The 537078-nt window shown below is 53.7% G+C and overlaps 184 protein-coding genes across 184 annotated transcripts in view; 94 read left to right on the forward strand and 90 right to left on the reverse strand.

The window, feature by feature from the left end:
• Window positions 1-1196: 1196 nt before the first annotated feature.
• PG997_009863 (uncharacterized protein) lies at window positions 1197-2925 on the forward strand (the record flags this gene model as incomplete). Its single annotated transcript, XM_066814178.1, has 2 exons — window positions 1197-1298; window positions 1369-2925. Coding segments are annotated over 2 exons (1659 nt in total), but the record flags the coding sequence as incomplete, so codon positions are not given.
• Window positions 2926-3493: 568 nt separating this feature from the next.
• PG997_009864 (GPR1/FUN34/yaaH family-domain-containing protein) lies at window positions 3494-4366 on the forward strand (the record flags this gene model as incomplete). Its single annotated transcript, XM_066814179.1, has 2 exons — window positions 3494-3832; window positions 3905-4366. 2 exons carry the CDS (start codon window positions 3494-3496, stop codon window positions 4364-4366), a joined length of 801 nt encoding a protein of 266 aa, XP_066666141.1.
• Window positions 4367-5266: 900 nt separating this feature from the next.
• Window positions 5267-7037, forward strand: PG997_009865 (major facilitator superfamily transporter; the record flags this gene model as incomplete). The annotated part of the gene is made up of 3 exons (XM_066814180.1): window positions 5267-5745; window positions 5814-6020; window positions 6089-7037. The coding sequence occupies 3 exons, from the start codon at window positions 5267-5269 to the stop codon at window positions 7035-7037; spliced, it is 1635 nt and encodes a 544-aa protein (XP_066666142.1).
• A 3991-nt stretch (window positions 7038-11028) lies between these two features.
• On the forward strand, window positions 11029-11733 carry PG997_009866 (uncharacterized protein; the record flags this gene model as incomplete). Its single annotated transcript, XM_066814181.1, has 1 exon — window positions 11029-11733. One exon carries the CDS (start codon window positions 11029-11031, stop codon window positions 11731-11733), a length of 705 nt encoding a protein of 234 aa, XP_066666143.1.
• An 8179-nt stretch (window positions 11734-19912) lies between these two features.
• Window positions 19913-21393, forward strand: PG997_009867 (uncharacterized protein; the record flags this gene model as incomplete). Its single annotated transcript, XM_066814182.1, has 5 exons — window positions 19913-19966; window positions 20018-20334; window positions 20391-20629; window positions 20677-21040; window positions 21099-21393. 5 exons carry the CDS (start codon window positions 19913-19915, stop codon window positions 21391-21393), a joined length of 1269 nt encoding a protein of 422 aa, XP_066666144.1.
• A 1487-nt stretch (window positions 21394-22880) lies between these two features.
• On the reverse strand, window positions 22881-23717 carry PG997_009868 (uncharacterized protein; the record flags this gene model as incomplete). The annotated part of the gene is made up of 1 exon (XM_066814183.1): window positions 22881-23717. The coding sequence occupies one exon, from the start codon at window positions 23715-23717 to the stop codon at window positions 22881-22883; it is 837 nt and encodes a 278-aa protein (XP_066666145.1).
• Window positions 23718-24862: 1145 nt separating this feature from the next.
• PG997_009869 (uncharacterized protein) lies at window positions 24863-26005 on the forward strand (the record flags this gene model as incomplete). Its single annotated transcript, XM_066814184.1, has 1 exon — window positions 24863-26005. One exon carries the CDS (start codon window positions 24863-24865, stop codon window positions 26003-26005), a length of 1143 nt encoding a protein of 380 aa, XP_066666146.1.
• Window positions 26006-27232: 1227 nt separating this feature from the next.
• PG997_009870 (Transcription initiation factor TFIID subunit 2) lies at window positions 27233-32576 on the reverse strand (the record flags this gene model as incomplete). The annotated part of the gene is made up of 3 exons (XM_066814185.1): window positions 27233-30975; window positions 31092-31798; window positions 31867-32576. The coding sequence occupies 3 exons, from the start codon at window positions 32574-32576 to the stop codon at window positions 27233-27235; spliced, it is 5160 nt and encodes a 1719-aa protein (XP_066666147.1).
• Window positions 32577-35065: 2489 nt separating this feature from the next.
• Window positions 35066-37066, reverse strand: PG997_009871 (uncharacterized protein; the record flags this gene model as incomplete). The annotated part of the gene is made up of 3 exons (XM_066814186.1): window positions 35066-36168; window positions 36299-36454; window positions 36586-37066. The coding sequence occupies 3 exons, from the start codon at window positions 37064-37066 to the stop codon at window positions 35066-35068; spliced, it is 1740 nt and encodes a 579-aa protein (XP_066666148.1).
• Window positions 37067-38212: 1146 nt separating this feature from the next.
• Window positions 38213-39812, forward strand: PG997_009872 (UDP-N-acetylglucosamine pyrophosphorylase; the record flags this gene model as incomplete). The annotated part of the gene is made up of 5 exons (XM_066814187.1): window positions 38213-38407; window positions 38436-38632; window positions 38671-39538; window positions 39597-39689; window positions 39756-39812. 5 exons carry the CDS (start codon window positions 38213-38215, stop codon window positions 39810-39812), a joined length of 1410 nt encoding a protein of 469 aa, XP_066666149.1.
• A 1980-nt stretch (window positions 39813-41792) lies between these two features.
• Window positions 41793-43426, reverse strand: PG997_009873 (phosphatase PSR2; the record flags this gene model as incomplete). The annotated part of the gene is made up of 3 exons (XM_066814188.1): window positions 41793-42104; window positions 42161-42310; window positions 42365-43426. 3 exons carry the CDS (start codon window positions 43424-43426, stop codon window positions 41793-41795), a joined length of 1524 nt encoding a protein of 507 aa, XP_066666150.1.
• A 3716-nt stretch (window positions 43427-47142) lies between these two features.
• Window positions 47143-49740, forward strand: PG997_009874 (uncharacterized protein; the record flags this gene model as incomplete). The annotated part of the gene is made up of 2 exons (XM_066814189.1): window positions 47143-47772; window positions 47833-49740. 2 exons carry the CDS (start codon window positions 47143-47145, stop codon window positions 49738-49740), a joined length of 2538 nt encoding a protein of 845 aa, XP_066666151.1.
• Window positions 49741-50945: 1205 nt separating this feature from the next.
• Window positions 50946-52060, forward strand: PG997_009875 (uncharacterized protein; the record flags this gene model as incomplete). The annotated part of the gene is made up of 2 exons (XM_066814190.1): window positions 50946-51424; window positions 51556-52060. 2 exons carry the CDS (start codon window positions 50946-50948, stop codon window positions 52058-52060), a joined length of 984 nt encoding a protein of 327 aa, XP_066666152.1.
• A 602-nt stretch (window positions 52061-52662) lies between these two features.
• On the reverse strand, window positions 52663-54926 carry PG997_009876 (Choline transport protein; the record flags this gene model as incomplete). Its single annotated transcript, XM_066814191.1, has 4 exons — window positions 52663-52877; window positions 53126-53547; window positions 53684-54326; window positions 54611-54926. The coding sequence occupies 4 exons, from the start codon at window positions 54924-54926 to the stop codon at window positions 52663-52665; spliced, it is 1596 nt and encodes a 531-aa protein (XP_066666153.1).
• A 1541-nt stretch (window positions 54927-56467) lies between these two features.
• Window positions 56468-58609, reverse strand: PG997_009877 (IQ calmodulin-binding domain-containing protein; the record flags this gene model as incomplete). The annotated part of the gene is made up of 1 exon (XM_066814192.1): window positions 56468-58609. The coding sequence occupies one exon, from the start codon at window positions 58607-58609 to the stop codon at window positions 56468-56470; it is 2142 nt and encodes a 713-aa protein (XP_066666154.1).
• An 896-nt stretch (window positions 58610-59505) lies between these two features.
• Window positions 59506-64069, reverse strand: PG997_009878 (CPSF A subunit region; the record flags this gene model as incomplete). The annotated part of the gene is made up of 9 exons (XM_066814193.1): window positions 59506-59779; window positions 59833-60040; window positions 60096-60483; window positions 60536-61155; window positions 61224-61344; window positions 61396-61569; window positions 61617-61933; window positions 61986-63159; window positions 63221-64069. The coding sequence occupies 9 exons, from the start codon at window positions 64067-64069 to the stop codon at window positions 59506-59508; spliced, it is 4125 nt and encodes a 1374-aa protein (XP_066666155.1).
• A 692-nt stretch (window positions 64070-64761) lies between these two features.
• Window positions 64762-65511, forward strand: PG997_009879 (uncharacterized protein; the record flags this gene model as incomplete). The annotated part of the gene is made up of 1 exon (XM_066814194.1): window positions 64762-65511. One exon carries the CDS (start codon window positions 64762-64764, stop codon window positions 65509-65511), a length of 750 nt encoding a protein of 249 aa, XP_066666156.1.
• Window positions 65512-69027: 3516 nt separating this feature from the next.
• On the reverse strand, window positions 69028-69556 carry PG997_009880 (uncharacterized protein; the record flags this gene model as incomplete). The annotated part of the gene is made up of 2 exons (XM_066814195.1): window positions 69028-69233; window positions 69550-69556. 2 exons carry the CDS (start codon window positions 69554-69556, stop codon window positions 69028-69030), a joined length of 213 nt encoding a protein of 70 aa, XP_066666157.1.
• A 16641-nt stretch (window positions 69557-86197) lies between these two features.
• On the reverse strand, window positions 86198-91587 carry PG997_009881 (DNA-directed RNA polymerase II subunit RPB1; the record flags this gene model as incomplete). The annotated part of the gene is made up of 3 exons (XM_066814196.1): window positions 86198-86229; window positions 86273-91157; window positions 91231-91587. The coding sequence occupies 3 exons, from the start codon at window positions 91585-91587 to the stop codon at window positions 86198-86200; spliced, it is 5274 nt and encodes a 1757-aa protein (XP_066666158.1).
• A 1340-nt stretch (window positions 91588-92927) lies between these two features.
• Window positions 92928-94457, reverse strand: PG997_009882 (uncharacterized protein; the record flags this gene model as incomplete). Its single annotated transcript, XM_066814197.1, has 2 exons — window positions 92928-93999; window positions 94099-94457. The coding sequence occupies 2 exons, from the start codon at window positions 94455-94457 to the stop codon at window positions 92928-92930; spliced, it is 1431 nt and encodes a 476-aa protein (XP_066666159.1).
• Window positions 94458-95047: 590 nt separating this feature from the next.
• Window positions 95048-96351, forward strand: PG997_009883 (tRNA(His) guanylyltransferase; the record flags this gene model as incomplete). Its single annotated transcript, XM_066814198.1, has 8 exons — window positions 95048-95061; window positions 95140-95229; window positions 95318-95449; window positions 95503-95547; window positions 95605-95777; window positions 95831-95919; window positions 95978-96082; window positions 96133-96351. 8 exons carry the CDS (start codon window positions 95048-95050, stop codon window positions 96349-96351), a joined length of 867 nt encoding a protein of 288 aa, XP_066666160.1.
• Window positions 96352-96501: 150 nt separating this feature from the next.
• On the reverse strand, window positions 96502-97212 carry PG997_009884 (uncharacterized protein; the record flags this gene model as incomplete). Its single annotated transcript, XM_066814199.1, has 1 exon — window positions 96502-97212. The coding sequence occupies one exon, from the start codon at window positions 97210-97212 to the stop codon at window positions 96502-96504; it is 711 nt and encodes a 236-aa protein (XP_066666161.1).
• A 2228-nt stretch (window positions 97213-99440) lies between these two features.
• Window positions 99441-100139, forward strand: PG997_009885 (uncharacterized protein; the record flags this gene model as incomplete). Its single annotated transcript, XM_066814200.1, has 1 exon — window positions 99441-100139. One exon carries the CDS (start codon window positions 99441-99443, stop codon window positions 100137-100139), a length of 699 nt encoding a protein of 232 aa, XP_066666162.1.
• Window positions 100140-100322: 183 nt separating this feature from the next.
• Window positions 100323-101860, reverse strand: PG997_009886 (uncharacterized protein; the record flags this gene model as incomplete). The annotated part of the gene is made up of 2 exons (XM_066814201.1): window positions 100323-101533; window positions 101596-101860. The coding sequence occupies 2 exons, from the start codon at window positions 101858-101860 to the stop codon at window positions 100323-100325; spliced, it is 1476 nt and encodes a 491-aa protein (XP_066666163.1).
• Window positions 101861-104955: 3095 nt separating this feature from the next.
• PG997_009887 (uncharacterized protein) lies at window positions 104956-105966 on the forward strand (the record flags this gene model as incomplete). The annotated part of the gene is made up of 1 exon (XM_066814202.1): window positions 104956-105966. One exon carries the CDS (start codon window positions 104956-104958, stop codon window positions 105964-105966), a length of 1011 nt encoding a protein of 336 aa, XP_066666164.1.
• A 1315-nt stretch (window positions 105967-107281) lies between these two features.
• On the reverse strand, window positions 107282-108605 carry PG997_009888 (uncharacterized protein; the record flags this gene model as incomplete). Its single annotated transcript, XM_066814203.1, has 3 exons — window positions 107282-108328; window positions 108385-108515; window positions 108590-108605. 3 exons carry the CDS (start codon window positions 108603-108605, stop codon window positions 107282-107284), a joined length of 1194 nt encoding a protein of 397 aa, XP_066666165.1.
• Window positions 108606-109227: 622 nt separating this feature from the next.
• On the forward strand, window positions 109228-110831 carry PG997_009889 (uncharacterized protein; the record flags this gene model as incomplete). The annotated part of the gene is made up of 5 exons (XM_066814204.1): window positions 109228-109366; window positions 109436-109490; window positions 109551-109578; window positions 109818-109999; window positions 110090-110831. The coding sequence occupies 5 exons, from the start codon at window positions 109228-109230 to the stop codon at window positions 110829-110831; spliced, it is 1146 nt and encodes a 381-aa protein (XP_066666166.1).
• A 988-nt stretch (window positions 110832-111819) lies between these two features.
• Window positions 111820-112211, reverse strand: PG997_009890 (uncharacterized protein; the record flags this gene model as incomplete). The annotated part of the gene is made up of 2 exons (XM_066814205.1): window positions 111820-112125; window positions 112203-112211. 2 exons carry the CDS (start codon window positions 112209-112211, stop codon window positions 111820-111822), a joined length of 315 nt encoding a protein of 104 aa, XP_066666167.1.
• Window positions 112212-112674: 463 nt separating this feature from the next.
• PG997_009891 (uncharacterized protein) lies at window positions 112675-112911 on the forward strand (the record flags this gene model as incomplete). Its single annotated transcript, XM_066814206.1, has 1 exon — window positions 112675-112911. One exon carries the CDS (start codon window positions 112675-112677, stop codon window positions 112909-112911), a length of 237 nt encoding a protein of 78 aa, XP_066666168.1.
• A 4948-nt stretch (window positions 112912-117859) lies between these two features.
• Window positions 117860-120055, forward strand: PG997_009892 (uncharacterized protein; the record flags this gene model as incomplete). The annotated part of the gene is made up of 1 exon (XM_066814207.1): window positions 117860-120055. One exon carries the CDS (start codon window positions 117860-117862, stop codon window positions 120053-120055), a length of 2196 nt encoding a protein of 731 aa, XP_066666169.1.
• A 1782-nt stretch (window positions 120056-121837) lies between these two features.
• On the forward strand, window positions 121838-122963 carry PG997_009893 (uncharacterized protein; the record flags this gene model as incomplete). Its single annotated transcript, XM_066814208.1, has 3 exons — window positions 121838-122515; window positions 122659-122831; window positions 122900-122963. The coding sequence occupies 3 exons, from the start codon at window positions 121838-121840 to the stop codon at window positions 122961-122963; spliced, it is 915 nt and encodes a 304-aa protein (XP_066666170.1).
• A 911-nt stretch (window positions 122964-123874) lies between these two features.
• Window positions 123875-124763, reverse strand: PG997_009894 (uncharacterized protein; the record flags this gene model as incomplete). Its single annotated transcript, XM_066814209.1, has 3 exons — window positions 123875-124223; window positions 124414-124578; window positions 124753-124763. 3 exons carry the CDS (start codon window positions 124761-124763, stop codon window positions 123875-123877), a joined length of 525 nt encoding a protein of 174 aa, XP_066666171.1.
• A 797-nt stretch (window positions 124764-125560) lies between these two features.
• On the reverse strand, window positions 125561-127097 carry PG997_009895 (uncharacterized protein; the record flags this gene model as incomplete). The annotated part of the gene is made up of 4 exons (XM_066814210.1): window positions 125561-126059; window positions 126161-126540; window positions 126641-126737; window positions 126943-127097. 4 exons carry the CDS (start codon window positions 127095-127097, stop codon window positions 125561-125563), a joined length of 1131 nt encoding a protein of 376 aa, XP_066666172.1.
• A 1118-nt stretch (window positions 127098-128215) lies between these two features.
• Window positions 128216-129463, reverse strand: PG997_009896 (uncharacterized protein; the record flags this gene model as incomplete). Its single annotated transcript, XM_066814211.1, has 2 exons — window positions 128216-129317; window positions 129375-129463. The coding sequence occupies 2 exons, from the start codon at window positions 129461-129463 to the stop codon at window positions 128216-128218; spliced, it is 1191 nt and encodes a 396-aa protein (XP_066666173.1).
• A 1707-nt stretch (window positions 129464-131170) lies between these two features.
• PG997_009897 (uncharacterized protein) lies at window positions 131171-132297 on the forward strand (the record flags this gene model as incomplete). Its single annotated transcript, XM_066814212.1, has 3 exons — window positions 131171-131346; window positions 131401-131676; window positions 131745-132297. The coding sequence occupies 3 exons, from the start codon at window positions 131171-131173 to the stop codon at window positions 132295-132297; spliced, it is 1005 nt and encodes a 334-aa protein (XP_066666174.1).
• Window positions 132298-132693: 396 nt separating this feature from the next.
• PG997_009898 (mismatch-specific thymine-DNA glycosylate) lies at window positions 132694-133781 on the reverse strand (the record flags this gene model as incomplete). The annotated part of the gene is given in 2 exon segments (XM_066814213.1): window positions 132694-132817; window positions 132835-133781. The coding sequence occupies 2 exon segments, from the start codon at window positions 133779-133781 to the stop codon at window positions 132694-132696; spliced, it is 1071 nt and encodes a 356-aa protein (XP_066666175.1).
• Window positions 133782-134454: 673 nt separating this feature from the next.
• On the reverse strand, window positions 134455-135520 carry PG997_009899 (uncharacterized protein; the record flags this gene model as incomplete). Its single annotated transcript, XM_066814214.1, has 5 exons — window positions 134455-134618; window positions 134697-134979; window positions 135060-135189; window positions 135234-135337; window positions 135404-135520. The coding sequence occupies 5 exons, from the start codon at window positions 135518-135520 to the stop codon at window positions 134455-134457; spliced, it is 798 nt and encodes a 265-aa protein (XP_066666176.1).
• A 494-nt stretch (window positions 135521-136014) lies between these two features.
• On the forward strand, window positions 136015-137220 carry PG997_009900 (FAD binding domain-containing protein; the record flags this gene model as incomplete). The annotated part of the gene is made up of 1 exon (XM_066814215.1): window positions 136015-137220. One exon carries the CDS (start codon window positions 136015-136017, stop codon window positions 137218-137220), a length of 1206 nt encoding a protein of 401 aa, XP_066666177.1.
• Window positions 137221-137338: 118 nt separating this feature from the next.
• PG997_009901 (FAD binding domain-containing protein) lies at window positions 137339-138105 on the forward strand (the record flags this gene model as incomplete). The annotated part of the gene is made up of 3 exons (XM_066814216.1): window positions 137339-137625; window positions 137661-137871; window positions 137932-138105. 3 exons carry the CDS (start codon window positions 137339-137341, stop codon window positions 138103-138105), a joined length of 672 nt encoding a protein of 223 aa, XP_066666178.1.
• A 430-nt stretch (window positions 138106-138535) lies between these two features.
• PG997_009902 (uncharacterized protein) lies at window positions 138536-140333 on the forward strand (the record flags this gene model as incomplete). Its single annotated transcript, XM_066814217.1, has 3 exons — window positions 138536-138883; window positions 138920-139627; window positions 139668-140333. The coding sequence occupies 3 exons, from the start codon at window positions 138536-138538 to the stop codon at window positions 140331-140333; spliced, it is 1722 nt and encodes a 573-aa protein (XP_066666179.1).
• A 381-nt stretch (window positions 140334-140714) lies between these two features.
• On the reverse strand, window positions 140715-144510 carry PG997_009903 (uncharacterized protein; the record flags this gene model as incomplete). Its single annotated transcript, XM_066814218.1, has 2 exons — window positions 140715-141448; window positions 141501-144510. 2 exons carry the CDS (start codon window positions 144508-144510, stop codon window positions 140715-140717), a joined length of 3744 nt encoding a protein of 1247 aa, XP_066666180.1.
• A 525-nt stretch (window positions 144511-145035) lies between these two features.
• Window positions 145036-145442, forward strand: PG997_009904 (uncharacterized protein; the record flags this gene model as incomplete). Its single annotated transcript, XM_066814219.1, has 2 exons — window positions 145036-145146; window positions 145212-145442. 2 exons carry the CDS (start codon window positions 145036-145038, stop codon window positions 145440-145442), a joined length of 342 nt encoding a protein of 113 aa, XP_066666181.1.
• A 1450-nt stretch (window positions 145443-146892) lies between these two features.
• On the forward strand, window positions 146893-148119 carry PG997_009905 (glycoside hydrolase family 43 protein; the record flags this gene model as incomplete). Its single annotated transcript, XM_066814220.1, has 3 exons — window positions 146893-146973; window positions 147028-147113; window positions 147174-148119. 3 exons carry the CDS (start codon window positions 146893-146895, stop codon window positions 148117-148119), a joined length of 1113 nt encoding a protein of 370 aa, XP_066666182.1.
• A 2914-nt stretch (window positions 148120-151033) lies between these two features.
• Window positions 151034-151747, forward strand: PG997_009906 (uncharacterized protein; the record flags this gene model as incomplete). Its single annotated transcript, XM_066814221.1, has 3 exons — window positions 151034-151139; window positions 151191-151279; window positions 151346-151747. The coding sequence occupies 3 exons, from the start codon at window positions 151034-151036 to the stop codon at window positions 151745-151747; spliced, it is 597 nt and encodes a 198-aa protein (XP_066666183.1).
• Window positions 151748-153443: 1696 nt separating this feature from the next.
• Window positions 153444-155003, forward strand: PG997_009907 (CDP-alcohol phosphatidyltransferase; the record flags this gene model as incomplete). Its single annotated transcript, XM_066814222.1, has 4 exons — window positions 153444-153465; window positions 153564-153673; window positions 153762-153887; window positions 153978-155003. The coding sequence occupies 4 exons, from the start codon at window positions 153444-153446 to the stop codon at window positions 155001-155003; spliced, it is 1284 nt and encodes a 427-aa protein (XP_066666184.1).
• Window positions 155004-155477: 474 nt separating this feature from the next.
• On the reverse strand, window positions 155478-156407 carry PG997_009908 (short chain dehydrogenase; the record flags this gene model as incomplete). The annotated part of the gene is made up of 1 exon (XM_066814223.1): window positions 155478-156407. One exon carries the CDS (start codon window positions 156405-156407, stop codon window positions 155478-155480), a length of 930 nt encoding a protein of 309 aa, XP_066666185.1.
• A 938-nt stretch (window positions 156408-157345) lies between these two features.
• PG997_009909 (peptidase family M28) lies at window positions 157346-158590 on the forward strand (the record flags this gene model as incomplete). Its single annotated transcript, XM_066814224.1, has 2 exons — window positions 157346-157992; window positions 158089-158590. The coding sequence occupies 2 exons, from the start codon at window positions 157346-157348 to the stop codon at window positions 158588-158590; spliced, it is 1149 nt and encodes a 382-aa protein (XP_066666186.1).
• A 453-nt stretch (window positions 158591-159043) lies between these two features.
• Window positions 159044-160134, forward strand: PG997_009910 (Oligosaccharyltransferase subunit Ribophorin II-domain-containing protein; the record flags this gene model as incomplete). Its single annotated transcript, XM_066814225.1, has 4 exons — window positions 159044-159177; window positions 159267-159465; window positions 159536-159823; window positions 159895-160134. The coding sequence occupies 4 exons, from the start codon at window positions 159044-159046 to the stop codon at window positions 160132-160134; spliced, it is 861 nt and encodes a 286-aa protein (XP_066666187.1).
• Window positions 160135-160836: 702 nt separating this feature from the next.
• On the forward strand, window positions 160837-161424 carry PG997_009911 (uncharacterized protein; the record flags this gene model as incomplete). Its single annotated transcript, XM_066814226.1, has 1 exon — window positions 160837-161424. The coding sequence occupies one exon, from the start codon at window positions 160837-160839 to the stop codon at window positions 161422-161424; it is 588 nt and encodes a 195-aa protein (XP_066666188.1).
• Window positions 161425-163131: 1707 nt separating this feature from the next.
• On the reverse strand, window positions 163132-163899 carry PG997_009912 (syntaxin 1B/2/3; the record flags this gene model as incomplete). The annotated part of the gene is made up of 1 exon (XM_066814227.1): window positions 163132-163899. One exon carries the CDS (start codon window positions 163897-163899, stop codon window positions 163132-163134), a length of 768 nt encoding a protein of 255 aa, XP_066666189.1.
• Window positions 163900-164669: 770 nt separating this feature from the next.
• Window positions 164670-164897, forward strand: PG997_009913 (uncharacterized protein; the record flags this gene model as incomplete). Its single annotated transcript, XM_066814228.1, has 1 exon — window positions 164670-164897. The coding sequence occupies one exon, from the start codon at window positions 164670-164672 to the stop codon at window positions 164895-164897; it is 228 nt and encodes a 75-aa protein (XP_066666190.1).
• Window positions 164898-166890: 1993 nt separating this feature from the next.
• Window positions 166891-167406, reverse strand: PG997_009914 (uncharacterized protein; the record flags this gene model as incomplete). The annotated part of the gene is made up of 1 exon (XM_066814229.1): window positions 166891-167406. The coding sequence occupies one exon, from the start codon at window positions 167404-167406 to the stop codon at window positions 166891-166893; it is 516 nt and encodes a 171-aa protein (XP_066666191.1).
• A 1051-nt stretch (window positions 167407-168457) lies between these two features.
• On the reverse strand, window positions 168458-170034 carry PG997_009915 (uncharacterized protein; the record flags this gene model as incomplete). The annotated part of the gene is made up of 3 exons (XM_066814230.1): window positions 168458-168993; window positions 169029-169570; window positions 169634-170034. The coding sequence occupies 3 exons, from the start codon at window positions 170032-170034 to the stop codon at window positions 168458-168460; spliced, it is 1479 nt and encodes a 492-aa protein (XP_066666192.1).
• Window positions 170035-170546: 512 nt separating this feature from the next.
• Window positions 170547-171660, reverse strand: PG997_009916 (uncharacterized protein; the record flags this gene model as incomplete). Its single annotated transcript, XM_066814231.1, has 4 exons — window positions 170547-170670; window positions 170722-171143; window positions 171188-171430; window positions 171484-171660. Coding segments are annotated over 4 exons (966 nt in total), but the record flags the coding sequence as incomplete, so codon positions are not given.
• A 1016-nt stretch (window positions 171661-172676) lies between these two features.
• Window positions 172677-173204, forward strand: PG997_009917 (NUDIX hydrolase domain-like protein; the record flags this gene model as incomplete). The annotated part of the gene is made up of 1 exon (XM_066814232.1): window positions 172677-173204. One exon carries the CDS (start codon window positions 172677-172679, stop codon window positions 173202-173204), a length of 528 nt encoding a protein of 175 aa, XP_066666194.1.
• A 315-nt stretch (window positions 173205-173519) lies between these two features.
• On the reverse strand, window positions 173520-174574 carry PG997_009918 (uncharacterized protein; the record flags this gene model as incomplete). Its single annotated transcript, XM_066814233.1, has 2 exons — window positions 173520-174339; window positions 174408-174574. 2 exons carry the CDS (start codon window positions 174572-174574, stop codon window positions 173520-173522), a joined length of 987 nt encoding a protein of 328 aa, XP_066666195.1.
• A 706-nt stretch (window positions 174575-175280) lies between these two features.
• On the reverse strand, window positions 175281-176574 carry PG997_009919 (uncharacterized protein; the record flags this gene model as incomplete). The annotated part of the gene is made up of 3 exons (XM_066814234.1): window positions 175281-175562; window positions 175848-176073; window positions 176276-176574. The coding sequence occupies 3 exons, from the start codon at window positions 176572-176574 to the stop codon at window positions 175281-175283; spliced, it is 807 nt and encodes a 268-aa protein (XP_066666196.1).
• A 785-nt stretch (window positions 176575-177359) lies between these two features.
• Window positions 177360-178208, reverse strand: PG997_009920 (uncharacterized protein; the record flags this gene model as incomplete). Its single annotated transcript, XM_066814235.1, has 1 exon — window positions 177360-178208. The coding sequence occupies one exon, from the start codon at window positions 178206-178208 to the stop codon at window positions 177360-177362; it is 849 nt and encodes a 282-aa protein (XP_066666197.1).
• Window positions 178209-178230: 22 nt separating this feature from the next.
• On the reverse strand, window positions 178231-178551 carry PG997_009921 (uncharacterized protein; the record flags this gene model as incomplete). The annotated part of the gene is made up of 1 exon (XM_066814236.1): window positions 178231-178551. One exon carries the CDS (start codon window positions 178549-178551, stop codon window positions 178231-178233), a length of 321 nt encoding a protein of 106 aa, XP_066666198.1.
• A 697-nt stretch (window positions 178552-179248) lies between these two features.
• Window positions 179249-183678, forward strand: PG997_009922 (glycoside hydrolase superfamily; the record flags this gene model as incomplete). Its single annotated transcript, XM_066814237.1, has 7 exons — window positions 179249-179526; window positions 179592-180549; window positions 180666-180753; window positions 180833-181792; window positions 181891-182259; window positions 182491-183299; window positions 183406-183678. Coding segments are annotated over 7 exons (3735 nt in total), but the record flags the coding sequence as incomplete, so codon positions are not given.
• A 402-nt stretch (window positions 183679-184080) lies between these two features.
• PG997_009923 (uncharacterized protein) lies at window positions 184081-187047 on the reverse strand (the record flags this gene model as incomplete). Its single annotated transcript, XM_066814238.1, has 8 exons — window positions 184081-184886; window positions 184937-184958; window positions 185018-185266; window positions 185319-185404; window positions 185467-186650; window positions 186706-186803; window positions 186855-186908; window positions 186976-187047. 8 exons carry the CDS (start codon window positions 187045-187047, stop codon window positions 184081-184083), a joined length of 2571 nt encoding a protein of 856 aa, XP_066666200.1.
• Window positions 187048-188700: 1653 nt separating this feature from the next.
• PG997_009924 (uncharacterized protein) lies at window positions 188701-189304 on the reverse strand (the record flags this gene model as incomplete). The annotated part of the gene is made up of 2 exons (XM_066814239.1): window positions 188701-188967; window positions 189047-189304. The coding sequence occupies 2 exons, from the start codon at window positions 189302-189304 to the stop codon at window positions 188701-188703; spliced, it is 525 nt and encodes a 174-aa protein (XP_066666201.1).
• A 3054-nt stretch (window positions 189305-192358) lies between these two features.
• On the reverse strand, window positions 192359-193283 carry PG997_009925 (uncharacterized protein; the record flags this gene model as incomplete). The annotated part of the gene is given in 3 exon segments (XM_066814240.1): window positions 192359-192854; window positions 192920-193110; window positions 193122-193283. The coding sequence occupies 3 exon segments, from the start codon at window positions 193281-193283 to the stop codon at window positions 192359-192361; spliced, it is 849 nt and encodes a 282-aa protein (XP_066666202.1).
• A 3549-nt stretch (window positions 193284-196832) lies between these two features.
• PG997_009926 (HET-domain-containing protein) lies at window positions 196833-200199 on the reverse strand (the record flags this gene model as incomplete). Its single annotated transcript, XM_066814241.1, has 6 exons — window positions 196833-196961; window positions 197250-197451; window positions 197920-198623; window positions 199061-199725; window positions 199792-199911; window positions 200124-200199. Coding segments are annotated over 5 exons (1566 nt in total). The 3' UTR covers window positions 196833-196961; window positions 197250-197450.
• A 1186-nt stretch (window positions 200200-201385) lies between these two features.
• On the reverse strand, window positions 201386-203227 carry PG997_009927 (uncharacterized protein; the record flags this gene model as incomplete). Its single annotated transcript, XM_066814242.1, has 1 exon — window positions 201386-203227. One exon carries the CDS (start codon window positions 203225-203227, stop codon window positions 201386-201388), a length of 1842 nt encoding a protein of 613 aa, XP_066666204.1.
• A 6151-nt stretch (window positions 203228-209378) lies between these two features.
• PG997_009928 (peptidase S8/S53 domain-containing protein) lies at window positions 209379-210789 on the forward strand (the record flags this gene model as incomplete). Its single annotated transcript, XM_066814243.1, has 3 exons — window positions 209379-209993; window positions 210059-210557; window positions 210620-210789. 3 exons carry the CDS (start codon window positions 209379-209381, stop codon window positions 210787-210789), a joined length of 1284 nt encoding a protein of 427 aa, XP_066666205.1.
• A 1820-nt stretch (window positions 210790-212609) lies between these two features.
• PG997_009929 (squalene synthase) lies at window positions 212610-214068 on the reverse strand (the record flags this gene model as incomplete). The annotated part of the gene is made up of 2 exons (XM_066814244.1): window positions 212610-212732; window positions 212785-214068. The coding sequence occupies 2 exons, from the start codon at window positions 214066-214068 to the stop codon at window positions 212610-212612; spliced, it is 1407 nt and encodes a 468-aa protein (XP_066666206.1).
• A 2213-nt stretch (window positions 214069-216281) lies between these two features.
• Window positions 216282-217225, forward strand: PG997_009930 (NAD(P)-binding protein; the record flags this gene model as incomplete). Its single annotated transcript, XM_066814245.1, has 2 exons — window positions 216282-216710; window positions 216776-217225. The coding sequence occupies 2 exons, from the start codon at window positions 216282-216284 to the stop codon at window positions 217223-217225; spliced, it is 879 nt and encodes a 292-aa protein (XP_066666207.1).
• Window positions 217226-218648: 1423 nt separating this feature from the next.
• On the forward strand, window positions 218649-220443 carry PG997_009931 (uncharacterized protein; the record flags this gene model as incomplete). The annotated part of the gene is made up of 3 exons (XM_066814246.1): window positions 218649-218754; window positions 218868-220186; window positions 220243-220443. The coding sequence occupies 3 exons, from the start codon at window positions 218649-218651 to the stop codon at window positions 220441-220443; spliced, it is 1626 nt and encodes a 541-aa protein (XP_066666208.1).
• A 595-nt stretch (window positions 220444-221038) lies between these two features.
• On the reverse strand, window positions 221039-222887 carry PG997_009932 (GPI mannosyltransferase 1; the record flags this gene model as incomplete). Its single annotated transcript, XM_066814247.1, has 3 exons — window positions 221039-221335; window positions 221433-222495; window positions 222877-222887. 3 exons carry the CDS (start codon window positions 222885-222887, stop codon window positions 221039-221041), a joined length of 1371 nt encoding a protein of 456 aa, XP_066666209.1.
• A 357-nt stretch (window positions 222888-223244) lies between these two features.
• PG997_009933 (Translin) lies at window positions 223245-224232 on the forward strand (the record flags this gene model as incomplete). Its single annotated transcript, XM_066814248.1, is given in 3 exon segments — window positions 223245-223477; window positions 223639-224048; window positions 224060-224232. 3 exon segments carry the CDS (start codon window positions 223245-223247, stop codon window positions 224230-224232), a joined length of 816 nt encoding a protein of 271 aa, XP_066666210.1.
• Window positions 224233-226643: 2411 nt separating this feature from the next.
• PG997_009934 (major facilitator superfamily transporter) lies at window positions 226644-229018 on the forward strand (the record flags this gene model as incomplete). Its single annotated transcript, XM_066814249.1, has 3 exons — window positions 226644-226698; window positions 227161-227469; window positions 227529-229018. 3 exons carry the CDS (start codon window positions 226644-226646, stop codon window positions 229016-229018), a joined length of 1854 nt encoding a protein of 617 aa, XP_066666211.1.
• Window positions 229019-230447: 1429 nt separating this feature from the next.
• Window positions 230448-235923, reverse strand: PG997_009935 (GTPase-activator protein for Ras-like GTPase; the record flags this gene model as incomplete). Its single annotated transcript, XM_066814250.1, has 4 exons — window positions 230448-230838; window positions 230893-232839; window positions 232881-233182; window positions 233317-235923. 4 exons carry the CDS (start codon window positions 235921-235923, stop codon window positions 230448-230450), a joined length of 5247 nt encoding a protein of 1748 aa, XP_066666212.1.
• Window positions 235924-237404: 1481 nt separating this feature from the next.
• PG997_009936 (Inosine-5'-monophosphate dehydrogenase) lies at window positions 237405-239269 on the forward strand (the record flags this gene model as incomplete). The annotated part of the gene is made up of 2 exons (XM_066814251.1): window positions 237405-237900; window positions 238131-239269. The coding sequence occupies 2 exons, from the start codon at window positions 237405-237407 to the stop codon at window positions 239267-239269; spliced, it is 1635 nt and encodes a 544-aa protein (XP_066666213.1).
• A 789-nt stretch (window positions 239270-240058) lies between these two features.
• Window positions 240059-240700, reverse strand: PG997_009937 (uncharacterized protein; the record flags this gene model as incomplete). The annotated part of the gene is made up of 2 exons (XM_066814252.1): window positions 240059-240283; window positions 240359-240700. The coding sequence occupies 2 exons, from the start codon at window positions 240698-240700 to the stop codon at window positions 240059-240061; spliced, it is 567 nt and encodes a 188-aa protein (XP_066666214.1).
• An 806-nt stretch (window positions 240701-241506) lies between these two features.
• Window positions 241507-242877, forward strand: PG997_009938 (uncharacterized protein; the record flags this gene model as incomplete). Its single annotated transcript, XM_066814253.1, has 3 exons — window positions 241507-242203; window positions 242232-242557; window positions 242629-242877. The coding sequence occupies 3 exons, from the start codon at window positions 241507-241509 to the stop codon at window positions 242875-242877; spliced, it is 1272 nt and encodes a 423-aa protein (XP_066666215.1).
• A 1008-nt stretch (window positions 242878-243885) lies between these two features.
• PG997_009939 (uncharacterized protein) lies at window positions 243886-245056 on the forward strand (the record flags this gene model as incomplete). The annotated part of the gene is made up of 3 exons (XM_066814254.1): window positions 243886-244087; window positions 244144-244717; window positions 244777-245056. 3 exons carry the CDS (start codon window positions 243886-243888, stop codon window positions 245054-245056), a joined length of 1056 nt encoding a protein of 351 aa, XP_066666216.1.
• Window positions 245057-245705: 649 nt separating this feature from the next.
• On the forward strand, window positions 245706-249186 carry PG997_009940 (uncharacterized protein; the record flags this gene model as incomplete). Its single annotated transcript, XM_066814255.1, has 4 exons — window positions 245706-246017; window positions 246116-246354; window positions 246426-246588; window positions 246661-249186. The coding sequence occupies 4 exons, from the start codon at window positions 245706-245708 to the stop codon at window positions 249184-249186; spliced, it is 3240 nt and encodes a 1079-aa protein (XP_066666217.1).
• Window positions 249187-249923: 737 nt separating this feature from the next.
• On the reverse strand, window positions 249924-251756 carry PG997_009941 (uncharacterized protein; the record flags this gene model as incomplete). The annotated part of the gene is made up of 1 exon (XM_066814256.1): window positions 249924-251756. One exon carries the CDS (start codon window positions 251754-251756, stop codon window positions 249924-249926), a length of 1833 nt encoding a protein of 610 aa, XP_066666218.1.
• Window positions 251757-252359: 603 nt separating this feature from the next.
• On the reverse strand, window positions 252360-253303 carry PG997_009942 (Cloroperoxidase; the record flags this gene model as incomplete). Its single annotated transcript, XM_066814257.1, has 3 exons — window positions 252360-252679; window positions 252829-253061; window positions 253134-253303. The coding sequence occupies 3 exons, from the start codon at window positions 253301-253303 to the stop codon at window positions 252360-252362; spliced, it is 723 nt and encodes a 240-aa protein (XP_066666219.1).
• A 745-nt stretch (window positions 253304-254048) lies between these two features.
• Window positions 254049-257158, forward strand: PG997_009943 (uncharacterized protein; the record flags this gene model as incomplete). The annotated part of the gene is made up of 5 exons (XM_066814258.1): window positions 254049-254570; window positions 254642-255036; window positions 255159-255445; window positions 255506-256185; window positions 257147-257158. The coding sequence occupies 5 exons, from the start codon at window positions 254049-254051 to the stop codon at window positions 257156-257158; spliced, it is 1896 nt and encodes a 631-aa protein (XP_066666220.1).
• Window positions 257159-267797: 10639 nt separating this feature from the next.
• Window positions 267798-270363, forward strand: PG997_009944 (uncharacterized protein; the record flags this gene model as incomplete). Its single annotated transcript, XM_066814259.1, has 4 exons — window positions 267798-268427; window positions 268629-268715; window positions 268887-268950; window positions 269162-270363. The coding sequence occupies 4 exons, from the start codon at window positions 267798-267800 to the stop codon at window positions 270361-270363; spliced, it is 1983 nt and encodes a 660-aa protein (XP_066666221.1).
• Window positions 270364-272981: 2618 nt separating this feature from the next.
• PG997_009945 (uncharacterized protein) lies at window positions 272982-274254 on the reverse strand (the record flags this gene model as incomplete). Its single annotated transcript, XM_066814260.1, has 2 exons — window positions 272982-274008; window positions 274079-274254. The coding sequence occupies 2 exons, from the start codon at window positions 274252-274254 to the stop codon at window positions 272982-272984; spliced, it is 1203 nt and encodes a 400-aa protein (XP_066666222.1).
• Window positions 274255-275139: 885 nt separating this feature from the next.
• On the forward strand, window positions 275140-276360 carry PG997_009946 (uncharacterized protein; the record flags this gene model as incomplete). The annotated part of the gene is made up of 1 exon (XM_066814261.1): window positions 275140-276360. The coding sequence occupies one exon, from the start codon at window positions 275140-275142 to the stop codon at window positions 276358-276360; it is 1221 nt and encodes a 406-aa protein (XP_066666223.1).
• Window positions 276361-276754: 394 nt separating this feature from the next.
• On the forward strand, window positions 276755-278323 carry PG997_009947 (caffeine resistance protein; the record flags this gene model as incomplete). The annotated part of the gene is made up of 3 exons (XM_066814262.1): window positions 276755-277147; window positions 277176-278035; window positions 278059-278323. 3 exons carry the CDS (start codon window positions 276755-276757, stop codon window positions 278321-278323), a joined length of 1518 nt encoding a protein of 505 aa, XP_066666224.1.
• A 256-nt stretch (window positions 278324-278579) lies between these two features.
• PG997_009948 (uncharacterized protein) lies at window positions 278580-279476 on the reverse strand (the record flags this gene model as incomplete). The annotated part of the gene is made up of 1 exon (XM_066814263.1): window positions 278580-279476. One exon carries the CDS (start codon window positions 279474-279476, stop codon window positions 278580-278582), a length of 897 nt encoding a protein of 298 aa, XP_066666225.1.
• A 1046-nt stretch (window positions 279477-280522) lies between these two features.
• On the reverse strand, window positions 280523-280912 carry PG997_009949 (uncharacterized protein; the record flags this gene model as incomplete). The annotated part of the gene is made up of 1 exon (XM_066814264.1): window positions 280523-280912. One exon carries the CDS (start codon window positions 280910-280912, stop codon window positions 280523-280525), a length of 390 nt encoding a protein of 129 aa, XP_066666226.1.
• A 785-nt stretch (window positions 280913-281697) lies between these two features.
• PG997_009950 (uncharacterized protein) lies at window positions 281698-283523 on the forward strand (the record flags this gene model as incomplete). The annotated part of the gene is made up of 4 exons (XM_066814265.1): window positions 281698-281801; window positions 281849-282234; window positions 282434-282942; window positions 283194-283523. The coding sequence occupies 4 exons, from the start codon at window positions 281698-281700 to the stop codon at window positions 283521-283523; spliced, it is 1329 nt and encodes a 442-aa protein (XP_066666227.1).
• A 595-nt stretch (window positions 283524-284118) lies between these two features.
• PG997_009951 (uncharacterized protein) lies at window positions 284119-284373 on the reverse strand (the record flags this gene model as incomplete). The annotated part of the gene is made up of 1 exon (XM_066814266.1): window positions 284119-284373. The coding sequence occupies one exon, from the start codon at window positions 284371-284373 to the stop codon at window positions 284119-284121; it is 255 nt and encodes an 84-aa protein (XP_066666228.1).
• Window positions 284374-285981: 1608 nt separating this feature from the next.
• Window positions 285982-288337, forward strand: PG997_009952 (uncharacterized protein; the record flags this gene model as incomplete). The annotated part of the gene is made up of 6 exons (XM_066814267.1): window positions 285982-286329; window positions 286397-286785; window positions 286860-286927; window positions 287001-287446; window positions 287518-288077; window positions 288142-288337. 6 exons carry the CDS (start codon window positions 285982-285984, stop codon window positions 288335-288337), a joined length of 2007 nt encoding a protein of 668 aa, XP_066666229.1.
• A 730-nt stretch (window positions 288338-289067) lies between these two features.
• On the forward strand, window positions 289068-290351 carry PG997_009953 (alcohol dehydrogenase; the record flags this gene model as incomplete). The annotated part of the gene is made up of 4 exons (XM_066814268.1): window positions 289068-289211; window positions 289306-289427; window positions 289509-289701; window positions 289722-290351. The coding sequence occupies 4 exons, from the start codon at window positions 289068-289070 to the stop codon at window positions 290349-290351; spliced, it is 1089 nt and encodes a 362-aa protein (XP_066666230.1).
• Window positions 290352-294965: 4614 nt separating this feature from the next.
• PG997_009954 (uncharacterized protein) lies at window positions 294966-296936 on the forward strand (the record flags this gene model as incomplete). The annotated part of the gene is made up of 3 exons (XM_066814269.1): window positions 294966-296427; window positions 296451-296479; window positions 296535-296936. The coding sequence occupies 3 exons, from the start codon at window positions 294966-294968 to the stop codon at window positions 296934-296936; spliced, it is 1893 nt and encodes a 630-aa protein (XP_066666231.1).
• Window positions 296937-298712: 1776 nt separating this feature from the next.
• On the reverse strand, window positions 298713-299483 carry PG997_009955 (SUR7 protein; the record flags this gene model as incomplete). Its single annotated transcript, XM_066814270.1, has 1 exon — window positions 298713-299483. The coding sequence occupies one exon, from the start codon at window positions 299481-299483 to the stop codon at window positions 298713-298715; it is 771 nt and encodes a 256-aa protein (XP_066666232.1).
• Window positions 299484-303325: 3842 nt separating this feature from the next.
• Window positions 303326-304558, forward strand: PG997_009956 (uncharacterized protein; the record flags this gene model as incomplete). Its single annotated transcript, XM_066814271.1, has 1 exon — window positions 303326-304558. The coding sequence occupies one exon, from the start codon at window positions 303326-303328 to the stop codon at window positions 304556-304558; it is 1233 nt and encodes a 410-aa protein (XP_066666233.1).
• A 3246-nt stretch (window positions 304559-307804) lies between these two features.
• Window positions 307805-309578, forward strand: PG997_009957 (transporter C5D6.04; the record flags this gene model as incomplete). Its single annotated transcript, XM_066814272.1, has 2 exons — window positions 307805-309453; window positions 309515-309578. The coding sequence occupies 2 exons, from the start codon at window positions 307805-307807 to the stop codon at window positions 309576-309578; spliced, it is 1713 nt and encodes a 570-aa protein (XP_066666234.1).
• Window positions 309579-311839: 2261 nt separating this feature from the next.
• Window positions 311840-313854, forward strand: PG997_009958 (Cytochrome P450 52A13; the record flags this gene model as incomplete). The annotated part of the gene is made up of 3 exons (XM_066814273.1): window positions 311840-312002; window positions 312107-313429; window positions 313598-313854. The coding sequence occupies 3 exons, from the start codon at window positions 311840-311842 to the stop codon at window positions 313852-313854; spliced, it is 1743 nt and encodes a 580-aa protein (XP_066666235.1).
• A 1235-nt stretch (window positions 313855-315089) lies between these two features.
• On the reverse strand, window positions 315090-316826 carry PG997_009959 (uncharacterized protein; the record flags this gene model as incomplete). Its single annotated transcript, XM_066814274.1, has 1 exon — window positions 315090-316826. One exon carries the CDS (start codon window positions 316824-316826, stop codon window positions 315090-315092), a length of 1737 nt encoding a protein of 578 aa, XP_066666236.1.
• Window positions 316827-317207: 381 nt separating this feature from the next.
• PG997_009960 (kinase-like protein) lies at window positions 317208-321325 on the forward strand (the record flags this gene model as incomplete). Its single annotated transcript, XM_066814275.1, has 5 exons — window positions 317208-317228; window positions 317474-317782; window positions 317854-318480; window positions 318525-320438; window positions 320540-321325. The coding sequence occupies 5 exons, from the start codon at window positions 317208-317210 to the stop codon at window positions 321323-321325; spliced, it is 3657 nt and encodes a 1218-aa protein (XP_066666237.1).
• Window positions 321326-328587: 7262 nt separating this feature from the next.
• Window positions 328588-330293, reverse strand: PG997_009961 (major facilitator superfamily transporter; the record flags this gene model as incomplete). The annotated part of the gene is made up of 3 exons (XM_066814276.1): window positions 328588-329017; window positions 329130-329841; window positions 329969-330293. 3 exons carry the CDS (start codon window positions 330291-330293, stop codon window positions 328588-328590), a joined length of 1467 nt encoding a protein of 488 aa, XP_066666238.1.
• A 1207-nt stretch (window positions 330294-331500) lies between these two features.
• On the reverse strand, window positions 331501-332065 carry PG997_009962 (uncharacterized protein; the record flags this gene model as incomplete). Its single annotated transcript, XM_066814277.1, has 2 exons — window positions 331501-331639; window positions 331857-332065. The coding sequence occupies 2 exons, from the start codon at window positions 332063-332065 to the stop codon at window positions 331501-331503; spliced, it is 348 nt and encodes a 115-aa protein (XP_066666239.1).
• Window positions 332066-332882: 817 nt separating this feature from the next.
• PG997_009963 (uncharacterized protein) lies at window positions 332883-333429 on the reverse strand (the record flags this gene model as incomplete). Its single annotated transcript, XM_066814278.1, has 2 exons — window positions 332883-333105; window positions 333344-333429. The coding sequence occupies 2 exons, from the start codon at window positions 333427-333429 to the stop codon at window positions 332883-332885; spliced, it is 309 nt and encodes a 102-aa protein (XP_066666240.1).
• A 679-nt stretch (window positions 333430-334108) lies between these two features.
• On the reverse strand, window positions 334109-334881 carry PG997_009964 (uncharacterized protein; the record flags this gene model as incomplete). The annotated part of the gene is made up of 2 exons (XM_066814279.1): window positions 334109-334613; window positions 334694-334881. The coding sequence occupies 2 exons, from the start codon at window positions 334879-334881 to the stop codon at window positions 334109-334111; spliced, it is 693 nt and encodes a 230-aa protein (XP_066666241.1).
• A 1676-nt stretch (window positions 334882-336557) lies between these two features.
• PG997_009965 (uncharacterized protein) lies at window positions 336558-337762 on the reverse strand (the record flags this gene model as incomplete). Its single annotated transcript, XM_066814280.1, has 3 exons — window positions 336558-337050; window positions 337095-337490; window positions 337557-337762. The coding sequence occupies 3 exons, from the start codon at window positions 337760-337762 to the stop codon at window positions 336558-336560; spliced, it is 1095 nt and encodes a 364-aa protein (XP_066666242.1).
• A 711-nt stretch (window positions 337763-338473) lies between these two features.
• PG997_009966 (uncharacterized protein) lies at window positions 338474-339737 on the reverse strand (the record flags this gene model as incomplete). Its single annotated transcript, XM_066814281.1, has 2 exons — window positions 338474-339335; window positions 339565-339737. 2 exons carry the CDS (start codon window positions 339735-339737, stop codon window positions 338474-338476), a joined length of 1035 nt encoding a protein of 344 aa, XP_066666243.1.
• A 692-nt stretch (window positions 339738-340429) lies between these two features.
• On the reverse strand, window positions 340430-341500 carry PG997_009967 (uncharacterized protein; the record flags this gene model as incomplete). The annotated part of the gene is made up of 2 exons (XM_066814282.1): window positions 340430-341201; window positions 341313-341500. 2 exons carry the CDS (start codon window positions 341498-341500, stop codon window positions 340430-340432), a joined length of 960 nt encoding a protein of 319 aa, XP_066666244.1.
• A 2900-nt stretch (window positions 341501-344400) lies between these two features.
• On the reverse strand, window positions 344401-345570 carry PG997_009968 (uncharacterized protein; the record flags this gene model as incomplete). The annotated part of the gene is made up of 3 exons (XM_066814283.1): window positions 344401-344613; window positions 344641-345285; window positions 345400-345570. The coding sequence occupies 3 exons, from the start codon at window positions 345568-345570 to the stop codon at window positions 344401-344403; spliced, it is 1029 nt and encodes a 342-aa protein (XP_066666245.1).
• A 2156-nt stretch (window positions 345571-347726) lies between these two features.
• PG997_009969 (uncharacterized protein) lies at window positions 347727-348416 on the reverse strand (the record flags this gene model as incomplete). The annotated part of the gene is made up of 1 exon (XM_066814284.1): window positions 347727-348416. One exon carries the CDS (start codon window positions 348414-348416, stop codon window positions 347727-347729), a length of 690 nt encoding a protein of 229 aa, XP_066666246.1.
• Window positions 348417-348900: 484 nt separating this feature from the next.
• On the forward strand, window positions 348901-350865 carry PG997_009970 (uncharacterized protein; the record flags this gene model as incomplete). The annotated part of the gene is made up of 3 exons (XM_066814285.1): window positions 348901-349296; window positions 349353-349714; window positions 349776-350865. The coding sequence occupies 3 exons, from the start codon at window positions 348901-348903 to the stop codon at window positions 350863-350865; spliced, it is 1848 nt and encodes a 615-aa protein (XP_066666247.1).
• Window positions 350866-351688: 823 nt separating this feature from the next.
• On the forward strand, window positions 351689-353141 carry PG997_009971 (NAD-dependent deacetylase sirtuin-2; the record flags this gene model as incomplete). The annotated part of the gene is given in 3 exon segments (XM_066814286.1): window positions 351689-351842; window positions 351950-352344; window positions 352359-353141. The coding sequence occupies 3 exon segments, from the start codon at window positions 351689-351691 to the stop codon at window positions 353139-353141; spliced, it is 1332 nt and encodes a 443-aa protein (XP_066666248.1).
• Window positions 353142-353512: 371 nt separating this feature from the next.
• On the forward strand, window positions 353513-354767 carry PG997_009972 (pfkB family kinase; the record flags this gene model as incomplete). The annotated part of the gene is made up of 5 exons (XM_066814287.1): window positions 353513-353562; window positions 353629-354007; window positions 354088-354278; window positions 354421-354531; window positions 354599-354767. The coding sequence occupies 5 exons, from the start codon at window positions 353513-353515 to the stop codon at window positions 354765-354767; spliced, it is 900 nt and encodes a 299-aa protein (XP_066666249.1).
• A 712-nt stretch (window positions 354768-355479) lies between these two features.
• Window positions 355480-356130, forward strand: PG997_009973 (uncharacterized protein; the record flags this gene model as incomplete). The annotated part of the gene is made up of 1 exon (XM_066814288.1): window positions 355480-356130. One exon carries the CDS (start codon window positions 355480-355482, stop codon window positions 356128-356130), a length of 651 nt encoding a protein of 216 aa, XP_066666250.1.
• A 592-nt stretch (window positions 356131-356722) lies between these two features.
• PG997_009974 (hexokinase) lies at window positions 356723-358304 on the reverse strand (the record flags this gene model as incomplete). Its single annotated transcript, XM_066814289.1, has 3 exons — window positions 356723-358006; window positions 358066-358145; window positions 358205-358304. 3 exons carry the CDS (start codon window positions 358302-358304, stop codon window positions 356723-356725), a joined length of 1464 nt encoding a protein of 487 aa, XP_066666251.1.
• A 609-nt stretch (window positions 358305-358913) lies between these two features.
• Window positions 358914-364201, forward strand: PG997_009975 (uncharacterized protein; the record flags this gene model as incomplete). The annotated part of the gene is made up of 9 exons (XM_066814290.1): window positions 358914-358922; window positions 358999-359619; window positions 359895-360059; window positions 360113-360290; window positions 360340-360749; window positions 360806-361114; window positions 361170-361322; window positions 361395-361850; window positions 361928-364201. The coding sequence occupies 9 exons, from the start codon at window positions 358914-358916 to the stop codon at window positions 364199-364201; spliced, it is 4575 nt and encodes a 1524-aa protein (XP_066666252.1).
• Window positions 364202-364498: 297 nt separating this feature from the next.
• On the reverse strand, window positions 364499-365632 carry PG997_009976 (glycoside hydrolase family 17 protein; the record flags this gene model as incomplete). Its single annotated transcript, XM_066814291.1, has 1 exon — window positions 364499-365632. One exon carries the CDS (start codon window positions 365630-365632, stop codon window positions 364499-364501), a length of 1134 nt encoding a protein of 377 aa, XP_066666253.1.
• A 2047-nt stretch (window positions 365633-367679) lies between these two features.
• PG997_009977 (uncharacterized protein) lies at window positions 367680-368802 on the reverse strand (the record flags this gene model as incomplete). The annotated part of the gene is made up of 3 exons (XM_066814292.1): window positions 367680-367776; window positions 367937-368153; window positions 368766-368802. The coding sequence occupies 3 exons, from the start codon at window positions 368800-368802 to the stop codon at window positions 367680-367682; spliced, it is 351 nt and encodes a 116-aa protein (XP_066666254.1).
• Window positions 368803-370849: 2047 nt separating this feature from the next.
• On the forward strand, window positions 370850-371233 carry PG997_009978 (uncharacterized protein; the record flags this gene model as incomplete). Its single annotated transcript, XM_066814293.1, has 2 exons — window positions 370850-371035; window positions 371144-371233. 2 exons carry the CDS (start codon window positions 370850-370852, stop codon window positions 371231-371233), a joined length of 276 nt encoding a protein of 91 aa, XP_066666255.1.
• A 643-nt stretch (window positions 371234-371876) lies between these two features.
• On the reverse strand, window positions 371877-372152 carry PG997_009979 (uncharacterized protein; the record flags this gene model as incomplete). Its single annotated transcript, XM_066814294.1, has 1 exon — window positions 371877-372152. The coding sequence occupies one exon, from the start codon at window positions 372150-372152 to the stop codon at window positions 371877-371879; it is 276 nt and encodes a 91-aa protein (XP_066666256.1).
• A 1722-nt stretch (window positions 372153-373874) lies between these two features.
• On the forward strand, window positions 373875-375254 carry PG997_009980 (uncharacterized protein; the record flags this gene model as incomplete). Its single annotated transcript, XM_066814295.1, has 1 exon — window positions 373875-375254. The coding sequence occupies one exon, from the start codon at window positions 373875-373877 to the stop codon at window positions 375252-375254; it is 1380 nt and encodes a 459-aa protein (XP_066666257.1).
• Window positions 375255-375685: 431 nt separating this feature from the next.
• Window positions 375686-377075, forward strand: PG997_009981 (uncharacterized protein; the record flags this gene model as incomplete). The annotated part of the gene is made up of 3 exons (XM_066814296.1): window positions 375686-375781; window positions 375901-376943; window positions 377015-377075. 3 exons carry the CDS (start codon window positions 375686-375688, stop codon window positions 377073-377075), a joined length of 1200 nt encoding a protein of 399 aa, XP_066666258.1.
• Window positions 377076-377290: 215 nt separating this feature from the next.
• On the reverse strand, window positions 377291-378429 carry PG997_009982 (uncharacterized protein; the record flags this gene model as incomplete). The annotated part of the gene is made up of 2 exons (XM_066814297.1): window positions 377291-378234; window positions 378354-378429. 2 exons carry the CDS (start codon window positions 378427-378429, stop codon window positions 377291-377293), a joined length of 1020 nt encoding a protein of 339 aa, XP_066666259.1.
• Window positions 378430-380280: 1851 nt separating this feature from the next.
• On the reverse strand, window positions 380281-381459 carry PG997_009983 (uncharacterized protein; the record flags this gene model as incomplete). Its single annotated transcript, XM_066814298.1, has 1 exon — window positions 380281-381459. One exon carries the CDS (start codon window positions 381457-381459, stop codon window positions 380281-380283), a length of 1179 nt encoding a protein of 392 aa, XP_066666260.1.
• A 609-nt stretch (window positions 381460-382068) lies between these two features.
• Window positions 382069-383780, reverse strand: PG997_009984 (uncharacterized protein; the record flags this gene model as incomplete). Its single annotated transcript, XM_066814299.1, has 2 exons — window positions 382069-383688; window positions 383772-383780. The coding sequence occupies 2 exons, from the start codon at window positions 383778-383780 to the stop codon at window positions 382069-382071; spliced, it is 1629 nt and encodes a 542-aa protein (XP_066666261.1).
• A 1478-nt stretch (window positions 383781-385258) lies between these two features.
• On the forward strand, window positions 385259-386527 carry PG997_009985 (uncharacterized protein; the record flags this gene model as incomplete). The annotated part of the gene is made up of 4 exons (XM_066814300.1): window positions 385259-385408; window positions 385525-385755; window positions 385824-385993; window positions 386056-386527. 4 exons carry the CDS (start codon window positions 385259-385261, stop codon window positions 386525-386527), a joined length of 1023 nt encoding a protein of 340 aa, XP_066666262.1.
• Window positions 386528-387368: 841 nt separating this feature from the next.
• PG997_009986 (uncharacterized protein) lies at window positions 387369-389117 on the reverse strand (the record flags this gene model as incomplete). Its single annotated transcript, XM_066814301.1, has 5 exons — window positions 387369-387826; window positions 387898-388041; window positions 388113-388320; window positions 388377-388678; window positions 388754-389117. 5 exons carry the CDS (start codon window positions 389115-389117, stop codon window positions 387369-387371), a joined length of 1476 nt encoding a protein of 491 aa, XP_066666263.1.
• A 1421-nt stretch (window positions 389118-390538) lies between these two features.
• On the forward strand, window positions 390539-391923 carry PG997_009987 (terpenoid synthase; the record flags this gene model as incomplete). The annotated part of the gene is made up of 4 exons (XM_066814302.1): window positions 390539-390731; window positions 390920-391092; window positions 391204-391443; window positions 391537-391923. The coding sequence occupies 4 exons, from the start codon at window positions 390539-390541 to the stop codon at window positions 391921-391923; spliced, it is 993 nt and encodes a 330-aa protein (XP_066666264.1).
• A 944-nt stretch (window positions 391924-392867) lies between these two features.
• On the forward strand, window positions 392868-393719 carry PG997_009988 (uncharacterized protein; the record flags this gene model as incomplete). The annotated part of the gene is made up of 3 exons (XM_066814303.1): window positions 392868-392972; window positions 393001-393356; window positions 393377-393719. The coding sequence occupies 3 exons, from the start codon at window positions 392868-392870 to the stop codon at window positions 393717-393719; spliced, it is 804 nt and encodes a 267-aa protein (XP_066666265.1).
• A 2500-nt stretch (window positions 393720-396219) lies between these two features.
• On the reverse strand, window positions 396220-397299 carry PG997_009989 (trichothecene 3-O-acetyltransferase; the record flags this gene model as incomplete). Its single annotated transcript, XM_066814304.1, has 1 exon — window positions 396220-397299. One exon carries the CDS (start codon window positions 397297-397299, stop codon window positions 396220-396222), a length of 1080 nt encoding a protein of 359 aa, XP_066666266.1.
• Window positions 397300-398882: 1583 nt separating this feature from the next.
• PG997_009990 (Dynamin GTPase) lies at window positions 398883-400737 on the forward strand (the record flags this gene model as incomplete). Its single annotated transcript, XM_066814305.1, has 5 exons — window positions 398883-399304; window positions 399499-399746; window positions 399803-399876; window positions 399922-400443; window positions 400666-400737. The coding sequence occupies 5 exons, from the start codon at window positions 398883-398885 to the stop codon at window positions 400735-400737; spliced, it is 1338 nt and encodes a 445-aa protein (XP_066666267.1).
• Window positions 400738-401593: 856 nt separating this feature from the next.
• On the forward strand, window positions 401594-403604 carry PG997_009991 (POT family-domain-containing protein; the record flags this gene model as incomplete). The annotated part of the gene is made up of 3 exons (XM_066814306.1): window positions 401594-401834; window positions 401909-403137; window positions 403233-403604. The coding sequence occupies 3 exons, from the start codon at window positions 401594-401596 to the stop codon at window positions 403602-403604; spliced, it is 1842 nt and encodes a 613-aa protein (XP_066666268.1).
• Window positions 403605-406027: 2423 nt separating this feature from the next.
• Window positions 406028-407602, forward strand: PG997_009992 (uncharacterized protein; the record flags this gene model as incomplete). The annotated part of the gene is made up of 5 exons (XM_066814307.1): window positions 406028-406248; window positions 406309-406393; window positions 406462-406607; window positions 406678-407326; window positions 407426-407602. 5 exons carry the CDS (start codon window positions 406028-406030, stop codon window positions 407600-407602), a joined length of 1278 nt encoding a protein of 425 aa, XP_066666269.1.
• Window positions 407603-407842: 240 nt separating this feature from the next.
• PG997_009993 (uncharacterized protein) lies at window positions 407843-409709 on the reverse strand (the record flags this gene model as incomplete). Its single annotated transcript, XM_066814308.1, has 4 exons — window positions 407843-407922; window positions 408021-408264; window positions 408324-408644; window positions 408753-409709. 4 exons carry the CDS (start codon window positions 409707-409709, stop codon window positions 407843-407845), a joined length of 1602 nt encoding a protein of 533 aa, XP_066666270.1.
• A 2389-nt stretch (window positions 409710-412098) lies between these two features.
• PG997_009994 (glycosyl hydrolase family 3 N terminal domain-containing protein) lies at window positions 412099-415052 on the forward strand (the record flags this gene model as incomplete). The annotated part of the gene is made up of 2 exons (XM_066814309.1): window positions 412099-414684; window positions 414720-415052. The coding sequence occupies 2 exons, from the start codon at window positions 412099-412101 to the stop codon at window positions 415050-415052; spliced, it is 2919 nt and encodes a 972-aa protein (XP_066666271.1).
• Window positions 415053-416696: 1644 nt separating this feature from the next.
• Window positions 416697-418582, forward strand: PG997_009995 (uncharacterized protein; the record flags this gene model as incomplete). The annotated part of the gene is made up of 2 exons (XM_066814310.1): window positions 416697-418199; window positions 418286-418582. 2 exons carry the CDS (start codon window positions 416697-416699, stop codon window positions 418580-418582), a joined length of 1800 nt encoding a protein of 599 aa, XP_066666272.1.
• Window positions 418583-422156: 3574 nt separating this feature from the next.
• On the forward strand, window positions 422157-422887 carry PG997_009996 (uncharacterized protein; the record flags this gene model as incomplete). The annotated part of the gene is made up of 2 exons (XM_066814311.1): window positions 422157-422600; window positions 422747-422887. 2 exons carry the CDS (start codon window positions 422157-422159, stop codon window positions 422885-422887), a joined length of 585 nt encoding a protein of 194 aa, XP_066666273.1.
• Window positions 422888-423186: 299 nt separating this feature from the next.
• PG997_009997 (uncharacterized protein) lies at window positions 423187-428169 on the reverse strand (the record flags this gene model as incomplete). Its single annotated transcript, XM_066814312.1, has 4 exons — window positions 423187-426405; window positions 426585-426930; window positions 426990-428066; window positions 428132-428169. The coding sequence occupies 4 exons, from the start codon at window positions 428167-428169 to the stop codon at window positions 423187-423189; spliced, it is 4680 nt and encodes a 1559-aa protein (XP_066666274.1).
• A 1865-nt stretch (window positions 428170-430034) lies between these two features.
• On the forward strand, window positions 430035-431558 carry PG997_009998 (uncharacterized protein; the record flags this gene model as incomplete). Its single annotated transcript, XM_066814313.1, has 1 exon — window positions 430035-431558. One exon carries the CDS (start codon window positions 430035-430037, stop codon window positions 431556-431558), a length of 1524 nt encoding a protein of 507 aa, XP_066666275.1.
• Window positions 431559-432227: 669 nt separating this feature from the next.
• Window positions 432228-433104, forward strand: PG997_009999 (uncharacterized protein; the record flags this gene model as incomplete). The annotated part of the gene is made up of 2 exons (XM_066814314.1): window positions 432228-432463; window positions 432819-433104. The coding sequence occupies 2 exons, from the start codon at window positions 432228-432230 to the stop codon at window positions 433102-433104; spliced, it is 522 nt and encodes a 173-aa protein (XP_066666276.1).
• Window positions 433105-433406: 302 nt separating this feature from the next.
• On the reverse strand, window positions 433407-434270 carry PG997_010000 (uncharacterized protein; the record flags this gene model as incomplete). Its single annotated transcript, XM_066814315.1, has 2 exons — window positions 433407-433757; window positions 433851-434270. The coding sequence occupies 2 exons, from the start codon at window positions 434268-434270 to the stop codon at window positions 433407-433409; spliced, it is 771 nt and encodes a 256-aa protein (XP_066666277.1).
• Window positions 434271-436924: 2654 nt separating this feature from the next.
• On the forward strand, window positions 436925-437569 carry PG997_010001 (uncharacterized protein; the record flags this gene model as incomplete). The annotated part of the gene is made up of 1 exon (XM_066814316.1): window positions 436925-437569. The coding sequence occupies one exon, from the start codon at window positions 436925-436927 to the stop codon at window positions 437567-437569; it is 645 nt and encodes a 214-aa protein (XP_066666278.1).
• Window positions 437570-438235: 666 nt separating this feature from the next.
• Window positions 438236-439498, forward strand: PG997_010002 (uncharacterized protein; the record flags this gene model as incomplete). Its single annotated transcript, XM_066814317.1, has 5 exons — window positions 438236-438518; window positions 438597-438802; window positions 438919-439021; window positions 439086-439149; window positions 439237-439498. 5 exons carry the CDS (start codon window positions 438236-438238, stop codon window positions 439496-439498), a joined length of 918 nt encoding a protein of 305 aa, XP_066666279.1.
• A 578-nt stretch (window positions 439499-440076) lies between these two features.
• On the reverse strand, window positions 440077-440328 carry PG997_010003 (uncharacterized protein; the record flags this gene model as incomplete). The annotated part of the gene is made up of 1 exon (XM_066814318.1): window positions 440077-440328. The coding sequence occupies one exon, from the start codon at window positions 440326-440328 to the stop codon at window positions 440077-440079; it is 252 nt and encodes an 83-aa protein (XP_066666280.1).
• A 1530-nt stretch (window positions 440329-441858) lies between these two features.
• PG997_010004 (uncharacterized protein) lies at window positions 441859-443130 on the reverse strand (the record flags this gene model as incomplete). The annotated part of the gene is made up of 3 exons (XM_066814319.1): window positions 441859-442619; window positions 442675-442738; window positions 442804-443130. 3 exons carry the CDS (start codon window positions 443128-443130, stop codon window positions 441859-441861), a joined length of 1152 nt encoding a protein of 383 aa, XP_066666281.1.
• A 995-nt stretch (window positions 443131-444125) lies between these two features.
• PG997_010005 (uncharacterized protein) lies at window positions 444126-445961 on the forward strand (the record flags this gene model as incomplete). The annotated part of the gene is made up of 3 exons (XM_066814320.1): window positions 444126-444260; window positions 445129-445255; window positions 445552-445961. The coding sequence occupies 3 exons, from the start codon at window positions 444126-444128 to the stop codon at window positions 445959-445961; spliced, it is 672 nt and encodes a 223-aa protein (XP_066666282.1).
• A 1154-nt stretch (window positions 445962-447115) lies between these two features.
• PG997_010006 (NADP-dependent oxidoreductase) lies at window positions 447116-448268 on the forward strand (the record flags this gene model as incomplete). The annotated part of the gene is made up of 2 exons (XM_066814321.1): window positions 447116-447881; window positions 447976-448268. 2 exons carry the CDS (start codon window positions 447116-447118, stop codon window positions 448266-448268), a joined length of 1059 nt encoding a protein of 352 aa, XP_066666283.1.
• A 657-nt stretch (window positions 448269-448925) lies between these two features.
• On the forward strand, window positions 448926-449750 carry PG997_010007 (eukaryotic aspartyl protease; the record flags this gene model as incomplete). Its single annotated transcript, XM_066814322.1, has 2 exons — window positions 448926-449206; window positions 449369-449750. 2 exons carry the CDS (start codon window positions 448926-448928, stop codon window positions 449748-449750), a joined length of 663 nt encoding a protein of 220 aa, XP_066666284.1.
• A 347-nt stretch (window positions 449751-450097) lies between these two features.
• Window positions 450098-450882, reverse strand: PG997_010008 (carbohydrate esterase family 5 protein; the record flags this gene model as incomplete). The annotated part of the gene is made up of 2 exons (XM_066814323.1): window positions 450098-450220; window positions 450316-450882. 2 exons carry the CDS (start codon window positions 450880-450882, stop codon window positions 450098-450100), a joined length of 690 nt encoding a protein of 229 aa, XP_066666285.1.
• Window positions 450883-451467: 585 nt separating this feature from the next.
• Window positions 451468-453558, reverse strand: PG997_010009 (uncharacterized protein; the record flags this gene model as incomplete). Its single annotated transcript, XM_066814324.1, has 3 exons — window positions 451468-451567; window positions 452391-452784; window positions 452811-453558. The coding sequence occupies 3 exons, from the start codon at window positions 453556-453558 to the stop codon at window positions 451468-451470; spliced, it is 1242 nt and encodes a 413-aa protein (XP_066666286.1).
• A 739-nt stretch (window positions 453559-454297) lies between these two features.
• PG997_010010 (uncharacterized protein) lies at window positions 454298-454654 on the forward strand (the record flags this gene model as incomplete). Its single annotated transcript, XM_066814325.1, has 1 exon — window positions 454298-454654. One exon carries the CDS (start codon window positions 454298-454300, stop codon window positions 454652-454654), a length of 357 nt encoding a protein of 118 aa, XP_066666287.1.
• Window positions 454655-456150: 1496 nt separating this feature from the next.
• PG997_010011 (uncharacterized protein) lies at window positions 456151-458153 on the forward strand (the record flags this gene model as incomplete). Its single annotated transcript, XM_066814326.1, has 9 exons — window positions 456151-456362; window positions 456475-456778; window positions 456852-456861; window positions 456918-457040; window positions 457102-457321; window positions 457396-457510; window positions 457573-457829; window positions 457904-458057; window positions 458118-458153. 9 exons carry the CDS (start codon window positions 456151-456153, stop codon window positions 458151-458153), a joined length of 1431 nt encoding a protein of 476 aa, XP_066666288.1.
• A 721-nt stretch (window positions 458154-458874) lies between these two features.
• PG997_010012 (uncharacterized protein) lies at window positions 458875-460206 on the reverse strand (the record flags this gene model as incomplete). Its single annotated transcript, XM_066814327.1, has 3 exons — window positions 458875-459475; window positions 459580-460059; window positions 460133-460206. 3 exons carry the CDS (start codon window positions 460204-460206, stop codon window positions 458875-458877), a joined length of 1155 nt encoding a protein of 384 aa, XP_066666289.1.
• Window positions 460207-461397: 1191 nt separating this feature from the next.
• On the reverse strand, window positions 461398-462585 carry PG997_010013 (uncharacterized protein; the record flags this gene model as incomplete). Its single annotated transcript, XM_066814328.1, has 1 exon — window positions 461398-462585. The coding sequence occupies one exon, from the start codon at window positions 462583-462585 to the stop codon at window positions 461398-461400; it is 1188 nt and encodes a 395-aa protein (XP_066666290.1).
• Window positions 462586-463029: 444 nt separating this feature from the next.
• Window positions 463030-463785, reverse strand: PG997_010014 (glutathione S-transferase; the record flags this gene model as incomplete). Its single annotated transcript, XM_066814329.1, has 1 exon — window positions 463030-463785. The coding sequence occupies one exon, from the start codon at window positions 463783-463785 to the stop codon at window positions 463030-463032; it is 756 nt and encodes a 251-aa protein (XP_066666291.1).
• A 789-nt stretch (window positions 463786-464574) lies between these two features.
• On the reverse strand, window positions 464575-465591 carry PG997_010015 (nad dependent epimerase dehydratase; the record flags this gene model as incomplete). Its single annotated transcript, XM_066814330.1, has 4 exons — window positions 464575-464808; window positions 464909-465172; window positions 465273-465373; window positions 465429-465591. 4 exons carry the CDS (start codon window positions 465589-465591, stop codon window positions 464575-464577), a joined length of 762 nt encoding a protein of 253 aa, XP_066666292.1.
• A 449-nt stretch (window positions 465592-466040) lies between these two features.
• On the forward strand, window positions 466041-467621 carry PG997_010016 (uncharacterized protein; the record flags this gene model as incomplete). Its single annotated transcript, XM_066814331.1, has 6 exons — window positions 466041-466218; window positions 466313-466335; window positions 466535-466619; window positions 466674-466709; window positions 466799-467420; window positions 467576-467621. 6 exons carry the CDS (start codon window positions 466041-466043, stop codon window positions 467619-467621), a joined length of 990 nt encoding a protein of 329 aa, XP_066666293.1.
• A 300-nt stretch (window positions 467622-467921) lies between these two features.
• On the reverse strand, window positions 467922-469038 carry PG997_010017 (short-chain dehydrogenase/reductase family protein; the record flags this gene model as incomplete). Its single annotated transcript, XM_066814332.1, has 2 exons — window positions 467922-468015; window positions 468113-469038. The coding sequence occupies 2 exons, from the start codon at window positions 469036-469038 to the stop codon at window positions 467922-467924; spliced, it is 1020 nt and encodes a 339-aa protein (XP_066666294.1).
• Window positions 469039-471902: 2864 nt separating this feature from the next.
• PG997_010018 (uncharacterized protein) lies at window positions 471903-473813 on the forward strand (the record flags this gene model as incomplete). The annotated part of the gene is made up of 3 exons (XM_066814333.1): window positions 471903-472741; window positions 472818-473337; window positions 473403-473813. The coding sequence occupies 3 exons, from the start codon at window positions 471903-471905 to the stop codon at window positions 473811-473813; spliced, it is 1770 nt and encodes a 589-aa protein (XP_066666295.1).
• A 344-nt stretch (window positions 473814-474157) lies between these two features.
• On the reverse strand, window positions 474158-475126 carry PG997_010019 (uncharacterized protein; the record flags this gene model as incomplete). Its single annotated transcript, XM_066814334.1, has 1 exon — window positions 474158-475126. The coding sequence occupies one exon, from the start codon at window positions 475124-475126 to the stop codon at window positions 474158-474160; it is 969 nt and encodes a 322-aa protein (XP_066666296.1).
• A 1472-nt stretch (window positions 475127-476598) lies between these two features.
• PG997_010020 (uncharacterized protein) lies at window positions 476599-479190 on the forward strand (the record flags this gene model as incomplete). The annotated part of the gene is made up of 4 exons (XM_066814335.1): window positions 476599-477369; window positions 477548-477690; window positions 477861-478563; window positions 478633-479190. 4 exons carry the CDS (start codon window positions 476599-476601, stop codon window positions 479188-479190), a joined length of 2175 nt encoding a protein of 724 aa, XP_066666297.1.
• A 749-nt stretch (window positions 479191-479939) lies between these two features.
• PG997_010021 (uncharacterized protein) lies at window positions 479940-480569 on the reverse strand (the record flags this gene model as incomplete). The annotated part of the gene is made up of 3 exons (XM_066814336.1): window positions 479940-480035; window positions 480076-480399; window positions 480489-480569. The coding sequence occupies 3 exons, from the start codon at window positions 480567-480569 to the stop codon at window positions 479940-479942; spliced, it is 501 nt and encodes a 166-aa protein (XP_066666298.1).
• A 959-nt stretch (window positions 480570-481528) lies between these two features.
• Window positions 481529-482579, forward strand: PG997_010022 (uncharacterized protein; the record flags this gene model as incomplete). The annotated part of the gene is made up of 2 exons (XM_066814337.1): window positions 481529-481907; window positions 481990-482579. 2 exons carry the CDS (start codon window positions 481529-481531, stop codon window positions 482577-482579), a joined length of 969 nt encoding a protein of 322 aa, XP_066666299.1.
• A 2152-nt stretch (window positions 482580-484731) lies between these two features.
• Window positions 484732-485226, reverse strand: PG997_010023 (uncharacterized protein; the record flags this gene model as incomplete). Its single annotated transcript, XM_066814338.1, has 2 exons — window positions 484732-484941; window positions 485146-485226. The coding sequence occupies 2 exons, from the start codon at window positions 485224-485226 to the stop codon at window positions 484732-484734; spliced, it is 291 nt and encodes a 96-aa protein (XP_066666300.1).
• Window positions 485227-485774: 548 nt separating this feature from the next.
• On the forward strand, window positions 485775-486230 carry PG997_010024 (uncharacterized protein; the record flags this gene model as incomplete). Its single annotated transcript, XM_066814339.1, has 1 exon — window positions 485775-486230. One exon carries the CDS (start codon window positions 485775-485777, stop codon window positions 486228-486230), a length of 456 nt encoding a protein of 151 aa, XP_066666301.1.
• Window positions 486231-489950: 3720 nt separating this feature from the next.
• On the reverse strand, window positions 489951-490321 carry PG997_010025 (uncharacterized protein; the record flags this gene model as incomplete). The annotated part of the gene is made up of 2 exons (XM_066814340.1): window positions 489951-490189; window positions 490264-490321. The coding sequence occupies 2 exons, from the start codon at window positions 490319-490321 to the stop codon at window positions 489951-489953; spliced, it is 297 nt and encodes a 98-aa protein (XP_066666302.1).
• A 4247-nt stretch (window positions 490322-494568) lies between these two features.
• On the reverse strand, window positions 494569-495825 carry PG997_010026 (lipoyl synthase; the record flags this gene model as incomplete). The annotated part of the gene is made up of 1 exon (XM_066814341.1): window positions 494569-495825. One exon carries the CDS (start codon window positions 495823-495825, stop codon window positions 494569-494571), a length of 1257 nt encoding a protein of 418 aa, XP_066666303.1.
• Window positions 495826-496318: 493 nt separating this feature from the next.
• Window positions 496319-497703, reverse strand: PG997_010027 (uncharacterized protein; the record flags this gene model as incomplete). Its single annotated transcript, XM_066814342.1, has 2 exons — window positions 496319-496775; window positions 496811-497703. 2 exons carry the CDS (start codon window positions 497701-497703, stop codon window positions 496319-496321), a joined length of 1350 nt encoding a protein of 449 aa, XP_066666304.1.
• An 845-nt stretch (window positions 497704-498548) lies between these two features.
• Window positions 498549-499854, forward strand: PG997_010028 (uncharacterized protein; the record flags this gene model as incomplete). The annotated part of the gene is made up of 2 exons (XM_066814343.1): window positions 498549-498656; window positions 498715-499854. 2 exons carry the CDS (start codon window positions 498549-498551, stop codon window positions 499852-499854), a joined length of 1248 nt encoding a protein of 415 aa, XP_066666305.1.
• Window positions 499855-500000: 146 nt separating this feature from the next.
• PG997_010029 (uncharacterized protein) lies at window positions 500001-501638 on the reverse strand (the record flags this gene model as incomplete). The annotated part of the gene is made up of 4 exons (XM_066814344.1): window positions 500001-500354; window positions 500426-500999; window positions 501071-501439; window positions 501505-501638. 4 exons carry the CDS (start codon window positions 501636-501638, stop codon window positions 500001-500003), a joined length of 1431 nt encoding a protein of 476 aa, XP_066666306.1.
• An 864-nt stretch (window positions 501639-502502) lies between these two features.
• Window positions 502503-504149, reverse strand: PG997_010030 (Choline transport protein; the record flags this gene model as incomplete). The annotated part of the gene is made up of 1 exon (XM_066814345.1): window positions 502503-504149. The coding sequence occupies one exon, from the start codon at window positions 504147-504149 to the stop codon at window positions 502503-502505; it is 1647 nt and encodes a 548-aa protein (XP_066666307.1).
• Window positions 504150-505560: 1411 nt separating this feature from the next.
• PG997_010031 (primary-amine oxidase) lies at window positions 505561-507761 on the forward strand (the record flags this gene model as incomplete). The annotated part of the gene is made up of 2 exons (XM_066814346.1): window positions 505561-505669; window positions 505732-507761. 2 exons carry the CDS (start codon window positions 505561-505563, stop codon window positions 507759-507761), a joined length of 2139 nt encoding a protein of 712 aa, XP_066666308.1.
• A 367-nt stretch (window positions 507762-508128) lies between these two features.
• On the reverse strand, window positions 508129-509456 carry PG997_010032 (uncharacterized protein; the record flags this gene model as incomplete). Its single annotated transcript, XM_066814347.1, has 2 exons — window positions 508129-508538; window positions 508703-509456. The coding sequence occupies 2 exons, from the start codon at window positions 509454-509456 to the stop codon at window positions 508129-508131; spliced, it is 1164 nt and encodes a 387-aa protein (XP_066666309.1).
• A 709-nt stretch (window positions 509457-510165) lies between these two features.
• PG997_010033 (uncharacterized protein) lies at window positions 510166-511862 on the reverse strand (the record flags this gene model as incomplete). The annotated part of the gene is made up of 2 exons (XM_066814348.1): window positions 510166-510576; window positions 510633-511862. 2 exons carry the CDS (start codon window positions 511860-511862, stop codon window positions 510166-510168), a joined length of 1641 nt encoding a protein of 546 aa, XP_066666310.1.
• A 1147-nt stretch (window positions 511863-513009) lies between these two features.
• PG997_010034 (cytochrome P450 oxidoreductase) lies at window positions 513010-514621 on the forward strand (the record flags this gene model as incomplete). The annotated part of the gene is made up of 3 exons (XM_066814349.1): window positions 513010-513524; window positions 513568-514351; window positions 514436-514621. 3 exons carry the CDS (start codon window positions 513010-513012, stop codon window positions 514619-514621), a joined length of 1485 nt encoding a protein of 494 aa, XP_066666311.1.
• A 98-nt stretch (window positions 514622-514719) lies between these two features.
• On the reverse strand, window positions 514720-516477 carry PG997_010035 (uncharacterized protein; the record flags this gene model as incomplete). The annotated part of the gene is made up of 5 exons (XM_066814350.1): window positions 514720-515078; window positions 515153-515426; window positions 515514-515807; window positions 515866-516426; window positions 516466-516477. 5 exons carry the CDS (start codon window positions 516475-516477, stop codon window positions 514720-514722), a joined length of 1500 nt encoding a protein of 499 aa, XP_066666312.1.
• A 1447-nt stretch (window positions 516478-517924) lies between these two features.
• PG997_010036 (uncharacterized protein) lies at window positions 517925-519796 on the forward strand (the record flags this gene model as incomplete). The annotated part of the gene is made up of 1 exon (XM_066814351.1): window positions 517925-519796. The coding sequence occupies one exon, from the start codon at window positions 517925-517927 to the stop codon at window positions 519794-519796; it is 1872 nt and encodes a 623-aa protein (XP_066666313.1).
• A 370-nt stretch (window positions 519797-520166) lies between these two features.
• On the forward strand, window positions 520167-522358 carry PG997_010037 (uncharacterized protein; the record flags this gene model as incomplete). The annotated part of the gene is made up of 3 exons (XM_066814352.1): window positions 520167-520594; window positions 520652-521112; window positions 521163-522358. Coding segments are annotated over 3 exons (2085 nt in total), but the record flags the coding sequence as incomplete, so codon positions are not given.
• Window positions 522359-524933: 2575 nt separating this feature from the next.
• On the forward strand, window positions 524934-525389 carry PG997_010038 (uncharacterized protein; the record flags this gene model as incomplete). The annotated part of the gene is made up of 2 exons (XM_066814353.1): window positions 524934-525090; window positions 525157-525389. The coding sequence occupies 2 exons, from the start codon at window positions 524934-524936 to the stop codon at window positions 525387-525389; spliced, it is 390 nt and encodes a 129-aa protein (XP_066666315.1).
• Window positions 525390-525965: 576 nt separating this feature from the next.
• PG997_010039 (s-adenosyl-l-methionine-dependent methyltransferase) lies at window positions 525966-527056 on the reverse strand (the record flags this gene model as incomplete). The annotated part of the gene is made up of 2 exons (XM_066814354.1): window positions 525966-526837; window positions 527032-527056. 2 exons carry the CDS (start codon window positions 527054-527056, stop codon window positions 525966-525968), a joined length of 897 nt encoding a protein of 298 aa, XP_066666316.1.
• Window positions 527057-527351: 295 nt separating this feature from the next.
• Window positions 527352-528362, forward strand: PG997_010040 (uncharacterized protein; the record flags this gene model as incomplete). Its single annotated transcript, XM_066814355.1, has 4 exons — window positions 527352-527523; window positions 527597-527769; window positions 527808-528150; window positions 528217-528362. 4 exons carry the CDS (start codon window positions 527352-527354, stop codon window positions 528360-528362), a joined length of 834 nt encoding a protein of 277 aa, XP_066666317.1.
• A 477-nt stretch (window positions 528363-528839) lies between these two features.
• PG997_010041 (uncharacterized protein) lies at window positions 528840-530207 on the forward strand (the record flags this gene model as incomplete). The annotated part of the gene is made up of 1 exon (XM_066814356.1): window positions 528840-530207. One exon carries the CDS (start codon window positions 528840-528842, stop codon window positions 530205-530207), a length of 1368 nt encoding a protein of 455 aa, XP_066666318.1.
• A 25-nt stretch (window positions 530208-530232) lies between these two features.
• On the forward strand, window positions 530233-530721 carry PG997_010042 (uncharacterized protein; the record flags this gene model as incomplete). Its single annotated transcript, XM_066814357.1, has 1 exon — window positions 530233-530721. The coding sequence occupies one exon, from the start codon at window positions 530233-530235 to the stop codon at window positions 530719-530721; it is 489 nt and encodes a 162-aa protein (XP_066666319.1).
• Window positions 530722-531873: 1152 nt separating this feature from the next.
• Window positions 531874-532317, reverse strand: PG997_010043 (uncharacterized protein; the record flags this gene model as incomplete). Its single annotated transcript, XM_066814358.1, has 1 exon — window positions 531874-532317. One exon carries the CDS (start codon window positions 532315-532317, stop codon window positions 531874-531876), a length of 444 nt encoding a protein of 147 aa, XP_066666320.1.
• A 1755-nt stretch (window positions 532318-534072) lies between these two features.
• PG997_010044 (alpha-ketoglutarate-dependent taurine dioxygenase) lies at window positions 534073-535591 on the reverse strand (the record flags this gene model as incomplete). The annotated part of the gene is made up of 7 exons (XM_066814359.1): window positions 534073-534223; window positions 534299-534483; window positions 534560-534764; window positions 534840-534950; window positions 535006-535166; window positions 535224-535298; window positions 535358-535591. The coding sequence occupies 7 exons, from the start codon at window positions 535589-535591 to the stop codon at window positions 534073-534075; spliced, it is 1122 nt and encodes a 373-aa protein (XP_066666321.1).
• A 47-nt stretch (window positions 535592-535638) lies between these two features.
• Window positions 535639-535947, forward strand: PG997_010045 (uncharacterized protein; the record flags this gene model as incomplete). The annotated part of the gene is made up of 2 exons (XM_066814360.1): window positions 535639-535830; window positions 535894-535947. 2 exons carry the CDS (start codon window positions 535639-535641, stop codon window positions 535945-535947), a joined length of 246 nt encoding a protein of 81 aa, XP_066666322.1.
• Window positions 535948-536128: 181 nt separating this feature from the next.
• PG997_010046 (O-methyltransferase) overlaps window positions 536129-537078 on the forward strand; it is a gene marked incomplete at both ends in the record, with an annotated part of 1287 nt that continues 337 nt past the window's right edge. The window contains one exon of the mRNA XM_066814361.1: window positions 536129-537078. This exon is cut by the window's right edge and continues 337 nt beyond it. Within this exon, the coding sequence (XP_066666323.1) occupies window positions 536129-537078 (950 nt within the window).

Consider the following 537078-nt stretch of genomic DNA (forward strand, 5'->3'; position numbering starts at 1 on the left):
ACTCGCTTGGTGTCAACTAAACTACGCAGACGCATAAGCTTCCGCCCCATCGGGTGACAGGCCACACGCTGTAACCGTCGTCGGCTTGGCTCTCCCCGGAAACAGGCGCCAGATAAAGCAGGGTATAAGCTATGACGATAACGATCGTCGAGGCGGAAGATGCTACCTGGCCAAAGATCACAGGTCTGCGAAACGCCAGCGTGGTGTCAAATCTGAGAGCCAGGGCAGCTGGGATTTGCGTCCGAGAAGAAAGAGAGGCGCGGACCTTTATGGCTTAGCCGCGCGTATGTGTATATAGTCCTTGGCGAGTTTCGAGAACTGCCCCAGAAACGACGTACCAGCCGAGGGAGGCCAAGTAGAAGACGCACATGCCAACCAGCACCACCCCGAGGGTAAGGGGACACCAGCATGGCGATCTGATCAGAATCGATGAGATACCCGAGTAATTTTCGACCGATACGATGCAGGTTACACTGAACCATGGCCAAAATACGAGGGCGTAGTCTATGCCCCGCGGCATTGATCCGTCCCAAGTCGAGTCAAGTCGGCCAGTGGTGCCAGAGCCAGGCAAACTGCAGTTGCAAGGTCCTCGCTGGGAGAAGCGTACTGTCCAGCCCCAGCATCTCTGGTAGCCATTAACAGACGGCCAGGAGTGAACCAGGCAGACTTGACGGGAGGAGTGACGCCCGCGCCACCACTTGCACGTACGCGAGCAGTTGCCTCCTGTGTGTGACCCAAGGATATAGTTGAACGAATTCCCGCCCAGCCAGCTCGACCCATGGGCCACGTATCTTTCTTTCAAGTCCTCTTCCCTTCCCGGCTTCCGTCTCGCCCCGCCTACTGCTAACAGTCTCACAATTAAATGCCCCCCGCAAATTAGTCCACGTACCCCTGACGCGCATCACTGTTCTTTTAACTCTACCAATCGGAACCTCCCACTTGCCATACCTTCAATATTGTGTGCGGCTAGACCCTTGTGGCTTCTTCTAGTACCGCCCGGCGCTTGTCACAAGTTGTTACAATCCCTATTCTGCATTATCTGTGCAAGCCGCGGCTCACGCGTGTGAAAGGCCGACGACATATAACCCACAAGTGCCCTGGGTCTGGACTGTTCCCGCTTGTCTAACTAACGTCTGCGATGTCAGAAGGATAAGCACACACCGCTCCAGTACACTGAAATAAATCGATGAGATAGTGGCCTCGCGTGGCAGCCCAATAAGAAGACGAATATGCCTCCGCGCAGATCACACAAGAAATCGCGGAACGGGTGTAAGCGATGTAAATCCCGAAAGATTAAGGTGAGAAGAAATCCACAACTATACCATCGCCCATAGCCTGTGTGAGTTGCTGACCGTGTCCCCTGAATAGTGTGACGAAGTCTATCCGTCCTGTGGCAACTGCGTCAAACACGGCGTGTCCTGCGACTTCGAGAACAGCAATTTCTTAGCCGTACCCGAAATCCCATCACCTCCAAGAAGTTACTACTACTCAAGTCCAGTGAGCAGCAATCACGACCGAAGGATTGGTGGTAGTGGTGCCTGGGCCACAACATCGCCATCGTCGACATCCTGCAGCAGCCCGCCCATGACCCTTTACCGTCAGCCGTCGGCGCTGTATCCGATGTTCAGCCCAACGTCGGGCACGAACCGGATGCTCGAGCTGCGGTTGATGCACCACTACACCACCTCGACCTATAAGCATATGTCCGTCATGGGGCCCGGGAGTGAGGCTGTCTGGCGCGAGCGTGTGCCACAGCTTGCCTTCTCGTCTGCGGACGGGGCATCATCAGAGAGCGGTGCAAATTTCCTCATGGATGTGATACTGGCCGTCTCAGCGTTGCACTTGCGGACTGCGTTGCCAAACGACCACACGCTTGTTCGGGCGAGCCATGCTTATACTGCTGCCGCGCTGTCTGCATACAACGCCAGTCTCAGCCGAGGTATCAAGAAATCCAACGCCGAAGCACTGTTGATAACGGCCCTCTTCATCACCTTCCAAGCTACCGCCTCCCGGGTGCTCGGAGATGGAGACCGAGACGGCATGGCCCTCATTAAACAGGAGCCCAGGTCGCCGTCGCCGGATGAGGACCAGACGTGGGCGTATCACAGTGCCAAACGTCCCAAGTATGAACTACCCCTATCTTGGTTCTATTCATTCCAGGGCGTGAAAGCAATTTTATCCGGCAGCTGGTCTTGGATCCAGAGCAGCACGGTCCTCATCCCCATCATCCAATCCCTCCCGGGGTTGGACGTCACACTGAGCTCAGAAGGATCGACCTTCTTCGGATCACTCCTGGACGGACTTGTAGAAGAGCTCGACCTCTTGGAAACGGATCCAGCCTCACGCATATTGACCGAACAAGCCTACCACCATGCTGTATCCATGCTGAACTGGGCTCACCGGATACCGCACACAGGTGCACCCATATTGTTCATGTTTGCCATATCGCGGCGATTCATCGAGCTGCTGCAGGCTCATCGGCCACGTGCCCTAGTGATACTTGCGTGCCATTTCGCTCAGGTGAAGAGCCTCGACGACGTCTGGTGGTTGCGTGGTCTTGCCAAGCGCGAAGTTGCGGGCATATTATCGCTGTTCGAAGAGGATGGCGACAGCTTGAACATCAAGGCTTGGTGGACATGGCTGCAGTGGGCAATGCGGGTGGCGCAATATGACGGCGGTGGCATGGTGCCAGCCGAGATATGGGGCATCGATCTGGCCCTTCATCCTGCACCGCCTAGCGGTCTCAGCGGCACTTCATTCGGCGGCGTGTCCCATGTTGAGTTGTTGACTTGCATGTTCAACAGCTTGACGACCCTGAACACCCAGCCTTCGTGCCAGTCCAGAGCCGATGCGACCGATGTTTTATTCACAACCGCTTCGTCCGTGTTGATGGCCAACAGCTTGGTCGCTCCACTGGTTGACTGAGGCAGCTTGCATGGAGTCAATATTCTAATCGAGTTCTCCATGACTCTCCTTTGCGGTCCCCAGGACGATTTCCAATCTTTTCAATGCGAGCACCAAGCTTGCAAACTCCATTGCAGAGGGTTGATTTGCAAATTGGAGGACTGGATATCCCCTTCACTTGAACGACAGTTATACCGAGGCGCATTGGGACTCCTTTCTGGCGCAACGTCACGGGGAAATATGCGCGTAGATTGCTTATGCGGATGAGCGTTGGGCGTACACAGAAGAATGTGATAAAACGAATCCTTTTAGGGACAAAGGAGTGACATGTCGTCTCCGCTTGGATGAATGCTTACTAGCGTCAATGTTATTTCCCACAGGAACCTCAGGACGTTGGGGTCTTGGTGGTCACTATTTCAGCATGGTGACGCAGCAAATGTGCCTGCCCGAAGTAATGATGTCGCTGTGATGGGTAGAGCCAGTGGGTTATAAGGCTCTGCAGACCAAGTACCTCGGCGCTGACAGATAAGAAGACTTACCTACTTTCAGGATATATTTATAGCAAGATATCTGATACACAGCCGCTACCATGTCCCTTGCTTCGACGATGGAAGATGAGAAGAGGCGCCGCGAGACGCTGGAGCAGCGTCCGGGGGTCCAAATATTCCTGCGGCCGATTGCGCCGCCAGCAGCCCTGGGCCTCGCGGGTTTCGCTGGCTCAACTTTCATCACCGCCAGCTATATTGCGAATTGGTGGGGAAACGCTCAATCGCCGACCATTTTCTTTCCCTTTGTCGGCATATTTGGTGGCCTCGCCCAGTTCATTGCAGGTCTGCACGGTTTCAAGGCACGGGACACCTTGGTTACCGTTATCAACACAATGTGGGGCTCCTTCTGGATCGCGATTGGCATCCTGTATGCCTTTGTAGTAAGTGACGCTTGCACCATACAGCAGGTTGCTGGCGTGTTGCGTCAAGGTGGCTGATGATGGTGTGAACAGGCGGCGAAGGCTCTGGAACCTCACGAGGTGCACACCCATTTCCCCGAGTTGGTATCTTGGTTCGTCGTGCTGTGCGTCTTGACCTGGTCCTGTACGCTGGCGGCAACAGCGCGAGACCTAGTGCTCACTGCCTGTCTGTTTTCGCTCGCCGTCGGAAGCACGATTGCGTGTTGCTTGTTCGCATACAACGGCGGCACAGGCTCGGCGTCCGGCGACGGCCTGCACGGCGGCGTCACCCGTGGCATAAAGGCTGCAGCATACTTCTGGATGTTTTCCGCGCTGATGGCCTGGTGGCGGGTCACCGTGTACCTCGTTGAAGAAGCCTATGGACCGGATCATGCAATCACCAAGTTCTTCCCGATCGGACGCACACCGCTGGAGAAGCGGGCTCCGTATGTCATTCCGGGGTTGGGCGAGCCGGGCGTCAAGCGAGGTGTGCCGAAACCGCTAGCGGTCTCGTGAGGTGCCGAGCCTGGGGTAACAACATGCCTGCATGTGTGGACGAAGAGACAAAAAACGACATCGAAGATCGACTGGTTTTGGGACGCGCTTCCTTCCAACATACGTCATCCCTAGACTGTTTTTGTGCACTAGGTAGGAGTAGCTTACGTTTGCTCGGAATTCAAGATGTACTTATTCCGATGCAGTCAGCAATTGGCAATGGTGCGCGTTTGTTGAGAAAGTGCGAGGCTCTCGAACTCATTCGTGGTTGCCGAAACGAGCATGATCTGGCAGACGAATCGATCAATTCGATGAGTCAGATTGCAATGAGACGCGTGAGCAGGCTTCGTCAATGCGAGCGCAGACGAAGACCAGCAGACAAGGAAACCACGTACGCAGCGATTCTGGTGTGCAGTGATGGTCGTTATCTGTCAACGGTTGGTTGCAAGCTCTGGGGGAACGCGCCGCAAATGAGCTTACAGCACAACACAGACTGGAGATTGGGCAGCTCCAATCGCCGCTCGCGATGGTAACACGCATGCTTTTCCGTCACTGTACGGAGTACGCTTCATACAATGATCATTCCCTGGAACCAAATCAAACAAACCATGCCTGCACAATTCGGGTTGTTCCGTCCGTCAGTTCGGTCGTCGGGGTCTACGCAACATGAGGAAAGCCAAAAGGAATAAACTACTGGTACTCCGAGACACGTCGCGGGAAATCCTTCGAATCGGCAAGGGTGTCGGTTCGCCTCGAATGGGGGCCCGACGCTGACTTAAGAAAACAAGGAAATAGATAAGGGTCTTACTACTCATTCATCCTCATGTAGCGGAAATTCCATCGAGCTCTTTTTGTTTTGTTCCATTGCATCAACTTCATTTCGGTGGTTGCACACAATCTTGTGTGTGTTTCAGATTAAGGATGAACGACAGATATGGACACGACTACGACGACACTGACATGGCGGTAGCAAGTCCTGCCGAGGAGCATAGGCTCCTCGGAGAGCCAGAGGACGATTCGGCGGCGGCGCTACTACCTCGGCACCGCCGGCGGCCAGCACACCGGACGGCCTTCTCGACCACCTCCATCAGGTCCATTGCCAGCATCCATGTTCCCAAAGTCCACAAGGGCGACACCATCGTCAACTTACTATGCGGCGTTCTCTTGGTCGCGTCGTCCGCCGGTGGCTTTCTCTCCATCCCCATGACCCGTCTCGTGGAGGATGCCGTCTGCCATAAGCATTACGAACAGATGCAGAGCGTCGACAGCCCCATCGACGAGAGCCTGTGCAAGCTGGACAGCATCCAGTCCAAAGTGGCCTTCATCTTTGCCATGTATGAGCTGGTCCAGTCGCTTGCTGGGTTCATTGCTGCATTCCCTTGGGGGATTGCGGCCGACCGGTAAGTCAAGCGCAGCTCTACGATTCTCCGGCCCATCGATGTTCGAATATTCACTGGGAAATTTCTAGGCTCGGGCGCAAGCCAGTTGTCGGTCTTGCCATCACTGGCATATGCCTAAGTAGTTTGTGGGTCATGATGGTCTTGGCTTGGTACACAGTGATCCCCCTTTGGGTCCTCACACTAGCCGGCGGATTTCACTTCATCGGCGGCGGAAATGCCATGATTACTGCCGCCCTACTCAGTATGGTGTCTGATGTGATTCCCGAAGAGAGACGGTGAGAATGCCCACCCAACATCCCCTTCCTCTTCCACCACCGGTTCCGGCAGCTAATTAGGTGCATAGAGCTGTATCATTCATGCGCTTCCATGTGGTTGCTGTCCTCGGCAATCTGGTCTCGCCAGCGCTTTGCTCCCTCATGATGGCGAAGACCGGCCCTTGGCCTTGCTTATGGGTCTCAATAGCTCTTATCGTTACCGGGACGGTAGCCTTCATGTTCATCCCCGAAACGAGTTCGCACAAACAGCACAATTTTCAAGAAGGTGAGCCAAGCCAGCTGGCTTCTGGCTTCAAGGGTCATGTCACGCACATATACGACCGCTTGCTGGAATCCGCGTCGATACTGAAGTCCTCCTCTGTGATCATCCTCCTGGCGACATGCATAGTCTCTGTCCCTGTTATCGTGGCGATTCTCCAATTCTTGGTTCAGTTTATTTCAAAGCGCTACAGTATGCCCATTAGCGACACAGGCTATGTACAGACGGCATATGGTATCGCCCAGGTCTTCCAGTCGCTTCTCGTCCTGCCCTACATCTCCAAGGCCCTCATATCGGAATCAACGCCTTGGCCGTTCAAGATGAAAGACGAGCGGACGAGAGACCTATGGCTGGCTCGCTGGTCCTACGGCGCGCTGGTATTCGGGTTTCTTCTGATGGGCGCGGCGCCGTCATTGGCCTTCTTCGTCTTCGGACTGTTCGTGCTGTCGCTCGGGTCCGGCTTCAATTCAATCACCAGGAGTCTCATGAGCCTCTACGTGGACCCCGAGCACCGCTCCCGCTTGTTCAGTCTGGTAGGCATGGCCGAGGTGGCCGGGGCCATGTACGGCCCGCCCATGTTGGCCGGTCTCTTCGCCTTGGGCATGCGCCTGAGAGGAGCCTGGATCGGACTGCCTTACTGGGGCATGGCGTGCCTGTGCCTGTTGGTCATTGGTGCCCTCTCGTTCGTCAGGGTGCCCCGCGATAGAGAAGGAGGCGCCGGCGCCACCGCGGAGCACACACAAGAGGAGGCGCGCTAGGGCTTACCACCTGCAACTCTTCGTCATGTTTGGTTTCCTGCGTTATAAAGTTTTCTTTTCAATTGGACAACATGTTCAGTACAGGGTATTGGAGGCTCTCGTTGGTGGCTCTTTATGTTTTCATTCTGGCAAAGGCATGTCGTATCGGCGTTGGTAGAAGACGGCATCAACAACCGGGACAATACTGGACACATAATGAGCGATAGAAAACAAGCCTCTTCGAGAGGACCTCGTATCTGAGGCTTGCATTGCCTGCAGGTTACTCTCATTAAATGCTGTGTTACAGTCTCCGGGGGTTGGTGACTACCACAAGCGAGGTAACAATCGAAATGACTGGAAACGCCACCAACACTCCTTACGACGGCTCGCAGCTGTATTCTTATCCCCCGCTCCCTTGTTTCCCCTTTATGGCTTTGGTTGGTGATTTGTTTGTTCATAGATACGGGGAAACGGCGGCCTAGTGGCAATGAAATGCCCGAGGAAGATGTGAACAATAAGGATATTAAAGTGTACCTAGGCAGGCGGGAAGACTGCAGTAGTGGGCAGCCAATACGCCACACAACGATATGCGTTCTCGTTCGTTTTCCTTTTATGGGTGCCAGCTCAAAGCCGCAACACGATTTGGCCCGGGCAAGGCAGGGGGTTACATGTCACACAAAGCTAGATACACCAGACAGGACGTGCAAACACATGCAGGCCATACGAGAGCGAGGACTCCCTGCAATGTAATTTCAGATTCCGATTGTATACGATGTAGATCAGTAAGTAGGGGATTAATTAGGAAACAGGCATTCGAGTACGGATTTCCGCCGTCATTGTGCAGTGAAGTCCAGACTGTTGTTTGATGGAAGTCATCAAAACTGCATACATGTATACATGTCGCGAGTATGTGTCATGATAAAAGTGAAATGAGAGCATCTCAAGCAACTCGAGAAGGCACGGGTCAGCAGGTCAGTCCATACCTAATTCAACCATGTGGACAATTTACCCAAACGGATCGAAACTGCCATCGCAAGTAGCCGGCGCCGAGAATAATAGCAGCGACACTGTCAGCAGATTGCGAGATAGTAGCGCGAATGCACCTGGCCGTTTTTGGGACCATGATGTTTTTTCTAGACTGGGCATCGTTGGGCTTTGCTGTTATATGCGAGGAAGTACATAGTGCAGAACTGACTGGTCGATCTGGGTGGACATCTTGCATCGTTTCCTCGATGCAACATTCCGCTTCACGTGAAGGGGATCTAGTGCGGACCCATGTTTGTGATCGCATTTCGGTTGTAGCATGTTGGCATAATCGCCATCACACAGGACGCCAAGATCACTGAGGAGATTAGCCCATCGTTCCCAGCGTTGCGTGTATCTCAAACATCGTCAGATACTCGCATAAGTCATCCCCAGAAGAGCCCTGGTCAGGTCCTTTGTTAGCGGTTAGACGCTGGAATCTTTCCCCTCCCTAGCCACGGCCTACTACCCGGGGCGGTTATGGTAGGTAGGTATCCATCGGGAAGAAACCAGTAGGGTACAGAACCGAGTTCCGAGTGTCAACACCTCCCACCTTCATCTGTTCACAGTGTTCTACCCCAGGCAAAGCCCGCCTCTCTTTGGATGGGTGTAACGCGGGCAAGCAAGCCACTCACTCCTGATGCTGATCTGAAATAGGTCCTGTCTTTTCGATGATTTTCCATGACGATGCACCGAAAAGGTCATGGCCAAAGGTGATAGTGGCGACCTGCTCCAGCCCAATAGTTTCTCGGCAGCCCACATCCTAGGAGATGCGGTGCTCAAGCCACGGGGCACGAAGCAGCCGGGTTACCTGGTTTGGCAGCGATGATCATTGGGCGGGTAAGCGCGACCCCGTATAGGATCCAGTGTCGTCCATCGTCATTCCAGCATAAAAGCGGCAGGAATGTGTGTTTGAGGTCACGATGATGTCCTTCGCACGCCATCATCGACCTTGGGTGAGCTACCACCTCGGTGCCGAATGTTGCATGTTATTTGGAGAGTGCGGTAGTGCTCGCTGCCTATTCTAGCCCGCTTCCATCCCTGCCTATAAGTGGTAATCAAAACACGTCTTCGATCCGTGCAGAAATCGTGCCAGACAGCCATCTACCTAGCCTGGGAAAGCCCGCCAAGAGCTGCATGATATAGGATCCAATGAGCCTCACGATACGAGGATCGCGGTGCTTCGTTATACCTAGAAACAGACGGGTTGGTTTATTAATTGATCTGGCAGCTGTCTGTATGTCTGATACCAAGCCAGCTAATCTCAAAGACATCCCAGCATCCATACCAACGAGGAGAATATCCCAGCCAGACATATTGGCCCGCTGCGGCCACAGGCCGTCATCCTTGCCGTGTAACAAACACATTCTGATGTACTCTCGTGCAGCAAGTCGAGTGTCCTTTGGGGGCTGTGATGACCAATTCTCTGAGGCATTCTGGAATGAAGCCACTGATGTCTATCAGGGTTCAACGTCGAGGTAACCACTGCCTCGGCCTCACTACGGCGGGGTAGTTGTTCGTTGGGCTCGAAACGGGAAGCACCGCGTCCGTTCTCGACGTTGGCTGCCCAACGTATGATTGGACGCCTTAGAAGAACCGCGGAGACGATATAATTGCCCTCTACAGTAGGTGGCATTGGCTAGAGTGGGATTTCTTCTTTTGGGGCTGGAAAGGTGATTCGAATAGATGGCCCTGGCAGTGCAGCATCGACCATCGTGGATGGGTCACTTCACGGCAAGCAGCAGGGATGGCAATGGCAAATATGCATGCACGTGTACGAAAAGGAGGTACATACGATATACATATAGGAAGTAGACCGATATGGCGGCCATGCTGAGGGATGGATGCATGTGTGACATAGACGTTGACCCGCTCAAGCAGCCTGTTCTGTTCGCAGCTTGGTTCGACCAGATGTCGTACACGGCTGAATCTTGCAGCGTTCATCTGGTTGATGTGTCAACTCTCGCGGTCCCCAGACCGTTCGGACAAGGTATTTGAACGCACTTGGGATTAAGGACCCCATTGGCGTTTGCTATAAACCTCGGCAGCTGTTTTTAGCAACATTAGAGAGAGGGTAAGTAGGTGCTGGTACTTCACCACTTCCGGCCACAAGACTGCACTGTTCTGTGTCATCTCTGCAAATTAATATATGTCTACATGCTTTCTCGGCAAGTCCCATACTTCCCCGGGGCTCGCGGCCACGTTCCGGATCTCGTACACCTAATGCAGAAGCGATGCAAGATGTATATGGCGAACTTGCTATTGCTCGGTATCCAGATCTCCTCGACCTTGAAGACAGGTCTGGTGAACCTTGAAGTCTGGCTTTCGGGCAGTACTTGGCGATCAACGATGGATCATCGACTTATGATGACCTGCGGCTGGCTTACTACAGCGGCAACGACATAAGGGCATCGCAGATTCCCCGCTACGAGCCGCCCTGCAAGAGGTCAGGGGGTCGTTATTGGGTTGGAGCTGGTCCAAAACGACTGCACTCTGCAGCAGACCATTGTGTCGACCCGAAGGAAGGGAACGGACCGGTGTGGCAGAACTCACGATTTCGCAACAAGGTTGCAATCGTAGTAGTAGCCCATTCTCGAGTGGCCACACTGAGACCAGGGTGCAGCCTTGAAAGACTTGATGGGGACGGGACGAAGTGTGAACCGGATGGGGAGCGTGCCACGTCAATGGCACCACGATACCTCGATTCGCTTGCCGTTTATTTTTATTGACCCTTCGCTCTCACATATATAGTCACGATGGCCACGCATCTTTCTTACCTATGACTTACATCACTTCAACCCTCAAGTATCGGACCATCCACAACCCAGGAGACACGCCGAGCAGTGGCTCATACTGGAATTTAGGGTGTCACTTCCATCTACTCTTCCACCTCCCACCTCCACGGAGCCCAAGCAAATCCACTTAATATACATATTGATATACTTAATATCTTCTTTCCTCCAACCCGACTCCACAAGACTCCCACGAGATGGCTAAAGGGGTTACATATGTACCTAAGCCACCTGCAAAGCAGCAGAAAGCTCGTAAAAGCGCCGGGCCAATCGATGAACCCGATCAGGCCCAGACGACGCAGCCCACCGCCAACACCCCCTATCCCGACTATGTCTGTCTTCTAAACGCCGAGCGAGACTGTCGAGACGACAAGTTCGCCTGCTATAACTGCATGACCCTGAAGGATCCCTTCGAGTTCGAGGTCAACCAGGCCGGCAAGGTCCAGCGGATGGACGTGGTCGGACACCCGGAGGACACGCTGCGGCGGGTCTGCATCGATTGCGGCATCAGAATTGGTCTCTACCAACCCGGGCGCGTCATACACCGCAAGCAGGGCCCCTGTTGCTGGGTCTGCCACTGTCGCCGAGCCAACGAGAAGGTCGAAAGCCTTACCGCCAACGAGAGCCTCCGATGCGACGGCTGCGGCATGACGCAGTCCTTCAGCGCATCGACCGACTCCCAGAACACCATCGCCCCGATTTATACTTCGCTTCCAAGTGGCAAACGTTCACAGCGCCTACTTATCTCGATGCACCCAGGCCCGCTAAAATGCCGAAGACATCTATTCCATACCTTCTCTGTTCAGCTCCCGTCCACTTGTCACCGCCTTATCAACACTCAGAGCTGGCAAGTTACCCAGAGGAACCGGAGGAGGGTGAGTGGTACTATTGACAAAGTTTAGCCTACCTTACAGTCATCAAGCCTACGGTGTAATGGTTTTCGGTGGATCGTTCCCAAAATTGAACGGATAGGGTAACAGGGGCTTTGGTAAAGGAACGTCTCAGTCGGCTTTTGTCAGCATTTTCTACTAGAACCAAAACTAGGTGGCGCGCGTCATTACCATACCAATAAGCAAACGGACGCAGGTATGTAACAGTATTCAGGAGGGCCATTTGTTTCTTTGTCGGGGGTATACTCAAGAAAATATTGCACCTTCATGTAACGTTAAGCAGCAAGCTATTAGCATAGAATACATCCGGGACGTTTCTCTTCCTCAAAGTACTTGGTACGTGTGATTCCAGGAGAATACCTTCGGCGGGTTGCACTCTCTCTTACCTCCACTGGAGGTAAATCAAAACAACTTGCCAGGAGACGACGAGTCATATAGTAACATTCCACTGAGCTCTTGAAGTAACAATCGCTTCGCCAGAGCTGCGTGACACGTCTCACAAGACAGGAGTCGTCCGGGCTGGGATATTCAGGGGAAAGCAAAAGAAATACTCCCAAAACCCCGCCGGCCCCTTTTAATGCTTGCTTTCCCCGGATATCGCCAACGCATTCATTCAATTTGGCCGGCTGGCTTCAGGCAGAGCCATATCAGTTCTCAGGTAACGGTCAGTGTGGCTTATGCCCGTCAGTCCTGTCAGTCTTCTTGTAATATGATGGTTTCCTCAACCTATATGTAACCCTGGGTCATCCTTACGTACCCGTGCTACCAACCGCTGCGATGGGTCCAGGGCCCCCAGAGATTTGCCATGTATTGCAGCCCAACTCCTGTAGAAGATCATGCTGCCACGGAACCTCTACCTGTTAGGCATCAAGAGACGGGCTCCCCTCGGCGCCAAGGTGAGCGGTCAGGTGAGGAGAAGAGGCAATGTAAATTTAGTTAAGTAGTTATGGGCGTCGTCGGAGCTTTCTCCCTGTCCAATGTGCGATGAGTGAGGTTAGTACCGCTGCTGCAACAAAGAAGCAATGCACTGTTATGCATGTTTGCAATCTGACATATGATCGCCGCTCAACCTACTACTGAAGCACGTCATTCCCAATTTATTGCCGAAGAAGGCCCCATCATGCATCGAGCTTCGAGAATAGTTCGCGAAGACCCAGGGGTTGAGTCACATCGGGTTGTTTGCTAGGATCTCACCATCGGGGAAGCGGTAGCGAATGAGAAACTGTCCCCAGAGAAGCAAACAAGACCGCATGCTGCAGCTGCAAGGATATCTCTTTTTGAAAACATGGATGACGCTTTCAATCCATGGAATCTATTGCGAGAGGTAGACGCGCGGTCCAAGACGCAACGAAGCTTGGCGGTATCGGGGAGATATGCTACCCACCCTATTCCGCGAATCCCGCGATCAGCTCACTTGGACATCTACCAGCCCGGAGTTAGGTGGAGTAAAGGGGATACTATAATCGGCCTTTGACTCACTCCGGTGTCCGGGGAGGACTGCCGGCTTTATCGCTCTTACTTGGTGGACTGATATCTTATTGCATATTACGCTAGAGCACGCCTTTCTAGACATTAGAAGTCATAAAGAGGGCAGGCTAACTTAGTGTCCGTCTACCCTCGCTTACTTACTCCCCGGAGATCTTATGGCAGTCTCCAACGAAGGGAGAACTTTTTGACAGAAGAGACAGGGGCGAGGAACAGCGGGAAGAACCTCTCACCAAAGCCCAGAGAACGCTTTCACCATGTTTAAGATAGACTAAAGGGTAATATAGCAGTGCAAACTTCTATTGGCGCCCGGAAGTCTCGAGACTTATGCTCTCACCCGTCTATGTGGGCTCGAGGGAGCAGTGAAACAAAATACAACAAAAAAGAGAAGTCGCGCCCACCCCAAATACACCAAAAACAAAACCCTGCCCGGATATAGTGTACACTACCCCTCCCGCACATTTGCCATATCAAAACCCTTTCCCAAATATTGACTGAATTGCGAAGCTGCTGATGGGTGTAGCTTGGGTCTAATGAATTCGATCAAGTTCGAGTAGAAGATGCCGTCCACTCAGTTGTAGCCACTGCGGCTACGTCCCCTTTGGGTCTCATCCTGGCTGCCGGTGCTATCGGCAGGGCTTGAGCCACCGCTTCCTGAAGTCTGGTCTTCTGAGTCGGAACCAGGCATGTTGGAAGAAGATGTGGGATGTTTGGTGTTGAAAGGTAGTTGTGTGAAGGCCCGAGGACTTGAAGATGGTATTCTCAGGCAGTTGATTGTGTCTCGCTGTCTGGCTCTGGATCAGAACGACCAGTATGTGATGAGACTGTATCAAGATGCTATCTTGCTCGTTGAAGACTCGGGTTTCGTCTTCAGTAGATCGTCTTTTTTGCTGCTTGGCCAAATAGCCACTTTGCACGACTTTCTCTTGTGTGTAAGGGAGAGAGGGTAGCTGAAGGGGGTTGTGGAAGTAGTGGTTGAGATACAAGGAGCTGTTTGATGAGGAGTGCATATAAAAAAACCATGCGATGATCCCGTCTATTTTATATACTCGCTCGTTGAAGACCCAACCAGCAACCTACTAGAATCTCGCCACTCCGGGTCAACACGTGGATAGCAGGCATTCATGGCAGTATCTGAAGGCATGGGCTCAGCCCTATGGCGTGTTCCTATAATAGGACATGCCCATTTTTCGTGATCGCATTTTGCCAAGAGAGGCCGATAGGACTCTGCGGCCCAGCCGGCTTCGCCTGGACGTTGACTAACACGGCGCAGAGAGCACTACGTATGATGCAAGCTTTGGTATATGATTGACCACCGGGAAGGAGTCACACACCATAGGAACAAGACCCAGCAGCCAGGTTGGTTGGCGTAGATGGTGTCATTCTCCACGGTCACCGACTGTGCCGTTCGTTCGCCAGTGGCCAGGGACATCCTCCAGCAGGGACCATCTGGGACATGGTCTTTACTATTCGTTGCATGCAAAGTGAGTGGTGATGGCTGAGAGTGATTTCATATAAGCATGTGCCGCTATCCCCTGAAGCTTCGATACCCATGCGTGGGGGCTGAGGTTGGTGGAAACTGCGCCCTGGGCCCGTTATAAGTGGTATTGATCCTCCGCGGCACAATCGGGGGCGGGTGCCTCTGGGACATGGGAGTTCTGAATGATGTAGGGCAATAGTAGCCCTGCAACATATGCCACATCAGCAAGTCCACGCCTTGGCCTTCTTTGGATGTCAACACTACCGGGCAATTCGGATATCGAAGTCAGGCAGCCGTTGAGGTATGTGGGTGTAAGTGCGCGGCTCAAACGCGCGCGTGCGGCCCAGCACCGCAGGCAGCATGATCAAGACTTACAATTGAGCTCAACACCTCGAGAAACCTTACGAGGGAGTCGGTGTCGAAGAGAGCACCAAAACTGAGAGATCCAAGTATATTCGGCTATTTTTGCCCATATTCGGAGGGTAGAAGTGTTCCTTCATGGAACAATCTTGGAAGAACGTCGGTTGGTGGTGGGTAGTAACCAAAAATATGGGCCGAAACGCATTGCATTTGCACCTGCACCTGCAAGCATTGATTGATTGCCGAATCGTGGGAAAGGGATCGGTTTCTGAAATTCAGGTAGGTCGTTTGCATTTGCTCACTAAGCCCTGCTGCAAGATCCAAACATGAAGCGTGTAGGTAGGAGGTAAGTAAGCAATGGCACGCGGTGCTACAGCATCTGGCTTGTCCAGTCAACTTCGTCCTTTATTTCTTATCTTGAGCCATCTGCCAGTGTTCCTGCGTTCCTTCCTGCAAGTGGTAGCTGTTCCAGAAGGGGCCCCCAGCTTACCAATGCATCTGCATAAGCAGAAAGCGCAACCAACATACCTCACTTCCATGGATGGAAGGTGAGACTTTTCTTCATGCAAATAAGCCACCATTGTTTGGTTGCAACCCTCCAATGCGCAAGATTCCACGTGGATCTCTCCCAACCGGACCAGAATACTTATCCTGGGCAAGTCTCAAAGTCGGACACGATCTGTTTCTGGTTCTAAACCCGATTACAATCCAATCCTTCTTCAATGTTGCGACATGCTTTCTCTTGGGTTCGGCTCGGTCTTGGCCTTCACCAAAGTGGGATGCCTTTCTTTTCTTTCTCTCTCTTTACGTACGCACTCTGCTCCTCTTTTATGGTGTAGCTGCCTAGGTGCTAGGTGCGTACACCGGCCCTGCGGCCCAGCAGTTGAGCGGGAAAGGATCAACAGCCTTCTTTCTTATGGAGCGTAGGTAGCAGGCAGGTAGGTAGGTATCCAACTGGAGCCAACCGCCAGGTACTGCCACGCTACCGTCTTATCATTCCATTTCTAGACCACGCATACCAATGTCCTCCTAAGTCCTTTGTTGTACGTCTCTACTGTGCAGCGAGCTTTGATCGAACTCAACGGAGCGTAGACACTCATACCCTGAATGTAGACCAGCTCTAATGATATATTGTTGTTGGGTAGTAAGCCATATCGAGACTTCTAGTCCTAGATGTCCGGTCTTGCCAAGGCCCCAAAGATCTGATGGAGAGACCGGTGGCCGGCTGGGATTGCGCGGGAAGCCCTCCGTCAGTATCCACGAACAGGGTCATCAGTCGTATGTCCAAAAAGGAAGGAAACCAACAGTGCTGCATCTTAGCTAAGCCATACCACCTCCACGATGATGACCATACCCCACAACGGAGTCGACGTCCAGAAGAACTAATTTGGTTGGTTTTGTTCAATAAAGGAAAGAATCCAGACGCATTCTATGTACGACTTCATTTCCCAGGATCGGAACACAGGGGTATATGATGTGACTTTGTCAATCTTACCTACAGATACTACTACAGCTTTCTATTTGACTGCGCGGTCATGCGACTGGTTAATTGCAAGAAGAGAGTGATTGGACAAGAGCATACCGCCGAGTTTTCACGGCCACGCAGTGGGTGAGCCTATTGAATCCTTCTACACCATAGGCTGGTTCGAAGTAGGCTGATACAATCTCCAGCCAGCATCGCTTTATCGTCAAGAACCACTCGCACAATACCCACATGGCATCCCGCAGCAGCCCCCAACTAACCCCCACCCAGGCTACCAGTGTGCCTTACCGTAGCATCCATGCTGCCAGGGTGGCCGGCCTGCTTTCCGACCTTCTATTTTTAGCCACACACACACACACACACACACACTTACACTGAGACGCGCATTCATAGTAGTTCTACTAAGTCGTGCACCAACTACTGGGATCATCTCTCGACAGGTGATTCGCAACACAGTCCTCATGATTCTTTTGGAAGTTGGAAGTTGGCAACGGTGAAACAATCTCTCATTTTTCTTCGGAACTGTCAGCAATATCTCAGTCGGTATTGGCGAAACAGATCTTGGTACCAGATCCTTCAGTTTTGGAGACTTAACGTGTCCATGTGAAAAATAGAACCGGCAGTACCTCCAAGCGACAACCCCTAGAATCTGCAACTGGCCGTGCCAATGAAAGAACTTGCGCAGTGGATTTTGAGAGTCTTTTCAACAGGAAGCTGTATCATTTCAAGACGGGGGAGGGCCTTGCACGTCGCTGCCATCTTCAAAGCCAGGCTGTTGTTACTACGATCTCAGTCCGACGACTGACCCACCACAGGTCGCTCATCGTGCCCATGGACCACGGAGCATTGGTGTTCTTTGACCATCTCGCATTGCAATGGGCTCACGACGAATACTGGATATGATCGTGTAGGGAATTGACAGTGGGCTGGAAGGATTCGCATTATCATCCCGGTCCTTGGATGATCCTCGTCGACTGGGCCCAATCAGATCTACCGGAGGACTCCAATTTAGGGAAAACGTTGCACGCGCCTTAGTCAGCCTATCGAGCAAGTACAAGGGATTATTCATCAGGGAGGCAGACTTAATGGCGATTCAGCCACAATCAGTCTTGGCCTTCTCTATAGTCGACGTTTATACCATAGTACCATGCCGTCGGAAAGAGTGATGGCTCGCTTCATTAAGCCGTATCCTATCCAAATGGTAGGCTAGGCTCTCCTGGGGACTTCCAGTAGCCTATGCTGTTCTTCCTCACACTCTCTTGCACCAAAGATAGCCCCTTTTGGGTGCTCTTCAGGGATTACACATCATTATCGAGGAGTGCCAAGCAGTTGATGTGAAGTTGGCGAGGGAGATCACTCAGGAGCATCTCCGGGTGTTATCGGCAAGTGCCAGCACAAGCACCAAATTGTGCATCTCCTGTTGATGTTGCATGGTGAGAAGTATATCTTTATTATGCTATCTTCACTTGGCGGTCAAGGGACAGCAGGCATATCGAGTGAGGTACCATCTCTTGATATACGAGTAGCTGTGACGTTAATCAGAGACTCGGATACCAATCCTAAGCCAAAGATATAGGATTGTCACACACTCCATGACCCAAGGAAACATCGATGCAGGAATCTACCTATAGCCTGGTCACGACTACCAGATCTGCCATCTTTAAAGTTGTTGCTATTACACTTCCGGGGTATATAATTTAATGTCTGGTATAGTAGTAACGTGTTCTTGTGAACCCAGTATACTACTCGGTTTATAATAAGATTAAGAAAACGACGATTACTTTAAAACATCGACAGAACGAAATTGATTGTTCGGGAAGGAAGGTGCAACGACATCAGCGGGGAGCTATCACGGTGGTCCTGGTTCTGGTTCTGGTCCTGGCCTTCCTGGTTGTCGGGAGAGGGGGAGAGGGGTTGGAGGCAATTGGGGCTGAGGCACGCAAGTCCCCCCTATTTTCAAACAGCTATAACTAGCCAACCACTGGCCCGATCCCGCTCGGTCAAAGACGAATCGACTCGCCTACCTCCCCTGAACACGAAGCACTATAGATTTTGGCGATATAGCCCTCGGGGGTGTCTACAGGGTACTCCGTTTTGGGCGTATACATCGCGTCCATTGTCGCCGAGGGGATGGGTGTTGCGTCACAGGAAGGGCCAGGACAGAAGGAAAGTGTCACTTGATCAAAGCAAGTCCAGATAAACACGCCTGGGGTCATACGTCGTCGATCAGAGACGAGATGTGCTCGCCGACGCCGAGCTTGGTCACATCGGTACGTGGATGGCAGTGTGAACCTACTTGACCATCATCCAACGACGCCAGGACAACTGGAAACATCACGTTCGGTCATCGTAAAACGAAACGCAGAGTCGTCTGCAGAACGTTAACGACGCGTTCATCATTCCTTCTACTATCCTTTCATCTGCGTTCACTTGGATGGCTGGTCCAGGGGCCAGACAGAGGGCAACTATTTAATCCAATCAACCTCGCCTTCAAACGCTTCCTTCTTCCTCTTCTTTGGCATTCCTTCTCTTTTCAGAGCTCTACCGAATATTGATCGACAACTTGGTCCGAAAGGCTTCGCCTTCAAGACTGCTGCGTGCATGAAGTGGGCCTCTTTCGTGGCTCATCCTTACAACACGATCATTCCCCAAACACCAAACAACAAAGCAAAGAAGCACAACTTCTCGCTGGAAGGCTCCAGAACCACAATCAGGTATGTGTTCATGTTATTTCCTAACCCTCACTGTCTTCTGAACGATCTCGGGTCGTGCTGGTAAGTTCCTACTCTTGCATCGAGCAATTGTCCATCACCCAGTTCTTCCCACAACACAATATTCCACCGTTCACTCGTCACGTACACTGGAAGTGATTCCAGAGATGATGATTCTTCTTCTTGCCATTTACTCATTCTGCTGCTGTTGTGCCGTCTCCTGCGTTGAAGGCGAAGGAGCTGCAAGTCTTCTTTCCTCCCATCGCCGACCCCTTTTTTCCATGCCCCAAAATTCTCTCTTTTCCATCACCTACCTATCCCAACGCTGCTGCAACTTTTCTTTCACGGGAAGGCAAGAAAGCGGCAGGTGCTATCTCCCCCCGCCGCCGACCCCTTTTCCATGCTTCTGCTGGCATTGTTACACCCACTCTTGCATTGAATACGAAAAAGCAGCCGCTCTTCTTTCTCCCCTCGACGACCCCTTTTTCCATATGCCACAGCTGATGCTGATTTGTGCCAGCAAACGTGGTGCTAAAGATAAATGCCACATAGGGTAAGTACTGATCAACAGCTAACGTTTGAGAAATCGCAAAGGGAGCTGCTATAGACCTATACACTCACCAACGCAACTTGGGGTTCTAGTTTGACAAACACGACCGCCCTACAGTCACCATGGACAAACACGGGTACCCCAGTCCCCCTTCTACACCTTCTACGACCAGTTCGGTAAGTGATTACTTCCAAAGCTTGCTTGGCCGCATAAAACTCACCATTTAGTCTTCTCGTCTGTCACTCTCCGAGTTCCAGCTTCCTTTCCCCGAATTGACTCCTTTCGATTCTATCTCTCAACGTGGTGGAGAGCAGGATGATACAACTCAGTCTCATGAGCTTCCTACCCCAGGCAATTCCGATCATGGTCATACCAATCTCATCCGCAAGACCACAAGCCTCTTCAGTAGCCAGAGTTCCCGATCCCGAAGCTCCGATTCCCTGATCCTGAACAGAATGACAGCAACGCTTTCCTTCGACGGCCTGCCTTTTATCAAGAGATGCGAGCGTATCGGCCATCTGCCTCATTTCAAGCTGACTCTGAAGTATAACAACCCCGTGGCGACTGAGTGAGAGCAAGCGTGAAGCTGACATTCTCTAGCGCGGATCGAAAGCTGGAGGAACAGCAGATGAAGGTCTCATTCGTCCCTCTTCCCGATGACCGGAACAAAGCTCAGGGATTGGCACGAGAAGTGCCTGGAGGCAAACGCGGTGCTACCAGCAGCGGCGCCAACGCCGACGGTGCATCGGACTCTGGAATTGGGGAAAGCACTGGTGGTCCTGATGGCCAGAGCCCTCCAGCCAGCGGTGATTCTGGAGTCTCCACCGGCGAGATCGAAGGTGATTTCCGTCCGTTGACTGATGAGTGCTTGTCGTAATACTAATAGTTGCCCTCCACGTTGTAGAGATCTTCCGCCCGCACGGAGCACCTCGCCCACATCCTGGACGTCCAGTCGAGCGCGACGACGACGAGTACCCGCCCGGCCCGCCGAGCTCGCCCGAGCACTACCGCAACAAGTTCTTCGAGATCCGCAAGTCACCCCTTGCGGGATACGGTGCGTTCGCCCGCAAGGACCTCAGATGGGGCCAGCAGATTTTGGTCGAGCCCGAGCTGTTCCACGCCGATCACGTCACCTTATACGATGAGTTCGATAAGTTGACTGTTGGCTCCCAGCAGGCTTTTAAGCGCATGGCTGCTCACTGCCCCTATGCCGGATTTGACGCGGTCACGTCCATCTTCCGTACGAACAGGTATGAAGAACGTTTTGAAACGTAGGAAATATGTGTTCTAGGCTAATTCGGCTTTCAGCTTCAATGTTGGCGGAGGCCAGGCAGGCATCTTTCTTGTGGCGGCCAGATTCAACCACTCCTGCAGTCCTCGCAACACCGTCTCGTACAAGTTCGATGAGGATGGCGACCATGGCAAGCGCCGGATCATCTTCACAATGACCCAGGATGTGGCTGCCGGAACCGAGCTGACTATTACGTATGCGTCATGCCGGGAGGAGCTCTACTCTCAATGGGGATTCGTTTGTGGCTGCGGATGTGTCCCTTTGTCGGACGAGGAAGTGGCTCGTCTTGCTCCAGGCACGAACTGGAACTAATAACCCTGTACAACAACATCGGTGACAAGTACGCGCCGATCGCAATGGCTAAGGGCCATATGGATCCATTCTCGGGAAGCGCAGGTTACTTTCGGTGGAAAGAGTTTCTGCGATAAAACGCGTTGAGTTCACTCAAAGTCGACAAGTGAAAGACGGACATCCATTATTATGGTCTCGGTCGACCACTGACCAGAGAAGCCGTCTCGTTGTCGCACTCTGAATTATGCATTGCGTTCCTATTTTACTGTACCCAGTACATCTTTCCTAGCCTCATACTTTAATTGACATTCAGTCTCAATCAGCAGCAATGGAGACTGACAAAGATTCCAGGAGCTCGAGTTTTCTACTTCTTACTTGATGTTGTATGAGGTGATCTGTTCAGTGGTCCTACCTCTCGATTTCATCAACCATCATGTGGGCCATCGCAGCAAGCCAGCCAGGCCTCTTATCACAATTGTTGGTGACTGCATGACATTAGACTCCAGTACAAGGACTTCAGCGTTGGATTTGATGAAACTGTAACTCGGTCGAAACAGAGAGAATGGCTCAACTCCTCAGATTCATCCCCTCGAGGGAATCTCGGGAGCGTCTGATTAAGCCTGGTTTTAGGTAGCTTCGTCGAATATCGTGTGGAATTTGATTCTAGCCATGGGTCTGGCTTGCATTGCGGTTGGCATCATCCAAGAGAGTCCAGAAGATTATCGTTTGTTGTTTGTAGCAATATTCACATGCATAATGGCGACAGGCGGTCAATGTTCATCATCGACGCTTTTACGTACGTAGTGGCTGAAGAGAGAGGGGACTGAGGTACTGAAAACCGTGCACCAACGAAGAGAAGTATGGTGGTGGATTACACGATAAATACGAGAATATTAGGTGCTGTTGAGTGGGCTATAGTAAGATGGTCACCTGGCCGGTTATGTTAGATTTTGGAGGATTCGCCCCGAGATTTTGTGAGCAACCCCTATCCGACCAGCAGCCCCTGAAAGGATATCAGCTACCGAACTCGAAGATTGCAACATTCACATTAGCGTGACATGGATATCAACTCATCGACTTTCTCCAGCTATGTCTATCCATATTGAATTACTTGATATTATGTGTCGTCTCGGTTTGTACAGTGTAAGGCCCCTGTATAATGCAATAAAACCATGCCATCTATGTTCAGATCTTAACCCACGGTAGCGAGTGAGCCCGGCGATCGCTCATGTCACTTCCATTATCGTTCCTAGAACCTACATACCTTATATCTCGAAGCGTTTTCCGACTCATGCTCTAACGCAGGTGCTGTGTACGCCTCCAGCTCGCCGGGGTTGACGATCTGCGCCTCCAGCTCCCCCGCCCTCGTAGACGACGCTGGGGCGATCTGCACCGGGGACGGGGCCTCCACCATTACGTTATTCCGCGACGAAGCCGTCGTCGATGATGACGCACTCGGCACTTTGAAGTTCGGTCTCGGTTGATCGGCCCGCACAACCCCTCGGCGCTTACGCCGCAAGTACAAAACCACAAGGCCGACCAGTACCAATGCCAAGATAGGGCCAAGGACCGCTCCTATCACCCAGGACGGCACATAGGAGCCCGAGGCCCCCTGGCCCGCTGCTGTGATTACTCGCTGAGCTCGTATCGGGCGAGTTCGGGATCGTTGAAGGCGTGGCTATCGAGCCGCTCGTACCTGAAGCGGTCGTGGGATTTGCTACCGCGAGCGCCATGTCGAATTTGTAGTTTGGATTGGGGGCCATTCTGTTTGTTTCTACACTCTGCTTCAGGTAGCAGTTGAGGTAGCCGTAGTTTTGTGTCGAATCGTACGCCACGGCCACGCATTTGGGAGAGGAGTGGTCCTTGTTGTACTGGGCGCACTTGTCTATGCAGTTGGCCATGCTCGAGGCTTGCATTTCGGCCAGGAATCCAGGGGCATAGTATTTGCCACAGTTGACCTGGAACTGCAGGTCCTGCCCTTCTACTCCAGGCACCTTGGCAGAGTAGACAGAGCCAAGCTTCGCGCAGTCATCCTCGGCAGTGGGCACATTCGTGGCGACGGCCGAGTCCAGGATGAACTTTTGGGTGACGGCAGGGGCCAAGAAGCTCTTGGGCCAGCAATTGTGCGGGTTGTTGGACTGCCCCAGAGCGTCGAAGACGAAGCCCAGGCACTTTGGGTGCGAGGAGATGCATATGTCCATGCAGTGGGTGAAGTTGTTGGCGTCGACAGTGGCAAGGTCCGACTTGGGCATGTCCACCCCGCAGGCCACCTTGAAGTCCACGATGTCACCGAAGAGGGTGCCATCTGCTGCTGGGCATGGGTCGCGCGAGAGCGAAGGGCTCATACCCCGTTGTGCAAACAGCCCTGGATTTGGGAACCATGGTCAGTATATATGACTGTCTCGACATCGTCGATTACACGTTTGCAACGCTGTCGATCTCGTTGATTTGAGTACACTTACTACTAGCCATTTTTTGCATGCCCATATTCGAAAGAAGGTAGACTCTCGGGCCGTTTGGTGATATGACGAGGAAGAGATCCAACGCCACTCAAATTGCCAGCATCATGGGGTTTCGGTCTATGTATACCACCCTCCCGTACGACGCTGGACAAGTGCTTACCTTAGCTCACCTTGAGGCATATCTGATCTGATATCAGGACCTCAGCCCCTTTGGCACCCCCGGTCACCGCGGTGGAAATAACGATTTTGGATTCTGGAAGTACTTTCGGGCAAGATGACAGTTTGGGGGCCATGATGACTTTTCTCGCAGATGGATCTTGTTTTATTGGTCAGAGCCATCGCAAGGAGCTGCCCACGTTTCATGCGAACCTCGTGTATTGACCCATGTCTGGGTAAGCAAGCCAAGGGGCTGGAACGTTGTGCTTCGAAAAGAACTGCAGCCCCTTCCGGAATGAGGGTTATGAGAGGGAGAGAGACAACATAAGATATTATGGTGTGATAGGCGATTCGTGGGGGAACGAGGCCCGTATTACCCTCTTGTTTGTAGGTCCAAGCAGGCATGGGACTGCTACAGCCTAGACAGCAAGCACCAAGCACTGGGTTCTCTGCTAGGTTCGTTCGCCTTAGGGAACGGTTCAAGGTACCCGTACCCGAAGAAGTCTCGCCCAGCCAGAGATGGCGCCAGGCCTAAACCCCACCAGCCTTTTTCAGCCCTACAGCCAGCCCCACCAACAATCAACAACAGTTGCAGCGCAGCGCATCTCCAGCTTCATCCCAACTCTCCAAAGTCGGCACTTTTCGCTGCTTACAAGTTTTGATTACATACATTATTCCCCACGAATGCGATACCGAGTTCTTGGATATCAATTCGGTCATACACGACCCTTACCCACACGTCATACCAACCCCATTGCGGCATAATTCTCACTAAGCTGCCCTTTTTTGCCTGGGCTACATCCCCAACCATCCATACCTAGCCAAGCAGACATACACACGCGCACGCGCACGCGCACGTCAGCACCACCGCCATGTTCCGCCGGCCCCCGACAACCCTCACCCTGACGAGCGAGGACATCGCCTCCTACGAAGACCGCCGAGCCGCCCAGCTCCAAGAAGCCCAGCTGCAAGCCCGGAAACAGGCCCAAGCCCAGGCCCAGGCCCAGGCCGCCCCGCGAATGCAAGCCCACTACTCGTCTCCGCGCGGCCGCCTGCACCGCGAAACCACCCCGCGCCTCGCCGCGCCGTCTTCGCCACTGCACCACCAACACCAGCAGCAGCAACAGCAGTACCACCAACAGCAGCAGCAGCAGTCGTCGCCGCTCCACGCGACGCCCGAGGTGCACCAGGGCGGTGCCGGTCTCTCGTCCCCGCCCGAGGCCGACGCCAACGATTGGGGGTACGGCAGTCCCGAGGACGACGAGGAAGAAGAAGAGGAGGACGACGATGATGACGACGACGAATCGGACATGGGCGAGCCCTCCGTGCTAGATCAACGCGGACAGCGCCTCGCCGCGCAACGGCTGGCGCAGCAGAAACAGCAACAGCAGCAGCAACAAGGCGCACGCGACCCGCATCACCAGCAGCTCGACACGTCGGACGTGGAAGAGCAATACAACGACAGCGATGACGACGAAGACGAGGACGAGGAGATGGCCGACTACGACCCCGACGTCGCCGGCGCCATCCAGTCCATGCCGCGGTCCATGCGCCCGACGCCAGCCGCCGCGATGAGGCAGGGCAGCGCCGAGCCGCCCTCGAGGCGATCACGAGAACCGTCCGCGCCAGCACCGAACCTGGCCGTGACGCCCGTACCGTCCAACCACCACATCACCGTCACCCCTGCCGGTCCCGGGGGCGGAGGAGGAGGAGGAGCAGCGGCCCCGGCCGCGGCGTCGCAGATCCCGCAGGCGCCTACTCGGCCCACGGCCGGTGGAGGCGGTGGAGGAGGAAATACGCGAGCCCGGGCGATGCGGGGTACTGCCGCCAGCGCGGCCGCGGCGTCGGCACCTACGACGAGGGGTACGAGGACGGCGGGGGCGGGGACGGGCTATGTGAGCACTCGGGGCCATGCGGCAGGCGAAGGGCGCATGACGCGCAGCCGCGAGGAGCGGATTGGCGTCTCTGGTGCCGCGGGAGCTGCTGGCACGAGGCGGACGGCAAGGGGTGGATGAGTAAGGAGGCAGAGGCTGAATAGCATGTCTCAAGGGGGAAACCCCCAGCTCGCCGAGCGATGGCGGTTGATGGAATGGCAGCTGCAGCATGCGCTAGTCACTATATATGGCTTGTGGCTCTCTGGAACACGGCTGCTTCCAGCAGCGCCAACTGCGACGGACCTTCTGGATTGGGAACAAATTGGGGTGTTCCTTTCTATCTGTCTCCGTCCCCTCACAGACCCTATGTGCAAGCGTATTTGGATAATGACGGCTCGCAGGCGGGAAGTTGTCTGATACTGGGTGCAGGCCAGTCCAAGGCGACCATCATGCGAGAATACACGCATCTACCAAGGGGGTTAGGGTTAGGTTCGGCATAGCCACATATAGAACTCTGGCAGCGCGTCACCTAATTTGGTCCTACACATTGGTTACCCGGACCAAGTAGCGAAAATATAATAGATATGGAGCGGCTCACTTCTTTTGGGCAAACATGACCAAAACAGGCCGTCAAAATAGTAAAACCACATCGTCAATTATGTGAAATCAGCGCTGGCATTCAGCATCACTACCATGTGACGGAGGCAGCTGTAGTAGTAATGTAATGCATTCTGACTGGGTGCCGAGAGCTGCAAATGCTGCTCGCCATCCAATCTGTGCGTGAATTATGTACGCATGCTATTTCATCGCATGAAGATTCACTCTTCCACCTTCTGGCTCAAGGGCGGATGGGCACCAATGCTATCTCTACCTTTTTGTACAAATTTCGTCGCCTCCATGACGAGAGACGAAGCCCAGTAATCGTCTCCTTGTCAAAACCCCATCTCCCATCTCAGCGCCTCGCCTTGCGTTTGCCCCCTTCCCACCGGCACCCGCACGCACACGCATAATTACGTGAAAGGGAGAATCTGGCGAAAGCAAGAACCTGGATAGCCGAGAACAAGAAGCGGAAGAAAAAGAAAAAAGACAACGAATGGAAAGGCAATGCTTAATTTTTATTGCACTTGTGCCTTTCCCCTGATCCCCAAAAACGCCATGCTATGCAGTTATGGTACGTGCGAGAACCGGAAACCGCCCTCCCAAATTTTTCATCAGAGTGAGGTTCATCATCCGTTTGATCAAAACGAGGAAGTGTTCGCTAAAACTGCCTGTATATGTGTATATGGTATTGGCTTCAGAGGTGGGAAGATCAAGCTATGACGCGTTCAAGAATCGTGCAGTCGTACGTAGCCTATCGCTTGCCGGGCCTTACTGCGGCTGGGAAGACGAAGTAGGCTTGACTTTGATCTTGATCTTGGATTTCGTCCCCGACAAGATGGTGGATGGCGTGCTGTTGGGTGGCGGTGGCTGTTGGGGATGCGAAGAGGAGGTGTGAGGGCTTCCCCCTGATGGGAGCGAGGTGCGGCCGGCAGAAGGTAGCGGCCTGCGGTCGTTGGAGCTGCCACTGGATCCCCCACTGGAGCCGCCGCCCCCGGGAGTGCTGCCTGGCAGTGGCTTTCGGATGGCCTTGACGCCATTGCCACCATTGTTTGTACCACTCAGGATCTTAGCGGACGATGTCTTAATTGTCTGAGTGGGACGCATCGGTGGCGACGGGAACGAATTATTGCCGGTTGACGTGGGCGTGGATACGTGAGGCGAGTGCGACTTGCTGTGCTTCGAGAACCCGACAGAGCCTGCACGGTGCTGATGTTTGGAGGATTGTAGGTGCTGGCTCTTGCTGCTAGCACGGATTGAGCCAGCATCAGGGGTGGCTGTTCTTGCAGGTGATGGTTTGCGCTTAAGCTTGTCCCAGGCCTTGAATTTGACCGTAACCACCTTGGATCGTTTCTTGAAGATGTGTGCTGGAAGACCCTTGGTGTTGAGCTTGACAATCTTCGTCGGCCTAGGCGACTCGCTGGGCTCGTTGCTTTGCCTCTTCAACGACTTTGGGATCTGGGGAGCAAGCGAAGCCGGGGAGTTGGCTCCACTGCTCTTGCCAGAGTTACCGCCATTGTTCTTGCCAGGGAGGCTGCTACTGCTCTTTCCGGGGAGACTGCCACTACTCTTGCCGGGGAGGCTGCCACTGCTCTTGCTGATGAAAGTCGGGAGCTTGGCCAAAACCCGGTCTTTTGGCGGCTTGGGGAGACCGTCCTTTGGTTTAGACGAGTTCTCCTTGAGCTTGACTGGAAGACTGTCCTTCGGACTATCTCTATCTCTGGGCGGCTTGGGCGTCTGCTCCCTAACTTTGATTTCCTTAATTTTGACAGGCCCATCTCTCGGCTTGCCAAAGTCATCCCTCGGCTTCGAGAAACCGGGTGCTTTGGGCTGTGATCCGACCGAGGGGAGAGCCCTGCGTTCAGACGAAGTTGCCGGCGACATTGCTTTTGCCGAGGTGGCCGGGGTGGCTGGTACCGCGCCAACTGCAGCAGAAGGCTTTTCCGCACTGGGACGGGGGGCTTGCACCGAGATGCTATCGCGACGAGCTTCCTTGAGAGCATCCTTGACTGGGCTAGCAGATTTAGGCTTGGGTTCTGGCCGCGAGGCTGATACAGTAACCGTTGGCGTGGATTTCACCACACTGGGGGCCGGCTTGGAAGCCGGTTTAAAAGCTGGTTTGGCAGCTGGTTTGGGAATCGGTTTCGCTTCGCTGACGCTCGGTTTCACAACCACTGGAGGCACAGCATTGGCAGAAGGGGAAGCGGCTTTGACTGGACCGAGACTCGGGTTCTTGTTGAGATTCAGAGTGTTGAGATTCAGGGTGATAGTGCGCTTGGGCTGCTCTGGCTTTGCGGATGACGCCGATGGGGGTTCCGCATAGGACTTGTACTTCTTTCGAGATTGTGTCCGATAATGTCGATGGAAGTTTACATGTATCTGTATCCAGTGGTTAGTCAGGGCTTCGGAATAAACGTAGTTCCTGGGAGGAGATGATGTTACCTTATTGCGCTGCTTTTCGCCCCGGGAAGCAGTCCAATAAACTGGGTAGTTGAACCGGAGCGTAAGTTGTTCATCCTCTTCGAAGAGGATAGAGCACATATCCAGCATATTCCTCCTTTCGGCAACCGTCAAGACAGGGGAGTCCAGGGTGTTCCAGACAACCTCCTGCATTACAAGATCGTCCTTCGTCTTCTCTTTGAGTGCACTCAAGGCCAGGTTGAGATTTTCGCGGCGGGCCTTCGCTTTCTGTTTAGCTTCGAGGGCTGTGTCGTCAACGATGAGACCGGACTCATTGCCAGCTGGTTTATCGTTTTCGGGGTCCTCGTGTTCGCCGATGGCGATGCTAGCCAGCCCACGGCAAAGAATCTTGAAAAGACGACTGCGCACAAAAGGTGAAGAATCTGTTCCAATGACGGAAAGAAGGAATCGTAGGAAGACTGGATGGGACATGTGTCCAAGCTCCACCATTGCCTCGAACCCCTTGATACGGACGACATCAATAGTCTTGTCCTGTAGGTATTGGACAAATACGAGAGGATCTGACGGTATAACCTTGGCCTTCATCATCTGGCACAAGGCGTCAAGTGCCGCAACCGTGAAGCAATTTTGGTATGAAGGAGAGTACTCGTCCATTCTACGATACCGATCGATCTCCTCCAACGCACGCTCCTTGAACTCCTGCGGTTCTTTGTCGACAGCAACATCTCCATCCTCGTCCTCGTCTCCGTCGCCGAAGGACATGGACATGGACATGGACGTCTTACTTTTCTTCTCATCAGGTATCTGGCATGTCGCCAGAGCCTTAATGAGCTTGCAGATGTAAAACTGATCCGAGTAACAGTTCTCCTCGTTGTTGTTGTTCTGAATTTGTTCCAGGATGAAGCGACGTGCCTCCTCGGGGCATTTCCCATCCCTATCTCGGACTTTTGCCACAGTCTCAATGATTGAACATTGTATTAGGTATTGTTGTTTGTTGTAGAAATCATTCGGGCGTGGCGTGTATGTCCCCTCATAGCAGAAGAAGGTCTGGAAAACTTTCAGGAGATGCTTCAGCCCGATACGTTCCGCAGGACCATCCACGGCGTGAAGCTGCAGTATCGTTGCTGCCATAGTGCGAATGCCATGGAAATAACGAAGATCACGTAGTGTCCTTGTCAGGATAGTCGAGGCCAGAGGGTGAGCTCCGTTCTTGTGCGATAGTAGCTCCATATACAGCATCGAGTCTTGCTGTGCCACAACATCCCTATCCTGCTGCAACTGGGAGACGTACATGTAAGGCTGCATGTTGGTTTTCATGGTGCAGACCCATTCGAAATCGGCGTCCATCCGGATCCACTCGTACGACTCCTGGTCCATCTGCGCTTCCTGGTCCTCGTTCCAATCATGGAGACCCCATTCTTCCACATCGTCTTGGCCTTGGAGAACATCGCCAAGAGAGTACAGAAGCGCGCCATCTTCTTGGTTTTCTTCTGTGTTCTTATTGGTATTGGCCGCGATCTGCCGATCTCTCTGGCGCCGACTCCTCTTGAGTCGTTTGTACTTGGTGTTGTAGGGTATCTCGAATTTGATGGACTTAGCTGTCTCCTCTTTGATCTCCACGATGTGCTCATAAGGTGTACCATCGGCCTCATGAATCCGGATAGTCATTGGCCCACTGAAACAATGCTGCAACTCGCCGGCCCAGACAGAGTGTGTTTCCTCCAAGACGTCGCCCCAGAAGGCGTTCTTGTCCAAAGCCCGAGCCTTGTGGGCGGCAATATCCTGGACTTGCCGGATCGTCATTTCCACGCAAAGCCGCTTCTTGTTGAATTTCTGGTAGACATCAAAGCGAGGACATCCGGACCCGAGTATCCACTGATTCCAGAAGCTCTCGAGTCGCGTTTGGCCCTGTTTTTCGCATGCCTTGCGAAATGGCTCTGAAGCCAAGATCTCATCGCCCTGATCGCCAGATGTGTTTGCCTTACTAACCATCTTGTTGATCAATCTCACAATCGGTGCTGAGCTAGAGGACTTGCTGAGCCGACGGTCGAGAATAAAAGCACCAGGGGTGCTTTCAGGTCCATAAATTCCACCTCAAAATCACCCAGATGCAAGTGTTCGCCCAGTGTATGTAACGATGGACGATTCATGTCCATCTCGATCAGCTGGTCCGCCCTCGACTTCATCGTGAATCTATAGTGGTTGTTACCACAGATGAACTTCATGAAGTAGTCGGTCATGAACCAAGCAATGCCCACTACAAGCCATATATCCGCGCTAGTGTTCGGAATGATGTTGATGCCAAACCACTGGCAGGCCAGAGAGTGGACAAGGATCCGAGTAGTCTCGATCTCGGTGTCGAAAATCTCACACGGGTAAAGTAGCCGCGTACTGGCTATGGAGAAGCCACAGAGGGGTACGTTGTTCGCAACCATGTCGTCTACGAAGCAGATTTTGTAGTTGTCGAAAGGATATCGGCCAAAGTTCATGGCAAATTGGTCGATGGCAGTGACAATGGCAGCGCAGGTATTTTGGACTTCTTCGGCTCGGCCAGGGAGGCAGTAGCCATGGACTTTGGTTGCATTAGAGCCGAGCTTGTTATCGTCTTCTTCGGTTCTGAACTCAGACCATAAGTCAACGTGTTCGAAGGGCCCTATGGCAAAGCCGATATGTCGAGCAGCCTTGTTGTGACACTCGAACGTCATGGTCTTTTTCGTCTCATCGGCCGAATCGAGGGTCTCATCTTCCAGTTTACCTGAGCAGACTGCTGTTAACTCAAGTAGTTTGTCCTCTTCGGTGAAAGCGTCGCCGCGACGCCGCCGCGGCTCCTCTTCGCCATGTTTCCGCTTGCGATTGCCGTTGAGCAGGCCGCTTGTTTGGGTAACAGGCGCTCGCTGGAATCCATCTCCCAGGGTTCTGGGGAAAGTGAGAGATATCTTCCAACTGGACCGACAGCCCGGATCGTCTATGCAGGGAAGATGCACGAAGCTATCCCCGGCTCGACCGAGTGCAGTGTGTATAAATGAGGATATCTCGAATCGGCCTCGTCGACACCAACAAATTGCAAGCCGTCCCGGATATTGCGCAGCGTGAAGGGAATGGTGATTTTGTGGAACAGTTTCCCGTTCATCTCTTGCAGATGTTTATCAGCTGGGTCTGGCTTCTGCTTCTGCTCAAGAGGCGCATCCCGCAACTTTATCAAACCGGCTTGTCGATCCTTGAGTGACGGGAGAGTGACGCGGAGAGAACCATCCAGTGGTGTGCACGAGTTATCCTTCTCGTGATCTGTTGCAGACAGCTCTCTCCGTCGGCGGTGCAGTAGCGAACGCATGCGATGTTTCCTGATCGGCCATTGCTGCGCGCCCCATTCGTAGCCAGCCGGCGTGTCGGCAGCTGCGTAAGGATCTTTGTAGACGGCCTTTGCGGGGCAGCCGCTGACGGTGATTTTTTCTAGATCGATGCTACACTGTCGCGCGTCAATGAAGATCTCATCGAGGGAGTCATCGGTTACGCTAATAAAGATGTCCGCCCGTCCCTTGACGGCTTTCTCGCGCAAGTCGAAGTCCAGCCATACCTGCTCCCGGAAGACGGAGTAGGGATGGACTGGTGTGTCCTCGATCGGGAGTTCACCAGAAGCACCGGCGTCGCCCTCCTGCGCGGGCACCTGATCCAGCTCGATGATGGCGCCAGGCATCGTCAAGGCAGTCGGCGCGTTACGAAGACCGCAATCGAGTATCGGAGGCGCCTTTCATGGAGTCGGATCGATGAATTGCGTGGTAGATCGAAGAGGCAGTTGTCTATCGAAGGCGCTTGTGAGGCCGGGATGTGGGATATGAGGTGACCGTGATCAAGAGAACACGCGATGGTTGGGAGCAGGCGCGAAGTGATTCGGTCGGTGGTGGTCGGTCCAGACGTCAACGAAATAAGTTTGTCCAGTCGTTAAGAAGGTAGTAAATTATTAATTTGATGCAGCGCAAGTGACGAAAAGTCGGAGATACAGGAAAGGCAGCGAAAGATTGAAGTGGGGGACGCTCTTGGAGCAGGCGTCGGTGCGATCCTCAGGTTGGGAGAGCTCGCTTGCTCATTGGCGACGTGCGAAGGCGGCGCAATTGATGGGCACACGTCGGTCGGTGATAAAAAGTAATTCCGCTATGGTACAGATAGATGGCGAAGTGTTGCGGTATTGTAGAAACGTCGTTGTCGCGGGATCGTTGCCACAAAGGCGAGGGTGCAAAAAAAGTGACCAAGCCGCCGTTCACGATGTCGCAGTGCGGTGCTGTGCAGTGCAGCCTTGCGAGTGTCGATACTTCAGTGTCTGACCACGTCCAGGCCTGCCTGATCGCAGAAGGGTGTCTGTCTGGCAGTGGTTGATACCTGAGCTTTCGGAAATTAGAGAGCTTGAGCCAATCAGATCGGTTCCAAGCTGCACCTGGTGGGGTCATCTCTCTTCTCCAGCCGCGCCAAGCAAAAGACGCGTTCAGGTCGCTGCAGTTTGGATGCCGAACCTTTGTAACGGAGGCTCTACGATGCTTATGACATAACCCTGCTCACGTCTCGTCTCAACTGCTCCAAAGGTTAGAGGTTTTTTTGGTACCCAAGTGGGGCATCCGACTTATGTAATCGATTATCCACGGTATGGCCAGCCTCAACTCAGTCAATCATCAGTTGACCTAGGTGACTGAACCGGTCACTTACGAATTCTACGGAAACTGAACATGGGGAGGGAATACGGAGTTAGGCGTTCAATGCTACGTGATGCAAGGTTATTGATAGGAAGTTGTATGGCTGTGGTGGCGGTAAGCTCAAGCTATAGAATGGACTGACAGCTAAAGATACGACTTCACACCAACGTACACCCTCCATGGGCGTCTGAGCTCATGATTTGAGGGCCAAAATGAATGGAAGGTGCCGTGATTGGACCTGGGCCTTCGAAATGCAGACTGCGCTCAAGCAACTGAAAGGAACATTGGGAACGGAGGGACCCAGAAAGAGTACATGATATCTTATAAGTTTCCTAGACGGGCCCTTCCTGCTGTGCATACTCAAGTCTACTACCGGCGCAGTCGATACTCGTATCTTAGACGACTCGTATGGGCCCATTCCAGATATTGTCCAACTCAAACTGCGAACCTCTTCGTTCCATCGTTTCGAATATACACGAAGGAAAGAAACAGCCTGGTCTTAGTCCTTGCTCCCGCCCAGCTGATCAGGGATGGGCCGTGAAAGGGAAGACGTACAATATTTTCTAGCGGAATTGGATAATAAATGCTGGTGTCTGAGAAGTCAAGCATAGATTCCTTCGGTGCGACCTTTTGGCAACCATGTGGTCATTCCTTTTTGACTGCTTCGGTCATATCCCGAACCGAACTCCAGAGCAGTCTTGCGTTTCCAACCAGCATTACAACACCTGCCAACCTTATCCTAGATCAGATTTAGTACAGTAGCCTTGTTACCCCCTAGCTTTCGTTGCGATGCTCACGATGCTTCTTTGGCTGTGGCTAAGGGTGTCCTCGTCTCTGCCGGCTCAAGTAAAGTTGACTATAGTCAACGTTGAAGTCGAGAACCGGTGAAGCCCCTCGAGTTCTGCGTTGGCCATGTTTGCAGCCAGAGACTGCCTCGGTCAGGAGAGCCACATCCTGGCCTAGCTATACATCTTCGGCACGAATCATCGAGGGAGCAAGAAGACGTTCGTAAGTTTCTTGGGGCGGATAAGTTGAATAAGTCTGGCCTGGGCCGTCAACACATAAATTCTCCCGGGAGTCACCGTAAGTCAGTTTATTATGTCGATATTATTCGTGTCCTGCTGTATGATATGCTTGCTCTGGAACCTGTACTCAGACGAAGTCCAGAGGCCTGCTTGACCATGTCAGTCAATCATTGCTATGGGATTACACAACTGGAGGTGGGCTTCGAAAGTTCCCGCATCAAATCACGATAGCAAACGAATTCCTAGGATGAAATGTCCCGACTTCAACAGGACTTGGTATTTTTGTACATGCATGCTATTCTTAAGTGACAGAAGTAGGGACACATTCAAGCCTAGTCACAGCGAATGATCCGCGGCAGGATACTATCATCCCGCACAATACAATACGCCTTGGTATGCCCAGTAAAATGCAGTCAAAACCGATACGAACTGTGTATAGCACACAGTGGTAATCCTGCCCCAACGGCGGTGCTGAATCATGACTTGCGTCCCCTCTTGTCACGCCGTTTCCGCCGCGCCCGGCTCTTCATGTAATCTTCGTCCCGGTACTCCTCGGAAAGGTCGAACTCGTCCTCTTCGAAGTCGGGAATCGGGTGGCCCCAAGCCATGACTATACGGCCTCTCCGACTTCTTCTCATGGCGGCATCGCGCTCGTGCCGCTTGCTGAAGAACGACGTGAACTCCCGCGGTGGCGCCCAGAAATCCGAATGATGTGGCGGCGGATCAGCCCGGGATCTCCTAGCGCCTGTCGGTGCCGTATACTTGGCTCGGGCGAGTGCCTCTTCGTGTAACTGCTTGGCGATAGAAGCGTCTACGTCGCTGTGATCCGGTGGATCGCCGTCGCTCACGCTGTCGGGGATCTCTCGATCAGAATCAGCGCTAATCATTTCATCATCCTGCTCGCTGGCCTCAGCCTCGTCTTCCTCTTCTCCCGACTCACTTGGCTCTTCTGAGCCTTCCGACCCGGCTTCTCGCTCGGCTAGTGCCCGTTCTCTTTCCAGCTTCAGTCGTTTCTCCTCCTGGGTCCAGTGACGGAACTTCTCCAGGATAGCCTGGCAGCCATGAATGAAGTGATCTCGTGCTGGCTCAAATGTCTTTTTCCGGCTCTCGGTGACTCCATTGACACCCATCGTCCTTAGCCAGTCATGGCCCTGTAGGTCGCTGAGCAGTCGCACTATTTGGTCACGCTCGTGCTGTGCCCGTCCTCTCTCTGTGTTGCGGATCGACTTTTCCAGCCGTTCGGCTCTTCTGTGTGCAGGTTCATAGTGTTCGTCTGCGAGAGGGTCCTCATCGTCATCGTTGTCGTTGTCTTGGACAAGTGCATTACTAACAATTTCCGAATCAAACAGGTTCGTGTACAGCTCGTCTCCGTATGATTTTACAGGGAAATCGTCATTCGGCGATGCAAACGTTGAACGAGAGTGCGCTAGCTGACTGTCAGACTTGGCTGTGTGAGATGCTGGCCCTGCATCATGATGGGCAGCATGTCGGCTTGGCAAAATGCGGCCGCCCTGAGCCTGCGCATCAGGGGTTGTATTAGAGTCAAAGACGACTATGGGAGTATCGACATTGAGGACATCTGTTAAAGGAGGTTCAAGTCAGCAAAATCCAATGCTTGCAGGCCACTAATGAATAATAAATAGAAACAAAGGGGCCTGCAGGGCTGCGAGGCTGCAGGGCTGGGCCAGACTGTCTTGGGTTTTACGTACGCTGCTCCTTTGGATCGTTGCCAATTACCTCATCGTAATCGGGGAAGTAGGCCGAAAGCTCGCTTTTGAATCTCGTTTGTTCCTGTGAACGTAGTTTTCGGCCTCCCTGCTCCTTGGGCTGCTGTGCGACATCGGTTGCGTTCGGCTGGAGCCTGTCTAGTTCGTGTTTAATGCCATTTTTAAGTTTTTCTTGGTGCCGTGTAAGTGACGGCAGCGGTGATTGTTGGTCGTTGTGGTTGCTGCTGTCGACCGAGGTGGTGGCCGTCTGGCTGTGTGATGCTGCTGACTGATCGGCAGCGGCGGCAAAAGGGGGCGGAGATTCCGAGGAGGAGGGAGGAGGGGGGTTTGCTGTTGTCGTTGCTGGTGCAGTTTTCGCTGCGTTGTCGCGACGGTCGCTGGTTTGGCGGCGGTCGGAGTGGTGCTCTGGGGTCTCACCGCAATTGATTTCGGTGGGCTAATGCCGGGAGGTATGGATCGCGAGAGGATTTCTACAGCGATTCGGGCCCTTTTGGACTTTGGATGGTCCAAGTTGGTGTCGATTATCTCCAGAGGGCGCTTCATTCGAGCGGGATGGGTTTGCTGAGGGAGGTTTGGGTGGCTGCTGCGCGTCGAGGTTGTGGTCGCGATACTGTTGCTGCTGCCAGCAGTAGGGGCAGTGGTGGTAATGTCGCTCCGACCCCGTTTCGCAGCGCTTCGCCCGCTACTGCGCTCCTGTCGCTGCTGGGCCTCTGAAGCGTGTCGGGTGGACCGCCGGTTGATTGTCGCCATTGGTAAGAATGGTGCAGATTGTTGGCAGAAACCGTCGGCATGGTTTTCTCAGGGTACACGCATCAAGAAGCTGGTTTCATCGCGATTCAACATGGTCTGCTGCAGGGTGAATTGAGATGCGCTTGCGATCTTTCCTCTTCTGAAGTTGGGTCGACTGCTGTGCTTTTGGGCAACAAGCATCAATCGGAGCGCTGGAGACAGTGGACTTATTAGGGACCAACTGAAGCTCCAGGTAGCTTATGTAGCTTGCCTTTAGGGGGTTCTAGCGCATCAAACACCTACAGAGCTTCTCCTTTAGCTGACCATTAGCTGGTACGCATGAATCCAACCCACTGTAATAAGCATGTGAGCACTGGCCTGGCCTGGCCTGGCGTCTCCCCAATCCAGCTTTCCGCGTTACAGAAGGGACAGCAATGGCTTCCGGATTGGCTAGCGAACAGCTGAACAATAAGAACTTTGGGGCGAGAGAGGGTGAGTTTAAATTATTGCAATGTTGTGGAAAGGCGTGCAAACATTTTAACATGCTCTTGAGATGGGAAAGGCCCACGTTGAGCAAATGTTAAACCTCCATTCTATTACAAACCGGCCTGCTCCTGTGTAGGTATGTATGTTAGTCCATTCACCTCCAGTAGTGTGGTATGAAGGCAAATACGTCAGAATCAGCTGTGAACCTTTGCATGGCATGCCTCTGCGCAGTAAATACCCGTTTCTTGTCGCGTGTCTGATTGGACTGGCAAAACTCGTTCAATCTACGCTCTTGGGTCGACTGTACCAAAACATCCGAACCCATGAACCAATTCGACCTTGCATATACGATCCCGTGGGGTTACCTTGACTCCTTGAGGTATCCAGCCATGCGGGCTGTGCTGGTGGTGCCAGCTTTTGAGGAATCGTAGCGCAGAATAGCACATCGTGTCCGCAGTTTCAGCTATATTCGCTCCTTTGTCCAACCAACCGGGTAGAACTAAGGCAGGGCACTAGTCGGAAGCCAAGCTATAAATAAAGTCAAGGACCCCTCCCCCTTTGCTTCCAGGGTCTATTCCTGCTTGTTGATCCCCAACTTAACCTGTCTCTCTCCGTGACGACTTTCCTCCCACTCTCCCAAGTACTATATACTACTATACCTACCCCACGCCCGACATCAACATGGCGCCGGCACCTTTCAACGAGCAGAACGTCCAGGCCCAGAAGGAGCGGTATGCCGCTGCCGGCCAGGGCCAGGTGCACACCTTCTACGACTCCCTTTCCGATGCCGAGAAGGAGGCCCTCTACCTCCAGCTCGAGGGCTTCGACCCCAAGGAGATCAACGAGATCACCCAGCGAGCCCTGAGCCCCGCCCAGGCCGAAGAGAAGCCCCCCCACCGTCGAGCCCCTCCCCGAGTCCGCCACCGCCAGCATCCTCGACTCCAAGCAGGAGGACATTGACCGGTGGTACGAGCTGGGCCTGAAGCTCATTTCCGAGAACAAGGTGGCCGTCGTGCTCATGGCCGGCGGCCAGGGCACCCGCCTGGGCAGCAAGGCCCCCAAGGGCTGCTTCAACATCAAGCTGCCCTCGGGCAAGTCCCTGTTCCAGATCCAGGCCGAGCGAATCCTGAAGGCGCAAGAGCTGGCACAGAAGAAGCACTCCCCAAGGAGAAGGTCACCATCCCCTGGTACGTCATGACCAGCGGCCCGACCCGCCAGAACACCGAGAAGTTCTTCAACGGGGAGTCGCTGGGCGACATCCTGCCCGACGAGACCGAGGAGGACCGCCAAAAGCGTGGTTCTTACTTCGGCATGGAGAAGGAAGATGTCATGATCTTCGAGCAGGGTGTCCTACCTTGCATCTCCAACGAGGGCAAGATCATGCTCGAGGGCAAGGGCAAGGTCGCCGTCGCCCCCGATGGCAACGGTGGACTGTACAAGGCCCTGTACCAGGCCCCCATCACGTCCAAGTTCGGCGCCGATTCCGCGACCGTGCTCAAGGACATGAAGGCACGAGGCGTTGAGCACATCCACGCCTACTGTGTCGACAACTGCCTGGTCAAGGTGGCCGACCCCGTCTTCATCGGCTTCTCGGCCGAGAAGAGTGTGTCGCTGGCCACCAAGGTGGTCCGCAAGCGCAACGCGACCGAGTCGGTGGGCCTGATCCTGTCCAAGAACGGCAAGCCCGACGTGGTCGAGTACTCCGAAATCGACAGCGCCACGGCCGAGGCCAAGGATGCCAAGCAGCCCGACGTGCTCAAGTTCCGCGCCGCCAACATCGTCAACCACTACTACTCCTTCGCCTACCTCAACGGCATGGACCAGTGGATGGCCAAGCTGCCCCACCACATCGCCCGCAAGAAGATCCCCTGCGTCGACACCGAGTCCGGCAACGCCGTCAAGCCCGAGAAGCCCAACGGCATCAAGCTCGAGCAGTTCGTGTTCGACAACTTCAACATGCTGGAGCTTAACGATTTCGCCTGCCTCGAGGTCAAGCGCGAGGGAGGAGTTCTCCCCCTTGAAGAACGGCACCGACGCCAAGGATGATAACATGATCACCAGCAAGAGCGACATCCTGTCCCAGGGTCAGCGATGGGCCACGGCTGCTGGGGCTGTCGTCAAGAACGAGGGTCTCGAAGTATCCCCGTTGACAAGCTACGTAAGTTCAACCGTCCCTCGTCAGGTGCGGAGTTTCCAGCGCAAATTACTAATGTTCGCTTTATAGGCTGGCGAGGGTCTGGAGAAATACAAGGGCCAGGAGATTTCTGCTGAAGCAATCTAAGTCTCCTACGAGGAGATGGACTGGTTATGGATTAGACAAAAAGCAACTGATTGAATGTTTTATGACACGGACAAGTAGAAATTCTGAGATACAGTCTCGCACTTCGGGGCTTGAAAATCCAGTCTGAATATAATACTGTAACACAGCAATGCGTGCATTAGAGGCTATTAGATCGTGCAGGTAATCCAGCTCTCGTGACAGGACACAATGTCACACCTATTATGGCAAACTCAACTCCTCTTGCAGCCATGTCGAACGGTGCCGTAGCAATCCCTTCACCAAAAAGTCATGTAGATAGTCAATCGAACTCCAAGTTCATTTCTATTGGTATGAAATACAGTCATAAACATCGGCTGGATGAATCTAGTACAATAGTCGGGAATCTTCGCTATAGAAGCATGTTACCCACTTCTTGATAGTAACCTCATCCTGGTTCCACGACGATATACGAAGGGTTCCATACTTACTCTTGAGCTCAATAGTTCTCACCTTTTGAATCTGATATACTACATGTACTTTCCGAAGCAGAGTAGGGGCCATGGCTCTTGAACCTCACTCCCTATCCTTATACACGATCTTCCCTATACAAAGGGTTGCTTCGTCGTCGCCGACCACAACAAAACATGCCTCCTGTCAAAACACCGACTAGTATCATAGGTCATCATAGAGTGCATTTCTTCCATCATCCGATGTGGTGTAGTGGCTAACATTACACGCTCTCATTAAAGATCCGTGTAGCCCGGGGTTCGATTCCCCGCATCGGAGGTATTTCTTCTTTTGCGCTTTTTGCCCTCCCGCTCAACACTCTATTGAGCGGTTCGTGAACTGATAGAAGCTCATCGAGCTTGACATTTCGACTATAGCATTTCTTTTTGTCAGCATAACGAATACCTATCACCAGAACTGCACACTGGGTTAGTCCTTTGATTCCCCCACCACCCCAGTAGTTCTCAAAACCGCATCAGCTGTAACATATACAGAGAACGGAAACTGGAGATGTGTCTCGCATCAGGCCTCCCTGCCGTCCCCTAACTTCCACCATCAGTTTCAAACAAACACAGACTATAGTTTTGTATCCATTATAAGTAGCACCTCAACTAGTTAGTGCACGCAAAATACTGGTACGATTACAAGGCCTCTTTGAATCTGTGGTATCCTAATCAACGCTTTACATAAAATCCCCGAGAAGCACATAGCGCCCAGGTCTGCCCTCCGCTTTTATGCTCGGTTGACGACCCCTTCTTCCTGCCTCCCCGCCTCGTCCTCTCTCCCTTGAAACTGCTTCCCGAAATGCTCACCCATCACCACCCCGAAGCTTGCTCTCATAGCTGTAGAAAGCAAGACAGGCCTTTTGAACCGCCTAAGAGAAGAAGGGGGTATCCGGTTTTGCCTGGGCAACATATGAAAAAAAGAAGCCCACTGCAAAGTTTGTATACATCAACCTGAGTCCCAAAAAAATTGGCCTGCAAGCAGACCCCCAGAGCTAAGAACACCCTGTAAATGTGTGCTGTGCTGTGCTACCGATGCACCGCAGTGCAGAGAAGAGACGTGACAAAGGAAAACCAAATATTTTTCTGTACTGCATTGTACCAACAACACCCTATTCCACCTCCGCCAACTGCTCCAGACTTGGGGTACGAACGCTCAGATGCGCGCACCTTGCAACGGAGACTTGCACTCATGGCGAAGTACATCACCGCACGGCGTGCAAAGCCTCGGGCGTTTCTCTGAGACACCGCCAGAGTTGCCACGTAAGCGGAGTTTCGTTCTATTTTGAACTAGGGACCTGGTTTCCGCTGTGTCAGGCAAGTAGACAACTGACCCAACAGATAACCGGCCCGGGAGAAAACTGCTCCCAATCGCTGATTATATATGATTAAACTGTACATCTACACAAATCATCACCCAACGCCTTCCGCTATGATGTGCTCGATGGGCCCGGGCTGCAATTGAGTTTGGGGATGTTGGAAGAAAGAACTTTTAAAGAGTAACGTCGAGGACGAGGCTGACGTCCTGGACGTTGGAGCCTGCCAAATCCTCAAGAACCGGGATGAGATCTAATAATTCATTATCGTGGGCATCGGAGAACCAACTGCTGATGGGTACGGCATGTTGCGGGTGGAAGATGTAGGATGTGGGCGAGTTGTCGATGATGATGGTGTCTTTCAGATCACGGCCAACCTGGGACAGGTCCTTGACGTAGTTTCCTTGGTGGTTGTAGCAGCTTTCCCGGAAAAGCCTGTGGTGGACGACCTTGTGGATGTCGAGCTGATCGAGAAGGGGGTCGCCGTACTATTCGAAACCAGTTAGGACCGTACGGCTCAGAGGGATGCGAGCGTGCAACTTACCTTAGAGACTGATGCAGTAAATACCACGACTTCATAAAGCTCACCCACCCGCTTCATGAACTGATCAACACCGGGCCGCTTGATGACGTAGACATTATGATAGTTCCCTTCGATTTCGACGGGTATCGTGAAGTCGGCTTGGTGTAGAATCTAGAACACGAGTCAGACATCTTGCGCAACAGGCTATTACAAGCGGATACATACCTTGAATGAAGAGTGGACCAAGGTTTCGTCAAGATCCAGAACAAGGCACTTTCTGCCCTTCATGTGAGGCTCAATAGGAGGCAATAAGAACTTTTGCTCCGGTGTTGACTCGGTCACCGCAACTGCTTTCTCCTCGGGAACGGCCGCAGGCGGAGTGGGTGCCTCTACAGGCGCCGGAGGCGGCGACTGTACCGCACTCTGCTCCTGCTCTTCGGGAACAACGACCGGTTGCTTTACCCGAGCCGAAGTATCGGCATCGGGCATAGCTACATCGCCGTCGCTATCCTTTGGGGCGGAAGCATCTGCACTCTGTTCGGCCTTCTCCGGGATCTCGGAGACTGGAGGGTTCACGGTGATGCCTGGTCCCGTCGCGCCCACTAGGGTGGTCTGTTTTGACTCGCTCTCATGGTCTCCCACGGTAGACTGGTCCTGCGCAGCGGATCCGGAGGCGCGCTTCGTCTTCGACTGCTCAGGTGTGGGGACGGCTTGAGTTTGCGGGTCCTTTTCCTTCTCCTTTTCCGGCAATTGACTCTTGCTGCCTGTAGTTTGTTCCGATGGTGTGCCAGTGCGCCGGCTTGATGTCAGCTGCCGGGGCGGGATTCTGTCCAGCTTGTGAGACGGGAGAGCCTCCTCTCCGCCTTCTAGCGCATTTCCGTGGTCTGGCACCACACAGCAGCCCAGCATCGACAGTAGACCGCCCTTCTTGCGTTTCTGGGGTGCTCCAGCCGGCGAATTAGGTTGCGTGGAGCCCGGTGTGTTGGCTGGGCCCGTCCCAGCCCCAGAGCGGTTGCTGGACGCGCTCCCGTTCCGCTGCCGGCCCAACATGCTGTTCTTGGATTCTTTGGAGTGACCACCGATGCTGTCTCTCGACTCGTTTGCCGTCACGCCGCTGAGTCCGGTTGCCGTCGGCGATGACTGGTTCTTTTGGGAAGATGATCGCGAAGGTACGTGGAGCAGACCTCTGCTCTTTTTCGAACTGGACCCGTCTTCTTGCGCAAGCGATGTCCTCTCTTTGGATCCGTCGTAGTCAGCTTGGGGTTTCTCCTCGATGCCCTTCGACATATCTACACGGAAATACGGCGGGTGTCGGCAGATTCTCGAGCGAGAAGGTCGATGCTGCGGCACTGGAATAAAGGGTAAGCGATGGTCTCGGGGCTCGTTGCTAGCGTTTAGGAACAGTGCGTTGCGAGGTGGTATGCAGGATGCGGCAGATTGAGAATGATTTGGGGTCGTCTTCTGATGGTGCGCTCAATGGCCCGAGGAAGCGGTGGGAGGACACAACGTGTCACAGGGTAACACAGTGGTAAGGGTTCCCCCTTAAACCAGCTTCGGGACGATGTGCCTTCGCTGGCAGGCAGTGATGGACGGATAGGAAGAGTCACGAGCGATGCCAGTGGTGGCTTGCCACTGCAGAGGCAAAGGCAGTTGATTGAACGTGATCGGTCACTCACCTCGGCGGAATGTGCTGTCGAGCCTCGAATGGCTGCCCAACCCCTAACGCAGCAATCAAATTAGTGGCCGTTGGGGCCGGTCGGAATTCGGCGCCGTAGTTCGCAGCCAGAATTCAGGACTGAGGTTTGGATGCGAAGCGCAAACCGAATTGAAAGAGTCCGATGAAAAGGGCGACGCTGGTGGTGCACGAACGGAAAAAGGTTGAGTGAGGCTGAAGATGGTTTCGCGCGTCGTGACCCGTGGTAAGGAGGTATCGTGGTAGCAGTAGCGTAGCGCAGGTAGCTGGCTGGGGGCTTCGGTGGAGATCGGCAGAGTACTTAACGCGGAAATGGCTTTACTGGGTGCTGGCTGCTGCAACTTGGGCTCTGTGGAGAGAACGAGGGAGGTACTAATCACGGCGAAGAGAAGAAAAGGGAAGAAGAAAAAAAAAGCACAGGACTCGCGCCGATCGACAAGAAGAGCTAGGCGGGAAGAGAAAGGGTGGGCAAGTAATAACACGAACAGAAGAACCCGAATTACTGAATCGAATCGAAAGACGGTGACTACGAGTGTCGGCGCAAGAGGCTTCGCATCGCAGCTGGGTGCAGAAGTAGGAGGTAGACAGAAGGGTACGAAGGGTAGGGTAGGGTGTGCGAGAAGGAGGATGAAGGTGTAAGATGATGGTCCCCGTAGACGTCGAGGCAGATAGGGAATCGGATGAATTGCACGCTATTCTGGGTTCTGGGTGGGAGGCTAGCCTAGCCTTGGACTTGTTGCTGGTAGACGCTGGCTTACTTGGGCCTTCGGGCCTCTAGCACCCACAAGCGAGATGATGTCCAAGATTGGGGGCAATCTACCGTCCAGCACCGAGCTTGGAAAGGACAAAAGGACAGCAGGAATACGGCCGGCTGCCTGCCCCCATGCCATGCCTGATGCCCCCCTGCTCAGGACCAGGACTGAGGACTGAGGACTGAGGACCTGCCCATGAAGCCGGGCAATGCTAGGCCGAGAGTCTTGAGGAGACACCCGCCAGCGCGCAAATTGTAGGGTACCTCTCAATGTCACTGGCTGATCAGCAATCCGTCAGTGAGCCGACTGGGAAATTCCCCAATCTGTCCCTCTCTCTCCAGTCCTGTCCGTCCTTTTCTTTTGTGGCCTTGCTCTCCCATCTTTATTACCGATTGTCTCCCAGCTCGCACCACTACCGGCAAGACGGCTTCCAACTGTTATTTGGTCAATTTCTGCTACAGGACTGGCAACATTGAACCCATGAGCCGTTGCTGCTTGGTAAAATAAGGGCACCCAACCCAGCGCAGCGCCTACTCCTAACTCTCCGCAGTGGTCGAGGACGAAATGGTTTAATCAATCGCAGTATGGGTCGCACGACCCTAGCAAGCATGGCGGCCCACCTATAGTGGAAATACCCCCGAGTTGTATTGAAGCTAAGCGTCGCGACTTTCATATCGAATAATCTGTTAGACCCGCCGCGCAGTCAACATACCAAATCTTAACTAATGCATGGTCCTTCAAGTATCACTTGTCAAATTGTCAGGCCGCTCTCGTCCACTTTATCTACGCTTGCTCCATAGCCATGCTCCTGGCCTCCACCACCATCTGCATCAACGAGTAATTGAAGATGGGACAGGCATATACATACTGTACTGTGACCCTTTGCGCCTTTGCGAGTTGACAACAAGCTCCTGGACGGGCCAGTGGCCGCGCGAACTTGGCGTGAACAAGACTAGATGCAAAATTAATGCGCCGGCCTCGTCTCCTCTCTGCTTCATGCTCGCGGCTCACTGCCTCCACCACGGTGGTCACTGGCTGACGATGACTGACCTCCGACGGCCAGAGCTTGGAGGTGCTTGAGGTTGGTGAGATCCGCACCCCTGAAGACCGAAGGCGCTTCATCAAGACAGCCTACATAATGCCTCCAGAAATGCCCCGCGTCCCAACGGTCGCCCATTGGCTCTCATCCCCGAGAGACCGTGGGCTCGAGTCTCTGCATAAGGTAATGGCTCTGTTGTTTGCAATGCTGCGTTTTGCGGTCGCCGCTCGTTCTGCCATAGGCGAGAGTTCCGGTGCTAATAATAATAATGGCGTTGCGGGCTCTCTCAGGTAGGACCTGGAGTTCTGTACAGCACCAATCTTGCCATCTTCCTGTTACCGAGTCAAAGTGAGGGAGTACATGTGCTTCTGCCATCTTATTGGCTCCCGTACCGCCGGCCTAGTGACTGCTCATGCAAACACTTCAGACACTGGAACCACTCAGCGATGGTTACTACGTCAATCCAGCGAACTATGATGGCGTTTGGAACACATTTCAGGGGAAACCTGCAAACCAAATGTGATGAATCTGGACGGCATTTCCTTGCTTTGCAGTTGACCATTGATCACACCCCGCGTGAGCGCTTCCTGTAGGTTTGCCTGTAGGTGCCCCCGCGCTCACAGGGGCTTGCTGATGAACACATGCCTCTATTTTTGACCTTAAAAGGATGCCCCAGCACGAGCTTCCCTCGCCTACTTGGTTTTGGGTAGCTGCGGTGGACGAAATACATATAGGTTCAACCTCTAGCTTTAGCTGCAAGTAAAACTGATGCTTGCTCCTTGCTTGGTTTTCAAGGGATTCCTTGACGTGGTAAACGACGGGAGGCGAGGCAAGGGTAAATTGTCAACAGTGGCGGCCTCGCAGTCGTGCGAACAAACTACATCGACAACCCCAATGGCTGTACTAGGATCACGCCACCTATTTTTATTCAAAAGTATTGCACCGAGAAACATGAGAGTAATCGGATCGATTTGTTTTGTTGTTATTTCATTTTCCCTGTTTTTATTTTCGGGCTAATCGGTAGAATAAACTATTAACACTCCGTCTATTCGGCCATATGGGAGGGTTGAGTCGGTTGACAATGTGGTTGATTCGTGCGACTGACTGTCTCTCTCAGCTGGCTGGGGCCGTAAATTGTAAATTGGGGTCGGAGAATCTGGGGTAAGCAGGCTCTGGTGGGGACCCGACCATCAGCGACCTCCAACCTCGGAATTGGGGCATGGGCCATCTCATCACATGCTCACATGTCGGAACCTCTGATGACGTCCGGGAGAAACAACACAACAAGTTCGGCCAACTGCAATCAATACCTAAACGTGCACTATCCCAATTGCGCATCATTTGGACCTTATATATCTCGCTTTCTACGAAATTATACGTCCAGGCATTCTGTCCCCGCTGTTCTTGTGCCATCCCCGTCGTCTTTGTTGGATTCCGCCTTTGTCCATTGCGCTCCACAGCATGGCGATGCGGTCACTTGGTAACTGAACGAAACGGCTCCTCGCTGTGCTTCGTAACCATGGCCGCGCAGTCCACATTGCGCCATTCGGCGTCCGAGGACGTCTTGATGGCCTTTATCGACAAGTATAAGAATCTGATCCAGGATCGGCTCCGGAGAACCACGAAGCGCACCAAGCTTCTGGCCACCATAGCGCTAGCGACAACTATTATCCTCAGTGCCGAAGGCAGTCGGCGATGGTGGAAGAAGCGCCATGCAGAGAAAGAGCAGGGAAGGAAGCTTCTGCGAAAGAACTCCTGGCTGTTCAACAAGGATGGATCGCGCACCATATATGTCCCTTACAAGGACAGCACCTCCAAGGTCGTAATCCATAGGACCAAGCCCCTGACTTTTGAGGCGCATCGTCGACTGTTCCTTAACCCGCCCAAGATTTCCGGCCTTGGCGATGGTACTGTGCCTTCAGCCCAGGCTAAGCCCGGGCTCAACTTGGCCTTTTTGCATCAGTTCTTAAGCTTGATGAGCATCATGATCCCTCGCTGGACGAGCAAAGAGGCGGGACTTCTACTTAGTCACGGTGTTTTCCTGATGCTCAGGACATACCTGTCGCTTGTCGTAGCACGATTAGATGGCGAGATCGTGCGAGATCTGGTTGCCGGCAATGGGAAGCTGTTCCTCTGGGGACTCGTTAAGGTGGGTTGCAATCATATATCCTGAAGCCTATAGACGTGCACTAACTGCTTGTCTCTTTAGTGGTGCGGGCTGGGGAGCTTTGCTTCATACGTGAACTCCATGATCAAGTTCTTGGAGTCAAAGGTGTCCATCGCCTTCCGAACCCGTCTCACCCGCTACATTCACGACTTGTATCTGAATGACAACCTGAACTACTATAAACTCTCCAACCTAGACGGTGGGGTCGGTCAAGGGGCGGACCAGTTCATTACCCAAGACCTAACACTGTTTTGTGCCTCGGCAGCCAACCTGTACTCATCACTCGGCAAACCCTTTGTCGATATTTGTGTATTCAACTATCAGCTGTATCAGTCTCTTGGTCCCCTGGCACTGACTGGCCTCTTGAGTAATTACTTCCTGACAGCGAGCATTTTACGAAAGCTCTCGCCGCCTTTTGGGAAACTCAAAGCCGTCGAGGGTCGCAAGGAGGGCGACTTCCGAGCGCTGCATGCCCGGCTGATAGCCAATGCCGAGGAAGTCGCCTTCTATGGTGGTGCTGAGATGGAGAAGACTTTTCTCAACAGAGAATTCAAGTCTTTAAAGAGCTGGATGGAGGGCATTTACATGCTCAAGATCCGATACAACATCCTCGAGGACTTCATCCTGAAATATAGCTGGAGCGCTTATGGCTATCTACTGTCCTCGTTGCCAACGTTCCTTCCAGCTTGGGGTGGTCTGGGTGGCGCACTAGAGATGGCTGACAGTGCAGAGAAAGGCGGCCGCGAACGTGGCCGTATGAAGGAATTCATCACGAACAAACGGCTCATGCTGTCGCTTGCCGATGCTGGAGGCAGAATGATGTATTCGATCAAGGATCTCTCAGAACTTGCTGGTTACACCAGTCGTGTATACACGCTCATCTCGACACTGCATCGGGTTCATGCCAACGCCTATGTCCCGCGCCCTACTGGAAACGAACTTTACTCGCTTTCAGACGTTCAAGGAACCACTCAAAAGGGGTTCGACGGAGTTCGGCTCGAGCATGTGCCTGTCGTTGCACCTGGCCTGTGGCCTCAGGGCGGTGATGAGCTCATTGAGTCGCTTGGCTTGATCGTACGTAACGGTGAGCATCTCCTGATATCTGGGCCAAACGGTGTTGGTAAATCCGCCATTACGCGTATCCTTGCCGGTCTGTGGCCAGTATATCGGGGCTTGATGAGTCGGCCAAAGTCCATAGGAGAGGACGGCATAATGTTCCTACCACAGCGCCCCTATCTCAGCATTGGTACGCTTCGCGACCAAGTCATTTACCCGGATGGCGAGGTGGACATGCGACTGAAACGAAAGTCCGAAGATGACCTGCAGCGAGCACTCGATGCGGCTCGTCTTGGCTATCTGCCTGATCGGGAAGGAGGCTGGGACACCCGCAAGGAATGGAAGGACGTCTTCAGTGGCGGCGAGAAGCAGCGTGTTGGCTTTGCACGCCTCCTGTACCACGAACCCAAATATGCCATTATTGACGAGGGCACCAGTGCGGTATCGAGTGACGTGGAGGGATTACTCTACGAAACTTGCAAGGAAAAGGGCATCAGTAAGTTAACCCGCGACTGTTCGTCTACACCTAAAAGCAAGGCTAACCAACAAATCACAGCTCTTATTACGATTTCTACGCGTGCTTCTTTGAAGAAATATCATACTTTCAACCTTGTTTTGGGCATGGGTGACGACGGTTCCGAATGGGAATTTGAGCGAATTGGTACGGAACGCGAAAAGATGCACGTCGAGCGTGAGCTGCAGGAGCTGCGTGAGAGGCTCGCCCAGGTGGAAGAGTGGAAACAGCGGCGCGAGGAGATCGAGAAAGAACTGGCCCAGGTGTGGACGGCGGATGGGAAGGACGAGCCCCTGAGCCCTCCGCCGTACGTGGCGGAAGAAGGGTCCCAGCCGGTCACGGATTCGGATGAGTTTGTAGAGGCCCCTGAGAACAGCTGAAAAGCCGTCGATTGCAAACAACCATGTATTCGTATGGAATTTACAAAGATCTTTTAACCCGATAACAGACAGGGTGGCATGCATCGTATGAATCGTTCAGCGGTATTCCCATCACTATGAGAGAGATGTTGAAGAAGGAACAGGGTAAACATGGGGTTAGCAGGCAGTATCCTTGTTAGGCCAACGCTACCATCTCGGCTACCGTTCTCTCCGCCATGGGACACATCCAATCAAACTTCTTGCACAGGGTGGAAGTTGATCGGCCATGTTTGGATAGATCTGCGTCGATATCCTAAGACTAGCTTTTGGGCCATACTGTACCAATATCGTCCTCCGTCCAATGTCAACACACTATAACATTAGCTTCGCAAACCGCCGAGGGCTGGTGCGGGAAAACGTCGTCATTCCAAGTAGCTCCTTCGTCCTGTCTCCTCATGAGATGGACGCAATGACTACTAGCACGTGTATCCGTTCCGGTTAGATGCGCAAGTTCTGGGGTTAGAAGCCATATGATTTTGATAGCAAACCAGTCAACGTTCATAGCGGTGCTAGTTGTGCACCTCTCGACCGGTCAATTATACTCCTTCTTGTCGCTATTTTCTCCCTATTCGGTAACTGCTCAAATATCTCTTGACCTCGTTTGTGAACCTGCCTCTGGGCCTGATCATCCTGCCTGCCTGCCTGCCTGTCGCCGCCGCCGCTCTCACTCTCATCTATACAGATGTTCAGAATCCTGTGAGGCCTTTTCTCTACCTTTGAGGAGGGGCTACTTTTGCTGATCAGACAGCGCCGCGCCTTGGAGTGTCTAGCTGCCCATATGGGATTTTACAGTTTTCGCTTCCAGGAGGTGCGTCTGTAGCTAGGCCGTCTCACAATACGCTCAGAGCCATTACCATGAGCCTCGACGGGTGGCGCCTACGTATTCGACATCGTGCGACGGGGACCCTTGTGGTTGCAATGATAGGCCGGCTTCACAGCTTGAGACTATTATTGTAAAGCCATAGGTACTCTCTATCTCTCTATCTCTCTATTTGTCGTCCACATGTGTGATTCATTGCACACATATCGCGACGAGATTCCTTGACCTTTCCTCCCTATTCAAAAACGAGAGACTACAGCAGCAGTCAGGGGCCGACTTCAGGCCAAAACCAAAAAAAAGGAGCAGTCGGAGAAGTGGTCGTGGCGTTCGCTATTGTTGGCCCATCATGCGCCGGGGGCCACCCCCGACCGGAAGCGCGAAGCCGCCGCTCAGTTTCAGTAATGTGATACACCCTCTACCCGTCATTGAAGAGGACGCCGCCAGCCATGACGACGACGAGACGCCGAAAGTGCCCGAGAAGTCGCCTAGGCGGGTGTCGCCGTTAGCGGCTACTACTGCTGCCGCCGCCACCAGGACTCGCGGGAGTGAGAGTGCGCCGCGCGTGACAACGCCTAGTCCTACTCCTCCGCCGCCACCAACCCGTAGTATATTGCCCCTACGGAGAGCAGCAGCAGCCCCGAGTGGCAGTGGCGGTGGTAGGCCGACGACAGCTGAACAAGAAGCGTCGGAAAAGGTTGAGCGCAGTTTGAAGAGCTGTCTAGCCAAGCGTGGAGGGTGGTATCGTATCGCCCTCATGGCGGTTCTGGCAGTTTGCGCCGTAGTGGCTCTGACCGTAGGTCTTACCATAGGACTGCGGCAAAAGAAGTAAGTCGCACCCACATCCCCCTCTTAGGTCGGCACATCTGGAGGCGCCCCCCGTAAGTAGGTTCACACTAAAACGCCATCTTCGCAACGCCAGCAACCGCTCCTCGTCGACGACGCCTCCCGATCAGGAGGGGAGCAGCCCCCGTGCTCTTCCCCGCCGGCTCCTACGCGTTCACAACGGCGCTGTACAACACCACAAGCGGCTGCACCACGAACAACAGCACGTTCCGGTGCTACCCGTTCCAGACGTACCGCCAGTCTAAATCGGAAGCCGCGGCGACGTACTTCTGGACCATCGCGCCCGTCAACAGCTGGGCGTTCCGGATCTCGGCCGCGCCCAACCCGTTCGTGCCGCAGTTCGCGAACCTGTCCCTCACGCAGCTGGACGCGAACCAGTTTTCCGAGCGGCTGACGTTCAACTTCTCGATGCACGGGGCCGCCGTCGTCCCCACCACGGCCCTGGGAGACGGCAAGAACGACGACGAAAACAGGGCCGCTACATGCTACTACCACGACACCCTGGTGACGGGCACGATCTGGACGCGGCGGCCGGCCGAGTTCCCCGCGAACCTCACGACGCCCGTCAGCAACGGGGAGGAACAGGAGGAGGAGGAGGCGGCGGCGGGAAGCCCATGACCTCGTCGGCCACGTTCGAGCCCTGGCCCTACGCGGTGCAGGTAGTGCAGAGCACGCGCGACGCCCCGGACTGCCGGGACGCGGACGGGAACCGGGTCGGGGGCGACTTTGGCCCACCGCCGGACCGGGCGGGAGAATGTTCCTGTTCGTACGCCAATTTCGATCTCTGAAGCCGAGAAACTACTCAGCGAGTCGAAAGACATACGACCCTGGATTGACGGCTTTGTGCATTCCTCCCCTCAAATACTCCCTTAATAGATAAAGGGGGAGGGGGAGTGAAGGATTAGTCTTGTCTAGGATACCTAGACAAGGGAAGGAATTGTACGGTCATATTACCATATATATTGAGACCACCGTTACTATGGAAGCAATTCGACCCCATAATCTATACTACAGATAGATTTAACCCCAATGGACCAATTGATACGGAAGCAAGACTGAATAACTACCTACGTTCGGGTATACCTATTTGCCGAAGAACAATAAATCTTGAGATGCACATCCATAGAACATCGAACCTTGCCAGGAAGGAAGCCTCTTGAGACTCAATGCCTCGTCGCTTGATAGGGGCTTGCCTCGGTCCCGACCAGCCGGCCGCGATCTCAGGCTTCCTTCTCTGCCGCAGCGCTACTCAGAGTTCCGTCCTGGCTTTGGCCCAGATACACGGCATCATTGTGGATATATAGCCGCATTACCTTGGGGCCCGGGTAGTGCCGCGTCGCGTGCACAACCCACCATATAGCCGAGAGAGCCACAACGCCGACCAGGATGACGCTGTTGTAGTTCATCGTTTCTGTCGTCGTGGGGATGGCAAAGGCTGGCGATGCATGACAGGATTTTGTTAGCACAATCCGTAGCAGGTCACATTACAGAAGACGTTCTGAAGCGAGAGGTGGGGGAAGGGGAGAAGACTAAGAACGAAAAAGGCATTTCCACGATAAAGGGGTAAGGGGCGGGTAAGACGGTCCACGAGAAGTAAGTAAAATGCACTCACGGAAGCAGAACAAGACATCAAACAGCACAATAAACAGCACCGCCAACCCGTTAACCACCCACCCAACCCACCCCTCCGCATATGAAACGGCCCCGCGGGGAAATAGCGCCTCCCCGTCGCCATATTCGCGACGAGCGGGATCGCGTACGAGGCCGTCGTCAGAATAATAAACGAGCCCGAGAGGTCGAGGAACGCGGCGCTGGACCCGAGCGCGATGGCGCCCAGCCCCGTCGCGACGACGCCGACGAACAGCGTCGCGGGGACGGGGCAGCTGCGCCCCTCGTCTACGCGCGCGAAGAGCCCCGAAAAGGGCACCGCGCCATCCCGCGCCAGCGCCCAGTAGGTGCGCGAGCAGGTCAGTAGCGTGCCCACGTTGCAGCATGCCGTGCTCAGGAGCAGGATCAGGAGCAGGCCCAGAGTCGCGTCCGCGCTGCCTGTGGCTTGCTCGTAGATGATGGCCAGGGGGTAGGTGTTGAGGTTCCCGGGCTCGATCCTGGTGAGCTCACATCAGTAGATATTTAACATCTGTTATATATGATTGGGAGCTTGCGGAAGTTACTTTCCCTGTGCTGGATAGGAGATGTGGTGGCATGGGCTCTACGTGATATAGGGGCATTCATTCCACTTACAGCACGGAGAGGTCCGTGATGGCATAACCGAGCGCGACGGCAAACACAAGAGCATATAAGCCACCCAATCCAATCTGCAGCCCAATCACCTTGGGCAGGTCACGGCGCGGATGCGGCAGCTCCTCCGCCAGATGGGTAATGGCATCAGGCGTGCCAATAGTGAAAGCACCATTAAGGACGCCGAGCAAGAACGCCACGCCGCCCGGCCAACCCGTGAGATTATTCTCCTCAAACGAAGCCCAGACGAACTTATTAGACGCATGCTGCCGCGGCATCGCCGCGACCACGACGATGGTGACGATGCCGCCCACGACCACCAGCAGCATGCCCGCGTGCTGCGTGCAGGGCACGACGCGGCGGTTCGCCAGGACGACGCACGCGGCGCCGAGCCACAGCAGCAGCACGTAGGCGACGTAGACGTGCCAGGCGGCGGGCGCGTACGTGTCGCGGCGGTGGGTCGCGTACATCTGCACGGCGACGTTGGCCGTCACCTGCAGCAGCGAGGCGAGGCCGAAGATCCAGCCGTAGAAGTTGATCCAGCCGGCGAAGAAGCCCGTCACGCGGCCCCAGCGGGGCCCGGCCGCGATGGTGGCCCAGTGGTAAACGCCGCCCGCTGTTGGGACCGAGGAGGCCAGCTGCTCGTCTCGCCAAAGGCAAAGGTCAGCTTCCTGGCCATTGTCGCAACTGGTGCTGTGTGGTTGCTATTGAGGGCCATGCTTTCCCCCTGATAAGTCCTTATATGAGATCCGCAGGTTGGTACTTACTTCTGCTAGCGATAGCCCGATGAAAGTCTGTCCATCCGCGTCAGTGATAAAACGCGCGCGAGACTCTCTGGGGTGTCTTATACTCACATAGTAGAACATAGCAACTATGAGCTCGTATATGATACCAGTCGGTCCACCATTTCTATCGACGAATTTCACAAACTCAGCCACCAGTGGTCTCGAACATCTTCACCACACAAAAACATGATGGTCAGAAAAGGGGGTTCGTACGCGATAGAGACCGTGATCGAAGACCCTAATGCGGCCCAGGCATTGTCAATGGTCAGGGCAGCGCCAGTGAGAGCCCACAGGTTATACTGCCGCTTCAGCTGGTCACGATGGCCCGCCGCGTTGATCTCCACTCCGCCCTCTACCGCGACGACGATCTCGTCTCGGAGCACCGCTCGCACCTCGGGGCTCTGCTTCTGCTTCTTGTCGTGCGACGCGGGGGTCGCGTCGTGGTTCCGCACAGTCGCCATCATCTGTCCCGCTTGAAGGAATATGGCGGCCGTGAGAAGTTGATTGATTCCAGGATGGTGCGCTACGAATATTGGCTAGACGAAGTAGGTAAAATAAGATAAACAATGCAAGAAGAGATCAGGCTCCGATAGCCGAACGATATGCACAACAATGACGGGTGCTCGCCGCAAACTCTGCTGGCAGGTCTTGTCTTACTTATATGCAGGTCGTGAACTCAATACATCAGCCATGGGAACTGGGTACGGCCTAGATTCAGAGCCAAGCGGGCCTTCGGAGTGTGACAGCAAGGCCATCCGGTGCGTCTGTAGGTTACCTAAGGCGTAGATGCATCATCTCAACGCATCCGATTAGCAGAATGATACCCATTGTCAGCGCCACGAGTAGTAGTTTTTCCTGCAATGGGGTAGGTAGTACTGCTTGCGTACAACATACAGATGTTACCCTGCGCAATCCGCATAGCGGTATGGCGAGACGACGGGAAGAAGCGAAGGGACCAGGCTATCGCTGCAGCTGCGGGGTGCTGTGTAACCATGGCGCAGGGAATATAACATATCAGAGATGGCGCATACACTAGGTCATATGTACTTACTTATTATGCAAATAAGCAGCACTCTATGGTTGCGATGGCCAGTCGGAAAAGAAAGGGGTGGCGTCATGCAGGGCAGCAGACGAAGAGGTGACCGCAGAGGGTGTTGAGCCCTCTCGCCTTTTAAGTATCTTATAATGATAAATACTACCGCGAGCACTGCCCTCCGCCCTCCATCTGTGTCAAAGTCTCTCTGTAATTATAGCCAGAAAGCATGCGATCCAACACTCTATTCAGTTCGGTTTTTCTGAGAAGACTATAGAAGATCACATGGCCACATGCATCTAGCATGGTGTTGAATTGGTTACCCCTTTCGTAAATCTGCATGATCTGATCCAAGCGAGCCTATACACAACAAACTGGCTTACTATTGAACTGGTAAACAGTTGCGAGACGATAGTGCGCCTTGGCTAATGAGCTACAAGCTTCGAAGGGCCGGGGAGGGGGGTGATATAGGGCATATACGAAAACTGCATAATAATGCATGCAGGAGAAATCTGACGATACAGCGACCCCCTCTTGGGGTGATTGCACGAGATAGCAGGCGCCAGACTCGAACCCCTTTGATATATTGCGCAGAGGGAAAATATTCGTGCCATGACGAAGACTTCTTATTGGATAATTAGAACTCTCATTTAGAGGTACTCTTCCTTTGAGAATCATTTAAATATAACGATAAATACGAGAATGGCCGAGCCAAACCTATAGGGATATCAAAAGCTAACGTCCAAGCAAGGACGCCTATTAATAGCAGTGGAAAACAAGACTTTGACTCCTTCAAGACGCCCCAAGAATGGCTCTCTATACCCAAAACCCAACAATGCCCGTGAAACAATGCAAACCCAATCCAGCAGTAGTGGTCATCGTCAATCATGCATGGAACGTACCAGGTGGCCCCCATGACAGCAGAAACTTGCCCTGACGCAAGCACAAGGGTCAACACAGATAGTAGCACTACTGCTTCTTCTTCCTGAAACCCAACCTCTGCAAAAGGCGCATGCCCCCGCCCCGGCTCGCGCCGCGCTTCTCTTCTTCCTCCTTTTGCAGGAACTGGCGCTCCTTGGCCGCGCTCTCGCTCTTGTCGCGCTCCGCCTCCTCGCGGCGCGCGACCTCCTCCGGGTCGAGGATGCGGTCGCGGTGCAGCGTGGCCTTGTGAACGGCGTCTTTCCCCTTCCGGCGCGTCTTGACGTAGGCCTCGAGCCCGACGAGAACCGCGTAGCTCTTGCTGATGCTGACGTGGCTCATGTCGACCCCTTCGTCGCGCAAACTGTGAACAAAGGCGCGGAAGTTGGCCGCCGGCGGCCGGTAGTGACCCGAGAGCGGGCTCAGGCTCGAGAGTCGCCCGTTCTTGATCTTGATCAGGCCCGCCGCCGAGATGCGCGACCCCTGCAGGAACGAGCTGTGCTGGAATGCACCGCTCGACTTGATGCCCACGTACAGGCGGAATGACGTGTCGGCCACGAAGATCCACGTGTTCTTCTTGACCGACTTGCGCAGCAGCCGTTGGAAGATGGTGGCCGCGGAAACGTGCTTGATTTTCTTGACCCCCTTCGCATCGTCCAAGGTCGGCGTGGCATACTTGGCAGCGCGAGCGGCTTCCAGCTCGGATTCAGAGGCGTCTGACTCTTCATCCGAGCCGGACGTGGAGTCGTGGTCTTCCGGATGCCTGGCCGGGTCGTGATGCTGTTGAGAGTGCGACTCGATGTCTGGTGCATATGCGGGCGTGGGGTCATCGACAGGTACAATACCGTCGACACTGTCTTTCCACTCTTCAGTCGTATCTAGGCGAAGGCCGTTCTTGGCCCAGCATAACCGTCCTTCGCTGTTGACTTTGACTAGGTAGTGCTGCCGTTCCTCGCGGCTCAGGTAGCGTACTTGTTCCCTCTCCAGCCGATCCCGGGGGCAGCCCTCGATCTCGAAGTTCTTGCCCTCGCCGTAATCGAGCCAATAGAAGAAGTTCTCATTCGTATCCGCCTTCTTCCACTCTGCGTGATACTGCCGCAGATTTGAACCGTAGCGGTGTTTGACGTCCACCATTTCGAGGAAATATTGCAAGCCCATCATCTTGGCCTTCTTCCTCCTCTTAGCCTGAGCCTTGGCCCTCCTTTTCCTCATCTTTTCCTTTTCCTTCTCTGTCATATTCTCGTTCATTTCCAAGTCGGAAGAGGATTCCGACTCCGATGCGGAGTGCGAAGAGTCCTCGTCGCCATTGGCGCGCATGGCGATTGCCGCTACTTTCTTCCAATTCTGCCGCGCCGCAGATGTGCTGGACCGCGGCCGGATGCCAGCGTCGCCGGCGGTGCCCTCTCCATCATTGTCATCGGGGCTCGTGGTACCGCTTCCTCGCGGGCGCGGCTTGGTCAAGTTCTGCCATTTCGCGTCCCGGATCGCATGTGTCCAGCGGGTGCTGGCGTCGAGACCTAGGCCCTTCATCTCCCGCCGGACGCGATAGCCGCGATAACTACGCTGGATGAGCGTCGCCGCCTTGTCCTGCAAGCTGTCAAGCGCATTGTTGTCGGCGGCGGCAGTCGCGGCGTCGACGCCTTCGACCGGAGGGGCAGCGACGGCGGCGGCGGAAGCAGCGCTGCGAGGACCACTGCTGCTGCTACTGCTCTCGTGGGACGATCGGGTTTGTGCTTGTTTCAGGGTGGATTGTATGCAGTGGTGCTGTCGGGACTCCATAAAGTCTCGCTGGGCGCTGGCCTCGGTTTTGGCGATGTCGGCCGACTTGTGACGCAGGTCGCGCGTATGCTGCTTGCGCTCGCGGGCGCGCTGGTCCTGGAGCTCGGCGAGGCGCTGGACCTCGTCGCCCGATGGCGGCTGCAGGGAGTCGAGGTACTCCTGGTGCGATCGCGCCGACCTGGGCGAGGCAGTCGTGCCCGGGGACAGAGACGGGGCCTTGGACTTGGGTTCTTGGTGTAGCCGTCCTCTGGACTCGAGTGGTGGGGTTAGCGGCCGTTGCGACCCCTCCAAAGCTGGCGCTGGTCGTGGTTCAGGTGGTGGGGTCTTGGTGTCGAATGGTTGAGAGGCAGCAGTCGCAGTCGGCTCACCAGCTTCATACTCGTATATTCTGGGTTGAGGAGAAATATCGGTCATGTTTGCATCGTGTATATATACTGGATCCGAGAAATGAAGCTAAATAAACAAATCAGAATACTGGCTTTAACCCACAATCCATGTTCGGGATCGAAAGTAGGTTGGCGCGAGAAGGGAGGAACGAGTGGGATCGGCGTAGCTTGGCAATCTGGAATTATTCACCCTCGAGTAATAATAGTAGTACAGTAGGTTCTTTCTTTTCGCCTTTTCTCTGGGGAGAAGATACTGGTCATGGCCTTATGATCACCACAAGTACAAAAGGCTTGGTGTGTTTATTGCAACAATACACAATGCCAGATGACTGACTGCGCTGAAGCTGGTGTGACGTAATAACAGGAAACTGGTTTCGCAGTCTGGCCAAATACCCGCTGGCTGGGAATGAAACTGGTGCGGCGGTGCCCATGGGGGTGGGTGGTGGGGAGATGCACCTAGACGATTACGAATGCCCGTGCCGGTAAGCCGAGAAAGCCAGACAGACCCTGCCCGTGTTTACTTGCCTGTCTAAGTAGGCAGCTAAACTCTGGCAACAATAATCAAGCAATTCCAAGTCACATGTAATGCAGTTAGGTGTTTGACCAGGTCACGGAGAAGAAAACAGCATCAAGTCAGAAGTAACCTTTTGGGCTTAGTAGATCTGCCCCGTCACCGATGCGCATCTGAGATCGAGTATAGTCAAGTAAATCACTAGGTGCGTTAGCTCACGCGCAAGTAACCAAAAGCCACTGTTTGAACCAACCAAGTAGTCTAGTGGCCTGTGACACCCAGTAGGTCGATCTACATGTATAGGGCTTTTTAAGGGTGGCTTGAAACCCATCTGATCCAACAACGCCTTGGGGGGTTTGTGATGATATATTGATAATACAGAACTTGCCACGCCATGCACGCCTCTATACTGTTTAAAGATAACCCAAGCCACCTGTGCCCATGACGCCCTCCAGCGTCGCTCTAACCTCATCCACGCCCACGAACCCAACACGGCCCGCCACCTCCGCCTTCCTGTCCGCCCCGAGTTCGTTCCAGCGCGTTAGCAGTGTGCCGTCCACGACGCTGCGTCCGACGCCGGCATCCACCGCGGGCGGGTGCCGACCCACTGCGCCTGTGCTGATGGGCGCGCGGTACGCCTTGGGGTTCAGGCCCGCGTGGTTGGTCAACGAGTTGACGAGCTGCGAGCTAAGCGACGAGAGCCGGCGGTACTCATGCTCCGACAGGGAACCAGCGCCGACAGAAGACCCGTAGACGAGGCGAGAAACAGCATCTGTGCCGGCTGGCTGGATGCACTGCTGTTGTTGCCATCATCGGGCTCACCTTCGTCGAGGAGCTCGTGGCCCGGAGGTAACGTACGCGGGAGAAGCTTGGTTTGCGTTGGGATATGAGCTCCGACAGAAAATGTGGTGCGGTGCAGCAGCAGGTGGCCACCCAGAGACTTGGGGTCTAGTTATCAAACGGTTAGTATCATCGGATGACTCAGATAGGAGAATCAACTTACGCTCAGGATCGAACTGCAACATGTGAATCCCACCATCAGGGTCGCAGGCCGCGATAGAGAGGTCGCTCCCATAAGGCAAGAAGTCAGCCGTCAGCACCTCCAGTACCGTCGTACTCTTCCCGAAAAGGATCATCTTGTAAGGTTCCTCGGTGTAACCCGTAAACCACACCCCTTTCACAGCGTCCGCCAGCAGGCAGAGACCGGTCCCCCGTAGCTCTCGAACTGCTGTGACATAGCAGCTCATGTCCATGAAGGCTACCGGTAGCAGACTTCCGTCCTCCTTAAGGCCACGAACCATGCATTTCTGTCCCTGAGCCACAAGCATCAGCCCCTGAGTGCCAATCTCGGAAAGCGCCGTGACAGCACCTCGGGGAATGTCTTCCCTTGGCTATCAGCTTCAGCCGCTTGTTCGTTTCTGGTTGCCCGGGTTTGGGAATGACCGTGACAACATCATAAACGAGGATGCGACCACGAATCGGTAAGTCTTCACCCTTCGAAATCGCTGTGCCGACCACCACGAGATGTTTACGTTCATTCGTAGACTCCGATACCTCCAGATTCAGAGCTTCGACGCACATGACTATCTCGCTGGGCTCAAGCTCGACTGTATCAATGACGGTCCAGTTAAGCGGATTGATGAGCTTGATGAGGCCGCGTTCCACCATAGGCTTGAATGTCAGATCCTTTTCCAGTTGCCATTCTTTATGGTAGTCATCTTCCTTAGGCAGCTCGAAAGGTTCCATGACGTCGCAGCCAACAGCGTATGTGCTTGATGGTGGATGGTAGGTTATCGAGTTGACATTGGTGTCAAGGGGTAACTTTCTCAAGGACATCCCGATTTCAGCGTATGTCGTGTCGACCGCTGGCACTTGACAGACTCTTGCGACTCCATTCGAGTCGGAATATATGAACCCGCGCTCGCATCCCTCTGTGTGGAACGAGCTCATGCTCCTGACGCCATCGCCTTGGAGTCCAATGACTTTAGGCATGGTCTTAGATGATTTGAGGATGAAGCTAGCGGATGCACCAGGGAGGAATACCGTCTTGTATCCGCCAATATCTGCGCATTTTCGTAGGGGGCATTACGGGGCTGTTGTTCAGCCTCATCCTCTGCAACCGCTGCAGGACTTTTCGCCACCCGGTCATTTGAAACCTTCTGGAAATGCAATGACTTCGACAGATCTGTCGAGTCCTGCGAAGTAATGCGAAAAGGCTCATATATCGTGAGATCATCATTCGAATGTCGTGCCTACAGATCATTAGCAATCACGTATTTGGTATGTTCAAAAGCATCACTCACAATAAGGTACGGGGACGAAGAGGTAGTGTCACCAAGGTCGGCGACTAGAATCTCTGTGAGTGTTTCCTTGGCATTCTTTCGTCGCGCAGAATAGCCAGCAGAAAGCACAGGAGGAACATAGCATAAACCCTCGATCACATACATGGGCTTTGAAAGGTCCGGGAGCGCATACACCTACAACGGGTCAGTCATGTCATCAAGTGTGGCTTGTTGGAACTCACATGGAGAGCTCCAGCACCGCTGAGCAGGAACATAACCACGTTCTCCCCAGGCTTGGAGCCCTTGTCCGTTGGTGCCAAGGTGAATGTGTGAGCTGTGTCCTCGTACAGACAGCCTGATAGCCACTTGGTGGCCATAATTGTGTCGTCTTCCTTCTCAAGTTCTTCAAGTTCGAGGTTGTTGTCAATTCCAGCCACAAAAATGCTCGAATCGTCCCGTACCAATAAGAGGTAACGATCAGATATACTGGCACTGACAACCCTAGGCTCTGCTCCGGTTTCCTCATCCAGCATAGGTAGAATTTGACTTAGTCCAAAATCTGGCACAGTTAGCTTCACCAACGGGTCCTAATGCAGAATGAGCATACATACCTCCATCATAGCACCTCACCTCAGCCTTTAATACTTGAATGATTCGTTTCGAATTTCCCATGGTGCCAGCTTCGACCGTAAAGCCCGCGGCAGGATCGAATTCCGTGCCCGTCAAGGCCTCAAACCCAGCCCCTGTCAGTGCATATACGTCTGATGTTTCGTAGCCATCCAAGTCGACCTTTGATACGATCATGAACATATCACACTGCGATGATTTGTCGAACTCGGCACCCATGGAAGCACCCTTTTCTGCTTGTAAGGATTTTGGCACCGGTTTCTGGCAGGCTATCGTCCAGAATCCTCGTGCTTCCGGGAACTCGAAATGGCCAATGATATTGGGCTGTATGTTGCGGTTGATGACTGCCACGGCCCCGTTGTTACCCCTGCCAACGGCACATACGAGGCTGAGATCACTCTTCACCATCTTCGAGTTTGCCTCTGACTCGTCCTCGGAGGGAATCAAAGCCTGACCAATTGCGAAGTCCTTTATCGGTGCAATACTGACGAGTCTGTCGTGGACCTTGAAGGCCAGTTCTCCTGATTTAGGAGCGCCAGATGCTGATAGATTGGATTGCTGAATTGCAGGTCCCTCCCCATACAAGTCGTCATCATCCATGTCATCCAGATCTTCCTCGTCTATATCAAGATCTAACGAGTCGTCGTGGACACGGCCCTTCTTCTTAGTCGATTGGACCTGCTTCCTTATCCAACCGATGACGAGTGAATCGCCATCCTCACTACCCAAAAACAGAGCGTTTTTATTGAGCTTGCTTAGTGTGGAGGCACCGCTTCTAGGGAGGAAACCGCCAGCTTCTTGCGCAACAAGTCTGATGTCAAGACCTGCGACAGTTCTGCCATCAATCCGGAAGTTGATCAATCCTATTTTTCCGTCGTTTGTTACGAGAAGAAGCTCTCCAGTATCGGCCGAGATGACTTCTATGTCGCATCCCTCCAGCCTCAGCTCAAGATCAGACCGATCCACGAGACCATACGATGTGGTTTGTCGGGCGAATGGATTGACGGCTACCCCATGCGACTTGCCCGACTGGTCGATGTGGATGAGCTCGTTTGTTCCCAGGAGCAAAGCTCCGCCCACTGGCGTCGGAAGTGCAACGACACGGAACAGATCTTGAGGGAGACCATTGACGGAGAGAATGGTGGTGGACGCCTTTTGCTTCAGGTCCAACGTAAAGACCATGTAAGAAAGATGATCCTTCCGACCAAGTACGGCGGACGGCGCCATGGTAGAGGACAGGATGCCAAAAAGTGGGCTCTCTGTACTCGTGTAGAAAGGCAAGATGCACAGGATAGATCAGGCTAGGATCAAGGTTGGAGAGGCGCAGTACAAATGAGGATGAATATGATGTCTCTTCACTGCTGCTAGTTCCATTTACAGGAGATGTCGACGGCTCTTTGGCTGGCCGGGGCCCATCCAAGTCCTCATCCCAGTCATCCATTTCTATGTCTTCATCGGCATGGCTGAACTGCAAGATTGCTAGGTTGCGCGCTCCAAACTTGAGGGCTGCGCAGCGGCTGCCGGGATCGGCTGCCAGATAGTTGACATAGTCACTCAGAGGAGCGGCCCATGGCACCTTTTGCAGGTCATCTTGTTCATAGTAATGAACGGATGTTGTGTATATGGAGCGCTTCTGTGGATCCCATTCGACCGTGCTCAGCTTCGCGTCTCTGAAGGCCAGCAATAGAGCTTCTCCCCCCGACTTGGAGTTCTGTACTTTGACGCGCGCGAGCCCCGTTATCGTGCCTGACAGAGGATATTCGGCTACAAGGACCAGTTTTGTGTGCTGAGATCGGTCAGATCGCACAGGAACGGAATCGCCTCCCAAGAAGGAGGACTCGAGACCGACATCGTCGGTGATGCGGCTGTCGTATTGGCTGGTGGCTTTGGCCGACTCTAGATTGGACTTCTGGGCATTCTCGAGCTCGGCGGATACGGACTTGGTGGTGAAGATCTGGAGAAGCGAGGCGCGCGCAACGATGAGGTTGCTGCTTTGCGCCGAAGTGAATGGGAGGACAATTGAGTGGGTAACAGCCGTGGGAGGCGTCAGCTCCGAGTAGCACTGCATTGTAAGCTATTTCGCATTATCTCAATTCATTGCTTCGCGGATCCAAGTTCGGCAGCAGGACCACCAGCTTATGTATTGTTGTCGTGTTTGCGGGATGTTCGTGGAGGTGTTTGGTGCAAATGCAGGTATGGTGGTCGGCATGCAAGCGAGCTGCCTCCAATTTGATGTCAAGTGCTGCTGTAGCTACCCAAGAATTATCGCTGTCGACCCACATCCAGCGCGAACTTGTAGCGCGCGGTACCTGGCAGGTGCTGCTGGGAGGACTCGCGACTTGGAATGCCAAAGCCCGGATGATTGTCGGAGGAAAGAGCTGCTTACCTCCTTAGGTACGCTTACTCTTACTCGTAGTAGCTCGCCTAGCTTAAAAGTGGACCACCAGGTCGGGTGAAGGAATGCTGTCATCAATCAATGAAGCTCAAGATGAGGGTACCTGGCAGTGCTTCATTCATGTCATCTCTTCCTGCTATCAGCATATCTACCATCTATCTGACTTGAAGCTCATTCTCGGGTTATCAAGCCCAACACCAGACATCGCCTCACATGCTTGAAACACCACCATGTGATCATCGCTCTTCTGGATTGTACTTGATAAGTGCAACATGTGGTGGCAATCTTAAAGGTACTACAAGACGAGAACCCCGGATCTTCTTTCCACATTTACCCGTCCTTCCGAGACCTATATGCCGAAAACAATGGCTTCGAGTAAATCCTTTCCTTTCTTCTCCCTACCTGGCGAACTCCGAGAAGTAATTCTCCGGTATGCGCTGCCTGTGGATTCGGGGTGCACCATCAGGCCTTACGGGCAGCACGCGATATTGGAAGAGGCGAGCTCCGCGCTTGGGGATCTCTTCGTCGTCAGCTACCAGATGTACCAAGAAGCATCCGCCATATTCTACCGTCAGAGGAGGTTCGTAGTCGATGTGAGCTCGCGAAGGGCATACGATGAGTTCACAGCAGAACACGAGCTCTTTAGCCTCCAGCTACAGACAGTCCGGCGCCGGATCCGGTCCTTGACCATCATACTGAAACGCATCGGCGGCGACTTTGAGCAGAAGCTCGCCCCGGTCATCAGCGACATGATCCTCAGCGGCGAGCTGCGCAATCTACGGTTCCAGTTGTTGTCGCCGGGGATGGACACGGTGTTCCAGTCCCGACCCTTGCTCGCCCGCCGGTCTGGGGTCGGTGCAGACCTGGAGCACACGCCTCCCTTCCAGAGACTCCTGAGTCTTGTTGCAGACCCAGACTTGGAGAAAGTCGAAATATGCATAGCTGGCGTTCATCTCAGATTCTGGTGTGCATTTCACGAAGAGAGTCGCCAAGACTGTCCGTGCAGTGAACGGGAGATGAGGGCGAACGCGCAACGATGGCTGAAAGTAGACTGGAAAAGGTTGGTGACAACATACGGAAACGTACAGAAAATTCTGCGGATTGGTGAGAGGTGAGCTCTTAGGGGGGCACACGGAGATGAAGAACGACACCCGGGCAGTCATCACCAACCTCGCTGTACCTGCTCATATGAGACGAGGCGTTTTTGATCAACGTGATGAACACATTGAAACTCCCTTGGGTGGTAACCCGTGTCCATTCGGGCACCGAGTCCATTCATTTGGACCCCAAGCCTTTCGTTCGGACACCGACCCCATTCGGTTAACTCCTTGCAGACCAAACATTCGAACCAACGGCTGTTTGCTGCCAGACCCAAAGGATTGGGGCAGACCATTGTTGACCCGGGCTGAGCTGTGATGGTCTGCACCTCGATCAGGTTGCATCTCATATTCCATAAATATCCCCTCTGCGATATAACAAACAGATACCGGCCTGGTCGAAGGCCTACCTCTTTGCTGCAACCAGAACAGTCTTGTGGCCATGATGAGATCCGCCCACTAGCAAAAGGATTGAGGAATTGGCCCCATGTTCTTCCGTCTCCCGGCAGGCAATCTCATTGATGTCGCATAGTCGTCACAACACAGGAGAAACGGTTTGGGCATCTTCAACAAAGCCACCTTCTATCCCCCCACTACCTCTATCATCCTTCGCATCCCTTGCGCAGAATATCCGGTGACCTCGCACCAACAACCGTTTGTCTCGCTGCGCCTCGATTTTCGTGTCATACACCCAAGCCGCCAAGCCTTCAGAGCGGGCGGCGAGATAGTCAAGCTACACAATAGCACCGCCAAACCGGTAATCCTAAACAAGAAGCGCAGATCTTGCATCGAATTAGTCCTGCCAAGCGTTTTCCAAGAAACTCAAGGCGTGCGCATAGGTGATGGGCAAGACATGCCAAGAGTGCAGCGGCAGAAAAAGAAATGCGCAGGCACAGATCCGACACGTAGTTGGGTAGTCTAGTAGTATAGCGTCCCGTCTTTTTGTGTTTCCTCCCTGAGTATTCCTAGCATTGCCGTGGTCATTGGTGTTGATCGTGCAGCCTGTCCGGTCGATCACCCGCTCCGCCCGCGAGTGTTTCTGGCCAATGCTATGTAATGCATGCGTTGGTCCAGGGGCAGAGTTAGAGAGCGGGCGATGCAAAACGCCAAGTCCCTGTGCTAGTTCATCTGAAAGAATGGGGTTATTTCTTTTTTGTCTGTCAAGTTGGAAGATGTGCTCTCGATCACTCAGAGGGCTGTTTCGTTTCGACCTCCCACCTTGTCTCTCAATATAGCAACGAAGCAGCCCCAACCTGGTTTCACAAACGTTCAGGGCGTCCAGGGCAGCCCCTGCTACCCGATGCAGAATATGCAGTGTACCGTAGCAGGACCCTCGGGAGTGCGGGGGCCAGCCGGGCGGCCATCAAGGTTGCCCCCTTCCCTATCTCGAAGGAAAAAAACAGTTGCACGTTTTGCCATTATCACATGAATCTATAGTCATAGTTCCTCTTTAGTCTCGCGGCGTCTCGGAGTTCTGTTAGGGAGGAGTAGCGGGATCTTGTGGGGCGGGCCGCCCTCTGTAGTATGGAGTTCGAACTAAAGGTTGAGGGGTTCTAGAGCTCTGGCCATTGTGACCCTAACCCAGGCAAGGTAGCCTTTGGGCCTGCAGCAAGCGTTCTACTACCCTCAACTTCGTATCCATACCAAGGGGAAAACGTAATGAGCAGTAGCGGTGAAAGAATGGAAATTAATGTTTATATGTCGTTGTGGTTACGCGTGTGCAGTTCACGTTGAATGTGTCTTTTTATCTACCGCAGCGATCGGCTACAGGTTCTGATTAAACATTGTGGGTGGACGCTCTCTCGCTGCTTCGCCTTTTCGGAGCAGTGGTATGTAGTTCGGAGAAGAGCTGGGAATGACGCAATCCAGGGACCTTTTAGAAAAGCTTCATCACACCTCCTCTGCTCTGCCAGACCCCCTCTCTCGGTGGCCCAAATAATCAGCTATGCCGATCCCTACCTTTACCATACTAACGTGAGATAAGCCCTGTCTGTATGCAAGCTTACTATGCATGCTCGGCATGCTTGGCCTTGACTCGAGCGAGGGTGCGTCGTGACAAGTGTTTCTCCTATGTATGCCGCGACACCTCGACATGTCGGACATTTGGGATCTATGTTTATCTCGCTCCCCGGGGAGGGGGAGTGGGGGCGGGGGATGTTGTGAGTTGTTTTAAGCTGAAGCCTAGCAGGCTAGAGACGTCGTAGCAGCGTAGCATTCCAGCGAATCTGGAAGGGTAGCGGTGACAGAGACAGCCAGCTAGACAAGCAGACGAGGGAAACAGAAACGTCTTGGCGCATTGCGGATCTCCACGTCGATCTTGCAGCCTCTCTCCCTTGCACTCTCTGCTCGCCAAGCTCACCTCTGAATTGTGTATGTATTGCCAGACCTTGTTGCAAACCAAACCAAAATGAAATGAAAAATGGAGGGGGCGCGAGCCCACCCTGAAGAAGAGGGGACAACTGGAGGGGGGAGGGTATTGCAAGCATTGGCTAGTAGGAGGAGTATGCAATAGTATTGGCAACAGTTGTACAGTATAGTCTTCTATTAATAATTACTAAACACACCCTTATCGCGACAGAATGCGGTTACCTCCGTGCATCCGGCCGCCTGGTGCACGCACATGCAGGTCTCCAGTGCCCAGGCGGCCTTTCTCAGTTTTGACTTTTTTTCTGGTCCATTGCTTTCTTCTATGTCGTATCGAGGCATCTTGGCACAATTGTCTCAAAAGGAGATAGGTAGATGGCTTGGCATTAAGGCCTGCAGCCCGTGGTCCCCTGTGCCAATCAGCTTTGCAGCGCAAGCATGCAACGATGACCCCCCCGTGGGATAGGGCTATCGCTCGAACAAGCAGCTACACGCGGATCTCGCATCAGACTTTGGGGAAAGAATCTTATACAGCGGCCTCGTAATTACCATTCGTTGTATCGATGCGGAAAGCTCACGCGCCTCTTAAGTTTGGATGGAAATCGTTATCATTACGCGCGGCCGGGCGAAGGGAAATCACATTTCTGAAAAGGAGGGAAGCACTATCGTTGTCCGAATGACCCGTATCATAATCGGGTTTTGTATTGTTTTCGTAAGGGTGTACCTTGAGAAAGGTGCTAGCTACTGAGACAGCGTAGCCGTAGCCCCATATCCATCCCCATGTATCATTGTGGGCAATTCTAGCTACATTCTTGGCTTGGTAAGCGCTCGCAAGGAATGCTCGTGAGGCTCCAGTTCCGTTTCCCGGCCAGTCTACCCATTCTCCCAAAACACCATACCCCTCTTCCCAAGGAACCCCTCAGAGTAGGAATGCGAAGCAAAGCGCATCGCAAGATCGCAGTTTTCCCGTTGCTTTGGGATGAGTTTGAACGCTGGCCAAATACGCAAGAGCAAGGAAAAAAGTACATTTGATGGGCGGTTTTGGTTTTCGTAACTTCGTAATAGTGGTGTCATCCACACACGCAGCCTGGGTCTGCCACCGTAAGGTGCATATCGTTGATTGTTGTCGATGAATTGTCGTGATTGGCTGTAGACGAGAGAAGACGTTTCTTACTCGACGTGGTGGAAGTCCTCCTTGTGCTCGTCCGTGTGCTCGCCCCAGTGGACGGGACCCAGCTTGAGGTAGCGGAAGCTCTTCTCGCTGCCCAGGCTGGAGGTGCGGCGGCTGCCGGGAGCGCGCTCAGGCACGATGTTCTGGGGGTAGGGTGGTTCTCCGAGGTAGTAGGAGAAAGAGAGAGGAAGGTCATGGAGGGGCGCTGGAGGGCGCGGATGTCCTTCATGGTGGTGGGAGAAGACATGGTGAGAAGGTGTGGTGGTTTGCTTCGTTGATATCTTATTCGTAGTAGGTTGGTTGCAAGTGGGCAAATTCGCCAGGAATTTCTTGGGGAAGACGAGTGGCAGGTCGTTTGTTGCGTGTGTGTTTGTTTGTGGTTATGTGAAGGACTGCGAGAGAGAGAGAGAGAATGGATGATGGTCACAAAGAGAAGGAGTCTGGAATCCAACGAAGGAAGGGCAACCTCTTTATATGCCGGTTGGGCAGACCGTACCTTCCTGCATTGGATGCAAACTTACCGTGCATACTCGCCTGGCTCCTTCCAGCCAGCCCCAGATTGATAGCAGGGAGTGTAAAGCATGTGTGATCGACCATTGACTGTACCCGCCCGTTTGTGTGTCAATGGGTGGGCGTGTGTCTGATAACGCAGCTGCCAAGAAAGATGGTGGGTGGGCAATGACTTCAATGGATTTGCATTCTTTTTTCGGACTGCCGCGGGTGGCCCGCAAGTTTTCGAAACTTTCCCTTGCCGTGCACTGCAGACCAGATTAGACCAGACTCGGGGTCGCAGGTCGCTGGTCGCTGCTGTGCTGCGACCCTGTCCTGCCTGGCTGTAGCCTGTAGGCTGGCTGGCCGGGGGCCCAGGCTGGGAAAGGGAAAGGAAGGGGAAGGAAGGGGAAACCGGTTGCTGCACGGGCACGACTCTATTGTGCCAGTCCGAGTCCAGTCTGCTGGAGCCAGCCGGGCCACGGGCGCTCGAGAAATTGCCCTTTCGCCCGCAGTAGGACGCGAAGAATGGATGCATCTAGAGTCCCACGTGCATGTCGTAATTGGCTACTGGCGGTCCTCCTGCTGGAATGGTTAGTCATGATTGGACGGGGCTTTAGTTCCTTCACTAACCGCAGCAGACAGGACGCGCGGGGGTGGCAGCAGTGCCCGTCCTGAGGTGAGGTGGCACGACCGCCAAACCCGTCGCAATGGCGAGATCAGGACGGCAAGATGAAGGAGGAAAGGAAAGAAGGACTGTCGCATGCCTTTAGACGGCTAGAAAAGGCGGAGAACCGGTGCCGTTCCGAGGTATCGGAAGCACTTCGACGTGGTTGACCATCGCCGTGTTCCTGTCCGAACCTTTCGGGCGCCATTGCCCGCCTGTCATTGGCTGCGTCGGCTCGACAACCCCATATCCAAGGGAAATCCCGGGTTCTGCCAAAAGGAATACCTACTTACTCACACAGCACTGATATGCCTAGTTCGACAGGCCCGCGAAATCCTCGGGATTAATCAATTGATCAGCAGCATGATAGGCATACCTACATTGTATTGAACCAAATGGCCCTCGGCTGTGAAAACAAGCCTCTTAGTAACAGCCAGAATTCTCCATTCCTTTCTGCTACGAGAATTACCGATTGGAGATCGAATGACCTCATCCCATCTGCCTTGGGCTGGGGTTCCGCCATTAGGACCAGTTCGTCATCTGGCCAGGCAGGGTTTGGTGTGCACCAGATCCGCAGCGATCCGATGTCAACCGAATGGTCTTAATATCGTACTGCATCTATCCATTTGGTCTATGAGGAAAGTTTGACTGGAAGCGACATCAGGCACTCGTTCATCTCTGTCTCGTGATCGTCAACTCAGGTATTTCCTTTAGGTTGACGGTCACCGAGGGGCGACGAGAAGATGTCTCTGGTCGTCTTTGGCTGCTCTGGACCACTGAACAAAGCGATGTTGTTTGATGCCAGCTGATCCATGATACGACACGTTGGAGACTTAGTTTAGTCAATCATGACGAGACCAGGCGTGCCAGATGCCCAATGAACTTGGGGGCAGTTGGAGAAAGCAGCAGCGTGGGAGTCGAGCAGGTAGCAAGTGCCAAACGAGACTTGCCGGTACATCGTCACCGTCCATCAGGCAGTGGTAGTTCGCTAGCCACGGATGAAAGAGTTCCTCCGATCTTCGATTGGCCCTCAATCCCATTGTCTTCCAGGGTAACATGCAACACTTGTCTGATCTGGAAGACAAACCACTGGTGGAGGGACGGTAAGGGTGTCTCTAGTTCCCACCCCTTTCCACGCCATGCGTAGCGGACAAACTGCTGCATAGTAGTCTGGGGTTTGCATCACTTGGAATATGCGCAAGGCAACGTCTCCTAGCATTTTGAAGGTCTGATGCACACAGAGCGGGCGGAGTCATCCCGGAAGGAGGTGTGCGGAAACATGAATGAGACCAGTGCTTCTTGCACTCACCGACATCATCCTACCCTCGCCTCCAAATCGAGCACACCCTTTTCTTCTGATATGCAGCCACACCATTTTAATATCTTTCATGTGAACAGCTCTTGCCGTATGCCGTGGTAACATCTACTGATTGGACGGCGTCGTGATGGCTTGGGTTGCGGTGTGAGGGGAGGAACGGCTCACCGAACAAGGGGCTGCCTCTGGTCTGGGACGGTGAAGAAGAGCTCTCTGTACCAAGCAGCATGGGTGCTTCTTGAGCAGCAGGTCCTTGACGAGCACGCCGGCTCTGAGGTATTTCAGCCTGATTAGGGCAGCTATGCATCGGGAATCAGGGGCATATCCATATCCTGGTCCAGGGTCCCAATGTCCTTTCTGGAATGTCGGTCCGGTCCTTGTCAGAACTCAGAAGATTGCGTTCCTACGACTGGTCTCCGTCTTTCCCGTTGTGGGCATCTACAAAGTCCAGGGGAGGGTGGTCGAGGACTCCCCCGGGACAAGACAGTCAGTCATCTGGGAAGCCTGTTCTGTGCTGTGACCCCTGACACGGGGGCGTCTGTGACTCAAGCAAGCAAGTGCCAAGGCGTTCCCATTCCGTCGGTAAAGACTGTCTTTACCGCCATTTGCCGCGCGTACAACTTTGTTGGGACGACCTAGAGGCATGGTAAAAGTTTTCCCAACTGCAGCATCGCAAGATGAGCACCGCGAACATGGCTCGTTCGGTGGGCAATTTGGTGTCCCGAATGCGGGCGTTTCTCCACAAGTGTGGTGTAAACGTCCCGGCTGACTGGTAGGTCGGCGCTTATGTTGGTGACAGTCAGTGATGAACCCCTGTCATTGGCTGGACCCGGTTCTGTTACTTGCGCTTCAATCTGCCTGACCGAAATGAAGTGAGTGAATAGAAAACCCGCGAGATATTCCAGCATGGCCACACACGCGCGGAAAGCAGCTCCACTATCCTCTTCCCAACCAAACGAGAGCCACTTTCAGTGCCCTGTGGGATTGCTGTTGGCGCTTTTTGATGTTCGCGATGCAACCCTTATGTTATACCCACGGTCAGAATGGCTACTTTCCCGCGCCAGTTTGTCCAAATCGCCCACTAGGGGGCGGCTGTTTCACGTATACACAATTTTACATCAAGCATGTAAGCCGCGAATTGCAACCAACGGATGGAGTATGCGCGCAAACTTGTGGACCGTGGCAATGTCCAGCAGAAGTGGACAAGGCTTGGCTTTTGGGTTTTCGTCGAGTCAGGACGCCGTCATGACCTTTGACGTTGGCGGCAGGTCACGCCCGCAATGGTCGTTCTAGGGGGATATCATCAATGTCATGTGTAATCAGCATCCTCTGTGCATGATCCCCATTGCTGAAGAATGCCGGAGAGAATGTGTTCCTCCAGCGGCGGGTCGGCGCGGTCAGCATTGGCCTTGCCATTAGGATTCCTGGCGCTGTGCCTCAATGGTTAGGTCAGGTAGTCAGATGGCCCCCGTGAGATATTGCTGATTGTGCCACGAGGGACCCGTTGAAGATTCCTACACAGAGGTCGCTTACCCTGGGGCTGGAGAATTCCTATCAGACTGTGGCAGTGGACACATTGGGCCCCATGCAGTGGTCAAGACTACTATCTGCAAGGATGTTGTTGGTACGTAGCTAGGTATCGTGAGATCACGACATGACGTAGTCTCCTGGTACCGGTAAGCGGTCGCTTTGATGGCCGCATCGTGATCTTACATCTGCAGGCCAGGTCGGTAGCTAATTTCAGCCTTCCACCATGTACATGTACAATGATTCGGGCTCTGCTCAGGGGATCTAATTTCGGGGCGTGCTATGGGGGCAATGTGGGTGACAGGACAGAAGATATGGGTAAGAGACTCGGCGTTCCGTAAGCATCGTCAAGTATTTGGTCAGACCCTGACACAAACATATGCCTTGGGGGGAAGTTCCAAGCGTTCGAAAAGCAGGGCGAACCGAGCCCATTGGATGTTCTAGTGTCTTGATCTCTCTACTTACTTACCTTGGGTGCGCACTGGAGCCCGGCGGGTCGAATCAGGCCTTCAGGATAGGGTTTGAACCAGGGCATATGACAAAGACGGCACTTACTTGAGCTGCCTCGGGCCGGGACGAGTCCACCATGGCAACACTTTCGCCGGGAGAATGCGTCCATGGATTCACTGCTGAATGCTAATCATGTCCGCAAGAGGAAGCTCGTGAACCCGTGTACTTATCCGATCCTGTATACTGGGCAGGCAACCTTCAGGCAAGAGCATAAACCCTGTCGACTGGTGGACCATGCCGATATCCCCTAACTTACCACTATAACGGACCCTATATTTATTCCCTTGAAGCTCGAGTCTAGAAGATGTTGGGGGCGAGATGGGATGCGCTAGTCTCGGGGTCATGAGTTCGTCTCTGGTGGCTTGGACCGTTCTACTGGAACAGTATACACAACTGAGTGATATCGGCATGTCAGGCGCATGCTAACGAGAGTACATGCAGCAGCCAACCCAGACGGCCACGCAGGGTATAACCCGGCAACATGCAATGGTGGTCGGAGTGGGGGAAAGGGCTATTCTGGGCCGGTAGAGCCACGCCAAACTGTAAGGGATATATTCTACTCGGCCTTCTAACATTCCCGAGAGTATGTGGTTATGCAATGAGCCGATGCGCAACCTCCGCTAAAAAAAGTGTTAAAGAGAGTACATTCGATGTTGTAGATCATATTCCCCGCGATACTAGGAAGGGTTCGAAGGAAACTGGCTATCGACTCCGCCCGTCGTGAGGGTCAAAGGACGTTCGAGGTAGCTCTTGTATATCGCCAGGGCAGAATCCGTGGAGTTCACTTTCATTGGAACCACAGCCAAGGAAAGTCAAGACGTCAGGCATGGGTGGATGATGGTTGACGGGCCAAGTACGGGTGCAGTACGTAGCGGAAGGATTGAAGATCAAGTGAGGACGGCAGGCAGAAAGGAGGGATCATTGAAGGACCATAGCAGCTGAAGGTACTGGCTATGGAGATTAGGATGTAGCTGTGATGTATGTACACCTGCATCCATAGATCAATTTGATCCATCCATCATGGATGACCACCTAGCTACCTCTTTCCCTGGCCCTACATGCGGGCCATGATCCATGCCCACCACATTGGGGCTTCTGGGGCTTCTGGGGCTAATGAGCTACATGCATCATTGATGTACATACGCCATGTAGATACGTCGGGTGTGTAGATGCCCACTCACTGCACTGCAGAGGCGCAACCGTATGTTCCTGTAATAGCCTGCCATGAGAGTATCCTATCATGTCAACCTCCCTTTCCTCGATTAAAGCAGGCCATTCCCAATGTACAGAGCCCCCACTGCCCGGGCTGGCTGCGACTAAAGCCAACGTTTTATGCGGGTTGGCTTCGATTGCAGGGCTTGAAGGTCCAGAGGCAACCTCGCCGTTCGCCTTCTTTTGGCCGTCTCTCCAATGGGGCTGCGCCGGCGGCAGCAATACCACGAAACCCCAAATCAAAGCAGATCAACCTATTACGACTTGGACCTTGGTAATTTAGTCCTGTCCACATGGCATGTTGTCGCGAGGCAGCCTGTGCTCTACTCTGGTAGAAGCAAGCAGGCAGGCAGGTCCGCGCGCATGTACCTAGCCTGCGTACAGGTAGCACACGTCGTATTCAGTCGCCGACGCAGATTTCCGCGCATCTTCTTTCTCTTTTCTTTTCTTCTTTTTTTCTTTCTTTCTGGATTTCCGAACTCAGGCTGACTAACTGTGCGAATTTGTTCACGTCCAGAGTCATGGCTATCCTGGTACAGCAATGGAACTTGGTGAGTGATGCCAAGCAGTGCCTTCGCTTCTGGTCCTTCCTCAGCCGGGGAAGTGTTGGGTGGAGATGGGGCCCAGGGGAGGAACCATGTCCACCAAACCAAACCCCCCTGCGCACCCACGTTGGACAACATTAGCAATCGACTGACAAGAAAATGCTTCCCCGAACGCGAAAGGGTTGGGTTTTTAGTCTTTTATCTTATTTGATTTCACCCTACCTCTTCCGAGTAGGTCGAGTGCACAGAAGCCTCCACAGGCAATCCCGCATTTACACTTTTTTTTTTTTTTTAGTAGGTACTACCCAAGTATGCGAGGTACCGTGCCTGCACTCCATCCGGCCCTTTCAGAGCCACTTCCCCTTCACCCATCCCAGTCCCACATCCGCGACCCCTGCCTGGAGCCAGGGTCGTTCGTCTTTCGTCGTTTCTCGCAGACTGTAGGGCAAGCACACACCTCTTTGGCCTTAGCTCTATCGATTCACAATCATTATCCTGTGCCCCCTTCTATCGTACTTTAGCCCCGGGACGTGGTCTCTATCGACGATATAGCTCTGGATTGGATGAGAACATGTCGTCCTCTCCCCAACTTCCCCCTCGACCGCATACAGGATTACTCCTCGGGTGAAATTTGATTCGTTCCTCTTCTCAATGAAGTACCTCGACTCCGGGATACCATTCGGTAGAGCAGGCGTAGTCTACGGCTTCTGAATGGTCTGATCTCCAAATCAAACCCGTTTTCCATCACTTGCCTGATTTAGATGGGATCGGTATATTTTCTTTTTATCTTGGAGCAGAAGAGAAGGGCACCATACGAAGCCAACTGATGAGTTTCGTTGCTTGTCATCATCTCAGGCAAAAACACCTTTCAAACTGAGGGTGCAAGGCAGCCTCTCGTCTGCCTATAGCCAACTCGAGCTCGGGGGGGGCATATAAGGGGCCCATCTCCCCCCTTCCAGTTTGACTGAATCATCACCCTCTTGAACCATCATTATCATCATCACCACCACCACCACCACCACCACCACCACCATCATCATCATCATCATCATCATCATCATCATCATCATTCACACGCCGCGAGCCCCTACAGAGTACCGCCAGCCCTCAGATATTCAGCCAAACTTGCTATCCTTTTGGATTATAGCAACTGTACACAGGACTATAAGAATTACCACTTGTCCCTAACCAGAGACCGCTATCCCGCCAGTAAGTGTGCCTACCTTAACCTCCATCATCTTTCAATAGGTCATATTCTCTTGTCCCGACTTCCTGGGTTTCGTTATACTAAAATTGAGTAGGCAAACTCAAGATGTGTGCGCGAATTGTCACCGTATACTCATGCGGCCATGAGAGAGACGATCTCGCCCCTTGCTCGAAAGTGAAGGCGGGAAGCACCCCGGCAGACCACGTCATTACTGAGGAAAGAGAAACTGATAGCGGGAACTGCCCCGATTGCCCATGTACGAAGTAAAGCTCAGGTTCATGTTAGTCTCCCCATCGGAGACTACTCTCGCCCCAGGCATGCTAACTAGCTTGTGCCCAGGAACGGTGCTTGACGACGTGTCTCACACGGAAGGATCGCCTTTGACGCCGGCATTGCAAGACTTTTGCGAGCAATCGTGTTTCTCCCCCTATCAACTTCTTTTCGATACCGTTGTGGCAAAACTTTCCCATTGGCAGAGGGCGCAGTTGCTTGTCGTTGGATTTTTGGATGAACAAGTGATGGCGCCACACGCCTAGTCGGGCGAATGATCAATGCTTGAACGGAATTATGATGGATTTTCTGGGGTCTTGGGGTTTTGTGTTTCTATTTGGTTACGGTTGTTTGTTGTACAGTTCGTCCTTGGTCTCCTTAAGAGGGATTGATCTTTTAGATTATGTCATATCGAAGGTGCTTTGAATCGCAGGCACGCACCACCCAATCAACAACTTGTCCTCAGTCGATGGTGTTCTCTTTTTGGCTATCATCAGGCTTCTGCCGCTTGGCTGGAACGGCTACAGGGTATGATCGGCTTCTTTACACGAGATGCACTCAGCCGGTGCCAAGAAAAGCTTGGGGGGGGCTGTGCGGCGTCATTCAACAAGGGAGAAATAACAAAGCGAGAAGGCCATCCCAATAGCCAGATGCTCGCGCCTTCTTGTTGCTCAGTGCCATCAAAGGCTATGTATGTTTTCCATGTCTTGGTATGGAAGCTGTGGAGCTGACGTTATACTTAGGTTCATGAGAAGGCTGCTCCATGCGGGAAGCCCCTTTATGCACCAATTACCATGCTGCATGCATATGTACGTTGTCATGTGATGGGATGGGCTAATGGGTTTACTTGGGTACAGAACGTTAGCCAAGCTCTTCACCGGTGACAAATCTGCAGTCAAGCAAGTGTTCACGGCTGCTTGCAACTATCGCCGCCTCTTTGGCGTTCTGATGCTTGCGGAGGATTGATCGTTGGTGACGCGAAAGGGGAATGAATATTCAATCACGCAACAGCGCGGGCGCGCACACACTTCCGTCAAACCAATTGCTACCTAACGCGAGGTTATGGGTTAATTGCTTGTGCGGAGTTCATTCTGCCCAGGTTTAGGTACTGTACCACTTACATGGACAGAAATAACGTGCTGTGCCTTGCCTTGCCCTACCATGGCCCATGGGTCGGCCTGCAATGGTCACACTACTATGTACCTAGATAATTTGCGCTAAATGATGACCAGGTACTAATGGTCGGTAGGAACGGCCCCCACCGTCAATGGAATTTGACGGCCAATTGCGGCGGCCCGCAAGGCGTATTTGCTTTCGGGGTCTCTGATAAGGCAGCCAATGGAATGGCCGGACCGGAGGCCGCATACAGCTGACTTCTTGTACAACAATCGGTCTCTGGGTCGTGATTTGCGGGAATACACGCGATTGACGCCGTTGGCCTGTTTCAGGACCGCCTGTATATTATTCGACTTCACCCCATCGCCTCTCGTGTGCCTCGGAGCAAACAAGATATTGCGTGTCGCAATAGAGAAGACTCCTTACGTTCGGGCATTGTCGAAAAGGGGCAACCCTTGGCAGCGGACCTCCTGCTCGTTCGCCTGCTCTCTCGGCCTTTCTCCCCTTTTCTCAATTGGCAGGCTTCAGAAGGAGGGACCTTCATTGGTCCATTGGTCGGTTGGCTGATCGCTTGCTACAGCATCGGGCACCTATGACGAACGGGACAAACGCCGCTGAAAGGAAGAACAAGAAAAGACGGCCGGCAAGAGGCATGCAGTGTAAATGGATGGCTACCACCACTTGACTAGCACGGGGAGGCTTCTCGATCACGACCCGCATAACATGAGTGCTATATCGTGCATCGACAGCGTAGTAGATCAAGGATAGGCCAAGGATAGGTCAAGAAATTACCGATTATGCTCGAACATGACTAATCAGGTACTCCCGTGAGCAGTCTGGTTGCGAAAACCACCCATCAATACCATTGTCGAGACTAAGATATGTCATGTTTGGGCCCCAACATACCATACTTACTGGGGTGGTGGAGAAGGGCCTGAGAAGGGCCTACACCTCCAAGAACGTTCATGTCGCTGCCAGCGGACATGACGGCTGGGGAGGGGGCTGTCTGCTTCCATGTTTCTGCCTGGGTGGATTGTGTCATTGGCAGTCTGATATGCCGCGGTATAACTCGATGACAGATTGATTCGAGCCAGGTACGCAGCAAGTACCGTCCTGGGTAGACATTGATGACTGCGAACTTGAATCGAACTCCACACCGAACCCATCCCCACATAAATTTGACAGCGCCCCTGGCATCTCCACGCTTGGATCCCCGTTGCCGGATGAGCCCCGTCGATATTACTTCCATCAGGATGCGACATAGATTGTCTTCCATTGCATTGCATTGCATTGCCAATGGCAATAGCAAATGCGCCAGGCGTCAACAGCCCAACCGTCTTGCCTGACTAGGTACCTACACGTAACCATCGACCACATAGGCGCTACGTTCCCCTGCCTAGTGATTGGCGCCCCTTCTAGTTGCAGGAACTACTGGCGCTTATAGGGGTTATGCCACCAATCACGACCCGAGACAGCCACGGAAGCCTAGGGTGTTATATCATGAAGGCCAGCCAACATGGTGCTATTGTCCAACAATACACGCTCATAGACGCGCCCCTATACCGGGGCCAGCAAGGGGGGCCACAGACGAAGGAGAAGACGGCACGGTCATGGATGCAGGCAACTGCACCTGCAACTGCACCTGCACCTACCGTAGTTGTGATCTGGTAGGCAGGCATCGATTGACCAGGTGAAACTCCGAGGCGAGGTGAGTGGTGCATCAAGGACCTGGAATCAGGTGAAGTCGCATCAAGCTCGAAGCTAATCAAACTCCACTGCATGTAAGTATCTGGGTATAGGCGTATATAGTATGAATGCGCTAAGGGCGAAACCAGTGGCCTGAGCGTTGCCCGCGCCGTCCCCCTTGCGTCTGGTGGAAGACTTGGAGAGAGCACAGGCAGGTTTTTGCTGCATAAGTGGAACAGCCCAAACGGAAAGAGCTCCCCGTCTTAGCGCGCCCTCTTCTTGCTCCTCCCGGACTGCGAACTCCAGTCAATACATCAAATGTACCTACCTATTTCCCGTAGTACCGTTCCTTCCATCCCAGATGAAGAACAAGAATTGATGAGTGAAAGAGAGAAGACGGGGAGAGGGAAAGAACAAGAAATCTCAACCTGGGCAGGCACCTGCCCACCTGCCCACCCACTTGACCTCGGTCGACTTGGCTCGTATTCCGACCAAATGTATTTTCCTCCGCGAATGACAGTGATTTATCAATTGGAGGGCAATTAGACGCACCTCGTCCAGGCTGAGGTTTTCTCGACCAGAAAGATGGCCCAGGAGGTCCAGGTTCACCCCCAATAACCCACCTTTTGTTGTTGGTTTGCAACTTGCCGCGGCTCGGCGGCTGTCATCTGGTTCCTCTCGACGTACTAGTCATTTGTCATCTGTTCACCTCATCTCTCTTTTCGACTTTGGGTGGCCCAATCCCATCAGTTCTCCGTCTCGAGGCCCGCATACTGTCGACCATGACCGACCAATGCCTTTCTCTTCAAGCCACATACCAACAACAATGCTCACCTAATAATAAGTCTTGTCATCTGCCCAACCAAGCTGCGAAGCAACCGGTATTGGCTACATGTACTCCGTAGTCGTACAAGAACACTCAGGCCGTCATCAGACCCATGTGGTGGTGGTGGTGGCTCCAAGCCGATCCACTCGGACACAACGGATCCTTGCTCTCAAGTAACGCGGCATGTGTTCCTCGGCGACGATCTGATTACCTTTCATAGCTGCTAGTAGTAGATCAGGCGCGAAGCAGATGTCAACCCCATCGAGGTCGTATTGGCGTCTTCGGTTCGGAACACTTGTCTCGAACAAGACGGCTAATTCGATATCAACGCCTCACACAGATCCGCTCATGGCACCTAGCTAACAGAGGCACATCCGCTGCCTATCTACAAGGCTAAGCTGGGATCGCCCTCGTTCACAGAAGGCGACCCAATCTCCCTGCTCCCTGCCAAGCGACTCAATCCGATTGAGTCGTTTATTCGTGGACACGGCAAGGGACCCGGCGCGCTAAAAGGCCCCTGTTCCTTGTCCTATCAACCTTACCTAAGTAGTCAATGCTCATTTGGCTTGGACCGGCCCTGTCCTTGCGCTTATGGGGCATGCAAATCACCGCTATAGAGAAAGGACCCATGCTGAACGTGCTGAGATCGATCAACAGCCCGTACGTTGGTACTTTGAGCTCTCTAGCTTCTTTCTATCAGGTCCGGTCAGACCACACGTTCGCCGTTTCCACCCCAGACGCTGCGCGCTTCTTCGGCCACTCGCACTCCTTCGCGGCCGCACTGTTAGTTAAGTCCAGGGAGTGCGAAATTCCGCAGCCTTGCGATCAACCCAACAGCAAGAGTAGGTCGGCCATCCTCATTGGCTGTGATAGCGAACAACCAGTCTCTTTTCTCGTGGGCGTCAATCTCTACATCATCCTCTGAGATGTCGACTCTCGGTAGATCCCACCAACGCTCATCTCTCGGTCCACTAGCCAGCCACAGACGTGGTTTACCAGTGCTTTCTATCGTATTGTAATGTCACGGAAAAGCAACTTAAGGCCTCGCACCATCCTCTCACCGGTGTCAAACCCCTAGGAGCACCATGTTATGTCCAATGTATACGATATGCGCCAAACAGATACGGATAGCGAAGATACTTTTCTACCTGAAGCCCCTTTCGTCTTTCTCAGTGGAAAAAGTATAGTGCGGCGGCGATTCCCGGGTCAGTCCTGTGGTATCAGTGGGCCATAATCGGCGCTTCTAAGTAAAGGACTCAACGATGTCCAATCAACGATGCTTGATTCATAGGACAGCTAAGTCTGCTTCGATATTTGTGAGCCCTTTCACTCTTATTATCTAATAGTTTTGGGTACAGTATGTCCTGACGAAGTCAGGTCTGCAAGTAGACCACTTAGTAGGTTCAGGAAACATCCTGGGAGGAACAGCTACGAGGACTGAGGCGTTCATGACAGTTCGCAGTGCCAAATTAGGCCAAAGCAGCATGCCATTACATCTTCACTTGCCCCAGTTGTCAGCATACCTGTAAACGTCCTCCCCGTGGCGTCTCCGGGTTGCCGCAGAACCGTCGATAACGACAGACTCCACGCCATACAAGCTCTGACACAAGTGTGGTAGTGGTCCCTTGAGTTATTTGCCGAAACTAAGGCGCTTTGGTCACTGGCCGACTCCATCTCGGGTTTGGTTTGCTGGAAAGGGCAAGACCTGCAGTTTGCACAAAGGCTCTTTGGTGGGAATGTCAGCTTCGAATGAGTTGGTTCGGCTTGGGAGGCTACCACCCATGATCAGCGAATGACAGGATGCACCATACCGAAGATCGATGGCCACACGGTCAAATCCAACTTGGCTGAAGTACAATGGCACCCGCAGTACCCCGATTTCTTGAACACACCTTCCCGATGAGGTGCTGTGTACTGCTAGGTACCAGGACAATCACTTGAAGTGCCACTCAAGACGACGGTTGGTGCGTTGAATTGACCGTTCTCCGACATCTTCCATGACCCCCTCTTACATGTATGCAAGTGATCGGCCTGATCACAGTCTCATGTACCAACGGAACAGCTGTAGTGGTGCCCACCAAACTCAAGATCTGCTGGGTAAAACTCGGTCAGTCTACTTTGTCAACCAATCCAGGGTCAAGCTATGCCGAGCAACTTCGCCTTGATTTACGATCTCGGCCCTCCTTCCTCCCACAGGAATCACCCACGGGATGCTTACGACGCAAGGAGAAGGATCTTACAGACGGAAGCAAACTCCTGCCCTCGTGACGATAACAGACCAACATGGAATTGGGTACTGTGCCGTGCGGGCGGGCCACGCCGTTGCTGATTTCATCAACGGCAGATTATCCGTCTTCATTCTCGCTTACGGCAACTAGCAGCGTAAGAGGTGAGTTATAACACCGTACTGTAGCGGTGTGTCGTCTGATTTTCCGGCAGCGACGCTCGCTTGACCCCTTTCATCCTGCATGAAAAGGAAGGGGAAGTTGGCTAAAGTTACCAGTGGAGCGTTACGACCACCAGACCGTCCTTCTACTTCGACAGAAAAAAGACTATCCTAATGATGTTACTACAAGTAGTAGATCTCGGGCATACGTGAGACAGAAAACCAAGAGTATGTGGTCTACTGGTTGCACAATTGCTACTGAGTCTCATGCTTTCTACCTAAGGTGCCTTGGTAATGCCTGGAACCTATTCCTGGTCAAATCGACCCTTTCGCTTGCCAATCCAACTATCGAGATAGCAAAGTAGGCATCGAGTTGCGTGCAAGCAAACAGCAATTTAGCGGTCTAGCCGACACTACCGAGGTAAATTCGAATGTCAAAAAGTTCAGCGCATGTACTACAGTATACTGGAGTAGTATTATGATCCTGGTTTAAAGGGGGTACGAAGGGGAGCCGTTGAAACTGGACAGGGGATGTCAAGTGGAATATCCCGCACGCAAAGCCAATATTGGCAGGTACGAAGAAACTGGTCTCGCTCTTCACGTGAACATGAACTATGCTCGGGTGAAGGAACGGATGGTCTCAGGCTAGCTGTTGAAAAACCCAGCGTGGGACGCCATGGCTGGTTTTGGCTTCGGTTCGCGACGCCGAGATCAGTTAGGGGGCCAACGGCATCGAACAAACAGAAGGGGGAAATTCCCTTCCCGGGGTTCTTCTTTTATTCGCTTACTCCCTAGCACACAGGGACTTCCTAGCATGCAGTCAACCTTGACCGTCACAACGGAAATAGGACTTTCTAACCCAACACCCCGGTGCCCCTTGAGTGACCTTGTTGGGGCCGCTCACGTTCGAATCAACCTAGTACTTCTTCTGCAGGCGCCTTCGCCTCCCAGATCTTCGCAGTTTCCGTCGCGCTCTCTGCTCTACCTACTGCGGGTTTCGGTGTATGCTCTCTATCGGAACCGAGCTTGCCGCTTTGCCAATACCGGCTGTTGGTGCACATTACGTCGGTGGAGCGGTCTAGCACACCGCCATGGACCATCAAGTGTTTGACGACAGCTACATGACGGCGAGTGACGTCGATGGCGAGCGTCCTGGCGAGTGGTTGCTTGGCGTTGCTGTCTCGCCCCCTGCTTGGAGCAGAGTGTTCGAGGGCCGTTGACAAGCACGTCTGCTTGCTTCATTGCCCAGGGTTACTTCTCACCTCCCCTTTTCTCTGTTCTGTTCGGGTCTCGGGCATTTCTGCCCATCACGCCTCCGGACATTGGCAATCTAAAGCTGGTAGCTAAGAATAAGGCATGTCCGATCGCATCAGGCGGTATCGCGAGCTTCTGTTGCCCACCATTAGGTTCTGAGATCCGGGGCAAGCCGGCTCCAGTCCTGGGTTTTGTTCAAGGACACGGCCTGCTCTGGAGTCGATGTAGTGCTGACCCAAACCCATGAGTAGTAGTCTTGATAGCCGCGAGATTGTTTCGATCTGTCCGTGGAAAGGAGCACGACGGTACCCGACCACGTCAAACCCGTCGCCCCTGGTCCACCTCACGTGGCAAAAAGAGAAGCAAGCAAAAACATACAACACCGAGGATTCCCAGGTCGTCACCGACCCTAGTACTAATTCGGCTCTCTGCTGCTTATATATGGGAGAGCGGACGGGATCCCTAGTATTCAGCAGGATATGGTCGTATGTGAAAGTACGGAGGCTTTTGGGGTATTATATAGCAAGCAATCCAACCACCTACCTTCTTCTACCCTTTTGGCACGGGAGCCGACAGCCAGCATACCTACCTACCCCCTGCGCTCAACTTGTGTAGATGGCAGCAGAATGAATAAAACGATTGCCTACTTACGTACGCACTCATGTGTGGCCCTTCGTACAATATCTGTTGTGGCTTGAGTTGAGCACGTAAATCCTGGTTTCGTTCCCCTTAGCCCCCCTTTGCTCGTTTGATTTGAGTTCACCCACAACCACGACTCTCTCAAAGGAAGCAGAAACGAACGCAGGCTACACTGCCTTTTACCCTTGGGCTTATAGGCCGCAACGACACTCAGTTCCCTTGATCGGGCTGGTGTAGCTTAGCGGTAGTATTGTTATTTCATTATACTTAAAGGCAAGGGGGTTAGATTCCCTCTGCGGTCACACCTTATTTTACACCTTCCTCTTTTGGCTTCTTTTTGTCATTTTCACGAACAGCAACATATTCATCTCTCTCTAACTATCACTTATTCCTTTCATCAGACTAGGTGAGTGGACTGACTAGATGGCAGAAAAATAGCAAAATCGCCCGGTTCAACATATGTCAGTGTACGTTGTGTCTCTAGCAAAAAGTCGACACAGGCATCCCGTCACCTAGACTCAATAATGTAAGAAGAATGGGCCAGGTACATGCACATAGACACGATCAAGGTCAATAACTTCGAGCAGGTACTAGGAGTGTATTGAAACCTGAATATCATACTTCGTATCTGTCTATCTGATGAGCAGTCTGTGCACTTAGTCAACCTAGTCACTTCGTTTATTCTCGAACAAAGTAGAAAAAGAGGGCCATCAACAACAGGAAACCAAGGAAATCAGACGCAGTAGTTAGTGCAGTGGCGTGCCAATCATTTGTGTGCAATATCCTCCAAGGTCAGTTCACGGGCCCCCCAAGATGCGATCTTCGGTCCCTCCACGAGTGCAGTGCGCAAGTCGAAGAGACGAAGTCAGGGAAAGCTGACGGAAGCACCACCCACAACACACGCACATACACATCCACGACCTCGTCATTTTGTTTCTTCAAGAATGCAATCTGTATTTCCACGCCCCGCCCCGTCCATCCGCCAGCCATCCATCCGTGCAGAGCGAGAACGGCCTGCCCCTATCTTAAACGTCGTCATCTCTCCTATATCCAGCCTGCTGGGGGCATCATTCTTCTTCTGGAATTCATAAATGGTTGGGTGGAGGGTTTGGAGAAGTGTGTTGCCTTCTGAAAAGCCCGTCGATGGATGTAGTGTACAAAATTCACACAAAACTAATTTTTTGCGCTTTTCTTATCTTTTAATGATTTCCGTCCCTCATTCTCTCTGCCTTCTCTTAGTGGATTCGTCGCATTCGGGGAAAATAAAACCAAAAAATAGTAGCATCGTCTCCCCTCTTTTTCGTATCTCTCTCTCTCCGTCACACACTTCTATGCTGAAGGCAGGCCTTCCCTTCTTTTTTTTGAGGAAGCCAAATCACAAAACCGCTAGGAAAATGCAACCCTGGAGAAATAGTCGAAAGCACAAGAACCACCAGAAACGCCTGTTATGTGCTGTATTATACGGGTCAAAATATTGTGAACCATGAGGGTACATATCTCCAAAGTATTATCAATCGCCCTTAGGGGATGTAGGAGAACTGCAAACCGTTAGCTTACGTCTCCAGATACCGTTCGTTAGCAGACTAATTGCTTACAATTTGGGGCTGGTAGCACCGCCCGGTCCAGGAGTCTTAGGAGAATACTGGGGGAGGTGGGCGAGTATTGAGGACTCGTAGGCGACTGCTGGGCACCGCCGCGGCTGAAGTTGGGGCTCGTAGGCGAGTAAGCAGCCGGCGAGGTAGGGGAGTAATTGGGCGACACAGGGCTGTACGATGGCGAGGTGGCACCGCCATGAAGATTGGGCGACGTGGGACTGTAGTTCGGGCTCGTCGGCGAGTACGTGGGCGAAGTGGGTGAATGCGCCGGTGACGTCGGCGAGTAGTGCCGCGGTGACGAAGGCGAGGTCGGGGAGTAGTTCGGCGAGGTTGGGCTGTAGTTGGGGCTCGACGGACTGGTACCCTTGAAACCCGGCGACGTTGGGGAGAACGAGGGGGACGACGGGCTGAACTGCGGCGACGAGGCGTAACGGTTGCCACTCATAAGAGGCGACGTAGGCGAGTAGCCAGCACCCGGAGATGTTGGCGAGTAGCTGCCACCATACGAGCTGAAAGGAGACGTGGGCGAAGTACCACCGAATGGGCTGGTAGCTCCAGGGCTTCTGGCGCCGTAGGGACTGGCGCTGCCGAAGCCACTGCCGTAAGCTGTAGCAAATCCACCAGGGGAGGCCGAGCCCTGTTCGACGATGGGAGAGAAGGCACCCATGGCCATGTCAGGCGGGCTGAAGGCGCCGCTACCATAATCAACGTTCAATGGGGATCCGGTGTCATAGGGCGTTGCGGCACCACCATCTTGGCTGCCCTTCATGGTCATTCCTTGCATGAGACCCATCTTGGAGTTGTCCGAGATGACGGTGTCAAGCATCGACTGATCCAGGAAGACGTGGAAGTGGCCTGTACCCATGGGAGCAAGCTGACCCAGCATGACGTTCTCAGAAATACCTCGGCAGTCATCAAGCTCACCGGTAGCAGCGGCTTCAAGGAGAATTTCGACGGTTTCCTCGAACGAACATCTCATGAGGGCACCAGTGTCGGCTCGGTTGATACCGTGACGAGTGACAGCCGCAATGCTGCCTCTGTACGTCATGACATCTACGAGAAGAGCAAGATGGCGTTCGTTGACATATGAACCATCGAAGGCAAGAACTCGTCGCAGTTCGTTAAGCAGAGCGATTCGCGCAGCTTCAATACCGAAGACCTCAACAGTCTGCCACAGGTCGTTCGTAGATGTGCGCTTGCAGTCGACACCATCGACTGCCAAGACCTCGCGAAGGGCTGTACCTTGGGTATCGAGGAACCATTCCTTGCATCCCGGAGTGCCCTTATCCTGAGACAAGGCACCATCCGCAGTAATGGCAAGTTTCTGTCCCTCGGTCATGAAAGCCTTCTCAATGCCCTTGACACCACGGAGGGTCAAGCTCTCCAGCAAGTGGTCACCCAGACGCTTAAGCATGACATCATCCTCAACCACCTTAGACCCATCTTCATCCTTGTCGTCGTCATTCTTGAACGGACGGACACGAATGACCTGGTTCTCAGCGTTGTCATCACTCCAGATAACAGCGAGATCACTTGCGTACTCCTCCTTGAGACGCCTGGCAACATCGTCGACTGTCAAGTTCTTGTCCAACATCTTCTGTCGGTCCAGGACAAATCGAAGAAGCCAGCGCGACTGCCTATCAATGTTCTCATGTGCCTCGTCAGGAATCAAGAAGTATGACTCGACCATATCCTCATCCTCGGGAATGGTAGTTGACTGGATATCAGGATCATAATGCACCTCAACTGCATCGGTAACGGAACGGAGGTGAGTATGCTCGACAACGTTACGCAACGCCTTGGCCCTTTCTTTGGTTGCGTTGTCGCCGTCCAGGAACACCATCATCGAGGGTGTCTTGATGTTGCTAGCAACGTTGAGAATTTCCTTGAGACGCGGAACACCAAGAGTAACGTTCTTAGACGAAATACCAGTGAAATGGAAAGTGTTCAGCGTCATCTGGGTAGCAGGCTCACCAATGGACTGCGCAGCCAAGACACCAACCATTTCACCAGGGTTGACCATGGCGCGAGACCAGCGGCTTTCAAGTTCGCCCATGACATGGCCGAAAGCAATCTTGTTTAGACGCTGGTCAATAGCCACACGCTTGAAGGACAGGCGAGCCCGCAGAAGAGCCTTGAAAAGAAGCGTCGAGTTCTCGTCTGCTTCCTTCGAGATAGGATCAGTACCTCGGACAACCACCATACGGTCCAGGAAATCCTTCACTGCAGGAATGACATCCTCAGGCGTAAGATCGCTGCGCTTCGAGTCATCGACATTGAAGGTCTTCATGGTGGACTCGATAATACGCCCAACGTTGAGAGGAAGCTGGAACGAGGAGTCCAGCTTGTCTGCTTGCATCTTCAAGCGGCGGAGCAACTCACGATCCTTGAGGATCGCTTCGTATTCCATGTCGAGGAGAGCCTGGCTCTGAGCATCACCAGCAATCTGTCCGCCTTGGGTAAGGGCGTCCAGGGCGGTGATTCGTCCTTCCTCCATGACATCCAGGCGGTAGCGGGACTCGAAGTCCTTATCGCGGACAACCCAATGATCCATGGTTTGCTTTTCAACAATCATGGCATCGAGACCATCCTCACCGTAGATGAACTGGATGATATCGCCCAAAGAGTTACGCACAGTACCATCATATCTAGCGCTGACATCTTCCAGAGCCTTTACTAAACGTCGTTGAATGTAACCAGTCTCGGCTGTCTTGACGGCAGTATCAATCAAACCTTCACGACCGGCCATGGCATGGAAGTAGAATTCAGATGGCGTAAGACCACGCAGGTATGAGTTCTCGACGAAGCCACGAGCTTCTGGCGAGTAATCATCCTTGGTGAAATGGGGAAGTGTTCGGTACTTGAAGCCGAACGGAATACGTTTGCCCTCCACAATTTGCTGACCAACCAAAGCCGACATTTGAGAAATGTTGATGGACGATCCCTTAGAACCAGAGTTGGACATGATAGCTGCGTTGTTGCACTCTTTCAGGTTCTTCTGCGTCGTTGTACCAGCCTTATCACGGGCAGCGTTGAGCGCAGCCGAGACCTTGCTTTCGAAAGTCTCTCGGATACTCATACCAGGCGCGGCCTCCAGCGTATTAGCTGTTGCCTCGGCAGTAAGCTGCGCGACAATAGACTTCTGATCGTCAATATGGACCTGTACCTTCTCGATGGTTGGCTTATCGGGGATTGTATCACCAATACCGATACTGAAACCGTTGTGCAAGAGCCAGTAGTTGATGACGCGTTGGCACCCATTAAGAAAAGCCATCGCGCCAGCAGGACCAAGCTCGTTGTAAGCCAAATGGATGATACCACCCGAAGCAGCACCGACGTTCTTCTTCGTCAAAAGACCGAAGAGAAGTTGACCGGACTGGATAAGGACACCCTCGTCCGCAAGAGGGTTCCATTTATCTCCCGACGGAGGCTTGGTGAACAGACTGATCTCCTTGGGAATGACCATGCTTGCAATCTGCTTGCCCGTCCACCTGGGTCGGGGTTTGTAGATGGCAGGCTCAGGAATGACACCATCCCAGTTGGGTACCCAGAGCATGATGTTCATGACCTCGGCCTTGGTGATGAAGACATCCCGACGGCACATCTTGTAAACACCGGCCAGCGTATCCTGGACAATACCCATCAATGGGCCGTTACGTTGAGGGGAGACGATGTTGAGGGGAACCATGCAGAGTTCCTTGATCTCAGCGCGAGTCTCTTCAGTTTGCGGCACGTGAAGGTTCATCTCATCACCATCGAAATCAGCGTTGTATGGCGATGTGACAGACAAGTTCAATCGGAAGGTAGAGTAAGGCATGACCCTGACACGATGACCCATCATGGATTCCTTGTGAAGAGAGGGTTGACGGTTGAAGATGATAAAATCACCGTCCTGAAGATGCCTCTCAACCTTCCAGCCATATTCCAGGGTGATGGCTCCGGCACGTCGATGATGCCTAAGATCGATTCTAGTACCATCTGCACGGATCACGTATTTCGCACCCGGGTGCTCATTAGGACCTCGTTGCACAAGCTCATGGAGCTTGTGGATGTTGTATGGTGTAACCGTCTCAGGATACGTCAGAACCCGAGCAATACTTCTGGGTACACCGACCTCGTCCAGGGAGATGTTGGCGTCACCAGTGATGACAGTACGAGCCGAGAAGTCGACACGCTTACCCATCAAGTTACCACGAAGACGGCCCTCCTTACCCTTAAGTCGTGCACGAACAGACTTTACGGGTCGGCCACTCTTCTGGAGCGCTTGAGGTTGTCCAGCGATATCGTTATCCATAAGGGTAGCAACGTGGTACTGAAGCAGTTGCTCAAACTCGGCAGCGATATGGGCAGGTGAACCTTCTTGAATGGCTTGGCGCACATTACCGTTTGCACGGATAACATCACCTAGCTTGTAGGTCAAATCATCTTCGTTGCGGAGACCCTGGCCGGTGCCGTCCATGGAAATACTCGGACGAACAGGCGGAGGAGGCACGGGGAGTACAGTGATGATCATCCACTCCGGGCGGGCATAATCGGTGTTAAGACCCATGTCGCGCAAGTCGTCGTCTGAAATGCGCTTCAGGATATTCAGCGCCATTTCCGGGGTTATCAACCGCTTATCCTTGGTCTTGACGCCATCTTCATTTTTGGTTTCCGATGTGGCCCAGAGCTGGAGAGCAGTCTGGCGGACGTTGGGTTGGTCATTGCCACAGCCGCCGTGGCCAACACCTGGGGCGGCAGATTTCCCACTCGGATCAAACGATCCATCTTCTTCCTTGGGTAGTTCGTTCATGCAAAGCTTCTTGGCCTTGCAGACGTTCCAAACCTTCTGAAAACGGGCCTTCTTGTCTCGTGTAGCAACAGCGGCTCTAAATTCCTCGTTGCTCTAGGTGAACCGTGTTAGCATCAACAAAATCCTGTCAAGCCGTGAAGGCAGGCGATCTTTAGGGAATACTAACTCTGTCTTCCAGGACTTTACTACAATTGTGGCACACGGACTCAAGGATCTTCTTGATCTTTTTTATGAAGCCGGGGTGGAAGACAGGCTTAGCCAGTTCGATGTGGCCAAAGTGACCGGGACATTCGGACATGTTCTGCTGACATGTCGAGCACTTGAACTGGCGGTCTACAGAGCCGAGACGGGGGTCGTTGAGACCTCCCGTGCGCGGTCTGGTTCGCGTTTCGTCCATGGTCTCGGGGAAGAGGATATGCGCAACACTCATGTTCTTGATCTCTTCGGGCGAGAGGAGACCGAACTGGATCTCCTCCACCGTCTTGAGAGGCGCATCGGAATGCGCAAAGTGAAGATTCGCCATGATTGCTGATTAGATTGATTGTATCACGGTCGACAAATAGCAGTAGGTTGCCGGCAGGGTAAATAAGTGAAGGGCGCGGTTTCAACGGAGAAAGGTCGCGATAAAATTAAGCTTTGACGAGATCTGCGTTGGGACAGGAAGTCGAAAGGTCGGCTCGCGAAAAATCGAAGGAGAAAAGTTGGAGGGGTTGTCTTTGTTTCGTGGAATCGTGACTTCGGTCGCCAAAGGGAAAGAGCGGCGAAGAAGACAGACAGGTCAGCGCGAAGGCAGCGTGAGTGTATATAGCAAATGGTCGCCCGATTGCGACGGTGAAGGGAAGTCGCTCAAAAAGAGATGACGGAGCTGAAAAGCTGATCCTGGTGGCTCCCGATGGAAAGCAATGCCAAACCAAATGGGCAGCGCCAGATCCAAGAGGCCCTTGTGTGGCCGTTTCGCCTCACGCCCTCAACACACGACCCCTTCAGCAATCCAGGGCGCGCGCAGACCGTGTCGCCAGGCGAGGAGGCGATGCAATTAATAGATGTCGGGAATGTCACGATGTCGGAAAATCGCTGGCGATGGGTGGACGCGATATCCGACGCGCGTGTTGATGGAAGAGGTGGTCGACGTTGTGTGTGTTTGGTGAAAGAATGGCACAATTCAGATTTTCTGAAGGCGGCGCGGCCAGCACAGAGTTAAGGCAGGCAGGCCCCAAGCAAAGCAAAGCAGAGCAGAGCAGAGCAGGCTGGGAGGCGAGGCCAGCAGTCAGTCGGCCGCTAAGCTGAATGCAGAACTGGGTGGGGCGCCACGGCCCAAGAATCCCTTTGCCGATGACTCAACCCATTTATTCTGCTCCCCGCCAATCACCACTCGCCATTCCGCTGGCTGTCCCCTAAGAAATAAATCTTTTTGTTTTACCTTTTGGCATTCCTGTCATACCACGGAGCTATTGTTTATTTCCTACCCTATTGTTGCTGCAACCTTAAAACGCCCAGCTGCAGTAGTTGACAGATTCCAGTCAGTCGGTTCGCTTGCAGATGGCGATCCTGCAATGTCCGAATTGCCAGGTCCTTACCGTGCTTGGAGGCACCCAAAGCTGACATCTTCAACATCCAAGTCACACTGTATCCAGAGGCTATAGCTAGCGACATATCTGCTAGCATTCATTTGGCAACACAGCAGCCAAGGATCCATTGCATTGTGGAGCTTTCTACAGCTGGCGACCTCATTCATGCCTTTGTCGTGTCTATGCACCCCTTTTTGATAGGCGACATGGACGCGCCAAGCGTTGATTCTCTCTACGAAGCATGCTACACCGCTTCCACGATGCTTCCCGTGGCGTGAGTACATACAGACATCCATCACCTCTTCCTGCCTCTACCTGTCTTCCCGGCCGTGGGTCTCTTGCCACCCGCCGCAGCCTTCTCCTCAGTCTGTGCAGCCTCGCCTTCTCCACCTTCGCCCAAGCTTCTCCGCCGTACCGTACCGGTAGATACGGCCACGAACTCCTCCTCGCTGTCGCTCTCGCCAAGGTTGAACAAGACCGGTATCCGAAACGCCGTACCGTCCATGTCGTCGTCGTAGCCTTTGCTTTGAGGGTCCAGCGTCAACACGTCTATGTCTTCGTCTTCGGCATCGAGCCTGCGCTTGGTGATCTCCTCTTGTGGGTGAATGTCGAACTCGTCTTCCCGCTCGATGTACTCGACATTCTCCTCGACCTCCGAGAAGTCGGGGGCCAATGCCGACCATTTCTGCGGACTTGTCACCGACCATATATAAATGCGCCCCGTTTCCATGCCACAAGCGGCAAGGAGCGCGCGGTTTGGATGCCATTCTATGACGCCCTGCTCTTCTTTCGGTCCCTCTAGCATCCTCACCAGACTTCCGTGGCCGCGCTCCCATATGTACAGCTCGTGATTGTTGTATGTAGATGCGGCAACATACTCGCCTGTTGCGCTGAATGTGACGTGATTCCATGATAACCTATTAACCACATCCTGGAACTTGTGCTCTAAAGGTACTTGTATGGTGTCGGGGTCGAGATCTTCGGCCGAGAGATTGGGAACGTTGAATGTCCTGATGATACGGTCTTGGGAGTTGACCAGTAAATCACGACCAGATCCCGTCAACTTAAGTGTCGTGACCACGGAACTGCATATCTTCTCGGACCATATGATTTCGTGGGTGTTCACATCTATAATGTTCAACTTCCCCTTGTTTGTGCCCGCGAGGATGTGGTCTCCGGTAATTGTATATATCGAGGCCGTAGTCTGTTGCTTGGCGTCTTCTTTCGCTTGTTTCTCCTTTGTAGCGGCGTCGGCGTCGGCGTTCGCTCGTTTCATCGCTGAGGGCAGAATGTGCTTAACGTCGATCGGCTCGGTGATGTCTACTAGGCATGGGGCCTGCTCGAATATGGATGCGACGAATTGGTGACTGTGCACAGTTTAAATCTCCGCGTTAGTAGATGTTGACGATGATGATGCAACAGCGCCAAGCCCATCGTGGTTCCTGGTTCCCTCCGCGCAAACTTACTGGTTCCAGGGGTGCAGCTCCGCGGTGTAGATCGGGGCGCGGAACCGCACCTCGCGGTACCGCGTCCCATCGGCCATGTCCCACAGCACGGCGCGCCAGCCCTGGCAGGCGCTCAGCAGGTAGCGCCCGCAGCGGCTCCAGCTCAGCGACGTGATGGCCGCCCTATGACCCCGAAGCTTGCGCGCGACGCCCATGGTCTCGATGTCCCAGACCACCACGGTGCCGTCGACGCGGCCGGACGCCAGGTAGTCGCCCCGTCGGTTGAAGCGCAGGCATGTTGTATGACCCGACCGGATGGTGTTGGTGATATTTTCCGGGTAGTCCTGGAGCAGGTAGTCGTCGGATAAAAGGAGGTTCATCTTGGCTGGCAATGTGCACAGTTGCTGCTGCTACTCCTTCTGCAGCTGTCGGATCGGAGTACTGCCACTGACAGGTCGGCTGGGATATTGCGGCGGGAATGCTGGTTCGAACGGGCGAGTTGCGTCCGAGTTCAGCGGCGCATGTCGACGATGGGGGCTGTTCCAGGATGCTGAGGGGGAGTAAGAAAGAAAGTTTGCGACGAAGGTGTAGTTTGCCAGGTTCTCGGATCGTGATTGAGTTCGTAATCTTGGGAAACTTTCCTACAGGCGCAGCCTCGCGCTTGGCAGGTTGACAGCAGGGGAATGATGCGAGGCTACAGGGCCATTTCCAGGGATCCGTCACTTTTTGACAGGGGAGAGATCTGCTGGGCTGCAGCCCAACCCCCACTAAACAGCTCTCTCCCACGCCCACCCCGCCAAAAAGAGTTGCAGTATCAGTCAACCCCGATCCAAGACTTCGGCAGATTGAGTCACGCCTATCTACTTACTTATATTGCATGCGCGACCAGGGAGACTCCCTTGACGATCTCAGCATCAACGACCCACGGAATAGCACTCGGACTATCTCTTGTAACTGACTGACCTTCACCATGGCGAATTCAAAGTGAGAACCCAATTTGAAGATCCATTTGTGTGTGCGATTCTTGGCACGTCCGTTGCGACTAATACCCGTCCGTTCTAGATTTGAGTACGTCAAGGACTTTGAGCGACCAGACTACCTACTTCCCAACACATGGGTAGTGGTGAGAATAGATGGAAAGGGTTTCACCAAGTACGCATATCCCGGCCAGGAATTGAGATGCCAATTGTCTTTTTTCCCTTGCTTCCAATGATATATACATACTGACTGGCTGAACTAGACTGTGTGCCAAGTATGGCTTCGAAAAACCCAACGATAAAAGAGCTCTCGGTCTTATGAACGCAGCCGCCAAAGCTGTCATGACCGATCTCACGGATATCGTTGTCAGTTATGGAGTAAGCGATGAGTACAGGTACGTTCACTACTACTTGAAAGGGAAGTAGCTTTACTGATAAACGGCCCTAGCTTCGTATTCCACAAGACTTGCACTCTGTACGACCGAAGAGAGAGGTGAGTTTGAGTTGGTATTTTTTTTTCTCATTGGAAGGATCCTCATCCGTGAAATAGTAAATTAGTTTCTACCGTAGTGTCGACCTTCTCTGCATATTATGTCTACCTCTGGTCGACATATTTCCCTGACATGCCCTTGGCGCCTCCGCTTCCGAGCTTTGACGGCCGCGCAGTATGCTACCCCAGCGTCCAGAACATGCGCGACTATATGAGTTGGCGACAAGCCGACTGTAAGCCAACCGCTACCCAGGTCAATGAACCGGTTCGCTGCTAACGTCCTTAGGTCACATCAACAACCTGTACAATACCACGTTTTGGACGCTGATACAGCAGGGAAAGATGGACGCGACGGATGCTGAGCGGTCCCTCAAGGTAAGAGATCTTGCCAGTCCCAAGCAAAGCGACTTTTTCCTATACTGACTGTCCTCAGGGGACCCTCTCGAAAGACAAGAACGAGTTATTGTACTCCCAGTTTCACATGAACTATAACAACGAGCCGGAGATTTTCAAGAAGGGTAGCGTTGTATTTCGTGATGTAAGCTACCCTTTCGCCTTGCCGTGAAGCCCGCTGCTAATAGTTGCTAGTACGAGCTCGTGGAGCCTGGGTCCGACAACGTCGCGGAGAAGATTGATGATCTGGCGGAGCCAGTGAACCAAAGCAAAACCCAGGCCGAGAATGACAAGAAGCGCCGGGCGAAGGCCAGAATAGTAGTCGAGCATCTCGATGTCATCAAAGACGACTTTTGGGATAGGCGCCCCTGGTTGCTTTCCAACAAGCCTGGCAAGATACCCAAGCAGACGTGATACAATAAAATCTGCAGTGGGTTTTGTCCCCAGCTTAGAGCTCCCAACCATAGATATGCACCTCAAGGCTATAATCGAATTGGTCACCTTGTTTCTCCGCCGAACGTGTGGGTATAATGATTATTTTTGTCGTAGTAAAGGGAGGTTGGCTCAGCCGGCCGAGGCACGTAATCGCCTTTTCTCCTCCTTCCGAGCCCTCCTGGCGTTTCGCCTCGCTTTCCGTTCCTCTTTTGTCTCTCCAGCTTTTAATGTTTCCTTGGCCTTCTTCTTCTCTGCCTTTTTGGCTGCTTTTGCAGCTGCCTTGGCTTCTTTCTCGGCCCGTTTGGCTTTCTCCGCCTTCTCGAGCTTCTTGGCTTCCCTCCTGGCCCGGCGCTCCTCTTTGGTTTCTTTCCTGCCGCTGCCGCTCTCTTCCTCGGTAGCAGCAGCCGGTGTCGACACCCCGCTGTCGGGCGGCGTGAGCAGTCCGGTCGAAGAAACGATGTTCTTGTCCACGGTGCCCGCCAGCAGCCCGCCCTTGACGAAGCTCGAGTAGAGGCCGTTGCCGCCGCTGTACTTGTAGATGCCCTTGGAGACGATCTTGTCGAGGTCGAGGTTGCCGCCGCCGGCCGTGCGCTTCATGGTGCCCGAAGTGGTGTCGATGCCCTTGAGGGCCTGGTCGAAGGCGTTCATCCACCACGCCTCCACCTTGTGGTCCTTCTTGAGGCCCAGGCCTGCGCCGTCGTTGCCGTCGCGCTTGATCAGGATGTGGTGCTTCAGCCCCGTCGAGTCGTTGGTCGGATGCAGCGAATGGCCCTTGCCCCGCCACCCTTGCGAGGTCAAGAGGGCGTGGGCGTCGATCTTGCGCTTCGTGGTCGAAGGCATGGCTGAGGATTTAGATTTAAATAAAATCAACGACTATAGTAAAAGAACGGCTTGGTGAGAGTGTGGCTGGCTCTCAGTCAATGCAAAGGGCAAGGCGTGGGTGTCGGGTTTTCTAAGGAACTTTTACATGCATGCTGGCTATGTCTGCTCGATAAAGTAAATTATTTTGAAGGCTTGCGCAGCGACGGTTCAATTGCTCAAAGAAAAATTTAGTGGGGAGATTCTAGCGACTCCACCTGCCTGTCTTCCGGTGATAAGCTGGACGCATCTTCGTCCCCTTTCTCTCGGTGTGGCACGTGCACCGGGGTGCATCTGGCTAGGTATATCTCGGAGAAAGCCCCCGGACTGAATGTGGAAATAGTATCGGGAGTACCTGATGATATTGGCATTTACTTTACATAGGAGGGACAGTGTTGCTTTGAATATATACTGGTGGTGTTATGCGTTGTTGACAATATCAAAGTGCTACGGAACTTGAACAAAACGTCATGACCAACACTCCTTGTCCCGTTCGGTACCATCATCACCCAGTTAGGTGTAAAACAAAAGCAAAGTACCTGTAGTGAGCACCAGACTACTAATGCAACTGAAGTTTTCAAAATTCAGTAGAAGTTGCAAAAAGAAAACTGAAGGTGTCTAGAAGATGGGTGTCAGTCTCTGGAGGAGTAGATAATGGGCTAACTTGGCAGCAGATTTCATGAGGAATCAGATCTTTTTTGACATAATTTTTCTCAATCATTTTGTGATCAGAGTCTAATTAAATATTTTCGGTCATCATGTTGCGGGACGGTGGAATTGAACCATGTGAATGTAAAGCAGAAGAATGAGCTTACCTGTTTGTATTGTGACCAGTCTCGTTAGTTCGACCACTCCACCACACTTGACGATGGTAACCTGGTTGCTTATTCACATTATGTTGGCCTTGACTGTCCCGCTGAAGAGACTTGGTTTGGATATCGCATTGTCGAGCCAACTGCTTGGTGAGTACAAGTCAGGCAAAGCTTCTGGGTATTGACGGGAGCAGTAACATTTGATGAACCTGGGGGCGAAAAGAAGTCAACCTCTGTTTCCTTTCATACATATGTGTCCATATATCCTTTATATACATCCAGAAAGCCACCTTTCTGGTGGGAAGGGGTTGACGATAAGGTGCGCTCATACCAGGGCTAGTAGGGTTTTCTGGATATCCTTAACCACGAACGTCATAATGAGATCAGAGCTACTTGTCTGCTTTTTTCCTTGAGTTCCTCTACTACTGGAAACTATGAGACATCCCGCAAATCATTCTTACGATGGCTGCAAGACCAACCAACCACTGGTTTTTAATTACTGGACTCCTTAGGGAAGCTTCTTCCGTACCACCTGAGGATCGTCTTGTCTGTTGTTCGTTTGATGCATCAAGTAGAGCCTTAATATATATAGATTGGCATGGATCTTGACTTGTCCTGGATCTTGACTTGTCCTGGATCTTGACTTGTCCTACGTTTGAGAATACGCCCTTGGTTGTGGGAGTCAAGCACGGGGCCAGTGGTATTTGTATACTATCTATTCATTCTATGAATATAAATGGCTAGTGATATCAGTGGCTTTCCGTATGGATTCATGAAGCCATACTGGAAGTATAAACCTGTTGTAGGCGAATATGTCTGAGACCGGTCTACTGTCATGGCGGTAAGATAAGGGTAAGTCTAAAGGAAGAGCAGTCCAAGAATATTCGAGGAAGCCATTCTAGAGAATGAGCGCAGATCTAAGCCTTACCGGCCCAATATCATGCCATAGCTTTAGTTTTTATCGATCTCCAATGTTATATATGCGTTTTACATTATCAAGAGTGTATGCCTTATCAGCCGTAAGGTCTCGGAAGGATTTGGTACTACGAGAAAACAATGAGGCAGATGCGCTAACGAACAAGTTTTACCCCACAGCCGCCGCCCCAGAGGCAGTGCGGAACGAATGCGAGCGACCAAACACACTGCAGCGACCATCCAAGGTCCTGCCGATTTGGTTCTGACGAACGCGACGTAGTGGGTTATGCCGTTCTCAAAGTCTGAGCCACAGCATCGTCTGGGCGTTGCGATACTAACATCAGTGGAGGACCGACACAAGAAGGCAGGACTTTCGTGGAGGGGAAGATGCGACGATGTGTATAAGAGGAGCTACTACACCACTCTTCATGTCGTCTGCTCCTCACCAGAACTAGCCACTTCCCCCATACCCTGATCCCAAGTATGGGCTTCGTCCTAGGGTTAGTAGGCCGCGCGATCCGCGGCGCAACCGGATCAGACGAGCACCACACCTCTTCTCCCTGCAATGCCCAAACTTACCAACGTGGCTACAATAACCAGCACGTCTCCTATAATCAATACCCACAACAACAACCTTATCAACAGTTCCAACCCCGGCAAGGGCAATACGCCCCGCCGCCCGCCCTGTTCGGCGGTAGCGGTCAGCCAGGTTACGCGGGGGCCCCCTTCACTATGCCCCTGACGAAGCGGGAACGAAGAGGGGCCCGAAGAGAAGGACGCCATTGCCGCCGGGCCCGGCGCCACGGCTGTCGCGGTCCGGCGTTCTCGGCAGGAGCACCATGGACGTCTTACCAAGCATACCGACCAGAGGAGGAGGCATGGACACCACAAGGCGGCCCCTTCGGATCCAGAGAGGAGGGCCATGGCAGCAACTTTACTTATCGTGGTGCCCACGGAGACGTAGGTCCTTCGAGGTCGCCTCTATTTTCAGGCGATGCGCAAGGCTATGGAGGGAGAAGACGTTCAGATGAAACAGCGAGGGTGGGCAAAGATGAGGACGAGGAGCTGCCGCCGCCATCATACGAGGACGTCGTGGCTGGCACGAGAGGGAAATCGACAGAGAGGGCACCATTGCATGGGAGAAACAGTTCGCGACGAGGCAGGGGTTGGATTCCCATGTAAGGAAAGGACACAGTTATAATATGGGCAATAAGCGCTTTCTAGTGTCGTATCGTGCTCTATATCAACGTACGTACTGAGGTGAATCACTAGAGGGACTGTTCAGTACACAGCAAATGTGCCCAACTACTTACGTACTGGTCTAGCGTCATGAGTAAGTGACCCATGAGACTATCGTAGCCTCGCCTATCCGCAACATTTATTCCTCCCAGGTTTAGCGATATCTATTCCTTCTAGTTGGGGAAGGTTCTCGGTAAGGACAGCGCCGTATCTTCTGAGGATCTTCATCCCAGCCGGCAACGAAGGATTCGGTTTGGCTCGATTGCGTCGGCGCAGGATAGACAAGGCGGTCCCTCCCCCGGGGCTGACCGCGTTGACGGGAGACCCCAGCTGCAGCAACCTCTCGAGGCGCTTGAGGTTGATGGGACCACGCGCCAGACAGACGCAGTGCAAGGGCGTCATGGGCCGGCTGCCGCGGACATCTGGGCCCAGCCGCGCCCCGGAGCCCACGAGCGTCTCGACGATCCCATCCCACTGCGGCGCATTGTACCCCGAGATGCAAATGTTGTGTAGAGGGGGACATATGTTAGGGAGAGGGGACCAGACCCGGTTCACATCGGGGTTGGCCCCCAGGCGGAGCAAGATCTCCAGCATGTCTTTCGCCGAGCGGACGAACTGCGCTCTCTGTCCCGGGTTCCGTATCGTCCGGCCCATGTCTGTGCTGAACATGTTGGAGAAGAGGCGGAATAAAGGGTCGTGAGCATTATTCGGGTCCAGGCCCTGCCCTCGCGACTTGACAATACTTAAGAACTTGAGGCGCTGGGGACTGACACGGGAGCAGAGCAACGGCAGCAGAGGCTCGTTTTTGACACGTACGTAGGCCAGGTTGGGCATGCATCTCAGCAGAAGGCATATCTTCTCGAAACAATCTACCGGGCACTCCCACTGCCACTCTTCTGCGGCCAAGAGCTGCTGCCATGCTAGCTGAAAGGGTTGGCAGGAGACGGTCTCCGGCCAGACCCAGAACCCAGTCGGCTTAGTCGAATCTGCCCCGTTCTTCAGCAGTATTTGTGTGATTTCCCATGGGCATCCGGGTCGCATCGACAAACCAAGTGGCGTGATAATCCGGCTAGCGTCCTCATTCAGTATTCCCGGACTGTCGGGGCTTGCTCCCTTCTGCAAGACATGGAGGAGCAGGTCCTGCCAAGGAGCCCTTTCTGCGTCCGTGTCTAGCGCATGTGCTTGTTCAGCTGCGGCCAAGATTATATGGTGAATTGGTTGCAGATATGCGTTGCAGTAGTTTGTCTTGTCGATAGTCCGCCCATCTAGCGGAACTCTTTCATCAATCATGTAGCGCGCAACAGCGTGGTGACCATTGCGAATGGCACGAACCAGAGCTGTGCGGAAACACCAATCCCTCGGCCCATTCCCCCGAACGACAGTTCTTTCGGCATCGCACTGACGTGGTGAGAATCTGGTTCGCGAAGCCAACCTTGGTTCAGATCATAACCTGCTTGCCGGGCCTTCATGACGGTGCCGACAACGCCCACATCAACGCCCCATAGCAATGCCTTCTGGGCCCCGTTCCTGTCGTTGGAGTATAGCTGAGGCCGCAGTATTATATCGAAATCGTTACATGCTCGTGACAAGCTGTTCAGCCCACTCTGACCCAGGAAAGAAGCTATGCGTAGCACAAGCTCTGCTGGAAGTGATCCCAAAGACATTATGGTGACGTAGCTGGTTGATGAAAGGGAGCCAGCCAATAGTTACCTACACAATGCTGAACCCCGTAGTCTTGTGTTTACTTGATCTTTGGCCGCGTAAAGAAACCGACCAAGCCAATCATATCATCTCTGAATGGGTTTGTAGGTTCTACTCGGAGAGACATCTTGCCAAACCACTTCGCTCGACATACACACTTGTTTCGCGACCAGCTGGTGGCCAAAGCTTACCGTGTATCATTCCAACCACTTTCAATTGGGACCGACCAGTGTTCCTTATCTGCTATAAGCATTTTCGATATTTGGTCGGCCCACATTCTCGGTGATCAAGCTCACCTAGTATTGTCATTTCCAGAGTATTTTGCTCAAGCAATGGATGAGGTCATGGAGATGCGTGAATCTATAAGCCTTCGAATGGTTCCTGGGTGGACTGTGGGGTTTGTTGACGTTGGAGTCACATGGGAGAAAGACGAGGACGGAAATAAAATATGTGTTGGCGGGAACCATGGGAGCAGCTGGCGCATATCTGCCTCATACGGATACATTGGGTAGATAGCTGTACACATGTCTGTATGCCAGTGGCGCGTAAATGGGTTGGCTGGGTTGTGGGAAGCGTTGAACACTTTGGCGATGCCAGGGAACCAGTCCCGCATCTTTGACGGAGTATCAAATAAAAGTGACAATCATCAATCAGGGTCGAAGGCCAATGAAGGCTGCCCTGCAGATGTAGAGTGCTAGAATCGTGACCAATCCCGGTTCGGTATAGCTATACCCAGCCCGACATATGTGCATGTGATGGGTCCTTTTCAGAAGAAAGCAAAAAGAACGAAAAAGAGGCGGTCTGCATCGAATATTCTGAGTGGGGATGCCAGGCTGGACGTACAGGCAACCCTACCTGCATAATACATAAGGTAAGTACATACATGTACCCACCTTATGTACCTAATGGTAAACGCCGGATATAGCTCGGTCTCGCAGCACTTACTTGCACGCAAGGCTGAGCAAAGTGGCTCTGCCGGACTTTCAAAGATACACCCATAGAGAGAAAGAGAGAAAGAGAAGGAAGGAGAGAGATAGAGAGAGTAGAGAGTGTCCATCCGATCGGTGGTTGTAAACCTGCGGTGGGTGGCACAACCTGAGCCTCTCCGTATGTAGCATGTAGTTTGCCGCAGCTGTGTATGTAGGTACTGTGCGAGGCAGGCCTAACCAACTTGATCTCCTGTCCAGTCGGCGGGAAAGACCCTTGATAAAACGGAATCCGGGGACAGGATCTGGGTGTGGCTCCGCTTTACACACCCGTGTCCCACTGCATGTCCCTGGGTAGGTTAAGTACCTACGATACACCTCCTATGTTGTACTGCATGCAGGAAACGAAGAAGCAGAAGCAGAGAAGAAGGTTGGGTTTGAATGACATTGATCTACTGGCATACAGCACTAACAGGTAGCCGCCAACTCAAACAGCCCGATCCAATGCGTGCTTGGGGTCTTTTCTTTTCTTTTTCTTCTCGGACAGTTTGATCAGCGCAGTTTCGGGGTTGCCGCTGTCTACCAGGAACACGCTCCCAGCGGTGCCGCTCGCTTATGTTGAGTTTATTGAGAACGCAAGTGAGAGAAGCCAGTCAGGTCAACTATGTAGGCGGCAGGGTTCTGTGACCAGTCGGGTGATATATACATGTATATATATGACATTGAAGTAGATCAGCAACATTCGACCTCCATATAGTATGCCCGTACTTGTCATATTTTCAATACAGCCATGGAGCCGGAGTCGGTTCGTAATGAGCCAGCCAGCTAGCTATCAACTCCGTTGTCGCTGATTATCCACTTTGTCACCAGCCATCTCGTGCATCACAGGCTGCCCCCGTCCTCCATCGCCAGCCATCGAGGTCACGTTAACGTTCTGTGTATCTTCGGGCTTATTCTGCTGATACTCTATATGTAGAATAATTATTAGGTGGAGGGAGAAATGCATCTGGGCACCTTTTTTCCCGATGCTTCCAGCCCGTTTCCAAGCCCCGTGTCACCAACCGGTCTAGTGCTAGGGCCTGGGGCCTGACAAGTCGACTCCATGCGGCGCGGCGGCCTGCGTCGCACCTTGCTCCCTTGAAATAAAGAGCTGGCTGGAACTTTCCCACGCGCCTCCCCAGGGCTAGCCGGCAGGAATCAGGACCATGTAGGCCGGCCGTGCTCTATCAGGCTGGGTGCAGAAGGTCGTAGGTTAAGGCGCACCTAGCGCTGTTAGTATGTGTAAATCCAAAGCAGGCATCCTTAGCCGCATTGCATTGGGGGCAGGCCAGGCCACGACAGGACAGGTCAGGACAGGGCCAAACAGGGGGCCACGACGGTACCTAACGACTGGACTGGATGGATGTAAGGCGCCGAGCCGATAGATGGCACCGCAGTCCAGTTTTCCCATGTTCTAATTACAGATCGTCCCAGAATTGAATTCCGTCCCTTTCTTTCTTTCCATCGACTTCTCGTCCTCCCGCCGTCTGACACGTTTTTCCCTTTTTTTCTCGAATAGCAACAACAGCCAGCATTGCCGCCCCAACCACGGTTTCATACCTCCCCATCATTGCATACACACTTGCTTATCCTGCAATCTTACGACTCGCTGCATCACATCACATCCACCCACCACTCGCTCCGTTCGCTGGTAGTTGCCTTGGAACGAAATAAGGGATCGGTCGCTATTCTCTCCCGCCTTCTTGCTATTTCCTCAACTCAACTCTGCTACGAACTTTAGCTTCCACCGACCACAGACGCAGAGGAGCAAGCCTCGCGCCACCTGAGTCTTTCCTCCACGAATCTAAAACTAAATCGACACTGGTTTCCCCAACCGAACTGGGCCCCAAACCTTTTCCTTCGGCGGATGGGCATTTTGTTTTCGACGAAAATCGACCTGACAACCCGACGGGAGAAAGCAAGGCCGAGCTACTGTGGTGCCAAAACGTCTGACTGCGCTGTCTTCGCATTTCTGCTGTCTCACTATCATACAATCCACACGACTTTCACGCATTCAATCCGCCCTGCAAACCAAAGACGGCCTTGGTCTTGCCCCTGAGCCCGATATCGGAGAGTGTTAGCCAACCGACAAGATGAAGGGCCGTCCCATTGACCAGCTCGTGTACGAGTACATGTTTACGAAGCCCCGGGCCTCGGATCCGCAAAACTTCCACGCCCTGCTTCACCGTCACCTCATTCTCGAAGTCCGCCAGGAAGTCCACTCGTTCTACGGCCACCTGGACACCCAGGAGGCCAAGTACCCGGGCTTAGACTACTGCCACCACATTCACCGCATACGGCTCAGTCGCTGGCCCTGGCACCGACGGCTGTTCCGGGCGTTCGACGGCCTGCGACTGACAAATTCCGAGATCTCCAACCTGACGAAATGGGAAGGCACGAAGTGGGCAAAAGAGCGGTTCGAGCGCGATTCCGGTATCATTATCAGGGATACTGCGGATGAAGGCATGTCTGAATGGGTGCCCCCCGAGAACCGGCCGACTACTGCCACTACTTCCCCGAACGACGAACGGACCGCAGGTGTAGAAGCGGAGGCGGGAGATACCACCGAAAACGCGGACGATGACATGGAAGGCGAGGAGGACAGCGACGGCGAGATGGAGTCGATAGGTATCGCTCTCAACCAGCGCCTTCTCGAGCGAACGGCGCGCCGCGAGGCCGGTGCCGACACGTCGGAGCCCCTTGACGAAGAGTGGGAACAGTGGTTGAAGAACGCCATTGACTCCGGGGAGCTCCCGTTCCTCTCGGGCCAGACGATGCAGCAGTCGCCCACCCTCGCCCGCCACCAGCAGCAGATCCCCGTCACCCACGTCCTGAACGCGGCCCGCGCCGGACAGTGGAACGCCGTGCCCCCGTCCATCCGCGAGCAGCTGATGCGACGGACTTTGGCGAGCGAGGTCGCGGCGGCCGACGCGGGCATGCCCGCTTTGGAACCCAGCAGCTCGACGACGGCGCCGCGAAACTCGGTGCCGCCACAGCCAACGTCGTGGAGACGCACCGTCGGCAATCTGCGACTGCCTGTCGGCGAGGCCAGCTCTGGTACGAGCACCGAGACTGTGCGCCTCACCGCCCAGCCGAATGCGTAAACAAGACAGTTGCGGCCATTGGCACTCGGCGGCGAACTGCGACGGTCTTCTTCGATCCTTGTTCCTTTCTATCAGATACCCCAGGCCCCTTTTTTACACATACATTCAGTGCGTGGGCATTGAACATACATACTCTTGTTTTTTCGCGATCTTGACGATTGTGCAACTATCTATTCATCAATCAATAGGCACACTAGAAATGACATGGCGGCGCCCATTGTCCCACCTGAGCTCCTCCACCCCGACTTCTTCTCCATATCGAGCGGGTTACAGGCACAGGTTGGCGTTGGGTACAGCGATTCTATTCAGAAAATGGGCGACCAATATCACATGGTCTCGTATACGCAGACCAAGGGGGGCGTTGCAATAGCTTTTTGTTTTTTAATCATCTACGGATGCGGCGGGGATTGCTCTCAATTAGTAAGGCGTGCTTTTTTGTCTTTTGTCTTTTTAGTTTACTACTCATAGAATAGCGGCGTTGGGAACGAATTGCATGAAACAAATGAAACAAATGGCTTTAATCAAGCAGCTGACTGGCCCCCTTGAGAAGTTCTGCTTGTATCCTACGTGATACAGAGTACAGCGTAGATAGATTCTGCTACGCACGTTCCTTGGCATTACATGATACTGCGTGCCCCAAAGGCTTGGCTGCGTCGACTCCCTGGACGGGCGAGTAAGTACTTGTCTAGGACATGAGAAGTGAAGTCATCGTCAGCATGGGCTTGGGACGACTGAAAGAAGCCCCGAGACCGGACTCTGGTACTTGGTCCCACCAAAATGCCTGGAAAACCCCCAGGCCTTCTCGCGAACTTACGAGAGCTATCAGAGTTTAGGCATTGTCGAACCATTGTTCATGTGTAGGGGGGGTTATGATTCTGCTTGGACACATATCTGAGTCGTGGTACTGAAACGGCCCCAACTGGAGAGAATAAATAAGTATGTACTGTGGTATCAGTGTGTGTGTGTATGTATATTTGAGGTATTGTGCAATAGTGGTATTAGATACCATCATGTCATTTTCAATGCAAAAGCCACCTGAACGCCGAGCCGGCCAGCCTCGCGAGGCCGTTTTCTACGTAATCGACCAACCAAAACCCTTGTAACGCGCTTATGCTTCGCTTCCCCCTAACGCCCAATTTTTCATTGCCTTATTGTCTGGCTTGCTTTCTCTCTGCGTGGGTAAGTCTCGTCCGTGTCCCTTAAAAATGGAAAATGATATCGTCATACTGCCATCGGAACCTTGTGCGGTCCCCTCTCAACCGCCCTTCTTTCTTCTCCCGCCGCTCGCGCGGGGTGCCGGCAAATGGACACCCTCCTAAGGTTCCAGGTGCGACCACTCGGGAATGGCCTTGATCTGCTGCCACATATATCGCTCCAGCTTGTTCGCACTCTTGGCGTAGGGTGTGGTCTCGTTGTTGTACTTGCGGCAGTTGTCAAAAACGAGCCTGGCATCCTTAATGAAGGCCTCGGGCGTCTCGTACTGGTCAGCCTCAAGCTTGGCCTCCATGGTGGATAGGTCCATGGGCTCCTTGATGACATCGTAATAGTCTGCAACGTCGTCCTTATTTACAGGCATCAAGAAGGGCCAAGCAGACTGGTGGTTCTGCAAGTCGTTCAACAGGTGCAGGAGCTGGTTGTAGTTGGGGCCGTGGCGAGGTTGCCGGGCTAGCTCGTCCATGTCTGGCGACCAACCCGACTCGCGAATCGCACTGATAGAGAGGGGATCTATCGACGTGACGCCGCTCTTCCACTCCTTGGGCGGCTGGTGTATGACGTGCGATTTGGAGAATGCGCGGATCTTGGCGTGCACGCATTCCTTCTGCTTGAGCAACATTCGGCCCATCTCCAGATAACGTACTCGAGGGAGCATGGAGCATTGCATGATCGTACCGCCTTCGTAATCCTTGATGTATCCCATCCAAACGGATTTCGGGAGTGTGATCTCTTTCGTAAAGCCCTGTTTCTTAAAGTACCCGATAGCGTAGTTGTCAGCATATGTGAGGAAATGCATGACATCGCTCGTGGCCTTGACGTAATCCTTCAAGTGCGACATGAGATGTGCGCCGTAGCCCTTCACCTGCTGGTCACTACTAATGGCACAGAAGACGATTTCGGCGAACTGGCGACCCTTGAACGGCCGATATGTGATTCCGCCGACCACTTCGAGCGGCTTTTTGACGATAGCTATGGACAAGTGTGTTCGATCGTATACAAGTCGCGCGATATAGTCTTTGGGCATCTTGGGAAGCTGTTTCTGAAAGATGCATTTGAGGCCGGTCAAGATGATGAGAGACTCGCGCTTGTTATCGTTGTTGACGACTCGGAACTCTATGTCACCTTCGCGTTCCTCGATGACCGCAGGCTTCGGGGGCTACATGTTAGCAAGACCGTTATTTCGACGGAAAGGGTGGTATTCACCTTCTCAGGGAACGGGATGGGCTTCATGGCCGGCTCTTTGGCCTTGTCCGGTTCGGAAGGCTCATCGCTGAGCTTCGTCTTCTTGTTGGCCGTTGGCGACGAAGGCTCGTCGCTGGCCTTGCGCTTGCCATCTGGAGTACAAACATTCGGTTAGTCGATCGCAAGGACGGTTGGATCGCGCCATGCTGAGGGGAAATCGGCTTACTCTCGTCCTTGACCATCATGAAGGCATCTGGGATCCGGGGTTAGTTACTTGGATGCGCTTCGTGCGTTGCGACACGACTTCAGGGAGAGCATGCAGATACGTAAGCGGGACCGAGTGAAACGTGTGGAGGTAAATCCGCTAAGGCTGATGATAAGCGCGGGACAGAGACGCGGAAAGAATTGGAACCAAGCCTTCAGGATGGCCAATGATTGGAGGATGAGACCATCAGTCTTCAATGGGAAAGTACGGACTACGGCCAATCAATCTTCCACATCGATACGTACCTCACAATCGGTGGGGCCGTGCTCAAGTGCTACTGCGCGCATCCCCAATCCGAACTTCCGCAGGCGCGATTGTGATGATCCATCCAGGTACCCATGGGCAAGTACCTACCCTTGCAGCCAGCATGCATCGATTCAATTGAATTGAGGACAGCTCAAGCTTCTGGCAATTCGATGATCACCAGAAACTTGTGTCACGTCCAACAACTTCCACATCCGCCATCTCCCCCGGATTCTTGAAAAGCAGCCTTCAGTGTTCTTGTTGCATACATCCGTCTAGTCTGCAAGCACAGAATCTCTCCTTCAATCGGCCTTTTCGCGCCCCTCGTTCCTGCGGCGATTCGTCTGTCCACATTCATGGATTCTCAACTTCGCGAGATCTGGGCCACCGCACCTGGCACTCCATTTCAGCCTACGGTCGGAAAAGACACCCAATTCACCGTCGCCTTCACCCTCCTGCTGCTCGGTGTTGCCCTATTTGGGGGCTTTGCACTCAGTATGTCCAACTTCTCACCTTCTGGTGCTGCTTGTGTCGCCCTGCAATTGCTAACATACGCGAATCTAGACCGATCGTTCATCAACATCCCACTTCTCGGTGTCCCAGCTTCGTTGGCATTAGCGTACGTCGTCCCTACTCTATGCATCTGGTACTCCCCCACGGCCGTCTAACGCTTTTTTAGGGTCGGAACAGTCTACATGTTTTGCGCGGTGGGAGTTTACGTCTAAGGCTTAAAGAAGAAACCTATAAGAAGAGGCATCGCGAAGTCGAGAACGTCGTGGGCCTGTATCATAGAGGATTTAAGGCGCACAAAACTGCTTGAACACACAACACTGATTCGTGATCCTCGGCTGGAAAAGCTCCTGAGACCCCTTGGCTGGACCCTGTCGATTCCGCCCTTACCATCGTTCGCACAATGGCGTCCTCCGTACGATCGGGTTCCCCGCAGCCGCCATTATTCAAGGCCATCGCCAGCTCGACAAGGCAGATCTACCAGTTGCTAAAGTGCATCAGCTTCACAGCAAAAGTCCACGTCCAGATCACACAGGATGGCATCCGGTTTGCCGCGGACCATTCTCGAGTCATGCAAGGTAGGATCCCTATAGGCGGATGTCTCTTGAAAGTCCAGGAGTAGTCACCTAACTTTTTTCTACTTTTCTTGTAGGCGTAGCGTTCTTAGACAAGGAGTTGTTTACTACTTACACCCTGAACTTGGCGGAGAACGAAGACGGAGCGCTCCCCCCAATTCCAGATCAACCTAGCCGCGTTCTTGGAGGCACTGCAAATCTTTGGGGCATCAGATGTGGCGGCCAAGCAAGCCAAAGCAGATGCAGAGCCTTATAGAAGCAACTTACGGAACTACCGCCCTGATGCCTTTAGCCACCAAACACTTGGGGTACCGGGAACATGTTGCCTCCTCTACGAAGAGGATGGCTCACCTCTCAGCATCATACTTGAAGAGACGGGCGTGAAGACCCGTTGTAACATGGTCACTTATACACCCGAGCAACCAGATGATATACCGTTCGACCGTGATGATCTGGCTTTCAAGATCATCATGCACTCTAAGTGGCTTCTGGACAGTCTGTCGGAATTAGCACCCATGTCGCCCACGCGGATCACTATAAGTGCTTCACCGAACGCACCTTACTTGGCTCTGTCCAGTGGTGGAGCATTGGGTAGTGCAAGTGTCGACTTTACCAGTGGCCGTGACCTCCTCGACACCTTCACGATTGACACGAAGTGGACGCAAAGCTTCAAGTTCGACTTGGTCAAATCTGCCACTGAAGCAATGCGCGTTGCTAGCAAGGTCAGCTTCCGTGGAGATGGGCAAGGTGTGTTGAGCCTGCAGTTTATGGTGGAAGTTGAGGGTGGCACTACCAGCTTTCTTGATTTCCGATTTGTACCCTACATTGCCCAGGACGACGACGAGATAGACACTGATGAGGAGGAAGAGGTCTAGTTGAGGCATGATGGCGACTTGCAAGCTCGGCAGTGCCTGACTCAATGATTAATATTCCGACTCTGCCTAGCTGAAGCTGTATTCCTTAGGCGTCACTCAGCGATCCATTTGATTGGCTGGTTCTTCACAAACCCGAAAAATGCAGCAAATTGGCTGCTAATTTGACCACTATGTTGAAAGAACAACAACCCGCTCGACCATTTGTAATAAGATTAGACAAGGACTCTAGTTATTTTATCTTCTGATGTGACTCGCCAAGTGGCCATTGGCGGGATTTGGCGATATTCTGCCCATGCCTCACTGCGTTGACCGTTAAGGTCACGGCAACATTAAGTCATGAACTCTTCATTTCTGCGCTATCAAGGCCACTGAGATCACAGTATTACCATGGACGAAAAACCACAGCCCCCTCGTCATCGACCGCCTTGTGTTTATCCTTATTGCTTCGCTTCGGGGTGTGGCCTTGGCTTATGTGCCCTTTTTCTAGTATCGCTAGGAAATGCTGAAAGGCTAGGCCGACGCGAACGACACGCCATATTCAAGGCACACACTAGCTACGAGTTGCCCTCTTCTACCCCAGCTAACCCGTGGCCGCTGTAATTTTTCAATGTCTGATGTCTAGGGATGATCGATATCTTCCCGTTGTGAGCCATTTAGAATTATGTAAGTCTCAATGCTTTGGGCAGAAAAAGCAATTGTGAGATCTGTCAGCTGATAAGCCGACAGTGCATCGATTAGCACTATATATCAAGATGGCCGATGATTTGAAGCATCCAGTCTGCCGGCTCGTCACCCAGCATCTGTTTGCATCGCGGTGGTTGCGTGGCATCACTAGGTAGCGACTTGCATACAGCTGAACCCTGAGACCTTTTAGCCAGCCTGGCTAGCTCAACAGACCAGACGGCGGGGCAGTAGCAGCTGAAGGGACCATGCCGTTTTGAGATCACATCATTACGCGAGGCTGCTTCCTTCGGTAGCTTGTAGGAGACTAGTCCATCAACGACTTGTTTGCTCTGGCTTCAGATTGGCTGGCGAGGGCGACGACAATGGCGGCTTGCTCCGCCACAAACTTGGTGAAGCCCGAAGCACCAGTACCGACAGTGTGGGTGTCTGCCACTAGGAAGCCCTTATGGGTCGAACGTAGGTGTCTTTCGATGGAGCTGGGACATATAGGGCCGTTCGAGCGGTGTCCGTCCACCGGGATGCCCTCCTTTCGGGCGTTGGCGCCGAAAATAAGGTGTTCGACTTCACGTTCCTCATCTGGCCAGTACTTTTTGTCCTCGTTCAAAGTAGTCTAGACCTAACTCTTGTCCCCGAACGATGGTGAGGGGTTGGAGGAGCTCACTACAATCATACTGACTAGAGGCAAACACCGACCATTACGGGCGTTCAAAGTCGTTGGCCGTCTTCTGCTGATGGAGGTTCAGCTGGGGTTGGGTAGCGGCTAGTGAGGCTCTATTGTCTGAGACTTGGGCTTCTCGGGTGGCGATCATCTGGCAGATCCCACTTACTCGTTGACTCCCTTGCCTCGAACTCAAAACAAAGAGTGCTGAGACTCTTTATATCGGCCGACAATGGCGTTTATTTTTCTGTCATTGGATACATCTCTTGTTCTATTGTTTTATACACGTCAATGAAACAAACAGTCTTCTCAAAACCTGAACGGCTATATATGATAACGACTTTCTCTCCTTAATATTTAACCTCACTCCTTGCTTTAATCAAGAGCATTACAGCATAACCATCCAAGACACCACCTACTTTTAACAACTAATCCATTCGCTCTCGGTCCTCACCCGGAGTTTACCTACCAGCTACTACTACCCACCTACTACGCATCATCATGTCCGGAACCTCAACGGTGCAACACGGGGCCAACCCTGCCAGGTTCGGAGCTTTCCTTTACAATTGCTGGTGCGCCCTGTGCTCGAGCAGTCTCCCGAGCGATTCGGAAAACAACCACAGCCCAGCGCCGATGCCTGAGAAGAAGTACGTCCATGTGCCGCAGAACGCGGCGTCCGGCTTCCTCCGCACTTCTACTTCTCGCCAGATGCGCAAGGACAACGAGATCCTGGCGTGAAAGAAGAGTGAGACCATCTGATGGGAGCTCTTCCTATCACCCTGCAATATCTATCGGAACCGATTCTCATGCACGCCCTGCCGGTCGACAACGACATCTTCCCTTGTACATATACACACACCTTGTGATGAAAAGCCCCTTCTTAGCCTTGTGAACCACTTCCCTCTGTGGGACGGGCTTTGTATCACATACATAACTTTACATTGCGACATATCCTGTTTCTAGATGGATAGCCTTTCAGGATGGTGTAAGGCAACACTCGGAGTTTACGGTCTAATCCCAAATTGATGGGCAGTCCTTCTGAGACTGATGAAAGGCTACCGGATATACAGAGGAGTTCCGGAAAGTCGTTATGATAGGGTTCCAGCTGCGATCTAGACCATTGCCAGGATCAAACCATGTGGAATCCTGTTGCCCGATTTGGATTCATTTATAAAGAGGAATATGACATCTTGCCTCTGGGGCTTAGGTGTTTGGAGTAAATGCATAATATTTTCGGCGCCCATGGAGTCAATGGGAACCCAAAGTGCTTTTTTTCTGTTGAGGGATTGTGTGGATTCAGTATCACACACGCACATGCGTACATACACTATTTGCACCCCGGTATATGGTTCGGAGTTGGATAACTTGTTGTGTTCGTGCTTGGCTACCCTGAGCTTGCCGCAAGCAAAGTCATTGGAAACATGTATCGCCACCACTGCGAACATACTGTCTACAATGTGTCGATATATATTAATATAAACTCGGCATGCCTCAACTTTGTGGAAGGAAATCAAGTTATAGTGATGTGATTGCGTGCCTTGTTGGCCATTCGAAAGCGAAAGCGAATAGGTGACACAGTCTTGATATACGGTTGCCAGTATCGATACACAGGATGATACTATACTGTAATTGACTTGGCTCCTCACTCAGGGTCTCGGCTGCCTGGAAGGATGTCTCGACAAAGCTTTCCTTGATGTGACGCGTATACGGAAAGTTCGGACAGCGCCGCTATTGTCACTTTTTGCGACGACAGCCATAACCAAGCAGACAGTTCAACGATTAATATTCTGGGGATATTTGAAATCTGTGCCTTTTCAGTAGAAGACTGTCCTTGTTTTGAATCAAACTGCTGCACCCTGTGCCTGAGCTGAGCTGAGCTGTCCGCTCGCCTCGGATCAACGCCGTTGAGCTGAAAACTATATGCAAAGAACGAGGCTTTCGTACCGTGTCCGGAAGCAAGCCATATCTCCTAAAGAGCCCGATAGGAAAGACACGCTCAGCCCAGGCAAGTTGTGTGACCATGATGGATGACCACACACTGCTTGCTCGAAAGAAGAGCCCCCAACGAGGCGCCCGCCCCTGATCAAGTTTGGCATCAGCCTGGATCCGGTGCAGGAACGCAGGAACTGCGGCGGCCCATAAGGTCGACCTACCTAACCGCCAGCGCCATCACCAAGGCCCACAAACCACCACAAGAAAGTGGCTCTCCTTTACCCCCAACTGAAACATCAGGCAAAGGCGCCAGGCGGGTTGCTGACAGAATGCATCTGATGAGTAATGCCGAATGTCATCTTTGCTCCCCACGCGCCGATTTGAGGGAGAAAATGCTTAGCCTCGACCCCCAACCATGAAGTGGATTGCGTCACCATCGGAGGACTACGACGCAAGCATGGTCTCGACAGGAATGGAGAAGAGTTATTAGCTCAGCTCGGAATCCTTTCGATCGCGGCCTTGGCTACAAAAAGAAAAGTGCCCCCTTCTCTCCACTAGACCCCAAAGAGTCCCCATCCCCGCGTGTTTGCGTGGCTTTCGTTCCTGTGCTGCAAGCAATACAGGATCGATCAGCCGGCTAGGGCTGCGGCCCGTTATGTGTAAGCGGAGGAGGGACCTTTTGCCCTTCTGATACGGCCAATACGGGCGGTGTCCTATAGGCGTCTAGACTCGTCAGCAAACAGCACAGGCAACAATGGAGAATAGATTATGGCGTCTATCAACACTCCCCTCTACCACCTTCACTCACCCCTTTCCTAAAGAACCAGGAGAAGGATCCCGAGGCGGTGGATCAACAAAGAACTGTCCTAACGTAAAACGGATGGCCACCGCCTGGAATGGGCCGATTAGGGTAGTTCTCTCACGAAGACGCAGACACGGGGAGAGGTGGCTGCAAGTAAGGATGCATTTGTGCGTGTGTGCATGTGTGTCCAATTTTGGGGTCGCGATTACTGCGGCCCAGATGCAGCTTACATGTCTTGCCTGTCTTTCGCCCAGCAGCAGAGGAGACAAAGATTCCTCCTGTGCCTGGGAACCGCGCTTAGCGGCTACCAGCATCATCCCTGAGCTCGCGCGTAACGACTGGCTTGGTGCAAAGACCGGCTCTTCTTCCAAGGGCGATGGGTAATGGGCAAATGGCAACGACATGGCCATCTATTTTATTCGTATGTATGTCGGCGAGAACGATAGCTTGATGCAACGCTATCCTTGAGTTTAACGCTGCTGGCGTTCTAAATATGCCATCACGAGATCATGTTAATGTAGCCCAAAAGGAGAAAATCATCAGTGCCAAGATATGATATGATGTGTTTATCTCGTCCTCTCTCCAGGTACTTCAGTTTCCCAATTCGAGCAGTTTGTGCCGTGCCGTGCTGCCCGCGCAGAGAAGTCGGCATCTATGGCCCTAAAACAGGCTCAGCGGGGGCTTCGACAACAAGGAGAAGGCAAGCAAGTTTTGGGGCCGACTAGTGACGTCGGCCAAATCGTATTGGGCGAGATCAAAAGTCAGCATGATACCCAGGTGTTTTAGACGCCGAACTATAAAATAGTAATACTTGAGGTATTATCTATTTCAGATACGCGGGGGTGACATCGTGCTTCTGCAAACGGATAGTACATAGCCAGGCACCTGAGGCGTTCGGACAGGAGCGAGTCATGCTGTCGTCATTTACATCATCTTTTTTGCTTCTTCTGTTCTTGTTTTACATTGCAAAGTTGCTGGGTGTTGCTTGTAGCGTAGATGCGCAGGCTCAGTATAGTACCTAAGGCATGGCTTTTTGGGGGTTGCAAGGTATTTGATGCAAGGAAGGATAGCCGATACTGGGACGTGGTGGCTGAGAACGGTCAACGGCAGGAAAAGCATAAACAAAGCCCCAGAGCCCCAAAAGGCAAAAGCCAGGAACGCAAGGGACCAGGAACCTGCCGACTGAATGTCAGCCGCCGAATCTGGGGGCATGTTGACCCGGTAGTATGGATCCCTGCGCTGCGCACGTAGACCCAAAGGTCCTCAGGTCGTCGGTGGAATTCATCACTGTCCTCGGTGTTAGTTCTGATGCCAGCCAAATTACCTAAACAGATAATACGTCCCGAGATTTCGTGTCACGATCATCGAAACACCTTCATTGGCCAAAGGGCTTGACCAAACAACCACTCGATTGATTCCCGACAATGGTGATAGAGGTATCCGTCTGCACTGGCCACCCCAATCAGGCATTGCCCGAGTTGCATGTTTCCATGACTCGCAGTCCTCCCCGTCATTGAGGCTTTGAAGTCTGAGTCTGGACTCTTGATCCCAAAGCCCCACCAGCACCTCGTCCACCAAAAGTTCCTTGCTGTAAGTACTTACTTACATGTAAGTAAGCTGGAAATAGAATGTGCCCCTCTAATGTTCCTCCTGCGCCCCTGCCCCATAATTGAATCGATTCGGGCCCGATGCGCTACGGCTTCCTTCCCTAGGCTCCATTATCCTAGGGCTGGAGACGACTCCATGTCGCTAGCTTTGGCCGCCGCCCTTCTGCATACCGGCAGGATGGCGTAGTCTGCAATATGCCTCATGCATTAGCCGTTTGACCAGGTCTTGGACTGAGCCGACGACATCAATACTGGAGATGCGAAGGAGCAGGACTTCCTCCACACCCGATCGAGCTGTTCGTCATTGACCGTGCTGTTCGTGGTGCGACCCGCGGCCACCGGCTCACAGCGACTCGGACTTGCAAACCATGACGCAGGAGACGACTTGGACACCCATCCCATCGCATCCCTGCCTCGATAAACTCATCCACTCATCAATATCTGCGACCGACCCGTATGGTGTCGCTGTCTGCATGTTGACAACCGGCAGGGCAAGCAAAGAGTGCAGATGATACATACACGAGCAAGGTAGGTACTAGGTAAGCTAGCTGGCTCTTTCCGCATGCGACTATCCGTTCTCTAGCTCCCGTATAGCCATTCCCATGGCCAATCCAGAGGCGGCAGCAATATTCTAGCCGTGCGCAGGTCCTGCATAGACCTGCACCACCCCGGGCTTGCTGATCAACACGATGCGAAGAGGTGACAGGACAGGCGCGACATGTCAGATTGACGAGTGCCTCTGCCTCTGCTTCTGTCTCGTCTTTTCGACACAAGATCCCAATACATCGATACACACATACAGTTCCCCATATCGCCCAGGGCCCAGGAGACGCCATGCGCAACGTAAGTAGGTACGACCTCCTCTCGGTACGTCAGGCGACCTGGCAGATCTCGCGGCCTGTCACTTTCGGCGCAGATGCTCCATATTGGGGGACGAAATAGTAATGGCCAATCGGTCCTCTACAAAAATAACTTGAGGAATCCTGGAGCATCCTGGTCACGCCCCCCCTGCTCCAACTTGGACTATTCTGCGTAACCCACCCAGTCGCACTTTCATCGCGCCACACCTCGTGTATGTTATCCAAGGATACTCTCAGCGACTTCGAGCACTTACAAAGAGACGCATTCCCATGCCCCCCGCCCCCTTGCCCCCAACATCGGCCATGTCGGATAGATATTATGAAGAGATGAGCCCTGTTCTCTCATCTCGGTCTCTGCCCACCTCTCATTCTATGCTCCCATATACCCCGTCTCCCGCTGGTTGATATAGGCCATGCAATCTCCCCGCCAGCCTTCTTGATTGCTTGCTGGCCTCCCTTGCATCCACTAACACCCACGCTTGAACATGTCCACGGCTCGGATTCGCAGGCTGCTCTCTCAACGGCAGCCTCAAAACACGGATGGAGTCGGCTACAGCGAGTACAACGACAAGAGCCCCGTCAAGCCTTCCCGGAAAGAGTCATGGTTTGCGTCGAGGCGCCCCCAAAGTAGGAAAAGGCCACCCACCCCAATCATCATCAGCAGGCCGCAGACTCTGCACGATGTCCGCGTCCCCTTACCGCCTCTGCCAACTGGGACCCCACAGTCACATTCCTCGACCAGCTCTGTCTGCAGCTGTGACCAGTATGGGGAGTTTGCTTCGCCCAGGGCTGCGGGTTTGAGACGATCGCCTCTTTGTTCCATATCATCCACCACTATCACTTCAACAACAAGGGACAAGGACGACTGGAGCGATCATTCTTTTCGACTGTCCAGCGCAACTAGCTACGGAAGCGAGGGGCCTTCGTTCTTGTCGCCATCCAAGGAGCCTGAAAGAGCTCAGAGGCTAGTGCCACACAAGACGATTGGCTCTGGTTCTTCATCGGGGTCTATGGCAGCTTTATCGTCCCAACCTCCGGAGCACAAAGAGATATCGCCAGTCCAAGAAGCCGACAACAAGGAGACGTCCTCTGATTTGTCAATCAGCATTCAACGCCTTGTGCAAGAAACCGACGAGGCTTTCAAAGCGGTCGGCAGCGCTCTCGCCGAATCCAAGACCATGTACAACTCGTTCAACGAAACGCCTAAACTTCCACCATTGCATCTTGAACAGGAAAGCCGTCCAACGACCCCGAAAACTCGAAAGCCCAGCCTCAAGAGACCTAGCTACTCCCCATACCCAAAGGTCGCAGCACCACCAATCCTGGAGCGCAAGTCGTCCGTGACAAAGCCGAAGAGGAATACCTCTAAGAGATCCAAACAGATGAAGCCGCAACGCAAGGCGGTCGCCGTGAAATATGTCCCGAAGCAATTGGGCACTCGGCATAAGATTTCAGAAAATGTATCAGGGCTTTTCAGTGGGAGACGGTTTAAGAAAATTGAACCAGACGAGATGCTTACCCCGACGCAAATCGAACAATACAAATTACAGAGACTGTCGAAGCTGAAAACCGAGACTTTCGAGGATGCCACCCTACCCGTTGAGAGCGAGTCAACTGATACCCCCGTTGAGCCCTTCCATATGGATGACCTGCCATCCAGGATAGGCTCGTCGGGATTCAAGCTGACCACGGATACGCCGGTCGACGATAAGCCGGACCCCAACCCCTTTGGTGAACCGGCCAAGCGAGATTTCTCGATCCAGCGCAGAGATGACGAATTATTTCTAGGGGGGATGCCGGATCGGCGTACTCCATCAAATACCAGTGATGAGAAGTCGTCCAAGCATGCCAGCTTCCCTGCGCCTCCACCGAAAAGCCAACTCCGGGGAGTGCCACGAAAGCAATTGCCAGCACTTCCGGCAATCCCTGAACTAACTGTTAGTTCTGATGTCGGTGACGAGCTCTTCATCGGCACTAGCCTCAGTGCACGCGATAGCGAGTATGACAAGGACTATGTATTTCTCCGATCGTCGCCTTGCACCATAACCATGCCACTCTTCAAGCATGGGCCCATTCGCTTGTCGAAATCCGACCTCATTCCGGACCCTAAACTGGGAGTAGAGGAGGGGTTGGACTGGACGGCATTCCAAATGGCCATCCTGGGCGGCGCGGGAGATTGGTTTAGCGACAGTGAAGATACAATACGTCAGAGGGAGGCAGAAGAACTCAATGAGCTGATGGATTGGTGGGACGAGTGGCATTTTGAAAATGCCGGTGGACTCGTCACGCAAGAGGAGGAAGTGTCCAGCCCCACCAGCACCGAGTCCGTTGATGACTACAGTGAATTCTCGTACAGTGACATCGAGAGGGACAACCCCTACAGCCCACATCACCGGTGGCAGCGCACGATGCAGAAGGCGGCCGACGAGGGCCGCTCCCTGGAGCTGAGCATGCCGCCGCGGGCCGCCAGCCACGGGTTCTGGGACGAGAACGAGAAGCTCTACAACGGCGGGGGCATCCAGCGGTGGACGACGGAGGGCGGCAAGCCGGCGCGGGGAGAGCCTGCTCAGCATGCCGCAGAGCCCGATGCTCGACTTCACCCTCGTCACGAGCGACAACGGCGACGTGGACTTTGTGCCCATGGGCTACAACCTGGGACACGACCTCGGAGACTTCCTTAAGTGGGAAGCCGAGCATGTCTACTCGGATGACAGTCTCTGGGACGGTGGAGTTATATGATAGAGAAAGCCCTCTCGGGATCGGATGTATCTTGCTGTTGTTGCAAAGATGACGACGACCTTGTTTCTTCTCATCATTACCGTCTTTTCCTTCGATTGGACTTGGTCAGCAGAGCTCATCAGGTCCTCATTTATGACTCAGTATGTCGCTGCACTCTTGAATGAGTCGAGACATGCATGCGGTATTCAAAAAGCGTGGCGCTTGGTATTTACATTTCTGGGGCTTAGCGTGTCTTTTTATTTATTTCGGGCATCACATTATATAGGGGAACGAACCCAAGGGGCTACATTGATGGCAACTACAAGCGATGGTGCGAATGATCCCATTTCGAAACTTTCAAGTTCAGATCAAATGCTCAATACGAAAAATAAAAACTATAACAAAACATACCACGATACCTAGCTCCTTCCGTTCATGACCAACTATGCTCTATCTGTCTTGCGGGTATGTTAAAAGAGGCAACCAACCGACCAGCAGCGTTGAGTTGGTGGAGTGTAACAAGACCATGTCAGAACAAGTCAAAGTAAAAGAATCCTGTGATGCCCGACAAAGTTCCACCCACACCTCGACTAAAGACGGAACTTGGGGGTCGGGGTTTCTGGGAAGACTTGAAACCCGAGTACTATCGGAAACTGTTTTTCTTGGGGGTGCGAATGGCTGGCTGCGCCTGGTCGTTGCAACCACCAATCAGGTGTGGCCTTGCAGCCCAGTATATGCACGATATACGAGCCGACTACTTAGTAGAGGAAAGTCAGAAGGACGAGCCCCGTTTCATGGCAAACTGAATACAGCGGGTCGGCCATTCAGTCGCAAAACCCCGAATGCCAGAATGGCTAGAATGGGAACACACCCATCAATTGAATCGTCAAACTGAGGATCTTGGTCGACCAGATGGATGGGCCCTGACTGCACGACTGCCGACCCCCACACACCAATGGGAAAGGAGCAAGCCTTGACGGACAGGGAATCATGCACAGCAAATCGGCACTGGTCCCATGCCGGCCCCGTAGAGGAGTGGGACAGACGACAAACCGTTGGCGTGTTCACTCCCTTCCCTAAGGTTCCCTTCCACTCCCCCTCGACTCCATCCCTCGCCTCGCCTCGCCAATGCTCACACTTCCCAGTCGTTCATTTATCCTAGAGGAAACAACTCGAAGAAAAAGAACCCATCGCCGGGCCTACAGCTTGCGCTAAATACGTACCTACTACTACATTGTAATAACACAAGAGGTGGATGCTTAACTGGCTTGACATATAGCCATCCCCAAAGACCTTCAATTAACTCATCTTACCAAATTTTCCCCTTTCATTCCACTGATTTGTACCCTATTTGTGTTCCATTCTTGCAAGGTTTATTCCAAATTCCCTACTTAGGGAGAAGAAAAGGGACCATTCCATTCCAAGCGCAGCATCTCTACCTAGCCTTTCGGAGAAGAGCCACGAGAAGCAGCCCGACGAACTCAACTCAATTGGCCGCCTACGTAAGCGACGGCCGCCCGCTAAGAAAGAGGCTACCCACCTCGATACCGATTTTCCGCATACAACACCCACTGTAACCAACTTCTGGGACTGCCGCTATCCTTCAAACCTGCAAACACTATTCCCAACAACCGACCACCACCAACAGATCTGGTGCCCTATTCGTCGCTCCCGGCTTCCCCTTTCTTCAATACCAGAGAGAAAGAGAGGCTTCAAGTCCGACGACAGACAATAAATAGCACAGCATGGCCACATCGGTGGGTCTCCGGACCGCGTCCACGCTTTCGCTCAGTTTGCGCAAAAATGCGCCGCCGAGCATGACCATGACCCCGGTCGAGACACCCCCGTCGCCGCCCGCTACCGAGACGGACAGCGAGCCCGAATCGCCGGGCATCGTTGATGTCGCCGCCGGTCCCTCCACCACTATTCATGAGTCCGACGAGTTCACGCTGCAATCGCCCATTCGTCTACAACAACAACAACATCATCATCATCGCTCGGACAATAATGAGCACGACGAACACGAGCACCAGCACGAGCACGACGACGGCGAAGATAGCGATGATGACGTATTCGTGGATAGCAGCAGCACTCGGTCCGCCGCCGACTCCCCCGTCATGTCGCCTGTGACGTCGCCGCCGTACTGGCTGATGCAGTCCAATACCACCGGCGGCGGCTTTGGCGGCTTCGAGGGAGGCGGCAGCGATCGGCCCTTTAGCCGGCACCAGCGCGGCGCCTCGACCGACTCGATCCCCATCGGCGGCATCACGCTGCAAGACAACGAGAACGACGACCTGCTGGACGACCGGAACCGCGGCTGCTGGGCGCAGAACGTCGAGGTCTCGGACTACGTCGTCGTGAACGGGAGCGCGACCAACATCGGCGCGTTCGTGGTCTGGAATATTCGGGTGCAGACCTTGAATGTACGTTTATTGTCTTTTTTTTTTTTTTTCTTTTTTTCTTTTTTTCTTCTTTACTCATAAACTTGCGTGTGTTTTATCACCTTGCCCCATGGCCGAAGAAAGAAGAAAAACCCACTGACTTGTCTGGTGACATAATAGGGCAGCTATATGAACATACGAAAACGATACTCGAGTTTGACGACCTGCGGTGTCGACTCATGCGGACGTTTCCTAATTTCGAGGCAGCTGTGCCGGAGCTACCTCCCAAGAGCCTGATCTCCAAATTCCGGCCGAGGTTCCTCGAGAAGAGGAGGGCTGGCCTGCAATACTTTCTCCAGTAAGCTTTCCACGAAGCCCGCAGAAGCTGAGGGCGAAACATTTCGTTACTGACACATAGTTCTTCAGTTGTATCATGTTAAATCCCGAGTTCTCTGGTTCCCCAGTACTCAAGGAGTTCCTCTTCTCATAACGGCAAAGGCGACAAGCCCTTTTTATCAACATACCCCCTTTTTAAAACATAACGGCAACGACCATATCACGTGTACAAAACAACGACGATTTCTCACTTCGACACTGCTCCGTTTGGCTATCACGTCAAGCACGTACGCCCTGATGGAGCAATTTTCCCTGGGTTCCTTTGGGGAGCTCGGGGGAGTTTTATCTGTAGGATTTGGGGAGAGAGCTTCAAAGCGATACTCATGAACATAATGACTAATTTCTTGGATGATCAACGATCGCTTCTTTATGCGTATTCTGTAAAGGAAAACGCATCATTATCTTTCTCATTTACTCTTCACTGTCTATATAGGTTTACATTATATAAATTAGTTTGGTGTGTGTGTATTTTACTTAAGCATATAACCAACGACAATATCTATATAATCAAGCATAGGCACAGCCAGCTGTGCTCTCTACATCATCTCTAACGGCATACGTTCAGAAAATCCCTAAAATTCAAAAGGACCGTGCTACCGAGATTTGGATGGATCACCAAGCAAACCCACCAGCCTTGGGTTGATTTCGTATATATGATATATGATATAAGCCTCTATATGCTTTTTATGACATGCGGCCTTCTTTCTCCATGCCGGATACGAAAAAGTGACACCATGAAAGAAGCCAGCACCGAGTGCCTTGAAGCCTATGCTCGACCATGCGCCTTCCGCCTGCTTGAACATGACCAAACATATGAACCGCACTTCATGATGGAAGAAGCAGAAATCGAAAAGCAGAAGTCTAGAAGATCCGTCTATAGTGCAATGTATCCAGCCTCACGATCTCCTGCCCTCCGTTGGGTCCAACCACACTTGAGGACAGCCGAAAGCAGGGTCCATCCATTCTCAACGAACATTCGCTTTTTTTCTCTTTCTAGTCTATTCTTCATTTGGCGCTGTTGATCATGCTCAAGAAGCAGTTCCAGCCGATGGAGATGACGTTGACGAAGAGGACGCGGTGGTGCAGGGGCACGAACTTGAAGTTGACGAGCTGGACGAAGGGCCAGAGCATGTAGTTGGCCTGGAGGGCGGGCTTGTAGCTCTTCTCGAGCTTCTCCTGGGGCGATCCCCCTCCAGGACGGCCATGCTGCTCAGGAAGAGGCCGATGAAGGTCGGCGCGAAGAGGAGCTGGTCGCAGGCCACGCGCGCCGCGATGGTGGCGTTGGGGCTGCCGCGCACCGTCACGTTGCGCTGGAGGAAGCCGAACCAGGTTGTCGCGGCGGGGCCGAAGACGGCTTTTTGGTGGTGGTGTTAGCTAGAGGTACAACGTACATTTGACATATGAACTCATTCGTGGCGATGGATGTATTCAAGTAGAGTGGACGGGAGAGAGACGAGAAATGCGGAAGCCACGTGACTTAAGCACAAGATGCGACGCCCTACTGGGAAGATGACTGGACGAGTAGGTAAATAGGCATATATAACGTACCGCCACCGTACAAGGCCATACGGCCCGTACGGGCAAAGTCATGACCATCAATGCCCTTCTTGTCGACGAGCTGCTGCGCCGTGATATCGCCGGTAGCGAACAGCACCGCCGTCGTGATGCTCTGTGTGAGCAGCGGCCGGGCGGCCAATCTGGCTTGGTACCTTGGAAAGGGCCATCATGTTAGCCTTCTGCTGTCTCTTGCTTTGTTTGCTGCTATGTTCAGTGCTCTTGTTGGCTATGGTTATTATGGCTGGTGGTCAACCCAAGCTGTGTGGGGCGCTCGGGTCGATATAGATAAGAGCTACGGGAAACACAAAGAACGGGAGCTTCCTTACCAGCCAAGCATGTTGTCTGTTGAATAGGGACCTGTAGAACGTGTTGGTGCTGATTGGTCCAATTAGGGTTGACTGGCAGGCAGGGACAAAGTCAATGGGAGTATCCTACTCTAACTCGATGCAAGATATGAGTAAGGGCTCGGAAGCTCTCGAGCACAGGTGAGGATCAGGTGTTGTTTTGGGGGGGGGAGTCGGAGCTTTTGCGGAAGGGAGAGGGTGATCTCATAAGTGGGGTTTTGGGGTTTTGGGGGGCTTGCGGAGTGATCGTGAGTCCTTGGCGCCCAATCATTTCAGCTGTCTCATTGGCGCATGCTGGGATCATCAGTCCCGGGGAAAGATGGTGGAAAGTGGGCGACGCGGGCTCTAGTTCTGTAGCGCCCTGCACCTACTGCAAGTACCCACGTTTAGGGACTTGGGGGCCTACATTGTAGCCGCGGTGGCTGTAGCTGTAAGACTGTACCAGAACAGCTTCAGTTTAAGACTGCACGATTACACTGAAAGAAATGCCACCTTCTCATTCACTCCGGTCTCTTTCTACCACTGGTTGACCTACCTCACTGAACTTTGTGCTTGATGCCAGTCCAAGCCGTGTAATCTATCGCACACTACGTCACACGGTTGCTTGCCTGCAATGCCAGACATGCATATCTCTTCCTCATGCTCTTGTGAGACAAACTACGATAGACAAAGTGCAGAAAATACTTGGGGGACTTCGAGATGGATGACAGGAAACGGCGTCAGTGGTGTCACTGGCTCCCTCCTCTATTATTGAGGACTGCGGTTTGAGTCATCTATTATTTTCGATATGTCATGATGGTAATCTCTTCTTCAATCTACCGATGGTATACATGATCATATCGCAGTAGAAGCAAGACTCCCAGCCTGCGACAGCCCGTTCCCCTCCCGCCGATGACCACCATAGACCGCCAACTCCGTCTCCTCGTGCGACTCCGGATGCGCCGCCGCCCCCCGCCCCCAAGGGCTCCTGCGACGAGTTACTGCTCCGCCAGCCTCCGAGCGTCGTCTGTCCGCCGTTCCGACTCAACGTCACCGTGACTTTGACCGTCTTTCTGATGCCGGCGCCCGGCTGCTGCTGCTGCTGCTGCCCCCGTCGCGGGGGCTTTTGGGTGAACCGATCCACCCCTTCGTCTCGACTGCTGCATCGGAGCAACGGGTGCAGCAGCGGCAGGCATGCCGCGATGATGCCGACGGTCGGTTCGAGTCCCCGGAAGAGCGTCTGCACCGTCGCGCTGTTGCTGAGGTTGACGTACGTGGCTACTGTGCGGATGATGGCCACGATGCACGTTCTACGAGGTACGCCTTGGTGTCAGTGAAACGACACAAGTGGCAGGGGATATTGAGATAGATCCTCCCTTTCTTTTAAGCCCAACAACATGCATGCACTTACATAAACCCTACCATAAACGTAGCCATCAGCCCAATCTTGCGCCGGCGATCCATGCGCAGCCGATACAGCTTACCGAGCGGGAAGCACAAGATCATGACATCCGTAAAACACGTGGCGATGCCCGTGTAAAGCTGAAACCCGTCGTTGCGCATCTTTTCGGCGTCGGTGAAGTGCGGGCGCGGCACCAGCTGCTTGGCGATCGGGACGACGGCGAAGTAGCCGACCAAGGTCGAGAGCCCGCAGAGCAGCGTGAGGGCGCCGACGGCGTAGAAGGGGAGCCGCTCGCCCGGCAGGGTGAAGACGCGGCGGTACAGGCTCAGGATGGAGGTCTTGCAGAGGTAGGCCGCGCTGACGCCGCCGATGAGGGAGGCGTAGCCTGCCTGGTGAGACGAAGTAGTAGGTCAGCTTTTGGGGGTTTGTTCGCATTAATTTCTACGGAGACTGAAGAAGGGAAAAGGGGGACAAAGGGAGGAAAATCACCTTGGCGTGGGCTATGCCGGCGTCCCTTCCATACGTAGCTTCTACGATGTCTTCAGGCAGCCCTAGACCGCCCTCGAAGACCACTTTCATAACATGTCTAGTCAGCAGCAATACTCAAAACCAGTCAGGGTACATGAGAAATAGAAATAGATATAGCTATAAAAATAGGTGTTACACATACTACACAGAACCCCGATCCAGGAGGCCAACAGTGCGGTCTGAGATGGTTATGGATTCATCATGTTAGTCAGTTCCCTTTTTTTTTTTTTTTTTTTTTGGAGACGGGAGGTTGGCTAACAAACGCAACCAGTATCCAGGTATCGCTGGCGTCGAAACGGCGATGGACTACCTGCCTGGCCCAGAAACGGAGCCCGATGACGAGCAGTGGCACCAAGGTGCAGACGACGGCGACGGCTACGACACCGCCTTGTTCCCGGGTATAGACAGGAATAGCCATGACCGCGAAAACATGACGCTTGTATTTTTAGAAGGGAGAAGAGGTTATTTACAGGTAGCCTAAATATATGGCTGATGGAAAAATATCATCATTCTTCGATGGGAAGGAAGGGAGGGAAATGGAAAGAGGGGGATGCATCACACCAAATAACGACATTACATTCCCAGTCACTGTGGTCGATATTTAATAAGAAATAATATACATAGGACGACGACTACTACGGTGGTCGGGTCTGGGGTACAGATGGGGGTGGATGAGGGCTATTCATAGAAAAGACTTCGTCTGATTAGTCCTTACATGAGTGATCGACCACGTAATTAACCGCGTTCGGCACCCACCAAATGCCGGGAATTGGTTGTCTGTGTGGGAGGGCAGTGAAGGGCCAGGCTTGCTGCAAAAAGGTACGCAAACAGGGTTCGAGACGGCCAAACCCCCATTCAATCAAGGGGGCCTAGGCTAGTCTTCCTTCTCCTTTCGTCCCGAGGCAAGGCAAACAAGCAGGCTACTCGACCCCAAGTCGGTGTAGATAGATTACTGAGAGCAAGAGAGTGAACGTGGTTGCGTGATTGTGACAGGTCCGAAAAAGGCACACGCACCTCCCAAACGCCCTAATGCAGCGGCATGCTGGCCCTGCGAGCTTACAGGCTCGCTCGCTCTGCACCAATGACGACCACCCACCCCAACAATCCTTCATGGGCCTTTTATTTGTAGAGACCGCTGCAGCGAGAAGCAACGATAAGCAGGCTGAGGTGAGACAGAAGCCATGACTTGATTGTCGTGTGGTCGTATCACTGGTCGTATAAGAGATTGCTATTCATACTTGGCCCGTCTATGCTTTACGTACTCAAGTCCTCGAGAGTTGACGCGGGATGGTGGTTGGTTACATTAATGCCACGACGCCACTTACCATGTCCCTGGAGTGAATTGGGGTTGTACAATCATCACTGATCATGCCGTGGCGGTCCAAATTCGCCGATTTCTGCTGATGATTGTGCTACATGAGCATGCATCCCATGTTGTCTAGGAAAGTATAAGGCGAATGAGAGATTCGAGGACTGAGTAAATTCCGTGGCATAGGTTCACGGATAAAGTAACCCATCCAAGATTTGCTTCCTCCATCAGCTCTTCACATACTTCTCCCACCTATGACCTCGATCTTCGTAGTGAGCTTGCAGCCCGACGTGCATCTCCTTCCAGCATCTAGCGCAGTATATATCGTCATCACAGTCGATGCAGCGGATGGCCCCATCCTCAAGGCACACGACGCACCACGACTTCTGGTCTTCATCCGTATAGCCATATCGCTTGTAGACACCCTTGACAGGACGATCTTCAGGGGCGAACGTGGGCACTCCGGGCAGACCCAAGTCATCGATGCTTGCGGAAGGCACCGATGGGAGCGACGAGTCTTTACCGCCTAGTCCCTTCAAAGCTGCCATGCGTGACGCGATTTCAGCTTCAAAGTCATCGCCGTGTGGGATTTCCGGTACATCTGGCGGATCTTGTAAGTTGGTCGGCACTGTCGGGAGATCAAATGGATCCGGATTCAAGCCCCCTGGTGCTGTGGCATCGAGAGCTGGCTCTTTCTTAGATTCGGCTTTTCGAACAGGAGCACATCCGGCATTGGGCGTGTTAACTTTCTCCCAGTCGACCTCATCCTGTGCTCTCGCAAGAACATGGTCGGCTTCCCGGGCCATCGGTTCGGCGTCAGACTCATCGTCATCAGTCTCATGCTGAGAATCAGTCGACCGCGAGCCTTCTGCTCTGGGCTTGCCGAGCTCATCTAGCATTGCGCTTATCCTCTGGTGCTCATCATTGGCGTACTCGGTAGCCATGTCTTCGAGCCATTGCTCGTCCGATCCCAGATCGGCAAGAAGCTCCTCCAACGTCTGATCATCGGTGTCTAGCAAGGTTTCTACATCTTGAGTGCCTTGGGTTGCGCCTTGAGAGGCGGCTGCTGAGTTCTGGGCCGGTCTGCCTATGTCTGTGCTAAGATTGGCATTATCCGGTTGAGGCTGTGCCCCAGACAGACCAGAAGAAGAAGAAGAAGAAGAAGAAGGAAGGTGAGGTGCCGTAACAGGAATCTCAGCACCGGGACCGGTGTTGCCCGGATGCTGGGCAGACTGAGAAGTGACCTGGCCCCGCAGGCTTTTTAGTCTTTCCGAAAGAGCATCTTCTTTTGAAGGTGGCTGATCATCCGATAGTGTGGCAGTAATGGGCCTGGGATTCTCGAGTTAGCACATCGTGTCTCCCTGGGTGCGTGCTGGCGCTGCCTACGTTGCGGACTTATCGAGGCTGACGGTCGTTGGTTTGAGCGCATTGAGGCGGTTCAATAGACTCTTATCGGAGCTCCCAGGGTCGGCCATCTTTCTTGCGCCCCGCAACAGTACTGATATCCCGCCCACACAGGCGGCTGGTGAGATGTTTGTTGGCCGGGGAAAGCACCCAATAAACCGAAAGGGGTCGGCTGTGTCCAAAAGGGGGTTTGGCAGGTCCGCAGCGTCGCGTGGCTGAGGTCTGGTGCGCCGTCTTCAATTATCCAGACGGGTACGTGAGACAGACCTGTGGCGTAGGCTGATAATGATGATCAATACGAACGGCGCCGATTTCTTAGGCTGGACGGAAACTGGCAATGATCTGTCAGCAAGTAAAGTCAGCATGAGATCACTTCCCCCGCGTTTGGCAAAAGTGTTTGCTCGATTGGCGTGCGCTGGATGAGATGGTATTGGACTAAGGTACCAACGTAACGGACTCGCAGCTTACCGCAGATGCAGGGCCGATGCAGATGCAGTCAGCAATTTGGAAGTAAACTGGCCAATGGGCGCAGCAGGAAAGTTGCTACCTAGAGCCCCAGCCAGTACCCAGCCACAGCCACTGCGCCAACGGAAGGCCGCTAGAAGGCGTGAAAGATTGGGATTCTCTGGTCAGGCGCAGGCGAAATGTCGTCACTGCCTCAATAACGGATCATTTTATCACACTCTTTCTACGCTTAAGATGTCGCCACTCGCGAACAAATCTGATCCGATTGCGATTCTTACTTTCAGGGGCTTGACACGAAACATGGTAGACAAAACTAACAGCTCCCCTGTCCCCTGATTTGAGTTTCTCGGTTGTTTTCTGGAGCAAAGCCGAGAATACCACTACAGCCAGCCTACAGGGCAGAGTACAGGGCCTCGCTGCTAAGGCCCGTGGCCCGTCAGATCTCTCAGCTTACTAGGATGGCAGGTCCCAGTAGGACATTGAGACACTGCACTCTACCTTAGGTAGTGAGTTGCTGCAACTGGCACCGTGATCAATCGCTGTGGATGGAACATATGTTGGTTGTGTTGTCGCAATAATTGACCACGTCATATCACTCACTACATACTGGAATTCATTCCTTGGATACGGCAGGTAGTATCGATCGCCTGTCTGTCTGTATGCCTGTATTGATGGCATGTCTCGCCAAACAGCTTGGCCCAACAGACCCAATCAACATGGCCGGTTAATTGTGTGCTCATCATAGCAACGGAACCGAACCCATCGGTGTATCCATCGCTGTGCTATCCCGCTAGGCCGCAAGGGAAGAACCAGCGCAAATAGCGCCGCCAAACACCTTTTCTGATCTCGGACATTGCCACACATTTCGATGAGATGGTTCCATTGTCTTGGCTGACGCTAAGCAGTCATACCATCACACTGTGCCTTGCGCATTCGGTCATCGCGCACTTTGGCAGGCAACAAGCAAGAGGATCCCTCGTCTCATCGTCTTGGCAAACACGCTTAAACCGAGAGAGGGTGGCTACAAAAGTAACCAGAGCGCCGAGCGCCCCTTCCATCATGGGCTCACCTTGTTGTTTTACAGTCGTGTTCCCCAGTCCCTTGAAACGCTTCCGGACAAAACTTATTTAACCTACGACATTCCCATCAATCCCCATATTATAAAGCCACAACCCAACAACATCATCATCCCCAACGTGTGATTGCCATTCGGTTCGCCTGACTTGTTTCTGGCGGAGTACCACATTTTTGCTTTTCTACGCGCCAAGTCGACAGTTTTCGGTTAACCGCTACAACCACAACCAACCGCAGTCATGAAGTTCAGTCAGACGTTTGTCGCATTGACGGCCATCACGCATTACGCGAACGCCGCCGCAGTTCCTACCACAGAGGACGTCGCCCTGGAGTCGCGGTCGCAAGAAAACGAATATTCGGAACGCGCGGATATGGAAGGTCTATGGAAGCGTAAGGGTGGCGGCGGTGGTGGAGGGTAAGTTCGACCTGACATTATTGGAAAAGACCGATCACTGACAAACATCTACAGTCGCGGTGGCGGAAGCAGCTCTGGCGGAAGCAGTGGCGGTTCATCCGGTGGGTCCTCCTCTTCCGGTGGCAGAGGTGGTGGTTCCTCGAGCGGCGGTTCCTCGAGTGGTGGTTCCTCGAGTGGCGGCTCCTCTTCCTCAGGCGGCAGTTCTTCTTCCGGTAGCAGAGGTGGTGGCTCATCATCTTCAGGCGGTTCTTCAGGCGGATCATCTTCAGGCGGATCCTCATCAGGTGGCCGAGGCGGAGGCTCAACGGGCGGAGGTTCGACCGGTGGAGGGTAAGTATCATCATTCCTTGTCGGTCCTCAAATGCACATATGGGCATTTCCACTAATAACGTGCACAGTCGACCTTCTTCTGTTGGAGGAGCCCCTCCTCCTAGATCCAACTTCGGCGGCGGGCAATACTACGGAGGAGGCGCGCGCCAATCCTACGGCCCAGGTAGTCGATCCCCGAGCGGCATCGTCCCCGGCCTGTTGGTCGGTGGAGCTCTCGGTTTCGCGGCTGGCGCATTCCTGTACGGCGCCTACAGCTACCCCTATCATCACCCGTACACTTTCCACAACGCTACGACGGATAAGAATGAGACCAAGCCCGTCGAGTGTGTGTGCGATAGGTACTCGGATTGTGGATGCGACGACAACGGGGACCAGAAGTACTTCGATGATATTATCGGCAACGGCACATACGAAGGCTTGAACAAGTCCGTCGTCAACGTTGGCGATATTAACGGCACCCAAACCATTATCATCAACGGTACCATCCCCAACGATACATCGAGCGACAGCTCCAGCGGCAGCGGCGGCGAAAGCGCTGGCATCGACATGCAAAGCCTGCTCCACACTGCAGGCTGGTGGCCCGTCGTCGTGACTGGTTTCACCATCGCATATGCTGTTTAAACTCTGCTCTTCAGAGCAAGACAGAGATGACTGCCTTCTTTTGTCAAATTAATGTGCTGTACATACATACTACTCTCGTTGCATGAAGCTTACGAATTGGTCGGCCTGGTGGTAAACATTTCCTGGCGTTCCGGATTGGAATTGTGCCGGGATGGTTTCGACCTGGCAAAGAATGACCCGAGGTTGAGCACACTTTATACCCCCTTTTGATGTCTTATATGTAGTTCAATAAAGTTTAGCCGCAAGGCCTCATAACGTTTCTGGCATCTGTTCAGTATCTGGGGTTACACATTATTATATTGTGGTAGGAATCAACGAAGCCATTTGTTAACCAAGTTCAGAACAAAACATACACGTACTAAATCTACCTAGGTTCAACATCAAGCCATGCCGCCATCATAAAGAGCCCTCATCCTGCTCCACCTCCATCCCCTTTTCTTTCCGTCTGGCCACACACCAATCGCCCAGTTCCTTCCATATTTTCTCCTTCTCCGACGGCCGCAAAGTGGCTGCTAGCCCGCTGGTACTCGTGGCGACGAAGACACGAGCCCCTGAAACCCGTCCTCGCCGCCCTCCGGGGTGGGCGCCACGACGCCCATGTTCTCGGACTCGTCCTGCCAGCCGTAGGCGAACCCGTCCTGCTTCCGCAGGTTGCGCCCGCGCCGCACGCGCCAGACGCTCTCCCAGATGCCCTTGCCGACGACGCAGGCGACCTCGGGCCGGTACTGGCGGATCTTGGCCTCGAGGACGGCGACGCCGTCGTCCATCTCGGCCTTGCTCAGCTCGGCGCCGTTGCGCGAGGGCCGGGCCACGATGTTGGTGTTGCCGAGGCCGAAGCGCGCGGGCAGGGTGCGGTCCTCGTCGGGCCGGCAGGGGACGGGCGTGATGCGCGACGAGTACAGCAGCTTCCAGAACAGGTTCGAGGGGTGCGCGTAGGCGTGGCCGGACCGCGCCGTCTGCACGCCGGGGTTCAGGCCGATGAAGAGGACGAGGAGGTCCGGGGCGAGGATGTCGACTAGGGGCGCGAGGTGCGCGTAGGTTGAGGGCGGGGCGTAGGTGCTGGGTCCGCGGGCGCGCTTTTTGGGGGAGGGCGTCCGGGTGGTGGTGACTGACTCTGAGAGAGGTGTTGTTGTCTCTTCGTCTTCTTCTTCTTTCACCTCTTCGGCGGCTGATGGTGCCGTGAGAAGGCCATTGGCGGTAGGTGGGTGCTTCCTCTTTGTTGAAGAAGAAGAAGAAGAAGAAGAAGGTGCTGGTGAGGGAGCTGGGGATTGGGGCTTGGTTGGTGACCTTGCCATGGTGGTTGATGATGATGCGGTTGTGCTGAGATGGCGAGGACTCCGCCGGATAGGCGCAGGAGACCCGGGGGTGGGAGTATTTGCAGAAGAGGTCTGATACATGAAATTCTGAAGTTGGAGGCGACCCTTAAAGCTTGGTTGGGAAGCGACGGCCGGCGCTTCGTCTACTGCCTGTTGTTCTGAATCCATCGGCACGGAAGCGACGTCAGGTTTGGTTTCAACGGCGGACACTCGCGACTTCCGTCTCTTTACAAAAACAGTCCTGTTGTTTTATCCAAGCAATTACAAGTCGCTGGCAGAAATGTGTGATTTCATAAGATCTAGTTAGGTGGTGTCTGATAATTCTGAGGAGATGTGATGTCTGAAGCATACTTACAAGTAGACTACCTAAGTAATTAATAGTTTACCTACTTAACTTAGTACGGAAACATGCAGACCAGATCCTTGCTGGGTTTCGCCACCCTAGACTTGTGCCTGCCTTAGCGCAGGGGCTTCTTCGATTGGTGTCATTTAAAGGTTTGGACTGCTTCTCTGTTCTCTTGTCCAACTTACGACTATTGCACAGTTCAGACGGTGAATCAGTCGCTGCTGTATTTTGATCAATGCGATCAATATGTCGTTGAGTAATCCATGGCCATTCTGTTGACGAGCTATCATTGGCATCACTCAGGTGGGGGTTTGCTTCTGAAGCTTAGCGGGAACCAGCCGCCAATCACGCTGAACTCTGGACAAGACGCCATGTGACTACCCCAGAGGCAGTGTCACAGCTAATCACCTTTCGGGCATGTCTCGCACCAAGCCATCGTTACTATCGCAGCTGAGCATTTCCTAGATTGGCCTAAGGAAAACAATTTAAATCTGTTTAGGGAAGGCCCTTGAAGCCTGCGGTCATGAAGAGTCCGTCGCCAATCTTTTCTTTTTGCGCTTTCAGCTCATCAACGTCCCAGTTTGCCCAAGTGGTGCGGCCTCGCAGGAACGCAGCCTCAGGACTCGCCATCCACACAAGAAAATGGGCAGGCAATTGCACTGACGATTTAGGACGAATGTCAGCGTACTTCATGGCGTGTGGCTAAGTAAATCGAAGGGGAAGCTGAATTGGCTTACCTGTATCCATGGGAAGCTGGTCTGCTTTGCCGCCAGATCTGTTGAAGTTGTCAGTCTCGACCATGCCCGGGTTCACCGTGGCAACGAAGAAATCAGGATTCTCCGCCGCCAAGAACTCGTAAACTTTGGCCTGAGCGAGCTTGGAGGAGACGTAGGCTGATAGACCAGGCAGATAGGATGTGGGCACAAGCGAGGTATCCGAGGTCAAGCCAAGAATAGTTGCATGAGTGTCTGCTGTTGGAAGGAAAGCCTTGACCGCCAGCAATGTCCCCATGGCGTTTATCTGCACGTTGGGTGCTCAGATCATGTGAGCATGTAACTTGTGAGAAAGAGAGAAAAAGATGGCTGGAACAGGAGACAGACCTCGAACCCTTTCCACCACTCTCCTGGTGTAGACAGGGCGACCGGTGCAGGATCTGGACAATAGCCGGAGGACAGCACGAGTATGTGCCACTTGCCTATGGCAGCAGCCGCATCCCCAAGCTCTTCGCGTCTGTCATATCGGCGATGTGGACGGAAGAGGGCGATGATACTGACGCGGCCGTCTCCTTGAGAGTGGCGTCGGTGCGGCCCAGCAGGGCAACATGGGTTGCTCCCGCAGCGGCGAATGCCAACGCAGTCTCTCGCCCGATCCCACTCCCCTACAAGATGTGTCAGCTAATGGGCACCAAAGAAGATCACAACGAGAGATTTGAAACTAGACATACTGCCCCGACAACAACAACGGTCTTTCCGGCCACGCTCAGCTCTGGACGCGAAGGGGAAATGGAATCATAGGTATCTTTGTGCCATGTGGCAGTGGGACACGCGAACGGAGGCTGCATCTCTCTACGTGTTGTAACCTGATCTGATTTCGAATAATGAAAAAGCAGGACATCCGTCGAAGATTAAGGTATTTCTTGTCATGGATGGATGGTTCTTCATTGTGGGAATTGAGTGTGAAGGCAGTTGTCCAGATGAGGGGGTTAATACCCCCTTGCGTGAGAGGAAGGGCCATGGATGAGATGGCATAACCGAGACGAGGTCACGGGGGCCACGTCGGTCGGCAAGGGGGACAAGACCTTGCCGAAGGGTACAGCATGCTGCATGTTGGTCACACTAGCAATGTGTCTTTCACTTGGATGGAGACGGGGATATGATAGATCCCTCGCTGCGTATGTGAGGTACCGTTACTAAATACTCTATCTACTTAGCCACTTGACTGATCCTATCAGGTTTTTATCGCCAAGGGGCGGCTATCTTCACTTCATACCCTTTCTACTCTACCACCACTACTACGTGCCTGAGCTTTCAGCCCACCTCAATCGAGCCATACGAGATGTTTGGGAAATCTAAATGGCAACCCCTGACCAAAACCCAAGTCCAGGTGGTGGCCTTGACTTCCATTATTGCCCTTTTCGGGGCCGTGTGGATGGCGACGTCGCAGCCACAGGAGCAGTCGTTCTGCCGATGCTTCCCGGGGGACGACTGTTGGCCGTCGCTTGAAGAATGGAACGATTTCAACAAAACTATCAGCGGTCGTTTGATCGCCACAGTGCCAGTCGCTAGCCCGTGCCACGACAGCTTCCCCGGGATTGAGTATGACGCCGAAAAGTGTGCCGACATCCAAGCAAACTGGGCTCGCCCTTCACTTCACTTCGCGACCGCGCATTCTCCCATGGCTTCCTTCTTTGCCAACTTGAGTTGCGACCCATTCACGCCTCGCGATGCTCCATGTAGTGTCGGCGCCTACGTTTCTTACGCCGTCAACGCCTCCGGTGTGTCCGACTACCGCACAACGGTAGCCTTCGCAAAGAAGCACAACATTCGGCTGGTGATTCGAAATACTGGCCACGATTATATGGGAAAGTCCACCGGGGCAGGTGCGATAGCTCTATGGACTCACAATATCAAAGCCTTGTCAGTGCTAGACTATACCTCCACAGCCTACGCCGGGAAAGCCATGAAGATCGGCGCCGGTGTCCAAGCTTCGGAGGCTCAAGCATTGGCCAAAGCAAACGGCTTGGTCGTCGTCGAAGGGGACTGCCCGTCTGTGGGAATCGCAGGCGGCTACACGCAGGGTGGAGGAACTAGCCCTCTAGCATCCAAGTTTGGGCTCGCTGCCGACCAGGTGCTGGAGTGGGAGGTACTCACTGGAAGAGGGGAGCTCCTGACAGCGACACCTACCCAGAACCCCGATCTCTATTGGGCCCTCTGTGGTGGTGGAGGGTGCACTTACGGCGTCGTCCTCTCCATGACAGTCAAGCTGCATCAAGATCAGCCGACGGCAGGCGCTACTCTCAGTTTTGCCGAGTCATCAGACGTGTATTGGGACTTGCTTCGGGTGTTTCTCATGAACTTGCCCACCATTTTGGAAGCCGGCGCCACTGCCTATTTCCAATTCCTACCAGGAAATATATTCTCATTGCCACAGTCCTACTTCCTGGGGGTACTGCGCATGACCTTGAGCACCTCTTCCAGCCAACGATTCAGGCCCTCAACCAAAGTGGAATACCTTACAGTCAGCATATTACCCCTGATCTAACTCCCCGTTGCAACCCTCAATTCAATTCTATTCATACTAACCATTCGTTCTTTTCATAGCATGGAATTCTCGCGACTTTCCTGCCTTCCGGGACGCATTCGACACGTTAAATCCCGAGATGGATGTTTTCGAGATTAACCTTGGCGGCCGCCTCATTCCTCGATCTCTTGTCATGTCTGACGGTTCAGCGACTTCTCTCGTTTCCGCCATCAAGTCAATCCTGGTTCAAGGCGGCATAGTTGCTGGGGTTGCAATGGATGTCAGCCGGCCGCCAACTTTCCCGAATTCTGTCCACTCTCTCTGGCGTGTGTCGTTGTTCATGGCGTTTCTCGGCACGTACGTATCCCAGAATCTAATGTTCTGTATTCTTGCCTTGGTTGAAAAGCTGGCTCACTCTTGTAGGATGTATGATCGGTTAAACATGACAAACAATATCATAGACCAACGAACAGTAACTCACGTCTTTGGTCCTGTTCTCGAAGAGATAACGCCCGGGGAGCTGCGTATCTGAACGAGGCTGACATCCATCAGTCTGACTGGCAGAGTGTTTTCTATGGAGCAAACTATCCCAGGCTGACAGCTATTAAGAATGTTTACGACCCGGACGGGATCTTCTGGGGTCCTACAGCGGTCGGAAGCGAAGGCTGGAATGTGTCTGGAGATGGACGATTCTGTAAGACTCCTATCTCGTGATCGCCATTCTATAAGAAGGCTGGTCTGGAGTACCAGTCAGAAGAAAGCCCTACCTTCCTGTCGGCGTGGGATTCATTGTCGACAGATTCGAACGTGTCAGATTATAATATCGGAGGAAAATTGATCCCTCGAGACCTCGCACTGGATTGTTCATCGCAATCTCTAGATACGTTTCATACCGTGATACATTGAGTATGAATGGACGATTAATACTAGGTAGGATAGTGGGGTACGTATGAATTTAATATTCTTACCCTTATTTCTGACCTTGCATAGAATGTTAGTGGTACAAAATATCACAAAAGAAAAAGAAAAAGAAACACCAATTACAGCGGACCATCATCCGTCATGGCCCGCCCCCTTTCAGCGGCCAAGCCAGTGTGATCCACGAGCTCCCCCGCGCCTTGACAGAACGGGACAAGTGCTGACGTCCTTTGGGGAGGCATTCTGTCCTGTTGGGCGCATAATTCGTCAGCTAGAAGATAGTAGGTACTCAAACTAACGCCAAAGAAGCAAGGGGCCAGGATAACAAGGCTACAAAAAGGGATCGACTTTGATTGCATTGTACCGACTCTTCGTAATATTCTCTCAACATTTTCTGCGCAGTGGAAGACTAGAAACAATGTCTGATCTAGCTGATGTTGACTACATCGTGGTGGGTGGAGGACTCACCGGCTGTGTCGTGGCGTCACGCTTAAGCCGAGGTGATAAGGATGGGAAGAAGCCCCAAGTCGCCTTGCTAGAAGCGGGATCCGACCCGGCCGGCAACCCTGCGGCGGGTGGCTTCCTGAGCGGCCTGTCGCTGCTCGGGGGCGACTACGACTATTCCTTCCAGACTGAGCCGGTACCGGGCACGGCCGATCGCGTACACACGCTGAACTTCGGCAAAGTGCTGGGCGGGGGCAGCATCCTCAACCTCGGCGGCTGGCTGCGTGCCGATGCGGCCGACTACGACGACTGGGCTGAGATGGTTGGAGACGAACGCTGAAGCTACAGCGGCTTGAAGCCCTGGCTTCGCAAAACAGAATACTTCTTCTCGGGCAATCCTGATGAAGCTGCTGTTACTGTTGGCGACGACCAAAAACTTGACGCCGAGCAGCACGGGTTCAACGGCCCCATGCACGTTTCTCCCGTATCCGTCGGCGAGTCGGGCATCCGGAAGTACCCTCTGCGCGAGCCAGTGAGGGGACGCCTGGGCCGAGCTGGGCGTGCCCTCCAACCCCCGCCGGAAGAACGGCCGCAACACCGGCCTGACCGAAATGTACGAGAACGCCCGCGACGGCATGCGGCAGCCGGCCCAGTCCGTGTACCCCTCGACGGCGGCGCTAACGCCGTCCGGGTCTACACCAACACGCTCGTCCGCCGCGTCATCTTCTCGGAGGACGACGGCGACGGTGATGTGGCGGCGACGGGCGTGGAACTGGCCGACGGCCGCAAGATCGCGGCGCGGAAGGAGGTGATTCTCTGTGCCGGCGCCCTGCGGACGCCGCAGCTGCTCATGCTCTCGGGCATCGGCCCCTCCGCCACCCTCGAAGCGCACGGCATCCCCGTCGTGCGCGACGCGCCCGACGTCGGGCAGAACCTCCACGACCACTTCGCCCTGTACCTGGCCTACCGCCTGCGCGACCCCTCGCTCGGGTACGCGCTGGGCAACGCCGCCTTCCAGGAGAAGCAGGACCCGAAATTCTCCAACAGCCCGCTCCCCTGGGATTGGGTCGTGTCCCAACCCCCTACCGGCCTCGATTATTACGGAGGAGAAGCACCACCAGGCCGCCAAGACGCCGCCCGAGTCCGACGCCGACGCGCGGAACACCTGGGAAGTCATCACGATGTACGTGCCGCCCATCCCCGGCATCCCGATCGACGGCTCGCACATCGCCACGTCCACCATGCTGCTCCGTCCCACCTCGCGGGGCGCCGTGACGATCCGGTCGGGCGATCCCGGCGACGCGCCGCGCATCCAGCCGAACCACCTGTCCACGGCGCTGGACCGCGACACGCTCGTGCACGCGGTGCAGACGACGCTGAAGGCCATGCTGGAAACCAGCGCCATGAAGGGCATCGTGGCATGCGAGTCGCCCCCTTCCTTTGTCGGGAAAATAGGGGCAGCAGCAGCAGGAGAAGGAGACGGCCCAGACGGCAACGACAGCGGTGCGGGTCTGGTTCCACTATCAGCGGACACCAGCCCCGAGGCCCTCGAGGACAGGATCCGACGCACCGGGTTGGCCCATGCGCACCCCGGCGGCACGGCGGCTATGGGAAAGGTTGTCGATACGGAAGGCAAGGTGCTCGGCGTCCGAGGCCTGAGGGTTGCTGACGCGAGTATTGTACCGATACCCCTGGGCGGTCACCCGCAGGCGACGCTGTACGCCATGACCGAACAGCTCACTTCTTTTATCCTCAGAGATTACAGCCTTTAAAATGTGTGAACATCTTGCTCTGTTGCATGATTTAGCTCGTATATTCTCCGACTGGCTGGCTGGTGTATATGAAATATTTACTGGTATCGAAGGATACAATAAACAAGTATTTTGGGAAACATTTCCCATAGATAAGGTTAGCAGAAAGATAACTGTGCCCCGTATAATCTGAACATCAGGTCTTTCTATTGACTCTAGTGTTCCCATAGCGCCCCTTAATTGGTTAAGGAAGCCTTGCGGTTTTCAGAGTTGAAAAGGGTGTGCAGCGCAGGACAGCTGAGGACTGGAATTATATCGGGTATCGAGATAGAAATCGTACATAACAATACATGACCACTCTAAGGTAATCTCAACAAACCTGAACTCCCTTATGAAGCATCTTCACGCCGCCGTATCTTTAGCCTTCCTGCCTCTCTTCTTAGGCCGTCTAATTTCTGCCGTATTATCCCCGCCGTCCTCGACATTATCTGCATCTCCCTCTTCGCCATCGTCAATCACAACAGTCGTAGTCTTTTTACCCCTGCGGCCTCTCCCACTTGCCGCCGGAGCAGCCGCGGCCTCCAAAGGAGCTTCCTCGCTAAGGTTAGCCACAACCGCGTTCGCGCGGAGCTTGTTGACGGCCTCGACCATGCGCTTGCTCGTCTGCGCGCGCTGCCGCGGCGCAAAGGCCTCCTTGGCGCCCACGCCGACGCCGCCCTCAAAGTAGCGCGTGATGTTGCTCTGTGTGCCCTCGGCCTCGCGCCGGTTCATGTCGCGGATGACGGGCACGAGGACCTCGTCGGTGCGCTCCTGGCTCCAGCCGATGGTGGCCATGAGGAAGCGGCGCAGGCCGTCGACGTCGGGCACGCCCCACTGGAAAGGGTCCGGGGTGTCGTCGACCTCGGGCTTGAGGTAGGCCTCGAAGACGGCCGGGTTGGGGAAACCCAGCGGCAGGAACAGTTTGGTCCCCTGCGCTTTTCGGAACTTCTTCCGGAACTTGGATCCCGCGTCCGCCTCCTTGGGCCGGTTCTGGACCTGCACATCTTGCCACCAGTCCCGAAACTCCGCCAGGCCTTCGCGGCCGGGGAACTCGGAGAGGATCTCGACGGCCGTGACGGGACCGACACCGGGAAGCCCTTCCGTGTAGTCAGACCCCAACAGATGCGCAAGGGGAGATGAGTTGCTCACGCGACAGAGACAGCTCTTTCTCCAAATCATTTGCAAGATAACACTCGACAAACTTGTTGCTATTGAACATGTTCTTGTAGACTCGCGTGCCACCGAAAAGGAATGTATCGGAGTCATCTGTCACGATCCCGTCCACCAGTCCCAGCTGAACGAGCTCGGCGCATTGGGCTTCAGCCTCCATCGGGGCGGTGATGTAAGGAATACCGAACAATCGCAATAGCGCCTGGCATTCGGTTATCATGATCTGGGTAACCTCATCAGCATCTCTCCGGTCTTTCTTCTGTTGCGTCCGTAAAGCCTTTAGCTCGCGCTCATACGCTTCTTGGTTCTCCTGTTCCGATTTGTTGTTCAGTTGGCTGGCGAACCTCGCATGCTCTTCAGCTTCCTCGGCCAACTGAGCAAACAGCTCCTCATCTTCAGGGTCACTGAAGTCGTCTTCAGCAGCGGAGCCTTCGTCGTCATTAACAAAGAGTTCTCCGTCCATTTCTTTGACGTCAGTCGTAACAACTTCGGGTTCAAAAGTATAATCATCAGCATCTCCCAAGCGCGGCATATCAGTATCCTTGACTGGCTCTGGCTCTGGGGCGGCGACGTCCTCAAATTCTGGCTCCGGACTACCGTCTCCCATTTCCTTGTCATCGACCAACGGTTGAGCAGGACCCATATCAACATCTTCGAAGTCTGGCTCCGGGGATGGCGATCTCTGTGTGTCTTCGTTTGGTCTGTCAGTGGCGCCCTCAATTGTACTCGCTTCAGCGTTCTCGGAGGTGATCTTAGGTATAGAGTCATCTGGCATAGTATCTGTCGTAGGCTGTGGCGGATCAATCTTCGTGAGAGAAGCTGGCGACAGTTGATTTGGTTTGGGAATTGTTGGCAGGGCTTTTGGCTGGGCTGCAGGTGCGTTAATAATCTCGACATCGCTGTCATCATCGTCTGACGACTGTATTTCTATTATAGCCTCTTTGCGGCGGCGTTTCTCCTCTTCGAAGGCGGCCTGGCGATCCTCCTCGTTGATCTCTCGAACTCGCTCGCGTTGATCTTTTACTGCCTCACGAATATCTGACGCATCTTGTGTCATCCAAGGTGGCAGTGGCCGTGGGGCATCTTGCTCTTCGTCATCCTTTGTAAAACCACCAGGCAAATCCTCCTCATCGTCTTCGGTGGTCCTTTCGAAACCGCCGGCAAGATCGTCGTCGTTGGGTTCTCCACGAGCCTTCTCGCTCGCGATGGGTGGATCTCGCCTTTGTTCCGGCTTCTTGCCAAATATGCTGGATTTCCAGTCGAGTTTCTCAAATGGTAGTGGCCCATCAAATGGATTCTTGATATTGGCGAATGATGGAACGACGGGCCGTGGCTTAGGGGCGGCTGCTGTCTTCTTCTTCTTTCTTGCTGCAGCCATGGCTGCCCCAAGATCCACATCGCTATCGTCGCTAGCATCGCTACGTCGCCTTTTGGGAATAGCTGCGTTCGCTCTATTGTTGACCATGTGAGCTATCATGCTGCCGCTTGCCGCTGTCACGGGCTTTGGTGGCTCAACAGCCTTCTGTGTCCAGTCTGGGGCGGGGACGTCCTCGAAATCTCTTTCGTCTTCATCTTTATCCGGACTTGCCGTAGCTCTGTGTTGATTCTGGAGCGACATGGCGATAGCGCGGCTGAGGTCCTCTTCCTCGTCGCCATCCAGCTCATTGCCTGGCCGGGCTTCGAACAGACTGTCAACCGCAGCATCAGGATCCTGGACGAATAAGGAGTCATCTTCGTCATCGGCTGCAGTGAAGTCGTCGTTGTGGACATTCTGGTGCATTGAGTCCAGGAACTGCTGTCTCTGCTCAGCCAATCGCGCAACTTGGCTTGAGATCTTTGGTAGCCTGTTCAACCCTTCGATGGGCACATCTTCGAAGTCATCCTCATCCTCCCAGTCATCCTCTTCGTTCTTGGCCTGGTATTGGAACTGTAACTCATCGACATCAATTGGCTTGTGTATCTCCCCCAGGTCCTTTTCGCGGCTGACGACACCGAGAGCCCAACCGCCCTCGGCACCGTCATTCTTGACAAGGATGTATTCGCGGTCCCTTTCACCGGCAATACGGGCGCTCCCGTTCAGGGTGAGGTCTGTACCAGTCATCCCGGCTTCCTTCATGAGCCGCTGAGTGAGGTGGTTTCTCTCCTGCACCCTTTCGATCTGGAACTTGGAAAATGCCATGCGATCGGGGAACATCTCTTCCAACTGTTCCTTACTCAGGCCCATTCTGAGCCGAGAGCGCAGTCTGGCGGCATTGAGGATATTATAGCGATCTGCCGGTGGCAGACTCATGAAGAATTCGCCCTCGAAGTCAATTTTGCTGAAGTCGTAGAGATTAATGTCCTCGCCGCTCTGAAATTGTCTAGCATATTCCTCGAGTTCCTCAACACTCATGATGCGTGGGTCATCGGGTTTCCCCATTCCGTCGATATTGGTTGGTAACTCGGGCAGGTGGTATGCATCCTGCTTGTAGAATTTTCGATTCTGCTGCCGTTCTTGTTGATCCATGCCAATCTCGTCGACGTAGACGAGCTGGTCGGCAGACGGCAACTCCTCTACGGGTTCTTCTACTGGCGCGGGGGCGGCACCTTGTTTCTCTAGTTCCAGTTGCCTCCGGCGCTTGTCGCCCTCCTCCTCGGCTATGCGCTGCATCTGCACGGCGAGCAGCTTGCCGGCGGTGCGCACGGCATCCTCGCGCCTGCCCTCTCTGCGTCGCTTTCGGCTCGTGATGGTCTGTCGCTTGAGCGCCGGGGCTCCGCCATCGAAGACGAAGACGGGCTTGATACCGAACCACAGCAGCTTGCATATGCGCCGGAAGAAGCCGACGACGTGGGAGTTTCGGAGCGCATTGCCCTCCTTGTCGCGAACGGCTTTGAGGAATTGGTATATCCAAATGGAGGCATCGACGGCCAGTCGCTTGCGATTGAGGGTGGCGAGGTTCGTCGGTCGCGCACAGGGCTGAACGACGGTCCAGAGCCCGTTAACACCCATGATGGGCTAACACAGGCAAGTTCGGATGGGGAAAGGGCAATAAGCATTCATCTCGGGCTTGCCAGACAAGTAGTCATCGGCAACATAATGGCTAGGTGGGTAGTCAGAGGAGTTGTACGACAAATGAGCTCGTCCGACTTTGAGAATATGAAGTAGTGCGAGGCCGGCGAGATATGAAGAATGAAGCACATCTACCTACCTAGGTAATTAGATGGCATTTCTGCCTGCGGCGATGACGATGACTCGGTTTTAGCGCGTCCCACCGCGACTGACAGGGGTTGCTTAATTGAAAGTACTTCTTAGTAGCATGGACCCGTACAATTGATCAATGTATGTAATCGATAAGCGTCCCATCCCACTTGGCACCAATGCTGGATGATGCCCCTCCGAACATCTCTGATCACCATCTGCATCGCTTTGGGCCGTGGCGTATTGTTGAATTTGGCTCGATTACTATCGCACTTAATATCAATCTTGACAGGCGTTTTCGGGTTGTCCCCTCCTGCTTCATTTTCCCAACTTACAATGGAGTCCTCCGAGGCTGAGGTATATCTCAATTCGCTCATCAACAAAACCCTACGGGTTTATGCGACAGATTCGAGGATGTTTGTGGGCACTTTTAAATGCACTGATGCGGTAGGTAATCCGAATCCGCTACTCATGGGCATCTTGTGAGGATCTACAGCTGACTGGATCTTCAGAACCGGAATGTTGTGCTAGCTCTCACCCATGAGTACCGACAACCCTCGCAGAAGCAATTGGAAGCAGCAGCAGCAAGCTCTAGCTCAGGGACTGTCAAGGCGGAGATGACCTCGAGGTACCTGGGCTTGGTTGTCGTCCCCGGCGAGCACATCGTCAAGATGGAAGTCGAGGAGTTCGTCAGCCAAATGAAGAGCAAATCTGCCTTGGGCCAGAGGGCGCTCTACGTCTGAGGCTGGTTCAATCCTTTGAACTATTCGTGAAAACCACTTGGGAAGCCCGGAGCAAACGCTCTTCTGGGGCTGTCATGTGCGACGGCCTTTTGCGATTGCGGCGCGAAGCAAGTTTCCGCAATCCTGGTCAGCCTGGGAACCGATGCCATGGCCGGAAACCGGGATAAGCCGACATACTCTGCGGCTTTTGGGTTCGCGCGGGCCGAAACGCTGCTCGGCTTCGCGTACAAGGGATTTGTTCGAAGCGTCTCTTGCCGAATTGTTATCAGGCTAAGCAAGTACTGCACGTGTGATATGTCGGAAGACGCATGGCTTTGCAGTCAGCATAATAATGATGTGTTTTTGGCATGGCGAGGCCGGTGACAAGGGCTGAAGATAGCAAAGTGAGAGGCTGGGTCGTGTAACAGGAGTGCAGTTGCATATATGCATGAGGCAACGGTTTTTGTTCGCCTGGTTACGCAAGTATGACAGGTACTGATGTGGCTTCCGGCATGCATACCAGCCCTTTCGTTCTATTGTGGGTGTGGATTAAAACGTTGAACAAGACATGAGGATAGGTAGCGGTAGCATAGCTACAGTCTTGCTCCTGACAGAGCCATACCTCGATGGACATGGAAGAGAAGCCTAAAGAAGATGTACGAACGTGCCTGAAATCTTCTCGCAAAGACTATCCATCGTCAACAACAGCAAGGTGTTCATTGCGTCGGGCTATCTCATGAGATCGTGCAGTGTTTGTCCCTTGGCGAAACCACCAGAGCAAATTTGAGAGCCCTTGGGAATAAATGATTAGAAGAAGTAGAGACTGATCAGTAATCACCATATGTTGATCGATTGGGAATAACAAATCAAGGTTATGTCACTCTGAACAAGTACTCACCCTAAGGGGGTTGGGCATCTTGGCACTAAGCTTGAGGACCCGGCTTCCTGTTGTTTTCGACTGATAGTGGTGGCTACGACAGAGCTAGTCATCGCGACTCAAGGAAAGGCACCTTGAATGTCATCGAGTTTCAGGGATCCTTCTAGTAGTGAACCGTTAGTTAGTGGAGTGCTTATCTATTCTTGGTGTCACCTTTTGTACTATAATATATGAAACTCTGAAACACGACACCCGATCGATCCAATACGTTCCAAACTGCGTTTCCTAGCCCAACTCAAAACTATCAGACCTCCCCACATTCATCGTCGGCATCCTGCAGGAATCCGAGAAGGAAAGCAAATATCGATACACTCTTATCCGTGCTTCAGTGGGAGCAAGCCTTACCCTGGGGAGATTGGGCAAGATCCGCCCTCAGGCCTACGTCATAAAACCCGCCTTCTAAGGGGCACCTTTGTGGTGGGGGGGGATGTGCAAAGGAATCAAAAACACGGACGATGCAAACTCAGTTGCTGATTGTTCGCCCTGACACCGCGGTCTTTCCAACTTGCGGGCCAAGAAAGTCTTCAACCCAGTATGGACCACTCTTGCCAGACGCTCACATCAGTCAGCACGCCAGACCCCTTCATGGTCTATGCCAATGGCAACTACTATCTGGTATGCATTCCACGGCAAGCTGCAGTGTTAACGTGGTACTGACCCAATGCGAAGACGTTTACTTCCGGAAACAAGATTGAGATATGGGCTTCGAGGAATCTCGAAAGCTTTGAAGAAACAGCCAGGAAGGAGATCGTATGGTTGGTAGCCTCAAACAGATCCGTTCTCGCCTGGTTACGTTTGTGCTTACATTTCAGAAGGACGCCGCCGCCTGGCACTGCGCATTCGGTCGACCTGTGGGCGCCTGAACTGCACGCCCTCTACGGGAGATGGTACATCTACTACGCCGCGGCTCATCCTAAGCATGGCAACAAGAGCCATCGCATGTACGTACTGGGAGGACCGCCCGCGCACGAGGACCCGACCCAGGGCCAGTGGGAGTTTCTAGGTCGCATCCACGGCATGCCGGACCAATGGGCCATCGACGGGACCGTGTTCGTGCTGCACGGGGAGCTGTACATGGTGTACTCGGGCTGGCCGCTGGACAACCACGACGACTCGGACCTGGTGCAGCAGCTCTTCATCATGAAGCTCGACGACCCGACCATAGCGGCGGACGGGTGCGGCGGCCCCGTGGTCATCAGCGCGCCCGAGCAGCCGTGGGAGTTCTCGCGCGACGGTAACGGCGACCACGGCATCAACGAGGGCCCCCAGTTCCTCAGCTCGCCCGACGGCGCCTGGAAGGGCATCGTCTACTCGTGCGCGGGCAGCTGGACGCACGAGTACAAGCTGGCGGTGCTGCACTATAGCGGTGGCGACCCCCTGGATCCGCGGGCGTGGCCCAAGGGCCAGGAACCCCTCCTCCAGGCGGGCTGGGGCGGTAAGGGCCCCTATGGGCCTGGGCACGGCAACTTCGTGTCTTTGGGGGGCGGTACTGGCGGTGCCGGTGGGGACACCACTCTCTGCGTGTTCCACGGCACGGACGACCCCGCCGACGGCTGGAGCAACAGGAAGGCTCGATGCCAGCAGGTCTTCTTCACGGCGGGCGGCCCGTACATGGGCTTATACTGCGGCGGGACTGGCCACGCCACCAAGGTCAAGGCCAGAGAGGGAGGTCTCATGGCGCGGATTCGCAGGAAGCTCAACAAGCGGAAGAAGCGTGGCAACCCTCTGCAGACGCTGACAGCGCTTCTGGAAGGCCATTAGGCAAGTGTCGAAGCGCACTTGGGAGAAATGGGAGTGAATCACATCCCCACCACGGGTATTATTACGGCTTTCGCGGTCGATGAAGAATGTTACGACCCGTTAAATGATAATGTCTAGAAATGATTAAGCGCCCTTCTCCTTTCCCGTCTGTTTTTCCAGCTATATCGAATATAGTATATATATCGCAATACATAATTGGATGAGGCATGATGATTAACGGGTGGGTATTGACTTAGTAGAGTTGCATTTACAGTTGAAGCTTTGAGAGACCGCCTGCTAAGCCCCGGGACGAATGGATAGGAGAAGGGAATAATCCAAGTTTTCGCCCCTGGCCATGTCCGGGAAGTGGGAGGTTCCGGTTCAAGACGGACCACGAAGCGGGAGTGCCAAGCTTTCGTTAGTGTCAGGTTGTGGAAATCACCATCCAACAGGCTGTTCTGCAAGAAGTTGATCAACTCGATACGATCTGGATGAAACACTGCAACCCTTTTATACTTTTCTAACGTTGCAATTCGTATTGTCCAGAAACAAGACATCGCCTCCAATTGACTTAAGGTAGAGAGACACAACACGAAAGGTTTGGTCAGCGGACGGCGAGGGCAGCCTGCCAGCCAGGACGATGCTACATGGAGAATACGTACTGATGAATACTTACCGTACCTCATCTGGGTGCAGATTGGGGGGCCCTGTCGCTGATAGCAATACCACCGGCGGTAGTAGCGGCAGTAGCACGTAGAGTGGGGACGCACCCGGGAGACAGGCCATTCTGGAATTGCACCGTCAGATTACCAGAGCCAATAATGCCTGTGCCTTGAGCATCTGCTCCGCAGCCATTGCACAGGTGACTATCAGCAGATACTACTCCAAAGAAAGTAACAAGGTCAGTATCAGCATGTATGTACGGAGAAAGTGCGCATCAATCAATCAATCTCTTGTTGTTTTTTCCACCGTCTGTCTGTCTTTCGTGTGTTTGGGACGCGCAATTGCCTGCAGGCAGAAACGTCGCACACCCTCTTCGTGCGTACGCCTTGTCCCGAATAGACAGCGGTTGCAGCAAGCCAGCCCCTCTGTTGACGATGTCGTATGCAAAACGAACACTCTAGAGTCATTCAATACGAGGGTCGGCCCTGGATGGCGGCAAAAAGGATGGTGGATGTTATGGATGTTATGTAGGCTTTTTTTTCTTTCTTCTTCGTGTGCGGTGTCCCGTCAGATCATCCCACCTTTCGCACCTCTCTCTTCGTATCAGAGTTACCGATTCAGGCGTCCAGCCAAGGATCTAGCCCAATGATAAGCTGCCCCGGCCGCTTCTCCACGACACGCTCCACAGCATGCTTCTTTCGCAGGGTGCATTCAATGGAACTTCCTCGCTTCCTTCGCCTGGCTCCAGGACCCCGATCTGGGAAACATGCGGTTTCCAACAAGTGGAAGCGGTCAGGTCAACACGAACCACCACATCTGCCGTGATTGTCTGCCTAAAGATCTACGGTGCAGAGTTGATCAGTGTGCCCGATGCTGGAGAGAGAGAGAGAGAAAGAGCCAAAGAGCCAACAAACACTAGGCTACTAAACTGAACAAACAGTGCGCCATCCGAGCAGTCTAGAAACCGAGCTAGGGAGCGACCAGCAGCTGGGGAGGCTCAAGGACTTTGGGGAGAGAGAAAGGGAACGAGGCCGGGGTCGGTTGTGTAAGACAGCAGCACAAGGATGACCCCTAGACACACGATCTCTCCCCATCCCCATCTTTTTTCCCAACACGATGAGTGCAGTGCCACTCCGCAAGAACGAGGTGCTTCCACTGGGCTGCTGCTACTGCTACACACTGTATTACGAACTTACGAGTTTATCGGCCGGATTCCGTTGCCAGAGGCGCCATTTTCTCGAGAGCGCGAGTGTGCGACCAGACGGATTGAAGTCACTTGCGAAAGGCGTTGGCACGCACGTTTCGCGTTGCGAAGCCATCGGGGCAAAATGCGTCAAGACAACCGCCACTAAAGAAAGGTTGGGTGTCTGTCAACAATACAGCATTATGACACACATCATCTCGGCTCTGGGTACCTTGAAGTCTGTCCCTCTGACAAACAACGGGCTCCCTGGGAGTTTTACGCTCGGCGCACGCGTCCAGAGTACTTTATGCAAGGAAGGTAGTTGGTGTATCGCAGCTATCAAAAGAAACAGGACCCTGGAGTTGGGATGTGCAATGTGCATCTCGGAACCATGCCAGGACCAGCATGTACTGTACCGTTACCCACTCAGACCTCCCCTGTCTAGCCTGTCGCCTGCAAGCTTGGTCGCTCTGGTGGCTGCTTCGCTCTATCGCAATCCCTGCCACTCGCACATCAACTTTGAGCATTCGGCACTAGAGGGGCTGGGATGTCACGCTAAGATCGTAGAATGGCATCGTAGGTGTGCTCCTATTGTATTATTTTCCCTCTCACCGTTACCCAAGCTCTGCTGGTAATATGACCCCGGACTGTTTGTACAGTATGTATTCCGTACATGTAGATAGAAACCCTCGCCCTCCCCGTCACTCTTGCTCCGACTTCTTCTCCCCCATCTAGCACCTGCTTTGCCTTGCCTTGCATCTTGTGACCTGCACTCGTTCCCGGTCCATCACTATTTCTTACTTCTCTTCGCATCTTCTGCATATATCATTTACCCCATCCCTTTGCTGGTTGATAATAGAGCATCGTGCTTGTAACCCTTCATCGATCGCTGCGTGTGAGGCCAATAACAAGGTAAGCCGCTATACTGGAGTTTGAGACGTTTACCAACGGCCCTTCGGCAAGCCGTGGGTCGAACCGATCAACTCTCTCGTCCGTCATGTTGGAGTCGTTCTGCTAACCTGAGCCGACAGAAAGAGCCCAAGCATTCTCACCCATATCACAATACTCGACCTCGCCTCCATCTACACAATGCCTTCGTTCAAGACCACCGTCGTGGCCGTTGCCACTATGCTGGTCGCCTCTGTCCAGGCCGACTATGTCATTGACCCCAGCAGTGTGTCCATGAGCACAAGGAGTAGGCCTTCCGCTTCCAATTCTGCAATACCCACGTACTAACGACGTCCAGGATATTGGTGCGATTCCGAGATCAGCACTTGCCCCATTATCTGCGAACAGACGTCCAGCGGCAAGCCCATTACCAACACCTGCGATCCCGTAAGTGCTCCAGCCTGTGCAAGCCCAAGTGTTTAGGCCTCGCCTCGACTAACACAAGAGAAACAGAAAGCCTTGACGTACGGATGTGTCTGCGCCGACAACAAGCAACCCAACATCTCCGAATACACCCTTACCCTGCCCTACTTCACCTGCACCGAGTGGGGAACCCAGTGCGTGGCCAAGTGCGGATCGAACAACGAATGCTCCAGCAACTGCCGCCAGAACCACCCCTGTGGTGCCCGGAGCCCCCAGAAGCCCAACAGCACAGCCAGTGCGACCGAGTCGGCCACGTCGTCGGGCGCCACGCCGTCGGACTCCAACGTTGTCTACAACGGCCTCGACCCTGCCGGCTCCACAGACAAGCCCAAGTCGGGTGCTGCCCCTCTCGCCCCTCTTGAGATGGGCGGTCTCTTCAGTCTTGTGACTGTCGCCGCCGGCATGGTTCTGGGCTTTGGCTACGTCCTATAAACGGAAATGCCATACGGCAATAAGAAGTAACGATGATGATGATTGCTTCGTCCGATCATGGACGGAACGATACAGGGGTGGTTGACATCCCCGATCCGGGCCGGGCTGTCGACTGCTCCTTGGTAGTCGGGGGAAAATGGGACGACCAACTCACAAGAGTGAGAACAGCGTCTGTTAATTAATTCAGCATTGGAGCATGGGATCATGCCGTGGGAGAATACGCCACAGGTTATTGTCGCATACCACTGGAGCATGTTGGACTACCGGACTGTCACGGAGACGTGTCTGGTAGAACCGGAGTTTTGTCCTTTTACTATCTGGGTTACACAAGCCACATTCATTTTGATATGAAAGCTCAACAAACGCAGCGAAACTGGCCAAGATGCCAGGTATATAATAATACTACTACGAGATTTGGAACGCTCAAGTTCCAGGCCCTGGAGCATTCTACTACTGTTTCACTCATCGGCTGAAGAATCAGTCATTAGGCGGGTGTAATGTTCTCTACTTCAAATGATTGCGTCATGCCCCTTGGATGACATATGGCACTAATGTAGGTGTCATACGTAAATAGTGCCACGGGCCGCGGAACACTCGGGCAAACATTGACGGGCGTACGTGTAGTTGGAACAAACTGCCTGACGATAAGCACCCCATCCTGGTGACTTATCTCAAGTGGGCTGTCAGCTACAAACAGCAGCCATCGATATGGCAGTCCATGCCCAACAGTTGCCACAAACTGCATGATGCAGCCTGGCAATCCCAATAAATACGTGTGGCGGGATATTGGGGTGTTCTCGGAGAAGTCATCACGAAATGCTGTTTGCCGCAAGCTCATTGGTGGCAGCTTGCCCACCTAAGTAATACATACCTAACGTGCTTAGCAAGAGAGGTGGGTATCACATGTAAAGTGTCGTTCGTGCCTGGACGGAACCCTGGGACTGTGTACCCTTCCACCCCTGGTTCATTAGGTAACGTGTCTAGCAAAGTAGGGCCATCGGTGCGAAACTTTGCCTATAGAAACCAACGACAGACGCGTGCGTGGTTCACGATAGGATGCCTGATTCGTGTGGTGATTTCATCCAAGAAAACAAAAAGAAAGAACAGGCATAGATGATGGGCCAGACAGCGCATTTCAGGGCCATCGGAATCATCGGCAGAACCATGTGGCTCTTGCCCCTCCATGCCTTGATCTTTTGGCAGGCAGCCAGCAAGGAAAGATCGAATTGATGTCAAGACAGCTACGAAGGACGAAGGGGGAAGAGAGAAAAAAACAGAGGACCCCACTAGCAGCTTTAATATACTTAATCCCCGTTTCCCGACCTTCAACGGCGCCGCCCTTCCAACGAAAACTAGCACAACTTCTCCGTTCACCGATTGTTTCGTTCCCGTCATCCAGTCGCGTCTGTATTACCCAAGCCAGTATATTCACTATCCACCATGCTTTACTCTTAGACAATCATTTCGAGTCCACGTCTGCAGGCGATCCATCAAGTATCACAAGAGGACACACTTCACATGTCAAATCGCGTACAGGAAAAGTTCCACGCCGCGCTCTCCACGTACCTACTTTAGGGGACCGACCCCTTAAAACCGCCCTTCTCGAAAATCGGCTATTGCAGGACCAAAGTTCAGCGACCAACAGACTTGCCTGCGCTCAGGTGCAAACCAGATCGCCCGTATCCTTAACGCAAATATGGCTCCAAACAAGAATAGCAGTAGGTACTGCCCCCTCCGAGACATCCCCCTCGACCCTCGGCTTTGCGCCTCGCAGCTCTCGCACGCATTGGCACTGACAGTCATGGCGCTCCTTTAGGAACGGCAGCCGCCGAATGCATCTCGGATGATGCCCTGATCCACCTGAAATCGTACAAGTACTCGGCCGTCGACTTGTCGCCAGTGTCCCACTACATACTCCGACCCTACGTACGCATGCACCTGCCCGACCCTGGCCCTGACCCTGCCCTTTGCCAGGGAAACAAAACGAAGAACAATATACTGAGAAGTGCTACAGTGGAACGCCGTCGTTGAGCTCCTTCCGTTATGGCTGGCCCCGAATATGGTCACCCTGATTGGGTTCTTCTTTATCCTGGCTAATATCGGCTTGCTGGTGATATTTATCCCCGACCTGGTCGGACCGGTATGCCTGCTCCTGTTCCCTTTGCGCTTGGACGACGCGCCGCGTCCCTTTTCGTCCCCTGGACTGACGATGGGTGTTTAATCAATCTAGGGCCCCGGATGGATATACCTCAGCTTTGCCTTTGGTCTGTTTATGTACCAGACCATGGACAACATCGACGGCAAACAAGCCCGGCGAACCGGCACCTCGAGCGGTCTAGGCGAGCTTTTCGACCACGGCATCGATTCGCTGAACTGCACCCTGGCAAGTCTGTTGGAGACGGGCGCCATGGCCCTGGGAACGTCCAAATCGGGTGTCTTCACTGCCTTGTGCCCGTGCCTCCCCATGTTCTTCTCGACTTGGGAGACCTACCACACGCATACGCTGTACCTCGGCGTCATCAACGGACCCACCGAGGGGCTGCTCATCGCTTGCGCCGTCATGGCCTTGTCTGGCATTTACGGGCCGGATATCTGGACTACACCGTTCATTGAGCTTCTGGGGCCTAAGTTCTTGCTGGGATACGACCAACTCGTCGGCGAGTACTCGATTCGCGACATCTGGATTCTGCTCATCGTCGGTTCGCTGGTGACTAGCCAGATTCCCTTCTGTGTCTACAACGTCGTGAAGGCCCGTCGGGCGAACAACCTGCCTGTCGCTCCGGTCTTTCTCGAGTGGACGCCCATGGCGATCTACACCCTGTCCATCGGAACCTGGCTCTACTCGCCCTACTCGACGCTCCGGGAGGAAAACCACCTGGTCCTGTTCTGCCTGACCATGTCCTTCGTCTTCGGCCGCATGACCACCAAGATGATCCTGGCGCATCTGACCCGGCAGCCGTTCCCCTACTGGACTATTATGCTGTGGCCGCTCGTGGGCGGAGCTGTGCTGGGCAACCTGCCCAGGTTCGGGTTCGCGCAGATCTCTGCCGATCACGAATACTACTATCTCTGTGCTTACTTTGTGTTCGCCTGCGTCGTGTACTTCCGCTGGGCTTTCCTGGTCGTCAATGCCATCTGCGACTTCCTGGGCATCAATGCGCTGACGATCCCCCACGAGAAGCAGCTCGAAAACAAGAGGAAGATGGAGCAGGAGCAGCAGGCAGCCGCCGCCGCTAACGGAAAGAAGGAACTGTAGCATCTATCCGTATCATTGGATAGCTGTCGGTGTAGACTTATTCTTTTCCGCCGTAGCCTTGTCGTGCGCATGGGAGGTATGAGGCTTCATACCTCACTCACGACTAGGGTTTTAACTAAGAAGGCCAGCGCCGTTCCAATAGGAGAGCGTCGACTTTTTGCGGGCCGCCGGTGGTCGGTCTTGTTCTTGGTATATCTTTTTAATAAACAACTACTGCATACAGCGTGGTCTTACAGGACGGACGGACGTACAGAGCATTGGCGGTTATTGGCATATAGACTTTTGAGCATGAGTAATGACTTAGGAGCATAGGACTCTGAAGTCCAAAAATAAAATCAACGATCGATTATAAATCCAAATATGTCTGCGTGGATAGGTGATACACTCAAGAAATCTAATGATACGCAATGCTCGCCAAATCTAAGCACAGAAGCCTTGTAAGTATGTCTATCCACATATTTCATGTCAGGTCTGCTACTCGTGGTCGGTCTTGGTGATGACGGCCCTCCAATCATCGATGAGAGCCTGCGTCTCGGCCATCTTGCCCTCGATGACGTCCACGCAGTCCTGCCCCAGCGGCAGGCGCACCGGTACCTCCTTGCCCTGCGCGGAGCCCGACCGCGTCAGCGCGTCGACGATGACCTTGCACCCCTTCACGACGTCGCCCGGCTGCTGGTCTTTGACCTGCTCGAGCAGGCCCCGGAGGTGCTCGACCTGGGTGCCGGTGTACTCGGCGTCGAGCGGGTCCCGCATCGTGATCCGGTGGCCCCCGCCCGGGTTCAGGAACCCGGTCCGGAAGTAGCCCGGCTCGATCACGCAGGCGTCGATGCCCAGCTCCTTCACCTCGGCCGCGAGCGACTCGGTGAAGCCCGACACGGCCCACTTGGCCGCGGCGTAGTACGCGAAGGCCGGGCCGCCGCGCCAGGAGCCCAAGCTGCCGAAGTTGGCGATGACGCTCCGGCCGGCCTGGCCGCGCCGCGTCTGGCCCCGTTTGCGGAGCCAGCCGATCTCGTTCTTGGTCATGTTCATGATGCCCAGGACGTTGACATTAAAACTGTCGAAGATTTCCTGCTGCGAGGCGGCCTCGATCGGGCCCTCGAGGATGTAGCCCGCCGCGTTGACGAAGTGGGTGATGTGGTGGACTTTTGAGGCCGAGCCGAGGAGCGCGGACTCGCCCCGCGCGAACGCGGCGCGGATGGTCTCGTCGGAGGCCGTCACGTCGAGGTCGAGGAGGATCGCGCCGCGGTCCGAGAGGTCGGACAGAGCGGGGCCCGAGGTGTGCCGCGAGGCGGCGATGACGGAGTCGCCGCGCGAGAGGGCTTCGAGGGCGAGGTGTTTGCCGAAGCCGGAGCTGGCGCCGGCGATGAACCAGACGTTGGGGGTTTGGGGGGTGGAGGACGACATGGTGATGTTCAGTGAGTAGAAAAGGGGTGAGTTCTTGTGTTGAGGTTTGTGGCTGGGAGGTTATAGTATGACGTAGTAACTGGTGATCTATTAAGCTGGCTATTCTTCTGTTGCTATATGTAGAAACTAAAGTTATGCTTGCTTTTGTTCTGCTTCTCTTGGTCGGAACAGTACAGGGGTCGAGACCTCTACTTATACTCGTCGAGCCTGCGCCGCCTGGCTCTGCGCCGCTCATGAGGGAGGCGCCGGCTATGCAGGACTATGCCTCTTCATCATGAGCATGCCTATTACACAGCGCCATCGATGTGCTCTTCCACGGGTTTATGTACTTAAGACCGCACGTAGCTCGCTCTTTCGACTAGTATGCGAAGACGAGAATCTTGGTAAGTCCAAATGCAGGTAGCTGCAGCTTTTGCATGATCTGAATTGCTTCAAATCCGATGGCAGTCGGATCTGTGGCTGTCGGCGATAGGCTCTTGCAGAGATCGCCGAAAGACAAAGGGATGCACTAACCGAGCCAAGCCAAACCGTCAGCCTGCATGCATCATTGGGATACTGTCGGCGCGGGGCTTCACTCGGTCGCTAGATCATCTGCGTTCCGGAAAGAGACAAGCGCAATTGATTCCAGTAGACTGTTTTCTTGAATCGGATGTTCTTGCTTGAAGGAGAGCTGAATGATACCTAGCTCGGGTGGATATCTGTAACATTGAAGTTCAAGCAGACCTGCTAAGGTTAATTTTAGCGCTCGAAGAATGACACCTCATTGGAGAATTCAATCCCGATCAACAAATACATGCCAGATTGGCCTTCACTATACCATCGTACGACCTCAACCAACATGTACCTTGCGCATTGCTAAAACAGCTCTTACATCGCAGTCTATGTGCGCGACTCGGTAGAACAGCTGCACTTCTACATAAAGCTCCGCCAACGCCAATATGGCCGGCAAAGGCAGACCTGCGACACTTCTCTCCCGTGTGGCGTTACTACTTGCTGTGCTCAGCATCTGCATCACCTGCGTGCTGGCCTACGATGAGCTATCCGACGCCGCGCTGCGCCGGATCCCCAGCGGCGCGGGCGACTTGGACGTGAAGAAGGGCGCGCTGCTGGCGCCCATCCTGGTGCCGCGGGTGCCGGGCACGCCCGGGTCGCTGGCGGTGCAGCGGCACTTTGTGCGCTTCTTCTCGGCGCACCTGCCGGACTGGCGCGTCGAGTGGCAGAACTCGACGTCCAAGACGCCCGCGACCGGCGACCGCGACGTCTCCTTCTCCAGCCTCGTCTTCACGCGCGACCCGCCCTGGGCCGGCGCGGGCGACGTCTCGCGCCTGAGCCTCGTCGCGCACTACGACAGCTTGTACCGGCCAGAGGGCTTCATCGGCGCTATTGATAGTGCCGCGCCCTGCGCCATGCTTCTGCACGCGGCGCGCAGCATCGATGCGGCGCTGTCGAGGAAGTGGGAGGCTATGGAGGCGTCGGGCGATGCCGGGTCCGGACTCGAGGAGGAGAAGGGCGTGCAGATCATACTTCTCGACGGCGAGGAGGCGTTTGAGACATGGTCCGAGACGGATTCTCTGTACGGGGCTAGGTAAGTTTCTTGGACAGATGATCCAGCGTGAAGGTTATGCAAGGGCTTGTTTTTACTACCAGCAGCAAAACACTGACTCCTCTTTCCCTCTTATAGAGCTATGGCAGAGGCGTGGGACTCACAGATCTACCCGGCCATGTCGACATACCGCACGCCCCTTCAAGCCATTGGTCTTTTTGTCCTCCTGGATCTGCTTGGCGCCGCCGACCCTCATGTTCCCTCATACTTCGGGCCCACCCACTGGTCGTACCAGGCCATGGCCAAGATCGAGGCGCGCATGCGCAAGCTGGGCCTCCTGCGGTCCAAGGTGCAGCACCCCTTCCTCCCGCAAGCCGAGAAGCAGCCCGGCCATTTTACTCGGGGCTACGTCGAGGACGACCACATCCCGTTCATGGAGCGCGGGGTGCCGATCCTGCACGTCATCCCCACACCGTTTCCTCCACAGTGGCATACCATGGACGACGATGCGGCGCACCTGGACCCGGCCACGGTGGATGATTGGGCCAAAATCGTGGCGGCGTTTGCGGCGGAATGGATGGAGGTGGGCGAGTATCTGGTTGAAGCTGACGATGGGATCCGGGAGAGGTCGGAATTATGATAGCACAAGTGCCCAATACAAAACGAAAGCATTACTCTGTCATCGCCAAAGAAAAAAAATACTCGAACTATACTAATAGTTTTCTTCATGTATCAAAACATCATATGCAAGCAAACACAAGTGCTGTTAATGGTTGCTAGTGGTGTGTCTCCTTGCATCGGTCACAGTGTGTTCTATGGAAAACACAGTACCTATTGTTACTGTGCAGTCAGTACCTACCCCTGCCATATGTCTGGACCGTGCACCCAACCCACCATCCTTGTCTGCTTGTCCTCCCACCACGTCAGCTAGAAGCAAGCTCATGCTCAATTGACTGGAGCCGCAGCTAAACTTCGATAGGTGTTCAGATGGTGTGCAGTCCGGGCCCGTAACACAGTGACCTAGGTATTTTGAAGCAAGGCGTTCATCCTTACAACCAGAAAAACAGCTGCCAAACACGACACCGCAGCAAAAATGCGCTTCCTTCGCTCTTTGGTCCCTTCTCTGCTCCTGGCTGCCGGCGCAGCTCAGGCAACTTCGTCCTGGGGTTTCGACGAGGCGACTCTGGCCGTCGGCAGCAAGAAGGCCGATGGCTCTGTCAAGGAGAAGTATGTTGTTGGCTGGCCCTCCCTCCCCCCTCGGCTGCCCATAGCAGTAGTAGTGGCAATTGCTTACCATTGGGAATCACTATCTACAGGTTCAGCGAAAAGTCCCTCCCCAAGAAGACGGTCGACTTCGGTCGCACAGACACCCTCAAGATCATCTTGACGGCCAAGGAGGGCGGCAAGGCCAAGCGACCTCACCAGGCCTTCCTCACCCTCCAGGAGCCCGAGACGGGACTGGAAGCTCCCTTCGTCTTCACCACCAAGGAGAATGGAAAGGCCACGGTCGAACTTGTACGTCATATGCACCAATGCCGGCGTGCCACCCGGGCCTGAAAGCTAACGTGCGCGTGTGTGCTCTTAGAAACACTCCGACCTCCCTGTGCAGCTCCTCAAGTCGACCAAGCCCCTCAAGGCCACCTTGACGCTGGCTTCGTTCGGCTCGTCCACCGGCTACAACAACCGCATCTTCGACGTCGAGATCCGCCCGGACCCCCTTGCCGTCCCGCCCGTGTACGAGAAGCCGCTGCGCTACGGCAAGCTCGAGGAGATCCACCACATCTTCAAGGCCGACCCCCAGAGCCCCCCGAAGGTCATCTCCATGGTCTTTGCGCTGATCGTGGCCGCCATGGTGCCCGTTCTCTTGATTGCGGTATGTACAGCTGGGACAACGACGCTTGGAGGGAGAAAAGGATTGCATGCTAACGAAACAAACTCGAATAGACTTTCGCTCTTGGTGGAAACGTTGCCCACCTCCAGAAGGCTTTCTCAACTGCCCCCGTCTCGCACGGCATCTTCTACGGCTCCATCATTGCCATGGAATTCGTCTTCTACATGTACTACAGCACCTGGAACCTCTTCCAAGTCCTGCCCGTCATTGGCGTCGTCGGCGTCGTTTCCTTGCTGAGCGGCTCCAAGGCGCTTGGCGAAGTCCAGGGCCGACGTCTGGCTGGGGAGAGGTAATCGAAACCGTGTCCCTGGCTTTTCCCAATGGTGGTGACTCCATTGTGCTTCGGCAGCCCCTCCGAATTGGTGGCCCCTGAGTACGCCAAGATGAGTATCTAGTGGCGGGGTGTATATGAAAGCACCGAGGTAGACAAAAGGATTGTATAATAAAATACATGAGACTCGAGGGTATTCAGTGAAATATTCACAATGAGTCGACACAGTCACCTAGGCCATGTTTTTACTCCCAAGCTATGCTCTCGCAGCACTATGTCTTTGGTGAATGCACGCCGAGTAAACCAAGTATACTGTATGCTTGAATACTTCGACCTACATGTACAAATGATCGTGAATATAGATGACGATGCGCCTGGCGATTGTTACTGTAGCCCCATGCATCAATTGTAGTCATCTTGTGCGACCTTGCTGAGACTGACGCTCACTGTCTTATCTAGGCGCAACCTCCAATCATCGTTACACATGAGATACCTCACCCCCCTTTTTGCCCATCTCCTGGCAGGAGTATATAATTATCGTATGGTAGTGGATATAAATACATCTTTTCTTTCTATCTGCCTCTCATCAAGCTGCAGCATTGAAACGTCGACACGTTTATCGGCAGCCAAAACCAATACACTCCCCTAAAATCAAGGACCAGCAGGGAGTTGAGACGTCCAGAAACTACCCTCGGAAAAGACAAAAAAGAGAGTCAGGTCCGCCATGAGCCAGCAATCACCCAAGGACCAACCATCCTCCTATGGACGTCCGTACGTGGACTACTATCCCATGCCGAGCATACCCCCTCCTCGCGCCGGCTTCACGATCCGCGAACCACACGGCTCCGAGGCGTTTACGGCCAAGTGGACCACTACGGCAGCATGGAAAGATGCAGACGGGGGTGATGGGTATCCGCAGCCCGAGAAATCCAGTGCAGCAGAGGAAGAAGGGGCAGTGGACAAGTCGACGGGAGGAGACATGGAACACGGAGCAAAGAGCGACGAGAAGACCACCAACAAAGAGCCAAGTGCTGCTAAAACGGATCCAACAGTCGACGTAACTGGGAAAGAAGAGACGGCGATGCTCACGTATGTTGCTATGTGCGGACGGGAAGCTGGTATACTGTTTGAGTTATCGGATTCTGACTTGGAGGATGATGATGAGACGTATGCCGATTCCTCGAAGGATCCCGATACATCATCAGGGCCAGAGGGGGAGACTGCAGCGACGAATACGGTTGCGGTGCTCAAGGAGTCCGAGTCGCGGGTGGTTCAGAAGGGTCCGGTCTGTGTTCCTCCGAAGAACTGCTAAGAATTTAGTAAAGGGGATGTCACATGGGGGATAGGTCGGGGGAGACATTCTTCAATGGGCAAGTACTACTAATATAACTTCATTCGTCCCTCTGTCATCAGTCTAGATATGAAAAATTCGTCGACCGGTGTGAGAGAACCTTCAGCTTTGTTTTTCCAAGCCATCTCTGAGCAACGCTAGTCATCCTGATAAGTGGCTACATAGGCAGCGCCCTCGCCGTTCTTGTAGGTGGTTTATGAAGCATGTGTGATGATGGAGAATATGGGTGTCCATGCCCGAGGGAATTTTCGAACATCGATACAGTATACAAATATGTGCTCTACCCCTTTTCACGAGATACATCCCTAGCCCATGCAAAGCACGGAACATTTTAGGGAAACGGGAATTACCTAAAATATCAAAGCAACATGATATACCCAGATGCCGTTCCAGCGACCCAACCTACTGCCGTCCATCCACCATATTCATACCAACTTGCCGTTGTCCCATCTGCTGCAGCCACCCTGGACCGGCCCCATCCGCAGCGAAGGAAGCCGTCATCACCTCCACTAACTACAACAACCGCAGCAGCAGCGAATACCGGAAAAGCAGCCGCAGCCGTAGTGTTTTATGTTGGTGGCTTACCGATGCCAAAGCCAGCTGCAAGCCTACGCAGGGTTTCTGCCATCTGTTGCCAGGACATATGTATCAGATCTAAAAGGGGACAGTCAGACAGTGGGAGGCAGTAAGTAGGTTTATGATATCTTTTAATGGAAGTAACGCCTGTCTAGAAAGCTTAACTTGATCGAGCAAAGACACGTCAAATAGAAGCAGAATGCGAGGTAATAACATATTGAGGGCGGAGTGACAGGATGTCACAAACGCCCATTTATAAACGCCGGAAAATGCAATTAACTCCTCTCTGCCTGTCGGCCGACTGGCAACGAACGATATACAAAAGTCCATACACAGGAAAGCCATATATCCTAGGTGTGGTGACGGGGTAGCCAGGTTCTTTCTGGGCCGGTTCTCTATTCCTATAGGAGCTGGCTGGGCCTCTCAATCCAATCGCGCGAATCCGACATCAAGTCTGAACCCAGAATATCGATGGAAACGTTGCAGGCTCGGCTAAATAGCTTCACTACGCCAAAACTCCGGAGTTAAAAGATGTAATGTGACGACATGCTCGTAGGGTATGAATCGAATGCGAGAAATGAGATGGCATGCGAGGTGAAACTCCCCAAAAAAGGGGGGCGGCGATCAGGACAGGTCGAGTGGTGGCTTCTTCGCCACGATTTTTCGGGTATTATAAAACCAAGTAAAGCTGAGTTTATCAAATGCCCAAGGGTATAGTGGTGAAGAGGCTGTTTAGTTGTCGACATCAACCGCAACGAACGTATTGCCGAATTTCGGAGGGAGTGTCCGCTTAACCACTGCTGAGCTCTCCCCGGCGTCGAAGGGAACCAAGTTCCTTTTGCTGTCTACCCATCGCTTTGCTATTTTGCTCGTCTCCCCCGGTAGAGTTTGATCCAACGCTTGGCCGCTGCAGCGCCGTTGTTGTTTTGCGCAGGTTGGGCGGGCTGCGCCGGTGCCGGCGCAGGTGCAGGCGTGGGCGGTTTGTTGATCAGCATATAAGCAACGACTGCCACAACAATAACGACGATGACACCGACTTTGTTCTCTAGTTAGTTACGATGCTCATGGGAACAAGCAGCTTGGGACGCAGATTCACTTACCGATGATAGCCAGGCAGATCCACTTCTTCTTCCGGGTGCTACGAGCAGTGTCGATGGCGACGACGACTTCGGCATTTCCCTTATCAAAGTTCTCGACCGTCTCCTCAGCCTTCTGCTCGATCTGTGTGATCATCTCCTCTTGTTGTACGACCAAGGTGTCCATATCCTGGAACAGCTGGGCCAGCTCGATCAATTGCTGCTCAATCTTCTGTAGCTGGGCATGTCGATCCTGGACGGCGGTCAGGACAGACTGGGCCTGGCCTCGCCTGTTGCTCTGCATCATAGCTTGCTGGAAGACCTGACCGCTGGAATCCTGGACGGCTTCCCGGATTTCGCCTTCGCTGGCCTCCGGGTTCACAATTCGGTACTGTCGCGCCACCTGGTCCTGTGTCTTCTTGCGGAACTCTGATTCGTTTGTCTGGTAGGCATTAATCGCGCTCTTCAAACGGCGGTCGGTCTTGGTGACTTGCGGGTTGTTCTTAGCAGACTGGCTATCCTTGTTGCTCTTGACCATTCGCACACGTTCGGTCAGAGAACGGTATTGAGCCATGGTATCGGTGCTGAGACTGTCGAGCTCCCGGTTGGTGTGGCTCCCACTTGACGTGTCGGCATCGGAAAGGGACCGTTGTTGCAGCATCGCCATCTGTCTGAGGTTCTGCTCGATCTTGTCGATCCCGTTGTTGATATCTCTGCACTCGTTCAGGATGGCATTAGGGTCTCCTTGCCCGAAGGAGCCGGCTCCTTGGGAGAGCTGGGACATCTCGACGGTGTTGGCTACACAGCACAGTTAGTAATTGCTTGGGGGTGCTCGAATGCTGCTCGAAATACGAACATCCATATTCGTCACCATATCCGTTGTTGCGAGGAGCGCCTCCTCTAGGGCCCTGTGGGAGCCCGGCTCCGAAACCATTGCCATTAAACCCATCGCCGGCCCGGTCGTCGAAGGGGTTCTGCTGCCGCCCACCGTACCTGGAAGAAGATTGCTAGTTAGTACAGGGCATTCTTACTGAGCCGGGACGCAGCCGTCGCGGGTCTCATCGGGAGGGGGAGATGTAGTGGTAACGCACCCGTACTGGTCCATATTGTCAGCAATCAATCGATCAACAATTGTTTACGTGAGGTGAGGGCGGAATTGGCAAACGGAATGGAGAAGAAAGGAATGAAGAGGAAGGTTTGGGGAAAATCAGATGGATTTTGTCGGTTCGTCTGGTATCGGGGCGAGGACAAGAGCATGAAACACTTACACTCATCTTTGCGTGGTATTCGTTCTGGGCTCGTACTGTTGTCGGCTGATTCCCACAAGAGGGCGATGCTGCGGTTGCGGAGACGACTCAAAGCTCAAAGGAAGGATGGACGTTGGAACAGAAACGCCGGGTCGCTGTTCTTTGTCTCCGTTCTTTAACGATCGATGTCGAGGCGCGTACGATGTCGTTTCAGATGGCCCGAAGTAGGAAAGTATTCAATGTTGAAAGGAGAATAGTGTAGCTGTATTGTATGTATATGCAGTTGTATGTACAGTATCTTATTGCAATGGCGAGGAGCGCGAAATGGCAGCGGTTGGGCAGGTCGGTGTCGGTCAGAGTTATTTCGTTGCTGCCCGTCCTGACCGTCAGCCTTTCGCACAAGCGCCTTCGTTCCTTCGGCTGGCTCCTTTTCTCCTTCAAGGATGTCGGTCTGTTTGACGCCAAATTGGTCAGAGGTTTTGTGGCCCGGGGGCGTATGAAGCAGCAGCGGGCGGGCTGGGTCGAGAGCAGCTAAACCCGAAATGGCTCTTTGCTTAGCACTCTTGGGCGGACGACCCCTGCTTACGGCCCTGGGCTAGCGTGCAGCTGCCCCTGGAACCCCTGGAACCGCTGAAGGCAAAAGGTGGGCGCAGTGGTTCAGTCCATCAATCAACGGTGCCCGATTGAACAATTACGGATTTACGTTTCTTTGCGTAGAGAGAGCCACTCCGCGGCCACTGCTCTCGCACACATGCACATTGCGACACGATTGCGAGGTGGCACATCTATCTACTTCATACTAGAGACCAGTGTCTACTACTCGTACATATCACCGAATCGAGTGCATACCACGAGAACGAGTGGCAGTTGGAAGTGCATGTCGCATGCGGCTCGATTAGGGAAAGTCCCGTGCCTGAAGCAACACGAGCCATCAGCCCACCGCGGCAGGGACTACCCTGCAGCAAGAGCCGTTTCAATCGCAGCGATCGGCGGCTCTATTGATTGGCCCAGAGCCAATCGTCCGCCTCCATTACCTCCAAGACGGTCAGTCAGCTGTGGGCAATTGGATGTCCTGATTCGAACGAGAACGCGACGGATGTTTCTGATACAGTGGTAGCCCGTTAGGGAAATCCGCTGAAGATTGGATGTCGTGATGTGCGACTTCTTCTAGAGCGAGTCCAGAACAAGCAAATGACCAAAAGAATGTCGGGTTTTTTGTTTTTTGGCAGGTCGCACGACATGTGTCAGTCACATGATGCTTCTTTCTGGTGCACCGTCGATGCTGCCATGCCATCCAATCCAGTCCAGTCCAACCAAAAATTTCCTTCAATGTTCCTTTTAGTGAGTATTCTAATAAGACGAAATTAGACAAATTACAGCAAATACTACACTACGCCACCAATTCAAGTATTCCATCAACCCCAAAACTCCGTATCTGCCCTCGTTTCCACCGCTTCTCCCACTGACCAGCCGTGCAAACAAAACACGATCGTGTAGACCGCCCCGTACAAACTCCATTTGCTATCAAATACTCTACATGCCGTGATCACAAAGTTACAGTACGGCCCGCGGGTCGACCCCGGCTGACATTGTGGGGTAAAATCCCAAGGTCGGCCTCGCATGACTGGGACGACACAAATGGAACCTCGTCTATGTCTCACGCCTGGTCTCTTGCATAATGGTGTGTGGCAAGGCTACCCCAAGCAATCGAGGCTGAGCAAGCAGCAAGCAGTGGTCACTGGTCGGATCTGAGATCAGCCAGGCCTGTCTGCAGATCGCCTTTTTTCCCCCTTTCTTCCCGACTTGACGTGCTGACAGATCACCAACCGAGTATTTTATCCGACTGACTGCCTTCCAGGATGAGGTATTTGGCGAACTGTAATATGATGCAGCCAAGTATGGCCAAGGGTATGATATGATCCGTGAGACTTTACTGGTCTACCCAAGGAGTATCACTCGAATGATCGCCAACACCAGAGTGCGTAGCCGAATGCCATTGCACCGGGAACTGGCCGCAGATCTCCTGTCTTTCGTAAGCTTTCCGAAACCCGCACAAGTGATGTTCGAAGCGCGCAGAGAAACAGACTAGTTTGAAAGTAACGCTTGACTACTGCTACTTGTTACGCGTGGCCGTCAGCAGCCACAAAAGGAAGTGAGAGTTTGTCTCGTGGATTTGTGATCATTCTGAGTTCCGGAGTGGTGGCGATGCTTCGGGGCTTGCTCCGTTGAAGCCGACAGACAGATATTTGCTTCCTATGATGTTAGATATAGTCGTGAACTTGTGTATAAGACAACTTTGTGGGTGACAGCATACAGGCGAAGTCTGGGACGTAATATCTATCCACTGATGGGTTGAACATGATGGAGAGTAGACCACTCAGGCCTTGTCGTCTCATAGCCATGTTCAAACTCAGTCACAGTACAAGCCCTCCGAGGACCATTCCTCCATCCTTCACGCACTTCACTTCAGTCCAGCCCAGTCCGTCTGCCATTCCCCATCCCCAACCTCCCTTCCTCTCTCTGTCCTCTCAACGAAGACGTCCCCTAGTCCCCACAGCCAACACCGTCCACCCCGCAATGAAGCAAAGCCCCCCCAGCGGCGTGACGGGCCCCAACGTCTTGCCGAACCGGGCCGGGTCGAGCGTGAGCAGGTAGATGCTGCCCGAGAACATGGAGACGCCGGCCAGGAACAGCCCCGCGCCCCAGCGGCCCGCGCGCGTCTGGCCCATAGTGTTGGCCGCCACGAGCGCCGCGACGCTGTGGATCAGCTGGTACTGCGCCGCGGTGCCCCAGCTCTGCAGGCGCGCCGGGTCGCTGATGCGCTTCTTGAGGCCGTGCGCGCCGAACGCGCCCAGGGCCACGCCCGTCGCGCCCGAGACGGCGGCCAGGGTCGCGAGGATGGACATGGCGGTCGCGGCGGCGTGGGTGATGGTGATGGTGTTGGTGGATGATGGAAGGTCCTCAGGGCGGCCTTCGCGTGGGTGCTGGTGGAGTAGTGATGACTGTTCGTCGACGGCGATGTGAACACGATCTGACGGACTCATGAGAAAGAAAGAAAAAGAGAGTTATAATTACTCGTCGTTGTGTAGATGATTTGCTGGGTCGTGAGGATTCCGGAGGATGTTCGTTCTCACTGAATGCTGAGAAGTGAGGTTGCTGGCGAGCTGAGAAAACCGCCCCACTTCCCACCGAAAACTCCGACCCATTAATTCTGCCCGAAACCCCTTCGATGATGTCTATCCGGGTGTCATAGCTACGGTAAGTCCGTCATAACCAGTTAACCTTAGGACGCCGCTGCTTCTACCGGCTCTACGACTGATGCAATAGGAAAGGGTGCCTTTCTGGTGTTTTGTTTGCTGCAAAGTGAATGACATTAGCTTTCTTCTCCAAGGCGTATGTACCTGTTGGCATCCAGCTAGGGGTACATCTGGATGGCCATCGAGGGGTAGTGAGTGTGTAGGCATTTTATCGTAATATTTAGATTCCCAGTATTAGGCTACAAGAAGACTGAAAGTGCGGTCAATACTTTCGTCGACCTCGGCAACTCTTTTCAATATGGTCTGTGGTGGGATCTTTCCGTTTTCTATAACGAGCTGACACTGGCGTCCCAAAACCTGGAATTGCTGAAGGGAACAGAATGCCATGGGATCACCCTAAGCGGAAAATCATACGGGGCAAGGACCGCCAAGGTCGATGCCACCAACGAACCTGGAGAGGAAAGCCTCTTCTTCATCAAGGTAGCAGGAAGAGTACACACTCCTAGAACCACTTACTCATGTGGCCCCGACAAGTTCACCAAAACCGGGCGAAAGATGGCGTCGTCGGAGCACAGGGCCAGGAGGCTGCTCTATAATGTCATGCCGGAGATGGTGGCAGAGCCGATTGCTTGGGGCCCTCATAAGGGAGACACCAGACATCTGTTTTTACCTCTGCCGCTATTTCCAACTTTACAATGGCCTTCCCGGTCTTTCCGACCTCCTCCCTGCCTGAGATGCACCGGAGGGGTGCCTCGAAGGATGGCACGTTAGGTCTCGACCTGAATACGTATGGCCGGAGTAAGAGCACGATCTCTCGGCGCGGTTGACCTGAGATAAATCACCATGTATACGGCAGCCGGTACTTCTCCGCCATGGCCTCGCTCTCATCCGCCTCGACCCACTTCTCCATCCCGCCCGCGACGCCGTGCTCGTCGACAGCCCACGTCCCGTCCTCGACCCGCCGGACCCAGTGCTCCAAGACGTGGAAGAGCAGGACCTCGTGCCGCCCCACGAAGACGTTGCAGCTCGTCTGGTAAAGACCCGCGGACAGGCCCTCGCCCTTGGCGCCGGGCTGCTCCAGCAGGAAGCCATCCGTGGTTTTGGCGTAGTGCTGGGTCGTGCGGCCCGGCGGCGCCAAGACCACCCGGTCGGGGAGCAGGAGCCGGCACGCGTTGTCGTAGTTGGGGTTGTCGACCTTGTGCTCGGCGATCCAGAGGCCGCTCGGGAACGGCGCCGTCCGCTCCTTATACGGGGAAGCGAACGGGTTCCATGCCCCGCCGGGGAAGGTGGTGACCGCGGTGGTGCCATCGCGGAGCTCGCCGCGGAAGAGGAGAATAGGGGGTACTGCCGCTCGTCGTCCAGCCCCTCGAACGGCTGCGCCGCTACGTGATGATCCGGGACGCGCAGACCGGGGGCGACAAAGCGAAGGTCAGGACGGGCGGAGGCAAGCAGACCGTCCACCTGGCGAAGGAACTTGACAATGAAGCTGTGTTCCGAGGCTTGGTTGGTTGAGATGAGCTTTTCGGCAACGGATGCCATGCCCATGGCCCCTTCGGCCACAGGAGTTCCCAGGGGTACCTCGCTGACAGGCTCGGCCCTTGATGAAGGCATGCGTTTCTCGATTGCTTCGAGTAAGTTCTCAAGAGCAGCAACGCTTCTATCTAGGATGGCCTGGCTGTGAGGATTCAAGAGCCATGGGCTTTCGTACGGCCCCACCTTTGGCTTCCAAGTGCCGGCTATGATGGCGGCGCGTTCCGAGGCATCCAAGGCCGTATAGTCCACTTTATTCGCAGGATTCTCTTCGCTGGTGATTTTGCCCATGTCAATCATGTTCAAATATGCGGCCAAGATGTCTTGCAAAGGTACCCAGGGACGCTGACTTTGTTCTACAATGGTATCGTCAATTGTCAAAGATTGCATGACCTGACCCTTCAAGGTGTGCTGGTCAATGCTGGATCGAGCATACACACAAGATTAGCCCAGCCTCTGGCGGATCTTGAAAGGGGCGACTCACACCAGGCCTACAGGGTGGCTCATCAGCAGAGTGACATGGTACAGGATCACGTAGCGGCTTGCGTCTGGTTCTTCGGGGTCGACAACGGGCCAATCGGGTATTAAGGAGTTTGGCGACGCTAGGCCCCTTAAGTAGAAGAAGAAGTTACTGCGAGCCTGATCATGAAGATCAGGGCGAACAATTCGAGCTTGCTTCAGGAACTGAATGAGCTGAGGGGCGAGCCTCGAAGCCACTGTGGCATTACATTCCGAGCCGTGCGTGTCCCACCAGGTCGTGGTGCTCTCCTCGAAGTTGAGGTCGGGTGCGAGTCCCGCCCAGCCACGACGGCAAATGTCGTTATGGAGGGAGGCGCTCAACTGAGGATTGAAAACGGCAGCGGCCGCATTTAGCGTGGTGCTCATGATGACTACCCTACCCAGTAAATTATGAACCGAACAATGGGGGCGTGAGGGGACTTCAAAAGCAACACATACATGCCAGAATCTGACGAGACACACCCGCTTCTTTGGCCGACCGAAGGGCAGTCTGACAATGCGTTACTTTCCCCTTCTTAAAGAAAGAAACGAAGGAGGAAGAAAGGCAGGGAATTGGTGGCTTTAACCACGATCAATTGGGAGCCTGCAGCCTGCAGCCTGGTAGTGGGGTCGACTGGTGGGAATCAACTTAGTACATGAAGAAGTATTTAGAGTGACCACTGGTTCACTGGGGCATGTCGATTGCCCAAGTTTAGGTAGGTACTGAGAGTACAGTGCTGTAAGTACAGTCAAAGAAGCAGGCACATATTATTTGAACCTCTACATCCTCTGCCCACGGTCCCGTCCCTAAACATCACACGCCCCTGAATAACAATTCGTACATCAGCAGATTGTCACTCGCAAGCTCGAGGGCGTTCACATAGCCCTAGCACTTACCTTTTGCAGACACGCTGGTCGTTGAAAAGAGAGCCACACGAGCCTCTAATCGCTTTATTCCAGAAGAGAAACTGCGTAGAGTCAACCGGGTTGCTGTCGGTAGAATAGCGCTTGGCCAACTCCTCGCTATTGATGTCAGCGCATATGTAGATGTAGTCAACGAACAGAGAGACTGACCACGTGGGAGAGAGGTAGATTGTGTCCAGCTCGCAGGGAAGTGGCAGACACAGCGTGCTGTTGAATTGACAGAACTTGTTTCCGGTAGCCAGCATGGCGTCACCTGTGGTCACATTGAATGTGTCCGTGATTTCATTACAGGTTCTCAATTGCTCAGGGTCAGGGGTGACTATTTGGCCTGAGCAGACAGGGGTAGCTGTGGGCTCCACGGTCCGAGTTGGACTGGCCGTCGTTTTTGGCGTACTGAGTAACAGTGTTTTGGTGTATGGTACGTAGCCCAGAGTGGTCGAGCACTTCTTCTGGAGGTCTTCGTATTGCTCCACCATGTAGTCAGAAAACTCGCTATCCGGAAGCGTTGGCGATTGGAGACGCTGGCGCCACATCTTGATGAAGCATTCACTGCAGTACTGCTGGCCGTCAGCCTTTTGTCCCATGAGCAACAGACGATTGTATCGGGGAAACTGACCAGGTCCGGTGGATGAAGTCGCGTTATGGACTTCATGTCAGGGTAGATCTCAGCCACCGACCAACCCTCCTTGTTGCAAATATCTGGGTTGTCGGCAGGATCTTGCTCTCGACAGGCCTCTGGGTTGAACCTAATATTGGTGACCATCAACAGGTGGGCACGAAATAGTGGCTGAAGATGACAAACCTGACGAAATCGCTGCCCTGCCAGGCCTGTGATTCGGGAAAACACCAATTCTGAGCACTTGATGGTGTCAGTGCAAGTCAAACCCTTAGACACCAGCAGTTGTCACGAACCTGTCTTGCATGCATACCAGATCGTGCCCGCTCTTCCACATGACGGGGCTCGATCTCGGCCAGAACCACCGAACCATGCCAGTTGAAGGTAGCCGATGTACAGCGGCTGGCCACGTCGTTCTGCCACCGTGTCAGCGAGTCAGAACAAGCCGCTGTGCATAGCAACTCCAAGTCCTCTAACTGCCAATCTAACGTAAGCGTTAGTTTGGTTGGCATATACCCAAAAACCACTTCTTGAGGGACTCACCATACAGGTATTATCAGCGCCTGCAGCGGCCAGTGTCGCAGTTTTCTGGTCGCAGTCAATGGTGGAATTCCTGATAGTCGCAGAAGGTTAGCACGGGTTGCAGCGCCCCCTGAAAGTTCTATCACTAACAATGCTGCTAGGCACTGGTCAGACAGTTCATATGCGTCGATGAACGTCTGCGGACTCAGGCCATCGTAGAGACGCAAACTCGCTTGGACCAGCTAGGCCAGCTGCAGGATAGACAGGATGCCGAGCTTCATGGTGGTAAACAGCTTCACTGCCAAAGGGTCAGTTGTAACATGAAGGGTGGCCTAGCTGGTTGGAGACGAGCAAGAAGACTCGTATAATATGGCTCCTTCTCTCTTCTTTGTCACCAAATAGAACAGTGCGAGCACCCAATCCGTCGTATCAAACTTGACCTGCAGCGACTAAGACCATAACGGTCGTTCCCGTAGCGGCGCAGCCGACCTATGGCCAATGGGCGGCCAAGGCAGACTATGGAAATGCGCCGGATTGTGCGGCAACGTACACTTGCCGATACGGTTTAGGCTGGGATGAGGTATGCAATTTCCTCCACTTTGTTCTTTTCGAGCATCTTGTTCTCTTGTTCACCAAGTCTGACGCAATACCAGAGTTGCGACAACCAGCGTTGGGCCATCGACAAGGCCTTGGGCGGACAGACAGTATACCATGCCGGTGTGCATGGCGGCGATGTCATTTATCTCTGAGGTGTCACAGCAGGAGGGGCTATGTTCGGGCGAAGTACATAAACCGCCCGACCTGATAGTTGGGGCTATGAGTCAAAATCTTTTTGCTGTGGGATTGCACCTAATCTTCTACTGAATCACCTCTCGTACACAAGATTGCATGGTAAGTTCGCAATGTAACAAATCAATATTATACAGAAGGCTCACTACTCTTATGAAATTAAGCCCTGGAGCAAAAGATGGCCTCTGAAAAAAACGGACTTTTCTTTTCCAACCAATTCGCTATCAGCTGTGGCACCGTTTCGGTAGATTTCGAAAGGTCGAAAGTACTTCTCATCCGCTGGCAGGACACAGGCGAGTACTTGCTGCCAAAAGGCCGCAAAGACCTTGATGAAAGTCTCGAGCAGACAGCGAAGCGAGAAACGTTCGAGGAAACGGGAATTCAGGTTGAACTTCTCCCTGTTGGCATCGATACTATGGCTACTTTGCCGTCCTCCATGAAGGTTGAGGACCGCCCGAGAGCTGTCACCGAACCAATAGCCGTTGCTCAGCGCGTGACGAAGGGAATCCTCAAGATTATCTTCTGGTATGTTGCTACGGCAGACTCTACAGTTATGCCGACAAAGGGAATGCAGCAGGAGAATGAGAACTTCGATACTATTTGGGTGGATTTTGATGATGTCGGCTCAACCCTATCTTTCGATGACGACCAACGCATTGCCCAAGCAGCCATTGACGCTGCTAGTAAAAGGGTTGCGGCAGCTTAATGGATAATGTATCAGGCAACTAAACCATGATGTTCTGGAATTATGTTCACTCATGCTTAGCGAAGGCTTGCGCAAATCATACCCTTCCATAATTTTCATCCCAAAAAAAAGGAATCGAGTTTAGGTATTGAAGAACAGAACAACAGAACAACTTCGAAGTATCCCAAACGCCCCAATTGAGCTACAGGTGGCGGCACACGAATCTTCCATTGTAAAACCCACTTCATGACTTCATAAATTCTTTTTCGCATGGGATACGTACTTAAGCAACATATAACTCCTCTCTCACATGCCGATGATTACCGTCCCAAGGACCTAAATGATCGCGTAGGCAGATGCATAGCTTACGCTGGAGTCGTTGGCCGTCTCGACCAGCCCACTGCGCTGGTACTGCACAAACTTGAACTTGTGCTTGCCCGGCTCGGCGTGGTCCTTGGCCAGCACCTCGAGCGCCGCCATGGTGACACCAATGGGGTGCCGGCCGCAGACCGTGTTCTTGGTGCGCGCGAGGTTGTCGACGAAATCGTCGTGCCGGCCCGACTCGACCGCGTCCATGGCCAGCTGGTCGAGCATCTTGATGCTCTCGTGGATGGGCGGGTTGGTGACGGCGCCCATGCTGCGCGTCACGCTCTGCAGGTTCTCGAGCTTGTTCTCGGGCGCGTACTTGGTGTAGCTGAAGCGGCTGCCCCAGTGGCAGAAGTCGGAGCTCACGATGAAGACGTTGTCGGGGTCCGCGAGGTAGGGCGCCAGGAGGGCGCCGAACACCTTCTCCTCGGGGCCCTTGTTATCGCCGACCAGGATGGGCACGATGGTGGGGTACTCGGCCTCGGAGGCAAAGGTCTGCGTGAGGCGCTTGTAGAGGAAGGGCAGGTGCATTTCGAGCGAGTGCTCCTCAACGTCGGACCGCCGGTCGATGTCGCGGAACCGGCCCGTCGCTCGCAGCTGTTGGAGCACGGCGGTGTCGACGGTGAGGTCGCCGAAGGGCGTGGCGTACTTGGCGTAGGTGGTGAGAGCGCACCCTGCGAGGTAGTAGGTGTGCGAGGGGCCCAGGATGAAGACGCGTTTGGCGTTGCTGAGGTCGAGGGACTTGTAGGCCCAGGCGGCACAAGGCCCAGAGTAACTGTAGCCAGCATGCCTATATGTCATTGCGATGGTCAGTGAGGTGTCATTAGCTTGATATAGCTAGTACGCAGATGTGCATACGGTGCAATGATGGTCCTGGCGCCCTTTATAGGCAGTATTTTACCCTCGATATCGCTGGGCACTTCGGCAAGGAACTCGTCGAGAGTGGACGACAACTCGTCGGGCTCGCCTTCGTACCAGCTGTGGGCATGGCTGTCTTTACGAGTGCCTACTTGTTGGCCAGACATCTTGCTCGGGGTGCGAATGGAGGGCAACTTGGATTATCTCTATCACTCAAGTTGAAGACGCTCGGTGGGAATTGTAAGTTCAAGATGTCATGAAGGTATTATGGGAGGTGAGTGTGCAGGAACACACAATAGGATGATTGCGTCAGTCGACCTGAGCCGAGCTATGGAGCTTCGAGTGCCATGCAGGGATACCCAGTGCCTGTGCTGTGCCCCTCTGCCCCTCTGCCCCTCTGCCCCTCCACGGGAGCAGCCCACCAAGGTTAGTATTGCAGTAGCTCAATTGTGGGGTCATCAGCCATCAGCCATCAGCCATCAATGCTCAATCGCTCTCTCTCTTTTGTCGCCAGTGGTCATCACTGCAAAATTCCCATCAAGTGCCACCTAGGTATGCCCCTTTTTGGACTTGACAGCATATCTGGTGAGGTGTACATTTCGTTGACTTGAGCTGACAGAAGATGCCAGCACATCATAAGTAGGACTTGCTGGAAATATGACACTCAGGACGAACTGTACAACGGTATATCGTGCTCGAGAAAACATGCCAATTATACGCCTTTAACGGCCTCCTCGGGACATACAGTATAGTAAGTATCCTTCCCTTACTAATATGCGGTAGTTCCGAATTATAACAATCTCCTTCCCTTTGTGTGTTACATACAAACAACCCGCGAGATATGTCCTTCACTCGACTACAGGGGTCGCCAACCTACACATCCTCTACGTAGAGCAGCATATTTGGTCCAATACTGCTTTTCCAGAGCTTTATCTTGGGAATTCTCTTCTTGCCAAAGATGTTCCGGTACTGGATGAGCAAGTACGCCGGTCCCGCGCCGTGGGCACTGGCGAGCAAGCCCAAGAAAGCCTCTGTCTCGGGCCTGTACGGTTTCTTGTTCAAGTTCCCGCTCGGTTCAAAGTCGACGCCGGGCCAGTCGGGCAGTTCTTGCCATTCTCCTCGTCCGACTTTGGCCAAGGCTGCGTCTATCAATTCCTGCGTAGGGTTGTATGAGATGCTCGATCGGTATATGCGCGTGAGCTGCCCGGCTGCAGCGGCATGCTGGCTCCATTGGACCGCCGCGATATCCGTCCACTTGGTTGGGGGAGCTCCTCGACGGGCATGTCATCTGGTTTCATCTCCATGGGGCTCCAGTTCGACCCGGCGATGATGTACCCATCTTTGCCGTTCACGATGTTGCCGAAGGCACCTTCGGTTTTCTAGACGCTCGCACCTGGATTAGTAGGTTGCCACCGAGGGCTGCAGGAAGCCACCACCTACCCGCCGTGTGTTCCCTTGGCCATCTCTCCAATCGTTGTTGTGAGTCCACCACCGCTGTACCTCGTTTGCGGCGTTGAGTCTCCCGTCGGCTTGCCCCAGCGGCTTTCGCCACGATTCTGCTTCAGTGATATCGACTTCGTCGTCTTCTTCCCACCCGGTTTCTTGCAGTACATTCGCCGTCACACCCCCGGCTGCACCTGATCGGATTTCATCATGCACCAGAGTCCTATCGTAAATCAGGTCAGTATACTTGAGAGCGAAATGCTTCGGGTGTTTAAATCCAGGAAGTAGTTGTCGGCAAGAGTGGACAATACTGCCTGGCAATAAGGGCTCTTTAAGTGAAATGCTTACTGCAGTCGAGTTAGTATATATATGATTTTATTGTAAAGCCTCCAAGGTATGAGAATATTTGCCATGGTGATGCTTACCTGTGGCCGGTTGTTACTTTCTTCTGCCAATCTGATTCAGTAACCGCGCGTGGTACTAGCACACTGGACCGCAGCAAAGCGTGCGAGTCGTTGAAGCCGAGGGGCTCATCGAAAGCGTGCCGTTTTCGCAGATCAGGCCGACGCTCATGATGGATGCTGTGAGAGAGGCAGGATCCCAGCCAAAGAGCTAAGATTACACTGACGATGATGCCGAAGAGACGGTACTTCGAGGCCCGCCGTCTCTTGTCGCCGGCCGCCGGCCGCATGTGGCCATCGAGGATGCCGGTAGATGATACCATGGCGAACAGAGTGCTGGCTGGAATTGGGAAAGGGGGTATCGTGGAAACCCAAGCACCGCACCCAAGCACGCTGCCCTGGCCCGTTTGTTTATATACAACGGGTGCGGGCTAATACCCAAGCCCGCTGGTACTCGTTACGCTGTGGACTTGGAAATCATGGCGGTAGTCCCGAAATGAATCTACTTGGGCCGCCAAGTTCCTCGAACTCTATTTCAGGAAATGTCAAGTCACATCGCTCTCAACTGGGATGCAGGATTCGTATCGACATCTCAAGAGACGGGTGAACCAGACCACAGTCGCATGGTGAGTGAGGTTCCAATATCACGCGAGGCTAGGCAGCCGTCTTGCTTACAGGTCCTACACTTGGTTTGATGATCGACAGGGTTCAGTCCAGGGGTATATTCCTTCGATTCAGGCAAGTCCCCGACGTGAATTGCGGTATCATGCGAGCCACTCTCATAAACCCTGCAATAGCGTGCAAATCTCACAGGCTGTAACGTTGCCAACTGTTATTGTCCCTATGCGATGGCATGATCTATCTGCGATAATTCCATATGCACCATGGGAGGAATCGCTTATCCGGCATTGCGGTGCCGGACATTATGTTCACGTCACGGCAGTATTGACAGTCACCCCACGAGATAAGCGGCCATCAAGGTATAAATTAGGATGCATCATGAGATATTTCTCCCTTTGCGAGTAAGCTTACAACCACCTAGAGTGCCGGACATCCGGCATGTAAAAGTGAAGATTTGATTGCTTGCCTGCCTGCCTCCCTGCTTCCTTCATGGCCCGTCCAGTGAGGGTTGTCTTTGTGCGAGCTCCTCCTCGGTCAAGATGCTGCGCCACCGAAAATAGTAGAACGTACGATTCTTGACCATGGAACCTGGTTTGGGCGCCCGGAAGCCGAGGTCGGCCATGCGCCGGTTATCCCAGATGGCGAACCCAAACTTCCGGTAGGGCTCGAAGGGGACCCCGAGCAAAGGGGAGGCTTGGAGGTCGCGGCTGGACATGAAGTCTTGGAAATGGTACGACATGGGCGTGCGGTCGAGGTGCTCGGGTCCCTGGTCAAAAATATCCTCCCGGAACCCGAACGAGGGCTGTTCAGCACAAGAGAGGACGGGTCTTGAAGAAGTTGTCGCTTCTTTCTTGCTTATAATAGGTAATCCATCGGCGGCGTCTCGAAGACTGACCTCCGACGCAGTAATGGTAGTAGCCCGGCCAGTGGCCAAGACGAAGAAGTCGTACGCGGTCAAGAGTTGCTGTCGCTCAAATTCAAACACCTCGTAGAAACTCCCAAATATACTCGTCAACAGGATGTCGAGATCCTGTCGGGGCCACGCCTCGTCCAGGAGACCCCGCGCGCCGGCGCCTCGTAGTTCCAAGAAGAACTGCAACCGCCAGAAGGCCTTGACCATCCGCTGCTCCTCCACCCACGAGGGCGGGCCGGTGTTCTGCGGTCGATGCCCCTCGTGGCCCTCGGCCCCCTGGAATTGTTCTCGAGGGCTGCCGCCAGGGCCAAGGCTGACAAGCGTGGACGGCCGCAGCTGCAGGGATCTCTGGATCAAGTGGTCGAGGCAGGCATGGGACCACGCATGGATGTTGTTCACAGTAGCGAGAAAGGAGCGCACCATGCTACTCTGCGATGATGATGAGTCAGATAGGGGGCCCGTTAAATGATAGAGTAGTAGAGGATTCGGTAGTGGCGATCCTTCGGGCCTCGCCTAACGATGCTGGGAAGCTCGAGGCTCTGCCTCGGAGGACCGCGCGCATCAGACGGCGAGTCTGCACGGGGACGGCCGGTTCCAGCACCGCGTCCACTATCTCGAGCGGATATCTGCCGAGCACGCGGCTCATGGAGGGCGAGGCGTGGACGAGACTCCGTAGTGCCGCGAGGCTTGGGCAGAGCTTGATGATCTGCAGCTGAAGCTCTTCGGGAAGTGGGCTGAGCATGTCTCGTGGGGTCCGACGTTCCATGGTGGCGATGGAAAAAGATTATGGCTCGGTATCACGCTGTGTCTGTTGAGAAATGAGGGTTGCTGATGTTCTAATTTAGCATGGCACTGCGCTACCATGGCATCCTTGCTGTTATATACGAAGGGGAATGCACAAAGAGTGGACACGAACAATGCGCGAAGGAGTACCTAATGTATGCGCAAGATACGCGAGGGACCTTTACGAATCAGTCAAGTGTTCGTTCTTATCCGGAAGATGTCTGCCTGTTGAAGAAAACAATCTGGCAATCCTGGCATGTTCCCGGATGCCGGGTCAGCCCTAGCAGTCTTGGCATTATCCCGAAGCCCTGGGACATACCAGGCAGAGCTGACCCAAGATGAGATAAGCCCGTCAGGTTACATCCAACATAACGTTACTATCCCACGGGGAATAGAGAGGATCCTCCGAACAGGGACATGCGGATCTTCTGACCAGACGAGGCCTGACAGACTGGGATGGGAATTCGGCTGGTCGGCAACCGGACTTGATTATCACGTTTGCCTACGTCCATGTAGCACGAGAAAAGGCACACCCCGTATAGGAGAACAATGGCCCATACTGGGAATCGAAAAAGCCCATATGTAGGCCGCAACCTCCTGGATGAGTTGACGGCCATGTCGCGACAAGGCTCTTCACTCACCAAAGATCAACACTGTGATGTGAAATGGCACGTCTTAAGACCCAAGTACACTTTCTCGGGCTCGCTGCCTTCGCTATCCAGAGCCTTTTGGCGACGACAGAAGCAGCATCGTCGCCAGGTCTCACCCACCAGGTTCCAGAACACGCCCCTGCCCGTCCTGTCCTGGACACTTTGCCATTATATACCACCAGTCAGATCGGTGGCCGCGGGTTGACACATACACCAAGTCTCCTGGGCAACCTATTCGGCAAGAGGCAGAGAGAGGAAGACGGAAATGGCGGTCTTCTGTGCAAGAACGCACCATGCGTTGACGACAGGTGAGCTCATCTTACCTTACCCTGAACGAAACAGAGGAATGAATAAATATCTGACGATAATACAGTTGTTGTGGACCGGCAGGAGTATGTGGTTACGGACCCGACTTCTGCGGCGACGGATGCACCAGCAACTGCGACGCCGTGGCCATGTGCGGCAACTACTCCGAGGGAGGCGACACCAAATGCGGCATGAACCTATGCTGCAGCTGGGGCGGATGGTGTGGCACATCCGACGTCCACTGCATCGGACCCAACAAGTTCACACCGTGCCAAGAGGACTTCGGCTCCTGCGAGATCATCCGTCCCACGCTCTGCGGCGAGGATTCCATGACCACCCTCGGCCGGACCGTCGGGTACTACCTGGCTTCCAACACGCGCGATCGCCTGTGCAACCGGATCGAGCCGAAGCATATCAACGCCCAGGACTACACCCACCTCTTCTTCTCCTTCGCCTCCATCGACCCGGACACCTTCCAGATCCGGCCCTGGGACGAGGCCGACGTCCCGCTGATGGAGGCCTTCACGGCGCTCGAGACCGAGACCTGGATCGCCGTGGGCGGCTACAGCTTCAGCGACCCCGGGCCCACCCAGACGACCTGGAGCGATATGTGCTCCACGGCCGAGAACCGGGCCGCCTTCATCCGGTCGACGGCCGAGTTCATGGACCGGTACGGCTTCACGGGTGTCGACCTGGACTGGGAGTACCCGGTGTCCGAAGAGCGCGGCGGCTCCAAGGCCGACACGGACAACTTCGCCAAGCTCCTGCGGGAGATGAGGGTGGCGTACGGGACCCGGTACGGCATCAGCCTCACCCTCGCCCCGGACTACTGGTACCTGCGGTACTTTGACGCCAAGGCCATGGAGCCGTACGTCGACTTCTTCGGCTTCATGGCCTACGACCTGCACGGGTTCTGGGACTCGGACGTCGAGGCTCTGGGCTCCCTGGTGCGCGGCCAGGCCGACGTGCGCGAGATATACAATGGTAAGCAAGCATGGGGGAACGTCCTATTATTCATTGCCGGGGTAGGAGCTAACGATTCGCAGTAAGTACTTAAGTAAACAGCTGTTTACTCGTAAATCTGTCTGTTTCCTATCGCGGGAAGCCAAAACTAACCCGTAATGTTCACTTGTATCATCAGAACACCCTGCCTCTGTGGTACGCCGGCTTGGATCCAGCCAAGATCAACTTTGGCCTCGCTTGGTACGGGAGAGGATACACGTTGCAAGGTAAGCACTCAACTTGAACCCAATCATCACAAGGGGAGACCGAGCAGTTTGCTCACTGACGTCCCCCGAACCACCCCAGACCCGAGCTGCGACCAGCTCGAGTGCCCCTTCGCCGGGCCCAACGCCCCGGCCGAGTGCACAAACGCCGAGGGGGTCATGTCCCTGACCGAGATCAAGCAGCTGATCCGGCAGCGGAACCTGACGCCGCGCCTCAACGCCGAGTCCATGATGAAGGAGCTCGTGTGGGACGGCCAGTGGCTCGGCTACGACGACGAGGAGACGCACGCCCTGAAGCGGCGGTTCGCCAACAACCTCTGCTTCGGCGGCACCATGGCCTGGTCCGTCGACTTCAACTCGGGCGCGGGCGACTCGGACCACGCGCCCGTCTCCACCGACGGCCGGTGCGGCCCCGACCACGGCGGCGTCAGGTGCGAGGGCAGCGCGTTCGGCGACTGCTGCTCGGTGGCGGGCTACTGCGGGAGCACCGAGGCCCATTGCGGCTCCGGCTGCCTGAGCGGGAAGTGCCTGCAGGGCGGGGAGACGACAGACGGCACCTGCGGCGCCGCCCATCACGACTCGTTCTGCGGCCTCTGGGAGCAAGGCAGCTGCTGTTCCTCGTCGGGCTACTGCGGCAACTCCGAGGCCCACTGCGGCACGGGCTGCCAGAGCGGTGGCTGTCTCGAAGCGCCGGACCATGGCGGTGGTTCTGGACCCATCTACATTGCGCCCGAAGTCTACGACGACGAGAACCCGACGGCGTCGTGCTTCCCTCCCTGCACCTTCATCATGCCGCCGTGGGTGCTCGATGGCCCGACGACCATCTCCCAGCCGCCCGCTACCGTCTCCTATCTCGACACCTGGGACACGACCACGGACATCGGCGGCGGGACTATCGTCACAACGGCCATGACGGAGACGACCAGCACGATCATCACTCTTCCGCCCGTCACCACGACCGAGATCGAGGTATGGAACGTGATATGGGTCGATGACGAAGACGACGACGATGATGACGAGATCATCGTCGGCCTGACTTCGAGTGTGATATTCCCCCTGTCACGCTCACGAGGACCAGATCATCCGCACCTCCCGAGACGTGGACGTACTCGCCTGGACCCTATCCCACAACGGATCCAGAAGACGACGACGGCCCTAACCCGCCGCCGCCGCCGCCACCACCCCCGGGACGCCCTTCCTCCGTCACTGGCCGCAGGGGTCCCCCCAAGCCGACCTGCAAGCCCGGGCAACATTGCGGGAAGCCCTGCCGCTCCAACTGTGGCGGGGGCGGAGGAGGTGGTGGTGGTGGGTGTAAGGGTGTCTGCGGTTGCATCGGCCCGCGCTGCCCCGGTAACAATGACGACAACAACAATAACAACAACTGCGTGGGATCAGGCTGTCCAGGCGGCGGCGGTGGAAACGGGGAGAATGGCGAGGATGAGTGCACCACGAGAACCGTCACGGATATTTGGGTCTCTTGCGACCCCGAAACCACCACCTCGTGCACGAGTAAGTCGAATAAATACCCCAAGACTTCTGATAACCGTGTCTTGCTGGCTGCTAACCATTTCTCCTTTCCTAGCCACGTCAAGCTCCATCTTCAGCGGATGTGAGGCCACGCCGACAACAATTACCTCAACGGGCGCGGGCTGTCCAGCGTAAGTAGTTGTTGAACCCAATAATACTTAGCGAAGCTATGAGTGTGTAAGTTGCTAACCAAAACCACTTATCGAATTGCAGTCCCACGTACGACGCAAATCTGCAAGAAGTACACGACCCGCTGCCCGAAGGTCTCAGCCGGACGGAGGGAACCACAGTCATCTCAGGAACCACCACCACGACATGGGGTTACAACCTCCCCCTGGAACAAAGGAGGCGGCGGAGGCGGAGGAACACCGCCACCCATCACGACGCCGCCCCCATCCGGCCCGACCTCCCTGCCGCCCCTCCCCTCCTCGTCCGCCCAGCCCCCCTACAGCGGCAGCGGCTGCCAGTCCTACGCCCACACGACCCGCTGCAACGGCTCGGGCGGCCGTTCGGCCTGCGTGACCCAGGACCTCTGCGTGCCCACGGCGCCCTGCCCCTCCTCCTTCACGGCCTCGGGCACGCCCGTATGCACCGGCGAGTACTCCATCTGCGTCATCACCACCATCGTGACCCGGTGCGCCAGGGTAGGCGACGCCACCGCCGCCGCCGTCAACATGCTCGGCGCGCGGCCGACCGTCACCCCTACCGCGTCTGTCGTTGGGTTGCCGTCCTCATCTCCTACTCCTGCCTCTTCTACTCCCGATATCCAGGCGCAGGATGATGCCGAGCCCACCACCGAGCCAGGGATACCCGCGGTGCGAAGAGCGGATGATGAGGAGTCGCATGCCAGGGGCTTGGACTTGGCCGCCATGCCAGTAAACGCTAGTGAGCTCCAGAGCGTCAGCCCCAGCGCGCTCCTCCCACGACAAAACGGCTGTGGCGGCAGCGCCAACGGCGGATGCGACTACATCCGCTTCTGCGCGCCGGGCGGATGCGCCAAGATCGAGAACGTCCCCTGTCTCGTAAGCATTTCTGCCTCTTTCCCACTCTCCTCTCCCCCTCCCCCTCCCCTATTCTCTCATCCGAAATGCGGAACTCGCTCGCTGACACGTGTGACTGCTTGCCCAGGAGGCCCACATCTACGCCCACACCGGCGCCCTCTCCGGGACCGAGGTGTCGGCCTGGGTGATCGAAGACGGCGACGAGAAGTGCCGCGGCTCGATCACCTGCGACATCTGGGACTCCGACTGCAGCGGCACGGGCTATTTCGACTGCGGCGGGGGCAACCAGATGGGCTGGAACTGGAACTACATCGAGTACTACAGCAGCAAGTACGAGTCGTGGTTCCCCCTTTACCTCGACCGGACCGGTGGCGACGAGATCGTTTTCTGCAGTAAGTAGACCCGACCCAGCCCGTCCTTCTAACTCTTTCGATTAAATGACTGACTCGATATCCTCTCCAGCTCAAAAAGTCGGGTTGGGGACACTGCCTGCCGCTTGCATCGAAGATAGATTCGATTACAAGGATGGGCCTTGTCGGTAGTGGTTAGATTCAGCAGTGTACATCCCAATTCGTTTCATTCCGCGAGGCCACAATTGGACCTAGAAATATGAATAAATCCCCTGGCGACTGTCATCACCATGATGAAATGGGTACCATCGAAAACCTGGTCCCGAATTTCTTTGATCTTGAACCTTTTCTTTAGCCGTCGTATATTCAAACAGGTAATAATTGGTACTAACACGACCTAACAAAAACCCTCGTGGTATAACGGTATGTCCTTGATAGGGCACGCCCACACCCTAATACATTATTTTCTCTTTCCAGATGGGTACTTCTGCCACATCGTCCACGCTCCATCTGACTCTACCCTTATCATCGAGCCACGCGCCCTGATCCGTCGCTTTCAGACCCTTGCCTTCGTTCTCCCTGATCTCGTTCGCGGTGGCCCCTATATGGTCCTTTGCGAGCCAGACCAAGGGGGTCGGGCTGGTCAGCGCAGGATTTAGATAGGCCTTCCCGAGGTCTTGCTCGCTATACTCCGGAGGTGCGCTGGTCGTGATGCCGTCGGAGGATTCGTCATCGTTGAGCCAGTGCTTCAGAGCTTGGTACGACGTCGAGATGCGCGGCTCGAAGAACCGCGCGATGGGGTCGACGACGTGCTCCGCCACCTTGGGCGACACATGGGCGCGCTCGCCGAGCCGTTGGATGTGCGACTGGGCGTGGCCTTCTTCTGCGGACGAGAGGAGCGGCGTGGTCTCGTCATTGCTGTCGGGGTTGCTGACAAGATCGGCGGGCAGGTAATTCTCGAGCGGCGCGAGGTATTTGTTCATGAGGGCGTTGTAGACAATTGTGGCAATGAAAAGAACTGCCACCAGAACAGACGGGCCCGTGGCTTGTCTCAAGCCAAAGATACCGATGAGGGCGAGCTCCGCTATGTACACACCGGTCAAGAGATGTTGCAGGGCCAGGGTATAAGCCTGCCCCTTCGTGTCGACCTTGGGCTGGATGACGAAAATAAGGTTGTAACGGTAGGAGAAATAATAGAGTGATAGACCAATTGCGGCGAACCCCATAACCAGGGGAGAGATACAGGAATACGCAATCGCTAAGAGTTGTCAGCAGATGTTTAAGAACATGAAGAGCGTGGCAACCCACCAATTATGGTAAAGTTGGCAAACTACACCGGCAAGGGATTAGCAGAGTCCAGGCAGACGAATGATGTATATAGTGACCTACCTTCGGAAACACTTTGCCCCAAGCGATGCCTTTCATGCTGGTAAAGCGAGTGAACTTCTGTCTCGGAGTCTTGTCGAAAATCCGGTCGTAGATTAGATAGGTCAGGAGATCCGAATAGTTGAGCAGGTTATCGGCGGCAGTTGTTGTGCCCTGGATAATGAAGTATGTTAAGTAGAAATTGGACGACTTTGGGAGTTCCCGCGCCAGCAATATCGGAATAGACGTCGGATCCTTCAACTTATCGAGCAGCTGTGAGGCCACCGTAGCAGCGCCAGAGAAAAACGGCAGTCACAAGGAACACCTGAGTGACTTGGAAGATGTAGAACCATTTTTGCACCTTAAGCTCATTAACAGTGGTTGTTGGCGAGCCAAAAGATTTGAAGATGTCTGCACTTTGTTAGCTTGATTCCGCCACATCTTGCAGTCTCGACAGTCTCTACACAACTTACATCGGAAAATGTTAGGTACGTATTTGCTGAGCGCACTTGTAACCAACGGGGGTATGAGTCCCGATAACAGTCCAATCACAGGTTTGGGGAGTCTTTTCAGGAAGCCGAGCCACTCGACGTTTTCTGCGAGATACCCAATGTTGGATATGAGACCAACGAATCCGCTAGGAATCGACCAGAAGACGATGGTGGTGATGACAATAGCGATCGCAAGACCCTCTTGCGAAGCTCGACGAGTTGGTGGGATAGTGAGGTTCTTCCAGATGATCTCGTTCGGCGGAATATCCGTGTGCCTCGGGGTTAGCGCCAGGAGGTTGGCAGAGGCTACTTGTTGAGATGCTCTTTGGGCGTCAGCTTGCGTCTTGAATTCGACGAACACCGCTGCAGCTCCTTGTGGATGCCCTATCTCGTGTGCGTTCCTTGCCTCGTCGATGTCCGACTCTGTCTCTTTAACTTGTTCCCGGAGCCAGCGTGTGCTATCGACCTTTCTGCCCGATTTGAGATGTCTTTTTGGGCGGAAGGATGCCTTTACTTCATCAGACAACTCACTAAAGCTGGCCGTCTCCGTTCCATTGCGCTTGGCGATGCTTCGTCCCTTCTCGTCGGCCTTTCGGATCAGTGACATCTCAGCACTTTCGAGTTGTTCGATCTTAGAGTTTCTAGACGCTACCAGGCTTTCTAGGGCCTCGGTGTTGGTTGCAGGCCAGATGCGCACTGCTCCATCACCAAAGAAGCGATGCATGTTGGAGTCCTCCAACGCGTCGCGCGGCGCCGACAGATATAAGACAGTACGTGAGGAAAGCCTGCTAGCATTGGCTTTGGACAGAGTCCAGGCTTGCCGCAACCCTATGAGCCAGAGTCGTTCGCGGGCGACAGTGAACATGACGAAGCTGAAGAAGACCCAGGCTACTATGGCGTGGGAATACAGCCGCTTCTTGTCCTTGACGTTCCCTATGGTGATGCTGTCGAGCTGCGTCGAAGTGCCGCCGCCGGTGGCATTGACGGGCATCAAGATGGGCCACGTCAGGGCGCAGCCGACCAAGCAGATGAAGATGACAGTGCGTAGGAAGCGCAGGAAGAGGTACGAGTCCAGCGACTGGCGGTAGAGGACGAACTTGTCTGGGACGTCCCACATCGTGTGCACCCAGTCAAACCAAGCGCCGCTGGGGGCGGGAGATCGGCTCCTTCGATATATTAGCAAAGCGCGTCCATAACCGTATCTGGCGGAGGTAGACTGACTTCTCTGGTATGGTACCCATGAACGTTCGTGGCATATAGATGTTGCGATACCGATGCCGAATCATGATGAATATAGCAACGAAAAACAGCCCCGTTGCCTGAAGTTCATCAGCAGATAGTCACTGTCATCTTGTCGAGAGTGGACTCACCCAAGTAGGCACAAAGGCCGATACCACTGCCGCAAGCGATGCAGAGCCCTGTGGCTACATGTGATGCGATGTCAGCGTCTCTGAATTCCGTGCCGCAGGGTCACCATCTGCTGTAGCTAACCTTCTTCTCCATCGTGTTGAAGCTTCCCTGAGCCAAAGCCTCCGCAGGGCCAGCTATGCTGTAAGACCCCATATTGGCTTATCTGGCGATAAATCCAGTCTTAACTGCAACGAAGGCCGTCGCGTTGAAGAAGTATGGTGGTGTTGAAAGGTGTTGTTGGAATGTTGAAGCAGGCATGTTCATGTGTTGGTGGTAGTTTGAGCTTAGTTGCCTAATGACGTAACATGGCTCGTTTCAACTGTTACCAACCAGCCTCCACTTTCTGTATCACTCCCATCGCCATGTAACAGAACTCGAACCTGTCAGTGGTGTTTCAGCGGGTATGCCGAGTTGAGTATCATTGTCTCGTATCACTCGGTGTCGTTTCCTTTGGTCTTCGTCGTTGCATGACTGTTGTCCGATATGCTCTATTGATTGACGTACTCCGGATGGATGGTCACATTCAATCCTGCTCTTCTCGGTCAAACAAGCACGCGTACCTACACAAATGTAAAATTCCGGCGAGGAATTTGAAAGCATGTGTCACCATTATGAACGTGGTAATATATGAGCCTTAGCCATGTTGTCGAGTGACTGATATTTCAAGCGGGTACGCCAACCCTGACCCCAATACCAATGAGGGAGGTTGAAATCGGTATAGGCCAGAGAGTGTGTTATGACACACATCTTCCTCCTATTGGTTCTTTAGGCTCGCTGGAACAAACAGAGTACTGGCTGCCTAATGATGGAGTGAGTGGATTTTCCAGCGATTTCATGTTATTACAGTTCCTGACACGATGGTGGTAGACTGAGCAGGGCCGACTTGGTAAAAAAAAAAAAAACCTACTCGCTATCTTGACTGAGAAGATTCTGCTTCATTCAGCTGATATCTCATTAAATAGATCTTCAGCATGAACTCTGGCTGCTTTTGATGAAGGGTAAGCCGTCGTGGGCACCCCTTGAAGCAGATCCTACGAGGGTTCAAGGCATTGGAACAGGCACGGGGATCTGGGCATGCGACTACGCGGGAGGCCCATCCCAAGTCAGAGGTGGTAGGAGATGCCACTCGGGTGGTTCATTATATCGACATGTTCCCTAAGCAGGAAGTTAAGCGCGTAAGGTTATCATATAGCAGAGACAGAACAACCTACGCTAGCCGAAGAGTGACTGCATGTTGAATGTAATACCCCTTCTACCTAGTTTGGACGCCAGCCAGTTTTGGACCTTCCAACCACGACGGTACGCTCGGTCAACATATGCGAAATAGCTTGACGCTATATACTTCTCGGAACTATTGCAGCAACGCTTTAGTATAGAACTTCCGTCGAGAGGGACGTGCACGAATAGTGTTGCAGTTACGGTGATTATACCGCGAAGATAAATATATATATGTCATGTTGTCTAGCATTCTTTGGCCTGTTGACTGGTTAGTATAAGTATATGACTCGCAACACCGTGGTCCCGCTCACCTTGGTAGCCGATTTTCGCATGCCGACATGTCTTTTGATTGAGGTGACACGTCGGCGAGCACCAGTCAACGTGACCAACTCTTTCTCTTTGGTTCACGTCTTTATCCGGACCTCTGGTCACCCTAGCTAATCCAGTATGTGTGATAAACCATGAGCCCGAAACGGGAGATCTTTCCTCTCCCAAGATCCCCCGAAGGAGAAACATCATACCGGCCATCCATTGCTCATTCGTTTCATGCGCTTCTTGTCCTTGTCCTTGTTCCCGGTTTCTTTTTCCTCAAGACTCAGCGGGCTGGTCCTCTCCGCCATCAGCAGCCGCTGGTGCGGGTGCCTCCTCTCCCTTCCCTTGGTCGGGACTCCGGCTTCGGCTGCGGCCGCGACCGCGGTGCGACTGTCGTCCTCCCCGAGCGCCGGCCTTGCCCGGCGGCGGCCTCACGAACGCGAAGTCGACGTAGATGGTCTGGTCGAGCAGCTTGGTCTGGTGGCAGCCGTCGATGGCGGCGCGGGCTTCTTGGAGCGTCGTGTACTCGATCAGAGCGTAGCCCTATGGTTTCACAGGCATCGTTTCATTAGCAGCAGCTCTTCACTCGTCCAACCGAGGTCGCGCGACATCAACAACATACCTTGACGTAACCGCTGCGGCGGTCGAGGTTCAGGTGCAGGTTCTTGATCTCGCCGTAGTCGCCGAACTTGTCGTGGACGGCCTCCTCGTCGGCCTCCTCGTGCACGTTGGTCACCATGATGATCCAGCCCTCGATGGAGCGTACCGCCGTCGCCTTGGAGTGCGTCTGCATGTCGCCGACCTTGGCCTCGGCGGTCGGGGGCGGGCTGCCGCCGCCGACGGCGCCCGCGTCGTCAATGTCCATTTCAACGTCGGCCATGTTTGCGATTGTGTGTAGTTATGTACGTATGATCGGAGACAAAGACTGATTTGTCTTGGGTGGGTGCAAGACAATTGCGAATTGGGGATTGAAGAAACAGACAGGACCAGGAGCGTAACCTAGGTTCAGCTCTAATAATTCATGTTCTACCTTGTCGTTGGTGGGGTGCTTCCAGCTTGGCAGCTTGGGTGTCAATTCGTTCCAATTGATTGCCTGCTGGAGCTTCCGCGTTTGAGCGGAGCAGCTCCGTCAAGGCTTGGTGAAGCTCTAGCCGGCTGGCGCAGCTGAGTTGCAGCTGGCAAAGGAGACTGCTTAATTCATCGATTCAACTTCACTTCATTTCGAACACAATGCGGACACATCCGAAGAAGACGCTTCGAATGTTACATTTTTATATTTAATATGTGGACAACCAGCTTCAAGTCAAGGAAGGTTGTCTCTCACTGCCCTGACAAGTATGCCACTTACCAACGGACAAAGGATGGCTCGGGATACCTTTACGCTGTCAATCTTAAGTCAAGGATGAGTATGTTGGGACTCATGTCTTTCTTGTTCTGCTGTCTCTACATAAACCTATATTGTTCCGGCTTTTCGTCTCAAAATAATCGTGACACGCCTCCAGATCCATATTTGAGTCTGCACGATTTGCCAGGGGATTTGAGTCACGTCGTACCATCGACGATTTGGATGGCGCCTTGTACTACTTTGTGATACATACAAAGAAGCCTCATCTAATCAAATGGATAATATCTTGCGGCTCAGTGATCTACGAGACATGGTACATCATCGGTCGATTCTTGTGATACGACAGTCAATTACTCTCGTGGTTGGCTTCTTCATGGTGACTGCGATGTGAGAATTGTCCAGACAACTGCAAATCTGCAGCTGGCCTGTTGATTTAGCCATCAAGCTTGGGTATTCCGTATATTTCGATTACTGTTACCAGGAGGGCCAGATCAATGAGAGTCTTTTGGAAACCATCATGTATCAACGGTGGTGGCTCAGACCTGGCACCAACCCCAGTGCCGGATCAACTGAAATACTTGGACATACATCACCAAAAGGCAGGTTAGGGCCAAGTTTGATGGTACTGTGGCCATCGAGTGTCGAGCTCAGGTAACTCACAAGTCTACCAGCTAAGGCTACTTGTAGTGATCCACCAACCATTCCCCGTATCCCATCAACCTTGTACGAAAATAGCAACCGCCATGAACATGTGTAAGTAGGCGTATCCGGCCGTGTAAGTCCCGGGGACGCCAGGGAGCATGAGCATGAGCAATGAGCACAGGAACCACGACTACCCGTCTCCCTTGCGTGGAACTAAAATGCTTCTTTTCGACCTTTTCGACCTCTCACGGGCGTGCGCAACGTTGTGCCTTCCGTCTGACGATTGAACCCCTCTGTGGGCATCGGCATATCCTTTGATTAAGATTACCCGGGCTCCGTATCACTTGCGAGGTTGTTCCTCTTGTCTCCTTGCAGGAGCCAGGCAGTGTCTCTACTCTCCCATAAGAATCCATGCCTATAGCAACACAAAATCACAAACAAACACAAACGTGTAGGAATGGCAGTGGCGCAGTCCCGTTCAAACCAACCGAGAGTGGTCCCGCAAGCTCTAACTACAACGCGTGTGTGTATGTATATCCGAGCGTGTAGTAGGATGTATCCCAGCAGGAGAAGTTCGACGAGTAACCCCCTGAATCGAAACACTGCTGTATCATTCGGCGGACCGTACCTTAGACTTCAAGAGTAAGTAAGTACCTACGGTGTCGCCCCGACGGGACAGAGAGACAGGCGAAAGCTACCTGCCCACAGTTAATGGCCAGATCAACCCATAATACTTTATCCAACGCCGCAGTTGAGTGTGTTCCGACGTCCCCCAGCAGCGGGCGGCCCCCAATCGCCGTATCACGCCGCGGCACCTACCGGAGCCAACGACTTGATTCTGGAGCCCAGAGTTCAGGATACGGCCGTGATAATCACCGAGAGCCACCATCGACTTTGGCCGCCCGCACGCCCCCCATTATTTTGGCCGCCCGTTGACCCCCCCTCCGGCCAACAGCAGGGGGGCTTTTCTGGCGCGGGTTGGGGTGGTGGGCTGTTTGCTCACAATCTAGAAGCAAGCAGATTTCAATTGACCGACATTGGGCGAGAGAACAAATCGAACGTTGTTAGTTGGATAACGGCGCCGCCGTAAATAGCAATCCCGCCTGGCCTAGCGCGCATGCCCACCGCCGATGCGACGCCCAATACCGCCGAGCCGTGACTACACATCCTTTCCTCTTCTCCCCCGTTGGCCGATAAAGCGTAATCCCAAGAATTGATCCCATGTCCCCCAACAATTGTGATATAACCCCGTCCCCTTGGCCGACGTATACGCCGCAGGCAATTGTTTGGTAGCCAAGAATGGCGCGCAAGACTTGGGAATCAGGCCAGCCAAGCATCGGCGAGGAACGCCACGTCGGAAGGTAGTGGTGTGTTAACGTGCGGGCTAGACGGCGTAGTGCCGCTCATTTCCAAAGGTGAGATGCACTTTGCCTGACAGCGCTGCCCAGCTACGCCCAGCGAAATAGTAGCGAGCTAAAACGACCAGGGCGGTTATTGAATCGGCAGTGGATGCCGCTCATCATCGACGTGTGTCGGAGCTGGGCTCGGTTGCCAGTCCCAGGAGTGTCGTTCAAGACGTGTCTGTCAAGTGCAGAGCGATGAGGTGTAACACATTGAGCGGGTGAGCGGGTGAATGAAGCTCCATCAATTGGCACATCGTGGCCAATTGAGAGTAAAGTGATTAGATTATCAGTTGCTATTTGGAAATGACCACCTTCCTCCCATTTGCTCCCGTCGCTGGTATCATTATTGCGCTTCCATCAAGGTATCGATCGTGACTTCCCCGTACATACATCCTTGCCAGCCCAATATGCCAGCGTCGTCATCGTCATGGGCAAAAGAAGGCACGCTCATGCTTCAAAATCAAAACTATCCCTGCGCAAACGTACATATATCTCATTGAATAAACGTGCAAAATTTCGAATTGTGTAGATCGCACGCACGCCCTTAGACGGTCTCCCGGGGAGACTTGCCACGAGCCTGGCGGCCCTTCTCGGACCAGGGGAAGTGGAAAACGGGGATGAGGAAGAATGAGTTGCTGGAGTCAGCAATACCAGCGAAGGCATTGTACCAGGCGATGAAGGCCGCTAGGAGTCCGAAAACACCACCGGCTTTCTGCAGGGCCTTGCTCGCATCCATGGCTCCGTTGGCGGTAGCCAGATAATGGCAGAACAGCATCAGGAAGGCCAGGTCGAGCGTGAAGAACAGAGCGAAGAACATGACGGTCGATCGCAGGGTACAGAGGAGCAGAATGGTGGTGAAGATGAACCAGCCAGCCAGGAAGAATCCGATCACGGAGGGCTCTTGTGACGGTGGAATACCCTCTTCGGTATATGGTGACAAGGAGGCGAAACCCGGTGTAAGCAGGATGGCGAACGAGATCCAGAATCCTCCGTACGAGGATAGAGCAGTAGCACCAAAAGTGTTACCAACGGCCATTTCCCTGTGTGACGCGTTTAGTAACCGATTGTTGACGAGATACGAGATCTAACGTGAGGGTCAACTTACCACATGCCGGCCAGCAGCTGCACTAGACCACCATAGCCGAACGCTAGGGAGATGATGACATTGGGCTCCGTGACATCACGGGCGCCCACGTTGATCAAAGACAGGACGAACGTGGTCAGGGCGAAGGCGGACAGGCCCAAGGGCGCAGGGTTGGCGAACTTGCGGTTCTCGACCGGACGGTACAGACCAGGCTGGAACTCACCACCGAAGGCAGCGAGTCTCCCTCATTGTCCCGTGTGTGGATGTGCGCCATCGGGTTGTGGTAGTCGAAACGCTGGTTTGGGTGGGCGCCGTTGGGATGCGCCTCAGACCCCGAAGTGGTGGTCTTTTCGATGTCAGCTGTATGCTGCTCCGTCGTCGCCATTGTGACTTGTTCCTCCTTATGCCCTTTTGGGAGAGAATAAAAGAAAAAAAGCCTCTAAAGCCGAACAGGTTCCTTCTGAAGCTCTTCTAGAAGGTTGAGGTTGTGTCTTTCTACCGAGTCAGAATGAAAAGAAGTAGGAGGAAAGACAAGAGCGTCCCGGGAGTAGCCAGGGACCTGGGGTAATATATGTATAAGTCAGATATGTATCTGGTGCGGAGGGGCTTCACGCCGTGGTAGCATGCGGAGAAGGAACCCACCAGGAAGGATCAAGACCCAATCCAGGTGAGACCAGACCAGGGGACAGCAAAGTACAAGATTGTTGTTGATCAATTGGTCCGTCTCCCTCACAGGTTCTCACGTTGTTTTCAGGATGTGTGGAGACCTGGTCAGATATTGGGAACAAGGGCTAGGAAAGGCCTTCGCCTAAGTACATGCCCCTACCTCGCTGGAGTGTAGGTACGTGAAGCCTGTATGGCTAAAATGGAGAGTAGGGAAGCCGGCAGCATGTCGCACAGCATGATTTGGTGAGAACAGCTGGCGCTTGACCAAAAGGGTCAAGAGCTGCAAGCAACGGCAAGCACCATTGCATCTAATTTGTCACTTGTGCGTACGAGGATGAAGATGTGGCCTCTCCTTCCCAAGGAGGATACCCTGATACCCATGCGACTAGGCAATATCAAAAAAAATATTCCCATTAGCGACAGAGGGCAAATGAGACGCTGGATACCTCTAAGGGACTTAGCAGGTACCGCCCGGCGCCAGCGTGGATAGCGCCCCAACGCGGAGGGAATCTACCGCGTCATGATGGAGCCGCCTAGGCTTGCTAGGCAAGCTGGTTGTAATGGTCAGGTACTCGTCAGGGTCGTGCCTTTTCTACCCCGGCCGACCAGACGAACCAGAGTCTGCGCGCTCGTGTTCAGTGCGGCCAAATAGAAACCCACCACCTGAGCCAGGCCGACTGGGGAATTTCTTTTTCACCGACTTGAGCTGATCTGCTCATGCTAGTGGCAGTAGCAGATGGAGTGTGATTAAGCATATTCGCAGCCCAGCAACCAGCGTGTTCGTTCTTCGCCGACTGCTGACTGCCCTACTTGACAATGTTGAGAAACTGTACGGAGTAAGTATGCAGTACAGCAGGGGCCCAGTAAACTGGCAGACTGGAGACAGGCCCGCCGATGTGCAGAAGGCAAGTGCAGCAGGTGCCCGCAAAACCAAAAAAGAAGAGGCCATCATTTCTGGGAACAGCAGCGAGGTCCCCGTCTTCCTGCCTGCTGCCTCCTGTCTCTGCAGATGGCAGTTCCGTCTCTCCGCCCGAACTGACCGTCTTGGCTGCTCGCTTCATGATGTTCTGGTGCTTAGGTCGGCTACAGGACTCAGGTCTTGAGCCGATCGATACCCGGTGATTGGCAAGGCTTTGCCCGGTAGCATGTAAACGATTTCTTTTAGCTGGCAGCATGCTACTTGGAGAAAAAAAAAATTAGGCCACGCGGAATGCATTCCTCGAGAATACATGCCCCAGGGCTCTCTGCTAGTCAGTTGAAGCATGGACCCGTAGGTGTCTGCACTTTCGGAATCGTTACAGCATAGAATGATGGCAGGATAGATGGGTTGGTCTGGGGAAAGGCGCATGGCCAAGCCCAATGTTGGAGGTCTTCCATGCTTCCCCATGTTCTCTTTTTTTTCAATCTCCTGTCATCTCGCGGAAACATAAAAGGAAAAAGAGGAGCTCCACACCACCGTCACGCGTGGCCAGGATTAAACAATGTGGGATTGGGCTTGGCTTTGCTTGGGGTTGGGGGGTTTTCTGTTCTTCCAGACGTTCCGCGCCATGTCACCCCCGTAAGCCAGCAAGCCAGTAAGCCACCAACAGGTGCGTCTTAGGCATCCAATACTTGCATAGAGATTGGTCAGATGCAAGCAGGGGCCAGGCGCGTTTTACTGAGAGATACAACCTGCGGTGGTTTCTGGTCTATTGCGGCAGAATATTGAGGTTAACTGCAGCGGCATCTGTATCACGGAACGGATTCGAAACTCTGAAGCCACCGAAGCCACAGCCGGTGCTAGCATCAGAGCTAAAGAAGTTCGTATATATGTCCAGTTTTGCATTACTACATACATGTATGTAGGAAAGCGATGAGAATCGGTACCTCGGCTGCAAAGATGAAGGAATCCAGTAAGCTGAATCACACCAGATCGGGCGTACGCGATCGATAGAAGGATTCCTTGATTGAGGCGAGCCAATGGGGATTTCCAATTGACACCGGGCAGCTTCTGCAGCAACCAAGCAAAACCACCATGTGTCGACTATGTATTAACCTAGTTGTCCAGGCCGTCCGGATCACCCGCTTCGGCGTCAGACTTCGGCACTTTTGCTTTTCATCTCTCTCACGGCTAGTAGAGAGTGTACCCGCAACAATCATCAACGGTCACGAGCTTCAAAACCCCCTCCCCCAAGACAGCGACGTCGGCGATACGCATGGATTCGGGGGCTCTAACATCATCCGCGTTGAATGCATGTAGGTAGGCGCTCTTCCGAGGCTGCAGCTGATGAGCTATTATGCTATGTAAGTGCGACGTGCCTCACACGGGGGTGCCGAGGCTCCGATCACCAGCTGTTGAATGAACGCGTAACCAGAGGTTATCAAGGGTTTCCTCTCATCCGACAAACTGGAACGGTGGGTTTCATCGTACAATACACTACTTTAGATGCTGCTACGCAGCAGCACAATCCATGAATAATAGCAGCACAGTGATTGCCCATCTACTGGCCATTGAGTGGGACCCGTGGCGGTCGCTGGCGTTCTGAGTACCGCATCAACGCATGTACACACACATGAATGCTGCGAGATGTGCGGGGATCGGTGGGGAGTGGGCGCCTCCTGTTCCCTCTTTAACTCCGTACAAGCCTTACAGAATGTTGTCATTGTGCTTCTCTGCAGCTCGCCCACTGCGTCCACTTCAGAGACCGACAATCCCTTTACCTACTATCAGCACTACTAAAATGCATATAGAGAGCCATCATCGTCATAGGAGATCTTGGTGGTTCCTTCTCCAACCAATAGTTTCCATTCGGGTTCGTCCTTACGCCCGGAGCGCACGCAGCCCTTGATCGGCGTGCCGTATGTAGCCTGCATAGCTATGTGATGTATGTATGTATTCACGAGACGTAGCATTTCCAAGACTGACAGTTATGATGACTCCGCGGGGCCCCGCAGCCCAGGACAATGTTAATCATACGATATGACAATGCCATGGCTTAGCCCCGTCACCGAATATGCATTGGCAATGGACAGGGCCAAGAAGCTACTGGGCCTGTCAGCAGGTGGCAGGGTTTGTGTTGACAGGGGAGATAGAAGCCTTACCTGAGCAATCCGGGGGATACGCGTTATTGCAGAGCATCTTCCACTTCCCACTCTCCCCCAGATGCCGACGGCTGGGGGTATTACGCACCAACAACCGCATGGTCGTAAGATGGTCCCCCTTCGTTTCCAACCCGGAGATTGCCTGGATCTGGCATCTCAAAAATGTCAACAGTCACCCCACGCCGTCTTACCATTGGCCGTTTTCCCTGATCTCCCGGGCCATAGCGTGAACCTGCTTGGCCTGAGACAGCGTTCTGTTGGTCTGAGCCTCGATGCAGTGTAAACCCCTTTTTGGTTCATTCTTGTCGCCGTGTAACTTGACAGTTGGTCATTGTTGACATTGCTGACCGGGCTCGATATACGATTCAGCAATTTCGGGTATCAAAAGCCCCGACTGAGGGGAAGTCGCCGATTGGTCTCCTTTTTCGAGATTCGACACGGGCCGACATCTCCCTGGGGCCTTTACCCGTTTACCCGGCGGTGTTACAATTCGAAGGCCTCGTTTCGTGGTCGCATACGCCTGCGAGCAAGTGCGCGCGACCTCTGGGAAATGGCCATTCTATCTTGTCTTGTCTGCAGCAAAATCGAGGGTATTCCTACTTACTGTTCTTCCCATTTTTGTTGGTAGCGGGGCGCGTGTTGGCGTTTTGAGCTCAGCGTGGCAAGCCTCTTTAGAGGCGTCGGGCAAGCTTTGAGGCGCTCGATGGACATGGGCGATGGCGGCGGCGGCGGCGGCGGCGCGATCCTTGGTTGCCGTATCGTTTAGCCAGAAAACATGGCGCCTGCAGACCACTGTGCTACCATGTCTGCACTGCGCTAGCGAGCCATTTGCAATGGAGGCTAGGCGGTCCAAAGCCCTCGCCGGTTTCGAGTGATTGTAAAGAACAAACATGACAGCCTCTGCAAGCCAAGGTATAACGCCTGCATGTTGCCGTTTTCTTGGCATATAGGTATATGCGACTGGCCACAGTCTTATAAAAGGACCAATTTGGAGATCGCGGCATTGATGTACTTGTCATCCATGTTGCTTACCCACTTACGCCATTCAATTTTGCGCACTTCATGCCTCTCGTAGGTAAGGATCATTTGTCTGGGCGATATTGCAACTATATAGAGAAGCCATCAGGCCGCCATGTCAGGTCTAACCCAAGACTATCTCTTCACTCTTTGGATTCAGGGCATCCCAGGCTTCAACGAGGATCATACCCAACCCTCTCCGATAGACAACTCCGCCTTTTCTCTCGATCCAGATCACATTGTGATACCTGTGATACCAAAAGTTGAAGCTGGATGCCTCAGCGGATGGCGCATTCCATTCGTGGCAAGTGGAAATTGCCAAAACCTCGCATCCTATCCGAAGGTCCGAACGGCCACGCAAGCCCGGCGACAATGCCATGGCACCGCATATGTGAGAGTCTTGCTGGTACCAAGAAGAATATATCCAGAAGAGCTCGCAGTTCCTGGGAGACATAAGTAATCCATAACTTTTCTTCAGCTTGTTTTCCACCATTCGGCTAGGGGAGCGCTCCCTATCGGATTGCCTCCCGAGCCATGCTCGGGCTACTGGGGCGTGCGTATAGAGGAACGGGTTCTCATGGTGGAGGCTCGTATGGACCTCATCGGCGGCCAGTTTGTCGCCGGTGTAAAGCGGGCGTATCACTTGGCTCTGGTCCATGGTTTTCCACACGCACAGCGGTTTGAGGGCCCGACGTCTGAAGGGAGGCAAATGGCACTCGAAACAATCGATGCCGCCTTGCCATCCCACCCAGGACCAGCTCGGAAACGTCTGTGTGTCTGTCGTGGCCGCCAGTGGGCGCCGTCTCTTGAGCGTCTCCCGCGGTTGCCACAGGAGGGCGGCGTGGAAGCAGGATATGGGCAGGGCCCAGAAGAATCCCTCAGGGAAGACGTCGGACATCTGACTTATGATTCCAAGGTATGCCTGAAGACCATCTTCCGGGTATGTTAAGTTGCGGATGTTCTTGGCGATGATGTAAGATTAGCTGCTGGGTGACAAAGATGCCTGCTCTGCGTCATCTTTATTATCCTTCCTTTTAAGGATTGACCAGGGAGTACACTCACGTAGGCAGATACTATGTCGAAATATTCCATCAAAGCTTCATTCTTTGGAAGGGCTTTCGATATAGTCGCGTTTACCTTTGGGTTCCGGCGCTGCCTGTCTGGGGGAGGCCCCTCCCCGGTGTGCGACTGCTGACGCCCGTGGATTCATGCCATTCTTTGCGGCGGCACTCCCACCTCACTAATTGGTATTGGAACAGTAGCTTCCGCCTCGAGAACATGTCTTCTTGGAATGTCCAACCTCTGGATGACTGCAATGAGATTGAACATAAGCATTATCGGCAGCAGTGACGATCATACCGTGTCGTGAGAGAGCAGTAGCAGCGAAACTTGACTTACCCAGATCGAGTTGTGTATATCTGTAAGGTCGACGTACTGGGATGTGGACAGGTAAGGGCTCAGATTGCGAGGCTTCGTGACGCCCTCTATATCGCGAAGACCATGGTTGGCGTCCCACTCGTCCGCAGCGACGATGGTAAGATACGCATTGCTATAGATACCGGCCATGGATTGGATCTGTGCATGCTTGGTCTTAGCATCGTCCTGGCAAATACAAAAGCGATCAACCCAGAGATGCTGCTCGCCGAGCCGCTTGACGAGTCCCATGGCGTGTCGAACGGTTTTCGGGATGATGAGTCGGCGGCCCACTTCCCCTTCTCCTGCGTCTCCTTCCTCGAGCGTTCCCGGTAGCTGCATCTGCTCGAGATTGTCCAGAGTGGTCTGCGCTGACTCCACGCCACCCCAGACGTAGCTCAGAGCAATGTATTGGTGCTGTCCCGCCGGGACGATGCAGCCTTGCACCACGTCGATGAGCCAGATGGGTCGATCCATATTCGGCGAGCTTGGGTGGCACTCTTCCCCGTGTTCTGCATCGCAGGTATCAATCCATAGACGAACGTCTTTGAGGTCAATCCACTTTGGATCAGGGGGGCTCCATTGGTAGGCGCCCTCTTCCTGCTGCTCCTCGCCACTGCCGCCCTCCCTAGCAAAGTCAAGTGAAGATACTGGTACGTTTACGCTGTCAGCTCAACCTATATATCCAATCTGGATACCACAGCCTTGATATGTACCTTGATCGGTCAATTCATCAAGTTCGGCTGGTTGGAGCCGGCCTTCAAAATTCGACTTGGCTGAGTTGTCGTGCTTTCTGCCAAACAGTTTTCTGGACGACTTCACGAGCCGGCTGAGCCCTGCGTCAGCGTTGTCAGTTAACGTGCTCAACGCATTCCAATAATATATTCGTTCTCCTTCGATCATCATACTTGAACTTGACATTGGGGTCGATAGTTAGATAGGTAGGTAGATAGGTGGGTGAGGAAGCTACTGCGAAGTTCCCTTGGTGTTCATGAGTAAATCTGATGTAGAGGTCACAAGTGGTCTGGTAATCTCAGCCCTGGCCTACGACTTCGGCTCAGGTCACCACAGCCTTGTTTGCCGCGCCTTCCCTTCTGAGTGGTGCGTACTCGTGCGGGGGGCATCTTCTCGCCGATTGGCCAAAGAGGAAAGAAGATAAGAGATCTAATGTTTCGATGCGTACTAGCTGGAGTTCATTACATGGCAGAAGGGTGCTCTGCAGTCCCAAGACAAATTATATTGGAAGGTTAACCGCACTGAGTGAAGGGCTATTTATTCCATGGCCGGCTCATACATTTACTTGACTTCCCACAGGCAGCGACGCAATACCTACCAAGATACATGGTAGTTTGACAACATCCGGTATGGCTCCTTCATATTCACGAGCCTGTCATGCGTACTTACTCCCTGCAAGGCCCCTTGATACGAAGGATGCAAAGAACTGACTCCTGACTTACCCGTAAACCCAAGGATACGTCGGGTGTAAAAGAATCGAGACATAATCGAGACTCACCAGCAAGAGGCCCTGACTTTAGGAAGAAATTGCATCAGCAGGATCCCTTGAACCAGTCAATAATACAATGCGCACACCCTTACAATCAACAGTAGTATGTCACTCAAATACCCAGACAGATATTGGACACGGCGCACACAGAGGGAAGAAGAAAGCAGTATCAAATATCCTTTTTTGATTGATCGACTAGAAGAGCTGCTGCATCGAGGACTCGGCCACCCCCCTTTTAGAAAACCGATTCAGATGCGTCGCCAAGTTCCATGAATGACCGACCAAGCCGCTATGCGAAGTGACGAAAGGAGAGGGAGAAAAAAGAGATACCAACATTTTGGGGCGAAGTGTCGTTTTTTGTGTTCTTCTTCGTTGTTGCCTTCGCTTCCCCACGTTCCTAACACCGCTCATTAATGCCTAATGTTGATGATGATGATACACAATGATAACTACAGAACTCCATCCCTATGTATTAGGTCACCCTCGCCGAGGGGGTATCTTGCGCATGACAAAAAGATCAGAGTACCTTTCCGTCTAAACGCCCCAAAAAGCAAAACGCACACACACAACCACATATGCTTCAGCAATGAACGCCATATGTAGAGCATGGAGTTCATCCTACAGATCTCCCATCTCTCAAGTGTAGAAATGGGGGATCCATGGATCGCTCAGAAAAACAATGTTCCAAAGTATTGTCATAATCATATAATCGTTGCTGATGTTGGGAAATCCAGGAGAGCCGCTGTTCCTGGGAGTACGTACTCCGGCAGGTTAAGATCTGGTCCAACATTTGGGAGGGAGCATCACTACACTATAGTGATGCCTCCGGACAGCATGGCGTAGTTTGCGAGCTTGAGCGAGAGAACGCGAGACTTGGGGAAGTCGGGGCTGATGACGAGTCGACCCTCCTTATTGTATCCAACTTCGCCGAAACTTTCAGCCATAGCTTCAAATCGTGCATCGGGACGGACACGGTTGAGCTCAGCCACGATGTTATCGCTCCAAACGCCAGAAACCCACCCGTCCTTAACGATAAAGTAGGGGTTGAGCGGCGGCACCGGCGAATCCAGATCAACGTAGCGAATACGCAGGAGGTTTACCGATTTGAGACGTTCCAATGCTCGGATCCCACCGAGAACGAGATTCTCAAAGGCCCCGATGAAATGCATGTCGGTAATGCCAGAGCCGGACTCGTTCCACTGTGCGTTCTGCCGACAGCAGTTCTTTACAGTGATATCGATGGTCTTCAGACGGGTGTCTCGCGGATTCGAGCATTTGGCAAGTGTATCAAAGAAGCTGTGGCAGACGCGTCCTGTGTAGGAAATATGCTCCAGGTTGCTCGCGGCCTTGGCCAATTTCTCACACCAGTGAAGCTGCTCGCATACTTTCAGGTAGTAGGGCGGGCAAGTCATCTCTCTACGGTAGTCTGCTTCCAGATTGAGGTTGAGCTTGGTGATCTTGGGGTGAAGAATCTCCAGAATGCCGGCCATACTAAGGTAGCTCTTAGACTTCGGTTTCGCGTAGGTGCCATGCCACTCCTCAAGGTTTGGCAGGGCGTTCGAGATGAACTCCCAGTCCTTGTAGTGCCGAATAATGTTCCACTGACTCTTGATGATGAGAGTCTGGATGGTGTCGACTACGGGCAACTCTCTGGACTGCCAGCCTGTTGACGGTAGCGAGAACTTGACCCTCGGTGCCTTCTTTCTCTCGCCGCCTTCCAAAGTCATGACACGTACTTCTGGCAGAGTGGTGCTCACAAGATAGAAGACCTCCTCCAAGCAAGCGTTGTCGGAGGGTAGGCCGTACTGAGCGCTTGATATGCCCTCAGGAGATACGGTGGGAAGGGCGAGGGCCGAATTGGATGCGAAAACCGAACCAGGCTTGGGCTCAAAGACGGGGAACCATATTTCAATATGCTTCACATAGTCCCGGAGATGGGGATGCTCTGTGAAGAAGCTCATGACTTCGTTGCAGCCCTGTACTGTCGCCTTGAGTTTGATGTGTCGGTACAAGCGTTGCTGCACTGTCCAGCGCCAAGCAGGCATGACCAGGGCAAGATTTGACAACTCCTTCCTGCGCGAATGTCGCAATGCGGTGTTCCAACTTCGGGCGTTGACACTAGGTATGCTAAGAGAGCTGGGAGAGGCCGTCGAGACTCGGTATCCGAAAAGATGATCCATGATACACTCATGGATTTCCGCCGGCAGTTGGTCCAATGTCATTCTCGGCTGCTGGTCGGTGGTTGACGTGGCAACCGGGCTCATGATCATGGACTCGTCGAGTTCGGGGCTGTCTGATTGGCACGTCAAGCACCGGATATCGGTCTGCCCCTGTTGGGCGTTGGGAAAAGGCGTGCTGCTCGGCCGCGTGGGCGGCACGAAGTCTTGGGGCTTTGGTTGGTCCAGAGGCGGACTGGAAGGACCAGGACTGACCGGAGTGGAAGACGTCGTCATTATGGCGGCCAACTCGACCGTAGCTGTGCCTTCCGCGTCCATGTCGCCAACTCTCTCCTCGTCACTGCCGTCGACGGCCATTTCTCGCTTCATGTAGGTGTCCCGCGGCGCATGCAACCCCCTAGACTGCACTTCGAATGCATTGTTGGTGTTTGGTGCGGTGAGTGGCACTTCACTTCGTAGTCCTTCCATCATCTTCGCCAGTTGCACAGTTGAGTCGAGCCGCTGCGCATTACACGCTCGAGGGTTTGATTGTTGAGGAGGGGTGGAAGAACGGGAAAGCGAGGGACGTTGAATTGCCGTTTGCGTTGGTCGGGAATCCGGCAAGGCCGAAACGAAGTAGCGACAAGTTCGTCGGGCCGTCCAAAAGCACCAGGCTATCGAATGGTGGTGAATGTAGGAAAACAGTGTTCGCTTGTAGGGATGTATAGGTCTCGCCGTCGACACGGGCTGTAGGGTAGGTGTTGATCGCGTGTCCTCTGATCGTGACCAGAAGGGAAGATACCGGGTGGGTGGTGGTGGTGGAAATTGGGGGGGGAGGAAGATGCAGGAATGGAATCACTGTAGAGTGGGATGATGTTGGGACGGATGCTAGCAGTCAATCAATCAATGCTGGGCTGGCCTGGGCTGGGCCTAATGCACAGTAGGGACAGCAGATTAACAGTACAGTACCAGTACCAGCACCAGCACCAGCACGCACTACCGGACTGGACTCGACTAGAAGGCGCAGGCAGGCCACAGGATCGTAAAAGGAAATGGGTGAGTGGGACACACGGTCCAGGCGCTGCAAATTTCGAGTATCAGTTGGGACTGGAGAGGTGGATTGGGCAGATTGCAACTAACGCCCTCGGCCATCAATGCGAGAAACGGAGAGCGGGAGAGAGAGAGAGAGAGGCAAAGAAGTGTGAGGATGGAATACAGTACGTATGCGGTACACAACCATGTAGGGCATTCTTGTTAATAACCTTGCACGGAACGAATCAAGTGATCGATCGGGTCAAGGAACACACATCTATCTGCATCCTTCTATCTCCCAATAAACTGAGGGGGAGATTGCTGCTTTCGAGCAGAATAAGCGTTCAACCCCAACTGTTTTTGAACCGTAATGATGGTCGATACCTTAACGACTACTAACCTCCCTCCGTTGTGTAAATTAAACTGGAGAGAGAGAGACAGAGAGATAGACAGGGAGGTCGTCTTTGGACTTGACGATTCAGCGCCGAACACAGAACACTGGGGTCGATCAGAAATCTTTTGCCGTTAACCTGAACCCCGAATCATTGTCTTCGACTCAAGCGATTGGACGAAAGAGAGGTTGTAGTTTTTTTCCCCCTTCTTCGCTGTTCGTGGGTCACTACTTTTTACAGGCTCTTCTGCAGGGTAGAGCCGTTCCGAGTCTTCCAATGGCCTGCCTAATATTGTACAGTGAGCGACACTGTCTGCCCGGCCGGGCTGGGTATGTGTGTGCTGTGTGATGCGCTGTCCTGCATGGCGGTTGGGGGTCAGTCAGTCAGTCTCTGCCTGCCTGCCTGCCTGCCTGCCCAGCGTATCGACACTCTTTTGCCATTGACTGATTGATTGGCACGAGTCTGCGGGCGTGTGTGTGTGTGTGTGTGTGTGTATGCATGGAGGTATCAGGTCAAAATCCATCCCAATTTGATGCACGCTCTGTCTTTCCGCACATACACACCTAACCTTTGAGTTACCTTGCCCATCAGGTGTCCATGGCTATCAACTCCGATCAAAACTCTGTACGACAGCAGTCCGTGATGTCTGCTCCCTATTACCCCAATTCCATAGCATGCCAGTGCCAATACCTAACGGCCGGGCCCGATGTAAACATTGAGCGTTGGGCAGGTGCAGATGCCTACCTAACATACCTCAACTCCATCAATTGTATGAAGTGTGTAGGTATGCATGGGATGATCCAACTCCCAAGAACCCATTTCGACCCAAAAGCTTAAGTTTATTCTTTACCTTATTATGCCGAGATGTGTCATCAAATGTGATGGCGTACGAACAATGCAATACACCCAAACGGCCTGGAATCAATTGGATTGACGAGAGACGCCAACTGCTGGCTGCTCTACGTACGAGCGAGTTGAGTACGGTATGGATGGGCCAAGTTGTCATAATCCGAATGCCGATAACAGACTCGGGGTCTCCCTTGTTAGGTGAGATTATGCGCTTCATCCGAACAAAGATAGGAGGCGGCGGTTACCACCAGCATAGCCGCCCTGTAGCCCGCCCCGGAGGCGTTGTCTCTCTTGTTCCTTGCTCTCCCGCCCGCTGAGCCATCGTCATTTTCAATGCGGTTTGCGGTACAGCCCGCCTACTTACTTCTGTGCGCAAACATACTTGGAAGAATTTTTATCTTGCAAGAAAAACAGAAAAACGACGGGTAACAACGAGACCATTACGTAGGTCATGCGGTGCCTTGGACAGTTCCCGATGCGTTCGTGGTGGATGCAGGATGCATAAACTGGGTTCGCGTGCATGAAGAGGAAAGGATACATGCAGGCTTGCCTCGTGACTTTACCTCCCAGGCCAGGTTCCGACCTTTTCTCTTGGCTCGCCTTGCTTTTTGTCGATTCTAATGATGTTCGCAGCGGGCGTATTGTCGAGCTCCATGCCGCGCCAATAGTGTCTGGGGCTACTTGAGCCTCAATCAAGCCTCTTTCTTCTCTTATTAATTGGCATCCGTCATATCACCATTCCTGTAAACTTCTTAAGATTACTCTTCTAGCGTTACGAGGTCCCATACCCAGAGACGTTTGTCACGTAAGCACCATAATCAAGATTGCCGCGGCCTCGGGGGCTGTTGAGGCTCTTCTCTTCACACACCGGTCCCAGGTCAGCGAACCGGCTAGTCCGTGGGTGCTGGTCTTGTCTTATAGATCCTTGAGAATCTGGCCGCGAGATCGATCAAGAGGAGCGGTTTGAGGACGGACTAGCATTGAAGCTAGTTCCAGGGGGCTGCCCGTGTGCCGATCTCGAAATGCGCGAATCGCAAGCCTGGAACGTTTGCCTCCGAAAACAAGATATCTTATACTCGACTCCATGATGATCTGCTGCGGCAGCTCGCAGGCGACCCATCGAAAATCCTAACCTGAGCAGGGTTTTTGTGGCGCATTTCCCGCTTGACCTCGGCGTGCGATGGCCAGGGGCAGGGCAGACCAGGTTCCTACCTAGGAGACAAGTCCAAGAAGAGCCTCAATCAAGCAGCAAGGTCCCGAGAGCCGTCACACAGGGCTTCGCCGGGTTTGCCTAACCTAAGCTCGAAAACGGTCGACAGGTTCGATGCATCCTCTACGTCACTCTTCAGACTTGGATATTTCCGAGGAAGACAGCGAAGGGATTTCTCTGGGCCTCTGACACGAAAAGATGGTGACATTGTTTGATGTTGATCACGCGGCAGCAGTGTTCGTAACAGGCGCAGTGTACAGGGATATATCGAGGCATCCAGTATCGGTCAATCTACCCGACGAGATTGTTAGACGGAGAAGATCGACAACTTGATTGAATTGGTGCCACCACCATAGTTGTTATTGAGGTTTTGTTCGCGTTGCTGCATTGGATTTCGACGAACTGAACAACTCCCGGGCACAAACCCCATGTCGTCGCAGCAGCTTGACATGTCCTGTGGTAGTGCGGACCAGGTTGTCGTGTTGGGCGGTTTGCTCGTCATGCAGCAAGTTGGTCAGCGACTGGTCAGCCCTCGCCATCTGAAGATTGTTAGCCCTCTTCTTGGTCCGTTTGGGCTTTATTTTCTCTCCGTACCCTCCGTGCTCTCTCCGTATTGTCCACAATTTCCCACGAGCACACGATGAAACGAAGCGCACCCGAGTACTGCGGCGTTTCAGCGCCGTCTAATGTCAGTAGACCCGCCAATCAGAGGCTGCAGCGCGTGAAACGCCCTCTAGCCCTCCAGACTGTGCATCCTGGTAGGCGCTGTTTCCAAACTGTGGAACCCCCTAACCTTAGTGCAAAACCTCGTAAGACCTGCCACGCCTGCTCCAGTTGCAGCCAGGCAGCGTAATACTTCCCGTTGCAGAGCCGAGAGGCAAATGAAAGGAGTGCGACAACACTGATGCTGGATGGGCGAACTGTTGCATTCTTCTTTTAAAATATGCACCGAAACTGCCGACCTAGAAACCGCAAGCGGGCCTGACGATCGGTGGATATATATCGCATAAGGTAGGTAGATTGTGCATACTCTGTTACTGAACATTGCAACTCGCTGGATTGTGCGACTTTCGTCCCAACTTGCTCGTCATTGACGGTGCTCGATATAGAACAAAGCAAAGTGGCTCTGCACCTCGGGAATAATAAATAAGAATAAGAAATCATGTCAGCCGAACTTGAGGTTTGGGTTGTGCTCCGGTTGATTGTGGGAGGCTCGTCCTTCTGTCGGTTACGAGAGACGACCATTTGATACCGCATGCACACGTACACAGATCCCAGGCCGGTTCGCCTTGCATATATTGAAAAGACCCCTTTCCATAGCGCCGCTGTCAAGGTGAACATTATTTTGTTTGTGACTCGAATGACCGGTGCTAGTCGTCCTGGCACCCCAGACTTGGCTGCCCCCCAAGCGGCTGCGATGGCTCGATTTGGGGGTATTCCGAACGCTAGGGTTACCCACGTTCCTGCATCATGCCATGCTTGACAGAAAGTTGACACACTGACGGGAGGAGGGATGGCGATGGCTTTGCTTTTTTGGTAGGATTTCACCGGCTTCGGTCTTGCAAAGTCACACGATGGCAGTCGTTTGTTTCCGTCCACGCAACAGTGCTTACTATGTACGTAGGCTCGGCAAGTATGCAAGTATTGATAACGAAGCTGCTGTTCTGACAACTGTGCCACTTCCTTGGGGCACTGCCAGCACTTGTCGAGGCCTCCTCAACAGGGACAAGAGGGCGGCTCATGCCTGTTTGGTTTGTTTGAAGTTGAGGGTTTCCAGCTGCCGAAGGAAAAAGGAGACGAGAAATGAGAGACTTCGTCTGTTGGTGGGATGCGTAACCGACGTGCCGAACAAATGCGATAGGCCTGTTGGCGATGTCACGGTGGCTGACCACTCGGTTGCGAGATGGTCCATGCATGGAAATAGGATGCACCTTTATTTTCTTGAGGCTCAAGCACCGGACTCCAGAAGTGGACAGGGCCTCATATCGGCACTACCACCAAACGAGCAAGAGCCAAAAGAGGCCGTCCGTCCAATTGCTGCTTGCCGCTGGCCGTTGGAATTGAATTGGGGACATAGCGAACACTAGGTACTGTCAATTGTACTGTAGGTTACCTACTTAGATACGAGTACTACGTGCACACAAAATGCAATTTGCCAGCAGCCAGGCTTGGACCCCCCGCATCTCATCATTCTGCTACAACGTCTCTTGTCCAGACGTTTCTTAGTCCCTCGCAGACCCCCGTCGCGTCTTCTTGGCCTTGTCGCACATCTGCCTCTGCGACCAAACAACCAGGCCCAAAGGGGATGGCCCTGGGTCGATTGCCGCTGCAGTGCGCCCAGGTTCTGCCCAGGTTCTGCCCAGGCCCTGCCCAGGTTCTGCCCAGGGGGCAGCTCTCGTTTGACTTGGCGACCGGGTATGATGAGGCTTGTCCTTCATGCTTGGCGCCGACCACTCACGGCCATTCAAGCTCACGGAGCCCTGCTTCCTGCGGCTCCACGCCCGTTGACTTGCCCCGTTCGGGAAATTCCACTTCATGCTTCACCCACTGACCGAATACCACCTCTTGCATCCAGAATGGCATTCCAGCCGCTCCTCTGGTCCTCCTGGCTCAGCTAACTCCGCCCGCCCCTGTCGGCCCAAAGTGCACAGGGGCGGTCCCAGCTCGTCGACCTGCCCTGACATGAGTCTGGACGGCTCGATCTTGCTCTATACTTATATCAGAATCCCAACTCCCTTCTCATGTAATCCCTCTCTCATTCTCTTCCAGCTCTCTTGTCCATCCTCTCAGAAGCGTTTCTCTTCTTGTTTTCATCGGTAGAACCTCTTTTTTCTTGGAAGCTCGTGAAGGATTTACTGTGTATTGTCCTAACAGCTCTTTATTGTTATAACAATCTCGTAACTTCTTCCCTTCCTACTATTGTTCACCGATTTCACTTCACTTCGCCTACCCGGCCCTATTCTGTCCCTTACTGCCTCGCCTGGAGCTGGATTGTTAGTATTTTTTGGAATATTCAATCACCTCGACGACACCTTCTCAACGACTTCAACTTTGGGTTCCGGATAACATTCATTCGACCTCTTTCTAAAGCTCATCCTTTTCGACTTGTCTGGCACAATTTAGAAAAAGTACTCTCTTTATATATTTGCATATATTCACGATGGCTCCTCGCATCACCACCTTCATCACCGCCGCCCTCGCGGCCGTTGCCGGTGCCTCGCCCCTCGGCGCCCGCCAAGATGCCAACACCCCCGTTGTCATGGGAGTCCCGATCTCCAACCCCAACGCCACGGACATCATCCCCAACGCCTACATCATGGTCTACAAGCCTGGCATGTCCCAGGAGGCTGTCCAGGCTCACCAGATGACCCTGAGCTCCGCCCTGAGGAAGCGCAACATCGGCAAGCGTGGTCTCGATGGCAACCCCCTCTCCACCGAGCTCAAGAGTGTCTCCATGGGTGGCTGGAACGCTGCTGCTTTCCAGGCCGATGACTTCATGGCCGCTAGCGTCAGCGCCGGCCCCGAATGTGACTATATCGAGGCCGACGTCAAGGTCAAGGCTTTCGCCCTGATGTCCCAGATGAACGCTCCCTCCGGACTGGTTCGTCTCTCGCACGCCGCCCCCAGCGGTAGCAACGCCTCTGCCAAGGGCTACACCTTCGACGACTCTGCCGGTGAAGGCATCACTGCCTACGTTGTGGACACTGGTGTCTTGGCCACTCACTCTGAGTTCCAGGGCCGTGCCGAGCAGGCCGCCAACTTCGTCAACAAGGTCGTAAGTACACACCGTTCCCTTTCGGGTTGAACCGTTGCAGAGTACATCACTAACAACTTAACCAGGACACTGACGAGAACGGCCACGGAAGCCACGTTTCTGGCACCATCGCCGGTGCTACATTCGGTGTTGCCAAGAAGGCCAAGATTGTCGGTGTCAAGGTCCTCGGCGCTGATGGTGGCGGCAGCAACTCCGGTGTTCTCCAGGGTCTTCAGTTCGTCGCTGACGATGCTGCTAAGCGAGGTGTCGCTGGCAAGGCCGTCATGAACATGTCTCTCGGTGGTTCCAAGTCCCAGGCTATCAACTCTGCCGTCGAGAAGATCGCTGCCGCCGGTGTCGTCCCTGTCGTCGCTGCCGGTAACGAGAACCAGGACTCTGCCAACGTCAGCCCTGCCTCGGCTCCCAACGCCATCACTGTCGGTGCTATCGACCAGCTCACCGATGCCAAGGCCAGCTTCAGCAACTTCGGCCCTGATGTCGATATCTTCGGCCCCGGTGTCAAGGTCCAGAGCGTTGGCATCAAGAGCGACACCGACACCGCCACCCTGTCTGGTACTTCCATGGGTATGTTATCCCTCCATGATTTTCCTACTTCATATGTTTTTGTTTACTAACTTTCCGCTTAGCCTCTCCTCACATTGCTGGTCTCGCTGCCTACCTGATGGCTCTTGAGAAGATCGACACCGTCGCCGGCGTCACTGACCGCATAAAGTCCCTCGGCACTGCCAGCGGCGCTGCCGTCAAGGCCAACACCCGTGGTACTACCAACACCATCGCCAACAACGGCAACCTGTAGGTTGGGTCTGCCGCCGGCTTGTGTTCAAGACCCCGATGAAGATCTGGTACGGATGCATATGCATGCAGTCCTTGTATATCCACGTCGTCTTTTTATCCTCCATGATCGGTTACTATATCCACCAGCATACTTTTATCATACACAAGTCAAAAACCAAAAGAAAATTCAAGCCCAGCGTTGTTTTCACTTGTTTGTGGTACCGCTGGTGTGTTCTTGGACGGGGCTGAAACATTGCCATTCCAATCACCAGCGGACGAAGCGGAAGCATAGCGTCTCTTACATCAATAGAACAGCGCAGAGGGAGGGGGAATGGCTTCACATAGACGACCCGTTTGTCTTCAAGCGAGGTGCGCTCTCTCGAAAGCGCAGGGATCACGAGAGAGGAGTTGAAGGCGTCCATCTAATTTGGATTACTTGCACGTTTGTGTCGGAAAAGTAATCACGCTTCGGAGATAGAGAAACATAATAATTCGAGAATCAAAAGCCTCACATCAAACCAAAAACCAGAAACCAATTTTTCTTTGCCTCCAGTTTCGAATGATTGCGTAAATCTATTTCTGTGATCTATCGTACATATGAACTCGCCTTCCTGGCACGTTGCCAATATGCTAAAAAAGGAAACCTGCTGTATTTAGATATGGTATTGGTGGATACCATGCACTTTGAAGAGGGCAGGGAAGGTAAACGACGCGCAACCAACCTGAGACAAGAGATACTCCGAGGGGCCCGACGACACCGACAAGCGGCCGATCATCAAAGGGCCCAGGCGGACATCAGGAATGCGCCAAGTGAGGGCCAAAAGGTTCTGTTGACGGCGTTTCGTACGGAGGAGGGGAAGCGCGGAAACGCAAGGCGTCTATGACTTGGACCTATTTATTCTCTCTGGAAGACAGAACAGGGAAGGGGGAAACGAAACAAATAAGAAGCAAAAAACATGGTGGCAATGACAGCGGCTGGCTGACCGGACCGTATAGAAAAAGCATATCCCAGAACACTACTGACAACACGTGAAAAGCAAGCACACTACGATGTGGCAGTTTTAAAGCATTCATATTATTTAATTAAAAACAAGTACCATCATATATTCAAAACTGATATTATATTTATTGTTTCATTTTATCGCTCTTGGCTCCGGCTGAAGGTAGAGTAAAAGATAGTAGGTTCGTGACCGATGGGCAAGTTGTTGCTAGGCACTTACCTGAACAACCAACATCCACAACAGAATGAGAGCTCGAAGGCGCAGGCACGTATACGCTGGAGTAAATGGACACAGAAGGTCAAGGAGCACTGAAGACGACACTATGCAGAGAGGGATATGTTCGCGATCTATAGCCTTGAGTTCCTCAACCAGGAGAATGAGAGCTCAAGACCATATGCCTACGACCCTGAAAAAGGTCGGTACTACTCGAAATGGAGTTTGCTTTCAGCACTTCTCGGCGCAACCACAGTCATGAAAAGGACTGAATTGTAATTTGACATCCGTGCTTGTTTTGTTGTACGAGACAGCATTAGGAATCTTTTCCCACCGCCAGCAATGGCCGTGGTATTGTCACGTTCGCATGTTTGGTGTTGGGACTAGTCTTGTAAAGACGTGAATAGCAACGACCCGCGGTCCGAGCCGTTGTCGTAACTGACTCGCTCATGATACATTAGAATATGGTAATATGTAGCTTTGTTCGTGAAACGTGTTTCGGCCAATCATTTTCCTGATGTCAGCCAAAATCGAAAATGCCTTGAACCCAAACCTCCTTTGGTCGGGTAATCATATAGGCGGAAATGTGTACATGAAAAGGGCAAAGGGGGTATAAAACTGAAGGCGGTTATAATTCGTCGTGAGCGCCTGTGATCGCTGCTGCTGTTGTTGTTGCCACGGCGGAGATGGTCTCGTTACCACCATTGAACATTAGGTCGAAGCGTGCGCCACAGAGCCATGCCACACCAATCTGGAAATACTGTCAGCATGTGTTGCAACACGAGGAAGCGACATGATCTTACCATGAGTATTGATATGAACAAAAGAACACCCACGATGCCCCCAACCAGTATTAAGTTCTCCTTGAACTCCGCGCCCGCCTGTTCGTTCTGCTGCTCGGCCAATAATGCGGCCTTCTTGGGGTCTTGTGTCGGGAAGAGGGTCTCGATGAACTGCTCAATCTTGCCACAAGCGGCACTGATCTCTAAGAAATGAGGATCCCTTGGGTCATTCTTCTTAGCTATCCGCCTCGTATAGCGCTTGAATGTGTCGCATACGACCCTGAGGTTCTGTGTAGACTCGATCATGAGTTGACAGGCATCGCCTTTAGTGATCTTGATGTGGCTATAAAAGATGGCAGGGTTCTGGAAGATTAGGTCGATGGTCGCAATGGCCATGCTTTGCGGTATGGCGACAAAGTTGAAGACACTCTGCTCCCGGATGCCGGCCATATAGAATAGGCATTCGTCGGCGTGCTTGAGGGCGTTGAGCACCATTTCGGAGCTGCAGTGAAGAGCCTTTGTGCGGTTGGCAGGCTCGAACAAGTCCTCCCACTTGTCAACATACTTGCTCCAGATTTCCGTGGGCCAGAAGCGGCGCTTGTCGAGGAAGTCCTCATGCACGTCTCGAATGATGTTGGTCTTTTGCAGGAACTGGCCCATGCTCTCCGTGAGCTCCATGCGCTCTAGGAGGGCTGGGTTGGCCCAGTTGCCAGCGACGAAGAGTCGGGTCAGACCCTCGCCAACCAAGCCTGCCACGTAGTGACAGTACTCCTCGTATTGAGGCACAGTCTCAACGCCCTTGTTGTTCTCAGCAGCCAGAGCATAGTCAGCCATGCCGTTAGCCATCTTGATTGTGATATCCTCAATGATGTCGTAGTAGTTCTTCTTGAGCTTCTTCAGCTCTACGATGACCTCGTCGAAGTGTACCAAGAGGTCCCGGTCCTTCTCGTTAGGCCCGTTCCCGTCGAAGGTCCAACCGTCAGTCTTCATGTACTTGTCGAAGTCGCGAAGCATGGGCTCCTTCTTCTCGATAGGGATGGTCATGTCGTCTTCGATGGTATCTAAACCACGCAGGACTAGGTAAAAGAGGGCGATAGGAACAAGCATGTCAGGGTTCAATTCCTGAATGACGGCCGCAAAGCTGCGGCTCGTCATGTTCAGGTAATGAAAACATGTTGTCAACTCCTTGGACTCTTTGGATGGATCGCGTCGGTGGACAGGCTCGTGCCAGACCTTCCATTGGATCATGGACCGGAGTTGAACCGGGTGGAAGGAGTAATAGAGAATGCTCTTGATGGAAGGCATCTTTGCAAACTGTGGACTATTTCCTCTGTGCGAAGGGGATCAAAGAAGGGAAGGAGACCTTGCAGTCTGCTGAAGCTACCAAAGCTCCGCGTTGTTGAACGGCGGCGGCAGTGGAAGTAGGAGGGGAATGGACGAGTCAAATACTGACCATAGCAGTGACTCTAGGCAAGACACAGCAACGAACAAACTGTACGGGAGGGTAAGGTCTGACGTGAGGCTGCTCCTGTTGTGTTGGTTGCCAGTCCGAGAAAGCTGGTGGGAGGAGGAATGGTGAAGACTCCGACGGTGTTTTTGTGAGGCCGGTCGAGAAATTGAGCGACGAAATTGAGGAGAGAGACCTAAGGCGGAGACTTCCTAGCTCCTGCCGGCCCGACCAATCAGAGGAGCCGAGCCTGCTAAATTGGCCAATTTCGTGCCCGCTGTTGCCATTTTTGCTCCCCCAATCCGGCTAAGTGCACCGTGCAAGGGGTGCAGCTTGCTTCTGCAATGGGCCCTCGCGAGAAAAGTTGACAGATTGATAGAGCCAACGGCTGCTTGCATCATCCTCCTGACGTACATACATGTAGTACCTCAGGTTACTCGCAGCAATAAGTACATTCAATGGGAGGGAGGGAAGCAGGCCTTTCATCTCGAGGCATACATGTACCATCCATCCATCCACATCAGAGATCAAGCCAATTGGGTCAGACTGCCTCGTCATAGCAGTCCTGTCCAGTATCAACAGTATCAAAGCATCCCCTGCGATAACGAATGCCATATTGGACGCGACTAATAAGTTTAGTGTCGCATACACAGCACTGGTATTTGCCTCGTGGGTAGCTATTTTGAGCCTCCGATCAGGCACTTGTTAAGGCTGTTCTTGAGGCTGTTTGACAACAAGGTTGACGTGCAGCGCGGCCAGCAAAAAGCACACCTGGCTGGACCCAGCTGAGCAAACACCTACAAGTACCCTTGCGAACAGCCTTTGTTCAATGTTTTGAACTGCCATGTCACGTGGGCGGCCGGCGACCGTTGGAATATGGCAATGGTACACCGATGTGCGATCCTATCCACCTGTATTCTTCCTATCTAAGGTTGCTATAGGAATGGATCCAGTTGAGCAACACATAACAGGTACGTGTAAGTCTGTAGGTCGGCAACGATTGATTATAGCTTAAGACATGCATCCGGCCCCTTTCACCGCATATGCCTCAGGTGGTAGCCGTAACTCCCCTTGCAACCGGGGACACACTACAACAACGTCGATGTTGTGTGCACGATATCGTCTTGTGTATATTACATCGGGAGAAACGTTTCAAAGTCCCTTCAATGCTACGCCGCAGTGATACCCGGTGTTCCTGATCAGAACCTGATGGTGACTGGCGACTGGCAGTGCCATGGCCCAAATCTGTGTTGGGCAGCCCCACGCAACGTATCGTTCGTGGGCCGCCGAGTTCTGTGCTGAGACTTGAAAGAAGTGGCCCATTAAGGGACCATCAGAAGGGACCATATCAGAAGGGACCATCGCTGGCCGCTCTCGACTAGCTCCTGATCCGAGGGGGCAAAGGGGAGAAAACAAGACCGTCTATCGATTTCAGTCAGTGACATTTTCGATTACCATTATTCAGCCTGGCACCAGAACGGCTAGCACCCAAATAGTCCCTGTCGCTACCGTGCTTCCATGGACTGCTGTTCGCGCTGACTGCTAGAGGTATACTTCTTGATTGCTGCCAGAACCATCTAGGCTGCTGGTACTAGCTGCTAGTCACTTTGCTACTTGACATGGCCCCTCGTGTAGCCAGATCCTCGTAAAGACAGGACGAGACCAGGTCCATACGTGGGGTTTGTCACTCCATCTTGGAGGCATGGAAGTCAACATATCAATTAGCAGCGTGAGTGGTAAGATGGTAAGATGCAGGCAGGAAGGAGGTACCCCGCCAGCCACACGACCTCAATCCCTCCAGTGGCACTTCTTCGCCCTCGCAGAATGGGAGAAACGAAAATCGGTTATCCCTTCTGTGTCAGCTCAGCATTGAGGCCGTGTTGCTACTCCTTGTACTATTGTAACTGCATTCCCCCTGGTCGCCCACCTCTCTATTTAAGTAAAATCCAACAGGTTTGCTGTCCATTGCCCACCAACCCGTCTCTTCTTCTGTACTCACTCACCCATCCTTCCCAACCAGATACCCCCTTCCCGTCTTCCTACCTTTTCCAGTAAACATAACACCGCCATCATGTCCAACAACAAGTTCCTGATCTGGGGTGGCAAGGGATGGGTCGCCGGACACCTCGAGGAGCTGCTCAAGAAGCAGGGCAAGGAGGTTTACACCACCACCGTCCGCATGGAAGACCGCGAGGCTGTCAAGGCTGAGCTGGAGAAGGTGAAGCCCACACACGTCCTCAACTGCGCCGGATCTACTGGCCGCCCCAATGTCGACTGGTGCGAGGACAACAAGGAGGCGACGATGCGATCCAATGTCATTGGCACCATGAACCTCACAGACTGCTGCTTCCAAGCCGGCGTTCACTGCACCGTCTTCGCGACCGGCTGCATCTACCACTACGACGACGAGCACCCAATCGGCGGCAAGGGCTTCCTCGAGACCGACCTGGCCAACTTCAAGGGCAGCTTCTACTCGGAGACCAAGGGACACGTGGAGGAGGTATGCAGCCATCGAGTGTCATTTTTTTGATGTGTATTCACAGCTTGCTGACAATTGTGCCACAGATCATGAAGTACTACACCAACTGCCTGATCCTCCGCCTGCGCATGCCGGTGTCGGACGACCTCCACTCGCGCAACTTCGTCACCAAGATCAGCAAGTACGACCGCGTCGTCGACATCCCCAACAGCAACACCATCCTGACCGACCTCCTGCCCGCCTCGATCCTCATGGCGGAGCACAACGACACGGGCGTCTACAACTTCACCAACCCTGGTGCCATCAGCCACAACGAGGTGCTCTCTCTCTTCAAGGAGATCGTGCGCCCCGACTTCACATGGAAGAACTTCACGGTGGAGGAGCAGTCCAAGGTCATCAAGGCCGGCCGCAGCAACTGCATGCTCGACACGACCAAGCTGGAGAACAAGCTGAAGGAGTACAACTACACCGTGCCCGAAGTTCACGAGGCTTACCGCAAGTGCTTCGAGAGAATGAAGGCCAACGGTGTCAACTGAGCGCATATTATCAATGTCTCGAACAGCCTCAGTTTTAATTCAGGGTCCCCCAGGTGGAGGTGGGGCACTAGGTATGTCACGAACGGGATGATCTTTAGGCTGCCTGCTGCGCCTCTTATCTTGCCTGGATGCGACACGTAGCCTAAAACTAGATGAAGACAAAAAGAAAAGAAAAGAAAAAATGAATCAAGTTGAGACTCACATCCCCCCGGTCCGCTTCGTATGCATCGCCATGGTTTTTTGTCTTGTCTTTCCCCTGATGTGCCAAGCGAGCAGAAGTGGCATCGCGTTCGTGTCGGTGAAGCCAGGCTGGAAGTGGGGGGCGATTTGGGGGTAACACACGGCATCTTTTCCGATCAAAGAGCACTGAGCATTGACTGGAATCTCGTACCCCGCAGCCCGATCACAAGCAAGTACCCTGGTTGTCTGGGTTTTCCTCTCAGCGTTGGGGGGCATTGGGTACATTCTGGTAAATGCTACATGTAGGGAGGCGGGCAGATCAAATATCCATGCATATTGATGCCCTTCCTCAGCTTCTGTAACAGCCATGTCTAATGGAAAATTATGCAAGGAGCGCAAGACTCGCGCTATGAATGTTTATATCTACGTACATGTATGTGCGATATCTACTACCCGCCCGCGGTCGAGAATAGTGGTGCCCGCAATGTAGGTAAGGTAGGTACTAAGTGCATCGAAGTTTAAGTGCCTGGGCAACCAGACGCAATTTCCACCAGACACAGCATTCGAAACAAAAGAGCGGTCGAAAGGAGGCACTTGGTGATTAGAACAACTCTGCGACCTCGACATGCAAATAGGCACTGCAAATTCCAATCCAGGCTCGAAACATGGCTTCGTCCCAAGGCGAAGTCGTCTCATTGGGGGATCTGGAAATAGGCATTAGACTGGGTCTGCTGTCGTCATCGCTGTGTATAAGTCATCCTGGGATGGCGACCTTAGATATTGGTAAACAAAGATGGCGGCCAGCAGGTTGGCATCAACAAAACGTCAGCTAGGATTGTGTTGTCAAATCCAGGGAGGCCACCTGTAAAAAACAGCCCAGGTTGAGTTTCCCATGCGCACCTCCTTTGCGTACCTAAGGTACTTACACCCTGAGAAGAAAAAAATCGGTACTTCAGGTTAGGTAGCGCCTGGGTGTCGTCAAATAGCGGCAACCTATTGGCGGGGTCGTCAATTTTATTTGATTGTATTCACCATCAACTCTGCTCATTTTCCCTAAGTACATAACCACGATCCCAATCCTGCAGTAAACCTGTAAATAGATCTCTCTCCACATCCCCGGGAAACCTCCTGATCTATTTTACCACCAGAACCCGTCGTCCCTCAAGACCTAGACACCCCTCGTTTCCCCTTACATCATCACCAGCAGCACGCCAATTTGATTTCGCCATAACATCTTACGGCCATGGTTGCCGACACCGCCTACTATGACGCCCTGGGCGTCCAGCCTACTGCGACCGACATCGAAATCAAGAAGGCCTACCGCAAGCTTGCCATCATTCATCATCCCGGTATGCACAGTCAACCTGTCTAGCGAATCTGCTGTCTTGCATTCTCTGAACACCCAGCCATGCTATGCTTCTTGGCCTCTTTGGACCATGCTGACCCGGGTCTTCCACAATAGACAAGAACCCTAACGATCCGACGGCGCACGAGAAATTCCAGAACATCGGTGAAGCATACCAAGTACTGTCAGATAAGGACCTGAGAGCTGCCTACGACAAATATGGCAAGGATGCTTCTAAACCTAGCGAGGGCTTCGTTGACCCGGCCGAGTTCTTCTCGAGCATCTTTGGCGGTGAAGCGTTTGTCGACTGGATCGGAGAGATCAGCCTGATGAAGGACTTGACCGCCACCATGGACATCACCATGACCGGCGAAGAAGGCGAAGAGGCGGAGGGAGAAGCTGCGGCTGCCGAGGCAGCAGCAGCTTCTGCTACAGCTGGCGAGTCAGAGGTCCCAGGCACCGAGGAGGCGAAGCGGGAAAGTGCAAAGGCCACCGGCGACGAGAAAACTGCTGCGGGAGCGGCAGCTGCACCCGCCGTGACAGTCGAGGACGAGAAATCCAACGCAAAAGCCGCCGAAGCTGCCGCCGAGAAGAGGACTTCTACCGAGCCGCCGCCTGCCTATTCGCAAGCGGCCCCAGAGAACCCCTCAGTGCCGCCGCCTAGCAAATCACCAAGCGCATCAGGGACGTCGACACCCTCACGACATGCTATACCTATGCGACCGGCGATTATGGACCGCCCGTCGGATGATACCCACGTAGCCGAGCAGACTGAGGAGGAGAAGGAACTTCGCAAGAAGGACAAGAAAAAGGGTGGCCTCAGCAAGGAACAACGGGAACAGCTTGCCGCCTACGAGCGCGAACGCGCCAAGGTACGCGAGGAACGTGTCAAGACGCTTGCGCAGAAGCTCCTCGACCGAATCAGTGTGTGGACCGAGACAGACAAGGGCCCCGATGTCACAAAGGCCTTCCAGGAAAAGATTCGCCTCGAAGTCGAAAACCTGAAGATGGAGTCTTTCGGCTTGGACATCTTACATGCCATCGGTCAGGTCTACCTGAGCAAGGGAACTGCTCTCCTCAAGAGCCAGAAGTTCTTGGGCATTGGTGGTTTCTTCAGCCGCATGCGTGATAAGGGTGCTCTGGTCAAGGACACTTGGAACACCATCAGCAGTGCTATTGACGCCCAGCAAACCATGGAAGAGATGGCTCGTATGGAGTTGCAGGGCGGCGAGGACTGGACTGACGAGAAGAAGTCTGAGTACGAGAGGCGGGTCACAGGCAAGATCCTCACTGCAGCATGGCGGGGATCCAAATTCGAGATCCAGAGTGTGCTGAGAGAGGTCTGCGACTCGGTGCTGAACGACAAGAAGGTGCCATTGCCCAAGAGGTTAGAACGCGCAGAAGCTCTAGTTTTCATCGCCGAGATCTGCTCAAAGGTTAGTATCTTGTCTCATCCCGCCATAACTCCGAACCTCTATTAACTCCAGAATAGGCACAAAGATCCCCTGAAGAAGAGGGCGAATACATGGCCTTTGAGCAGCTTGTCGCCGAAGCCGCCATGAAGAAGGAAAAGGACTCAAAGAAGAAGGGCAAGGATAAGGAGAAGAAGCATAGCCACTCGGGCAGTGAAGCGGAGGCGGCAGCGGCGGCAGCGGCAGCTGAGCAATCCAACCTTCCCCGGGAAAAGGCCTAGTCACGTCGATTCTAGTTGAATGGTGGAGTCTCTAAAGACGAGAGAAACAAGTTTACGATTCACTAGCGGAGGTTTCCCTACAATAGGTACGAATATATGAATGATGTATATTCGTACTTGTATGGGGACTTGAACGAGAACCGAAAGCGTGGGCCTACGGGCTGTTATTTTCCCTGGTACGGTCTTCTCGTGGGATTAGATAGGACACCGGCATGCATATGATGCTTGGTGTAAGCGATGCTTTTATATGAATTCTGCAACATCCCCTTTATAACAATAAATTCAACGCCGTACCTTTCCAGATTTGATACCATATTCTGCCCTCTTATGTACCCTCGGCAAACTCCCACCCCCATGGCTCGGTTAGATATATACCCCACGATAAGAGCACGCGGAACCTCTCCTATTATCAGATGGGCTGGACAAACCATTCTTGTCACTGACATTGGATGATAGCGCTTTAATAGTGACTATTAAAGTTTATATACCTAAAGGGCCTTGACTTTCCCCATACCTGCTGCCCTGTCCCTTTTCATAATGTACATGGGAGGGACGCTTGCCTGCATATCCACCCTCCCCGGAGCCACTACCTTGCTCAGTTTTTCCTTTTAGGTTTGGTCGAAGAGATCGATACTGTGGAAGAGCTGATTCCCAAGTCGCTGATGATGAGGCCTAGGATCCAGCAGTTGACCAGGAAGAAGGCGAGCGAGGCCCACCACAGGCCCGGGGCGAAGGTGCTCCGGCCGAGGAACTCGAGCTCGTACCCCTGCTGCAGCCAGGCGGCCTGCGCAGCGACCCAGAAGCCCAGGGCGGCGAGGCCGAGGCGGGGGCGGCGGGTGAGGGAGGAGTTGGGGAGGTACAGGGGGAGGAAGACCATGTACCAGAGGAAGTACTGTATGAGTGGTCCAGTTAGTCAGTCAGTCAGCCACGTGGAGCTCTGCCAAGGGCTAGGTAGGTAGAAGGAATTCAGTGGGATGCAAATGACATACCTGACTGGTGCACACTTTGTTAAACGTCACAAACGCAAAGGTCTGCGCCAGCATGGTGGCCGCGAGGTCTTTTTTGGCGCCGACGAGGGGGATCAGCACCACGCTGAGGAGCAGCTGCGGCACGAAGGCCACGCTCTCGATCTTGAAGCCGCCGGCGCCGGTAGACTCCTGCTGCTGCGCGGCCGAGGCGAGATACAGGAGCACGTTGTAGGGGCTGAAGTTGTGGCGGTGGTCGATGCGCGTGACGTGGTGCAGGAACGTGTGCTGCAGGAAGTCGTGGCCGTAGAGCGCGTACATGGCGACGTTGAGCGCGGCAAAGGTGGCCAGGCTCACGAGGGCCAGGACGACGCGCTCGGGGGTCACGAAGCGCTGCAGCTTGGCTAGAAGAAGACCACCATTGCGGCTTCTACTGCTGCTGCTGCTGCTGCGTTGGCCCCTGCCCATCCGCTCCGCGTCCATCCACCAGACGATGGCCGGCGCGTAGATGAAGGGGTAGATCTTGAAGTGAACGCCGAGCCCGAGCAGGAACCCGGCGAGGACGACGCGGCGCTCGTGCACGGCCCAGAGCAGCGCGGCGACAAGAACGCCCAGCAGGCCCTCGGAACTTCCTCGCGTGCTGATGGTCGCGACCATCGGGTTGAGCAACCAGATGGCGCCCACGTACTGGAGGGCCCGGGGCCCCGACAGCCCGCGGTGCCGCCGCAGGACAGCCACCAACAACCAGCCCGCCGCGAGGTCCGCGGCCGCGAAGAGGATCTTGCCCCACGATGCCCACAGCACCCACGGGCCCGGAAGCCACGCCGCCGCGGCAGGTGTTGTGGGCCAGAGCAGGTACGCGAGCAGCGGCGTGTAGCGGTAGGTTTCCCGGTCGTAGGGGCTGCCTTGCGGGAGGAGGCCGGAGAATCGAGAAGATGAGGAGGAAGAAGAAGGGGAGGAAAAGGTGAACCAGGCGGCGTCAGTGAACACCAGGTAGTCTATGTCGGTGTACTTCAGGGGGAGTTTGCGTCTTGCCAGAGTCCGTAGACGAGCAGGACGGCGCGCAGCAGGAAGGCGGCCGTGAAGACTAGCGACGGCGAGGAAAAGACGGTTGAGAGGAGGTTGGCCATGGTGACAGAATGGCTTTCAGACCGGTGGCCTGATCTCAAGATGAGGAAGAGACTGTTTGTTGCCACTCAAGACAGTTGTTGTCTGTGGCGCGCCTCTGTGAGAGAGGATGCACTCAAGCCACTAAGGCCTTAACTTGTAAACTCGAGGAGAAGTTCAACTAGTTCCATCAATCATGGCAGCCGAATATGTTGCTGGGACGTGTTAGCGGTGCCATATTCATTATGAAGAGGTAGACAATGAAGTATACATACCTTATACTCATCGGTGATGTGGTTCTTGCTTATACTGAAGTTATCCAAGCCTCCTTAAATCTGGCATCCGCGTGGAAGGTACGTACCGAAAGTGCATAAGGAAATATCGCTCGGAGTTTCATCGGCTCATCTGCCGAGCTCTTGCTCTTGGTGGGGGTGCTTTACACATCACCAGCACCTTCTTGATTGTACAGTGGTGATGCTTTCCGCAGTCCAGCCCGTCAAGTTTGCGCAGTAATGATATTCCTCACCAAACCAGTACAGACTTGAAAGAAGAACTTTTCTCATTCATGTGAAACCTCTTTTGGCAATCCAGGACCGCATCTGGTTGCTGTTATTCCCGACTTGTTTGATTTTCCTGTACTTTCTACATACACGCCAGGGAGTTCGACTAGCGCAAACATCCCACTTTGAAATCATCGTCGCGGTACTTGGCGTTTTCATTCCGCCTAGCATGGCTGCCGCCGAAGTTGTCGTCCCCCAAATCCAAGACGACTCAATGGCTGGCGTCAAAAGGGACTACAAAGGCAACCGTAAGGAGGGCAACCCGGGCCTGCCTAAGGATGTGGTTCGCAATGAGTACACCTCCATGTTCGAGTCATTCCGTGACTCTCTGGACGAGCATCACGACCGCCGCCAGAAAATCGGCAAGGTCTCGCGAGATGTCACGGCCCTGAGCAAGAAGATGTGAGTTTTGGAACACCGCACTTCACCTTGATACTTGTCGAATCGCGCTAACTTGAGATTCGTAGCATCTTTTCGTTGCAGAGGTAGGCTTGCATTTTCAGGGTCCAGGGTGCACCACCCAAATTTCGTCCCAGATCACGTGGCTAATCATCATGGTGCAGAGTCCGAAAGCTGAACGAGCCCATCCCGCAAAACATCAGCTCTGAGATTGAGAAGCGTACCAAGGAGATCAAGGAGCTACTTTTGACCATTGTGGACGATGTTGCAGGCTTGCGACGCTACCAATACTCGATGCCAGGCATCGAAGAATTCGTCGAGGCTGTCTCGTTCGCGCACTATCTGGAGACCCAGACCCTCATTACCCCCGAGCAGATGCAGGCTGCCCTGGGCGACGATGTTCAGATTCCCATCACACCCGCGGATTACGTCTTCGGCCTCTTCGACCTGACTGGCGAGATGATGCGCTTTGCCACCGCCGTCACGGCGCTGTCCGGTGCCATGCCCAGCGGCTTCATGGGCGAAGAAGAGGACAACGGACGTACCATCCTCGAGGACTTGCAGGAAACGGCCAGTATGCTGCAGATTGTGCCCCCATCTCGTCTAAGGGCTGGAAGGATAAGAAGGGTGTGATGATTGAACAGGTGCGCAAGGTCGAGCGTGTCGGCTACGGCGTCAGGGTCCGAGGTAACGAACGCCCTAAGGGGGTGGGTTACGACTTTGATGTTGGAGAGGAAACGGCACCCGTGATGGATTAATGCGTTGGGACTTTACCAATGCCCGGAACCCCAAAAAGCATCATGTGCGAGTCTGTGGCAAAACTGCTGGCCGAGTAGGGAACATATACGATATGATTGCTGTTGCATGGCAGGGATTGTGCCCCAGGACACCTGAGGATAACGAAACAATCAGCTTCATTGCACTTTACGAAATAACTGAGGGATATTGGTTTGCGGGGCCATTCTGCGTCCTGGTCCATGTTTGGTTTCATTAGTATAGCCTGGTAGAAACATCTCGGGTTCTTGCCGAAACTTTGTCAATCATGAATCCATACGTGAGTGGTCCGCCTGGTCGCGAGCAAACACTCTGAGAATGAGGCACACCGCCACTATGGTATCGGCTACCTCTCCGAGTGGTTTATGGTTCGGCCTCGGAGCTCGGCCTCGGAGCGCAAGGGTAAACAAATCTCATAGGAATCTGCCGGAGTGAACTCGAGGCGTACGGAATGGTGTGAGAGGTAGGTATTACAAGAATTAGCGTTGAAACTAACGACTTCGGCGACGATTTGTAACCGTAGATCTCAAAGAATCCCTCCATCGGCCATGCATATGGTCAGTCAGCATGGGCATCTCTCCAAATCTGCAGCTGCAGGTGACTGGGTAACGGGGGTGGCAGCGGCTAGTGGGATTACACAGCACGCCATTGGCATGCGCCATTACATTATCGGTTGGAAAGGCAAGGATCGGGTCGAAGCCTTTTCGGATACGATCGATGATGCATTCTTTTTTTTTTATTCCTTTCGCTTTGGGATTGCCTGTTCTAAGTAGATACTTGACCTGGACTCGATGCCGATTTACAATTTTACTAAAGATCGAGATCAAGTATCCGAGCCCTAACGACGAAACTTGTCGCCAGGGTCCCGCGCGGCACTTCCTGAAATAACCAATATCAGATCAGCTTAATCGGCGACACGAACTGACAGGCAGACAGACAGACGGCTCCTATTTTGCGAATGAGTGCTGCAGCAGCCCCTTCGCACCGTTGGCTGCGGGGTGAGTTGAGTCCGAGTCAGCCAATGGCGTGTTGCACTTCGTGGGTTAAGTGGGGGATCATGAAGCCACAAGACCCCCCTCGGGCCTCGTACTACCCTTTACTTACTCTGGGTAAAGAAAGGATGCAATGCTGCATGTAGTTAGGGTAAGCGAGTGGGAGAGAGAGGGAGGGCGCTTGTCACATAAGGAGGGAGAGGCTGGATGCCCTTTTTGTCTGCCTCGTGATCCAACCTTTTCTCATCCGTGTGCGTCGTCATGTTATGTTGGTTGGCTGGTTTGCCTGCGTTGCGGGACAAGGCGAGCAAGCAGTTCGTCGTCGGTCCCTGTCCCTCGCTCGCGCACCACCACCAGAAGAATAAAAAATTCCGATGTGGCCATATCCTGGCTTCCGACAACGGAACTCGTCGCCGCCTAACGCCGTCAGTTTCGAGGTCAGACAAAGGATGACACACCGGCAAGGCATCTCCGGGATAGAGGGCCTTTGCTGCCGACATTTCTTCCACTGCATTAGTCGGCTTGGACTTTTGCTCAGCGAGAGATGCCTATGACACAGAGGCAATTGCCAACTTTTGACTTGCCGAATCACTCGCAGTCTTGAGTATTACTAGACTTGATACGTGAGCCCAAGCAAAAGGTATCAAATCACGTACTTGAAGCCTGCCGATTCGCGAAAGAACATACATAGATATGCATAGGCGTTGAGGCGTCGAGCACATGCATATATTGATGAGTAGTGTGGGTTTCGCTGTGCGTCGCGGTGGACATGGTGCATGGCCAAGCAGCGTATTCGGTGGGCTTCTAGCAGAGGTTAATGCACTGTCGTTTCTTCCAGCAATGGCAAGCAATGGCGGCGGCTTTGGCAGAAAATTCCGCCATTGGCTTCTGGCGGTCGCCGCCTCCACTTTTCCAACGGTCAAGCACGAATCAGGGGCGGCAGCGGCAGCGGCTTCAATTCAGCTTAGGTTAGATGATTGACTGGAAGCCGCAGATGACGATCCAGTCCCAGTCTCTGTCCCAGTCCCAGTCCCACGCCCTCCACCCCCAGCCTGGGACTGGGACTGGGACCCAAACTGAGCAATCCAAAGGTTGGTAGGCCGTCAAAGGTTTGTCTTTTCTCTTTGTCCAGAAGAAGTTTTTTCTCAATACCTACCTTCTCCTACAAGTACACCGACCCAACAGAGGTCTCTCTTGTTTTTGTATTTTCTTATCTTAACCCTTCTCTCGATTCGGTGGTTCCTTCCACATTCCCATTTTCGGTCAGAAAAAGCTTTTCCCAATTGGCGGATCGTGACAAGTTGGATTTCTACTTCGGTTCTGCCTTAGCTGGGCGCTCTCGTACGCCTCTCCCCATCTTTTAAGGCCTTCTGGGGCAAATACAATACACAGAAAAGATCGCCATGACGAGAGATCGAGATGGCCCAAAACTACCAGCCAAGCAACTGGCCATTCTGGGTAAGCTATTTCCGTTCACCCTCCCCATATCAACAGCAGCACTGCTCGAGATCCTTGACGAGCACGCCGTGCATATGTGAACCGGCTGAAGCTATCCACAGCTCGACAGTCGTCTGTCCAATGTGCTTCCCCCTAGCGTCGTCGTCGTCGTCTGGTCCCTACAATACCTCCATAGCTGCCTGCCAATATTATCTCATAACCTGACTGTTCCGGGGGGTCGTGATGTATGAGGTACATTGTTTAGGAAAGAAGAAAAATGCAAGCTGCATCCAATCTTGTTCATCACCTGGCTACGTGACTGTTGCATTGCTAGTGTTGACGCACTCTCACCGTACCCCGACACAGGAACCTAGAATTCCGAGACGGCACAAGGATATTCTCGTCTAGAGATAAGGCAACATGGACGACCGGCATAACCAGGTACTCACTCCCAATAGCTACATCATGCTAACATACACGCAGCCGTTGCACGCTTCGCCGAGCCCCTGGCCATGACCTCGGTCTTTCCCTATCTGCCTGAGATGATAGCAAGCTTTGATGTCCCCGAGAAGGACGTCGCCAAATGGGCTGGCATCACAAGCGCCGTGTTCTCCCTTGCTCAAAGCTTTACCGCTGTTCCGTGGGGGAGGGCATCCGATCGGTTTGGAAGGAAACCCATCGTCATGATTGGACTATTATGTACCATGATCTGCTTCCTGATATGGGGTGTGTCCACCAGTCTCGCCATGGCCATTACCGTACGGGCCGTGCAGGGGGCGAGCAATGGAAATGGTCAGTACTTGCATGCACCCGCTCCCGCGACAAGAGAATGTGTGCTGACTTGAGCTCAGTCGGTATCATCCGAACCATGGTAGCTGAGCTGGTTCCCGAAAAGGAATTGCAGCCTAGAGCATTCTCAATCATGCCACTGGTCTGGAGTGTAGGCTCCATCTTCGGTCCGGCCTTTGGCGGTCTCTTTGCCAAACCCGCACAGCAATTTCCGTCCATCTTTGGGGACAGCGCCTTCTTCCTCAAGTACCCTTTTGCTTTACCCAATATGTTAGGCTCCATCATTTTCCTGGTGTCTGTTACCACCGGGACCCTTTTCTTGAGGGAGACTTTAGCGAGTAAGCGACACGCCCGAGACTGGGGCCTGATTCTGGGCGAACGCCTCACTGGCTCGTTCAAACGGCATAGGCATCAGCGGCAACGACGGTTTTCATTTCAAGATGATGAGGCAAGTGCTCCGCTACTCCAGGCCGATCTGATCCGCAAGCGACACCAAGAAGCTCTCAATGCCAAGACGGAGAAGCCTGTACGTCCATCTATGAAATCCGTCTTCTCGCGGCAGTCTGTCATCACGTTGGTTGCCTACACTTTCCTCGCCCTTCATAGCGTTGCCTATGACCAACTTCTACCCGTATTTCTCCACTACAGCCCAGAAAAGCATGATGCATCCAACACACGCCTGCCCTTCTATTTCAGTGGCGGCTATGGTCTGGAGTCGGGTCGCATTGGTACGATCAATATGAGTTACGGCATCGTATGCGGTCTCGTCCAATTCCTCCTTTTCCCGCCTTTGTGCTCTTACTTTGGTACTTTGAAGTGCTTCAGAGGTTGCGCGGTGGCCTTCCCCATCGTGTACTTGCTTACGCCTTACACGGTGCTCATTGAGAACGCACCGCTGCGATATGCCGCGTTGGCAGCCGTCATGGTCTTGAAGGCCGGCGCTGTAATTATTGGGTTCCCGTGTACAACAATCCTCCTCACAAACAGTGCTAGCTCACTCTCGATTCTCGGTACGCTCAACGGTTTCGCCACAACATTCAGTGGGCTTGGTCGTGCCGCCGGTCCGGCTATGGCAGGCGGTGCCTTCTCCTGGGGTGTAAAGCGTGGTATCATCTCTGTGCCGTACTGGATACTCGCAGCGATCGCCGCTGTCGGTGCGATCCCCGCTTGGTGGATCGTAGAAGGGGATGGGCCATCCGGGTCTACACCGCCGAGCCAGGAGGACTCCGAGGCAGAGGATAGTGATGGGACTGCCATAGCCGACTCCGACTCCGACGTCAATGTGCCACCGACCATGTCGGCACGTTCCCAACCCCGAGCCATCTCGTTCAGCAGCGACGAAAACCACAGGAGGCCGAGCGAGAACAAGCGTCTTGACGCACGCCAACACGACTCGACGATCCACGAGCCTAACGCTGGCGACGATTTACCCCTTGTGGGGAGCTGGAAGAGTAACCAGGGAATCAAAGCAGCAGTAGCAGCATCATCATCTGCCGGCTACGGAAGCATCGATCAACGCGGAAGCAGCAAGAAGCTATTGGACGAAGAGTAGAATGCCCTAAGTTTTTGGTAAACTTGCTACTGCTAGAATCAGGTCCAGATGCCCACCCTTGGACGGAAAGGCAAAAAGGGGGTATGGTGGATTCGCGTCAGAGACGGATGACGGAATATTTATACATGCGACGATGTCACGCTTGCATTTTTAGGCGTTACAGTGGCTTGGGGCTGCTTCATGATTGTTATGGTCAGACAGATTTACAGACTTATGACGGGGTTCCTTCTAGTTTGACGACATAGCGGGATATAGGTACTTATGAGACTTAATGTTAACCGTTCTTTTGATAGTGTCCAGCGGTCCCATGCCTTGATATCGTGACTTGGTCTTTGATCTAAGCCAAAGGGCTATGGGCACATGGATGTGACATTGAACACGCAGGACCAGGTTCCCAAACATCGGAAGCAGCGTTCAAGCTGAGCAGAGATTGCAAGGCCCGCGAGAGGTTTGGTAGTTGACCCAGCTATCAGGTTAGACATGAGTTGAAGATTGGAACTCGACTACATTGGTTACCTACTATGACTGACTACAGAACCAAAGGAAGAATTGCGACGAAAGGGGGATGCATTGCCTGTCAATACGCTACCCTGTCACATCCGCTTACACATGAACACACTGAGAAGAACACTTGCAATCAATGAAAAGAATATTGAGTAAAAGTTTTCTTTTCATTACAAAAATTATGAACACCGCCGTTTGCAGCCAGCCAACCGCCCATGCGTGTAATTTGTAACTGAGTATCATCATTATCCAGCTCCCATCTCAACCAGCCAACCAACCGACCGACCGACCGACCAACCGAACCAACCATTGTAACATGCAAGAGGGAGGGGAGAGAAAAAGACAGGTCGACTGTCTATGTGGGTGGTATTAACACCGGAGAATGGTAAGTAGTAGGCGAAGCGGTGGTTGTAGAAGTGTGGGGGAGATAGCGGAGGTCGGGGAGACGAAGGGAGGTGAGATGAGGTGAGTTTTAAAGGTATGTAGGTAGGTAGGATGGGCAACAGAATATGTCCCACAACAACAACAACGACAAAAACGCTTGATGAACCGCTTAAAAAACACCGATTCCTATGTGAATGCCACAAACATCATGCGACGCAACGCCACGTACCCGTCGCCGGCCGTTTCTTGTTTCTTCTTTCTCGAAAAGAAGTAGACGCCCAAAATGCTCATGTGGTGTTTCGCGCCGGTGTACCCCTTCCCCCTTTGTTCTTAAAGATGTTCGTGATCTTCATGCCAGCATAACTCCTTTCTTCTTCTTCGTCTTCTCTTTCCTCGTATATTTCGTCTTTCCTTTGCTCTTACGTCTCTATTCGCCAGCAAATGGTACGATGTTGATGTGATGGGTCATCGGGCGCGAGTACTGCTCGCTTTCAATAGACTCCCACCGACCCAACTCAGCTCTTCGTATCAGGCCGCCTTATTATTGCGTCCGGTAGAACTTCTTGTAGAGCAGGTGCAGCAGGAGGTTGACGTTGAGCCGGAGGTTGCCCTCAAATTGGTTCATGAACTGGTGGGCCTCGAACTGGGCCTGCAGAAGATCTTCGATGGGCACCTGGGCGCTGGCGCCGGGGATCTGGATGTGGCCGCGGCTGCCCTCGAGGCTGAAGATGCCGACCTCGTCGCAGGAGATGGTCAAGTTAATCACACCCCAGTCGCGCTCGGGGACACCTTGCCACGACACCACCACGCCCTTTTCGAAGAGCTGGCGCACGCTGTACTTGTACGAGCCGAACTTGGGCACGCGGCCGGATCGCTCCAGTTCGCGCTGATGGTTGTACTGCTTCGTGAAGGGGAGGAGGAACCGTTTTTTGCTGTTTTCGTCGTTAGCTTTCTGTCATCTGTATCAATCAGGATGTACCACTTACCCTTTGTGCTTCTGGAGCGTCGCCATGGCCTGCTCAATGTAATCATCGTAGCTCTTGCGTTGCTGCTCCAAGTACTTGGCCTTCTCGTGCAGGTTGCCCAGTGTGAGTCGGACGCCTTCCAGTTCGCGCTGCCGTTGGATACGGCGTCTGCTCTTGGTGCGGATGTCGAGGGCGATGGCATTGAGGACATCTTGGTAGTAGTTCTGTTTAGAGATGCGCCCAAGTTGCTCGAGTCGCATGATGTTCTCGAGAGCGTTGCGCTTCATGTCGAAGTATGACATTCGCGTGACATCAATCATGTTGGCGTCCGAGTAAGCTCCCTTGGTGTTGCTGCCATTGTTGAAGTCATCACGAAGTACCTGGGCCCACTTCCGTTCATCCTCCTCCGAGGGTGGTCGGACCAAAATTTCGAGGAGGTTGGCACCTGTCTGCACTCGGATGATGTAGAGAATGCAGCGCTTCGTTTCCATGAATAGGGCCTTGGCCTCTGCGTCGGGGTCTTCAACGTCGTGCAGTTTCGGGGTGAGGAACATCTGGATATCTGAGGAACCGGCAGCAAGCATTTCATTCTCGTTGTGCTTGGCACTACCAAGATCTTGCATAATCTCGCGGAGAATATCATCACGGTTGGGGCAGATGGCAGGGAGTTCTGCGGCAACGAGGCTGTGGATGGCGAAAATGTCCGTCATCTTGATGTAGAGAGTTGGTCGGTTCTTGGCGTAGAGGTCGTTGAACTCATCAATATCGAACGTGCTTTCGGCGTCGCGAACCGAGATAAGGTCGCTGGTGATTTGGGCCAGACGTTCGGCCGCATCGCTCACAAATGCATTGAGTGGCTGCAGGTAAATATTGTCTCCACCGAATGGACGCCCGGAGGCGATTTGGCTGAGCACCTTGGCGACTTCACTCAAGTTCCGTTTTTGTAACGGGCTCAGTGACTTCTCGATGACGCCCACTTGCTCAGGGTTGATGACGGCAGGTTGCAGATAGAATCGCCAAACCCAGTTGCTCACAAGTTGCAGGACTTGGTGTTGAGGCTCCCTCTTGAAATGTTGGCATAGCGCCTCGAAAGTCTGCAAGCAGATGAATCGCAAACCATACGGCATCCTAGGCAAGAAATCCTCGAGCGCGTTCAGGAACTGGTCGCAGATCTCTCGAAGGTCACGAAGATGGTCGATAAAGAGCTCGCGGGTTTCCGGGTCCTTGATAGCCAAGTCGCGGGGAATGTCCAGGGGTCTTCGACTGGGGCGGCCGGTTCGGAGCTCTTCGTTATTGATGGCAGATCTGTAGATCTGCATCGGGTCACTCTCGAGATCCAGGGCGGGGTCTTCGATAATGTTGTCTCGGATCAAGGGGCCGAGAAGATCCCTCAGGTATTTGCGATCCCGGGGTGATCTCGTGTAGTTGTTGAGCAGTTTGGACCAGAAGAAGTTACCACGCAGATAATCCTGGATAGTGGCACACGACTCGACCTCCTCTCGGATCGACCTGGACATCAGCTTCAAGAGGTAATACTCCTCTCTTCGCTTCTGAGCATAACCAAATAAGCCCATCATCAAGTGCTCAATGCGTTTGCACTCCTTCTCGGCGGTACCTTGCTCTCGAACACGCTTGAAAAGACGTGCGAGGTATTGAGGCTGGGTCTGCAAGTTGAAGAAGAGCTGCTGGTAGGATTCAAGCTTCTTTCTTGAACTCTTGTTCAAGGCCTTCAAGTCGAACTGATTAGCAGACGCCATATTTGAGTTGGCAAGTAGGTTGCTGGTGTGACCGCCAAAGTTGCTTTGGTGGCGGACGACCTCGTCCAGGGTGATCTTGTTCTTGACCAACAGGGCGATCTTGATGTCGAGTTGATCGATATATTGCTCCAGCATTTCGTTCTGCCGCACCTGTTGCACAACGGTTTTGCGCATTCGCTCGAACTCGATCTCTTCGTTGAAGTCGAAGTCGCTATCATTCAACAGATGTACGAAGTTCTTGACAGCACCGACTGGGGGTTCTTGCCGGTTGTAAGGCTCTTGTACGCCTCACCCTGCAATTTGCCACGAACAAAGCTCTGAATCTTGATAACCTTGGACATGTTCTCGTTGAAGTGCTTCCTCTTCTCCTCGAAGTTGATGCGCACGATGAATCCCTTAGCAATTGCCTGAAGCTCGCTAACAGACTCCTCGTGCTCGTCCAGTTCGGCGAGCAGGTCGCCGAGTTGGGCTCGGCAGAGCATGGCACGAGCCAACGCTTGAAGTGAAGTAATTTCCTCCTCATGCGACTGGAGTTCAGCCAAGAGAGCTTCGTGCTGTTGCCTGTACAGCGAACCAAGTATTCTTGCTTGAAGGTCCGTAATCGTTAGAGACTCCTCCTCAAGAGCATCGAGATCCGCCGCAAGATGAGCGCGGGTCAACATGGCCCGAGCGAATGCTTGAGTTCCACGATAGCCGGCTCCTCCGCATTCAACGCTTCGAGCTTCTCGCTAATCTCGCGACGGACAGCTGCGGCACGGATCTGAGACTGCAGAGAACCTATCTCGGCCTCGTGCTCGCGGAGTTCGGACTTGGTAGTCTCGACATCCGAGCGAATCTTTCTTCCCCGGCTTATGGACTGAAGGGCTTCCCATTGCGGTACGAACTGCTCAAGAGCAACGCGCTGCTGCGAGACCTGATCCCTAGTTAGCATTGCTCTGACAGCAGCCTGCAGTCGGCTGATCGCAGGCTCCTGCCCGCGAAGTTCATGCAAATCCGCTTCCACGCGGCCTCTAAGCATCATTGCCTTTGCAGCAGCTTGTAGTCGGCTGATCGCAGGCTCCTGTCCGTGAAGTTCATGCAGATCCGCTTCCACGCGGCCTCTAAGCATCATTGCCTTTGCAGCAGCTTGTAGTTGGCCGATAGCAGGTCCCTGTAGCTGAAGTTGATGCATGTCCGCCTCCATGCGGCCTCTAAGCATCATTGCCTTAGCGGCTGCCTGGAGTCGGCCGATAGCGGGCTCCTGTCCGTGAAGTTCGTGCAGATCCGCTTCCACGCGGCCTCTAAGCAGCATGCCCCGGATCGCCGACTGCAAACCCTTGACAGGCTCTTCGCTACTCTCGGTCTCCTGTCGTTGAACATGCAGCTTCTCCCTGGCGAGATAACCCTTGAAGACAGCCTGGATGCTCCTTATAGGACCTTCTGCCGCCAGTAATTGAGATCGTGTGTCTTGTACTTCGTGGCGGACATTCATGGCTCGTATCGCGCTTTGAAGCTTGATGATATTCTTTTCTTTGCTCTTCCAGAAGTTTTCCCTGCTCATCAAGTTACTGCGGACCAGATATCCGCGAGCTGCACTCTGCAATTGAACAGAGAACCTCTTCATCTGAAGACGGTATTCCATGACCTGTCTCGTCCAGTCACCTCTTATCCTGGACTGGAGATCAATAATCCAATCTTCCGAGTCCCAGAGGCTGTTCATAATTTCGCCCAGGCGCAGGCGAAGTAAAGCACCACGCATCTGAGCCTGGAAATCGATGATCATTTCTTCGTTTTCGGCCAATTCCCTGTCGATACGCTCCTCCTCTGTCTCTTCAGGTTCAGGCTCAGGTTCAGGCTCTACTCCAAAGTCGGCACCCATATTGCCAAAGCTAGGCATGCTGATTCCGAGCTTATCCAGACCCTTTTGCATAGCCTCCAGTTCGTGGTGTTCAAATTCCAGTTGACCGACCAAGTTGCCAATTCTGAAATCCACAATACCTTTTCGAAACAACAACCAACTGAGAGCATGGATGCAGTAGATAACCTTTGGAATATTCTTCTTTTCGTACAGATCAATCAGCTCGAAACGAAACAAATCGGGAAGCTCCACCTGGTCCAAATATCTGAAGAAAGTGGCAACGTTGTCCCAGTGTCGGGCTTGAAGGCGTTGGTGGCGGAATATCCGAAATTTGCGATCGGGATTTAAGGCTTCGACGACTTCGGCGAGGGTGACACCATCCCTGAGAGCTTCCTCGAGCTCGACAATGGGCGGGATCTGCTGATGTATGATATCCTCGATCCACTCTTTCGCCTCACCAATATGACACAGATATTCATAGGCTTGCAGAAACTGGCGCTGTTTGTCCATCCAATTGCGCCCGCCAAAACCATAATTATCACCGGGCCGTGATCCGGCATTGCCGACTCGCTGGAGCCTCCGGCGACCGCGAAGGCCTGTGACTTCCTGGGTAGGCGCTGCAATTGCGAACTCTTCGGCCGCACCAAGCGTTGACAATGTGCGAAGCTGACTTGTTGAGGAACGCCCCAGTTGCGCTAGGTCTGGCGCTGCCAAAGGAGACTGCGGGACACTCGGGGAGTGGCTATGAGATACCATAGGACCTGGCCGGATCGAGTCGGATCGAGTGAGAACCATGGATGTTGGTCGTGCTGTACCTATCCGGGCGGTGCTTGGGTGAGCCAAGGGAGTAGGCGATATCCTCCCGTTGGGGATCACAGGCGATGTCCTCCCGTTGGAGATGCCGGTGGAGATGCCATTGGAGATGCCGGTGGAGATGGAAAGCCTGCCCATGTCTATAGTTTTGCCGCGCTCATGAGAATGAGAACTATGCCGCGGTGGAGTAGGCGTTTTGGTAGGTGAAGTCTGCGTCGGCGTTGGTGTTGTCCTCGTTGGTGTTGTGCGATGAGACGGTGGCGATGGCGCAGGGGCGGGTGAAGGGACGGCTCCCGGTGGTGTTTGTGGCAGAGGCCGTAGAGACTGGCGCGCCATGTTGTATATATCTTGAACATTGGCCTTTGGTTCATCAAAGGTGTTCGCTCTTGTCATTCTTGACGTGGTTTGGCGTGCGGGCACCTCGCTCATACCGCGCTTATGGGTACGAACCGTGGGCCCAAAGACGCTCGAGATGGACGAATTGGTGCTTGCTCTTCCAAAGTCGTACGAATCGGAGGTGTATGAGTAGCCAGACGAAGCCGACGACGAGGTCGTTGAAGGATTGCGATTGACGCCATTGACACTGTCGAGGTTGGCGTAGTCAACAGTGTATGACTGCCTGAGTGGATGCGGTCGGTGCGACATGTTGCTATGAACGCAGTTTGGCGACGGCTAGAACAGTGAAGGATGCTGATCCTTGGGGTTGATGTTTGCGCCGTCGTCGTCGGTTATTGAATGCTGCATTACAGCTGCTGAGGGTAGAGCATTCCAAGGCCAAGCGAGTATGTACTTCTGCTTGGGAAAGCAGCTGGAAGAATTGCAAACAGAAGCAACACCTAGGGAGTGCACACAAGGACGGACAGGCCGGAGTAGGGAGGGATTTGACGAGGGTTGGAAGGGCTGCGCGGCGGGCTGCGGATTGTTTCTTTGCTGTCTGTTAGTCCGCAGCTAGGCGAGGATCCAAGTCGCAAGCTCCAGGTAGGTTGTTGACGTCTTGGTTCTAAGGCCGGGCTCTAAAACAAGTTGAATTTGACGATGAACCCAGGTGGGAAATGGGATGGCAATGCGTATAAATGAAGAACCAGACGAAACAAGGCCAACAGTAGCGCGCAGGTTTAGTGTTTTGGTCCAAATAGATGGCAATGTAAAAAAAGCACTGAGATGAGATGTGGTAGCGCGCAGCGCACAGAGGCGGAGGCGGAGACTAAAGGCGGCAAGTCGGTCGGCCGAGGCAGAGCGGTCAAATTCTGACGGAGACCAATGAAATTGCGAAAATGAGGGTATCGTCAAGTGCCCGGTGAAGGAGGTTTACAAGAGGCCGATACTGTCTAATCAGCCACGGCCATTAATACGACCTCATTATACAGCGTCGGGCAGATATGATCTTGGATGGACAAGGTAGGCGATTCCCGTTCGCTCGGTGGAGGAGGGGTTGGGGAAGGTCTTCTGTCCAACTGTCCTGGGCTTTGTTTACTTTTCGGGAGTGCTCAGGGCAACGGACAGTGGGCACTTTTCGTGGGTGGTTGGTACCACACGCACGTCAGCACTGGGGCCACCCTCACTCCACTTTCAGCCCAATCAGAGTCTGCCTGGCCCAGCCACTCCTTTCTCGCACTATTCAAGCCACAGGCCCTCTAATGCATCTTTCCATATGAAACCAGGTTTATGCAAGGCGGTTTCAGCGTCCACGTTTATGCTCGAGTCTAGTTCTGGCCATGGCCTGATAAGCTTCCGATAAGCTTCTGATCTTTTGTGATAAGATAATTCCATCAACAGTGGTTAGAAGCGTACCCAAGTAGGTACCTTTCGCTGGGCTACCTGGGGGCCCCGATTCCCGCGCAAATCCAGCCACCACTGCCCCTCCATGCACAAAGTCCTTCCCTAACAATTCTCTTCGAGTGCCCCGCATCCGGCGCAAAAACTCCAGGGTCCTGCCGGTCACTAATAAAAAAAGTTTTTGAGCGAGTCCTTCTGCCTTCTTCTTCCCTTCTTTTCTCGGGAAGGGTGCCTCGCCAAAATCGTCGTCTACTTTACTGTGTGAAAGCAATAGATCTGACGGCCGTCTTCCATTCCCCATTGCACAGCTTTCACTAGCTCTGCTCTTACTTGCCCAATCTCTCCTCGAGATGCCCAACACCATGACCCCCACCAACGGCCTCAACGGCGACGCCCAGATTCTTGACTACAAGAATGCCGTTGAGGACCTGAAGAGCTACGAGAGCCGTGATGGCCTCAGCATCAAGGACCTCATGGACACCAAGAAGCATGGTGGTCTCACCTACAATGACTTCCTCGTCATGCCCGGCTACATTGGCTTCCCCGCCTCCGAAGTCAGCCTCGAGTCGCGTGTCACCAAGAGAATCAGCCTGAAGACTCCCTTCTTGTCTTCTCCTATGGACACCGTCACCGAGCACGAGATGGCCATCCACATCGCTCTCCAGGGTGGCCTCGGTGTTATCCACCACAACTGCTCCCCTGACGAGCAGGCTGACATGGTGCGCCAAGTCAAGAGATACGAAAACGGCTTCATCACCGACCCCGTCGTCATCACCAAGGAGACAACCGTCGGTGAGGCCCGCCTTCTCAAGGAGAAATGGGGATTTGGAGGATTCCCGGTCACTGGTAAGTCGCCCATGCACACAACCCTTCCCCCTGCCCCTTGGCATTAGTGTGCCATTGTGCCCCCAACATCATATGATTACAAACAATAAATTTATAACTTTCGTTCCACTGTATCGACTTAACCGTCATGAGGAATCAATTATGCTCTTTATGAAGGTGTCATCCATCATACTTTTCGTATCTTCATCTTTCTAGTCGAAGTGCTTGACTGACCTGATGGCATATTACAGAGACGGGCAAACTCGGTTCCAAGCTACTGGGTATCGTTACGAACCGCGACCTCCAGTTCGAGGACAACTCCAACTTGACCATTGAGAATGTCATGGTCAAGGACCTGATCACCGCTCCTCACGGCATTGAACTGCTCGAGGCCAACCAAATTCTGGCCAAGTCCAAGAAGGGCAAGCTGCCTCTTGTGGATAACGATGGAAACCTCGTTTCCATGATCTCCCGTTCCGATTTGACCAAGAACCTCCACTTCCCGCTCGCTTCCAAGCTGCCCGACTCTAAGCAGCTGATTTGCGCTGCCGCCATTGGCACACGGCCCGAGGATAAGATTCGCCTGCAGAAGCTTGTGGAAGCTGGCCTGGATGTCGTCATTCTTGACAGCAGCCAAGGTAACAGCATCTTCCAGATTGAGATGGTCCAGTGGATCAAGAAGGAGTTCCCTGGTATCGACGTCATTGGCGGAAACGTCGTGACCCGAGAGCAGGCTGCTTCTCTGATTGCTGCTGGTGTTGATGGCCTTCGTATTGGTATGGGCAGCGGAAGCGCCTGCATTACACAAGAAGTCATGGCTGTCGGTCGCCCGCAGGCTGCCGCTGTCTACTCCGTCTCTTCGTTCGCCGCTAAGTACGGCGTTCCTTGCTGTGCCGACGGCGGTATTCAAAATGTTGGTCACATCGTCAAGGGTCTGGCTTTGGGAGCTTCTACCATCATGATGGGTGGCCTCTTGGCTGGTACCACTGAGTCTCCTGGTACCTCTTTCGTCTCTCGCGAGGGTAAGCTGGTGAAGGCTTACCGTGGCATGGGCAGCATTGATGCCATGCAAGACAAGAAGGCCGGTGGTGGCGGCAAGGACAGCCAGGCTAGCAATGCCGGCACCGCCCGCTACTTCTCCGAAGGCGACAGTGTGCTTGTTGCCCAGGGTGTTGCTGGTGCTGTGGCCCATCGTGGCTCTGTTGGCAAATTCGTGCCATACCTTGCTGCTGGTCTGAAGCACTCTATGCAAGATGCAGGCATGAAGAGCCTGAAGGAGCTGCACGAGTCGGTTGAGGCTGGCATTGTTCGCTTCGAGATCCGCACCGCCAGCGCCCAGCTGGAAGGCGGCGTCAACATGGAGAGCTACGAGAAGAAGCTCTACGCTTAAGGCAAACAAGCGATGTGCATATTCGGATACGGGCGTTACGGCGGTACATTGATTTGAGCGAATCTCGGGGTCGATTTGCTATGAATGTTCATGAAGATACCGGGGAACTTGGAATGGGGCGAGGCTTGGAGTAAATAAAAAGCATTGCGTTCGGTCAAATTGATTGACAACTTCTCATACCCTTTACCTTTCGGTGCTCTGTGCTGCGTGATCCATCAAGCTCGTCTCGTGACTAAAGACAGAAACTAGCCGCCTTAACACCAGACAGTCAACTGTTACTCGCACCGTAGTGGAATATGGGGGCCACCCCTATCTTAGCCCTGTGGCCCTGGGAATAGGAGTAGCTGGTATATTTCAGGGATAACTCCCCAATCATACACTCTCTCGGGGTCGCGGCAAAACCAGGTTCGCAGCACGTCCACATGCCAATTGCTCGTCCCGACGAACAACGGGTTTTCGCGACCGTAACGACCCCCAACCACGAAAGAAGACTGTCTCCAAGCCCGGGACATCTAAATAGAACGGCTTTTACGGCCTTTGAAGCCATCCATTCTGAGCGCGTTACATTTGGTGGGAATGCCTTCCAATGCATTCCCATACAACCAGATGATTTAATGGACGGTTTGCATGATTGTTGTAGCCTTGGGCCCTTTGTTTTACACAGAAAGAACTCATCGTGCAGAAGGGGAGGTATTTGCCAATGATCTTGGCCTGCCAGCTCTATCTAGTAAGACCCAACCGGCATCTGAAGCGGCTGCACCCTCGCTCAGGCTTCCTCAGTCATCCCTTTTACCAAGTTCTCGTAGCAACGAGGGTATTGGCATTGCCCATGGCTACCACCCACCGACCTGGGGCTGCGCCTCCGTTCACTCGGACGGCAGTTTCTCTACGATTCGCGTTGTCCAGGACCTCTTTGCCACGCTGCGCGAGCTCGGCATCACGCATCTCGACAGCGCGCAGCTGCACGGCGGCTGTGAGGCCCTTCTCGGCAGCGTCATCGACGCCGGCGCAGCCCTATTTCACCATCGACAGCAAGACCCGTTGTGACTGGGTCCCCGGCACGCTGGAGCCGTCGCGGCTCGGGCCGACCTCGAGGGGACGCTCGCTAATCTCGGCGTCGCGCGCCACGGTATCTTCATCCATGATCCGGGCCCGGCAGCGTCGCTCGAGGATGCACTCAGGGCGCTGGATGATATGCGTCGTGCTGGCTACTTCAAGCGCCTGGGTCTGTTTGATTTCGCTGCCCACGAGGTCGAGACGGTCCATCGGCTGTGCTACGAGAACGGGCGGCTCCCGCCGACCTTCTACCAGGGCGGCTTTTTCGGCTCGGCGCAATGCTAAGGAGCTAGCGGCACTGGAGTCTGGGGGTGGTATCGCGGTCGTCCCTCGAGACCCCAAGGGGGTAGAGGCGCTCAGTGAATGGGGCTGCATCGCCGACGCCGCCGCGCGTAGTTACCCGGCTGAGAGTTGGTTCTGACAAGACATATACCGACATACCATTTGGGTCAGTGTCGGTGCATCGGCTTTTGTCCCAGTGGCATGTTCAACTCTGAGATGGTGTATCGGTGGGTCGTATGGGACTCGGCGATTTATCATGGTCAGTGGTACCACGTCACGATCGGCACGAGCCGTGTAGAACAGCTCTGGCAGATTGCTGACTGGGTGGCTCAGGGGAGCCTGAGAGAGGAGAGGGTGGCCAAGATCGATGCCTTGTGGATCGATATCGAAGCTGTTGCGTCACTGGGCAGCCTGCATATGTCAAGTTCCAGAGGAATTAGTTGCCCATCGGAACCCCCTGTGCAGTATCCTGTGTATCAATGGAGAACTTATACATCAAATCCCTAGTACTGGCCTTCTCCAAGCCCTTATCACTATCCACCATGTCATGTTGTCAATTATGAAGCATAAATCCTATCTTCCATTCAATTTACCTTTATCCTGCTACTAGGAGTGTTCTCGCCTAAGAGGAATGGAACAATGCAGAAGGACTTGAACATACGACATGAGCCGCCAAGGAAAGAGATATATATCCGTAGAAGCAGCTTGATGCTTAGGTTTCAGTCATCAAAGAGGCAGCAACCATGTCATACAAGGGAGAAACCATCATTGAAGAGCTAACACTAAGGAACACAAATCCCTGCCTGATATATACTCACCTTAAATATATCACTACTATCCCAACTTCTCGCCCGGTACTCAGAGCATCCAGCCCTCAACCACTCAAGAAACCCCCAAAGATGTCTCCTCCGACGAATACCAAGACCAAAGAGTCTGTGATATCAAGAGAGAGCTGCTACGTTGGCAAATTCTTCACCTTTTTGCGATCGTCTAACATCAACAAGTATCTCCACCTGTCACACGTCGCCACATGTGACGACCAGTTACCGGGACATGATCTGAAGCACATCGCCGCTATCAGAAAGTGGATCAAACACTCCTTGGACGAATGCGAGACCAGGTTGAACCAGATGGGCAGGCCACGGTCAAGTCTCAAAGAAATGCGAGCTTACCTCGTCGATTTCAGCAAACGTTTCACCGGCCTTCTGCAAGATGCACTTAAAGAAGATTACTCTGGCCCTTTCTTGACAGAGCCCTTAGATGGAGACGAAGAGGAAGCCACCCACACCAATATCCCTCTGCTCGTCGCCATCAGAGAACACTTGAAGGATTTCTCCAAGCGCATGAACGAACCGGAGCATGCCCAAACGGTCTTTACAAGCCATATGGCAGACGACAAAGACAGAGATTGTACTGCTGTGTGTAAATGCGAACACTCAGAAATTACCAATTACACGATAATCCGCGACATTCTCAAGCGCAAGATGTGTCTTTGGACAGACATCACTGACACCAGCAATGCGAATACCTCTATGGCTGCCCAGTCTGTCGTCCAGAGAATATTGAACCACCTGGTTGGCGAAGACGATGCACACCGTTTCGACGAAGACATTTTCAAAAAAAGTCAGCGGTGACTTTTACGACAATGTAATGGTACTGGTTGCAGACGAGGTTTCTCCGCCATTTGAGATGTGGTATCCCAATGATAAAAGCCCGCGTTTTACAAAGGTTGTGGAAACCGTGCTCCTCCAGCATCAAAATCTGGTCATCCGGCAACGCATCACTGCTTATCTGGGGGAGGAAAACGTTAACTCGGGTCGCTACAATGGAACGTTCGAGTTGGAAAACCTCATCGACTGCGTCCTAGGCGGCATTGAACCAACCAAGGCAGATATAGACAAGTCTTCCGCAAAGGCTCTTGCAGAGCAAGTGGTGGACGATTACTGCAAAGTAAGTTAAAGAGACATATATGAGTTTGTTCCTTAGCCTTTTTGTCAGGTGCTAATACAAGTCTATGGCAGACTGCCGTGCAGAAGTTTATCAACGACTTCATTGTCAATATCGAGCTGTTCATGGTGCGGGGATTGGGCGCATTGTTTACGCCGGATGTGGTCGCTGGCCTATCCGACGAAAAGATCTATGAAATTGCAAGAGAGAGCGAGGATAGGATCCGGGAACGCCAGGATCTTGAAGATAAGATGGACGTGTTAAGAAAAACCGAAGCGCTTCTATGTCAGCTTCAGGACGAGAATCGTGGCTTTGACGCTTGATGATCCTTCATGTTGCAGACGCTGTTCTGATCGTGTGCTGCTGGACTGGACATATTTATTCGATAGGAATTATGTAGTCAGCTGCGTGCCACAGCGTCTCATAAGACAGTGAACAGTAGAGCAAGCAGCTATAGAGCTAAGTAAGGATGAGGAGCTATTGTGTGAGATCCTGGGACAGTAATTGACTGACTATTCTGCTTTGCTAAGGTTTGTGTCACGATTGCTTTTGGTTTTCTAGGTAGTTGATGCAATACAACTTCTGCTATGCTATCGGGAGGCCCGAGATCCGAGGACATTCATAAAACCCGGCTTAACTACAGATAACTACTTAGAGTAGCATGGGTCGCTCTGGCATGGCGAATAGTCTTTGTCGCTGTAGAATCCTTGTGAAAGATAATGGCAAGCAATTCCCGACAAACTCCTCCACAATCAGTGTGCGGTTGGCGGGTGTTGACGAGTACCAATACTGGAAATTAGGGTGCTGCAAGGCGTGAAGGGCATGCATAGGAACCAACCGTGATAATACCCTCTTCTCACCCTACGTCGATTTTCCCCTTCCCTGCCGGGCTGTCCCTAGTCCAATAAGTGTGCAGAAACAGCGTCCATATTGGCAATCTGATGTCAATTGGACATCGGACTTTGGCCCAACGCCCCTTGCATACCGAACACCTCGCAATTTGCAAATACCGACTCAAGCAAGGCACACAGGGCGACACGATAGCAAACTCGGAGCAGTGATGCCTTGCTCCCGGCTGGGGGTTGTTGATTGCCACAATACCAGATTCAGACAACAGATGAGTGCATGTATTAATCTATCCGAGGACATTCAATACACAAGTGCATAGTCCTTGCATTTTAGCAAACAACCATGGCATCGGAAGCATGTCATAATTATTTCAGGAGACAACCTGTACCCGATAAAATCTCCATCTTCGACTTGATTGTCAGCTTGAACCGCAGTTTTTCCTGGAATAATTAATCAGTCTCCCAAAGCGCCCCACGACAACCATGACGGCGTTTCGTCCCGTCCAGACAGCCACTCAGGGCACCATCATTGCAATGGCCATACTCTTCAGTGTACTCCCGACGGGTGCTGTCGGGCTTCGTCTTTGGGCAAGGAGGCTCTCCGGGCAACGGCTACAGTGGAGTGACGGCCTGATCGTATGCGAGAACGCCGTGCTGGTGGTGTTTTGGTCACTCATCATTTTCAGTAAGATAACCTTCGCCTTTTACTGTCAGTCTATTAGCGTCTTCAAATCTGAGCAGCTCATGTCTTGGTAGTTATTCTCGCCGGCGGCTTGGGGAGAAATGACAACAACACGACTAAAGCTATGTCGGAGACAGACATAGAGCGATGCGAGGTACGTGACGAACCCCCTTATCCCCTCCTCGAGTACAGAGACAAAATGTCGCATTATCATCCAATGCTGACAAGCGACGTACGGCAGGGCGAGACGGCACTCCAAGCAATGTTCGGCCTCGCTGTTTATCTGGTCAAGCTGTCCGCGCTGGCACTCTTCCATGAGCTCTTCTACAACAAAGGTTCGAAGGCCGTCAGGACTGTACTAAATGTCGTAACGTACTTGACGGTTGTGTGCACCACGGTAGCCATTACGGGAACTCTTTATATCAGCTTCCCTGCGAGGCCCTGGTGTGACCCTACCACCAAAATCACCCACGACCAAATGTACAAGAACATGATCAATGGGATGTTCAACTTTACCGCGACAGTCGTACTGGACTTCGCCATTTTCTTCATCCCCATCTGGCAACTGTTTCCTCTCAGGCTCCAGAGGCGAAAGAAGAGGCACATCATGATAGCTTTTGGCTTGGGTTTCCTGTGAGTTACCAAGAACCTATCGCTAGAGGTTGAAGTCCTTGGCTGACATATCATCTCAGGGCTTGCGTCGTCGCCCTGGTGCGAACGGTCGTTTGGTATGACACCAAGGCCAAAATGAGGATACTGGTTGGCTACTTCTTGCTGGGCTTGGAGCCCAGCGTTGGCACCATTGCGATTTGCATCCCGCTCTTCCGCCCTATATTCCAGCGTCGAACACGAGCTACCGACGGCGTTAGGATGCAAAGGCTTCCCTCGAGGGTCAAATCGGGCGATTCAGAGGAGGGTACCAAGTCCCCTACCACCATTGTGGCATCTCCTAAAACATCCTATCTTCGTTAACTGTCACTGTAAGTCTTATATACTACACCAGAATTGTCTTCTGCTACACTGATCCCTCCGTATGTAGAAGGCTAACTGAGGCATCACACGACAATATCAACCTCGCGTGTGGGAAATGGGATTAGTCCTCGGAGGATCTTCGCATAAGTTACACTGAAGGTAGAGAACGCCAGAAACCGGAGGTGTGGAAAGAACACTACAGCCTATCTGGGATACTAGTTCTAACAGGCCTATGTGGTTGTTAATATAATGCCTATATGCCATGCTCACCCATATTGTCATAACTATTATGTACGTGCATGTAAAACCGTAGGTTCCGTGTAGTCTATCCTCCTGTCCACCTGCTTGAGCCAAGATTAGCCGATGTACTCTCATTTGCCAGAATCCGATGACCCTTTGTTGGGTTCCACTCTCAAAATCCCCCAGGACACCAAGTTAGGAAGGAGGTTGTGATGTACCAATAGTCTCCTGTGAGTCTGAGGCGTAGCATGTGCATATCATTCGATCCGAACGGTTGGTTCAAATCTCACGTAAGCCGGGATATAGAGTTCGATAAAAAGCTTGATTAATGATCGGCGTCCGGACGCGACCGTCACAAGGACCTTTCCAGAACAACCGACATGCAAACGTCGCCAACCTCACCATCGCGATGGACAGCCTGACGGACCATGGCGTTGCTGCCAAGAGACAGCGCACTCTTCTGCCATACAAGGTGGATCACATCGCCAGCGTCGACCCGGACGCTGTCTATGGGATGTGGCCTGTGGTCCCGGCCTCCTACGAAGCCGGCTTTAGAACTATCACCTACGCTCAGCTTGCCAATATGGTGAACGGCCTTGCTTGGTGGCTGATAGAGAGCCTGGGTGGTCCGGGCCGGGACAGTGAGGCCTTGGCGTATGTCGGGCCCAACGATGTCCGGATCCCGGCTCTGGGGTTCGCCACTACCAAGGCGGGATATTCTGTGAGTAACTTTTTAGTTCCGTGATTATTACCCGAGTGATATTACTGTACGTTGTTGAAGAAGGAATGACTGATCATGGGGATGAAAACTCGCAACAGCTCTTTCTTACATCGCCGCGAAATAGCGCCGAGGCACATCGGTCTCTCTTCAAATCTCTGGACTGCAGGACTCTGATGACACCGGAATCGATACCACCGGCAGCGCATCCCATACTGGAAACTGTTGCACCGCGCCATCTTCTCATACCAAGTGTTGAAGAACTGCTGCAGACGGTATATCCTTCCTATGAGTACCGGAAGACACTAGAGGAAGGTCTGCAAGATCCTATCATGATCATGTACGTTTCCCCCCTTTTTGATTTCATGACCTACCCCCACTGCCAAACAATATTTAATAAGTTTTTCTCAGACACACTTCGGGCTCGACAGGCATACCTAAGCCCCTAATCTGGACCCAGGAAACCGTTCTTAAACACCAGAACGCATCCAGCTGCCCGGCTCCGGAAGGCCTCTCTTCACTTGAAAGCGTTTATCTTGGCAAACGGGTACTGGTAACATTACCGCCATTCCACGTATGAACCTTACAATCTCCCCTCTTAGCACATTACCCAAATTGCTGACTCGATCTTCCCTCCCTTTCCCAGGGTGCCGGATACGGCCAAAACATTTTCTACGCCATCCCCTTCGGCAATACCGTCATCGCCCCAGCCGCCGCCGCGGGCGCCATCGTCACCGCACAGGGCCTAGTAGACGCCCTCGAGCAGACGCCCGCGGACATCGCCCTGCTCGTGCCCTCGGTCGTCGCCGAGCTGGCCCAGAACACGGAGCTTCTCCGGTACTGCGTCCAGCATCTCGAGCTGATCGTCTACATCGGCGGCGACCTCCCCCAGCAGGTCGGCGACACCGTGGCGGCGCAGATACCGCTGCGCTGCCAATGGGGCGCGTCGGAAGTCGGGATGCCGCCACAGCTCGTACCGGCCGGGCTGGATCCCCGCAGGGATTGGAAGTACATCCGCTTCCACCCCTGCGCGGGCATGGTGTTCGACAAGGTATCCGACAACCTCTACGAGCTGGTCATCCGGCGCCGCGAGGACCTGGCCCGCACGCAGCCGACGTTCACCATCCGTGGCAAGGAGGGGCTCGACGAGTACCGCACCCGCGATCTCTTCGCGCCGCACCCCACGGTCCCCGACGCGTGGACGTGGCAGGCCCGGGCGGACGACATTGTCGTTTTCCTTAATGGGGAGAAGACGAATCCCATCACCATGGAACATCATATCGTGGCGAGGAACCCGGGGCTGGTCAGCGGCGCTCTTGTTATTGGAACCCACCGATTTCAGGCCGCGCTACTCCTCGAAGCGGTCGCTCCAGTCCGCACTACCGCGGAGCAGGCCAAATTGATCGAGAGGGTCTGGCCGAGCATAGAAGAGGCTAATCGCGTCGCACCGGCGCATGCGCGGGTCGAGAAGTCGCTGGTCCTCGTTACGGACCCGGATCGGCCCCTGGTGCGGGCGGGTAAGGGGACTCTTCAGAGGGGGGCCAGTGTTGCGCTTTACGAGGCCGAAATCAATGCGCTGTATGAGAATGCCGATAAGGTCGGAGAAGAAGGGGAAGCCGCGAGCAACTATGGCGTCTTCGGAGACGTAGGCATGGCCACTCGGCGTATACGCGAAGTTGTTCTCAAGATTACGGAGTGGCCGGCACTGGACGACTCAGACAGCCTCTTCGAGAGAGGAATGGATTCCCTACAGGCGCTGCGACTGACCAAAACCCTGCGGCGTGCTCTCCATCGACCCCATCTGGGGTTATCTACCATTTATCAGAACCCTACCGTATCCGAACTAGCGACCGCCGTTACTGCGGCACAAGACGGCACTGGAAAGGATGATAGAGATATCATGGAGTCCCTGTTGGAGACGTATCGCCAACTGATCCACGAGATCCATGTGCCAGAGATACCTCCAATGAACGCCAAAAGAGAGACTCCAGTTGATGTCATCCTCACTGGTTCCACCGGGACACTGGGTACCATGATCTTGCGAGCCTTACTCAGCCGTAAAGGGGAAGTCGGCCACGTCTTCTGCCTGAACCGTGGTTCGGATGGCGGACGCGCGACCCAGGAAACGAAATGGGCGGGTCTGGATACCGATGCCAGCCTGCTCAAAGAACGTGTCACTTTCCTTCGCGCTGACCTGGCGCGACCTCGTCTGGGGCTCGACGATGCAACCTACGAGACCCTGCGTAACCGCGTCGGACTCGTCATCCACAGCGCGTGGCCCGTCAACTTCAATCTCTCCCTGTCCGCTTTCCGACCACAGCTGGCGGGCATGGTGAACCTCTTCGCGTTCGCAGCAGCCTCAACCCATCGTGCGCAGCTCATGTTCATATCCTCGATCGGCGCCGTGGCCGCGGCCAGTTCTGGACCGGCTCCGGAGTCCACCCTCGACTCGCTCGACGGGGCGCATGCGAACGGTTACTCTCGGAGCAAACTCCTTTCCGAGTTGCTTTGCGACACCGCAAGCCGACGCCTTGGCATCCCCACGAGCATCGCGCGCGTGGGCCAGGTTGCTGGACCGGTTGGTGGCACGGGTGGCAGCGGGAACAAGATGATGTGGAATCGCTCCGAATGGCTACCGAGCCTCGTCATCAGCTCTTTCCATCTGGGCTACTTACCCTCAGACCTCGGGCCGCGCTTTTCGCAGGTTGATTGGATGCCGTCCGATCTGGCCGGCAAGGCCGTCGTGGATCTCGCAGTAGCATCGTCAGACCCTGCATCGTTCTCGGCAGTGGCGACGAGCCCAAGTGTTTTCAACCTTCGAAATCCCCATACGACGACGTGGACCGCGCTTATCCCCGCACTGCAAGATGTCGCTCGCCAGCACCTTGGAAAAGCGCTCGACGTCGTGCAGCCTACACTGTGGCTCCAGCGCCTGGAGACCGGCGAGTATGACAACGCAGAACAGGCGATTGCGACAGCCTCCGTGGCGAGGAACCCGGCGGTCAAGCTGTTCGCATTCTACCGCGATGGCCTGTGGGCAGACGGGCCTACTGCCGAGCCTATGTCTGTAGAGTGTAGCGTCAATGCTAGTGCGACTCTTCGAGATATGCCCGCTGTTCAGGTTGATTGGATGCGAAGATGGATTCAGGATTGGTTGGGCCTCTTGGACTAAGGCTCTGTTTCCACCGCCGGCTGGGCTGGGTCTGGGGCTTGCACACGGATTAGGAGACTTGCGCATATCCAAAACATGAAATAATTATGTCTATCGCCTATTGAGGGAATTCATCATAGGACTGCCTGGTAGTGATATTCAGGGAAACGAAACCAACAAACTCGGATAGCGTCGGGCTGCTCACTCTTTTACTAACCCAGCACCACAGTCTTCCATACAGGATTACACTTCTCTCTCCAAGCAACTGGGTCTACCAATCCAACAGCCAAACGCCGAGATATAAGGTCATGCCCGGTTTCCACCATCATTACAAAGAGAACGTATCGCTCCTGTGGTATACGTTTATCCCAAGGCGATAAATCTCGTCTCCAATCTGGCCCATCCGATTTCCATTCCTCGTCCTCATCGCTGCATTCTGTCAATTTGCCGCTCAATTTGGGGACCCAATAGGCAAATAGGCTCGACTCAGAGGCCTTCATCCTGAGCCCCGCGCCTAAAACGATGAATTCGTACTCCGAGGAAGCTTCGGGGGAAGAGGCCCAGCATGAGTTCATTGGCATAGATTCACCAACAGTTTCGCCGCTCGTTGTCTCTATATAATAGGAAAAATAATGCGAAGCTCCTGGTGAGTCATATGGGTATGACTCCGCACTCTGACATAAGCGAAGACGCGCATAAGTCGTGCTGAAGACCAGACAGCCTGGAGGAGCGGTCGTCCCCCCCCAAAACCTCGGGATTTAATCTATTCGGGGGTTCATGCTCGGAGGGCTGTGCCAACGCCAGCTCTGTGACGGCGAGTGAATGGGGGAACTAGTGTTACGCCCCTCTTCGACTCCCTTGTCTTCCTCTTCACCTAGTGCTTGAGTACCGCCTTCACTATCCACCAAGCTCATGGCGATTAGCTTGAAGTACTTTAATAACCCAACCCATACGGCTGCTGGCCAATCTTGACTCGCATAAATCCAAGTGACTTCACCATCCCAGGCTAACCAGCTCCAGCTAGGTATATGCGAGATGCCACGTCTTGTACCGGAGGTTCCCTTGTAAACCCACATGAGAGCTTGCAGGAAGTACCTCTCGGGGAGGCCAAACAGCATTTGAGTGTTCAACTTGTTGCCGATGATATTTGCGACACCGGCGATAGCATTCAGAGCATCAGAGTGGAAAGTCAACGTTCTTAGACTATATTGGTGTGCACTTTCCGTGAAATGGTGGAATCTTGGCGAGCTGCGGTACACTTCGAGACCATTTTCCAGGACTCCGACTCCGTGTGGCAAAACTTCCGTTCCATCGTCTCGCATCGTAGTAGCAGCACAGCGGAAGCAAATGCAGTCGTCGCAGAAGTATACGCAACGACGAGAGAGAATTTGTTCTTGGTACGTCCAGCCTCTTTCCCTCCATTCTGATACTCTGAGTGCATGCTCTAGACCTCCTAAGCTGTTGCTAAGGCCGCGGTACATAGTTTCGTAAACTTCGAAATCCATATCAAGACGTCTCGAACGCGGACGTCTTGAAGTACCTTGCAAGCTCCTCTGGCTTCCTAGAGCAACTATGGTGAAGGTGGCCATGTGATAAATCACATCCATGGCCTCGATTTGCTCCGCTTTCACGTCACTTTCATCTTGTATAATGCAAAGCCTGTCGATCCAAAGATAGTGCTGCCCCGTATCTGAACAGAACTGGATAGCATCGCTCAGTAACTCGGGAAGCCCAGCGGTGCGTAGGGCGTCAGGCCGAGATAAGTGATCAAGGTTGGACTGCAGAAGCTGGAGTGGCTCCTCCGAAGGACTGGACGCAGAGGCCCAAACATAGCTCAGCGCGACATACTCATTGGTATCACTCATTTGAGTGATACACCACGAGGAGGTATCGATGACGCGAAACCCTCTCGGAAGGGTCATAGGCTGAATGAGGCTGTTGCAATGCTCTCCGTGAGATTCTTGACAATCTCGGAGCATCCGATTGATGATACTGGTATCGACAAATTTTCGATCCAGGCACCAAATCTCCTGGAGGGCCCGGCAGTCTGCGCCCTCGTAGCGGACCACAAAGGTCAATGTGAGAAGCCGGTAGTAGATTTTGTTGTCAGGGTCAACATAATAAACACCCAGTAAAAGGGTAGTATCTTTGACGTTGGGATATCGTATGAAATCGTACTCGAACCTCAAAGGCTGCCAAATGCCGATCTTACGTTTCGCATCGGGTTGTTCGAACTCATCAATGGCTAAGCGTACCGCTTTGCAAACCAGGCACGCTTCGGGCGATGTAAAGTAATCTGGGGCTTCCATAAACAGGCCTCGTACACCCTTGGGTAATTTGCGACACTTGATTTTCAATCGAAGTTGGGACGGGGGAAATGCACACTTGGGCACCTCGCGATATTGCTCGCACAACAGAAGGTGGTCGTACTCATCCCAGGGTTGGCAAGCGTCGCAAAGCTTCGTATTTATCGGAATGGGCCCGGACTTCTGACATGTACCACATTGTGCCTGGCCACGAGACCTTTCCCTAGAACGGGGAGACGATTGGCTTACATCTCTCCCATCTTCCCGCGAAAGGCTTGTTGTCATTTCAGTCGAGGGTATGGTTGTTTTGTTTCCCTTCAAGTCCAAGTGAGATGCTAAGTGGCAGCATGAGCTTGAGTGAATTTGCTTGGACTACACTGCAGTAGTTGAGGTAGAAAATAGCAATCTTAATATCGGTGTCATCTTGGGGGCACTGAGAAGTACTGTCTCTCCCCCATCCAGCCTGATCAATCGGTAGCCATCACCCCATGCACGTATGCCTACCCCGCCCGCCTTCTCAGCAACGTTACATCCCTCCTACAGTTGACATCAACCGCCCGGCATCAGTGTTGGAAGTAAGCACATCTGGTGAATTGAGGCCACTCACCCATGTCAACTCACATGCCCGCTTCGAGCACCAAGCGAGACGGAAGAATTAGTGCTCGAAAGTAGAGGGCTGATTAGGGGAAAGTCAGTTGAGATACGCAAGAGAAAGCTCGTAGCTCAAACGAAACCCGCTGGATCTTCAGACACTAAGCATATCTCTCACGAAGAAAGCACAAGGGTTTGCGGTGCAGTACATTCCAACATTGATGTACGCGAAATGTCAATGTACCCATTTCCCTGACTCAGAACCCACGACGAGCCCAACCAAGTATGTGTACCCAACTACCAGATGTGCACATGCCACCATAGCACCGCCGCCTTCCACACGAGCCCGCGCAGCGTCCGGGGCTGCGGGTTGTCGAGCAGGTAGTCCTCGAAGCGCTCGTCGGTCCAGAAGCGGCGGACCTGCTCCGGGGTCGGGTGGCCCGTCGTCTCGGTGTTGATGTAGCCGACCTTGACGAGCAGGTCCTTGAACGTCATGACGAGGCCCAGCGGCTGCCCGCCCGATGCCTTGTGCTCCCGGTTGCGTCGCTTGTACGTCTTGGCCAGTGTCTTGAGGGTCACCGGCCCGCCCTCGGCGTCGTCGATCATGGCTTCGAGCACTGTTTTTGTAAAAGCAAAGGATAAGGTTAGCAATTAGGAGAGAAGAGAGGCTTCTGGGTCTTGTTCTAGCCTTCGTTGGATGATGGGTGTAGCGGATACGCTACGGAGCATCGTCTGGTCTAGGGCTAGGGCTAGGGGATGGGCTTACTCTTGGGCTGCATGGTGAAGTTTTCACCTTGGCGGAAGTCGAGACGGGTCAAAGAGGTGTCGTGCTCTAACACGTTGTGCATTCGGCTGTCGCTTAGGTCAAAGGTTCCGTCTTCGCGCAGCACTGGCTTCATCTGGTCCGCCAATGCGTGTGCGACGGTGCCGGTCATATGTAAAGCCTCCATCAACGCCGCCTCGAGCATGGGCAGGGTGATGTTCTTGCCATCGCGAGGTCTGTTTGGAAGAAGGCGAGATGAGTTTGGGGAGTTACCAGATGGTGAAGTTGGCTTGTGGCGGAGGACTTACAAGTACCCCTGATTGGCGAGCGCATTCAACCCAGGACATGGCGCGCGGAGGGTTATGTTCAATCGCTCATAGTAGTGGTCCTCCTTTGCGATCCTCCGTCTCTCTTCGTCTCTCTCCTTCGTGTCGAAGTTGAAGATCGACTTGATGGCGCTGAAGACGGTGAAGTACATGATTGTTACGTGCGCAAGAGCTCGACTTGTCGAGGAGCTGTCAATGGCAATGGAGCGAAACCTTACTTCGCACGTAATATGTAAGTAGTCGACAGACAGGACACCTCCTTATCTTTGAGCTGACATGTCCGATCAGAGAGCAAGAGTAGGAGAAAACCTCTTCACACACACCATATCACATTAGGAATGCGGTAGGGGCAATGGCTGGCTGAAACACGGGTCGACTGGTGAGATCACGAGTCTTGGACGCGCAGTTAGCTTATGGTCGAGTCACCCTCGCTGCCTGAGCTCAGTGAGACGAGACACGGGTGTTTTCTTCGCTGTTCGACAGTGGGCAGTATGCCGTGAGACCTACATGAACGGCTCCGTACTAGTGTCCCAGAACAGCCGGTCAGAGGCCGCTGAGAAATTGCGTGGGGCGTTGGGCGGGCGGGAAGGACAGCCATATCAGTTCCCGCCTCTAGTTCCTAGTCCTTTGGTCAGCACAACCCTACCCCAGCCTACTCAGACAAAACGGCCGGGACGGGTTATAAGTTGCACAGCACCGCAGCACCGCAGCTATGTGGCCAGCTTCCTATGCATCATATGCATCAGCCCAGTCAGCCTTTACTCTTGGCGGACCATCCATACTAGTACCTGCTTTTTGGCTTGTGATCGAGCCCGTTGCAGTCGCTTATATGGTAGCCTGACCTGCTCTGGAAGCTACTGACATCGACACGAACCAGCTAGTTCACTGACGGACAAAATGGACCCATTGCTCAAAAGCAAGCCCAACATGAGCGAGCCAAAGAAGAAGTTCCAGCCTTCGCTGGCTGAGAGGGCGGGAGTTAGAACGTTCGAGTTCCTCAACAGGTTCGTGCCCTGGTTCAAGCTCCCGGGCCTCATCGGCGCCTTCAACCTCGCCTTCCTGCGCATCTCGCTGCGCAACTACAACCTCCACGATGGCTACGCCGACCCGTCGGCCCAGGGCAGCTACGGCGACGCCCTGGAGGACGAGCGCTTCCTGAACGCGCGCAACTCGGACGGCAAGTACAACTCGCTCGAGCTGCCCCTGATGGGATGCGCGGGCTTGCGCTTCGGCCGCAACTTCCCTCGCGAGAACTGCCCGAAGCCGACCGAAGAGGAGCTCTGGACCCCGAACCCCCGGGCCATCAGCGAGAAGTTCATGGTGCGAAAGTCCAATGGCTTCATCCCGGCCACGACGCTCAACCTGCTGGCCGCGGCTTGGATTCAGTTCCAGACGCACGATTGGTTCAATCACGAAAATGTGAGCCTCCTTTACTTGCATTCGAAGTCAACAATAGACTGCCGAGAGCCACGGACTGACTTCCCCAATAGGATGAAGAGAACTTCCACATCCCGCTACCCGAAGGCGACAAGTGGTCGGGCAAGACGATGCAGCTACCCAAAACCAAGCCGGATGCGACGCTCGACCCATCCGACAAGAAGTGCCCAGGCTACAAGAACGTCAACACGTCCTGGTGGGACGGCTCGCAGATCTACGGCTCGAGCGAGGAGATCACCAAGTCGCTGCGCACCAAGCTGCCCGACGGGAAGCTCATGTTGAACCAGAACGGCACAGGCGCCTTCATCCCGCGTGACCAGGACGGCAACCCCCTCACCGGCTTCCAGAACAACTGGTGGGTGGGTATGGAGATGTTGCACACGCTCTTCGCGCTGGAGCACAACGCCCTGTGCGACATGCTGAGCCAGAGCTACCCGAACTGGACCGGGTAAGTGATGCCTTCGTGCTTCGTGGCTTTCGTTTCAAGGGGACACACACACATACACACACAGGCATACGCACGTATCATGAACTGTTGAGCTGATCAAGGCCCTTGCGTCAACAATGCAGAGACCAGATCTTCGATAAGGCGAGGCTTGTCAACTGCGCCTTGATGGCCAAGATCCACACGGTGGAATGGACGCCGGCCATCCTCGCCCATCCCGCGCTGGAGATCGGCATGAACGCCAACTGGTGGGGCATCGTGGGCGAGAACCTCACCAAGCTGGTCGGCCGCATCTCCAAGACGAGTGAGATCATCTCTGGTATCCCCGGCTCTGGGGTGGACCATGACGGTGTCCCTTACAGTCTGACCGAGGAATTTGTGTCCGTGTACCGCATGCACTCTCTCATTCCCGGTGAGTGATTTCCCCTTTTCCTTACTGCCTACCTTCTTCCCCGACACTAACCAGTCTCAGATGACATCGCCTTCTTCGACGCCAAACAGGGCAAGCACCAGACCACCACCCCGATCGGCGACCTGACCTTCCAGGGCGCGCAGAAGCCGCTCGACGACGGCCTGTCATTTGGTGACCTTTTCTACACCTTCGGCATCAACTACCCGGGCGCCATCACCAACAACAACTACCCGGACTTTCTGCGCGACTTCACCGACCCGGACGGCATCCATCGCGACATGGGCACGGTCGACCTGCTGCGGGACCGCGAGCGCGGCGTGCCGCGGTACTGCGAGTTCCGGCGCCTGCTGCGCCTGAGCGTGCCCAAAACCTTCGAGGAGCTCACGGGCAAGCAGAACCCGACCCTGGCCAAGGAGCTGTCCGCGGCCTACGGCGGCGACGTGACCCAAGTGGACGCGCTGGTGGGGTCGCACAGCGAGCCCGTGATCCCCGGCTTCGGCTTCAGCGAGACGGCGTTCCGCGTGTTCATCCTGATGGCGTCGCGCCGGCTCAAGAGCGACCGCTTCATCGCGGGGCAGTGGAACGCGGAGACGTACACGCCCGAGGGCTTCCGCTGGGTCCAGCACTCGACCATGAAGGACGTGCTGGTCCGGCACTTCCCGAGCTGGCGCCGACGCTGGGCAAGAGCAAGAATGCGTTCGCGCCCTGGGCGCAGATGGAGGAGTCGAGGAAGTATAAGGGTAAGGAGACGAATGCGCCGCCGGCCAAGTAGAGAGGGTGTCTGGCTTGATAGAGAGGGATCGTCCGGAATGTGCGAGAGTCGAGGAACAGAAAATTGGAATGGGGGTTGTCGATCTTGACGGGAGAATTCCTTTAGTACATTCAAGCCCAGGCGGCGTAGTTCAAGCACATGAATGTTATGGCCTAAACCCAAAAGTCAAGCCCACGTTTGGGTGCGCCCCCTGTATGTGTGATTGGCGGTACCTCGCTGCTGTGCCGCACTAATTTGGTCCGGTCGCCATCGTTTGAGAGTTTTGGGGGATTCTCAGGTTTATTAATCCTTCGACTGTATTTCAATCCAGGTCTACGTACATATGTATAGTTCTTGGACGATGCGTTCAACTCAAGAGTTCCGACCAGGACGGCGTCTGTCGCCTTGATTCCCGCATCACCGCTGGTACTACTTCTAGCAGAGTCGCCGTGCCCGTCGGAGCCTTCCAAGTCTCTCGAGGTGTCTTTGGCTTCCCTAAAGCTAGGTTCTGCTCGTTGCCGATCAACCATCTCTCTTCGCTCGCACCCGACCGAACCCTTCCTCCTATGGCCTACCTGCATTCAACAAAGGCCCGCCCGACAATCGAAACGATACGTAAGTACATACGCAGCAAGATGTTCTGAGTGGGAGCCGTCTCTCCCATACGTTCGTGGAAGGGTGAACCTCGCCGGACCCAGGCCGTCTGCACACAGTGGTTGTACCCGGTCTATACGACCCTATCTTCGAGTCGCCGGAGTGGCCCGATAGACCAGGCCGAGGTCGCGGGCCGCCCGACCGCAGCGACATACAAGTTGATGTTCAATATCTGGCGGACGAGATGCGAGGGATCGCGGCGGAGGCGTGAGGGAAGGGGAGAAGATTGAAAAAGGAGGTCACAGTAGTGGTCCAGCAGTCGAGCCGCTAATATTGGAGACGGAACGAGCAAACAGCCATGGACGTAGGGTAGGTGCAACTGCAAGTATATCATGGAAAACATGTTTTAGCTACGCAATCCTGAGGTAGATATGATATCGCCGTGTATTCTTTTCTGGGCAGGGGCATAAAGCAGGACTACGACATGGCAATCCCTTGTCCGCTGCGTTGCAGCTGACTTGGGATTCTGAATACATCTAATCCATGTGTACAGAGAGTTTTGTCTAGATTGGACTGACATGCGTTTATACCCAAGCAATTAGATTGTTGTACGCGTTCCACGCCCAATGCCTCTGTGGTGCTGTCGGGAGACTGCCTTCTCTGCGACAGGCACTTCTGCGGCCTTCATATCAAGGATGAATGGCATGACTGCTCGGACTAAAGAAGGAGGTATTGATTCCATGGTATACCTCTATATCGAAAAGGGGGCTACCGACTGACAGGCTCTGACCGTTAGCTCAATTGGGATGACTCCGCCGCCCGGTATGCCAACGCCGAATTGAGTCGCCTTTCGAAATCGTACGCCGTATCAATGGTCCGAAGCGGCACCAACGGGTCTCGTTATGCCGTATTGACGGGCATCTTTTCACCTCGATGGGGTCTTTGGTGACGACGCCAGGCTTGAGTGGACGGGTCTTCCAGGTGGGAGTTTTCGCGACGTCTGCGCTATTCGATTCGAGGTAGGGAAAGTCTTCAGTCTCTTCTGCATCGGCCCCGGCAAAGACCACGCGCGATCAACGAATAGTCCCTATTCATGATGGTGACTGGAGAGACTGAGGTCAACGGCGCTGTTGACAGTTACCTATCGCATCGCCACTGGGCTGAACCTAGCAACAAGTACACGGGCGAGATCTAGATTGGCGCAAGTGGCAACGAGGGCAACTACTCCTACCTGAAGGACCCGGACGACCACAAGGTCAGCAACGTGGGCATGATCGACTGGGGACGTCACCCTGCCTGGACTTTCACGACGGCTCCAACGAGCTCGCCGAGGGGTGAAATCAAGATGCCGTGCGGTTTAGAGGAAAGAAGCCGCCCGGTATCGCTCGCTGCGTGCTCGACGGGAGGAAAATTACAGCGGTTGGCGCTTTGCAGTTGGTGATGTGAACCACAGCGAGTGGGATTCGATTGGTCCTATTCAGGGGGATGTACTCGGCGTCTACGGCTTCGCTAGTGGCCTGTTCTACTAGCTCCATGTCTTGGTTCATTCCTTGAGATATCCAGCAATTGTGTTCTTGCTCTTTTAGCAATCCCGCAATTATGCAATGCTTGCCCGACACGAAGCTGGTGGCGTCAGAGTTGATTCGCGCAGCTGTTTTCGGTCTTTCCAGGCCAGCGATTCCGCGACTGGATAAAGGCAATGACGTATACATCGAGGTGCCTGACAGCTCGTCCTCGATGCTGATCTCGGTGGAATGGCATGCTCTAGACTAAAGAACGATGTCGTGTATCTCGGGTCGGTGACCCTCGTAAGCGGGCAGTGTCGAAATGGTCGGCGATCTGGTTGCCTGCGGCATCGAGTATGTAAACAAGGATTTACCCATCGTCGTTGGAGGTACTTAGCTTCGACTTGAGCATAGAGGGAGGGGGAATTGATCATCGTACATAACAAAGCTAAGCTGTGTCAAGCTGAACCCTTAATGAAGCCATACAGGGGAGCAAATGTCGCCATGTTTCTGTACTTCGCGTACGTAATGAGACGGTCGATTCTCCTAGGGGTTTCAATCGACTTCCTCAGCAGTGCTGCTGTAGTTGAGAATGCGCGTGTTCTCTCGATGTGGTGTAGACCTTCCATGGCAATGACAGTGATGGCGTTGGAACAGAAACGGGGGTTTCTCCTACAAGAGCGATCACTACTGTATCCTATCCCCACGAAGACGGGTTAGTAGGTTCTCATGTCTCACACATGCACGTTCGGCCTGGCTTTCGGCGCTTCTGGGACCTCCCTCTCTGTCACGATATGCACTAAGGATATACTTCGAGATACCTTACCGTGCCTGTCAGTTAGACCTTCGCCCAAACCGAGACGACTGCACGTCAATGGCCACTATTGACGGCGATCATTGGAATGACGACGACGACAAGACAGAAGTACACGTGGGACACCAGCCAGCGGTTCGTGTTGAGGTTATCCTAAAGTCAATCCCCGGGATGTGATCGGTCGCATTGCCTGTCCCTAACCCCATGAATGCATGGAATTTGAAGGCCTCAGCGAGCTACTCTACCCCCTGAACGATTCCCCTTGCACCGTCTCATGCCAAGACGAAGCGCCGCGATGCAATGAGAATATTGGCCGAGCTAGAACCTTCGACTCGCGTAGAGTCTCGACCAAGGCCCATACACACCCATCACACACTACACCATCACCCCCTCCAGCAGTAGGCGACTTGAAAACCCCCACCCCCTTTTCTCACCGGTCAAGGGGCAACGCTTCAGCTAGCCTCGGTAGCCCAAACCAAACGAGCCTAGTTACTCGTATCTGCCCGGCTTAACTTCTTAGCTACCTAGCTACCGAGCTACCGAGCTACCTAGCAGCTATCAAAGCCCCCTGCGCGGGGAGCCGGCCGAGAATGGAGGGGGGGAGTAGGTAGTAGCAGAGCTTGCCCTAAAGCCTGTTCGCATCATGGAACGGCCCGTCTCGAAAACACTTGCGGAGCCATGGTCTGCGAAGATTGCAGTGTCGCTCCCCATCGTACCCTAACAACATCGGAGAGAGCAGAAGGGGGAGAGAAGGGACTGGGGAGAAACGAGATAGGGCCTCACCATTCCTCTTCGTAGTAACTTACCTGCCGAGCATGATAAACAAAAGGTGCTTCGAGAGAACGGGGCACGATCACATGCTTACCGGCGACGACGGCAAGGACACATCTATTCTCTTTTTCGAAGGTTCCCTTCTCAGCCACGCGGAAGCCGCTAGAGAATGTAGGCTGCTCCTAGTTCTTCTCGAAAAAAGAGAGAGATAGTAGTAGGTCTACTGATTTGTGTATACACAGATCCATTGGAATACGAGCAGGGATGGCCAATCCGCAATGCAAGCTAGCCAGCACGTTGATGGCCGGGCAGCACACGAAAGAATTGGAAGTAGGCTTACAGCACAGCACCCACCTGTGCTTCGGTGTGTCCAAGTCTGCCGCGTGTGATACAGCGACCAGTGACCAGTTAGCCGGAAACAGTCCGCCCTCTAGATACAGGAAAAACAGTGAAGGCCCGATGATACAGCCCCCTTCCGTTCAATCGCTGCGGCCAGCGTATGACGAAACGGAGAACTCCCAGCGATAGATGCTCAAATACGGCAGGTATTACATCACACGGCATTGACGTTGGCCTGTGGCGGTCATCGGTAGCACCGTTCCAAGCTGTCAACAGATCGCAAACCCCTCCTTGTCTCGTTCTGACCGAAAAGAAATGCCAAGAGAGGTGAGGCGGGAAGGGGAGACAAAAAATTTGGGATGTGTGTCACAGACAGAAGGAGGGTGACACAGCAGGCGAGAAAAGAGACAGCACGAGGGGGTAAACGGGATCACATCAGGGTTTGCTTGCGGCAAAGCGCGGCTGCCAGAGCGGAAACTGTCTAGGGACATCTGCACCCATTCCATTCCGCAGATCCTTGATTGCGGCCTGCCCGTGTATTTGTTTCCAGTTGCATTTCTCTGGGAACTTTCTCAATACAGAGAAATATTGTGTCCGTGTGTGCATCTTCAGCTGGCGCGGTTTAACATGCCGAGGGCACATACTCAGACCGCAGACAATTGCAGCATTGATCTGCAAAGGCGTTCAGGGGAGCGGGCATAGGGTGGTGAAGGGAGAAAAAAGAAAAGAAGCATGGGTGCTATTAATGGTGGCATGTGGTCAACCCGACCAATGCAAGACGCTGATCATCGACTGCAGCTCCTGTAACCTGTTCCACCCCCTGGGGTTCCATTGCGCCCCGGGGAGGGACGGCTTCTCTCCGTCAGCAGGGAGGGCGCGATAATCAAGAGACACTCCGCCGTGTCCGCGCGCGCATCGCATCCCTTCCACGTTACTTGGCCTGCCTTGCCCACACATTTCGCATTGATTTTACCTTTCTAGAGCAGCCGAAATGAAAATATGGAGTGCTGCCGAGGTCCATGATTTTCTACGGCCCGGAAGCGAGTGCAACCTTAATTGGACCAATGGATTAAGGGGCGTTCGAGCGGGAGGGTCCTATTGGACCTCTGTATGTGCGCAGCAAAGTACTGTATCTTTACTATTGGCGGCTATTAGCCATTGTTATTAGACTGGTGTTTGCCTGCTGCATGAGCTGCGTCGGCAGTGGGCGCTGCAATTGGGTGCTTGGCGTGTTTGCTGCAGTCTGTCTCTGGCGGACGAATCAGGAATCTTTAGGGCGTATCTGTATTAGCGGTGGTGAGGCGGCATGGAGGCCATTCCGATGAAGGGTCTATTCTTCTTTCTCGTCCTTCGTTAGGTGGGTTTCGTAAACATGACAGGTCAGAAACTGATGTTCTCGATGCGCAGCTCTCTGTCATACATAGCCGGTAGCTTGGGGCTCAAGTGTGAGGAAACGGCATCTGGCGGGCTTCTGCTCGTGTCCAGTTCGGGGAGGTGTTACAAATCTGGTCAGCGGGAGTGACTTGCATCAACCGAAGGCGACTGTTGGCTGTTGGTACTGGGACTTCCCATGTTGGGAACCGGCTTGCGTAACACGGATCGTGCGTATTACTGTCATTACCCGTCGTGTCGGGCCGGCCGTTGTCAACTGATCGTCGTGCTCCGTTCGATATTGGGATGGGGTGTTGCAAGCGGCGTAATATGTGTTGGGGGTTGTTTTTATTTTGCATATGCTTCCTGTCGGAACTGGGGTCGGGTCTTGCGCGTGGGAAAATCGATGCCAGAATCCCACCGAATCCCACCGTCACCCACAAGAAGTACGACCGACGGACATTGCACGACCAGAGTGATCCAACTTGGCTCCAGTGTCAGACCGACATAGGATTTCACGGTAGACACCGGCGGGCTGTCCGCACACCTCTATCTCCTTGCATGATTGAGGCAGAAAGGCTCTTGCTGCTGTCTTGTACAGCTGTCGGCCAATCGCACAATCAAGGTGATACGTGACAGCTCGCACAGCAGGCTGGCTGCAAAATGGTTTATGCAGGCTGCGGTGACGAGTATGCACCGCAGCGACGAGCAGCGTTGGAGGCCATGCTGATGCGAATAAATTCTCGATGGCCGGGCGGGGTTTGAAACATGAGAGTCTCCCGTCCAATGGATATATGTATACCGTCAATAAAACTGAACCTCTGGAAGGCAATCATGGCAGGGATCGTTTATTGGGGATGGAAGGGCGCACTGGAAGGGTGTGTAGGTGTGCTTGCAGTGACCAATCTTGGGCACGGATCTTTCGATTTGGTGCAGGTCCTCTTGACAAACCCGGGGGCGTCCTGGTCGGGTCTTATTGGCCAGTCAAGAGCCCAGTTGCTGGTGATATGCGCCATGTGGTGTTGGCCTTACGCTGCCGTAGATTGCAGGCTGTAGGTAGAGTTGTCGCGTGCGAAGGAGGCTTGCAAATCATGGTACTTTCTGCAATGGCCGAACTGACTCATGTATCCCTGGACTTGAAATCGCCGACGACTCAACAATGTAAAGGTATGGAGAGGTATGGATCGTGCCAAGGGAACCGCAAACAGACTCTGGCTGTCACAACCGCTGCCATGATACCATTTAACCGGGGTTAGATTGGAGAAGAGCGGAGCGGTACATACATATATGCCCTCTCCTCTGCGGATTCGTAGGTGCTGTGCCGCGCTGCTGTGGGCGCGCATTTGTCGATGGCCTCGTGGGAGTCTGAGTCTCCTTTTGCATAGCGGCGGTGATTCCGCTGCATGGCTTACCTAGAGAACTGGGGGATATGATAACCGCACAAGTCCATGAGTGGCCATGGAAGGGATTGGCTTGAAGTCCCCTGTCATATCGGCCGGGTTCCTACCTATGGAGGGACTTGTTACTGCCCCTGCGTAAGTGATGATATGCCATGCTGGTGATAGCAAGGTGTCGCGGTGTAAGTGGCCAATCGAGGTCTCAGCTCCACCCAAAGGAACCACGGTGTCGTCGGCGTACGTACCAGAATACGTCGCTAATGACAAATGTGTGCTGCATTTTGGCCTGGAGCTTACGGGAAGTCGGTAGATATTGGTGGTAAACCATGTTTGAGTGCCGTGGGTGGGCTCTGCTGTCTGTAATACATAAATTGTGCGTCTGTGTTGGCAAACATGAAGTTGTAAGTGAGAGCTGTCTGAGTAATGGTGTACTTGCTTGCCGGGGTGAAGGCGAGGCTGCTTATTTCGGGCGGGCGGGGTTTTACAGGTACTGAAGCCACTGGACTTCAATTCCAAACCACAGATCCCGGGTGCCTGCCCCCGCGGGATTTGAAGCGGTTCAGGGCCATGCCTCAGTATTATGAACGGCTGCCAAGCGCATGCCAAGATGTACAGGTACTGGCTCCATGCACTTTAACGCCAACGTGTTGTGTTGTGCTGTCTTGTGTAGAGGCATTGCCCACAATCCTCACCTTCTGCTATATCGGGGTCGGGGTCGGACACACGACCTGTCTGGACTGCCAGGAACTTACGACAGTCGTTCGTCGGAACTTCCCAGGCCCCAGCGGTTTCCTTGGTACAGCGGAACACAGGCAGATGTTAGCCTGTTAGCTGCGCAGTTGTCTGTCCACCCGCCGTGTGGGATTGAGCCGGTGCTAGTTGCTGAGGGTCATATCTCTTGGCGTCAGCGCACGCGTCCAGCATCTACATGGGGGGAGTGTCTCGGAAGGCCGAGCCAGACTGCCGTTTGCCAGAGAGAATCCATCAATGAACCAGAGCCCAGACTGAACCACAGGTTCATAGCGCTCGCAAGTCAAGGGCGGGTTCTGGGCAGGTTTTGTTTGGTAGCGATCGAATGGGGCTTCACTAGCTGCTCGTCCGGCTCGCTAGGTCTTATTTGATGTACTTACTTGATGGTGACCCCGACCCAGACTGCCAGACGTGGGCAGTACCACTTAAATCCGACAACGTCATGGTCCGTCATTGCACGACGAGAACCATTCATAGCCAGAGACTGGAGAGAGTGCTGTTATGTTGATGTGTATACGTGGTAGTTTAGTCCGGTCCAGTCCCTCTCAGTCCCTGCAATCAACCAGCGGTCTGGTAGGTGGTAGGTAGATCCGAGACGAGAACGAAGGGGAGGAAGCTTCGGAGCAAGCCCCGGAGCCTGGGGCAGGATATGCTATCTTGAGTAAGCCAGGATATGGCGAAGATAGGTAGGAGGATTCGAACCCCGTCGCTTGAGTTGAGATCAATCAATGTACGTCGAGCTCGGTTGCGATTGCGTCGGGGCCAAAGTGCTAGTGCTAGTGCTAGTGCTGGTGCTCTCATGTCCAGTTTCAAGGCTGCGCTTGAGGTTTGCGGCATTCCCGTGTCGCAAAGCGGCATGCGAAGCTGGGTCGTTGTCTGCAGGCGGTGCGGGCTGCCGGCGCCTGTGCGACTTGCCAAAAACCGCGGTTGCTTCGACTTTCATTGAATGAGGGATGTTTGCACGAGTGGGCCTACCCGTGCTACGGGCTTATACCTACCCTTGTATGCCCTCGTATCATTGATGCCTTTTTGCCTTTCCACGAGCAAAGCAAGTACTTTCGGACCAGAGCAACTGATTGATTGATTGATTGCCGCGTACGTTTGCCTGCCCATGGGAGGCAAATGTCTTCGACATCCCATTATGCCAAACCCAATCGATGTACATGCATGTATCGGGCTGTAGTCATCCAAGTACCGTAAACCCCCGACGGACCAAGTCCCCTCTTCTTCTTCCTCAGCAGCCGACACTACTCTGCACTACTGCCTCCCCCCCCATGAAACCGGGCTGGGTAGCCCAAGTCTGTGCATTTGTCTTCCCGCAACTTTGTTTCCTTTTTAGAGTTGCTTTTTCTTCGCTTTCTGGATATGCCGCACTGACTCCCATGTCGATCACAAACACAACCAGCCCATCGGGCCCGCACGAATTCCCATCTTTCAAGGGAATTTCGGAAATCTTGAACCTCGACGTGTCAAGCAGGAGTATAGACGTATGACGAGCCGAGATACGCCAGCAGTGCCGGGAGGAGGTCAGCAATGGTCAAGGTGAGCCAAAGCGACGCTCGGTCTGATGAACCAACCCTAGCAAGTACATACCCTAACCCAGCACTGCATGTGTGTCGTCTGCAGTCAGCATCAGCGCACAAGGGTAGCGAGCCAGGGTATTTTTCGTGTGGATCAAGGTCGATGATATGTGTCTGTATCTCTCAACCTGCCTTGCCTGCCTGGTGGCATGGGTGTGCAAAATCTCGAGTTCCACCAGGCCAGGGGTGGCAAAGAGGGTTGGAGGGCAATTGACGATAGAGTATTGTACCAGACCAGGCCAGACCGGACCAGAGTAACTGGCCAGCCTCCCAAGCCGCATGCTATGTACATGATGCTCTCCTGCCCCTCGTCTCACGACTACAACGCCTGAATCTCACGCGGGCTTGCTGGGCTGTCACCGGCTTCCTCTGGTGTAACTGTGTCGTCCCTCAAGCCCGTTTCATACCACCGCCCCCATGCATGCCTCCTGCCCGCTCACGGCGTTGGCCAGCGGTGACTTTTGATAGCAATGAAGATCTCCCGACCCTGCCTCCTTCCACGAGCCGCGCGCGCGTGTGTGTGTGAAGCTGCCCGTCTACGTGGGGTATTCACAATATGCCCATTGTTGTGATGTACTGTATGGTATGGAATGCGGGTTACATGTACTCACATGCATTCCTATTTACTTATCTTCCTATGCCCGGCACCCTAGGCACTTAGCATGTTGCCAAGAGAGGCATCATGGCCTGCTTTGTCAGAAGAACAGGGGGTTTCCGCTCGGTTGGAGAACTTGAAGCCGTTCAACTTGAAGGATTGGCTTCACTTGACTAGAGGCCCAACTAGCATCACCGATCAGTGAATAACCTTGCGATCTCTCCCTGCAATCCCATCTTTTATTCCCCGCTGCCCTACCTGCTGAGGGTCCGTCCGTCAGCAAAGCACGCACGCACGACACAGCACGTGCGGCAGACTGGCAGCTGCTGAGCGGCTCTCTCGCCGGCGCTACCGTATATACGATCAGTCGAACGAATTGACTGCGGCTCTAGGTAAGCCAAATGGAGTCCGCATCTATGTCCAAGAGGCGACGATGGAAACGGCGGGGCCATTTTTGCTGTTCTAGTCAATTGGTGCAGTGACATTGTTGTACGACAGAGGGAGAGGCACAGCAGGGCAGGGGTTGGATTTAGCGCCACGCTATTGAAGGTGCAGGGCAGGCAGGCAGGTGTAGAGTTAGTGTTGTACCTGTCGTCTCGTACACACACACAGACCCAGGGACTAGACAAAGGGTCACTCATCCAGCAGTAGCAAGGATGATATTCGCGATAATATGCGGTAAGTATAGATAGGATGCAATGCATGCTACCTTATAGTAGCATAATGCGAACGAGACTGTCTTACTGGATGGCCAAAAGAAACCTCGCTGCTTGTTGCTCGCACTTATGGGTGCATTCAATACATGCTCCAGTACATCGATGGCCAGGCAGTGGATTTGCCGATGCTGGAGATTCTCCGGCTCTCAAACCCAGCCCAAGGTTACATACTCACAGTACCGCAGAGTACATGGCCGCGTTCTGGCCGCGTTCAAGTTTTATCCCATTTGATACCCGAGTATTGTATGTAGGCAGGTAGGCAGGTAGGCAGGTATATATCCAATGCCACTCTTGTATCCTTATAGATGCCGGGATCTCGGTGGGCTCTCTCCAGTCCCTGCTCCAGTCCTGGCCCCAAAAAGGCTCCCGTCTTGCCCGTCCTGCCCGTCTTTTCCCATGCACCCAACCTTGTCCATGCAATCACCACTGGCTACCGCCGTAATTGCTGCAGCTGCACATCTGCCCTCGCTGCTCCTGTCTCGTCGCTCGCTACTTGTACTTGCACAGTAAGAGGTTGATAAGACCATTGTCGAGGGCGAACAGACAGCTCGTTACCTACCTACATATGCTGGGCCTGCCCATTTCATCACCTGTCTTTTATTATTGTACGGGCATCCCCAGCCCGTCTGACCCCGATCCTCGTCTTACCAATTTGAAGTTTCGACTCTTTTCCCTCTTCTAGAAAACCCCCCTTGCCGCCCCCCCGATATCCCGTCTCTCCTTGTCTCCATCCATTGCCGACACCTGGCCCTGTCCGGGTTGTTCCTGCCTACTTAACCTATTGTTGGATATTTGCTTGGTGGTTTGCTTGCTTGCTGTCGCCCCAGGAAACTCCAAACTGCATGATCAGATCATCGAATCCATATTACCACCAGACACCACGCGCACTCACACAGTCGTCATTAGCTTGTTCGAGTCGGGTGGCCCCATGCCCTACGACTGACTAGCTCCTTCAGCTGCTGCACCTCCGACGTGAATCGTTTTCTGGAGCCAAGGTTAGGTCCGACACATCGAGAAGTGGCATTGGGCAGAGAGACGTCTGGTTGATTCCCATTGCGCATCCCAACCCCGAATCGAACCGATCCCACGACAAACCTTAAGGGCCACAGTTACTACATGATCACGATATCCCGCCTCGGGATTCCCACCTGCTCCCTCTAGGCTCAGGCATGTTCCAGCCCATGCCTACGCCGTATGCTGCTCCGTACTCATCATTCGGGGCCTACGTGCATGTAGCCAACGCGCATATCCCCGAGTACTCGTTTGCACCCACCCCGCTGGGCCAGTCTTTCCACGAGGCCAGCAGTCCCAGCAGCTGCGGCGGCAATGGGAGCTTGAACCTGAACCGCCATCCCAGCGACGGCGGTAGCGGCGGAGCTGCGCCCAACGTACAAAGCGCCAATGTCCATGCTAACCACCACCTAAACCACCCGGGCCTTAGTCCAAGTGCCGCCGACCCCGTCACCTCGCCATTGCCATTCCATGATTTACCTCCACTGACCCTCCGACAACACCACGACCAGCACCAGCACCAGCACCAGCACCAGCACCAGCACCAGCACCAGCACCAGCACCACCACCGCCTTAGCCCCAGCAGCAACAAAATTGCACCCTCTGCAGCGGCCTCGGCTGCACATTACCATCGCATTCAAAACTCCCGTTCCCGACGCCAAACTGCTCGACCAGGCAAACACAACCGCCATCATTTGCAGCGCTACCAGCAGCACATCAAAATGGAACAGCAAAGCGACGTCGCCGACCAGGAGCTGGCCGCCAGTAAATACCAGCCCAACCTCGAGGTGAGCAGCATCTAGCACGCACACCACGTCGATCCAGTTGCTTTTTTTCTTCTCTATTTCATTTTGTGCCACCACCTTCCTATTACCTCGCACGCAAGTTCCTCGCTGGAGGCTCAATTGTTTCTCTCGCACGCCTTCGTTCATTATGATGCATAACCCATTTGCATCCTTCTGGTGGTTTGTTTCTAACGGCACGGACAGGGCTCTTTTGTCGGCGAGAAGACTCCCAGCCAAGCGATAACCGAAGAATACGCCAAAGCAGACCCTACATTTGTGGCCAAAACATTGGTAAGTTTTGTGTGTGCGCCGGCGGCAGTGACGACAGATGTTCATCCCACCCTCGGCATGGGGTAGTCTAATCCTCTTCCCCGCCGGAAAAATGCCATCTACGAACAACCCCTTCGCCGACCGTGCAAGCTCTCTTTCCTTCAAGGCAGCCTTGATTAACCAGGTGCGCAGGCATTACCCCAGACTTACTCCCACTATCGTCCGATCCAAGGCGACGGTAATTGCGGCTGGCGAGGTGAGTTTGCAGCTTTACGCTTCTTGGATTCTGTTGCATATCCTACCCTGTACCCCGCAATTTGCAGGCCAACCCAACCGTCGGGGGTCCTCATGAGACTTGTCGATCTCGTCACATTTCTCCTTTTTCAATCCTTCACTCTTCGGCCCGGAATATACATGCATGTGGAATGCATAATAGCTCTGGTACTGATGTGTTTTTGGATCAACAGCCATCGGCTTCGGCTATCTCGAGTCACTGATACGATGTGGGGGCGTCAACCAGCTTCAGGCCGAGCTTGCCAGGTTGCGGGCCTTGAACGACTACTTGGAGACTGCAGGAGGCTATGCCCCGTTGGTGACCGAGGATTTCACTGATGTCACGTTCGATCTCATGACCGACCTCATCCAGGTCATGACCAGTGGCGCAGACCCGATGGCGATGCTGATGGAAAAGTTCAATGAGGAGATGACATCGGCCGCCATCATCTACCACCTTCGACTGCTTGCCGCTTCATGGCTGAAGGGCAACTTCGCCGAATACGAAGCCTTCATCCCGGGCGATGTGAACAGCTATTGCGACGAATGGATATTGCCCGTGAACCGCGAGATTGACCACCTGGGCATGGTACTGTTGTTTAAGGTTCTCCTGAAGCCCGCCAACATGGTACTCGAGATTGCCTACCTGGATCGCAGTGAAGGGGACCAGGTAAACGTCCACAGGATGCCGGATGAGGCCAACGGAAAAGACGCGGCCTCTGTCGAGCCGATGATTCAGCTGCTCTACCGACCAGGACACTACGACATCCTGTACCGCAATGGTGGCGTGGCCATCCAAACACCGCCCATTCCTCCTGGGCCTACGTCAATACAAGTCAACCGTGTGACTTCGCTCTCACACCAGCACGACATCCGCCAAAGCAGTGTTTCTTCGCTGCAGGACTTTGCGACCCTCGACATGACGGCTTTGGCGATGATCCCGGCTATGGGTCCACCCAGCATCTCGCCTCTCGGTTCACCACCTGCCGCCTGCTCCCCCAATTGCGGATGCATACACTCCTCCTCCTATGTCACCGTGGCTTGCATCGCCCTACTCCGACGGGCTCCCCCGACTCAGTTAGTATCACCACAGCAGCCATCGCCCCCGCAGCAGCAGGACGCAGCGCCGCTTATCTCGCCGCTCAACTCGCTACGGTTCAGTAAATACAACTACCCGCTCCCGGGCCTGGGCGAGTCGCCCAGCGGCAACTCGCCGACAACCACGGTTGAGCCCACCTTCACGACGAGCATGTTCAAGAACAGTCACTTCAACACGGCTCACTACAACAACCCCCACTTCCAGCCCGAGGAATACAAGCCCGAGAACGACGAGGATACCCAGCCCACCAGCAGTAACAGCAGTCGCAACGGCGGCGGCCGCAAACGGAGTCACTAAAGAAAGCATTTACGCGACGATTCAAGAAGAAAATGGATTTCTGTCAAGAAAGGGAATTGGTGTTGGCGGCGAGCTTTGATGATTTTCTTTTCAAGCCTTTTCTTTTGTGTTCTCGCTTCATCCACATTCATGGCATGGTGTCAAAAGGCGGAGGCAGTAATTCAATTTGATAACCCCACAGGCGTTCTTTTTGCTTCTTAAGGATTTTTCATGTTATCATGTCCTTTTTTCCGCGGAATCTGATATACGAAGCATCATCAGACACTGCGTTCTTTTGGTTGGCCTCCTTTCTCTCGGATGTCTGCATCGTGTCAGACGAGCTGTGCGGCTCGGATGGGCCGCAAGATGGATGGCTTTTCACGTCAGGTAGTTTTGGGTGCATTCGGCATTTGCTACTTTGGCAATTTTGCCCCCTGTCTCGATTTGGACTGTACGAGTGAGCAGCGCGCGAGAGGGTGAGCGAAAAGAAAAATGGAAAGCCAACAACATCATCACGGCACGGATGTATGGTCAGAAAGAGCAGCCAGAGATCAGGACGAGACAAGTGCAAGACAAGAGATGGGATGCGGTGGAGAGCCTTGTCAAGTCAGATTTTGATATCTTCTTACCTTGCAACCCTTGATCCCGGCCCCGAAACGGGGAAGGGACAAGAGGGTAGTATGGTGGGTGAGATTGGGGTCATCGAGGACCGTATGCGGAAAAGCACTATTGATTGACATCAACACCCATCATACCTATAATCTAAGAATGGAAAACAAATCAAATCCCTACTTACCTGAAATGGGACCCGTCGAAGAAGAATACCATGGCGCTGCTTCCTCCAAACGCCGATAGAAGGCGAACAGAGGACGAGACGAATGACGGGCGGGCCGTAAATCTCACTTGCATCTGCTTGCCTCGTTCTTCAACGGTTGGATGATGACACCACAGTAACGTGGTGATACCACGAGATCATGGGATTTCGTATTTATATCGGCCAACTACAGATGTACGTATGTGTGTATGTGCGTATGGTAGTGCATATACATATCAGAAGGCAAATGCCAAGGTTTGCTTCTTTCGTCACCTTGGCCTAAGCTGCAAGTATTACCGAGAAGGAAAGAATGGCAAGGGAAAGAAATACCTGGTTCAGCATCTCACCTCATTCCCTTCTTTTCTCTTCTCCACCCCTTCCTCGCTTGCCTTTCCAATATTTCCTCTTCTAGACAAAGGAAAAGTAGTCGTCCTGTAAAGGAATTCACATAAGGTATATATGGTCAGCTAAAGAGATTACCGCCCGTGAGTTGTTGATGTCGTCGTCGTCGATGTTGATCAGCCGGGCGGCGGCTACATGGATACGTGTAGATCCTGCACTCCAGTGTCGATCCATGGAGAAGTGGTGGTGTGAAGGCAATGCATGTGTGTGTGTGTGTGGTGCTATGACATAGAACATAGACACGTCAATCAATCAATCAATCCAATCGAATGTACCTAGCCCCTTGGGGGCCAGGCTGGGGAAAGGATATGCGTGGGTTACACTACAGACGGAAATAAACATTGGGTTAAGAGGATCGTCTGGGTAGCCCAAAGTCACGATATGTAGAGTCGCATCCAGCAGCCTTTCTTTCGTTCCCTGGTGATTCATGGCTTTGCCTGGACGGTGTCGCATTCTCCCAGTCTTGCCTTCTAAGAATCCCGGTAAACGAGAAAAGGGAGCATTTCTTCCTTCCTTTCTTTCTTTCGTTCGTTCTCTATTCAGCCGGAGCAAATCCTGCTCTGATCCCAGAGGGTCGCCTCGCTAGCTGCAGCTCCATGTCATGTAAGATACAGGTCATATTATGCGACGACCACTTGTTGTCGCAATCGGCAGCTTTCTGCAGCACCAACCCAACAGCCACGCACCACTGGCTTGAGCTAGCGAGCTACCAACTACCTAGCTAGTTGCTAGAAGCATATGCCGCCTCCTTGCCTGGCTTTGCAGGAGTTAATGCGTGGCTTGGAGGGCAGAAGATATAGAAGCAACAGCTATATGACCGGTCCACAGGAATGACGGTCGCCCCCGCCCCGCCCTTCCCCGTCGTTCGAAGAAGAAATTCCCGATGACCGGCGCACTGCTGCAAGGTGTCGTGGCCCCAGCTATTAATTATTCCTTTACCCCTGTGCTCCTTCCCCCTATATGCGCCCACATATGCCGGGACATGATTACTGTTGTATGTATACCTACAACATGGGTATCCAAATGCGCGCACACTGCATGCATAAATGGGGACCATACCAGGAAATAACATGCGGGCGTGTGTAAGTGCGATGCGCAACCGCGCGTACAAAAGCGCACACATAGGGGAATAAAGCTGACATATTGTGGGGAGGGGGCCATGTGTCGTGTCGTGTAATGCGATGCGACGCTGCGGCTGCCAGTCGGGCACATTTGCAGTTTTGGGAGTACGCCAGCCCAGCCCAGCCCAGCCCAGCCCAGTCAGAGTCGCAGACGGGAGCTACAGCAGTCAGCGGCAGCAGCAAACAGCGCTGACAGAGTCTGGGCATGAGGTGAGCAGCGGCAGCATGGTTACCTTCTTGTAACTCAATTCTCGATCTCGGCGGGTCCGTTGTACATGAAGATGGGCAAGAGCTGCGCTTCTCTAGGTATACTCTAGCGATATGGTGCCTACGACGCGCTTCCTCGTCGCGGTGATGTACTGCTGCTCCTCAGGAACGTCGATGGTATTTTCCCAGCCTTTGCCAAAAACCTCGTCTATGGTGAGGTCGTCCACGAGATCGTCTCGCGTCATCGTCGTGGTAGTGTCGCTACCACTCGCGCCGTCGGCCGAAGCCTCTTCGGGGAGCCCCTGCAAAGACCGCGCGAAGAACTCTGGCCAGGCCCGGAGTATCTGCGTCTCGAGTACGGGCGCCTCGGCCCAGGACTCCCTGTTCTTGTGCTGACCCTCCAGGAGTTCCAGCAGCTGCGGCCCCGTCGCCTGGACCCAGCGCACCTGGTTGAGGTAGTCGAGCATCTCATACGCCAGGCTCGTGACGCGCTTGCCCTCGAGGCCGCAGGCGACAATGCGCCTCCAGGGGTCGTACGACTCGGGCCCGCGCACGGGCATGGTGCAGTTCACGGCGACGCCGAGCCCCGTGACGTGGCGGCGCAGGTGCACGCCCAGGGCCGCGATCTTGCGCTCCTCGCCCTCGGGGCCGGGGCGGCCGTCGGCCTCGTCGTCGCCGTCCACCCAGTGACGCTTTACCCAGACCCCCGGGTTCTCCGTCGTGAAGCCTTTGACTCCCTGTTGCCGGACCGCCTCGGGCGGGAAAGACGGTAGGGAGGTGGTAGCAGCTTCGGCGATCGAGGCGATGGTCGTCTTTTCGAGCAGGCAGGCGTAGTCGCGCACGCTGAAGTGGCGGTGCAGGGGCGACTTCAGGTCCATGACTGGCCAGAAGACGACTTGGCCGGGGCCATGGTAGGTGGTGAGGCCGCCGCGCGGGGCGTTGTGAATCACAGGGTAGAAGGAGGCGTAGTGGTGGCCATGGTCCAGCGTCTGTCCGTTGATTACCTGGGAATCCACTTCCTCCTCGGATGTCTTCTCTTTATTGCTCTTGTAATGCTTATACCAGTAGACGTCCAGCCGCCCTCGGAGACGCTGGGCCTCAGCAGGGCTGAGGGGGAGAGGTCTGGCGGCGGCCGAGGGTGTAAGTCGGGGCGGGGATGAAGGAGAGGAGTGTCGGAGGCGGCGGCGGCGACGGCAGAGGCCGGGAGGAGTCTTCGGAGGCGGCGGCGACGGCTGCCTTGTAGTCGAGCAGGCGCTGCTGCAGTTTGGACTGGATGGCGACGGCGAGGGCGTAGCTCGGGAGGCAATGCGTGGAGCCGGGGATGTGGATGTGCTGGAGCCGAAGAGGCCTGGCGGCTCGACTAGCCATAGTTGGAGTGAGGGCTGAGGAGGGTCAATGGCCCGAACTACTAATTTGAAACGACACGCTTGCTATATTCGCTGTGGGCCATTTACAAGAAGTCGGCGAAGTCTATAACATTGCGAACAAAACATTCAGTTGCTGTTGACTTGGAGAAGGGGAAAAAAGATTCAAGAAAGCTCAGGTTGGCAGGGCGTGTGGCGCTAGGCAGCTACCGCGCCTACTTTAGTTTTGTTACTTTTCTCTTCTCAGGGAAGCTTGAGCTTGGGCCATACTTAATCTTACAGTAACCGTTGGTGGGGCTCACCACTACTGTAACAGGCGGGGTAATTCCTGACCCGACTTTTCAGTTGGGCAATGCCTCAGCCCTACAGGATCATATCTTCATGCGTGCATTCCAGGGCGATATGATTCGTGCCATCGATGTTCCAATTCAGGTGGACCTCACGATATTACCCTGCGGTTTGCTCTGGGCAGGCAGAGAGGTGTAACTGAATGGGGGTGCATCAACGACATATCTTACTCAGGAGCAGGTGCGCCGACTGCATGGACTTCTACTATCAAATTGTTGGTCTGAGAGTGTGTGCAATAGCTGGATTACTGCACTACAAGTCAGGGGATGTCGTTCACATATTATGTCTTATTCAATAATATAAAAATTATATAAGTACCTAACTTCATTAAACAAGGTTTACTGGCGATGTTTTCATCATCGCCCCCTAACGGGTAAAAGTGGGAATAGACCAGTTGGATAACCTTGATTTCTCAGGCGTTGATTCAACTTACCTACGACAACCTTGATGGCCATCAGCCACCCAGTATAAAACGCAGCCATCCATATCACGACAGCTGATCTATACATAACTTCTTGCCAGGTATAGCTCAGTTTTACCTATGGGAAGAACAGAACCTTCGGTGGGCCAGCCGCCTGCGGCTTTCCGCAAGGATGTTCGCGCCAAGAAGGCGAAAGCTACTCTGAATAAGACCATTCCCGCTCTTCTATCAACTCACCCGCGGTCAAGGCGCGGGAATGAAGCAGCCGAGTTGATTGCCAACCCACCGGCATTGAAGGCGGCCCAGCATGAGGACTCCAAAGCATCCCAGAAAGGCACCAGCACCGTTGACACAACCCAGAACGCCGCGCCAAGGCTCATCTTGCAAGCCACCGATACCCTCACTGCCGCCCGCCGGTTGCTTGAAGATCCCGATTCGGGGAGATCTGATCTGGCAAACAAGGCGGCGCGGGTTGGCATTCTTAACATGGCATCTCCTTTGTCGCCAGGAGGAGGCTTTCTGAACGGGGCTGGGAGTCAAGAGGAGTATCTCTGCATGCGCACGACGCTGCTACCCTCCCTGAAGGATGAGTTCTACCGACTACCAGAGCTCGGAGGAGTCTATACACCCGACGTTCTGGTCTTTCGGGATGAGGCCGGCAATGACCTGGAGAAGAAGGACAGATGGTTTGTCGACTGCGTCTCTGCTGGTATGCTCCGGTTTCCCGATATATCCGTCGATGAGGAGACAGGCCGCGGATCTTACGTGTTGGGGAAGGACAAGGAGCTCGTGTCAGATAAGATGCGCTCTGTGATGAGGATCTTCCAGGCCAAGAACGTCAAGAACGTAGTGCTGGGTGCCTGGGGCTGTGGTGCCTACGGGAACCCAGTCGGCGAGATTGCCGCCGTATGGAAGAGGGTACTGCTGGGTAACACTAGCAACAAGCAGGCCCGGGGGAAGAATAAGACCAAGGGAGAATCGTGGCAGGGTATCGAAACTGTCGTATTCGCCATCAAGGACTCGGGCATGGCCGAGGCATTCGAAGAGGCCTTTGGGGAAGGGCTTACTAGGGACGAGCCTGCGCAGGAGTCTGAGGAAGAGCTAGACGACGACCCGGACACTGCTAGAGTGCGCGAGATCGAGGAGAAGATTGAGCAGCTGGAACTCCAAGTCCAGCAAGCCAAGTCCACCCAGCTTCAGGACGGGCTGCGCTCTATCCTGGCCAACCTTCACACTCAGCTAGCCAAGGAACCCCAACGACCTGATCGCAAGTCTGTAACTGATTCTTTAGAGGATGCCAGTGATGAAGGGGATGCCGATTCGGATTCCGACGGTTCCTAAGACATGAGCTCTAGTTAGCACGAGAGAGCCTAGAGTAGCGTGGAAGCCTGCTGCAACTTAATGTCACAGCGTTTGCTGCCTACGTTCCTTCCAACCCCCAGCCGAGATGATGTCTGCCTGACAATTTCCGCATCAAAGCTAGGATATCTTCCACTTATCAGATCATCTGATAATTTCTCTTGGCCGGATTGATCTGACCAAACTGTCTTGGCAATGATCCTTCGTTGATCTGATAAGATGTCTTGGCGCCGACCCGAAAGCCGAGCTCCGGGCTTGTTCCCAACAGATATGTCCCTAGGCAATTATAAAAACACGTTGACTTGCCTCCAAGTATTAGCTACAGCTCCTCTTGTCATTGTTCTATTCTATTAGAGTTTGGCATACTTATCTCAAGATGAAACCGGACAATGCAACCGCCATGGCGCCAGAACCAATGGCAGCTGTAAGTGCAGCCGACCTTGAGATGGCCGTCGTTGGTCCCTCCCCCAATAATGATGAACCGGTCGTCGCCTCGACCAAAGACTTGGCCGACCCGTTTCTTGTGACTTTTGACGGCCCTTTGGACCCCGAGAACCCCAAGAACTGGTCCAAGGGCAAGAAATGGGCCGTGACCGACGTCCTCTCCGCCACCGGCTTCAACCGCATCATGGTCTCGACCATCATGGCCCCTGCCCTCGGCACCATCGCGACCGAGTTCCACATGAACAGCGCCGAGTCCGTCATGGCCATGTCCATCTACCTCCTCGCCACCGCCTTCGGTCCCCTGCTGCTCGGCCCCTTATCCGAGGTCTACGGCCGCCGGCCCCTTATCCGAGGTCTACGGCCGCCGGCCCGTCCTGCACGCCTCCAACGTTTGGTTCCTGGTCTGGAACTTCGCCTGCGGCTTCGCCCCCAATAAGGAGCTCCTGATCGCTGCCCGCTTCCTGGCCGGCTTCGGCGCCTCCTCCATCTACGCGCTGGCCGGCGGCGTGCTCAGCGACGTGTGGCGCCCCGAGGAGCGCGGCAACTCCCCCGCCATGTACCTGCTCATCCCCATCCTCGGGTCCGCTGTCGGGCCCATCATCGGCGGCTTCATGGCGGGCCGCACTACGTGGCGCTGGATGTTTTGGTCCACCTCCATCTTCCAGGCCGTCATGGTCGCCGTCTCGTTCGTCTCCTTCTGGGAGACGTATGTCCCCGTCATCCTCGAGCGCCGCGCCGCGCGGCTCCGGCGCGAGACGGGCGACGACAGGTATTACACCACCATCGGACGCCGTGACGCCAAGAAGAACGTGGGCCGGGTCGTAAGCCGCGCCGTCTCGCGCCCTCTTCGACTGTTGATTTTCCACCCCATCATCCAGCTGCTGGGCCTCATTCCCGCATTCCAATATGGCCTGCTCTACATCGTGCAGTCCACCTTCTCCGAGCTCTGGACGAAGCAGTACGGCCAGTCGGTCGAGATCAGCGGACTGCACTACATCGCCTGCGCGATCGGCGAGATCGCCGCCGCCGTGGTCGGCGGTCGTCTCATGGATTACATGTACCACTACATGCAGCGGCGCCTGGGCCGCGCCGAGCACAGCCCCGAGCTGCGCGTTCCCCTTTCGTACCCGGGCATGGTCCTGGGCCCCTCGCGCTGTTCCTCTACGGCTGGGCCACGGAGCGCCACCTGCACTAGGCCGTCGTGGACGTGGGGGTGTTCCTCGCCCTGTTCGGCAGCCAGATTCAGGGGATGCCGCAGCAGGCCTACCTCATGGACGCGTACCCGGAGCACACGACGAGCGCGCTGGCTGCTACGCAGTTTCTCCGCAGTCTCACGGCGTTCCTGTTCCCACTCTTTGCTCCTGCCATGTACGACGCTCTCGGGTACGGTTGGGGTAACAGTTTGTTGGCTTTCGTGGCGCTGGGGTTTGGGGTGCCGGCGCCCTTGATTTTGTGGCGGTATGGAAAGAGGCTAAGAGAGAAGGCCTCTTCTAGCTATTGAAGGGGTCAATCGAACGTGAAGGAAAATAAGCAATCAAAGGGGTTTCACCAAAACTCTATATTGCGTGCCAATCACAAGGAGTGAGACACCATAACCTACAACACTTGGGCGAGGCATTGGTGGGGTCATACATTATTTCGACATTTCCATCAGCGTATGGCCGCCACATCTTTAAAGTGAGAACCGTAACATATTCACAACGAATATACTCTGGCCAATCAGTTCGACAATCGTTGCAAGAATGACACTGTCTCTGTTAAATGCATAACCTAACCTTACTCATGACTACTCCTCTTGCGCAACCCCTCCTGTGATCCCCCTGCTGCGAGCTAGCTTTGGGTGAGCTGCTGCTACTCGACGACGAGCTTCCACTATTCAGGCCTGGAGGCCAATGCACTGCCTTCTTGATCTTGGTAACTAGCTCGTGTCCGTCCAGCACGCGCGGGCTGTGCGATGATGATGAAGAAGACCCCGCCTCATCCCCTAACGTTCGCAGAGGCAACTGGTCTGCGTGGCTATTTACGGGTATTGCTTCTGCTGCCGCCACCGCCTGTGCTCTACCGTTGCTGTCGCCGTCACCGTTGCTTCTGGCAGACTCCAGATGCGCCCAGTTAGTGCCGCCAGCAGTGACACCAGAAGAGTCCACGCGGTCCCTCTCGGATGGCGATGGCGGGCTTGTCGCTTCTGCCACCTGGCTTTCATTGTCGGCGAGCTCGATCAGAGTCTCGGTCGGAATTATCGACGAATAGTCGGGAGTTCGGGGAGAATAAGGAGGCGAAGGATTATTGGTTGTCCCGCCGACACCGTGATAATACTCCAATTCCTCATCGTCGTCGTGTGCTCGCGCAGGACTGAAAGGAGGGTGCATGTCTGTAGTCCCGTACCCGCTGCTGTCGCCCTGTCTAACGCCGCGCTCTTCTTCTTCGCTCGTGTCTCCGTCTTCGTCATCGAAATCGTGCACGAGAGGACTCCGCTCGATATCCCGCCGCTGCTCCAACTCAGGAGGCGGCGACCAGGGGTTCGCGATCCGCCACGCCTCGACGAGCTGCTGCTGGCGCCGCGCGTGGTTGCGCTCCTCGAGGTAGAGCGCGAGCGAGAGGAAGAAGTAGAAGACCAGGATCAGGGTCACGAGGACGCTCCAGACGAGGACCATGGTGCGGCCGGGGTGCTCGGGGTGGGTGCCGTGGAAGGCGGGGGTGGGTTGTGGGGGTTGGTTGGGGGTGCTACGGTAGGTTCCATGGTGTGGGTTCTTTGTTGGCGATGGCGATGGTGGCTATTGGATTTGGGGGTTTTTTTTCGTTGTATGGACATAAGGCGGGATACTGTGGTCTTGGTGTTTTTCTTTGGTGTGGAAAATTTCATAATAGGAGACCAAGTCGTGGGTTTGCGAGAATGTCTCTATTATAGGGCGAGTTTGACTTGCGTTGGGTTTAGTCATGAAGGCATGTGAGCCATCCGTATGTTGCTACTGTTGTTTATAGTGCTTCATCTTGTGTCATCACGAGCAAACAACGAATCGTGGTGTCGATTGCGTCAATTGGATCTTGACTCCTTATCCGGGGCCACCTGTCGCACAATTGTTTCCGGTAAGGTAGGAATCATAAAAGAGGAATTTTTTCCTCCGCATAGAGCGTTCTTGGGTACAGGTTGGCATTGGTGATGATAGAAACGATCCCACTTGGGAATTCCTGTCGATGGAGGTATGAATGTGTTGCCTCTCAGGCCTCGACGTTTCCCGTTTCCGCTGCTAACCATTCGACTCCTCACATGCTTTCATATTCTCCTTCGAAGAAAAATGGGCATTTACTTATCCAGTAACGACGGTCATATATTAGAGGCCCTACGAGAAATAACGGCGAAAACACTAAAATCTCAAATTTTCGAATCGCTATAGTTAGATCACCCCTATCCAATGCATTGAACGACTTATTGACAGCTACTTAAAAACACCTCCTCCCTCCCCCTAGTTTAGAATAGTAAAGCATCCAAGAAATCGGCTGGTAATGGCAAACGAGTCGTCAGGACACGCCTCTCCCTCTAGAGAAACATATACGAGATCTTGGGACAGGCCATTTACCACTCACACCCTGGCTTAGTTGAGTGGCCAAGTCAGAGTGACCTCATCCAAGCCATCTGGTGGCGGACCAGCGAGGGCTCCTTCCATCGAACCAAAAGGGGAGAAAGCCAAAATGGGATTCATCAATCAATGTCCCTCGAATGCGGATCAAAAGCAGCGGAGAGTAGGTGCGATGTCTCCGACGCGCCAGAATAGAGCCAGTCATTATCTTCTTCGGAGCCCCCTTCACCCACGAGATTCCGTTCTAGGTCCGGATCCTGTCCCCGTTCCCATTCCCCACCATTCTGCGCCTGTTCGTCTTGTACAAGCCGTGGCCGCGCTTCGTCTTGGAGCCGTGTACGTTCCCAAATCTGGATATATTCGTCCACATAGAGCGCTATATGGAGCAGCACGAAGCCGACGGGGATCATGGAAATCACCAGCGCCCCAGCTAGAGCCATGTACTGTTTCAATGTTGTTCGGGGCTGTGAGTCGCCGGGATGGTCCCGGTCTTGTGGGAAAGTTGTCTCCATATTGTATGTTATTGTTCTTGTTGATTTCAATTTCTGTTGCTGTTTGTTGCTCATGTCCAGGCTGACCCAGACTGGTAAGTTACATTTCAGCGGAAAATCTCGAATCCCTCTGGATATTTGCCCTCTGGCGTTTGTTGATTTGGAGTAAAGTCGGGGGAATTAGTGGCAATGAACTCTGGCGAAACCTCTGGTTGAGATATTCTTACTGGGCTATAATAAATAGAAACTCAGGTAAAGGATTTGCAACAAGAGCATTTCTATTTAAATACTATATCATGCGTCAAGGGGCCCTCTAACTGCGGGAATGAGTTTTGCGTGATAGGGTCATACTCAAATCAATTCAAAACTGTATATTCATCACGTAGGGTACTGTCACCCATTTGCAAAGGACTCATGCCTCTAATCAGATGTCATGTCGTGTCTCACTCTCCCGTGCAGTGCAGTCATGTAAGTAAAGGGGGATAAATCGACAGTGTCTTGCCTTGCGAACTCAAAGCAGTAAGGGGAGGAAGAGATCGATTGGCTGTCAGGTTTGGGCAGGTTCTTGCTGACTAATATTGACGTTCGCCAATCCATCGCCTTTTGCGGTGATTTATTGGTAAATATGACACGAAAAGGGGAGGATCATACACATGGAAGTGGTGGCTTCCTTCCAGGAACGGATCGGGGTCAAGGTTCAAGTGAGAAACTACATATTGAATTGTGCTATACTAATTAGGTATGAATAAAGGCGCATAAGCCAAAGAGTTAAAAGATCGTGTATCCTTGTGCTAGAATAGAACGTGATGCGTAGGTATCGCAAAACGATTGCCTCGTTCAACGGACTCCCCGGTAGCGGAATTCACCGCAGCAAGAACAAAAGTGGTTGCGCCGAGAAGCCAGTTGTCCGGTAGGTAGGAAGCTCCCTAGAATCACATGGGTGCTGGCACGAGGAAGAGTTGGAAGGGGTGCAGCCAGGCTGCACCGACGTGGCGACGACAGCTTGAGCACCACTCTGGGGGCAGATCTGGAAGATGGCCACGCCGTTGATGAAGTCGCAGTCCACCATGTTGCTGACGGGGTCGGAGGTGCAGGTAAGGTAGGCGAACCCTCCGTCCGCGATGTCCTGTGCCGTGTCCAAGAAGACGCGCAAGAAGTCCACGGTAGTGTCGGAGTCGGTGTCGGCGAAGCCCTGGCCCACCATCAGGTGGCCCTGGCCGTCGATGCTGGAGATGAGCGCGTTCTGGATGTTCGGGTCGAAGAAGAGGCCGGGGACAGTGCCGTCAGTGTTGACGCCGTACTGTCCGTCGTACGGGCCGCCTTGGGCCTGAAGGACTCTGGCTGTGGGCGCGGGAGCTGCAAAGTAGGAGTGCCAAGTCAGTAGGATGTCATAGGAGAAAGAGCCTGTCAACCAAAGGAAGGGGAAGTCGGGTACTCACTTGTGATGGAGGTGGTGGTGGTGGTGGTGACGCTAGTAGTGGTAGTTCCGGTCGTGGTCGTCGTTCCCGAGGTGGTGCTGGTCGTCTGTGATACAATCCGTAGGTCAGTCAAGCTCATTTCATCTACTCCATGGCAGCCTTGTCCTTGCCCGTTTGGCACCCGACGAACAACCACATAGAATAGCAATAATTGTGCGGACGTACCAGGACAGTAGTGGTAGTGGAAGCAATGATCGTCGTCTGCGGGACAGTGGCGGTTACAGTCACGGTCTGGGTCTGCGTGATCGTCGTAGTCCCGCTCGGGTCCATGCTGGCCGGGACCGTTGTGGTAGTCTGAGAGGTGACGGTGGTGGTGGTGGTGGCGGTGGGAGCAGCGGTGACGGTCGTCGTACCCACGCCGTGGCATCGGCAGGCGCTGGAGTATTGCTGGTAGCCCGAACAGGCGTTGGTCGCATAGACCGGGACAGTCATGTAGACGGCCGAGTACGCCGGAGCGGGTTCTCTGGCTACAACGGTGGGCGAGAAGGCATCAGCATCAGCAGTGCGCTTACGAATCATGGCCGTTGTAACCGTAGTCGTGGTCGTGGTGGACAGCGAGACGAAGGTGGTCTGGTATGTAGTCAATAAAATAATTCGCGTGGAAGCAATTCATAGAGTTGGAATTGATCATTGACATACAGTTGCGGTGACGGTGGCGGTAACGGTGACAAAGACGGTGCTGGTCTGATGGGATCTGGATCAGTACGCTCTTCTGAATACGAGCTTATTGGATTCATACCGCGGTGGCAATGTTGGTGGCAGTGGTGAGGCTGGTCGCCGTAGTAGTAGTGCTGGTAGTAGTACCGGTCTATCATTCACGCCAGTCAGTCAGTATCTGTGTCAGGCGTTACAAGGAGATGTCTCTCCCCGAGCTTGCTTACTGTAGTCGTCGTGGCAGGGTCACCGCCGCCACCGCCACCACTCGTAACAGTAACAGTCTGGAACGCGGTTGTCGTGGCAGTGGCGAAGCTGGTCGGCAGCGTGACCGTTGCGGTCACCAGAGACGAGCAGACTTGATTGCCGCCATACGTGGCCATCTGATAACATGCGTCGGGAGTGCATGTTTGGTAGGGCTTGGCCTGGACGCCGCCGCCCAAGAGCAGGAAAGGAACGAGAGCGAGTGCCTTGTACATGGTGAAAGGAGTGTCTGGTAGTGAGATATGAGTGAAAAGAGTGTCTGGGAGTGAGATGTGAGTGAAAAGAGTGACTTAGAATGAGTGTTGGAAAAGCCTGAGAGAGTGTGTGATGATGGAATGATCTGAGGAAATCAAGTCAACCGAAACGGGATCCTGTGATGATTACTTATAGATGATGCTCTTAGTACGAGTTCTGCTGTTGACGTCTGTCATTTGCCGTTAGCTTTCCTGATTGAGGCGATCACTATTTGGAAGAAGGCGATGTGAGACCCAGCTCAGGGCTCTTCGCAGCTCAGCTCAGCTCGTTTCTGAGACTCTGAATCACCCCTCGGTACAGACCAGCCGCCGCCATGGCGCCCAAAGCAGACGATCTGCGGATTGGACATTAGCGAGCGGCTCAGACAGGAGGAGCGAGCGCCAATTGATTGATGTCAATTAATCTTATCGGAATTGATGTTTTGTTTCTAACTAGCAATCAAGCTGGTATTGCGACGGTCATGGCACAATTGAGGTCCTGTCTAATTGTGCTTTGCGATGCCAGGTCTTGTCCACCAAGGTACAGCGGTACCTAGAATTGCAACTCACCTTTTCTTGCCATCTTCAAGACCTCTCCTCAGCCCTTTAGTAGGAGGTGGACAGATCCGGGAGGCGCACTTTGGCACGGCGAAGTCGACTTGGCGGTTGTCGCGTCGTCTGGGACGACCCAGTTGGCAACGGCCGACTCTGCCCGCTCGTACGGTACGACGAGGCCTGCGCCGCCTAGTGCATGCGGTACCAGGCCTTGGTTTCGGCCGTTGCCGTGCTCGGCGTCCACCCAGCCTGAGCGGCCGAGTACTCCGAGTGGGGCCGGGCGACGGACCACCGGCATCTAGCTCTTAGGGTCGTGTTAAGCGTGTATTGTGTCAGTGCGTGGAGGGAGTTGTCCTTGGAGTAGTTGAAGATGCACAGTCACCCTTGGCTCCTATTGCGCGAAATTCGAGTGGGTGGCTTCGAAGGCCGAAGTATTGTTGTTCCCAAGAGTCGGTGTCGTACGGCCCCATGTTTCGCGACATGCGATGTGTAGACGCAGGTTCGAGACCGTGGTCGAGCACGGCGAGAATCAGGTACTCATATGGGACTCTTTCAGCTTCGATGAGGCGCGCATCGTTTAGTGCAGACGCTCGTCTCCTTCGTCTCCTTTTGCTAGATCAGGTCGGAAAGTCCCAATGTCACTAAGGCAGGTACCCCGTGCTGCATCAGCTTTAGCTTCTACCTAGTACCAATGTTACTGAGTACGCAGGAACGGACCAGAACGAGCTGCTAATATCACGGACTGGAATCAAGGATACGTATCCAGATAAACAACATTCCTCGAGATTCATTTTCACCTGTAATCCTACCTCTATCCTTTGTAACACAGAAACCCTCGCCCTGTTGGTCTTGCAGCGATCGCTCGACCGGGCTGGGATGCGGGCTGCGCGTAATAGATCTGGGGGATCGACGAGGGAGATCGACGAGGGCGGGGAGAAATGAAACGAACTGACAGTTGGCACAAAACAGGTTAACTCCTGTCGATGATTCGCGTCGCGGACAACAACGAAGTGCTAGGCCCTATCCGGGCCTTGGCCGGCTAGTCAGGCACAGTCGAGGTGCGTTTCATCGGGGGCTAGCGCCCGAGCACGCCGCCAACTGTCCAAGCGACAAACGCCGGGCGGATTTCAGGTTTCGGCCCAGGGTCGGCCGTTGGACCACCATTCCTCTCGCCCGGCCGCCAGCGAAGAGAAAGTTGGAGCACAAGAGACAAAAAACATCTGATCAATGTAGGGAGCGAAGCGGCTTGCACCGTTCGTCAAGCTGGCGGGCAGTGACGCGGGGCATCCATCCGCCAGTATTCCTCCCCCTCCCCCCTTTTCACCCCGTCATCGACTCTGCTCATTTCGGGGTCCAGCCTTTGAGTTCGTCCCATCTCCCCGGGTTCTGGGCCCTCGCCCCCGCTGACTCGAGAGCCTCGAGCCTTCCAGCATGTGGTTTAGTTTCTGCGCTGGTGCGCCCCCAATGGGCCAAAGATGGGTTGAATATAAGGTTTCTCAGGTGATACACAGAGTCTGGCGCTACTGCCAGGCTGTCACTGCTCCGTCGACACGTTGCCCTTACAAGCCTGCCCGCGCGCGTCAGGGTCAGCGTCCGACTCCCCAACCGAGGGGGCTCTTTCTCAGTCTCTTGTTTGTTTAAAGTTAAGGTCCACGCCCGCCCCATGCATATGTTCCGCTTGGATTGCTCTTGGGTCGAAATAACTTTCTATCGGCCTGTTCGTTGTCGTCGAAGGAGGAGCCGGACATGCCTGAAAGTTGCGTGGCGTTTATATTTATCTGATTTTTGCTCTTCCTGAACGGCTCAGGAGAAGAGAAACCAAACGCTCCTCTTTCGTCGGTTTCAGTACCTCCGTTTGGCTGCCCGCGAGCGCCATCGAGCCGCTCCTTCACTTGCCGCATGAACCATGCAGGATCGAGGCCATGATATCTTGGCCGTCGGCGTTTTCTTCCTCATCGCCAGCTGGGCCATCTTCCTGCTGCGCTTCTGCAGCCGTCTGAGGCTGGTCAAGCACTTCAAGGTCGATGACTGGTCTCTCGTTATTGTCCAGGTACGTCAGCGGCAGACCGACCGATCTCCAGAGAAGATTCAATGGCGATTTCAATTTGGTCCCATCTCCGCGGCATTGGCTAACCTTCTGCCCAAACAGCTCGTTTTCACTTTGTATCTGGCCTGCCAAATAGGCAGTGCCGTCCACGGCTCAGGGAGGCACGAGTCTGATCTGACCGAAGCCGAAAGGTCCCAAGCTTTGAAGGTAAGCCTTGCTGTACATTCTTTCACGTGCATTTACCTGTTCAGTCGAAGACTCACATCAGGGATAGTGGTGGTACTTTACCTGCCAGGCCTACGTAGTGGCCACTTGCACGTTGAAAGTCTTTATTGGCATCTTTCTGATCCGCATAGCCGTCGACCGGCGGCACTTGCTGGTCCTGCACATCTTAACATGGGGCACATTACTCTTCGGTATCCCCTATAGCATCTTGATGATCATCCAATGTCGGCCCATCGACACCTTCTGGAATATCTCGCCGCGCGCCCCGGGGAAGTGCTGGGACTACAGCGTGATGCAGACCTTGACCCACGTGGCCTCCTCTTTGAATTGTTTTGCGGATTGGATTTTCGGCATCATCCCGTTTTTCATTGTACGATCGCTCAACATTACAAGGCCGACCAAGGCTTTGGTCGCCTGGCTCCTGTGCTTTGCAGCCATGTATGTCTTGCTCTTTCTACACATTCCATCTCTACCCCCAAAGGGGCAATGTCATGCTGATCATGTCCGTATAGTGGTAGCGCCGCCACCATTATTCGTACTTTCTTTCTCCCTCGGATGGTCTCGGGCCACGACTTTCTTTGTAAGTCACATTTCACATGCCCATGGGTTTCAAAAGTGACCATGATGCTTACACAACCCACCGTGTCGTCAAGATAAAACGGTTGACTTGTGCATTTGGAGCACCGTCGAGGTTGGCGTCGGGGTGCTCGCCTGGTCGGTATCCGTCTGCCGCCCTATACACCGATATTTTCTCGCCAGGATCCAAAAGTGGCCATGGATAGGAGGCTTTGGTACCTTCCGGCGGCGGCTCAGCTCGAGAGACATGTTCGTGGATTTCCCCGTGAGAGACATGAAGCTGCGGCCGGACGAGTACTACCACGAGTCCCGGTGCTCCTCCAACGGCGGCGGCTCGACCAACAGGACGGCCAAGCGTAAAGGCAGTTTCTTCGTCAGCACGCAGGAGATCCCCGATCCGCTCTCGATAGTGGAAGAAGGGGGCATCACGAGGACCTTGGAGCTGACCCAAATCACAAGTCGGCGTGGTGCTTTGTTCCCATGTCCGCCAGAAGCGGCCCTCATGCCGCATTATCTATCGACTGTATGTCCTTTGTCTTTCTTACTAAAGAGTAACCCAATACACTTGACAATTACTAACTATTCGGCTCCTAGTCAGATGAATACACGAGCGTGTCCACAGACTCGGTAGACAAACCGAGATCGAGGCTCGCATCTGTGCCCCTCCACGGTACACACCAGCTGTATACTTCCCCGCGGCGTTGCGCCATCGTTCCCACCAAGTCAATGAGGAACGCACCCGTATCGTATTGGCCCAAGACCATATTCAAATCCCGTGACGGCGCTTCGCCGAAATCTCCCAACCACCCCAAGACACATGGATCATCGCCGCTGCATCTGATGAGCGGAAGCATAGACAGCGGCCACTGCTCCATCCTAGAACACGGCACGCCGCTTCCTGCTGCACGCCCTCGCGGGTGGAGTATCCCTCACCACGGCAGCGCCAGCACCAGCAAAAACAACAACAAAAATACCATCATCAGCATCAGCCACCGCTCGACGGGCTCGCTGGTGTCGCCCCGCCAATCCGTCGCCGCCGCGAGCCTGGACGAGAACGACAACCGCAGCCTGCGGTGGTCCACCGCCAGCGAAGCGAGCTGCTACAACAGCAGCGGTCACAACCAGCTCCGCGACACGTTTGAGCCCCTGGGCCTGTCGGCGCCGCCGCGGGCCGCCTTCCTGCGGCGGTGTAGCCATCTGAAGCCGCCCGTGTTCCAGCCCATCAAGTGGCGGCGGAGCCGGAGCCGCGCCGGACGTCGTCCGATCTGCTCTCGATCTGCCCGTCGCCGCCGCCGCCGCCGTCGGCCGGCAGGGTGCACTCGATGCGCGAGTTCGGGCAGTGGTCGCCGACGGCGGTGCGGAGGGCGGAGGCCGGCGGCGGCGGCAGGATCTCGACGGTCGTGGACAACAGTGAAGAGGAAGGGGAGGAGGGGGGGGGGATCTAAACTAGAGTTGGTGAACGACGGAGGACACTTCACAGGGTCGAGTCTCCCAATATAACGTGCAAACGATAGAACGATGATATAATATACACCGAGTGATGAGCTACAGATACCTACCAGTCGTCGGGTATGAATGCCAACTATCTTAATTACTGCCAAGAAGTAGCAGATCTCACAATAACAACCCTTGTTACTTGGAAACAGTTGGAAAAGGGAAAGAGTCCGTTGGGTCGGTGAATCTGCCACTTGTTTTCGTACGGAACCGGACCTCCCACTTCATCAAACATCATGTCGCATTGCCTCGACCCTGGGCCTCGGCCTCTCAGATTTGTAAGCTGGCAGCGCCGCGGGAGCTCCGCGGCGTTGATTAAAACGACGGTAGTTTATCCTAAATAGGCTGAGTCCAAGCATAAGACCCAGCAATCAATACCGTCCGCTTAAGCTAGACCCCTATAGGGGGATATGGCACCTCTTCCACGGCAGCGGCATCCCGGGGGTTGCTTTGTCATGGCTATCGTCTATGCAGTGTCGTATACTTATATAAAGAGGCCACTCCTTTTGTTAACCATTGAGCATCACATCAACGCAGATTATTACAAGTTAACACCACTTCATTACTTCTTCTTCCCGTTGACCTGATCTTCAGTAATAATTGCCTGTTTCACTCGATTTGATTGCAAACCAGCAGTATTATCGCCCGCAATGCAGAACAACCAAGCAGCTTTCATCCTCGCGGCGGACAATAGCCCGCTCCAAGTTGGGCCGGGGCCGGACCAAAGCCACCCCGCGGAGGACGAAGTCGTCGTCCAGGTCGCTGCGGTGGCCATCAACCCATCCGAATGGAAGGTTAGTTAGACTTTGCTTTACTTTTGCCGATATCCTAGAAGCATTTGGCAAGCTACTTTATACTGATTTACTGACAATTGACACCATGTTGCAGATGAAGGAACTCGGTTACCTTCCCCTGAAATACCCACACGTCTTGGGGAGCGACGTGGCCGGGACCGTCGTTAAGGTCGGAGAGGAGGTGAAGCGGTTCAAGGCGGGCGACCGCGTCATCGGGTATGTATTTCCCCTTCCAGGTCACACACACAAACACACATGAGTTGCACATTCGCTCCTCCTTTGTGGGCTACCAAACAGTCAGGTTGAAGATGTGCTGCTGACATGTTTTGGTCTCGCCAGACACTGTCTGGGTCTGCTCTATGGCGGCGCCAAGCACGGCGGCTTCCAGAACTTTACGACCCTGCGCGAGGCCGTCACGGCACCTATCCCCGACGGCGTCCGGTTCGAGGAAGCCGTGGTCCTGCCCTGGCCATCTCGACTGCGTCCGTGGGTCTGTTTGACGATCTGAAGCTCCGGCTCCCGTCTGCGGATCCCGTGAATGTGGATGAGCAGAAGAACAAACATCAGCGCGACGAGGCAGTCCTTATCTGGGGCGCCGCATCCTCGATGGGCACCATCGCCGTCCAGCTCGCCGTGGCGGCGGGTTACGCCGTCATTACTACGGCGAGCACCAAGAACCACGACTACGTCCGGGCGCTGACTCCCGACGGCGGCCGGCACGTCGCCGTGTTCGACTACCGCAGCCCCAGCGTGGCGGGCGATATCATCGACCGCATCAAGGATCAGGGGCTGAAGTTCGCCGGCGCGTACGACTGCATCGGGCTCGAGGAGAGCACCCGCGCCTGCGCGGAGGTGGTGCACGCGTTCGGCGGCGGCGTGCTGCCTTCGGTCCTCTGGCCGCCCCAGGATCTGCCGTCGGACGTCGAGGTCAGCGTCGTCAACGCCATCAGGCCAGGGACGGTCGCGGGGTCGCCCGGGTCCCGCGTCTGGCGGGAGTATGTGCCGAAGGCGTTGGCGAACGGGTCGTTGCGGCTGAGGCCGGAGCCGGAGATTGTTGGGACGGGGTTGGATAGGATTGAGGAGGCGCTGAATTTGCATAAGGCCGGGGTGAGTGCGAAGAAGTTGGTGGTGCTTTTGTAGGCGTCTATAGATATAATGCAGACTGGTCAATGATCAGGTAAGGGGGTGTTAGACTCCTACATCTCATTTTATTACCTTTAAGAAGTTTTAGGTACGTACCGCCTTACTCGGTAGACACTGTTCAACGGCCGGTCATCATAAACAAATACAGCTATGTTAACCGGTGCGTAAACTCAGTATAGTAAAATCGTATAAGGGCTGCCAGTGTGTGAGTAAGGATAATTCACATGATATTGAATAACAGAAAAAGCAGCGTACCTATATTAGACAATATGTCATCAAGGGAAACTGTTCGATGCATGCTCCTGCACTCTGCTTTACAATCTTGTCCAGGGTTGGAGTGTGAGAAGTGGCGTTGGATCCTTTCGGGCATGAGATAGTCATGCTGTCCTCCTTTTCGTTCGATCCTTTGGGCTCCCCATCACTTGAGCCGTCCCTTACCCTCCATTCTTGTAACCACAGTATCATCAATCATGAGCCTAAGATGAACAGGGGCCTCTGATATGGCGGCGATCAGGGGTAAATGCTCGGCCCAGACTTCTAGTTGATGTTCTAGAATGCGAAGGTCATCAGATCGCCATCATTCTCCACCCACAATCAAGTATGCGAGCAGACAACCTGGGGCTTCCAGACACAGCCGTCATCTACTGCTCGGCAAGGCGCCAATCCTCATCGTCAAGTTCAACCACAAGTGGCGCTTCTGTGACTCCGCCAAGGATGCCTCCTCTGACTAGGGTCGGCAATGGTTGCGCGAAAAGCTCGAAAAATCCTGTTCACACTGCAGAGGAGTCACAGGGTGGTCAATGAAGCTCCCCCAGAGACGAGGGAAAGGGGGTTATGGGAAGGGGAAAGAACCCATGCTTCGCGCCGCAGAAGCAGGTCACGGGCAGGGGTGGTTGAGGCTGTGCTACTTGTCTTTCCTTTTTCAATTCTCTTTTTGTTGCGCGCATGGAGAACTTGATGCTCCATCTTCTGCCAAATAAGGATGTTGAAGAATTGCATCTCACGAGAGGGTCGCTGATCATTTGTTCATCCCCCAAGATCAACCTGAAACAAAGTGATCATCCAGATTTCGACATCAAATGGTATATGCTTATATTACCACAACCAATCTCTTGGGAGGCCATGCTCGGGTCACCCTTGCCGGCCGGTGGATACAGCCATATTGACTTTGAACTTACATGTCCTATCCGTCTGCCGTCCGGGCCGTACTCAAGAGACATTGAGGTGCTGGACAGGGACCGGGCTATCCCACTTCCTTGAGCCAAGCAGGGGTGGTGGTAATCGTGGATCCGGGCAATGACTAAGTAGACCGATCTACGTGCGGCTTAAATTACTGGAAGTCGATGCACGGCCGACATGAAGAACCGCAAACCATCAGCTAACAAGCGAGATACCAACAGCGTGATCGTAGGAGGAGACGGCGTGACTTCACCACCCTTGGGCAAAAGAATAATCGATCGAGGCTTGATGCGTTCGCTGATTAACACCAACCTAGCTTCCCATTCCAGCAGAAGGTGGCACACGTGAATAGGTCAATTGGGATTCGTTCCATTCTATGACGAGTCGGCGATCAAAAAGGCTTGAACTGTTAGTTTACTCAAGCTTCGCGAGTCGTTGCGTGCAACGTCGGAGGGTTACCTCCGACCTCATGATTATGTAAGGAATGCAATGATGGCGTCTAGGGCAAGAATGACGTGAGAGGGGCTCCCAAATAAGCCATTGATGCCGATTTTGCCCCGCCATGCAGTTGGCATGTTGGTAGGGAAAAAACTGGAATGCGCTAACCACCAGATTCGACATTGACGTTTGTGAACCAGCCTAATGCTCTCCAGGTGTCCCATGTGCGACGTACCCAAAAACAGAAATACCAGGTACGGATGGGACGGCCTTGTGTCAACGGGAAGTTTTTTTTTTTGCCTTCTTTCACTGCCATCATGCAACGATGAAGATCGTATTAAACATATAGAAGACCCAACTATGATATGCAAGCACCGAAAAGTAGACCGACAGGGCGGTTCAATTCAGGGTCTGCGCGGCTTGGCTACAGCCTGTAGCTTGGCAGCATTTCTGCACTGGGAGCTGTTTCCAAGGAAGACCTGCCGATAATGAAAGGACGAAGAGCGCTTACAGACAAGGTTTTCCGGACTCTTCAGCCGGGGCCCATGCACGTTAGCAGGTACCCTAGCAGCTTGGTAGCATAGGCTGCCAGGTCTGTGGCCAAACACACCAGACGCGCACATGGCAGACGGGGAAAAGGCGATGGAATCGGCAACGATTTACATTCATCTGGTGCCTCAAACCTGAATGATGGAGAAGACGACGGCCGGCCATTGGACGGGCTGCGGCGCCGTCGCGTCCCAAAGCCTCACGCAACCCTAGGTGCATGAGATGCAACGGCTTTCAATGTTGAACCTGCCGAAGAAGGCCGACATCGAGCAATATTTGTGTGTGTGCAGGCAGCGTTGCTCCTCCCACGATAGGGATCCTGCTTTTGCGCTCATGCACATGCAGGTTGACCAGAAGAGGGAACGTCTCCATCGTCACAGAGTCGCGATTGTGGCGGATTCGTTTCCGACTTTTTGGCAAAGCTGCACCGCCAACGTAAGGCTCGTCGTAATGGGAATCCATGGTCGAGTGGGAAGTCCTGCAATGCGCCAATGGCGCTCTGCGATGAAGGGGCTGAGGGATCTCCCGTGTGGGGGGGGGGATGGGTTTGGCCTGACGTTGCTGCAAATGCCCTTGGTGCCCATGGGCAAAAAGCCCGGCGAGCCCAGCAAGCCCAGCAAGCCCAGGGAAAAAGAATGGGTGCCCATGACGTCGTCCTGCTCCCCTCTATCCCCAAAAATATTTCCAGCCTCCGGCTGCCGTCTCACCATGTAACCTCCCATCCACTTTGATGCTATAAACTGCCCGTTTTGATGTCAATTGTTACCGGCTGCAAGTGGCACTTCGGCCTTGGTCGGAGGGAGAGAGAGAAGCAGTGTGAGGCAGGAATGTGAATGACCAGATGTCATGCGCCTTGACGTGCGCAACTTGGCCATCGGCTGGACGTTCGTAAGTTGTGCTGTAATAATAGGATGCATTGATTGCATGAGGAGTAGGTCGGTAGGTGTATGCATGTATGTAAAGTACATGTAGCTTTTCTCGACCATGGCCGGCCTAATACCTGCCTGCAACAAACATGACAAGTCGCGGAACAAAAGCAAAAGCAAAGCACTGAACGCAGAGCCCAGCAGCCCAATTCCGAACCCAATCTCGTGTAGCCCGAATTCCAGCGTGGCTCAGCTTGCGTGGTAATTACTGGTTGATATTGAGGGATTGAAGGGACTGTCGACGGCCAGGGACGGGAACCAGGACCAGGTGCAGGTCGGGTTTTGACGATTTGGCTGCAAATATCCAATGCGCAGAGCCAGGGCCAGCGTGTTTCGTTTCAAACCAATTTTGGGGGAGGGGGTAGCCTAGGGACATCCTAGGGACATCAAGCCAACAACAGGCCATCCCGCCCATCCCTCCATCGTCCACCTCGTCCACCACCCCGAAATCCTCCAACGAGACGGGCAGGATTGAGACAGCCTGCAACCTGGCGAGCATCACCGACCGACCTGGAGAACCAAGCCGAAGAGCGAACCTGGTCCCGCGCCGCCATTGGCCCGACCAGATTGGGCAGTGACCAGAACGACGCAAATATTATTCATCAAGATCAGCAGCTGCGTTTGTTTCAGCAAGGGTCAGGGTCAAGGTCAATCAATTACACCTTACACATTGCACCCGGCACTCAGGACTGCTCTCCGATCAGCGAATTGTACTCCGTACCTCTTCTCTTCCTCCATATTATCCATTCCCGAAAAGAGCTGGCTGCATTTTTCCCTCACTGCCAGCTCGGCCTCTGCCTTTGCTTTGCATCCGAACTGGTGATATATCTTACCCATCCATCCAATACTCCATCCCACTTTCTCGACGCCGCGCACAAACACCAGACGACAATTGAAAGTCTAAGTGGCGCAACATCCACCAACACCGCGGCACCACCAGCATTCCGCCAACGGCAAAGAAGAACAAGAATACGACCCCTGCAGAAGCCAGAAGCCAACAGTCGAGCCCGCTTGTCGTCTCCTCGTCGCCGTCTTTACATTCTCCAAGAAACCCGCCGCCAAAACAACAAAATCGACGAGGCTGGCTACTGGCACCAACCAACCGGGCTCGCCTTCTCTGTTGTCTCCCACCCCCCGCGCTATTGCGGCAGGTCTAGCCTAGCCCAACAATCGAAAACCCGCCGCAAAACAAGAGGAAGCCCACTTCGCTTCGCACCGCACGTAGTGGTGGAAAAGGTACATTGCTAATTCTTTCACGAGCTATCTCCTCCCCCTTCCCCCCTCTCTTTCCCCCCTTCCTCTCTCCAGTTACTGAGGGGTTCTCATAATGATGTTTCCGCCCTCCAAGGTCCCGCCTTGAGCTGACAAAACGACATTCTGCAGACCTAGTTTTTCTCGCCCGCCTTCCCTCAATACCACCGTTTTGCGCCGAGGCATCAGAACCTCATCCCCCCCAATTCCCACTATAATATACCGCGCCTTCTTGGTTGCCAGCACTGACTGCTGAGAATCCGCGAGAATGGCGGACACACCGTCGCCGCCCGGGTCGCCGCTCGACACCCCAGACACCCCCGGCCCTGACGAGTTCATCTCCAATGACGACATCATCCCCAAGAGAATGCCTTCGCTGCGATCCATCTCCGACCCACAGAACCCCGGCCAGAGCATGTCCGCGTCCTCGACCCCGTTGGGCGTCCTGTCTAATGCCCGGCGACCGCCCGTATCGACGGGTATGTCTAGCGGACGCCTGCCCGAGGACATCAATGCCAAAATGCGAGCCTTCCACCTGTCCCGCCAGGGCAGCAACCCCATGGCCCCAACAACACCCAGTTCCGCCCCTCCTCAATCGCCTACAGCGGCAGGTGCAGGTGCCGCGGGTGTGCCTGTCATGGGCGGCCTCCCCGGCGGCCTCCGACCGCCCGGAGGTCTGCAACGACCTGGAGCCCCTTCGTTCCCCAAATCCGCACCTTCACTGCCACCCTCGGCCGGTGGAGGTTTGGCCGGCAAGCGACGGTTTGGACTGAAGTTGGGAGATATGGGCGGAGGAGGAGGGCCCGCTAATCCGGCTGCACCGAACTCGGGTGCTGCTGGGAACAACGCCGCGCCAGCCAATAATCTATCGACCGGGGCGCCCTCCCAAATGTCGCAATTCGCCAACTACATTGATACCGAAAAGGGCTACCTGACGTTCAAGGGCAAGGCCATCATCTCGAACAAGGGCGTCGACTTTTCCGATGGAACCGTTTTCCGGATATCCCTGGACGAGGTGGAAAAGCTGGACGAGCTGGGCAAAGGCAACTACGGTACGGTATACAAGGTGAGGCATAGCAAACCGCGAATGCCGCGCTTTGGTCAAGGCCTATCTGGATTCAAATCCGCATCCAACTCGGCGTTACCTGCCGCCACGTCAGAACAGGACGATGCCCCTCCAGTCGGCGGCGGCTCGGTATCCGGGAAGGTCATGGCCATGAAGGAGATGCGACTCGAGCTGGACGAGGCCAAATTCGGCACCATCTTGAAGGAGCTGCTTATTCTACACGAATGCGTATCGCCTTACATAATAGACTTCTACGGAGCATTCTTCCAGGAGGGCGCTGTGTACATGTGCCTCGAGTACATGGACGGCGGTTCGATCGACAAGCTGTACACTGGTGGTATCCCGGAGTCAATCTTGCAGAAGATCACCTACTCAACAGTGATGGGCCTGAAGGAACTGAAGGAGAAACACAACATCATACACCGAGATGTCAAGCCCACCAACATCTTGGCCAACTCGAGAGGTCAAATCAAGATCTGCGATTTCGGCGTCAGCGGAAACCTGGTCGCAAGTATGGCCCGGACGAATATTGGTTGCCAAAGCTACATGGCTCCGGAGCGTATCTCGGGTGGCGCGTTCATGTCATCGGGGGCTAGCGATGGCACCTACAGCGTTCAGAGTGATATCTGGAGTTTAGGTCTGACTGTCATCGAATGCGCCATGGGTAAATACCCTACCCGCCTGAAGTGTCATCGACTATCTTCAGCCAACTTAGCGTAAGTCCCACAACCTACTGAATGCTCGCGACTTTTACTGAACACTCGTGCATAGGCAATTGTTGAAGGCGACCCGCCAGATCTGCCCGACGTAGGCTACTCCGACACTGCCCGGAAGTTTGTCCACGCGTGTCTGCACAAGGTTCCCAAGATGCGACCCACATACGGAGCACTGCTCGCCTCGGACTGGCTGCAAGGCCTGGCGAAACCCGAGACCATTACCGAGGAGGACGAGGAGGCGGCCGAGAACGACGCCAGCGACCAGGCCATCACAGACGCCGCTGATAAGCTCAAGCTCGGCAAATCTGGAACCACCGAAGACGCCGAAATTGCCGCATGGGTACAAGGCGTCCTCGGGGGCAAGGAGTCTGGGGCTGGGTCGAAGTCCTCGAAACCCGCGTTGCACACGGCGCCTCTTGATGCTGTCAGTCCTATGGCTAGTCCCCAGTCGACATAACACATCCGAATGGGCCACAACGATATCAATGATGGCAGATAGCCACATCCCACTTCATATCCACGACCTATGCTCATGGGCAACGGAAATTGTTCGAAATAACTTACGATCACATCGAAGCATCATAACGGCGTACAGTACAAGAAGCAGCAGCAGCAGCAAGAACAACGGAAGCAGCACGTCTCGCTCGAAACTCTTCCTCAGCACGAACTCTGCGGGAATATAGGCATCTTGGCTCGCATTCATTCTACTACGGGGCTTGAGAGCAAGCGAGTAGTAGTTGTAGTGGCGGTGGTGTGTGCTCGTTCATTGTCGTCATGTCTGATATAACGAACGAGACGAGCCTATACTTAGTTCTTGGTGTTGTGCTGCTTCTTTGGGTTTTTCTATTTTCTTTTTGAAAGGTTCATTTGTTTATTTTTCTGGGTAGCTATAGGCTATTAAGTCCCGTGTATACACGAATCCGCTGCTGGGACAGGAGGGGCGTTAGAGCGCGTCCGAAATAAATTTTCACACCTTTACACTTATTGGGTTCTCATCTCTAGTCGGCTAAATCGACTAAGAGTGAATTGATTGATTGACTTTTGTGGTAGCTGAGCTGAGTCGCCGAATTAATCGGCTTGGTATTGCATCCTGACCGTATGAGGGTGTCATGCTCAGGATATTCGAAGCGGATAAGAGCTGCGACATCAAGCATGGGGATCCTCGTGGACCTCAGATGGATGTCGGCATGAAGATGCGATGGGAAACGAGATTGTTTGCATGTGTGCTGCATGGTCGGGAGCTGAGGGATTGATTTGGGAGCGGGTGTATCTGGCTGGATTACACAGGGTACTAGATCAGATCCATTGCCTGCCAGGATAATAGGCATGAAAAGGAAAAGCGAGCTAGGATACTAGGGATGGGATGCTGGCTGTAATTGACTCGGTGACACATGACGTTACTGCTGGAGTTGGTATTTCGTCGTTGCTGTGTCCTAGGTATAGAGGAATCTCAGGGGCACTGTTGGCGGCACAAGATACAAGAGTGCTTGCTTGCTGTATGCTTGCTGTATGCTGCATCAGCGACCGGGCCTTGCCTCATTTAAAGCAGTCACGTCACGACACATGGTCCTGTGAGTGAAAAAACGTCTTCGAAGGAAGTGTTCGTCAGGCTTCGGACGCAGTTGTCAGGCAAAGTAGGGATCCGTCTCCCGTCGCAAGCAAGTGCGGTGGTTTGGTGGAATCGGGCTTCGAAATGGAGAACAAGTCCAAGGCCCCCAAGTGGATGGCCAGTCAAACCTATCAGTCAAAATTCACCACCATTGCAGTTGATTCCAGAAAATATTAAATTAAACATTCTGTAGATTTCTTTCATTTATGTCATATCTAGCGAGAGAGTTCCATAGTTTGGTTGAGGCGTGTGGTATCAAACAAAACACATCGAAGTAAACCAAAACCCAGTCATATCTTGATATCACGTCTCATCTCTCATCATCACCACCTCCCTTGCCATTACATGCTGCTGCTTCCTCATCTCCGCGTAAACATTGTCGATATATGTCATGCTTGGGTTATATCATTCAACGATCCAGTTGTAGAACTGCAGCTCTTTTTTCTCTTTTCTTCGACAACATCAGATTCATGAGTAGAAACGCCGGGAATATGCGAAGCTGTCATGCTTATATCCGCTCTACTAGGAGGTCAAACCGGGCAGTAGGAGCAGTTAAAAGTATCGATCCTGCGCGGTCCGGGTAAACTCCCCCTGAGCGTGCATCATGGGAAACTGGTTGCTTGTTTAGGAGTAATCGTCCTTGACCCGGCGGCTGCCGTTGAGGTCGTAGCTGCGTCGGCTGCGAACGCTTCGCTTGCGGCCGAACCGGCTGCCCCAGCCGCCGCTACTCGGGCCCGAGGGGGCCTTGTCCTTGCCGGCGCGGGTGCCAAGGAAGAAGAGGACCATGCTGACGAAGAGGCAGGCCCAGGCGGCCCAGCTGAAGCCGAAGCCGTAGCGGCCGAGGCTGGCGTCGCGGCCGTCGCGGGCGAAGGCCACGCGCGCCTTGACGAAGGTGGCGGTCATCAGGGAGACGGCGATGCTGTAGAAGAAGAGGGCGATCATAGTGGAGAGGCCGGCGAGGGCGCTGCCGAGGCGGCCACAGCAGGCGAGGAAGCCGGTGAAGAAGGCCAGGACGCTGAAGAAGAGGGTCATGAGGTAGAATACCCAGCCGAACCGCCACATGTAGTAGAAGTACATGCTCGTCGTGTTGCCGCCGTGGCTGCCGACCAGCGAGGCCGGGGCGCCGGTCGGGTCGTGGTCCCAGGCCCAGCCGAAGGGCGGCGCGGGCCAGGCGCCGCCGCAGTTCAGGTTGCCCGGGCTACACATGTAGAAGTAGGTCCATTGCGTGCGGTCGCGCGCGCCCGTGATGCCGTTCGTGGCGGCGCTGAGGAAGTACGTCTTGTTGAAAGGCGTCACGTCCGTCACGCCCGCTAATATCACGAACAGGAGGAATAGGATGGACGTGGCGAGGAAGATGAGGGAGGTGAGGCCGAGGCCAGCGTCTGTTGGGCGCATACTGTCAGTATCGAGTTCCTCGTGAGGTTCGCGGTGAGGGGGATTGGGTAGGGTGGGGCGCCGTGGCAGATGAGTAATTATACGTACGAGACAGGGCCATTTTCGGCGGCGGGCGTCGTTAGACTGTGGGATCTCTCGATTTATCGCAAGGCAGGCGATGCGAGGAGGCGATTATGCCTTTTCTCTTGTGGTGTGTTGTCGCAAATTGCCAGATAGCGCAAGAGCCGAGGTTTGACTGAGAACAGAAATGGCCTGTTAGCTTGGTATTTACACTTTCCATGGACATGAGGCGATGATGCTGTCAATGTGGGTGTGGTAGCGAAAGTGCATGCATGGTGACAAGTAGATGCATATGCAGCAGGGCCGAAGGTAATTCCTCAAGTCGTCCGTCCGATAATCCGACAGCGCAGGAGGGGCGGGCTTTGCCTCTGTTGCGTTCGTTTGTTGCGAGATTAATGTCTGAGACAAACCGCGACCAGGTCATCGTCAAGGTCCAAGTCAGGTCAGGTCGGGTCAGGTCAAGTCCCCGGTGTGTTGCGTAGCGAGGATTCGTAGGTCTTGGCGCCACATGCCGATCCAGGTTGCGGACAAGGAGCGAATGGGAGAGAAAGCGGGAGAGGGTCTTTCTTACCTGGTATAGACGAGTGTTTCGTTTCGCACCTATAATTAGCTATTAAGATCCTATAGGAGGACTATGGTTGGTTGGTTGGAGGTGGAAAGGGGGAATAACAGTAATAGTATCAGGAGGTTGGAAAAGAAGGAAGACCTCGAAGCGAGCAGGGTGGTCTCGTCATGTTTATGTTCAGGCCAGACGAAGAAGTGTGGAAGCAGTGGAAGCAGCAGCAGCAGCAGCAGCAGCAGCAGCAGTACAGACTGTACAGTATTACCTGTTAGCGCAAAAGAGTAGCGGTAGCAGGCCAATTTGCAGGTTTGCTGTAGGCCTGCTAGGCGGTTTAGGTTCACTAGCAACCGCGGAATGGGTCCAGCCTGGCAGTGTGCCAAATACCGTGTTCCCGTCGAACCACAGACCAACCAACCAGCACCTCATTTGACCGTGATGTTCCAATACTACGGCATCGACATTGCTCATCCACGCCATGTCACCTCCCATCCTCGCTAGTCACTCGCAATCCATCCACGATCTGAATTTGACATAGCCTAGTAGCGTATACTAGAGCCTCTATGTACTACTCATTGCTTGGCTAGATCTCCCTTTCCTCCGTGCCGTTGCCGTGGCCGTTGCCAGATCATACACAACAATCACCGAGGACAGCACCAACTCTTCCACAATCCAATGTCCTTTTTTTCAAGGGGTGGAGCAGCTATGACGACACTGCTCGACGCTATTGAGGGGAGCTCGTTACCGTTTCCGGCCTAGTTCTCTGGACCCGGCCTGCCGCTCATGCTGGTCGGGCTTGAGCTTCGAGGGTGCTGGTTGGCGCGTTGGCGTGTTGGCCTGTTTAGCTCGCTGTGCGCGGCGTGCGGCTTTCGATCATCACACATTAAAAAAGGAGCTTGGAGCTGCACCTGTCCCGCGAAAGCGCCTCAGCGCCAGGAGAACACAAGAAGATCAAGAAGAAGTGCACTTGACGCAATACCGTCCGTATGCCCAACGCCAGCGTATTTCACTCCCGAAAGTACATACCTACGTCAGCGCCCATCATTCCAGTGCCCATCATCGTCCATCACTGGCAGCTTGTTATGGCCGATTGTCCTCCTCCCCTCAAATACCCCCCCGATATTCCGCGTCATCTGTGCGCAACTGGATCGCGAACCATCACTAATCCTGCTGTGGTCATGAGGTATACGGCGGTGTGCACTAGCTATCCCCATCACCCATCGTGTTGACGATCGAAGAGTGAGCGTGGGCAGCGCGCAGCCCCCGTCACCCGTGTCCCCTCCGCCGCATCCGAGCAATACGCAAGCAACCTGACTGTGTACCTAACGTACGGGGCAGTACTGATCAACAGCCATTGCTCACGTCCGTCGCATTTGTTGCATGCCCAAGGTCACCCAAGGTCACCCAACACTTGGCACCTGCACCTGCACCTGCACTCATTCTGGAGGCCTGCACATGTCATACATGCTGTATCACACAAATTCAATTCAAGGTGAAGCAAGCATCGTGCATGCCGGGTCAAGTCAGTAGCAGCCATCCGCGCAGGATAGTCGGCCATATTTAAGGTTCGGGTCCCAGGCTCCCTTGCTGACACCGCAGGCGGGAAGGATACCTGCAGGATCTATCGATTACCGACCAGGTTGTTCGGTAGCCCCATACCACCCACCATCCTTGTGAAAACTTTTATTACGAGAATGCGATTCGTATTCACTTATGTGCAGGTCGGCGCCGGAATCCATCTAGAGCACCGGAAAATATCACTTAGCCCGCAAGGCCCGTAGGGTCAAATAGGGGTTGAAGTCCACCTTTGGCCTCCGTGATGGATGCGATTACCAAATACCCCAACGCCGGATCCGCCCGCCCGCTGTGATGGTTCCAAAGCCACGCGACCTCCGTCCCCTGTCCTGTCCTCCGATCCACTTTCTGTTATCTGATGAACTGATCCCATCGGTAGACCGCCTGTCAAAGGACGTTCCTGAGGTGACTCCAGATACTCCGTACCCTGCCTCTTATTCTCAAGTATGTCGCCTGTTGCGAGGCGTCCAGATCACGAAAACTGCGCTCGATTCGATTTGCATAATCTGTCACTTTGTCATGAGGGGACACCCTTGAGTGGTTCATATTGACTACTTCTCTTACCTATATCTCCATCTCAAAGGTTTTCAAGATTCCTTGGGCATTCATCCGCTGCAGTCTGATCACCACATCTGTATCTGACTTAACAGACTTTGGTGTGGTGGCGGTCGCTTTCCCTTCCGCACTCACTACTCAGTGACTCGCAAAGCCACATGGACTCGACTTATGATTAATGGCTGGCCCCGCGATATATGTAGTGGTGGCTTTAGGCACTTGAAAGTGGCAGCGGCAGTTGCCGTGGGCGCACTCCACTTGAAGTCCTCCTCCTATTTTATTTACCTTTCTATGTCTCCTCGCATCCGACTCATGTGCTATACATCGTAATCAAAGAAATATTTGATAGATATATCGTAGGCATGTGGTTTGATTGAAAGAAGGCGGGATTCTTTATGTTCCGAACTTTTCAGGCGTGACCTACAGTTGGCAGACTGTCGCTCAAGTGCCTGCCGAAGGCAGTGGATTAGACATTTCGGACGGCGGCATCCAAATGCGACAACGGCGCATGCACATAAACACGGCAATGAAAGATAAGGGATCCCGAAGATCATATATCACAGAGTATAGATGGCAGATGGCAGATAGTAGATAGTAGATATCAGGAACTATCCGGGCCAAGGTCCCTCTTGGGGAAGGAGGAGGAATCAAGACCCCGGTCGTTTAAGTGCCGGCAAAGCTGAATTTTCTCATAAGACGCCGTGTTTCGAATACAGGACTAACTAGTAAATCCACCTATCACCCTCCCCAAGTGGGATCCTGTCAACGCAAACACACCACGGTGGAAGAAAATCCTGCCCATCTACCACCTAGTCAGGCAACCACGCCCCTGCCGGATGTGCCGACGGCTGAAAAGGGGCTTCACCCAGTCCCGAGGCGCCCTTCACTATCGTGCTATATAAAACCACGACATACCCAATGTCTCGCGGTGGCCAGTTGTTCATTTGCTAACATAGTAACGGCAACCGAGCCTTTCAATACACCCTGACGAAAAGGTGTAGCAGCAGCAACAAGTAGACGTACGTGTATTTGAGCTGGCGCGTCGACAACATCAAACCTAATAAGCTCGGAGAACACCATGACCACCGGAAAAATGGGCTGGAAAGCGCCCCTACAACTGCTGCTCTCGTCCTGGCTCCTCCATGGCAACATCGCCATGGCCGCCGGCGACGTCTCGGCCTGCAAGCTCCCAGCCGTCCAGTCGGTCTACCTGAGCGCCGGCTTCGGGTACCGGGGCGACTGCGTGCCGAGCAACGGCACCCTGAAGGCCTTCATGATGTTCGTCGACTTCCCGGACGCGCCCGCGACCGAGGCCAGCCCGCAGGCGCTGCGCGACGTCTACCTGCCGGGCGCGGCGGACTGGTACGCGACCAGCTCGCAGGGCGCGCTGACGCTCGACGTGACGGCCGACACGGCCCGCTTCGTCCGCATGCCGGCCGCGAGCACGAGCTACGGCTGGAGCCGCGGCCTCTCGGCGGAGACGCACCTCCAGTACATCCAGGACGCGGTGGACGCGTACTTGAACACGTCGCCGACGGCGTCGATCCCCGCGGGGATGGAGGTGCTCTACATCGCGCCCACCAAGAACGCGCGCGCCATCTCCTTCTCGCCGACGTACATGGGCGCCGTGTCGTCGGGGCGCGGCGGCGGCGGACAGCGCGTCGCGCGCAAGACGGTCACGTTCGGGCTGGATGCGTACGAGACCTGGGGCTTCAAGGTCCTGAATCACGAGACGGGCCACACCATGTGCTTGCCGGACTACTACCCCTTCGAGGCGGGGCGCAGCACGGGGTATTATGTTGGCGGCTGGAGCCTCATGGGCGTCATCGACGGGCTCGCGCCCGACTGGTTCGGGTGGGATAAGTGGCGGCTGGGCTGGCTGCCGGACTCGGCGGTCGAGTGCGTCGACATGGGCAACGGGACCGACACGGCCGCGGCCGACATGTCAACTACACATACCCTCAAGCCTCTGTCCTCGTCCGGCGAGGGAACTAGGGCCGTCGTCGTGGCGCGCTACGGGCAGGAGGCGCTCGTGGCGGAGATGCGGACGAAGAGCGGCCTAGACGAGGGGCTGTGCGCGGCGCCGGGCGTGCTGCTGTACACGGTGTCGACGGCCGTCGCGACGGGCGAGGGGCCCGTCAAAGTCCTCAATGTGAATCCCGGGTCGGCGCGGTGCGCGGGCGGGCAGCTCAACGACGCGACGCTGTCGCTGCGCGGGGTCCGGGGTCGGGCCTCCTCGTACAGCGTGCCCGGCTGGGGCGTGAAAGTGACGGTCACGGAACAGACGGATGATAGTGCGACGATTCGGATTGATATGTCGTCGTAGAAGGTGTATTTACTTTCATCCAGTATTGTTACCTAATGTAGTACGCTTACTGCTGCGAATCATTAAAGACTAAAAGAATATTGAGTTCACCTCATCAGGTACGCACTGGATGTGACATGACATGACACTTGTCAATGACTAGTTACCGACGGCCTCTGCGGTAGTAGACCTCATCGCAAGTCGTTGTTGATCCCTACCTCTTGAGTCGTTTACTGTCCGTCGTTTCGTTGCTCGTCGAAAAGAACTAAAGCAAACAAACACACGTACATCGACACTATATACAGCGAGGCCACTTACATGCTCATTCGGCGAGGCCTCCAACGGCATTCCTACGCGGCGCGCAGGATACATACATACAGTATGAATGCCATCAAGCGACCGTAGTTGAAGAAGCCTTTTGTGACGATCTGCAGTCCTTAATCGCGTGTCATTTCCTACCGAAACCCCGCAAAGCCTCCGTCCGATGTGAGCGATATACCGGTATTATTTCTCCAAAAGGGCAAAAAAAAGGGGAGGGGGTGCCGGGACCTCCTCAGTATGCACTGTCAGGGTCGTACATGCACATACATAAGCGTACGTACGATTTTTTTTTTTCTCTCTCCCCCATGCATGTAACGGATGCAATTCCCGCCCTCCTCCTTTCTCCACCGGTTCGCAGCAGCTCGGCGGCAGATGGAATTAAAATATACGCAAAAAACGGGCAATGAAGGACAGTGTCATGCAGTTGTGGTCAGACGATCCAACAGACAACTCCGTCCAAGCGTCCTGGCGCGCCGGGGCGGACAGAGCAGAGAGAGCGACGGGGGTGGATGGATGTAGCATCCTCTGAGGAGCTTGCTTCTTATTATATACATCCGGTGAAAAAGCCGCAAATTTCGGAGGGCGGGTCCCGTCGCATCTCAATATGCACGCGGAGTTACATTTTTGGGCAATTGCCGGGGCGGTTCGAGGTGGAGTACCTGGTAAGAAGGCAAAAAATGAGCTTGTTCTTTGTTGTTGCGATACTGATGGTAATAATTTGTAATAGCCGCCCGTAGCCAAGCCTCTGTTTCTTGGGCAAGCCGTAACGAAGGGGAGCGATAATCACATCATCTTCGAAACGGAACTGTATCGGGCTTGTTACACTAACGAAGCCTGTACAATGGGACGAAACGTAACCCGGGCAGCCTTATTTTGACGTTCGTTCAGTTCACACAAACTCGAACCACTGGCCATTTGCTGTTGGTTTGTTTATTCCATACAACCTTGGCGTTTGCTGGGTCAGGGTTGCTGAATGCTTCCTGGGTTTAGGGCATCCAAGTTTCTTTTCTGTTCTTCTATCGCCAGCAGTGGCAATCCCTGTGCAAGTCCGGCAAAGCTTTCAAACCTGAACAGAAGCACACGAGGTATCAATTTATCGCTGATTGGGCGGAAGCACTCAGACAGGCAGTCAGCAGACATGGAGGCGGAGCGGACGCGACAGTCCGGGGTTCAGTAGCAAGTATGATAGCGAGCATCGTCACCGGTACGACATTGGCGAAGACGTCTGGGCCTTGGCGTCGAGTGGTTCAGATTTCTGAACACGTCCTGAATGGCCAGTTGTCAAGTCTTAGCCTGCCATGCGCGCGCGCAAGGAGCCGAGAGACAATCGTGGTTCAACGATTTGCTGGCGGTGGGAGGGGCCTGTAGGGGCCGGGGCTCAGAAACCAGCATGTCGAATGCGTCGATGATGAATGCCAATGCTCCTTTTCCGCCTTGGCGACGATTCTCAATCTATCAGGCTGCGGTACTTGCTTGGTGTCGCACACAACTGGCCCCCCCAGGCTGCTGGGAGTGTTTGCGTGCCAAGCAGGGCGGTTATCGCTGCTAGAACTCGTAATACCGGTGTTTACTTTGAGTGGAATACACAAAGTTAGTCAATAAAAATAGATCACAGGAGGTTCATCCCCTTTCGAACTGGAGATAGCAATCAATACCAGACCGACAGGTCGAACCGTCGAGGCATTCGCAGCCGACCGTCATTTCAGCAAAGGAAGGAATCGACGCCGATCGGTGGGTGATGGCACTGTTGCACCGTTTTGGCTGCGGCAGCAATTGTTTCCGTCACCCTTGCCAAGGTCGCAGAGAGGGTGGGATGGACCGTAACACTAACCCCCAGCACCACTAAATCCCACCCACGCACAGGTGCCAAGCCCGCTACAGCTTGCTGCGTTAGCGGTGCGTGCAGGGCGTTTTTACAAGTACCGTGCCCAAACTGCGCTAGAGGCTGCCTACAGGCTACAGTTGCGCCTCTAACCTAGATCCCCAGCAGCAGCAACAGCAGCAGTGGGTGGCGGGCGCCCTGACACATTTCAGCACATTTGCGGCCAAGAAAAGCAGTGCAAGCACCACCCGACCCCATCCCCCCATGCCTGTTCTGGGCATTCGCGATTCTTTCGGGCTTCGAGATCTCCAGGAACACCCAGCACAGGCATTGCGTTGCATCCATGTTTTGCAGCCGAATGGTCGGCGTTTTGGCTGCCTCCTCTGTCTAGGTGCACAGTGGTTCTGCCTGCTGCAGTGCTGCTCCTCAATCCAACGTCTCGTCTCGTCTCGTCTCGTCTGGTCTTTCTGTTTTCTTGTCATCCCGCATCCCGACCGCCGATTCTTGTTTTCTAAACTATTTGTATCCCGCTCTGGTACTGCTTGTTTTTCTTGGCCGGCCCCGAGTGATAAAAAAGAGTTCTTGTTTCTTACTTTTAGTTTTCCTTCCTCTTGTCAACACAGTTCTCTGATAGAATCTCCTGGACTGCATTGCGCCAGTCAGCACCCAGACACATACAGAGCAGAGGCACCAGCAGCCAGCCAGCCAGCCAGCCAGCTCATCCTCGTCCCGTGTTTCCCGTCGAAGACACAACTTTGTCAGCCCTCAAGATCCGTGGGCTTGAAGTCTTGGGCAAAGTTAAGGCCGAGCCAACTCAATTACACGAGTCTTTCTTGTCAAACGACAAGCAGGCGCAGACTATTTAAAGTCGCTACTGCTAGGCCCGGATTACGCGCGCCCCTCCCCATTTTTCTTTGATCGCACGCTCGATCTCGCCCAGCCTATCATCCTCCGCATTTTCTCTGGGTCTTCTGCATACCCTATTGCATCATCTTTTTAAAGCCCCAACGACCGACCCGACCCGACCTGCCTTTGCCTCCTTTCCACGACAACCGCTCTCTTACTCAACACATCCGGGTCCTTGTCGAGTAAATCCATATCAACACAACCAGCAATCCGACGTGATGGATTGGGCCCTATCCCGGCCAACCGCGTTTCGAGTGAACAACAGAGTCGCCGATTTTTCTCCCAATATTCCACAGTTCGCTGTATTCAGCCAAGATGGCGGCGCCCACGATTCGCATCCGGCCTTCGGCCACCTGGTTCTTCTCGTCTTTGAGGCCGTCATGGAAGTAGTATGCGTCAGCTTACCGGGTTATATCATCGCCCGCTTGGGACACTTCGACGCCGAGAAGCAGAAGTTCCTCGCCAACCTCAACGTCATGCTCTTCACGCCGTGCCTGATCTTCACCAAGCTCGCTTCCCAGCTGAACGCCGACAAGCTCGTAGAGCTGGGCGTCATTCCCATCATTTTCATCGTCCAGACCTTCGTCTCCTACTTGGTCTCCATTGGTGTCGCCAAGGTACTCCGTTTGAAGAAGCGACCTGCCAACTTCGTCACGGCCATGGGCGTCTTCGGCAACTCCAACTCTTTGCCCATCTCGCTCGTCCTTTCGTTGTCGCAAACGCTCAAGGGCCTACACTGGGATCGGATACCGGGCGATAACGATGACGAGGTCGGTGCTCGCGGTATCTTGTACCTCATGATCTTCCAGCAGTTGGGACAACTGGTACGGTGGAGCTGGGGATACCATGTTTTGCTGGCGCCCAAGGATAAATACGAAGAGTATCAGACCGAACGGTTGGAAGAGGGCAACTACACGGATGAGGTTCCGGCTAATGTCAATGAAGTTTTGATCCCTGGCCTCGATGGAACCCAGACAGATGGAAGCCGTCGGGGTTCTCAAAGCTCGGACGGTTCGGATGTCTATGAGCCAGCCGGCCGCACTCCCGTGGCAGGGACCTCGAACGCCTCGCCTGCCGAGTCGGATGATGACGAAGCATCTCCCCGGAAACGCAAGTTCAAGCCGAACTCCGCACTTATCATGCCCCCTCCCCAAATCGAAGACGACATGATGTCCTTCCCTCGGATGCATGAGTCGGATGAACCAGAGACGCCTACCGGTATCCGCGGCTACTTTGTGAGGTCAAAGATTGCTATCCAGAACCGCGTGTCGTCTGCGAAACATGGAGTAGCACAAAGCTCTCGTCGTACCTTTACTCGCCTCCCGAGGCCGTTCCAGACCTTGTTGACTGGCGTAGGGAACATGTGTGCGAAGTTCTACCACTTCCTGTGGGAGTTCATGAACCCACCTCTGTGGGCCATGCTGATCGCCGTTGTCGTCGCTTCCGTGCCCGACCTCCAGCGCCTCTTCTTCGAGGAGGGCTCTTTCGTCAAGAACAGTGTCACAAGCGCTGTTTCGTCCAGTGCCGGTGTTGCTGTGCCTCTCATCCTGGTCGTTCTTGGCGCCAACCTTGCGAGGAACACTCAGAGACAGGATACCAAAGATTCTGAAGAGGAGGAGATTGGGACTCGTCTGTTGGTCGCGTCGCTCATCAGCCGCATGTTGTTGCCTACTCTGATTATGGCTCCGATATTGGCCCTCATTGCGAAATATGTGCCCGTCAGCATTCTGGACGATCCCATCTTCGTCATTGTCTGCTTTTTGCTCACTGGTGCTCCCAGTGCTCTGCAGCTCGCCCAGATTTGCCAGATCAACGAGGTCTACGAGGGTGTCATGGGCAAGATCCTGTTCCAAAGCTATGTCGTGTGGTTAGTATTCCCCCTTACATGCAGCTGTTTGAATGTTCCCATAGCTAACGTGATCGATTAGGATCCTTCCTTCGACGTTGATGCTGGTTATGCTCGCCCTCGAAACCGTCGAATGGGCTAAGTGAGGTGTGCCGACAATCTGCTCGGTTTTGTTTAATTGCGAGGCGACCCCCAAAATCGACAGGCGGGGTCGACGGAGTACGGATGGCGTTGCGTGAGAGGCTGTTGCCCATGTCCTACCTAGCCTTCGCTGTGGTGACGGTGTCGGTGATGTAAGACGTCTCTAGGACCTCTCTTTGCCGAGACATGCTGGGCACAGCAGTACTATTTATTATTTGGGTGCGCATTTACCATGGAAGCATTCGGAAGCGACTCGCCTGACTTGGCGATTGAGCATCGTTATTGGCCGATCGTCCTCAGATGACTACCTGCTCTTTCCCCGCATGGTGGGAAAGCAGAGCTTTGGATTGGTCGCGGGTTTCGGGGAGACTGTACGCTAGAGTATGTCGCGTGAGCGGCAGCCAGGTTGTGGAACGTGAGAGGGAATTCCTTGTGATACGATACATAGGTGTGAGGCATATAAATTTCCCAGTCGAAAGACGGAACATGCATATGCAATAGCAGAACTAGTAACATAAAAAGGTCTGCTACTGCCACTACCAACATGATGTTTTCATACGGAGTACGTTCCCCAAGTTTGAGCAATCCGAATGCCCACCCATTATGCGAATGAATGGAGGTCGTGATTGAGTATTAAAGTCTATATACCCACTTTTTCTTTTTCCTTCTTTCTTTCTACACCAATGTCTCGCTGAACCTCCTAACGCCCCATGAGCCGTCGTCTAGAATGCCAACCACACTGCCTTTCCGCCTCGGCGAGCCTCGATGTTTCTTGGTGATTCCTACGAGTGATTCGTAATCAAGATGCGCAAGCATTGTCCATTTCCAACTAATGTCGTTGGCTTAAAGTGGTTTTGTTCAGGGGCCTTGGTTTCGTTGGTATACTCGTATACGAAAAGGGGTCCGACTGCTCAGTCCTATTAGGAAAATGCACAGCACCGAGCTACTGCACACTCTAGAAAATCAGTCGCCCCTGCGTTCGAATAAGATCCTAGCGGCTACATGTATTTCCGAAGCCCGCGCAGGGAGCATCGATGCAACACGCAGCCAGCTAGTTATATACACCAGACGAAAGAGGAGGTTTCCGGACGTGAAGCGGGGGTTTGGTTTTACACGGATAAACCAGAGGGACTTGAGCTTATCTCAGTAAATGTGAATCGTAGTTCTTCAATCTCATCTATCGATTGTACAAGTTTAATATGAGTTGTTCTGTTCGTGGGGTCTGCGGTTAGGGCTAGTGAGGTGGACATTGAAATAGGGGTAATAATGGCTTCCCACATCAACACCAATTGGGGCCTATACTCCGAGGATCTACAGATATTATTATGACAAACAGTAAATGCAAGGCATGGCGTGGTACTGGGAATTCAGACTGCCCACGTTCGCCTTGGCGAATATAGCCGGATGGGTCCGGTAATAGCCCGTAGTTCAGCCCTTCGTTCCCTGTTTGCCACTCGATTGCCATGTCGTCTGGTTAACAAAGTGATCGATATCCCCCACGGATCCGTTGTTCATCAGACACTCCCATGAGGAGACCACCCAGAGCCGTTTGCAGAGGCACAATAATGCAAGGGTAGCCCGTCATATCCGATACATCGTCATGCCGCTGGCGATGGGCTTTCATGAAGGAGCAGGTTGCTCCCCTAACCCAAGCAGACTCGATAATGCATTTCTGCATCTGTGTACGAAGAAGCCTCCAGGCCGTGTATGCCAACAGTAACAGGCGATGTCGGTGTGTTCTCCAGCTTCCCAATGATAACATCAGAAAGATCTGCCTGCGCAAAAGGTGCCTCGGCAATTGGTTTCAGCTTGCACGAGTCGTGTGGCCGCACGCCAGCCATGTTCTGATTCGCAGGGGACACCGACGATCAACTGCAATTTATCCCAACTAGCTCAAGCGACGATCGTTAGTATGCGGGGGTTAAGCAGCCATCCCGAGTTGCCGGCCAATCAACCCCGGATTTGACTTTGGGGGATGTTTGGGGTTTATGCCCGAACAGGAGGGCATTCGGCCATGGCAACGTCAGCGCTCTGACGGTTCTAGAAAGGATGAGACGCATCAAAGTCCCTAATGCTCGTATCTAATCCGAGTTTGGCTGACGTATTGGACCTTCGATTGACATGTGTAATAAGCTTAACAGCAACCTTTGGGAATGGCTGAACGATTTACTACATAGATCATTGCCCTTCGCCTACTGGAGTTTCTCGCATTATTATCCCTTCCATATACCCAGTTGCGGAGATACTCAGGCTTCCGTTCATCAACATGCTGGGGCAAATGCAATTCGACTCGGTGCATGTGCTTAGTTCTGTCGGTGTTGTTGCCGTCCTTTACTTATTTTACTTCATCATCCAGACCACCCGCAATGAGCTGCGCATCCGGAGACTGGGCGTGCGGGCGCCCGTCCTTGCCCAGACCCCATGTACTGGTGAGTCCAATTCATGAAGCACTACGAGGCGTCGCAGATGCCTCATTGACTTGCACGGGTTTCTTGCGCTTACATGTACATCGTTGATGTTTTCCCACCTACAGGTCTTCGCTGGTTCGTCGCCGCCGCGCGAGCGCAGCTGAACCACCGGCTCTTCGAGTTCTTCGACGACATGTTCGCGGCGGCCCGGGGCGCGCCGACGGGCGACGACTGCGTCGAGGTGCAGGTGACGCGGGCGGGCGGGCAGCGCTACATCATCACGCGGGACCCGGAGCACGTCAAGGCCATCCTGGCGGGCCAGTTCGCGCAATTTGGCAAGGGCAAGGAGTTCCACGACCGCTGGAGCCCCTTTCTGGGCGACAGCATCTTCACGACCGACGGCGCCCTCTGGCACGACAGCCGCGGCATGATCCGGCCCATGTTCGTCAAGGACCGCGTCAGCGACCTCGTCGTCTTCGAGCGCTGGTCGGCCGCCCTCGTCCGGCAGATCGAGCGGCAGCGGCGGGGCCTGGTCGACTTCGGCGCGGAGAAGCACAACGGCGGCGGCGAGGGCGTGGTGGACATCCAGTCCCTCTTCTACCGCATGACCCTCGACATCACGACCGACTTCCTGCTGGGCGCCTCGGTCGACTCCCTCTCGAACCCGCGCGACGAGTTCGCCGAGGCCTTCAACGAGGTCCAGCGCCTGCAGATGTACATAACCATGCTCGGGCCCTTCTTCCGCGTGGTGCCGCGGCGCCGCTACAAGGCCGGCATCCGCGCCATCGACCGCTTCGTCATGCCGTACATCGAGGCCGCCCTGAAGCTGCCGGCGGCCGAGCTCGAGAAGCGCACGAGCGCGTCGTCCAGCGAGTTCACCTTCCTCCACAGCGTCGCCCGCCACACCCGCGACCCCAAGGTCCTGCGCGACCAGATCGTCGCCGTCCTGCTCGCGGGCCGCGACACCACCGCCGCCACGCTCAGCTGGGCCTTTTACCAGCTGAGCCGGTACCCGGCCAAGGTGGCGCGGCTGCGCGCCGAGATCCTCGACACGGTCGGCCCCGCGCCCAACGCTCCGTCCTACGAGAACCTCAAGAATATGCCCTACCTCCGCCACGTCCTCAGCGAGACGCTGCGCATGTACCCGGCCGTGCCGTACAACCTGCGCATCGCGCTCGAGGACACGGCGATCCCGTCCAAGGACGGGCAGGGCCCGCCCATTGCCGTCCTCAAAGACGACGTGGTCGTGTACAGCACCCTCAGTATGCAGCGGCGCCGAAATCTGTACCCGCAGAGCAGAGATGGTGGAGACTTTGCGGATCCGGCGCTCTTCGAACCGGAGCGGTGGGAGAATTGGACGCCTAAGCCGTGGACGTATGTGCCTTTTAACGGGGGGCCGCGGATCTGTGTTGGGCAGAACTTTGCGCTGACGGAGATGGCTTATGTTGGTATGTCACTTTTTGTGTTTTATTGTTACCCCTATTCCCTTCTCATTTTGCCCCTTTTCGAAAATCAGCATTTCTTCTAAGCGGTTTGGGGGACATGTTGATTCATCTGTATCCTGTATGCTTTCTCGATGCCTAAGACATATTACTAATTTATGGTTGTATATGTAGTCGTGCGGCTGCTTCAGAAGTATGATCAAATCGAGTACGTCGGGGACTGGAACGCGCAGTTTCACGAGCCGGAGATTGTGGGGAAGCCCGGTCAGGGGTTAAGATCCGGTTGCACGAGGCAGCGAGTGCAACGTGATGAGCGTGAGTGGGAACCGAAGTCTGGAACTTTGGAGGAACCGTTGGTACCAATAACTACTGAAAAAGAAGAAGAAATGAAAAAGACCAAACGGATTCAACGCCGGGGAGGTTGGGCATGAGAGGGTCGGAGTAGTCGTACGTACATCATTGAGAAGCGTCACCAGAGTCTCTGAACACAAGAGTTTGAGTTTGGCCGCATCAGCCGGGTTCCTGTAAATGGAAAGGCTGCGCAAGAAGGTCAAAAGGTAGCTTTCCCCTGGCATCAACAGCCCATACTGCATAGTCTCGCATAGCTTTTATTCAAGCCCCATCTATCTTGACCTTGGGACAGCGCAACAGACAGATCGATGGCTAGCGGCGACGATATATCTCACTTAATGATGAAAGCTGTTGTCTACTATAAACCATATGCCAGTCCACCAGACCTTGGGCGGCTCCGGTCTCAGTCAAAGATGCGGTTGTTCCTTAGCTTATGCTACATTAGAGTGAAAATCCGAGGTACTTCTTTAACATTCTACTCGTATATGCCTACATGCACCCCACTGAGCCAGAACCGTGTCCCGGTGCGGAACTACCTACTTACTTACCTAGTTCTCCCGCGATCTGCGAGTCGATGGCAGACTCACACATATACTCAGCTCCTCCACAGGGAACGGGAATTGAAAGCCCTCGCATCCCGGCTCCTGCGTCAAGTGCAACTCCTTGACGAAGATGACGTCGGTTGAGTGTTGCGGGAAGCCCTGGACTGGGGGGAGGTGGTGCCACCTTGGGGCACCCTTCGCATTTATAGATCTGGAAGGCATGGATCTTTTGCTCATGGTGTGGGCAGCGGAAGAGGCGAATTTGGCACATCTTGTCGGATTTTGGGTTTTTGCTAAACAAGTGCGTGTTGTTGAGGTAGTGAACGGTACCGAGAAGATGGTGGATTGGATGAGGTTCCGTCTTGAAACTAGACAGAGGTGTAACCTGGCTTATATACAGGTACAAGTCCGAGGAACGTACACCTTGAGAACAGGACAGGCCGCATGGAAGATCAAACAAGACCTATTCACTTCATGGTGGACAAAGACCAACTCAATGAAGATTGTTGCGAGTGGATACAAAGGGGTTATGACACGTGGAGACGACAATGTCTTTGTTTATCTACCTCAGTCGATAAGTGAGTTTAACAAGATCCTTCACGTCTTTCTAGATATACCTTGATTGAAACAAAGAGTGTTGGGGTCTGCTACAATTTTCACACCGGCGACCAGATGACGTTTCCCAACCAACACGAGAGAGACTTATGTTATGGACCCGCAGAGGGCTGCCAACTCTATAAGCGGCATCTGCCAACTTATGTGATATCACTGAGTCATACGCATGTAGACTCAAGCTTCTGCAAAACATTCTCCCAAAAGTCTGCAACGAACCTGCTCTCGTTACCGTAGTCTCCGGACCCGTTATCCTCCGCCGTAAAGTCACCGCTGAGACACGACTTCACGCAACCTGCATAGAGAGAGCCTGTCTGGGCCTCCAGCTCTTCCAGGCTGTCCTGAGCCAGTAGTCGACTCCGGACCGTCTTGACCGTGGATGTCTTGAGTCGATACTCCGGTTTGGAAGGCTGGGTGTCAACTCCAAGCAGCGCGTGCACCGGGCGCCAGATCCCGATCTCGTAGAGGACCACCCCGAGACTGTAGATATCGTACAGCTTGCGGAAGCCCCGCCGACCCTCACGAGGGAAGTCGAATTGGGCGTTGGGGTGGCGATACATCTCGTGCCAGAGATTGCCCACAGGGCGTTCCGTTGTCTCGTCAATGGCGGCGGGCCTGGAGTAATCGAAGCCGCAGAGCACAAGTCTTGGTGGCCCGGAGCGTAGGCCACTCTTGAAGTATACCGGTGTCTCGAATACGACGTTCTGGCTGCGCAGGCCCTTGTGAAGCCATTGCGTGGCGTGCAGGTACCAGATGGACGAGGCCAGCAACCGGCCCATTCGGATGCGAGTAGTCAAGGATGGCTTCTTCTTCTCCGAGAGGAGATCCAGGAGCGACACTGGCGGCTGCATAATTCCTAGGACAGGGGTAATGGGTTCGTATACGAGACCAAGCCGACACTCCTCCGTATCTAGTACATAGCCGACACAGTCTGGAACGCAGAACTCGGGCGGCTTGTCTTTGCTCCGTAGCAAGTCGGCCATGCGCGCAATGCGACTATGGACAAATGCAGGCGGCTCGCGGCTGTCTTCGATGCTTTCGTCTTCTTCATTGTCGCGTTCTTCGACGTGAGGCTCATAGTATCGCCATTCCATCCAGACCGATTGGCCCTGGTATCGTCCGCAGGAAAACTGTTCTGGAGTTTGCGACTGAGCGGAAATTTCAAGCTCGAGGTCATCCCGTGAGAGGCGGCTATTATCTTCGCTTCGTGACGAGATAGATGACGTCTGGCTTGCGCCGCCGAGCTCAATGTCCAAGCTGAGCGCCCTGAAGCGGGTGAGCCGCTCGAATCTCTCGGAATATTTCTGGCGGCTATTGTCGCTAAAGTTATGCTGTAGATGGTGTCGGTGCTCCACGTTGGCTGCCTTCTGCGAGTTCAAGAGGCCAAGAAGGTCATCCATCTTTGTGCTGAGTTGTAATACTTGCATGAGCGTGATTTCCTGCCTCTTTAGAAGCTGCTCTCGGTCGTATGACTCGAGAAAAACCATCATTCCATCATTGAGTTTGCCAAGGTTCGCCAGGAGCTCCTCGAACTTGTCGTTGTCTAGAGCGCTCCATTTGAGCTTCCTCGGGACCTGTCTTGTCTTCTCGAAGAACTCCAGAGCCCTCTTCTCCAGCCGTGAGGAACGACCAAATACCGGGCTATCAGTCGCATCTGCGGCATTTCCCTCAGGTTGGTTGACTGGCTGTTCTGCCTCACCTTGGGTTGGTCCTTCCACAACGTCGAGTTCGAGCTTGTATTGGCGTCTGAGTCTCCCCACATCTAACAAGAGCGTCTGGATCTCTTTCAAGGCGTCAATCATGGTATGTCGATTGAAGCGCATGCTGGGCTTCAGCTGCGTTTCCTCCTCGGAAATGCCGGCCAGAATGGCCCAGCCAATGAGCTTGTCCTTTTCCATTTGCAGCCGAACAAGCAGATGACCGCTTGCTTTGGGCATATGAATTGCCCCTAGAATCAATCTGTACCCTTCAAAGCTCACTCGGTTAACATATGTCTGCAGCAGTTGGAAGGCGGGGGTCACTCAATACCTTTGATGCAGCCCGAGAACAGCTCGAATGCAAGTGACGCTACACCTATCCCGAGACCAACTGTTTCTGCCATGACATAAGATAGCTTTCGATATTATATAGTGTAAAAGGGGGTTATGCACGTTTTGGATGTAATCGGGGCTGTGTAGCGGACTAGCGATGATAAGCTGAGGGTGGGACAGTTGTCTGAGCCCCAAAGCCTGATTGTCCATGTTGGGGAGCGACTGGCCAGAAGAAAGGACGGGTTTATCATGGCGGGGAGAGCACTTTCGGTGTGCATGAGGAGGGGGCGCAGCCATTCATGTGTGGCGGAGCGGTTGCTACTGCAGATGGAGACAAGAGCTGCAACGCAACAGGAAGACTTGGCACCACGACGAGGCTGGGGAAGGTAATCTACTATTAAATTATTCGATCCCCTTCCCACCGCTCATTCTCTGCTGACCTGTTTCCTGCACTCTCCATGACTTTGCTCCTCTTTGCGCCATGGCCGATCAGCTCACCCGTACATGGCCTATAGGGGGTTGACATTGGCACATCCCATATCCGCGCCGCCGTCTACCGCGAGACAGACCAGGGGTCATGCAAGGTGGACCCGATACCGGATGAGGATGGGAACTCTTACCTTTCGTCCTATCTTACCTTCAGCGGCCAGACCATAGCCCGTCTGTTCGGAGAGAGGGCAAAGAAGACCGCTGCAAAGAATGCAGGCAGGACAGTGTACGGTGCCAAAAGATTCATCGGGCATCCAGTGCCTTCCAAGGAATTGGAGGTCTTCGCCTTCAAGCTCATCAACGATCCCAGAGGGAGGGGCTCACCGAGCTTGGTCGTCAAGATTGGGAATGAGCGGCACACGCTTTCCCCCTTGACATTATGGCCATGCTACTTGCTCGGGTGAAGAGGAACGCCGTGGCTTACCTCGGGCCTTACGAGTTAAGTGCTTTGATCAACGTCCCTTCACGCTTCACCCAAGAACAGCGGCGCATGGTCCAGGACGCCGCCGAGGTCGCCGGCTTCGGGATCATCGGCCTCGTCCCAACTACTTACGGGATCTTGGCAACACGCACCATTGAACAGTTGCGACAGCCAAAGGAAAACTGGACGAAGATCTTGGCCATCGACATTGGCGCTGGTTTTCTGAACATCTCTATTGCATCCATGGTGCAGGGAGCGTTCCACATGGACGTCACGGAGTCGGATCGCCTCGGCGGTAACGATTTTGATAACCTTCTGTGGCATCACCTGGAGGCACAAGCGAAACAGCAAGGGATGAACATCTATGCAGGCCGAGGCAAACGACGGGCCAGGCAAAGGTTACTCAGTGCATGCGAGTCCGCTAAGATTCAACTGTCAGATATCAGTCAGACCGAGGTGTTCATTGAGGACTTCTGGGACGGACAGGACTTCAGAGCGATACTCACTAGGCAGGAGTTCGAATCCATATGCATGAAGTGCTTTTGGTCGATAACAGATGCTATTGAGAGGGCACTTGCGTCTGCCAAACTGAGGGGGAAACATATCGACGAAGTCATTGTTGCTGGAGGATCCTACAGGATACCTAAAATGCGTAGGATGCTCGAGGATTTCTTCCGGGGGTTCCAACGATCCAATACTTGAACCAGCAGGAGACAGAGGTGAATGGTATGGCCTACATGGCGCCTCTGTTGTTCGACGACCCCAAAAGAAACCCCAGACGCATGCCTCATACACTCACCGCAACCGTTGTCACACCGTGGAGCATCGGCATCGGCACGGGTGATGGGATTATAACGAAAGTTCTACCACGTTACTCCAAGCTACCTGCGGAGAAAAGTATCATCATTACGTGGGATGCCCAAAAGAAGTGTCCACAGACAGTGAAGAGCCGTTCCAGCCAGCCAGCGACGCCTGCGTCTCGGCGAACCCCCGGTCCAGCCCCTGTTCACGTTTTCGAAGGCGATGAACAAGGAACAATGGAGAACGCGTGGCTTGGAACTGTTGATATTGAGTCCCTGCTTCCTGACATCATTAAACCCAACTTCAAGATACAGGTGACAATGAAGTTGAAAAGGTTCCACCCCACTATCCATTTTCGAGAAGGGGTTTCCGGCAAAACAGTATATCGAGAGCTCGATCAGATGGGAAGACTGCAGCGTTACCAAATAGCCAATATGATTGCGAACGAGCAACGACATCACTTTATTGACGTCGCCGAAGTTGATAGGGTCCGGGTGCGAACCAGCCTTGGCGAACTGATTGACAAGCTACAACACCGAGTTCGAAACATGTCGTCACCGCCTCCTGATGGCATCTTGGTTAGGATAGATTCAATGCGAGCCTGGCTGGACTCGAGACAGTTAGCCCCTGTCGAAAGCTACAAGACGCGGCAAAGGGAACTTGCGGAAATCAGTCAAGCCATTGACAGAGTGGTTAATCCTCGTTCTGGCGTCCCCTTGAGCACGAATGATGTCGAATTCAATAATCAGCCACTTGCCCCGAAGTGGTCGCCTAATGACACATCACGGAAGGGGCCGCTGCCTGCAATGTACGAATATGCCCTGAATACCGACGAAGTAATAGAGGGTTCCGTGATATATGGGAGACGACCTGAGGGTCGGGTCTGCACTCCGCCGATGAGGTTTTCACTAGATCAAGCAATAAGGCCTCAAGCAATACCAAGCACTGAATCATCAGACTCACTGGATGAAGAGGCTATCCGAGCCCGGCGAGAGGCTTCGGTGGAATTTCAGTCTATACACAGCCAGGTCAAGTCAGCTCAGACGGATGTGTCAAATCTATCCCGTCCACAGGGTGCGAGCATCGCTGTGACTGGCCATGCGGAGTCATCAGTCGCCTCCTCGGTGTCAACCCCGAGCGACGTGTCACTATCAACGCAGTCCGGCCTAACAAGCAGCATCCAGCGGATCACAGCTACCATGAGCAGCGTTTCGCTGGATTTTAATGCGAGACTCCCCAAGCCTTACCAAATTCCCTCGACTCCATATTCGGATATGGACTTTGAACGCATATCGGCGTACCTACGCACCCAGAATCACGAAGATTGGTCTATAGTCCCCAGGCTGTTCACCGTCCTCACCCTCATCGATCGGAGCGACGCGCTCAGCATCTTCATACAAAACGGCATGGACGACATGTGGTTCCCCTTTGAAATGGGGACACTGCCTCCTTCCCTGCAATCATCCACAAAGTCCCGCTTCCTCGAGATACAAGAGGTCGTGTATGGAGAGTCCAAGGCACATCAGCTCGAGTCCGGAGCCAAACGGCACGCGCTCTTCGGCAAAGACGATTACATCCCGTTCGTCTCCAAGAAGAAGTTGGGGCGAGGTGCCCATGGCACCGTGGACAAGGTGATAAGCACCATTAGTTACAAGGAGTACGCGAGGAAACTGTTTCGCAAACCCAAGGTCGGAAAGAACAATTTTGCCAATTTTAAGACCGAGCTTGATATTCTGAAGAAAGTGAGACATCGGCACTGTGTATCATTGGTAAGTGGTGTATCATTCTTTCTTCATCGTACCCTCCTTCACTACCTACAATCAGATCAGGTCAAAATGCTGACAGGAGAGAATCAATCACCTGAAACTAGGTGTCGACGTATGCCGATGTCAAGTACTTCGCCATGATTCTCTCTCCTGTGGGCGACTGCAACCTGAACGAGTTCTACAGCGAGGTGCGCAGGGACGAGGAGAAGCTTTCGATGCTGCGCAGCTTCTACGGGTGCCTGGCCAGGGCGGTGCAGTATTTGCACGACAAGCAGATCCGGCACCGCGACATCAAGCCGCAGAACGTCATCGTCCGGGACGACCAGGTGTACCTGGCCGACTTCGGCATCGCCCACAGCTGGGAGGGGCTGACGGGCAGCACGACGACGGCCGACTCGGGCCGGACGCAGATCTACGCGGCGCCCGAGGTCGTCCGGGTCGAGCCGCGCAACGAGTCGGCCGACGTTTGGGCGCTCGGGTGCGTCTTCTTCGAGATGGCGACCGTGCTCAAGGGCGAGACGGTTGCGGACTTGCAGGAGAAGCATTTCCTGCCCCGCTCCGAGAGCCGCTGCTTCTGCCACAACGTCGCGCATCTCGACTCGTGGGCCGAAGCCCTGGTGGACAAGGGGCTGCCCGAGGACGACCTGGCCTTTGGGTGGGCCCGCCGCATGCTGCAGGACCGGCCCGGCGAGAGGCCCGACGCTAGGAGCCTCTGCAACCTTATCGCCAAGGAGTCGGCGTCTTGCAGCCTCATGTTCTGTGGGACGTGCTGCGGGGATGGGTTCGAGACCGTGACCGTGACCGACCAAGGGGAGGACCAGGACACTATGTGGGATTTTGAATCCCATGGGGTGAAAACGATGTATTGCTTCTTATTTTCAGGGAATTAGTAAATATAATTGTATATTTAATTAATTAATAGAGCGAATTATTTAATGCTTACTATATCCTTAAGTTATTTATAACCGTAATTATATTTAACGTACTTTATAAGCGAATTAAATATATAAGCGAATTAAACACTTTCGTAATATTTTATTCGAATAACCTTTAGCCTTTTAAGCGCTTTAAAACGACTTAGGATTAAGTACTTAAAAAGCAGTTAAAACGTATAAAGTTCTTTATATAACTCTCCGTAACCGACGGCTCGGTTACTTTATAAAACGCGAAATCTCTACGAATTCTCGAAAGCTTATTAATTTCGAAAAGTAATTAATTATTTAATATATAATAAAATTAAATTTACGATTATTTCCTTTTTAATTAAGTGGTATAAAAAATATAATAAATCGATTACTCGACGCGCGCGACGCGTAACGCGTCGGCGTTAATTAGGCTTCGAACTTTATACGACGATAATTAAACTTTTAAACGCGTTTTAATTAAAAAATTAATTATTAAAAAGTCTTTTATAAAAATCTTAACGCGTATTACGTATAGTTTATTTTCGTACGGAATATAATTTATAAGTATAAAATTTAAAAAAAGGATATTTATAATTTCGACGAGACTTAGTTTTTTATAAGTTAAATCTCGTCCGAAATAGTCGTAATAACCTCCGATCGACGCAGGAAGCCTAGGGCAGTTCAGTAAAGAAATCGGGAATAGGTTACTATTATTTAAGGCGTCGGATCGTACGGCTACGTTATCCCTCCGTATATTATTTTTACCGGGAAAACCTACCTTTTTTCCTAGTACGAAAACAGCTTATTATCGAAAGATTAAGTAATCGCAGTTACTAAAAATAGCTAAACCACGAATAAAAGAGGCGAGGACTAAATTCGACACTTCGATAAGTATATTAAGTCTCGTACGAAAGGTGTTTATCGCTTATTAGTCTTTAACGGCTATAAAAGTTAACACTCGATAGTTTTCGAGCTTTACTATAAAAAAAACTCGATTATTATATTTTATATACTTATTTATTCGTCGTATAAACTTTAACCTCTCGACGTCGGCTGTTTTTATATATTAAAAAAAGCGTACGGGAAAGAAATCGAGGGTTTTATACGGGCGTATATTACTTACATTTTTAAAGAGGACTTTTTACTAGCGTTTTTAAAAGCGTTCCAGGCGACTTTTACTGTTTTTAATATCTAGGGAGGTTTTCGAGGGGCAGGATTTATACCGTACGATCCGGAATTTATTATTTTATAATTAAATATAAAGCTACGTATATTAACGCTTTTAACGACCTCTTTCGGTTTATTTATACCTTAGGAATTTAAAACGCTAAATAATTTAATAAAAGCTTAATTTTAAGTTAAATAAGTAAAAAATCGAATTACGCGATATTAAAATAGCTCTCCGATATTAATTTTTACTAGGCTTAACTAGATTACGAAAGGTATAACGTAGGTTATGCATCGTGTCACGGCGCTAGACCACTGAGAAGGTTCGCGCCTGCTGGGAAGGTTTACGTACGCGTTAATTTACGTGGAATAAAAATAGAACGTATAAAAGGTTAAATAATTAAAGTTTTCTTTAATAACTATAAATATTACCTTAGTTTTAAATTTTATATTATAACTTTTTAAGCTACGTTTTTATTTTATTTATTATCGTAATTAAATAAATTATAATAATAAAATTTATTATTACCGTATTTATTTTATCCGCTTATACCGCCCGTAATATTATATAACTCTTATTTTATAGGTATTATAACGCTTAATTCGACCGCCGAGATACCGCCTTAACCGAACGTTCCATAGGAAGTTTAAACCCCCGAAGCCCTTCGTAACACTATATCGGAATCCTCGAACGTATAGCTCCGATATTTAATCGAACTAAGTAATTATACCCGCTTTATAATAAAAAAAACAGCGAAGCTACGAATATAATTAATTAACGAGCAGGTTATTATTAAGTTTTAAAGAGAGAAAACTAATAAAACTACTATGCGAGACCGGGATCGTATTATTTAACTTAAGAAAGAAAAACATTAAGCGTTAATAGCTTTAATACTTACGGTATTTACCCCTCTAATTATTTTTATTATTATACCGACCGGTTAATAAGGCGTTAACCCCCGGGTAAACCTTGTATCGCAGCCGAATACGTCTTTTATTACCCCTTATCCCGGACCTCTCTACCGTAGTGAAAAACTACTTAACTTTAATAAGTTTAACGGCACTCGTAGTAATTTATAACGCTTCACCGTATAGATTTATAAAAAGCTTTAAATTAACGAAAACCGATTTCTTATTATTAAAAGCTATTTTACTTACGTTACCGGCCGTTTAATTAATAAAGCTTACGATTTACTCTTATCGAAAATTATTTATAGAATCCCTTAATTTACTAATTACCTTACACTTCTCGAATACTTAAAAACCGTTTTTAACGACCCCGACCGTTTTTAAAATGCTTAAAATAAACTATACTAGCTCCGTTAAAAGAACTCCGACTTTAATATATACTTTATCGAGTTTTAAAAGCTCTCGCTCGAAAAAGAAATATATAAAGAAACCTTAACCCCTTTTTTATATTAAAGTATTTCTCGCGAGCTATAAAATATACTATTATATAGTTTAGCATCGTCCCGATCTTTTTATACCTTCGCTCGACACCTTTAAAAATTAAATAACCGTTACCGTTAATATTAATAATAAGCCGCCCGAATTAACCGTAAACCCCCGATAATTAAAACCGTTAGCTAGCCCTTTATTACTATTCTTAATTAATTACGACGAACTATTTCCCTTTATCTTACTTTTATTACCCCTCGTACTAATAATTTTATAAATTTAAGCTCTTAACGAAATAACCGTTAAAAGCGCGGAAAGTGCTTCCGATATAGCTCGAAAAGATATCTTATAATACATTACCCGCACCCCGACACCCGTCCGCATACCCCCTTAGCGCCGCATTATCCGTTCTCTCCGCCCTAACAGCCCTATCTCTACCCGGTCCCTAAGCCCACCGCCTAGCCCATCGATAAACGGTATAAGCCTGAGCTAAATCGCCCCCAGGCTCGTAAAAAGCGCCCCTGCGAACCGCCCTTAACTTTGAAAATCTCTACTACTGTTACCTAGGGACTATTTATATAAAAAGAGACAGTCTTTCGATTAAACTTAATAATCTTACCCGTTATTTTAAAAATAACTAGGGAGGAGCTTTTTATTTATATTATAATTAATATTAAAGTTAAAAGTAAAGCTTTTATTAACGAAAACTAAGTTAAAGTTTACCGATTACTATTAAAAAAACTAAAAACCTTTATAAACTTAATAAGGTTTAATGAAAATATTCTCTTTAAAGGTTAAATTACTCACCGCGTATATACTCGATTATAAATCGAAAACTACTACGAAAAAATTATGCTTTTTATTATTTAATTTACTTATTACTCGATTATCTTAAGATTCTTTTAATTAAAATAATATAACTCGAAGGTTAAGTTCGTTAATTATATATTTACTTTTAATAGTAATTATTATTAAAAGTATTAACGTGGTTTATTACTACGCGACGTATATTACTTAGCGATATATTTTTTTATTTTTCGACCTTTTTATATAAATTAATTTAATTATAACGTTTAAAATTAATTAAAACTACTTGTTATTCGATTCCTCGTTTAATTTTATATCTTTTTTATATATTCGCGTATTATAACCTGTTTCGCCGTAAATATTACAGCGCCTTTTACCGGTCGCCCTCTATTTTAACGAACCTTTATTTTTACTTTTATCGGGCGCTAAACGCTTTCTTTTTACCTTTTCGTCTTATAGTTACTAAAATTCTTTAATAGTAAGGGCTCCTCTAAGCTAGACTCGCGACTTTTTAACTTTCCGGCGTTTAAAAAATGCTAAATTAGCCTTTTTAATATATATATTTTATCGCGTATAAAGATTATTTTATAAATTATTTTAATTATACTTTTTGTTATTTAGTTTATTATATTTAAAATCGGCGTCGGAGAGTTTTTTTAATAAGTAAATACCTTTTTTTAATATAAATAAAATGTTTAGTTATTTATTAAAAAGTTAAACGGCGTTTAAAGGTTATAAGTATTAACCGTTTTCGAACGAGATAAGTTAAGTATAAACGTTTAGAGACGTATATTTAACTTATTAATTATTTCGTCGGGATTATAAAGGATTAAATTAAAAGTATTAAATCCGAATTTAATATTATTTTCTGTAAAAATAGCGAAATACGCGGCCTTAAAAGCGATAAAAAACTCGAGCTTCGTAATGTAATTTATCGAGGCCTTAATAAACAGCTCGATTTCTTTTAAATAAATACGCTTTAAAACCGAATAAAATATTATATCGAGTAGTTAAAGTAAGTAAAATAAATAAGGAGGCATACCGAGTATAATAATATTATTATCCTAGTAATATATTTCGAATTCGGCCGAAATATAGCTCTCGTGGCTATTAATAATTAAGAGGCGGTGGGAACTTTTCGTTTACGTTTTAATATATTTATCGAAATACTTAATTTAGTTTAAGCTTATTTCGTTATTAATTTAATTATTAAAAGTCGGCTTAATTACTTAGTCGCCCGATAAATCGGTTTCGCGAGACTAGTTCGCGAGGTAATATTAGCTTTAAACGATTAAAAACGGCGAAATATATTAACCCTACGAATTAATGCATTTAATCGCCGTTGCCTATTTCCGATTATTAAGCTAAACCGATTTCGCTTTTTTATATCGCTCGGCGCGTATTACGATAAGTATTAACCCGATTATACTTATTATAAAGCCGGTCTCGTCGAAATTTTAAATATTTTCGTCGACGATCCCGTATTTTACTTTTATATTCGCGATTAGCGTAAATTAGCCGGAAATAACTTTAAAATCCTCGTAAAAAACCCTTTAATAATTATACCGACGATTTATTTTAATCTTTAAATCCGGGTTGCGGTCGATAAAACGCCTAACCTAGTGCTTACCGACGCGGTCGCCACCGCGCGACGCGGTAAAAAGATTGGCCATATTTTTTACACTAGCGATTTTAAGAAATATCCCGCGGGTATTTAAATTAATTATATATTTACGAAACACCTCTTTTTATTCGTATTTAATTTATACCGTAAGTGTCGAATATCGCGTTATAAAGTTCGGCCGTAGATTCGATAACGTAAAATAATTCTAAGAACGTCGTATACTTTTACAGCATTTCTTTTACTTAATAAATTTAAAGGCTTTCGTGTCGTTTAAATAGTTAAACCGATCCGGTCTTTTTAAATTAAATTAAGTATTATAGTTATAAAGTTATTACGCGTTAAAGTTTAATAAAAGTCGAGAAGTAATAAGGGTAAACTATTTAATAATACGAACCACTTAATAGTAAACTACGTTACGTTAAAGTTTAATTATATTAAAATTAAATTTAAGTGCGTCGTTAAATAATATACGTCGCGTAGTAATAAACCACGTTATTTATTTTAATTTTTTAATATAATATTTTATTTATTTTTAAAGCGTGCTTATTTAAAGGAAATCAAGCTATTTATTAAGGCTTTTATAAATTATATTACTAAGCTTAAGTTTCTTATCGCCTTTAAAGCCGCGTATTTTATTATTTTCACGAAAGCTAATATTAAATTTAAATTTAGCGTATTTAATTTAATACCTTATAATCTTAACGAAGTAATTAATAAATTAAATATACGTTTTTAAATATTTATACTTAGCTCGTCGCGTTCGGAAACGATTAGCATTTACAATCCCTAAACGCCGTTTAATTTTTAATAAATAATTAAGCACTTTTTTTTTTAAAAAAAGGTATTTATTTATTAAAAAAGCTCCTTAACGTTAATTTTAAAAACGGTGAATTAAATAACGAAAAATATATATATAATTATATATAAAATAACCCTTATAAAAAATTAAATACGTATATTATAAAAGGCTAATTTAGCTTTTTTAAAGCGCCGGAGAGCTAAAAAATTGCGAGTCTAGCTTAGAGGAGCCCTTACGATTAAGGAATCTCGAAAGCTACAGGACGAGAAGGTAAAAGGAAGCGTTCAGTGATTAATAGAGGCGAAAATAGGGGTTCGTCGAAGAGGCGCGCGACGGGCGGCAGGCGCTGTGGGATCTGCGGCGAAACAGGCCACAATGCGCGAATATATAAAAAGGATATAAAATTAAGCGAAAAATCGGATAGCGAGTAGTTTTAATTAATTTTAAACGTTATAATTAAATTAATTTATATAAAAAGGTTAAAAAAATAAAAAAAGTAACCGGCGAAGTAATATAACCGATTTAATAATAAACTACGTTATATATAATTATATATAAGATAACCTTTATAAAGGATCGAATACGTACTTTAAAAGAGGCTAATTTAGCCCTTTTAAAGCGCCGGAGAGCTAAAAAGTCGCGAGTTAAGCTTGGAGGAGCCCTTACTATTTAGGAATCTTAAGCGCTGCAGGACGAGAAGGCAAAAGGGAAACGTTCAGCGACCGGCGAAGGCGAAAATAGGGGTTCGTCGAAGCGGCGCGCGACGGGCGGCAGGCGCTGTGGCATTTACGGCGAAACAGGTCATAATACGCGAATATGTAAAAAAGATATAAAATTAAGTAGCGATTCCGATAACGAGTAGTTTTAATTAATATAATATATTATAATTAAATTAATTTATATAAAAGTATTAAGAAATAGTAAAAGTAAGCGATTTAATAATATAAGCGACTCGGTAATAAACCACGTTACTTAAATAATTAATTTAAATAATTAATTTAAATAATTAATTTAAATAATTAATTTAAATAATTAATTTAAATAATTAATTAAAAAGTTTAAAAAAGTAAAAAAGAAAAAAGCCGAGGGGTAAATAAACTTAAACGAAAAAAAGTAAGAAACGTAAAAAAAGAGGCGTAAAAAAGCCGGCTATACCGATAAACTTTATTAATTTATAATATAATATACATTAAAAAATTCAAGTTAAAATAAATATAATTTAACTTTATACCTAAGAGGAAATTATATTTAGTTATATATAAATAGTCTATAAGGATAATAGCTAATTTCTAACCCAGTCTAGACTTTCCCCTCACTGATATTATCCGATCCTTGTCGCGGTGGACTTTATAGCCAGAAATAAAATAGTTCCAAATATGCCAAGCTCCTAATCCGAGTCTTTTACAAGAAACCTGACACGAACAATGACCTCTCTTGACCCCGAAAGGCCACCTAAAACGCCACCCAAAGCTTCAGCCCCGTCTTCTGGAACCTCACCGCCAGCGTGACGGCCGTCCCGAGGAACATCATGACGCCCGAGAAGGCCTTGAGCCCGACCCAGCCGCCGACGGGGCTCTCGAGGATGGCGCCGGCGATGGGGGACGTGGTGAGGCCGCCGATGGAGCTGGCGAGGAAGCAGAGGCCGTTGCGGTAGCCGAGCTCGTCGAGCGGCGAGATGGACGAGACCAGCGCGGCCATGAGGGAGATGTAGGCGCCCGAGGACAGGCCGAACAGGACCGCGAACGCGACGATGACGGCGTCGGTGCTGCCCGGGATCCACATGGCCAGGACCAGGAGGCTGGCGACGAAGCAGGCGCCGCAGAAGACGTTGAAGCGGCCGGCTTTGTCGGAGAGATAGCCGGAGCTGGCACGGCCGACGAGACTATAGTGAATAAGACGTTAGCTACGTACCTTTCATAGGAGGATTGAGAAAGAAGCAGAGAGTGTGTATATGTGGTTCATGTGGTTCTTCGAGTCGGGTTGACTTGGCTTACCTTGCTGCGTTATAGAAAGTCACTAGGTACTGCGATAGACTCTCACTCATACCGGCACCCACGGCGGAGCTGGGCAAGTACGTGATGGGCGCGTAGAGGCCGTACGGAATAAGGAACTGGCCGAAGAGGAGGATCTGGAAAGCGCGCTCGCGGAAGGGGCTCAGCATCTGGACTCGGGTCATGCCGCCGCCGCGAGCTCGGTTGGCGGCGGTATTACTGGTGTGCCGGGCGCGGACGAAGGCGTTGGCGACGAGCAGCAGCGCGAGGATCATGAAGGCGCAGATGCGCAGGGTCCAGCCGTAGCCGACGGTGCGGAGCAAGTTGGAAATGATGAGGGGGAACACGACGCCTCCTAAACTGGAACCGGTCGACAGCAGGCCGAAGGCGAGGCCGCGGCGCTTGGCGAACCAGCCGCTCACGCACGCGAGGGCGGGCAGGAAGACGGCGGAGACGCCGATGGCGGAGCACACGCCCTGCGAGAGCAGGATCTGGTAGTACTCGGTCGAGAGCGAGGCCATCATAAGGCCGAAGACGTGCAGGAAGGAGCCGACGGCCACAAGGACGCGGGGGCCGTAGGTGTCGTTGAGCCGGCCGATGACGGGGCCGAGGAAGGAGAGGAAGAAGATCTGCAGGGACGGGATCCACGCGATCTGACTCGGCGTGTAGTCCGAGAGCGGGCCGTTCTCGTAGTACTGTTGGAAGATGCCGACGCCTAGAACGAGAAAAGAACACGGACGGGAATCGTTAGCGCCGAGTAGGTAGTCGGTTTAGGGATCTCGGTCGATCGGGGGACCCGCTACGATCCCGAGGAATAGCGGGGAAGAGGAGATGCAACTTACTATTGACCCAGCCGTAGCTGCAGAACGAACAGCACCAGGCGCCCAGGATCATGAGCCAAGCCTTGGCGCCTCCATCGGGGGCTTCGTCTTCGCCACCGTCCTCGACATCGGACGACTCAACGCTGCTGTTGCCCGGCCCATCACCGTTCGGCGGATCGCCGGCATTGTCGGCTTCCTTCTCGGCCTTCTTCTCAGATTCAGTGATCTGACCAGGGATGGTGACAATACTAGACGGTGAGATGTCTTGGTGGTGCGACTTACGGGGTGTCTGCACTTTTTCTAGCTCGGCCATGGTCAGACTAGAATCGGCGCCAATTGAAGCCATTTTGGTAGATACAAGATATCAGAAAGAGATAAGAAAGAGAGATAGTTGTCGGTATGAATTTTGACACAATGTATCCTGGGCCGCCAGGTTGGTTTTAGCCTAAATGACCTAGGCTTGAGGAGGAGGAGAAGGCGAAGGTGGTGGTGTCTTCGAATAGCAGGCGCATGTTTGCTTGTTGGGATGCGGGCGAAAGAGCAAATTATTTGAAAATTTTATTGGGGCATGGGGCCGGCGGTCGGATATACGACCGACGCTGATGAGCAAGTCGGAAGCCGAAGCGAAACCGGGGGCGTGGTGCAAAGCGCCGGGAATAAGAGAGCGAGCCTCCACAGTCCCCGCTCTTGTATGGCATCCGCTAGCCTCAAGATAGAAAGTCCAATGGTGCAATTCTCCACCACCCGTTGCTTTCTAGGCCATGTTTGGCTGGCCGACAGTCAGACCCATGCAGCGGCTTGGGAACTTTTCACACCGTCTTACTCACTCAACTTGGCGTGCACCGCTTCGGCTTCGGTTGGTGGTGTGCTAGGTACAAGGAGTCGGAGTCAAGGCCCCCATTCTCGGAGACACCAACAGTCAGGACCGATATAAGCGAGAACGCCGACGCTTGCCGTTGGGATATTTCAGGAGTAAGGCGATCAATGCTGTCGATATAAACTCTCAAGGTTGGTTAGGTTCCACCACTTTTGCAGCAAAGTTCGGAACGCCGACGCGGGATCGGCCCGCCGTGGCTTGACTATGTGGCTTCGGCGGCGCTTATTTTGACGACCATCCTTGCATGTCCTGGAATTTGGTTACGATGATTAAGTATTGGGAGATAGTGAGACACCAAAATGGGATTTTCAACGTTAAATTTCTCACAGATTGAAGTCACATGCGATAATGTCCATGGAATACACGAGACGACAGAAGTCGTGGTATTCTGTCTAGTGTGTATCTACTGCCTCAGGTTCCTATGTGACTTGTTGTTGCCACATAGTACTACAAGCTGCCATGCTGTAGTGCAACCCAGTCCTATTGAGCAAAACTTCACTTCCCTCGCGCTTGTCCATCTTCGCTAGTGTTACGCCATCGAGGGCAGCCTGCAGGCGAGTCAAAAGAGGCTAAGCTTGTCAGCAAGCGAATCGTGGGATCAGCATGGGAAGCTACATACCGAGGCTTTGCCGTAATCCTTTTCGGAGAGCAGTACTTAGTTCTTGTTCTCCATATTCTAGCCATCGTCTTTGTCCTCAGGGACAGGGTCGGCGGCACGCTTGCCACCCCGGTTGCGGCGCTTGATCACCGGCTTGGGTAGGGTTTCGCCCTGGGTAACGGCATCGTAGCGGTCCCTGATGGCCGCGAATCGCTTCCTAAAAATACGATGATTGATTCGTTAGTCGACATCCTACATAATCAATTATAATCGAATGTCCCAAGAGGGAGTTTGTGTACTGAGGAGTCTCTAAAACAGCAATAGGAAATGATGATGGGAGAGCGAAAGGGCAAGTGGATTATTTCACCGCAAGCGAAAATCCAAAGTGGACAGTCAATCCATGTAGGTGACTTGGGAGAAAGAGATTGACTTACTGGGCATCGTCCTTGGTTATGCCGCGCTTGGCTGCGACATTGTCCCAATCCTCGAGACCGAACTCGGGGTGCATATGCTCGAAAACGGCCATGATGAGCTTCAAGTCGTCACCCATATGAATGGACTCGTCAGACTTGTTGGGAGAATTGGGCTTGTCGCCCGTATCGCCTTTATCAGGCTTGTCGTTTTGACCAGAGTTGTTCGACATCTTGAATATCTCAGGTGCAGTGGTCTTTGATTAAATGATGGATATAGCGAGTTGAAAATCAGAGACTGTGGACTGGTGTAATGATGTACGGAGGGAAAGGTGTACCGGTACAGAATGTGTAGAAGTGCTCTGGGGGATGATACAAAATATGAATGGTAGGGTTAAAACTTCCCCCAAAGATCACTGCTAAATGGGCATAAGTAGAAACCCCACACTATCATTGGCCTATTGCTGCCGTTGTCCTCAGACTTACTTGCGGCCCGTTGGTTACATGTATGTCGCATGATGCATCTATCAGGGCGGGCCAGCCGGGAGGAATGAACCGCATTTTGACTGGAGCACATGAGACATAAAATGCAGTCACACCTCAAATACGTTTGTTTACATCACAGGTAGGTGGTTTTATGAAAACTAGAAATAGCCAGATTCTATTTCGACAGAGATACATTCACTGAGTATACCGTTCCTAAAGAGCACGCTTTTCTTCTTTGAGGAATATCACTCGGCATCCTTCCACAACTGGAAACCCCTTCAGCCCAGAAGCATTAATTACCCCTGGTCCTCCTCCTCCAGTATCACATCCTCCTCGTCAACAGAAGGAAGGCCAAACTGACGACGGATATCCTCCTCTTCTTGACGGAACTGCTCGCGCACGCGATCGCGTCTCAGGCTCTCCTATTCCTCTTGGCGAAGTATTGCCCTGAAGGCGGCCACGCTTGGATTTGGACACGGATTAGTCTGCGCCTAGGTGGTGTTGTCAGACTGGACGTTGCTGCGGCCAACCTCAATCTGCCTCTCGGGCTCGGGCGCGGCACGTCTAGTGTTGCGTCGCATGCTGCGGCAGGGGGCGAGAGGATGTGCTTCCAGAAGGTGCGGCGGTGAGATTGGAGGGCACATCTTGGCCATCGTCTATCACGCCAGCGTTCTCCTCCTCGATTTCCGAGACAGAATCGGCGGCAGGCTTGCCACTAAGGCGGCGGCGGCGCTTGATTACTGGCTTCGCGGGGGTGAAGATCTTGGTGGTGGTCTCATAGCGGTCGCTAATGGCCGCGGATCACTGCCTAGAAGTACGATAAATTATTTGTCAGTCGACATCTCAGATGATTGCAGCCCAGTGTTTTAAAAGTGAGTTTGTAATTTAGTGTCTGAGAAATACTGAGATGAGGTGATGGGAGAGCTAAAGGGCAAGTGTACCGATTTACATGAGGCGACTATCTAAATAGGACAGTTCGATCGAAATAGGTGTCTTAGGAGGAGAAGGAGGGGGGAGTGACTTACTGGCCGGCGTCCTTAGTCATGCCTCGCTTGGCTGCGAACTTGGCCCAATCCTTGACACAGAACTCGGGGTGCTGAAAATTGGCCATGATGAGCTTTAGGTCCTCGTAAGGCCTGTTGGATGGAAGAGCTCTGGGAGATAAGGGAAAATGTTTATGGTGGGGTTACAACCTTTTCACAAGAGCTACTTGCTGAATGCACGTTGATAAGGATCCTACACCAAGAATTTGGTTTATTGTCTATGTCGTCCACATGCTTAGGTGCGGCTTGTAGGGTGCGACGGGTACTGCGTCTGGGCAGGCATAGAAAAGCCGACAGGACATTATGACTATATAAAAACAAGGAATAATAAACGATTACAACTAAAATCGAACGTGTTTTTATAGAGGTTTTAGGTTGGTTTTATTAGGAGTAGAATACTGAAATCCTATCTATATAGAACTTTGTTCACCAAGTACGCTGTTCTCCCAAGAGTGAACCTCTTCTTTAACGACTGAACTAGGAAGTCTTCAGTCCCAGGAGCGTGGATTACTCCTGGTTCTCATCCTGCTGGCCCTCCTCATTTTCCTCCTGCTCATGTTCCTGCTGAAGGTATGCAATCTCTTCCTGAATAGACGGCAAACCCCACATACGACGCATGGCCTCGTCATCTCGGTCGAACTGTTCGCGCCAGTGCGGCCGGCCTCCCTCCTCATGCGGACGGAGCATAGAGTTGAACGAGACCACATTCGGATTTGGAGACGATTTGGCTCGTGTGTTCATGCTCGTCTAAGCAGGAGCGGCAGCAGGAGCGGCGGAAGGAAAGACGCTGTGACCTTCATCGTTTTCGGCCTGAACTTCATCCCGGATGCGTCGGGCGGCGCGAGGTCGAGCAGCTCTGGCAGGTTGCTGCTGCGGCTGAGGCGGGGCGATCGAAGGGACATTATCACCGTCATCACCGACATCGAGCTCCTCGTCTCTGCTGCCTTGGGCGCCTCGGACGCGGCGCGAGCGTCGGATGACACGGCGCGGGGCACGTGCCGGACGAGGGAGGACAACGGAGGGAGCGGAAGTGTGAACAGAAGGGATGTTCTCTTCGTCGTTGAAGTCCTCGTCCTGATCGTGGTTGTTTAGGTCCTGGGGGACGGGCTCGGGCTCGGGGCTCTTCACTTCCAGGTTTTCGACCGGGTCGGCTTTCTTGGCGCGCCGGCGACGGCGCTTGATGACAGGTACTGACGGGATGACGCCGTCGGTGGCCTCCCTGTACCGCCTCTTGACAACGCCGAATCGGATCCTACGAAAAGAAAAATATTGATTAGTTCTCATGTCTTATAAATATGAGCTGATCAGATGTGTTAAATAATAACGACTTACTTAGCAGCGGCCTCGGTGAGGCCTCTCTGGGCGGCGATCTTGGCCCAGCCACTGACCTCGAATCCGGGCATGTTGTTCTCCATGATGGCCATCAGGATCCAATTCTCCTCTTCCAGATCTTCGAGGGTTCTCTTGGGCTTGTCGCCCTTCTTGCCCTTGTCGTTGTTGTCGTTATTCTTGCCAGCCATGGTAGCGATTGGCAGAAGCAATGCTCTTTACTTCAATGTAGGTGTGTAATGCGAAGAGGAATGAAAGCAAGGATGGGAGTGCAAAATAAAGAAATTGATGGCAGAAATTACCAGAGATCCCTTGTGGTTTGTGCAAATAATTGTGGTTGATTTGCAATTTTTCTCAAGGCCACTGGTAAGATGGGCTGTGGGGTAAAAGCTTTACAGCAGCTATTGTTTCTGCTGTGGCCAAGCTTGGGTGCAGCACATCTGGTGCGTTCAGTGCTTTCGTCTGTGGCAGGTGGCAGGTGGCAGGCAGATCGGGAATCAAAAGGACAGGCGCAATGAGTCGCGGGGAATCGCCATAAAATACAACATTGACAAACGTAACTACATTCCCGTTATAGCCTATTCGCACTTGGATAGAGTAAAATAGCAAATAATACGGCTACAAGAAGATAAATATTTATATAACAGCTTTTTCTCCAGGTATGCTGTCTTCCACGTAGACGCCCCTCCTCTCCTCCATTGACTGCCCTCCGGTAACCTTCTACTAAATGTAATCATCAGGCTTGGGAACACCGCTTCGTTATTGTCCTCCTCCCTTCGGAATCCCTAGAGACCACGGATATTCCGGTCTTCCTGGCGGGCCTGCTTACGCCGGAGAGCACGCCCCTGTCTCTCCTGGTCCATCTGACAGACCCGAGTAGCATATTGAGGCCGAGTAAGGCTCGGGGCTGATGAGAGTTCCGCCTTGGTGCTTTGCTTCCAGACGGCGGTCTTTTTGCCGCTATCCCCACTACTATACGCTGACCTAGTAGGACGACGCCCTCGGTGACTACCTTGAAACTCTTCTCCATGACTGCGAACTGCTGCTTAGAAACAAGGAAGGTTCTGTGTTAGTCATCTCTGCTCAAGGCCTGGTATAAGGCGTCAGAGATTGCGAGGTAGTTGGATATCTCCAGAGTTTTACTGATGGCAGTTTGAAGGGATGATGGGAGAGCGAGATGTGGGATGAAACTTACTTTGCGCTGGTGACAGTCAAGCGATGGTTTGCGGTAATACTCTCCTAACCTCAGCCGCCAAAGCCAGGGTTCGTGTTGGATTGGCTTGACTTGACATGTTCCTTGGACGTCTTGCTCTTCTTCAGGTTGCCGTCATTTTAGGAATTGTTATTCATGGTAGGTTTATTATGGCAACTGTCTTTATCAGCATAGAATCAAAGTGTGTAATGTAGGTAGTAAAGCAGTCTGAGAGCAAATAATGCGGACAGTGGAAGGGCTCAAGGATGTGGGAATGGAATCTTGACGATGATGAAAGAACATGTGCTGTTTTCACAACCTTTGACTAGGATCATTTGCTGGATCGGAATCTGTTAGGGAGAAAGACACACGAGAATTTGGGCCATTTTCTCTGTGTTCGTTGGGCTTAGGTAATATGAATAGAAGGGACATCTTCGCCAGAAACAGAACAGATGACAGAAGTAGTTACATTCTGATTGTGAACTACTTATACTAAGGTCCTTGTGTCTTGTTTTCGACACTCAAGGCCACAACCTTAGGGAATACCATAATCCTATCCGTACAAAACTCTCTTATCATGAGATACAACTCCCCAAGTAAGTGCCCTTTGTGTCTGGGCACCTACTTCTCAGAATATTTCTGCCAATCACAGCCGTTCAGGCTTGTGACCGTAGCTTACTCCTCCTCCTCCTCCTGGACCTCTGAGTCCTCCTCATGAGGGAATCCCCACTGACGAAGAACATCCTCGTCTTGTCGGCGGCGGGCCTCGTGACGGCGGGCCTCCTCATCGCGAGCGGCCAAAATGCGTCGATATGCTTCATGCCTGATAAGAGGAGTTCGACCAGACTGGTTTCGTCTGGCCTGGGTTCCGGTGGTCGTAGAGGTAGGGAGCTGCTCCTCCTCTTGATGCTCGTCACGAGCCGGTTCCTCCTCGTCACGCTCGACCCAACGAGGAAGGTCATACTCACGCCGGATGTCCTCTTCCTCCTGGCTGAAGGCCTCTCGCCAGCGAACACGCTCGCGGCTTGCCTCTTCCAGCTGTTGGATTTGGGCTTCGAATGAAAGATCCGGGTTACGCAGGCTCGGCAACTCCAAAGGCCGTGCTCGGGTCTCTTGGGTCTCTTGGGTGGACGAGGCCCTGTTGCCACCCCCGTTGTTTCCCTCTGCCCTGGTAGTGGTGCGACGAGATCTTCTCAGGCGCGTGTTGGCGACGGCAGAGGGTCCAGTGGGAGCAAGGGGGACATGAGGGGCAAGGGGGGCAAGGGGGCAGGGGGAGCAAAAGGGACAGAGGGGACATCCTCGCCGTCGTCTTCGATATCTTCCTCCTCGGCAGGGTTGACACGCTGGGTGCTTCGGGTGCGCCGGGAGGTTGCGCGGGTCGTACGAACGGGATGGACGGCGCGTGTCCGAACAGCTCGAGCAGGGGGAGCAAGGTGGGCCGTATTGGCCGATGGGACGTCATCTTGATCATCGATGTCGTCCCAGTCGTCCTCGGGGGCCGGCTTGGCTTGCTTGCCACCTCGGTTACGGCGCTTATTGACCGGCTTGGGTGGGATTACGCCACTGGTGATTGCTATGTACCGTCTCTTGATGACCCCGAATCGAATCCTATGAACAATAATGACGTATGTATTAGTCGTTGTTTCAAACGAATTATCAGAAGCAATGGCTTACTTTGCGGTAGGGATGGTCAAGCCTCGCTTGGCTGCGATTTTGTCCCATCCCTTGACGTCGAATTGCTGATGCTTCTCCTCGTAGGCAGCGAGTGCAAGCATCAGGTCGTCGTCCATTTGGTCGTCGTCGGACGGGTTGGGGCTGCTTGGCTTCTTGCCCTTCTTGCCCTCATCGCCCTTTTTGTTCTGATTGCGCTTGCCGGCCATGTTGAACAGTCAGCAATGTCAATGGTGTTTACGGCAAATAAACGAAGGCGCGCAACTATGGAGACAAGTGCAGCAGTGTAGAATGGAACGAAGGATGGAAGGGAGAAAATGAGGATGCCACAAAGAGCTTTTGGTAGTGATGCGAAAGCTCTGAATAATTTTTGTGACTGGTGCCTTTTCCAGAACAGCTTGGTTGGTTGAAAATCAGCAATAAATAAGCTAGACTGGAATGCGGCCAGTAGCTGTAGACCTTTTGAAGGAAATCCAGGTGGGCGGAATCACCCAGAACCTGTTTGATAAAGCAGTCCCTGGGCTGAAATCAGCTCTGCCCTGAACACGGTAAGATCACAAGCACTACACCCTACTTACATTAGTACTTTATAATAATCTGCCTTTGATTATGTCTTGCCGCTATGAATATCCCGTCGTGGCAGGTGGCCAGACAAGTTGCGCAACCCGATCTACGGGTTGTTTTATAAGGAGGCATTTAGAATGTGTATGAACAGAAGTAAAAATGAGGGGAGAACGTGAGACTATAAAAACGATTATTTTCTGTATATTAAGTATTACTATGGTGCTTCAGTTTGCCATGTGTTCTGTTGTTGCCACATGGTATAACGGCAAACTGGCAAATCATCTTCAACACTATCTTACACAATGCCATGAACCAAATAGAAAAATGTTCTGTGACTCAATCGCGTTGGCTTACTCCTACTCGTCATCGTCCTCCTCCTTCTGACCCTTCTCCTCGTCCTCCTTGCGCTGACGAGCCAGGCGCTCAGCGACCTTGCGGTGCTTATCAGCAAGCTTGGGGACGGGAGTACGCTTCTTCTTCTTCTGCTTGGGCGTACTCTCAGCCTCATTGGTATCGTTGTTGTCATGGAGAGCAGGATCCTGAGCAGCAAGGGCTGCCTCGTTCTCTTCGTCTTGCTCTCCAGTGGGGAGGCCCAAGTTCTGGCGCATGACCCGGTCTTGACGCTCCTGCTCTTGGCGCCAGCGAGAGCGTGCTTGGCTGTCCCGGTCCATCTGGGCGACCTCGATAGCGAAGTGGCGGCGGACCGGCATGTGCAGTTTGGGGAGCAAAAGGGCTGCGGGTGTCTTTTGGGCAGCCGGAAGGCCCTCGCCATCGTCCTGGGCCTCATTGCTAGAGTTGTTCTTGGGCTTGGTTGTGAAGCGAGCAGATAGTCTCTGACGCTTGGCCGAGGCAGATAGGACAGCAGGGATATCCTCGTCATCATCATCATCAGATTCGTCATCGGATTCCTCGTCGACAGGCTTGGACCGCTTTGTTCCTTGCGTGCGTCCGGAGGTGGGGAGAGTGGCGCGGGAAACGCGAGAGGATCGAGGGGTGCGGACGGCACGGGTAGCGTGTGCGCGAGCAGATGAAGGCGGGGCCAGATGGGCCGTGTTGGCAGACGGGACGTCGTCTCCGCCGTCAGGCTCCTCTCCATCGTCCTTGTCGTCCAGAGAGGCTGGCTTGGGGCGACGGTAGCGACGCTTCACAATCGCCTTGGGAGGGACGACACCATCAGTTGCCTTATGGTATCTTCTCTTCAGCTTCTCGTATCGCTGTCTAGAAAACAGCACAATTAAATATTAGTTGCGTCCCGTAGTAGTTGTGACAGTTTGGATTCAAAACGATCGTGAAACATTTATTATCTCCAGAGTGAGGGCCTTGGAGACATCGAGGGAAGACGGTAATGGGGCGGAAGGCGGATATTAATCGATTTCACAGCAAAGCGAATGTTCGCAATGGGAAGTCAATCAAAGTAGGTGATGTGATTCATGTGGCAGTGACTTACTTGGCTGCGTCGGTGGACAGGCCTCGCTTCTCACCGATTTCCTTCCATCCTTTGATTCTCTCCTCCATCTGGTTCTTCTCGATGATGGCGACGAGAAGCCAGATGTCCTCCTGCATGGCCTTGATGACCTCGTCGGCATCAGACTTGCTGGGCTTGTTGGACTTGTCAGACATGATGACGGCGGGCAATCGCAACGTTGTGGTACGAGAAGGACGGTGCTCGGAATGATGAGAATAAATGAAAGGAAAAGGAATTGTTAATGGAGGTCCAGTGTGATGTGATTGCTACAAGGTATCTTTCTGAGATCTGCTTTGGGTGCTCAGAAAAGAAATTGTGACAAGCAATTGCAGTGTGCTTTGCTGCAATGGGATGGGTGGTTGTGGTCTTGTAGAGCGATATGACAGTACAAGGAAGGAAGGAAACTCTTGATGAAGGACCCAAGTGTGTGTGGTTGGTATTTTTTCCAGTCCAAGAAAAAGCTTGCCGGATGGGAAGCTGTTGGTGAAAAGTTCTGACTGGATGTTCAGCCCATCACTTGGGAGTTTATGAAGGAAAGTTCAGGTAGTTGAAATTGAATACAAGTAATGAATCTGGAAGTCCCTAAGCTGATTGCAAGAAGGCCCACCGAGGACTTCTGAGTACGACGAGAGCGGAATGAAAAACGTGAGATCACAGAAAGTAGCATTCTGCTTATTAAACATTGTGTAGTCTATCTATCCGGCTGGCCATGTGCATTGTTGTTACCACATGATACCAGCAAGCTGTAGTGAAAATATCCCTATCGTACAATATCTCATGAACAAGTGTCTGTTGTCCTTGTCCCGCCAGTTACCTCCAAAGACCATCCCAGAAGTCCAGTGTTGACTTACTCCTCTTGGTCCTCCTCCTCCTGGTCCTCCTTGCGCTTACGGGCCAGGCACTCTCGCTCTGCAACCTTGCGGTGCTTGTCTTCAAGTTTAGGCACGCGGGTTCGCTTCTTCTTGGTCTGGCCCGAAGCCTGACCCTCTCCCTCATTCTCGTTGTTGTTGTTGTCATTACCATTGTTGGCGGGGCCCTCAGCCGGACCCTGAGCCTCCTCGGCAGTAGGAAGACCCCAGGTACGGCGTGTGTTCTCATCCTGCTGGCGCTGCTGCTCTCGCTGGCGAAGCAGGTTAAGGTCTTGCTCCTCCTGCTGGCGGATCTGGCTTGCAATGGAGTTGCGATTGGGGTTGAGCAAGTTGGGGAACGGCAATCGGGCCGGGGTGGGGCGGCCCCGGTTGGTGGGGTTGCTCGGGACGTCCTCCCCGTCGTCCTCGACGTCGTCCTCGAAGTTGAGAGTGGCGCGTCGGGTTGTGCTGCCTCGAGTGCTGCCTCGGGCACGCTTCTTAGTAGCCTTGACAGGCGAGGAGTTCTCGCCATCACCTAGGAAATCGTCGTCGTCGTCGTGAGGGACGGCGCGCTTGTTATTCTTACGGCCCTTGGCAGTTGCGGTGCGAGTGGGGGCGGCGGAGGTAGGGACATCATCATCGTCGTTGTATTCGTCATCGTTGCTGGCGACTTGCTTGTTTCGTCTCTTGCGTGGAAGGACGACGGGAGGGGTGATGATTTCCTCCTTGCGTTCATCTTCGAACTGATCACAGAGGCCCTTGAACCGGATCCTAGAAAATAAAAAAAACATTCAATTAGTTGACCTAATCATCGTGTGGCAATAATAATCGTACAACGTGAAGACAGCTCAAAGTGGTAATAAAATAACAGGAAGGACTTACTTGGCTGCGGCCGGGGTCAGCCCTCTTCTGGCCGCGACTGTGTCCCAGTTGTGGGCGCGCCAGCTGTCCTTCTGTTTCTTTTCAGTGGCGAAGTAAAGCTCCATGAGGAGCTTCTCTCTATCGGTCAAGGGATCCTTGTCCTTACCACCCTTGCCAGGCTTATCCGGCTTTCTCTGGTCGTCCGACATGTTGCGAAACAACTGTAGTGGTCTCTGCTACAATTGGATGAAGAGTTGGCGTTGTGGACAGGTAAGGATGGTGATGTGTGAAGAAGAATGTCAATGTGAGAGGATGACAATGTGTAAAGCAAGAAAAGATCTCTTGAAGATGATCTAAAGTTGGGTTGGTGCTACAGTCTTTTTTCCGAGTGTCGCTCTGGATGCTCAGAAAAAGATGGATGATGGTGAATGGGTAGGACCTAGGGTTGAGGGTGGGAAAAGTCCTTTAAGTACAGATGGTGGGTGGTGCTTGGTGTGGTGAATCAGCCAGGCGGGGCCCCAGTTGCATTCAATGTCAAGTCCAGAACAATAAGATTGATCAAATTCGGGCTTACTGACACTACAGGTCTCCTACACAAGAGCATTACGTTGAAAAGGCTTGGATTGTTCCCCAGGCCTACGCAGCCGTAGTCCTGCAGGCCATTGGGCTCGCTGCCCGTCTTGCGGATCGAGCCTCATGAAGGTCACTATACAATATAGGACTACTAGTCTCTCTTGTGGTTTTAACGCCTGTTATGGTCTATACAGATACCTATATACAGTATTATACATTCTGTGGGTTTAGAGATCAGCCTGGTCGTCGGGAGGTCGAAGGGTGACTTATATGTGAAGAGTGGACGGCCATAACAAAGCAGAAATTACCAGCCCAGCTGCCGAGCTAGCTATTCATCAGTCAAGGCTGATTCAACTTCCCAATAATGATTCTTTACGGACTAGTTCAGTCAGGCCACTAGCCTAATTTCGTCATATCATACCCACGGCCTGACACCCAAAGGCTGATCCCATCTAGAGCCTCGACCTGGATTTGTCTACACACAAACAACGTTTCCGCCAAAACAGGAAATGCACGCCATATGACCCACTGATCTTACCGTTTCGTAACTACCAATGTTCCAACTCCCAACTGCATGGCTCTGAGCCATACCGAACAGGTCTCCAGAGTGAGCAGTCTCTGCCCTAACCCAGGGGGAAGACCAGAGGACCGGCGTATCTACTAAACCAATCGAGTCATGTAGTCCAGAGATCACTTCCCTGATCACTGCCATAACATATCATTACCATGACAGCGTTGGGTACTCAAATAAATAAGCATCATCTTTGATTGTGGGTAGTAGACAGGCTACTGGCTGACGCACTATGTCAGACTTGATACTTAGCAAAAGCCCATAGGGAAATCTTGAACCATCTGTTACCATCCTGCTGCCAATTTATCCTCGCTCCCTCAGCTTCGTAAAGCTTTGTTATGGTTAGATGCTGTATTTAAACATAGTGATACGTACAGAGAAACGGGTATTTGCCGCTGCAACCCATCCTCATCATTAATCAGATCTCCCATACGTGAGCATGGTTGGTCATCGTTTGTCCACAAGCAGTGCCAACCGTTGCAGCTCAGCCTACTTCTGACCATGATACTGGCAATCTTGCAAGACCCCAGACAACTGGGTTCCATGGGTGATACGGCATTACAATGGTTCAACTCCCAGGTTCGAAGCTGGAGGTTATAAACCAGACTTGAAACAGGCTGTGAGGTTGCTAATCGATATGTTGAGTGTCGAAAATACGTACGATGAATCATGGATTTTGGGGATAGTTGGTATCAAGACCTGTTAGAAAAGGCGAACAGATGTCACTCCTGCTTTTACCTCCAATATAACATCGCATTCATAGCCTGAACTCTCAGCATATTGGAGTAGACCGGTAAAAGAACCACATCCGATGTTGGTAAGAAGAGGGTGAAGCAACTTCTGCTTCTTGATACATCACGTAAATAAAATACGTGCTTGTCGTCATCTGTTTCTTCATATCTAAAACGTTCTATTCAGTAGAATAGCAGCCAAAAATTAAACCACCATATTGAGCCTCATCACCAAGCATCACCAATATCATCCTGAGGATCTATTTCGAATAGCCGCTGTGGGCGTTGGATCCATCTTGCTTATACCCTGGAAGATGCCGTTCCTTGTCACGGTTTCTCCAATTTGTCACTCGTGGGTCTTGCAACAGACATATGAGCATTTGCGATTACGAGGGCCCTGTAAGCATGTAGTAACTACAACTACCGCCTATACAAATACGTGTATTGATTGCCTCGTCGTCTGCGCCATGGGACCATTTATTGAGTTTGGTTGAAGGTTGTAAAAAGCATACAATGGATTGAAGATACTGTCTTGAGATATACCACACGGAATACATGTGACGTCCGGACGGAAGTTGACTACGTTGGGACAGGACATTAAAACAATGCTTCTTGTCAGGTAGGCAACGCTCAGCTGTAGGAGATATCTCCAACAAACCGAATACCTTTACAACTTACCACATGTATCACGAAACAAATTCAAGTAATTTGACAAAATGACCGTATACCTGGTGTACCTACGGACTGACTCATATCCTGGTGACGGAGTATTCCATAGCAGGTATGATACAGCCAGTAATCACCCTCATATACTCATGATACGGAAAGCCACAAACACACACGTTTGCTTACTGCTACATAACCGGGAAAGCGATGAGATCGAATACATTGTCTATCTAGGTGCGTACTGTTCTGGAACAACAGCAACTTGTGATGGACACCACAAAGAAAGCAGGTTCTAGAATGGTGTAACATAGTACAACAGAGAAACGGTTTCTGTTTCTGTACACTGGTGGAACCAGTGGGGCTTGAGGAAGGGTTGGATAACGCCAGAGATGTCACGACGTTACCATTCTTTTGAGGGTTCTTTCTCATTGAATTGAAGTTGGTGGGAAAGACTGAAACGAGTAAGTATCAGTAAGCTTTTATCATATGGTGGCTTGGGGAAGCTCTTGGAGTACATACCAATAAACCAACTACTCCAACTCTAGGCACAATATTGTGCAGGGGGCGATCACTGTTCTACAGCGCGCAGGAGTTCGGGCTCGCACGGGTCATTCCGGTAAACAGCCAAGACATGGTCAGAGTCGAAAGTATCTCTGATGAGTCGGTAGGCGTTGCTAGCCTGATTGACGTAGGAGCCGAAGCTATACTCGACGAACATGATGTCCGTGGTGAGGCTCTTGACGATGAGGCGGTCCAGCTTGAACGTGAAGTGCTCTCCGAACTAGGGAAGCATCACGAACGGACTGACCTGCTCCGGTCGACCGATGACCAGGATGACGCACGACTCGTCCGCGGCGGTCTGGGGAGCCACTCGGTGGCGGTTCCAGAGTGCTCGAAGGTTGTAGCCGTCGAAGCGGATCTGCTGAGACTCGATGGCGTGGCGGAGTCTCACAGCGCCCTCGCGGTTCCACATCGTGGCCTTGATTGCGGCTCTCGAGTGGTTGGCAGAAGGAGCCGTGATATGGACGGCGGCGATTTTGCCCAGCTGGTATGCCTGGGTCTGGTGAATGAACTCGCGCACGGTGATGTGCGCGGGGAAGCCGGTCAGGAACAGGCAGCAGTTGTCGTTTTCGGCGGCCCGCGAGGCTTCAGCTCTCATGGTGCCGCGGTAGCCTCCGGTCGAGATGCGTGGGCTGGAGTGGCCATCGCGGAGCGTATGATAGAATCCAGTTGCCAAGTCGGCAACATGGCGAGGGCGGAACGCGGCTCGTAGGCCGGTCACCATCTGAGCCGGACCGGTTCTGACCAGCTGTTGCTGACTCATATCTTGACCAGCATCGATTCCTTCATTGACGCTTTCACTAGGAACGAATGGAACAATGGCCTGTTCTTCCATAATTCTGGAAGAATCGAGAGTGTTGACATACTGGTTGTAGTTGGTGTTGGCAAGAGCCTATTTCACACGTTAGTAATTGCCTATAAATCAACGTGAAAACAGTTTCAGCTGAAGTATTTCCACAAAGAAACAAGAGGTTTCTTTGGGGCCCAAGTTGACGGAAATACGTACATATGGCTCGGCGGAGGTCTGCTGGATGCGCATCTCTGGCGCATATCCAGTGACAGATTCACCAGGCATGGGTCTGCCCCAGCCCGGGGCAAGCTCTGGGCGGCCGAGCTTGGGAGGGGACGCGGGAGTGCTTCCCTCACGCAGCTCTTCCAGACGAGCGCTTTGGTCCATTTCGATTGTCGCTTTTTGTGACATATAAAGCAAAAAAGCGAATGGTGGAATGGCTCAAGGGTTGGGTCTTTGTGGTTTATGTTCAAGATCACCGCGTGCTGAATGGTCGTGAAGGGAAATGGTGGTAAACTGGCGGACGCGTTGAAGGGGTTTCAGAGCAAGAGAAGCTCGATGGTAGTGGGTGGAAGATGAGTGAAGTCAGAAAGGCTGAGGTGAAAAGGCAACCAGTAACAAGCTGCTTTTGGGGGGCGGGGTGTATGGCGGGAGTTGAGCTGGGGACTCTCTAGTCCTATAATAACTGCCAGTGCCTCTGCTTTGGGTTACTTGGTGAGTGATTGATGTACTACCTACTTGCCCCACCATAGATACTGATTGTTTCAGTACGCCTCGCCAGTCGGCATTGGAGAATGCTGGAAATTTGGGGTTAACGTTGCTGAGACGAAGCTCAGGGCTGGCTTCCTGTAGCTAGCACCCGCTGACCAACAATATGAGAATGAAGATCATCATTACACAGATATTACAGACAAGTGATGGGTTTGCGATACTAAATTGAGAGTTTATACAGTTTCGCCCCGAAGTGTTAGATCAAGCTTTAGCCTGAGCCATAACGGATACGCCTCTCATTGCAGTACTAGCATGTCCTACGTGTAGATAGGTTGACTCCATAGGTATTGCCCTTGCAAAGTGACCGTGGTTTGGATTAGAAAGGTAAAAGGTAGCATGGGAGGTTTTATACAACTAGAATTTCTTCGGATACATCTAAAGCAGTGAGCTCATGGGTAATGATGGAGAGGTTGTCTTTCAGATGAGTGAAGCTGCTGGAACACGATGGTAATGTTTGGCCTCGTTGCGTTCGCAAACTGTGACAATAGCTTGGCAAATCTGGGCGTTTCCAGTATGACCAATTCGCCCAGTCATACATCACAGGCTGAGTTCCATTGTAACCCCGATTGCTGCTGGCTAACTTGTGGATTTGAAAGGAGTGCTTTGCCCTAGAGCTTGAGTCAAGTAGCTGGGTTTCCCCATAAGCAAAGTAGGCAGGGTGCTGGCTAGGCGATGGGGGTGTGAGGCACACAATCCAGGCATTACCCCTCGCGATATCCCCTCCTTCAGGCAACCATTTGATAAGCCTCCATCTGCCTATCTTTGTAGCTACCCACATCTTTGGCACATAATGCCTAATGCCACGCCCTTTTCTCAACGAACAATGAACCCAGGGTGTCCCGCGCTCTGGGCCATGTGGTGCAGTTGGATGATCGCCAGACTGCAAGAAGTTATTAGGCAAGTGGTTGTCGCGACTTGATTAAGTAAGCACACAGACACCGCTGGAAGTCCCGATTCCTTTCACATGGCAGTGTCTTGCTCCGCTGTCGCACTGACGCCCCGGGGAGAGCTCGTAAACTCTCGCTGGGCAGCCCGACCTGGTCCGCCAGATGATTAGCTGAGTCACTAAGTTCAGACCGAGGGGACATAGTTCGCGATCCTTTTTTGGTTGTTCTTTTTGGAGTCTCGTTTCTACATACTCTTTTGCTGTACTCGAACCATCCCCTTTAATCACATTTGTTCTCCAAACACCACGTCCACTAAGAATACGCACAATATATCCCACGGCTGAGGAACGCCTGTATTCTTTCGCATGATCATATCACCACGCGTTACCCCCGTGTCTGGGCATATGTAAAAAGTGAAATAGCCACCTTACCTGCTCACCAAATCCTTTCCGCACCCATCCTGCTTACCTATCACACCCGATACTGACTTTCAATAAACCCAGCAATAACAGCGACATCTTTAAAATCGTTTTGCAACCCCGCTATCCAATATGTTAATAAATCAGGTTGCAAATGACTACCGTTGCGAGGCCTGTCGTTAAGCGAGTCACGTGATACCCCTTTTCAGTCCGCACAGTGGAGCCATAATGACTCAATTTATGATGTCCTCCCACGACAAGTCGCCAAGCATCAATGTACACAATTGACTTATAGCCTTATACAGCAAGTGAAGGGCTCAAAATGTAAAGAGGTCTTCTACAAAGTTCATAAAAGCAAAAAGCGATTCATGTAAACTGGCACCACATAAGACTGGTTGCGTCCAAAGAGCCTATCTTACACATATAACTCCAAAATATTCAAAATAACCCTGCCAATCACATCGGGTCAAGTCCCGCCTGCTTTCGAAGCACTCGAGCTTTTGTGTGGTTCTTGTTCAGATTTGGACATTGCCACTTCTGTCCAATGCTCTCGTTCTCTCTCCAGTCTCGCAATTTTCTCTTTAAGCTCCTCAATCTGCCGAGCCTTTCGCTCCCGAGACTTGCGGGCCGCAAGCGTGTTGCGCGCACGCTTGAGACCGACCACGTCGCTCGTCTCGTCATCAAGAGGCCTCTCGCGAGGCCCAAATGGTGGTATCGGTGGAAGCAACGGAGTAGCTGCAGACAGAGGCTTCCTCGGGTCTGTTCCACCAGACTCATTAGGGTCCTTCGGATCGGTATATGCATCTGGAAATAGTGGATACCACTTTGGACTGCGTGTGGATGCTTGAAATCTAGAGGACGTTGGAGGACCTGGAGCACTAGGGTCGCTCCCTCCTGGTGGATTCGGCTGAGTGCTATCAGATTCTTTGGCCTTGCGGCTGTCGATAAGTGGTGATGCTGGTGGCTGCATTCCCAGGGGATCGAAAGCCGGAAAAGTCTCGAGCTGATTCTGGCCGCCCATTAAATGAGCCACTGGTGGTCCGTAGGGCGGTCCGGTTGATACAGACGATGGGCTATGCTGCGCTTGTTGGACAAATCCACCATGCATCTGCGGCGGGGTCATGGGTCTTGTCCATGTGCCGCTCGCTCGGGTCATAGTTGGGCTTTTCACACCAGGGCTTCCTGTCCTCGTTACAGGGGAAGGGTAGCCTGTGCACGTTTTCTTTGCTTTTACGCATTGTGAACATGATGGCCTCTGTATCTAAGTCAGCACATGTAAGGAACGACATACTTGTGTTTTGTGAAGCTACCTTTTCATCGCATTTAATGCGTCGGAGTCTGCCACCAGCGATTAACAAGGGTTCAAAGAAAGCGGAGTTGCGTATCGTATTCAATCCATTGGCTGGCTCAGCTGACACCTTGCATGAAAATAAGCAACGAAGTCAGCGGCAATCGAAATTGCAGCATGGCTCAGCTTCATCACTGCAGTGCAGGCAGCTACCCCGCTCCGTGTTGCCCTGAGATGGCGGGCAAAAGCCTTAGGCACGACGGAAGTGCAGTGCATCAGCTCCTCGTCAAATCAACCCAACTTTCCTTCACAACAACCCTCTATTTTGGATGGACTACACGACGATAGCATTATGGCTGACCCAATCTCCCTAGCTCTCGGAATTGCTCCTTTGTGCTTAACTGCTATCAAGGGGTTTACACTTGCCCGCTCCAAGATTCGCTTACTACGCCACCACAAGCGGGAGCTGAAACGCCTGAAGACGGCTTTCGTCACTCAAACACACATATTCCTCGACGAATGTCATCTTTTGCTACAGGAGGTCATCGATCCTGATGATGTCATCTTCATGATTGAAGATACGGAAAATGATCTATGGGACACTCCTGGACTTGACTCCAAGATCCAGGGGTATCTAGGTCGCAAACATAACGACGTCAAGGAGGTGATTGCTGACATCAACGAGCAGGTGCAAGAGCTGGGCGAAAGCTTGCAAAAAACATCAGATGCTTCTGGGCGGGATGTTAAGGTACGTTTTATCAACAATATTTCACTCCATCACATCTGCTAATAGCTTACACGTAGCTCACCGCTACTGAGCGGGCTAATGAGCCTTTCAGAGTAATGTTGCAGAAGTCTTCCTGGGAGGGCAAGCTGGAAAACATCAAAGACCTAAATCAGGAACTTAGGAGGCTACGGAAAATGGCCGCCCAAGTACATGCGCGTCGTGCAGCTACTCAAACGCTTAACCCTGCCAAGATGCCCAAAACATATCGGGACATGGGCGACCATGCACGGTCACTCTCCAATGCGATCAAGTATTGTTGGTCGTGTACAGAGACGCTCCACATACATCATCTCTTAGGCCTGATACTCGAATCCCCAAACGGGCACGACCTCCATGTTCTGTTCTCCTGTCAAGAGAATGATGGCACTGAGACTCGAGCGTAAGTGATGGTTTCTTCAAGGTCAGAAATAGTAACACGGAGTTAATTTAACCGAGTTCAGGTCTCCCATAAACATGACTATACGACCCCAGCGATTACCGTCAAGATCGAGGGCGACTGTCCGATTCAACCCTACTGCTTTGCCCGTGAAAGCTGACTGGAACTGTGACCACGCTACACAGCCAAAAGTGCGGATGAAGACAAACATCAAATGCGCCAGGAAGGAGCCCTCGCAAGATCTACCGTACAACATGGATAGCTATTCGACAGCAAGTTCAACAAGTACCGACACAGTGGTAGGATCGTTATCAGTATCCTCTCTTGAGTCCAGGTCCACGGAGACTACTCTTCTAACGGACATTGGTACTATGGACGAGAACCCAGCCCCCATAGACCTTCGCAAATCCTTGGATATATGCGGCACATTCTACAATCTAGCAGCCATTCCAAGGGGAACTCAGTGCTACATTGACACACCCGACAACCTGCGTCATGTTTTCGGTTCAAGCGAGGTACCGGGAGCAACAAAGCACGCAGAAACCTTCCCGGTTTTTCACATCTTCAGGAGAGCTCTCGATGCCGACCTTCCCGTCCCCCAGCAGCTTCGACTGGTCCTCCAGATAACCCAAGCCATGCTCAAGCTGCACGCGACTCCTTGGTGGAAACAATACTGGTCTCTGTCAGACCTCTCGTACATGGAGGATACAAACGGCTCGGTAGATCTGGCGGGATGCCTACGGACGCTCCATGTGGGTACATGTCTAGACTTCCCGTCGGAGATCGACGACGATGCCCAGATGATTACAGCAGAAGGATCCGAGGACCAAGCGCGTGACACTGATTCCATGTTCGAGGTGGCGAGACTCCAGCACGGCATCCGTAACCTGACGCTGTACAGCCTCGGAGTCGCGCTACTGCAGATAGGTAGATGGAGTGCGCCTATCAGCGCTGACGACATAGTCGCAGTCCGGAAGCTGGCGAGTAAGCATAACGCGCGTCTGGGCCCGAGGTACCGAGATCTCACGCTGAAGTGCATCGAGTGCGATTTCGGCCAGGGGTCAGATCTCAGCAGTCCTCAGCTCCAGGACGCCATCTATAGCTCGGTCATATGCGAGCTCGAGAGCCTCATCGGCGTGCTAGAAGCGAAGTGAGATGGCTAAAGCAGGAGATCGTTGAGGAAACTAGACATTCTACAGTTGATGCAAGTTCTGGAACTCAATTACTACTCCGTTACGCAATACGTACATCGGGCATTTGGAGGCAATTGCCAGCGTTTGTTCATGCTGAACCAAGCTCTTCCGACCCTACGGTACGCGTGTCATCCACAACGGTGCCACGCAAGCCAACAGAATTGACTGGCGATTCTTTTCATAGATGCCTTAAAGCGGTATTGAACCATGGAGCTCCGTCCACGAGTGTCACCAGGAGTACCAAAATCTTGATGGTGTGTGGTGTTGTCGAACATGGGGAGTAATGATCACCGACATGGTGATGTCAAAATCAGGATAGGGGCAACTTGAACCACTCAGGGGGCGTGGCTTAGCGATAAGATAAAAGCTTTTTGGGGGCGGTTGGTGGTTGGTGCAGGCCCTCGAGGCCTTGAGGCCCCACCCCCACATCAATTGACCAAGCCTTCTGCAGGGTCGGCAAAACGTCAGACGAATCTGTGCCGCAATTCGCGAATCAGGCAGCGACTTGCTACTTCTCTGTAACCTAACTCTGCAGCTCTTCAATGTTCAATTCATCCCAATCCAAAACGCTGCAGCCTACATCCTTACAGCAACTTCAGTCATAGATCCAAGGTCCTCCTTCTTCCCCAGGTATTTATCCAGTCAGTTCAGACGCGCGAACTGACCGACAGTCTCCCCCCATCGAGTTCCTTCAATTGTCGTCACCATAGGTCGGAAACACAAAAACAAGGACCGCCACCACAAGGAGAAAGGATCGCGTCCTCGATCCGACTGGCGTCGCAAGATGGGCAACGAGAACTCGACCCTCATCGACCCGGACACCCCAACCAAGACTCTCAAGAACCGCAGTCTGCGTGCTGTCGCTGACCAAATCCGAAATGGCGGCGGCAAGCGCATTGTCGTCTTGACGGGCGCGGGTATCTCCACTGCTGCAGGAAGTAAGTCTCTCAATGCGCCTCATCGCTCCTGCCCCGCGCTTTTCGAGGTCCATGTCGCGCGATGTTCAAGCTAGTGCCGCCAATAACTAACCATTGCGCCTTCCCAGTTCCCGATTTCCGCTCGCCTAAGACGGGTCTCTATCACAACCTCGCGCGACTCAACCTGCCCCACGCCGAAGCCGTCTTCGAGATCAGCTACTTCCGCGAGAACCCCTACCCCTTCTACATGCTAGCGAAGGAGCTGTACCCCGGCAAATTTCACCCCACCATCAGCCATGCCTTCATCGGCCTGCTCGCAAAGCGCAAGCTCCTCCGCATGCTCTTCACCCAGAACATTGACTGCCTGGAGCGGCGCGCTGGCGTGCCGGGCGACTTGATCGTCGAGGCGCACGGCAGCTTCGCCACACAGCGCTGCATCGACTGCAAGACCGAGTTCCCCGACGACGAGATGCCCGCCTACGTGGAGAAGGGCCAGCCGCCCCGGTGCAAGCAAAAGGGTGTGGTGGCTTGGTCAAGCCTGACATTGTCTTCTTCGGCGAGCAACTGCCGTCCGCCTTCTTCGACAACCGGGATGTGCCTTCAGAAAGCGACCTCGTTTTGATCCTGGGCACAAGCTTGACGGTGCACCCGTTCGCCAGCTTGCCTGACATGGCTCGGGAGGTCACGCCGCGAGTACTATTCAACAAGGAGCGGGTAGGCACGCTGGGCCACCGTGCTGACGACGTCATATGCCTGGGCGATTGCGATTCCGGCGTCCGGAAACTGGCCGACGAACTGGGCTGGCGGGACGAGCTGGAGCGGTTGTGGCGGGGCATGGTCGGCGATGAGGAAGCCGACCGACAGATGCAGCAGAGCAACGTGGAGCGCGAGATGGACGACGAAATGGAGCGCTTGGTGCAAGGCGTGGCGGATAGGTTGGATATATCTGGACCGCAGGCCGACGAGGACCTTACCGCTAACGACGACGGACAGGCTGGGATCACAAAAGAGGCTCCGACAGTGGCAGCTCCGGCGGAAACGGCTGGCACAGGAAGCGCTGAGAAAGACAATAAGGAGGACAGCCAAGAGAAGGTTACAAGTCAGGAGGCTGGTGAGGGAGGTTTGCCGGCAAAGGACTCACTCAGTAATCAGGGAGATGCTGCAGCAGTGGCTGGTACAGAGACGTCTTCTGGCGGCTCCTCGAGCACACCACAAGAAGTAAAGCCGAAGGTAGAGGACGCGCCCAAGCCCACAGCATCAGTAGACGCTGCAAGCGAGCAATCGAAAGGGACGGCAGCGTCGCACGTCATGAAGACATAGAAGAGCAACAATAGACTCAGCGTCGATAATGCCTCGGTTATGGGGCGTGTAGGATATATAAGCTTACATTGCGATTATACCCTTACATTAAACCTGTCTTTCAAAAGGATGTCACAGGCTCGATCTGATAAGCTCGCTTGGACTTGTGGGAGCGTAATGCTGTTGAAACTGTTGGAGGTCTCCAATACCCGTCGAGAACCACGAAAGGGTGGCGTGGAGCTGTCGGTGTGCATCGTAAAGCCACCCCTAGCCACCGTTGCCGCATTACTGTAACTTCTTACTCGTGTTACATCTCACAAACCAAGCAGTCCTCCGAAAGCATGCCAGTATCTTCAAGTCATAACAAAACGTCACTGTGAATCGAATTAGATATGAAGCATTTTGTAGGGGTCGGTGCATGCTATCTGGATACAATCCTCAGGTAATCCCTACTGCGCAACCCTCAACGTGTGCCATGGCCTAGTCATTTCCACTAAATCTCCCACAGTATCCCGCATTTCGTCGTAGAAGACGAGAAGCTGCGTGCTTCGAGCATCGCCCGCAGAAGAGGCGGGAATTGCCCCAACACTATCGAAGTTCTCCAGCAACTGATTGAACAGCGGGCTGGGGCTGCTGAGCTTCAGGCCAACTTGGTCGCCGTCTTGCCCAACCGAGATGCTGCCGCGGTCAATGATATCGAGGCGTCTCTCGGGGGTCAGAGCGTCCTCAGACATTGCATCTACCGCGAAGACCAAGTCGAGCCAGCGAGCAGCTATATAATTCGGAACACAGCAACATCTTCCCGGACCATCATCAACTACAATGCGCTACAGGAGATGACCAGCGCCGAGTTCAAAGATATTGCGGACACTCTGGGCAACGAAGCCGTGTGGTACCACTTTGAGGCAAGAGAGGAGGGGTTACCCGGTGGTTTCCCCAGCCATCTATTGCTGACCAGTCTCATTAGGGACGGATTCCCGACGTGAGCCTCGAATGCATGCTCTACTTGCGACAACAATACCCCGGTGTCAAGATCAGTGTAGAGCTGGAGAATCCTGCGAGAGAAGGCCTGCAAGAATTGGCCCTTCATGCTGACGTTGTCTTCTTCTCTAAGAGTTGGGCTCTGGTAAGTGCTGAAAGTGACTATTCAGCCGCGGCGTCACTTCTAAGCTCAAGCAATTGCAGGGAAATGGATATCCGAACGCGATAAACTGCATGTACGCCCAGGCTTAGTTGGCAAAGCGAGCGTGAGTTTTCCCTCCTACTCGATACGTGGTCCCTCTGCTGAATTGATTTTCAGATCTCTACTCTGCTGCACTTGGGGCGAGGATGGTGCATGGGCGTACGAGCCTGTCTCAGGCATGACCCATCATGCAGCCGCGCACCATTTCGGAGATGACGCAGTTGTCGAGTAAGGCTTCCTCCTCCTATTGTCAGCTTATGGCTTATGAGATGGCTGACTTGACATCATCCGATAGCACAATTGGTGCTGGAGACACTTTCATTGCAGGCATTCTCTATGGCATGCTTTTCCATTCTCAGGACTGGAGGTGCGCGGAAAGGCTTCGCTTTGCAAACGAGATTGCGGGACAAAAAGTCCTACAGGAGGGGTTTGCAGGCCTAGGGGCGCTTATGGCAGAAGTGTGAAGGTTTCATTGGTGTGTTGGCGTGACACTGTCTGCAGGCTGTGTGCAAGTTATTGAGCAGGGGTACAGGGATGCCCATATCTCTGAGACGTTACATGTATGTCGAGATACTTCTGAACTCCTGATATCTTGAAGGCAAGATCCGCCGACAAACTTCAAATATGGCTTTTCTTCTCTAACCATCTGGAGACTCGTCAACTTTGCCTAGTCGCTCAAACACGTTTTTGGCTTTACATCGGATATCGCCGTGACACTGGCATGTTCAAGGCCCAGACTGCTGAGAACGCCACCTTCTGTTAGCCCCTTTATGCTTGCCACGTCCACCAAAGACTATGGCTCCACGGACGGATGGCCTTGGAAAAACCCTTGCCGGGCGCAACTTCGAACTGGACGAAGCCTGCTTGAAGTGTATGTCAAGTCATAACGCTAAATCGTTTAAGCCAATCTAATGAGTTTTAAATCGCACCCATCATGCAGCTCTGCCTGTCCCGAATACCGAAGTCATTTCTGCCCATGCATATGGGCAATGGGTATGGGCCCGGCAGGCTAAGCTGCTGTGTCGGCTCCCCAGCGGGGAAATGATCACCTACTTTCTCAAGGTAGGTAAGGAAAGTGCATGTCGCAGCAGGTTTCCTATCTCACAAACTCGTCAGTGGCTGAATGGATCTGCTGAGGTTCTCTATTAGGTGACCACTGGCGAATGCGACCGGGAAATGATTGAGGGCCAGTTCGAATCAGACAAGGCAATCCACGAAGTCTCGCCATTCTTCTGCCCCGAGCCCCTAGCCTGGGGGAAGTATACGTCTACCCCGGGGCCTGATCAGTACTTCCTCCTCGCCCAGTTTCGCGAGGTTGGCCAGCAGCCGCCAGAGCCTCTTCTTTTCGTAGCGAGGCTGGCCGACCTGCACAAACGCTCGGTGTCGCCGACGGGCAGGTTCGGCTTTCACACGACCACCTGCCACAGCAAGTCTCCCCAGCTGACGGACCTGTGGGAAGACTCGTGGGAGGTGCTCTACCGCAAGCAGCTGGCCCACGTCTTCGAGCAGGACCGGCAGAAGCAGCCGCCGTGGGACGAGTACGATTTCTACGCCGACCTGGTGCTGGACAAGTGCGTGGGCCGGCTGCTCGGGCCGCTGCAGAGCGAGGGCCGGAGCATCAAGCCGTGCCTCGTGCACGGTAACGTCTGGGACGGCAACACGGCGACCGACATGGAGACGGGGAAGCCGTTCATCTTCGACGGCAGCGCCTTCTACGCCCACAACGAGTACGAGCTGGGCAACTGGCGGACCTCGCGGCATCGACTGAGCGACAAAACGTACATCAGAACGTATAAACGTCATTTTCCCGCCAGTGAACCCAGTTAGTCTGATGAACCATCTTATCCTGTGATCCCACTTACTAACGATGCTTGATCAGAGGAGGATTGGGATTCGAGGAATTTGCTTTACTCCCTAAGATTCAACGTGACGGCGGCATTGCTGATTCCCGGTAGCAACTATCGCCAATAGTAAGTGAATTTGATCCGGTTGCTTTTCTTTCTTTTTATGATTCTCTATCTATAAAAAGGAACCCTCCCTCTTCCATTCAGACTAACGTGAGTGAGTATAGTGTGTTTGGGGACCTGAAGGAGCTTTGCAAGCGGATTTGTCCAGATGAGATGAAGTTGTTCGCAAAGAGACCGGCTGTGGGCGATTCTGCTAAGAGTCCCAACGAGAGTGAGGAAGACGAAGAAGAGATGGAGGAGGAAGAGGAAGAGGAGGAAGATTGATGGTGGTAATTGACGTGATGCCTGTAAGCCGGGCAGCAATTCGGAGAACAAATGTGGCCTCAAAGGTAACCACTCAGAACACGAGATAGCGGTGGGACAGGCGGACGCATTTCGTTCTTCTGGTTCGGTGTATCTCACTCTAGTAGTTCCATCTTATTGAACGATAAGTATAGCAGGCTTTGATTTCCTCAGATATCTCTTGTAGCTAAGAGGGCGATAATGGCTGCTCCCACGCTAGACCCATCCTTCGTGTGGCCGATGATGATTTTACTCTCTCCCTCATCACCAATCCCGTCAAGGGCCTTCAAGGCGTTTCTCATGTGGACCTCAAATCCTGGGTAGTGTTCAACCACACTTCCATCGACAGCAACGTCAACCTTGGTGCCCCCTTTTCCTGGTCCGGTGTCTGAATTTGCGCCTTGGTTCTCCCGTAGCCGGCCCTGAAGTATGACGGACCCGACAGCCATACCGGCAAGCCGTGCTGCTCGAGTGCCAATTGCATGAGCAATCAACTTCACAGCCTGAGCATCTTCCGCGGTGGCATAATCCTCTGGAATGCCGAGGGTGTCGGATATCTTTTGACTTAACACGGACAAGCCCGTCGAGTTGTCCGCTTCTGCAACCGAGACGATGGAGGAATCCACCGACCATCGTTTTGCGACGGCCAGGTCTTGGGTATCGAAGTTCCTGAATAGTCTCACTTGGTCGTCGCTGCAAAGATCCAATACAGCCAGCCTCAACAACTCACCTAAGAACATCCCTGACACTCGTTTCTCGAACATCTGGTCTCCTGGATTGACGCTGAAAGCGTTGAGCTCAAGGTCGTACGGGGTGACTGGCAGAACTGCAAGCTTATTATCAAAAGAGCCCCATTCGGTGCTCATGAACATAGAGCGGTCAGGATGCTCAGGCTGTCCTTCGATTGGCTTGGTCACTTCCGAAAGAGCCTGAAGGTAAACGCCGTTCGTGCCTGTTCCGAAGATTGCGCCTACCATCGGGCGAACATGTGATGGTGGAAGGCTGTATGCCCGGGACATGACGGTTCCGACGGCGTCATTTACCAATGCTGCGACCTTCACCGGTAGCTTCAAGATGTCGATTTCCATCTGCAGAAGCTTGCATACATCTTGATTCACAGCACCGGCTATGTCAAAGCCTTTCGTCCAACGGAGCAAAATGCCAGAGTCAAGGGCTGTTTGGTAGGCCGGAAAGGAGAATGTGAACCCCAAACTCAGGGGAGGGGTACCGGGGTCGTTCGCAACAGCATCCAAGCGAGATTGGTGATAGGTCCCAAGAAAGTCCTCTATGCGGTTGGCGATGAAGGAGAAGAGGCGCGCAGCCTGGTCGCAGACCATTATGTCTGGAGGAACTGGCAATTGCGACTGCAGCACCGTGGACGTCGTGTCACCATGGAGTTCGACTGAGCACACCCTCAGGTTCGTGCCGCCCAGATCAACGCCCAACGAAATGCCCTGGGGAGTCGCCCATTAGCAGGTGACTCTGGGATCAACATACCTCGCCCATCCTTTACCTTCTCGTGGCCGCCTGCTATTTGGGTGACGAAGGTGGGAATCTGGCACATGGAGGGGGTTTTCTCCCTCAATCCCAGCCCTGTCGACGTGTGAGTGGCGGGGGCGGCACGAAAGCGATGCGGCTGCGCCTCCACTTACTAAGCTCGCTGATGAAGGCTTGGGAACAGCGCCGGACATCCTCGTCGATCAGCTCGAACGCCCCGGCTAGGCTTTGGGCGTGTTCGAGTACATGCACCATCTCGATGAATGACACGGGACTTGCACGGATCGCAGGGTAGTTGTGGATGTTATGCTGGAGAGCCTCGATGCTGGTATCAGGTTTTGCCGCAGATTGACACCCAGGCAAATAACTATATACGGAAGAGTGAAGAAAGGCTCGACGGGTGGGATTGCGACAACGCAGCCTTCGTTCGGACCGGATGTACCGTGTGGTATTGGTACTTGGCCCACACACGCCTATCCGCAATGTGTGATTCCCGAGTGATGGGCTACCGGGATGGTAAGGTTGTATTATTTATCATGACGCCCCATGGTCGCATCGGCCAAGGCAGCGATGCATGCAATGTCAACCAACCAACCAATTGTCGCCTCCAGTTTCAGCCAGGTTATCTTAAGCCCAAACCCCGCACCCTCGGGCGGGTAGCACCCTCTCGGAAAAGGAGAGCAGTGCATAATGAAGTAAGACAGCCCATTTGCAGCCTGTCTTGAAAAGGCTGGCGGCGCGTGGTGGATCAGTAACATTTAGGCGGGTGTTCCGGTTGACCGTACTCGACTTATTGCATCAATCGGTGATACTTCGCTCTCCATCAACCAAAGCTTGTCCCTCCTGAAATCCTGCTCAGTCGCAATGGACCGGGTTAGTGACACCTGAACCTTCCAAATCTCTCTCTATAGTACTTACCCATTGCTAACTGAGCATACTGCTCGTGCAGTTTCGCAAAAATGTCGACAAGCTGGTGGCTCGTCGCTCTGATAAAGAGTTCGAGTCAAGTTTCCTTGGCGAGAGCACAAGCGGCTTTCCACCTGACACTAGGTCAAACTCCGTGTCTGATCATGCAGATAATGCAAGGAATGAACATTGGAGAAGACATGCCTCAGAACCTGGAATAAGATACACGCCTTTAGGCTCTGGGCCTCCAGGCTATGAGACATTGGTTTCTCCCATCCCCGAGGCTCAAAACCTGGCAGCATTTCGAGTCAATACTGCAGGTAGTGGGCTTTCATCGGCAACAAGCTCTACCGCGAGCAATCCGCTAGGTCTAACAATGGTCCACGCCTTTGAAGAACCGGTTGTGGATTTCATTTTCGTTCATGGACTCGGTGGCACGTCTGTTTCCACCTGGTCATGGGACCGAGATCCAGCAAACTTCTGGATACCGTGGCTTTCAAACGAATCAGACCTCTCAAGGTCACGCGTCTTTACTTATGGCTACGATGCCAGACTGACAGGACCGTATACTACTGTGAACATCCTCGACTTTGCGAAAGATCTTCTGTTCAGGATGAAAACATATTCGGGCCAGAATACTACCGACAAGATACCAATAGGCACGGTAAGAACGTTTCCTGGATCAAGTAGCCGCCTTACGCTAATACGCCATTGCTACCTATAATATTCGTCGTCCACAGCATGGGGGTCTCGTGGTGAAAAAGGTCCATACCTCTCTTATTCTAATGCTATATCCGAATTCTCACTTTTGTAGGCATATATACTCGGCAAGACTGACCCTCAGTACACCGACATGATCACGAGAATTTGTGCAATAGTCTTCCTCGCAACCCCCATAAAGGGTCGCAGCTAGCACAGACGTTGAATAACATCTTGAAGGCAGCCCCCGGTGGCGGCTCCAAGGCTTTCGTTGCCGACTTGGAGAAGAACTCTGGAGCACTACAGGATATCAACGAGTATTTTCGCCATATATGCGGCGATCTAGAGTTGGTATCGTTTTATGAGACGATGAAAACAAGTATAGGAGGTGGTATCAAGAAATTGGTGAGTTACCCTCATGATACTCTCTGAAACAAAGTGCTAATACTCCGTCTTAGATTGTTGAACGAGACTCCGCCCTGTTGGAATACCCGGGAGAAACATCGAGCTCCCTAATGGCTAATCATCATGGAATGGCCAAGTTCAAAGATCCCTTTGACTCAAACTTCACCAATGTCACCAACGTCCTTCGCTTCCTGACTCGACCCCTGATGGCTGAAAAGCAGAAACCCAAAGGTATGTATCAAAGATCCTAACATATGGACTCCGACTCACACTGGTCCAGACTACTTTCCGCAGCAGCCGCTTTTACAAATACCCTCCGAGGAGCATGTCCAATCCAGTACGCCAGATATTGACCAAGAATCCTACCTCAACAGACTTGGTGTTATCCTAGGCATCAAGAATGACCACGATGATGAGTTCAGGCTTTTCAGCGAGAAGCTCCACAAGGGATCCTGCCAGTGGCTTCTGCAGCGGGCGAATTTCCAGTCGTGGGCTACCAACAGCCGAAAGGCATCTAGATGCCTTTGGATCTCCGGAAACCCAGGCTCGGGGAAATCTACACTGTCAAGCTTCATCATCAACCACCTGCAGAATCAGTCCTATGCTGGGATATGCCAGCACCGCTTCTTCTTGGCGGGCGACGAAGTCAAGAAGACGTTGGAATACATGCTGCGCAGCATAGCTTATCAAGTTGCTGTTTCATCGGAGTTGTTCCTGTCGCGCCTAGTCGAGCTCAGTGACGCCAGTGGAATCCAATTCGACCAAGAAAAGGTTTCGACAATTTGGGAGAGGTGTTCGAAGGCCTGCTGTTTCGTTTGCCACTGGAAGACCCTCTGTTTTGGGTCATCGACGGACTGGATGAAGCAGAATCACCGATCGGGCTGTTGAAGCTGGTTTCGAAAATCCGGTCGGCTACCAACATCAACGTTCTCATCGTCAGCCGCGCAACAAAAGAGATCTTGAAGGATATTGGAGACTTGTTGCCAACTGTCGTTCACGAAAAGATCGCTACTGGGGACACTGCTGACGATATCCGCAATTACGCCCGTACTGTGGTGTCTCGAATTCCAATCTCTGACGGCAAACAACGCGAGAGAAGATGTTGTCCAGCAAATCGTTGCCAAAGCATCGGGCTCGTTTCTCTGGGTTAAGCTCGCCTTGGACAGACTGAAAGGAGATTGGTACACGGAAGAAGACATCAGATCAGCCCTCAACGAGCTTCCCGCTGGTATGGAAGCGCTGTATCGTCGGATGATGCAGAACGTGTCCAACCAGCCCGAGAAAACGAGAGACATGGCCATGCGGATTCTGACCTGGGCTTGTTGTGCATTCTAGCCGCTGGACGTTGCTGAGCTAGAGGTAGCCTTGTGTCCAGAGTTTACCGGATTTTTCAACCTCGGGCTCATGGCCGAAGAGATTTGCGGGCACTTTGTTGCCATCAAAAAGGGACGGGTCACACTCATCCACGAGACTGCACTCAAGTTCCTGCTCCATAACAGCGCCATGGGCACCGCACCAATATCGGAGCATGATGAGCACGCCCATGCTGCCACTGTTTGTATAACAATCCTCTCGGACACTGTCAAATGGCGCCGTATTTTCAACTCGGCCCAGCCCTCGCGGCAGCAAAAGACCGATTCGGATAGTCCGATGTTCGAGCAACACCCATTCCTGCTATATGCCCTGAGTCAGTGGGCTTACCACGCAAGCCTGGCCTCGGCCGAGTCGGAAGAGTTCCTTGATAGCGTTTTGGAATTTCTCGAAGAACATTGCCTATTGTGGATGCAAGGGGTAGCACTGACAGGGCACCTTCGGACCCTTGTCCGATCAGCGCAATACCTCAAGACCTACACAAAAGGAGAAGTCAGAGGGCAGCAAAGGGACCCCCACGGAGCTTCGCGCCTGCTGGGGAAGATGAGTTGCGACAATGGGCCAACGACATAATCCGCGTGGTAGGGCGATTCGGCGCCAACATGCTCGAGAACCCGGCGTGTATTGCCAACCTTATAGTCCCTTTCTGTCCCAGGGACTCCATCATCGCCAAGACGTTTGGGCTGTCCAGTCAAGGCGGCCCCTCTGTCAGGGGTGTCTCCTCAAACGGCTGGGATGACTGCCTAGCTCGGTTGAATCTTGGAGACAATCGCATAGCTACCCAACTGCTATGCAAGGACCACTATCTTGTCACGTTGTTGGCCAGTGGTGGCACAGCTACCGTCTGGCACGCTGAAACGTTCGAAGAGCTGCGGAATATCAAACACGACGAATATGTCACCAGCATGGCAGCGAGCAGGACCTCGAACCTCATCGCGACTGCTGGCTTCAAAACCACCAAGGTATGGGACATGATCAGCGGGAAAGAGCTCAACACGTTACCCAAGGATCGTCACCACCACACCAAAGCCCTCTCGTTCGGCGGGAGGGATGACGACTTATGGATCGCATATGACGACTGCGAGATCAAGTGCTTTGATCTCGAGACCGAGGAGTTGAAGTCGAGTTTTCTGGCCAAGGACCAGACTTCCCAGGACTTTAGCTGCGCTAGGTGGATCACTTTCAATCGGTCCAACACCCAAGTGGCGATCGTGTTTCGGGGAAGACCATTAGTGGTGTGGGACATTCAAGAGTCTCTAGAGAGTTACACGCCACCTCGAAGATGTGTCTTGGCCGAAGACAGATTACGCTCCGCCTCGGAGGGCGACGCATGGAACGCCCCCGAGGTGTGCCTGTGGCACCCTACGCAGACGGACCACCTGCTCATACTCTACGAAGACACCAAGATCGTGGAGTGGAACGCCATGGATGACGAGCAGATGGTGTACGACCATACGGCGGCACGGGCTATGACGATGAGCGAAGACGGCAACTTCCTTCTCACCAGCGACGTGAACGGTACCATCAGCATCTGGATCACGCCGGGGTACACGCTCATGTACCGTATGCGATACGACGAGCTCGTGACAGACCTGACCTTCTCGCCCGACGGCGCCCGGTTCTATGACCTTCGCGGCTCGTTCTGCAACGTATGGGAGCCCGACGCCTTAATCAGGGCGGACAATATCGACAGGGACGACATGTCGAGTACCTTTGAGACAATCACATCGGAGCCTGTTCTGGCGACAGATGACAACTCGCGCGTGCCAGTGACCTCCCTCGTGTGCGACTCATCCGATAAGTACTACTGCGTGGGGAAGGAGGACGGCTCGGTGACGATCCACCACATCGCAGACGGGACCAAGTCGCGCAAGGTCGTCAACCACGCCACTTCGTCCTCCGTGATAAAATTAGCTTGGTCCGCTTCCGACAAGTACCTGGCCTCCGTTGACGATTCCGGCCGCGTAATTATCAAGCGCTTGGAGCCGCCGACGCCCGAGAAGGACAAATGGGCCGTCTTCGCCGTGCTCGACTTCCGCATGGACGACGACGACGTCGTCCGCCAGGTACTGTTCGGGAACCGCGACAGCAACCTGCTGATTGTTAGTTCGTCGCACATCTGCCTGTTCAGCCTCAAGAAAAAGAAGGAGATATGCCGCAAGACGCTCGTGTCTGAAGGGCGGACGTGGCTGAACCACCCTAAGGACCACACTGTACTCATCTGTATCGACGGCCACTCCCAGCAGCAGTACTTCTGGAAAGACTTGGAACCTGTCAGCGGAATACCGTCAGACAAAACGGAACAGGCTTCGACGCCGCCCATCGTGCGAAATGCCAGGACCGTACAGCAAACGGTTCAGGTGAGGGACCAATGGGTACTGATCGAACTCCTGGAAGCCTCGGATGCCTCCCAAGTGTATTCCCAGCGGGGCAACAGCCGGGATTTCGAGCTGCTCAATCTCCAGAAGATGCCAGGGATCTTCTCCTCCTCATCGTCGGCGGCGACCGTGCGACAGACACTCCAAGGCCTCACGCCGCACGTCAAGCAGCTCGTGGGCTGCTTCCAGGATCGCGTCGTGTTTCTGGACCACCAGTACTGGCTCTGCACGTGGGAGATGGAATTGACTTACAGCAAGCACAAGCGGCACTTCTTCCTGCCCAAGGACTGGGTGAGCCCCACGTCGTTACAGATGCTGGCGCTCAACAAGAAGGGCGTGCTGCTGTGTCCGAGGAATGGGGAGGTGGCTATCGTCAGGTCTGGGTTTCGCTGATGAATGAGTGACGATAGGGTAGCTAATGAAATGAAAGGTTATGTATATGATAAGTCAATTCTCGGTATAAATTCTCCTGCAATCGGACAGAGAAGGGCTGTAGGACAAGTCGGTATCATTCAACTTCGAAAGCGCGGGCGATGCTTCAATAGTCACGTCACAGAGTCGGCATATCAAAAGTCTTGAAGTGCAGATTGATGCGATAATTAGATTACGTATGTATGTCTGTCTATATGTTTTATATCGCTAACCAAAAAGATATTGATTTTTTTGATATGTTGTTTGGTTTATTCTCGTTTAGCAGGTGAGCTCGTAGCTGGGCTGGAGCGAGCCGAGATCGCCGGCGGGGAAGATGCCGAAGTCGGGCTCGGCCTGGCCGTACTGGGACTCCTGGAGGTCGTACCACCACAGGTTGACGCCGCTCTCGATGAGGGAGCAGGCGATGTCCTTCCAGTAGCGGCGGGCGTTCTCGGCGTTGGCGACGGCGGCGCCCTGCTGCTTGCCGACGACGGGCCAACCGGTCTCGGTCACGTAGACGGGCTTGTTGCCGGCCAGGGCCTTGGTCTTGCTGAAGCCCTCGTAGAAGCGCTCGTGCGCGTTCTCGATGCTGTTGGGGTTGTTCTTCTCCCAGAAGGGGTAGCCGTCGAAGCCGAGCCAGTCGATGTGGTCGATGACGGCGCGGTTGTTGCCGTTGACGAAGGAGTCGTAGGTATCGACGTGGCCGATGGCGGTGCTCTCGAGCGCGGTGCCGCGGATGGCGTCGCGGACCTTGGCGATACACTCGATCAGGTACTCGGGGGTGGTGCCGATCTCACCGGCGCCCTGGCGGTAGAGATCCTCGGAGCCGACCGAGAGGCCGACGACGAGGTCGGTGAACCTGGTGCCGTACTGGTCGATGGCCTTCTTGAGGGCGGCGATCTCGTTGTCGACGGCCTGGGGGCCACCGGAGATCCACATACCCAGAAGGAGGGTGGTCTGGGTGTCGATGGCGGCGGGAATGGCCTGGATGACATCGTTGGCAGTGTTCCACTGCACCATGGAGTACAGGCGGGCGCTGTTCCAGCCGCTGGTCCCGGGCAGGTTCTTGGCCCGGTTGAACTCGTAGGCAAAGTCGTTCTGGACCTTGGCCTGCTGGTTCAAGAAGAAGGCGCCGTAGTTGAAGCCCTTGATGTTGTTGGGGGCGACGGCCTTGCTCTGGACGGGGATGGCAGCAGCCTTGCTCTGGCCGAGGGGCTTAGCCGGGGCGCTGGAGGCAGCGGCAGCGATGGCACTGCTGCTGCTGGCAGCCTTGATGGTGGAGTTGGAGGCAGGGCCGCCGACGACGGCGTTGTGGGCGGCAGCGACGGGGTAGCCGTTGGCAGGGTGGTTTCTGCTGACGCAGGCAGCGTTGGCAGAAGCTGCCAGGGCGAGGACGGAGGTAGCGAAACGCATATTGATTATGTAGATATTATACAAACGATTGTATTAGTTGGAGATAACGAATGAATGACTGTTAGAGTTGTCAGTGAAGAAACCCTGGTTGGTGGTGAGGACCAAAAAGAATAGCGACTGTCGAGGGCGGAAAGGGCTTCTATTTGAAGTGTCGGCCGAGGAAGGCGCAGGTGCCATTGTGCGAGAGCGTGGAGACTGGGAGAAAAGGGATCAGCGGGTTCTAGAAGGGCCAATAGCCCAAGCGAAAGTGATCTCATCCGGGATCCAAGATCGGAACGCGAACGATTCCCTGTCGCCATTGCCAGAGGCTTCTGAGAGGCCCCAAACGCCCCTGTGGTCCGCATGAGGTTCGGATGGTGCTTGCAGGGGAAAAGAAATGAAGCCAATGGAGTTGGCGGATGTGGACTTCTGGTGGGCCGAGACGAATGACCGAAAGGGAAGGGATTCGTCAACACCATCTCCAGTTTTGGCTCCTGCTTTAGTGGAACTGCCGGCACTAGTGCTTCTCGTATTCCCGGGCCGCCGACGGCTCAGCCTCAACGGCCCCCCGTCCGCTGCCTTGATTTTGGGCCTAGCTAGCCCTGAGCAGCCCTGAGTGGGTGACGTGGACATGCCCCTGTTCAGATTGTAGGAGCCCCTGGACAGGATCAGTAGCGCCTAGGCAAAGACACTGGCGGCACACCTGCAATCTTGCAGCGGGACGTCAGGAAGTCGACTGTTTGCTGGCGGTGCTCGCGCTGGTTGTCCCCAGGAACAGCCCAGTCGCTAGCAAGCAACAAGAAGGCCCAGTGTTCAAGGAATACCAAGCAACTGCCCCCTGGCTGTCTGGGCTGGCGTTAGTTGGGGGTTGCATTGTGCACACGTCGAACCAGTAATTTCCTGGCACTTCTGAGCCGAGGCGAGTCAAGAGTCAATCAATTCTGCCAGCAAGTTCAGGAACAGGCTTTGGCTTACCGCTCAGCAACTGGGCAACTTGGCGCTTCGCCACGTAATTCAGGTACCAATGCTACAGTGCTCTGTGATTAATGCAGAGAACCCTGTGCCTGCCCTGAACCAGCATCTCGGTATCATCTCCAGTTGTTGTTGAGTTGTGCACTTGTCGTCCTGTCTTCTGCACCCACTAATCAAGTCACCTTGCCCGCCGCAAAATCATACATCAGCCGGCAGCGATTAATCACTTTTCTTCACACGAACGCCTCCCATAGGCTGAAAAGTTTTGCGACCGGCGGAAGAGACGTGGTGTGGTGCTCGATGTTGTCGTCATGGAAGAGAAGAAAAAAACACACATTTCGGAGGCCAGGCGCCCAAGCAGCCAAGTGTGTTCTAAATCGAGCCATATCGGGCGCTAAACTGGCAATGCGCTGCGAAGTGGTGCATGCACTGGACAAATCAGGAAGAATTCGTGTCGCTCACACAGGCTCGGGCGGAATTGACTCGAGACGATCCGGGATTTTCTCAAGACTGGACGACAACATCAGGGAACCGGAACTGGACGCGCCAGCACGCTTGCAGTATTTTGATTGTTGATCGATTACCAACCCACTTCCCGCTTGGCATTCCCGGCAGGCCGCGGGTACTTGCCTTTGCCAGAAACACTGTTATCTTATCGTCACGTGTTTTGAACTTTCTCACCAACATAGCTTCCTCCACGCCATTTCTCTCAGGCAGCTTTTGCATATGGCTTGGATAATCATCTGTGTGGCAGTAAGGGCATGGCTTTCACATTCGGAGCCCAGGCTTGAACTTTGCTCTGTACACATCCCATGACGCACTGTTCAAATAAGGTTGTCTCACGAAGCACCTTATCTTTGCCAAGCAACGCCATTCCGTATGAGGCAGAGCATCGTCAATTCGGATGCGCCGCTTACGATGGTGGTCAGACGTAGCCCATTAGAACCTCGCTAATCGCTTCCGTGGAGGGAAAAACATTGTGTAGCCGGTCTTTGCAATGCGCGGATGCGATAAGTACGCTCACATTGTTGATTTCCCGTCTTTTTCTGCCAGCACGTGAAGTGTGCTGTCTCTCCACAAAGCTAGCTGTCAGTGATCAGTACTTGCCGCGGCTGCTCTGCATCTTGCTAGTGTACGGTACTCTTTCAGGAAGGCCAGCTATGCCGCGATCAGAGTCGGCATAGGCGGGCTCTCTGTTCGGGCGTCTCATCTGTGTGCGTGCCCGGAGAAGCGCATGGCCACAGCGCCGCCGCAAAGGAAGGGACAAGTGGAGAAACGAAGAACAGCGACTCGAGCTTGACGCCCATCGGGCTCATCTTCCTGCACAAGTACGCTTCCGGCACGGCCACCTACCTGCTCCGGGCGCATACCAGAGCACGGGCTACGGGGCCGAGGCGCTCCGATAGGCGTTGGACTGGGCCTTCAAGTGGGCCGACCTTCACCGCGTTGAAGTCGCCGCGCCTCCTGACAACGAGAGGGCGGTCAAGCTGTACGCAAAGCCCGGCTTCAGCTTGAAAGGGAGACAGGGCGAGGCGGTGTTCATGGACGAGGAATGGCATGATATTGTAGCCTTTGCGATGTTGCAGCGTGAATGGAAGGCCCCGGTGGGTCCATCAGCAGACTGAGTAGAAAAGGGGGAGGATATTGTTACTCAGGCGGTCTGGTTCGATTGACAGAAAACCAATTGTTTCTGTACGGGTATAATCATTCCGACCCTACCGTAACTATCGCCTCTTCTGATGTTATAGTTCAAGGCCTTTATTTTTCCCCGGAGGTCCACCCCAAAGTATTGAATGAGGCTTGGGGGTATAGAAAACGCCTATCAATATGGAGTGACTATTGCATTGCGTTTCTTGCTAGTTGCCGGCAGTTGGCCACAGGACGGGGCTTCTCCGTTTCCCCTTGACCATGCATCCGACCATGAGACAATAGTATACGGCGTATCCAAGACGGACATATCGAAGGATTCTGAGTCCGAGCGGGGTCAGATATCGCTCGAGCCACCATGCTGCGGGACGACGTTAGTTTATGGGTACCGTTGGTCGCTGCTCTTCCGGCGATCGGGAGATCGTGGACAGCAAGCATGCTGGCATGGAATCCATGTGAACAGGAAATCAAACTGCAGTTGAAAATACACTGCATATAGCCGCATATAAACCTTTGTATGATAATACATACTTACATACATCCTTGAGAAGAGATAATGATGGCTGCGACATGATTGACTTTCGCATAGGACGGGTTCTCACGGTGGTCCACACTCGCAGTGCTCGCTCTGTACCCTGGACACGGTACGGCTTTTAAATGAGCGATGCCTATGTGATGTTGGAGGGAAACTGCGAGAATAACAACTGCCAACTTTCATCAGTAGACCCGTGTGCGTGATTGCACGATGCATAGTTACATACGGCTGATCAACGAGGAGTACGCACGTATATCGTGATCTGCAAACTGATCATCCAGTCAACGACGAGAACTTATGTGAAAGTCCCAATGGAAGCTAAGGCGCAGTTTCGGAGTCTCGGCTGCATGCACTACTGCACAGCTTGCTGGGCACTTGCGCTGACACAAGCAGCTAACGCAGTGTCTCATTTGGAAAACAACAACGTCAGATTCATATGGTTACACATGTACTGGGCTGCCTCCCGACACAATCAGAGATAAACGATCTGGAGCGACACGTCAGATTGCCAGGCACAGGATCGTCTACGGGCAAGACGCCCTGCGATAGGGCTTACGCCGGCAACAGTTGCCCGTTGGCAATTTCAGGTTGTCTAGCTGGCCGGTTAGCACCTTCATTCGTTCGTGTGCCGCTTCTAGGCTGAATGGCTATTTTCGTACAAAATCATCTTTAGCCTGCCGCCATGCACCACGCGCACCAGTATGAGGCAATGAGCAATTCACAGCCATGTATCGCGAGTCAACTGACCAGTGTGAGAGATATGCTTAAGCTGGAGATATTTACGTAACCGGTTGATCTGGCCGTAAGCACTAGAAGACGCCATTAGCTCTCGGCAATGTTGGCAATGGGAAGCGATTGGTCTCTTAACGATACAGCCCCGAGCTGCCAAGCGCCACGATACAGACCCTTTTTTTCTGTTCCTGTAACAGATTCCTTCCAATAACGGTTATTCTCCTGTATATAGTCAAGGCGGGGGGACGACGGAAGGATGACACTAATGTGGAATTCCTTTACCTATATACTCCGACTCTAAGTATAGTCATATGATAATAAACATGCTTTCTTTTACTCCGAAATTCAGTATGAGTGAGGTCATATAACTGCCCGGATGCAATGAACCGATTAGTGTGTTCTGGGAGCATGCTGCCATACATACAGCCACTTCCTCTCCAGTAGCTATTTGCTCAAATTGATACTAACAATTAATCAAGTACTCTACTACACAGCTTGAAGAATAACGTTATTATTGGGATAAGTGAAAGCATATAGATAAGAAACGACGTCTGCGTAGTAAACTTGGCTTGACGCGGGATGCTCCATGCTGGCTATGCGACGTAAGCGCCGCATACTGGAGGCGCACTACTGCAGTAAGCACAACAACGCACAACTCAATGACAACATGGCAGTGCTGATCAAAACAAAATCCAATCAGTCAATACTGGCACTCTATGCCGCCAGTCGTTTATCGGGCTGACATGAGGCGGGGTGATCTGCGACAGCCGCACTCGTATAGAGCCGTCCTCGACGGTGATTGGCCCAACTTCAGTTCATCTCTTGCTGCTCCCTCTGACGCGGCAGGCGAGTGAGTATTTGGTGAAAGCACCTCTGCGTCGAGCCAGGTAAGTGCCCGCGTGGTCCGGTGGATTTGCATGGCTGACATCTTCGATCTTTGCATTAGCGAGAGCCGCTTCACCTGCTCATCGCGCAGTGTAGAGAGGATCATGGTATCTGGTTGGATACCTGCTACACTGAACAGTAATAGAAACAAAGAACTCAACTGCATCAAGTGTCGATCCTCATCAACACCGCCCTCTCGCGAGCAAGCCGATATCATCATTGGAGAATATACCTGATTGGTTGTCGAACCTAGGCCATGATGTTAGGGAAGGCACTCCGAGGCACCAAGGCAGAAATGGTGGTTCAACCGGTGATTTGAGGAATATAAATACCAAAGGATATCTCCCCAAGAGAGACCTAATCCTCACTCTCCTCATCAGACATCTCATACACTACCTACCTCGACAAAACCAACCCTCTCCAAGCCCACCCAGCACAAAACCCCAAACCCTCAAAACTCTTCCAAAATGCAGTTCACCACCATCCTCGCTACCCTCATGGCCGCCGTCGCCGTCACCTCCACGGCCGTTCCCGAGCTCCAGGCCCGCGACGTCTGCGGCGCCGGCTACGGCGGTGACCAGCGCCGCACCAACAGCCCCTGCAAGTCCTCCAACGGGGACCGCCACTTCTGCGGCTGTGACCGCACCGGTGTTGTACGTCATTGAAAAAGAAACACCAGTCCATCCCTCTCGCTCCCACCCCTCCCCGCCTTGTGTGTGACATTGTTCGCTGACCATTGCCCCCTTATCTACGATGAACAGGTCCAGTGCAAGGGTGGCAAGTGGACTGAGATCCGAGACTGCCGCTCCAGCACTTGCCATGGCACCAACGACGGTTCTGCCGTGTGCTAAGCAGCTCAAGCAAATACACACTTATGCTTCCGCAACAGAGCTGAGATGGTATGATTGGTAACTCACTTAACAACATTCGACGTTAGATTATTGACTGGTGCTGTTCATCCACAGCCACCGTATTCGGGCGAAGATTGGCTTGTTGAAAGGAAGAGTTGTTGAAGAGAGGAAGATACGGCTGGGTCCTGGCAGCTCCCTTGCTTGGGAAGATCCAACATCAACCAACGTGGGTAGGCTGGGATCCCAGACCGTAGAGACATTTCTTTCCCATGTCGTTCATTAGATGTTTACGAAATTCAGAAGCTGGCTGCTTTATCCTTCTCAACGTCCTTCAAAGTGATGAAGCCTTCTGCGTGCTGCTGACAATGCGACTCAAGTATCATATATGGTTGTTGGTTTCGAGTATGTGAAGATTATTAGACGTCGTGGAAAACGATTGACTTGAGTGAGCTACGGAACTAAGTAGTACTCGTTAGATCGCCTGTAACCTCAGCTCCACACCAATTTCAACTTTCGGTGATTTCTGATCTGGTACAGCTAGTTGTAATAGTAGCATTGAGCGAGTGACCTCATTTCGAAACAAGCGAGTAAGAAAATTTTGAAGTTCCAAGTGTCTGTGGGGAGCCCCAGCAGCCTTCCCCCCTCAAAGAGTGTCCAGAGTTTCACCCTTATCATCCTTACTCCTCGGAAGGAAGTCGCAGTCGGAATGCCCCCCACAGCAGGCACGGAACTCCTTGAGGTGCTCAGAGATGGAGCTGGCCTGGCATTGGCCTGGCTTGATGAATGTGCCGTCCTGCTCGCGGCAACAGGTCTTGGTACGCGCATCGTCGGGCTTGCCGTCGGTGAAGCATTGGCAGGCTAGGCCGGTGCTGGCCAGCATGGTGAGGGCGGCGATGAAAGCGAGGCGGCTGAGATGCATTTTGTTGACGAGTATTTGGTGTTGTGACAATTGCGGTTCTGGATATTGTGTTTGAGCGCGTACTTGTAGACTTGAGAGAAGTAGAAGAGGACGAATGTTGATTATGAAGCGAAACCTATAAGCATTAATGAGAACAATGAGACTATATAGGAGGTTCCCAACCCTGACTACATCAGTGTCCTCAGATCTTGAGCTGTTTTCAAAGATGGGGATCTAAAACAATCATTTCCATGTAGCGAATCTGTTGCGACTCGTGATACTGTACATCTCACCCGGGTGTCCTCTTGAAACCTGTCTGTAGAACCATATAACATGAATGTGTTCCCTGTAGATCTTTTGTGGTCATAACCAAAGACCTAGGACGATTAGCCAGCTCGCCTCAGTAGAAAGTCAGGTTGAGCGAGGCCGCTTTGTGGGATTCTACCGCTTCGTTGACTCGAATAGAACACCACACCATAGTTTCTTGGAAAAAGGCATCGATATACTTTAGTTCCTTCACTTCAAGACTGGCACGCGTTATCATACCCAAAGGCAAGTAAGCTGATGTCAGAGCTGAAAGCTCTGTTCAACCGATGTTGCGTTTTGTGATACTGTATTCAGAGACAATCTGATCCATTATCTAGCAACTCACAGAACTCAAAGACGGCTGCCCGCTTATCTGACTTAGACCGATTGTTAAACCTCCTCGGGTGAGATCTGTGCTACGAAGTATGTCCCCTCCCTGACCTGCCGCCAAATCAATACCCCCTCTCATGATCTGCAAGTCAGGGGTAAGAGCCAGTCCTCCAGACATGATTCGTAAGGTACCCCTCAGTGATGTATGCTAAACTATGGGCATCTGTGGCTCTATCCAGGACGCAGATCGTACGTGATTCATAGCCTGCTCATAAGGGTTCCTAGCTTGGCTTCATAAACTACAAAACGTGGCCACCGAAAAGAGAAAGCTTTGGGGTATATGGGCGCCAAAACACCTAGTAGATATTCCGGATTAGTTATGGACTATCCCTTAGCTGCGAAAGCGCTGCTTTCCGTATAATACTTTCAACAAATGATTAACACGACCGTGCATGCCGTAACAAGGGCAATTTAGCCAATCAGATCTCACACCGAGCGTGGCGAACGTTTAAAACGTCAAGTCGATCATACTAAATTATCCCTGATTTATACAATACCTAATCGTTTGGTGGAAAGCAGCGCTTTCGCAGCTAAGGGGATAATGCACCAATCTGTTGCATTTCTTGCGCTTATTACTGCGATGAAGACCACCAAGCGCCTAAGATAAGGGGGTTTTCGATGTAGGGAAAAGGGGGCTCCACTCAGATACGTACTTTTCATGCCATTATCTCCGCAAACTCCGAGGATCACGTGTAGCGCAATTGCGATAACAATCTCGGCTATGACACCATCGCGCAGTCTGGCGCAAATAGAGCTTTGATATGCCAACAACCGCCCGATGGTACCGTGAACTCTAAAAGGTTATCCAGCCTGGCATTGCATGAACCTTGACACATACCTTAAATATTTTCATCCTATGGTTCTGCAAAAGCTTAGCGGCGACATCCAATAACGAAACGGAAATCCCTCGCTTTTCTCCGGCCCGCTGTGGGCAATTAACTCCGAGGCTTGGACGCGAACACTGCTTTCCTTATCATTCACCCCCTACTAAGTGTTCTTCGGCCGCCTTTCGAATCCAGTTTTTGGGCGCGGACTCACAGAGCCAAGATGTCGGTCAAGATCGACGCCTTCAACACAAGCCGGGTGTGCGTCGGAAAGTGGATGAGGCCTCTGGTCCAACAGACACCTACCCGCTGCTTCGCGCTAGAAGCTGGTCGGCCGCTCTACTCGCAAACCCGAGCAGCCCGTGTGGCTCCCTTTGCCATCCGTACTCTGATTACGGACAGCAGGAAGCAACCGACGGAGACAGAGCAGTTCTCCGCCATCGTGGTCGGCGCCGGAGCTTCCGGCATCGCCGTCACGGGCAGTCTCCTGGACACCCTCGGCCATGGCAGCAGGATAGCCTGGGTGGACCCCGACTTCAAGGGCGGCCGCATCAACGCCTGCTACCGCGAGGTGCCCAGCAACACCATCGCGCAGACCTTCCTCGACTACGGCAAGGGCTTCGAGTCGTTCCGGCGGGCTGCTCAGGCCGTCTCGGAGCCGAACGGTTTGACCAAGCTGGCGGCTCTCGAGCCCAAGTCGACATGCTCTCTGCATCATGCGGGAGATATGTTGCAGACGCTCTCGGATGGGCTGCTTCGCGATAATCAGGTGTCCGGGTTGAGAGGAGCTGTGGTGAAAGCATCCCGCGGCAAATCTCCGTCGGAGTGGGTGATGACGATCCAAGGAAAGGAGGCGCAGCGCCTTGTGGCACCGCTCGTGGTCTATTGTACTGGCTCACATCCCGCTACCGTCAAATTACCTACGCCCTCCGACAAGACACCCAGGACCCTGGGTCTTGACGATGTGCTCAAGCCCTCCATTCTCAGAAACACCCTGCCCAAAGACCGCCCAGTCTGCGTCGGCGTCATCGGCGCTTCCCATAGTGCGATCCTCGTACTGAGGAACCTGCTCGATCTGAGCCGGGACTCACACCCCCAGCTGCGCGTGCGCTGGTTCACCCGGCATAAGGAGCTCAAGTACGCCAAGTACATGGACGGCTGGATCCTCTACGACAATACCGGCCTGAAGGGCCTCGCCGCCGAGTTCGGCCGGCAGTACCTCGAGGGCGACCAACTGGCCAAGAGCGGCGCGGGCGAGATCATTACGCGTGTCGACTGCTCTGGTGGTGCGGAGCAGGAGAAGGACGCGTTCTTGCGCGAGCTCCCTCAATGCGATCATATTGTTCAAGCTGTGGGATTTTCCAAGAACGAGTTGCCGGAGATGGAGACGGAGGTGGAGTTTGATAACATCACAGGAGGTTTCGTTGACCGCGCGACTGGACAGCCGGTCCCGGGACTCTTCGGTGCTGGCATTGCTTTCCCCGAGAGAGTCACTGATAAGGCTGGCAATGTGGAATATGCGGTGGGCTTCTTCAAGTTCATGAAATTCCTGAAGCGTGTCGTTCCGAGTTGGGTGGGAGTAGACCAGAAGCCTGCTAATTAACGACAATGCGTAGATTCTAATGTGGATTTTAGACTAGAGATAGAAGGCTCAATCCCATAGGCAAATATATTCAAGCCAAGGAGCTCTGAAATTAGCTCAGCTGAACCATTATTCACAGGCGCTTCCTGTTCTTTGCTCACCGGGCTGCAGTGTGGTGTGAAATCCCCTTTCCCATAATTTTGATGCGCTTATGCTTCAGCCCCGTAAAATCTTAAGTTTCCGAGAGTTTCCATGTTTCCGGGTAGCTGGGACGTTAGATAAGATTTATCACACTCTGTATTTCTGATTGGCAAAGCCACTGCCAGACACGAATTGGCGATGGAAAATATTCTCGCCTTGTTTAAATCTTACAACTTGTTCAACATCCGATTCAAGGAGTGGCCTCCCCGGATTGCTTAGACAAGTTCCGGTAACACCCCCGTTTAGTTACCATGGAGAAGACGTCGATCATCGACGAAGATGACCAGGCTGCATTGGCCAAAGAGCAGGACCTTCGTCGGTCGCCGGCACACCCTGGCTATGTGATGGTGCACAAGAGGAGGCTCTGTCCAGGATCGCTCCGGGAGTTCGAAAACGAGACCCCGAATTTGTAAGCAACTTCCCCTTCAGTGTCGGACTAGTTCATAACTCACCGTAGCACCAACAGGAAAAAGGCCGAAAAGCCCAGTATGACCCGTTCGTGCTCATCCCCGAGTACTTCGAGTCCAGCGTCTGCCTGCGCTATCTCGGCCTCGATGACGCGACGGCAGAGAAGCTCTGGAAAGAGTGGGATGAAGACAAAGATCAGGAGCGCAAGGATGTTGAGAGCGTGCAAGATGATGCGGTCAAGCATATCAAAAATACAGAGCCCACGAAAGACATGGATTCCTCGGACGACCGGCATTGGCACGAGCTCCTTAGTAAGATCGGGGTCAACGACGATTTCAGGAAGAACCTCATGGACCCCCACTACAAAGACATCCGGCTGACCAACACGTGCAAGTACTGGGTGAAGTACTTCTTCGAGCACCGCAAGCACACCCTCGTGGAGATCCAGCGGTTCTCGCGCGAGAGATCGTACGATCGGTCCGCGGGCAAGCACACCGCAGACCAGAAGCTCGGCCGCGGTCCAAAGACCAGCGTCTGGTCCATGGCGCAAGCCGAGAAGACAGGCACTGTGACCCTGTGGTCGGCCCAGACATTCCACCGCCACAGCGGCCTCGCGCTGAACCCCGTCTCTTGGAAGGTCAATAGTTGGCGATGTGTAGGGAAGACCGGTGCGCGGGACTTTACAATCTTTGGGGCCGCGTATTTCACGCCCCAGCGCGACGTCGCGCTCCACAGCCTCGGATGGCACAAGAAGAACGACCCCGCCGCGGGCTACCTCCTGATCCGGGTCGTGGTGCCCAAGGTGTCCATCACCAATATGGAAGACGGCCAGGACAGGATCGAGATGCTCTCCACGGATCCCCGTTGGCAAGACGTGGTCTCCTACAGTCGTCGCGGCATTTCACAAGTGGGTGCTGATGATGACACAAGCCCGGTCAACGCAGTCCAAAAGGCTCTTTTGATACATGGGCACATGGCTAAGGGACTTGACCGTCCCGAGCGTGAATCGCCGATTTCTTCGTCGGGGCCTGTCGTGCCGCAAGTGAGCAGCGAGGCGTACCTGAACCGCGACGGAAAGCCGGCTTTGCAGTATGCCTTTGGGTTTGGCATCCAACGTTGGCCTCGTTCGCCGAGAAGGCATTCAAACAACACGAGGTGGCCTACGTTGATAGAAAAGATGTGGTCGAGATCGAGCGTATGTGGGACGTCAAGAACAGAACCACCGGACAATGAATTTCCAAGATACCGACTCTCTAGAGAGGTTATATACCGAATAATAAGATGGGTTATGATTAGCCAGAAGAAGCCTATTCTCGTTATCCCGTAGGGTAGTCTGACGTTAAGATAGGCGAAGTAGAGCCGAAAAAGATCACCTCAATCCATGATATATATACTTCCTAACTTGGTAAAAAGCATTTTCATTGGTCATATTCAATAACGCCTTTTGCTCAAGTCGGAGGTGTTTTCCTCCCCATCATTAGTGTCTTTGCTTTTAATAGCCAACCGATCAATGATTCCCAAAATGCCCATGCCAAGAAGATGAAAGCCGTCAAAGGAACCGTCGTAACAACAAATAGCCACACCAGAGTGGAGGATACAAAAACTCCACCGTCTGTAACGTTGAAGAAAGCCATACCGAAAAAGCCGGACACCGCAGTTGCAGGTAGGAAGATCATAGTCAAAGCGGCTATGGTCTTCATGCTGGCGCTGTCGGCTTTCGTATCCCGGGCTATGTCTGTGCTCGTTTCGCTGTCCTTCTGCGTCACAAGGTTGAAGACTAGGTTCATTGCAATGTCTTTGCGAGACTGGTAGCTTGAAAGCCAGCGCTTCTGGGCCTCCAGCGACTGAACAAGATATTCCAGTGCGTCGCCCACGTTGCTAGCGGCGAAGGGGGAGATGGATTGTACTGTCCTTACCTCAGTCTGCAATGACGCGCGGCTCCATTTGCAGTGGCTGGCTACCATTGAGCCCATCTCGGCACTGGCAAGGAGGGAGTCGGCATCCTGTGAGACTTTGTGCAGTTGCTCTGTCATGGCTTTAAGGCTACTACGGTGAAACGGCTCCTTCGAGTACTCGCTCACAGTATCAAGGACATCGTATAGCATGTGCCTCAGTTGAGTTATGGGTGTTTTGGCTCCCGAAAGGGACTCGTGGCAGAGTATGCTCTGCACAAGGAACGGATCATGGCCTTCAGCTGTTTTCAAGCCCGGCCCATGTCCGGTGCGGACGAAGTAGTGTGTCAGCCGGTCCTTGGCCTTGTCGACCCATTCTTCGCCTTTCCCGTAAGTGACTATATATGTCGTTGTTGAGGTGGGTAAATCATAGGCAAACCATACAGAGCAAGGCTGTTGTCGTGTATGTATGGTGTATCTGGGATGCTGGTAGGTGTACTCTGTTGCATATTAGTAGTTGTATGATATGGGACCCAAGCAGAACGAGGAGAACAAGATAGTGCACCGCAGGACAGGACGGAGCACAAAGACAGGGGTCCCTGGATCTTGATATACTTACTTGCACGGACGACTTCACCATCAGTGTTGTGACTCTTGACCATTAAGGGGGCCCAATAGTCCGGTTCACCTAGCATGATGCTGCAGTATTGAGGGCATACACCTAGCAAAGACAACAGCTGCAAGGTACATTCCTTGCTAACAGAGAGCTGGACACCAAAGCTTGTATCCCTGAAGTAGTCGATCGTATTGAAGCTAAGCCAAAGACTGTCAGCTATTGGTCGGAGTATGCCATACATATGTCAACAACAGCGAGACACGAGCATGACTCTCAACTTTGGTCTTGAGTTGGGCGCGGCTCTAATTGACTAACTGTATGTTAGCTCTATCCTCTTTAGTGACAACAGTCCAACTAGTTATGGTTTACGTGTATGAGTTCTGCCATATTCGAGTCTTCGGAGATGGACCTCCATGATCCCGTCAGGCCTCCACTGGCCTCTTCAATGACGTCGAAAACCTGGCAAGTACTCTCAGCTGAAAAGTTTTGATCGTTTGAGAAGAGCCCTTGAATAAAAGGTTTATCGTGTATAGATGGGCATAGTGCAAGAGTATCCACCGACGGGTAGGCAAGTCGATCGATTGGCTGGCGTATGACAGCTTGGTAACTTCGTGCCATTCGTGGTACTGAAGGCTGAGGGGCATAGCGACGGGCACCTGTTGCCATTGAAGACGAAGTTTTGCGCATTCGAAATAGCAATTTACTAATAATTTCGTACTGCGCTGGAATATTAGAGAATATATTGTCGTTGCGTAAGTAGGCAACGGCGGAAACAAAATTCTAAATTATCACCCTAAAGGCCGTAATATATACGAGCTCGTGCTTGTACGCTCATTCTTGATTTGGTGCCTCGTATGATGGGTTGGTGGCGGCCATACATGTATACTGACCACTCACGTATCCTAAGAACAGCGGTAAAGCACCGGAGCGGCAGGCTATGATACAAGATACGCCACGTTGTGGTGGGTGAATGCTACAGTCCAAACATGCATGATGTGCAATCCGGCGGTGAGATGAGGGGTAGGGTATCAAATAATACGATGTAACGAGTATGTTGTGTAACTGAGAGCAGGCTGCACCCTCCGTGTTTCGCCTCACTCTTCGCCTGTTCTCCGTCCTTCTGATTTTCTCATTAAGGACTCCCTGCTACCAGCTCAAGACATAGGCACGAAGACTTTGGGCATGTTCGAGAAACTAGTGGTGGAGGAAAACTGTTCTACCAGACCACTGCCGAGGAGGTAGTGAAGGAGTAGAGACCCGAGATGGAGTAAACTGGAAAATTGGACTTTGCTGCAATACTGTCGGTTACAGCCGACTTGGGTCACATAGCAAACAGCAGCCCTGATGGCTATCTATAACTGTGGCGTAGATGCTGGCTAGTCACAGGATGCAGATCTTTCCGTCGCCCAATGGGATGTTTCCACTGAGAAAAGTACGTACGTGCATGTGTATGCCTGTCATTGAGGCGGGAGCCTGATCCTAGCTTCTACGGGTGGGCAGATGTAACGACTGGCATGTCATGCTTGATGGCTTGATGTCCCACACCAGCACGAATAAGTGCTTCACCCGCCCCCTTCCCCTCCCTTGGTTGCGAGCCCGAATGATGCATGCTGGGGTGTTACCTTCGGCTCCTAGGGGCCATACGAGCCCTGTATGAGGACCTCCCGCGCTCAAATGCACCAAAGATGCGTCCAACAAGGGTAAAAATGCGTTCATGGGTCAGAAATCCTTTGACTAGGTTGTGTGAACGATCAGGCTGAGTGTGATCCCTCGAAGAGCCTCGGTCATCATAAACAACTCTACTACCGAGGTCGTCCCAAAAAGGCTATGAAATAGTATACCCTGTATCAAGTCTCCTTGTTCCACTGCTTCCCACTCCACAGATTCCCCATCGTCCAAAGCCAATAATCCCGCCCCTTAATCAACCAAATCACAAAACTAGGTAGCGCAAACCCCCACCGGCGCCCACCCCTTTACTCTGTCCGATGGGCACCAGCTGCGTCTCCTTGGTGTCCTCCTTGAACACGCGGTCCTCGCCGGCGACCGCCGCGCCCGTAACGCCCGCGTCAGTAAGCAGGTCCCGCTTCAGGTTCGCGCTCAGCACCGGGATCTCGGCCAGGATGTTGTGCACGGCCGGCCGCGCCGCCGACGCGACATCGCCTACGGCGTAGACGCGGGGCCCGGCCTTCTCGACGCGCAGCGTCGCGGAGCAGGTGTGGATGCGGCCCTCGGGCGTGAGGGAGGAGCTCCTGTCCTTCTCCCTTATAAAACCGGTGTTATACGTGATGCCGAACGCGGGGATGTAGATGTCCGCCTCGAGCGTCTCGCCGCTGTCAAGAGTGACCGTGGTCGGGGTCGCGAGCACGTCCGCCTCGGACCCGGAGCCCTCGGGCGCCACGCTGGCCACGCGCGTGTTTTTCAGGACGGTCACGCCGAGCTTGGCGAGCAGGGCCTCGGCCTTCGCGGCGAGGGCGGGGCGGAGGACGGGCAGGATCTTGGTGCTCGAGGTCACGAGGGTGATGGAGACTTTGGGGTTTTCTAGCTTGGCGCTGAAGTAGCCGGCGCGGCCGTTGAGGAACTCGCCGAGCTCGCCGGCGACTTCGACGGCGGTGGGGCCGCCGCCTGCTACGACGATGGAGCGGGTCGTCGGGAGGGCTTGGCGGAAGGCGGACCAGCTGGCGCGCAGGGACGTCTCGTCCTGGTTGAAGCTGAACATGGGTGAGGGCGTGGAGGAGCCGGTGGCGATGACCAGGGCGTAAAATGAGATCGTCTCGGGTTGACCGGCGGCTGGGCGATACGTCACTGTCCGGCTCTCATGGTCGAGTTCCACGGCCGTGCCCTGGACGAAGCGGAAGCTGTCTTTCGGGAACTGCTCGAACTGCGGCTGGATGTCGACGAAGAAGCGCGATTGGTCCAGCAAGTCGTCCGAGATCAGAGCCCGCGGGCACCCGGGGCGGCACATGGCCTGCGACGCGGCGCTGATCATGACGACCTGGTAGGTCTCCTTGTTCGGCAGGTGGGGAAAGGTGTGCTTGAGGATGCTGTGGGCGGCGGAGATGCCTCCGTAGGAGCCGCCCAGCACCACGATGTTCTTCTCGGGGGTTGCCATGGCTACGATGTTCTTTCGCTTTAAGAAGTGGAATTACACGAAATCATAGGCGAGGAGAGGTTTTGGCTAGAGATGATGCGCGGCCCAGTGGTTGCACTGTTGTATATGAGCATTCTTGTCACCGTTGGCAGGATGCGCTACTGCGCCAGACTTATCTACTTAGCTTCATACAATAAGATTGATGCATAGAATCGGTACAAGGTCTAGTCCGGTAGGACGACCTGTCCAAGAGTAGGAGGCCTAGGGCCTGAGCTAGGCATCTAGTAGCACGAGCTAATAAGACGACGGATTGGTCAGCGGCCCAATTACGAACGACCCAAGCCGCAGTTTAGGGGCTAGTGATAAGGAGAAGCGGGCTGACTATTCCTCCATCCATCGGCGGGTCGGCGCATAAACGCATGAAACATAAGCTTACTTCAAGCCACCAATGTCGGCGAGCGGAGGTTAAGTTGACCCCTAATGCAGAAGCAAGGGACGGAATGGGAATTGCGCTAAGCCAATTACGTGCCGAGTTCCTTTAAGTTGACTATCACTATATTATTTAAACTTTATTGAAATTGAGTTCTAATACATCTTACACTTCCCAAGCTCAGCTAGCGAGGACTTCGTTCATATCTCCGCCTTCTCGAGGCGTATGTAGCACTGTTTGGGCTCCAGCGCAAACCTCTGCACCGCTTCCTTGCCACTCAGTTCCGCCGGCGTAGGCAGCAGCTTGAAGTGCCACACGATGAGGGCAAACTGCATCTTGAGGGTTAGCATCGCCAGCTTCCTCCCAAAACAACCACGTGGCCCCAGTCCGAACGCCAGCTGGGGGCCGGCCTGGGGATCAAACGACCCATCCTCCCTCAGCCAGCGCTCCGGCCGGAACGCCGACACATCCGCATCGTCCCAGATCCCCGTCAGCGACTTGCCCTCGGCGCGCCGGGCGCCGACGCTGCGGTCCGCGTCGCCGAGCCGAATGTTGGGCTTGAGGTAGCCGGCCCCGTTGGCCATCAGGAAGACGTTGGTGCCCTTGGGGATGCGGCGGCCCAGGACCGTGGTGTCCTGCTGGGCCTCGCGGACCACGAAGGCGATGGTGTTGGCGTGGCGGAGGATCTCCTCGACGGCCGCGTCGAGGTACGGGATCGGCGTCTTGACCAGCTCCTCGTACGTAGGAGCACGGCCCTCGCACGCCGCGGCCGCGTACCCGGCACGTAGCGCCGCGCGGAGCTTGTCTTGCTTGTCTGGGTGGTCGGTCAGGAACTTGACGCCCCACGCCACGGCCGTGGCCGAGGTGTCGTGCCCCGCCATCATGAAGCCGAAGAACTCGTCCGCGATGGCGCGCTTGTAGTAGTCGTGGGGGCGCCCCTCCTTGTCGGCGACCTCCTTCTCGCGCATCAGGACCGAGTGCAGCGCGCTCTGGGGCTGGGTGACTCCTTGGTTGATGAACTGCTCCGACTCGCGCACCTTGGCGCGGATGTACTCGTCCTTGACCGCGGTCGCTTTCACCATGTAGGGGAGCTTGCGCAGCACCCAGGACGTCAGGACGGGGGCGGGGGATAGCTGGGTGTCGGTGACGGAGTTGGCGAGGGTCAGGACGGAGGAGAAGAGGAGGGGCACCTTGCCTTCGGGGAAGGGGACTGGGTCGTCCGGGTTGCTGGGGAGCTCCGGGGTCCACTGCTCGACGGCTTCGAGGCGTTGGATGGTGTTGCTGTCGGCCTCTGGCAGGCCGAATGAGGAGGCGAAGATGCCGTCTAATGCGGCGTAGGTGACGTCGTGATGTGCGGAGAAGGGGCGGCCTTTGGCGATCTCGCACTTGGCTTGCCAGACTTTGATGAGTGTTAAAATACTCTTGTACATCTCCGGGGCGCTGACGGTGGTGATGAATGTAGGTGCCATGAGGTGATTGATGAGGTTCCTGTTATTCTTGAAGCGCGAGTCGCTAGACAGGAACTGGATATGTTGCTCGGGCAGGATACCGCCAATGAGCTCGCCAAAGAAGCCGCTCCGGTCGAACTCCTTGGTGCGCCGCAAGAGGATGTCCTGCGACTCGAAGGGATCGGTGAGGATGACCCAGGGCAGCGAGCCGGGCTTGACAAAGGCCTGCACGATGGGGCTCTGGTGCCGCTCGGTGAGCGAGGTGAGCCAGCCGAAGACCTGGCCCGTCTTCATGACGAAGCTCATCATCTCGGGGACGTCGCCGAACAGCTTCGCGGCGCCCTCGCGGTTGTACGGGATACCGGCGAGCGGCTTCGGCCGGATCGCGCGCGATCCCAGGTAGGCCGCCACCGCAACAGCGATAAGGAGCAGGGTGCCCCCGTGGACGAAAAGACGGCGCCCATTGTGTCAGTGTGTGTGTATGTGTATATGTGCGTGACTCCCGAGATTCGATTCCGGCACAATCACACAAGGGGTCAGGTACCAACTACCGAGCAGTGGAAAAAAAAGTGAGAAATGACTATTAAGTCGTGTTGGCCTTGGCTTAGCTGTTTCGTAGACAGGCAAAGAATCAAACCTGACTACCTGACTTCTGGTGGTGCAACCCTGTTATCGTGGCGTGTAGCATTCGGGGTTTGGATTGGAGCGTAAAAAGAAAGGCGCGAAACGCTTGTCTTCGCTCGGCTGTCTCTCTCTCCTTTTGCTCCCTCCAGTTCGTGTGAGCTACCCTTCTCTCAAGGGGCAATTACCTGTCAGATCATCACAAAGCTGGCTGAGGCCCTGGAGGGAAGCACCAAAGGAACCCGTCGCGTCTTGGCAGAAATGCAGGCACGGCTGCAGGTGATATACTACATTCTGCAAAGAGTCTGCAGAATCGTACGTTATCGCAGGCAGGTGAAATGTGTGCCACGCCGCGGCGCAGCTTCGTCCCATTTGCCAGGTAGGGATTGTTTGCTGTGCCGTACTCGTGTATCGATCCTGCATAGATGCACCCTGTATCGCAAAGGGCCAGGGGGCTTGTCCAGGATTTGTCCAGGATTTGTCCAGGATTTGTCAACGGTCGGATCTGATTCGTGGGAGCGCATCGCGTCAGATTCGAATCCCGGGGAACAGGGGTCGCCCGCCGGACCGCAATGGAGACCCCCCACACTGAAATGTGACAGACAGGAACAGAGGCCGTGATAGGCGGAAGAGCTTCAACGTGGATCTCTTGGACCCGTAGTTCGTCTGTAATCCGTTCTCACAACGGTAATGTAACAGGAAAATCAGTTCCCTTGTCGCTCGCTGCAAATACCGCAAAAATGACAGACGACCAGAAGAAGCTAAGCTGGCACACCAAACAAACAACGCAGGGCTCCAAGCAAGGAACCATATTCTCCGGTATTGTGCGTTGGTCATGTTCGTTTGAGCGCTTGCCCGCATGTGTCGAGTCTGCATCTATGCCAGGCCAACGAACTTCCATTCATTAAGATCTTGCATGAGCTCATATTACATACATCTCGAGTCCCCGCAGAAGAAAACATGCTGGACGGCGGAGACTTTTACCTTGGCAACTTGGTGATATGTCGCAGCCGGCACGTTCCTTGGTTCGAATCGTTGCCAATCGAAAGCTGGCTATGTCTGCAATCTTCGGAAAACCACAGCCGTCTTCTTCGGATTGTTGCAAGCCGTTTGCTAGGACTAGTATAGATAACAGTGACTGCTGCTCCAATTTCCCCTAACTCCTATCATGCGCTCGTCATCCGCGCTCACCTCCGACTTTGTAGAGACTGGCTTCTCGAGTCCCCGAAATCCCAGCGCTGCGTTCTCTTTAACTGCTCTGCATTCCTTTTGGAGCCAAGGCTCTTGCTTCTTTTTGTTTTTTTTATTCCTTCTCGTCAAGATGGCTGAAGACTCCAACGTCATGGCCATGACGGTCACCATGATCGTCTGCGGTGTAGCCACCTTGCTTTTCATGAGCGCGCGGTTTGCGGCCAAGGCCCTCGTGCGGTCCAAGCTGGGGATCGATGACTACGTCTTGGCTCTCTCCTGGGTATGTCTTGAACGCTTCGCTTCGTCACCATGATGGCCTCGCCTCGGCCTGCCTCCTTGCCCGTCGTGTAGATGTGGTAGTAAAGCTAACGAACACGCCATTGGGGAAAACAACAGTTCCTTTTTGTCGTCTTCATAGTCATCTCCATCTACACGACCGGCTACGGGCTGGGCTCGCACTTGGACGCCAGTTTCGACATGACCAAGCTCCCCACGCTGTTGTTCTTGCTCCCGATCGGGCAGTTCTTCGCCGTGGTCGCGGTCGCGGTATCTAAGTCCTCCTTCATCATCACGCTTCTCCGACTAGTTGAGGTTACGTGGCACAAGGCGGCCTTGTGGTTCATGTTGGTCACCATCCTTCTGTCCATGGGAAGCATCTCCATCGTCCAGTTCTACCAGTGCGCCACCCCGAACAGCACAACTGCGTCCCGAGTGACTCGGTGGTTGGCCTCGGAGTTTATGCAGCCGGGTACTCAGCCGTCATGGATTTGGTCCTGACCGCGTTCCCGAGTGTGGTCATCTGGGGGCTGCAGATGAAGAGGCGCGAGAAGATGGGTATTATCCTGTCCATGAGCTTAGGTCTGGTGTAAGTAGTGCTTCCTGATCTACATCTTTTACGAACCCTGTTAAATAACTCTATATAACCAGCGCTGGTGTCGTCGGTCTCTACAAGACCTCGACTATCCCCTACGTCTCCCGCAGTGCCGACTTCGCCTACGGTACCTCCATCGTCCTGATCTGGCTGGTGGCCGAAGTGAGCGCGACCATCATCGCGGCCTCGATCCCCTTCTACCGCCCCTTCTTCCGGCGCAACAAGTCCAGCGGCGGCCACAGCGGCAACAGCGGCCGCCGCGACGGCAACAACCCCCGGACCCAGTCGTCGTCCTACGCCCTGGGCAACCGCAAGCGGGCCCGCGACGGCGGCCACAGCATGCTCGACAGCGGCGTCGACCACAAGGGCGCGTCGGAGGAGGACGCCCACAGCAACGACCACGGCAGCGACAAGTGCATTCTCGGGAACGACACCCGCATCATCCGACAGACTAACATTTCGGTCAACTATCTGACGGACGAGGAGGCGAACTACCCAAGAGGACTACAGCACCGCGACCTGTTCTAACGGAACGATGGGTATGACTCTGTATTATGATAACCATGTACTTCTACTGCGACCTGGCTGGATATGACTGCGTGTAGCTTCTTCCTGTATCAACATCTGCGTAATATATCAATGCTACAAATCCAAGTATATTACAGTGTGCAATTCAGTTTAATTACAGTATTCCCAACTGCAACAAAACAGCCTGGGCCCTTCGCTGGATCGAACGGCAATAAGGCAAAGCTCGATCTTAGCGCTGAGATGATCATGGGGCCCCCCCCGCGGCGGTTTGTCTAGGAAAAGTAGGTTCGTGCCGCCACCGTCCCTGATTGAGTATGCTTACCCGGTCGACCCCCAGTCAGTATAACCCACTCGGAAATGGGGCATGTCAGTTTCTGTGGGACCAGACCCCTGACAACGGCTTCGTCCTTTACCCACCTCTTGGAGGTATGTAAGTAAATAGTCAACCACCTTATCCGCTTGCCACCTGCCTTAGAAACTAAGCTGCCCAAGTTGGCTAGCACAGGTCGAGGGTGAAATTTGGCATTACCAATTCCCAACTTCCAGGTGACTCTTTAGCGATGTCGAACGTGCATCTCTAACCGGTGGAGGACCCCGTTCCTGGCTTGACATATTTCTGAGAACTGATAGAACAGGCTCCGTCTGAATCGGCCACTAAGCAAAATTCAACACGGGCACTGATTAGAACCAAAATGGTATGAAGTTGCGAAATCAACTCCGTTCGTACAGACGGTCCCTAGTCATACACAATTCCAAGCCCCACACAGAAACCGCGACGTTTGCCCCGGCTCCATATATTCTGCCCTACTAGTAACATTACACAGCATGTTGCTAGCACTAACTATCTTGCAGTCGCCTGCAGACTACACATCAGAAGCTTCTTCTCCCAAAGAATAAACGCCCTCTGCCCGTCCCACCCCTGACTCTCCGGCCTGAGCTTCAGGTCGAAGTTGAACAGGACGCGCGCCATCATATACCGCATCTCGTGCATGGCGAGGTTGCGGCCCAAGCAGTCCCGGGGCCCGTACGCGAACGGCTGGCAGCTCTCGCGCCGATCGTTCTTGTAGTATGGGGAGAGGGAGTCGCCGCCGCCGCCGCCGCCGCCCGACAGCCAGCGCTCCGGCGCGAACGTGTCCGGGTCCGCGAAGTTGAGCGGGCTGTGGTACGTCGCGTAGTGGTGCACGGAGACGCGCGTGCCGGGCGCGATCCATTGGCCGCGGATGGTCAGTCCGGCTTCGGTGACGATGCGCGGGACGCCCACGGGGACGGGCGGGTAGAGTCGGAGGGCTTCCTGGATGCCTGCGTCAGGGTGGTATTTGTTAGTTAGGTTCTGCTAAGTAATATGACCTGATAGCTTTGGAGATACGTACAAGCATTCAGATACTCGATACCGGCGGTGCTCTGGAGAGTGATCTCATCCTCATGTTTGAAGAGGGAGTGGATCTGGTTCTTCAAGATTGCCAGCTTCTCGGGGTTGGACAGAAGATGGTAAGTCAAGCCGGAGAGAGTGGAGCCTATATCCACGATTGTCAGATTTTAGTGTGTGTGTGGGGTTGTGTCTGTGAGTAGCTGGCTGCATACGTACCGGAGGTCTCACTACCGGCCAACATGAACACGTCCGCGTGGCAGTACATCTCCTCGAGGCTCAGCTGCTGGTCCCCCTTGGCCGCCAAGACCATGCTCCAGATATCGGGTTTCTCGGCGGAGCCCCGCTCGAGCCGCAGATCGACCCGGTCGGCCGAGTGCTTGAAGTGGTTGTACTTCATGTCCTTGACGAACTGGGGCTCGAACCGCTTAAAAGGGAGTGCAGCCAGGGGTAGTACTGGATGATCTGGGCCACGGGGATGACCTTGATCGAGTCAAAGACGGCCTCGACCCAAGGCGAGTACTTGAGGCCCTGAAGCAGGCCCAGGGGCAGGCCGAAGGTGAGATCGCCCATGAAGTCGAACGTGGTGAATTGGAACATCTTCACCATGTCGACAGGTCTGCCCGCGTTGACGACTTCGCCTAGTTTTGTGACTAACAGATCGACATGCTTGCGCAGGACTGGCTCGTTGCTCTTTAAGGCGCGCTCTGAGAAGGCAGGCGCGAAGAGCTTGCGGAAGCGTCGATGGTCCTCGTGAGCAGGCGCACTGTTGATGCCATATATGCCTTCCCCAGTATCACGTTAGTAAAACATCCAATGCTGCTAGCTAGTATAGCACGGCTGAGTGAGTTAATACTTACCATTGGCGGGCTCGACAAACCACTCCCGAGCCTTGGGGAGCTCTCTTCCCCCTTTCTCATGGCCGTGGATGGCTTTCCACTCGACGCCCCCATGGTCAATGAAGCTCAGGTCATTGGGGCTGTACCGAACCACCGGGCCGTACTTGGTATGCAGGTGGTGCATCCAGAGCACTTGAGTTCCAGTGAGACAGGCAATCCAGAAGGGGACCCGACTCGCTCGCGTACAGATCGGGCCCCGGTAGCTTGCCAACGGATGCAGGGTCAAAGAGTAGATGATGGTGCTGATTATGTAAACGAAAAGGAAAAAGATTGTGCTCAGGCAGATAATGCCGAGGCCACTATGGCCTAAACCCGGCAGCTCCATGTTGCTTGATGTTGCAGTAGTAGACGGGATGTGGCTATGTCAAACGATGGGTTGAAACGAAGGGCCTTTGGTAGTGATATTATTAATTACCCTCGAGGCACAGTCGGAGGCTTGTTGATACTTATGTCCTACCGAGTTGCGACCAAAAAGAAACGACATCGACTTGGATGAGTCTCGCGCTCAATCGCGAGCTATATGCCACAACCTCCCCTCTTCAGCCTGCGCATCACCAATCATACGTTCGGCGACGAGTGCCCTCGACTCAATAGCTTGATAAAAGCACGCATAGAAGGCCATTATCGGCAGGTATCGCGACATGAATAGCTCGTCAAAGGATTAGGGGTGGCGAGTCTCTCTGATATTTGATCAATCAATAAGCACATGTTCAGATCAGGAGCGCGTTGCGATAGTTTCGGGGTTGTATCGGTCGCTTTTGGAAGTCCCCTTGCCAAGTCACGAAACGATTTTGCCGCGAGAAAAAACCTCGAGCGGGGAGCTATGTTGTTTTGTCGGAAACATTGCTGACCAGGGACATGAATTCGGTACGGGGCCGACTGCCCGTCGATCAGGGACCCCTTGCTAGCCTCGGGTCTCCTTCTATCTTGGGTCAACAATTCCTCTCAGTGCCGCGAGTCAAGCAAGCGCTCCGCTGCACTGGGACCATGATGTGTCGTACCCTTTGAGAAATATGACCAAATACAGCTCAGCTGTTGTTGGTCAGCTTGCTCCAGAAACAACGACGATATTTGCTTTTCGATGTCGACCCCGAATCCTATTGTCTAGATCTGAGACGCACAACCCCACGACAGGTTCGAGAGATCTCTCGAACCCCTGTCCTTTGCGGAGCCCGCAGTGTGGGAACGGTACCCGCGATATATGCGATGCACCAATGACCTCCCCGATGTCGCCCTTTCCACTGAGCCTCGCCGCCGATCCGACCTGCAAGCCGCTGGATAGATCCGATCACATCTGAGCACACCCGGGCGGCATTGGTGCCTCCAACAAAGCAAAAACCTCAAGCGCATGCGTCAACCGTTCCTGTCATATTATAACATGTTCTATAATGAGGGATCATACCGCGTAGTTTGTTGGAAGGTTTCAGGATTATGATACCTATTGCCTCCACAAGATACATATGATTAGCAAAAACCCTTTCATGCTGCGGACATATCACAGACTGCCGTGATTGGTATTCCTTCTTAATGCTAAACAAACCGGTCATCAAGCCCTCCGCCGGGAAAACGAATGTGAGTCAAGATCGAAACTGCAGCGCCAGGCCCCACAGGATTCCACGCGCGTCAAAAAAGAACTCGGTGGCAATGTGTCGGTCGTGGGCCAACGTCTTTATCAAGGCTGAGTCGCCCACCGTAGTTTAACTAAGCTTGTACATGCAGCACAGACCCTTCTCTTGAAACATCATCATGTATTTCCACAAAGTCGAAATGAACAACCCAAACAAGATCCGCCTGCCCGACCTCGAGACCCTCTGGAAGTGGCCGCGGCAGGTCAGTCCTCATTTGGCCGAGGTCGACGAGGAGTGCCTCGAGTGGAGCGCAAGCTTCAGCGCGTTCGACGCCGAAACCCATCGACTGGTCCACGACAAGGGCAAGCTGAGTAAGTCCTCCCCCTTTGCCCTTCCCAACACGTAATCATTGTGTTATCGCTTGCTGATATTTGTCCATGGCCCATCAGATCTTTTAGCAGGGATGTGCTACTCTCGGATGACGAAAGGTGAGATGGCTCTCCCCCTTTTATCCATCCACATCTTGTTGCAATGCTGACTTGGCTGTTGATACGCTCAGAACAAGTCAGAAGTGGGTGTGATATCATGCACCTATTCTTCATGTTCGATGAATACTCGGATAAGTCGGGGCCAGAGGAAGTATGGGAGCAGGCACAGATCCAGATGGACGCCTTTGCGAACCCACACAGCCCAAGACCCGTCGGGGAGTGGGTTGGAGGAGTTTACACGACAGTGAGTCGGCCACACCATATTGCTCGCTAGGTGTTCGAGAAACGGTACTAAAAAGCGACCTCCATCAGGTTTTGGAATCGTCTGCCATGGGATGCTACGCCGACCTTCAAGAGGCGCTTCCTGGCGACATGGCTGGACTATGTCGAGTCGGTCGCACAGCAGGCCGAGCTCAGGTCGCAGTCGCGCATCGTGGACTTGGCGACTTACTTCCCCATCCGGCGGCACACGTCCGGCGCACCTTCGACGATAGCAATGTACGAGATGGACCTCGACATCCCCGATGCGGTGCGGCGTCATAAGGTTATCGTCGAGATGGAGACACTGGCCGTTGATCTCATCGTTATTGCCAACGTGCGTTCCTTCTCTTATTTGCCCCCCTACACCCCGCCTGACACCTCGTTTTCACGGTACGTTGTGATCCAATTGCTGACTCTTTACTTCTAGGACGTACTCTCGTACAACAAGGAGCAGGCCGTAGGCGACGACGAGCACAACATCATCACCATCATAATGCAGCAGTTCGGCCTGGGCGTGCAGGACGCCTTCGACTACACCGGGGAGCTGAACCGGAGGAAGATGAAGCGGTTCTACACCCTCTACCGCCGGCTGCCGCGGTGGATGGGCCCCGTCGGCCTCGACGTGCAGAAGCTCGTCGACGGCATGGCGCAGTGCGTCAGCGGGGTCATGCACTGGAGCTACGAGAGCGAGCGCTACTTTGGGAAGCGCGGAATGGACATCAAGGAGTCTCGCACGTTGAGCCTCTTGCCCAAGGTCTATGGGGATGGGGACGGGCCGATTGGGTCGGTGCAGATAGACGATGGCAGGTTATGAGTCCGGAGGCGTTTTGCTTGTTGTCTTTATAGTATTATACAGTTCACACATTCTTCTAGTCAAACTGATAAATAGTAAACATCTTGGGCTGATTTATTGGTTATTCATGACTGTTGAGCAAACTGATGCCAGTAGTGTACCCTTGCCATGTTTGCCGGTGTGATTTGATGACCAATGGAAATGCTTCGTACCAAATCCAACACCGGCCAGCTCGTGCACATGCTAATTGCTGGCAACAACGTTGTCCTCATCGTTGTCTATGTAGACCGCCCTTCTGCCAGATCGCCTGCATCAACCGACCTGTTTGACCCCTGGCCAGATGGCCTGTTTCTTCTGGTGTGCTTTGGTCTTGTCTGTGTCGGCGTCAGCTACGTACTCGAGCAGTATGTGCGGTTTCATTCGTGTCAGCGTTTGTTCCAGCATTTGCATATCTTTATCCTTCTCGTATTTCACACTTTTGTCTACTGGAATATGGTGACGGCCCTGAATCTTGATCTGAACGAGGTTGCGGTTGATGGTCTAGTCATTTTTGCACCGTGTTTGTTTCTTGTCTTTCTGTTGAAGAGATTCTTTCATATTCATCTGTAACCTGACACGCCGGTTGGTCATCAAGGATTCCACTGTATTGGATGGCAACAATGATCTGTATTAGTCTTGTGTCCCTGCCGGGTATGTTGAGCATGCATTGGGGGAAAAAGAAGAAAGAATTCGGCTTATCCCCGAAACCCCTGACTCTGCCGGGCCCACCCGGGACTGGAGTACCCAATTGGGACGCGACAAAGCTCTTGCACGTCGACTATACCTGCATGCGGCTGACTGATGTGATCGAATGTAAGCAGCATCACGCGTGATGAACACCGGCCTTCCCCTCATTTCCCCAGCTGATATTCTTACACTCTTCGCCAACATTCCTTTCCATGAATGAAATAGATCAAAACAACAACATGACGGACGGTTACGAGTGTGAAGTCATGGACCAGCCCGCCAAGCATCTTTCAAAGGAGGCACAAGCGGAGCTCACCTCCTCTCCTGCGAGCACTGGGAAGCCAGTGTCTCCACCCGCTATCGGACTACCAGGTATTCAGCGCCGACGTGACCGCCGCCTTCGCCAACAAGGTCCTCGTGGTGGCCCGGCACTGCGGCGAAGTCGTGGGGTTCGTGTCCGCCGTCCATTTGCCGGCCACCTCCGAGAAGCTGCAACACCCCGTGGTCCACACGGGCCTGACGTGCGTCCGCCCCGACCACCAGCGGCGGCGCGGCGGCCTGAAGCAGCAGATGTACGGCCACCTCTTCTTGCACCTGCTATCGCGTCCCACCCACCGGCGCGGGTTCTGGGTCACGACCGTGACCGACATCGTCCGCTCCCTCGTGGACATGCGCCGGGTCTCGGTCCGCAACTTTCCCTCCTCCTCCTCCTCCCTGCCGTCTTCGTCGTCTGAGAAGAAGACCGAAGGAGGGGGCCGAGCGAGGAACACCTGCTCATCGCCCGCGACTTCAGCGCGCGCTATCGCCGGGAGGCCCTGGTGGCGCCGACGGCCGAGTTCGACGAGCGGGCGTTCCTGTTCCGGGGGTCCAACGATCACGCGGCCGCCGCGGCGTTTCGCAAAGATGTTGACGACCGGGGACGGTATTGGCACCGGGATCTGGCGGCCTCAGAGTTTTATCGGGGGTTAATCCGGCCGGGGACGGGGGACGAGGTGCTGTTGGTTGGGTTCATCGATCCGGGGCACCTGCAGGCGGTGGCGAGTGGGGAGGCATATCGGGATCGGTGGATGGGCTGGTATGCTAAGCTGTGAAGGGGGTGTGGGATCCTGAGGTTGCTCTTCGTCGGTTTACTGTCTCAAGCTATGATAGCAACGGCTCAAGAAACCTGTGGGAGCGTAAGTCGAAGTGGCGTCTCCGTACGCTTCTTGGGGTTGCTGTATAGAGAGACTAAACTGTATAGGATTAATCTCGAAGGCGTTTTAAATACCCCGAAGTACTCCCAATCCTCCCGCGTCATATACCACCCCGCAGGGGTGTCCAACCCACTGTGACCAGGGAGATGAACAGAAATGGGGTGGTACTCGTCCTGAAGCCGTGGGCCTCTGGTGGCGACGATTAGGTCCTGTTCAATGAAGCAGGCGTTGGCACCGTAAAGAAAGACTATAGTTCCAACGCCCGCAGGGTTGAGTTCGGTCGTAAAGGAAATGGACCCTGGCTGTCTGGCGGGTGGTATGGCCTCCGACGCCATCATCGTCTCGCGTCTTCGATTTCTATTTTCCTGATGAGAATGAGCTGTCGGGAGCAAGAACCCAGATCTGAAGTCATATCAAGAGTTACTGCAATACATATGGAGGTGGGCTGGGTTTAGCCATGGAATTGGGCTGCCCGTTTCGCTAGCTTCTCCTTGATCCGGGGTTGGTGCAGCCACCCCCGCATCAGAGAGTGACACGATGATGATTTGCTTCAACCTTCGATATATTCTTTCACATACATGTTGCATCGTGCTCTCCTCTAGCGGTGTGTGATCGCCATGGCTCCGAAGTTCGTGTGCGCTTCATGATTTCTAAGTCGGGACTACTTCGTAGATCTGCGTCAAACCTATCAAATATATAGGGGTACTCCCCCGTCTTGACTTTTGCGACGCGCCCAGCTTCAGATTGCATTTGTGGCAACGAGAGCCATCTGGTGAACGCCCGACAAGGTGATGACCAAACTCAAAGTCATGTCGAGTACCAAAAGAATACTAGCAAGAGAACAGTCAGAAATTGTTAAATAAATATTCAGCTAGTATCCCCAGCACCAGTAGCAGAGGAAATAGATTAGACCTGAGATACCGAGGCCATATTCAACTCACGCAAAGACACAAGTAAGGACGATGCCAGCGTAGAAAGTTGGCTTGTACTGGACGTCGTCGTGGTCAATGTCGATGATGCTGGTGGAGTTGAAGAAGATGCCCGCATCAACGATGACGCAGATAGCCGCCGTCGTGACCCGCGGTATATGTGCAGGTCGGGAGGTGTAGTGGGCGTAGTGCATGAACGGCATGAACGACACGCCGAAGAGGATGCTAAACCAGAAGAGGGAGAAGGCTATCTTTTTGTTTTCTTCTAATTAGCCGAGCTTATTTCCACATGGTTTAATGGGCCTCTCGAGAGCGAGCAGCAATTGCATACAAAGTTGATGTCCACCATGTACTCGGTCAGCGAGGTGGTGAATTCGTCGCTAGTGTCCGTGTCCTCCGGGTCGTAGGCCTGCCCAAAGGGATTCACGGATACACCATGTAGTAGTGCCATCGATAGAGATATGACTGCAAGAAAGAGGTGCCAAAATCGTATGCGAACGTTCATTCTCTTGTCCATCTCCGGGTTGCATAGCCACGACCATGACGGAGTGGACAGGGGGGACACCGAGGTTGGGAGGTTGATAATTTAGAAGTGGGGTTGACACTGAATTCTGTCAGTCGTATGTAAAGTTTGGGCTATTGTCACTCTAGAAACGTAGCTCGAACAGCTGAATCGAAACTTCGGCGGTAGGTAATGAATCAGTCTGAACTCACTTGGGGTGTGCGGCCGCCGTTGACACGTGCGGTAAAGTTAAATGTTACGCCAATGAGGTATTATACACCATCACCCACTGTTTGAGCTAAGCGTCCTATACACAACGGTCGAAATGGCTGTGGTTGTGGCAATATAAGTTTAAGCTATACAATGATGACAAGTAACTGTTACAAGACTCCCTATATGTGCAATATGACTGGCCCAGGCATGTCGACTCTTGTTCTTATGCGCCTGCTGCATCTCCAACTGCCAAGCATGTCAGTCTGATCATTTTCACTCACGACCTAGCGAGCCATGCAGCAAATGCACCACAAGCCAATGTATTCATGCAGGCAGGTCGTCCGAAATAGAGTGCCGAGGCGTGAACTAATCTGATTAGAGCAGCTGAGTTAAGTTCCGCGTAACCTCCATTAAATCGTTGCTACACAACACGAGCTCATTCGGCCCGTGGGGATTTGCATCTCCGGCAATTGACTTGACCTAATTAGGAGACGTTTGAAGGCAGCCACGGTTTTGGGTTGGGCATGATGAAAATATTGATAGTACCATCCTCCGAATATTTATGCTGTGACTTATCACTAGGGAGAGGTTTATTTTGACTTCCATTTCTAACCCAAATTTGATGTTCCCCAGCAAACCCCTTTTAGCTCGAGACGCATGTGTTGAACTTCTCTAGTCCTAAGAACCATATCCTATTGGTACTCTGTTGAAACTCCATTGATCCTTACACTCGAACTCACTGCGAAAGTCAGGCCTACCCCGCAAGTCTAGCGAATCTCATGAACCCGCCATCTCCCTTCAGCCTCTGCATGTCTTCCTCGCTCAAGCACACAGCGACCCCGATCTCGCCATCGGGCCGCTTGGGCATCAAATACACCAGCCCCTGAAACGCGTCGAAGCGCGGTCGGCGCACCGATTCCGGACGACCGAGCCCGAGCCCGAAGTCGAGGTGGTACGCGCCCTGGTTGGCCCACGAGTTGAGCATGACGTCGCGGGTCATGTCGAAGCCGCCGCCCAGGAGGCTCACTGTGGACTTGTCGGGCGTGCGGTCCACCAGCGTCGCGAGGGATCGGGCGTCGTACGCCAGTGTCGACGTCTCGGTCGCAATGGCCGCTCGAAGATCAGCGGCGATGGCGCCGAGAGGGCTTTCCACGAGTTGACGGGCCGAGAACTTGTAGTGGTACGTCATGCACTGCGCGAAGCCCGGATACGTTGCCGATATTCCGACGTGATGACGAATATCGACCGAGCGAGCGAAGAGCACTGGCGAGTCTTCTTGCAGCCTCGGAAGCCGGACGCGCATGATTGATTGCCATACGAAGGCACTGAGGGCGTCGTCAGTGGAGATGTATGGTGTTGCGGTTGGCAAACTCTGAGTGGCCATTTGCTTGAGCGTAAGGAGGGATCCATTGGGGAAACTGAAATGACACCATACGCCCGTCGGCATTGGCTGTCGCACATCGCCAACAGGCAGTGGTTCGACTTTGTTGTATCTGGGTTCGGTACCAGGAACCCAGGCTGTATCGTCAAGCAAGGGTATCTTATCGGCAGGGTCGCGATTCCCCGACCTTAATTCGTCCTCGGTAAACGCCTCCCCTCGACAGGCCTTGGACAGCAAGTGCATCACCTGCCCTTGTCCAACTCCATCCATGCATTGGTGCTGACCAAGGAATGTGAGGATGAGCCCGCCATTGACGATGCTCGCTTGCAGCTGGAAGACCTCCGCTGTGGTCTCCCCAGGGCGTCCCGAGCTGGTCCTCCGGGGTGCGACCAAGTCTTCATCCAGACAATTCATCGGGCAGCCTGCGGCTCGAAAATCTTCCAAGGATGGCATTGCGGGCTCTTTTGTCAGATCCTTCACAGCCAACCGAGGGGGTTCTATCGAGGGGCTTGATCTTGAAGACCCCCGTGACGCCCTCAGTCGAACCTTCACAAACGACCTGGCCTGCCAGCCATGGGAAGGAGTCGGCCAGACGCTCGAGCCCCCCTTGCAACGTCTGGATAACAACTGGTACCTGCGACGCATCGTTCATAGGATAACATAGGCTGATCTGCGTGAATATTGATACCAACATCTGGCCATAGCCATCGAGTACCAGATCAACGGCCTGCGGTGCGTGAGACATCTTGGGCAAGAATCGGATTAAATGACAGTGTCAAAGATTAGATGAGACTGTCGTAAAGATCCTCCAAAATGGTGTACAAATCCTGATACAGAGGGTGCCAGCCGGACAACAGACCCACCTCGAATATTTCACCCAGGGCGGGATGAGTCATCATGTCATTTGCGCCTTTCGAGGCCAATATTAGTCATGTCAATCGGCAGATGGATTCTTCCCCTTCCGAAACTTGCACTTCAAGAAGTCTTTCCAGGTTCCAAAAGGGGCTGGCTTTGTGATTATAAAGACTGCGGTGCGATTGATGAGTCTGCAACCTTTGTGTAAGGTGTGACAGAGGTTGTGTGGGTGCGGTGTGATTTAAGGCAGAGGGATGGATTTGGGCAAGTACTTGATGTTCTTGGTAGCTTAGAATAAACCTTGAACGTCAACAAAGTTGATATAGATCGGGTTATATATACTTTCGTGTGAGGTAAACTGTGTTCAGCGATGTGTGGCGTTTTGGCTCAGAAGTGTCGATACGATGTATTTTATTAAATATTATACATGCAGCACAGGAAACATACAAGGTTTCAAGACCAAACAAGGGGTGGCTGGATACGGGTCCGAGAATGCAGAATAATAGAGCCTCGATGTACTATGAATCTATGATTAAATTATAATCTTAGCATAATGATGTTTTGAACACTCTTATGACACTGTGTGTTTAAGTATAACTCAAGTCGCATCATCAAAACTGTTCGAAGTTCTGTTTCTCCTACCACTCTGTTGGTGGCTTATTTCTGGAAAGTGCGTAGCAATGCGGCTTGCATTGTACATCGACCTCCCACGACGGTTGACTACCAGGAATCCTTCGCAACGCCCTGTGCAAGGAGGATGGAATCTCACGGGGCCCATTCTTGAGACCAGAGTTCACCGATCACAACAGTATAACGATGGCCACCCCCGGAGGTCATATCACGGCGGCTCAATGTCTGTGATAGATACACTCCAGTCCGCCAGGTCAAGAAAACGGATCAATTAAATTGACCGGATCAGATCCTATGGTATTGGAGAGTTTGTCTCTTTGCCTCAGCTTGTGGTCTGTGGGGATCAATCTGTTGGGAAAAGCTCTGTATTAGAAGGGATAACAGGCTTGCCATTTCCAAGGAAAGACGGCGTCTGCACAAGATTTCCCACGGAGATTATTCTCAGGCGAAATGCCACAGAGAGGTCAATAGTAGCTACTGTTCAACCGCATTCGTCTCGACCAGCCAATACTCGGAAACTACTCTCTAACTACAAGCGAAGCATGGCCGACATGTCAGAACTACCCCAAGTGACTTATGATGCCTCGGCACTAATGGGACTCCGTGGACACCCGAGCGTTGTCGGTGGAAATGCATTTGCATCAGATGTTTTGCGGATTGAAGTCACCGGCCATACGGATCTCAACCTCACCGTGGTCGACCTACCAGGCTTGATCTCAGTTGCTAACGAAGAGCAAACGGATGCGGATGTTGAACTCATCAGAGAAATGGTGGATGTATATGTTTCCAGCAGACGCGCTATTGTATTGGCAGTTGTCCAAGCTGGCAATGACATCGCCAATCAATCCATTGTTCAAATGGCCCGCAAACATGATCCTCAAGGGCACCGCACAGTTGGGATCATTACAAAAGCGGACTTGATTAACAGAGGGGCCGAAGGACGATTGGCTGACCTTGCCATGAACCAGGGAATGTCAGATTGAAACTTGGGTTCTTTTTGTTGAAGAACCCTACCCCAGGTGAACTGGAAGTTGGCATCACGACCGAGCAACGCTTGCAAAAAGAGATGGAATTCTTCGCCTCGCCTGTCTGGCAGTCCCAGAAATTGGATATGAAACGGGTCGGGGTAGCCAATCTCAGACTATCTTTGCAATCCCTTCTCGATAGCCACATCGAGAGGGAATTGCCCAATGTTATTGAAGAAATCCGACATCAACTTCGGGAAACAGAGGCCAATTTGGAATCAATAGGCCCCAAGCGCTCGAAGGTCTCAGATATCCGATTCTTCATCACCAGGATCAGTATGAACTACTGCCAGCTGGTCCAAGCAGCAGTCAACGGCGATTATCAAGGAACTCTCCAACTCGAAGCTTCGTGCTTTGGTACACAAACTGAACACCAATTTTGCATCACAAGTACGCGAGGACGGTCAGAAAAGGAAAGTCGGCACTAAAGCACCGGCATCGAACAGTTCCAAAGTGGACGACTTGGAGAACAGAGGAATCAAAGTGGAGCGAGGATAGCATGAATGAGTGGGTGAAAAATGTAGGTTTTGCCACGGTAGTCACGAATTCTACTAAAATCAAATAGGTATACCTAAGTACTAGGGGTCGTGAGCTTCCCGGCAGTCACAACTTCGTGCTACTGGCAGAGCTCTTTCGAGAGCAATCCAGTCCTTGGGAGCCATTAGCACAGTCTCATATCCATGAAGTCTTCGCAACGGTGAACCGATGGATACAAGACGCTGTGGTGAAGACGGTCCCAGAGGCGAGACTCCGGCGCGAAATCATTACAATTTGCCTTCGCTGGCTTGAAGATACGAGGGCTCGGGCAGACGAGGAGTTGAAAAAGCTCATAGCAGACGAAAACCAGCATCCCATCACATATAACCATTACTATACCGACAACATACAGGAAGCTCGACGCGAGGGCTTACTTGGACCAATCGAGAATGCTTTACAAACTTTGCTCAAGGCTGACGCAAAGACAAGTGCCTCTAAGAGCACTGATGGATCCACGAAGTCTATCAGCGCTATGAAGGCTAAGATCATCGTCAATATGGATCAACAAGCTTGCTCTGAAGCATTGATCTGCTTGAATGCATACTATAAGGTCGGTACATCTTTTAGTATACCTCTAATATTATAACATTTAAGTGGAGTCAATACTAACAGCCACGAGGTCGCAATGAAAACCTTTGTTGACAATATATGCCGCCAAGTGATCGAAAGACACATTATGGCCCGGCTTCCGGATATGTTCAACCCATCAATGATTACGCAGTTGTCCGATAAACGGATAATGCTTCTTGGGTCAGAACCTGAAAGTCAACAGCGAAAGAGGGATGAGCTGACTACAAGGAAGCGCGTCCTTGTGGCTAGCCTGGCCGAATTGCAACAGAATTGAAGCGTGTCAAATGCGGATTCTAATTACTTGTGAGTTGACTTTACTTTAGCAGCATGGAACCTCTTCTACGCAGGATCATGGGTCCAAAGGTAATTATCACCCCAGTTATAATAAAATAGTATACGAGGAACCGGCCGAGATCTGTACTTATGTAAGGGAGTTCGCGGTCCAGGCTGCCGGACCGACTGTCTGGGCTCGCATGATGGGGATGCATCCCAACAACCCGGACAAGTGGATCATGATTTCTCCTCCTTGCTCTTATTACTAGTTGTAATCGGGAAGCTGTCTATCACTTGGCACGTGGATACCTGTCGTTTTGTGTACTTGCGCCTTGTGATTGTGCGATAGAAGGTTTTCTGCCATCGGCTAAACCCGGTATACGTAGATGGGGGATACTTCCGCTACGTTCTGACGAGCCGCCTCTCTTGCCAAGGACTTGGCGTTCTTGGACTCAGCACACGATAACCTCTACCTTCCTAATCCGGTCTATCTACGCGCTTGGCGCTTACAAGCTTCGGGTCGAATGAGCTTGTGCAATTGGCACAGCTCGGGGCCAGCTGAGATTGAGCGCCTCATCTCCTCCAGAGCACTGGGTCTTAGAACGTTGGCCAAGAGCTTGGCTCGCCAAGACTTATACGGGGACTTGCTGCAATGAGGATCGCGCCGGTGCTGCACTCCACGCAGGATACGACGGTGGAGGGTTGCGATAATGGGCTTGACAAGTTGCCATGTGTAAACCCGGTTCGCTAGCCGATGCGGCTGCTGGTATAAGATGCCCGGGTCGGACCCCTCGGTTCTGCGCGGGGGAGGCATCGCTCTAGCTGTAGTTGATCACCATCCTCCAGCAGTTTCCACGATGGCGACCAAGACGAGCCTCGAGATCACCAAGGGCGGCACGCTCGTCGAGCCCGTCCCGGGTTACGCCAGCGGCTCAGACTCCGTCAAGGATGAGTCTGCTGACCTCCTTCGACCCTTTCCCACCGAAGAGGAGTGGGCGACTCTCCCTCGCGTGGCAGGCTCGATTCCCTGGACCGCGTGGACCGTCGCTTTCGTCGAGTTCGTCGAGCGCTTCTCCTACTATGGCACCAGCGCTGTGTGTAAGTACTGCTGTTGTTTATTTTATTTCCTTGTTTGGCAGCGGCCTCATACTGACACGCGCTGTGCCATTCAGTCGTCAACTTCATCCAGAAGCCCCTGCCCAAGGGGTCCACGACCGGCGCCGGTTTCCTCATCTCGCCGGGCTCCGGCGCTCTGGGCATGGGCCAGCGCGCCTCGACGGGCCTGACGACGTTCAACAACTTCTGGTCCTACTTCACGCCGCTGATCGGCGCCTACCTGGCCGACCAGTACTGGGGTCGCTACCTGACGATCCAGTACTCCAACTTCGTCGCCCTGGTCGGCCACATCATACTCATCATGGCCGCCATCCCCGCCGTCATCGTGCACCCGAACGTCTCCATCGCCCTCTTCGCCATCGGCCTCGTCATCATGGGCGTCGGCACCGGCGGCTTCAAGTCCAACATCTCGCCGCTCATCGCGGAGCAGTACAAGGACTCCAAGGCCTACGTGCGCGTGCACAAGCGCAGCGGCCGCAAGGAGATCGTCGACCCGGCCGTCACGACGGCCCGCATCTATATCTACTTCTACTTCCTCATCAACCTGGGCTCCATCACGGGCTCCCTCGCCATGGTCTACTCGGAGCACTTTGTCGGCTTCTGGCTTTCGTTTACCCTGCCCACCCTCTGCTACCTCCTGTGCCCGGGCATACTGCTCTACTTCAAGAAGACGTACAAGCTCTCGCCGCCCACGGGTTCCGTCATGGGCAAGGCCTCGAAGCTGATCAGGCTCGCGTACAAGAAGAGCACCGGCTTCCGCGACCCGGAGTTCTGGCAGCGCGTCAAGCCGAGCGAGCTGCGCGCGCGCGGCGAGGCCGTGCCCGCGTGGATGACGTTCGACGACCAGTGGGTCGACGAGCTGAAGCGCGGCGTCGTCGCGTGCAAGGTGTTCCTGTGGTACCCGCTCTACTTCCTGGCGTACAACCAGATGACCAACAACCTGGTGTCGCAGGCGGGGACCATGGTGCTGGGCCAGACGCCCAACGATATCGTGGCTAAGCTGAACCCCATCTTTATTGTGATTGTGATTCCCATCATGGACTTTGGCGTCTACCCGGCACTGCGCAAGATGGGCGTGCACTTGTCGCCCATCAAGAAGATCACGGCGGGGTTCGTGCTGGCGTCTTTGGCTATGGTCTCGGCCTGCGTCATCCAAGCCTACATCTATAAACTGTCTCCCTGTGGCAACCAGATCAACAAGCTCACCAAGGAGGGGAAGCACTGCACCGCGCCCATCTCGGTCTGGATCCAGGTGTTCCCTTACGGCCTGGTCGGCATGTCGGAAGTCCTGGCCTCCATCACGAAGCTTGAGTAAGTGTCTTCCAATGCTTTACATGCACATCTCCAGTTACGAATAGATTGCTAACGCCCGCGCGATAGATATGCCTACACCAAGGCCCCCAGAACATGAAGTCGACCGTGCAGGCCATCGCGCTCTTCACGTCGGCCGTGTCGTCGGCGCTGGGCCAGGCGCTCGTCGCGCTCTCGGACGACCCGCTGCTGGTGTGGAACTACGGGTCCGTGGCCGTCATCGCGCTGATCGGCGGCATCGGGTTCTACCTCACCTTCCGCAAGGCCGACCGCGAGGAGGACGCGATGAACAACATGAAGGAGAGTGCGTTCATCGGTAATGACGGAAAAGCTACTGTCGCCGACGAGAATGCGACTGGGAGCGGGACAGTGGTGGAGGAAGTCCGTAATGAGAAGAGCGAGGAGGCTGTTGCGGGGGAGAGGAGGAAGGATAGCGTGTAGGGTAGATCGTCCTGGGGCCCAGTAGAGTGACTTGGTCTGCAAGAAAAGCAGTTAGCCCAAGCAATTCAATGGTTAATTAGTATCTATGTGTTACAATTATCCGTGATACCGTAGACGCTGCTCATAACCGTGTTTGAATGACTGGACTAGGTGAAGCAGTACTGATGATAAGGTCTTGTGCCCAATTTGCTCACTACCCCCAGATTGCAGCTTGCCTTGGGGCCATCGAATAGTTGACGATGCCTGGGAAGCTGTCCTCCAGATATGAAACTAAGTGTAAAAGTATGTGTGCTGAGAATGGTAAGTCACGTATCATCTTTGCGACAAGCCAGGTTCTGGTTGAAGTTAGACGTTCAAGACGGAGGTTAGCGTCCCCTGTGCGTCGCCGCCGTAGCCTGGCCCTGTAGTTGCAAGTGCGCATGGAATTCCAACGAGGCAGTTCGCACATTGTGTATATCGACATGATCGCGACACAGACGTCGTGGTTCAGGTGAACTATAGTTTCTGTTTGAAACAGAAATGAGAAAACACATCGACTCGGGTTTTCTCATGTTTGGTGCCGCCATTCGAGAGCGATTTCATCTTGGGTAGTACTGGCTTGGTTCTCTAACCTCGGTGCTGTTTCAGGCCTCAGCGCGTTCCCCGAGACCCCGCGCACCGACTCGCGGGGTTTTCCTGGAGGGGAGGAGGGAAAGATCTGGCCCGGTCTTTAACAACAGCGGCAATATATCGAACAACGAATTCAGGCAAACAAGCGAGCATGCGGCGAAGCCGTTGTCGTAATGATTGTTCAAATCATGAGGTCGGATGATGCATGCGCATTGAAGCTGACAATCGTCCGCCATTTGGATCGGATGCGAAAATAGACTGTGAGTCTAGACCACAGGGCGGTTCAGCACTCGGCACTCAGCACTCTCACCGTCTGAACTCGGATCTACGGAACATGCACAGCAAGCTCGGGACAGAAGTGCACTAGAGAGCTTGTAGATATAAGTCTACAGTCTCTCGAAACCTGATTACGTAGCCGAATAGACCGCTGATTGCATTTAAGTGCCAAATTGTTAGTGCTTCATGCATCCTGTGGCCGGACGTGACTGCACTTGCCAGAATGCGGTCGCCCACTGACTAGTTGACGTTAGAACACTTATCCCCAGGCCGGCCCTGTTTTTGCTAGCGGTCACGTTTGATCGTCCTTACTACCCCAAACCAGCACATGTCAAATCACAGCTCTAGGCGTCGAGTGGACGAAGGAAACACCGAGATTTACCTTCACGACGTGGGATCCTAATGGAAAGGATTGACGTCGAGAGTCGGGACGAAGAACAAAGTAAAATACAAGGAAGGTTATCGATAACTTCGGCTCACAACAAGGTAGCCAGCCACAGCTACTTGGTCCGCTCCGGCTGCCTCTGCAAACCAAGACTCTCCCAGCTCCGAGCGTGGCGCAGCTCGAGGATAATCATATGGCCGTTGCCAGAGTTGTCGATGAGTAAGTTGATGAAAGAGAAAACGATCGAATGGCAGTTGTCGGTGAACTGCGAGTCGATGAAAGAGTACCATGCCCAGGCATCGACATCGAGTCAAGGCCATGGCCCGCTTTATTATACTGGAAACGCCCAGAGCTCTGCCCAGAGAACTACAGGCTAGAGTCTAGACTCTAGACTCTAGACAGGAACATGGCCCCCGTACTCGGGTGGGTACTGTCAGAGGATTCTAAGGTAATCAAACTCTATTCTGACCTGATTCTGCCAATTCCTGCGCCCAACATAGCCCCTGGGATGATCACAGTACTCTTGCATTTCCCGCCTTACGTGATTCTATACCGCACCATATCTAGTACGGTTGGGGTTAGTGATTGAGGTCTGCTCAAGGCAATGAAACAGTCGCATAGGAATGACGTATCCTACTCAAGCCACTGGCGACGGTGCAGTCGTTGCTCTAAATTTGGTCGTCGACCGCAGCCCGACGGTCCCGCCGACCAGGATGGGAACAGGGATTACGAGGTTTCTTGGGAAGTCCCGTCATCTGCCATGCCCAGATTGCTGTCAAGGATGGATCAACATGCCACACACACCCTCCCCGTTTTGTCGTTTCTGGGGTCTAGGGCACTCCGGCTCTGCCTACCCTGGGCGCTTCGCTACCGGGCCTGGATGATTCACACCGGCAGATATGCATTACGTTCTATCAACAAGGCGTAGCAAACCTAAAAATTTACGACGAAAAGGAGAGACGGATGTGACCCCGGCATGGGGGTGTCTGTCGCCTTTTGGGGTATATATAGATTACCACTATGGTGCCGTTCGTCTGGTTCTTCCTTTTTCTGGCACCCACCTTCCCTATCGATCTTTTCTAGGATACGATATAGTCACTCTTTACTCCAAACTGTTTTTCGTTCTTTCCCCCACCTCGTTATCAGATCCAGCATGTTCAATCTTAATTCAATCCTCAAGGCTTCGGCCATCTTGGGCTTCCTCAGCGTCGAGGCTACCTGTCTTCCTCGCGCCGCGGCGGCTGCCGGCAACGGCAGCACGGGAGGATCCAACATCGTGGCGTCGACTTACTTTGCCGGATACCATGTCAACAAGGGCTTCCCCGTCGCTGATATGCCGTTCGAGAAGTATACTGATGTGAAATATGCTTTCGCGTAAGATCACGACCTGCTAGATCTCCTTGGCGATGGGGAAGGAGTTAACTTTGAGTATAGTGAGACGGAACACGATGGCTCACTCAACCTCACCCTCTCCGCTCCTGATCAGATCCCGGCCTTTGTGTCGGCCGCCAAGGCTAAGGTTCGTATTAGCCTACTCATAGTCATGGAAGGGACATGCCGCTGACTTTATGTGATTCACCCGTTTAGAACGTCAAGGCTATGATCTCCATCGGAGGCTGGACTGGAAGCCGCTACTTCTCTTCCATGATCGGTTCGGCCGAGAACCGTACCGCCTTTGTGAAGACTTGCCTCGACCTCGTCAACCAGTACAAGTTGGACGGTCTTGACTTCGAGTAAGACCCCCCATCTAGTTGCTGACATCAGATGTGGATACGCCTTACTGACACTACTGCTCCTTCTCAGCTGGGAGTACCCCAACCGCCAAGGCCTCGGCTGCAACGTGATCAACAAGGACGACACGGCCAACTTCCTCTCCTTCCTGCAGGAGCTCCGCAAGGACCCCAAGGGCAAGTCGCTCTGGCTGACGGCCGCGGGCTCCCTGTTCCCGTGGTACGGCCCGGACGGCAAGTCGTCGACGGACCTGGGCGCGTTCGCGAGCGTGCTCGACTACGTCATGATCATGAACTACGACATCTACGGCGCGTGGGCGGCGACGGCGGGGCCCAACGCGCCCCTCGAGTCGGGCTGCGACGCCCGCAACAACCAGGGCGGTGGCAAGGAGGGGGTCGCCAAGTGGGCCGCCGCGGGCCTGCCCATGAGCAAGATCGTCCTCGCCGTCGCCGCGTACTCGCACAGCTTCTCCGTCACGCCCGCGGCCGCATTCCCGAACGGCACGAGCGGCCCGCTCAGCGCGTACCCGGTCCAGAACTCGACGAACCGCCTCCAGGGCGGCAGCTGGGACTCGGACCCGCCCGTCGACCCGTGCGGTAACCCGCAGCCCCATAGCGGCACTTGGACGTTCCGCGCCATGATCGAGGAGGGCAAGTTCCTCGATGCGCAGGGCAACCCCGCCAAGGGCATGGCCAGTGGCTATGACAAGTGCAGTCAGACTGTAAGTGAAACCCAACCCATCTAAAAGCGGACCATGGCGGTTGTCGCTTCCTTTTTCCGTATTTCATCACAACGGGTGCTGACTCGGCTTCGCTTCTAGCCGTTCCTCTACGACCAGTCGCGCCAGACTTTCATCTCCTACGACAACGTCCAGTCACTCACCGTCAAGGGCCAGTACGTCAAGAGCTCGGGTCTCGCCGGCTTCGCCACCTTCGAGGCTGGTGGTGACTACAACAACATCCTGGTCAATGCTATCCGGGCCGCCGTGGGTCTGTAAAGAAGTGCTTGTTGGTGCATTAATATGATTTATTGAGGCATGGCTGTTGCCTTATACATAAAACGACCGAATATGTATATATCACTGAATTATGTTTGATGTATGTTTAGGCTACTATTAGGTCGCTGTCGAATTTCAAGAGATTCGGGCCACTTCCTCATCGGCTAGTGTGGCTTCCAGGTTTCGCGTGATATACCCGTCTCCGTCTCCTGGAGACTTTGCCACTGAGTGCCGGTGTTATTATCTACTGAACTCTAGGCTAAGCTGGGGCAGACCGCGGAACCCATCCGGCATGACGTAGGTGAAGTTCCAGTACTCAACTAAACATGGATTTGATTAGCCTCGCGCCAGCAACAGGCAGGGGAAGCAGCACGTTGAGGTGGGAGAGCTGGAACCCCAGAGTTGGGGAAACACTTACAGTCACGGAGAGGCTTGCTACGGCCACCCATCTGTCCCGCAAAGGATAGGGAATGTGTCGCGTTGACGTTTCCGGAAACATTGACACTGATGCCTTTAACGTCTTCCCAGCCGTGCACTGTCCGTCCGTCGGCGAATGCTGAAACGACGAGCGTGAAGATGGACGAGGCGTTGCCCTCCGGATAGGACAGGTCCAGGCGCCAAGGGGTGACTTGGACATCAAGGCTCCTCTCCGTCGGGTACAGCTGTCTAGTGTCAGCAACATCATCCCTAGGATCGTATCAGTAGTCTTGGTATACCATACCGAAAGGAAAGCAATCTCGCTGCCAGTCGTCCATTGGACGACGGTCGGGTTGAACGACTCTTGCGATGTCGACGGGCCGCCGATTACGGTCTCTTTATAAGATTCCGCGCCGATAGTGACGTTCTCGGAAAGCCACGTGGTGATGTTACGCGGGGCGTAGTCATAGGGCGGGTAATACGCCTGCGCCTCGAACGTGTGCTCCCCGCCGAACCTGGTCAGGGAGTCCAGGAGGCCGTCGGGAAGTAACGTGGCGTGGTAGTCGGCCAGGACGGCCATGAGCGGGGACCAGGCCCAGTCGGCCGAGTGGCTCATGACTTGGGGCTGACAGTCAAGTCCAGTCAGCTGGATGTCCTTTTCTCCTCACGAGAAAGAAAGGGGGGTCATTGGGGATAGCACTGATAAGTGGGTGGTGCCTTTTTTCTTTCATACCTTCTTGATCAGGGACGACTGCTCTTTCCCTACCAATGTCCACATCCACAGAGCCATGAGGCTCACGTAGCGGTTCATGTCGTACCCGTAGGCGCGGTCCCAGGGGCCCGCCATGTTTCTCATGCCCGGGTGCCAGAGCTGCGCCACGGCGGACCAGGTGTCGCGCAGCATTTTGGGACCGTACTCGGACATGACGGAGTCGCCGGCGGGCAGGTACTTGCACCACAGCAGCAGGCCGAAGATGGACACCCCCGTGTAGGTGCCCGAGTTGAACTCGGACAGGGTGTTGTGCCGCACGAAGAGGTCGACGATCTCCTGCGCGTAGTGCTCGCCGGCGTCGGTCATGTTCTGGTCGCCTAGGCGGCGGCCGGTCCAGCCGGAGACGAAGGCGCGCATGAGGGCCTTGCGGGGGTCAGTACATGGAACACTATCTTCTCTATCTCTCCAGGGGAAGGAACGTACGGGATTGCTGTAGGAGGGATACAGATTGTCGTCATCTACGCCACCTACGCGGTAGCTGTCCCCCATGGTCGCATTGAAGAGCGACTCGAGCATCAACTCCTGCACCGCCTCGCTAATAAGATCGGAGAACTCCTCCAACATCACAACGAACATCGTCCCGATGAACCCGCGCCAGTTCGGGTCCCAGGAGTTGTAGATGCTGGCCGGGTACGCCGCGGTCCCGACCTCGGGCTCCTCCGGGTACTTCTGGTAGTCGCCGTACCACTGCCGCGACGGGTCCTTGAACTGGGCCCCGATGATGTTGGTGATGATGTGCTCGGCCTCTGTGGAGTCGTTCCGGGCGAGGAGGCCGAGGGCGTACCATGCGGAGCTGCGGGTTTCGTGGCGCAGGGCTGCGCCGCCTTCGACGTCGTAGAGGTAGCCGAGTTCGCTGTCGTAGAAGGTGTCCATCCAGGCCATGGATTCGTTCAAGAGGCCTTGGGCGTTGGGAGACATTGAAGTTACGTAAGAGGCAGAGGTGAGGGCCGGAAGCCCGGCCGCACCTAGCAACAATAGAGTAACCAACATCGTCTCTTTTGGTAACCAATGATCCCTTTCAGTCTCTGTCAATCAAGACATGGTGAAAGACCAACCCTGAGGAATCGGGCAACCCAGGCATTTTGTTCCCATCTTGAGGGGGCGGGGGCTGGCCGGAATCCCTACCGTCTTTGGCAAACAGTAGTCGCACTTGACGGAGGGGATATCTACCCGGCACGAACCACCTTTGCCGTAAACGCCGTGATCGACATTCGGATCCCATTGTCGAATTACGGGGCACCTTCCGTATCCGAACGAGGGATGCAAGGGAATGGGTGCCAAGACGTGGGGTCGCTCGGTGAAGTACGGGAAAACAGATCTATTTTGGGCGCCGGATAGGAGCGGTACCGACAATCTATGCCAGCCATGCAGCGCTGTGATCTGACATGAGGGGATCGGATCGTATGACAGCAACCCCTGGGCGATAGCCAATCCAGTTTCTTCAATACTTCGGGACCATATATGTCATGATATTTGTCTTTCTTATGCTTGGCTCGGGTCTCTGTTTCAACGAGCTCAGACCTCCCGGTCCCGATGCTATTTGGTCCATGAAAAAGCGATCCCTGTACAATCCGGCATGACCAGCGGACAGACATGTCTTATCATTGATCCTGTATTCTTTCAAATCGAGTAATTGGTTATCGCACATTATTGGCTGACCGATGTAGCTGAGAGGCCATGTGTTTGGCCTGCTGGTCAAGTCCTGAGCTGGGCAGATACATCAACCTTCAAGCCATGGTAAACGTGGCCGAAGCAAGACCAGCCGATGGGGGAGTACCTAATATCAAAGGTTGCGGTTCTCTGCGAAAAAAGCTAAACCGACGGAGCAGAAGCGCTGCCGGATAGCGGCATCAGGAAAGCTAGCTCTGTAGGTGATTGAGAATTGAGACAAGGTATGTACTTTTGACCAGTTTGGTTTATCCAGATAGGCTTTAGCCAAGCTCATAAGCCTATACTCATCATTAGCTGATATAAGATTATGTCCAGTGGTGGTACAGCGACCCTTTTGAGGAGCTGGGTGAAAAGGTGAAGAGTCGCATCGCCATGGCTTTTTGTACATGCGATTTTGTTGGACCTCAACCTTGGCCGCGTACAAGACTGCGATGATCATATCTGCTTACACAGACTCGGCCATAAAGTAGCGGGACCAATTTGGAGATTCCGGCTTCGAGGCTCATATGCGTAAAGTGCATACAGCATCATTGGTTTGGTGATTGACATTCAGGTCAATACTGCAGCCAAACGCATCAATTGATAGCAGCGTTGCGTCAATTAGTCTGGACAGACACTGGGAATCAATCCTGTTCATCTTCTCCAGATCGCCTAGACTGTCCATGTCACCCACAATTGCCTCGAGTCTTTGCGACTCTTGGAACTTTCTTTTACTGCTTCGGTTAGCTAGAGCCAGAGCTCGTTGCATCTTGGTGAGGCCAGTAATCACCGAACTAGAGTAGCTTCCATGTGACGGTGGATGCCCACGATGATACGCCGCGATATCCTGAACGGGGGCGGTTAGGCCTATTAAGGTTGTTCTAGCGTTGTGAGGTTGCTAGCTGGCCAGGGATAACACACTAAAAGCCCCTGAAGAGACCTAAGAGACGGGGCCAATGCAGGGCCGACAGGGCCCAAGACCAATGGCAGAGCTACGGCAGCCACTGGAGCTCGCTGGAGCTTGGACGGCAGTGGGCACCAGCAGTCACCAATGCGGGATGCCAAGCGCCATCTGGAGTTTCAAAATGCGGTCATCCTCGTCTCAATCTGGATGCAAGACCGGGCTGGAACGTTTCAACCGATTTGTTTCCTTCGTCGCACCAATGGCCATTTCGCCTCATCAATGTTGACACTCCCAAGACTTGATTATTTGATTTCGATTTCTTTTCTCTTTTTGCATCTTCTTCAACATCCCACTCTTGTGCTTGTGCTTCGTCTTCGCATCCATCGTTTGCTGGCAAGCGCTTTTTCTCCATTGAAGCATGTGCCGCTGTGTTGTGTTATGACGTGCCAGCTCTAAAGTCCGATAGTCTTGTCTTGATCTGAGACTTCGACAAAAATCCAATCCACCAACGAACCTGTACAACCATTTCACCACCTTCTAATTCGCTCTTACGCCTAGACGGTGCACTCTTACTCTCTTCCGACTTGAAGCACAATCCGGGAATCTTGATCTGGGACATTGGTAAGTACGAAGTACATTTACTGTCCATGCCTGCGGCTGGCCAATCCACAAATGTTACTGACTTTGAAGCTTCAGATGGAATCCCATTGAATCTATAATATACTCACCCTATAAATCTCGAGTCCACCCACCATGGACGGCAGCAAAGAGGGCCTCCTCAGCCCTCGGCCCAAGGAAGACTCGGAGCCCCTCCGCCGCTCGTTCGACGGCCGCGGTTCTTTCGACGGCCGACGCTCGTTCGACGATCGGAAATCCTTCGACGCCCGCTCCTCGCTCGACCACGACTCCGACATTGACGCGACCGAGTTCCTCCAATCCGACCCCCTCACAGGTCCGAAGAATGAGCAGGCCCTGGCCCTGCGGGCTAGGCGGCGCAACTGCTGCGCGCGGGTCTTCTGTAGCTGCTGCTGTGGCCGCTCGAGGCCTTGCCTCTTCAGCTGCTTAGCCGTGATCGGTCTTATATTCATCGGCTTGGGAGCTGGCGGTTTCTTTGCGTTCAACAAGTTCAAGGGCGCCCCGCCGGATGGCCTCTCTCCGCCGTGGTATCCCACGCCCAAGGGCGGCATAGCGCGGAGCTGGGCCGAGAGCTACCGCAAGGCCAGCGAGATGGTCAGCAAGATGACGCTGCCCGAAAAAGTCAACATTACTACCGGAACCGGTTGGTCAATGGGCCCCGCCGTGGGCAACACAGGCCCGGCTACCAATGTGGGATTCCCTTCGTTAGCACTCCAGGACGGTCCTCTGGGTATCCGTTTCGCGGATAATGCCACGGCGTTCCCGGCCGGTATCACGGTCGGCGCGACATGGAACAAGGACCTCATGTACAAGTGGGGCAATGCTCACGCCGTCGAGGCGCGCAAGAAGGGCATCAACGCTATTCTGGGTCCCTGCATCGGACCTTTGGGACGCATGCCGGCCGGCGGCAGAAACTGGGAGGGCTTCGGCGCCGACCCGTACCTGCAGGGTGTCGCGGCCTTCCAGTCGATCAAGGGAATCCAGGACGAGGGCGTCATGGCCACCATCAAGCACCTGGTCGCCAACGAGCAGGAGCACTTCCGCCAGCCCTGGGAGTGGGGTCTGCCCAACGCCATCAGCTCCAACATCGACGACCGCACGCTTCACGAACTGTACATGTGGCCGTTTGGCGACGCCGTCAAGGCCGGTGTCGCGAGCGTCATGTGCAGCTACAACCAGGTCAACAACAGCTACGCTTGCGGCAACTCCAAGTTGCTCAACGGCATCCTCAAGGACGAGATGGGCTTCCAGGGCTTCGTCATGAGTGATTGGCTGGCCCAGCGGGCTGGTGTTTCGACTGCCCTCGCGGGTCTCGATATGACTATGCCCGGTGACGGACTCTTCTGGGCCGACGGCAAGAGTCTTTGGGGCTCCGAGCTCACCAAGTCCGTCATGAACGGTTCCGTTCCCCTGGACCGAATCAACGACATGGCCACTCGAATCGTTGCTGCTTGGTATCAAATGGGCCAAGATGACAAGGAGAAATTCGATCCTGAGGGTCCCAATTTCTCCTCTTGGACCAACGACGAATACGGCGTCGAAGCCCCCGGTAGTCCTTCAGATCAAGAGAAGGTCCGAGTCAACGAGTACGTCAATGTCATGGGTAATCACTCAGTATTGGCTCGCAGAATCGGCGCCGAAGGAACCGTTTTGCTGAAGAACGAGAATATGCTTCCGATGGACCACCACGGCAACACCGACATGAGACGACGCAAGATGCGACTCAGCAAGAAGCATGCAGGAAAAGCCAAGATCGGCATCTTTGGCGAGGATGCCGGACCAGGCAAGGGCCCCAATGCGTGCAAGGATCGCGGCTGCAACCAGGGTACCTTGGCTTCGGGGTGGGGTTCCGGCGCTGTCGAGTTCCCGTACCTGATTACTCCCGTGGAAAAGTTGGCCGACGAGTGGAAGAACAAGGATGAGGTCGACCTGACGACCCATCTCACCAACGACATTCCCAAACCGGAAGAGCTTACCAGCCGCGATATATGCATCGTCTTCGCCAATGCCGATGGAGGTGAGGGATTTATCTCAAGCGACGGTGTCAGGGGCGATCGCCCCGATCTGTTCCTGCAGAAGGGCGGCGACGATCTGATTCTGGCTGTTGCTAAGGACTGTGGCGGCGGCAAGGGCGAGGTTCTTGTTGTTATCCACACCATCGGTCCCGTCATCATGGAGAAGTGGATCGAGCACCCCAACGTCAAGGCTGTCGTCCTGGCCAACCTGCCTGGCCAAGAGTCTGGAAACGCGCTGGCCGATGTGATTCTGGGTCACATTAGTCCCAGTGGCCATCTTCCTTGGACCATTGGCAAGTCCTTGGCAGACTACGGCGAGGGTGCCCAGGTCATGTATCTCCCCAACGGAGTGGTGCCCCAGCAAGACTTCAAGGAGGGACTGTTTGTGGACTACCGTCACTTCGACAAGTACAGCATCGAGCCCCGATTCGAGTTTGGTTTCGGGCTATCGTACACGTCCTTCAACTTCTCGCCGCTCGACCTCAAGGTGGTCAAGCCTAAGAGCCAGTACCCCGCGGACCGGCCCAAGGACTTTGCCATGCCGCCCGAGTACGACAGCAAGATCCCCGAGGAGGACGAGGTACTGTTCCCCGAGGGCTTCCGCAAGCTCGAGAAATACGTCTACCCGTACATCGAGGACATCGAAGACATCGTGACGCACAAGTACCCTTACCCCGAGGGCTACGACGTAAAGCAGCCGCTGTCGGGCGCGGGGGCGACGAGGGCGGCAACCCGGACCTGTGGGAGACATACGCGACGGTGTCGGTCAACGTGACCAACACGGGGGCGCGGGCGGGCCAGGTGGTGACGCAGCTGTACATGGCGTACCCGCAGGCAGTGCTGAACAGCGTCGTGTTTCCGTACAAGGTGCTGCGCGGGTTCGAGAAGACGATGCTGCAGATGAACCAAACGCAGACGGTGACGTTCAACTTGACGCGGCGGGATCTGAGCTACTGGGACGTCCAGGCGCAGAACTGGGCCATGGTTACGATGGGGTCGTATACGTTCCATGTTGGGCGCAGTTCGAGGGATTTGCCGGTTAAGATTACGTGGTAGAAGAGTTGGGAGTATTGGCTACGAGTGCATGGAGAGATATGATATACACTAGAACAACAGACAGGCTCGGGGATGGATGGATGCGAAACACATACATCGGGGAGAGGCTTGGCGTAATGGCGAATGGAACAGGTCTATGAAACAACATAGCTGCTTTGGGGTATAATTCCAATTTGAATATCGCAACTATTGCAACATCATGAAGAAGATGTGATATAATAACCTGAGAGGTCAAGTTGTGCAGCATTTGCAATTGGCAATGCGCTCAACAATGAAAATTACTAATGCCAAGGAGACACGAGTCCTCTGTTATCAGCAAATATTGGCTCTCGTATTGAGCTATGAATCTGTTGAGCGGAGCAAGTGCCATTGTGACTCGAAGATATTACATGTTTGATCATAATCACTGTAATTTGAATCTACCATGTGTGCTTTCTGTTAGGAAATCTACTGGTGTTCAAAGATGCTTAACCAGTGGTTGGAGATTACTTGTACCTCCTGCACGAAGACGGCAAAAATTATGAAATATACAAATATGAATGCTGCCGAGGCTGCCGTGCAGAATGTCAGTGAAATCTACATACTTAGAAGATAACGCTCCAATAGAGGATGCAGTTGGTGCAGGAGAAAAGGTTCCGGCGCCATCCAGATCCCCGATCGACTAGATGCATGTTCCTGGACACGCCCAGCCACTTGTGCCAGGCTCTTCCTGGGCGGACCCCGCTATCTGCAGGTGAAGCAAAGCCGCGCAAGTGAGCCTCTGAGGCCCGTGAGGGGGAACGAATGATCGAAATGGTAGGCCGAAAGGGCAGAGTGGGAGCAGTGCAATGGCACTACGTCCACTACGGCGAACGGTTTTCTTAGTCCGATAGTGAATGGGTGGCCTAACCTTAACAGTCCTTTCTAGTGCAGTCCGAAGCCTGGATGGAATCATTCCATCCCCAGCCTGTCCGCCTGTCCGCCTGTCTTGCGCGCCACCTGCCGCTTTTCCCCATGTCCTTGTTCGATCAGTCAGTCCACTGACAGAAAAACCAATACCGAAATTTTGCGTCACTTAAAAATCCCTACCTACTTGCCGACCTACACATGCATGCTCCCTTCATGTAACCTGCAACCTGCAACCTCAATTGAGCTTTGTTTGATCATCTTCCACCTACTTGCTACTAGCTGTCTCTGTCTTTCATGCCATGACTGACTGAACCGATCCTTTCACCGACGATGAATACCTAATGCCGTGACAATCCTGTATCGATCCGCCCATGATACCCCAGAACCTTCTCTAGTGCCTTTGTATCACAAAGGCGCCCGACCCATCGGGGCCTGCCTGCTCCTTCCCATCCTCGCCCTACGTCATTCGCCAGCAGTCGGATAAGTACCCCGAGCCTCCCTTGCCATTGCGAAACCCATCGATCGATCGAACGAACAGCTGGGAGCGACACGAGGCCCCGAGACACTCCTTCCGACTTTGCCATACTTTTTTTCCCCCGCTGCCCTGCGCGATCCGACAAAATCGCCCGCTCCGTACGACACAATCTGCCCGTTGCGACTTTTCAGAAACACGGCTAGTGGCTAGCGAGTGAGACGTGAGAAAGAAAAGAAAAATAGACATACCAAGAGAGAAAGAGAGAGAGAGAGAGAGAGAGCATGGTGCACACAGGACAGGCGGCGGCCGCAGCAGCCTCCGCCGATACGCCGCGGCGCGTCACGACGACAGAAGCGACCGGCGCCCCCCGGCCACCCGCCCGACTGCGACCGAACCGACTGACCTCGACGGGCTCGTTCCGCGCGGGCTCGCCCCCGCCCGTCCTCAACCCCCGCGGCCGCGGCCTGCGCCGGCTGTCGACGCAGCACCACCACTACCAGACCTTCCCGACGCCGCCCCCCAAGACGCCCGGCCACCAGCCGTCGGGCGGCGCCTCGTCGGACGACGGCGGCTCCGACGACGATGGCGACGAGCACGAGCCGACGCCGCTGCCGTGGCGGCAGCTCGCGCTGCTGGCCCTGCTGTCTCTGTCGGAGCAGACGGCGCTCAACTCCATCTCGCCGTACCTGCCCACCATGGTCAAGGCCTTCCTCGCCGAGGGCGACGAGTCCAAGGTCGGCCTTTATGTGGGATTGCTCGCCTCGGCGTTCGCACTCGCGCAGCTGACGACGAATCTCTTCTGGGGCTACCTGTCCGACATAATCGGCCGCAAGCCCGTCATGCTGCTCGGCACGTCCTTCCTCTGCATCTGCTTCGCCATGTTCGGCTTCTGCACCGAGTACTGGCACGTCATGGTCGTGCACGTGGCCATGGGCCTGCTCAACGGCAACGCGGCGGTGGTGCCGACCTGCCTGGGCGAGCTGACGGACCGGAGCAACCAGAGCAAGGCCTTCACCTGGCTCCCCGTCGTCTACAGCTTGGGCAGCATCACGGGCCCGGCGCTGGGCGGGCTGCTGGTCGGCACGGTGGCGGAGGACCAGTACCCCTTCTTGGCCCCCAACATTCTGGGCGCCTCGCTCTTGGCGCTGAGCGTGGCCGTGCTCGCCATATGGTACGAGGAGACGTTGGAGGACCAGGATGGCTCGATGGAATGGTCGGAACGGTTCGAGTGGTTCACGAGCTTCTTCAAGAAGGGGAAGAGCGGCTCGAAGAAGCCGGTTGACGATGCCGACTCGTCTGAGGAAGATAGGTTGCTCGCGCCGACCATCGAGGAAGATGAAAGCGAAAACGACCACAAGGACCCGTCGGACCCCGAGACCTGGAAGGAGATCATGAACCGAACCACCGTGCTGGTCCTGCTCACCTACCTCATCTTCCAGGTGTCCAACATCTCGTTCAGCAGCCTGTATCCCATCTACGCGGCCGCGGACCCGCCGACCGGCCGAGGTCTGCAGTCCGACGTCATTGGCGTCTCGCTCTCGATTGCCGGCATCTTCACGATCCTGTTCCAGCTGATCTTGTTCCCGCCACTAAAGGCCCGGCTGGGGAACTTGGGCACGTACCGCGGATCGCTGCTAGGGTTGGCCGTCAGCATGGCGCTGATGCCCTTTATCGGGTACAAGGAGTCGGCGAGCGGCAAGCTTTGGCTTTATGCGGAGATGGGGGCGATTTTGGTGATCAAGAATATTTGCGCCGTGGGCGGGCTGTCGAGTGTTATGCTATTAGTAAGTACCCTCCTAACCGTTGCACGTACACCATATCCACGATTTCGCTACTTGACGACGATGATGCTAATTTTGGTAAAACACAGATCACGAATTCAGCTCCGTCCCACTCGAGCCTGGGAACCCTCAATGGCATTGCCCAGACGCTCTCAGCAGCCGGGAGAAGCTTCGGTCCGTTCGTCAGTGGAAGCCTGTTCACCCTCTCGGTGCGCGTAGAAGGCAAGGGCGAGCTGCTCGCGTGGGGCCTGTTCGGCGGGTTCGCCCTCGTCGGCTGGGCCGCCAGCTATGGTATTCGTGCGCACGGCCTGGAGAGCACGGATGACGGGTTTGAGGACGGGGAAGAGGAGGAGGGAGCTGACGAGGAGGCCGCCGCCGCGCAATGATGATGGCGTGGAGGTTAAGTTACGTATGCGTGACATGGAGCGTATTATCATTACTACCGCTATTATTATTATCGTCATCATTGCAGAGGGAGGCCCTGTCGTTGGGATAGAGTCACGCCGCTGCGAGATGCGAGGATGGCATCCGCACTTCCGCACTTCCGCTAGAAAGAGATGCGCGGGCGGCTGTTTTGGCGGCGGTACTGGGGAACTGCCTGGGTGTTCGGGCAGACCTTCTGACAGGCTATTGGCCTCAGCCCGAGAGTACAGGTCTTGGATTACGCAACAAGAGACAGAAAGCAAGCCGCCAGCTGAAAGGTTTCTGGCGACGCCATTGGCCATGTCAGCAGCCCTACGGGAGGAAGATCTGACACCAGCTATGGGTACTGATTTAGAACACACAGAGAGAGATGGATGTATTACATAATTACAGGACTCGAAGAAATCGAGGATTATCTAGAGAAGAGAATATCTGTATACATCTATACTTGTCTCATTATTGACTGGCCGGGTTTGTTCTTGTATGTATGTTCGGCTGTTTCTCATGGCGGACGAGTGGTTGCTTACTGAGCGCGCGCCAGCTAGCGGTAATGCGAACACGATGGAGGATCGATTGACCGGTACTTATATCAAAGACGGGGATGTGACTGCTTCTAAAAATATGGTTACGAAGATCCATCAGCAAGCGAGAAGCCGATTGCGTACTGGAAAACGACTAGAAGCTAGTCAACGAAGCGATGCTGGGTACGAGGTCACGATAAAGGGGTCACAGCTAGGTAGGTCTCTAGTCTAGGTGAGTAAGGCTGGATAGCAGGCGGGTAGCCCTACAGGGCTTCCACCTACGTCATAGCTGAGTCTGACAGATAGAACAGAATCCCGAGAATTGCTGTTATCTCCGGGCTGCCCCCGGCGTTTCTGCGGCGCATTGCTTACTTTCGCGTTGGGATCACGAGAGTTCTTACCGTACCGGGCTTCATCATGTCATGCACCAGGGCTGGTCCAGGGTTGCTGCTGGCGGACAATCAGCAGGATATATGGGTTGAGTGCACGTATTGGATCAGGACCCGTTCTCGTCAGTGGCAGAGCCTGGTGAGCATTCTTGAAGTGTCCAATTATTTCGGTGGCGGGAGTTCCGGGTATGTGGATGGGTAGGAACTCGGCGACCCGCGTACAGCATAGAAAGATTGACGAGCGTTTGGCGCAACGGCTAGCTTCGCCCAAGCTGTCGGACTCTTTCGCGACCAAGTCATTTTCCAATTCAGGTAACTAGGGTAAGAGGTGTAATAGATCCGAGTATGGCATGCCTCGGCAGGCAAATGTACTTACCTGAGAGCCTATATACATCAACTGCTCATGGAAACTAGCTTTGGCGGACCTCAAGATCAGTAATCGCCGAGGTCATGCCCTGCCCGGACGAAGCAGTTTAACCATCGTCGGTGCGCTCGGGTGCTTCCGTAAGGATTCATAATGCCACCCACCTACCTGTACGTAATTTGCGCTAGAATATCGCTAGAAAACTCATGCATGGCTTTGGAATTGGCGGATGTCGATCTGGCAGAGATTAAAGTCTGCACGCAAGGACGGCGACCCGGTGATTCGGTGACTCAGTCATGCATGCAGGTCGAACTGGTTGGGCGCGCGCACCTCAATCCCGAATGACATTCAAATGCCGTTTGCTCCCCGGGCAGGTGTTGTTCGCCGGATGACAAACCGAGAGTTGTCCAATATGTAACCAATCAATTCGGCTTCTGCAATTTCGAAGGCATTGAGAAAGTAGCAGCTGGTTAGTCATTTCCATTCGAGCATGCACAATTACATACCGCCTCGCCTCGAAACAAACATCCTGGCGATTTGGAATCAATGCAGCGTCGCCCGGACAGCGCGAGCGGCATCTTCACGGTTATTCGTCAATCCCCATCCGGATAGATCAGAGATTGCGTCACGAAGTCATCGCGGCCTGCTACGTTTCGTATCGGTCCTGTCGCCAGTTCTAATTACAGTATTACTGCGGGAATTGCTCATTGGGTCGGTCCTCTACAGGCCACTCATCTACAGCGCACTGTCGAAGACGAAGAATACGTTAGTTCAGGAAAAGGTATTTTGACTTTTGGGCATGTTCAGTCAGCAAGCAGGCAGTGTGACCGAGAAAACACCCACCAATGGGGGCTCTTGGCCAGCGACCAGGGTGATTAACACCCCCAAATCTAGGATCGGCTACTATATCGACCTTGTACGAGGTCGCTTACCATGACCCTGGTCTCCTGGACTGCAGCATTACCTAACCCTTTTCTACTGACATATATCCTAAAATAAGTTCCATGTTCTGTAAGCAACCGTTAAACAGGCTTGCACACCAGCCAATCAAATGGTTCTCGCCAGATGTTCCAGCAGTCTTCTAGAAGCAATGGCGTTTTCCCTTTTTCTTTCTCGTGATCCAATCTGGCTAGCTTCCAGAATGCGAACCGGGTTCGTCGTTCCCGGATTCTGTCTGGGTCATCTATTTAAGCATCTAGTATCATCACGCCGTCGCCAATGTTGTCATCCTCGTCATCCTACATCAGCCCCAGCCCCAGCCACCGCGACTGGACCATTCAAGAATTACTGAAGCTCGTTTATTCTCCGCTGCCGCGACGGGATGTTCAAGCAACCCCCATGCAGCCCTACCGGGCATGGCCAGTTTTCGGTACAATCCCATAGCCTTCCACCCATTAGCGAGTGCGGCAAGAGACTTCTCCTCGACCAGCTGTGGCCACGGTGGTCGGCTGCATACTTACTTCCTTGGAACACGGCCTCTATAGTGGACATTCTGAGATAGATACCATGCTCTCGTAATCTTCCCTCTACCAGCTGCCGGTTATTACAACCCTGATTATCTAACCGTTGACGGAGGTCCCGGGTTCCTTTCCTTCATTCTTTCTTTCGTTCCTGCATCACTTGCACATTGCATAGCCGGTAGATGTCACATACCTTCATTGTCGGGGTATACCGACACGGAACTGCACCTACTCGTCATCTGACCCGATGACCAGAGGGACAAGATGAAGCCTCAACTATGAACCTGTGGGGCCTCAGAACGAAGAAGCACAGTCAGGATTTGGATACGCTCAGTCAGTCACGGGTTCCATGTGTACCGTCGACGGAGGTCATTCAGGGGGTGGAGAATGCGCCTAGTGTTGGCATGAAAGTCACTCGCCTTAAGATAACCACCAAAAGGAAATATAAGTATCTCGAATCTCCATGGCTACGGAAGGTCCCTCAACCACCTCGCAGCCAAGCAAAGTAACGTTCCAGATCATCGACGACGAGCTATATAAACCAGCGGGACCCAGTGGATATAAAAGAACGACTATACACGATCGATAAAACAAAAACGAGAAACACGAGTACTGCTCACACGAGTTGCGGAAATATTCATTAAGGGTAAAGGATGCCCCTGAGGTATTTACCCCGGTATCTATACTAATTGCTATACTATATTACAGTTTCTACTCATCGTCCGATTCTCATTCCGCCTCAGTCAGTATGTCTCGAAGTCACCATCACAGTAGTCGAGGCAGCAAGAAGTCCAGGCCATCACATGTACGTACCGAGCCCATATAGTATCTCCCTACGCCACTCATCCCCCACTACCCACAACCAAGCAACATATCTCTCCCCTACCTTCTCGGTCCACCGACTAACCAACCATCCGCCCCTTCCCCAGTCCTCCATCCAGCAGCAAATCGACTCCCTCGAGACCCACCGCGTCAACACCCTGACGGAGCTCTGCCGGATCGAGCGGGCCGCGGCCGCGTGCGAGAACGAGGAGGACTCGCGCGCCTTCCAGGCGCCCATGACGCAGGCCTGGACCTACTACGTCACCACGAGCGGCCAGTTCCTGACCGAGCTCCGCGGGCTGAGCCGCAACTACCCCTTCTGCGCCGAGCTCGTCAGCGAGGGCGCGCCGGCGCGTGCTGGCGGACCCGGAGAGCAACCGGAGCTGGAACCTGGCGTGGTTGTGTTTGGTGAAGATGCGAGAGGAGTAGGTTTCTTCTCGCTTCGTTTCCCTAAATTTTGCTTTTCCCTTTCTCGTATATCTTGCTACTATGACCCGTGTGTTGGCCGATTACTGATCAGAAAACATGATAAACCCGCAGCGACCTGATCCGGTTCTACGCCTCGTCCGAGTCCTGGCGCAAGGAGATGTGGCAGGACCGCTCGCCCACCGAGGAGGAGGCCGAGCAGCTCGCGCAGTGCTTCGAGTACGAGTGGACGCAGGCGGTCGACACCATGCTCCGGCACTGGCCGAACAGTCCTACTTGGTATTAGGGAGGAGTGGGGAGGCAAGCGGAACTTTCGGCATTCATTGTCAAGTCTTACGGGGAGGAAATAGGATCGCCTACGTTCTAATTCCTCCGTTCCATTCATTCCCCACTTTACTTTTCTTTTTCTCTCGTTGCTTGTATAATTAGATCAGGGGCGGTGCCGTGGCCGAATAGGCTTGAACGAAAAGGATGAATTAGATCTCTGCAGTGTATATATTTCGCCGCGTTTCCTATCGCCAGGCAGAGCTTATTCATATTATCGTATATATACTTTCTTCCTTTTGGTACTCACTGCAATGACTTTTACGTGGCTACTCGCTCGCTCCCGTCGGCCTCCACGCTCATGCCGGCTCGCAACCGATCCCACAGTTCCGGAGACTCCTCGAACTGTACGACATCCCAGAGCGTGAAATGGTCCGCCACGCCCGCCACATCCGCACCCCTGGCGACCAGCAACTCGGCCATCTCCCGCGGCGTCCGCGACAGAGGCTTAGTGCCCAAGGCGACATGTAATGCCGTCACCCCCGCATTATTCGTCTCGCGCACGCCGTTTTTGTTCCGCAACTCGCAACCGACAGCGTCGGTCCGCGCGCGCAGGAGCGCGCCGACATCCACGCTTTCGGAAGCCTCGGCGGCCTCGAGAAGCATGCGCACCGTATCGAGACTGCCGTACATGGCGGCAATATGGAGCGGCGTGAGCGCCCAGCCGCTCTCGCTGTTCGGATCTAGATGGCGGTTGTATCTTCTGAAATGAAACTTCAGGGATTCGGGAACGGCCCGTATCTGAGCCAGGACGCCCTCGGGGTACGCTTGGAGCAGGATGCGGATTGCCTCCGTTCTGGTTCCGCTAGTGGCCCAGTGGAGCGGCAGGAAGCCGCAGTCGTCGACGTCCTCGGGGCTCAATCCGTGGGAGAGTAGGAGGGCGAGGACTTGGGCATGGCCATGTTCCGCGGCGAGGTGTAGCAGATTGCGCTTATCGTCATCGAGGACATGCATGTCGGCACCGCCGAGGATCAACGCGTCGAGTACGGCGGCGTGGCCTCCGATGGCCGCGACTTGCGTGAGGTGACGGCCGTGCTCATCAACGATGCTCATGTCCTGGTGTTCCTGGAGCAAGGCCTGGGTAAATCTGCTACTACCATTGTGGATGGCTTGGAATAGCAGCCCATCCATAGTATGAGTTGTGTTGCAGGTGGTGTCCCCGTTGGTAATGCTTGAAGCTTCTTGGGGTGAAGATGCACGAATGGCCTTGCCGACCTGGGCCATGACTACCCCATCGTCTGCCCCCTTCCAATCTTCCCAGGGGTCTAGATGCCGAGTCCAGTGGCTGTCGTTAGGATGTTCTTGAGTATAGCTTAAGAAACACCACAAGACGTCAACGTTATCGTTCAACGCCGCAATCGTGAAAGCGTCGAGGCCCTCCGAGTTGGGCTGGTATGAGTTAGCCCCTTGGTCCAAAGCTAGTTGCGCGAGTTCGGGCGTGCCGTTCCCGCGGGCGGCGAGGCGATCGAGCGGCTCTGCAAAGCACGAGTTGGCGTCCACGCCGCCACTTGCTACGGTCAGGTGTTGCAGTATGGCCTTGAAACTGGCCACTGTGTGAGAGGTGATGGTATCATCTCGCCGCATTCCTTCGATGGAGTCCAGCCCCAACGGCCACGGCCATTCTGAGGTTACCTTGGCGCAGTGCCGAACGAGCAGCTCCACCATCGCGGGCTGTAACGCCCTCACCGCCTCGGGCAGTGCATGATCCAGGTCTCCGTTCGTCTCTAGGCGCGCGCCCAGCTGATCGAGCGCATGCGCCATCTCCCAGTCCTCGACGAAGAGGGCCAGCGCCAACGGCGTGGCCGCGACCTGAGTCTCTTGGTCACCAGACTTGCGTCGGAAGTAGTTTATCGGGCTGCGAGCCTCTTGGCCGTCGAGGTTCCGGTTCGTGGACGGGCGGCTGAGGTACTCGGTGCCGCACGTACGGTGCAGGAGCTCTAGTCCGTTTTTGATAGCATACCCGGGCAGGGGCGACCCTTCGTCATCTCGCACACAAATGTCGTCGTAGTAGTAGACGAAGTGGTGGACGGTGGTCCAGCCGTGGCCGTCCAGCGCCGTGCTGTCGCCGCCGGCATCGATGATGTGCTGTATGACCACTGGGTCTCGTGTCTGCGCGGCGTAGTGGATTGCCCCGATTCCATGTTCGTTGCGAAAATTGATCTCCGCGCCGTGGTCGAGGAGGAGACGGATCATTCGGGCCATCTGGTCGCAATCGCTAGACTCCTCGCGGCGCAGGCCCAAGGCCAGCATCAAAGGCGTCCTTTGGCCCGGCGAGTTCCACCGGGCCCGCGCGGTGAGCGCATTGGCGTCGGCCCCTTTGGAAAGCAACAACTCGGCCGTCTTCTCGAACCCGTTCAGCACGGCTTGGTGCAGCGGTGTCATGCCGGCGTGGTCTCGGGCCTCCAGGTCGGCGCCGTGCTCGAGAAGAAGCGCGGCGAATTGCGGATCGCTTCGACCGGCGGCGGCGTGGAGATGCCTTCTGGTGTACTTGGCGTTGTTGACGTCGACGCCCATGCCCAGGAGAAGACGCATCGCCGGCAGGTTTTCGTCCCGTATGGCTCGGTGCAAGAGCCCTGCGCGCCAGTCGTCAGCCGCCATGCGGCCGTATGAGCCTTCGACGTGGGAGATGTAGCCGTCGAAATTGAACCGGTGTTCCCCTTTACGTTGGGTCCGCCAGACGTTACCAACGGGCGGGTCGAAGTGCCCTTCTCTCCATAGGTTGTTGATATCTGCCTTGCCGTCCGCCAATACTGTGTACAGGTCATCTGGGTTTCCGTCAACTTGCTCACCCATTTCCTGGATAACCTGTAGCGGATGAGATAAATGATCATGCTTGGCGACGTATCGGAGGGCATCTTGCACGGTCAGATCCCGGAGCGGTCCTGGGATCGACTTTTGCGGGTCACAATGCCGGTTCCGCAGATGGTGCTTGAGCAGCATGGCTACCACCTCTTCCTGATGCCTGGCCGTGGCCCATCTTAACGCCGTCCATCCATGTTTGTCCCGCTCTAGATGATTGGCCCCGCCCTTCAGGAGACATTCGACAATGTCGGTTTTGCCACGTAGGGCGGCCCAGAACAGGGCCGTCCAGCCGACCGAGTCTTTCGCGTCGATTTCGGCTCCTCCGGACACAAGGGCTCTGGCAGCATCGGTCCTTTGGGCGAAGCATGCCCAGTGCAAGGGTGTCCAGTTCTGGGAGTCCACGGCGTTTGCGTCGAAGGACCTCTCTAGAAGGCTGCCAATCTGGCTCGGAAGGTCCCAGAATGCTGCAAAGTGTACGGCGGTTTGACCGGACGGCATCGAGTCAAAGCTTGATTCTCTTGTTGTCACATCTTTTATGTTTGCGCCGTAGTTTGCGGCTTGGAATGCGGCTGCTGCATGGGGCGCACTGCCCAACAGTATGTCGACAAGGTCGTATGTGGCGTGCTTTGCTCCCTCGGACGAGGGAGTCTCCTCAAGTGAGATATGGGCTCTCCAATGCTTGGCAGCATATAAAAGAACGGTAGGGTTCGTATGCGCTCATCCATCTCCTCCGCGTTACTTGCTGGCCCCTTAGATAGAGGTTCGAGAAGCAGATATCTCATGCAGGCCTGACCTAAATCTTCGTGAGCTTGAACCGGATCTCGATTGCGGAACCAAACCCAAACAGTGGTGTGCACCATAGAGATGCTTTCATCTTGAGGATTCATGACCACAAGACCGCCACAGACTTTCAAAATGGTCTTTTTCGACGGCAAGTTCTCGCTGTCGATCACATTGCTTCCCTCCTCCGTGGCCAGGCCATGGACTAACTCTGACATCAGCAGCTTCCGTTCAGCTGAAGCAACCCAGCTGATGACACGACGGGCAAGTGTGCTGTGAGACTTGGACTGTGCATCGATGCGTTTCAAGCTGGATTCAAAGGCCTCCTCAAGGAGAATAGGAGAAGCCTGAATTTCTTTCCGCATCTCCTTGACCGTGGACAACTCCAAAAGATGATGGACTAGAATCTTGCCGAGGAGAAATCTAGGCACATGTTAGCACAATATAATACCACAAGAGTTGCAGGTTGACGAGCATCTTACATTCCGTTCGCTTTGTTGATCACCTCAGCCTCTAGTTCGGGGTGATCCACCAATATATCCTCCATGTCGTGCTCTTGGAACTGGTAATTCACGTAGGTCTTCAAGTCGTCCGAATCGGCGGCTATCTCCAGTATCGAGGCCATGGGCATAGCGGCTCGTATCTCCGGCAGGTCTCGGCTGGTCATCAAGATCCGACAATACGCTTTCACGAATGGATGCAGTATGGCCTTGATGTCCTTTGGGCTCTCCAGCTCATCTGGCCCATCAAAAATCAAGATGACCTGCTGAATCGAGCAGGCTTCATAGAGGGCGTCGGAGAGCTCCATTAGTGATATTGTTCGAGTGGTTCCCAGGCTCGAACGGAATGTGTCGAGAGCCTGAAGGACTGGAGGTCGCCCTTGTGTGATGAGCTGGCTCAACAGGCTCTTCCAAATAGCTTCTTTCGTCTGGGCCTTCCGGCTGGGGAAATCACAGAAGAAACGTAAAACAGCCAAAGAGTCATCCTCGAGGTTGTCGATCAGGTGTTGCAGCACAACAGACGCAAGCATAGACTTTCCCACACCTGGAGGTCCATGGCACCAAAGGTGAGTGTGAGGCCCGGACCCCTGAGCCCAGCTCTGAAATGCCACTGTGTTCAGAATCCATCCTCCGGTACCTGGCAAGGGTGCCGGGGTAGGCGTTGAGCTGTCAGTCGGGTTTCCGATCCAGTCCAGCAAGTCTTTTTGAGTCTGGTGCTGGCCCAGCCGCGTGACCTCGCGATGCGTCGCCGACACTGTGGCGAGGGTCTGGGCAGTGAGGAAAGCCGAAAAGGTGCTCCGGAAGCGTTGCAGCTCCTCGATGTGCTTCCTCAATGACTTCTCCTTGATTGGCCAAAATATAGTCGGTGTGGGCTTGGCCAGCTCGGCCCGGAGATTGTCTAACTCTCTAGCACAGTCATCGACGATGGTTTTAGAAAGGTGCGTAGGCCGGTTTGGCGATATCTCCTCAGCTTCAAGCGCCTGGGCCGCCTCTTCGCTACGGAGGAGCACATCTGTCAAGGCCGAGACTTCCGCAGGTATTGTTTTTGCGTGGTGTGGGCTGATCGAATGTCGGATATGTACCCGTAGCTCAGCTTGGTGATCTCAAAGGTCAGGCTTATTAACCCGGCGATGCCCGATGCAATGCTGAGAGGATCGGCCATAGTCGTACTCGTAAGGGAATGCAGTAGAGATGGGGGAGAGCAGACATCTATCTATAGATGCGGGGTGAGGCAGCCTGGTAAAAGAAGAGCGGGTGGCACTTCGGTGCCTGCTGCTTGCAGTCCGCTACCTTAAACTATTGGGCCATTGTAGGGCATGGTCTCCGCGATTTGGGGGGCCAAACTCCACAGCGGCTGTGCCAGAAAGTGGAATCTGAATGTGACGAAGCTTTAGCGTCGTGTGTTCTATATTGATACTTTCTATTTATAGCAATAGCATCACTAAAAGTATACCCGCATTCTTTTCAACAACTCTTTTATTATTAGCTGCATAATAATAAGTAAAAGGATGAGCACCGAGAGCATGATACTGCTCAGGCAGTTACATAGATATCCCATATTAGATATTCATTTCAGATAGAACTGACATAACGAGGCAACCCCTACCGCCTAACTGCCAAGGAACGGATATGTGAAGACAACTTCCATACAGCCTTCTTCGTCATCTTCACCCCGCACTTCTGTAACGATAGACAGGTGACATTGGATGTAAGCCTTCGATCGCCAGCCAATAAAAGCTGATAACACAGATGTGTTTTCGGTGAGATTTCGTCACCAAGGCTCACACGACAAACGTGAGTTTCACTCGTATGGTCAGTGCTGTGGATGCACCGTCTTTTCCAGCAAGGGCTTCAATTGTGCTTTTCGCGAACGCGGACAAGGCAGGGCCTGTCTCCCAGCCTGAACGCGCCACGTCGCTGGGAAGTGGCTGATCCACGAAAGGGACTCGTTTGGGGTAGGCCATCACAACTCACTTTCTTCACTTTATTTCCATGCTCCTGGTGCATATGGATGTTTCAAATGCCGAGAAGCGTTTGTGGCGCCTAAGGCATCTTCATCTAATACTACAATGGTAAATTATTTGTTTCCCTTTCCCCTCTTGTCGATACTGGTCAACCACTTGAAACAGAGTGTGGTAAATCTGGATACCAGCTGATGTACGTGGAATAACTTGAATTCATCCACAGGACTTCGATATTAGGAAACCCTATTCCCAAGAGCCCGCACATGCGGTACCCGCGTCCCACGGATCCCATGCATCACCTTCTGAAGATCATACTCACTTATCGCTGGGAAGATTCTCCCATAAAGATATAGTAGTACTAGTTCAGACCGCCTCTATCCTCAATGTTCCAATCTCCAAGGTTCTAGATCAGGATAGGAAACTCCAGTGGTTTGCAGCACGCTCGCCTTCCACCTATAAGAATTTCACAGACCTGGAAGTGGAAACCAGTACCAAACCAAAGCCCAAGTCTCACAAATCGCCTTCCCTAACCACTAAATACCGTCGTCGATCTCCCGTAGTGACACCAAGCCTGGACCACCGAGAAGAATTCTCACTTGGCATCAGCGATTCCAAACTGGCACAATTCTTTGCTAGCATCAATACCTTGCCTCCTTCACGCAATACCCCAAGTCCCCTGGAAAACACAAGCGAATGGCCACAACAAAAACATGATGAACATGCTTCATCTCAGAGTGCATCAAGTGTTGGTATCTCGTCGCAAGAGGGTACATCTGACCCACCCGAGGACTTACATTGTGGGGATATAGAGGAGTCTCGTCAAAGTACCACAGCATCCAGTCGCGAACCATGCAGGACGGATCAAATACAAGAGAAACCAACTACATCGCAATTGATTGGAGCTTGCCCTCATTGTGGAACTGGTATCTCAGCTTCAGCCAAGGTAGTTGACCGAGAACAAACGCCCGAGCACTCTTTCAAAAAGGAGTATGAGTCTGTTGAGGCCACGTCCTTGATGGATTATGCCTCCGACTTGTCTTACGATAACAAACCCGATGCACCAATGGTGACTAACGATTCAACCTCCATCATCTCACTTCCAAGTTCACCAGCCCAAGATAACAAGCTCGGTGATGATATACCAAGCCTGGATACGACTTTTGAGGCATTGTCGGAAGCCCAGGAAAGCTCAGTTGAGTCAGATGAGCTGTCGTTATCAGATCTGGACGATGACCTGGTAAACTTAGAAGATCCACACTTCGAGGATGAGCTGTTCCTGGTCATCAGGACCGTCAGCGCCAAGCTCCTAGCCGGGTTTCGATTGACTGGAACCTCGACAGAAGGTTTCATTGGGCATAGCCAAGGACCGGGTATATTGACGCTAGGAGAATGTTCCTCGGGGGAAGGCTTGTCCACCGATAACACTGAAGGTCTAGAGGATGAGAGTTCAACATCAGCAAGTGACCCTGGGAACCCAAAGACATTCCGATCGATTCGCCCTAAGAGAGAGCGAGGCAATGCACTAGAGAGGGATAGAGAAGGGGGAGATGAAGAAGATGAGGATGATGGTGGAAACATTCGACTCCCTAAGAAGTTGAGAACTGCCTATTGCGATACTGGGCGGAAGTTCCTTGCCTGCCCATTCTGGAAACTCAACGCCCGTCGACACCGAGACTGTTTCAAGCGGAAACTGGACGGTATACCACGTGTCAAACAGCACCTGAGAAGGAATCATTATAACGGCAACCATCGTTGTGAACGGTGCAAAACTGTCTTCGTCGACGACGGACCGTACCAAGACCATCTAAGGCAACAGTGCACCTTCAGGGAGGCCGCCGTACCGGAATGGATTTCGCACCAAACACGGCTGGCCCTGGCGAGAAAGTCCAAGCCACAGTATTCCGAGTCGCAGAAATGGTTCGAAATATGGGATCTCCTATTTCCGGGAGCGCCGGCGCCTTCCTTGGCGTACATCGATCCCAACCTGTCAGAGGACCTTTCCGAGTTCCGATTATACGCACATGACCACGGTCCACGGATACTCCAGGAAGAGCTAGAAAATGTAGGCGTACGATTTGAGGTGGAATCCTCGGCATCGAGACAGGACGTGGTCAGCGCAGCAATCAGGCGAGCCCAGGAGCAGCTCTTGGAGGAATGGCTAGAAAGCTACTCCTTACCACCCGAAGCATCCAGTGACTTGCCAGAAAGCGTCGGTGCTTCCAGCGCCGACATACCTGAAGTTGATGCGTATGTACAACCTATACTCAACAACGCGCCGATTATCAACAGCCAGGGGACACCTGGCATCACTCGAAGCCTTGATGAACTACCCGATGTTGATGTTGCAGCAACCGATGACCAGCAACAGGGAATTGTGCTGTTGACAGTCACGGATGCCAATCACGATGACCCAAGTGGCCGGATCGAAGTATTCCCCAGAGACAATGACCGAGAGACGGGCGAGGAGCTTGATATGTTTATTGACTACTGGCCAGGGGTGATGGGCGCGTTTAGTGAAATGGAGGCGGAAGTTTATTATGACATACAGGATGTTTCTTCGAACCAGCAGGTCTACGAGGTCGGCTAAGTCTTCGCCCTGCTCCTGGCCGTCGTTTCCAAGAAAGCTGGGATCCAGGCTGTTCCCGTCATACGGTCGAGCCTCCAAGCATGAGTGTGTCTCCAATAGTTGTGGGGATGTCGCTTGGTGGAGTTATCGCTGATGCGATATATCTGACTTGACCCGGCCGAAGCTCCCCACGGCCTGGGTTTTGATTCTGTTTCCCTGTGGGCACAAGCAACTTCTATGGGTAGCAACAGGCGACCTACAATTAATCAAAGTTACTCGGTACTGGTGATGAAGTGAACTCACCGCGATATCGGTGTTGGGCCATTCGGTGCTGCTGAGGGTAAGTGCATAAATTAAATGCCTCGTACTAGTCTGCAAGGGATGCCGTTGGTGATGGCCTGGCAGTGTTGATACAGCTTTCAATAGGCATGTTGGCCCCCATTGGTAACCAACAGGTTGCATCGTACTGAACCCCTTGCAGTATTATGTTGCATCGTGGGAGCAGCTAACAGAAGGAGATCGATATTACGCCATCAACACTGCGCATTTCAGTCGCCAACAGCGCCGTACCAAATCCCCGGGAAATTTCCACCTTTCCACAGCTAACTTAAGCATGGTCTCCATCGTCTTGGGGAATTGGCTACCCCCCATCGCTCCTCACTCAATTCTGATTTCACTCTATTTCGCGAAATGGCTCCTACTATAGTTCTGGTTACCGGTGCTAGCCGGGGTCTAGGACGAGGTATTGCCCAGCGTTTTCTTGCCAAACCCGACCATGTCGTTATCGCAGCGAATCATGACCCAAGCGGCGCGACGACTGCGACAATGCAAGACCTGCCCAAAGGGGAAGGAAGCCGACTGATTACCGTCAAACTCGACTCGGCCGTGGAGACAGATGCAATGGAGGCCGTGCAAACGCTCCAGAAGTAACACGGAATCGATTCGGTCAACATCGTCGTGGCAAATGCTGGCATATCCGAAGTCTACCCCGTCGTGTCCGCCATGAACGCATCGGACCTACAAAGACACATTACCACCAACGTTCTCGGTGTTGTTTGGCTATATCAGGCTGTGTTGCCGCTGCTTCGCAATTCCCCTAATCCCAGATGGGTCACAATGGGTTCCAGCGCTGGTTCTCTTGGGGTATGCTCCTCCTGTCTTTTTGCACCCGAATGTCATCCAGAGAGGAAAGTTCCTGCTAACCAACGCGCAGTAAGCATGGAAACAAAACAATAATCAATTAACTACAACGTACGTGACGGCTAACTCAGACATCAACAGACAGCAACCTCCTATCCCCAACGGTGCTTACGGACCGACCAAGGCCATGGTGCATTGGTATACCAAGAGAATGAACGCCGAAGAACCCATCACCGCTTTCGTAACCGATCCGGGCTTCCCCAATACCGACATGGGCAGCAGGGCCGCTGGGCTTCTCGGACTACCGCGGGCGCCCGATGATCCAGACGAGTCGTGTGATGGGATAGTACGGGCAATCGAAGAAGCAACTAAAGAGACTCACGGAGGAAAATTCATCCACTACAGGGGCGAGGTACTGCCCTGGTAAGCGCAGGAGGTCAGTCGGTCGTAGTCATGATGAACACGGGCTCGAAAGAGGCGAGTGATTTGGAGGTTTCATAGCATGATGTGTCAATCTAGGAGTACTTTACTCTTTCCACCCCCAACGGGTTCATGGAGTCATCTCACTGTAGGCCTTCGGTCGCCACATTGCCAGTTTCTGATACGTCTGAAGTGAAATCCGATCGCGGAAGTCTGAACGATCCGATTTTGCAGCTCGCGATATGAATTGAAACGCCTCTAGACCTCGCGCACCCGGACCAACCAGTCCAATGGAAGCTCCCGTCTGTCTCAGTTCACTTTCGCCAACCTCAACATCCAGTCAACGACAGCTTCCGGGTGGCTAAGAGGGGCTACATGATCGCTATCCAAGCGAGTCACAGCCACGGTGCTGCCCGTCTCCCGCTCCATCATGTCAATCTGCTTCTGCTGGATCCAAGCTGGAATAGTGAGATCCCCGGTGCAGAGCAGGTACGACACCGGCACGTCCTTGTAACCGGAGTACGTCAAAGGGGTGGCGAAGCTGGCGGCCGAGTGTTTTACCAGCTTCTTGGCCCAGAATATGCCCTCCTCCAGTGGGAAGTCGGTGAATGACAGTTGGGCCGATCTGGTCAGATTGGAGTAGTAGATCCAGCCATTTCCCTAGACAATCCGGTTTATTTTGGATTAATATGTGTCAGGGGCTACATATAGTTTTGGGCTGGGAACGGAGAAAGGAGAGGGATGAAGACTAACATCAACTGCAGTTGGGACGAGGCTTTCCGGCGGGAGAGACGCCTGCACGCTCGAGGCGGGCTGGCCCAGCTCTGGAATCAGGGACGCCATATAGGCGATCCTTACAACACCCCCATCAAGCCCCTGGTTCTGGCGATGGTATTTGCTTAGCCCTTGAACACAACGGGTGCCGGGCGCGCCTCCGTAGGAGTGGGTGACGAGAATGACATCCTTGCCAGCGTCGGCGAGGCTCGTGATGTGTTGGGCGATGAAAGCGGCGTCATCGGATATGGTTGGCGGGGTCCCCGGCTTGAACCCAATGCTGGGAAGACGCAAGGCCTGGATGGGAATGCCGTGTTTCGTGACAGCATCGACGACGGGTTGGTACAGCTTCGGCAGCGTAGAGGCTCCTGGGATTATCACTATAGACGGCGCCCCCATTGCTGGCAACTTGGACGAAGGTTGGTTGTAGTTAAACGTCTTTTGGGGGGTGGACGAGGGGTAATAAAAATAATGTTGTTAGGGGGGACACGACCGACCGTTAGGGAACAAAAAAATCATTGGCCGGACATGTGGTGTGGAACCCCCAGCGAAGTAAGGGGTTCTCCGAACAGCTGGAGTCCTCGAGAGAGTAGTAGAAAGACAGGGAGGATCCATACACTGCACTACCCGGCAGGAGTACTTTGCTGCCTAGCTACGAGATAAAGGCCGAGCACTATCAAGCAACGTCAAGATCTGTTTTACTTCGTTTTCATATAAAGCGCACAAACAACGAGGGCCGAAACCTATACATGGCCTAACATCGCTCGCAGCGATGGTCTTGTTTTGGGTAAACAGCCAGTTGAAATATTGGGACATAGTGAAATAAATGAGTGAATATAGGGCGGCAAAGGACGAAATTACAGGTACTATAAAAGCGCGGTTGGAAGTCCGCGTTAGTCGTTGTGACGTCGGCTGGGTTGTGTCGCTGCGCCGCATTTATTTATCGCCCCTTACGTCGGGTTTTTTTTCTAGGTGTATCTAGTAACCCCTGTTATACAATAAACAAGGCACTGGTAAGCATTATATAAGGGACTTAGTGAGTCTATATATATTTACATGTAAAGTATATATACTAAATATTTGTATACATAAGAGGGTCTGTTAATTAAGGTGATCTCGCGGGGTGTATTAGGCTGCCGCTAGAGGTTCTAATGCTGGCCCCGGCTATACTCGATCATTGATACTCCGTTGCCAAATCGAAAACACAATTCACAGTCGTTCCTTGTCGCGATTTCTTCATTTCAATGATGGACCATACCAGAAAGCTTCTTGACTTAGCTGATGAGGAATGGACCTTTTGTGTCCAAGCCCCGGCAGTCTCAAGAGAGGCTATCCCAAGCCAAAGCCTAGTCCGGGCCCTGGGGGCCTATTCTCGTGGTTTTATGTATGGCGCCCTTTCCAATAGCCTACTTGCCGCTTTATCGTGGCCATTGAGCCGAAAACAATCATATCAGTTGCAACTCGACGCCCCAAGCATGGACCCAGGCGGCATACCTGTCATGTACGACGGACAATATCCTATTCGCCATGACGCCACCATTGGTGCATACATAAGCTGTCCCCTGGATTCTCGGGAATGAGCCCGCCAAGCAGGGTGCACCTTTGACGTGCTTTCCACGGCTATAGCCAATCTTTGCCTCGGTCGTGATGTGTCCCAGAACTGGCATCAAAACAGGCTTGACGACCTGGAACGGCATAGTCTATCCCTACCTCCGAGATACTCCGTTGAGACCTCGCCGAGTATATGCCACCGCATGGGCGCAGGAAACGGCGCACGATTACCACTGCCTTTGCCTCTTCAATGGCTCCAGCCGTACCCCATCTCGCCTAGACGATAGCCACATGCAACACTATCTCAACATACCCATTAACCTGCTTCTTCTTTTCTCTTTCTCTTTCTCTCTCTCTCTTTTTTTTTTTTTTTAATTCTGTCATGTTCCTCTTCGCGTACCAACGTAGATGTTGTATTCGGGGCCTCTCCGATTGGGCCGACGGAACTGTCGCATTCGTTCAACTGGTAATGAATCAAGCTGAAAGCTGGTATCGAGCCAAGACGGAAGGAACGACATTAAAATCAACAAATTCATTAATAGATAATATGCTATCTTTCGATCTGACTTGAGCTGAAATAATGCATTTGGTTGTTGTTTTGTATTGTGCTGAGCAGTAACCTACTCCGTAGGCAAGTAATCGTCAACGCGGTCGCAGTGATTGGCGGCATCAGCAGCCACTAAAATTCCCGTCGGAAGTAGGCCGCTCTTAGCCTGCAGAAGGATGATGAAACGGGTGGCCAGTGCATCACACAGGCACCACCCAGGCACCACCCAGGCACCACACAGCACTAAAACAGGCGTTGCGGTGCCCACGCTGCCCACCAAAAACGCTGAACATAGAAGCATAGAAGAGGGGGCCCGCCCAGCAGCCAAGATCCAACTGCCGTCGCGATCAGGGCGAGATCCATGTTGGTTGCGCTCTGACATCACTGCGAGCCCTGAGGACCCTCAAATAATCTTGCCGGCGACACTTTGGGACACCTGGGTGACGCGGCAATGCGCATAGCTGAACGAGACCAAAAACCACCGCGGCCGTCCACGAGCGCCCGTTGGACATTGCCGATGGGGTTTCTGTAATTGAACTGCCCGCTGCCCTCTGGCTGCCCTCCAGATTGATAGATCCAAGCACGACGATCCCTACGAAACTCCACTAAACTGACATTATTCCGAAACCTTGGTGCCAACCGGTTGCTGGCCGTCGCCTGAGACGCTGCACTCATATGACCTGGCCAATTTGCCAGCTTCCCCTCCCGTTTCGCCCTACTCCTTTCCCAACTGAGTATTCATCGACGACGCCGTTAGCGATCGACCTTCCAGCTCTTTCCCATCCCAACTCTTCCCAACCTTCGATGCTAGATCGCCCTGCGCGCCGCCCTCGCATTTCCCACCACCTCCCGGCCGATTGATTGAACTACGATCAACAACAGCGACACAGCACAGGCCAAACAAGGATCAACCACCACCACGACCACCAACAAACATACCACACCTCCCGCCAAGATGCCTTCCGCCATGGTGAAAGCGACGCTGGCCGCGGCCGCCCTCTCGAGCACGTCCAACATCCTGGCCCAATTCCTCGAGGCCTACACGACCCAGAAGCCCTTCGCCTTCGACCATCTTCAGTTCTTGCGCTTCGTCATCTTGACGTTGCTGACCTGCCCGCCCAACTTCGTCTGGCAACAGTTCCTCGAGCGCAGCTTCCCGGCCTACGAGCGCCGCGTCGCGCCCAACGACGTCGAGAAGAACCAGCACGAGCTGGAGAAGATGATGTCCGACAGCAGCAGCTCGGCGTCGGTGGAGATCGGCGGCGCCGCCGCGGCGGGCGAGTCGGCCAAGAACAAGCCCAAGCTGAACATCCAGAACACGCTGGCCAAGTGGTTTATCGACTGCATCACGCTGGGCGCGCTCATGAACACGGTCGCCTTCTTCATCCTGATGGGCTTCCTCAAGGGCCAGGGCCTCGGCCAGATCGGCTACAACATCCGCAACGAGACCATTCCGCTGATCGTGGCGGGGTACAAGATCTGGCCCTTTGCCAGCATCATTAGCTTCGCCTGTATCCCGGTCGAGAAGCGTATTGTCTTCTTGAACTTCATCGGCCTGCTCTGGGGCATCTACATGAGCCTGGTGGCCGCCAGAGTCTAAGGGCTAGTTTTGAGGGGGGATCGGCACATACATATTGGCGTTGGGTTGATTTTAGTGAAAGTGGGTAAACCACCGGCTGGGACAGGATTCTGATCTACATGGTCAGCGCTGCGTCGTCTTCCGCCCGGTGTCGAAGACTGGCAATGGCGGAGGACCCATAACTTTGGCGATGTAGAGTGTGATCTACAAATGCTACGGATGCGACGCCTGGTTACGACCTTGTACAGCTTCCAACATATTTTAGTTAAAAGTATCTGGGTTGCTGGGACTTCAGACCAATTATATACATGTATCGTCTGACATGAACATAAGTCAGCGCATCACCAGTTTCGTCCTGGCAGATGCCCAATCGATTGAATGTGACAACATGGGTGACACAGAGTGCGCATCTTGCACAAGTAAGAAACAGACTTATGCTTCATCTACATGAACATGTATTCAATGCTATATTCACCATGACACAGTCATGGGTGATAGCATTGAATTGCACTCGCTGGTCTTCTACTCATAAATATGCCACTTTCTGACACAGTTGGCATACCAATTTGTTTCTCCTTCTCTCTACATCATTTACTCTCGCAAACAAATTGTCTGCTGCCTCCGACTTCTCTCATACTTGAAAAGCAGTGTTAAATAACTGGTGAGAGCGTTCCCATCGACTTCAGCATGTGGCCCCTGATATTTTTGTCCCTCGTGCTGGGACTGGTCGCACAGGCAATGACTGCCATGGAGGAGGACTTCATTCCCACTCCGGTAGACATGCACGCTCTGCCGAAGATGGTACAGGCACGCGGCGCCACTCCGGCAGACAACAATAACAACGGCTTGACAAAGATCGTCCCCGCCACGTTCTTCTACACCCTGGACAATGGAACCGAGTTCAGCTTCACCGGAGAACCCCAAGTAAGTCTCACACCCGTCCTTGCGGATGGTCCTCTCAACCCTCCCAGTAAGCAGGGATTTTGAGCAGAGGTTCTAATGGTGGTGCGAAACGGACTAGGACTTTGAGCTGGCGCTCAAAAAGCAGATGCCGCATTACCAGATCAAGCAACTGATCTGCCGCGGTGGCAAGAACCCCACGGAAGACTCTGCCAAACGCTTCGTGGGCCCTCGCACGAGGATGATGTCGCCGGCATCCCAGTGGCTGATGATCATGCTGCTGCGTCTTCGCGCTCGGAACGGCCTCTCCTGGTAGAAAGAGAAGGGACCAAGTCCAACACGCCCGCACCCGGTGTAAGTACCTACCTAACTCACGACAGGCGAGCAAATGGCTTGTTGCAGATAAACGAGTGCTTGGACAACAAAAAGCTGACGCGCCGTGCCCCTATGTGGGCTTGGTCTTTTTATAGGGGAATCTGGTCAATTGCCTTGATGATTTCGGGAAGGTGACCGACTGGGTCGAGTGCCTGATTCGTGATCTCGTCGCCGACGACACGCGGGACAGCCCTACCAGTATGTTCTTTCCCCCTGAACACACCCGGTTCTGCCTCCTGATTTATGCTGACTTTCCCGATAGCTGTTCGTGTCGAGAACGGGGCATGCTCACGGGTTCGCTGCACCGGTCAAGGCGCCAGTCTATAGTGAGTCTACCCCTTGCATTCTTTTAACTCGGTACACCTATAATAAGTAATATTTACTGACTATTCACTTACACAACCAACAAACAGCTGGTGCAACTATTCCCACCACCCGAAGCGCACCACCCTGAGCACCTTCTCCGTCCCCGTGGCCGACATCAACGCCAAGTGCGGCGGCAACATGGACGACGACGGCCGCGGCAACGTCCAGGGCAACGCCTGGAACGATTACAACCACACCATGGCCGACTCCCGGGTCTACGTCGGGCAGTGCAGCTGCTGGATCGCGTCGAGCAAGTGCGGGAAGAACAATGGGTACCTCGCTCCTGGGTACACGTCGGACACGACGTAAAAGAAAAGTCAAGATCGGGCATGCAGGTCCAGATCGGTTCCGGTTTCCCGCCACTTGCGGAGGGCGGCTGGGGGGTTGTCGATGCTGGATGGATGCAAACGGGATAAGGCTGCCTGTCGTACACAGCAGGATTTGGAGAAAGAGGAATATTCTTGATGATTGCTTAAGGAGCGTCTGCCAGGCTCTCTATATAGCAAGTAGTTTACGCTTCATACCAAGACACTTTTCGCGTGTTTGGCCATTTTCAGTGATATGATTGTGAAGAGCAGCTAGATATTTCCTGTGACAGAAACATGCACGACGACTATGATGCAGGGCCAAGACAATATTCCTTGCCCCCAAGCCAGTCAGATTCGCGACCGGGAAATGCCCGTTCTTATCCCAAATGGTATCATTGGTGATCTGGGGCAAGCCGTCCGGAGACTCTCTCTCCAGCGCCCCCTCCGGCTTCTGAATGGCTTTCCACTGACAGTCGAAATTTCGAAGCCAGTCGGTGAAACGAGAAGGGAGGTCTTGACATGAAAAGGCCAGAGGGGACGAAGGGGGTGGCTTTGTTACAAAGAAGCAAACTTACAAGCTCATTGTGCCGAGGGATCCTTGTGCCTTTTAGACCACTCCAGCAGGTGCTCGAAATCCACACAAGTCTTGCGGACCGCAAAGTCCGCATACGGCTTCTCCTGCCCGACGCGCCAATTAACCACAAACGCCTCCAGATCGGCGTGGCACACGAGATGCTGCCGCAGCACGTCGACACAATGCTCCAGATGGCGCGCAAACACCGCCGGCTGACGGCGCAAAGCCGTGCCCCCGCGAGCCCCAGTAGTAGTCATAAGTGGTGACGAGCCCTCTGCGGTCGGCGTTTGGGGCGGTGGAGTGGTCGGCGAATTTGGTGATGAAGGGGATTTCGGTTATATCGTACAGTGGTGCTGTGAGGAAGGTATCAATATCTGTTGTTGGAAAGCATCGCCTTCCTAAGACGATTCACACGTAGCAGGCATGTTATGACGTATAGAACGCCGGGCGGAACCTGGGGGCATTGCTGCCTCTTCTTTCATCCCATATTGTTTGTGCGCTTGATAGTGAACAAGACTGTCACGGCGGTGAAGGCAGCTAGCAAGACGGAGCCAGCGGCATTGCAGTGTACTCGCGGGATCCATGGGGATTGGGGGCATCTCGCCTGCCGTTGGCTCTTGTGAAGGAGATTCTCATAACTCTCTGTCTCGGAAAGGTCTGCGGCCTCTTCGTCTTCGACGGCTGTGTATTCTTTCGGTCTTGGATGGCCAAGCATTGTAACTTTTGGCCTGGATAATGGATGAATGCCGGTTGAGTTTACTCACTCAACCATGAGAGATGGGGCACGACCTCTACCCCAGAAATTCCGTAGACAGCTCGGTCGAAAGCAGGCCCCGAAGGATTCAACCCGATGAAGGGGTTGACGAAATGCCTCTGTGACACCGTAGCAGACAAGCAATCATTACGGAATTTGTGTTGATGCTGCTCCTCTTGCCGCCTTCGTCTTCCCGCTGCGGATGGTCTCTGCATGAGCACAACCAACAGGCCCGAAAACATCATCACTAGTGGTATAAAGCTTGTTTCCGTTGCCAATACCATTGACTACGTTCCTTTGATCAGCATTAAAGTCGAACGCCTTACGCAGTGTGCATTTCCCATCACGCCGGACGCTGTCCAGCTATTCCGCCAATTGGGCCGAAGCACCCGGGCTGGTCTATGACTTTGATACTACTAGCAGTAGATCTCACAGCTATCTATGCGGGGTACGTGTAGGAAATTCTCCCCGCACTGGCAAAATCACATTTCACGGGAAGAATGTCGGGGGGCCATGCTCGAGTTGCTTGGTGCTCGGGCTGTCTAAACCCGAAGGTTGGGTGTCACAATCATCTATAAAAGGGGGAATATTCCACAGTGCTCTGGGTGGCTTCAGCGTAACTCCACCACAATCCACTTACTGCCCCCAATAAAAACCAAGAACTTCATTTATTTCATTATCTCTTCCGAAAGAAAAAATGAACTCCAAGTCTATCCTCGCCGTCTTGGTCGTCACTATCTCAGTTGTAGTAGCTGCTTCAGGTAAGGAACCCTCTTTGTTACCATATAGTCCGCTCGAAGCTTCCTAACTCAAGTGTATTCCATCCAGCTCTCGCCGAGCACGTAGATGCTCAGGAGTGGAACAAAGTCCAGTGCTGCGACATTAGTAAAGGGGAGAAGGTTTAGGTCTTTTAGAATGCTGCTTGACGACAATAACATGAGTCGTGGAAGTTGAGCCAGGGTTTGGAGTAAAGAGAGCAAAGTGACGAAGCGACCAGTCTTCCAACTAGCCCAGTCCTCGAATTGACCAGGCCTTACTCCATCGAACCGCCATCCATAGGATCGAATGTAACTTGAGTAGAGGCATCTTTGGTCTCGGCCGTTGCAGCCTGGTCCAAATCAAAAGGCTCGAATGTGCTTCCAGTGGGCGGCATGGCTGTCTCAGTTGTTGTGGCTTGGTCCAAACTAAGGGACTTGACTGTGTCTCCAGTAGGCAGCTCAGCTGTCTGAGTCGATACAGCCTGGTTGGCACCAAGAGAATCGGATGTGACTTGACTCGGAAGCTCGGCTGTCGTCTCAGTCGTTGTAGGCAGGTCCGATAATGTGTGGGCGACACTTCTCTCCACCGTCTCCATCTTCTGCGCTGCTTCGAGAACGGCCTCTCGGAGCTCGTCCCGCAAGCCCGACTCCGGCTTTCCGAGCGCCTGGAAACGCTCGATCCAGAAGCCCCAACGCTGCAGACACATGGTGTGCGGGCCCTTGTAGAGCGGGCCGTTATCGCAGTAGGCGGCCGTGTCCTCTTCGGGGACATCCATGTAGCCCAAGTTCTCCTGCGCCCACGAGAGGAGGGGCCTGGCGCAGTGCTTGACCCAATCGCAAGCTACGAGCACTCGGCTTTCCTTCAGGGCGGCATGGTCAATCAAGTTGACATCTTCCTCCAGCACCATCCGTAAAGCGTTCATCTCCTGATAGCTCGGGGAGAGGATCCCTGCTCCGGTCAACCGAGCTGCGAAGCTGTTCGCGTTTCGCCATTCTTGTAAGACATGGGGAGAGTAGTCTTCTAGGGCAGCTGGGTCTAGAAGAACCTTGTTAGATAGAGTAGGAATGGATTTCGTAGGGGAAGAGCATACCCATAAAGGTTGATTCAACGTGCATACCAAATAGTGGGAGGTCTCCCCACAGACGTTGACGGCCCTGTTAAAGAATATGGTCAGCCGATCGGTCCGTGGCAACGATAAAGGCAGTTGGTAGATACTAACAGTGTAGCCGGCAATAACCCCCTTGGAACATTGCCGCAGAGCCTTGAGGATGTCTACCAAGTAGCCATGCACCTCGTCGGAGGCGCTCGGACTAGTAGCAATGTTGAGCGTGGTATCCCACACATGGGTCAAGTACTGTTGCATGTCGTCTTCGGCCTTCAACGAAGGACACCTGGCATCAAGCTGACAAGCAGCGCCAGCCATGGCTTCGGGAGTAGGGTTCTGCATTGCGGAGTTGAAGATGTTGAGCACAGCGCGCTCTTGCTCGAAGAGCTTGAGCTCTTTGATGCGCTCAAACTCTTCCAGGTTGATCTCGTTTGCCGCCATTGCGCCCGCGTATGTCGTGTTGGGGATGGTGTAGTTGGCCGGGTGTGTAGCACAAGGGACGGGGTGATGAGCAAAAGGAAAGAATTGCTGCAAAATATGGATTGCAACAACATCCACAGATCCAATCTGAAGGTGGAAGGAAGAACTTGGGCAGCATCTGGGAGGTGGAGGTTGGATTAAGTAATATCGAAGTGAGGATTCAATTGAATGGTTGTTTTCAGATGACCAATAGCATGGCTTGCTATCAAACCCACCCCACCTCTGTCAACCAAGGTTGAACCCTTATCCAAACATTGAATACAACAACCACATGCATTCCCAAGACACCTACCCATTACATTGACTGTACAGTCTGTTGAACCGCTAATAGCCTATGATCTGCTTATTTTAATATGGCAACATAGGCGGACTGCAGCAACAACGTGAGGCAAAATCGATGTTTACTAGGTTTGGTAATTTATACGTTAGCTGTTTCTATAGACAGAGCAACTAGCAATGGGTGTCATGATATTCTCTAGCCACAGCAAGTTATAAACAGGCGATATCACAGATGCTAGGACCCATGATTTGATTTAGCTGCAGCACTTAGGCTTAAGTCTCTTATGCCCTGTGACCAGAAGGCCACTCTGGTACTGAAAGCAGAGTGAACAGGTGCTGTACTTATAAAGTACTGCAGTGCATGGAACGTGACAAGAGTGTATCATGGGCACCCCGAGGTGAACAGTCTGTGAATTCATACAGTGGTCATGGTCTGGTTCTATAGAGCCTTGCATTCAATGCCATCCTCAACCAGCTTCTTTAACCTCAAGTGCGTCTACCTTGCACCTGCTGCTTCTCAACACCACCCACTCTGGCCTTCGCCCACCACAAATTTTGTAACCATTCGCTTGGGTATGCCCAACTACGTTTACACAGAGCTTCGCTTGAGCTTTATTATGTCGTTGCCCTAGCTGCTCCGATAATTGGTTTCTCATTCAGTCAATTGCGCACTCAACATGGGTTCACAGTCGAACAACACGTCAACTTCGACGTCCTCCAAGAAACGGAAGGCTGAGAAGGTTCAGACTACGCAGAACGATGACCAGTCGCAGGATCCGGACGTCCCCGACTTCGTGCGACGAGGATCATACGTAAGTAATCCCCTACCCAGCATCCATACACAGACCGAGGCGGTTATGGGTTGTCCAGTCGGCACCCTACCGTTGCCACAGATCGCAGTCTACATACACGTACAGTAGGTAGCGTTTGGATGTACTCATTGCAATGTCATTCTCTTGCCGGCCAATTATCAAAGCAGCCATCTACCAACCACCAAGAAATATTCGGCAGCGCTTACTATAGGGCTGTGTCAACGCTTAGTACATTGCTGTAGCAAGCGCATCATGGGTGCTTCGGTTAATGGCACTGTATATGCTGTATAAAGGCCATGCCATGATTAACCAACTATTCTAAGGTGTATAAAATCATGAGATTCGAGGCTAACATCATCTGATTAGTACGAGACTGGTGTTACCGATCGGCCCCAGTTCACCTACTTGCAGGCTTCGGACGTGAGACGCCAGGTCCAGCAGGCTCCAGCACAGTTCGGAGCTGAGGGACGTTACCCCAGACCATACCACAATACTCCTCCCGAGCCTCTTACTTCGCAAACCCCTCATCGCGAATTCCCCATCGTGCCGTCTCCTGCTCCTGGACAAGCCCCATCGAATTTCCAGCGTGGAATGCCATACGGACCCGTTCGCGCATTCTACAACGATAACGATCGGTAAGTGCCTTTTAATATTTATTATCTCCCTCATCCCCAGTGTCTCAGAAATGATAACAGTGCTGTTTATCCTGGGAGTTCCAGTTTTTGCATTCTGTATATCATGTATAGTCCTGAAAGAGTGATACTAACGGCATCACTAGAACCCAGTTCGATGTGGGATACCACGACGACACACGACCTCCCAAAGGCCCCCGGAAGCCGGGAAGCCCATACGCGAATTCGCCTTACAGCCTGGCAACGTACCATCCGGGCCCCACTGCTTCCGACGACGAGAAGTCGAAGAAGAAAAAGAAGAAGTGAAACATCCGACGACCGCAACAACAAGACTGGAAGTCTCGGAAATGGTTACGTGGAGGAGTAAAGAGGCGTTTCTGCAATGGCGCTATAGATTTCTTGCTCTGCTAGAGTTTCATTATAGCTGCATTGGGTAGAGAAATCATGAATCCATGAAACAAACACCTCTCGTCTATTTTATATCATATGCTTGCTGTCATGTGCTAGTCTTTCTAGGGACACTAGTCACTATAAAGTGAGAACACTTATTTGATTAATTTCTTTTATTGATACGCCAGACTTAAATGGCTTGTTGGATGTCGAGCGGTGCCCGGTCGCCTCCGATTTATCTATCAATCTAATCACCAATAAATGTCCAGTAAACACCGACCAAACCGAGTACATCTACCTCCAAGCCTCCGACGTCAGACGTCAGGTGCAGCAAGCGCCGAGCGCACAGAGATCTGTTGGGAAGTATCCGGGCAACTACAATAATAACCCGCCGCTTCCTCTGAGCTCGAAGACGCCCCGTCGCGAGTTCCCCATCAACCCCTCGCCGGCTCCTGGAGAGACCCCACGCAACTACCAGGGCGGACAGCCTGGGCCCATCAGGGCCTTCTACAACGACCAGGACCGAACGAAATTCGATGTTGGGTACAAGGACGCCAGCAAGCCGCCGCGAGGACCTCGGAATGGGAGCGCCCACCCGAACTTGAACTACAGCCTGGCCACGTATCATCCAGCCCCGACGGTGACAGACACCAGCAAGGCTAAGAAGGCCAAGAAATGAGTTGATCGGATAAGGGTGGAGGGTTTTGAGCGTGCTTTCCGGTCGGCGCAGGAGTTTTGTTGTGTTACAGGAGCTTCGCCGAGTGTCTTTCGTGGGAGGAGTCTGGTAGATACCCAATGGACAATGGACAATGGAATCACATCACACATCACTCAGAACATGTGCTTCTTGAAAAATGCGCCTATTCATTTGTTTTGTGCTAAAGCCGAAATACGGTGAACACGCATTTATTGGGCTGAATAGCCTCTTGGATTCGGGGTGAGTGTAAGAAGCCGTATATTTAGAAGTTCAATCTGTACAAAATCCTGGTAAGATAGGGGGCATTAAGACTGCCGGTAAGCAGTTGCTGGAACGGTATGCCGACCCTGAACTCCCGGAAGGTGCAGTGGTGGAACTTTGTCACCATTTATACTGTCCAGGCCGTGGCTCGCGATGAAACTCTGCGTCATCTGTACTCAGTACTCCTCCCGCATGAGAACCCGGACTAGCCGGCGTTCTGTGAAGAGGGCGAAAGAATCGATGGCCAGTCCCTCGTCGGGAGCCTCCTATACCGTACGCGTAATGCTTGTGGATAGTGGTATTTGTACTACCACCACATGGGGTACGGTTCCTTGACACTTTCTTGTTTTGATAGTACAGGCATTGGTGAATCTACCGAGACTGCCTACTTGACCCCAGATCTAGCGATGAACTTCATACATTTTGTTATTGCTGCTGACGGCCATGGATCATTCCAAACTCCCCATCTAGTATAATGAAGCGTATTTAAGGACCTATTGCCATTCAGTTTGATTGACGCACGCATCTAGGTTAGGGTTTACATAATATTACTGTTGGCCTGTTGGCGCTTGTAGTCCTGGGTTCCAGGTAAGCACTAATGCGCCTCAAGCAAACCCCGTACGACATGAGCAGTGCCCCGATTGCAAAATCCATACTTGTTACCAGCTACATACCCCTGCGACGTGATATCAGGGCCTGGTAGAAGCGAAGGTGCGTCGGCGTAACTGGATCCCTTGCGCCGGTTGCGAAACCAGGTAGTTGCTCCGAGAAGAAAGTGAAGCCGCCTTCCCCGTTCCAACTTTTCCAAGTACTCTTAGACATTCAGCCAACTTACAACCTGCACAATTCTGAAAAAACAGAGTATCTACAACACCATGGTGCGCAACAAGACCCTTATCTACAAGCGCTACACCCCGCTCGAGCCTGTACCCGGGGAGCACCTCGCGACGGAAGATCTACCGTTCGACCCCGAATCGGCACCCCCGCCCGGCGGCGTCACGGTGAAGAACCTCTTCCTGTCGCTAGACCCGTATCAGCGGGGCCAGATGCGGCGGGCGGATGAACCGGGCACCTACTCCATCCCCTGGGTCGAAGGCTACCCGGCCGTCGTGACGGCGCTCTCGACCGTGCTGAAGACGGACAATCCGGCCTTCCGCGCCGGCGACCTGATCATCGGGTTCGCCAACGCGGGCGAGTACGCCGCCGTGCCAGTCGAGTTCCTCGCGGCGAGCCGCGTGGTGCCGCCTGCACCGTCCGGTGTCACGCTGGCGCCAGAGTCCTTGCTCGGGGTCTTGGGTGTTCCCGGGATGGCGGCCTACGTCAGCTTCTTCGAGTACGTAACAGAGCCGCGTCAAGGCAAGACGATGCTGGTCTCGGCGGCATCGGGGGCCGTCGGGCAGCTCGTGGGCCAGCTTGGCAAGATGCATGGCATGACGGTGATTGGCAGCACGGGCAGCGACGAGAAGGTCGAGTTCGTCATCCAGGAGCTCGGGTTCGACGGCGCCTGGAACTACAAAACCGAGACGACGGCTGACGCGCTCGCGAGATTGGCGCCTGAGGGGTTGGATGTGTATTATGAGAATGTGGGCGGGGAGGTGCTCGAGACGGCGTTGGAGCATATGAAGGACTTTGGGACTATAAGTAAGCCCTCGTCTCTTTACCTTACAGATTATATAGCCTCGTATATCTATACATCAATATTTCCCAAACGCTGACCAAAGGAATGCCCATGTAGTTGCAAGCGGCATGGTCTCACAGTACAACATCCCGGACCAGGACAAGTACGGGGTCAGAACGCTCATGAACATTGTTTTGAAGCGTCTTTCGGTGCACGGGTTCATCTGCTCAGACCCGCAGAACCTAGAGAAATACGGTCCCACGTTTGGCCGGGACATGCTGGCCTGGCTTGCAGAAGGCAAGATCAAGACCAAAGAAGAGATTGTGGAGGGCCTGGACTCGGCTTCGGCTGCTTTCAACAGAATGTTGAAGGGTGACAAGTTTGGGAAAATGGTGTTGAAGGTCGACTAGGGTTCCACTCCTCCCCCCTTTTTCATACAGCAAAGCAATGTAGTGTGGTTCAAGTTTCCCCCTTGAGGCCGTTGAAACGAAGATTTTGTCCGTATAAAGCAAATATTATTTACTATTACTTTTCTTCGTTTAAATTATTATCGGGTATAGGTTTCCATTCTAAACTCGGACTATTGAAGGTCTGTCTATAGCTATGAACTTCTTGATCTTACGGCTGCCAGTCATCATCATATGCATCAGTGGCATCAGTTTTACGGCCCCCAGAGGCGCAGTGGGATAGATACGTATTTCTAGGATATGGGTGGTGCATGTATCTATTTTTTGATTCGCGAAACCTCGGCCCTGCGTAGTAGCCACCATGAACTAAGCATTGGCATAAGCAGCATGTGGCATCGTACGTTTTACTCGTCTTCTGCTATTTCACGGATAGCCTTAGGCGTCCAACGCAAAGGACACGGAAATACGTTTCGCCTTGGCAGCTGACACAAAAGTCATATCCCAGTTCTCGTAGAACCTCTGCTTACTTTTCAGTTTTCCTTTATCGAATTGCCATTTGGTAAGCGTTACCTTCGCCTTTCCCCTGGCGATAACCAGGAAAACACCGCAAAATACTATTTTGACGACCCTGTGGAAGCGACAGGCTGTCCCAGCCACGCCATGGAGAGTCGGGTCAAAGCTCAGCCCGGGCTCGAAGTTGCCTATCACGATGCCCCGGAGCTAAGTAACCATGGGTCTGATGGGCTCGAAGTCAGCCATAACTCCTCCGGTGCCCTAAAAGGCGGAGACGATGCACCATGTCCGGTGGATACGCAGCAGAGGCGTCGGAGGATATGCGGGTTGCGAAGGGTTCAGTTCGCCATCATAGTATCTGTTCTTGGAGCAATATGCGTGGTGGGCGCCGTGGTCGGCGGCGTGGTTGGGAGCAGGTCCAGCAATGGGTAAGGTTAGCTTTACTACGGCGTCGGCAGTCCATCGCGAGTCAAACACCAGCTAACACGAGGCGACGATTCTTTCAGCAACACAACAGAAGCTGGTCCACCGAGCTCGTCATCGACCCCTGATGTCGCAACCAGAAGTACCAGTTCCAGAACCGGTACTAGAACATCCACCTCTACTTCGGCATTCCCGACCGCCACGAGCGGCATCCTTGCTCTAGACTGTCCGAAGATCGATGGGACCCAGAAGCCCTACACGGTCTCCGGATCTCCGAATGCCTACACCTTCCAGTTCACCTGCGAGTACGATGCGACTGGATCACGCGGCAATGGGGCTAAGTTTAACACGACCACCGTCGACGGCTGCGTCGAAAAATGCGCGGAGCACAACCACGAAGAGTCTGATACAGCTTGCGGAGGGGTGGTATGGAACGGAAACCTGACGAGCTCCTTGACGCTGGGCGGCAACTGCTACCTGAAGATGGGCATGGCGCACACCACGGACCGATGCAATGGATGCGTGGTTGTGGCCGCAATGCTGGTTTAGGGACCCAGGAAGGTGTTATATACCTATCTAAACACTCAGAGGCGGAATACTAGACCTGCAAGGGGGCCCCCTAAGGGGGTACACGATATTCCCATAGGTGGGGCTTATACATTCTTCAAAGATGGGTTATATACGTAATTATAGTTGTTATATAATAGTTTCGCTCAAAACTTTGTACAGAAAAGAATGCGCAAGTGAGGAAATTGCTATCACTGTCAGTAGTCGAGATCAACCAGGCCCCAATTTAGCCCCCTTGAACTGTCTTGGAAGGAGGATGTTCTTCTCTGGGTTCAAGCAGCAACGACCCCCCTCCAATTTGAGCAGCAGGTAACACCGATTTTCCCATCTTAGGCACCCAGCTGCTTCTTGGCGAAGTCGACGCCGAGCTTCTGCGTGGCGGCGCTGGTGGGGTAGGTGAGATGCACAGCGTTGATACCGAAACCGTGGGTAGTATCGCAAACACCATCGGCCTATAATTTTTCAACAAATGGTTAGCCTTACAGATCGTAGGTCAAGAGGGGGTGATAGGCATCGATGATGCAAGAATGCATGGGAAAAGACTCACGAAAGCGCACACATCCAGGGTCTTGCCGACCCAGTTCTGGGGGATGGAGCCGAGGGCGACAGACAGGCCGTTGACGTTGCGGGTCGTGGCGCCGCCGTTGACGTCAACGTTGCAGGCGAGGCCGGCCTTGTGGTTGGGATTGCCGATGAGGAAGACGCCCTTGACGGCGTCGAAGTTGGGGCCGGTGATGCGGTTCATGGCGTTGACGGTGGCGGCGGCGCCTTGGGAGTAGCCCTGGAGGATGAAGCACTCGTCGGGGCTGGTCCGCAAGGTGGACTGGATCTTGTTGATGATGTCGGCGGTGCCCAGGGCCGAGTTCTGGCTCGCGTCGGCGAAGTAGACGGTGTTGTAGACCTTGCCGCCGGGCACTTCGGCCGTCAGGCGGCGGTTGATGGCCAGGAAGCCCGCCGAGGGGCCCTGGGCCTCGCCGGTGCCGCGCGTGTTGATGATGGTGTAGGAGCTGCAGGCGCCGGCACGGGCCTCGATCGGGTTGTTCTCTGTGACGGGGGCGGCGCTGGCGGTCAGGGCCAGGGCCGAGACGATGGAGAGGAGGGCGTTGGCGTGCATGGTGGGCGACGAAAGTGGTTTCTTATTGAGTAATTGAATGAGAGATCAGATAAGATGGCCGAGCGGAAGCAAGGGTCAGGCCAGGGGGCCTGAAAAGAAAAGAATGTATAGGGCTGGTGATGTCTGAGTCAAGGGACTTGCTTGAGATAGAGACAACCTGGAGCAGAGGGACGACGACGATCGTTTTATATCTTTTCTTTTTGGCTCCAGACAACCCAGAACTCTCCATCTATCTCCAAGCCCCAGGAGATGAAGCTGGGCTGATCCAGGGCGTATACTCTCCATCAACCTGCATCCACCCCCGGCCGATGGACCTTTTGGGGCCCATTGCCGAGGCGGCCGGAAAGAAGAAGCCATGGCACCGAAAGGCAGTTCTGCGTGATTTTGCCATATCCGTTGTAGCGCCGGAGAGACCTTCCAATGAAGGGCAGAGATCGTGGCAAGGATCGTGCGGGTCCTATCCACAAGCATGGCTCCAGACTCTACCTGGAAAGTTTGAGATTATGACCGTTCATTCAAATGTTTGACTAGACCTGCTACCGCGCAGATAATCTAGGTAGTACCGTTGGATTTCCCAAATCATCTTCAATGTCCGCGATGGAATGGTGGGGCGCCACCGCCGCCGACAATGTTGTCAAGGTTGGTGGTGATGGCGATCCGATGAGATGGCTTGCCGTCTTCAATGCTACCCTCCACTAAATTAGCACCCGGCATCTGGAGCGCCACTGTCGCAACCCGCAATCCAGTGCGACGGTTAAGCCAGTCAATTGGCCAGCGGAGCTATCACCGTCCGCGCCCGCCATCATTGACAATCCCAAGTGTTCCAAATGCCTAGAGAAACACTTGTCGGTTTTGACTCAATAGTTAGAGGGATGATACCGAGGCAAACGGGCAAGATCAGACGATATCACATCTCACATTCAGCTCCTACGAGTCCTATGCAATGATGGTCCCATGATCGAGTCGCTCAGCGGGGCACATTGAAAAGAAAGCCTTGCCAGGCTAGCTAGTAAACCTGACCCCCTTTTTTCTGTCGGCTCGCGACGTATACCCAATCGAGCAAAGGCCACAATCTCGTTTCAGGTGCCAGCCCCATCCACAGCTGTTCAACTGGTTAGGATGGATGACACATGAACAGGTGGATGGTGCTGTGTTCGTTCGTCTCACTGTATTTGAGAATTAGTGCGATGCGGCATTGGCAGGCGCTATTGACTTTTGTTTCAGCGGGGCCCAGGTTTGTTCTGGCGCATCCATCGACTCGTATATCAGCAACAAAACTACGATAGTGGGTGAAGATTCCGAAGCCATGGCCAGACGCGCCGGCGTCCAAGAAGAGTTCCAAATTAATCACTAGGCCATACCTCTCTGGCCACTATCCCAAGATACCGTTGAAAAAACAATCAATCACGGATCAGATAACCTAAAACAGAAACATACTAAATACAGACCCTCCCAAGACCGAGACTAAGTACGGCAATGCAGATCGCTTCTCAGCTACTGAAGCTGACGTGGAGCCGCCCGCCGGCTGAGACTGGACTGGCGTACCGCTTCCTGGGGTCCCAAGTGCCGAGGCAGTAGTAGTCGAAGGCGAGGAATTGCTTCCGTCTACTGCGCTGCCGCCGCTACTGCTCCCCGTAAAGTGGGCTGCCGCCGGCGCTTGCTCGTTGTAGTCGGCGCTAACGTTGACCCCGACGGTGATCCAAGCCAGGAGGCCGTCCGAGAGCGACTCGCTCAGCATCTGATAGTCCATCAGCACATCATAGTCAGAGGTCGCGGCAGCTTCCGCGATTCCGTCCTCGAGCAGGTCGATGAACTGCTGCTTGTTGCTCCTGTATGGCTCCAGCGCCTCCACCTCCAACACCAAATCACGATCAAAGAACAGCTGGCCGATGTGCGTCGCGACTCCCCCTCGTATGTCGTCGCTTCACCGGAGGGGAGCATCTTGGCATCCTTGGTGCTGAGGAGATGGATGTGATTCGTGCGCCCGGCGTAGTGGCCTGGGAAGACGGTGTCGAACTCCACCACGCCGTCGGCATCTGTCACCTGGACCCCGCGGCAGAAGTTGCTGCCTAGCCCGCCCTGGCCAGTCGCGGATACGCCAGAGTAGACCCCCGTCGCGTTGGAGTGCCATACGTCGATCACCATGTCTTTTATGGGGGAGCAGTTGGAGGTGCTAATGAACTGGATGTCAAGGTGCAACGGCACGCCTTTCTGGCCGTCGGTCACGTTGGTGCGCATCAGCTCGCCCGAGACGAAGTAGGGACCAATGGTGGTCTCTTCGACCAGGGCGCACGACGCATTGCCGGCAAAGACGATGTTGGGCGACGTGGAGGGGTCATATTGCGCATCTACCTTGTGCGACTTGGCTGCCCATTTCTTCAGGTCGGCTTCGTTGCGTTTCTCCAGGGAGGAGGAAGAAAGGTCGTTACGGAAGATGCCGCGCGTTTCACGAAGCTGTCGTGCCATTTCGGATCGACGGGCGATGGCGCGCTGCTGCCGGGCCAGTACCGGCGGGGAATTGGCGCAGTTGCTCATGGCTCGAACCATGTGCTGGTGCGCATGGCTGTATAACGTCATTTCGCGCTTGGCCTGTTCAACGCTGGTATCCTCGCCGGGGTGAGCAATTGCGAGGCCGCAGACGGCCAGTGCCGCCGTGATAACGGGAAATTTGACCATGTCGGCGTTGCTGTTGCTACACTACAGAGGTTTGACTCATTTGAATTGATCGCTTACAGATTAAAAGCAGAATAAAGTAGAAACATATTCGTCTTGTAGGTTTTCCCAAGAGGAAAAGGAACTGCGATTGCCCCTGAAAGATCTACGTTTAGACATCATCGCTGCTTGGCGACGGAACGTCAAGCCCATTGCCAAGCTCGTATTGCGTTGTTGGTACGATGCCCGTGAGTGGTAAAGTTCAGGGGAAATGGAAAGATTCGGTGCCAAGTCAAGAAAAGCCAATTGGACAAAAAATGAGCTTCTAGGATATTGAATGAATTGACTCTGGTGGCAGGCAGTGCGTAGCGTGGACTGGCAGCGGCTTCTTCCGTGCGGCTGCTTGATTCCCTCTGTTTACTTCGTCTGAGATGCGATCGGTGAAGGAGAAACTTCACCGTCATCCTGTAGATCGGACGAGACTCTGCTCAATTGACGGGCTTGTGAAGAGCACATCAGACGAAAGCCCAATTTGATGCGCAGTCTCCTCCATCAATCAATGATCGATTCGACATTGGCAAACTTGGGGAAAGTACCAGTACCAGTCTGACGCTCGGACCAACCCTTGCCATCGGTGGAACACATCGGTTTCCCCGCGAATTCCATCTCACCTTCGCCGATCAAATCCATCTTCTCATCGCCCGTCTCATTCACCGAGAAATTCGGAACTATTAGTACAACCGCTCTCATTCATCTACGGAATATGGCTCAGTCGGGAGCCAATTCACCCAATACTACCGGGCCTACAGTTCACGGCCTATCCGTCAGCCCCCTAACGCAATGCTCCCACTGGCACTCTGTGCGCGACATCATCGCCATCCGCCACAAGTGTTGTGGTGACTACTACGCCTGCATCAGCTGCCATGAAGCGCTCGCCAAGCACCCACCCCAGGTCTGGTCCAAGGCAGAGCAAGCCACCACCCGCGCCGTCCTGTGCGGGAAATGCCGTCACGAGCTGACCATTGCTGAATATCTCGGCTGCGGTAACAACTGCCCCCAATGCCGGTCGCTCTTCAATCCTGGATGCGCAAATCACTACTCTTTGTACTTCGAGGCCTAGTCGAGGCCATGAGCCATGAGCCGCATGTTTGACCCCGCATGGCCTCTGCAGGTTTCGCCGAGCTTTTGTCGAAGAGCTCCTTCCGCGGACGGGTGTTGGCCGCACCAGCACCGCGTCCTAACCCCGCAATGGGGACAATGCTGTATCTGCCAACAATAACATGGCAAGATAACCGAGAATCGCAAGAGGGTGGCCGGGAATATCGGCAGTCTATTGCCCGACTCCATCTACTTTAAGTAGATACGGGCATAGTTGCCAATCAGAAGATCATGAGGTTGGCCGATGACCGAACAAGGAAGCTGCGAAGACTGGTCATGCACAAGCCACAACCAATGCCATCCATTGATTTATCTCGTTAGCAAACCTGACAAACGCCAAAACTGCAGCTAAGCAACTCCATCCTGCTCGTTGGATCGATTCCGAACCAGCACCTCGGATATGGCACTGTTCTAGACCAGTCCTCTTAGAAACACTCAGCAGTATCGGGCGCTGGGCGCTGAGTGGCCGACTCGCTCACCAGCCAACGGCCAACTAGGCTGCAAATTTCGAGACATTTGAGGGCCGTAAGGTTGACTTGTCCTACCACAACACTACCTACGTATGGAGAATTACGATATTGAGGGCACACATACCCCTGCCTTCCCCGAGGTATGCCGGGCTTGACTGCCAACAAGAGCCTAGCCAACCCCGCAAGACTGTGACGCAAAGTCGGCTGGCCCAGTGTCCCCCCGCACGCCAAGCAGTTACCCCAGATTTCCACTTTCGACCTGCTGTTCGCAGCGGGGGTGACGGTGGCAAGCAGCGTTGCCCAGAAGCAAGTATCTGTCGTTGTGCGAAAGGAAGCAGATATTGGAGACACTGGACGTTGTGAGATTTCATGTCCGTTTGCTCGATTTCAGCAGGCCGAGCCGCAAGTGATATGAATTCAGGGCCCTTGCCAGCAAGACCCTGGGACGCCTCGAGTCTTGGCGACCGAGCTTTCGGGACGAAGCAAGGCATTGCTTTTTGAGAGTCTAAAATGCAAATCTGAGATTATCTCGTCGTGCGATACGCTAAAGACACGAGGGCCATCCTTGGCGGTCGGAGATTCTGCTGCTGTCGAGGGCTCTCATTCGCTCTCATTCGCTCTGGCGACTTCAGCGTGGCTGGCCAAGCAGGGCTAGCTGCGGGTTGATGTGGTATGCAATGCACGAACTCCGCGCCAGTCACATACAGTTGACAGTAGCCAAGCAGAAATGCATCCAGGGTCCCACTGACACTGACACTGACGGATCCCCATGACGGATGATCCGTGTAACAGAACCGTTCATCTATCCTGTCTTGACCGCCCGCGTGGTCTCAGAGGTACTTATGTTGTCATTCCCCTGTACAGATAAAGATGCGAGACCCTTTGCTTTCTTTTGACTTGCTATTTATTGCTCCCGCACCACTTTAGTGTGCCTGAAATCTGATTGAAGAGTCTTTGACTTCATTCCGCGACTCCAGAAGGGCTGATCATGGCTCGCGACTACACCACCCAGGACCATGATGGCGAGAAGGCCAGCGTTGACTACGTTGCTGATGTAGCACGCTCGGAGCACGTCGTCGATAGCCAAGAGGACTGGCAAAACGAGTTCACTCCCCAAGAGCAGAGGAGCATCATCAAGAGGATCGATCGCCGTCTTGTCACAACAGTCGGGGTCATGTACTGCGTGTCATTGATGGACAGGTTAGTCGGATCTCCCTTTCGACTCTGCGCAATCTGTCAATGCAGACGGATATGCGACGATACGCCCGTCCTCATGTGCAATGTGTGGTTTAAACTGACTCTCGCACCCTAGAACAAATCTTTCGGCCGCCAATATCGCGGGCATGGACAAGGACCTGGCACTGGTCGGCGATCGGTACTCCATCATCACCCTCATCTTCTTCGTCACATACACCATCTTCCAGCCGCCGTCGACCGTCATCGTGCGCAAGATCGGCCCGCGCGTTCATCTCGCCCTGATCACCCTGCTCTGGGGCTGCGTCATGATCGGCATGGGCTTCGTGCAGGACTGGGCGCAATTAGCAGGGCTGCGCGTGCTGTTGGGTATCATGGAGGCTGGTTTCTTCCCGTCTTGTGTCTACCTCCTGAGTACCTGGGTAAGTTGACTATCCCTGATACAAGTCATTTTCTTTCTAGGTACGTTGAGGCTAACATTGAGCCTCGCCACAGTACACAAGATGTGAGTTATCATGAGTGGCCAATTCCTCTAGATGATCATGACTAACGTGTTGATAGACGAGGTCGGAAAGAGGTATTCCTTCTTCTATATCCTGGGGTGCGTTGCTTCGGCCTTCTCAGGTATTCTGGCATTTGGCCTCATGCAGATGAAGGGCGTTGCTGGTCTAGCCGGCTGGCGCTGTAAGTTGTTTGCACCTCGCCATGTGCCCCTGACCCACCCTTTACTAACGCATTTTGTCAGGGATCTTCATCGTCGAAGGTCTTATAACTTGCCTACTCGGTATTGCTGGATACTGGATGCTCGTGGATTTCCCTGATTCGACACGGATATCGTGGAACTTCCTGGGAGCACGGGAAAGGGCTTGGGTGGTGCGACGTGTCAACGCTGACCGTGGAGATGCGGAAACGCCCAAGTTTGACTTCAGACGGTTTATGGCCGCCGGAGCCGACTTAAAGATTTGGTAAGTTCGCACCCACCGTTCGGCATACGTAAGTGCGAAAAGGGGCAAGTGCTAATAGTTTTGGGGTCGGAAAGGGCATATGCCATGATCTTCTTTAACACGACAACCATCACCTACGCGCTGGCCTACTTCCTCCCCATCATCCTGACCGTGAACCTCGGGTTCGAGGTCGGCGCCGCGCAGTGCCTCGTCGCGCCCCCTACGCCTTCGCGGGCTTCTACATGTTCCTCATGGGCTGGCTGGGCGACAAGTACCACTTGCGCGGGCCCATCATCATCTGCAACATGGTCATCTGCCTTATTGGCCTGCCAATCATGGGCTGGCACAAGAACCCCGCCGTCCGCTACTTTGGCGTTTTCCTCGTCACCGCGGGCGCCAACTCCAACATCCCCTCCGCCATGGCGTACCAGGCCAACAACATCCGCGGTCAGTGGAAGCGCGCATTCTGCAGTGCTACGCTCGTCGGGCTCGGCGGTATTGGTGGGATTGCGGGCAGTTTGGTGTTCCGGTAAGTCCACTAGCTACATCTTGCCGCAGCCGCCTCGAGGAGCTAAGCTAACAGTTTCTCTTCACACGGTACAGGAAGCAAGACGCTGCCACGGGCTACAAGCCTGGCCTCTACGCGTGCATTGCGTGCTGCTTGCTGACAATCATCCTCGTCTGCATCGTTGACACGTTCTTCTACATCGCCAACAAGAAGGCTGACCGCGGGGAGAAGGAGCTCGAGGCTCATGAGGTAAGTCTTATCGTACATTACCACCCTTAAGTTCACTGGTCACTGACAGTCTCTTTTCAGGATGGCTACCAGCCTGGCTTCCGATATACTCTTTGAGGGGGTCGCGTGTATGCTACGATGGTGGAGATCCAGAAGCGGTGAAGCGCCCGTTATTGCTGAACAAGAGAATCTTTGTAAGAGAGCTGGAATGAAACATGATGTATGTATAGCTATTTAGCGAAATCATGCATTCCCATCGACGCGTTGTAACCCTGACGAACCGTTGAGTTGATGTTGCGACACGGCACGGCCACGGACACCTGCGGAGCTTTTTTGACATTGCCAAGATTGTGACAACTGCAAGTACCCGGCGAGCGGCATCCCTTATTCGGGATAGCAGTGTGACTTGATCCGCATGCTGATGATAAGACGGGATCGGATGGAATGAACGCGGTTCGCTTTGCTATTACTAGCCATCAACTAAGTACAGTAATAGGTAATGACAGATACCTAAACTTCTTCGCTAGTATATACCAAGTATTAAATAGGTTTGTACAAGCGTGGATCAGAGGTGTGACGATAATGAGCAAAACCAAGAGATATATAGCATACTGAAAATCTCAAATAGGCAATCACTGGAAAAGGGTATCTTCGCATAATCGAAAAGGTGGTGTGGTGTGGTGGGGGCACTCATCCAACAAAGGGACTGCTTTTTTTAGTCGCGGCCCGTCGCTATTCTTATCATCCCATCCTCACACTTGTGGGGCGGCACCAGAAGGGTAAGAAAAAAAGAGACGTGGTGCGTGGTGCGTGGGGTCAGCCGTGGCCTGCGGCTGACTCAAGAGTCGCTCCAGACCCTCGACGACCCCTGGTCCACGCTGCCCTGGCTCCGCTTCTTCTTCTTCTTCCCGACGACCGCCACCTCCTCGGGCTCCTCCAGGACGTCCGACGTCAGCGTCGTCGACGGCTCCCCGGCCGCCTCGGGGTCGTCCCGGTACGGCGTCGTGGCCGGCTCGACTACTCCTTCCTCGACCACGCCGCCCTCGCCTGGTGCTGCGCCGTTGTGTTGATGAGCGTCCTCGTCCAGGTCGGTGTAGCGCTGCTGGCTGCCTGAGAACCAAGGCGGGAGGAACGCGGCTCGCCCGCCGCCGGAGCCGGACGTCGTGTTCCTCCACGGCTTCTTCATCGAGGGCGGCATCTTGAAGGATCTGAAGAATCCCGCGGGGGATGCGGACATGGGGGACGCGGACGGCGAGGAGGGATACGAGGTCGCCGTCGCGGCGGCGAACCAGGGCATCGCGGGCGTCGAGTCGGGCCGCAGGTGCCGGCCGCAGTCCGGACACGAGCCGGGAACTACCTGCCACGCCAGGTACTGCATCAGCGCGGGGATCGCTAGGCCGCGGGAGAATTCGCGCACCGCTAAGGAGAGATGGATGAAACTGTCATACGAAGGTTCTTGTCAGCTCGATTGGTAGGTAATTGTGGCATGTGGGGGCCATGGTCGTATTGGCGGGCGGACGGGCTGGGTTGGGAGGAGACTTACAAGTTCACGAGGAGCGGAATCGTCGCATAGGCCGCGAGCATGGCAAGCTCCGCGCTCCCGCCCGTCTGGATCCAGGTGAAGACGAGGACGACCATGAGGGCGGCGGCGAGGACGACGTCGGCGAAGAAGGTCAAGATCGGATGGCGGGGTTCTGCCAATACGTCATCGTTCTCGTCCCCGGCATATTCGTCTTCTCCCTGTTCCTGTTGATGCTCCTGCGGCGCCAATGGCTGCGACTCGGCCGCGTCGTTATCTTGTGGCTGCGACAGGCGTCGCACGACAGACTGCTTTCTCTTATTCTTCTTGTTCCTGGTGCTGGCCTGTCGCAGTCGCACGAGCAGGAACGTCGACAAGCCGCTCGAGAAGGCGAGCGGGACGAGCCCGACGGCGGGGACGGGGCGGCTCGATTTGACGCCGTGGGCGACGCAGAGGGCGAAGGCGGGGGAAGAAGGTCGCGACGGCCACGGCGCGGAGAGGGGCCTGCGCTTTCTCGGCGGCGGAAGCCATGTTCCATTCGTTGGTCCGTCGATGTTGTTGTTTCGTTCGTTTTTACGTGCCCAGACCGAAGAAAGCTTGCGCGAATGAATCGACGTTGACGACGGTGGGAAGGCCCAAGTACTTACGCATGTCGAGGCGGAAATCAGGCAGCAGGCAAGGCCCTCATTTAAGGTTGGTGTTGGGTTTTGAGGGGTCGGATGGTTTTGGTTTTTGGTGGTGCCCTGTCCGTCGTGACGCCCGCGCGCCCCTCAGGGGGCTTTCGTTCCATGGCTAACCGATTGGGGGATGGAATGAAGATCACGGGTCTTGGCGTTGAACCCAACGCCGATCAACGAACGACGTTCAAACCTACTGCAGAATCTGTTGGGCTTCAACACCTCGTGTTTCTTCAATGGCCTCGACGGCCTTGGAAAATCAGTTTCAACTTGCAGCATCGATGGGTACGATGGACGGATCTCGGTTCTATCCATATGTTTAAGGGGCAATGTAAACTTCGGTCTCGCTCGATTGATAGCGACAGGCACTGACGACTTCAACCTAATGCGGCCTCTCCAAAACGTATTTAAGAACACGAAATATCTTGCACGACAACTGGCCTCTGCTACAAGATTAATAATGCATAACTGTATTCGTTGTTTCCTGTCAGTTCGGCCAGCGACCTAGGCAGCCAGACTTGAGTTTTACATGACGACTTCTTACACAGCCTAATGCAGCCTTCGTCAGGCCGGCGACCCCTTGAGACTCATTCACCAGCATTTCTAGCGTCGAAGCACCAAGCGTAATGCCAATCCCATCGCTGCGCCGAACGCGGCACCGCCAAAACTCGGCTCGAGTCGTGTGGGTTTGGTTGTCACAATCACGCCTTTTGCCTTCTCTCCCTCCGCGCTTGCGTCTTTCCCTGGGCTCGTACGTGGCTGAGTGCCCCATGCGATCGCCGTCGGAGCTTCGCGAGGGGACCCTTGTGCCCCCGTTGGCGTTCCTTCGCTGTTGCGGTCCTGCTTAGGCAGCGGTTTCTCCTCGCCTGACGACTTGCTATCGCTGAGAGTGGCCTTCTTGCGTAGTGGCTCCTCCTTACGAGAGAAATCTCCTCCATGGGCTGTTTTGCCCCGATGGCCTGTTTTGCCCCGATGGCCTGCATCTCCCTGGCGTGTTGGTTCATCAAAGCCTGGCGATTCATTCCCGGGCGGCGAATCTCCTGCACTCGACCTCTCTTTCTCGCCCGTTGAAGTTTCTTCGCCAGCGCACTTCGGCTCCTGCGGTGCCGCCTCTGGGCTGCCGGTATTCCTTTCGCGGGCTGCTTCATCCTCGCGCGCAGGCTCGCTACGGCGCGGCGGCCCGTTCGGGCCCTGCGACCCTGCCTCGCGTGGCGACTGTTCCCCGCCATCGTAACGCTGCTCTCCCACCTTCGGGGGCATGATGCTCGCCGTGTCTCCTTAATTCCGCGGCGCGATTGGCGATTGCTTGCTCATGCTGCTCTTGGAGCATGCGGACCTGCGCCTGTTTCTTCTGGTTCATTTCTTGGGCCTTCCGGGGGTAGCTGGAGTTTCGATAGCACCATTGCAGCAGTTCCGGCGTGAACCCGACAAGGCAAACAGCCCAGAAAGGGAAGGCGGCCGGGGTGAAGCCTACGAAGAAGGGCATGCGGGGACGCGCGACCGTGGCCGCTGTCATCAGCCCCGACACGACTGCGTCTGGACCGACATGGAAGAATGGTCCCTGCAATGGTCCCTGCAATGGTCTCTGCTTGATGTCCTTTGCGCGCAGAAAGGCAAGTCCCCCGGCGGCCCCCGAGCAGACCGCCACCAAGGGCGTCCCGATGCGCCCGAAGCCGGCGACCCAAGCCGCCCTAAAGAAGACGGAAAGCAGGATCAAGTCTTTTAATGGCACGGCGATGTTCGAGTGGATTAAAATGGGTGTGAACAGTGCATGCCAGCGTCCCTGCTCGGCGCAGTCGCCCGCCAGGAATAAGTGGTTTTGGTAGAACCTCCATACTTTGTTCTCCGGACCCTCCTCGCTCATGACTAGCCTCTTGTAGTCCTCGGGATCAATGTGCTGCCCGAGATTCACCTCGAGCTTCTTGTGGTTTCGTTCCATCTCCGTCATGGCCTCCGCGTAGCACAAGGTGATGGTAATGTTCAACGCGACATAGCCCCAAAACCAGCGGCGTCGCACCTGCGGGTCGCTGTCCACGGGTACGTCTGTGTCGAAGCGGAAAAATGACTGGTTCAAGCGTTTCGTGTCTAATTGCGAAAGGTCTCTCTCGCTCCTCCCGCGCCCAGCTGGATTGGTTGACGTCGCGGGCGAGTTGGGGGATTGGCCCACGAGTGCCGACGAGGAGGTCGCGCGGGGATTGGCGGTGGACAAATGCGCCGTGAGACCCGTCTGCAAGGCTCTGGAGAAACCGTTTGGAGAACGCAATTGCCCATCTCTCGGCGAGCGAATGCATCCGATCGCGCTGGGCCGCGCGAGGGAGCGACGGGCAAGTCGTGCCCCAGTCAGTCCGCTCATGGTTTTTGTTGCCGTGGGACTAACATGAGCAGGAAACACGAAAACGGCTCAGCGGGCAGCGAAATCACAGTTGTTTACGAGATTATCGTGTGACATTCGCAAGGGTAGCAGCCAACGCCACCAATTCAGATGCGTGCGAATTGTACCCCACGCCTACACTGTGTTTCCAGCGCCCTGGGTACAGTCTGGCACACTCCAATGTTGATGCACAGCCAGCGACGCCTTACTCAATGTGTACACAGATGCCTGGCCGTGGCTTCGAAAAAGAAAGAACACAACAAGACATTGCACCAGAGTCCCCGATCTAGGGAGCTCGAGTTCCTACCTAACTCAGGTGAATCGACCAGGCTTTCAAAATGCCAACTGGACGGACTATTGATGTAAGTATTCTTGAGAGTTGATGTTCTGTTCTATTAAAGCGAGTCGAGAGTAATGTGCAGACCACTACAGCATGTGTAATATTCCCCCAAGCATCAGCCGTCTAGTTTGTGAACACGGTCCCGCTACAGGGCACTCTTGCCCTCCCTCTCCAACTTCTTGAAGAACGACTCGGGCGCCTCCGCGCCCAGGACCAACTCCATCTCCGGATCCGACTTCTTCATCGCGCGCCGGTACCCCCTCGCGCTCGCCCACGCGCTTCAAGTACGCCAAAATATTCGGGTACGGCGCCAGCTCCATTGGCACAAAGTAGCGTAATGTGGTGAGCGAAAACACGAGCATGACGTCGGCGGCGGTGAACTCGTTCCCCGCGAGCCAGTCGTTATCGCGCAGTCGCGCGTCCAGGCCCTTGAACCCGTCGTCGCGCTTCTTCTTGGAATACGCCACCATCGGGTTGCCGCCGCCGTCCTGGCCGTCGGGCACCATGCCCGCGCGCCCGATGGTCGGCGTGAAGGTCCCGTTGGCCCAGTGGAACCAGTAGAGGAAGTCGGCGTAGAGCGGGTGCGACGCGGTCGGGAACAGGCGGCCGCCGCCGTGCTTCTCGCAGATGTACTGCACGCACGCGCCGCTCTCGGCGAGCGTCAGGTCGCCGTCGGTGATGACGGGCGCGGAGCCGGTCCAGTGCAGGGCCTTGAACTCGGGCGGCGCCAGCGCGGGCGCGCGCTGGTAGATCTTGAGCTCGTAGGGGATGCCGAGCTCCTCGCAGAGCCAGGGGATGCGCTCCGATTGGGAGACTTGGAGGTGGTGGACGGTGAGGACCATGGTGGGCGGTTGGTGATGGTGCGGGGGGGATTCGGTGTGGGGCTGGAGGAAACAGGGGAGCTAAATGAAGGCGGTTGAAGAGGCTAACGGGAGGGCCAGCTGAGATGTATCTGGGGGATACTGTCGATTTTAAGTTCCGTCGTACAAGTCTTCGCCGGGTCGAAGACAGATATATAACCTAAGAGACGTGGCAGAATTCGAGCCTCGGCTGTCCACTGTAGTGCAAGGAGACTAGTTGACGTAGACATCGCCGGACCTATTACTAATGACGAGATCGCGGAGCTGTATTGCGGAGCCCGGCCCACCCGGCTTCTTGAATTAGGCCGGTCTTATCCACTCCTCCCCTGGTCCCGGAGTTAAGGGGGTAACGACCGACTGCTCTCCAAGCGAGCTTGTGTTACAACAGCTGGTTTCTACATCCAATCGGGTTGGAAGTTACTACACATGCATATATCAGCATTCCATATCCCACCGGTTGGGCTTACTATGACGTGAGATTTCCCCACGCAAGGTAGTAATGGTGGTATACAGTAATATATTGGTTAATACATTGGCAAGGAATCCGATTGGCAAGCCAATGATGACCAAGGCAATGGAGGCGAAGATTACCAGATGGCTCAGCGCACACTGCCAGTTGGAGGGGGACAAGACCCCAATAGGGGATTGTGTCTATCTTTGAGTCAAACCGCCCGAGAAAGCAACGCTCTAAAATCTCTGAAATGTCTTGCCATCTATTTGTCTATACGCTCGATCTAAGTAGTCCTCAAGAGCTATTATATACAGTCAAGATTACCTCTTCGCAAGCCTCATCAGGCCATATGCCCCCATGCCCACAGTTCCCAGCAACCCGACCCAGGTCAACGCCAGCTTCGCGAAGATGGACATGCCGATCTTATCAGCAGTCTCGGCATCGTTGACCTGCGGGAAAGGTTCGTCAGGTATCGGCTTCCGGAGGAACTTGCAGAGCGGCGCCCAGCCCTCCTTGATGTCCATGACGAGCAGTTGCTCCGGCGGCACAATGCTCTTCACCCAATCATTGTGTACTTCAATGAGATCTGCGAGAAAAGAAAATACATCAGCAAAGATTCACGGTCATGATCAGTTTGTAATTTTGGCTGCTCACGTGGTCCCATCGGCGTGCCGGGCCCGTTGGCCTTGGCGAGGAGATCCACCGCCGTGTTGCTCCAATGGTGGACAATGCCTGGGAACCACCGGATGGTCGGCATCGGGGCCGCGAACAGCGGAGCCACCACGGCGAGGCGTAGCTCAGGTTGACGCCGATGCTCTTCCACCACTTGGCCGGGTCGCGCGTGACCAGGACGACCTTGACGTCGGGGAAGAGCTCGAGCAGCTCGGGCAGGAAGTCGACGTTGGGCATGTCGGTGCACTGTTCAGATATTAATCTTGTGCTGTGCTTAGCTCCCACGATGGGACTCCATTTCCCTCGCGCAATTTTGGGTGGTGGGTAAAGATGGTGTGATACGTACGCCGACGTAGCCTGACACCTGCTGTCGGACCAGCTTCAGCACTGTTTCCTTATCGCCTGCCTGGCGGGCCTCGTAGGCCTGCACCCAACGCTTGGGAAATGCTGAATCTCGCTTAGTGGTCGCCGGGTGCAGATGCAGGGAGATTGGAGGGCTTACAGTCTTCGCGCCAGAGGAGGTGGCCTCCTCCGTGCTGCACCGGCCCTTGCATGAGCATCTCCAGCGCAATCTGCATCGAGGCCGTGCCGGTTCTGGAGTAGCCGGCGCCGATCACCTCGAGCTTGGTCGATGCATCGCCGGGCTTGGATGGTACTCCTCCCATGGCTGCTGTTTGGTTTGGTTCGGCTGTAAGTTCTTTTTACCGTGGCTGGTGAATTTGGACAGTGAAGCAGCCAACTTTGACGGCAATCTGCACGAGGGCAGCAGCAGGTGAGTGGTGGGGAGATTAATTGCGGCACAGCACCCACAGAAAAATCATGCGACCCGCGGTGCGGCCCATCACCCGCCCATTGCCAGGGTTTGTTGACGATCGCGGAAGTTCCCCTGAGAAGGATCGGGGGACGGGGAAGAGAGGGAAGTCAAAACAGAAGAAGAAGCCCTTAGGTTACGTACCTACTTAACCTTAGTAACGCACAACTGGGTGGGTTCCATCCAATGCAATGCGACCATACGTCGGGCACTCTCCCAAACATCCATGATCATCACCTCTTTTTCCCGCGTGCTATCGCCGAAGATTGTTTTTATCTCAGGACCTTCTCTCACCCGTGAAAGATGGCGCAAGACGAGTCGGAAGAATCGAGGTCCTCGACCCCGAAGGCGCAGGCGCCAAGCTACACGAGAGCGAAACAGGTTAGGCCGCTGGACGAGGAAGCCGACGGAGACACGGTCGCGGACCGCTACGCCTTCGTCGCAGAAGATGGCCGCACATACCAGGGCTACATGCCAGGCGGTAAGTTAGGATGGCTTCCCAGGATCCGAACCGATCTGATCTCTCTCTCTCGGGGATGAATCCTTAGGCTGACCATATGCTGTTGCGTTGAAAGAATACATGCTCCCAAACGATAGCGTGAGTTTGCCTCGGCCCACCTAAACGGACCTCGCATCGTCGAAACAAACAAGTGGGCATCACACGCTAAGACCCCAGACTCTCCAAACTTGTAGGCGGAACAAGATCGGCTTGGTTCGTCTTAACCTTGATCCAAGAAACTGTCGGCGATTATGAGATGCAATTCGTTGGCTGACCGAACACCAAAATATATATATAGATTTCTCCCATGCGATATACAGGCTCCTTTTTGGATAACAAGCTTGCCGCTGCCCCGCTCCGGTATCCGGAGAAAGTACTCGATAGTAAGTGATTCATTACAGAAGCTCACTTCGATGAAATACTCACATCGCCACTAGTCGGAACGGGGACCGGGCTATGGGCACTGGAATTCGGTAAGGTCTTTCTTTTTCTTCGCCTCTCTACCAGGGAAACACCTCATGATGGCAACCAACCACTAAAACACAATCCCCCCTCACCACAGCGGAGGAGAACCCGACATCCGAGGTCATCGGCACCGACCTGAGCATGATCCAGCCCCTGCCCTGGACCCCCAACTGCCAGTTCGTGCTCGAGAACTCCGAGACCGACGACTGGCTCTTCCCCCACCGCTTCGACTACGTGCACCTGCGCGGCGTCCTCTCGTGCTTCCACGACGTGCGGACCGTGATCCGGCGCGCGCACGACCACCTCGCCCCCGGCGGCTGGATCGAGTTCCAAGACGGCGTCTTCGAGCTCGCGGGCCACGCCGACGGCGAGCTCGACGGCACGGCCCTGCAGCGCTGGAGCGCGCTGCTCCGCGCGGGCGCCGCGGCGCGCGGGCGCGACCTCGCGAAAGCCCGGCACTACCGGCAGCACCTGCTGGACGCGGGCTTCGTCGACGTGCACGAGCGCCTCGTCATGGTCCCCGGCGGGCCCTGGCACGCCGCCGACGACAAGATGCGCGTCGTCGGCGTCTACATCGCCAACATCATGAGCACCGGCGTCGTCGAGAGCTTCAAGCCGTTCCTGGCGTCGGCGGGGCTCTCGCCGGCGGAGATCGAGGCGATCTCGGGCGAGGTCAGGCGCGAGATGTTGGATTCGAGTATTCGGTGGAGTATACCATTGTAAGTGATAGTTAACTGTCACTTAATACCAGGAGGCTCGACAAACAGCAGGCTAACGAAGCTTTTGTGGTGGTATAGTTATATCGTGTATGGTCGGAAACCGTACAGCGGGGAAAGCGAGGCAGATTAGGGGGAAAGCTGTAAGAGTGAGCCAGTTGCTTTCTGGAGGTTTATGTTGCCACCGAAGCCTACGAAGGTTAAGACTGTCGTGTGTATAGAAAGCATAGATGATATTGTTAGTGGGCGGGTAGGGAACAAGTTCCAGTCGAGTATCTGGAGGACGGTGTAATTAGCCCCTAATAGGATGGCCCATGGGTATGAAGATACGGCAGCGAATTTGTAATTAATCTGTGTACCCAACTTCCGGTTAAGGCAAGCCGGTGCGTGGAAAAGGGTACCGCTATGTTTCGATATTGGCTACAACGAAAAATTGGAGAGGTGTGCGTCAAACCCGGAGTGCGACCAACCTTATGATCTCAAGACAGGTCCTCAAGAATCTTTTCAACCCCCTGCGAATGACAATTCGGCCATGGTCTCCTTCCATAGCCGTTGACTAACCACCTTGGCCTCTTCCGAGTACACAAAGGGTGCCATACTAGTGAGACCGTATATGTCAGTCTCATCATAACATACTGTGCACAGGAAGACCAGGGTTGTGTGTGTGTGTGTGTGTGTTTGTATGGTAAACTTACGGCCGTATCACGCAATCCTCGATATACTGCCCATGCCCCCTCTCCCCTTGCATCGTCGCCGCCCTCACCAGCGAGCGCGCCCCAACCGCCGCCGACCGGCCCAAGAGCCGCATGAAGATCGCGGCGGGCAGTCCGAGCTCGCGGTTAAGCCCCGAGCCGTGGCACAGGCCCGGGTTCGCGCAGCTGATGACGGCCGCTGCCGACGCCGGCACGCGCCGCGCCAGCTCCGCGACGAAGAGCTGGCCCAGCAGCTTTGTGGTGGCGTAGCGGTCGAAGGTCCGGAACCGCGACGCCTCGTCGAAGGCGGGCAGGAGCGGGTCTTGGGTCTTCTCGGCGAAGTTGGCCCAGGCGGCGGTGTCGGAGGATACGAGGACGATGTGGCCGGTGCCTTGGGAGGGCGATGCGTCGCTAGTTGTTTTGAAGGTGCGAAGCAGCAAAAGAGTCAATAAGGCGGTGGATAAGTAGTTGGTCTGCATGTCCTCCTCGTGGCCCGTCTCGGGGTTCAACGCGAACGAAGCCCGATTCACAGCCGCATTCAAAACCGCGATCCCGAGCGGCGGCTGGACCGTCTCCGCCCTTCGCGCGAACGCGACGACGGACTCGTACGAGGCGTAGTCGAGCCGCCACACCTCGACGTTCTGGCTCGCGCGGCACTTGTCCGCCATCAGGGTCTCGCGCGCGATCTCGCCCTTGTGCTCGTCGCGGACGGCGAGGACGAGGTTGCCGACGCCGAGGCCCAGCAGCTGGCGGCAGCATTCGAGGCCGATGCCGCCGTTGGCGCCCGTCACGAGGGCCGTCTGGCCCTCGAGGTCGACGTCGGCGCGCGTGACGGCGGGCGGGGCGCCGGAGAATTGGCGGCGGACGAATTGGAGCTTGCTGGCTTCCTGTTCCGGGGTGAGGTCGAAGGTCACTGTTGGGGTCGTCATCCTGGAGAGCGAATGCGGTAGATGGAGATACTGTAAGGTGATAGTCGATTTCTGATAAAACCCAGGCGGTAAGATTAGAAGGGAATCAAGTCTGGGAGACGATCCTGGTTCTTATCTATTACAATGCAGTAGGGATATGGCGGGGTATTTACGGACGGAATGACCTTTTTGGTCAAACGACGCCAAAGCAAGGGAGGGAGGGCGTCCCTTTGCAGTAGCGCGTTCGACGGTATTGTTGGCTGCATGTACCGATACCTCTGGTGCCTTTCAGACACGGCAACTCAAGCACTACATAAATGTTTCTTGTACTTTTAATGAATTGCGAAGATGCTGATTTTCTCCGTACACAGCACTACATCAACCCACATGTCATGATGTCAGAGAAATGCAGTGTGGATATACAAATATTATGTATCTCGGACTTCGGCTATTCCGGTATACCGAACAGCGGCAACCGAGCCCGAGCCACTCGAAATCGGAGGCGGTGATCAATACGGTCAATCTTCTGGGACCTCAGGTACCTGATAAGAGGTAGTATGCTCCTGGCTATGCACTCCCGCCTGCATCGCCGGAAAATAGCAGGCTCAAATTGGAATATGGACTAGATGCTTTCCAGGGCGACCCTAGTAGCAAGCTGCGTAAGATCACTGCCTATTGCGGGAACTAATGCACTGATAATCGAGAATTAAGATTTTTAGATAAGTCGCCCATCCAGATCTGACGCTTATTACGTTTTTACAGTACTCTAGGCTCTGGAGGCTGACACTGCTCGTAGCCATTCTAAACTATTGCCACTCGCAGACAACGAACGGCTGAATTATGCTTTATTCCGAAGCGATCCAATACCCTTGGTGAGATTCTCACTCATTCGAACCCCCTCCTTGCAATATTTCATATTAGCTATGAACATTCGAAGTATTAGACGATATTAGTGCTATACAATGTTATGTATAACCCAATGCCTTCCGTTCCCGCATTACCGATATGTCACAATGAGGCTAGGTAAACTATAGAAGCAGGACTTCACGCAGTGGCTTACTCGTGTCCTCGTGGTTTTGGGTATTATGAAACTCGGTGGAGACGCGTTTAGGCGTGCGAAAGCTTGTGTAGTCAGTGGACGTGGACAAACTTTCACTGGGGCTATCATATGAAGGGTACTCTGCGCTCACCACCAATGGTGACGATGTGCTACGCACGCCCTCATAGCGAGCACACCAACTAGGATCCAATAGTCCCGGATCATTTAGAAGGCGATCCGGAGGCCCAGGTGGTGTTTCGTAAAAGAGACTCGATCAAGCTTCGGGATAGCTCCGGCAGTGCCCTGGGTAACCGACGCGCTTGGCTCAACACTTGGTTGGATTGCCACCTCACCGCTGTTTTTGCGAACTTTGCGTTTCAGCTACGTTGTGTGTTCAATTTGCCAAAGAGAATCATACAAACGTCACCCATGAACTTCTGTGGCCTCTCGTCCATTCAGTCGCTGGGGATGTCAGTACTACCCACAACTCGATCGTATACTTATGTACTCGGTTTCAACTCCATACTCGAGTAGCCACTGTACCCATTCAACTGGACCACGCTATCTCGCTGGTCAATATACCTTAGTTGCCAAGTCGTGTGTGGCGGAAAGCCGATTAGCCTCGCTTCACACCACTCTGATGGGACAGAGTTCTCCCATCATTGGTAGCTCCTCCTCTTACCGACGGCGTGCAGCGTCATTGGCAGGTCTGAAACATAGAGACTTTCTAGCCTATCTTTGATTGATGGCTCTGTCGTCTGGAACCCATGAGACTTGCCACAGTAATAACGTAATGCCACATGTTGATCAACAGCGCGTTTTGCAACCGGCGGGGAAGCGGAGAGGCGGGGTTTGCTCTCTTTGGAAACGCCAATGAGCCATTCCGGAGAGCGAGCCGACGATAGTGACCGTTTTGTGTGCTGCTGTAGCCTCCATCAAAGTGAGTGGCACACTCTATGGGATCTTCCCGGGCCGTCCCAGATTCTTGGCGTCGTGTATGTATGGAGGGTCCAGTGTGGGTCGAAAACGGTTTCTGCCCCTTTTACTTTCTTTTTCCTGCGATCCATACCGGGCCAACCCAGCAAAACCACGCGACATTTCAAAAGCAAGCTACCCCTTGTGACCATTTAAACAATTAATGTCCTACCCGTCAATTTGCCCCTGACACCCAAATTGAAGATGGAAATCTCCTAACGCCAAATCGACCATGGGGGCGATGGATGCAGTCGCCTCAGTGCACTTAACTTGATAGCTCGGTTCGAGCCCTATGGAAGAAGACAGTGTTTCAACTGCCAGCGGTTCGTTTCTGCTATGTAGGCAAATGGGCTGATCGCATCGGTCCGAACCACAGTGCAATCCAAAACATCATGTCATGATGCCAAGCCGAGATCCCACAGTGATGTATATGAGTGATTGCAAAAATTTCAATACCACCACTCAGCTAGAGGAGAAATCGGAAGATGCTTGACTAAATATCCTGATTGCTCAAATACTCATTTGCTGCCGCTCACATTTGGAAGATCTGGTTACCTCTTACAAGACAACACCAGAGTATCCATGGTCATCTATTACGCAACAGCCAAGATGGAATCAAATCGACCCGTGGCTTCGCCGGAAGCCGTTGATGCAGTCATAACCGCGCGTGGAACTTGCGGTCGTTTTATAGCCGAGCAACTCCTCAGGGTAAGTAGAGATCACCAGTCATGCATGAGCCCTATGCTAATGGCTCACACCCTATTCTAGAACTGCAACAACGATGTGGAAAAGGCTATTATCGTTTACGACAGATACAAACAAAAACTCCAACTCCTGGTCAACAATATGATACCCAGAAGCAGGAGACCCGATGCGCCATCTATTGCATCCAGCGACGAGGCGACCTATATCGACAGCGACGGCGACGTGTGTCGATAGCGACGAAGGATCTGACAGTGACAACGAAGACGACGACGACGATCACGAGTGGGGGTTCTATCTCCCTCGCATCCCGGCCCCGCGCCCCCATCTGCAGAACGCGAGGCCGGACGGATCCACCCCTTTCTCCCTAATCGAGCTGATCGGCGCCGTCCAGGCGGGCGAACAGGTGGAGCGCATCCGAAATTACCTGACCTTCCATTCCCGAGGAGATGGGAGCGAACTGAAGCGCCTGATTAACGGGACGATCCTTGGTTTCCCGGCCTTCTTTTACGTGGTGGAGACGCGGTGTCCTGACTTGATCCGGCTGTGGGCCACATACGGCGGTGATGCGCATGCGACCTACGGCCCGCTACGAGTGCCGCTGCTGGGCTACGCCATTGCGATCGGGGGAAGCTTCCAGCACGATACGAGACAGGCTGTGGTAGCACTGCTCGCGCTCGGCGCGTCCGCCGATGTAATACCTCGAGCGTTCTATGACCCCCTGGAACGAGATCTGCCGGATGGCGGACCGCCGGAAAAGGAGCTTTCAGACCTGGAGGACACCAACAAGCGATGGTGTACGCCTCATGCCCTGACCAAGTTGACTCGGAGCCTGAACTTTTCTTTCACGACTCGGTACCACTTGCATCTGTCGTCATTGCTCAAGGGGCACACTGGCGCGCAGAGACAAGTCGTTCAGATGCGAAACTCTGAAGACATCCTCGGCATTCCTTATTTTCTCATCGGTCAGACGACTGCATCAGCCATTCTAGTCAAAACCATGTTACGGTAAGTCACCATTTGAGTTCTCACCACACCACGCCTGTTTCGTTTTTCCAACATAAAGCTGAACAATTCCTGGCAGTTACCTTGCGATGCCAACAAAGCGACCCATCGCCATGATGTTCGCCGGCCCAAGCGGCCACGGCAAAACCGAGCTGGCCAAGAGGTTCGGCGACCTCCTGAACCTGCCCTTCCACTCCGTAGACTGCACGAGCATGAAACACACGTCCGACCTCTTCGGCGCCCGCGCGCCCTACCACGGCCACCAGGAAGGCTCGCCCCTGAACAACTTCCTCGCACGCAACAACGGAACCCGGGGCATCGTCTTCCTTGACGAGTTTGAGAAGGCCGGGAAGGATATCCGGCAGGCCTTGCTCATCCCGCTCCAGGACGGGACGTACCAGGACCGCCGCGATCTCAGCCCGGTGGATTGCGGCAAGACGGTCTGGATCTTCGCGACGAATGCGTTCGACCCGACGATTCATGAGTTTTGTAGGAGGAATAAGGATGTTATCTATGATCCTCGCAAGATGCGGGAATCGGAAAAGCTGATGGGCGATCTGAGCAAGGATATCAGAAAAGAGTCGGAAGGTCATTTCGGTGTATGTTCTTCTCCTCAATCTCATCACAACCAGTGGTAATAGCTTTTGGCTGACGTCCTTTCCAGGCTCCCATAACCGGCCGCGTGACCGTCTGGCTCCCCTTCCTCACCTTCTCCCCCATCGAGCAAGCCGTCGTGGCGGACAAGTACATCTCCGACTTCGGCCGCGAAGCAGTGCGTCCCGTCCAGATCTCCAACGACGAGACGCGCGACCGGCTGTTCGGCAACGTGAACCTGCACATCCGACAAGGCTGGTCGTTATGTTCCGCGCTGGCGACCAAGGGCTACGTGCCGGAGCTCGGCGCGCGCAGTCTCATCACGGAGGTGGACGAGCAGGTGCGCGGCCCGCTGGTCGACGCGTACCTGCAGAACATGGACGAGATCGCCGAGGGCGGCCGGACGACGCAGTGCTTGGCGACTGTCGATGCGGACGGGGCGGTCAAGGTGCTGTGTGCGTTTCCGGATAAGGGGCGGTAGGCACGAGACGGACTAGGTTGATGATACCCACCTGCAGATAGCAGGTTTTCTCTTCTTTGACAAGCAAGTCGCACATATTTGTTTGTTCTTTCTTCTTTTTTTTTCATTGGTGTTTATCAAAATGGTGGATATAAAAGGCAAAATAGGTCTTCTCGGATGATGTATTGGATATAACATATGGCATAGTTGGCTATATCAGTGGCACATGTTCGGGCAGAAGAATCCTGGGGCAGATACTTCATATTGGTAATAAAATGAAGCCATCAATCACATGCAGTAAGGACGCTGACTCGTTCAATATGTCTCCTGATCGGAGCCCGTCTTCGTCTCAGAGAGTATCGAGATCATGATTCGTCATCTGAATCATCGACATCCGGTCCTGTCTCAGTGTTCCCCAAGAACGTGTAGCCCAACCCATCGTAGAAGTTGCCCATCCCCTTCTCCGAGCGCTCCCCCTCGATCTCATCCGCAAAGTCAACCTCCTGCATCACGTCGCGGGCCTGGTTGAGCGACGGGCGCTTCAGGGGCTGGGACAGGATCACCTTGACGTCTGGGTTCTCTAGGGACCCGTTCTTCCTGTGCCAGCGGAGGAGGCGCTGCCGGCGCACCTCGTCCTGGACCTTGTCGACGTTCTGGGAGACCGTGTTCACGGCGAACTGCATGAACTCCTCGAGGGCCGTCTCGTCGCCGGCCTGGACCCTAGCCGCGAGGCGGACCGCATGCTCGTGCTGGGCCGTGTTGTGCTGCGTCTCGACCTTCTGGGCCCACTTGGTGTACTCGGCCTCGCCGTAGAGCATGCTCAGCATCGGCTTCCACAGGAACGAGGCCTCGACCTTGCCGATGTCGATCTGCGGGCTCGGCAGCACGGTGTCGTTGACCTCGCGCCGCACGTACACGGTGTGCACGGGGTAGTTGACGGAGACGGTAGGGTTCTCCAGATGCCCGCTTAGCGCCTGTCTCCAGTATTCGATGAAACGGTCGGAAGACAACTGGGTGGAGAGTTCCTCGTCGGGCTTTTCCCGGACGAATACGGCTCGCTCGCCATCTTCGGCCAAGTGGCTGAATTTCATAAAGATGCTGTCGTCCTCAATTTTCTTGCCGTTGTTGTCCAGCAGCCCCCACTTCTCCAAGGGTACGGCGAACTCAATGCGGGTGTGGGGGAGGTGTTTGGCAATGAAAGCCGCCTCCGTGGCGGCTTTGAAAGTGTGGGAGACAAGTCGGCAGTTGAGCCACACACGTGGCAGATACCGGCAGTCGGTAACATGGCTGATTATTCTCGTCCATAGCTCCAGAGGGAGTTGCGGGGAACTCATTGTTGCGGCCTGCGTTGTACTTGCCATGGCTGCTGCAGATGGCTTCAAACCCCAAAACGATATTGCCAAGAAAAGACTTTTGTTGTTCAAACAAGCCCGCCGCTAATGGACGAAGTCTGCTTACGTCATCAAGAAGCCCCCAAGCCCCCCCACTACTTTATTGATCCTTCAAGATTTAGTGGCAACCCAAAAGACGCGGTGCTTGAGATAACCATGTCGCTCTGTGCATGTTTGGCTTCTGATGCACTCACTATGCAGCGATGGCTACTCTAGAGTGATGTAGCCCGTAGCGCTGCCTAGGCTGCCCGTCGGAATCACATGAAGCAGAAACGCATGTGGAATGGAAACGCCTATTGCATAGCCTCTTTCTAATCAATCCGCATGAGGCATTGATCGCACCGCGTTTGCAAAAGCTGCCTGTGGCATTGCTGACGCTCGGATCACAGTAGCCGAGATCTGACTTTGGGGGTGCAGTCTTGTAGTGTGCTCACTCTTGTCCCTCAGCTGTCGGTCTCGCCGGTGCTGTGGAACAGCCCCTCCTGCATACACGCTCGTGCAATTGGATAACTTTGTCTCTAATTCCACTTCAAACCGGGGTATGGCCGATCAAAACCCTGTAAGCCTCTTTAACCATTGAGGGCAGGTCGGAAGGGCCGCAAGGCAAGCAACAATCCCTAGTTACGATAGCCAATGGCGATCGCGCTCAAGAAAAATACGTTGGCGGCAGGCTGGGTGAAACACACCCTTCTCTTCCTCAGCTCCTTCACCGAGACATCTTTCGCCACTTGAGGGCTTCGGTACGCATGCCTCCTTAACTGGAATGCCACTGACTGCGCCTTGCAAAGTTCGTGTTTCATAATCAGCCTTATCGTTAACCAATGGCTTGCCATCAAAACGGTTTACTGTGCAACACTGAGTGGGGGTTTATTGCTGGGGGCGTGACAAGTTTTGAGCGGTTCAGGTACCAAGTTTGAAGGACAGCTGCAGATACAGGTAATTGATTCTGCCGAATTTGGTCCTCTTGGGTCTTCTATTCTTATCATACCTACGAAATTTCAAGGGCCATGATTACCTACCAATGTACAGGGCAGCCTTGCGCTGGACCAAATAGACCGGCCTGTTATTATGGACGGTGTCTAAGGTGCATTCATTAATCGGCCCAATTTTCACATGTTGCAGTACGGGTTGGGGGCCACGAACAGGCCATAGGCTCTTGCCCCTTATAATTCCAGCCATAGTCACCGAGCCTCAAGGTTTTATCAAATCCTCTTCACTCTTGGGACTGCCTATTACTCCCTGATTGTAATCCGCTGTCCTTTAGAAATATCAACCTGGATCTCAATCGAGAAAATTGGCCTTTTGGTCTCCGGAAAGTCTTGTTCGAGTACGCTTCTTGGTTGTGTAAGTTGAGAGCGACTTCTCACTGTTCTGGCCTGTGCTAAGCACCTTAGGGACCATAGATATTCAACACCATGGATGCGGATGCTCAAGTCCATCTTGGTATCTGGACGAATTGGTCTCGAGGGTCTGCAGTCAAGGGTGCAACCCTGACAACAACACGGGAACAAGGCAATCTTTTGATTGCATTCACCGCGCTCTTCGTTCCATTCGTTGCCTCTCGGTTCTGGCGAATCTTCGCCATCATATTTCACCAATGCTACTCGACTTCGGACATGCGAGATGCCATCCATCATCAACGACAGGTAGCTCTGCGCAATTCGTCTTCGCCCGAGTCCGGGCTAATGACACTTATCCGCCTGATGTGGGCGTGGCGCCGCACAGCACGGCGATCTTGGATCCGAGTTTTACCTGTAACAATGTTTAGTGTCTTCTCCATCGGCGCCTTTACGGTAGCTGGCGGGTTTTCCTCGCAAATATCGACATCCGACGAAGTCCTCCTGAGAGGGGACGACTGTGAAGCACCCACGGCTATTACGAATGGCAATTTAACCCTATCAAGCGCAGAGACGTCCTACTGGGCCAGCCTTGAGAACACCGTAAACAACTATGCGCAACAGTGTTACTCAAACCAGAGCTCTGGCCTTCTCGAATGCTCCAAGTTTGTCGTCAGAACTGTCCCGACGGCAGTGATGGATTACAATGCGCCATGTCCATTCAGATCTGGAATATGCCGACGAAACAGCTCAAACTTACTCCTGGACACAGGGCATTTGAATAGCAACGACATTTTTGGGCTCAATGCCCGAAGAGACGAAACATTCACAATGCGATATGTTCTCAAGGTCAGTGGTCTGCACCTGCGTATTATTTACCACATCTCTCTATAGCACAGTAGTCATATGCGACCCATCATGTGAGGTAGTTTCCCTCAGAATTCAAGCGAATCAGCGTCAAATATCAGAAGTTTAGTAGTGTCTACTACTACTATCAGGCACACGCTCATTGTTGAATCGCCAATAGTGCGCTCCACTGGTCACGGAAAGCTATACTCAAGCTGTCACAGCTTTCAACCGCACCTTTACCGTCTACAACTACGGCCCTGGCTTATCTACGGCTGATTCAAAGCCCAACTACACGATTGCGGTCCCAGACATCGAGAGCCAGTATGCCCGTGCAGCTACAGGGATTATTAGCAGCAATAACCTCTTACTCTCGTACGCCCCCGTCCCGTTTCCCTATGTCACGAACGCTGAAAACATTGTTTTGATCACCTTGGTTATGAACAGTTCATATATCCGCCAACCGGGTTCAGAGTCTAACACATGTACGGCAGGGCCAGAAACTTTCTCACTTTCCAGGGAGCCTTTGTCGAGACCTCCTCCACTTTCCGACCAGATCCAGCCGTTGTAGAGCCTGACGGAGACGTGTCGTTGTTTTTCCTTTCAGGTAACGGTGTTCACTTCGTGTCGAAAGCGGAAGACGATTGGTATCGGGCGACTGTTCGTGCTGGGACATTGAGTAACTTCGATGGTCCCGAGGCCCATGATACGTATCGTCCTGAGGAGGCTGCCTCGCCCCTGGGCTGCATCGAACAGTTTCAGTGGTGCCGGGATCCAGACCAAGGTCAATGCGGGAAACTAGAAGGTAGTTTGGACTCCCAGATCAGTGCCACTCCGTGGTTCAACATCAGTCGCGAGGATCTGGAGCCCGACCGGCCAGTGTCGCAAACGAGACTTGGGTCCGCTATCATCTGGGCGTGGTACGCACTATCCATTGACAGCGGAGACAACCTCTCGACCACCATCAACCGAATTGGCGCGGCGACACTTGCGTCACAGGAATCCATATCGCAGGGGTTGATGTGGACCATAAACGAGAAACAGTGGCAACTTGACGTTACTCGGTGGTGGCATATCATGCTGGCTTCGTTTCAGGCCAAGTTCGTCAACACTGCGCAGGGAAGCAAAGACTCGCCTTTCCGGCCGTATACAATTCCGCCTGCAAATGACTATGAGAGAGAGCGATGCAGCAATCAGGTAATACAAGATACCACCACCCCAGACTGCCTCAGGATCCATCCACCCTCTCTAACATAACTGTACCAGAAAATTCGAAGTACAAAATACGCCAACTTCAGCATTCTCGGCCTGGTACTCACCTACTCCTTGGGCGCGATCATCGTCATCATATCCTTCATCATCGTGCCTGTCCTCCGCCTCCTACAAAAGCACGGCTGGTACGACAAGTACGCCTACCTTGAGTGGGAAGGGGACACGGCGATCCAGCTCCACCGCGTGGCGCAGGACCAACTCGGCCACGGACATTGGACGGACTGCGACGAACGTATTCCGATCACACGACCGGACGACCTGCTGGCCCCGCTCGACATCTCCGACCCGAAACACCCCATGCTAGCTCGTATTGTTGACAACACTACTTCGGAAGAACCCAAGCCAGAAACCACAAGCCAGCATTCTGCCAGCGAGCAGACCTCCCTGGAGAGCTCTGTCGAACACATTGATAATGGTTCCGCTGGGGGTACTTCTGTGGGAGTCCGTCGAGCATTTTCAGATGCCCACAGCGGCGCCCTCGGTGGCAAACGGTTTCACGGGCTTGACGCAGATCTAGAGAGGTGCCAGACAAGACCTGGCACTGCCCCCTGAATCCAAAATGCCATTCGGCAAGCTACAAACGGCGATTGCTACACGAAAGGCACCACTGGTGCATATGGACGACAGGGGTAGGACTGAAAAAGTATGCATGGGTGTTATGGAGGTAGCTTTTCCCTACGTTCATTCTCGTATGTCAGTAATAATGGGTTCGCTGGTCGGTATTATATTTATGACTTGCTTTTCCAATATTTATCTTGGCGGAAAGAATAGGCTCTTTAGTTGGCCGTATCAACATTCATTAATCGACATGGAATTGTAAAGGTTGTGCATCTCTTGCTTAAGTTTCGTAGGAATGCTAATTTGTGCGCGTAGTAAAGCGTACAACGCAAGGCCGCGAGACTACACCTGATAGACCCTATTTCCCCTCATCTCCCATCTTTCTATGTCAAGGTGCGCCGCCCCTCGCCTCGAGACTTCGTCTATCAGTGACGCATAGATATTGCAATACTCAAACGAAGCAAAAAGGTGCGAGGAGGCCCATCGCTTGGAGGCATCGATAGCCAGATGTTGGCTTAACGGGTTAGCCATCTTGGGGAATACTTTCAGCATCCAGTTGCACGCTGTGTGATCGCGGGAATATCCTCCACCCGGCCAGCCAGCAAAATAGTCACTGGGACGGCACTGATCATGCAGATACACCACCCTGCTGACCAGTGGCCACGCCCATTGCGGGAATGGGCTGGACGCATAGCCGTATCTGGGCTTGTGCCCGCAGCCCGACCTTCCTGCTTGGACGCTGTTTATGCCCTTGGTGTTGAAGGGGTATGAGCAGGACCGCCGGTGGTTGTGAATGTATGCGTCGTACCACGACAAGAACTGGAAGAACCGGTCCTTATCTGGATTCAATTATAGGGTGCCTTTACTGCGAACTATTACCTCCAGTCCCTTTTTGAGGAGCCAAGTGCACTCGGAATAGGTGCATGCTGACTGAGGTAACGTCCTGTAAGTATCGCACAAGCGGATTGCGCCTGGCTGATATGGCCGTGAAGGTGGATAGTCCACGAATGAATCCTGCGACTCCATAGCTGGTAGTCGTACGACTTCCAGGCGCAGAGTGTAATACTTGCGAGCGGCCTCACGAGACTCGGTGTTGACGGAGAGAAGCGGGCTCACCAAGCTTCTCATCGGTACAGGACGCATTGTGGGGCGGTGTATGAAGACGAGGCGATTCGAGTTTTCGCCTTCGAGGGCTAGGTTCCACTGCAGCATTGGATGTTAGTATATTGTCTACTGCAAAGTAGTGTCCTCTGGTTCAGCTTCGCGTGGTATATGAGGCCTGCTCTACTCACAATGATCAGGCGCAGCTCGCATGGGAGTTTAGGAAATCCAGCGAATGCCGGAATCGCGAGATCTGTTGAGGTGTCGCACATAGTGATGTGCAAGGGTCGGGCATGTATATGACAGGCACAACAATGAGCTAGGGTGGTCACCTTCCTACTTCGCAGACTCCGAGTTGGTCCGATTGTTGTGAATATCGTGAAATCTGCAAGGGTCAAACAGATGATGAATTATTTGAGATCGATGTAGGCGCACGTCATGTGAGTTTGGGAGAATTTTACAGACCATGGGGATTAAGTTCATCCTGGCCACGGGGCCGTCCAAGGAACCTGGTGACCATAATCAAGCAAACCCACAGCGAGCAAATATGGTGTTGATATGTGGAGTTGATAATAGCATTCCATTACTAGCTATTCCTTACTATCAAGGCTACATACAGCCAATCGTATCCCGGAAAAGGAGGCAAAATACAAGCGTGCTTCTTTTTCGGTTCATACCGATAAGCCAACAGAACCAAAAGACTCAAATAGAATAAATAGTCCTCGCCCTTCTTGGTCTGGCACCACGTCGCCACGTACATGGGCGCCTGGGTCTGGTTTTGTTGTGTGGCGGGGCCGTTGTTGGTGGCCGGCAGACGTAGCCGCTGATTTCCCGACCGCTTGAAACAATGTGGCTTTGTTGAACGTATCGCGGATTGATGCGTTGTTTATGATTGGGTGTCCTACTTTTGCAACCTCCAGTTGGTAATTTGCCGGATGTTCATTGGGATACATATCTTGTGCTCCGAACGGAAAGCAAACAGTCTAAAAGCCCATCAAGCGGTTTCATGACGAACGCATTGCGACGGGCGCGGTGGGCGCGGCGGCGCAGACAGCTCAGCCCCAATCACGCACAATTAACGGCATCGACTTAGTGCTTACTGTCACCCCCAAACGGTCGCCATGAGTCACAGCCTGGTTTGATCTCGTGCTTTATATTTTAGACGGCATGATACATCTTTCCCGACTCCGGCTCAATCGCATCGAACCCCTTGATTAGCCCAACGTCCAAAATGTCCAAATCGTCAGAGCCTACGTTCGAATCATGGGCGGCCGCTCAAAAGCAACGCTATAAGCCGACAGACGAACAGCTGGCCGCGTTTAGGGACCTCTTCGGGAATGCTTCCCCGAGCGCCGCCGAGATGTCGGAAATCGCCTCCTGCATCGCAAGGCCGTGCATCAAGCCCTGGGACGGCAGTCCCCCCATAACGGACCTATGGTGTGTCCTGAAGAGCGCCGTCGACGAGCTGCCCTCTCAGAGTGATAAGCTGGTGGCTCTGCTGCTCGAACTGCAGCGCTTGCCCGATGGGAAAGGCGTGATGGGCCCAGATCCTTGGTTCGTGGATTTGCCCCTATTCGACAACTTCGTGACCGAGTGGTGGGATGTGAGCTGTGAGATCTCGATGTGTTGGTTATGCAATGCGCAAAGCTACGTTCCTGGCCAACTGTTCATTCTGATCGATGATGATTGCAGACCCTGACCCACACGAGGGCCGTCAAGCTTGGGCGAACGAGAATGCCTTCCTGGCCAAGCTTACCGCGCAAGCCGGCGGCATCGAGATGTTCGTCGCGCAGAGCCAGCGGGGTGGCGTTTGTCTGCGTCGCGCCCTGGAGCGGACGCCATGGGATCAAAGCTCGCCGACCTACATTGACCCCGACCCACCCATGGAGGGCGACTGGATGATTGTAAGTAGCGACGACGAAGATAGCGGATACGAGGATGATGAAAGCGAAGAGGGTGCGGAAGAGGACGAAGAGGGCGTAGAGGATCCGAACCTCCAAATAACCGTGCTGGACGTCCTCGTGCCGGCGGCAGCGCAGTGGATCCGGTTCTGCCCGCGGGAGCTGTACGAGAAGGCAGTGGCGGGCGTGGAGATGGACATGGAGTACGACTGCAATGGTACCAACTTCGGTACCAAGATGGGCTGGAGTCTGGAGCGCTGGGAGTACTGGCGCAAACGGTTCGAGGAGGTGTCCACCATGGAGATGCTGGAGGTAGACACGAGACGAATCGCCAAGGAGGCAGCGGAAAGAATGAGCACCTTTTCACAGGAACATACCTAAGCAGCAGCTGGCCAGCGCACAGGTGGAAAGGTTTTGCTGGCTGAGACTTCTCATGACTGATGTTTTCCCATGCTGATGGGCTGTATTATGTTGTAGCGTTTAGTTATTTTTCATTATAGATACACCGATCGACACCTTTCTTCTTGGTACCTTTCCGCCGGCTTATAGCAAAAAGGCATGACTTAGTAATTGATGTCCCTGACAAAATAAGAGCTTGACTCATGTATCTAAACTTTGCGTTGCTTACATGTATCGAAAGCAAACTGGGCAAATTATACAACCTACTATAAAATCTTTTGGCACAGCTTGTCCAGTCACCTTCTCTTATACGCTGTCTTGGCCGCCAAGCAAGTTAACCTCTTCCCAGAAACCACGCGCCGCGCCCTGGAACCTGTCAGCTAGATCTAGCAATTGGTTTAGCTTGGTCCTTGGGCCTCGTAGCAGGTGTGACAGCCATGAGGGACGAGTGTCTTTATTGTCACGGAAAGGGCGAGCAAGGCTTCCGAAGGTGTGCTATAGGTCATAGGGATGGCCACTGGGATGATGGTGTTGAGTATCCCATCACTCATACAGTAGATATCAACATAAGCAAGGCGGCTTTTCACCTTCCCTTTACATCATCTGTTACTTAAATACGATCTTAATAAAACCAGCATACATTCCTTTTTTTATAGTTATGAGTGGAGTGTCATATGGGTGTGGAGGCTCTAAAATTATAAGCATGTCAGGTAGTATGAATTCACCTCAGGTGAGAAACCTGTGTCCATAGGCTGGCCCTATCAGTGAGTAAAGCAGTAGGTAGACAAGAGGTAAGTGGAAGGTATCTGTCACAACACCAGCCTGAGTACTCTAGCCAACTAAGCCAGCCCATCCCCAACCCTCACAGGACCATTGCATTCAATAGAACTCGATGCATTCAATAGGTCTTGGTACATTCAATGTGACTTGATGCATTTAATTTACCTCTACCCTATTTAAGGATCAGTTCATCCACCGTTGCTTCCTCATCCCCCTCTCCTCAACATCAACTCAGATCGTACCCAAGGTCTTCAGTCATCAGCATCTTCAGTCATCAGCATCTTCAGTCATCAGCATCTTCAGTCATCAACACCTAGTTGAAAGTGCCCAGCTACAAACAGCACCATCAACCAAGACTTCACCTAGCATCAAGCTTGCTTTAGCTACCCAGTAAGTTCAAGATCGTCATCACCTACCTTGGCGCAGTCAGCTAACCGACATACAGTCCATCGCTTCTCGCTTGCCAACCGACATCGCACACCCTTCACCAGCTCTCATTGCTCTTTGAGAAACGCGACAATGTGCCAACAGGTCCACTACCAGATGTCTTGCTCCGACTGCGGATGCAACATGGGGCCGTGGTCTCTCTTGGCATTCTCACACCTAAGCCTGCTATTGAATAGTGGATTGGATGACTTCCTCGGTGGATGGGAACCCTCTGGCTAAGAGAAATGGTGGCGGAAAGGAAAAAGGAATTGGAAAACGAGAAAAAAAAGGGAACAAACAGAACATGGCCATGCCATGAAGCAATGGATTTGGAGCCTCGGGCTGAAGGATTTGGAGGTTAGGTAGCTACATACTTCACATCTAGTAGTAGCAGAGCAATGATGACCTCGTTCGCCTGAGCTTGTAACGATAATGGCAGCCCTTGACCCAAGTTGTGATATGATTTTGCGCCGCCTTGTTCCTCCGGTACTGGTACAGGGAGGGCGTTTTCGGGGCACTTGAGCTTGACGTGTTATGTCCTCGGAGACCCAAGTCTTCGGGCCCAAAGAGGTACCGATGTCAGAATTATGGGCTTAGAAGGACTTGCACTCAGCACTCTGTATCAGCTAAACCCCTGTGCTGCTTATAGGGCACGTAGCACCCACCAGAGACTGGATTGGCAAGCATGGGACATGTCCAAAGCAAAGCGTTAGATCAATTTACAACGGATCGTGGTGAATCCAGGGCAATGAGACCTTCGTGCTACAACTGACAATCCCTGGACCAGCAACAGGCTCATGGTGCGGATGTGATGTTACAGTGACTCAGGGAAGCCGAGTGCGACTCGAGCGTGTCAGGCATACAAAGAAGGTCGTCTCGGGACTCTTGGCGCCATAATTGCTTTCGCGATGTCGACGCGCATCGAAATTTATCGATGTGCTGGAGGCTGCGCTCCAGTTTCAGCACCTAAGGCAGTTCCTTTGCCACTGTCTTTAGCAGCCTGAGCCTCGCCTCCGGCTCCGGCTCCTGCGGCGTCGGTAGGAGGGGCGGGAGGGTGAGCCTCACCACTAACAACAGCACTGGCACCACCGGTACCATTGCTCTTGCCCTTGCCAACGGGAGCTCCCGCACCTATGGCCTTGCCCTCGCCTTAGGGGGCGCGCCACCTGCTCCAGCCCCAGTAACCCTCCGGCGACGGCGGCGGTGGTGGTGGGGTCTCGGTCCCCGCGCCCCCTTCTTGGCGCTCCGCCGCCTCGTTTTTGCGCATGCGGGCCCAGAGCTCCCGCAGCCCGTGGCGCGACCAGATGTTGACCGGCTAGATCCAGGCCTTGGTCTCGCGAACCGGATCGGCATCGGTCGTGGGCACGGCGTTGGCCGCCCAGACCAGGGCTAAAGCGTCAGCAGAAACGTTTTGCAGATGCATTGTGAATGTTTATATGTGAACAACGCTCGGCAGATTAATTATAGGAAGTCCTAGTGGCTTTAATAATATCGGTATAAGAAAAGAACTTAGAAAGGCATACACAATTCTGAGAGGTCAAAAGCCAGTTCTATGTTTATTACCTCAACTGAATGGCTATGACGCTGTCAAGTTTTCCTAATTACATGTTAGTACAAGCAGCAAGCTTTTGGAAACCGTTGATTGATCTCTTCCATGTAATGGCCAAAGCCTTGACTGTAGCCCATTTTGTTCCAATCCTATCCGTGGTGGGCAAGACACGAGCAACCTTGGGCGAGAACGATATGTTCAAATGCTGAAACCGACTGGAGATTACAACTTCCAAGTAAACCTCCCTTTTTTCCTGTACCTAACCAAACACGACCGATAGCTCAGAAAGTAGCATTCCCAGGGAGGGTTATATACCGTATGCTCGTTTGGCCCCCAAAGAAGGGGCCAGTCTGGGGTAATACGACTGATAAGACGTGACGACATGCCCTGCTGCAATCTGCCGGTCGGTGTAGCCCGGGTAAATGGTGAGTCCCCCTCCCCCTCCCCCCTTGACGACCGAGAGGACCGTAAAGCGGCCCTCGTCGTTGTGCCCGGACCCGACGTTGAAGGCCCCGCAGCTTTGGCCGGACGTGCTGGCAGAGGGCCCGCGCGTCGTGAAGAAGCAGTGCTGCTGCGGCGTCGTCCCCGGAGCCGGCCCCCGTGTCGATGTCGATGTCGAAGTACCAGGCGCAGACGTTGTTACCCTGCGCGCACGGCCGGCGCACGTTCCGCACCGTCCACTAACCTACCCGGTCGACTGCCGCCGCGCTGTCATCAGGTGGTTACTCACAGGGTCCGCGTTCCCGGTAGTATTACGGATCGGCTCGGCGCGCGGTGCTGAGAAGACCGAGATAGGAGTTACGGGTGCGAGGAGGATGGATGTGAAATACATCGTATCTACTTACCACTCCGTGATTTTGCCCAAGTTTCTTGGTTAATAGAAGTACTTTGTTGTTTTTTTCTTCCCAATGCGTACACGAATAGCTTTGGAGATGTGATCGGATTCATATGACCATTCTGCATCTCATATCTCCCATTTATCCATTAACTGCATCGTCTGTACCGGCCAAATTCCTCTCCAAATGTCCTTCGGCTGACGTCTCACGAATAATGATCAAAATTGAAGTCTTGACCGCAAGGGTTGCGCCTATCTGGAAATCGACTAACTTGGCATCTTGATGGCGGCCGATCCGGCTTCAGCCGCGCTGAAGAGTACAGGTCGCTGTGGAATAGCGACTATTTCTGGTCTCGGGAAACTCTATCACTAGTATTGTTCCACCGGCGATGCCCGGGTAAATATGATGAGATCGGAAGGTCGGCAGCCCCGGATCGAGCGGCCCATGAGACGAGCGTCCGGCACATTCTCCCGAACAAGAGTGGTTGTTACTGATCGCCAGCTGCACTTGGCGAAACTCAATCGAGCCGCGTCGTGTGGTTGGACTGGTATCTCACCTCTAGTATGAGACCACTTCTGCGCCAATGCCGCCTCGAATTCCGGGGAAACACTCGTTCCGGCCGATACATGCATGTAAGGGGCTTAAGTGTCACTGTGGGTTATTTTTGAACCTTGATGGCACCTCTGCAAGCCGCATTTCCTCGACAATGGCAAACGTCATACCATAAAAAGCAACTTACGGGGAACCCATCATATCATTTGAGTTAATAGAACTGCGTCGGCCACCTCGAGAGCAATGAGTAGATTTATTGGAGATAATGAATCACATGGTATCAATGAACTCATCAAGGGCAAGATGCCCACATCCAGGTAGCCAGGGGTTCAAATCACGGATGAATCAACATCAACAAGGCAAACGTCGCCCAATTGATCGGAATAGAGTGTAAAAACAAAATAACCAAAGGCGGACCATATCGTCCGCCGATTTCAATCCCGTATTGGAATCGACATGGTGCAACGATCGCATCGGAACTGTCACCTGCATACCCACAGTGCTTTGAAGCCCCGTGATTGGTCTCCTATACCCCTGAGCAAAAACACACATCCCAGCAGCCCTTTCAGCCGCATAGCCGGAAACGGTAGATCAGGAGTCCCGATGCCCATCCTGCCATCTACCTCATACCATCATAGCACGCATAACGGCAATCTTCGTAAAGAGAGTCCCGACCAATGAAGTCATTAGGCGGAGTTGAACCTTGTGTGATCCCAGCCACAGGAGGACGCCATGATGACATTCGGTGTTCTAGACCTTGTGAGCCACAGAGCTTGCTCGCTTAGCAGTAAGCTTAGTAACTATACTGTATGGGCCCGGCGTGGGGATCCAGGGGAGATCGTTGAAAGCGATTCCCACAGTTAACGACATGCCTGAAGGCTCTCCAGACTCTGTGATCGAGGAAAACTGCGGAGATCGCTGATGAAGGGCTGTACGGTGCGAGCAAACGACAGCGCGCTGGTAGGGGGTTCGGAGGCGGCTCTGCGTCGTGATACGCCGGGCATTGGCAGTTCAAACGGTGAAGCTTGCTGGGCTGCTTCGATCCTTTGCATTGAACATCCATACGAATTGGGGGATAGGAGCGAATGCAATCAATATGCAAGCCATCTCCCGATCCGCCACCCCCATAAAGCTGGGGGAGTGAGCGGATAGATAGGTAAAAAGACCAGTCAGTGGCCAGAGCACCGGGAGGGATTATGTCATTTGACAGCGAAATAGTCAGACAATCAGTAGAGAATAGCGTCATTTCCAGTATAAACGTCCAACGTCTTTTCTTTTTTTCCCACCACTTCACCTCATATGTGGCGTTTTTGATCCGGCATTCGTACGTTTCTCGCCGTTTTCTATCGGACCGAACAGATATGAGATAATGGTTGTAGATCACTGAGGTAAAGGGACCAAAAGAACCTGGCGATCCTGCGCGGTGTGGAACCAACCACCCACTAGCCAGCCCAGGCAGGGCTGGTAGCTCGGCCAGCACGTCGGTACTCACAGAGCGAGCAGAGAAGCGATCGAGATAACGACACGGTAGCGCTGCTGAGAATAGAATCTGAACCCTTTGTCCCCAACCACACACATAATTATGCCACTCAATCGAAGTTATGAAAGTCAAAAAATACATGACTACTTACTTACCATCAAGTGTTATTTCGGGCAAAGATTCGCGTCTGCGTGGGGATTTTACCAGTCAAGGTTGCATAAACTAGAAGTAAACAATAGGCACGTGCCCAGGTGCAATTCCAATAGTATGCAGTCGGTGTTTCAATAAAATGTCTCTCTCCCGCCGGCTACCGCACACCGGCGCAAACTCCGCATCGCGATGATGACGCTGATGAGTGGTGGTGTGAGCTTTTGCGTATGAGGTCATACGGAGTGGCGGGCGAAGGGCGACTGAGGTCAGCGGTGGAGAATGCGCCCGGGACTAATGCCCCGGGCCTTGGTGAGAGTAGTGGCTCGTGGTGGTGGCAGAGAGTGGTGTGGATAAACGCTCGCTTGTTGAGGCCGTGCAGCACGTTCCAACGCCGCTGATGCGCAAGCGGTTGGCTAGATGGCCAGCACTAATGGTAGCTCCCAGTAGTCGTGGCAGCACGGCTCGATATGGTAGCCCACGGAGGATTTGACACTACTGTAGGTGATGTTTCGTCTATAACCTAACCCACTAATAAGTTTATTTTTCCTGGGGTGGGCTGGGATGGGCTGGGGTTTGGAGAAGAAGAAGAAAAAAACAGTCCAGACACAGATAAGGGATAGATTCAAATCTCTCCGGCATGACGTGGAGTTACTAGAGTTATTTTGATGTACGTTCGGCGGTGGGCGGTGGATGGGCAGCTAGCCGGTTTCCTGTTTCGATACGAGAAACATTGGGATGCGTTGCAGTGATTCAGCGACGCGTGTTCGGCGCATGTCAATCAGAGGGCGGTGCAAGTAGATCACACCTCATGATCGTATTGAATCAGCTGAGGCAACACGTAGCGAAATGCAATTGATCGTGAACCGATGTAACCCGAAGGCATCGTGAAGGCAACGATGATCAAAATTCCAAGCTGCCTGGAAGAAACCGAACCTTGAACATGAACAGTATGATAACAGTCAGAAAGTGCAAGTCTCCAATAGCATCCAAGGGAATCCTGTAGTATATAGCACATCAAGTCAAGGAGAGAAAAAGCAAAGGTCACAGAATATCACATGGAACAGGAGAGTAGTTTGTTGTTTATAACAATTGTATTATTATTAACCTCCATGCTGAACGTGTTTGGAGGTGAGTCGCATATGGCATACTCTTTTTTAAAGCAATAAGTGATCAGGCCTTTCGGGGCTTACCAATCCTTATGCAGTAGGGGGCTAACTGGGAGCCTTTTGAGGGGGGGTGTTTTTGGTGCTGCTTGTTGCTGATGGCTGAAAGTAAAGGGGGCGTCAACCCGGGCCGCTTCGTTGGAAGCGTTGAAAATGCCACACGGGGACTTGTATGTCTATAGTGATAAAAATGCGTCGCAAAAGTTGTTGATGACCAGATAAAGAGGAATAGCGGAAGAGTTGAGTAATAAGCGTGCGTGCGTGTGTGAAAAGCGTTACACGACGACGTTGGGCGGACTAGCGATACACTGCGAGATGTGTATTTTTTAAAAGCAAAAGGCGTTCGAGGACTGTGATGAGAAGGTCCTCATGTCTCGGAGTCAAGAGAGAAGACTCGAGAGAGATCTAGAGATGAATCTAGAAAGTTGGGATGGAGCCGGAGCGCACGTCTCTCCTGAACAGGTGGAAGGTCTCGAGTTCCGTTTGGGAGAGGTTGCCGCGGCGGTGTCGTCGGCCTCCGGAGAGAGCCACTTGGATGGTCTGGAGCTCCTCGTTGGCGAGCAGATCCGAGTCCTGAGTCTCACAACGGTTGGCCTGGGCCTGGAGTGTGGTGACGGAGGGCGGGCTGAGGGATGATGATCCTTCGCGGGTGAAGTCTGTTAGGGGGACAGGTTGTTAGTACCGGAGTTAAGGGAGTTAAGCGGGAAGGAGGGGTGAAGTAGCGACGTACTGGTTGACACAAATTGTTGCGTCGCAATCTGCACGGGTTGGGTGGCTTGGTGATGCATGTCCCGATTAAGTGAGGGGTGTTCTGGCCGGCGGAACGAAGGTGGTCTCTTGAGAGATAGATGGGTTGGTAGGTTGTTGGTTGGTATGGGGGATGGTTTGACTGAGTCGATGTGGTCTGGAGAGAGAAGGCCAGAAAGGATCGTGAGATTTGGGCAGAGAAGGGCTGGGTTTTTGAAGGAAACGAAGTCTCCTGCCAGATGGACCAGAGGGAGCAGAGGGGGTGGTGTGTGAGCGCAAAAGCTTACCAATGGTGTGCTTGCTCCGGTCTTTTCGTCGGCTCTGCGTCGCAGTTTGAACGAGCTTTGGGAGCTTCGATCACTTTTTTTAATCTTACCCACTCAAGTTCCAGGGATGAACCGTAATCGTCTCAACCCGTCCTGGCCGGTCCAGTACATTGCGACCGTACTGTACGAGGGATTACTCAGGCCAGTGGGAAGACTGACCAGCGCCACGGCCCACGGAGTCACAGGCTCACAGGGCCCCCATAGAAAGTTCGACGACACACGAGTGACACGACACGTCACGGCGGTCCGGCGATCGATCGGATTTTCGCAGACGACCTGGCGTTGGGGGAGGCTACACCTGACCAGGCACCGCAGGTCTGAGCAGGTCGGTCCCAGTCGTCCAGCCGCCCAGTCACAACTTGCTAGGGCACTACCTAGACTTGCTAGACTGGCTAGAGGCACCTGAACTGGCGGGCTGGCGGGAAACGTGAGAAATGCTGGGCGCCGGGTACGGTACGTACTGTGCCAGAAGAATTGTGCAGCGCTGTGCAGGCCGAGTGCACAGAGTGGCAGACGAGTTGCAGCGGCGGGTGCAGAGAAAACCCAGAGCTGGTTTGACCCAGTTATCGGCGTATGACCTGCTAGTTTTTTTGTAACAAAGTGGGTTCTAACTGGGGACTTGGAACGGCCTCGAACACTCGAAACTGCAGCACAGAATCTTAATCACTGCCAGGGAAAGACAAAAAAAAAACGTGCTCCGCCATTTAGGGTGAAGCTGGCAGCTGTTGGTGCAAAGCCAAAAAATAGCGACAGAGAGGGAAAAAAACACCAGTCCGTCGAATTCTGGCTGCGACGGTGTCACTACTGTAGACAAACCGGAACTGGTCGCGCGTTTTCTTGCTTTGGACCAGACGAACTCGTGTTTTCTTGCTTCTGTTCTACCGTAAGTTGACTTTTTTGCCTTCGCGCGGTAGCTACGTTTGTGGGTAGCTCGTATTTTAGAGCAATGTTTATCTTGGTTTGGCTGCAGAGTCAATTCGCGTACCAGGGCAGACGGTCGAAAGGCAATGCGACTTGGTTTGGACCGTTTGGGTAGTCGTGCATAGAAAGAGAAAGAGAGAGAAAGCGAGGGCTGGGGGGGACGGAGGTGGGCGACTATGCGCCCTCCAGTTCAAGCAACTATCGTGAGATTCCTGCGCACGGCATGAAGGAGGGTGCTTAATCTCTCTGCCGGTACCAAAGTGGGATATTGACCTTTCGCTCCTTCTCGAACATGAGTGGCCCGTCCGAGCACCGTTTGTGGGCCGAGATACAGTATGCAAAGTATATCAAGTTGTGGGCATCGACCCTTGGCGGGCCCCCGTCCGCGGGAGACCGTGGGAGACGAGAGAGAAGAGGGAGACGAGGGAGAGCAGGCGGCCAATCACGTATTACGCCTCTTACGCGTCCTCCTCTCCATAGTCATACGATCGGCAGTACTATGTAGCATGACCCCCGATGAGGCCGATGCCTTGACAACTGCACCCCCGACAGCCCCGACTGCTCCAACCGCACATCCCAAAGGATAGGCGCCACGATATCTTTCTTTTCTGCTTCTAAGGGTCCACCCCCATATAATCTGCACTGCACACACACAAAAACGCACTAGACACACATGCAGCCGGCTGCAGTAGTCAGGTCAGGTCAGGTCACCGCCCGCCCGCCAGCCGCCGCCGCTCCCCCATAACAGTGTACACACTACGGCAATTGTACTGTCGACGGTGCGACTGATCTCGTTTCCGAACTGCGATCCGAACGATACTAGTGACGCACATAATCGGTTCCCTGTAGTATTCTTGTTGGACACACAATTTTCGGGACAGTTGAATTAGACAATTCGACAATTTGGACGTGTGCTTTTAGTGAGCCGGCTGCTGAGTAGTGCGCGGCCGGAGATAGCTCTATCGGCAATCTATTGGATTGGCAAGCCCATCTCTCTAGACTCTCCCAGCTGCAGCAGCAGGTAGCGTAGCTGGTACCTAACGCTAATCTAGGGCAGCTGCAACCTGGTTTGGGACTAACCATTTTCCCGAACGAGGATCCTCCACTCACACACCTTGGCACAAGGGCAGCCCACTCCCACTCCGGGGACGCTGCAGCTGCATATCCGTCTGGGAATCCCGCCTTGATCATCCCACGAACCTTGACCACCTGCCAATGTAACCCTGACTCTGTTTTTGTGTGCGCGCGCGACCTGCACGAAGCTGCAACAGCTCAACTTGGCAAATGGGGTTTGCAGGTTGGCACTTCACTTGGCACTTGGCACTTGGCACTTGGCACGCGCTGCGACTGCGCACCTGGCCAATACGACTTCACACTTGGCACTTGGCACTTGGCGCTCTATGCCCTCCACTGCCCGCATTGCAAGCAACAGCATGCATTGGCGAGGCGAAGTATTGGTAACGCGCGGAGACGGGTTTCGTTTCTGCCTCTCGTTGGCTCTCCTCAAGGCCTTGCATAATGGGCCAACTGGCTGGCGGCAGGCATTGGGGGCCTTGCATATGGACGCTTGAAGTTGCATGGGGTTCCAGTTCCTTTTTACCCCTCTCTCCGCTCCAGGTACGACGTTGAGAACGTGTCTATCAGATATTCTCCATAGCCCGTTCCTGCCCTAACAGTTTATCTCCACGCTGCATCAATGAAAATCCCTTGATCCCATGCAGGCAAAGAAAAATAGTGAGGGGACGTGGGAGACAAGGCGACAAGGCAACAACAAGGCAAGCGAGAGAACCAGAACCACTCTTGCTGGCACGCCAGGCATTGGAATGGGATGACTCCGAAACCCCGTTGCCGCGTCGGCTGCGACCTTCAAACGAAACTCGGCCAGTATTTTTAGAAAGTGTATTTTCATCCTGTCCTTCCACCTTCCCCGCCCCGAGTTTCCAACGGCAAGGCGGTAAAACACGAAGGGCAGCCTCGACAGGAAAAGGGGAGGAAATGCGAAACCGTCTCCCCGAGGCTTTGCCCTCGTTTCGTCCCGTTGGTTCGCCTGGGAACCGACGGAGATAGAAGTTTCCACGTTTGGGTTTACTTGGTCATGGCGTTTTTTGGCCTTGATCTGTTTTGGTCTCATGCTCTGGTTCGCTCGCTCGCTCGCTCTCGCTGTGGCATGCACACCGAACTCCCTCACCTTGAATCGGCGCGAAGAAGGGAAAAGTGAGGCCTGCAGCTGCAGTGCCTGGCCCCAATCATACGATACTCGCGGCGAAATAATCAGCCAAAACATGCAACACACGCCGATTCGCCCGAACCGGGCAGGAGCACCAGGTCACGGGAATTGCGATTCTGCGAATAAAACCGAGTGGGCTATTTGCTGCTAGGCTCCTTTGCGATAGGGGGCCGAGGGGGATCGTGAGATTTCGCGCATTCACCCCTCGCGAGTAAATCGGCTTGCGAGTCAATCCCCAGATCTGCAAAAGGTACGCGATTCATGTTGCTTTTCCCTGGGCACTAGTGGTAGGCGCAGTTTGTCAACCCGCATTTCTTATCACACGCGTCGTTTGTTCATTTCCGGCTGCTGTCTTCCGCATTTTACTTTATTGGTTTCCTATTACGGCAGTTGCGTCTCTACGATACGCTGTGCAAATACCACTATTCCCGCAGCCGGAGACCTCCGGCCATCGGGACCCTTGTTGAGAGGGATTTCCCCCTCCAAATCGCACAAGCTAAAATATCTATCGGAGCTCTTTTACCCCGTGCCGGTCCATACATACGCCGTCCGATGCAGCCAGCCCCGGTTCCGATGAAATGTCTATGTAATGAACGTACAATGTTGAAAGCCAAATCAGGCGGTCTAGACTCTGCAGATCCTACCTAACTAGTCGATGTTCTTCTTCAAGATGCTTGCTTCGTAAGCACCTGTCGAGTCAAGTGCCAGGCGTCGTCATGCCAGCACTTTCCGGTGATGGTCTAGTTTTACCAGCAGTGTTGATGATGGTCTTGGTCATGGCAAGAATGGCGGTGGGTGACAATGCGGGTTGGGATTATCCGTCCAGAGCGACAGCGTCCCCAAGCTTGCTGTCCAGCGACACCGTCGCCCCCTTGTCACCCGCGCGCTTCCGCAGCACGTTCTCGATGAAGGCCTCGCCGGCCTTGTAGCTGCTGCGGACGAGCGGGCCGCTGGCGACGTAGAGGAAGCCCATGTCGAGGGCGCGCTGGCGCCACATCTCGAACTCGTCGGGCGTGACGTACTTCTCGACCTGGAGGTGGCGCTTCGTGGGGCGCATGTACTGGCCGAACGTCACCACGTCCACCCCGACCTTGCGCAGCTCCCGCAGCGTGTCCATGAGCTCTTGTTCCTGCTCGCCCAGCCCCAGCATGATGCTCGTCTTGGTCACGATGCCCTCGGCGCCCCGCACCTGCTTGACGTGCTCCAGCACCTTCAGACTCTGCCGGAACGTCGCCCGGCGGTCGCGGACGTAGGGCGTCAGGCCCTCGACCGTCTCGACGTTGTGCGCGTACACATCCAGGCCGCTCTCGGCCACGATCTTGACCATGTCCAGGTCGCCCATGAAGTCGCCCGTCAGGGCCTCCACCAGTAGACTCGGCTTCTTGGCCTTGATCTTGCGGATCGTCTCGGCGAAGTGGCGGGCGCCGCCGTCGGCCAGGTCGTCACGGTCGACGCTGGTGAGCACGACGTAGCCGAGCCCCCAGCGCGCGAGGGCCTCGGCCGTGTGCTCGGGCTCGTGCGGGTCCAGGGGCGGGGGCTTCCGGTTCGTCTTGACGCTGCAGAAGCGGCAGCCGCGCGTGCAGGTGTCGCCCATGAGCATGATGGTCGCCGTCGCCTCGTTCTTGTTGTCGCCGCCCCAGCAGTCCGAGATGTTGGGGCAGCGGGCCTCCTCGCAGACCGTGTGCAGGCCCAGCCCGCGCAGGTCCGACTTGATCTTCTTGAAGTTCTTGTTGCCCGCGGGGATCGGCGTCTTCAGCCACTCGGGCAGGCGCGTGATGGTGCGCCGGTTCGAGGCGGGACCGACCTCGGCGGTGCGGAGGGTGTAGGCTTCGGCGGGCGGGAGCGGGGCTGAGGAGGAGGCGGATGAGGCATCGCCGCCGATGAAGTCGTCGAGCGAGGCGACGGTCTTGTCTTTGAAATATGTCGGTCGGCGGGTGGCGGGGGCCTGTGATGTGCTGGTGTTGGGCGAGACGGCCGAGTCGGTTGGGACGGTGGCGTAGGTTCGGGCAGCGCAGAAGGCTCGCTGCAGAGGCGCCCGCAGGCGGTGCAGGGTTGCTGGAGTCGACGCCATCGCTGTGTCGTCGGGTACTGTATGCGTATCGTGCTTTCGCGACACGGAGATTGATTGCGCAATCAACCTTCCCTGGCGAGGTGTTTGAAACTTGCTGGGGGTGAGAGATAACGGATGGATGACCAAATTCAACGGAATTGGGGATGCGGCTATTGGATCCAAAATTTCGAGATTGTCCGCCCCAGCTCAAGCTCGGGTGGAGCCGGAAATCCCCGGCTTCGCAGATTCCCTAAGTAACCTTACCTGCTAACTTTACTTTATTAGCTAATCACAGCCCTTCAAGCGAACAATGGATGACGGGAGATGACCCCTACTTTTGCCTCGCTCACGCCGTTGGCCTTTTGCTGATCTGGTCAGTGCAAGCTTACGAGAGGTCATGTGTACTCTAATTATCTGGGTCGATTGATTGATTATTCGTAATGCACATATGTACATGAAACTGATCTATATGCATAACATAAAGTTGTACATGTTGATACGTCTCCACGTAAACTCAGGCCTTGAACGTCCTAAAGAAATTGCGCTCCTCCCGTGCCTGCCGTTCCTGCCACAGCTTGTACGGGCTCTCGTCGGTTTGCAGGTACCAGCCCACGGTAGCGTGCAGCTGGTTGGCGTTGTTGATGCTCCGGATCCCGTACCACCAGTCGTCGGGGATCAGCAGGACCTCGCCCGGCCGCAGCGACGCGTCCATCCGTTCCGGAATCGTTTCTTCGAAGCCTGCGGTCCATATGCTCTTCTGCAGGGCCTTGACCGGCCGGGAGCTCAGGCGGACGACCGAATCCTTGCGCGCCGCGCGTACATGAGCGTGGCTTTCCAAACCCTGGCCCCCGAGCGACTTCAGTTTGGGCGGCACCAGCAGCACGCGGCTGTAGCCCGCGAGCTGTCCTACCACCGTGATGTCTGTAGAACGGCGGAGGTCCGACCGGAGCGGCCTGATGCCGAAGCGGATACTGCACGAGGAGGCGTCGTACTTGAGTCCACTGACCTCCCGGACTTTCGGGGGTAAGGAAAGTCTTCTGTCAGGTGAGCCTCCAGTTCTATCAAGCCCGCCAGTCGGGAGATAGCTTCACTGTGGCGGCCTTCTACCCCCATCTCATGGTTGTACTGGAGTATTTCTCGGACGAATGCGAGCGGCGCATCAAAGGGCTCCCAGATGAGGGAGGAGTCCTTGGCCGACTTCAATAGGCGGTCGACTGTGCCGTCGAGGTTGTGGCTACTCGACCGACCAGTCTTGACCAGCCAGTGCAGGAACTTTTCCAGCTTTACTTCCGACTTCGGATCCTCCAGTTCCTCGTTTGCTATGTTGGTCCGTTTGATTTTGAACTTGACGCCGAGACTGTCGAACAGCTGGCCCATGGCGCTGCGGTTGTCTGTGTCTCCCTTCCGGAGCGCATCCGCAATGATGGAGTCTCGCAGTACGGCAAAACTCGGCTTGTTTTCCTTGGGCTTCGTCCCGGAAAGGGGAGTGCGACTGGTGAACTCGCCGGCGGGGTTGGATTCGGGATGCTGAAACCAATTCTGGGATTCCAGGAAACCCGGCATGTGCCGGACAATCAGAGGGCTCTTGCGCTTCACCTTGTCGGCCCATAGCTTGGTGAACTTGTAGTCGGTGATTCTTAGGCTGTCAACAGGGAGAAGTCGCGGGACCTCGCGCTGTTTCCCATCTCGCCCTGGCGCCTTTCGCGGAAATTGAATCCGTCGCACGAACGGCTCAGGATCCTGCCTCTGCTTTTTCGGGCTCACGAGCGAGCTCTCAGAGGGGTCCACGAAGCTCAAATAGTGAAGGGCCCGAAATTTCGCACCCAAATCGCCGGCGCCCCATGATGCGGCGGCTCTTTTGGCACCACTCGCCGAAGTCGCGGCCAGTTTTGGCGCCATATGACTTGAAGACAGCACCACAAGTTGATCAACGCTCAAAATGCCCCGACGTACGCTGATGACGGATCGACCGAATGATCATGGTTATTTCCAGGTATAGTTGAGAATCATGTCACATGACTCGACGTTCCAATGGGCTGTCCTTGTTGAGATTGCGACTGCGATCTATGAATGCTATCGTCTTGGAAGGAAATCTCAAAATCAGGGTCGCGAATTGGGGCACGGACCACCTCGAACTCGCCCTTTCAATTATGGGCGGCTTCGGGGCAGCTCCAAAGCATTATTTTAGTGGACGATCAACTGAGCATTGAAACCATCCCTCATTGCCACCCCATTGATTGCACTTCAACAGATTGAACTGAAGCTATTCCCGACCTCAAGAGAAATGAAAGTTATCCACCGGCAAACTTCACGGGACTCGCATTATCCAAAGAACAACTATCACGGCAGTCCAGGCCCCTTATCTTCTGCAAGATGACTGCTACCCACATCTTCATTGGACGTAGCCGACAGGCGACCTGCAAACCTAAAGCCTCACCGGGACCTGCGGAAGTCCGCTGCATGGGTAGAGATAAGGACTGGGCTTGGTCACCCTGACTGCCATCGCCCGTCATGTCTTGCTTATCCAGAACCCTTGCATAGAGGGCTGACAGACTCGGTCGTCATTGGCGAGGACACTCAATAGTACGATGCAGATTGCCTTTAGCAATGTGAAGACTCCGATTCTCAACGGCAAACGATGTTCAGGCCTTCCACTGCCATAGAATATATCTGAGGCACTGTGTATATATTTACGGTATAGACCTTCTCGTCAACTTAGATTTCCGGGTTCTACAGGCATCAAGATGCGCTTCGTCCGTCAATCCGCGCTGGCGGTCGCTTATCTCTGCGTCGCAGCGGTGGCCGCCATCAGCAATGGAAAAATCAAGCCCAAAGTTATGATCATTACATTCGTAAGTTTATCATCTATAGTCAACATGTTCCGGCTCTAAAGCTGACACCGCCCAATAGTTCAATTCAGAAGGTGAGATCTACCTAACCAAGTCCAACACCACGGGCGCGCTGGACTTCCGGGCCACGCCGCACCGCGTCCCCTACGCGAGCCCCGAGTTCCCCTACCTGCGCTGCACCGCCGACGGCGCCGCCTGCCTCATGACCACCGGCGAGGCCGAGATCCAGGCCGCCGCGACCACCATGGCGCTCCTGGCCGACCCGGCCCTGGACCTGCGCGAGACCTACTGGGTCCTGACCGGCATCGGCGGCGGCGCGCCGGACCGGGTCTCGCTCGGCGCCGTCACGCTCGCCCGCTTCACGGTGCAAGTCGGCATGTCGTACGAGATGGACGCGCGCGAGATGCCCCCGGGCTTCGACGCGGGCTACGTGCCGCAGGGCACCGAGTCGCCCGACGCCGTTTGGGGCTCCGTGTACAACTCCGAGGTCTTCGAGGTCAACGCGGCGCTGCGCGATACGCTCACGGCCATGATCGATCCCGCGCGCGTCGCTGACAGCGCTGCCGCCGCCGCTTATAGAGCGAACTATGCGGAAGTCCCCGCGTTTGCGCCCGGCGCCGCGCCGCCTGCTGTTCACCACTGCGACTCCGTGACGTCGGACACGTGGTTCACGGGCGCGCTGCTGGCCGAGACGCACGCGCGCCGCGTCGACCTCTGGACCAACGGGACGGGTGTGTACTGCACGACGGCGCAGGAGGACGGCGCCGTGCTCGGGGCCCTGGTGCGCGGCGCGCTCGAGTCGCGCGTCGACTTCGCCCGCGTCGCCATCGTGCGCACCGTGTCGGACTTCGACCGCCCCTATCCGGGGCAATCCGTCATGGATAACCTGGTCAATGGGACCGTGGGGTATCCCATCGCCATCGAGAACGTCTGGGTCGCGGGTGACTCGATCGCCCGCGGCATCATCGGCGGCTGGAACGCGACCTTCAAGGCTGGCGTGCCGGCTACGAACTACGTCGGTGACGTGTGGGGGGTCCCTTGGTGGCACCCCGGACTTCGGGCCTGGTCGCGTGAGCGGCGGAGAGCCTGTGGTGCTTCCGGGGGCAAAGGAACAGCAGCAAACGGCCAAGTTGGCCAAGCGCAACACGCGCCGGAGCAGATTTCAGAAATGAAGCGCGTGTTAACATATGTACGTAGTTAGGCAAGCCGCCCTGTCGGGAGAGCTGTGATATAAGACTAGTGTATATAATTTTTGACCAAGTTCAATTGAAAGAAAACACGCTCTATCTAGCCCCGCGAAAGTTTACCCCTGAATGACAAAGTACCACAACTCACTGCCATCAGCGCTCAAAGCTTAGACTTCATATTGACATGAATGGCCTTGACGTTGGAATAAGCCTCCAGCCCTGCCTCGCCCAGCTCCCGCCCGATCCCGCTCTGCTTGACGCCTCCAAAGGGGATGCGCCAATCGCAGTCGTTGCTCGAGTTGATCCACACCATGCCCGACTCGACGGCGCGCGCGACGCGATGCGCACGCGTCAGGTTGGTCGTGAAGACGGCGCTGCCCAGCCCGTACTGCGTCCCGTTGGCGAGCTCCACGGCCTCCTCCTCGGTCCGGAACGGCATGATGGCCACGAACGGCCCGAACACCTCTTCCTGGAAGATGCGCATCCCCGGCGTCACGTCGGTGAACACGGTCGGCTGCACGAAGAAGCCCCGGTCCCCGACGCGCCCCCGCCGGCCTCGAGCGTCGCGCCCTCCGCCCGGCCCACGTCGATGTACTGCAGGATCCGCTCGTGCTGCGCCCGCGTGACCTGCGGCCCCTGGTACGTCGCCTCGTCGAACGGATCCCCCACGCGCGAGACCTCGCGGATCTGCTGCTTGAACGCGTCGACGAACCGCCGGTACACGCCCTCCTGCACCAGGATCCGCGACGTCGCGGTGCAGATCTGGCCCTGGTTCGACATGATGCCGAGATGGGCCCACTCGACGGCGTTGTCCAGCTCGGCGTCGTCGAAGACGATCAAGGGGCTCTTGCCGCCCGTCTCGAGCGTCAGGTTCTTGAGCGTGCCCGCCGCCATACGCATGATCTCGCGCGCCGTCGCCGTCGAGCCCGTGAAGGCGATCTTGTCCACGTCCGGGTGCGAGGCCAGGGCCGCGCCGGCTTCGGACCCGCGGCCGTTGATGATGTTGACCACGCCGGGGGGAAAGCCGGCTTCGGCGATGAGGTTGACGAAGTACAGGATCGAGAGCGGGGTCTGCTCGGCGGGCTTCAGGACGACGGTGTTGCCGCAGGCTAGGGCGGGGCCGAGCTTCCAGGCGGCCATGGATAGGGGGTAGTTCCATCTAAGAGATGCAATTAGTGACTGGTGTTTTGTAGCAGGGTTGACTGCGTGACGCAAGAATAAAACACTTACGGGATAATCTGCCCGCAGACACCAACCGGCTCCCGCACCGTGTAAGCGAACTTGTCCGGACTCAGTTCCATCACCTGTCCGAAGACCTTGTCGGAGAACCCAGCGTAGTATCTGAGCGTACCCGTGACCTCGGCCATGTCCTCGTTGAGGGCAACCGTGTAGGGCTTGCCGTTGTCCCAGGTCTCGATGGTCGCCAGAGTCTCCCGGTGCTCGTCCACGAGATCGGCCAGGCGGTAGAGCAGCCGGCCCCTGTCCGAGCTTTGAAGGCTCTTCCAAGCCGGCGCCTTGAGCGCCGCGCGCGCGGCCGCTACGGCCTTGTCGATGTCGGACTTGGATCCCGACTGCACGGACACGATGTGCTTCTCCGTTCTTGGGGTTTGGGTCAGCAAGGGACGAGGATAGCGTGCACGTGGCCAAGGGGGATGTTGACTTACGCGGGGTCGGTAGATGCGAGGGTTACCCCGCCGTCTGACTTCACCCATTGGCCGTTGATGTAGAGCCCAGTTGGCTGAGTGTACGATCTGCCATTGGGGGCTGTAAGCTGTACCGAAAGACCATCTACCGCCATCTTGTTGAGTTGAGCAACCTCACTCTTTTTGATGTGTTTATTTCTTTCAACTCCAATTTAACACGGGTTCAGTTCGCCCGGCAGAGACCAAGGACTAGCAATTGACTTACGCCGGTGTCTCTTGGCGTGTCTGTCTGTTGACATATTCAGGACGTGGCCTTCGGGGTGAGTCTTCTGGTATCGCGAGGACAACGACCGAGATACCGGAGCCGGGCCAATCAACATCCACAACAGGGGTGTTGATAAAAAGGTAAAATCATGCGCTTGGACATGCTGCATTGGGGTCACCGGACGGCCAAGAGTTATCAACCCCCTTGGCGAGATCGGCAATGCATGCGGGGAACTGATAGGCAGGGGGTGCTGGAAAGCGAGGCGGAGCCATCTTGCATTAGCCCGTGTTTATCTGTACCGTATGCTTGGTACTGTACGCCACGGTTGTCCGGGGGAGAGATAGCTATTACCCAATGGAAATAAATAAATTTGCTTGGGGGTGCCCCGGACCTATTGCGTACGGGATGAAGAAGACCTCGGAAGAGGCCAATGTCGGATGTGTCCTAATTAGCTAGCGAGTATACACGCATCGTACATACATACGTTATTTGCAACATCTAACATTCCTCACTTCGGTTTTATGAAAGCCCCCGCCGATATAACCTAGTCACTGCGTGCATGTATCGTCCTCGAAGCCACAAGAAGGCGGCAATTATGAGCTCACAGGCGGTACAGCCAGTCTGCCTCTGTATTTGCCATTAACTTACATAAAACCTAATACCAAAAACACCTCCAATGCTAAGTCCGTCAAAAGATGTATAATACAAGATAACTTTTGGGTGAAGTCCACACAATGAATACCTATGTCCCTTTTTACATCTCTGTCTTGCGCTTCGGACCTATTCCGCTGCTGGAGCTCATCGAGCCCTGGATAGGCCTCAGTCCGGGCGACCGGCCTTCAATGTCCACCACGGTGGCCTGGAAGTACGTGTGCCGGCCCTTGAGGAACCAGAAGCTCAGGGCGACGCACATCATGATGCCGAACACGGCGATGGCGTAGTTCATGTCGCTCGGGGCGGGGTGGGGCGAGCTCGGGAAGAAGAAGAAGACGGTGGTGATGCCGCAGTAGACGATGGAGACCCAGTTGGTCCAGGGCCCGACGCGGCCGAGCCGGAAGGGCCCCGCGGGCAGCTGGTCGCGGCCCACGCACAGGAGCGTCAGGATGGGCATGGCGTACGAGATGGTGAGGGCGATGGTGCTGACGCTCAAAATGGCCTCGAGCACCGTGTTGGCGAAGATGTAGAGCACGCCGATCAGGCCGATGACGATGCCCTGCGCCCAGGTCGCGCGCGCCGGCACCTTCCACGTCTCGTCGACCTTGGACAGGTAGCGGCTCCACGGCAGCCCCCCGTCGCGGGCGAAGCTCCACGTGAGCCGCGAGGCCGAGGTCACGATGCTGGTGCCCTGGCCGAACCCGTTGAAGATGAAGAGGGCGAGCAGCACGCAGGCGGCGTCGAGGCCCGTCGACGCCCAGAGCAGGTCGATGAAGGGCAGGCTGCTCATGGGGCTCAGGATGTCCTCGAGGGACTGGACGGAGAACAGGCAAACGACGCAGAAGATGAAACCGGTGACGGCGCCGCTGACCACGGACAGCCACATGGCTTTGGGCACGTTGACGCGCGGGTTCGGGATCTCCTCGGTCATGTGGATGGCCGAGTCGTAGGCCGTGAGACCGTACGCGGCCTGGACGAGGCCGATGAACCAGACGACGCCGTCGCTCCAGCCCGTCTGGTTGACCCACGACCCGAAGACGAAGGAGGGCGACTGGAAGTGCAGCTCTGGCTTTATGCCGACCGAGATGAGCAAGGCGAGCGACACGACGAAAAAGAGGCCAGCGAACGTGATGCCAACCACGTTATTGAAGAGCGGTAATACCTTGTCGTGTCGGCACGAAACCAGGTTGATCACGGTCATGGCCAAGGTGAGGCCGAGGTAGACCACGAATTGCACCCAGCCTAGGCTCCCGCCCTCCCAGTCGGGGTCGAACATGAGCTTCATGCTCAGCATGAAGTTGGTCATGAAGGCGATCTGGGAGGCGGACAGGGCCCACCAGCCGAAGGTGTTGATCCAGGCGCACATGTAGCTCATGAAGCGGCCGGCCGGCGTGGGCCAGAGGCGGGAGATCCAGTAGGCCTGGCCGAGGGTGGTGGGCATGGCGCTGCAGAGCTCGCCGAGGGAGAGGGCGACGGCGACGTTGCAGGCGAGGACCAGGACCAGGCCCCAGAGGATCGAGACGGGCCCGCCGTTGGACAGGCCGCTGGCGAGGTTCTGGGCCATGGTGGCCCAGGTGCCGAGCACGCTGAAGGTCAGGGCCAGCATGCTCCACAGGCTGAACTTCCGAGTCAGGGCCTGCTCGTGGCCCAGGTCGGCGAGATCCTGGCCATCTTGGTCGAAGGATGGGTCGGCTGGCCGGCTGCGGTGGTGGGTCCTGGCGTGGTCGTTGGGGATGTCGGTGTCCATCACGGGAAGCTCGTTTCTGGAGTCGGCAGATCCACAGCCGGGAGTAATGGGTGTATCCTTGCGGGCGAGGTAGTGGTGACGAAGAAACAAGAAACCCTTCTGCGAGGACCTATGACAGGAAACGTGACTCTTTTAACGTGTCGCGTGCCTAGATTTTCGAGGGTGCCACTGATCCGAAAGAAGTCTTTCTAGCGAACAGCGGGGGCCCCCGATAAGGTGTCTACGGGACACACCGAAAAGGCAGGACGATTATCCATTTTAGCCAAGGAAATGTCTCATCGGCTACAATTCCCAGTCTCGATGCTGGCGGTTCAGCAATGGTGTCGCGTGACACTGTGACTTCGGTCAGCAAGCGCCTCCAAATATTTTCCCCGGACTGTGATTTTTCATCTAAACTCGTTCTAGGGTGGAAGAGGGGCTCAACCCGGCGGATCAGATAAGAAAAATGCGACTGCGACGTGGTAGGTGGGACCTCGATTTCGGGCTCTGCTGCTGGGCTCTGACTGGGCTCTGCTGTAGGCTGGGTTCTGACTGGGGCTCGGCTGGGCTCTGACTGGGGCTCTTATCACGGCAATTCGGCTCCATGGTGCTGTGCAAGACTGCATAGGAGTGCAGAAGAGTTGCATAGAAGTGCATGGGGGCTGCAAGCCACTGCATACCACTGCACGCGTTACATGCGCCGCATGCGTTATCTGAAGTATGTTGGTCATACAGGGGACTAATATGCGCCGCATGAGTATATCGCTCCGAGTTGCTTAGCATTCCGTCTGATCTTATCTTGGAGTATACCCGCCAGTACAGTGTATAATGCCGGACTATACACACTGTATTTTGGCCATATCCAATGACGCACACAGATTTAAGTGGGCGGCTGCGGAAGAGGATCCCTGACTCGAGACCCGCAACTAGCTACTAAGATGTATTTACTCCGTATTAGTACCCCGTCTTGGATATATCCCTGGCTCCGGGCGCCGGATGCTCTGGGCACCGACGCGGCCAGAACCCAGCCACCACCACCAGCGTTGGGCTGCAGTTTTGACTCTGGAGGAACCCGGCAGGAGATCGACTGCTGACCCGGCCTAGACTCGGGCAAGTCCAGCGGCACGGTTCTTCGGTAAATCCAAGCGATTTGCCTTAACCCCGACACTCTGGTCCTTGGAACCAACCGAACTTAGCGCCGTACGAGACGACTAACAGCTGTTCCACTATAAATCCGATTCCAGCCATTGCTCTCTCCTTATTCTGAGAACCTCTTCAGCTCCTTACAGCTTCCCGCAAACGAGACTATACCTACTCTAACCACCACCGCTTCACCAGAAGCCACTGGCTAGCAGCCCCGAGGACTGAACGGTCCGAGAATCGCAACCCCGTGCTCCGCACTCAAGACGTATGGCACATTCACGCCGCCAAAATGACGCCCGACACCTCAACCATTCCCGGTTACATAATCTATCGGGACGATGCCAATGGTTCCTCTCAAAACGAAATCGTAATCCCAAAGCCACCTCCTCACCCACTGGGTATGTAGTTACCCCCTCTCAATGACCAACGGAGGCAAAGAACAAGACTAACAGGCCTATAGATCAGCTCACGGTTGAGGAAATCACGGTGGCAGCACAGCTGATCCGCAAGCATGCTCATCCCCAGACCGTCAAGTTCAACTGCATCACGCTCCGAGAGCCGCGCAAGGATGCGTACCAAGCCTTCCAGGCCGGCAGCGGCTCGCGCCCGAAACGCCAGGCCTTCGCCATCGTCATCGAGCGCGGGAGCGGGCAAGTGTCCGAGGTCCTGGTCGACCTGGCCCGGGGCGCGGTCGAGGCCCGGAAGAGCGTGACCGACGTGGGCCCGATGCTGACGCTCGAGGACCTCGACATCTGCGAGCGCGTGGCCCGGGCCGACCCGCAGGTGGCGCAGGCGTGCCGCGAGATCGGCATCGCCGACATGTCGCGCGTCTTCTTCGACGGCTGGGCCATCGGCCACGACGACCGCTGGGGCTTCGAGCGCCGCCTGCAGCAGGGGCTGGCCTACTACCGCACCGCCGCCCTCGACAACCAGTACGCCCACCCGCTCGACTTCACCGTCATCATCGACACCGAGCGCGAGGAGGTCCTGGCCGTCGACGTCCGCCGCGTCAACGGCGAGCGCGTCCCGCCCCCGCTTGAGGAGCACAACTACCTGCCCCAGTACGTCGGCGACAAGTACGACCAGCACCGCCTCAAGCCCATTGACATCGTCCAGTCGCAGGGCGTCTCCTTCCAGATGCGCGGCAACGAGCTGTCCTGGGCGGGGTACAAGATGCACATCGGCTTCAACTACCGCGAGGGAATCGTGCTCTCCGATGTGCGCATGCACGACATGCACGAGCAGAAGGAGCGTTCGCTCTTCAACCGCATTAGCATCGTGGAGATGGTGGTGCCGTACGGCAACCCTACTGCTCCCCACCAGAAGAAGCACGCATTTGACGTGGGCGAGTACGGGACTGGGTTGATGACCAACAGTCTCAAGCTCGGCTGCGACTGCAAGGGCGCAATCCATTACCTGGATGCTGTCATGTCCATCTCGGATGGCTCCCCAGCCGTCCTGAAGAACGCCGTGTGCATCCACGAAGAGGACAACGGCCTGCTGTATAAACACACCGACTACCGAGACGGCACCGTGATTTCGGCCCGGGACCGGCGCCTCATCATCTCGCAGATCATCACGGCGGCCAACTACGAGTACGGCTTCTACCACAGCTTCAGCCTCGACGGCACGTACAAGCTCGAGGTCAAGCTGACGGGCATGCTCAACACCTACTGCCTGCACCCGTCGGAGACGGCGGCGCCGTACGGCACCGAGGTGGCGCGCGGCCTCGACGCCCACAACCACCAGCACATCTTCTCGCTGCGCGTGGACCCGGCTCTCGACGGCCCGCGCAACAGCGTCCTCGAGTGCGACGCCCTGCCCTCCGAGCACGCCGTCGGGTCGCGCGAGAACCCGTTCGGCAACGGCTTCTACAGCCGGGCGACCCTGCTGCAGGACGCTCGCGAAGGCATGCGCGACTACAAGTACGAGACGAGCCGGTCCTGGTCCATCGTGAACCCGCACCGGCTCAACCCGTCCTCGCACAAGCCCGTCGGCTACAAGATCCTCAACAACAACAGCCCGGCCCTGCTGGCGCAGCCGGGCAGCGTCGTCCACGCCCGCGCCGCCTTCGCCCGCCACGCGCTCTGGGTCCTGCCCTACCGCGACGACGAGCTGTTCCCCGCGGGCGACTACGTCTGCCAGAGCACCGGGATGCCGGGCCACGTCGATAACCCGACCATCGAGGACTGGGCCGCGCGCGGCGGGTCGATCGCGGATGCGGATATTGTGTGCTACGTCCAGTTCGGGCTCACGCACTTCCCCCGCACCGAGGATTTCCCCGTCATGCCCGCCGAGCCGGTGAGCGTGATGCTGCGGGCCTCTAACTTCTTTGTCAAGAATCCGGCGTTGTGGGTTCCGCCTACGGCCTTCTTCAAGGACACGACGTCTCGGGATGCTTTCCCGGCTTCGGGTGCTGCTGCGAAGAACGGCGGTGCTTCGTCCGGGGCTTCTTGCTGTTCCAGCGGTTCTATCTCCAGCAAGCTCTGAGCGTAACAGCCATTGTTGAAACATACTTGTAGAAATATGCGAGTTATAGGAAGACCTCACTTTGCGATTGTTCTTTTGGACTAATGGTGGATGCTGTGGTTAAAGATTTGATAGCGACGTCAATTTTTGCGAAAAGATATTTTCACTCCTTATTAGCTATAGAATCATAGATTCTTAAATCAACGTCATTGATCTACATACTGTCTCAACACTGTCACACGTTGTCACATATCTGAACCCAAGTCTTAATGTTATTATGTTTTCACCTCTTCATTTCGTAACTTATTATTTGGCCTAGACTAAACCAAAGCTGAAAGCGCGCAAGATCTACCCGATACCTCCTATTTCATGCTGCCGGTCTAAGCCTCTAGCGACGGAGCCTGCGCATCATCATGGCCTCGCCGCGGGCCCAGAGGTTGGCCGACTTGCCCTCGGCGCACTTGGTGCCGCCGGGCATCTGCTCGAGCGCGGTCCACTTGCCCGAGGCGCAGCGCTGGTACGCGCTGCCGCCGATGCAGTTGAAGATGCCCTCCTCGGTGCAGGCGCCGGTCTCGCCGCCGGACGGAGGCGGAGAAGAGCTGCTGCCACTACCACCAGAGGAGCCGGTGGCGGCAGGAGAAGGAGTCTCGGCGGCTGGTGGTGCGGAAGAAGAGGCGGCGGAGGCGATGCTGGTCATGAAGCCCGAGGGGGTCACGCCGGCGGGGGGCGCTTGGCTGGATGCGGCGGCGGCGGAGCTGGCGGGCGCGGACGCGGAGCCTCCAGAGCCAGAGCCCGAACCTCCAGAGCCGGAGCCGCCACTGCTATCCTCACCGTGATATTGGCCATCGTTTCCACCGCTGCCAGAGCTACCACCACCGCTGCCACTGCCACTAGAAGAGGAACCGCCGCCGGAAGATCCGCCAGAGGAAGAGCCGCCCCCTTCGGTCGAGCTTCCCCCTTACCGCCGGGTGAGCAATCGCCACTGACCTGAGCGTAATCGGTCTTCGTTCCCGGGCGGATGACGTTGGGGCCCGGGTCCGGGAATTTGGGGTCGGAGTTGAGTTTGGTGACGCATTTGTTAATGCCCTCGAGGTTGGCGACGAAGAGGTCCGGCAGGTCGCCGGCGCGGGCGAAGAGCTCCGTGCCCGCGAGAGTCTCGTTGTTGTGGCGTTCGTGTTCGTATCCACCGTCGTCATCGCGCTTCTTCTTGCCGCCCGTGACCGTCAGCGCGGCGCAGTTCATGTAGAACTCGGGCTGGCCCGCCAGCTTGGAGATCCAGCTCCACTGGAAGACGTAGTCGCCCGGCGCGACGGCGTCGGGGATCGACCACTCGTACGTGCTGGCATCGACGCCGTCCTTGGACGGGCAGCCGCCCTCGATCGACAGGATGACCTGCCAGTGGGAGCTGGCCGTGGGCACGAGGTCCTTGGTGACGGCGAGCTGGCAGGAGCCGCCGCCGTGGACGGCGTTGCCCGTGAACGAGAGCTCCTGCTTCTCGCCGACCGCGACCGTCGTCACCTTCTCGCGCTTGAAGAAGGTCGCGGGGTCGCCCTTGACCTTGCACGGGTAGTCCTTGGTCGTCAGGGGGCTGTTGTCGAGGCCCGCGCCGCCGAACGGCGGGGGGTTCTTCATGATCATGTGGGCGAGGGTGGCGTGGGGGGTGCCGAGCAGCGCCAGCGCGGCTGCGACGAGGGTTTTGGATGTTGCTGTGTACATGTTTGTGTTTTGTCGCGGTTGTATATGCCGAAGACAAGTTTGGGTTTGGTGAGTGTTGGTATGTGCTTTATGGAAAGGGAGGGACGGTCCAACAACCCGATGCCAAGGAGCAAGGGTGCCCATTTATAGAGAAGTTCAAGTCAACGAGGTCATTTTGTTTTCTTTAAGACAGTCATAGATACTGAATGACATTGTTCTTGAGTCTTCCATTGTCTACAGAGAAAGACAAACCGCCATCTTTGATCTGAACTATGAGGCTGCCTATAATATCAGACAAACAGAAATAAAGAGAAATGGGTCACACTAATCGATCTACCATTATCTATAGTGACCATCAAAGCGTGGGTTGGCCAACAAAGAACGCGCTGTGTACTATTCCATCTTCGATAGAAACCACTGTGGGATTCGTTTATGTTACAAAGATCAACACTCATGACTCTTTATCCAGGCGTCCAAGGAACAAGTGAATGGCTCCTCAAAGACGGATAGGGCCAAAAATTTCTGTCCACTGTAAATCACATCACAGCTAGCACAAGTCACTCAGATCACCAAACTGTCTCCAAGCTTTGCCGAGATTCTACTTATTGACAATATTGAAGAATGACTATTATTTGGAACGCGATGAAAGCCTCAGAGCAAGATTAAATACCATGCTGATACATACTTATTAGCCTCGTATTATGAATTATATGTTGTGTATACCCATTCACTATGTCCAAAGCTTCTTCTGGAAGTACTCAAACTGCCCCTTCTGGAAATCATCCCCCTGAGCATAAGCCAGCGCCGTAACATTCGCATCAAACGCCAAATTCTGCGCCTCCTCCAGCCCGTACGCGGGCCATGCCACCTCATCATGCCCCGGCGTCTCGTGCCGGTTCGGATCGAGCGTCGTGACGAAGCTAACCCACATCCGCGACATGAGGTCGGCGAGCTCGAAGTAGGCCTCCGGCTTGCCCCCGAACGGGTTCACGGCGACGGCGGTGTCGTACCCGAGCCCCGCGGTGTTGTCGAAGACGTACGCGACCTCCTGGAAGTGCGTCGAGCCCTCGACCGGCTTGATGCCCGTCGACAGCACGTTGAACGCGTACGAGTACGTCGGCAGGCCCGCGGCGGCCCACGCCTGCGCCCAGACGCGCCGGGGCGCTTGGTACCCCGGTCGCCCGCGAAGGCCGCGACGCGCTTCCACATGGCGCCGTAGCTGGCCAGCTCGCCCTCGGGCCGGCCCTCGAATGTCGCGGGGATGCCGGCCGCGGGGTCGTCCGGGTACAGGGCGGACAGCTCCGCGATGGTCTCGTTGCTCGCGCCGGCGGAGGAGCGCAGGTAGGCCTCCCACTGCGCCGTCGTGTTGATGCCCTTCTGGCCAAAGGAGGTGCCCTCGTCGAAGTTGGTGCCGATGAGGAGGGGCACGTGGACGAACTTGCCGTCGCGGACCAGCTGCCAGCGAGGGGCCTGGATGAAGTCGCCGTCGATGGTGGGGCTCGAAAACGTCGGGGAGGTGGTGCTGTTGAGGATGTTGCTCAAGTCCCAGGTGGGGACATTTCGAAGGCACTGAAGGGTGTCGGCGGCGCTGGCGCAGTTCGTCTTGTTGACGAGGGTGTTGTAGTAGTTTTGCCAGGTGAGTGCGCCCGTGTCCACCTCGCCGAAGTCGGTCTCGTAGCCGGTGCCGCTCTGCATGATGGCTGCGCGGTAGAGTCCCTCGTCGCGTCCGCCAAACGCGACCAGCTGGGCTGCGACACTGCGTGCTCCGGCGCTCTCGCCCCAGATGGTGACCTGCTTGGGGTCGCCTCCGAAGGCAGCAATGTTGTCGCGCACCCACTGTATGGCGAGGTGCTGGTCGCGGAAGCCCAGGTTGCCGGCGCCGGCCGCCTTGATCTCGTCGCTGAAGAGGAAGCCCCAGGCGTGCAGGCGGTAGTTCATGCTGACCGCAACCATCGGCTTGCCCATCTTGATGGACTGGTCGACGATGCGGGAGAGATTGTAGCGCGGGTCACTGGAGCCGCCATTCGTGAGGCCGCCGCCGTGGATCCAGAGCGCAACGGGCAGCTTGGTATCATCGTTCCCGACGCCATGAGGGCGGACTACGTTGATGGTCAAGCAGTCCTCCGAGACGTAGTTGCCCAGAACCCAGGTGTCGCTGCCGTAACCAAAGCATTGCGGCGAGTACTCCGTCGCGTTGCGCAAACCTTCCCAACTCTCATTGAGTGGCTGAGGGGCGCGGAACCGGAGATCGTCAGTAGGCGGCTGGGCATATGGCATCCCTAGGAAGTTGTCCTGGCTGTAAGTGGGATTGAGGACGCCATAGTACGAGCCATTCTGAACTGTCGCGATGGGTGTTGAGTCGTATGCAGGGAGAGCCCATGCTAAGCCCGCCAAGACGGAAATACGGATCAAGCTGAGCCCCGGCATGTTTCGATATTGACTGGCGGTGACGTGACGGAGAACGAGTCCTTGGTCGGCGAGTCCAGTTGTCCTCGGACTGTTTACCGATGGGGGATGAGGCCTTTATATCTCGACACCGCTCCGGCGAGGCGTATCCATCACCATCGTACCAGCAGGCACCGGCATCGTGTGCCTTGCCCTCCCCCCTCAAATCTCCTCATGGTCATATGGTCATTGCCGAAGTGCCATGGGTCCGTATCGGCCCTTTTCGCAAAAAACCTGGCAGGTCGGCGGACGAGCCCGGAGCGCAAACATGTTTGCGGGGAAGTTCAATGTCGGGGGCCTTGGGGGGCTGTTGGGGCCCCAGAGAATCCCCACCCAACTCCCGGCAGGGTGGTTAAGAAATTGGTAGCGCCCAGGGCCTCGTGCCGTAGCGGGCTTAGCGAGGTTACAGTGAGCTCGGGTGCCATGATTCAGCGAACCCATCGGCAATTACAGTGCCTGAATCACAGCGCCATCGATTGCTAATAGCGTCGGGAATTCTCCGACACGTGGTTCGTGGGATCTTGAAAGGAAGCGGGATTGCAACTTGGATTCATTCTAGAAAAAATTGAGCCATGAAGCGATATGCAGGTCAGTCAATATTGGGTGGTATTATTCAATACATAGCCGCAGAACCCATGTACTTGCCTGCATGCACGCGGTTGGAGTGCTGCCGCAGGGCTTGGAGGTGACCACTAACCAGCACAGAAAATATCCAGTGGAGGTCGCGCAAGCCATTCTCTGCAGTGCCTCGGCATATTTCCCGCCAGTGACTGTTCTGTCATGGTACTTCCGGAATATATCCGTGAACATGTAAATAGAATTGGCGATGGTTTTGTAAGAAAGACTGAAGTCTTCGGCTCTTTATTTTTGTCCTTGACCAGTGCTTAGAATGAGGCACATTTGCTGTAAGGAGTCCTCCGCCAGTGTTTGCTCCAACCCCGCATCTTTGAACTGCCGGCCAACAACCAACGGCAGACTGATCACCTCCGAGTCCAATTGGCACCATCCCACAATGATCAGAAACAAATGCCTCCGGTAGCATTGGAATTATCCTACAGATATCGGCTGCAGCATATGGTCAATTTACAACATAACCCTCTGATCTTCGTGGCCGGGATACTGTGACATAATGCCATTGCTATTGTACATTGCGACTCTCTCTGTTCTTTTATTGATTCTTTTCCTGCGGGGCTTTCTGAAAACGATAACGTCCAAAACCCGCTCGGTTCCGGGTCCCCGGATCGCTCGGTTCACACGACTCTGGTACTTCAAGAGGGTCTGGAACGGCTCCTGGCACAGCGACAACATCGCGCTGCACCAGAAGTATGGCCCCATCGTCCGCGTCGCGCCCGGCTGGTTCTCGCTGTCTGTGCCGGATAAGGACGTGTACGGCATCGCCTCCCGCTTCCCGAAGAGCGACTGGTACCAGGGCTGGAAGCACCCGGACCCTGAGCGCTGGGCCCTGTTCCCGGACCAGGATATCCGGCGCCATGCCGAGACGCGACGGCGGTTCCAGTCGCTCTACAGCATGAGCGCGCTGCTCTCGTACGAGCCGTACGTCGACAACTGCATCGACATCTTCCTGGAGCGCATGGCTGAGTTTGCACGCTCGGGCGAAACTGTCGACATGGTGCACTGGTTCCAGTGCTTCGCGTTTGACGTCCTGGGGGATATGACTTACTCCCAGCGCTTCGGCTTCCTGGACCGGGGGTGAGGATATCGCCGGCACCTTGCGGGCACTGCATAACTCCATGTCGTACTCGACACTAGTCGGTATCTATCCTTGGCTACATCCATACTTGTACCCATTGCTGGAAAAGGTCCCCAGCAGTGGCGCAGCGGGCCGGACCTATCTCATGGGGTTTGTCGGGAAGAGGATCGCGGCCCGGAATGAGGCAAGAGGCAAGCTTTCCCAGAGCGGCGCTAAAATACCTACCACCGCAGACAGCAGTGCACCGCGAGACTTCCTGGATAAGCTGATGGATACTCATGACGAACACCCGGAGAAAGTGACACCCCACCACATTTTCATGATGGGCTTGAGCAACATCATCGCCGGTTCCGACACCACCGCCATCTCACTCTCCAGTATTCTATGGCACCTAACCACGACGCCGAAAGCCATGGCGAAGCTAAGAAAAGAGATCGAATCGCAGCCAAGAACACAGGGCCGAATCACGTTCAAGACGGCCAACACCAGCATGCCGTATCTTCAAGCGGTTATCAAGGAGGCGTTACGACTACACCCCGCCCCGGGCCTGCCGCTGTGGAGAGTCGTTCCCGAAGGTGGTGCCACCATTTCCAATCAGTATTTCGAGGCTGGATCCGTGGTCGGGATCAACTTGTGGGTGGCTCACTACGACAAGAGCGTATACGGAGATGATGCCGACTTGTTCCGCCCCGAGCGGTGGATCGAGGCGGAAAAGGGGGGCCCGGAGCGTTTACAGCAGATGGAGGCTAATTATATGCCTGTAAGTAAACATTCATTGTCTCACAGCACTCAGAACCGGCGCAGACATCTGGTAGGAAATTGCCACTAACGCTTCGTATTGCAGTTTGGGTTGGGGTCTAGGACTTGCATTGGCCGTCACATCTCGACATTGGAGATGTACAAACTTATCCCCGAGCTCGTTTCCAGATATGACTTCGAGCCGGCTATGCCTCGCTCAGATTGGAAGTCAAAGAATTATTGGTTTGTCAAGCCTGAGAGGCTCGCGATAAGGGTTTCCCCTACAACATGAGTTCATAGCAGTCTAACATCTAATATTTTATCACATTCTTTCTACGCATGACTTGTAAACCCGATCACTCCACAAGATATATCGCCTCTGAACCCATTTCAAGCCTTATCTTGTGACCCTTTATCCTGATTGACAATGTCGCTCGACGACCCAGCATGCGCCGGCGCCCGCCCCATGACCGTCTGGGGGTGCACACTTAACCCCTGCGCCTGATGGAACAGTCCCCAGTCGCCTATTTGCTCATCGAAAAATTGATCCATATCGAGACCATTCTCTTCCGCCTCCTCCGATATGCGCAGGTGCAAGCCGGGGATGTACTTCATGATGAGCAGCAGCGCGCACGATACCATGAAGGAGTACGCGGAGATGGCGGTGATCTCGGCGAACTGGCGTCCGACCTGGATCCCCTCTCCATTAATGGCACCCTTGGCCAATGTAACTCCATCCAGGGATGAAACTGTACGGGCTTTGTTAGCATCAATGTCACTCCTCCCGCACTTATACTTCGCGTGACGAAGGAAGCCAACTTACTCGATTGGTCCGCAAAGATACCCGTCAAAAATGCGCCCACCATGCCACCGACACCGTGCAACTTGAAGACGTCCATTCCCTCATCGATGTGCAGCCACTCGTTGATGTCCTCGATAAGGCAGCAGACCATGCCGGTGATGAGGCCGATGACGGCGGCGAGCCAGAGACTCACGTAACCTGCAGCGGGCGTGATGCCGACAAGGCCCGCGATGGCGCCCTCGCACGCGCCCACGACACTGAAGCGGCGCTTGTGCTTGAAGTAGTCTACGAGGACCTATTGAACCACAATATGACATTAGCCTCGACCCCTTGCATATAAAAAGCTGAGATAAACACTGATAATATGCAGGGTCACACATACCCAGCCAAGCACCCCCATACACGCCGCGGTGTTGGTATTGAAGACCGCAACCATGGAGCGGATGGAGGCGTTGAGCGCGGATCCTCCGTTGAACCCAAACCACCCGAACCAGATCAGGACCGTGCCCAGGAAGACCAGGGTCGTGTTGTGCGGCTTGCCGTGGCTCTGGCCCTCCGGGTTCCTCCTGCGCTTGCCGAGGATGAGGGCGTAGGCTAGCGCCGACCAGCCCGAGGCGATGTGGACAGGACCGCCGCCGGCGAAGTCGAGGGAAGGCAGCTGGAGCGACATCGTCAGCTGTGTACTTTCACGTCTGTCTGGCAATAGTCTGATGGGCTGGGTTGCTTTGACTCACCTTGTACAACCATCCCTTCGAGTTCCAGGTCCAGCAGGCGATGGGGCAGTAGACGACAGTAGCCCACCAAAACCCGAAAACGAGCGAGGGAATAATGCGACCGCGCTCGAACGCACCACCGACAACGATCTGCACGGTGCAAGCGCAGAACAGCAGCTGGTAAAAGCAAAACACGATCTCCGGGATGGCCGGGTTCCCCGGCGACGGGGCCGCCATGACGTTGCGCAGCCCAAAGTTGGCCAAGTCGCCGATGAAGGGCCCCGCGGTGCGGCTGTAGGCCAACGAGTAGCCCCAGAACATCCACTGGAAGGCGACGACGGCGCCGACCATGAAGGACTGGAACAGCAGCGAGAGCGCCGACGTGCGCCGCGCCAGGCCGCCGTAGAGCAGGCCGATGCCGGGCAGGATGGGCCAGACGACGAAGGCGCAGACGATGAGGTAGGTGTAGTTCCACTCGAGACCGGCGTACTGGGCGTTGACGTCGACCTCGAGCGGGTTGCCGCCCGTGGGCATGGACTCGTTGAAACTAGGCTTTTCGGGGGTGACGCCGCAGGTTAGATTCTTATCCCACGCATTCATCAGATGATGAGTTCAACTTACAGGGCTAGCCATGGTGTTGTCTACAACTCGGAACGTATTCGGGGGACTGCTCCGAGGGGTTGCAAAACGGATGGAAGAAGAACCGGTTAACCTATCCACCACTCACCACGGTGAATCGGCGAGTGATCAACAGTTTTAAGTCACGTTCTATGTGAGCGCGCGGTTAAAGTCTTGAATGATGCATGATGGGTATTGACGCGAGCTGGTGACGACAGCTTAGCAAGCATGTCCGAGATCCGTGGTAGTAATTGCTGGATCCTTATCAGTGCCAAGAAGCGCCTGTCCAAGGCCCTGAAACATATCCTTATACCCGATATCAAACAACAGAATTGTTGATATTGGCAGAGGTTATCCGGTCTGATACGGCCGAGAGATAACCAAAATGGCGCTAAACGTTAAGGGGCAAAATTACCCGCCAAACCCCCGAAGCGATCTTCAGCCCCAGCATTTCTTATCTCTTGGCACTGCGGGAGATAGAGCTGATTCTCAAGTGCGACACTTTGAGTTATCGCACTGCATCATTACTGTGAGGCTGCATCATCCTGCATTCCTGTGAAGCCACTCAGGTAGGATACCATTATGTCGGGTTCCATGGAATGTTTGGACATTATCTGCATGGCTTCGACATGCACCCTTCCCACCTCTCAAACACTGGGCTATGGTAGGTATGTTATGTCTTGAACCAAGCTTAAGAAGACACAAGAGATAACATACATCATGCAATATGAACTCATGCTTACTCATATGTGGACCGTAGCTGAAAAGGCCCTGAGACCGACGAAAGAGACTACACAAGAGCCAAATCAACGTTTGGCGTTTGAGGCCGAGGTTCGACAGCCGCGTGCTACCAATGGCGTCGACCCTGTCGATCTGATAAGAAGTTGGGATGGTAAGGCCGGAGAAACCGTAATAGGTTCTTCGAACAGCATTTGCAGTCTGAGCATATCTTCGCGAGCCCCCGGGAGGTTTACCATCCTGGGTCGCGCAGACCAAATGAACAGTGGCTCAAGTGGGAGCGAGGTCAATTCAACCTGTGCATAGTGGCATCAAGGGTGCCTTTTGGGCTGCTGGCACTCTTGGTGGCGCTCAAATGAGGTCAAGTTGAGATAATTAGAAATGCGACTCTGCCAAAACACACATTTTATATGTAGGTAACCCAAGTGAGCCAGCTGGCTGGGGAGGGTTTCCCGCGCGCATCACCCAAATAGGGGCACTGGGCGGTGTTCTGGGTGGAGCGCAAGATCTTCATGATTGGTGGAACGAGACACCCCTGTACCGATGCACACTGCCAAGGTAAACCCCCTTACCTACTACTCCACCAGTGTCGGTAAGAAACCCGTCAGCTGGCAGCCTGTCCCGTCTGGCCTTTTCCACCCATTCGCACAAGCCGATTTCCCGCGCGCCACGACCAACGCCGCCTAGATAACAGCCCAATCCGACTCCGGCGTGAGCCAGCGCGATGACACCTGGCAGGAAGCAAGGGGCCGGGTGCTGGACATGCCGCCTGCGCCGCAAGCGCTGCGACTCGGTCCGCCCCGTGTGCGGGAGCTGCCAGAGCCTGGATATCCCCTGCCACGTGGGTGAGTCGAGACCGGTTTGGATGGACGGGGGCGCTAGGCAACGGCACATGACCGAGACGATCAAGCAGACGATCAAGCAGAATGCGCTGCTGCGGAGGGAGAGGCGTCTCCTAACCCACGAGGACCAAAATATCGTCGTTACGACCACACAGGACTTCGAAAACCCCTCGGGTGCTGCTCAAGCCTCGGCGCCAAGCAATGCCACCAACATGGGCATTCCCATCACATCTGCATCGGGCCGGAGGTATTTCGACAGCACTGTCAGATCCAATCCGTCCCCGTCGGATGTGGGCCGCACCGATAAGTCCGAGTCGCCGTTTTCAGAACCGTCATCTGGTTCCCGCCCTGCCGCCAAGACGAGCGGATGCCCGTCGGGGCTGTGTCGGTCCATCTTTGCTCCGACGTACCTCGAGTCCGTCATGGCCAGTCTGGACTACGTCTGGCCTTTTCTCTTCCCCTTCTATCGGCCGTCGTTCACCGACATGGGCATCATGGGCCGGCAATGGCTACTTAGCCTCCTCCACCAGGACCAGTTCACCTTCCACATGGGCCAAAGCATGTGTGAGTATCTCCTCTCGCTTATTGCCCATAACGACGGTCAGGGGTTGCAATGCCAATGCAAGGCTCTAGTATTGGATCGGCTCGTGGAGAAGACAGACTTGGCCCTTAAGGCAATGCAAGATGCCGTCACCACCGTCTGGCGCCAAGGAACCCATAGTTCCTTGCCGGAAAAGACACGGATCATGGGATCGATCACTCAGCTCCTCGTTGTGGAGGTCACAATCCGGAGGGAAGTCGACTGGGCTGTGCACCTCACCCCGGCTTTGACACTATTTGATGAAGTGTTCAAGACCCACGGTGCTCAGCACTCTGGGACACCGAGTCTAGCTGCGATCCTGAGTGAGCTGGCGCCCGTGTCATGCCCGATGCCAGAGCCGGAACAGGGACTCGTCCTGACCACCGAAGACCAGTCGGCTTTCGTATTCTACTCGGCACTTCTGCTCTTTTATGACATCGTTGCCAGCACTGTCCTCGGCCAAGCACCAGTTCTACAGAAATACCACAGTACCCTCTTGTCCACTCCGAGCGAAGAGAGATTCCCCGTGCAGTTGGAATCCCTTGTGGGCTGCCAGAACTGGGCACTCGTTGCCATCGGGAGGATATCGACACTTTGTGCTTGGAAGCGTGACGCCAAGCAGAGCGGCAAGTTTTCCGTATTTGACTTCGTGAGCCTCGCGAAACCCATCTCGCAAGCTCTCGACAGTGGTCTCGCTAGCTTGGATGCCAGCTCGCCGGATCAACACCCGACAGTCGGCAGCCGGCGGAGGGGCTACTACAGGCGGCACGACCGAGCCGTCGACGGGACACCTCTGGGAATAGTCACTAGAATCTGGGCGCACGCAGCAAAGGTATACCTCTCAGTCACCCTTTCGGGATGGCAGCCAAACAGTGCCGAGATCCAGCACAGCGTGGCTGAGGTCTTGAGCCTGCTGCAGACCATTGAGTCACCCGCCCAGCTGCAAAGTCTTACTTGGCCGATGTGTATAGCAGGTTGCCTCGCACTCCAACATCAAGAACAGGAGTTCCGTACGATTGTCGAGGATCTAGGTGAGTTGGCCGAATTTGGCACCATCCTTAGCGCCTTGCGCACCATGGAAGCCGTCTGGAGAACTAGGGGCAACGTGGATCGAGATGCTTGGGATATCGCGTCGTCCTTGAGCATACTCGGTTCCCCACCACTACTTGTCTAAGGACAGATAAGAGACCTGACCCTGTAGTTTGTCAGCAGTCTACCTCGATGTATAACACCGTGAACAATAATGATGCCTAAGGCAATGATGGTGCCGCTCCTGACGCCCGATTTGACTGGCAGTGAAAGTGCTGTGTTGCACCGCATAACAATGACCGAAGATGATTCGATGGCATGTTTTCCCATTTACACTTATGCACGTACAACTTGATTTTCTACATGCACGCTGACGGGTACATGGACCTTGGGTTCTTTTGTCCGGCGTCTCTGCCTGACATTACCCCTCATTCATCGCCTGATCCCTTCGTCTCGCTTGTTTTCTTTTATCACCAATCTTCGGAATCGACCTGTGAATCTATCGCCAAGGGGAGATGGATCCAGTTTTTGTCATAGGGGTCGTTTCGGCCGCCCTGACTTTCGTCGACACCACAGCGAAGGCTCTGAAGATAGCATGGACCATATACAACTCGGTCGAGGGCTCCACGGAGGAGACGGAGTTGCAATCGAAGTTGTCGCAGTACACGGGCGATGCGACGCAGCGGTTGATCCCAGCGCCTAGTCAGCCCGCATTGACCGACGAAGACAAGGCTCTAGTCCGTCTGGCCCAAGATTGCAACAAACTGTCCAATGCCATGGCGACGGAGCTGAGTAAGCTCAAGCCCAAGCGGCGTAAATCCAAGATCCAAAGCGGGTTCGCAGCTTTGAAAACACTATCATCCAAGTCCAAGATTGAGGACCTGGAAAAGCAATGTTCTCTGTGCCACGATCAGCTTCATCTACAGATTTCATGTTTGGCGAGGTGAGTATACACTTCAAATACCATTCAGATATTCCAGGGACTGACCGGTTGATACAGCCAAAACCTGAAACTCCTCATTGCCAAGTCAGACGAAGATGGGGCCAAATTGACGCAGCTTGACGACTCTATCGGACAGCTGAAACAAGCATTGCAGGGCACGAGGAGTACAGAGGTTCATTCAATAGGCCACCAAGCCTTAGAACAGCTCAGACAAATCCTCACAGTCGGACAGGATGCGTTGGGCGAAGTTGTCCACGACAGAATCCTGCGCGGAGTCAAGTCAGGGTTCGACAACATACATCACCGATATGAGACCATCGACAATCCCTACGGGGATACATTCGAATGGATCTTTGATCTCAACGTACCATCTCCAGAAGCAGCCAAGTTCACCCACTGGCTGTCGTCCGGTGATGGAATCTTTCACATATTTGGCAAGCTGGTGTCAAGAAAGTCCACCCTAATGAAGAGACTGTACAATCACCCACAAACCCGAGTTGAGCTGCAGAAATGGACGCGTAAGTGGCTTCACCTCGTGTCATGTAAGCCTAGCTGACGTGATTGACAGGGGCCAAAGGAGACAAACGCCTCGTCATGGCCAGCTTCTTCTTCTATGCTCTTGGTTCGGATCCACGCCAAACGTCGCTAATTGGACTACTGCGGACATTGCTTTACCATATTTTGTCGGAGAATGCAGCCCTCGCGAAGATCGTTTTCCCAAGCCAATGGACCAGAGCCCTCTCACAGTCGAGGGTAAACTCGACATACGAGATCCTCGATGATGATATCAAGGCAGCCTATGAACTCCTGGCAAATCAAAGCTCTGGTGATATCACTAGCGACTACTGTTTCTGCTTCTTCATCGATGGACTGGATGAATATCAGGTCACGACATCAGTTGACCGACGTCAGCTAGTCCGCCACCTCACGAGCTTGTCTGACAGTGCCTCCTGCAACTTCAAGATTTGCGTCTCGAGTCGCATTGAAAATCCGTTCATGGACATGTTCTCCGACAACAGCAGGTTCTATCTCCATCTGCTCACCAAAACTGACATGAAGGAATACGTCGAGGGAAATCTAGATTCCGCCGGATCCACCACAGAGTGTCAACGTCTAGCTTCGGCGATCACTCAGAAGGCAGAGTGTGTTTTCTTATGGGTTGTTTTGGTTACTCAGGAAATTCGCAAACTGTCCGATGACGGAGCCCGGTTTTCCAGGTTGCTCAACGAGATTGAGTCGCTTCCAAGTCATATGACTGAGCTGTTCCAGAGGACACTCGGGACCCTGACGCCGAATGATCGAGTGCAGTTCAACCATCTGGTTCTTATACTGTGTTTCCTCGAGTGCCTGCCTATTGTGGATGGAGAAAACCTCTGGATTGACCTTCACGACTTTTACTTTCTGGAAGATTACGAGAGTTACAAAACCTTCGCCGAAGACGACCAATCTCCAGAATGGCAAACTGGGTATACGCAAGAAAAGCAAACACGTGCTAGAAAGCAACTTCGAGCAATCAGCAAGGGTTTGGTCGACACAAGAGGCAAAAAACCCAATGATCCGTATCCCGATATCCACCTAAGCTTCATTCATCGCTCCGTGAGAGACTATCTCAAGCAGGAAGATGTATGGATAGCACTGCAAGATATGCAGTTCAGTGAGCTAGAAGCACTATCACAGCTTAAGCTGGCTAGCTTGAAACAACACTGGCGTGACGCAGTTCAAGATGCGATGCCCAAGAATGCTCATGAGCCAAGTGCAGGAAAGTGGTATCTCCCAGATCACTCAATTATGGTCGCATGCTTGCTCAAACATCGACACGAAGCAGGGCTTGATGTTCAACCCTATGGTTTCCTCCGCAGTTTGGACTCAATTCCGGGATTATCTGTCATCACTAGTATCGACCAAGAAGTTTCTGGCGAATATGCCTCTCATACCTTTCACGTCGATTTAGAGGACGAGGAGAGGGAAGAAATCCCGGTTTGCCACATAACCCCGGTACGATATAGAGAGATCTCATCGACACCCCACGATACACTACTTTTGAGGAAAATCGAAAGGCAAGCACAAGTGAGTGTTTATGTTCTAAGCATTTCGCCTATCGTATCGCCCTTATTGTCCGAACTCTGTTTAGGGCGTTTAGAGTACCCTCTTTGGAGGGTCCATGACAGCTTTGGCGCGCCAATAGAAACAAATAAGCTTATCGCACTTGTGTACTGTGCCATAGCACGGACTTTGGGTTTTGTTTGCGGAGAGCAGCTCCCATTCACGAAACCTGAGAACGAAAGGCTCGAGGAATCGGAACAGTTGTCATCCGCAGGTGCCAGTGCTTTACGACATCTATTCGAACACGGTATCGTATCCACGTCTCTCCACACGCGAATAGGATTTGGTTCGGCATATGACTGCATAAGTATCGCCGCTGCCGATCAACCATTGTCAATATGGCAACACTTCTTATGTTGGTGGATTACTGGGGCAGCAGCCTGTGGCGACTTCCATGAGCTGCAAGGAGTTAGTCAAGGCTGTAGGGGGTCCTCTTGCAAGTACGAAGAGTGTTCTTTAGGCAACTCGCGAGCTTCGCGTCTCAGAGTGAGTTCTGTGCTGAAAGCTTTCATATATGGCGGTGCGGATCTCCGGCAATTTGTGAAAGTTAAATGGCTCGATGATACCAGGTGTGAAGACAGGGGTCGGTTTCATACCTATGGTGTGGAAATCGTCACGAATGATGGAAACTCCCTGGAGTTTAACATCGAAACGACGATGTGGATCCCAGGAAGGAAATTCGATGAAGCCAGATATGAGTACCCATCTATTAACCCAGATGCATGGTGGTCTTACCTTTATGACCATTCGCCCACAGGTCAGAGGGCTGGCGCCAAACCCAAAGAAGATGAGGACCCATCTGAGCTCTTCAAATTCCCGGAAACGCATATGTCGATAAGAGACTGGATAGCAAGCTGTCACCAACCGGATAAGGAGGACCTACTGAGACTGATAGATGAGAGGTTGCAAGATTCTGCAGAGGCTAGGACATGACTCAGAGATAATGGGGGAGTTGTAGGGCTTCTGTTAAACTATCACTTTGAGCCTTCACCCAGACATCATATTATATAGGGAAAAAAGTGTGCATGTGCATTTGGATATATCTGATAAAGAATACGTGGATGACGTTTTAGTTGCTACTGTTCCCATGATGAAGGGGGGCTGGAGTATCCGGGGTATGGAGGTTTGACTGAGTACGTTGCACATCCCATGCAATGGGCGCCCCAGCCAGCTGGTATTAACCAACTCCTGGCAGAACATGTACAGCAGTTACAGGAAACACACCAATCGAGCCCCTTCAGTTTAATGACTGCGATGAACATAGAAGGGGTATGTTAAAGGTTTGAATCTTATGTCGAGACATATCCTCGTATTCATGAGTGTGTAAAAAGAGAATCCCGGGCGTCTATTTAGTTTAAGCGACCATGAATTACTAATCCAGTGCCCGCAGAGCCTGTTGACCCCATTCTGTGGGCCACCGCCCTTGTCCCTGTCGGAAAATCCGTTGTCGCAGCCTGAAAGTCTCGATGCGGCGCAGTTTACCCCTCACCTCATACACCTCTCCGCCAATTGCCGCGAGTCACAGTCGCCATCACTAGTTTCATGGGCATCATACTATACCGACAGTTCACGTTCCCATGGCTTCGTTTAATCCCTTCGTACATGTCTTCGTAGACGAGGAATTAGTTCGTATTCCCACGGGCGCCTCGATTGTTGAGCCAGAATCCGTAGTGGGGGAGTCTGGAAGATCCTATCATGGCTACAAAGAGGGCAGGTACTTGCTGCCCAACGATGCGGTACAAGACGCCAAAGCTCTTCATGGTAACCAAATTGGAAACTGATTATATACTTTATGTAGGCGGAGCAGGACCGGCTGGACTTCCAGCACGCCATGGTCACCCTCTTACTGGACGGGAAGTTGGTACTGGCTCCACTGACTCAAGTTCCCCGACGCGTGATAGACGTCGCGACAGGGACGGGTATATGGGCCTTGGAATTCGGTATAATATCCACAAGACCCTAGCTAGGCTTATAACCTCGTTGATTTCTTTATCCCGCTAACTTTCTTAGCTCGCTCGAACCCGACCTCCCAGGTCATAGGTACAGATCTCAGCAAGATCCAGCCGAACCCCGACGTCCCCAACTGCCTCTTCGAGAAGGTGGACTGTGAGGATCCCTGGCTGTACACGGACAAGTTCGACTACATCCACATGCGATTCCTCACCACCGGAATACAGGACCCCCGAAGCTCATCCGCGAGGCGTATAAGAACCTCGAGCCCGGAGGCTGGCTGGAGATGCAGGACTGCCACATGCAGTACGTCAGCGACGACCCAGACTCGCAAGGATCAGCACTCGAACGGTTCTCAGACCATATCGCCCGCGGAGCTGCGACACGCGGGTATGACTTGCGCAAGGCGCAATACTATAAGCAGTGGCTTATAGACGCAGGCTGTATGTCTCACAAACTGGAACTTTGATATCTTGTCTCTACAGAGCGATGCTAACTCGTGTAACTAGTTACGGAGGTCCAAGAGATCTTCTACAAGATCCCCTGCAGCCAATGGCCAACGGAGCCGAAAGATCACCGCATCGGGGAGTACCAGCAGCGCAACGGCCTCGACGGCTTGCGTGGCAGCAGCTACTTGATGCTGCGAAACGCCGGGCTATCTCCTGACGAAGTGGAGGCCTTGATTTCGGATGCAAAGCACGAGCTGAGAGCACAGACTGTGAAAGCTTACTCACCTTTGTAAGTAGCATCCCACCCACACACGTGATGGAGCCATTGCTGATCCCCTTTTTCCGTCGTTGTAAAGCTACGTGGTCTTTGGTAAGAAACCGCTCTAGACTGATTGCTGTGATTTGTGTAGCCAGAGGGTAGCGGTACGGAGGTCAAGAATAATCGATTCAGAGTTTCGGTTATTGCGAACATGCATTTTATTGTAGTCGAGAACACGCTGTCGCACCTCCCGGGTTTAGCCCCCCTATGCCCCCGAAGGAATGGAGGACGATATGCTACTTAGGGAGGGGCTCATCAGTGAGCTAGTTACGTCTGTGCAGAATCCAGGGTCCAAATCACAGGTGGACCTAAAGGCTAAAGCCAACCTACCTTGTCGGACGTCAGGCAGTCAGGGTTTAAGGCAGCGCTAGACATACCTACCTGTAAGAAGGGGCAAAGAAGTAGACGAATCAGACCACATGCAGTAAAAATGAGTCAATATCTTAATAACTCTACGTGTCCGAATCAATCAGTCGCCGGTTGGTTAAGGCTAGGGGCTATCTCCTGGCGTCCTGAATGCCATAATTCTCGTGCTTCATTCCGCCTTTTCCTATCCTTGCTTTCTCATGATTGTGACATCAGCAACCATGCGGATCTTGTGCACACCATCCTCCACTTTGTGCCAAGCGTCCTGGCCCAGCTCCTCGACAATCGAGTCGACGGCCTCGTCCCATCGGTCTTCGTCCCGCTGCTGCCAGCCACCGGCTGGCTTGGCCAAGAAGCTCCAGGCGATGGTAGCCCATCGCTTCAGGTCGGGTCCGAGGTTCAGCCACTCGGCCTTCTCTACGAACTCCAACTCGTCCGGGCTCCAACCCCCAGCTTCGGCGTCCTTTGCGACCTCGTTCTTCTTGTACCAGGTCATGCTGAGGAACGGCGCCATCGGCTCGTCCGCGCCCCGTATCTTGTAGTGTGCGTTCTCGAGAGCCGCGTGCCACGGCATATCCTTCCACACGGCAATGACGCCAGTTCGGCCGGGCTTCAGGGTCCGGCGTACATGAGACGCGGCCGCGACGTCGTCGGCTAGGCCGGCAAACACGAAGGTCGCGACCGAGAGGTCAAAGGTGTTGTCCGGAAACGTGAGGGCGCAGGCGTCCATGGTTTCGATTTTGACCGGCCAGGTAGGGTTCTTAGCTAGAGTGGCTTTGAGCTCGGCTAGGTACATCTCGTTGATGTCGGTGGCGTGGATCTGGACACCAGCAGGCGGCTCGGCCGCCATGACGGCCATGGTGACGGCGCCGTAGCCGCATCCGTTGTCATGGATTACGGATGACGATGGCATGCGCGATAACCCCAGTTCCTTGAGGAGCGTCAGGGCGATCTTGTCGCTGACATCGCCTTGGAGCTCTTTGAGGAGTGCGCCATCGAACTCAATAGCTTGGGGGTGAAGGAGCTGGCCATGGTAGCGAGATTCAGTGTAGAGACCTAGACTGGGAAGAAGCTGTCGATGATTGATATTCTGATGACGAGCAGGTTGGCTCAACGGGAATAGACTTGATCCTAGCTCAAGCCCAAAAAAGCTTGATCATTAATCTAGAGAGTGAAATAGTGAAGTGGGATGGCAGGATGGGTAAGGCTCCAGGCCGGGTCCCGAATTAAAAGACCGGAAATTGAAATACGAGCAAGTGTTACACCGGAGTCCATCAGTGGTGCCTCCCTGGCTGCCTTGAGTGAGGCACTGCGCCGAAACAAGTTTACTATGTTGCCTAGGTAAGTATCATGTACATTAATGTAGGTGGTACTTACTTACCCGGACAGTGCAGGTGCAGGGAAGGGACGTGAGGGGTACCTAGCACTGGGCTGCTGCATTTAAGTGATACCTATTGATGCCCAGTGCGTGTGATAGATCGCAAAGTTGGAAGTTCAAGCAGTTGGTTATCTGCCACTAATCATACCGGCCAATGCACCAAAGACACACTGATGCAATTGCGCTCTCATCATGGCGGAGGACAAAAACAACACGCACTACTTTCTGGATCTCAGCGCAGACGAAGATGAACGATTGAAACTCGGCCAACTAGTCATACTCGACCACATGGAAAAGGCTGTGTGGGCGCCCCTCGACTTATCCGTCCCCGGCCTGAGGATACTGGATTCCGCCACCGCCAGTGGTAGGCTAGATCTGCCCCTTAGTTGGTTATGTACCCAACGAACGTCAGATGGAGATTGACCATTATTTCGCAGGGGTATGGCTCCAGGATCTTAAGGCGAGCCTGCCAGCTTCATCGAATCATACTTACATTGGGACGGACATCACGCCCATCTATTTCGTCAAAACCGCGTCGCCGGATCTGACGCTTCAGGTCCAGTCCATGAAGCAACCCTGGCCGACCGAATGGCAAGGCACATTTGATCTCGTACACCAACGCATGGCCCTGCCAGCCGCAGGGCGCAGCGAGGCGAAGGGCGCAGCGAGGCGAAGGGGACCATTGCCAACATGATGCATCTTCTCAAGCCTGGAGGGTGGATGCAACTGGTCGAATCGGATCACTCGGTCGTCCAAGGACCAGCGCTGCAATCCATGTTCGAGTTGCTATGCGACAAGTTCAAAGTGATGGACACTGGTCCAGACTATGCCCCGCAGCTGGAGGACTGGTTCAAAGAGCTGGGCATGGTCAACATCGGTTGTCGCATATTCGATGTCCCGCTGGGAGCCAACAACCCCAACGAGGAGATGAAGGCGAAGAGCACGAGGTGCTTCTTCCTAGCCACCAACGGGATGGCCCAAGCTGCGCAATGTAAGGGAGACGAGCGGGTGCTCGCACACCAATTGGTGAGGTTGCTAACCAATAACATGTGTACAGCCGTTCCCACTTCGTTCGCACCCCATGATTTGGGCCAACTGGCCTCCAGGGTGGAAGAGGAGCTGGCCACGCAAGGGGGGTGCACAGGCTGCACTGCGTTTGGGGCCAGCGGCCGGTCTAGGTACAACTGGAGCAGCGCTGGGTAATACGTCTCGGAGCTGACTGCTCTTGTTCTCCCATATTTTGTCAATTAAAATACATTATGTAGTTCTCAAGCTAAATATGATGTTTCGTCGCTTCCGGACAAACAACAAACATTAATATAGAATTGACATGTCAAGATGTTCAATTTCAATTATCTGTATTTTGATGTATCTATTATCAGTCGAATGACAAGACTATCATGATAGCAGTCAGAAGGGCTTGAAGCGCTCGGGGTAATTTTCTCCAGCCAAGAACGTTGGAACGTACGACTCCCGTGGATTGGACCGAGACCATCACTGTTTTGACTGTCCCCGGTCACTAAGACTAGCTAAGAAGCAACTGTTCTCGGCAGCCGTGAAGCAACCGACGCCTTGAAGGAGCGCAAGGAGATAAGATAAAATAATAAACGGTCGCTGCCAAGCTCTTCACCGGTACGCCGCCACCCCTGTCCACACGTCATTAGTCAATCAATGTACACCATGCATGAGTACCAGAATACACTGATCCAGGAGATAGCTCTTGGGCTGAACATCATACCGCAACAACTCGACCTTTCTATCAGTTTTGCTTGCAATGGCGGCGACTCTCTTTCGGCCATTTCTGTCGCTTCATCATGTCGCGCCAAGCAACTCCCCTTGACGGTAGCCATGCTGATGGGATCTGACTCGGTGGATTGTGTCATCCGCGAACTGGACAAGGCAGTTGAAGGCATTCTTCTCTGCAGCAGAGCTCCATCCAATCCCCATCATGAACCAACGGGTTTTACTGGCAGCCACCAGCTCGTTTGGGCCCCTGCGACAACTACCCATGACAATGACCGCGTTTCGCCTGCAACCGATATGCAAATATCACTTATGCATGGTAGCATGGCCCAGCCGGGGCGTAATATCATACGGTATTGTGAGACATACAGAACCGGCGATATACCACAAGTCAAACGCGCCTGGTTAGCCCTCGCTACTACCGAGCCCATCTTTCGCACTGTGCTTGAGGGGCATGAGCATGCCTATCTTGTGGCCGAGGCCGAGCATCCGCCATTCATGTGGGAAGAGAAGACAGTGTACCAGCGGGATAGTTTCGAATACGCCTTGTCACGTCACAGCCCCGACACCAAGTTGACTGGTAACGCGTTCCAGGTGGTACACCTACGCATGGGCGACAGGGCAACCGAGAGCAAGGTGATCTGGAGCACCCATCATGCCCTGATGGATGGTTACTCTTCGGTGTTGCTGCTCAACAAGCACAGAGCCATCCTTTCTGGCGGAGCACCCAGCCCGAGCCGCTCGTTTGTTTCCCTCCTCGGGAAGGTGGCGGCCTTCCGTCAAGGCCAGAAGCTTGCGTCCTATCGTTTCTGGGAGAAGCAGGAGAGGGCACTGCACGCGGCCAAGGGCGAGCTGCTTCTGCCGCGTCTGATGTCTCCGGTCACCTCCTTGTACGCCAGGGAAGATATCGTGCTGGACATCACCGGGGCTGAGTTACTCAACCGCGCCAGGGCCGCGCGTGTGACTGTAGCGACACTTTTCTATACCGCCTGGGCTCTTGTGCTTAGCCGATACGTCGACTCAGATTGCGTCCTTTTCGGCGTCGTCTTGTCCGGTCGTACTATACCTATCGTGGGTGCCCAAGAAGTGGTTGAGCCCCTGATCAACAGCGTACCCTTTCTAATCACGCTACAGCCGTCTGCTAATAGCGTGGACTTCCTCCAATCTGTGTTCAAGCAGTCCATAGACCTCGAAACGTTTCAATGGGAGGTGCCGGATCGCTACAAAATGCGAAGGTTTCCTTCCATGATAGATATCCACTTCGAGGCTCCCACATCTGGGACGACGGGACTGCCGGGCCTATGAGAGCGTAGGACTGTTTCTGGAGCCAATGCCCGTGCGGATTCGGTACACGCCACCGCCCTCTTCTCCATCGTCCAGGCTCAGCGCGCTGCCATCACTCTCCTCGGAGCTGCCGAAGCGTACCGGAGAGAGCGCCATGAGCTTTCCCAGGGTCATACGAGAGGCCAGCCAGCGCGCCTTGGGGCACGCAATTCCCTGGCATAAAATTCTGGAGGCGGCACTGTCTACGACAACCCTTCCGGACTGGCCTCTCTTCGACGTCATGGTCGAGTTCTCGGCCGCCAACGACGAATGTCTGCGGATGAGGCTGGAGTACAGTGACGAGTGTTTTGATGTTAGATCTATAAAGCATGTCGCCAAATTGATCGCTACGGCTTTGGACCTCATTGTGGACGACAGGTCATTTGAAGAGACCCGGGAGTCGCTCGGCCATGCCGTGGAAGAAGCGGCAACTGAGGATTATAACACATCTTTGGAGGCAGAGGGTCTATTTGGGAGAAACTTTAGAGACATCTAGTCATGGCTAGCGGGAATTTCACAACAGTACATCTATTGTAGTCAACTTATACATACTAGACTGATGCCGCTTTGACCGTTGCAGGTCCAGGTAGGTGAGGCCATTCTCCAGTCCAACCGAGCTAACCCAGCTTTTTGTGTGGGTGAATCTCAATAGTCGTTCAATAGTATCGCGGCAGCATCGACATCCACTGACGAATGAAAAGTGAAGACGCTAGATTGTATATTATATATGTATAGCCTAAGTTTGGTCAGTGGGCCGGCCGGTTTGTATGTTTACAACTACATTGAGCAACATAACAAATTCTCATTCCGCCCATGTTACTTCTCACGGCGAGCATCAATACGCGTTGGGACAAGGCCTCAACTATGGCAGGTGCTTCTGTTGGCGAAGACAGCAAAGATAAGGAGGGAAAGAAAGAGGTAGTCTACAGTATTGCATTCAGTCTTCTCTTAGGGGCTCTTCCTGGTGGCTGTCGTGCCAGTCAGCCGGTGGGCGGCTGGCGGTCAGGTGTAAGGCCTTAAGCAACGTGTATGGCCGTCACATTACTGAGCATGACGAGGGTCATCTACTAGAAATAGGACCGAGATTCGTGTGTCTCCGCTGATATCAGTACTATCGAACAATTCGTAAGGCTGTGTAGTGAGCACGGGAGCGACAGCCACTGTTCCGGGATGGATCCTCTCGCAGACCTGATTGTAAATGCCTAGCCTGCATAGCGCGAATAACTCGGCTTATACATGAATCACTTCCAGCTCAGGCGGTCTTGGGCAAGAACTAGGGCGACCGGACCCAATGAAAGGCGGGATGGTCGAGGCGAAGGGAAAGCATCCACCCGACAAAGCCGGCACCCCTGTAGAGCACGCTAGGCGACGCGTCCGTCGCGACGTTCAGCTCGCCCAGCCTTCCATCTTTGAGCCGTGGCGCGTCCGTTCGAATTTGCACTCCAAACGTAACGGTATTTATTAGCACGGTGTGCAATCCCAGGTGTTACATGGTACCAGTCATCGAAGAAAATGCGGTTTAATTCCATAATGAATGATCGTGAAGGCGACTAGTAAGACCCGACCTCAGCTGGCTACCATATACCCCTTTCTTGTCCCACTCCGCTCCCTAGCTCATCTCGTCTTAACCCATATAACTGACATATCCCTACGACCTCTGGTTTCTGATTGTTACTTCCATTGTGACCTGCGGTTGTCCAACTGATGCCTCTTCTTGTGGTGCTTCCGCTTCCACAGGCTTTGTATGGCCATCCATTTCGGGATACATTCCATGTCCTTCCAACTCAGGCATGAACGCATTGGCGTTTGATTCAAGCTCAGCTCGTGGTGCGCTGTTGTTTGGTAACTCGGGCTTGCCTTGGTACGTATCAACCCGTTGGTTGTTTACCGCTCCAATGACCTGTCGACGTCTGCGTCGAATCTGAAATAGGACCAGTGCTGCTAAGAGTCCGACGAAAACAAAAGCCCCGATAGCGATAGCCACTTTCTGGCCCTTTGAAAGGGCAGTCGTTGCGGCAGTTTCAGTGGGAGATGACCCAGGCGAGCTTAAAGTGGCATTACCAGATACCGAGCTAGTCGTTTTTGCGGGCATATTGAGTGGAACAGCATTGATCGTATAGGCATAGGCTTTTTCCGGTGGTACTGTTGACAGGACGATCGCACTCCCTTCAACTCCAACGGTCGTTTCCCCTCCTAGTCCATCTACAGTCCGTAGAAGATAGCTTGATGGGGCCGTCACACGGCTGAGACATACTCGCTTAGTAACGTATATCTCGCCATAACGGATAGGAGTTGTGAGGCATTCGTATTGGCCATTAGGGCAGCACCAATTTTGGGAAACCAAGTCGACCCCATCATGCTGGATAGTAGTTTCACAGGCATGGCGCCAGCCTAATGGGCATGCTGTGCCTTGGTATGCTGCATCCAAGCGAGTATCTATCACAGTCACTTCAGGTCAGCGGTGATCGGTATGTTGGGACCTCATAGGCCTTACTTATTGCATAATTTCCAGTCGGGTAACATTCGGTGGCATCAGAAAACACATAAGTAGTGCTGCGCTCTCCCGATTGTACCAGAAGCTGGTATAGTGGCCTGCAACTGGACTGAGTGCAGTAGACCAGCGGTAAGCACCCGGACGATTCGCCAAATGGGGTGTTCTGCGGTGGGAGCCAGACGGTGGTAACGTATGTGGTGAAAACGGCGTCCGTTAGTGGATATACGGTGCCAGACATTGTCATATTTGTCCACACGAAGACAAATGATCTCCGCGGAACAAGAAAATTGGCGATATGTTAGATAGGGAGATTCAAGGCTTTTACAACAACAGAACAAGTCTGAGAAGGGTTTTCTATCAGACGAGCCAGAAGCCTCCATTATCAACTAAGGGAGACAGACCACAGAGGAAACCTGAAGTAATGATGACAAGAGCACTCCCAAGAAGCGGGGTAATACAAATAACCGTGGTGGTCTGCCGTTGACTGCATGCGCTGATACGAGTGCGCTTCATATATTCTCGCCCAACTCTATCGGCCGGTTGGGGTAGGTAGTAATATAGGACAAGGTGGATAATGGTCGCAATGTCCCTACCCAGATAGTAGCTCTAACGAACGGGGGGGTGTGACCCATGAATGAACACACACAGGATGCCAATGCTGATTGGATTTGAGCGATGCATGCACAGAAACCCAAACCGGAACATTTCGAGGTGTATCATCTGGAAGGATCGGAATGTTGTGCCATCGACAGGGACTGCACCAATGCTAGGCGTTTTGCCCGACGTGCCTCTACATCATGCATAACACTCAATGAGTAAATAGGTAGAGCTTGGACGTGCCCCGAGTCCTTGCTTTCGTATTGAACGATTTCAAAATTTGTGTTTCTGCACCTTGCGACACACTTCGATTCGACATTTCTTTTCTCTTCCGTATCAGCAGTCGCTTATAGAAAATGCAGTATATACTTTGTAATTTAGTAGTAATCGACACGATTAAACCAAAGTACATAAATCCAGGCCAGGACTGACATCTCAACATTCATGTATACAAGATAGATATGGGAGATACATCTAGCACAGCCGTTCGCCCTCCTTCTCGTTCAACTACTTTAGTATAAGTATTGGGTTTGGTCCGAAAAAGGGCGTCAAAGTTCGATTCGAAACAAGATGGGCCCAAATTGCATCCAACCACCTTACATAATTCCACTTGAGCTACATTAGATCAGACGGCGCCATAGCTTAATTGAAGGTCATTGCCTTCACATTTTGAACAATGGAGACAGTTTTAGATTTGATAGAGTTTGAAAAATGCTTCTTAAGACTCGTTACTACACAGACCAAGACCCAGAGCACCTAATACTCCTTGGGCCCGGCAAGGCCTAGAGCCCGACGCCTGCTGGTGGCCTTGGGGTCGTAAAACGGCTTCTCCGCAAGACTGGAGACTCGGGTGCCGTGTCGTTTGCCCTTTCCTTCGTAATCCCACGCGGCACTGTGCATGGTGACACTGCCATGGCGTCAGCTCACAAATCAATTCAAAAATCATGCGCGCTCTCTCTCTTCCATGGAATGATGCACTTACCGGTTGTCCCAAATGGCCGAAGTGCCCGGCGTCCACGTGAAGCGGCACTGGATGTCGACATTGCCCTCGTAGACGCTGAAGAGGTAGTTCAGGATGGCGTCGCTCTCGCCCTGGTCCAGCCCGACGATGCGCAGCGTCATGGCGCGGTTGACGTACAGCGACTTCCAACCCGTCACGGGGTGCGTCTGATAAAGGGGTAAAGCCGTACGTGTCAGTAGTTGTCCTCAAACAGCGCAGATCAGATTGCGGTCCGGGACGTACTCTGACCATGGGGTGCGTTCGCTCGACGAGCTTGGGCCCGGTCGCGGGGTCCTCGCGGTCGAGGAACTTGTAGGCGGAGCGGTACACGCACTCGCGGCCGTCGATCATCTCGCGGAACGCGGGCGACAGCTTGTCGTACGCGGCGTAGCCGCTGGCCCAGAGGGTGTCGCCGCCCACCTCGGGGACGGCATCGTTGTGCAGATGTCTGACGCAACAGAGAGTCAGTGGATCAGCTTTTCGCGGTGAGCAGGAAAAAAACTTCAACTACTTGGAAACTCACGTGTATCCCGGGGGTTGGTGTTCGTAGGCCATATCAGTGTGCCAGCGCTGGGTGCCGAAGGGGTTGCGGAAGTAGTAGTCGAACATAGGCATCGTTGCTGTGAAAGCCGGCCTGGACCATGATCAGCATGCGATGGTACGATTTCAGCGTTGGGGGATATGCTTACCAAACGACAGTCGCACCCGGAAGTCCAGGGACGTATGCATCTTGAGGGTTCACTTCGACTTCTCCGAAGTAGGCACCCAGTTCCAGCTGCTTCTGGGGGCTGAGGTCTTGGTCCCGGAGGAATACCACACCTCGCTCCGCAATAAGGAGGCAGAGCTCATCCTAATTTCATTAGCAGCTATCTTTCGAGTTTATCAAAGCTAGAGCAGTCAAACATACCCTTTGCTGGTTGGTAAGGTCCTTCAACTGCAGACCCTTGATTTCTGTGCCGATGTGGACTGTCACATCTCTCACCTTCGCACGTGTCAGCCGCTCTTGTCTCATAATGAACATGGAATTCTTATACTGCTCACCTCCTTGGCTGCTGAGAACAGGGCCTTCTTCTCCGGGTCAGCACGGGAAGCAGGGTCGGTGTAGTCACGGTCCTCACCACGGAGCTTGTAGACATCCTGCAGGTAGAGGACCTTCTTGGGGTGCTCAGGATAAGCTCCAGTAAGATCGATGCCAGCCTTCTCGAGCCTTTGCCTGGACAGCTCGGGCAATACCGGGGCGGCTGGCTTCTCAGGGGCAATAGTAGATGGAGACATGATGATAGTTGATAGATGATGTTGGCTCAGAATCAAGCAGTTTCGCTATGCTGGCAACAGGATCTGAAGCCTTTTATCACAGCGATGCAGTAACCGCTATTGGCTCTGCCGCAGCTAGAGACTGGGGTATCATCCAGGATGGATCAGGCCTTCACGTTTCTGCGAGGGCCCCACCCGAAGATCTAAAGGCCCCGCCGGGCCTCGAGGATCTGCCTAGTTTCGCTAGGAACGTGGTCGCGGTATACAGCTTTGATAGGCTCTAATTTGGGGCATATCGGGACCCTATTTACGTCAGGGTCTAGCGGCGCATAGACGAACCCGAGTGGGATGTTCATGGTTTACACGATGTCGGCTAGACCCGAGCATCCAAAAGTGCTGTGCTTCAAAGTCAAATGTCAAGACATAAGAAGACCATGGGCCAATTTGTTACATTTTGAGGGTAAAAGGTAAGTATAGTCTCAATTGCACTTTCTTGTTTGATGCTGCGAATCGTTGTTGGGTTCGGGCTAAAAACATCAACAACATTCACACGTCGACATGGCCACCACCAAAACTCTTGAGGAACTTGCCGCGTCCATTTCCAAACACGCAACCATAGCCGGAGACTACCTGCGCCAACATAACATCCCAACGCCTTCGCTCACAGATGGCTCAGCTCTCGACACCAACGCCCTCCCAGCACATATTCAAGCTGCATGCCTTTCGCTGCAAGATGCCTCACTGGAGCTACACGAGTTAGTCCAAGGCCCGCGAGCCATTCTCATGAACTTCTCCACCAACGCCAAAGCCGACGCGGCAACAGTCTTCCAGTTCGGACTTCCGCAGAAGATACCGTTGGACGATGCCGAGGGCATCACCTACGCCGAGCTGGCGCAGCAGACGGGCCTCGCGCAGTCCGCCCTGGAGACGATCCTGCGCGCCGCGATCGTGTACCGCGTCTTCCGCGAGCCGATCCAGGGCCGCATTGCGCACTCCGCGGCCAGCCGACTGTGGGCGACGGACCCGGTCATCCACGATCTAATGGGCCTCAAGATTCTAGACAATGGCATTCACGTCGGTGTTATTTCACAGGCGCTGCAACGCCACCCAAAGGCTGACGAGCCGACGGACTCGGCGGCAGCCGTCTTACATGCTGCGCTTGAGGGGAAACAGCCGCATGAGCAGAGATCGACGTGGTTTGAAATTCTTGAACGCGAGTCCGCGAGGTCCGGACGCGCGCGGACGGCCATGAATATGATGGATAAGCGAGATGGCGTGTCCCTGAGGCACTTAGTGAACGGGTACGACTGGGCCTCGTTGCCCAAAGACAGTCTGGTGGTCGATCTGGGCGGCGGTCATGGTGATGCGGTGGTGGCGGTCGCGAGCAAGTTCCCGCATCTGAAGTTCATGGTGCAAGATCTCCCGCAGACAATTGCCACGGCGCCGAAAATCACCCATCTCCCCGTCGAGTTTCTAGCGCACTCATTCCTGGACCCTCAGCCTATCAA

Source organism: Apiospora hydei (genome assembly GCF_038363865.1).
Source record: "Apiospora hydei strain CBS 114990 chromosome Unknown utg000007l_segment0_segment0, whole genome shotgun sequence".
Lineage (NCBI taxonomy): Eukaryota > Fungi > Ascomycota > Sordariomycetes > Amphisphaeriales > Apiosporaceae > Apiospora > Apiospora hydei.